Source organism: Aphelocoma coerulescens, chromosome 3 (assembly GCF_041296385.1).
Source record: "Aphelocoma coerulescens isolate FSJ_1873_10779 chromosome 3, UR_Acoe_1.0, whole genome shotgun sequence".
Taxonomy (NCBI): domain Eukaryota; kingdom Metazoa; phylum Chordata; class Aves; order Passeriformes; family Corvidae; genus Aphelocoma; species Aphelocoma coerulescens.
In genome coordinates, this window is record NC_091016.1 from 122,942,743 (window position 1) to 123,464,599 (window position 521,857).

The following is a 521,857-nucleotide window of genomic DNA, read 5'->3' on the forward strand; positions in this document are numbered from 1 at the left end:
TGGGAGGGGAAAAACAACAACAACAAAATGAGATATTTTTAAGTGAATGCTGTAGTATTTTCTGTGTGTAATTGCAATTTTTTATTCCAGAAATACTGTAACTGTCTAGGGTGCAAAACTCCCATGCTGACCTATTCTGAAGAGAAGATCAGCATGGGGGGGATATTTTTTAATTATGATTATGATTTTTTTTTTAATTTCAGAAATCAGTTGGTTTTTTTAATTATGATAGTATTTAAAGAAACTAGTACCAATTTTATATAACAGTTTAAAGAAGCTGAATGCTTTCTTCGCCTGAATATACCTGAAGAGAAACAAACATTTTTTTCAATCAGTGATCCTTTGCAGTGTTCTGAGAAAACGTTGGGGTTTCTTCAGTTGTTTCATTTTGTTTTTTAAAGGAAACTTTTAACTGGTGTCTGTCCCTTTCAAGGAGGGCAGGACTCCTTCACGCCAAACGATAGACACACGGCAAAGTTTATACAAAGCCAAATTGTCACTGGTACTGTAATTCCCAGTCAAACTCCATTTCAGGCAGATGTTTCTGGGCTCTGATTACAACCAATGTGATGGTCACATTTTCATGCAAAGGGAGGGATTTGGTCTTGTCATCCCCTATCTAACTCCCCAGTCCCTTGTTTGCTGTGCACATAAATACATATATATATATATATACACACGAACTGATATATATTTGTGAAAAGCTTTCATTTCCCTTCTCCATTGTCTATGCCCCACAGACAGTCCCTTCCCAAGTGTCCTACTAACATTTCACCCTGTTTCTCCCCTGATCAGTGTACTGTCTCCATAAAAAGAGGTAATTGTGAAGTGAACTTGCTGTCCCCACCTACTGAGTCCTAAAAACATGGAGGTGCCCATCCTCCAGTGACAGGCCTGCGTTTTTCATTCCAGAACTTTCTTTTGACTTGCCTTTAATGTTAGTGTAGACTTATGTTGATCCAATTCCCCATGTAAAGGCTCCCATTGGTCCTTGCATGAAGAGCTCTCCTCCCTGCAGCTGCATTTGCGTGGCAAAAGCATGAGAAAGGAATGGATGGCTAACAGCCCTGCTGTTCCTCGGGGACCATTTTCCAGGAGGTGGCATCTTTGTTTTCAAAAGCATTGTAAGAAGGTCCTGCTCCCCAAACTCATCAGCCTTGAGGTCTGGAGATGTGGTGCCGATCACTGGCCCCATTGAACAGCTGGACCCTTCCCACCAGGACAGTGACAGCGAGCCAAGGCACAGTCACCAGGTGCCAGGAGGAGGAGACCCTTCAGTGTTGCCTCTCATGAGCAACTCCAGCCTGCCTTCCCTCAGGAACGGGATCTTACTCCACACCACCACACCAACAGCCGTCGCCTCTGCCCCGTGCCAGGAGCGAAGGGGCAAAACACTCTGGAAGTGTCCTTACTTCTCAATACAGTGCTAACTTCTCACAACCAAACCAGCTTAACCAAGGGCTTGACACATCCCTGTTCCAAAGTCCTCCTCCTCCGTGGCTCGTAGTGGGGATAACAACAAGGCAGGTGCCTCCACTGCAAGTTAAGACTGTTTCATTACTTGTATAAACTTTCTGCCTCTGCTTCTCCTTGCTTTGAATGATATCCACCGGCATCTTCATTTAGCAAAGGATTTCCAGGGAGAGTCTGTGTCAACCCTGAAGAACTATTTCTTTTTCCAGGACTTCATTACAGCCTTAACATAAAGCACGTGCTCTGCCACTACTCCCAGCACGTTCCTGGTGGACAGTTTGGGGTGGTGACCATTTCCTTTTGGGATTACCTGTGATCTTCTTGCCAAACAGCGCCTTTTGCCAAGACAAAAGCTTGGGGTGGAAAACTACCCCAGCTCCTTATTGGTACTAGTCCCAGTGCTAAGAGTCTCATCCTCTCCTCCTGTTTTACTTTTTTGCCCTTTGATTTTTTTTTGTGTGCACTTTTGCAGGATGGTCAGCAGCTTGTTTTGGTTTTGCTTGGATTTGAACTCCTCAGCTTTTCCTCAGTACCTTTTTTTATTCCATATCCCACCTTCTGGCCAGAAGATACTGCATGAGGAGGTCTTCAAACTGCCACAGAGAAGGTTGAGCCTGTATTTATTCACATCACAAGACCAGTGGGCAACTTCTCTGGCACATTTGTGGTGCTGGATTCAGCCTGGGATCATCTAAACCAGCCAACTTTGCCATGCCAGGGCAATGCTGAGGCACGAGGGCTCCACCATCCCGACTGTTATTGTTCAAACCTTCCCTGGCATGGTTTTGACCCACTCCAAGGAGCCCTGGGCTCAGGCACAGCTTGCCCAGTCTTTGGCACTGGCCAGGGACCGTCCCCAACTGGCAGTTTGGATGCATCTGCTCCATATCAGGGGTGGAAGATTTTAGGAGTCAGGATGGAGCCAGCACTACTCAGCTGGCTTCATGGCCAGAACGGATCCTGGAAGTGCTAAACTTCCTGGTAAAGATGTAACTCCATGCCACAGTCCAGGATTCAGGATGTGGTGGAGTACATCAGCTCCGATCCGGCATTTTTGTCTTTTCTGCCTGATTCAATGGAAAAGTTATTTTTCAGTTCACTTTGTTCCTTTTGCTGAGGTTGTTTTGCAAACGGCGTCACTTTTACGGCTCGGATGTCAACCCATCCATCCCTCCATCCATGTCAGATGGATGGCATGTTTACTGTGATAGTGTTACACATCCATAGGCAGCTAATTTGGAGACAGGAATCATTCAGACCAGACCAAATCAACAATGGGAACACAGGAATTACAAGGTCCCTGCTCATGCCCTTGTCATGCTTTGCCACCCAACACGAGGCATTTTTCATCTGCAGCAAATCCAACCCAGACTGCAGAAAAGGAGCTAATGGTGAATAATTACCAGTGGAAAGTACAAGTGAGACACCCATTTCAAGTGTAAATATATTTATTTTCAGTGTTTGGGATTGGAGCTAATTCTGTGCTTCGCCCTGTCCTTTTGTGCACCTGCCAAAAGTCAGCAGTCATTTGCATGTATTTTTATTTAAAGCTGACTGGATGAAACAGGGCAAAATGAATTCCAAGCTTTAGTGAATGGTCTGCTAAAAGCTGGCTCACAAGGGGAGCATCGTTATTGACTTTCAGAGTGCAATCACCCCATGCTCTTCAGATATATTTTTGTACACACAAGATTCACTTCACAATTTATCCCACCCCTGGCCCCTGCATGTCACACCTGTCACCTGCACACCTGCAGCATGACTAAACCTCCTGAAGAAAATGTGGTCTGAGGTTAGTCCAGCATGATTTCATTGAAGCTCAGAGGTGCTTTGAAAAGGAAAACTTACTACTGTGCATTTGCAAAACCTTTTAGTGCCTGCTTGCTGGGCAGCTTGGGCAGGAGACAATTTGGAAGCTGCCAGAGTCAGCGGAAAATTGTGGAGACAGGCTTTCCTAGGATTTTTCCTCCTTTTACTGGGTTTGCTTTTCTCTGGGTTCTGTTCAGATCCAATGTGGTCCTGCAAAAGAAAACCCACCAGAAAATGAAAACCCAAATAACCATGACAAAATAAGGTCTATGCCAATCCCCACAGAAGCTGAGGTGGCTGACGTAGGACGGTAGGGATGATGTGAACTCCGCTGTGGACCCTTTGCTTGCTGGAGCTTGCATGCTGTTCTTTTGGCAGTTGTCTCAAGCCCTGGGGGCTTTGGGGATGGTGCTTTCCCAGGGTTATGATTGCTGGTTTTATTTTTCCTTGGAGCTCAGGTGTATTCTGGTGCAGAGAATCTCAGCCTGGTTTGAATGAGGAGAACTTGAGGCTATCCCAAATAGACGTGGGCAAACCTTTCACTGTGTGCAGAACGCATTTCCAGACCTTTGGGTACCGCTAGAGATTGTTGCAATCCACTTAATTCTTCATGAGCATGTTCAGAATCGCTTCATTGTTCTGTTGTGTTTGAACTTGGGAATAACGGTGTGGTGACTCTTTCCTGTTGAGGTGTGATGTGAAGAAAGGGAGGAGCCTTCCTGCTGTGCTGCATTTTGCCTGTGTTCAACCCTTGTTCCTTACTTGAAGCTCAGACAGTGGGATAATGAGAAAAATGGGAAAATAAGATGATGGATTGCTGCATATGTTCCATTGGTTCTTCACTGATGAGGAGGGACGCAATTGGTGACAATTAAAATAAATCTGCATAAACCATCTGGACCTCAGTGTATATTCGAACATGCACAGAACCCAATTGGAAAGTGATGTTGTTGATAAAATAATGTGGATATCATTTCCTGTCGTATATTAAAAACCTAAAAACCAAACCAAACAAAACCAAGCCCTGGAAATGGAAAAAAATTATTTGAGAGCATAAACCTTCCTGTGCCCTCCCCATTCCTTTGGGACACATGCAGCAAGGCACTGTTTGAAAGCCAGGCACTTTGTAATCCGCGGAGTTAATTGGATTTGTGCAATGCTGTGCTTGTCAGATGGTCTCTTACAGCGAGCATAGAAAGTGGCCACGGTCTAAAAGTCATTGCAGATTTTTGGGTGACAGTACTTCTGGGTTTCGACCCCAGCTCTGCCACGAAGTTGCTGTGTAACCTTGGGCAAGTCATTTAACCTTTCTGTGCCTACAGTTTACCCATCTGTACATGGGTATAATAATATTTACCTACCTCACAGGGGTGTTGTGAGGCTTAAGTTAATGCGTGTAAGAGGTGCTGGAAGTGCACCGTGAAAATTTCATTCTTGCTGGGTTTGTGCTGTTGTGGGGGATGAGCAGTGAAGGGGTGGGTTACAACATGCAGAAGGAAAACCTGCTGGTGCTTGTCTTGAGAAAGTGATTTGAAGTCTTTTCTCTCCCCAAAAGCAAGGAACGGAGAAAATTGTTGTGCACCAACTGAACAGCCTTGCTTTCCTGGTCAAATATAACAGCACTATTTGCAATATTATTTTCTTACACAACAGGTGACCTTTCCCTTTTCCTTGCTGTTTCTGAAAACTTGAAACTAAAGATGACAAAAGTATTTCTGAACCGAACAGATTACTGATGAATACTTGAATTTCTTTAAAAGTTGCTCTCATCAGCCACGGTTAAATGTGCACTAACCTTTCAATCATCAGCTTCCATCTGAATACAGTGAAAAATTTGCTCACGCTGTTTTGGAATAGCCTGGACCTTATTTGGGAGGCTGGTAATGCTGAGGACTCTTGTAGGCATGGGAAAACTAGTGTCTCAACTGATACACACGTGAAAAAATATCTTTTTTCTCTTTCTGTTTTTGCCTTTTAAGTTCCTTGACTGCCTAAGACAGCACAATAATTGCAGTTTACTTGTTTGTACAGTAGCTTTTTTTTTGTTTTTTTTTGTTTTTGAACTGTTTCCTTACACAAAGGGCGAAGGTGGGATGTGAAAGGATAAAATAGACCCAACGCTGCTCCCGCGCAACTCTTCCCGAAGTCCCTGCTTTCCTGGAGAAAAAACCTGCGCCACATCTAGGGAGACCAGGCCAGGCTGCTTTCACCGTCCTCCCACAGGCAAAACTTCCCTTGCCACCTGTGGGAGTTTTGGCTGTTGGTTCCATGTCCATTGAGGTGGATTCGTCCCTGGTTGAGCCCCAAACCACTCGGGTGAAAGCTGGGATAACTTTCTTTAGAATGAGGGAAGGGATCCAGTTCATTGCTCCAAATGTCACCACTGGTCAGATGATTTAGAAGGGGAAAAACATGTGATAGAAAGCCTGGGGTTTAGGGGTTTTTTTGTGTTTTTATTGTCTAAGTGTCCTGACCATTATATGATGTCTCTTGTGGGAATGCAATGCCAGGCAGGAGTCCCTGCTCCCTTTTAGAGAAGCTTTGTGAAGTCTGCTCACGCACTCCTTATCTCCTTACTCAGGCAAAACTCCTGGGCTTTGTTGCTGGGTCTCCTTTTCTCTCCTGAGTAAGGACTGTGGAGTTTGGTCTGTTTGGGATCACTGGGGGGTGTTTCAGGTGGCCGTTGTCTTCTCTGGCCCAAGACTTGCTTTGCATGAAGCAAGAAGGAAACTCTGTCTTGATCTGCCACGTACCTTCCCTGTCCCTTCTCCTATCCACCATGAGGAGGGAGTTCAAAATCTTCTGGCTACAGGGGCCAGGCTCTTCCACCTGAATTTCCAGGCAGCTGCACATCTTCCTGCTGGCGCAGAGCAAGTTTAGAAGCCCCACTCCTGCAGATGGGCCATCGCTCATCCGCATCAGCTTTGGGTCTGCTCCTTCCCCGTCCTTCTCCCCAGCCATTTCTTTGCCCTGTTTTAAGCACTCAGCTAGGTGCTTCTGGGTTCTTTTTACTGCTTCTGTTCCAAAAAAATTTTAAAAAAAGATTGAAGTTGGGAAAAAAACAACAATGTAACTCCTTCGGTGCTATGCTAACTACTTTGTTTGACCCAACCAAATGCTGGCCAACAAACAGATATTCCCTCTTTGTCCTAAAAAGCACCGCACATCTGTGTCTTGAACAGGGATGGACTGAGAGGGCTGAGAGAGGGCAAGTGTGGTTTTGAAAGCAATTGAAGTCTCATGTGTATCTGGTAAAGCAGAAAGATGTAGGTCCAGACTGCTTTCAAAGCTCGTTGTCGCCCACCTTGTGGAATTAAATAGGATATAGCCTATCAGGTATTGAGGGCATTATATATATATATATATATTTAAAAAAAAAAAAAGTTCTCTTTATTGATAAATCACCCTTTAATTCTCCTGAAGTTGTGCTGTTTAACAGGGAAACCACCTGGCTGTGCTTGCACCCAGTTGTTTTGGTATGACCCACTTCAGCAGTGAGAGTAAAAAACCAGGAAGAGAAAGAATTCCTCCTACTATATATTAAGCCTGAAGTGATGTGGGTGCCAATGAATTTTCAGGATTAAAGGGACTAATCAACATGTATGTCTGAGTCTATATCCCCAGTCCCGTGGAAATATAGGTGAGCATACATGCCATGTTACTGCAGCAGTATATATGTTTTAATATATATGAACACATTGTGAATTCCAAAGGGCTTTTTCGGGATGAGGAAGGTCATTCCTGGTGAGAGGTGCTAGCAATTTGGGATTTGCAAGCAGGGTTGAAATAAACATTCCTTGTAGGGGCTTTTTTTTTTTTTTTTTTTTAATTAAAATACCATCAGAATTTTAAGGTCCTGAGGAAATGCTGTCCCACCTGATCTTCCACTTCTTAAGAAATTTGGAAGCCAAACTCAGACCAAACATCAGGGCCAAATGCAGTGTCAGGAGAAATCAGTAGAACTCCACTGATGGCTAGGTGCCTCCTTACACTATCTATGCTAAAAATAGTAATTTCTAGTGGTGTTGGGGAGCCCAAAAGGGGCCCTATTGGTCTTTTTCTTCACCTGTGACAATAGATTTTGTGTTTGAGCTTGTAGAGTTTGTCAAAACCCAGGCAAAACTTGGGCAAAAGCAGGAGTATCTTTCCAAGAGGAGCCATCTGAGTGTAGCCTACCCCTGGTCTTTATGGGGGCTTTGTAGTCCCTGGCTTTAGCTGAGGAAGAAAAGATTTCTCCTTTCATTTCAGTGCAGCATCAGCACTGCAATGAGAAGTGCCCTGTCAACACACGCAGCAAACAGGGCCCTCCTTTGCAGGGACTAAACTCCAAATCTGATTTCAAGCCCTTAAAATTCAAATGCCAAACACCACTTGAAGGGAATGATTATTGTTTTGCCTCCAGATGTCATTCCCGTTCATCAATCACAAGGACAAGCAGCTCATATTTTCCTTTCTAGCTGTATTTACCAATAAAACTCGCTGCCAGTGCCAGAACCTCCTCCCCTCAGCCCCAGCTGAACGCCACCTGCACACCGCCCCCGCCTTTCCTCCCCTTCTTCCACTCTAAAAGCAAACACTGTTCCTTCCTAACTAGGGAAGATCCAGGACAAATGCCAGCTGATTACACCTGCAATCTGTTCACTTGAGGGGTTGGTTTCAGTTTCTGAGGGCACGCGAGTACACACGGGGACACAACGCCCGCAGGAATTTCAGTAGCCTGAAGCTGAAGCTTCTTGACTTCCACTGCGTGATTCTTGGGGTTGTCCCATGCAAGGCCAAGGAGTTGGACTTCCATGATCCTAGTGGGTCCCTTCCAACTCAGGATACTCTGTGATTCTATGAGCTGACACCCTGGGAGAAACCAGAGACCAAGCGTTCCCTCAAATTACTTCAGTTTCACACCATTCCCATAGAAACTGTTTTTTTCAATAATTATTGAAATCTGGGTATCAGTCAATAAATTCATGATGGATAAGTAGTAGGGAAAGTGGACTGGTTTGCACTTATCCACAGACTTCCCAGAACCGCTCGAGCAATTAAACAAGCCTTAAATTGGATGTGATTGCAGTTATTTGGAGGAGAGCTGTGATGTGAGTTTTCTGAAGGAGCGTCTAAGTAGGTATCACAGCCAAATCCCTTTGTCTCTCATCTTTTCTGTGTAGGGAGAGTGAGAGGGAAAAATTTTACTTTGAACATCAAAGTTTTCCATTCGTTACAAAAGGTGCCCCCTCCCAAAATGGATCTAAAACTCAAGGGGTTTTTTGTGGAAAATATTTTCCTATCCAAAAAAAACAATGGTTCTGGCTACTGTTTCTGCTCTGCAAACTTTTACCATTCCAGCCTTTTGTTCCAATGAGGAATGGAAATTAGTTTTAAAAGTGTTTTATTTACTCAGGGAAGGACTATTTCATATCTTGGTCTGGTGGCTCCTGTCACTGGGCCAAGTTCAGACCATTCCACTAAAGCTGATGTGGCCACCCACTATGAAACTGGTATGAGATAACAGGTGGGGTGAGGTTCCTGCCTGGTTTTCTGTGTGTTCCTTGTTCCAGGCTAATAGGGATGTTCTCGGGAATCTGACAGAATGCTCCATGGGGGAGTTGTTCCCCTAAAACCAGGATAATCACAGGAAAGCTCTATATTTTAGAGGCTTTGAATGATTTTCTGGTTGCAAGGAAATGTCATTCCTGTGGTGTGAATATTTTTGGATTTATTTTGAAAATCATGGTGCCTGAAGATCCATGTTCTCTCTCCATCTCTGCCATGGGCTGTTGGTTGGGAAAGCCAAGGGGATTTTAGGGTTGTGTCTGCTGGCAGGTGTAAGGTGTTCCCTTAGTGCCACTGGCCTGTTTTCCAGGGCATGTGATATGGGAATAGTCAGTCTGTTGCCACCTCCATCCCTGGATCCCTGGAGGTGTTGCAATGTGCATTTAAAGATCTTCGTCAATCCTACTTCTTGCAAAGCACTTCCGACTGAAAGGAATCCTAAAAGTCCAAGGAAATCTCTCAAATGAGCTGTCGTCCTAGGAGCATTTTTGATTAGTGAATTTTGACAGTACTGGAAAATTGGCACAGCCACAGAGAATAGCACAATTTAAATACTTCTATTGCAGAAGTGCCACTTTTCCCATAAACATTGAAATTCGACTAATCACTACTGGAACTCGTTCACACTCAAAACCTGGAAAACACTCTTGCACTTGATTGCTCAGATAAACCTTACTCAAGGAAATCCAACAAATTCCCCAAGCACTACAAAGTGGTAAAAATAAGCTGTTAGAGCAGGACATCTCGGGGCTTGGGGGGTTTTTTGCTCCTTGTTTCATCTGTAACCTGGGAGAGGAAAAGGTTCCCTCACAAGGGTGGTGGGAGGATTATTTAGACAATGTTGGTGAAGTGCTTCCAGACCTTAACATCAAAAGTGCCGTGGGACCATGGTGGTGCTGGGCAGAGCAGGACAAATCAACCACATCACCTTCCCCTTGTCCCCATGTGGCTCAGCACACACAAACAGGCAGGTTGATCTGAAATGTCACAGTAAGATTTTGGGAAGTGTTTTTCTCCTTCCCCTGAAATGTCCCGTACTCCCTATGGGGGAAGTCAACTGAGAAACCGGGGATTTAGCACAGTCCTGTTGGGTCATGGAGTTGTTGACAGCAGAGATGGAAAGAGCACGTGGGTCATCAGGTGCATTCCCAAGAGTTCATGTTACAGGCATCCCTGTGTCTTGTTCTCCCACTTTAAATCCTGTCTGGCTGAAAAAATTCCAAAGAAGAATTCTGCTCACCCCAGACCCTCTCAATCAGGTGCATCAGGCAGGAATAATGGCCTAAGCTTTCCTAGTAAAAAGTACATTTTTTGTTAACTAAGCTTGAAACTTACTCATGCCCATGCCTTGAATTTGCCTTACAAACCAAACTCAGCCCATTCTGAACCCAGGTCCTTCATCCAAAGTTGTCCCTCCAGTCCCATTCTGACCCAGTGTGGCTTGCAAGTGAAGATGCCCATCCATCCAAGTTAGGATCAAGGATTTTCAGTTCATCTGGAAGAAGCTGACTCCTTCCTAGGTCACTTCTGCACCTGAGCCAGCCTTCCTGAGATTCTAGAAAGACTGGGATCCAAATTAGATGCCCAAAAGTCGATCTCAGTGACCAAGGAAAACTACATCAAGTCCCGCTGCAGGCAGCTCTGTCCCCCACAGCGGTGTCCCAACATCATTCTTGGCTTCTACCAGCAGGCCACACACACGGTGCTTGGGTGACATGGGGCTGCCCCCAACCCCTGCTCTGAGCTGGCCAGAAGTGGCCGAGGCCAGTCCTGCCCCTCCTCTATGTCCAGTGGACAAATTTCCACCAAACTCGTCGGCGTTGTCCTTGACTCGGCGTGATGCCGCCGACAGCGGGGGCAGGCTGCTTGTCGGTAGCTGTCGGAAGAGTTCGGGAGTTTCAGATGGGATGGGCTGACAGGTGTCAACACGATGCAAAACCTGTGCTCTTAACTTGGCACAGAGTGCCTGCGAGTCTCTTCTTGTTCTTTTTGACCACCAAGCAATGACCTTACGCACAGGGAGCCCGTTGGTGATGGGCAGTGTCTGCTGCAACTTCTCCCTTCGCAGGAGGGCTCTGAGGATGTGCTCTGGCCTATTCCCAGATCTTCCTCTCCTTTCTACATCTTGGAGGGCAACGTGCTTGTGTGTGAGTTTATGAGCAGAAGAAACAGAACAAGGGCCAACGCAAAAGTTTAGTGCAGTGGAAATGTTGATTAAGGACGGAATGAGAAGCAAAGGCTAAGACCTCAGTAAAACAGATCTTTGAGGGTTTCATTTCTGCCTCAGCCTTGCAGGACTTCTGTCAACCTATCAAAATTGTTGCCTGTGTCCAGGAAAATTTATTCTCTGGGCTCCCAGGGAGTGACAGATTGAGATATTCAGGGCAGGGCTCTGCAGAGGGATGAGATCAGACTCGCTGAGCACCTTCGACTTCCCCTGGTTTAGTGGGAGCTGAAGGCATCCAGCACATCCTGGGAGGCAGCCCATGGCAGGCTGTGCCCTCTTTGTTTTAGATTATTCCTTGAGTGCTCAAAGTTCAATCCTGCTTTTCTTCCATTGGTGCAGGAGTGTTGAACACGGCACAATGAGGCCGTTTGAATTTAGGAAGGCCCTTAAAAAGTGTCCAAAGTGCTACATAAGAGCTCGCAAAATCAACGTGCCCCTCAAAAGACCAAACTCTGGTCTCAATTTCACCATCAGCCACCCTGCATAAACCCCAATTTTTTTCTGGGAAAACCCTGTTTTTTCTGTCATCAGCGAGGCCAGAATTCGGCCTGGCCCCACCTGCCCTCATTAACTCCACCAAGCCCTTTATTTTTGTTGATGATGGCAATGTTAGGGCAGCAACATTTCAACTCTCAAAGCCTCGTGGTGCCTTTTCTTGTGGTGCTCACCCTTCACAGGACTTCAGTCAAGGCAACCACTTGCATCCAGCAGCAACGCCAGTACTTTTCCTCTGTATTAGGTGCCAGTGCAGTAACAGACTTTAATGTATACTTCTATAAATATAGATAGATAGATATATTGCTATAGTTATAATTATATATATATAATTGAGGTTCTGATGCCGCTGTCTGGGGAATGGACCATTCCTCTGCAGGATTAACACTGCTCAAGTGAAATCAACAGCTCAACGTCCTGTAAAGCATTACAACCTTGGCAAGGAGCTTCTCTTTCCCATGGGTTTTTGTTTTCCAGCTTCCTTCTCCCCTGCCGACTCCCAGAAACGCTCTCAGTGAAAGATGCTGTTTCACACCATAGAAATTTCTCAAAATTTCTCCAGATCTCCCCAGCGGATGCCACGAGGCCACGTCTTCCCCCTAACATGGAATTGGGAGGTCTCCCCTTGCCGTGGAAGGAGGGTGATGGTGTTGGTGGGGCAGCATCCCAGGGGAGCATCCCAGGGCAGCATCCTTGCCTTTCCTTTGCACCTTGTGGCAAGCGGTGTCATTCCCCCACCCCGAGCAAAACCATCCACTGTCGAGCCTCTCCATCTCAGCTGCCCCAGCAACTTGGTGTATTTTTTTACTCTGTGGATGCTCGGTTTTCTGCGCCGCTGCCCCAGCCCTCGCTGGCAGGCAGGAGGGAAGCTGGCCAAGGCTTTGCTCACGCAAGCAGTTCTGCCTGACTTCAGGGGGGAGAGGGTTTTTTTTCAAAGGACTGCTGGGTTGGGTCAATCATCCCCTTATTGTTACCTTTGAAGTATTGCTGAAACTAGAGAGAGATGATAGAACAGATGTGGAGTGAAGGTATTTTTTCCTAAAGGGAACAACACCAATAATACTGTAAAAGGTGCTAGAATCAAACCTCATTTTATATACTTGGTTCTTAGAGATAAAAAAAAATAAAACACACAGTATTCTTCCTGTGCAGCCTTACTGTAGATTGTTATAACCAACTCATTATCCAAAAGACAAAAAAAAAAAAAAGTGAAAAGGTTAAAAAAGGACAAAAATGAAGCGATCCTGTATAAAGTGTAACAAATATGACTTTCCTATATAAATGTAAATGATCAGACATATATTAAAATGCACTTGAGACAGGCAGCAAGCGTGAAAAGCTTTTGAAGTATCTTTTTTAATGTACAACACCTGTCTTTTTTTGTTTGGCTGGCGCAAGAGGGAATGTGCCAAGTTGCTCTTACTTCCTTTTCATTCCATTTGTGATTTTTGGGAAAAGGACAGAGGGTTGGAAAGAGGGTGGGAGGTTTAGCTGGGACAGAAACTTGGAATATTCATCTCAATTTTATTTGTTTTGTTTTGTTTCATTGTTAGTTTACAACGTTGGTGGCAGTATTTGGCCTCACACCCCATTTCTCAAATGCTTTTGAAAGCTTTGCTGCCTGCCCCAGGTGCTGAGCATAACTCTTACCTCAAGAACACCTACTAAAAAAAAGAAAAAAGTCAATTGTTTTTTCCCATCTCTGGAAAATTATTGTAAACAAATAACAACAACAATAGAAAAAAAAAATTAAAAAGCAAACAACCAGCAGTGAATGAAGGAATGAAAATTAAAAACAGAAAGAAGTCAAAGCAGAGGTTTGGTGATCAAACCGAGCCATTCTGGTGCTTTTCCCCATTTTGTGTTGCTAATGATCAAAATTACATGAGATGGGCTTAGACAAGTCTGTGGTCTTAGGATGTAGCAAAAAATGTATTTAAAAAGAATACGAATTTGCATGGAACAAACTCTGATGGAACCTTTAAAGAATGGCTGTTTCGGTGTCAGATGTTTAATGTTAGCATGTGTGTGTGCTGTAAATACCTTTTCATGTGTGACATGTACAGTTGACTGAGGAAAAAAAAAAGTATGGAACCGAACAAAAAAGAATAATAATCAAATGCTATTTTATCAGATGATGCACTTTTTCACCTTGATGAGAAGCCACTGTTCACAACTATGCAATCTTCCAGTTTCTCTCTCTATCTCCTCTCTCCAACCTCAAATTTCCCAACTATTTTCCATAACTTAAACCGTTTTTTCTTTTGTACAAAGAAACACAAAAAGTTCCAAACTCTGGTTCAAGGTGAGAGTGCTACTGTGACTTTTCTCAAACAATAAGAGCTAACAAACAGACAAACAAAAGGGGTTTGGTTTTGTTTTTAAGAAAAAGGAGGTTCGGACATGACCCTCTTTATGTTCTCTAAGTGAATCGATGTTTTCTACATGTGCCAGGCTTCTGTTGACTGTTTTTTGGGTTTGATTTTCTTTCTTGATTCATTTCTCTCTCGGGTTTTAGAAATTTTTTTTTTATTATTATTGGTTTCCTTATGTTGGTTTTGTTTTTTTTTTTTTCTTAATTCTGGTTTTGTATTGTAGGTATTGGGGATGTGAAGATGAAGGTGAAATTTGGCTTAACTCCAAGTGTTTTAGTACATGTGTGTGCTATATGTACATAGTTTTCTACATAGAAAATTTTACGCGCTTTTTAACGCACTTTACGACTTGTATGTACAAAGTTGTCTATATAGAAAATGTAGTGAGTGTCCCCTGAGCCTCAAAGAAGAGCCTTTTGATCCCATGACTTACCAGGAGTTCAGGTGTTTGAGTATCTCACGTGTGTGTGTGTGTGTGTGTGTGTGTGTATTATATACTATATTATATATTATAGAAATATATAATAGCCTATGTCCATGTGAGGGTGTGTATAATATAGACACACATCCAAACCCAGGATCGTGCCCATCTCCACCATCCAAATAGAGGTTTTGTAGTTCTTTAAGCTGTAATAAATAGCCTGGCTCTACTGGGAGAAATTCCCCCTGTCCTTAGGTGAAAGGTAGAAAATTGCCCCGTTATTCACAGTGAATATTCCTGAGGGGGAATCAGTCTTTATAACTTTTCTTTCCCCAACCCAGTTTGCCACGAAGAGAGCGTTGGGGAGGAAACAGGGTCGTCCAGTGATGAGCTCAGGAAACCACGTGGCCACCAGAGGTGGCTGCCCTGTCCCCCGCCCACCACCGGCTCCCCTGCGGCTTCAAGCACGTTGCTCCCAGCTCTCTGTGCCTGTCACACGGGGGTTGCCAATGCTGACCAAGCCTTTAAGCACTTTGCACTCACGGTCCTCCTCGGCACATCCCGCGGGGTCCCTCTCCGTGCCGATGGGAGGCGATTCGAGCCAGTTTACGGTGAGTTCTTCACCAGCCTGCCCCTTGGCCTCCAGCTCTCTTCTGTTCAGGAAGCTCACTGATGCTTCCTTTGACCTTCATCAGCTCATTTTTATCTTCCTGCTGTGCTTCTTCTTCCTTCCACTCAAGGCTTCCCCGTCCTTGGGAGCCATGGCCCACTGTGGTGACACTCTTCAAATCCTTTTATCAGACTCTCCTCAGCCACAGCTTGGCCGAGGGCAAAATCCTGGATTGCTGCTGTCAGCCCATTCTTATCCCATACACTACGCACAGACCCCATGGTCTGGATCCTTATGGATGCCTTCCAACTGGAGCTATTCTGTGGTCCAATGATTCTGTGACCTTGAGTTTCTTGGGGTGGGAGAGATGAAACCCCTTTTCCGACTCACTGGACACCTAATTTAGTGAAGCTCTTCCAAGTGACCAAAGAACAGCTGTAGATACCAAAAGATCCCTTTCTGAAGCTGGTAAAAGTGGGAGGGAGGAAGGGAATGGATTTATGGCATCTCTTCCACGTATCAGTGGGAACACAAGTGTCCACATCATTCTGTGGTAGCACGGGTGCTTCTTCCACCCAATCTTTCGCATTTGGATCCTCACCAAGAACTTAATGTGAGTCTTCCTGCTCAAGTTACAGCCACATTTACCTGAAAACAACCTTAGTTGAAAGGCTGGATGCCGGCATCTGCAGTCTGTGTTAATTATTATTAATGATTAATTTAATGATTAATCAGTATTTTTCAGAGAGAGTATCTTTCCCCCCTGGCTCACTTTAAGTTTGAATTTCCATCCCTGAAAATGCAGTGCTGAGAGGCCAAGTGGAGTCATCCTCTGCCCCAGTTTCTGCTAAAGTTTTAAGGAAAAAAAATTAGGATACTTTCCTAATTGCTAAATTCAGTGAGCAGAGGAACCTAGAAGGCAAGTTTGACTCAATCTCTAATCCTGCAGCTAAAATCTTTTAAGTTCATACACTCCAGTTCTTAAAGGAAGTATCTTGCAAAGGCTGCTTGTTCCATGACTCACCAAGAAAATCTGTTAGGGGAGGAAATGTAAGGAAGACGCTTGGCAATACATTTTTCCTTTCTGTGTTACCCAGCCCCTTCAAAGCAAAGCAAGGCATCCTTTAGAGTCACAATGAAAGCAGAATTTTGTTTCAGTTCCAAATGGCTTTTTCAGTGGCATGAAAACCCAAATCTTTAGCAGTGTCTTTGGGAAAGAGCAGGAGAAATTCACTTTGTGGACAAGCATAAAATCGCTTACAGCTTCCAGACCTTAAGAGAGGGTGTATTTCCCGACATCTCCCCTGTTCCCAGGTGAGAATGATTGCCCAAAGTTCTTTAGCTATGAGCATGGCATTCAATCCTCTAATTTAGCCAGAAGATCTGGGTGTCCCATCAGTTATCAAGGTCCATTCCATACTCAAGGAAGACTGCCAGGTAGAGATTAGGGATTCATCCCAGTTGATTTCAGGTCTTTTGTGTGGCCTTTATTTGGTTATGTTTAGGGGAGCTGAATCCCATCCAAAGTGGACAGGATTTGCCATGCTTCCAAGACACTTCCCACCATGGCTTTTCATGAAAATTTTGTACTCTGCTAATGAACATTCAAAATTATCTCCTTCAACACAGCTCTGGAATCAGGAATTTGGCTTTGCAGCCCCTGCCAAAGTGGCACATCCACATCAGGCACTCCCCTCCCAGGACTAAAGATATCAGGATGTAATTCAGTGTGGGACCCGCTTAAGAAATGGGGGAACTTGATTTTCTTAAGTGCTACACACTTTCTGTGACCGCCTTCTGGTCGCTGTAGAGGTTCCCAAAAATCTCTTGGAAATGAATGCACAAGCAATAACCTTCTGTGTGTTTTCCTAAAGGATAAGGTCATTCTCCAACAGTGGCTTGTTCAATTCACACAGCGACCTGGTAACAGGCGCAGTGGTTTCTCCTCCTGCTCGTTTGCAATTTGTTCTGGTCAATTCTCCTCATTTTCTTTAATCCATCCATGACATTGTAAATGATTGGAGGATAAAGCTCTCATTGCCACTGTTTGCAGGACAGCTGGGGAATCCTGCTTCTTCCAGGGTGCCACTTCCTACCTTTGCAAGAAGATTAGGAGATGTTTGAGCAGCAGCAAAGGGTCTTCCTAGTCCGGAAAATCCAACTTGCTTTTGTCTGTGTAGAACATAAAGCACTGAGGGTTCCTTACATTCCTGGTAATTCAGGGCTCCTGAATGATATGAGGGTACCAGGTCCATCCTTTGCTGCATGTGCCACCTCATGGCTGAAGGTGGTCCAATGGCCTAAAGAACTTTTACCAACCATCCCTGTGCTGGAAACACATTGGAAATGTTTTCCTGGATCCAGCCCGACTTCCCCTGGCTAACATTAAACCCACAGCTTCTCATGTCCGTGTCCTTCCACCTGTGGAAGGAAGCACCAGGTACACGTTGTCCCGGGTTGACAGGCTAAATTTAAAAGCCCAAGGCTATCCCAAATCCCTCCTGGGATATTGTGCTGAGAATTATCCATAGAGTCCCAGTCATCCAGGTGCCTTAACAAGTCTCCTTGTGGGAACGCAGAGCAAGCAGCCAGACCCCACCGGGTGCCAGCACCGGTCCCACCAGCACCGGTCACTTCAGTGGTACCGATTTTCTTGCCACGTATCTGCTGTTGCCTGAAAAGAGCAGCAGGATCCATCCAGGGGCTGCCCTTCTGCTGAAGCCTTGTTTGGTTGGCCATCATCAACAAGTCCGAGACGATATTCCCGAGCGCACGTTTGTGCATGCAGCCTCCAGCATTCCCGGGCTGTGCTGCTTCCTCTCGGCCATCGAAATGGAAGGGAGAACAGTTTATTTTGCTTTTGCTTATGTTCAGCCCCAGTAGACTCCCCTGCTGGAGAGTCCTCCCTCTTTGCCCTCAGGCACTACCAGTACCCCTAGATCACAGGCTATTTCTCAGAGCTGTTTTATCAACATTAAAAGTCATGAAAAATCAATGGAAAATTTTCCCTTGGAGACGACTGGTTTGTAGGAAATGCTTCTGATTTACTTTCCTCCCCGTTCCCCAAAAGGCATCATTCCTAAATGGGCTCTAATATCAATATCAATGTTAGTAGGATCCATTGATCAAGCTGTGAATCAAAGCTCACTGCTGTGGTGGATATACAGATGTTAATGACAGTTGCGTTAAGCCAAATTTAGCAGCTGGATTCTTCAACATCCCTTTGTTTTGTATCTACCTCACTATGATTTCTTTGATTTCTTGTGATTTAGTGTTGTACACAATGTCAGAGGTGATATGTAGATAAAAATATATATATATATATACAAATATATATTTTTTGCTTTGCAATAAAGCTCAAAGCTATAACACGAATATTCATAAAATGTCATAATCTTTATTGTAACGTTCCCTTCTTAGTTGTAAAATCTTGTCTGGATCCTATTTTCCTGTACACTGGAATCGATATTGTGTTCATGAGTGAATGGTTATTATTTCTGTTCTTTTCCACTGAAGTGATGTTTTTGAGATGTGAGATAGACACCAGAATTGTCAAACATGAATTTGCTTTTTTTCTTTTCCCCAAATACAGCCTGTTTGTAACTGGAACCAATCAGCAAAATTGAAAGAAAATTATTTGCAGTCCTGATCTTTCAATTTTGGTTTGTCTGATCTCAACACTGAATTTGGCAGGAGGCAGAGAGGGAGCAGACAAAGAGGGGCTGTTAGGACTGATGAAGGAAAAATATGTTCATCTCTTTCCATTTGAGTGAAGAGAGGCTCCATTCTTTGAAATAATTGGAATGTGGCACTTCCCTGAGCCATGGGTCCACATTCATTGAAGAATTGTCCATCCAATGGCAGCCACTGACCCAAAGTCACTAATCCAGGTCCTTTCTGTGGGAGTGGAGAGAGACAAGGAGCTCCCCAGGACAATTCGCCACTTGGCTAAGGCACGTGGGATGCATCTCCTTCAGTATGGCTGGAATTGAGGATTTGAGGATCACCTTGGATACCTCAAGCCAAATTCCCATGGTCAGAGCACAAATCTCCTGGCAAGTGAAAACCCCTCGTTTTTTGGTCACGTGCATCATTCCGAGCCACACAGTTCCTTGTGCTCCGGCAGTGGAAGGGGTGAGGAATGTGGGAGCTCCTGGCAAAGTGAGGAAGGCTTTGCGCTGTGCTCACGTGGTGAAAAATGTCCTTGGACCCTGCAACAAGCCAGGAAACACCACAATGACAGCATCTGGCACAGAAATTCTGGCTGAATCTTGTGGTGTGGGGAGGAGAATCACGGAGGGCTGTTGAGATGGACAAGACCTCTCAACTGTTTATTCCCAGGGAAGCCTTTCCAGGAGCATCATGGCTTGATCCTGCTGCCAGAAATGTGAGGACACAAATGTGAGAGCAATCCTTTCCAATGCCCCCACTGCTCCCATAGACTGGAATTAGAAAAAGAAAAGCACCAAGCCCCAAATACTGGGACTCATAGTTTTGTTAGGAAATATTTACAGGGATCTCGCTTTACTGGGAGTAAAACGAGGGGAATCCTCTCCATTTCCTTTCCACCAGACTGTGGGGAATGTAACATTTTCCCCCCACTGCTTTGTCAAAGCAAACAAAAAATTAGTGACCAGAAAGAACGGGACACGAATGGAGTATGACATATTTTTTTTAAAGAGCAAGGAGAAGAACTACTACTGAACACAAATCCAGCTGTTCCGTTAGGAAATAAAAAATAAAAATATTTTAAAATATAAAAAATTTAAAAAGGAAAAAGAAATTAAGAAAGAAGCAGGAAATGAAACCCAAAGATGAATAAATCTCTGTGGAGAAAATGCTGTTGGGTTTCACTTAAAGCACAAGACAGGACTGCAAAACACAGATTTAGACGGGGTTTCACAAGACCCCTTCTGTGTAGTCTTCTCTCTAAAACTGGCACAACTGTTCAGTACAAACAGCATTTTTTTTCCTCATTCTGATCTGGTGTCTGTACAAATCTGGCTTGTTCTTTGGTTCGGTTTCATTATTTTTGTTGCCTGTTCCCACCTATTTCTATTTTTGTGGTGTAGTATTTTGTCTATCTGGAATGAAATACAGATGTGTTCATGAAGTTGTATAGCAGATGGAATTACAGGTTGGAGTTGAATTGGAAAAAGAAATAATCTAACAATGAGAAAAATATCTCTATGAAAAGTATGCTTCCAAAGTGTGTGTTTGAATTTGGGCATTTTGTCATTCTACTGAGCTTTTTGAAAGGTTTATTTTGAGATAATGAGACTTTATGAAGTTTGAGATACCAAAAAGCACAATTTATTGTTAAACTGCTATAATTTGATTGAGGGTCCATTATAGTAGTTCAATCTTTGCCTATTATAATCCCCAAATTTTGACATGAAATACACAATCCTTTCAATCTGTTCATTAATCATCTTGCATTAGGCAGAAGGGAGAGATGCAGCTGTTCCATTTCTGCTCAGAAATCACACTGAATTCCTGGCCTTATTTGTTCTTTATTTGCTTCAGATATAGGGTTGGATTTTGTACTTTGTGGTTATTGTCTTCAGTCCCTGCTGTGAAGTCAAAAAGGTCTCCTTTTAATTGAGTGGCAAAGAGCCTTTCCAGTAATGGAAGAGACAATCTGGTTCTTCTCTCATCTGCAGTAAAATGTGCTCTAGGAAGGGCCAGGTCATGGAATCACTGGTGGATCTGATTGGGTCACACTGATTAACGTTAACGAGGTTCCTGGTGGATCCTCTCTGCCCTCCAGAGCTGCAGGTGCTGGATGAACCTCATGTCTGAAGCAGCATTAACGATGTCCTTGGATGTTCTGCGGGCTGGTGGTGGTTTGATGAACTGGGGAAGTCTTCAGCATTCCTTTTTCTTCATCTCTTTGAAGGGAGCTCAGGTTTTCTTCCCCTTCTTTCACAATTATTTCCGCTGGGGCTAATGGGATGCCTTTGGTTTTGGTCATGGAAGCATTTCCTTGTCACATCTTGTTGGTTTGTGGTCATATTGCAATGATTTCCTAATGCCAGCTCTGAGGTTTTAGGTCCTTCTGGAGCATCAGCTTTGCTTTTTTGAGAATCTTCCTGTGTCTCTTCCATTTCTGTGGAGGAGCTTCATGCTCACTGCTGTGTTACCTGCTCCTTTCCAGCTTTCAGGACTTTCGTTTCTATAAAGATCCCTTTTCTTTTGGAAGCTGTCGCCTAAGCAAAATTTTCTTCTCATTCCATCTTGCTAAATATGGGAAATCTTTACCAGCTTCCATGGAGCTGACCCAGCTTTTATCCTGGCCTAGAGCAGAGCATCCATCCGTGAGCAGGGTGTGCTGGCTGAGCAGGAATTGCCTCTACATTGTCCATTGCATGACAGATGGGATACAGCAAGTGGATATAACAGCACTGGAAATGTCTTCTGCTGTCTCACCTGCTAAAGAGAGTGTTTGGGTAAAAGGTTGAGCATGTTCTGACCATGGAGCTTTTACAGAAACCAAGACTAATTTGATTTGGATCAAGGGTTTCCTGAGATCTTTTAGGCCACAGACTACTGACAGAGGCTGCAGGACTCTGTTTTATTTTCTCTCTGTTATTCCTGAGGCTTGGAGGCACAAGGCCTTGCACAGAGTCAGATTTGGCTCACTCAATCCTCAGCTCAAGTCAAGAAGCAGAATTGTGTCCAAGGCATGAGCGTGAAACCATGGTTTGAGGGTACCTTCATGGCCGTGGAGTTGGGCATCAGGACATGCCCAGGATCATGTGAGGAAGGAGAGACCAGTGCACCATCAGAAGATCCTACAAAAGATACCAGAGCTTAAAATATAAGGAAAAAGTGCTGCAATTTTAGCCCACTGAAATTCTCCTCCGAAATACAGGCTCACTGAAGGAGGTTGAGGACAAAATGCCTGATGGGGCAACTGAATTTTGTCCATTCTCCTGTCAGGAAAAGATACTTGTTCAAACAAGGGTTGGATCATCTTAAGCGTGAGGAGAATTAGCCTGGACTCCCCAAAGCCGTCACGCCATCAACACACAGTCCTGCCTGACCTGGACTAGGTATGCCAGCAGGAGATGTAAGGCTGGTAGAAGCTGAAAGGATGATCCTCTCCCTCCTCAGGGGCCCTGTCCCATCTCCAAGGCTGGCTTGAGTCTCAAATCTGCACCCTGAGTGACTTTTGTGAGGTGTTAATGGCATTGACTGTGAGGCCACTCATCTCTTCCTGGTGCCAGTCCCTCTTTGGATCATTAGCTCAGCACCAATGACATCACTTGGCAGGAAATTTGGTACAGCTCTTCCTGAGCACCAGATGAGCGTTTCACTGCCCAGCCAAGTTCAGTCTTCAAGATGAGCGACCAGACTCCGTTTCTGGTGGAACTGCTCAGGGTCTCTTCACCACCATCCAAGCAATGCAGGATGAGGAGCTGACTAACATTTGGATGTGCTCTGAAGCAGCAAAAGCTCTAAACTTTATAAGACACTCAGATTATTCTCCCTCTCCTGTTGCATTCCTTGTCTCCACTCACAGTAATAAATTACACAGAGCAGGATCTGGCACTCAGTTGTCAAAAGTTTTTCAGTCCTTGGCACAGTTTCGGCTGTAGTCAGTGAATACTGACCCAGAGATGCCCTCATGTGAGGATTTAGCAGCAAGTCTGGAGACAACTTTGGTTGTGGGCACCCTTTTGTGGAGGCTCAGGGACACTGTCACAGGCAGAAAGAACCACTATCTCAGTGGTTTTTTATTTATTGTGGACAAAGTCACCACAAACCTTGTCAGCTGCTGGTTCAATGTCATGACAAGCGACAGTGCAATAGTCAAGAGGAGGTGATATCAGAGTGAACCTGAAAACAAGTCCCTGACTAATAAGAGAGAGCCAAGGTTTGGGGGAGAGGTCATATCTTTTACAAGAAATATATATTTTATTATTAAAATACCTCCGCCTTCAAACCATGCCTCTTGTATTACCTCAGACTATGCCAGCTCCCAAAACGTGACTGAAAAGTGCTTGGAAACGTCTAAAAATGGATTTTATCCCAGTGTTAACAAACTTTTGTGGCCCTTCTCATCCTTCTGACTTGCAGCCTGTTCTTATCCCACACCAAAGCAAGAGGCTTCACCTTTGCAAGGTGCCAAAGGTTTCTTATTAAGTCCCAAAATACCATCCCTGCTTTCCGTGGGAGCTGAGGGGATCAGAATGTTCCAGGAAGAGCCCAGATTTTTTTTGGTCCATGCCTTCCCTTTGTTATGCTGCCAGCAGAGCCTCAAGGAGAGCATATGGCCTTGTTACACTTGCTTTTTAAAAAAATAACGACTCCACAGTGCTGCCTGAGTCCTAATCGTGCTGTGTTTACGTGCATTTCCCTTTGATAAGCAAGATATTTCTGCAGAATTCAGCACCTTCAGAACTGGCTGCATTTTTCTGCAATAATCCCTCCTTTTTCAGGCTAGGGGGAATTTCTCTGGCTATTTTTTTCTGGCTTCCCCCCAGTCCAAGGATGATTTAAAATGTAATTCTTTGCTTTCTTCCCCAAATCCTTCCCCAGCTCCGATGCTCACTCTAAGAACTCAGCCTCGGGCTTTCTTAAAACTCACAGCCAAGAGCACTGAAAGAATTTGCATCAATGAGGCCTGGGGAGGTGTTTGCAACTTGACATTGGGTTAAAAGCCCACAGATTTGGCAAATTACATTTGCCTCACAATTCTCTGGATCACTTCTCTGCCGGCTCCATCAGGTCCTGTGTTCAGTGCATCAGATACTTTTACAATATTAGGGTTTTTTCTATAAAAAATGTCATATTTTATCAGGAAAAACAAATGTATTTGCATCTTCTTATAACAAAAAGCAACACCCATCCACATCAGCCAAGTTTTGGTAATTCAAACAGCAGACAGCACCTGTAACCCTTTCTTTGAGCAGCTCAGTTCCTTTCTCAGGAAAAGAAGCACCTGGTTTACACGAAGCAAAAAGAGTTGAAATTAATCTGGTATTAAAAACAATGCCAGCTATTTAAAGAAACAATTCTGTGCTCATTTCTCATTTGCTCTAGTCTGGAAATATTTAAACAATGATTGAAATCTGGTTGTTTTCACATCCTATGGCTACACATTTATAATTTATTTAACTATTTGAGGAGTTCCAGAAGATAAATCCCTTAAACCTGCAGCCAGATGTCCTTCCCCAGGCATGTCCAGGCTGGGTTATCATGGTACAATTTTGCTTTTGTAGACACCAAGAAGAACACTGTGAGAATACCCAGCTGTTTTTGTCCTTCAAAAATTTGTCTTAGCAGCAACAACATAAGTTTTTAGTACATGGTTTGTTCTCTGTTCTTTAAGTTATCTTTCATCTACATCCCCACGACACTTTGTCACCCCTGTACACCCTAGATGGGTGTGTGAGGCAAGATAATGATTCCCTGTCATTCTTCCAGGGCAATTTTATTTCTTCCCCTTGCTCTTTTTCCAGAAAAGGTCTCCCACAGAGCTCCAGTAAGAATGTCTCAAGTTTTAAAGTTTCTGACTGTCCCCCTAGAAATAGGACTGGTCCTTGAGATTTGTGTTTGTTCCATGACATCCTGGCTACTTTGGGAGGCAAAAAAAGATGTGAAAACGAATAACTTTGCAATGAAGTGAGATTTGACTCACCCAATTTTAGGCATTTACAGCGTGGATGTCCCACCTGTGTAGATTAATGAATGGATGCCACATTTAGAAAGGAATGTGCCTTTCTGGGATGCAAGTCCTGTCATTGTAAAGCAGCTGCCTGCACTTGTCAGGTGAATCATGACCTAGAAATGTCTGCTTCTGTCTTGACTTTAGAAGGAGTCCGAGATACCAACTCAAACACAGGCATCAATCTCTGTTTGTTCAGATAATGAGGCTCCCAGTGTCACAAGATCAAATCAATTTTTAAAGTGTGCCCTGCAGACTGCTCACCTGTCAAGGTGATCTCCTGTTTCTTCCAATCTTTATGGAAGGAAAAGAACTTCTCACTTTTACCATTATGACTCAAGTTGATGATATTTAAAAGTTTGATTTCTGTAAAAGATCTCATTGGAACCTTAACAGCCACTTCACACCTCATTTATACAGCAGCACTTCCAAACAATCTCATTTTCATCTTCTTCCCCAGCTCAGGGTTTCAGCAGAGAAGTGTCACCTGCTGAAAATCTTGAGTTGCTTTCAGTCTTGGTCTTCTGTCCAGATTTGGTCACAGCCAATTTTGCTCATTTTGGGAATTCAAACTTGAACAACCATGATCAGCTTGCCAAGCCCCTCCAAAGGGACACTGTAAGGTCCTGCAGCTCCTCTTCCAGATTTTTATTGCAACACATAAAACAATTCAAAGGTTTGAACTACAACGTCTGGCACCTTATTTTTGAAGAAGGAATCCTTCAGTGTACCCACATCTCTTGCACAAAACTGACATCTTTTCTCTGGCAGAACAAGTGGCATCATTTGTTTTCACCTTCCAAAGAGGTTTTAGAGGATTAATGTCAATGATCTGCTGCTGAGACATTTCCTGTGTTCCAAAAAGCACAGATCCTGCCGATTTCTTTGTGAACATCTCTCTGGCATCTGGACTCTCTGGGATGCTCCAGCAATCATTGCATGACTCAATGAACAAGAGGTGTTCAATTCCCAAAGCCACTGGCCAGGGCTGCACATGAGAGACCCAAGAGGGATGAGAGGAACTGTGCTGACAACACTGGGGAAAAGCAGCTGTGTTGTCTTGGCATATAATGAAGGGACAAAAATTTAAGATGGCTGTTACTCCAATGTGGATTAATAAATTCAGGATGGAATAAGCCAGCATTGAAATGTGTTGGTACTTTAAAAAATCCAAACCTCTATGATTGTTTAAGACTGAATATTGCAGGTAAGATTCACTTTATCTGACTTAGATAACTAAAAGTTAACTCCCCAAACTCAAACCAGTGCTGCTCAACTTTCTCTTTGATCTTTGGAGAAGAACACTCAACCCTCCTAGCAGAGATATCTAAAGCAGGAGAGATCAATCAGGCTCTGGAAATGCCAATTTCCTTCCACTGACTACAGAAGGAGCCGGGGTGATCCTTTAACACAATGTAGGGATCACAGGCCATTTTCACTACTCATGCAGCAAAGTCCTTTGTGTAGGAATGTGGTAACATTCCTGCTGTCCCTCTTCCATCTGCAATTCATCAGAGAAGTTCAGACATTAACATCCAAGGGGCAAAATCACTGTAAAAAGTAGAGATCTTCACTGTTTCCTGGAACAACAAAGCCAGCCCCTCACAGTCTCAGAGCCCAAAGCTTGACATAGTTTGATAGGAGCAACTTGGCTCATCTGATTTCCACCGCTTCTTTTCTAGCTTGAAAGCTTGTGCTTTAAATGTCCAAGTATTTTCTGGGCAGGCCACAAAGTTTTCATGGAATTCCTGACTTTTCAGCCTTTTGTGGTTAGGCTTGTGCTTCACTGCCTTGTTACTTAGAGTTTGGGAGGAGTGGTGCTTTTCCTTTGACAAGGGTTATTTTTGGTGTTGAATTAGTCTGTTAAAGGGATTCTTGCTTCAGAATAATGATCATAAAGAAATCCCTCCTGCAGTGGGCACCACACAACACCACAGGCCTCCATGCTTGGATCCTTGGCCTAGCACAGGCCTCCATGCTTGGATTGCTCTTCTGCTGGCTCATCAAGCTTCCAGAGGAATGTCTTGTTAATGAAAGCCCAGGGTAGAGGAGCACTGTGATGAAAATGTGTCTAATCCTTGATCCTTTCCTCTTTAAAGGGATGAATTCTTCCTCACCAGGGATTTTGTCAAGCTTTTTACTTTTCCATGAGCTAGGCTGCTGTGAGCTCCCCTGATGCTGGGTAGATCCCACCTGGCAGAGACAAGCTCTTCTCAAAAAGCAGGTGGTTTTGAAAAAGAAGTTAACCCAGGTGCAGGGGCAGGTTTGCTATGGGGAGAAGCTCCTCAGGACAAGGTGCAGGTGTGCTGTGGGAAAGGAGGGATTCCTACATGGAGAGAATTGGCAATGAGGAGCTGAGGGGCAATGGTGGAGCTGACTGCAGAAATCTGCTGGGAGGATGTAGTGTCTGACAGAACTAAGACATGGTGACTGACACAACCAAGGGCATCCCACTCTTATGTTGGACTCCTGCTGCTTGTAAAAGTCCCTCAAGTGTCCTGAATAAAATCTAAAGGGAGGCAGAGACGGAAGAACAGTGATAAAACATTTGTCCTTATCTCCCTTGAGTTCACAAGTGTTCATCAAACCTCCTCCAGCCTCTGGCTGGGACTGCATATTGCTAAGGATTGTGCATGCAATTTTCAAAATATGTTTGGCACTTTTTGTACAAGATATTCCTTTTAAGGAATTCTGCAGCCTTTCCCATCTGAGTACTGCATATTTACTTACCCACCCATTTGGAGTGGGGAGAGAAGTCGAGAGAGGGATTAATCCCACTTAACCTTCTCTCCCTTAAAGTGTCTGGTCTGACTTCTTTGCATCTGCTTCCTCTACCATCAGTGGAAGGAGATGTGCATCTTTGGAGAGGAATTCCATGCCACTTTTCTGGGTCTAACTTTCAGAAGCTTTAACTCAGTTGAAAAACATACTATTTACCTGAGTAAAGGCAACTTGAGAAGGTAAAAATTGCAAAATCATGCACTACCTAACTTCCTGAAATACTGTTGAGGGCCAGGAACATTTCTGTTGGAAGCCTGTGTTGGCAGCTGGATCCCTTTTCTTGGAGCTGGGATTTAAACTGCAGCATCAGATTTTCCTGGCTATTTTCTGATTACTGTTTTCTTGCTTTCAGAAAAGCCAGGTTGGTTATGAAGTAAAATCAATGTGTTTGACTAAATTAGCGAGTTACCATGGTGCTTCAGGAACAGGGTGGGATTCTTGGAGCTGTCTTGTGAAGGGCCAGGAGTTGGACTTTGATGATCCTTGTGGGTCCCTCCCAACTCAGGATATCCTGTGATTCTATGATTCTAAAGCTTCTTTAAGTCAGAAAAGTCAAAGTTGGGTGCAGTGAGACAGGAGTGGATGTGGCACTTGACGACAAGGTTTAAGGCTGAACATGGTTCTGGGTTGATGTTTGGACTTGATGATCACAGAGGTCTTTTCCAAACAGCTTCCAAGGATTATTGCAGGGCTGCAGTCATTTGCATCTCATCCTGATCGTTTCAAAAAAGAGCCCCTTCCAAATGAACCTGTGGCTTGGAGTCACAGACCCTCTGTGGATGATCCTTCTCCTTGGGAACTCATCCACCCAAAAACCAGATTGTTGATAATGTTAAATGCACAAACTCAAATCCCAGCTGTGGGAAGCTGAACACCACTTTGCCTGGCCAAAGAAACCTGGTGGGTGAGCAAGAAGCAGCAGTTTGGACAGCACAGACTCATCCAGGAGCTCGGTGGGGTGGCAGAAAGCCGTGACTCAAACACACACTCAACGTCCCTCATTGAACGGTTTTTACATTTCTTTAAACTTTAAACGTCGGGGTTTCAACCAAGTTTTCATGCTTTTTATTAAGGCAAAAGTCCGTGCTTGTGAAATTGTGAACTTGATGTGTTATTTTGTATCTGTTTAAAAAAAAAGAAAAATGTATTTAAAGCTAAAGAGCCGTTATTGTGCGGGGTTTTCTCTCAAACTGGTGCATACACTTTACATCAGGGACCTACTATACATAACAAAAGTCAGTGCTACAGTTACTGTAAAACCAGATACACACCTTTTACTGTAATTATAACTTTTAAAACCTTGCACTGTAATGGTTGCTATTAAAAAAAAAAAAAACTAAAAAAAAAAACCTCTTGTCAGAACTGATTTTGTATCTTTGATTATATCTGAAATTTTAGCATTTTTGTATACTTGCCATGTCAACCACAGCATCCTCCATGGTTGATTTCCAGGTTCCGTTTCCTTTCGGTCTAAGCCAACACATGCATTGCTCCGTGTGGATGGGCAGGGTATGGCCGTGGGGGAGCCGCGGAGGTCCGCACCCCGCTCTCGTTCAGAGCTGAGTAGAAGGAAAAGCAAAGACCCCGAACCACTGGGATGGTTTCAGATCCCGTTCCGAGTTCCAGCTGCCCCAACAGAACGCAGCAAGCGATTCCCGAGTCATTCCTTTATCCTGGCGTTGCTCCGGCCGCGGTGGCCGTCCAGCTCCATCCCACGGCAATGCATCGCGAGTAGGTAGGAAATCCAAACCAACGAGATAACTTTGCAATCACTGAGTTTATCAATTATTTTTTTTCCTTTTTTTTACCTTCCCCTTTTGAACATTTTTTTGAACTAAGATGTATTTGGAATCACAGCATGGTGTTGCAATTCTTTCTATTTTTAAATACTGATACATTCTGTGTGTAAAGTCTTGTTTCTTAGCTAAGAGAATCTTAAATGTGGAGCTGAGTTCGAACCATTTTTTTTCCTTGTTGTACTGTGATTTGGGAATTATTTTGATATAATCCTTTAATTTGGTAGAAGATTTCCCACGCCTTCTCCCTCCTTCCTATCACCATTTCATATTTTTTACAAAACTGAAAAAAACAAACAAACAAAGGAACAAATAATCTTTTTTTCTCTATTTAGGCTGTGTAATGTTGTGTTGTCCAGATTCTGTATAAAAATATGTATATGATGTATCTGATATTTGGCAGTGAACAGCTGCAACTTTAACCAATATAATTAACAAAGAAATGCATAATGTTGGTGTTTTAAAAAGTAAAAAAAAAAAAAAAACCTAGTTAAGATGTTTGTGTAAACTTGCATGGTTTAAAATGTACTTAGTGCATTGAGAAATGTTGTTAGGGTCCTAAGTGAAAGGCTGGTTTACTTTTTGATTCTAATGGTGATTGGTTTGTTGATCAGAATATCCCCTATACTGTATGTCTTAGTTTATTTAGCATATTGGTTTCTTTTCTTTCCTCCAGACCTAGCATATTGTATCTATCTCTGTGTGATACTGTTCCTTAAAACCAGGTTGTGGAAACTGCGTTTCGTCCGGCCAAAACGATGTTTCGCATCACGCTCGTGGTTCAGTTGCGTTCCATTTGATTTGCTGTGAAGTCCAGGTTTGACTTTCCCTTGGGATCTTTGGGCACGGAGATGCTCCAGGCCGAGCTGTGGGTGCTGCTGGGGCCAGAAGGATCCGAGGGTGCGGCTCCAGTGGGACACCAGCACCAGGCCCGGAGGTCTCTGACCACGGAGGGGTTTGAGGGCAGGATTTGGTCTATCCTTAACCAGCAAAGGCTGGGTTTTTCCTCTCAGCAGCATGTGTTTTATCAGGATCACAGCAGGCATCCCCTGGGCTTTCTCCCAGCTCTCTAATGGATGAATTTGGCTTTTGTGGCAGCTGTTCCACACTGCTGAAGTCACAAGGTACCGGCAGCAGCGGACTGTGGATGACCAGCCCTTGCCACCATGAGAAACACAACAAACCTTCAGCACTCGCAATAAGCTCCATGTTCCCTTCCAGAAGCACAAATTCCATGTTCCAGAGGAGCTGGCTCTGCGTCCTGCAGAGCTGATGGATATTGTGAGAGTTAGGACCAAACATCCAAGAGACGACCACGTGGGCAATGGTCATGGTTCATTTTCACATCTCCTGCCCCTACCACACCTCTTCCCAGTTCTCTCCAAGCTTTGTTACTGCTGAACCCCCAGAGTGGGGACATTTCCAAGCCTCCAGCAGGAACCATCAAAATTTGCTGGGTTTATTGACCATTAATGGCTCGTGGGACTGCCCTCCCTGTGCTGGCCAATGCCAACGCGCACGTTCTTGTCTCTCACTGCCTCAAAAATCTCCGGTGGCCTTTTCCAAGGATAAGACAGAGCTAGACTTGGATATATACAGCTATCCAACTTTTTCAAGTCCTTCATCCCAGAGGGTCTCCAAGGGCTTTTCCAGCATAACACGATCTTACTCGTGCAGCCTGTAAAGTGGCAGAGCACTGTTAGCGACCTGCAGCCACCTCTGGGGTGACCTCGCCAGCTCATGGCCACTCTATGCAACAGTCTGGTGCAAGAGGTGTGGATCACACCCTTGGGGGGACTTGACAAAGGTATAACATGCACAGATCCCAGCTAAACCCATGCTGAGACCGGAGGACAGATTGATTCATTTAATTTTCCTTTCCTGGGCTGTCCCCCTCCTCTTTTCTGTCCTCACACCACAAGCAGCTCAAGTAACCTAAACTTTTCCAGTTTGCTTTCATCAGCTTTTTCCTTCCTGAAAGCTTTTTAAATATTCTTTTCACACAGGAGGATAGGGAACAAGTCTTTCCTTCTCAGCTCCAGAAATAGAACAACTCCATACCTCTCTCTTTGCTTACCTTCCTCCTAGTCATTGACCAATTAACTTCCAGTCTTCCCTGATCTCCGCCACATCTTTTAAACGACAGCTGCACTCTGATTTTGCTGCTTGATGTTCTAACTGGTTTTAATTCAGACAGAAATAAACAGCTTGGCATTAGGCACTGGCAGGAATCCTTGCTTGGCATGCAGATATAGGCACTGTCCCGTGGCCAAATCCTACAGCTCGATGGATGCCGGCTTTTGGCCTTGCTGCTGACTGCAAATCCTGTGATTTGTTGCAGGATTGGCCGCATCTCTGAAAAGCTGCTCGTGGCGCTTGTCTCCCCAGCTTGGTAAGCTTTGTTCTTCCTTTGTTCCCGGTCCAGAGTTACTCCAGTCAAACAGTGGAAATGCCCCAGCACTGGCTCTCTGGCGAGAGGAGGAGATGTCCTGGTTGATGTTTCGTGGTGTGGTGCTTGGTAGATCTTTCTCTCCAAAAGGGTTTCAGTTGATCCCGAGTCCGAGGTCTTTATGTAGAAAAGCTGGTGCTGGAATCAAGCTTTGCTTTCAAAGGCTGTGAGCTCAGCTGCTTCAGACCCCTCAGGGTTGTGGAGCATTCTCAGATGGAGAACATCAGCACTCAATCCCTTACAAGAGCTTTTCCCATCAGTTTTGTTTCTGCAAATCCCTCTGGTCTTTCCAGCTGGCCTTCTGTATCTCCAACACATCTGGGAGACGGTGCTGTGCCCTGCTAGGAAAAAGTTTACTCCTTGAGAGATGTCATCTGAATTTATGGACCTGTAGTGTCCCCTTGCCCTTGATCCATTTGCCTTTTCATGGCCCCACAGATATCAAGAGGAATTGGCTTTTAGAGCACCCTCCTGTAGAGGGTCCCTCCTCCTTCCCTGTCCCAAGGCCAGCATGAAAATATTTCCATTTGATTAATTAACCATAGACCTGATATAAATTACCAGAATCCCACAGAAATAACTCATGGCACAGCTCTCCACCAGCTGTTCATCTTCTAGTTGCCCACCAAGCTTTGGTTTGCTAAACAGGAACATGTTCTGCGATAAGATAAAAATCCTCTTGAAAAATATTACCCTGGATTACAAGCTGGGTGCAGTGCTTTGCTCACCCTCACTAGCAACACATCAGAAGAATCTCTCTGTATAGACAGACTTTCCCCTTCCTGCCCTCAGAAGAACAAATGCCATGACCAGCTTTAATTTCCATCCTTGAAATCAAATCAAATCAAATAAAAACCCCCTCAAGCCCTAAACCCTGAAAATATTCAGCAAAGTCAAGGTGAGGCGGGGATTTTGCAGGCCACGGCTGTGGATTTATGCTGGACTTTCCATGACTGTTTTATTTCCAACGCAATAAAGAATAACCAACTTATTGTAGCAAACCTTGTGCCAGGTGCTATCTCCCAAAACCTTCTGCATGGGACAGTCTCCCTGTTTTTTCTCCGCCTCACAGCACTTTGCGGAATGTTGGAAGGGAAAACACCCCCTCTGCAGATTGCAAATGGGGAAAACTATGTGGTTTTTCTTTCCTTTTCTTTCTCTTTCTCTCTTTTTCTTTCTTTCTTTTCTTCCTCTCATTCTCTCTTTTTCTTTCTTTCATTTTCTCTTTCTCCTTTCTTTTTTCTCTCTCTCATTCTCTCTTCCTCTGTCTCTTTCTCTCTCTCCTTTATCTCTCATTTTGCTCCATTTCTCTTTTATTTTTTCTTTTCTTTTTCTTCTGCTTTATTTTTAAAAATATCTTCCTCTGTCTTGCTCTCTCAACCTCTTTCTTTGCCTTTCTTTCTTTCTTTCCTTCCTTCCTCCTCTTTATTTCTTGTGAGATGAGGAGCTTCCACTGGCAGCCACTGGAATCTGTGAAAGCAAATCCCCCTGGTCTTTCCATCATAGTTCCAAAGCTCACTTGAAAGGCGCTTGTGATGAGCCCACAGATGTCCCTTTGGAGCAGCCTTTTGGAAATGCTTTTCTTCATGTCCCCCCTCCATACCTGACATCCCAAATCTCCTGCAATCTCTCTTCCACTGGTCTCATGCCCAGTGTACTTTTTTGACCTTGAACAAGCCAAATCCTGAAATTCAACAGGAAAATGAACATTGACCTGTTGTCCCAGGAGCTCCTTTGGTGTCTGTCCCACCTTCCAGCAGACAGACACATGTCTTCTTCTCCAGAGAGGAAAGCTCCCTGGAGCAGCAGGCTGGCATCCCGGATCCCTGGATCCTTGCCATGGCTTTTCCTCACCCTTTTTCTCTCCTTTCTCTCTGTGTGACTCCATTTGCCCACCCAGGTTCAATATCTACCTCACAGGGCTGTTGTGAGACCCTTGTCTGGCAGGTGGGGTAGGAAAACCCACCATTCATGGATCAGCTCATCAGTGTTCCTGAACTCTCTCTTGACACATCCATGTTGGCAAAAATCAGGAGTTTTACTCATTCCTTTCATCTGATGCCAAAATTTGGGGCATTTATATCAACATCCCACAGGCTGGTGTGAGATGTGGAAGAGATCAGATACAGGAATTTCTGCTCTTATTCCTGAAATACATGAAATTTCCAACACAACTGAGGACAAAGGAGTTTTGTCCCACTGTCCCAAGCCACCACCAACCACCTAATCACCTTTTCCAATGCAAACTCAGCCTTTGGACTGCAAAACTCACTGAGGAATGGTGCAAGTGCACATTTAGTCTGTGTAAGAGATGCCAGTGCTTTCTGTGCCACAGTCCAGACTGTCCTACAGCACCGCAGGAAATGTTTCCTGGTTGCTATTTGAAAGGATGTGCAGGGAAAAGTAATTTTAAAATCATTTCTCGGCTTTGACAGGAGTTTAGCACCCTCAGCCAGCCTCTCTTTGATTGGACACACTTCAGTCAATGGATTTGGGCTCCAGCAGACAGGATTTAGGACATGTATCCCAGCAGCTGGCACTGAAGAGGAAAACTTTATCACCATCTTTGCCTACCCCATAGTCAGCAAAAAATGCTAGTTTATCCCAAGTTTTATCTTAATCGTGCTTAGCAGGATGAAAATCATTCTGTTCAAGTGCAGGAATTTCTGCTCGGAATTTCTGCTACTTCCTTCAAGAGCTCCACTGGTGGACTTTTGAATGCTGTAAGAAAATTGGATTAGGGAACAAAAGGGTAAAAAATTAAAGAAGAAAGAGCAAAATGCCCTCTCAGGGGTGGAAAAGGAGCCCACCAAAGACCCTTCTTGTGCACCATGTGAATTTGGTTCAGGGAAAACACTAGGAATAATTACTTCCTTTCAGCCACCCTGGCACATGGAAATTCTTGGAGCAGCTTCGAGTGGGTCCCTCCTGCCAGAAAACAGCGCTCAGAGAACTTCTGCTTTGTTTGCCTTTGAAAACCAAGTCACAAGTTCAAAAATAGAGAAAGGGAGAGCTTTAGCTAAGGTGAACCAAGTCTTCTGCACAGGGGAGTTGGATAGGAAAGAACTGTTCCATCCCTTAAGAATTTCTCTGATTTTATTTTTCCAACCCACATGGAAACCTCAAGGCTAAGAGCAAACATGAAACAAAATATGCAAAACAATGCATATGCCAACAAAAACAGTTTGGGTATCATGGATGGAGATTGTTTTGATCTTTTCCTGTTTGCATCCTCTTTTTTTTTTTTTAATATATATAAATTATCCTGCATTTTGAAACAAAAGCTTTTCTGAAATGAAAAGAAAACAAACTGAAGGAAAATGTCGAAGAAGACCTCCAAGAGCTTCAAATCACATCATTAGTTTCCCAACAGATGTGATATTTTCCAACAGGAAACAGCCTGAAGTTGGCATTTCCCAAAAAGTTCTAACTGTGACGCATTGGCTTTTTGTGGAGGGAGAGAAAATAATTTTCCTTCCCAAATCTTGGCCCTCTATCACAACTTTACAGGGCTCTCTTTACAATGGGATTCCCTTTGATATGGGAGCCTGCAGCAACATTCAGAGCCCTGCAAACAGCGGGGGCCACGAGATCCTTCTTCACAGGATGGGAACAGCCGGGTTTCCAAGAGGATTTAATCCCCATCAGACTGTGGAGCACCAAGAACAGCACAGGCAACACCTCCTCGCGTCCTGCCTGCCCTTCAACCCAGCCAGGATGGAGCTGTCCTTCATTTCTGAGGTGGTGGAGTCTTCTACTGCCTTCAAACCAGGCAAGCAAAGAAAATCCACCCTTTGCTTTGTGTGGTTTCACTGGCCGGCAGCAAAACCACCCAAGCCTTGAGAAGGTTCATCCAGAGGTTGGCAGGATGGTTCTCTTTAATTCTGTTTTAACAATACCATGTTTCTTTTCCCCTTCTGAGTGGAGCTTGAAGAGTTCCTGGAATGCCAAAATTTGGAAGAACTCACCGTTATCCACCAGGGAAGGCCATTCTCCCACACCCAGCCCCCAGCAGGACCCTGCCCGTTGCCCAGAATGATAAGCACACGGTAGAGATCAGAGGGACCACGACAGCCCCTGGCTGCAGTGACAAAGACAAAAAGCACACTTGAGATTAAAGCACACCTCCAAGCCTGCTCCATGATCCTGATAAAACCTGCTGCCCAGGAGGGAATTCCTCACTGCCTCTCCTCCAAGGTCCCAAGCCCACACTCACACTTCCCCCTCTGCCCCTCTCGCTCTGTGATTCCTCATCTCGATGTCACCGCCTCTCCCAGGCCAGGCTTACTCCAGGATATTCTACTGAGCTCAGCTCTTGCTTCACCACCAGCGAGGAAGGAGTCTCTGCAGAAGGTTCCTGTGTGCCAAGAGGGGATTTTCCTGGGATCATGAACACCCCTGGGAGCTGCAGGGGAGCCCAAAATGCCTGGTATCATCAGGGCTGATCTCCAAGCTTGCATTCCCCTTTGGAGAAGAAGCTTATCCTGGCCAAAGCTGTTTTCTTAGACTGGCCTGGAGCTGTGCATCAGATCTGGGCTTGTGCACTTGCCTCTTCCTTGTCCCATTTGTGTGCTTTGGTTTCTGAGCTGTTTTCCTTTTTTGCACTGTCAGGAGTTTCTTTACCCGTGTTTAATTGTCGTCAGCTGCAAAATGTTTGTTAAGCCTCTCCACCAAGCTCTTTAAATGAACGTCAGTGGCTGTCTTCCCTTGGACAATAATGAATGTATATATTGTAAGTGCAGACTATACAGAAAAGTGGCTAAGTCAAGGATCAGAGGGTTTTGTAAAGCCTGTTTATTTTTTTAAATAAGTTTGAGCATTTATATTTTACCACCATTTACGTGGTTTTGGGGAACCCAGATTGTGTCAAGATCTCATGCCAAAACAAGCCAAAAGTTGTTTGATTTCAACCTTTTCTTCCATGAACCATATTTTAAACGATACTTTGTCATTTTAAATGTTTTATTGAAACATGTACTGATGAAAAAAAAGAAAAAAAAAACGAACAATGTCATCTTGACAAAAGATTTATACATGAATCAGAAAGTATTTATTTCAATTTTGTACCTTTCCATTTTAATACATTATAATGTATTGACTCAACTGAGATAATATAAACAGTTCATTTTAATAACATGTTTGCGGTGTGCGTGTCTTCTTACTCTTTCCTTTCTACTCCACATTGAACACAGAGATTACGAAACCAAAAGAAATATTTTAGATCCTGGCAATCCTGAGGATTTTTTAGACCAGAACACGAGTGTCTCTTGAGCAGAAGCCTCCAGGAGAACCAAATGGGCGTGGGGTCAGACCATGGGATGAGGTCTCCTGAGAGAGCAGAGGATAAGAATGGTCCAGGGTTAGAGTAACCCACATGCAGCTGGAAATCCAATTGCCTGCTGCTGGCTCTGGGTGATGTGACCCCGTGTGGAGTCCCCAGGCAGGGAATGGCACCACCATCACCCCACGTGTCCCGTTTCCATCCTCTGGCAGAGGTGTGGTCCCTGCATTGAGACCCCAGGTGGGCCCTTCCCACAGGGACTGAGTGTCTGACACCTGTCCTGGCCCTCCTCATCCCCACTCACTCAATCCCTAAGTAAGGATTAACTCCCTCCTCCCCCAAATTCAACGCCTATTCCCGATTTTCTTCATTCACCTACTCTGTCCCCTGCTGCTCCTCCAGTCCCTGCCCAGGGAGATGCATAAACCCCTCACACACACAGGGGGCCACATCTCTGCTGCTGCCCACGAGCTGTGCTTTGGCTTCTCTGCTTTGTCCTTTGTTGGGGCAATCCCAGACATCAGCACAGACTGGGAGAGGAACTCTCTGAGGGCAGCCCTGGCAGAAGGATTTGGGGCTGCTGGTGGGTGAGAGCTGGACATGACCCATCCCTGAAACCCCCATGTCGTGGGGCAGCAGGGGAGGGGTTTGAATTCTGCCCCTCTGCGCAGCTCAGGTGAGACCCCACCTGCAGAGCTGCCTCCAGATCTTGGATCCAACAGCAGAAGGACGTGGAGCTGCCGGAGAGAGCCCAGAGGAGGACACAAAGCTGCTCTGAGGGCTGGAGCCCCTCTGCTCTGGAGCCAGGCTTGGAGAGCTGGGGGTGTTCACCTGGAGAAGAGAAGGATCCAGGGAGACTCCACAGTGGTAATTAAAGGGAGCTTGTAAAAAAGAGGAAGAACAACTTATTACATAGATAGATGGGGATTGGACAAGAAGGAATGGGTGTAAACTAAAAGAGGAGAGATTTAGATTCGATGGGATATTGGGAAGGAATTCCTGGCTGTGAGGGTGGGGAGGCCCTGGCAAAGGGTGCCCAGAGAAGCTGTGGCTGCCCCTGGATCCCTGGAAGTGTCCAAGTCCAAGTTGGACGAGGCTTGGAGCACCTGGGATAGTGGGAGGTGTTCCTGCCCATAGCGGGAGGGTGGAAGAAGATAATCTTTGGAGTTCCTTCCAATCCAAACCATTCCATGATTCTCTGATCCAGTTTTCTGGCCTTAGTTTGTGTCTCTGGTTCAGTCCCTCTCCTAACCCACTTCTGAACCAAAATATACATTTGATGACAGCTGACCCCTCAATCCATCACTCCACAGGGAAAACCCAAGTACTAGCAGTCTGTGCCAGCGGTCCTCCCTCAGACATGGGTCTGCTGTGCCATGGTAATTCTTGTCCACGGGTTGCTCATGAGGACAGAAACCTGCTCGTGAGGGCTCTCTGTTGGTGCTGGAGGTTGGTATCATGTGGACAGCAAATCCTTTTGTGACCACGAGGGAAATGCTGATTCCTTCCTGGGATCTCAGGCACCTCTGGCCAGGTTCATGCTCCCAAACTCCAGAGGAGCAGGGGTCACCTCCAAAACACCTATTGGGAATAGTCTGTTCCAACTCCCAAGACAAGTCCAAGGATGATTTGGGACGTTTCCAGCTCACCTGGTCCAAAACTGTGCTCAGGAGTGTGCTTGGAAACCAGCACTTGTTTAATTTACTGCTATAGATATAAGCAGTGAGGACCAAAGCACACAACAAGGGAGGGGGGACACTCATTGTACAGCCCCACTGAGTGCTGATTGCTGGTGGCAGCTTTTGGGTATCATCAGGAAAAACAGATCATATCCTCCATGACTGAAGTGTAAAGCTGTTCCCCTCAAGAAACCGCTGTTCTCTTCACTCCGGAGGGGGCTTTTGTGGCAGTGGAAATGTGGACCTGAAATTTCTCCACCTCTGCATCTCAAAGCAGGATGAATGCCCAGTACAGACTCCAGGAAAGTTCCTCATCGTATTTGCCAGTTTGGTACTGGTTCTGTTGTAAAAATACCTGATCCTGGGAGGTGATAGGGGAAAAGGATTTCTGGTACAGCGATGGCCCAAAATCTTGGCAATTTTCTCCAACAGTTATCAGCTTCATCTTCAAAAACTCCCTAAAAGGCAAAGATTGTAACATTTTGTGCCACATCTCTCCCAGTCTGCTGCAGGAAGGAGCCCACAGCTCTGAAGGCCCAGCATTTCATTGCACATCAAGGAATACAGAGTAGGAAAGGAGGTGTCTCATACGCAACAAGAGCGCAAACCAAACATCCTTGTGCTTCCAGATGCTCTGGACTGGATCTGGAATTCAGGACACTGCCAGAGTTCAACTGGAAGGCAGGTCTGGGAAATATTGAGTGGGGAAGGAAGGAGAAAGGGGTGGGAAGCTGTGTAGCCTCATGTCACACCTGAGGGACATCAGAGAAGAGAGTTCATGGTTATGGAGAGACATCTGGAAGAAAACCAGGTGAGTGTGGGCACTCCCTGCACACGGTGTCCTTTATTCTGGCCTGACTTTCCCTCTCTGGGGATGTCACAACAAACCCCTGCAGCACTGCAGGCTGGGGCAGAGTGGTTGGAAAGCTGGAAAAGGACCTGGGGGTGCTGGCGACATGAGCCAGGTGTGCCCAGGTGGGCAAGAGGCTGGGTTGTCCCAGCTCTGGGGTGGCAACACCTGTGCTGGGGCACCTCCAGTGCTGGGGGCAGCTCTGGGACCCTCCCAACAAGGAAAACATTGAGGGGCAGGAGTGTGTCCAGGGAAGGGAATGGAGCTGGGGAAGGATCTGGAGCACCAGGAGTGGCTGAGGGATCAGCCCTGAGATGAAAAATTCTTAGCTCTCCATGCCCTCGACTCCCCAGATGTGTCAGGAGCAGTGAGATTCCTGCACTTTTCCATATAAAATGGCAAGTCTGGGCCACAAATCTCAGGCAAATGCTTTTTCAATGGGGTCTTTGAGGCTGGGACATGGAGGAAAAGGGAGAGGAGTAGGATATAGGGATGAGTCTGCAGAGATCCTGGGATAGTGGGAGAAGCTGAGAAGAAACCTAAGGAAAGACAGAAACAGAGAGGAACTCCTTAAGGGTGGGAAGGGAGACAGAAATAAACACCAAGGGAAGAATTCCAAGGAATTTTAACCTGCACCAGGGCCAGAGCAGAGCAGCAATCCTGGAAAAACCATCCTTCACCTATTAGGGTGGGGAAAAAACAAGTGAAGAAATTATTCTACACAGCAATTACTTCTCTCCTGCTAACACCCAGCCCAGGACAACCTTTTGACAAATCAGGCTCCCTGTTCCCTTTCATCAATCTGCCAGCTTCCATTTTAGCACTTTCCCTAATAATCTTCCCTGGTTTGCTGCTAACAAACAACTTCTGGAAAGGACAACTGCAGCTCAGTCCACAACCTGGCTGCTTTTTGTGCTGCTCCCCACCTGCCAGAGAAGCAATCTCCTGCCATGTTACAGCACAAGGTAGGTAGTGGCTGCCTCCACCTAGACCAGATATTCAGTGGGAATTTCCTGGAGACTTTCCCAGTCTTGGGTTTTTTAGGAAAGCCCATGGAGAGGGTCAGCATGGCCACACCCAAGCTGCATGCTGGGACTAGAAAACAAATGAGTGAAACCAAAGAAATGGGTTGAAAAGGAGCATGGGGTGAGACAACAGGAGCAGCTTTCTCCTGGTAGGATAAGTGGACACTGGGGAAGTTCTGAGGATGGGAGCTGAGCATTCCCAAGTGGAAGAAGAAGGGGTTGGATATAATTCAGCAGGACCGGTGTGGGTGGCATTGTCCTGCCCTGTGGCAGCACCCGCTTCCCGAGGGCCACTGAGAAGGGGGACACTGCTCCAGGGCTTGTTAGGGGTACCCCTCAATAGATTAAACTGATTAAACTACAACTTAACAGCTCCTCTGACCACGTGTGCATGTGCATTTCACCTGTTTGTGAATCTCTCTCTCTCTCCCTAGAACAAGCTGGGACCTGAGTGCTGCAGTAAAGTGGAGATTTTCTTCCCAAGCTGAGCACTCTCCAAAGTGCTCCAGAGAACCTTAAGCAAACAATGGTATTTACAAGCACTGGTAGTGCTGCTGCTGCCTTCAGCTGTGGATTTGGAAGTGTCTGTGGGATAAGTGTGCCACAATAAATTCCCTGGCTCATTGACTCCACGATGGGTGAGCAAAGGAAAGCTCCAGCCCAGCTCCTGCTTTACAGGGAACAATTCCTTCCCAATATCCCGCCTAACCCTGCCCTCTGGCAGTGGGAAGCCATTCCCCCACATCCTGTCCCTCCATGCCTTGTCCCAAGTCTCTCTCCAGCTTCTTGGAGCCCCTTTAGGCACCGGAAGGAGCTCTAAGGTCTCCCTGAAGGTTTCTCTTCTCCAGCATAAACAGTCCCAGCTCTCTCAGCATCATTCCTTGATGCTTGTGCTATCTTGGGCTTCATGGGGGAATCCTGTTCTTCCAATGTGTGGAAAAGGTAAGGACAGGGACACGGACTGGCAGTGAATGACAGCAGTGTCCCCAGACCTGGCATTCCCAGTCAGTGTCTGTGGGGAGCTCACAGGACAAAGTGTAGATGAGAGAAAGGAAAACCAACGTGTAATTAAAGAGCTAATGAGCCCATCTTGGCTATTTTTAGAGCTCTTTTATTTTCCAGTGGTTGCTCAAACAGCCCCGAAATGACAGTACTGGGTCAGCCTTGAAAGTGCAGCTCCACTTTGAAAAGTGAGCAATGTCCTTGTGGGTTTCCCTCTTTATTTCTGTTCAAAAGCCCTAAATCTAATTTGCTCTGTTTACAAAGCTGAGCCCTGCTGGGACTGCGAGCGGTGCTGGTTCAGAAATCTTCAGAAGGAACCTCCATCCTGCCACGAGAACATCCCAGACAGCCAGGGCTAATGAATAAAACGGGCTGGAAACTGGCTGCATTCAAACAGTTTAAAACCCATTGCAGGTCTATTTGCTTTCTTCACTGCTGACCTCTGTTTGCTGCTGCTGGATCCTGACAAGTCTTCAGCACATAATTCCTTATGAATAATATATCAAACACTCTCTGCTGGGCCTGGCATTTCCTCCTCCTTGTGGAAAGCGATGAACTTTCCCTGCAACCATTCGCAAATCCAAAAAAAAAAAAAAAAAGATATCTGGGGCAGGGATGGTTTGTTTAATCTTACCAGTTTCTTCCCAGTATTTTTTGTGGGTCCTGTTGAAGTGAGCTACTGGCATTGCTTTTGTGCTGCTCAATATTTCTTTTTGTGCTTCATGACCAGAGGAGTGATTCCTGCATCTACAAAAGTACCATTTTCCTCTTATCTCATGTGAGTGGTAAATAGCACTCGAACCCCTGGCAACAAATATCTCGTGCAAATGAAATTTGCTGCCCAGCTGCTTCTCAGAAAAAGAACACAACGATGGTGGAAGGGGATTAATTTTGAAATCTGAACCAGCATCTGCAGGAAATATTTTTTTTCCCTCTACCATCTCAGTTTGAGCAAAGCAAGTGAGTGTTTCATGGGATCAAATGGGACACTTTATTCTGCAGAGTGAGCTGCGCTTTACAGAGGAGCAGTCAGCAAAGGGTTGGGTTTGTGGTTAAGTCATTGCATCAGGCCTGAGGGAAGATGCCCTCTCAGATGGCTTCTTGAATTAACTCATAAAGTGATAAGATCTGGAGAACTGGAGGAGCTGGAGGAGCCTTTGGGCAGCCACCTATCTCCCTTCCCCATTCTGTGGTCAGGTCAAACAGTCCATCCACAACAGATGTGATCATCAAAAAAGACAATCCCAGCACCCCTTAGCCATTCCCAGGTGTTCTGTCCCCTGCCTGTTCCCCAACATGCTCAGTTATGTTGATTCCTGCTTTTCCAGGTGGCAGTGGGCAAAGAAACCAATCCACCCCTAGCAGCTCCTGCGTGCTTTTCATTTCTGGACCAAACAAGCCCAGTTCATCCAAGCTCTTCCTCACTCCATCTTCTCCAATCATCTGCTTGTCCCTTCCTCTCCCGTCTGCTCCATACCTGGTTCATTCCTGATTTCCTGAAGTGCAGTGGCCAGATATGGGCACGTTGTTACAGCTGTGGGGCTTTTCCATCTCCGAGACTGGGAGCAATTATCCTCTTCCATCACAGGTAATGGGTCCAGAAAGAAATTGGTTCTTTTGAACCATTTTTTTACTACAGGTTTTCATTTCTCTTGTTATTTTCTAGCTTTACTCCTTCCTCCTTTTTTATTACCCCCCAGAGTTGGTGCCTTTTGGTCATTCCCACTTTCCCAACTCAGCTGGTGCCCAGATGAAAAGTTTTGCTCCCTTTTGACCCTTAGTCACCAAAACCAGCGTCATCATCAGAGACAAAAATTGGGTTGGTTTGTGGAGGATTGTCCCCAGTGAATTATTCAGGTGGTTTTTCCATCACTCTGCTGTCCTCCAGTGCACAAATATTGAACCAGTTACGGAACAACTTCAGCAGGGTTTTCCCAGGGACTGGAGGCAAAGTAGCTCATCCGTGATTCCCTGAATTCCACCACTCTCCTCTTCCTCCCAGTATGATCATTACTGATTCAAAGGGTGTTACATGACAGTTCTCAAAATTTCCAGGCTGAGCTTTCCCTCAGTTACAAACCTCCCAGGAGAGGCAGAGCTCTCTCTTCCTGCTCCCAAACCCGCACCGCTAAATTGCGCTGAATATTCACTCAGGATTTCGGGGAAGACTGAAAACAAGAAACCTGCAAAGCCTTCAGTCTCCTGTCAATGCCTCTTATGGGCTTTTCACCTCCTCACCTACATCAAGGTGAGATCAAGGCCAGGTTGGACAGGGCTTGGAGCAACATGGGATACTGGAAGGTGTCCCTGCCCATGGCAGGGGTTGGAATGAGATGACCTTTAAGATCCCTTCCAATCCAAATCATTCCATGTTTCCATGATCCCATAAATCCCATGCTGATGAAATAGCAAAACCAAGAGCAATAGTAATAATAGTAATAATAATAATAATAGTAATAATAGTAATAATAGTAATAATAGTAATAATAGTAATAATAATACCACCACACTGCACTCATGGAATAGAAGGAAAATCATCAGAATTCCTCTCTGCTGCCTCTTTTGCCACGCTCCCTCCAGTGTTCCCAGCCAGCCACTGCTGAGCTCTGTGCTGGCAGCACTTCCAGGAACAGCAACCCCTCTCCCTGAGCCTGTTCCTGCTCCTCGGTGCCCCAGTAGCTGTTCTTTGAACCCCTCGTCTCCTGGCTGTGGGCACTCGTTGTGACATCCTTTGCTCCGTGGGTCACACGTTGTTAATCTCTTGCTCCCTGCCTGGCGCTTGATGGGCAGCTTCTCCCACCAGAGCTCACCTCTAATCCGTGTGCTCCCTCGAATCAGTGTCCTAAATCAAAGCTGTCTTGTCGTTTTAAGGTCTCCAGGCAGTCCTTGTCCTTAGAGCTTCCATCACACCTCTCCCAGGACTCCCTCAATAAGCATTTCTAGCCTGGCCTCAGGCCATTTATCACACAACAGAGGCTGAGTTGCCTCACAAAGGACTTGTTGCACAGCCGGGACTCACATTCTGTTTCTTTCCTCGCTTTCCTCCTCCTTTCCTCCCTCCCCTTTTCTATTCCTGGCTGCCTCTCCTCTCTCTCCTCACATCTCCCAGGTTTATGGGGCATTGGAATGGGGCCCTTCTGCAGGGCACGGAGCTGCTCCTTAGCTGGGAAATGTAATTCTCTCCCTCCTGACTTCCAAGGGTCTCCTCCAGGTGGAAAGGGGTCGGGGAGGTGAGTATCTGGCTCAGATGTGCTTCCAACCCTCCTCCACTTCCCTGCTGGTTCAATTCCCCTGTTGTTGGCTCTGTCCATCCCAGCTGGATTTTTCCCTGTGACCCCAACTCAATCTGAGAGTGGCACCAAAGGAATTCCCCAAGCCTGAAGGGACTCGAGGTGACAGCAATCGATAAGGACGTGCTGGGAGGAAAATTCCCTGCTCAGACTCCGAGCCCTGGGTGATCCTTGTGGGGCTGGCTCTCGGGAAACACCTCTTTCCAAGGAAGACACTTGGGAGGAATCGCTGGAGAGCTCTGAATGGAATGCCCACCAGGCATCTTTATCCCTCTATTCTTCAGAGCAGAGCTACATTTCAACCTCCCTCCAAGCGCACTGGAAACAGGGTTTTAGGCTATTTTCTTAGAGGGCTAGAATCACCCACAGCTGCTGTTGTTTCTCTTGGCAGAAAGTATATATTCAAACATTCACACATTTTTCTTTCCTGTGACACCAGCTTTTAGTCAGGGATGTAACTGGGAAGCACAATAATTGCCCCTGGATGGAACCTTTTCTCTGCCTAATTTCACTGCCCCTGTGCATATTCATGGACTTAATTGTTTTATAAACTCCTCATTTGTGAGAACGGTGTCGGATAATTTGGACCTTGACCTCAAGCCTCCTGTTAAGCAAATATTAAGTAATAATTAAATCATGTGCGACCTCCTTTGTGTTTTGAGTTGTGATTCTTTGCTGGCCGGGAGTGAGAGCTCTGGAGGCAGAAGTGCTCTGATGCGGTCGAATATTAAGTTTCAAAACCAAACAAGAGCAAAATCTCAAGCTGAAGGCATCCTTTAACAGAAATTACTTCACGTTTTCCACCTCCAGTGATGTCTTTATACCACAGCGAAGCTGTTCCAAACGTGGGGAATGCTGCTCCCTGTTGGAGCGACCAAATACAACAGTCAGCTCTCAGCCGGAAGATTTAAACCTCTCCAAAATTAAAAACAGAGCAGAATTTGGCTGGTGTGAAATGCATCACACAAGTGACCATCAAACACTCCACACATGGGTGACAACACAATTTCATTGATGTAAAAGAGATCTTAGAGGGATAATTCATGGAAATGGCTGCTACTGCCAGGGAGGGCACTTGGATCAGGGAATACAGGTAGAAGGATGAGGGATTATTTCAGATCCAGATGCCAGCAAAGAGTGGCCACTACAGAGAATCCCTGGGTGGTAGTGAAAGGGGAGAAGGAGGCTCCTACAGCTCCCTGAAAGGAGGAGGAAACGGCCTCAAGTTGTGCCAGGAGAGGTTTAAATTTGGTATGAGGGAAAATTTCTTCACTGAAAGGGTGGTCAAGCACTGGAACAGCTGCCCAGGGCAGTGCTGGAGTCCCCATCTCTGGAGGGATTTAAAAGCTGTGTGGATGTGGCACTTGGGGACATGGGTCAGAGGTGGCCTTGGCAGCGCTTGGGGATGGTTGGACTTGGAAGTTTTTTCCAATCTGAGTGATTCTATGAGGATGCTGGTGAGTGACCTGTGAGCCCTGGAAAGCAGGTGAGGTGACACAGGGCTGGGAAGGGGCTGGAGCCCCAGGAGAGGCTGAGGGAGCTGGGAAAGGGGCTCAGCCTGGAGAAAAGGAGGCTCAGGGGGACCTTCTGGCTCTGCACAACTCCCTGACAGGAGGGGGCAGCCGGGGGGATCGGGCTCTGCTCCCAGGGAACAGGGACAGGAGGAGAGGAAATGGCCTCAAGCTGTGCCAGGGGAGGGTCAGGTTGGACATCAGGAGGAATTTCTTCATGGAAAGGGTGCTCAGGCATTGGAAGGGGCTGCCCAGGGAGGTGTTTGAGTCCCCATCCCTGGAGGTGTCCAAGGAATGACTGGAGGTGGCACTCAGTGCTCTGGGCTGGTGACAAGGTGGGGATCAGTCACAGGTTGGACTCAGTGATCTTGGAGGGCTTTTCCAACCTCAATGATTCCATGATTCTGGGATCCTGTGTGACTCTATGAAAACAGAAAGAAGGCTCTTCTGTGGTTGATCGTGATCTCCAAGGATTTCCTCCTGGAGGAAAGCGTTAAGTGAAACTTTCAAAAGGGAAAATCTCCCTCTCTCCCACGTAGTGAAGGTCTGGGCAGTATTTATTTGTTTTCACATCAGTCGAGCCTGATGAATGTGACCTGAAAGTGCAGAGAACTGGCAATAAAGTCTGGGGAGAACAAACCCTGTGAGGATTCTTGGCAGTGGGAAAGGGCCTCAGAAAAGTCTAGAAGGACCAGTTCAATACCCTTGTTTAAAGAAGGAAGTGGGGCAGCCGGAGCAGCCAGTGTAATAGGACCTGAATATGGACTATTAAAAATAAATCATCAAGATAATTATAAATTTAGAGATTTGCCAGGATCAAGCTCCATCGCATCAATGTAACTTTGCTGACAGACAGAAGGGGTCTTAGAGAAGAAAAGCCACAGATATAATGTTTGTTTGCTTTGTCTATGAAAAAACACAAATAAACCTTATCAAAACTGTCCTGAACAGTGTTCCCAAAGCAAACAGGGAGCTGTAACATAAATCCAAAGGCACAGAGGCAAAGCAGTGGGAAAAGCTGAGCCAGGGGAGCTGTAACCCAGGTGCCATCCAGATGGGAGGATGGATGGAGAAAGAGCAGTGGGAAATCTGTCCTGATCCTCTCCTGTGAGGAAAAGCTGAGGGAATTGGGCTTGTTCAGCCTGGAGAAGAGAAGATTTGGGGTCACCTAATTGTGGCCTTCCAGTACCTGAAGGGAGTCTACAGGAGAGCTGGAGAGGGACTTGGGACAAGGCCTGGAGGGACAGGACACAGGGAATGGCTTCCCACTGCCAGAGGGCAGGGTTAGATGGAATATTGGGAAGGAATTCTTCCCTGTAAGGGTGGGGAGGCCCTGGCACAGGGTGCCCAGAGAAGCTGTGGCTGCCCCTGGATCCCTGTGAGTGTCCAAGGCCAGGTTGGACAGGGCTTGGAGCAGCCTGGGATAGAGGAAGGTGTCCTTGACCAGCAGTGACCAGAGGGCAAAGAAGGTCAATGGTATCCTGGGGTGCACCAGGAAGAGCATTCCCAGCAGGTCAGGGAGTGATCCTGCCCCTCTGCTGAGCCCTGTGAGGCACATCTGGGGTGCTGTGTCCAGGTCTGGGCTCCTCAGGACAGGAAGGACACGGAGCTCCTGCAGCAGGTCCAGAGAGGCTGACAAAGATGATGAAGGGCCTGGAGCATCTCCGTGCCCAGGGAAGGCTGAGGGAGCTGGGGCTGCTCAGCCTCAGAGGAGATGCTGAGAGGGACCCTCAGCCCTGGGTGTCCCTGTGTGCAGGGAGGGCTCCGAGCAGGGCCCAGGCTCTGCTCCGGGGCCCAGCAATGGCACCAGAGGAACGGGCAGGAGCTGATCCCGGGAAGTTCCACTGGACACGAGGAAGAACTTTCCTGTGCAGTGACCGAGCCCTGAACAGATTGTCCAGAGAGGGTGGGGAGTCTCCCTCATGGGGGATATTCCAGACCTGTCTGGACACAGCCCTGTGCTCTGGGATGGCCCTGCTGGAGCAGGGAGGTGGCACCAGAGGAGCCACCGTGGTCCCTTCCAACCTGACCCATCCTGGGATTCTGGGCTCAATCCTCCCATTATCAACCTCACTCAAGGAGTACCTTGAGAGGACACTTGGGACACTTCCAGGTGACTCCAGCTGGGAAAGAAAAGGAAAACCACCAAATATCCACAGTTCAGAACAGCACAACAACATGAACAGACGCAAGTATTGATTCAGTACAGGGTAGAAGACAGAACTAATACACGCCACGAACACAGAATATAAAACAATATAAAACCCCTTCCTGGCACTTCTACAAAAGGGATATTAAAGAACAAAATGTTGTGCTTGGATGCAAAATGTAGGCAAGGAGGATCCAGAGGAAGCTGCCTGAAGAACTCAGTCATGTCTTGGGTGCTGTTCTTCAAATAAAACAACTGAAGAGATGCTAAAACCCCAGAAAATATGAACGACCAAGGGCTTAAGATCGTAACTACAAAAATTATTCCTGTATAGAAGAGCTTTGACTCAGCAACTCATCAGAGGGGTTGCTCCAGTCCTCAAATGCACTTTGTGGCAGAAAGGAAAAAAAAAACCTGTTTCATTTCACAGAAAGGCTGGAAGGGGATGCTGCTCAAGATGCCTCTGTGTGTCCCCCACCCTACCCTTCCCCGACAGCGAGATTTGGGGAAATCCAGGCACAGCCAGACCCGCAACTCCCTGGAATATTCACCCTGCCCGTGCCCCTTATTTCCAATCACACACAGCGAGCGCTGCCCATCCCCTTCCCCCGGCGCGGGAACAGCCGATACACAACCGAGACGTGTTTTGAGATATTTACTGGAATTTCAGCAAATTTGCAAACTTTTATTTTCATTCTTTCGTTTTTGCTTTGGTGGCCGCTGCGCTCGCCTGTTTTAAAACTTTTTTAATCAGGCGCCGCTCACGCCGCCCTTTTTATGCGCCGGAGGTCACGAAAGTCCCCGTGCAGGAAGGGAGGTCCCCAAGATGGCGATGCTGGCGGAGCGTGAGTACCGGTCCCGGTGGGAATGCCGCGGGAATGCTGCGGGAATGGGAGCGAACCGGCGCCTCGGGAGCGGTTCCAGACTCTCCCCACAGCCCTGCCTGAGGGCTCCGGGCTGCGCCGCCGCTCCCCATGGGTGCGGGGGGGTCTCAGTAGTGTATAAAGGGGTTTGGGGGGTTCCGCTGCTGGGGAAAGAGGTTTCAGAGTTAAGGAAAGGGGAGTGCGGGGACTGGGAGAGGTGGGATGAGGAGGTTCCTTTGTGCGTGAATGGGGCTCCAGGGGTCCCCTGTGTCGGGGAAGGGGGGGTCATGGGGTGAGGAGACCTCGGGATGGCCGGGAAGAGGGTTTAGGGGTCCCCCGGTGTGGAAGAACTGGGGAGCTGGGGGCTGGGAGAGGCAGGAATGAGGGTCCAGAGGGTCCCAGTGTCCAGACGAGGCGGGGGTCTTGGAGCTGGGAGACCTGGGCTGGGGCCAGAAAAGGGGCTCAGGAGGTGCCCGATGTTGGAGAACGAGGGGTTTCGGGTCTGAAAAGGGCAGGAATGGGCCTGCAGGGGGTGCCAGGGTGAAGGAAAAGGGGGGCTGGGGCCTGGGAGAGCTGGGCTGAGGGCGAGAAAAGGCTTCAAGGAAGGATCCCTGGGACTGAAGAACGGAGGGCTATGGAGGCTGGGAAAGGCAGGAATTGAGGAAAAGGCAGGGTTAAGGAAAAGATGGGGTCTGGAGGCTGGGAGAGGTGGGATGGCCGGGAAAGGGGTTCCAGGGGGACACTGGTGCAGGATGAGGGGTGCAGGGGCTTCTCTGTGGGGTCTGTCGTGTCCCGGGCAGGAGCAGTGGGAATGTCCCTTGGACACCTTTAGGGACAGCTTGTCCTTTCAGGGGCTCGGTGCCCTCTCTGGCCGTGTGTTTAAGGGGAGACACCTCCAGCCCAGGGGTGCTGGGAGCACCCCGGGGACGTGGCAGGGCCGTGGGTTGGTGCTGGGTTTGGTGCTTGGGTCACTCCCGGGGCAGTGCTGGAGCTGAGCTCAAGCTCTGCCAATCCACAGCTTTTAGAGACCCTCCAGAGGAGGCTTTGGAGGTGGGGAAGGGTCTGGAGGGGCCAAATGAGGAGGGACTGAGGGCACTGGGTGTGATCAGCTGGAGCAGAGGGGACTGAGGTCAGACCTCAGCGGGGGCTGCAGCTCCTCCCGAGGGGCAGCTCCGATCTCTGCTCCCTGTGAGCAGGGACAGGACCCAGGGAATGGTTGGAGCTGTGCCAGGGGAATTTGGGATGGATATCAGGGAAAGGTTCTTCCCCCAGAGGGTGCTGGGGCACTGGAACAGCTCCCCAGGGAATGGGGACATTCCCAAGGCTGCCAGAGCTCCGGGAGCATTTGGACAACGCTCTCAGGGATGCACAGGGTGGGATTGTTGGGGTGTCTGTGCAGGGCCAGGGGTTGGACTGGATGATCCTGGTGGGTTCCTTCCAGCTCGGGATGTCCCCTAATTCTATGGATTTTGTTTAAATTCCCATGATATTGGAAACAAAGAGCTTCACTTTCATCTCTGAGGTGATTGAGAACTTGGGTTCCCCATTTCTGACAGAACTTTCTGGTGTCAGGACACCCTTAACCGAGAGCTCAGGGTCTGCTGAATTTGTTTGCTGGGCTGCAGGAAATATGGACAAGACAGACTAATAACAAATGTGGTTTCCATTGGGAAGTGAAGATGTGAATTGAGGAAAACAAATCTGCATTTGCACATGGAGTTTTCTGGGTATTTTCAATGTGAACTTTGGTACTCTTTTTTCCAGAATTTGTTAATTGTTTTAATTGGACATGTCAATAATAGACTCACTTGGAGTGGAAGGGACCTTAAAGCCCATCCAGTTCCACACCCTGCCATGGGCAGGGACACCTCCCACTAGCCCAGGTTGCTCCAAGCCCCGTCCAGCCTGGCCTTGGACACTCCAGGGATCCAGGGGCAGCCACAGCTTCTCTGGGCACCCTGGGCCAGGGCCTCACCGCCCTCACAGGAAAGAATTCCTTCCCAATATCCCATCTAACCCTGCCCTCTGGCAGTGGGAAGCCATTCCCTGTGTCCTGTCCCTCCAGCCCTTGTCCCAAGTCCCTCTCCAGCTCTCCTGGAGCGCCTTTAGGCCCTGGAAGGGGCTCTGAGGTCTCCCTGGATCCTTCCCTTCTCCACGTGACCACCCCCAGCTCTCCCAGCCTGGCTCCAGAGCTGGGTCCTTCCTGTGCTCCCAGACCCTCTCTGGGCACACGGCAGGGGTTTGGATGGGAACTTTTCGAAATTATAGTTAAAAACTTGCTCCAGGCATAGAATTCATCTTGGCAAAAGGGATTAGCAGTGGATCTTTTTCAGATCATAGAGTGTTTGAGCGGAGAATTTGAGTTGTCCAGCCCTGGCACAGCTGCCCAGGGCAGTGCTGGAGTCCCCATCCCTGGGGGGGGTTTCAGAGCCGTGTGGATGTGGCACTGGGGGACGTGGGTCAGTGGTGGCCTTGGCAGTGCTGGGGTTGGACTCGGTGATCTTAGAGGGATTTTCCAACCTCAGTGATTCTGTGATTCCCTAAGGAAGTGAGGATTTTCTCCACTGGATGGTGCTGCTCTCCCGGAGTTCCATCACTGTCTGTGGCATCATTTTCGGAGCAGCCCAGAAAGTTGGTGTTAAATTAGGAGCTGAATCTTGTAGCTGGAAGTTCGTACCTGATTTCCTCTCCCACTTTAAAGACATCAGTGAACAAACATTTCTGATAAATTATTGACTAATTAGTGGATTTTGTTGTTTGTTTGGAAAGGGAAGATGATTTTATGTTTTCTGGAAATGGCATGGAGCTGTTCCTGGCTTTCTTAAATACTTCTCTAAAGATGAAAGCAAGTTTGTTTGAGGCTTTTTTCCTGCATTTAAGTCACCCTGTTTAAAAATCAGAGTATGTTATCCTGGCAGAAATCCGAGGATTAAACCCACAGTGTTTGAAATACTCGGATTGCAAGTGCTGAGAAAGGGAAGGTCTCTTAATTTCAAGCTTAAGAAATACTTGTGTCTGGTGCCCTTGTGCTTTTGTTACCAACATCCTCCCAGGAGCAAAACATCTCAGGGGCTTCTCCACAGGGAGATGCTCAGGAAAAAACATAGAAGTTCGTTTTTGAGGTGGTTTAAAGCACATCAAACAACTCAATCTGGAAGTTAATTCACCCATTGTTGATAAATCCTGAGATACATGGGGTGGTTTTACAACTGTAGGAATTGCATTGGATTTAATTTCTTGGGGTTTGCAAAGTCACCACCTGAGGAACTACTTACAGAGAGTGTAAGAGTATGGACATACTTAAAATGTTGGATTTATAAAGGGCATTGAACAGTTTTTGGTGGCTGAGTGAGGGAAAGTTGATGTAAATTGAGGGATTTTAGAGGTAGAAATGAAGAAATGTGAGTGAAAAGGAGGGCAGCTGCTTAAGTGGGAAGCATAAACTCTATTGGAATCATAGAATCTGAATTATTATGGTTGGAAAATCCCTCAGAGATCATCCAGTCCAACCATCCCCCAGCACTGCCAAGGCCACCACTGACCCATGTCCCCAAGTGCCACATCCACACAGCTTTTAAACCCCCCCAGGGATGGGGAATACCCTGGGCAGCTCTTCCAGTGTCTGACCACCTTTTATCATGAAGATATTCCCTCATATCCAATCTAAACCTCCCCTGGCACAGCCTGAGGCCGTTCCCTCTCCTCCTGTCCCTGTTCCCTGGGAGCAGAGTCCAACCCCCCTGGCTGCCCCCTCCTGTCAGGGAGTTGTGCAGAGCCACAAGGTCCCCCCTGAGCCTCCTTTTCTCCAGGCTGAACCCCCTGGTTCTCCGTGGGGCAGCAGAGAATCCCAGTTTGTTTAGAAGTTAAAAATCAGAGACCACAGTGGTGCTTCCTCACATTTTGTTGGCAGCACGGGCGGGGCTTGGAGGAGGTGCTGCTCTCAAGGCTTCCTGGTGAGAATAATCACAGAATCCCAGGATGGTTTGGGGTGGAAGAGACCTTAAAGATCATCCCATTCCACCCCCTGCCATGGGCAGGGACACCTCCCACTAGCCCAGGTTGCTCCAAGCCCCATCCAGCCTGGCCTTGGACACTTCCAGGCATGAGGCAGCCACAGCCTCTGAGGTTAATAAGTTGTTTCCTGTAGAGCAGTGAACCAGGCAAAGGTTGGATTCCCCTCACAGCCCTCGGGCGTTTAACCCACTGTAAAAGCTGGTCAGGGACTGTTTGGAGCTTCAGAGTTTCAGAAGCTTGTTAAAAAAAGCCCCCACCTTACATTCTGCCAGCCTTAGTTCCTTACAAATGAAACAAAACTGGACAAAAAATTAGTCAAACATCCCTGTAATATTCAGTCCCTCTGGCCCAAATCCCAAATCTTGTCTTTTAGGGAACGATGACTTCCTGATTACATTGAAAACACCTCGTTGGATTTGGCTTCTCCCTGCCTTTGTGTGGCCTTGGGTTAACCGGTCATTTTTGATCCAGCATTTCCCATGGTGTTTAATGAAGTTTGTGATCTTCCTGTCTTCCATTCTTTGTTTGTCTTGTTTATTTAGGTTCTCTTCCTGCCTGGGTTTAGGTGCACACTTCAAGTGAGTGGTTAACTGGGCTGGCTTCTCTTCCTTGATTTCAAGGAAGCTGTTCCTGGTGGGAAAGGCAACATGTGGGTCTGGGAGAATGTAATTTCTTCAGGAATCTGTATAGGACAAAGGAGCCTTGATTTTCCTTTGGATCACTTAACTCCTGCAATCATTTCTGGCAGCTTTTCAGTTTTCCCAGAAACCATTTTTTGAGAAATCCAAAAGCTGAAATCCCACGGGTTTGTGTTCTGTAATTCCCTTTCTCTGTTCACTTACATTGGATCTTTGATTTGGCTTTTGTTCAGAAGGCAAATGTTAAAATTTCTGGGTTCTGGTTAAAGGGAAGTCTAGAGAATGGGTTTTGTCCAGAACTGGGAGAGCTGCATCATAATCTCCTCCTCTGTAGATTCCATGTTGAAGCCAGATGTAAAACAAAATTGGAATAAATATGGAATTTACACCTAAATGGTAATCCTTAAAGCTTCCCCTGAATTGCAGCCCATCCTGAGGGACAGCAACTTCCGCAGCAATTCTGCTTTGGCATCTTTCCATTAATAATTAATATTTTCACTGGGCTTTTATTGTTGTGGTGGTTTTTGTTTAGTAAAATTAACCCCCAAAATATGGTGGGTCTGGCCTAAGTTCTGGAGTGGTGTTTTTGCAATGAAGAGCTTTGGTTGAACTGATCCAATACCAAGAACTCTCTGGGAATGCCAGTAGAGGCTGTTTGAATTTTCCCTTCCTGCTCCAGCCCGGAGAAAGCAGAAGTGGTCCGTGGATCCACGAAACAGCGCCTGGAGCAACGATGACTCCAAGTTTGGCCAGAAGATGCTGGAAAAGATGGGCTGGTCCAAAGGAAAGGTAGGATCTAAGGGAAAATTATATCGCTGAAGGGTCTAAAACTGCCATAAATCAAACTCTCATTTGATTTATTCTCTTAAGTGCACAGAGAATTTGAGCAGTGACAGATTTCTACACTTAGTTACAAAGTCTTGTTTGTGCCTCTCCTGCTTTCCAGTTTCTCTCCATTCTCTGACAACCTAAATTCCCAAGTGAGAGCAGGAGTTGGAACGTTAAATCAGGTTAAAGGTTTTAAGCTGCCTTTAAACCCTCAATTCTCTCCCTGTGTGTGGTGCTCTTTAAAGCAACTGCAGGACCTGCTTTAATCTTCCACCTGGTTTCAATTTTTTTTTTTCTGCTCTCCTCCTTGAACCCCCAAAATGCTGTATCCTGTGAGCTGTGTCCCTTCCCAGCTCCAGCCAGGACCTGTGGTCCCAGTGACTGGTTTCTGGCACTAATAGCAATCTCCAGGTCAGCACAGACACCTGCAAACTGCAGGTTTAATTCCACAGAGGTGCCTCAGCAAAGCTGAGATTTGGGGCTGCACATCAGAGTATTTAATGATAAGAATCCCCACAAACCCCTACTTCCTTTAATTCTCCTTCTAGATTTCCTCTTATAGACTTTCCTTAACAGGAATACAATTAGGATAATTCTCAATTCTGTGAATGCTTTAAAGCCTGTTTTTGGATTTAAACTGTTGCCTCAGTTGTCTCACAATGTTTCCCACTCAAGCTACTGGATCTTCCTTGGCAGCAGTTGTACAAGAAGGATTTATGTCTCCATTCCACTGCAAACTTGGACAAATGGAACTTTCCCTTGATCAAATTAAGGGGCAGAAGCCCATCTGGGCAGGGAAGTTAAGCTGCTTACACCAGTCCTGTTATTGGTTGTGTTGGAATTGGGTCAGGGCAGGTTGTGTGGCCGAGTGTCCTGCTTTGCTTCCATATTTTTTGGTCAGCAGAAGTTTCAAGGCAAATTTTCCACCCCACTGATCAGAAAAACTCCACTTTGGTTGTCCAAACATGCCTCATTCCTTCAAATATTAGCTATCCCAGGATGTGTCTGCAGGGCTTCTCTGCACTGCAGCAGCACATAAATGTTTATTAATTCTAACACACTTGGCTGATGATTTGTGATAGATGAGGCAAAAAGCAGGTCCCAGGAGCAAAGTTTTAAACCAAAAGCTTTGCCTTTTAATTTTTTAGCCTTGATCATACAGTTAAGAAAGATAACCCTGGACCTGATTATTGCTTCATATTAAAGAACCCCAAAGTCATTTGCTCCAATATTTTCATCCAATTATGAGCACAAATGAGGTGGAAGAAGTTGTGAATGTCCTGATGTCTCCAGTCTGCTTCTCCCCTGCCCCTCCCTGCTCTCCTCCCATATAAATTTGTTCTGGATTGTGTGTTCCATGTGGATCTGCCTTACTCCCATTATCCTTCCCAGTGACAGAGGGATTTTTGGGGAGAGGCATGTTCTTCTTCTATAGAGTCTTGTTGGAAAGCTGGAAACACTTTGGGCTTGCTTAGGAATGTCAGGTGGCTTCCTGATTAATCACCCAACTACTTCATGTTGTTGCTGTTTTAGTGTTTGTAATGCTTTGCTGGAGGCTTAAGTAGTGAATTTAAAAGCCTTTGTGTGTTGTGTGGTAATGCCTGTGAATGAGTTCAGCTACAAGCAGGCAAATTCATAGGAAGTTGTGATTTCTTGGTCTATTTCTTTGTGAACTATCTGACAATCCAAAAGCTCTAACTGCTGCTGTAAAATCCTTACATTTTTACCCTCAAATCCTCCTTAGGGTCTCGGGGCTCAGGAACAAGGAAATCCAGAACACATCAGGGTTAAGGTGAAAAACGACGTGCTGGGATTAGGGGCTACCATCAATCACGAGGTGAGTGCTGGGATTAGGGGCTACCATCAATCACGAGGTGAGCACTAGACCCAGGGCAGGGAATGGATCCCATTTCAGCAACAGCACAATTATTTGAATGGAACATCAGTGAAATCTGTTGTCACACCTGGTGGTAGCACGTACCAAACAGGATTGTTCAGGACTTTCCAACACAACCCTGATAATTTCATTTCACTTTGGGGTGGCTGTAGGAGCTGTTGTTGGTTTTACCACCTCCCACCAACAGGAACTGGATATATCCAATTAATTTACTTCTTGGAGTCTTAATACCTGGTTTAGTAAAACTTGGGTTAGTTCTGAAGACTTCTGCCTTATGTTCATGTGGGTGATATTTACAGGACAACTGGATTGCTCATCAGGATGACTTCAACCAGCTTCTGGCTGAGCTGAATAACTGCCATGGACAGGGTGAAACAGGTAGGCTCATGCTTGGCTCAATCAGATGCTGGAAGCTCAGCAGAGTTTCCATTCTGTGTCTTAAAAGAGTTCCTGAGGCCTAGTTTGGGCTACAAATAAGGTTGACAGCTCCCTCTTCTTCCCCAAAATTACTGGGAGCCAAAGGATGTGTTGCCATCCATGACCATGGATTTGCAGATCTCAGTGCATCAGTTTTGCTCTCAGGACTCAAAGAAAGGCTTTTTGTTGAGGAAGGAAAACATAAGATATTGAACTTGTTTATTTTATCCAGATCACAATATTTGGGACACTTTTCCTGGGCTGTACCTACAGGAAGAGTTATTTCTTTATGAAGCACCCCAGGTCTGTCTGAAGGCTCACAGAAATCACTCAGCACTGCAGTGTTTTGCCTTCCTTTTGCTAATGAACTGTCACACTTGGCTTCCATGCTCCAGTGGCTTCTTAAATACCTCCTTTTCCTGTCCTTGGAGAGCTGCTCCGTAGCTTTTGCCTCAGAGTTCTGCATTTCTGCTTTGAGTGTGGTATAAAGTGATTTTTGTAGCCCTTGTGTTGAGCACACGAGTGGGGAAACTTTCCCAAAAGGGCTATTTTTAAAGTCTTCTATTTTTGCAAAGTTTCTTACAAGCTGACCTTGCTTTGTGAAAATGAAGTTAGAAAGTTGTGGTGGATGTCAGCTTAGAGAAAGAACTGCTTTATCAAATGATTTATCATCTCTCCTCTAGTTAAACTCATGTTTACATGCTGACTTTGTATCTAAACAGCTTTCTGAAGTGTTGTTAAACCAAGGGCTCCTGTTTGGACACAGCCTGTCCGTGTGCTGCTGGGGCAGCATTGCCAGCTTAGTGGATTCACCAACTATTCATTCATTCATTTGTGTAACCTTTGAGCACTGAAGGTTTTGTAGGAGAAAAAATGTAGAAAGAAGAGGAGGAAAATCATTTAGCAAGGAAGTTTTCTAATCCTGGAGAGCTAGGATTAAAATTCTGAGCCTGATGCCTCAAAAGACCTTTTTTAACTTGCTGTGCAAGTCATCCTTGTGGAATTTTGAGGCCACCCAGGACTCAGTGCTGTCACTCAGCTCCTCGAGCGCTAGGAGAGCACTTCACGGGGAAATTCCAGAAGTTCCTGTCTACCTTTAGAACTAAATCCTACCCAAGTTGCAACTTGAGCCCTGGGAAGATCAGGGAGGTGTAACTGGTGGGAAACCTGCAGACTGATGAGCAGAGAGCTGAAATTACTTGCCCAGGGCCACGGTGAGTCAGCAGAGGCAGGTTCAGGGAGCAAGGCTTGGTCTTAAGCTCTGCACTCTTGCCTGGGTCACCTCATGCAAAGTGACCCTTGAAAACACCCATTTCTCCCTGTTTCACTCAGTTCTTTTGGTCCTTTTAGAAGCTGGGACAAGTTTTCAATCACTGAGAGCAAATTTGGGTGCACCTTGAAAATTCCAGGTCAGAGTCACATTTGGTGATTTACAGAAAGGCATCACTCCGAAACTTGGTTTTTTTGGCAATTGTTGAACCTGGCAGAACTCATCCAGAGAAAACTCTGCCTGCAGCTGTGCTGCAGGAGCAAATGTTACATTATTGGCCATCCTCCAGTTCCAAACTGCATTAAAAGTCAGCTGAAAAACTTCATTGTTCTTAAAGAACTGGTGCAGTTGCCAGAGCTTGATTGCAATTAGAGGTCGGAAAGGAACGGACCCGTGGGGGTTGATGCCAACACTCAAATACCCTCAGTGTCTTCAGTTTTAGCTGTCTTTTCCTTTTTTTTCCTAGCTGAGCACCCAGTGAGGGCAGGTTTAGATTAGATTAAATGTTAGGAAGAAATTCATCTACTGGTGGTAAGGCCCTGGCACAGGTTGCCCTTGCCCAGAGAAGCTGTGGCTGCCCCTGGATCCCTGGAAGGCCAGGTTGGATGGGGCTTGGAGCCACCCTGGATAGTGGAAGGGTTTGGGACTACATGGTCTTTTCCTACCCAAACCATTCTATAATTCCAGGCTGTTTTGCTGGGGTCCTCAGTGATGATGGCTGCCCTTTCCCATTGATAAAATGTGGGAACAACACCCTGCCTGCGCTTTGGCACTTCCACTTCGATCAGATTTGCTGCAGAAATGCCACTTTGGTGGCTTTATTGGCCTGACTGAATTTCTTTGAAAAGCACATTAATATTCCTGCAGCGCTTGCTCAGTTTGTCAGGATTTTCCAGTCCCTGGAAGACACAGGGATGTATTTCCCTGCCCACTGCAAGTACCAGCATGTTCTGGAGTGAAATCCCTCTCTGCAGGCACGAGGCGGTGCTGCTGCCCCTTTCCCTGTAGGAATAACGTGGAGGAGGAAGCTCTGTGGAAACCTTTTGCTGTGTAATGCTCCTTTTGCTACCAGGAGATTGGAAACCGGGCTCAAAGTGCTGTATCTCTGTCAAGATATTTTAGTTGTGATCCTTGCTTTCCCCACAGACCCTGTTATTGATGATTTTTTTGTTAAAAACTGATTTGCTGGTCCTTTCTCTTCCCATCAGGGCTTAATGTGTGAGTGAGAGAATGGATCTCAGCCTGCTGGCCCTCAGCTCTCGCACTGCAGGCTGAGGATTTCAGTTTTAGCTCGGGGATTCTGTCATCAGGTGGCACTGCCTATCAAACAGGGAAGTGCTGGAATTCCAGTGGCAGAAAAGCTTGGGCTGCAGAGCTTTCCAGGGTGGGATCATATAAAAAAAGTGACTCAACTTGGCCCTCGGGGTATGGGTTGATTTCCCTACCCATCCCACTGGGAGGAAAAAAAACATCTCACCAGAGTAACCTTCTCTGGAGCTACAGAGTAGAGACTCCTGTGGTGCCTCTTTTCAGGACTAGTAAGGCAGTAATTAGCTGTACAACAGGTTAATTCTCTCTTTCTTGTAAATTGACAGGCTCTGTGGCTGCAAAGAGAACATTTGTACCCCTAAAATAACCTTGCACAGCACAGGAACGTGATCTCTGTGCTGTTAAATAGTGAGATTAATCCTTCACGTGGCTTTAACCTGCTCACAATCTCCCAAAGCACTCCTGAGTGACTCTGGGACTGAGCCAGCCCTGGAGACCATTCCCAGAGGACAGTTTAGATGCAGTCCCTCTTCTGGAAGCCTGGAAAATGAGATAATAGGGATGTGGCAATTTGTTCTAGCTGGCCTCAGGGACAGAAATGCTTTGTCACTATTCAGTTTCCTTACACAGATGTATCAGCTTATGTCCAAATAAAGGTATTTTGTGTAGGGTTAGGAACTAAAATCCTGTGGGGTTTTTTTCCCCCCTTTTTCTTTTTGCTCAGTCAGGTTCAGTATTTTATTTCCTACTATTTTTTACATATTTGTCAGACTCTGGTTCTGGAGACACTCCATAAAAATAGCACTATTATTATTTTCTAACCACAGAGATGGATTTGCCTTTGACCTGGAGTAGCTCTATCTGCCTTTTCAAATTACACTGGATTGGAAATGGGAAAGAAGGGATGGGGCAAAAAAAAAATCAAGCAAAAACTTGAGTGCTTCCTTCAATAATATTTTATGATATGTTGTTGACTGAATTTTGAGAGAAAAAGTTGAAAACACTGATGTTTGAATTTGGTGGTTAAAATGCCTCTAACAGAGCTGGAACCTGTTTGCTTGGGGTTTGTTTTTGGTTTTTTTTAGAGCCCTCAGTGAAAAAGCAGAAAAAGACATTCAGCCTCGAAGAAAAATCCAAATCTTCCAAGAAACGTGTCCATTATATGAAGTTTGCCAAAGGTAAGAGGAGTTTTGTTGTTTCATAAGCCCTGGCCAAGATTAGAACAAACCCTGGTCAAGGTGATCTGTTGCCTTCTGGAGTCTAAATTACGCAAGTAAAACCTGGGTTTAGAAACACCCCCTGCAGCAACTTGCTTAAAGCTCTAATGTGCTGTTCCTCTTTGTTTTGGGCAATTTTGGATGGCCTTAGGCTGATGTTGGGAATAAAACAATCCCTAAGGGAAGGAGCTGAATAAAGGAGCAGCGAATATTCTGAGGGTCAGGGCGTGGGCAGGGATGGGAGCAGGAGGCAAAGGTGAGGTGGGAGTGACTGAGGCATCTGCGTGGCACTAAACCCTGCAATCCCCAGTAACCCCTGCTCAGAGATCATGTGGATGAGATCAGGGATCAGATTAAACCTGCATGAAGGAAGAGGAAAGAGCTCATCGATCAGATACTTTCTGGGATAAATTAGGGCAGCGCTTGGTGGCCGCAAAAACTTTACCAAGAACTTGTGGAGTTCAGTAATTTCTTTCTTTCTTAGAGTGATGACATGATTTGAGTCAGTCCAGGTCGTGGCCCTTGACAGTTGTTCAGTCCTGTCCCTGTTGCTCTGTTCCCCTTTCACACGGTGTGTGTGCCTGTTTCAGGGCATGGATAGGATCAGTTTCCACTAATGGCTGGTTTATTAAACTGAAAGCTCTATGTCATGTATTCCAGCAGCAAATGCCTCTGCTAAAACAGAGCTAATTGATATCTGAATGGAGGCCAAATTTTCATATTGGGGTTTGGGATTTTTAGTGGGCTAATTCAACCTTTAAGTCCAAGCTGTTAACATGAGCTTGCCACTTTATGACATTAAACAATTAAATTGGTTCAGGGCTTGCAAGTGCAGAGGCCATGGCCTGCTTGAGGTAGTAGCAAAGAGGACTTACTTTGATTCGGATTTAACCTTTTACTAAATATAGAGGAAAAGAGAAGTGTCTTTTGAACATGTAAAATACAGCTCAAGGCTTTCATATTCCCAGTATCCCTGATTTGTTTGGTCACATTTCCACAAGGCAGCTCCTCATTTGCTTGTACCCTCTGTGGCCTGACACAGGGAAATTGTCCTTTTTCTGAGAAAGAGGAAAAGTTATTTGAGAAAGGCTCATGCTGTCGTGGCCCTTGTTGTTGAAGTCCAGTCCTGCTTCCTTTCAGACTAAACAAGACAAGCTCACACAAAAGCGGGAGAAGGGAACAGCGACGGCACCAAACGTGGCTTCCGCTCCTGGGGCTGGTTTGGAGCCTCACTGCTGGAGGAACAGCCACCCCTGGATCTGGGAAATACACCCCAACCTCAGATTAAAACACTGATTTCAGCTGCTTTTCTAGTAGCTGCTCCCCTGTGATGCTGCAGGAGATTTGGGCTGTCAGCTGAGTTGGTTTTCTGAGAGGGAAGGAATGGGGGATGCACCCAGGGGAGGCATGGAAAGGAAGCGTAGCCTAAAAACGGGAGCAGGAGGATTTTAGGTGTCACATTCCAAGCCTTGGCCAAGATAAAGCTGAAAACAGACCCAATCTCATCCAGCTTGCTTGCACAAAGCCATTTAGAGGCTGTGCAGTGAGGCAGGAGGAAGCTGGGGAACACTTGCTCCTCTAGGCTGATGTGTCTCTTTACCCTCTGGGGGCAGGAAAGGATCCCAAGGAAAAGAAACAGGTTGAATCGTCAGATTTGGGGATTTTTTTTGTTTTGGGTTTTTTTGGCCATTACAAGATTCATTTTGAGGTCAGAGATTTTGGAATCAGAAAATCAAGTGATTTAAGACCCCAGCAGACTCTTAACAAGTTTACCTGTCTGGGCTAATTTTGTTTCTTTAACTTTTGCTGACCTTTTCCAAAAGAATTTTCTGACAGAAGTAGCAGACAACTCAACAAATCCTGCACTGTGGAATTGGCTAAGCCTTTGCCTGTATCTCTGAGTCTCACATCACACCCTCCTGCTTCCCCCTCCCTGCTCCATGTCTGATATCCAGCTCGCCACACAACAATCAGATGGGAATAATGGACCTCCTGGAAATCTTTGCTTCACCCTTGGAGTGGTTTTGAGTTGGAATAATCCAGTGTGTGTCAGAGGTGGAGGTTTTGCTTTTCAGAAGCAACATCAGAAATCGAAGAAAAGCCTCCACACAGTAATAATTGATTTTCTTTTTTTTTCATTGTGTGGAGGAGCTGTAACTCCCTAATTCTGTCAGAAATGGGGAATCCTCACAAGAATCCAAAGATCCCAGTGCATACACACATTTCCTCATGGGTACCTTCATTTAGTGGCTTTAACATAGAAGCACAGCATGGTTTGGGTTGAAAAGGACCTTAAAGCCCATCTCATTCCAACCCCCTGCCGTGGGCAGGGACACCCTCCCCTATCCCAAGTTGCTCCATGCCTCGTCCAACCTGGACTTCCTGATTTTTATTCACCTCCAAGAGCAATTCCTCTCTATGGGTCACACTGTTGCCAAAATGCATCCTCAGATGTGAAGGTTTGGGGTTTTTTTTCCTCTCTTTACCCCTTCCAGGTAAGGATCTCTCATCACGCACTGAACAGGACCTGTCCTGCATTTTTGGGAGAAGACAGAAGAGTGCCAAGAGCCAGGTAAACAAGAATTTTCTCCTTTCTCTTGTTTCCTTGTTTATTATCCCTTAAACAAAACATCCAAATGTCTTCTGCCAATGTGTTTTTTCTCCTTGAAGGGCTGTGCTTGAACTGTGAGGAAATAAGAGTAAATTTCATCCCTGTTTTTTTGGATTATTGTGATGTAACTTCTTTGGAGTTGGGGAACTCCAGTATTGTAATTTTTTGTTAGGAAATGTACGTCACAAAGGAGAATTTTGCTTGACCTGGTTGGACTCGATGCTCTCAGAGGTCTTTTCCAACCTAAATAATTCTGTGAAAGAACCATAAATACCCAAAATAAAATTGGACATTCCATGGCAACAGGGCAGTCGCCACAAAAATTGCCCTCGTTTTCACAATATTGGGAAAGGCTGAGCAGCTGCAAAAGATTCAGAGGTGCCCTGAACAGTGATAAATATTTGATGAGCAGACCTCTCCCCTGACTTTGTGTAATGAGATCAAGGTTTGGACCAGCTTTTATTTTATTTATGTGTTCATTAGCATTTTGCTTTTGCAGAGCACAGACCTGCTCTATCAGTGGACACAATAACTGTGACATGACCAACATATCCAGAAAAATTCTTTGGAAAAAATAACACCTGGAAAAGCACAAATGGACGTGTTGCAGGAATTTCCCTGTTGGTTCCAAGTTCTTGGAAATCTCTTGTTTTAAGGGAAAAATGGGGCTTGAGTGGAAATGGAGTGGAAATTTCTGTAGTGTTTGACACCTTGCTCTTGGTGCTCTTGGAAATTGTTGTGGAACTTCACTGCAGGTCTCTGGGAGCTGCAATAAGGATTTGGTAACTTCCAGTCTGTGAAAACTGCTGGAGCTCTCAAATCCTGTGCCAGGGAGCCCTGTTGGTTCTGATCACCTAAATGTGCCATGGATCTGCTCCTTGGCTCCTTTGCTTGTCAGATCAATGGGAAGCAGGACAAACTGGGATTTAAAGCAATTTTTCACTGGTGGGGTTGAGAGAGCAGATTTTGTCCACTCATGAGTTGTCTCAAGTAGTTGGTCTTGTTTTCTCTGTGTGTTTCACATCTTTTGAAATTCAGAGTTGGAAAGTTGCTTCTTCTGGGTCTTTTTCTGCAGAACATTTGCTCCTTTGTGGATAAACACTGCAGATCACATGGATTTTATGGAGGGTGTCTAAGTTTGTGCATGTTTTTGCCAATCCCTTGACAGATGCAGTGGTTGGCTGATGGCTGCTGTGCTGATTTCCTGAAATGGTTCAAGCTTCTGGCAGAAAAGTCACAGTCTGTTCCCTCCTAAGCACCCAAATTTCCCCATGCAAATCCAGGCAGGAGAGAACAGAATTTGGAGCTGCTGTCATCTTCTGGCTGCTGCTGAGCAGCCACAGGGAGAGGAAGCCAGAGGCAGCACAATTGCTTCCCCCAGCTCCCCCTTCCCCTTCTCTTCATGGATCAGAGATCTGTGGAGTTTGCACAGAACAAAAGTGCATTGCTCGGGCCCTCCAGCTCTGAGCAATTGCATTTCACTGCACCCATGAACTCTTAGGATCCCTTTCCATCATGTTCCAGAGCCTGGTCCTTAAGGTGGCACCAAAGGAAGTGCCTTGTGAGGCCTTGCAGGAATTCCCTGTGTTTGCATTCTGGTTTGAAATCCCCAAGCTCTGGGCATTTCCCTGAGTGCACAGAGCTCACTGCAGGAGCAGGAAGGTGCTGCCATTCTTCTGGAACTGAGTTGTTCCTGCGTGGAGATGATGTAGGAAGAGCCCTGGTGCCCAGCAGAGCCCTGGGTTTGCCTCCAGATTGTGGTAGGCTCCAATTTCCTTCTAATTTCAGCTCCTACAACCCTGGGCTGGTTTCCCTGTTCACAGGATAAGGACTTCCACACTTCCACAGGAGCCAGAACTGCTCCTGTCAGTGGATCTGATTGCAGGTTCCCAGCTGTGGTTGCAGTGGAGATGGTACATGGAATTACCCCTGTTGACCCTGGAAGAGCTGGGGCTGTGGCCCACAGGAATCTCATGGATTTAACAAGACCAAGTGCTGGTGCTGCATCTAGGTTGGAGCAGGCCCTGGCATCAGCCCAGGCTGGGGATGAGCAGATGGAGCAGCCCTGGGAGAAGCACTTGGGGGTACTGGTGGGTGAGAGCCGGACATGACCCAGCCCAGAAACCCCCCATGGGCAGCAGGGCATGGGTGGATTCTGCACAAGGAGAGCATGGAGCTGCTGGAGCGAGTCCAGAGGAGGCACCAGGATGATCAGAGGGATGTTGCAGCTCTCCTGTGAGAAAAGGATGAGGGAATTGAGATTGTTCAGCCTGGAGAAGAGCAGCTTTGGGGTGACCTAACTGTGGCCTCCCAGTACTTGAAAGGAGCTACAAGAAAGATGGAGAGAGACCATTTACAAGGGCCTGGAGGGACAGGACAAGGGAGAATGTCTTCAAACTGACAGAAGACAGAGTTAGATTGGATATTGGGAAGAAATTCTTTCCTGTGGGGGTGGTGAGGCCCTGGCACAGGGTACCCAGAGAAGCTGTGGCTGCCCCTGGATCCCTGGAAGTGTCCAAGGCCAGGTTGGACAGGGCTTGGATCAACCTGGGATAGTGGAAGGTGTCCTTGCCCATGGCAGGGGGTGGAATTAGGTGATCTCTAAGATCCCTTCCAACCCATGCCATTCCATGATTTTATAGCTTGAATTCCTGTCTCTGAGACTCTTCCTGAGGTATCATCTCCCTCTGTTCTCTGAGATGCAGCTTGAGAAGCATTCAGCACACATTTGATGTGCACTGAAAGACCTACCAGCCCCCAACAGAGCTCCCATTCCACTCTTGATCTTTTGACAAAGCTTTTCAGCTTAATTCTTTTTCCCTTATTTCTGTTTGTTTCAGTCTGGGATCAGAAAAGCTTGGGTGTAACTTCATGGGAAGATGCAGGAACTGCTTTTCATATAATCACAGAACTGCTGAGGTTGGAGGAGACCTGGAGGTCTCCAGATCAGTCACCCTGCTCAGGGTCAGCTGTGGCAACTTCTTCAGGAGTTTATTCAGAGTTTTGATTATCAGCCTTCCTTAAAGCCTCCAGTTTAAGCCTGTGACAAAATTTCAGTGGGTGGATAAAAGAGGAGGAGAAAAGGAGAAGAGATCACAGAATCATGGAATTTTTAAGGCTGGAAAAGACCTCTACAGTCCTCAACTCCAAGCCTGTTCACCACTAAACCATGTCCTCAGGCACTATATCCACGTTTCTTGCACTTCCAGGGATGGTGACTCTTCCACTTCCCTGAGCAGCCTGTTCCAGTGCCAGACAACCCTTTCCATTAAGAAACTTTTCCTAAATCCAATCTAAACCTCCCCACTGTTGCACTAGAGCTGGCTGGTTGGCTGGTGTCACACCAAACTGCCTTTAGAGGTTAAGAAAAGGGAGGAAAAAAGCAAAACACAGGGAATTCTGTCTGTGCTTATGGTCCAAGGAGAGTCAGTGGGAGGACTCAAGTCTCAGTGATGGTCTCTGGACCAGCAAGATAATCCTGGCTCTTCTGAAGTGCTTGTCAAAAATCTGTCACCCCTGAACTGCTGCAGGGATAAACAGGGTCTCAACAAATCAGATGTGTCACTGTTCCACTTAGTCCTGTCCACTCTTTTCCAATGTGGTCATTAGCAATCATTTTATGATCTTGACCAGTGCGGCAGCCTTTGGCAGGAGATGCTCTGTGTGAGCTTAGTCTGAGCTGTCTTAACTGTGGGGCTGATCTCAGACTCACTTTTCAGCTGTCTCAGTGGCCAAGGACTGATCTGGTAATGGATCCTTTCTCTTGTTTCACACCAGCTCTGCAGCAGTAAGTGGGGAATGTTGAAGCTTGGATTATCTACCTTATCAAAGGAAGAGGGAGTTGGCCAGAGGATTGTGAAGATTGTGAAAGAGGGGAATTGCAAAGGATGTGGAAGGAAATGCTGTTTGCCCCTGAGGGTTGAAAGGAGTTTCTCTAGAAGTAATAAAACTACAATACTGTTGTTTTGATGGTTCTGGGATATGTGTTACTAATCAGAGGCACTTGCAACCTTTAATTCTCCTGAATGTTCAACATAACCGTCCTTTTTTAAAATTATTTTTGATAAATCATGTGTCCAACTCAAACCTCCTTAATAAACTACACAGGGACCTTTGTTTAAAACAAACAACAACAACAACAAAAAAATACAAGTCAAAAAAATGAGGTGGGGAAGAAAACAATGGCTGGGCTTCAGAGTGGACCTAAATTGAAAACGTCTGCAGTTTTTCTCAGGGAGAGCAAGTGATCGAAAATATTGAATTGTAATTATGAGGCTCTCTGGAGACCTGCAATGAGGACCTGTTTTGCAGGGTAAGATCTGCCAGACTTGTTTTTTGCCCCCACTTTCCCTGTGATTTTCTCACTTGCTTAGGAACACTGGGAGCTGGGGAGACAGAAAAACAAATTCCATTAGTTCCTATCTGGTTGAACTTCCTGGAACCCCCACTATTTTTTTTGCTTCTCAGAATTTCCTTCCTCCATCCAGCTGTGTTTCCTGATGAAGCCTTATCACTGGAGAAAATGCTCCTGAGTGAGGCTGAGGATTTGGGAATGAGTTGCAGACGGTCCCAACTTGGTTGCTGAACAACATGATTCTGGCACTGATTTCGCTCTGGGGGCTGGGGGAGCAGCTCTGATTTGCTCAACCCCTGTTGGAGATGCATAAAAACCTGAGTGTTTTGCATCCATCTCACATCCATGGCTCAGGCCATTCCATGAGTAATCTGCTTCCTCCAAATTTGTGTAACTTGGATGTAAAACCTGCGTAAGTTCCCTTAAGCCACCCAATCCAAGTTGCTCAAAAGTCTCAGGCTTGCAGTGATTTCTTCCTTGTTAGGCATTAGAAATGGAACTGTCCACCCCTGGTGCTTTTTCACTTTTTTTTGTGTGTGTTTTTTAATCAGGAAATTGTCTTTGACACATTTTGCAGAACTTCCTCAACTGACTTATATTTCCCAGCACTTATCAGAAAAGCATGTTGGCTAATCTTAAGGGACATAGCTGAAAATCCATTAAAGTCTGGCTCTGCCAGGGGCTCCCTGAAGTTGTGGGTAAGCTGATATCATTCCCTGCACCTCGACTTTTCTCTCTCCAAAGTGCCAGTCTTGATATTGGTGTTTGTGGGGTTTCACAAGTGTGACTTTTAGGCAAGTTGCAAGTTTAATCTTAGGGGTTTTCTTTTTAACCTGTGACCAAATTTGTTGCAGCGTTACCACATAAATTAATTGACTGCTCCCTTTTTTGGCAATGCCAGGGAATTAAAAAAAAAACCCACAGAAGAGGAAAAATGAGTTACAAATTAACACAGATTTTTCACCGTTCTGCTTTGGAGACCACAGTTAGCATGAGGTATTTGGGACTGAGAAGCAGAACAGAGGAAAAAAAAGACATCAAAAACCTGGAGAGAGTCCAAAAGGATTTAGTAAAATGGGAGACAGGGTTAGAGGGCATGTCCTAGAAGGAGAGAGTGGAGGAACTGGATACGTTCATCTCAGAAAAGAGGCAGAAAAAAGATGACCTCTCTGCCTATAAATATCTGGGGGTCGCGGGGAGGGAGGAGCAGAGGAAGGGAAGGGACAGTAATCAGAGTAGGCAAAAGCCAGGAATGGGACTGGGGGGTGAGAACTTCAATTAGAAAGAGGAAGACACAGATTTACTCTTCAGCAGGCTTCCTCACAGTGATGTCAGAGGGGCACTGGAGGAGTCTCCTGAGGGAAATCCCAGCTCCTCAGTGAGTGACGCCGAGGAAAAAGATGAATTTGACACTTTTAGACTCATTGGAATGGGCAGAGAGGGATCAGTTTAAGTCAAACATCTCTAAGAAGGCATTCTGTGAGCGACTCCAGTACTGAAGTTGGATTCCTGTGGTTGTGTTGTGCTTGGGTTCTGTGTGGCTAAAGGAGATGAGCTTGTGCTGGAATCCCTGATCCATGTCCGTGGATCTGTTGGCCTTCCTTGTCCAGCCATGAAATATTTTAGAGTCTTAATATCTTTGAAATCTCTGCTACTTTGATCAGCACGTTTTACTTGCTTCAGAATTTTAGTCTTAAGTGGTAGGACAAGAGGGAATGGTCTTGAGATGAGGCAGGGGAGGTTCAGATGAGATATGAGGAAAAAATTGCTCCCTATGAGGGTGGGGAGGCCCTGGCACAGGTTGCCCAGAGAAGCTGTGGCTGCCCCTTGGAAATGTCCAATGTCAGGTTGGACAGGGCTTGGAGCAACCTGGGATAGTGGGAGGTGTCCCTGGCCGTAGAAAAGAGTGGAATGGGATGGACTTTAAGGTCCCTTCCAACCCAAACCATTCTGTGATTTCTATGATTATTTTCAAGGGCTTTTTCTAGCCTCTCTAGTACTGCAGGAACTTCTTTGGCCTCTCCAATTCTGCTCTGCACCCCACCATGGGCTCTCACATCCAGAAGGGTCAAAAAGAAGAGAAAAAACCATCCCAAAGCCAAGACTCTGCTAGGAGTGAGCAGAGTGCAGCAGTGCCTTTGGCTGTGCCTGAGGAGCAGTCAGGACAGGCTGGTGACACAAAGTCACAAGGAGGACAATAGGGTGGTACAGCTGAAGGGCTAAATCACAGAACCACAGAATGGTTTGGGTTGGAAGGGACCTTAAAGCTCACCCAGTTCCAGCCCCCTGCCCAAGTGGTGCAGGTAGAGCAGATCTGGCAGCACAGACCCGTGGAAAGTGGCTCTAAAGCTCTGTTGCTTTGAGCTGGTAACTTACAACATCCTACATAGCAAGTCAGAAAATGAATTAGGCTCAAGGTGTTAATTTGGGCCGTATTTTTAGTGTTTCTCCATGCAGATGAGATTGTTTTAGGAACACCAGGAAGAATTCCTTTACCCAGCATTCTGTCCTAGTTGTGCTTTTGATAAAAAAGGTGGAAGAGCAAAGTATTGATGTTTTGTTGCCTATTCTATAAGCACCTTGTTAATCAACTGGAGGATAAATTATTGCTGTTCAGATATCAGGAGAGAGGGAGAGGAGGAGATATCTCCCAGTCTGGAAGAAAAGGTGCTTTTTTCTGCCTCTCTTCATTGGAGAAGTCTTGCCTCCACATTTGTTCCTTGGGGGGTTGTTAAGGAACAGAAACAAAACTGGGGGGAGCTCTTTTTGATTTATCTTCTCTTCTTCCCTTTTGGTCACTTCCAGAGGCTTAAAGAGCCGAGTTGGCTTTAATGTGTTACCATTAGAGACCAGGCATTAGCTGGAATAACCCATCCTGCCTCACAGTGAAAAATATCTCTTGATTGGCTTAATTAATCAGTCAAAGGGGAATGACATGGCCCTCGGCTTGAGGGACTCTGCTGCACAGGTAAACAGGTCATTGATAAATGGTTTACCCACAAATTCATATATCAAGAAAACTTAGTCATTTTTTAACTACACTTGGTGTGAAAGCTGTGCTGCGTTTTTTGGAGGTGGATTTTTGCTGTCTTCGCTTTTTTTTTGCATTCTGGGAGCTTTTAGGCTGTGGAAGTTTGCCAGAGGAAAAGGCCAGTCAGAACTTCATCACGATTGGAGTTCTTCTGTTTCCAGACTTGGAAGAAAGAAAACTCTCAAGAATTTTTCGTGCCCTCTCAAAAAAGAGGAAATCATTGACATGGTTTTGTGTTGAGATTGAGTGGGTCTGAAATCAGGATGGCTCAATTGCTTCTGTCATTTAAGTATCCTGAGGCTGCTCAGTTGGTCATATCCAGTCCTCAGGCACTGCATGCACAAAAAATAGATTGATAAATGGGTCTGATGAAATAATTGGGGAAAATCTATGGAGTAAGAGGCAGGTCTGTGTTGGTAAAAGGCTTGAACTGACCTGATTTCCTATTGGCTTTTGCTGTCTCTCTGCTGGACCTTGTAATCTGTATATTTTATAACACCTTGTCCTGCAAAGGTGGTTCTCCAGTGGGATTCTTCACTGAGATTTAAAGAAAAAAAAGAGGGGAAAAAGAAAGAAAATGAGAAGGGGAGGGAGGAAATCCAGCTCTAAATTGCATAAAAATGTGATCTAGAAACACTTATCCATGGGGTAAATTGGGTTAAAGCACTGGAATCGTGTAAGGAACTACAGAACAATGTTTGGCGCAGCTGCTTAACTGGGTGCTCAAAACAAGTCCTAATTGTGCTTTTTTCTTGCAATTGTCTTTTTTTTTTTTTCTTTTCTTATTTAACTGTGTATAATGTGAGAAAGTTACACACCAGTAGCTAAGAATATGGGTTTGGCTACTAGGGAATAAACCTCACCTTATTTTTGTCCTATGTAATCCCTTCCTCCAGGCATGGGCCTGAGCTTTACAGACCAGCCTTGTTTTGTTTTTCCTTTTAAAAATATTTGTCTGATCAAAGAGCTGTCCTTAAAAAAAAAAAAATTAAAAAAAAATTCCAGTGCAGCAGATCAAAACAAGGAAAAGTACTTTTTTTTGATCCTATCATAACAGGATTTGTATATGGAAGTGTGAACTAAGCAGGTGGCTTCCTGTTGATTTTTAAGCCAGGTGGGCAAGTTCTTGGTGATGAGTTGGTCTCCTTCCCTGCCCTGCTTTCCCTGGGGCAGGAATGTGCTTATTCCTGTGCCTGGAGGAGTGGGATTTGGGCTGACAACTCGTAGGGATAATGCTGCTGTGGGAATGAGAGGGAAAAACAGCAGCTTGTTCTCTCTCAGAAATCAGGGGTTAGGATACATTTTATTATCTCTAAGGTGGCAGCTGGATCTACTCAAGCAGCCTGTGAGGACTGGGTGTTCACAGCAATCTGATTTTTGCTGACTTAGTATCATTAAAGGGTGTCTAACCTTCCTCCGAGGGTGTCTTCTGATTTTTGGCTCATCAAACTGGTTATGAAACTGCTGCTTGGTTCAGATGGGTTAAACAAACCTGAAGCAGGAGCAAAAGAAATGATTCAGCCTGAGAAAGTGCTTAAAATCTAAAGAAACAAGCTTTTCCACTTCCAATCCTGTATTTCAGCTTCTCTGCTGGATGGTTCTTTCTTCAGCTGTGACTATTTGCTTTTTTAACTCTCCAGTCAGGAGAAATACCTGGTGCTGGAGAGTGACTTGGTGGTAAAGTTCCCCCCAGAGTCCAAGCTGGTCCCTCCTCTCTCTAAGCTCCCTCCAGCTGCCTGACATGTGTGCAAACGTGGCCATTTGAACTTAGTTTGGGCTTATTTGGGTTTTCCCAAGGTTAAGACAAGGTTAAGAAATCCAGTGTCTGTTTTTCACTACCTCTGCAGCCTCACTCTGCAAACCACCATCGATCCCAGCGTGTTTCCTTTGAACAATTGTGGCGTTGCCATAGGGAGAGGGGCGAATGTGACAAAATTGCTGATTCATGTCATTAATTTGGCCATCTGTTAATAACTGTGTGCATCCCTCAGCTGAGGAAAGAGGAAGAGGATGATGGGGAAGACAAATCATGCAGGGGCAGAGTTGGTGCCTTCTGTGCTCAGGTGACTTTAGCATCAGCTTTAAAATGATGTGTCCCCTGTCAGGATCCTGGTGATGAGGACTTGCTGTTGTCCATCTCCTCTGTGGGAAGGGCCTCAGATTTGGTGTTAACGATGAATATTATCCAATTTTGATTTCTTGAGAGGAGAGAGCAAGGACTTGTGGACCTGTTGGAATGTTAGCATCACAAGGATGCTCCCAGGACCAGAGCCCCTCTGCTCTGGAGCCAGGCTGGGAGAGCTGGCAGTGTTCACCTGGAGAAGAGAAGGATCCAGGGAGACCTCAGAGCCCCTTCCAGTACCTAAAAAGGCTCCAGGAGAGCTGGAGAGGGACTTGGGACAAGGGATGGAGGGACAGGACACAGGGAATGGCTTCCCACTGCCAGAGGGCAGGGTTAGATGGGATACTGGGAGGGAATTCCTGGCTATGAGGGTGGGGAGGCCCTGGCACAGGTTGCCCAGGGAAGCTGTGGCTGTCCCTGGATCCCTGGAAGTGTCCAAGGCCAGGTAGGATGGGGCTTGGAGCAGCCTGGGCTAGTGGGAGGTGTCCCTGCCTGTGGCAGAGGGGGTGGAACTGGATGGGCTTCAAAGTCCTTTCCCACCCAACCCATTCCATGATAACAACTGAAATCGGCCACAGAAAAGGCAACCAAGGGGAGTTCAAGAGTTTTGCTGGTTTGGGCAGAGTTTGGATACTCTACTGAACAGATTCCGAAATTTCCATGCAGGCAGCAGGGTCTGAACTCTTCCCTGCACTGGATTGAGGGATGTGAATCCATCTGTGTGCAGTTTGTCCCTTCTCCCCTTGGGCACAGTTGGTTGTGCCCTCAGGGGTTCGGATTCACAGACTTGCACCCAGGGGGTATCGGTGAGGGCAGGCTGGAGGTTGCTGTGCCTTTGGAACAGGAGATGCTGCTGCCTGTGGTAATCCTCAGAAATCTTTTGTTGCATCCTGGGATGAACCTTCAGAAGGTTCTGCCTCGATGATGCTGGTGGAAAATGCTGGAGTCCCTCTGGATCCAGAATCCCCAGGGTGGTTTGGTGGCCACTTTGCAACGACATCAGCTGGAGTTAAAAACCAACATATGTTGGATAAACTTTCAGCTCCCACGAAAAGTCAGGATCAAGCATGATTTCACCATAGGTAGTAGAGTGGACAGAGGGTGAGAGGTCCACAGCATTCAAGATTTAATTCTTTCTTACTCCCATTTTACCAGGGTTTATTTTAAACCTGCTCTGTTTCACCAGGAGCTGAGTTTTTCCAAGTGCTGGGACATGTTTTTGACAGCAGAATCCAGCCCAGCTCAGGGTAACACTGATCCTGTGTCACCTGTGTGGTGCAGGTTGTTTTTTAACAAATGAAGGGAAGATCAAAAATATTGTCTGCCCTAAAATCGTGTTTTCCAGAATATTGAAGAATTTAAATGTCACTCAGTGCTTCAATACTTGAAAGAAAATTATTTATTCTCAATACTTTTTTGCAAAGAAATTTCTAAGCTTGGGAGTAGAAGAAAGTTTCTGTAGTACAAGGTAGTCAAAAGCTAATGCTAATTAGGAAATGTTTTCTAGTTCACAGAAAATACATTTTTTGGCAATTTTAAGAAAAATAAGTAGTATTTTAATTTCAAGTTGTCAGCTTGTGTGTTTTGCACTGAATATTTTCAGTTAGAAAAATAGTAATCGCTACAAAACATCTTGCTGTGGTAAAGTGCAAGCTTGAAAGTGCTTTTTTATTCTTCATTAAACCACTATATCTCATAATGGAGTGAAAAAATCTTAGATGAGGAAAAAAATCAAGCAATTTTATTTATTATTTCAGGTAACCCTTTATTTATATATTTATTCTTTGATGTCTCATAATATGAATGTGGGGTTTATATTTAGTGGAGAAAAAGAGGAACAGTTCAAGTAAATAAGCAGAAGGTTTTTGTTGTGTCTCTCCAAAACTGAGCTACTGCTTTAACTCTTAAAAGTATTGAAAAAGCACAAAACACTCCCAAGTGCCTGGAAAAGTTCTTAGGTTTAGTACAATATTTGTAAAGTCCTCCAGGTATCAGTGCATGTGGAATTTCTCTCCAACTACTAATGGATTAAGCCACTTAGAAATTTGATATGAAATATGTCAAAGACAACATCCCAAATTCTATCTGGATGCATTTTGGGGGGCTGCTGGCTCTCTGTGTCCCTGCTGTCACATCCAAGCAAAAGCTGTTTCCTCCAACAATTCCCAAATTATTTTAGAGCTTCCAATGTTTATTGACTTGCCTGGCTCAGCTCATCCTGGTGTCAGCTCTTTAATCAGTTTGTAAACACCACATTTCAGCCTGGTGGGTTATTAAGTTTTCTAAATATCTCCCTTTTCTAAGGTCTCAATTTGTGCAGTGGTGGCACCAGTTCAAAACTCCAGTTGTTCCATGAAGACCACCATAATTTATAAATGATATAAATTATCTAAACCTCCTGGTGCTGCTCAGCTCCAGTCTGGGGCAGTGATATAACAAAACATGTGACTGCCGAGTTATCCAGTTCTCAAATTGCTTCCCAATTTGCATTCTAAAAATGTTTCTCCTCCTGAATTAAAGAATGGATGTTCTGTGGGGAGTGATTCAGCCTTGGCCAAAGTGGCCTAAATTCAGCCTTTTAATATCTGTGGCTGTGCTGATGCTGGGAGCTTAAGCATTCATTTACATTTCGTCTTAAGAGCAGTGAGAATGCTGGGCCAAGCTTTGAGGTGATGAGAGAAAATTGGGTAATCCTACACGTCAGCAAGCGGCTGGAAGAGGAAGTTTTTTGTTGGAACTTGCACACTGAGAAGGCACAATGTCCCTATTTTAACTTCTGCCTTGCTAAGCCTCCTATTAATCACTGCTTTTGAACTCCTCTCTCCCAGCCCCTCTGGATTTGGAGGATGGGATTTGTCTGTAGTGGATCCCAGGAATGTGGCTCAGGTGAGGCAGAGCCAGGCTTTAGTCAGGGCTCTCTGATTCCCTTTCACCACCTGCTGTGCAGCCTTGGGTCACGTCTGCATCCCAATTTCCCAACCACTAAACCTGGGGATGATTCACATATCCCATGCAAGCAGTATCAGCTTAATTTGTGTTGTGTGGGGTTCTTCACGAAGTGCACTGAAATATTGAGATGATAATTGAGAATTTTGAAGTGCAAAGTGTCTCATCCAGGTTTCTCCCAAGGTTATTTCTGGAAAAGCTGTTGGAAGCATTCTGTATGTGCTTCCCTGTTTACCTTTTGAACTTTACAGCCACGGTGCCCGTATTGTGGTTTTAAGACATTGCAACTTAATTAAACTTTCAGAGAGTCCTGGAGCGTGACTGTCTCCAGCTTTCCTGAAATCCCTGCAAAAGCAGGGCTGTGTACATAAAATCTGGGTGGGAGGGGGATGCTGTGCTCCAGAGCATCACCTGAGAGCACGACCCAGGGTGGGGGTGTGTAAGCCCGCAGATTTGTGGAGCTTGGGAAGCTGAGGTCAGGCAAGAAGTGCAGGAGTATCTCACCTGCAGGAGTGTTTGTGGAAGTGGTCAGAGAAAATTAACAGTCAAGTGCAGCAGCAGCCCTTCTTTTGACAGGCAGGACTTCGTGTCTCCCTTGTGCTGCTGATTCCCTGCCCTCCTCCCATTCCAGCAGACCCCCTCTGCCCAGGCCTCCCCACCCACAGCACCGCGGGGCCGGGGGTTTTTTCCCCAACTGCAGGGTCAGGTTTTTTTTCCCTGTTTTAACAGCCTGGTGTTTGTCAGTTACCAAATGGCAAAGGAATGCTGTGTGTAGCAACTGCGATGGATCTGATCCAAAGGCAGGGAGCGTGGCCCGTTCCTTTTTTCCGGCGTTGTCGTAGGGAAATGGGTGTCTCCAAGAGACGCCCAGCGGCCGAGCCTTCGCTGCGCAGCACCAGCGGGCTGGGGGCTCTGATTTGAACACTTGCTCCTGGAAAACAGAGCTTTGTCACTCCTGGCAACTGGCTGTATGAAAACACTGATAACAATAAAGGGCTCCCTGCCCAGTCCAGGCTTGCTCTGGCTTTCTGGGAATCTTCCAGGGTACAGGAGATGCTGCCCCTCTGCTTTAACCCCCAGGGGTGTAGGGCATTTTTTCTCCCAAATTCTGTATCCCCACATACCTAAAGCCTTGCAGGGCTGTGGCAGATCCCTGGTCCAATCACAGAATTTTGAGATTTGAAACTTCTTTCTTTCCTGTCTCAGCAGAACACAGTGCTCTTCACCTTCCCAGAGTGGCTGAAGGGATGGGAACTGCTCACACTCTCAGAGGAAGCTTGGGAAGTAGGAAAAATTCTCTCAAGTTCATGTCAGGCAACAAGAGATAAGAATTTTGCCATGACATCTGTATAGCACTTTTCAGACTTAACTTTCCAAGAAGCTTTTATGGTTAAAAGTTTTGGACTGAAAGCTGCAAAACTCTTCTGACCTAATGAGTAACTAATTTTTCTGGAACCTGGATTCTCAGGCTGGTGGGAGAATTCTCTGTTTTCCTCAGTCTGAAGTCCTTGAAATAAAAGATGACATTGCTCCCAAGGGGGAGTTGCAGGGTTTGACACCACATAAGGGCCCTGACACAAAATCACCTTCAGGGTGTCACACAGGAGGCACCCACCTGGCTTCTTGTTTTGTCCTTCAGGATCTCTTGTTGCTGTGGAGATCTGTTGATCCTGATGGATTCAAGGCCATATTCTCCAATTGTTTCAGAGTTAAGCTAAATGCCTAAAGGAGAGGGAGATTAATCCCTGCTGAGAGGTTAAATATAGTGATGTAACATCTAAGAAGCAGGAGAAGAGAAAAGCCCCAGTGGAGGGGCCATTTAACCTGCTTAAGGTGTGACCTCTGCATTTGAGGGTCACCTCTCTACATTGGATATTATGATTTGAGGCTCCAGATTTAAAGCTTCCACTAAATATTAAATCTTTGTTTTGAGCTTTAGGTACAAAGCTCTTGGTTTATAATCATATGTTGCAAATATATAAAAGCTTTGTATTATTTTCCTTTCCATACAGACACTTAGGCAAGGCAATATGCTTTTGGCAGTTTCTATCTTATATTTTTCATAGAACAGAATCACAGAATGGTTTGGGTTGGAAGGGACCTTAAAAATCATCTCGTTCCAACCCCCTGCCATGGTCAGGGACCCATTTTTGGTGCTACTGAAAGGATTTAATACACAGAACTTGCTTAGGACTTCAAGGAACATTGGAAGGGACCACATGTACAGAAATTATTCTGTAAATTAATGCCACTTCCTAACTTATTTAGAGAAATTATCTATCTGTCACTTCTGATTGCTTTCCTTTCCCAAATTCTGCAAATAAAAATACCTTTCTGTAGGAGATCCAAGCAGAAATCCTTCTTAAGGCAGGAGCTTTATGTGTCCAGGAATTTATAGGCACCTTTTCCCCAGTGTGCAGCTCTGAATTGGTACCTGGCTGTTATTTAAGAGGGCATATTATTCACTGTTCTCCAATATTTGGGAAAGCAGGACATGCTGCTCATTTGAAAATCATACCAGCTCCTTTATCACTGCCAGTCACAGTCAGCAACGCTGCATTCCCAGCTTGACACGAAGGAGGAGGTTTGCCCTGAATAAATAGAGGAGATAAATGGTCTTTCTGTTCCTCAGAGGAATTTGGGCCACTTCTCAAAAGTTGGTGCCAGGAGTACAGTAGCAGAGTGGCATGGTTAAAGTTAATTGCCCTCAGATTTTAGTTAAAAGTCTAACTAGCTTGTCAGCTTTGAATTTATATTTTCACAGTTCACTAGGGAGTGAGAATAGGGAGGCTTTGATGTAGCTGCCTGGTTTTTGCTTTGTATGAAATGCTCCCAAGTTTAGTAAATAAACTTTTATTGGGAGGGGGGCAGGATTGACAGCTTAGAGGCAGCCAGGAGAATCACGGATATCCCCTCACCACGGGGCAGAGGGGCAGCAGGACATTGGTTGGGGCTGCAGGGCTGGAATGATAAAGGAGATTTTCGTGGAGCACCGTGCTGAGCTCTCGAAGAAACAGCTCATCAGAGATTTGTTAATTAGCTGTCAGCAGAGACTTGCTGAAACAGTGAAGCTGCGATGCACAAAGCACTGCCTAATTAACTCTTTAATAGCCCTGGAATACACTTGCTAGTTCCCTCCACCAGGGAAACTGAGGAATGCTGGATTAATTCCCTGGGGTTGTCCTGAACAGCGTTTGAGAGAACAGGGATGTGAGACTGATTCAGGGCTTGTAACAGGAGACTGTGGCTTCTAAACCAAGAAAAACCTTGTTAAATTAATTGTTTAGAGAGATGGTCGTTCTGGCTTTAACTGGAACCAAAGTATCTTTTTTTTTTTTTTTTTATAATTTTAATTTATGATGACTCTTACTGTATACTTACTCCTACCCTATAGCCAGCTGGGAGGGACCCGAGCTGTTCAGTCATCTTTCAAGTCCAGAAGCATAAAGGCACATCTGAAAGCATTTAGAAGATTTGCTACATCTTATTCTAATATTATTATCTTATTCAATATTACCTAATAATGTCACTCAGAGAGTGGGGAGGTCCTGGCACAGGGTGCCCAGAGAAGCTGTGGCTGCTCCTGGATCCCTGGAAGTGTCCAAGGCCAGGTAGGATGGGGCTTGGAGCAACCTGGGCTAGTGGAGGGTGTCCCTGCCCATGGTATGGGGTTGGAACTGGATAATTTTCAAAGTCCTTTCCAACCCAAACCATTCTGGGATTCTGTTATTGGTTAACTTTCTATTCACAACATTATTGTGTTGATACCTTCCAGGCAGCTGTTTTCTGGATCAAATCCCAGATCAAATCCCAGAAACTGGAGTGCTCCCCCTAATTCTCGCTAAAACCATTCTTGAACACTTTTAAAGCATTTTAATACAATTTCAATCCTTTCTCATTAAATTGAGAAAGAACAACTTATTCTCCTGTTTCACCTGGTGATGTGAAAAGAAACCATTGAGCTGTCTGAAGGTGCAAGTGGTTTTCTTGGATCTGCAACCAGGGTGGATGAATTCCATTGCCAGCATCTTACTGCCACACAGACCTTGTCTCAGTGGGCTGCTGTTTTTTGGAATCTGTTCTTGAGCTGCTCTCTGCACTGCAGGTGGTTCTGCAGAGCGAGCTGGCTGCCTTCAGACAGGGAGATAAACCTGTGCCTTTGTGCCTGAGCTTACACAAGCTCGGATCACCTGCTGGCCACCAGGAATGTGGTCTAATCTTGTTCTGGCTGACCCCAGTGAAAATGGGAACTTGCATTGCCAAAACTATTGGAGCATCCAATGGCTCCAAGGAGTCCAACAGGCTGCAGACAGGTTTGAACCGTCTGAGGGGGAAGGGACTTTCTGTTTTGCCAGCCCTGCAATATTGATTTCAGCACCTTGTGGCTGGGGCAGAGGTAATGTCAGTGCCTGGAGGAATAGCTGTGGCTCTGTCTGAAGGAAAAGTTAGGATCTGTCCACTCTGAAACCATAAAAATGTTACTGCCTTCAGAAAATTCTTAAAGGAGCATTTGACGGAAAGAATCCCTTTGTAAGGCAAACAATGAAATAGTTATCTGTAAAAAGCCATTATTGCTTTAACATAAAACCGTGGAATCACAGGGAGGTTTGGGTTGGAAGAGACCTTAAAGCTCATCCTGTTCCACTCCCTGCCACGGGCAGGGACACCTTCCACTATCCCAGGTTGCTCCAAGCCCTGTCCAGCCTGGCCTTGGACACTTCCAGGGATCCAGGGGCAGCCACAGCTTCTCTGGGCACCCTGTGCCAGAGCCTCCCCACCCTCACAGGAAAGAATTTCTTCCCAATATTTAATCTAAACTGAATACCTAATCTAAACCATAACATATAAAGGGTGGCTTTCTAAGTTTCAATGCAAGCTGAAATAATGTGTTGATATTTAACATTTTAGCTTCTCTGTATTTGAACTTCTCTTCCCCTCTGTTTGTTTGACACAGTCGAGCATTCCAATGTAAATTTCCTCCAATTAATTTTTAGTCAAGTGTCTGAGTTTTGGTTGAACTCAAAATTCTGAATTGTTTCACATTTTCTCCCTGGTGTCATAAGCTCTGTATTTGAAAATTACTTGTTTGAGGGAGAGGATGTTGCTCTTGGGTTTTTAAGGCAAATTTTTGAAAGACTTGTCTCTTGAAAAAGTTTATGCCTTTGGGCTGTCTTGAAAAAACTTGAATAAATACAGTCCTGGAGTCCTGGGATGGTTTAGGTTTGAAGGAACCTTAAAGCTCATCCTGTTCCACCCCCTGCCAAGGGCAGGGACACCTTCCACTACCCCATGTTGCTCCAAGCCCCGTCCAACCTGGCCTTGAATACCAGTTAATAAAATCCATCAAATTTTGGGGGATTTTCCCTTCGTAAGACACGTGAGGATGTCCTACAAGGAATGTTTAAGCTGTCATGAGAATTTCAGTGCTTGTACTTCCATCAGGCTGGAATTGCATGTTCTCCCAGAGGGATTTTGGGCTGACTATGCTGGAGTTGGTTGACCCATATCTCCTAGAGGCCTTTATACAATGCCCTTCTTGTATAGTCAGGAGTTTAAGGTTTATTTCATCCTTTTTCTGCTCTCTATAGTGTCAATTCTCCACACATTATACTGAACCTCATTCAAATACCAGTTTGTGTAAGAAAAAAGAGCAAACAAACAAAAAAAACCCTAAAAATGCTGAATCTGATCTTGTTCGTGTAACTCGACTCGCTCCAACCCTACAGTGAGATTATTTAGACAATCATCATTGTTAATTACATAATTATGTACTGTTCATTTCTCTGGAAATGGCACTCACATAATGAACAGCTATTCAGTATGTTGGGTTTTTTTCACTTAGGGTGTGCCCTTAGTCTTTATTTACTACATGCAATTCAAATGCTGCTCAGAAGACAGGATTGGGAATATTCTTGCTGGGAATTTGGGAATGTTCTTTCTGTGTTGTTGACTGTAGTTGTATCTACATCCTTTCTTTTCAGTCTTCCCTTTCTGGTCTGGGGATGGTATCAGGTACTTGTAGAGGACAGTTTGTTTAGATCCTGAAGAACAAATCAGAATCTGGAAGTCTGGGTGCATCTGCCCCACAAGGCAGTATAGATATTTACTGATTTTAGGTTTGCAGGTTGGGATGGCTGAGACCTCAGCTCTTTCTGTTTTCACATTGCTTCAAATGGTTGAGTTTGAGCCCAAATTCACACATCTGGAGCTGAAAGATTTTGTGTTTTCACTACCAGTCTTTGGTGGGATAACTGAAGTACTAAAGAAAAGAGTTTCTGATGTCAGTCCTGCTGCTTTGCTGTTCATTTGTCATACATGGGAATGCTTTTCTCATCCTTCCATATATTCCATATCCAAATATAAGCATTATTTCAGGTGATATTATTCATGACTGCACAGTGGGAAGTTATTGTTTTATCAGAGAGGCAAATTATGCCTCAGGGAAATCTGCTGGTCCCATCACCTTCCATTTAGATTTGGAATTTTTTTCCCTATTGGATTCCATTTTTTTTTGATGTATTGACGCTTCTGCCTTTTTTGGGAGGGGTTACAGTTTCTAAGATAAGTAGAATCAGTGGCTCTACTTATCTAAGGGAAGAGATATAAATACCTGGCTGGGAACTCAGCCTCTGGAGTTGCTCTATTAATCCATGCCATCCATCAGGGATGCTGATGATGGATGTCACCTTGTGAACAATGCAGGTGAGAAAATGGAGCATGAGAGCTTTTCAGACAGGGTTTCCTGTAAAAATACCAGGTGATACTTCCAGAGGCCTTTGGCTACCTGAGGATAAGTGATGTCCTTGTGTATGATGCACTCAGGCCTGGTGCTTGTCTGTGTGCCTGGAAGTGCTTGTGAGCACAAATTCACAGCTTGTGCCTGGCTGGCATGGTTTATTAATCAGATCCAATTGATAGCACTCGTTGGGAATTCCCTGTGAACATTTCAAAGTGCTCCATGCACAGGTTTTGTTTGCTGGGGTGTGATTCCTGGTGCATTCCGTGCTGCTGTGGGGCCTGAAGGCTTCTGGAGTCTGCAAAGTGCCTCGTTTGGGATGGATAAAGGTGCCCAGGTACAAGAGGGATTCTGCCCCTCTGCCCCACTCAGGTGAGACCCCCCCTTCCTGCGGAGCTGCTGGAGCTAATCCAGAGGAGGCACCAAGATGTTCAGAGGGGTGGAGCCCCTCTGCTGTGAGCAAAGGCTGAGGGATTTGGGATTGTTCAGCCTGGAGAAGAGAAGGCTTCAGGGTCACCTAATTGCCCCTTCCAGTACCTGAAGGGAGGCTACAGGAAAGATGGAGAGAGACTTTTGACAAGGGCCTGGAAGGATGGGACACAGGGAATGGCTTCCCCGTGCCAGAGGGCAGGGATAGATGGGATATTGGGAAGGAATCCTTCCCTGTGAGGGTGGGGAGGCCCTGGCCCAGGGTGCCCAGAGAAGCTGGGGCTGCCCCTGGATCCCTGGAAGTGTCCAAGGCCAGGCTGGACAGGGCTTGGAGCAACCTGGGCTAGTGGGAGGCGTCCCTGCCCATGGCAGGGGGTGGAACTGAATGGTTTTCAATGACCCTTCCAACCCAATCCATTCTGGGATTTGAAAGGCAGCAGGACTGGTTGGGAAGGCAGCACTTGGCTTGATGCACTTGGGTTACAGAGAGAGAAGTGTCTGTGTGCATTTGCTCAGGGGTCTCTTCACACTCCAGTTTCCATGGTTACAACCCAAACCTTTTTCCAGTTTCCCACCTTCTTCACAAGTCGAGTGTTCCAATAGTTTCTGATGTTTCCATTTAATCTAAAACATGTCACAGTGGCAATGTAGCAATCATACAGAGTTTAGACCTCACTGAAATACCTCAAAATATCCATTTTTGTGGATGCACAAACCATTTACTTGTTATTAGTGTGGAGTATTTTAAGAGAAGCAGCAGGAGGAGTATCTACGGGTCAGGTGAAAGTTTCTTGTGCCAGGGTGTAAAAGCATCAATTATTTGTCATATTATGGGATATTTCTCTACTGTGCCACATTCCTGTGCCATACCTTCTCCTTTTTTCTCATCTCCAGCCCAAGCTCTGCTTTTGGGGTGGATCAGGGCAGAAAAGGACAGCTTTGTGTTTCTTGGAGAGCTGTTAAATTTACTCCTGGAGAGGCAGGAGCTGCCCAGGTTTTCTCCTCTTCAGATACATGTTATCACACATTAACTTATCTTGATTAATTCTGCACCAGATACGGGAGCAGTTCCCTGGAGTTCTGGTGAAAATGAGAGGGACCTGCTATCTCCCCATCATCCTCCCTCGGCGTCAGAGTGTCTGTCTCTGGCATGACTGGGAGCCAAGGGAAATTGCTTGACATCACTTCAATTTCTGAATCTCTCGGCAGCAGGAGCTTGGCACTGGGAAGGTGAATTCCAAAGCCAGTTTTAGCCATTGGATGGTACAGATCATGTTCACACACTTCTTTTGCTGCTTGTCCTAAATCCTCCAGGAAGGCTTCCCCAGGTGAAGTCACAGCAGCTTGAAAAGTTCAGGATTTTCTTTTTTTTTTTCCTTCCCCTTTTTTTTTTTTTTTTTTTTTTTTTTTTGGCCAGAGATGGGCAGATGCCACCTTCCCATCTAAAAACTCCTTGTGTCTGAGCATCAAATGGTGATTCTGGTCACTGTAAGATCCAGATGTTTTTCCCAGTCTGAGGTAAATCCTCTTCTGCATAATACAAGCAAATTAATCAACTTTGGATAGAAAGTCTCATTTCCAAGCCATGATTTCAGCATCATATCCAGGTAATAGGTCTGTGTGTCTTCAAGACAGAATTTTTTAAACTATGTCACTTTTGGCTCATTTTAGTTGATGGAAACGCCATTTAAAAAAAAAAAATCATAAAATTCAAATAGCCTAGTTTCTGCTGGGGAAGCTTTCTTCTGAATTGAGTGTGAGATGCTTTTTTTTTTTATTCAGAAAATCTGTTTCAGATGTGTTTCAGACTTTTGCTTTGATCAACAAACAAGTTGCCAATCAGCCTATTGAAATTTGCTTTTCCAAAGGAGACCAAAAAAAAAAAAAGAAAAAAAAAAGAAATGCTTTAGGAAGTTCATTCCGAGTTTTGTTCTTCAGACACCACCTCAAAGCCACTTTGCCAAACAAATTCCCCCTGAAATGGCTGCTGTCCGTCTTTTTGTCTTTTTTTTTTTTTCTTTTTGGCTTTTCATTTTTGTTGTTCTTTGACAAGATTATCTCAGCACTGTCAGAAAGGACCTGACTTACCCAAAACAGCAGCAGTTAACGAAATCCAGCCTCTGATCCGGGTTTTCCTCCCGAGACTCGGCTGAGTTTATTTTGCCATTCTTAAGAGGTGGTTGCTTTTCCAGTCAGCTCTGTCTTTGATATCCCAGCTAAGTAAAGCTGCTAAATTTGTCCTGGCTGTGTTTTCTTTCTGAGCATTTTCTGGACAAGTGTTTCAACTCTTCCTTTCCTGTCCTGTCTGATATCCAGGGATAAACACACCCCAACACACACACACATATGCTGGTTTATCCAGAATGCTGGGCTCAATGCTGCTTGCATGTGATTAGAGTCTTAAAATACTTCTTTCATTCCAGTCTGAAGGAATATTTGACATTTTTGATGCCATCACCATAATTCCTGCCTTGCCCAAGGAGCATTTCATCATCATTTCCTTGTTTTTGTATTATTGCAGGAGGTTTGAGGGAGGAAATTTTTCTTTATTGTGGTAGAACTTAAAGAGAAATGGCAGAGTGAACTTGGAGAAATGCTGAGATCTCATGATTTGCCTTTTGAATTCTTTACTCAATAGCAGTAGGAGTAACATCATAAGTTTTGGTATTCCATGTATGCAGAGAAGTGGTTTTTTCATCTAATGAGAATCCTAAGTCAGGTTTAAGGGTAAAAATGTAGCAGCAACACAATTATTTTAAAAAGAAAATTTTAGAAGCTTCTTTTAAAGAGGAGGAGGAGGAGGAGGAGCAGGAACTTCTAAGAGGGAAGTTCTACTTTGCCTCAAAAGCCATGGATTATTTCTGCATTTGCCTGTTGTTTATTTTGGGTCTCCAGATGTTCTTCTGTATATATACATAGTAATGTCTTCCAATCACCTGGAAAGTTAATACATTTTAGAATCTTTTGTGCTTTGAAAAGTGAAATTGGACTGCTCTTTTAAACTCCACCCCAAACACCTTGTCCTAGAAGAAATTGGTAGCAGGAGTAAGTCTAGAATTTGGGAATCTTGAAGTGCTCAAGGACTTTCTGTGCCCTGGCACATCCATAAAGTTCTCCTCCCATTTTATGGCACCCTGTGACATCTGTGATGTGGATTTAACAGCTGCTGCAATTACATGAGGGATGTTGTTGTTTCAATTTACAAACTGACCGTGCAGCCATAATTTTAATAATGATATTGAGGGCTGAGGAGGAGCATAGGAGCAATTCCTGAGGTTTCCAAAACAGCCATTTGGCAATTATACGTGGGTATTTGCTAGATGATTTTTGTTTGTCTCTGCATTGGTAGGTCCAAGTGGGGCTTTGTGGAGAGCTGGACACTTGGCTTCCATCTGGAAGGTTTATTCATCACCTCTGTGTTCAAGTCTTACTTGAAGGTGCCTCCTAAAATGACGTTGAGTCCCTCTTGCTTGTGGCTGACAATGTTTTAACAAGAAGCAATTCCAGCTTTATAGAGGGTGGAGACTGAAGCACCCATAAGTTAAATCCTATGTGGGCAGGAGATGGAAAGATGGGAGATAACCCAAAATCCTTGGAGGCTCTGTCTAGCCTGTCCTCTGCACACTAAGAAAATGAGGTGGAAGGACTGAAGGATCATAAACAGAAGGAGGGAGCAGCAGAGAGAGAAGGAAAAACAAAATTAAAATATGAGATGAAAACATTAATTTATGGAATGAGGCTTGGAACAACCTGGGATAGTGGAGGTGTCCCTGGATATGACAGGGGGTGGAACAGGTTGATCTTTAAAGTCTCTTCCAACCCAAACCATTTTGTGATTCCATGATCATTTCCACATTCAGGGAGTGTCCTTTTGCCAGCTAATTGGTTTTATTTGCAGGGGGAAGAATTCTCCTGTAGTAAAGATTATTTAAGTAGTGAGATATCTTTTAAACCCCAAGTCATCCTGGTATGTCAGAGTAGATCAGTTTGCACTGAGGATACAGAAGATTTTAAGTAATTTTCAGTACTTCTAAAAATCCTACCACAATTTTTTTTTCCCAAAACTTCAACCTTTTGAATTACAATTATGAGAAATACTTGTCTCTCTCTTTTTTTTCATTTTCCTCCTCCTTTTGCTTAAGTTTAAGTTTTACTGCCAGTCTTGGTGGTGTCTGTTCTGGAGAGTAGCAGGAAAAGCTGATAAGGGCATAGGACAGAAATCTTTGTGCTTATCTCCCTGCAACACATGGAGCTGAGAGTGCATCCTTTTCCTGTCCTAGGACGGGAGACGTAAACTGACCATCTCCTGACAGCAGGGACTTCAAACAGAGCCTCCAGCGTCCAGAGGGTAGGAATCTTCTCTCAACTTCAGAGGCCAGCTAGGTGAAAGTGGGTCACTGGCTGTTTAGAAAGCTGGGTTTGTGCCAGAAAGAATAAAAAAAAAAAAAAAACCAAACCCACCACATTTCTGATGACTGCTGGGTCAATAGGCATCTCTGTAGATATTGTAGTGTTTTGTGGTGGGGTTTTTTTCCCCAAAGGGCAGAAATTCAGCCTGACTCCTAATTGTTTGTTTAGACTTTTACCAGAAGGTGAATTAAGTTTAGGGGGAAAAAATGTGTTTTCCAAGAGAGTTTTATAAAAATCAGAATTTTGCTGCCAGATTTGGAACAAAGGTCAGCCAAAAATTGTCCTCACAGAAGGAGTTATTTGGACAGTGTTGCTACAGATGAACATCAGAGGTTTTCTTTTCTGTATTGTCTTTATATGACCTAAAATTGAAGGGTCTAAGGCAGAGGGAATGGGAATTGGAGCAAAGAGAACCTTCCACCAGGAATGCCTGAGCCTCGGTGTGCCTGGAGCTGTGCCAAGGTCTGGGCTGTGACTCGGGGTTGGGAACCAATTCTTGGAAAACTGTAAACACAGTTAGGAATTGGTAGCTCAGAGCACAGAGCAGCTCATTTGTTACACTTAACCATAGTTAGGGTTCATTCCTAATTTTCACCATTAACAGAAGGCACAAAAAGTCCCAGCTCTTCTGGCTCTGTGTCAAAATCCACCTCAGTGGCCAAAGCCCACGGAGAGAAATCCAGGAAGAAAACCAGGAGTCCCCACATCAAATATTGATGCTGAACAGTTTGGGACAAACTGCTTCAGTGCTTCCCAGGCCTTGGTGTCCCTGGTGTAGGACAGCCCAGGAACTCCATGGCAATGCCAAGTTCAACACAAAAGATCACAATGGCAAAGAGGCTTTGGAAGTGTTTTTCTTCTAATTAAGTGCCTGCCTGGCAGCCTGACCCTTTCCAGAGTGGCTTTGCTCTGGAGTCTCCCTTCAGGGAAGCGTAGCACCAGATCTCCATTTTCCCAGAAATCCTGGGACTCCACAGGTTTCCCAGCTCTGACAGCAGCTCAGTGTGCTGCCACATCAGCTGAAGGTGCAGCCTCATCCTCTGAACATTTATTTATTGCTCTGACATTGGCAGGCCTTGCTGAGGCAAGTCTCCTCATCTGCTTCGTACGTTCACTTGGAGACCTCACCAAGGCTGAAGAAACAGCGATGATCTCATCCTTTCCCTTTGTTTCAGGATGCACAACAGTTCCTCCAGAATGATTGATTTGTTTTATTTTTTTTAACAGTCACTCCTAGTAAATGTGAGGGCTGGAGGAATTAGGAGCATTAAATCTCAAAGGTTTTCAGCTCTAGGCTGGGATTTGAGGTTTACTACAGTCCTTAATCTCGGCTCGTGGTCACATAACTTTGATAAAGGCTGGCTTTGAGTGGAAAACCAGCAAACTTTTATCTCTTCTGTCCTTCCAATCTGATATTCCTGTCTCAGCAAACCTCAAATAACTTCCCAAATGCAGCTCAGGCAGTGCAGAGCAGCTCTAGGACCCTTGTCCCTTCTAGGACCCAGCGGGATGAATGGGATCCCTGGAGTCATATGATTAATCCCATTACAATCCCAACTTCCTAGTCCCCTTCCAGTCCCTGTGAATCGGATGCAAATTGTACCCTGTGGAGTTGGCTAATCTGTCATCGATAGCAGGCTCCCAGCTGCCTATCCAGGCCTTTTGGTGTTTCCAAAATCATCTTGAAGCCTTTACATTGTTGTTATTCCGTGACTTTCACCTCTGTCCAGGATTCATGGTATTGTCAGCTCTGCTTTAAAGACAAAGCACAACTGCGGGGAAATGTAAAAGCTTTTCCCAAAGTGCTGTGATTCTGAGACTGGGTTAAATTTGCTGAGATTAAGGGTTTTCTGCAGTCTTCAAACTAGTAATGGACTAAAGGCCTAAATTTTAGGTTCAAAATCCAAATACAGGGATGCTGAGTTTTCTGAGAAGCAGAGGAGCTGGAGCTGGGAGTTCAGCTCCCAGCTTACACCCACATCCCCTTTTCTCCAAGGCAGGAAAACTGGGAACTGGTCTGAGCACAGGGTGTGAAGATCCCAGTCTGGGAGGGAACATTCTTGTACAAAGCTCACCCTTCCCCTGGACTTGGCAAAATGAGCTCAGCTTCCTCCCTCTGAATCACTTCTACCTTCTGCACTAGCACAGAGTTGCCTGGTTAGGTGGTGAGCTGGGGCAGAAGATGCAGAGGCAAAAATTTAGGTGGTAATTAGAGTTATGGATGGTTTGGGTTGGAAGGGACCTTAAAGATGATCTAATTCCAACCCCCTGCCATGGGCAGGGACACCTTCCGCTATCCCAGGTTGCTCCAAGCCACATCCAGTAACTCTGGTATAAGGAACTTGCCATTTGCTGTCGAGCCTGAAGAAAAATTCAAGTAGCTGTTGATTCTGCAAAAATTTCTGTCCTCTCAGAAGGACCGTGACCTGGAATTTATCCCCAATCTTCCACATCACTTGGCCACTGCCCGAAAGGCCACATTAACCCAGTAATTCCTGTTGGATATCACAGAGGCTGTCACTCATCTCTGGAGCTGCCCAGCAGCATGGTAGGAGCTGTTGTTACATGAGTCCCATCAGCTTTTCCGTGCCCCGGGACATTTGGGAAGCGAATCCCACCGCCTGCCAGGGATTTCAGGGCTGTCGGTAAATTCCTTAGTTCCCTGAGAAGCACTGCCGTGGAAGGTGGCCTTTTATTCCTGTTTGTGCTGGCTTGTCTGCCTGAGTGTCAATAGCAGCATCAGACTGGGCAAAATGAGACCTGTCAGTAGCTGCCTCCTGATGTTAACATTGGCAGCAGCTCCTCGGAACTGTTGCAGGGAAGTAGCTCCGGTGGCCAAATTCTTTCAAAATTCAGCTATTACCTTTTTGAATGGTTAACTCCTTCAGGAGAGCTCTCAGTCTGTTTCCAAGCTGCTCTCCAGGTTTCTTTACGTAGGAGGTAGTTTAGGAGAGGACCTAAGAGCTCATCAAATCCATCACCTTTTCTCCGAGAGGGATCAGCTCTGCTCACGTTGAATCTTGACAAATGTATTCAAAAAATCCCACTGTAACTGGGGGCTCTTTTACATCAACCCCACAGGCTCTGCACAGGCTGTTGTGTGCCTGACTAAACATGGAAAGGCTTCTCCAGCTCTTTAAAAAGTGCATCTCTGTTGCCTCTGTTTACAATCATTATTTCTTTACCACAGGGAGCAGAACATGGAGGTGAGGCCATCGTTCTCTCCCAACCTTTGACATTCACATTGCTCTAGGAATCATAAACCCCAAATTGTGTGTTCCTGCCTGGATCCCTGGTTAAGGCTTTAATAGCTATTGGCACTCCAGGCAGAGATGAGGCTGGCAGATTTTCAGGTTCTCTCAATCATCAAGGCTAAATTACCATTTTTCTCCTCACCGTGAGTATAACCTGACCAGCCCTCAGTGTGAATCATGGCAGGCTCAGACTCTGAATCTGTAGTCTGGCATCTTAACCATTACTGTGACCCTGAACCAGCAGATTGTTGCTGTTCCTGACCTTTCCTCTGAACATATTTTAGGGAGTTAAAGTGGAAAAGACATTTAATATTGTTTAGAAAGTGTGTGTGGGAAGTGGGGAGAAGATGGGTAGGGCAAGTTGAAGGATGAAGGTGCTGGAGCACCAGGAGAGGCTGAGGGAGCTGGGAAAGGGGCTCAGCCTGCAGAAAAGGAGGCTCGGGGGGACCTTGTGGCTCTGCACAACTCCCTGACAGGAGGGGGCAGCCAGGGGGGATTGGGCTCTGCTCGCAGGGAACAGGGACAGGATGAGAGGAAATGGATCCTCCACAGAAGTAAATTCCCTCCCAAACTCTGCTTGGAAGCGAATGAGCTGTTTCCCTCCCCCTTCGAATTTCTGGAGACAGTGTCAGGAACCCTTCCCATTCCAGCCATATGGGCAAGACTGAACCAGGTCTGCCTCCTTCCACCCTTCCAGCCATTTTTTATTTCCCAGATGTGGCCTTTCAGAGGATGTCTAACAGGTACCTTCACTTCCACGTTGGGAGAGCAGTGATGCCTGGCTGTGCTGGGTGGGCTTTGCAACAGTTAAACTGTTATTAATAGAAAACCAGCTTGAATACACACACACAGAACGTGTAACAAGTATTGCCAGAGCAGCATCCCATGGAGAACTCCCTCTGAGCCCAAGCAGAGAGATAAATCCAAATTTGTGCTTTTTAACTCCTACAGACGTGCAGCAAACAGAGGGGAAGACTATTAGGGAATGAAGAATGTGGTCTCTCTCCAGAGAGTTGAATCTGTCCTGGTGACTCCAGGCAGAGCAGGAGATACAAATGGTTCTGTTTCGCAGCTTTGTTTTAATGTTGATTTGTTTGTAGTCTGCCCAAGGTACTAATTGGTGTTTTACAAGCAGAAATACAAAGGTGTCTGCCCTGAAGAACTCACTAACAAAAAGCACTGCAGCACCGTGTTAATGACAGTCAAATTTTCCGCCTAATGAACCAATCACTTTGATAAAATCTCTGCCTCCTGGTGAATTCCCTGCTTTGATTTCCCCCTCGACTCCCATCTCCCGTTACACCTCGCTTTGTATTCTTTTTCTTTTTCCCCTCTGCTTCAAATTTTGGGGGCGGTTCGAGCTCTAATCAACATTTTACGGTGCAGCTCCTGGAGAGAAAGTGAATCACCTCTTTCATTAGGAGCAAACAACGCTGGGCTGATGTTGCAACTGTAGATATTTCAGCTGAAAAAATGGAAGCCCCTGGCCTGGCACGAGATTTTAAGAGGGATGGTGGCCTGTCATTAGCTTTTAATCCCTTCAATATGCTGTGGTCGCTAACAGGTTGTAACACGGATGTCGGTGCCTGCATTTGCAGCGCTCATAGCCAGGACAATAATTGAACAATTCCTCCTCTTCAGTGACGTGTTGGCTTCTTAGCACCTATATCTTAGCATGGATTCTTTCTTTTTTTCTTCAGGAGCTGTTGATTGCTGCAAAAATAGTCATGTTAATGGTTGCCATCGGCACCTTACTCTCACCGCTTCCATTTGGATGTTGTTGCCCCTTTTCCGGAGGTGATTTCCTCTCTGGAAGAGGCTCTGTGGCTGCTTCTTGTCTGCTTCAGCACAAAATATTATTCTAAATGGTCTTCAGTGGTCATTTATACTCTTGTTACTGTTTTCCTGTTTCTCATTGAGCCTCACTTCCACCTTAAATCAACACCTCGTTTTAGCACGAGTCATGTTCTCATGAAGGAAGTGAGGAATGTCTGAGAAATCAGATTAAGGGTAGTTTGAATTAATGGTATATAGTTCTGGCACACTTGATTTTGGGGAGCTTTGGACCAATCAGCATTAGAGGAATTTCTTTTTAACCTCTACCTGTGTGATGTGCTGCTTTCTAAATTGTCCAACTGCTTTTGGATATGGTATTTTAAACATGCAGAGTGTCAATAACATCCAGTAACAGGCTGGATGAACTCCTGAAATAGGTCCTGACTTCCTAATTTTTATACTATTTGATGCTAGGTTTTATTTTACCCAAGGGCATTTCTTTTTATTTATCAACACTGAATTATTTTGGTTTTATTTCATCTGCCTAAAGGACTGCTTCATTTTTAGCCTGGTTTCCAGGTCAGTTAAAGCATAGATGATTATTTTTTGGTTTTGAACACTCACCATCCTTGGAAGTGTTTGGAAGACGTGGATGTGGACCTTGAGGATGTGGTTTATGAGTGAACACGGTGGTGGTGCTGGGTTGACTTTCCCAACCTTAATGATTCCGTGATTTTTTTGGTCTATTCCATCCTTTCTCACTGATTTTAGGCCCAATCCACAGGCAGACAGCAGCCTCACAAATACGAAGTTCCTACTCTTTGTGAAAATAAATGGTTGCATGAAAAGAAAAGACAAATTGTTTTCCCAGCTGGGCTCAACTGTATCATCAGATATCAGAGAATCCACATGGAAAAAAGACATTACAAACTCCATAACCACAGGAACAACTTCTATCAGAACCTGTCAGAAGCTTTATCAGGTCCAGGGTCATCCAGCCACAGGATCCAAAGCCACAGAAAATTGAGTTGCTTTGCTTAGGGTTACCACAACCATCCTTTTCTAAATGAAAAACAGAGCTCCCACCTCAGAGAAGCCGTGACCTTCACCTGTGCTTGGAATGACTTCTTGGAGAACTCCGTGGCTCCACCCTCCTGCTTTTGTCAGGGCATTAAGTGTGGGGTAACAAAGGGAATGAACCTGAGCGGGCATTGCTGAGTCACCGCAGGGATTTGAGATGGGATGACTTGGTGGTGGAGGGACCACCCAGCTCTGGAGGCAGCAGGAGGGATCAGCAGAGGAAAAACCCAAGGAAAGAACAGGGCAGTGGAGGATTAACTGGAAGGAGGCAAAGTAAAACTAGAAAGCAGATTTAAGGTGGATTTTTGAGTGCAGTTGTGGGTAAGCAACATCTGTTGAAGCTTCTGTTTAGTTCCTGCTAAATGCGGGGCCACTCAGGTCTGCTGGATGAGGGGACACTCCCCATCCCTGGAAGTGTTCAAGGCCAGGTTGGATGGGGTTTGGAGCAACCTGAGATAGTGGAAGGTGTCCCTGCCCATGGTCTTTAAGGTCCCTTCCAACCCAAACCATTCTGTGATTCTTTATTCCCCTTTCCTCTACACCCTTTTAATGCTCAGTCTCAAGCAAGAATTTCTCTGCTGTTTGGCATCTGTTTTTTTTCTCTGCTTCAGGACACTTAGGAATTCTTGGTGAGCTCTTCTGAGGCTTCCATTATGGATTTGAGACCCCCACCAGCAGCACTTCCCTCTCAACAGCTTCCCAGGATGTGGCTGAGGAATGGGAGAGGGACTGGGTACAGCAGCTCTGTGTTGGGCTGATACATCCCTGACAGGAGGGTGCAGCCAGATGAGGATCAGGCTCTTCTCCCAGGTGACAAGTGACAGGACCAGAGGAAATAGCCTTGAGTTCCACCAGGGGAAGTTTTGACTGGATATTAGGAAAAATTTCCTCATGGAAAGGGTTGTCCAGCCCTGGCACAGCTGCCCGGGGCTGTGGTGGAGTTCCCATCCCTGGGAAAAGCTGTGTGAATGTGGCACGTGGGGACATGGGTCAGTGGTGCCCTTGGCAGTGCTGGGGGATGGTTGCACTCAGCGATCTCAGGGGGCTTTTCCAACCTCAGTGATTCCACAATTCTGTTTTCCTTCAGTTACCTGCAGACCTCAGAGCATTAGGAGCAGATGAGACGTTGGGAACAAATTGGTCCTCCCTTTAATCTGACATTTCCTCTTGAGTCTTCATTTTGCTGCTTATTCCTGGAGCAGTTTGCTGCTGAGCTGTGATAAGCATCCCATTCCCACTCCTGTTCCAGAGCTCCTGTGCCAGGAGACGTTCCGGCTTGGAACGCGCGCTGCCTGCGGGATCGCCTACCTGGCAATTATTTGTATTGTTTTGTACCCACTCAGAGCTTTAACCTGCAAGTCCCTTGGGGCACAGGTTCTGAGTTTTGTGTGGTTCACTGGGCAACCACAGAGCTTTTCACTCCCTTCAGGGCATTACACAAAGTGTTAATAGTAAAATCCTAGGAAATCTATCTGGGATTGCAGGCACGGGGATTTTCTTGTTGTTTTTTTGCATTGCTGCTGAGTCTTTATGCAGTTCCATGGAGCTCATACTTGGTGTAATGAAAGACAAGTGTGTTTTCAAAACTCACCCAGGTCAAGACCAGGGATGCAGTCATCACCAAAACAATAAAAAAAGGGAAAGCACCTCTGTTCTGGAGGCAGGCTGGAAGAGCTGGCAGTGTTCACCTGGAGAAGAGAAAGATCCAGGGAGACCTCAGAGCCCCTTCCAGAGCCTAAAGGGGCTCCAGGAGAGCTGGAGAGGGACTTGGGACAAGGGCTGGAGGGACAGGACACAGGGAATGGCTTCCCACTGCCAGAGGGCAGGGATGGATGGGATATGGGGAAGGAATTGTTGGCTGTGAGGGTGGTGAGGCCCTGGCACAGGGTGCCCAGAGAAGCTGTGGCTGCCCCTGGATCCCTGGAAGTGTCCAAGGCCAGGCTGGATGGGGCTTGGAGCAACCTGGAATAGTGGGAGGTGTCCCTGCCCATGGCAGGGGGTGGAACTGGATGATCTTTAATGTCCCTTCCAACCCAAACCATCCTGGGATTCCATGAGAAGCAGAGCAGAAGCACAAAGGTCGGCCATGGAAAGCAGCCCAAAGGAAAACAAGTCCAAGGATGGGTTTAAAGGTGGAAAATGAGGCTCTTTACTCCCAGGGGAGGAATTCAATGTCAACCCGAGAGTAGGCTGGACAGATACAGATGTGAAACAAAAATAAACCAAATGTTTTCAACTTTAATGCTTGGTAAATCAGGGCTGGGTTGTCCATGAGCAGAAAAGCTGAGCTAAGACCCTGTCTGTGAGGCTACAAAGTGTCTCTCAAAGTGAGGCTACATTACAGGATCAGAGAATCACAGAAGGATTTGGGTTGGAAGGGTCCTTGAAGATCATTGAGTTCCAGCCATGCCATGACTTTTTATCAGTTTTTAAGGACAGGACCTGTCTTCTTCTCCTGGACTATTAAAATTTTCTTTGCCATTGGAGCAGGCCCGGAAAATGCCAGTCCTGTACATGCTGATCTGAGCTGTTCTCTCCTCAAATGACCTAAGGTTAAACCAGATGAGCTGTTCTGCAGGTTGGCAGAGCCAAAGTTGTGCCAGGGATGGCAGATTTCACAAAGTGACCATGGGGAGCCTTTGTCCCAGGTCACAGCAGGTGTGCTCTGTCTTGCCCAGGCTGTGGGGCTGGGTGAGACATTCTGGCACTCGTAGGCTCCAGGGATTATCCATAAATTAGTGCCAACTGCTCCATTACAGGTTTTCCAGCTGCTCTGTGGCCAAAATGGGCTCTTCACTGTCCTGTTCTCAGTAGGGACCACCTCAGTTTGGTGTTCCAAGACAGGATCTACAATCAGTATTTCAGAGCACAGTCACCACTGCTGACCTACTCAAGGCTGCGAAATGTGGAGATTTAATCACACACTTTCTCCCCTTCTTTCCTGAATATTATTCCTTCTCTGTACATTCCAAATGCCATCTTTCTCCACCCCAATGACCACTCCAAACTGATCATTTATCCTTTTCTTTCCTTTCTTCATCCTGCTTTATGCTTCCTAGGCTCCCTAGGTCCTCACAAAGTCAGAATTCTGCTTCAGCCTTATTAGAAACCTCTGTCTAATTGTTTTGGCACCTTATTTTTCAGTATTGAAGGGATACCCAGGACTCATAACACTTCCTAAGAAGTGTGCAAGAGCCTGGAAGTGCTCTCTTCCAGTAGGAAGCCTCAGGAATGGAAAATGTTTTATTTGCTGCTGAAATAAGAGGGAGTTTTTAGGCTTTCCCTGATAACTGTTATCATTCCCTACTGGCTGTTGTGGGGCGTGTGGATGAAAACACAAGAACAGAGGTTCTGTCCTTGTCTCCTCCAGCAGTTTTTTCATCCTAAATGATGTCATTACATTGGTGTTGCATCTTGCTCATGGTTACACTCATCCTGTCTTTTCCTTCCTTCAGTGCTCCCGTTGCCAAAGTTAATTTAGAACCAAATGATGAGCCTTGCACCTCCAACTCTGAGATTTATTGTAGTGTTCTCTGTGTAAATACTCACAACGGGTTGTGTTAATGAGAGGGGAAAAGCAGCAAAGCCTGGAAATCCAAATAAAGTCAGAACATTTTATGTCTTCTTTAAAACACAACGTTCACCTTTGCTTCTGTGCTGCCTTGGAGGTGAATCTGTGCCTCCAGGAACTTGGAAGCTGCAAGTGAGCACGGAACAATGCAAGTCCCTGCAGAAATGGGGCTGTGATAACTTGGCTTTTTTGGCCTACATTTCTCAGTGGTTATTATTTGTTAATTATGTTGTAGAGTGCTCACAAGTGGGCTAATTGCTTCCCCAGAGAGCTTGCAAGGAAATGATGGACAGAACAAGGGCAGGATGTTACACATCTCAGATAGCGAGAGGGTAAGGTAGGACATGGGCAAGACGGGTAGGGAAACACTTGGAGCAGCATTTTGAAGCTGAGAGAACAGTTGGGTTGATTTTTGGACAGAAGGAAGAGTCCCAATTGGAATTGATCTGAGGAGCTGATTGTCAGAATAGTTGTTTAAGGAAGCACTGAAACTAAAGACAGAAATGAAGAAGAAGTGCAAGAATTTACCAAAAAAAGGCTGCAGGGAGGCTGTTCCTGGCTGGGTTGTAGACACTGGGCTGTGCTGTGTGAATCCTTGAAAACAAGGATAACACCCTTATGAACTCTAGGCACACTGCATGAATAGTATTCCTTAAAAAATAAACCCCTTTCCTCAGAAAAACTCTTTTCTTCAGACCTTTATAGATGGGAGAGAAGAAAAAAAAACATGTGCACACATCCATATTTCAAATTTAATTCTCGCTGTTTGTTTCTGCATCTGTCTTTTAGCCTGCACAGGAGGGCCCTGCTGGTATTTATGGTATTTCTGGTCTGTGCTGCCCCAAATTGTGAAGTTCTGATTCATTTCCCTGTGCTGTGAATCCCCCTTCACACCTGCTTAGAGGAAAGGAACCAAGCCTGAGGAAGGCACACTAAAAAGTGACAACAAAGTGACACAAGGTATTTCTCAGGGGCTCCTGGGCCACTGCTGGTGCTGAAAAACAGGAAATGTCTGTCCCCTTGCCCAGAGGCCTGAGCTGGTTTGGATCTGTGGATCAGCTCTCCCACGAATCACCCTCATGGAACAGAGGAACAGAAGAGGCTCAAGTGTGGATTTTCCTTTTGAGAAGCATTTGCTGAGGGGAAGGGGAAAGGAGAGGAGCTTTGGTTTAATTTAACTTCTTCAAATGCTCCTGGAAGCACTTCATGTGTACACAGATCTGCTTTTCTACATTTATTATTAGAAAAGAGCCAGAAGAGGAGTTTGACATTGGCAGGTGTTATTTTCAGGTTTCAAAGCACGTGTGGTTTCCTCTGCCAGAAGCCAAAGCTGTGATGCTGGGACTGTGCTTGCTCTTGGAATTACTACCAGAACTCCTTTCTCTCCTCTGGGTGCTTCCAATGGTTTTTATTCCATCCTTTCTCTGAGCATCCCAAATCTTCAGACCCCTCTTTAATACCTTTGCTTGTATTCACAATCTGGCTGGCCACACCCACTTGTTACTTCTTGTGGAGTTCTTCTGTATCTGCAAAGCACAGGAAGAAATCCTGAACTCGGGAATCAATGAGAGTTTGGTCTTCGGAATCCTGAAGAGCAGCTCCCATTCCACACAACTTACAAAGGGATAACAAAAAGTGCCCAGGGAATGACAGGACATGTGGAGAAGTCTTGGATTGCTTCTGAGCATGGCAGCGCCACGGGACCAATACCCACAGTACTGGGGACAGGGATGACTGTCCTGGACTTTCTTAAAGACTTTTTAGACATTTAGAGTCTGAATTCAGGATTTGAAAACTCACTTTGCACTGATTTGCATCCTGGGCTGATCCCCCAGCGTGGGCAGCAGGGGAGGGGGGGGATTCTGCCCCTCTGCCCTGCTCAGTGAGACCCCACCTGCAGAGCTGCTCCAGCCCTGGGGCCAACAGCAGAAGGACGTGGAGCTGCTGGAGAGTGTCCAGAGGAGGCCACGGAGATGCTCCAAGGGCTGGAGCCCCTCTGCTCTGGAGCCAGGCTGGGAGAGCTGGGGGTATTCACCTGAAGAAGGATCCAGGGAGACCTCAGAGCCCCTTCCAGAGCCTAAAGGGGCTCCAGGAGAGCTGGAGAGGGACTTGGGACAAGGGCTGGAGGGACAGGACACAGGGAATGGCTTCCCACTGCCAGAGGGCAGGGTTAGATGGGATCTTGGGAAGGAATTGTTCCCTGTGAGGATGGTGAGGCCCTGGCACAGAGTGCCCAGAGAAGCTGTGGCTGCCCCTGGATCCCTGGAAGTGTCCAAGGCCAGGCTGGATGGGGTTTGGAGCACCCTGGGACAGTGGAAGGTGTCCCTGCCCATGGCAGGGGTTCGATGATCTTTAATGTCCCTTCCAACCCAAACCATTCCATGTTTTTTCTCCTGCACGCTCCTTTAAAATACAATATCTGAGACTCCTGGTGATTTGATTCCTCACAGATCTATCACAGAAGTGCTGCTGGGTCAGTTGTGTTCAGTGTCCCAGCCCCAAGTGCAGGTGAGTGGAATTCCAGGGTTATTTCCATCCTTGTTCATCTGGGATAACTCTGTGAAGGATCTCAAGGCACCTTACAAGCATTTTATGAAGCTCCTAGCTCTGCTGTGAGTTTCATGCAGTTGATCAGGCATGTTCTGTGCTTTGATAACCTGTGCCAGAGCTGGGGGAAATAACTTCTCCAGGGTTTTCCACCAGCTGGGAAGAGAACTTGGGAAACGTGACCTTCCCAGTCCTGAGCTCACTTTGCTGGACTGTACTTCCTCTGTTATTCAAGGTGAGAACAGAACAGTTAGAATTGATTTAGGTGCTTTTTGGGAAGATGAAGTCACTGTGTTTGGATCTCTGCATCGTGCCAATAGAGAGATCCTAGGGGAAATCTCTTCCTTTAGTTTTGTTTATATCCAGTCTGAGGCACAGATGTAATTTGCAGGGAAATGCAAAGGAAAAGAGTTGTGCTGGCCTCAGCAGTGGAACTGGAGTGGAATGAGATGTCACAGGGATATCCAAGTGTCTCTCAAGATATGAAAAGGATTTTCTCTGCCATGTGCTGAGTTTTTTAACTCTTTCCTTATGTGCCTTCAGCACCTCTTGGGAATTATCCCACAGTGTGTATTCCTCCTTAGCCTCAGCTCCTGGATTTTACTCACTGCCTTTGTTGTGCAAAAACTGAAATAAATGTGGAGTTTTTTTCCTGAAAAGTGTAAGAACAGTAGGAGGAAGTGTGTGTGTGTGTGTGTGCCCTGTGGGACGTGGTGCCAGGATTCCCAAGCTGCCCTTGGAAATACAGGTGCTGTGGCCTGACCAGGATCTGCTCGGGACAGCTGGAATGAATCCCCAGGACTATCGTTGCAATCAAGTCCCTGGCCAAAATTTAATCCTCTGCACTTTTGCAACCCTGTTGTTTCCTGTTCCTGCTGGTGTTTGCAGGCTGGAGGCAAAACCTGGCTGAGTGTCACAGCTTTATTGTGCAGCTCCTGTTTCACGGATGGGAACGGGCTGGGCTCCAGCTCATCCTACACTCCTGAAAATGGATTGTTTGTATCACAAACAAATGGCATTTTGCATACCAAGAGTATTCAGCAAGAGAGATGGAGGCTTTCTGTTGTGTGAATTATAAGAATGAATGAAAATTGCTAAAACTGGCCACTTGCTGAGGTACTGGATGAGCTTTTCATGAAAATATAAAATAGAAGGACGAGACAGGTTGGGAGAATTTGGATGTGGTTTTAATAGAAGCGCATCACTACGGAATTTAAAACTGAAATAAAAAATGGAATCAGCAAATACAATTTAAGTGAAAATCAAGCACCTGTAGATTGCTGCAGTGGGGTGAAATGGGTGCTGTTAGGTGGCAACAAAAGCTCCTCACTAGGATGGGGCTCCACATCCAAGGCCAGGCTGGATGGAGCTTGGAGCAGCCTGGGATAGTGGAAGATGTCCCTGCCCTTGGCAGGGGATGGAATGGGATGGTCTTTAAGGTCCCTTCCCACCCAAACCATTCCGTCATTCAGAATAGGGGTGTCCTGAAGGATGGTAAAACCTCTATCTTTGGAGGTTTCCATGACTCCACTGTAAAAAGTGGAGCTGGTCTAGCACTCATGGTAGTTCTGCTCCAGAGGTCAATATTCTATTAATAACCCCCAGATTATTCTAGCCAGAGATTTACTATAATAAAATTCCTTGGCCTTTTGATTGCAAGAGAAACAATCTGCTCTTTCTTTTGTAGTTGCAAGTGTAGCAGAAATGGATCTCCATAATTCCATGGAAGAACACTGTATTTTTTTAAACATTTTTCCTTGTCCCCTTCCCATTAATTACTTCCTAACCTCTCTTCTTGTCCTTGATGGGTGAGAGGCAGCTGATGGCTCCTGTGGAGTGTATAAGTTAATATCAACTGCAAGACAGCAGCTGATGTTTCAATATATTCTGGCACAGATAGAGTCAAACAGGAAAGTGCTTCTCTGTAGTAATTGGAAGTTGTCCTTTTAACAAGTGTCATGTCACCCAGGTATTGGACATTCAGGATTTTCATTCCATTTCCCATCAGTTGATTCATTGCTCTGTTGGCACTCAGGATAAACAGTAGTAAAATTAAACCTTCTTGTGGATATGTGATTTGTCCTGGTGATTACACCAGCATGGCCAACAAAAACCAGAAGTTGCAGGTGACCTGAATTTTTACCACTTTTGTACAAATTGAGTATTCCTGATGCTCATCTCTTTTATTAAACCCTCATTTGTTTTATCAGCCTGCCCATGGAAGTGGTAGAATCATCATCCCAGGAGGGATTTAAAAGCTGTGTGGATGTGGCTCTTGGGGACATGGGTTAGTGGTGGTTTTAGCAGTGCTGGGGAATTCTTGGACTCAATGGTCTGAGAGGTTTCCAACCTTAACAATTCTGTGATCACCAGGAGGTCAAATTGTATCCCTGATGAGGTTTTTGAAGCATTACAGGACTAAAAGATGCTTCTGGAGTCCAGATCCCACATTTTCCATTCCAAGCAAAGATTAACTCCCCCTAACACTTCCCTGGTAGTTGTCTGAGTTGCTTTCAGTGGCTGAGACTCCCAGTGGTTGTTGAGGCTTCACAAAGATACTGATTTCTCCTGGCAAAGTTTCCTGTGGATAATTTCCTTCTGCTGCCTGTCCTTTTCCTCATGAGCACCGGGAAATTGTCCCGTTTTCCCTTTGCATCAGCCCTCTCTGTTCTCATCAGCTCTTCACAAGATGCTGTCTGCACTAAACCAATTTTAATCAGGTAAATTAGAAGCATTAGAGCCTCCTGGGTACCTGTTCTGATGCCAGAAGTGACTGCAGAACTGATGGTATGTGGCCTTATTTATGCATGTATTTATTTTAATCCTGCTTAAACTCATCAGGCTACAGGTCTTTGTTCACCCTCTTGCCTGTTTGATCCCAATCCAAACATTAATGCTCATATTTAACTTGAAGTTGTCAAATCCTTAAAGCAAGACTCTGTCATCGTTGATGTCTGCAGAGCTCCAGAGTGACTCTTCAGGAATTATCTGCAGCCATTCCTGGGATGGAAAGATACAGGGATGCCCTCAGCTCTTGCCTGTCAAGGTTTGTGCACTGTACAGGGGTCCTACCAACCCTTTGGTGAGGATCTGAAGCAGCAGAAACAGAACAGGATTATTTTAATCTTGTTACAGTTTCTCAACAAGAAAGTTGGTTAGAAAGGCAGAACAGGGGTGGCTGCATTTTAAAGCTAAGAGTGATCCTGTGTTTTCCATGGAATTCAGGCTCCATGTGCTTCATCCAGCCCACTTTCTGTAATGTAAGTGAGAACCTACTGAAATAGTTTAGCTTTATTCTGCCTTTATGATCATCCCTTCTGGACTTTGCCTTTTGTGTCGTTTTTGTGAATCAGATTTCATAAAATTGTTGTGGATTACTACCAACAAAGCAAAGGCACGTGAAATTACTGGGCTTAAGTAATAGTAGTTCATATGTAGCAGACTGAGATGGTATAAGAGATTTTTGTATTCCCCTCTTTTAAGACTTCAAGTGCTAGAAAAGAAATACTTGCATTCTGAAGAGGAGGGAAACTTCTCTGAATTAATCCAGGCTGCTTCTGTTGCTCCTGTGCCAGCACCCTTTACTTTGCTGGTTGGTTCTATCTCACTTCTCCTTCCCAGATTGCAGGTGCAGTTCTTCTCTTTGAATATTAATTGTAATAATCCCAGAATGGTTTAGGTCAGAAGGGACCTTAAAGCTCATCTCACTCCCACCTCTGCCATGGGCAGGGACACCTTCCAGTAGACCAGGCTGGGTTTCAAACTCATTTCATTTCATGAGTTGTCAAAATCCTTCCCACTTCAGGCTTCTGCTCTTGCCAAACTGTTTTCACTGATGTGAATTTCTTTGATAATTGACCATAATCCCCTGTTTTTTCCTTTCCCTAAATAACTGAAAGGTGCTCTGAGAGTGGGATGCCCTAGAGATGCAATCCTGATCCTGCAGGATTCAAGGGAACCAGGATTTCCTTCTGTAAGTTTCATGTAGTCCCTTAATGATTTAATCAGCAAGCGAAGAAAGGCAGAGAAAAACACGGTGGTACATGGAGTGCTTTATGTCCTTCACATTATTTTCCATACATTTCACTAATTACATAAACAGATGATATTTACAGGGGACTGTAATTGACCTTCATCTCTTCCTGTGCACTTCCCAACCTCTCCTTGAATTTTCCTATTGTTTCCTCTTACTCATTCCACATTTAACACCATGTTTCAAGCAGTCCTTTTCTTTTGCTTGGGACCATCCTACCAATTCCCTATTCCCAATTCTTTTTAACTTCATCTCCTCAGCTCGATTTTGTGGGCAATTTTGGAACTCATGACATGGACAAACATCTTCTCCAAAGCCCAATCTTCAGGTTTCCCTCCAGTTACAGCACAATTGCTCTTTCCCTTTTACCAGCAGTTCTCTGGAGCAGGAATATTTCTTTCTGTCTTTTATCTGGTGGAAAATTGTCTTTCAGAAGCTGCAGCAGCACAATCCACTTTTAGGGATATCTGCCTTATTTTTCTTTGAAATTTTTCTCTGTGTTGGGTCAAGCAGGGGAGGAATTGCATAAACTGTGAGGGGTTAGAGAAAACCCCTGGTTAGAGTTCAGCAGTGTTCCCTTGGCTACTGGGAGAGGTACACCACGGAAGCAGGAATACCTTGGCATTTAACAGCCCTTCCAGGTGATTTATGGTTTTACATAAGCTTTTCCTAAACCCAGAGGTTTTCTAGGGTTGGCACCTCTTTGCTTGTCTCCATGCCCTGTTAGTTCTGTGCTCAGTGGCCCGTGGTTATTAAAATTCTTATCAATAAAGGAGTTTCTGAGCAAGGTTCTTATTTTCTAAACTCGTACATACCTTTGGAACTCCTCTGCTTAACCAAAGGAACATTTGTTTTTATGCCTAATGTACTTCATGAAAAGAAACGTGTAGAGTTCAAGTAACATTTGCCTTCAATTACAGTAATTAAGTTGTCAGGACTTGAAGTCACCAAAGCAATGAGAAAATCCTTTCCTGGTTGGCCAGGGGGTAATGGGTGTTCTGGGCCCAAGTGTGTTTTACACATTGGGGTGGGGAGGGAAACGGTTCTGGCCGAAAACCTGGGAGTCTGTTTGTCCTTTTGCAATACAGGGTGTCAAAATCCTGCTCTGGGGGGAAGGAAAATGACCCTGTTTGCCTGGGCTTCAGCAGGGCAGCTATTTCTGCTCTGCACCAAGGCTGGATAGGTGGGCTGAGAGCAGCACTGTGAGGGTTACCAAGGCCAGGTGCTGGGTCCTGCACTTGGTCACACCAACCCCTGCAGCTCCAGGCTGGGGAAGAGCCACTGGAAAGCTGGAAAAGGACCTGGGGATGCTGGTGACAGCGGCTGGACATGAGCCAGGTGTGCCCAGGTGGGCAAGGGGCCAGTGGCACCTGGCCAGTGTCAGGAATAGTGTGGCCAGCAGGACCAGGGCAGTGATTGTCCCTCTGTGCTGGCTCTGCAGGGGCACCTCCCATCCTGGGGACACTTCTGGGGCCCTCCCGACAAGAGAGACCTGGAGCGGCTGGAGCATGTCCAGGGAAGGGAATGGAACTGGGGAAGGGGCTGGAGCACCAGGAGCAGCTGAGGGAGCTGGGAAGGGGGCTCAGCCTGGAGAAAAGGAGGCTCAGGGGGACCTTGTGGCTCTGCACAACTCCCTGACAGGAGGGGACAGCCGGGGGGGGTCAGGCTCTGCTCCCAGGGAACAGGGACTGGATGAGAGGGAAAGGCATCAAGCTGTGCCAGGGGAGGGTCAGGTTGGACATCAGGAGGAATTTCCCCATGGAATAGGTTGTTAAACATTGGAAGGAGCTGTCCAGGGAGGTTTGGATTCCCCATCCCTGGTTGTATCCAAGGAAGGCCTGGACATGGCACTCGCTGCTCTGGGCTGGTGACAAGGTGGGGATCAGTCACAGGTTGGACTTGATAGTGTTGGAGCTCTTTTCCAATCTGAATGATCCTGTGGTGCCGTGGGATTCTGTGCTTGTTGGGTTAGGTCTTATTAAAAACAGGTTTAATATAAATGTAGCTCAACCCATTTATCCTGGGAATTCTGTCCTGTCAAACTTCTGCTGCAGCTCCGCTTTCAAATGTAACCTGTGTGGAGATGTGTGTGGATACATCCTGTTTTTCCCCGTGTTCCACATCCCTTTGCCAGAAGTCAAATAGTTTCAGTTACTTCATAACCCTGCAGGAACACTACAACGTATCCCTACAAGAAAAGTCCCTAATTTTGATAAGTGCCCACACAAACATCACTGGAATCTCAAGTGCAGCCTTACTTTCGTTCCACTGGAATAGCTCTCTTGAAAGCAGATGGATGAGGAAATCACCACTCGTAATGCATCACTAATGACACCAATTTTTGCATTCCTGCTCATGGGAGTAAAGGTTATGGATGCATAAGGAGCCAGACCTGGAAAACCTTACTCACAAACCCTAATAAACCCCACTTCAGCCAGCAAGTTTAACGATGCCCTCAAGAGAGCCAGATCCCTTATCTGCAGCATCATGCAATAACTATAAAGTGTTGAGATAAGTGGGATTTTATCTCCCAGCTCTCTGCTGGCCTTCCCCGAGTATCAGGTCATGGCAGTGAAAGTGGCTGTGAAATGTGGCTGCTCTGATTTGGGCAGGTTTTACAGTCCCTTCATTCAGGATGTGTGGGCAGAGTGGATGTTCTTATCCATCCGTGAGTTTATGAATGGAAAACCTGGGGATTATCTCTGACTGTAATCCCTGTGGACCCCCTTTCCTTCAAGAAGGGGCTGTAGGGCAGATGTTGGTGAGGATTCTATGCCTTCCCAGCTTCTCCCATCCAGAGGGGGTGCCTGGTCCCCTGTGGTGTGTACAAGGCTTTAAAGAAACAGTTCATGACCTGAGGGAGCTGGGAAAGGGGCTCAGCCTGGAGAAGAGGAGGCTCAGGGGGGACCTTCTGGCTCTGCACAACTCCCTGACAGGAGGGGGCAGCCAGGGGGGATTGGGCTCTGCTCCCAGGGAACAGGGACTGGATGAGAGGAAATGGCCTCAAGCTGTGCCAGGGGAGGGTCAGGTTGGACATCAGGAGGAATTTCTTCATGGAAAGGGTGCTCAGGCACTGGAAGGGGCTGCCCAGGGATGTGTTGGAGTCCCCATCCCTGGAGGTGTCCAAGGAATGACTGGAGGTGGCACTCAGTGCTCTGGGCTGGTGACAAGGTGGGGATCAGTCACAGGTTGGACTTGATGGTCTTGGAGCTCTTTTCCAACCTCAATGATTCCATGATTCTGTGAAAATTTGGGACATTTCCAAGAGTCGTTTGTGACTTTTGCCAAGCAAAAGGCTATACCACAAAGGCTTTGTTTTGAGTGCTTTGGTATGTATGTGAACAAGCCTTAATTTCAGCTGCCTTTCTGGTTTGTTTATTTTGTAAATCTCAGATAATTTAACAAATTATACATTTCCATCTTGTGGCATTTGTTGCTTTGTCAGAGTCCATTCTCTTCGTGCCATCCATAACATCCAGCTCCAGAGCTATACTTTGCTTTTAGTTTGATATTTCCTTTCCAAAAAGGAGATTATTCACCTCCAGCTGGAGATGAGCAGCTCTTTATTTCATGTCCACAGAAACCTTGTAAGATGTAACCTGTGATGTTGTTTGTGCCATCTGATAACGTGTGATCAAATGGAGCCTGTTTAAATAACAACATCTGGGACACCCTGACAGCAGAGCAGCTCCGAAACAAACATTTCCAAGGATCAGATAAGATGGAAGAGGTGCCTCAGTGCTGGATTGCTCCCTGGATCACAAGTTCTTTGCTGGAGAGTTATTCCAGGCATGGGATTTCCTTTGTGCCACGGGCTAATAGATTGCAGTGGATCGTTTTTCATGCTGGTTTATGTCTTGCAGAGACATGTGCTTTGTAAAGTCAGTGTAATGCACTGAGTATGACAGTGGGAGACATGAGTTATGTAGGAGCAGGTAAACTAAGGAACTCAAAACAACTGAAAATTGTCTTGGTTTGTGTTCTCTTGCTGCCTCCCAACCTTCTACCTCTTCCTAAACCCTACAGCATTTTTTACATTAAGGGCTGCCTCACTTCACCCAAATCTGTACTTTCACAGTTAATTTTCAAAGCACCACATTACTTCCCAGTATTTTCCTTACTGGTGTGCAGAAAAACCCCAGCATTATGTTTAAAGCCATGATTCCTCACTCTCACTCCTGTTCCTCTCTGTTCACTTGCAGGAGGATACTGGTGATCCTGACTCCCAGGAAGAGAAGGAGGGGAACAACTGGCTCTCCAGCCCTGGAGATGGTTCCAATACAGTGAAGAGTGGTCTCACTGTCCAGGAATATTTCGCCAAGCGCATGGCAAAGCTGAAGGGATCCCAGAAGGAAACAGAAACAAAGGTGGATCATTCCAGCCCGACAGCTGATGAAGCTGTGGAGCCTTCAGAAGAGCTGGAAACGAAAGTCAAAAAGAAAAAGAAGAAGCAGAAGAGAGATGATGAGGCAGAGAGGACAGAGGACTGTGAGAAACCAGGGAAAAAGCCTAAGACAGGGAGCTTGAATGGAAAAGAACTGGATGATCCACTAAATGAATGTCACAAAAGGAAAAAAAAGAGGAAACACAAAGTGGAGAATGAAGGAGAAAGCATCAGTTGTGATGAAAATGCAGGCAGTGGAGAAATTTCTGTGGGAATGTCAGTGGAGGAAGAACTCAGCACAGAGGAGCAGGAGGAAAAGCAGAAGAAACTCCGTAAGAAGAAGCACAAAAAGCAGAAAGAGGAGACAGAGGAGTGTGGGGATGGAGCCCCCAGAAAGAAAAAGAAGCACTGCAAGAACCTTTAACCCCCTTCAGGCTCAGGCTGGGGGTCTGCACTAGAGGAGGCTCTGTGTAAGCACAGCAGCAGACAACACATTGTACTCCAGGCTTGGACACTGCGCCAGCTCCAGCTGGGACCACAGACTGGATCTAAACACAGAATGGATCTAAACACAGGCTGAAGCTAAGCCCAGACTGGATCTAAACCCAGCTCTCCCAAAGGAAAACTTGGTGATGGGCCAACAGGAGCTTCAGTACCACATTCAAAAGGGATGCCCGTGAGGGATTAACACATCGAGACTGTGAAAGGCAGGGAGTGACTTTCTGCTGCTTCACACTGACTGTGTTTTTCTCAATCCAGGAAAAAAAATAACAACCAAAAAAAATCACCCAAGTACTGCCTTTTTATTAAAGTTGTTTTCACTTGTGAGAGCCCAGCTCTGCTTCTGGAAGCAGGAGGGGGTTTTCAAAGCTGTCTGTGTTTCTTCAATGATTTTTGCAAAGTGGGGTCTAATTTTTACATTCACCTCTTTTTACTTATGAAATGAATGTTGTCTCTTCCCAAAATGCTTACTCTGATTAAAGGTTTGCTCCTGAGTGTCAGCACTAAAGGATGAAATAAAAAGACCTCCCTGTGCCTCCAAACCATTGTCAAACTTTTATAACTTTGCACCAAAGCTAAAGGAAGTGTGTATTAACCATATAATTTATTAACCATATCCCTATCTTTGATTCCCAGGCACTATTCAGGATCTCTTCAGTGGTGTCTCTGGGATTCAGAAAGATGCCTTGGATAGAGCAAGGGTTTTGCCTGAAATTGGGAGACCAATAGATTTTAAAAGCACAGTTAGATGCATTTGGTATTGCCATTCACACATCGAAAACTTTCAGTTTGGATTTATAACCAAACCAGAGCTTGTTTCTCATTGTAAGCCTGGAAATAAGGAATGCTGGAACTGGGCACTGCCACGAGCACTTTTGTGGGAGATCTGAAACATTCAGCATGAATTTTGGGATGTTAATATCACTCAGAGCTGTCAGAAGAGATGGGTGAGCTTGGAAGTGGTGGGATGGGAAGAAGGATTCACCTTCCTGGTGTCCTGTTCTGATATTTCTTTGGCCACAGCAAACTGGCAGCACAACCCTGAAAACCAGCCAGTTATCCTGGCAGAACCCAGAATCCAAATCCATTAGCTGTTCATTTCATTCAGGCCTGGCTGGGTTTCATCAGTGTAAATCTAAAACATCCCGTTGGCTGCTCTGCTGAATAAAATGGGTACATTTTTATATTGTCTCAGCTCAGAGGAGTTGCTTAACAGGGTTTGAGGAACATTGTCAAGATGCAGATGTTAATAGGGAAAAAAACTTCCTTAAGCTGCCTTTATTGTGCAGTGGAGGAAGCTCCATCTGCAGCACCCAGACCACATGGATGGTTTGGTTGCAGCTCAACTCCTCCATTTTTAAGATCTCTTGGTTTCCAAAGCACCTTTTTTTTTTTTTTCTGCCCTCAGGACATGCTCATTCACTGCAGCAAAATGAAGTTGCACTTCTTATATGGGAGAACAAGATGCCTTTCCCTGGGTTTCACACACCAGGGGTTTTTAACCCTTGTTGCATCTCCTTTTCAGGCTGTACAGTTATTATCCAACATAATCCTGCTTATCCCTGGCTTCCTTAAATGAAATCCCACTGAATACCATCAGTTGTTATCAGACTGGGAGGAAACTCCATGCTTGAGGTGAAAAAAACATCTTCTCAATGGAGGAAGACAGCAAAATAATGTTTTGTGTTACATTGAAGCATCCCTCCTGATTTCTTGCTCACCACAAGTTGGAATTTTTGTTATTAGAATCCAAAAGCCTGATTGTTTCCAATTATTATTTTTTAACTCTTAAGCAACTAAACTGAAATCTCTGGGATTTCAGTTTTAAAAAGTGCTAGTCAAGGAATAAGGTTTCCTTCTGCAAATACTGCTGGGCTTGTTTGTTTGTTCCCTCTGTGAGTTTCCATGTGTTTCTGTGTGCTGATTCTTGTGGGTGCTTGGCCACATTCCAGTGTCAGTTACAGGAAGAATAAAACCAGGAATAAACCTTTAAATTCGTGCTGTTGCTCCTGTTAAGTTCAGGATACCCAAGACTTAAATCTGGCTCAGATGGAAGTATCAGCTACCAATGGAAGATTCTCTATTTCTGCGAGAAATACATGGCACTTTATCCTGGGAGATGTGGGATTTTAGTGTGCCCCGAGCTCTGCATGTGGTTGTAGGAGGGGAAAATCATGATAAATAAATAATCATAAATCATGAATTGCTTGTGTTTGACAGAAGCAATTGATTTAACTGCTCTGCTCTGTGTTTGTGGTCAGCATTACTCAATGAAAAGCTCTTCTTACCAGATACTGTCCAGTGAAATGGATGATTGGAACAAGAGGAACATGTTTCAGAGTAATAAATTACATATATATAAATTTTTTTGTTTGTTTCTAGTGGGTTTTGAGTTCGGTTTTAACCCAACTCTGGTTTGGCAAGAAGGCCTTTTTTAGAAAGCACAAGAAAAAGAATTACATCAGTGCCCAGATGGTGGAATTAGCAGAATGTGAGCACAAAGGAACGACTTGGTTTCATTTCCGCGAAAATCAGACTTTTAAACTCCAAGGCCTTTTGTTATGAATTCATCCATTGTGCTCACAGAATGAGGTGGCTCCCAGTGAAATTACCTGGACACCAAGGAAAATGAGACTCCCCGCTCTGCTGTCACTCCCGAACGGAGAACGAGGCACACGCAGCACAGATATTAAAATGTTTTCAGTTTTGGTAACCCTGGGTCAGCAGTGACAGAAGGAAATTTTCCTTTTTGCATTGGGAACATTCCAACACTGGTTTCTCCTGAGCTGTTCCATTCTTTGCAGGGATAGGGCTGTTCTTCGCTTTGAGGCTTGGAATTCGCTGCGGGATCCACGGCCGAGAACGTGATTGGCAAGTGCAATGTCAGAGCAGCAATCCCAGAGGCTGAATTGTGCTTGTAAACACCTGCAGGCACCAAACTACCCTGGGCAGTAGAGACCATGGAGAAATAGTCCTGGTACCATTGTTGGACCCAAATCTGCATGAACTTTCTGGGCTTTTGGAGTTTTGTCTGACTATGGAGCTTTCCTTGAAGCCAGGGATGGGAGATGGCACTGCAGCACCCCAAGTGACAGCCCAGACATGTGGAGCAGGCAGCACTCCTTGAATTTCCTCCCAATTTGTTCCAGCTCTGGTGCTTCACACACAGCCAGCACAAAGGGGAGGTAGAATTGTAGAATCATGGGATCATTAAGGCTGGAAAAGCCCTCTAAGACCATCGAGTCCAACAATTCCCTCTGCACAGCCAAGGCCACCACTGCCCCATGTCCCCAAGTGCCCTTTAGTTACAACCAGGGTTTGTTTAAAACATAAATGCAAGGCACCGTTGAAGATTTCAGAACCACCTGTGCTTGTGTTAAAGTGAATTTGAGTCCATTGAGATGCAGCTGCTTTGTGACATTTGTGAATTGAAGGGGCTGGAGCATGTCCAGGGAAGGGAATGGAGCTGGGGAAGGGGCTGGAGCAGCAGGAGAGGCTGAGGGAGCTGGGAAGGGGGCTCAGCCTGGAGAAAAGGAGGCTCAGGGGGGACCTTGTGGCTCTGCACAACTCCCTGACAGGAGGGGGCAGCCAGGGGGGATCGGGCTCTGCTCGCAGGGAACAGGGACAGGATGAGAGGACAGAACCTCAAGCTGTGCCAGGGCAGGGTCAGGTTGGACATCAGGAGGAATTTCTTTGTGGAAAGGGTTGTCAGGAACGGGAAGGGGCTGCCCAGGGCAGTGGTGGAATCCCCATCCCTGCAGGGATTTCAAAGCCATGTGGATGTGGCACTTGGGGACATGGGTCAGAGGTGGCCTTGGCAGTGCTGGGGGATGGTTGGACTCGATGATGTCCGAGGGATTTTCCACCCTAAACTATTCTGTGGCTCTGTGGAATGTTTGGGGCAGCTCAGCATCGTGTCCATGGCTGCACTTCTCCTTTCAGCTGCCCTGGTGCTCTCTGCCTTCAGCTCCTCAGCTCTCAGCAAGGACAATTAGCTGCACTCATCAGCGTAATTAACCAATTTTCTCCTGTTTAAACACACGAGACCGAAGTTGTTGCAGCATCCACCTTCAAAAGGCACAATTGACGTCACAAAACCTCTGAACCTGCCAACACTGAGGGGAGGAAGGAAGCTCCAAGAAGAGAGGGAAACCACACAAAGTCTATTGGAAACACTGCCCGGCATCACGCCTAGCTGGAAAAAAGATCTGGGAATAATGTATCCTATTGGATACAGCGTGAGGATTGTGGGCATCCAAAGCCATCCTTTGCCTAATTCCTCCTCATTCCTGGGCAGGAACCCCCCAGGAAGGATCCGAGCTCAGAGAACTTGGGACAATAACCAAGGCTTTTGTCTCTGTACCTGTTCCATCCAGGGATAAAGCAATTTTTTTCTTGGATCAGCAAACTTTTAGTGATGTGGGACTGGGAAATGCAGTACAAATACACACTTTTGTGGTGGCAGAAGTGGGAATATTGTTGTAAAAGAAATTGAAGCTCCATTTCTCAGCAAGTCAAAATCTGCTTCTGAATCACTCGAAGATTCTTTTCTTATCTTAATCCATCTTTATAAATGTAAAGCTGTAAGAGAGAAACTCTTTGTGATTCTATTTAACCTAAGGGCACTAAAATATATATTTTTGTAACCTTAAAACTGCATTTTTAAAGTAGCAAAAGCAGCAATATTCAGCACTGTGCTGAGAAATTTAGAATTTTGGGGGTGGTGGGGAGAGGTGTCTGCATTTTTTCATATAATGGGAAAGCTCTGGGGTTTTTTCCCTAGAAAATAAATGGCCCAGGTAGCAATCCCTGGGGAAAACCTGGTGGAATCAGGGAGGATGGGCAGTGGGCAGAGTTGGGAACTGCAGCACTGAGGGAATCTTCTGCTGGGAACCCCCAGCTGTCTCTGCAAAAACTTCCCTTGGGAGCCGAGAGTTTCATCAATAATTAAGGAACATGTGAATATTGAGCTAATTTAGGTTTTGCACTTTCTCACACATTTGAATGTCCCTGAAGGTTGATGGGGTGGGGGTGTGGGGGGCGAAAATAAATCCTCCCTTCGCAGGAGTAAAATTCCAGATGTCAGATCCACCCAAAAAAAAAAAAAAAAAAAAGAAAAGAAAAAGAAGAAGAGGGATATTTTTAAATTATTTTTAAAGAGATGGTCCTTCCATGTAGGGTTCAGCCACTCATTTTCTGCCTGGCCCATGGGAGTTGTTGCCACTGTTCCCCATCCGTGAAAATGGGGGAGAACAAAGCTTTCTTCCCCCCTTTGTCTGCTCCGTCTATTTTCGCTCGCGGCTTTTCGCCGTAATTTCCCTGTTCCCAAAGCCCTGGGAGAGCTCTGCTGCTTCCTGTGCCCCAGATACAGGTGAAGCCTCGCAGCAGAGCGGGGAAGGTGAGCACACACACACACACACACAAAAAAAGGGTAGTCCCGAGGTTTTTCCAGACTAATTACCCCGATCCGGTGGCAATTAAGAGGTGGCATTTTCACATGGCCCCAGCCTCCTTTATGTAACGTGGGAGCTTCCGACAGGACAGGTTTGACCAGCATTTTAGGCAGGGTGCAGAATGAAACCCTCCTTACTAATGCCATCAGAATGCCAGGTGCTGCAGGGGAGGGGGAGAAGGGGAAAGAAAACAGTTATTAGTAACAGTGTTTGCACTTAAAATTCTGTGTGGGGGCCCTGGGAAGGGAGGAAATCCAAACGAGGAATATTCTGCTGGATTTCTTTGTGCTGTAACCACACAGGAGCCCCAAATTGTCTCTCAGGGGGTTCTGAAAAGCCACGAGTTGACCCCTGTGATACCTTTGGGAGGTCAAATGTTACTCCCAGGATGTGGAGGGAATAATGAGGATCAGGAACACCCAGAGAGGTGCTCCAAGAGCTTCCTGGCTTTGGCAGCAGAGGCAGGAGGTTGGTGCAGGTCCTGTCCTTGCTCAGGGTTTTATCCTCTCCCAAACCTTTCCACCCATCCTGCAGAATGTGGAAACACAGGGCAAGGCTGGAGGCAGTCCTGTAAAAGGGATCCAGTGGAATTCATCCATCTCATTCCTTTCCCCAGGAAGGGAAACTCTGCTGCTACTACTAAAAATTCCTGGCCTCTGGGGCCTCGACAGAGGTGTTTTTATATTGATGATATCCAGGTCCTGAGCATCCTGAGGGTTAAAAAACAACACTGAGCCATGCACCGTAACCACCCTACCCGAAGAACCACCCTATTCAAAATAAAACCTTGCAACCCCGGGCAGCCTCTTTTTCAGGGCACTTCCACCCCTCCTAAAGGGAACTAAACAAAATTAAGGATGTTCCAGGTTTTCTTCCCAACTTCTCGCTGCCAACCTCTGCAGCAGCTCCAGTCTGCAAAGTGCACCCGGGAGACCTGTGCAGGGCAGGGTGGAAGGTTTGGCATCCTCCCTCCCTGCCCCATCCCGGCACTTCCATCCCGGCACTTCAAGGCGTGAGACGGGACTTTGGGAGAGATCTGGAGCTGCTGGGACAGAACAAGCTGTCCCCAGGAGCGTGCCCGGCTTCAAACCCCAGATAAAAGGCAGCTCCTCTGTGTGTGTGTGGAAAGGGTGTATAAATCTGTCCCGAGACCAGGAAATCTCCTGCGCCTTTTAGATTTAAGAGAAGTTGCCTTCCTGTTGTATTTCCAGATAACGCAGCTCTGATGGAGCCCACTTGTAAATAGCTTAATAGATTTAATCAGTTCCTTTGGAAAATGTTGTTGCTTCCGCAGGGTTTTAGTTCGGTCCCGGTAAAAAGCTCGGGGAGGGCAGTTGCTGCTTCTGCTGCGAGCGAAGTTGGCAGATTCCAGCTCTCCTGACCCCAAAATCGCTGCAATCCACGAGAAACCAGAGCCATCCCGCTCCTGTGCGGAGGGAAGGGAGGGACCAGGAAGCCCAGGCGGATCCTGCCCGGCTCACATTTACATGAGCTCTCTCCATCACTCCTAATCTGACAAGAGTCAATAGGAACACCCAGGCACGTGGGAAACCTGCCCAAACTCCCCGGCCTGGGATCCGCGCCGGGGTTTTCCCCCCTGGCTTGGGGTCAGATGGGGCAGCCTTGGCCAGCCCCAGGAAACGCCCGCCCATCCCGCACCCCGTCCCGCTGCTTTTCTGGCAGCGCGGAGAGGAAACCCACGGTCAGTCAAAGCGGAGCCGCTGCAGCCCTGCAGCCCCATGTCAGCGGGTCAGAGTCATAAAGGAATCCAGCCACCAGAGACATTCCTCAGGGCAGGCTGCGGGGATGAGCTGGGAAAGGGCAGCCAGCTGGGGATTTTCGGTGCCATCACCTTCCTGGAGATCCTTTGTCCTAGTGAGGGGAATGCTGCTTGGATGACTTTCCCACCCTTGTGAACACCCAGCTGGGGTTAGTGGGGAACACATTGTGTGACTTTGGGACTTCCATCCCATCCAGGCTTTGTGGGATGGGGCAGCACTCCATAAAATGCAGCAGCAAGGAACAGATCCTTTGTCTCCCAGTGTCCAGGAATGGGTAGCGGGGACGGACTGGGGATGTTTCAACCTCTTTGAGCTGTGCCCAGCCCCATCCCTGCCTTGTTTTCCCCTAAAAGTTTCCTCAGGAATCCGACCAGGCTGGACAAGCACCCGCCAGCAGGTTCATTGTGTCCCAGTTTCCATCCCATACAAGGGGACCTGGAAATTTGGGGTGAAAACCCACATGGGGTGGGCAAAGCACAGTCTGGTCTGGTGGGTAAAGCAGGAGGAGTGGGGGAAAGATGTCCCTGCCTGTGGGATCCATGCCCTGATTTCCCCTGGCAAAGAGGGTTCCTGCAGCTTGCCAAATCCTGGGGAGGGGCCTTGTGCACCCCACTGGGATCTTCCTTTCGGTGCCGTTTTCCTTTTCTTTCCATGTTTTCAGTGCCTTTATCTCCTCTTTCTGTGTTACCCCGAGCCTTTAAAGTTTGAAGTCTCTGAGGTGCAGGAGGGCAGCGGGGCTGTTTGGGGGAGGGACATTTCCAGCTCTCTCCTCTCTCCCTTTCAGCGGGCAAAATAAGGAAAAATAATAATAAAAGAGGGGGAGGGAGGAGTGGGAAGGAGAAAGGGGGGTCTGGGGGGTGCTGCTTCCCCGGGGGGTGCCGGGCAGAGGGTGGGGAGAAGTTTTCTCGCGGCACCATCCCGGCCGGGGCCGAGGAGTTTGCAAACAAGGAGGAGCAGCGAGTCCCTTCGGTGTCATTGGAGGAGGCTTTTTCCAAGGAGCTCATAAATACGGGAGAGGCCGGGCAGGAGGCTGGGACTGCGCGGGGACCCCGAGGGCAGCGCGGCGGGGCGGGGGGGCCGGGGGGGGCCATGGCTGCGCTGCTCAGCACATTCCCCTGGCCGGAGCGGCTGGAGGGGGACGCGGGCGAGGGGCTGTCCCCAGGGCCACCCCCCCGAGCCTCGCAGGGCGAGAAGGGCTCCGAGAGCCGCATCCGCCGGCCCATGAACGCGTTCATGGTGTGGGCGAAGGACGAGAGGAAGCGGCTGGCGGTGCAGAACCCCGACCTGCACAACGCGGAGCTCAGCAAGATGCTCGGTGAGGAGCGCGGCGGGCGCGGGCTTGGGGGGCGAGGAGCGGCGGGAGGTCGGGGACTCACCCGAGCATCCCCTGGGGTGCAAACCCTGCCCGGATCCGGTGCCCCGGGGTGAGCACCCACCCAGCCAGGTGTAAATCCTGTCGGGATTCAGTGCCCTGGGGCACCCACCGGAGATCCCTGCGGGTGCAAACCTTGTCCGGGTCCGGTACCCCTGAGTCCACCGGGACATTCCCGGGGGTACAAATCCTGCCCGGATCCAGTGCCCCGGGGGAGGCACCCACCCGGGCATCCCATGGGATGCACACCCTGCTCGGATCCAGCGCTCCGGGCTTGGTCCGCAGGCACCCACCTGCGGTCCCTGGAGTGAAAACCCCGTCCGGATTCAGTGCATTGGCGTGGGGATCCACGCACAACCCCGGGGTGCAAATCCCGTTCGGATCCAGTGTCCCGGGCTGGCACCCGGGGTGCAAATCCCATCCAGATCCTTCCCCCGGATTGGGAACCCCAGCACCACCGGCCATCCCTGGGGGTGCCAACCCTGCCCAGATGGGGACCCCGTCTGGCACGCAGCAGGAGGACACCCCTACACCTACCTGGCCGTTTTGGGGATGCAAAGTCAGCCCGGGTGCAGCACCCTGGGGCTGCAAAGCCTGGTGGAATCCCACACCCCAGGAGCAGCACCCGTGCACCCACCCCATCACCCACGGGGTGCTCATCCCAGAACTGTCCCACATTCCAGGTGTGCAGTCACCCTTCAGGGTGTCCTGATGGTGTCCTGCATCCCAGGGGACAGGCACCCTGCCGCCTCTCTGCTGCAAACCCTGAGGGTGCTGCCTCGCTGTGCAGGGAGGGACCCCAAATTTCCCTGGCCTGTTCTTGCTGCCCCACTTTGTCCCAGTATTGCGTGGCTGGGGTGTGTGTGTTCAGCTATTGCTTTTGGGGGATCACAACCCATTTCGCACACACATTTGTTTCCCATTCCCCATCCACTATTTCTCCCTTTCTCCCAATCCCCATTTTGATGTGAAACCAAGAAGGCAAACCAAAATTATTGGCCCAAAAAGGCTGAGAAAGAGCTGCCCGAATTGCAACACAGCTTTGCTGCCCAACCTCTTATCCAAAGTTTGTGTTTCCCTGGACAGTTCTGCGGTGTTTTCTTTGGTGGTTTGGGTTTTCTCCTTGCTGCTTTGCCGTGCAGCATCTCAGCTTATTAGTGTTATTTCTGCTGTCTCAGGCCATGGGAAGGCATCAAAGGCTTTGATCTGTATCCTCATTTCTCCCTCTTACCCTGAGGAGCAGCCTGGGACAGCTTCACTGTGGGATAAACCCCCCCTCCCCCTGCCCAGTGCTGCTTCTCTGTCCTGTGTCTTGGGGACATTTTATCTCAAACAGGGAGGAGAGAGGTCACAGAATTACAGAATCATGGAATGGTTTGGGTTGGAAGGGACCTTAAAGACCATCTAATCCATCCCCCTGCCATGGGCAGGGACACCTTTCACCATCCAGACCAGCTGTCACAGTGCCCAGGTCTCCTCGTGCCTTGGTGCAAGTCCTGGCAGGGCACAGGCTGGGACACCTTAAAGGACACCTCGTCCTGACTCCCTGCTCAGCCAGGCACGGCCTTGGCTGTCCCTGCTCCACAGCCCAGCTCTCTGTCCCAGCCTATGGAGCTGGGAATGTTCATCTGCCTGGATTTATTCACTAACCCCGAGCCCGCCTTGTGTGGGGACTGGGGATGAAGGGAGTCGGAGACCCCACAGCAGCCTCAATTCCCCCCTTCTTCTCCCACCCGCTGCCACCTCGTCCTCCTGCAGGGTTTTTGGGATGTGTGTCCGCCGCGTGTGCGGAGGAGCTGGGATATCGGGAGCCCTTGGGAGGAGGCTGTGGGTGCTAAGGGAGTGTGTCCTCCGTTTCAGGGAAGTCCTGGAAGGCGCTGAGCCTGTCGCAGAAGCGTCCCTACGTGGAGGAGGCCGAGCGGCTGCGGGTGAAGCACATGCAAGATTATCCCAACTACAAGTACCGGCCCCGGCGGAAGAAGCAGGTCAAGCGCATCGGGAAGCGGGTGGACCCCGGCTTTCTGCTGGGCAGCCTGACACGGGACCAGAACTCTGTGCCGGAAAAGCGGACCTGCGGCCGGGCTGGGGGGGACAAAGAGGGCCCGGGTGAGTACCCCCCCCGCCCGGGGCTGCCGGCTGTGCGGGGGTACCGGGAGGCTCCGGGCAGCGGCGGCAGCAGCACCAGCGTGGACACCTACCCCTACGGGCTGCCCACGCCGCCAGAGATGTCCCCGCTGGACGCCATAGACCCCGAGCAGAGCTTCTTCTCCTCGCCCTGCCCCGAGGAGCATCACCGCTCCCACCTCGCCGGTGCCACCTTCTCCCCGGAGTACGCGGGCGGCTCCCTCCCGTGCGGCCACCACCCGCTCAGCCCCATGCCACAGCCGGCCACCTGCATGATCCCCCCGGCCTCCAGCTGCCCTCCCCTTCCTCCTCCTCCTCCTCCCAGCTACTACACACCCGCCTTCCCCTCCCTGCCCCCTCCCAGCCTCCATGCCCACCTGGGCCAGCTCTCCCCGCCGCCCGACCACCACGGCTTCGACACCTTGGACCAGCTGAGCCAAGCGGAGCTGCTGGGGGAGATGGACCGCAATGAGTTTGACCAGTATCTCAACAACCCTGGCCACGGCGACCACCACAGCGGGGCCTTGGCCAACGGGCAAGGCCCGGCGTCCGGCAGCTCCCACAGCTCCGAGAACAGCCTCATCTCCGTCCTGGCCGATGCCACGGCCACCTACTACAATAACTACAGCGTCTCTTAGGAGCCCAGCCGGGGCCGCCTGGACCGGCCGAGGAAGGACCCGACACTGTTCTGAGGCGTTGCTCCCTGGGGACATCGCCCGCGGCCCCTCAGGGTGACCGAGTCCGAACCGCAGGGCCCTGGAGTCTCCTCGGTGTTGTAGGTAAAGGATTTGGGTTGTTGGCTCACCACCGTGCAAAGCCTGGAGTGCTCTGCTCCGACCGGGGCCGGGGGGCACTTCCCGATGCCAAAGCCCTTTGGCCAAGTCCCTCTTCCAAAGCAGGGATGCTCCTGGGAGTGCAGGAAGGCTGTCCCTCATACTGGGGCATTCCCAGCCCTGCTTTGGAGTCAGGAGTGCGGCAGCACCCCACAAATGTGAGGTCTGAAAGGCAGGGGTGGCAGAAGGGAAGATTTTGTTGAAGGTCTGTGAGCTGTTTTTGGGTTCTGGTGGCGGCGTTGCTGCAGCCACCCTGACCTGCCTGACTGCTCCAACAGGGATTAACCCCCCCCCCATCTCCTGCCCTGGAGCATGGATTGGGGGCTTCATCCCTCAAGAAACCCCGGAGGGGATGGGACACCAGCCAGGAGAGGGGCAGCCAGCCCCGAGGGTGCTGAACCTGTTCTGGAGAGGGGCAAGATCAGGGCTGGGAAAGGCAGGATCCGGCCGGCATCCACCCCTGGGAGCAGGTCCTGGGATGAACATTTGGCCAAGAGGTGATGATGTAGCAGACACTTTTTTTATCAAACATCCTTTGAAGGGGAAGGCTCCGTGTTTGGAGCCACAGTGCCCAATGCCTCTCCTAACTCTGGCGTTTTATTGCTTGTAATAAAGCTGTACATTGATTTATTCCTTCCATTATTCCCCCACCCCCCTCGGATTTTGTATTGCTCGAGTTCTCTTCCTTTCCATAAAGATGAAGCTTTATTTTAAATCAGTTATATGACATGATTAATCTTAGTGTTTACTGTATGGCACTTGGTAATGATTAGTTAGTAACGTGGTTATGATTTCCTGGTTTTAGTCCCCAAAATGTATTAATAATAATTGCAAAGAATACTTAAAAAATAAAACAACCCAAAAGTTCACTGATTTTTAAGCTAGACATTCCATCTCTTTTGTGTGACTCTATGCATTTTGAATGAGTGTAGATACAAGTTTGCATAAAATATTTAATTTAAATAAATATGTTTTTATATGATGATCGTTCGATGATTTAAATTGCTGTCGCTATTGACAACAGTTTTCAAAACAGAAACATTTCCCGTTCAAGTGCTATTTTTTTATATTTTTGTTGCCGTTGTCATTTTGGTATTTTCAGCCAAATTTTTCTACTTCCATTTTTTATAAATAAAACAAAGATCTGTGGTTATCTTTGCGAATTGTGGATTGCTTTCTAACAAACCAACTTGGGGCATGAGGAGTGCCTACCCTCGCTTTCCATGGAGTGTCTCGGGGTTCAGGTCACTGCTGGCCTTGATTCTGCCTTTGCCATCTCTCAGATACGATCTTTTTAATCCTGTTTCCATATCACAGTGAAGTCAAGAGCTTTGCCTGTGCTGTCTTGGTGAGCGTAGAGGATGTTGCCAATTTATGGAGCGAGTGCCAGTGCCTGGAGCGTGGGTTTTAGTCACATTTAGGGCTCTCTTTTCTTTCCCAGTTTGGGCTGATTCGTCTTTAAAGGTGCTCCACGGTGTGAGGACCTTAAAAAGGGTCCTTGTTTCAGGTGCAGATCAAGGCAATGAGGCCTCAGAAATGTGTGGGGGCCAAATTTGGGGAGCCACGTGAAGGTGATGTTGAGTGATGGTCTTCAGGCCTGGCCAGCAAAGAGAAAAGCTTAATCCATGTTGTTGTCCGTGGAAAAACATCACAGCCTTGTCTTGCCAGACATTAAATCAGGCTGTGTCCCTGCTGTCCTTGAGGTTAAGCTGTGCACAGAGAATCCCAGAGTTCTTAGGGCTGGAAGGGAGCTCTGGAGATCCAAGGCAGGGTGAACGCTCCCCAAAGCAGTGTCCTCCCAGGCTGGGCCCTTCCTGCTTGGCCTCAAAAAGTGGAGGAGCACTTTTCCTAGTGCCCTTTGTGATGCCACCTCTGTGTGGTGGCTGGGAGGGGTCTCCAGAGGTCATCCAATCCAACCCAGTCCTGTCCCTCTGGATGCCCTGTCTCCCATAAATGACATCTCTGATCCATGGAGCCCATGGATCCCAGAAGGTGGAGGCTGTGTGAGTATCTGGGGAGGCATCAACATGTCCCTCTCCTGTTGTCCTTCATGTCCCACTTTTATCCCCTGGATTCAGCTCTCCCATCTTGCCTCTTCCTTCTTCCATCTCTCAGGCATCCAAACTCACCCTTGGCCTTTCGTTTGTAGGGGGAAAGGAATGGATACCTTTGGGTGTCCTGCCAGCCCCAGGTACTGTGGTGGCTCCCTGACTGGGGTGGCTCAGCCCAAATGTGACTCTTCCAAGAGGATTTTGGAGCTGGAGGGAGGGAGGTGCCAGGATCCTGTTTGGCCTCTCTGCCCAGCACCATTGACTCACATGGGACCATGCCGGGGCAGGAGTGGGGCTGGAAAAGTCCTGCTTTTCCCTTCTCCATCTCTCCCTGCAATCCCTGGGGTGGCCCAGGCCCGAGAGGCAGCTGAGAACAGTGAAACTGCCTTGGGGAGGAGGCTCAGCAGTCCCAGCCCCCTCCCAAAAATCACCTCTGGGTATTGCCACCAGCCTGGTTTGGGCTGTCACATTCTTACCCTATAGGACCCGTTCTTCAGGACATTGGCTGCTCCTACTGGTCCTTCTCCTTATTCCCATGCCCCAAGCAGCGACGGGATCAACTGCACCACCCCATGAGCCTTTTCCCTCCTTGCTTTCATCCTGTGCAGGGTTAGTGGAAGCAAACCCCCCTCCAAGAGCTCCCAGCAGCTCCCAGAGTCTGATTTCCCCAGGAAAAGGGGTTTCTCCGTGCACCCCATCCCCAAGGAGCCCGTCGGGCTGGGACAAACGGAGAGCCCCGCCAGCCAAGCCTGTCCCCACTTGTTCAACCCGGAGCCACGTGAGGAGAGGTGGGAGCTTGTCCCTGTGCTCTCTGCACGCCAGGAACAGCTACAGGCCCCAACCGGGAGCCAGGGCCCCCCGAGGGCGTTGGGAGCCTCAGCCAAGGCGAGGTGCGGCTCCCTGGGAGCCACGGCCGGATCCGGGCACACGCCCAGCGCCGGGAGCAGCCGGCTTCAGGACACTGCAGCCGAGATGAGATTCAGGAGCAAAACCATCCGCTCCTTCTCTGGTGGGATGGAAAATGTGATGCTATGGGTCAACCCCCGCCCCACAGCAATTTTTTGGGATGCAGGGCATTGCTGCAGGGAGCAGGTGGAAAATAAGAGACTGGCAGAGGTGGGAAGGAGTGGTTTTGCTTGGAAGGTGGACATCCATGTGGAAGAACGCTGGCCACGGTGGTTTATGGATGTTGGGGGATCTCCACCCCAAGCAAGACTCGTTCTGCATCAGTCTTGGGCATGTTTCTCCTCCCTCCCCATCCCAAATCCAGGAGCCCATGGCTGTCTCAGTGCAGGCTGAGGAGTCTTGTGGCTTGTGGCCTGCTGTCCCCAGCCTGGGAACCAACAGGAAAATCAAATCAGGGCTGCAGGAAGGGATAAAACGGCCTCACACCACATTTGGGCTCCTGCTTGGGGGTGCCAGCTTGGGCCAGGACAGGGGTATCTCCTTGCCAGGAGGTGACCAGGGGTGAGCCCTCTGCCCCCAGTGTCTGGTAGCCTTGGCCAGTCCTTGGCCCCCTTGGCTGTGCAGGTCACGCTGCCGGGCATCAGGAGCAGGGATGAGGTCACCTTCCCGGATAGCTGGGATTTGGGCTGGCCAGGAGCTGCCGTGTGTGTCATGCCCTGGGCAATTTCCTTTGCATCCCTTAAGCAGGTGGTGACTTCTCTCTGTCCTCGCTCTGCTTGTCCCAGTGCCACTGGGCAGGGGTGGGCGCTGGTGACAAACAGCCACGTGGATGTTCCATGCCTCAGTTTCCCTGTCTGTAAAACAGAGATAATTCTTCCTTCCCTCACGCCCTTTTTCTGACCAGCTCTGAGACATGATCTGTCTCTTCCCGAGAGTTTGAACAGGATCAAGTGCTTGTGCTGCCTTTGGCACAAGGGGTCCCTGCCCCATGCGAGGGATCTGGATCCTGCTACAAAATCAGCAGGGAGACGGCACTTTTCCCTGATTTTTCAAAGCAGAACCAGGTGAGGGAAGTAGAGGTAGAGACGGGAGCGAAGTGACTGGACTGAGCTCACCCTGCAAATCAGTGACAGAGCTTAGAGAGACCCTCAGCACGGCCAACTCCCCCAAATCCTAAACCCCCTTTTCCCCCCTTTTTGCTCACCTTCTCCCTCCATCCCCTTTTTTCCCCCACCCCACCCTGAGTCCCAACCCTGCTGCACCCCACAGCAGGGAGGGCAGGATCAGGCCCTCCCTCCCATCTCTCCAGAAGAGGGAATGAGACAAGCTGCTGAGTGGTTTCCTGCCCGGCACTGCCAGTGGGAGCTGCTTGGGGTGCCGGGAGCAGGGGAGGATGTATCCGGAGCTGAGTGTTTCCTGGCAGATAAGGCCAACCCCTCCTGCCGGATGTTATGAGTCCAGGTCCTACCTCCACGTTTCAAGAGAAGGGGCCGAGGAAAGGCTTGGATGTTTATGGCAAGGAAAAATAACTTCTCCCTCTGTGTACAATCCTCTGGCTCCCCCAGGGCTACGTGAGGGAGGGTAAATGCTGGGAATAGGAAAACAGGGGCGAGGAGGGTGATGGGGGACGAGGAGGGCTGTGGGCAGGCTGGGGTCTCTCCCTGCCTGCTGGGGCTGCATGGGAATGTGCCAAGGCAAAGGCAGGATGGATCTGGGGAGAAGAGCCTGCTGCTGGATAGTGCAGGCTCAGCACTGTGGGATCAGGCTCAGCAGCAATCCAGGGCCAAACCCAGCAGTCACCTCTGGTGCCCACCTGGAGCAGATCCAGCCCCGGATTAGCATTTCTCCTCATCCTTCACATGAGCCCCTTCAAGGCCAGAGCCAAGGCCAACCATGGCAGCCCCCACAGCTGGAGATCCAGGGTTATCCTGCCCACCTCTGTCATCCAGGGAATCAGATGCTGGCAGAGGGAGGATGCTGGCAGAGTTGGGTCTGGTGGCCCGGCTGGCTGAGGAGGAGGGGGAGGTTGTGCAGTGGGTATGGAGGGAATGAGGAAAACAGGGATTTTCTCCATATTTTTTGCAACAAATAAGTAGAATCCAGTGCTGGCCAGTCTCCTTTTGGAATGTAGCTGTGCTCTCCTAACACTCTTCTGGGAACATCCCCAAGGCTCAAGCCAGAACCTGTGCACTGCCTGAGGGCTGGTACATGTCCAGGGCCACCTCTGGATGATGGAAGGAACATGGAGAGACCTGCACTAGGCTTAGACTGGTCAAGCAATTAGGACAGAGAAGACCCCCAGCCCTCAAGCGTTGCCATTCCCACTGAAATTATCCCAGATCCCAGCACAGCCGTGCCCAGGCCACAAGTCCTGCCCCAGGACAGGGGCAGTGAGGACATTCCCAGAGAGGGTTTGGATGTGGTCACCTGGTTTGGATGTGTCCAGACATTGAACAGCTTTTGATGGAGAGTTTTGTCTTCAGCATCAATAAGGAGAAATCTGAAAACAGACAAAATCTGGCAATCTCCTGTCCAGGGTGGTTAACGAGAGCTGAGCTGCCTCTCACTCCCATTTCAGTCCAAAAGAGGCTGCTGGAGGTCCCATTCCCCACCCAGTGGGAGGACTGGAGGACGACCTGAGCAGAAATGAGAGAGGGAAAAGCCCTGTTCTTCCTCCTTAGCCAAGCTCAAGGAGCCCATGAGGGTTCCCACTGACAGCTGAAGGGCATCCAGGGAGCGCTGCTGCATTCAGGGAAAAGTTTTGGGATAAGAAGCTTCGTGCTGGAGCCCTGACCTGTGCCCTCCTCCAGTGTCTCCCAGCCCTCTTCCCTCAGCACCCGGAATTCCCCCGTGTCCCATCCAGCCAGGACACCGCACCCGCCTCGGCCAGCCCAAGATGTTGTTCTTTCCCTTTGATTTCCAGGAGCTCCCACTTGGCCCCCAGAGCTCCACGGCAAACAAAACATCAGAAGCCCAGGCTTGGCGGTGCAGGAAGGAAACCGGCTCATGCGGGGCTGAGTCACGATCCCGCTGCTCCCTCCCGGCATCCCAGGGAGCAGGATCAGGTATCAAGGGATGCCAAGCCCCACCGACCCCTGACCAGCTGGGGCACCAAAAATCCTTGTACACCACCACCACCCCGTGTTATTTGTTTTGATAAACAAAACACGGCTCGTGGGCTTTTTTCATGAAGTTGGAGTGGGAAAGGCTGGATTTGCTTCCCTGGTGAGGGAAGAGTCTCCACGCTGCCCGTTTGGGCCTCAGCCAAAATTCAGGGAGGATGCCAAAAACCTGAGGTTTAAAAGAGGCTCCTCAGCACCCCTGACCTGGCACCAGCTGTTTGATTTCCTCCTTTGAGGGCAAACTTGGTTGTCTTGAGCATCACATGGTTGTGATTGTCACCTCTCAGATATATTCCCAACTCTCCCCCTCATATTTACTGGAGATAAAAAATATACACACATACACATTTATTTTATATATATATATATATATATATATATATAAGATGGGTATTCCCAACTCTACCCCTCTCATTTACTGGAGATACCAAATATACATATAAAAATAAAAATAAAAATAAAAATAAAAATAAAAATAAAAATAAAAATAAAAATAAAAATAAAAACAAAAATGTAAATATAAATTTAAATGTAAATATAAATATAAATATAAATATAAATATAAATATTAGTACAAATAAATATATATAAATATACACATACAGGAAATATGACATACACGTATATGTATGTATAAGGGATCCTTATATATAGATAAGAAAAATGGGTTCAAACTTTTTAGCAAGGCCTGCCATGATAAGATAAAGTGTAATTGTTTTAAACTAAAAGAGGGTAGATTTAGATTAAATAGAAGGAAAAAACCTGATTTAGTGGAAGGTGTCCCTCCCCATGGCAGGGGGTGGAATGAGATGAGTTTTAAGGTCTCTTCCAACCCAAACCAATCTCAGATTCCATGATTTTATGATTTTATACGTGTGTGTGTGTGTGCGCACACACAAAGGACATGGGACATATGGCTTGGAGAAAGCGGCATCCCTTGGTCTCCTAATTCCACCAGCACAGTCTGGTGGAACTCTCAGCAGAGTGCATGTCCCATGTGTCCTTTTAGGGTGGATATTGGGAAAAGGTTCTTCCCCCAGAGGGTGCTGGGGCACTGGAGCAGCTCCCCAGGGAATGGGCACAGCCCCAAGGCTGCCAGAGCTCCAGGAGTGTTTGGACAACGCTCTCAGGGATGCCCAGGGTGGGATTGTTGGGGTGTCTGTGAAGCACTCATGATCCTTTTGTGTCCCTTCCAAATCAGGATATTCCATGATTCTGTGATTCTCACAGAAATTCTGAGGTTCTAAGGGACATCTGGACATCCCATATGGGATCTGTGACAGATCATTTCCGAGATGGAGGCCTTGCTTTGAGGCAGAAGGAGGTGGGACACTCCTGAGGTTGACTGTCCCTCTCCAAACCAGCATGGCATTCCAAAAGGCCTTTCCCTGGTGGCCTGGAGGCCCTTCACTTGGAACAGAACCCACATCTCCACTAGCAATGAACAGGTTGGGTATCTCTGCACCACGGTCCCATAGAGGATCCATGGAGGTCCCAACTCTCCCAGGATCTCCCATGACACAGCTCCCTCTAAGCCAGGCTCCTGCCTGCTCCAGGGAAAGAAGAGAAGGAAACCCTCCACTCATATCTCCCACCCCACCTTGCCTGCCTTCCATCCCCCAACCTCCTGAAAAGTCCCAAAAGCCACTCTGAGGGAATTTCTCCAAGGTATGGGACTCCCATATAAAGGACCTGCTGCACCAAATGATCCATCAGAGCTTCCAGGTTGCTCTTCCCTGCTGCCTTCCCGGGTTCAAAAGGTGATTTAGGATGACATGCTCTGCTCTACATGAACTTGCCAGCTATTGCCAGCTCTTGCCAGCAGCGTGACGAGACGCCCCTTCATTGTACATTAATTCCAGCAGGCGTACAGCCCAGCAATCAAAGTGCCTCATTAAACTTTAATTAAATTTCCCAAGTGATTTGCTCCCGGGCAGAGAACCTGCAATGCAAGCCCAAGCAGGTCTCTGTGTGTGTGTATGTGTGTGTGTGTGTGTGTCTGGGCTTTTGGGGTGTCTTTTTTTTTCCCAAAGTTGTACCAACACTTCATGGCTGGGGTATGAAATAAAGCCAGAGGTGGAAATGCAGTCCAGAGGTGGAAATCCAGTCCAGACTGTAGGAAGAAGAGCCAAACTGAACAGATTTTCTACTCCTGCCACTCCTGCTGAGTGCTTCTCTCCTGGAAGAAGATTCTCCAGAGCCTTCTCTTCTCCAGGCTGAACAGTTTTAACTCTCTCTGCTCTTCTCCTGGAAGACCAGGCAGATTTTGCACTACAGTCCCTTTGCAGGAATGGACAGGAGATAGAGAGGTCAGGAATTAGAAGTCATCCTCAGATCAGTTTCCACAATCAGAACTCAGCAAAAAAACAGAGGAACAAAGGAATTCCAAACTTGGAATGGATGGCAAACAAAACTAGATCCATCAATGACAAGTCTTAGAATCAGAGGGGTTAGGGTTGGAAGGGACCTTAGGGATCACCCCATTCTCACCCCCTGCCATGGGCAGGGACACCTTCCACTGCACCAGGCTGCTCCAAGCCCCATCCAACCTGGCCTGGGACACTTCCAGGGATCCAGGGGCAGCCACAGCTTCTCACATGAACCTGTGCCCATCCTCTGCTTTGATGACCAGTTGGCCTGGTCCAGTCCTTACAGTCGAACTCACTCCCTCCAGAGCAAGGCGGCTGCATCTGAACAACCACCAGGAATGGTCCTTGGGCCACGCTGGCTCCTGACCCATGGATCATTTGGGCTCACTCCAGCAGACTCCAACCCAAGCCAGGAGTGCAAATGAGCGACGTCCAGTCCGTATCGAGACATATCCAGGTTGTCTCTGTTATTTCCTGCAAGCTGCAAGTCAGATTCAAATTCCCTGAAGACTCCAGAAGGAGCCAAAACCAAGGCCTTGTTCGGAGGACTGCACAAAACCAACCCAGCACGGACTCCACAGGTCCCTGCACTGGGTTCCTGCACAAGGTGAAATTTCCCTGTGTTTTTGCTTGGACTGGAGTGGATGGATAGCAAACAAAGCAAATACTGGAGCACTTATTCACATCGAAAGAGGCACGAGCACAAAAACCAGTCACCCCCTTGAAACTTGGAGTGAGGTGGGGATTTCCATGTATTGCCTGTGCTTCCAGATCTGCAGATAAGGGTACAGCTGGTCAAACATTTTCCATTGATGATTTCCTTGCAGAAAACATCCTTCTAAGGAAAAAAAAAAATCCAGTAACTTAAAGAAAACTCAGAGTTTAGCTTTGTTTCCCTTAAGCACACTGAAAATGAAAGTGCATTTTATGCAACTTTTCAAGTTTTTCTCGTTGAAAAGAAAAATAAAAGTGATGAGTGACCAGAGTGAGATTGTTTGATTTTTTTTAAATGACAAGATGTATATTTTTTTAATGTTTTTCACAGCAATATCCAAACTCCCCCAAAACATCCATAGAAACTAGAAAATTCTTTCGGGTTTTTTTTTCATGTTCTGTACTTACTCCTTTCCAGTAGCTGTACTTAACAGTTTCTTGGGCAGGTTAAGCTTCTTCCTCATCACCAGATTCTACCAGTTTGAAGACCTATTTAGGTCAGAGTAGGTGATCTTTGAAGATCCCTTTCAACCCAGTGATTTTGTGATTCTGTAAGTTGAACCCTTTCTATTTCAATATTAGCTATATTCAGGTGAATAACTGTGAGTAAAAATAACAGATTTTTCAATAAAATTGATAGATTATTATTCTCAATTAAACAAAGGTAAAACCAAAGTAGAGAAGACAATTTTCCCTCTAAAAAAAGAGAAAGATTTTACTACAAAATTTTTTTTCAGAAAGGCAAATTTTGTTTTTGTTGAGGAAAGAATGATAAGAACCTAAACTGGGAGAACAGTTGGGATTGTCCAGTTGTTTCTTGCTGATTTTGCCTGTCCCTTCAGTCAAATTGGATAAAGACATTTATAGAATTAGGGAATATTCCTAAAAAATATGTTTGGAGGCTGAAGGGAAACAGGGATATGTTTCCTAACTCTGTGGTCTGCATTATGTTAATGGAAGAGAATAATTAGGAATGGAACCAGAGCTCTGCACTTACATGATTTTGCTTCTGCCACTGAATCATTCCACCCTCTTTGCCAGGTCCCTTAACCCCAGTGAGCTCTGTCTAACCTGTCAGCAGTACTGGGATGATAATTCCTCTCTTAAGGGACCTGGGAACATCCATTATTCCCTGCAAGATCCTAAAGTGAACACACACTGTTGTTGCTTTCCTCCAAGGTGACATGAACGAGCTGGAGAGAGCTCGGTGTCTTTAGGGGGAGAGGTCTGCAAGAATAGGCTGAGCCTTAGGAGATGAGGCTGTTAGCATGGAAACATTTGTCTGAGAAGGAAGATCCATGGCAAAACCTGGCAAAAGCCCAGCCCAGCCCACTGGGGAAGTGTGGATAAACTGATGTGGTGATTAAGCCCAGCATTCCCTCAATGCCTTTTTGGTGGGGAATATCTGAGACAGCTTAATTACAGGAGGATGGAGGAGCCTGAAGCCCACTGATTTCACTTGGAGGCTCATTCTTGGACTTGCTTCAGGCTGGATGTCCAAAAATGAGTCATGTCCCAGGAATGGGGTTAGGGGGTGAGACCAGCAATTGACTGGGTACGCCTCATCCTGCCTAGGCATGAAAAATCTTTCAGGGATCCTGTGGGATGAAGAGGAACAGGTTATTGTTGTGCAAAGTGCCTGGCTACCACTCTCCAACCTTTTGCAATTATAGGTCCATGAGTAAAAGTGGAGTTCATGAGTAAAAACTGCACATGCTTTGTGCAATTATACAGGAAAAAACTTGCAGGGTTGAAGTCCCCAAATCCTGCAGCTTTGAACGCATCTCCCAGCAGACAAGGAGCAGTAGTATTTCTGGGGAACTGAAGGCCAGAGATCCACCCCCTGCTTCTGATTTGTGCACAGCATTGGTGGATTTCCTTGTCGTGAAAATGGCAGGATAAACCTCAGCATCTGTCATAGAGGTCTTTTCCAGCCTTAAGGATTCTATGGATTCTGTGAGCACAGAATAAAATGTAGGGTACTCTTCATCACCCTTAAATTAAGGAACTCAGAATTTTAGCTCTATTAGCTGTCTAAATATTCTAGGGGAAGGTGTCCCTGCCCATGGTCTTCATGGTTTCTTCCAACCCAAACCCTTTTATGGTTCTATGATTTTACTATGACTATTCCGTGCCTAAATAATCACAATATTAAAGATTTTGGGATGGTACACCTACGTTGCCCACTGGGAATCGCTCTAGGCAGTGCAAACTCCCAAAATCTGCACAGGAATCCCCTGGGTTGGTGCTGAATTGCAAACAAAAAACAACATTCCAATGCTTTTGCTCTCTTTCAGAGGGGACAACAGTGCTCCAGCACTGGTGCCTTGGGACTTCTCGGTTTGCTGGAAGAAGAATAACCAAAAAATCCAGAACTCAGCTAATTTAATTTGCCTCTAGTCCAAGAGGAGAGCTGAGAACCTCCAGACATGGTCAGGGCATTTTTACAGCTATGTTAAAATAAAGCAACCTTCATTCTTACTCCGTTCTTCAGTTTCATTCTCCAGAAGGTGTAAAGGGAAGCCAGAGTTTGGATTTGCCCAGCTCCAGGGTGTTTCCTGCAGTTAAGTGAATCCCAACAATACATGAAGAGCCTGGCAGACTGTGCCAGGGCTTGACAACCCTCTCAGGGAACACACTTTTCCTAATATCCAATCTCAACCTCCTGCCTTCCCAATATCCCATCCATCCCTGCCCTCTGGCAGTGGGAAGCCATTCCCTGTGTCCTGTCCCTCCATGCCTTGTCCCAAGTCCCTCTCCAGCTCTCCTGGAGCCCCTTCAGGCACTGGAAGGGGCTCTGAGGTCTCTCTGGATCCTTCTCTTCTCCAGGTGAACACCCCCAGCTCTCCCAGCCTGGCTCCAGAGCAGAGGGGCTCCAGCCCTTGGAGCATCTCCATGGCCTCCTCTGGATTCACTCCAACAGGTCCACGTCTTTCCTGTGCTGAGGATCCCGGAGCTGGACACAGTTTAATGAGCCTCATCCCAGAGACTGCTCATCCTGCCTTTTCTTTGCAGAAGGACAATCCAGATCAGGGAATGAACCAGAAATGTTCTATTTCTACCACTCGGTCATTTGCTCTTTCATTCAATTTCATCTAAATGTTGGCTGCTGGAAGCTTGGGGATTCTTGTGCTCCAGCTGACTTTGCTCCACCAGCCTCCCACTGGAGATTTCCCTCAGTGGAGCAAAGCAGGAAGAGCCTTTGTGCTCTCTAAATATGAAATCATTTAGGGTGGCTTAGAATTCCCATGCAATCAAAGCCATGCACTGTGGTTACAGCTATTAACCTCAGGATTTCTGTTAAAAACCCTTCTAACCAGGGACAATTTCTAGGCTTGCAGAGGGAATATCTGAGAAAATGAGCCCTCCAACTCCTATTTTTCAATGCTCCTCACCCCTCCAGACCCTTTCTCACTCCCAGGACCCCACATCCCCCATTGCCCCCTTCACTGGTCCCTGTGCCTGTGGGGGATATGTGAGAGCAAGACCTGCCTCAGGATTTATTTTCAGGTATTAATACTTTTGCTACAGGAGAGGAAGTGCAGTACCAGAGTGAGAGCCCAGAAGGCAGTTTCTGAAATATTCCCCCAAAAAATTGCACATCCAGAAATTAATCAGGAACTCACAAAGTCCTCAAGGCTGTGCTTTCCATCCTGGTTTATTAAACTGAAATGATTTTTTTTTTTTTTTTAATTGCCATCTCCCCACCTCGTCTCAAAAAGAAAGGAGTCATGGAAGTACATCCTGGCTCCTCTGCAGGACTTTGGACTGTCGTTAGCATCTCATGCATTATTCAGTGGGCTGATTATGAATGAATCAGCACAGATCCCTCCCCTTGGAAAGCTGAGAAAAGCTGCAGCTCCGTCAGAATGCCCCATGGCCCTTCCTGACCCAGCTGGCTGCAACGGGAGATGTAATTTCTTAGTGACGTTTAATTAAAATTTAATTAATTTGTGAAGAAACAGTGGATGTCCTGAATAGATTTTTATTTCAAAGGGAATGCTTGAAAATTGGTGCCCTGATCCTGTGTAGTGCTGGGAAAGTACTGAATGGACACTTTTCTGTAAGGACTGGGAGATCAGTGGGGCAAAAAGCACCTGGAGGAGGGTCGGGTGTGGGATGTTTGATCCACGACAGAATTTGTATTATTTGCAAAATAAGTAAGGGATTAATTATTGTTAAGCATCCTCTGATTAGAAACATCAGCAAGAAGCAAAGATCCCCTTCAAGTTATAAAGCCTGGGATAAATTCCACCTAAACCCAGCAATCCAGGAGCAATTACCACAGTGAATTCCAGCTGGTTTTCCCTTTTCCTCTTTCCTCCCTCTCAAAATTTACCCTGTGACAATTTCCTCAGCCTGAGAGCTGATCCCGTATCGAATGTGCTGAATGGATAAAATCTGCAGCAGCAACAAGTTGTCTGTGAGATTAATTTGTCTCTGGAATCAACATTATGCAAACAGGACCCACCCTAATTTGTGTGAACAGGCTGCCTGTGTTATCTTATGATTAAACAGCTTTGTAAGCATCAAAATATCTCATCTGGCTTCCCTGAGCAGGGTCTGATCCAGGACAGGCTGCTGCACTCCCTTCAGCTCTGCTCTGCACCTCCAGCATGATCCTTAGGGCTTAGAGGGTCCCAGCACTTTTTAGGAGCAGGAACCAACTCTGTGTCGAGTTATAAATTAGTGGCATCTTAACTTTATTTCAGAGGGGCCCTAAAAGCCCCAGTGGGCAAAGGTTTAATCCAGCATCAGCACAACCCTCTGTTATCTCTCTTTAGCCATGCTATGGACATGGACCACCTCCCAAAGGTGGGGGAGGTGGGAAGAAAACCAGGATATTGTGCAGAATTCTATGGTGCTGTAGCACCATTCCCTCTTTTCTCTCCATTCACTACAGGAGATGTTTCCTCACCCAACTGTTTTGTGGAAATCTTTTGAATTGATTGATGGAGCTTCACTGGCTCCTCTCATCATTTGCTGCCTTTTCATTCTCCATGGAGGCACAAAGGGAAAAGGGATCATCCTCACCTTTCTCTTAGCTTGGATCTGATTCCTGCCTTACCTGCATCAATTCAAATGAGAAAAAAATTCAAAAGGCCAAGAGGATGGATGTGAAAGAGTCCAAGAGGAGGAGAATCCTTTTTACACCTTCTGGAGTGCAATAGGGTGTAACAGAACAACATCAGAATGTCATAGAGGACTTTTCTCCTTTCTATGGGAGACTTTGGTACATGTAGGACACATCCAGGATACCGTGCCTGGTGTGAGACTTCCCACTTTTGGGCTTGTCCACAAGGAGGGGATTGACAAACTGGGGAGAGTCAGACAGAAGGTCAGGGTACATATATGTGTATATATATATATTTATACTGATGGGTTTACGGAGATAAAGAGCAGGATTTAGAAGCAGAGGTTGAGGGATCTGGGTTTGTTCAGCCATAACCAGGGATGTCAAAGAGGGATCTCACTGCTGCCTTCAACTATCCGGTGGGAAGGTACAGAGAATGTAAAGTCAGATTTTTCTTGGATGTTCAGAGTGAAAGAAAAAGAGACAATTGACTTTAATAGCAAGAGCAGATATCCCAGTTAGGCATTAAGGGATTGAAGGTGGAGGAAATCCACCATGAAGAGAATAAAAATGGGAGGCGTGACCCGGAGATGGCTGAGGGGGTCTCCATCCTTGGAGATAAAATATTGCTGAGTATGACCCCAAGCAATAGAACTTTGAATTTGCATCTAACTTTGAATTGGGTTTTGGATCAGAGACCTCCTGAGGTTCCTTCTGATCCTCGCTGCTCCGTGATTCTGTGGGGAGCCTGGACAAGCCTCCAGCTGCAGCTGTCCTGCCCAACGCTGGAGGTGAGGGAAGCTCTAAGGAAGCTCCCATCAGGCTCCACAGTCAAAGGGGATGTCCCCATCACCACAGAGAGCCGTGCTGGGGCACAGGGGGCACACCCCGTGCTGTGAAGCTGCTCTGTTATCTCATAGGCAAACAAGGGAAGTGTTAACTCGGAATTATTTCTTGGCAGTGAGTGCAGGAGAGAAAGAATTCAACTGATGATGGTTTTAAATGGCCCTAACAATGCAGATACTTCAAAGCACTGAAGGATTGAGTGGGTTCAGTCTGAAGCCATTAACACAAGGAAACTGAGGCTCTTGCAGGGGGAAGCCCTCAGGATACTCTTACCTGCCTGTGCCTAAGATATTCTTATTCAACAAAGCCACAACCAACAGAGGCAACATAAAAAACCTTTATCGCAATATCTATAAATCAAACAGTACCTTTCCATTCTCTGGGACTTCTTCCACCTGATATGGTTTGGACATGTCCATCCTGTCAAGTTCAGCCTTCAAAACAGGGTGGACCTGTGCTGACTCCCGATCCACACCTGGGATTTGCTCCTGAGAGTGGTGCAAGGTCATGCTGAAACCCTGCCAGGGATTTGACACTGGGTTTGGAGGTAGCCAAAGTTCCCAGTGACTCAAGTCAGCATTCAGGTTATCCATGCACAGGCACAGACACACTTCAGACCTAATTAATTCCTTAAAATTACCAGTGCACTCCTGATGATCCTCAGGGGACTCCACTACTGGAAGTGAGGACAGTATGCTCCATTAAAAATCATCCCACCTCTCATTAAAGAGTTGGGACCACTTCAGTGGAGAGTCAGAGCTGGGCAAGGTGGTGACAATTCCTACAGCACCGAGGTGGAGGCTCAGCAGATGGAGACAGGTGGTTTGGAAGAGGAAGAGGGCAAAGGCAACCCTTGTTCTCTGGGAAGAATCCATCTGCACTGGGATTTGCAGTAATGGCATAGCCAGGCTTCTGCAAACTCCACCCAGCAGAGCCAATTTCTCTCCCCTGGCCAGACTGTGCTGCCCAACATGAATGTAATAATCAGCATCAAGTGAGGGGTTGAATTCTGGATTCATTTTAATGGTGTAAAGCCACAGTAGCTCCTTCAACTTTAATCTGATCAGATCAATGCTGATGGAGAATCTGTATCCAGACCTGATGCCCAACATTTATAAGCCCAAAGCAATAGAAGATACAAGTAAAATCAGTAGCAATATTTTTTTACTGCCATACAGGGGACTGAAGTCTCAGGGTTTTTATTTAACTTTTCACTTCTGACGTGGCATAAATGTACTCTGAAAAGGCGGGGGGAAAGGCTGGGACAAGGAAAGGGTCTGGATAAAACCCGAGACCTGGTTGCAAAGCCACATTGCTGAAGCTAAAGAGCCAGTTGTACCCAGGAGCAAATCCTTACACAGCTGTGTCTGGGAAGCGTGTATGTGTCGAGCAGAGCCCCTTGCACAAACCACAGGTACTCAGAGGTGTGCAGGGGCCTGGGGCAGGACCCCTCCAGCTCAGCACCTCAGGGTGCTGCCACACTCAGATCCCACTTGGCAAGGCACAGATGGATGTTGTCATCCCTATTACAACACAGGGAAGCTCTTCACAGCTCACTGGGAGGCAGGGTGAGGGCAGGATTTCATACCAGTCACAGCGGTGTGAGCACACCAGCAACCCCACCAGACTCGTTCTGCCGGGCTGTGCTCCCAGGCACTTCACCCAGAGCATGACTGCTCCGGGCGTCCCCAGCAACCACAGCTCCAACAAACCCTTCCCTCCCGGGCTTATCCCAGCCTGGGGCCACTCTCAGCCTGCCATGGACTTTTCTGCCTGTATTTACACTTCCGCTCTGAAACAACGTAGAATGGTTTGGGGTTAGGACAAGAGGACACTGTCTTAAGCTGCACCAGGGAAGGTTTAGGTTGGACATTAGGAAGAATTTCTTCATGGAAAGGGTGACTGGGCATTGGAATGGGCTGCCCAGGGAGGTGGTGGAGTCCCCATCCCTGGAGGTTTTTAAGAGAAGACTGGACGTGGCACTCAGCGCTCTGATCTGGTTGACAAGGTGGTGTTTGGCCACAGGTGGAGCTCAATGATCTCAAAGGTGTTTATCGGCCTAGTTAATTCTGTGATTCTGGGTTGGAAAGAAGCTTCAAGACCACCTAGTTTCAACCCAGCTCCCATGGGAATCCACCTTCTGTGGCCTCGATTTTGAGCTAAACACCCCACTCTCTCTATGTAAAACCTCTCTGGAGGCATCTTTCCCCTCTGCTCTCCCCACTTCCCCTCACCTCGGGAGACACAATGGGCAAACAGCTCGTGCTGAATGACCCAAGGTCAGTCCTCCATTTCCTTGAGGATCTTTTCCATCTTCCTCACTGCTGTTATAGAGTACAGTACTGAAGATCCCAAATCTGGTTGCAGTGGCACTCTTTGTGCTTGGGAGGGGTCTTCAGTCTCTGCTAGAGGCTTTTGAGAAGACAGAGCAAAGATTTGGAGCACCATTAGAAAATTATTGACTCCCACTATTGGCTACTTCCAGGGAAAAAGGAACTAAATCCATTCCTGAAGGTGAAAGAAGAGTGAAAGGGAGGAAAGAAAAAGGAGAGAGTGCCTGGGAAGAGCAGAGTGAAGTAGCTGAGAGGGTGGATTTTGAATCTCAAAAGGACGCATAGTACATCCTGTAACATTGTCATGTTTGGGAGTTTTAAGGCATTTCTCATTTCAGCAAAGCCAGGAGAAATCCAGGCCACTTTCCCTGAGGTGTCAAGTCCCAAAGTTGTGATTAAATCTCTAAATGTCATCTCCTGAAAGCTTTTCCAAGAGGACCAGAGCTGGGTGGTGGGTAGGGACAGAACCTCCAGTTTGCACACAGTGTCATTTCCCTGGGGAAGCATTTCTGCCCTGATTCACATCCCCTCTGGCACTTGAGAGCCTGACCAGAGTCAGATTTCCTTTTCCTCAAGGTTCTCCACCCTCTCCATCATGTTCCTGGCTTTCCTTTAGTCTCCAACTCTTTCTACTGTCTGAATCCAGCAAAGTGATGATGCTGAGAACGGTTGGGGACAGGCATTGGGTTAACTGGTCTGTAAAAGCTGTCTGACCACAGTCCCAGGTCTGGCCCAAACTGGTACCAAAGCCCATCCCTAATCCCAGACAGGAAGCATTCACTTTGCTGTGGAGGAAGTTTAATACTGTGGATGTTGCCAGCCCTGACAATTGTCCTCAGGACCAGAAAATTACCCCAAGCACTGATTGGTAGAGATGTCACCTTCCTGCCCTGTATCAGTATTGCATCCTAAAAACTGAGGTATGAAAATGCTGGAGCAGACAAATCCTGGTTGTCATCATCCATGCTCTCTAAACCAAACAATACGTAGTGGTTTTATCTGAATTCTAAAATTATTACCCACGTCTCCCTTCCCAGCATCCTGTGGTCATTTGTATGACAATCCCAGATAACAGAGGACATGCTCCAGCATTCCCCAAAGGTGTCTTCTACTCCTACATCCTCTGGTTAACCATGGCTGCTGATCAGGTGAGATGAAATAAGAGTTCGTGTCCCAGTTTTAGAGGATTTGTTAAAGCATTCCCAGTCTGTGACACAGCCAGGAGAGCACCAGAGTTTTAGACTTCCTACTCATCATTTCCATCACTGTATTTTGGAGGTAAAGTTTTCAAACAAGCAGCTCCTGGATGAGTGGGAGAGGTTTCCCCATGCACTGACACAACAGGGATCTTCAGTTTAAGATCTAAGAAGTTGCATCATTCCTCAGAATACAGAGATTTCCACATACGATGTCTCCCACCTCCACCTCCTCTGCATGGCCTGAGTTTTTCCCAGCAAATATCTTCCCTAAGGAAGATCTCCATTTACTCTGTAAATACCTACAGCTTGGTTAGATGAATGCAGGCTGATGTAGCTGAAATTGTGGAAAAAAACTAGCCATGAAAAGCTCTGCTTTGCAGAAATTCGCTTTGGACTGGAGGCAAGGCCTCAAGGTGGAAGTGTTGTGTTGTGGCTACAGGAATCACCCAAAGCAGCTGATTCCTGCTGGGAAATTGGAATCACCCAAAGCAGCTGATTCCTGCAAGGAAATTGTATCACCTGAGAGGAGATACCAAGCTGGCACGTGGCTTATTTGAGTGCAGCTGCAGATTAGGGATGACCTAACTGAGGCCTTCCACTACCTGAAGGGAGCCTACAGGAAAGATGGAGAGGGAATTTTTACAAGAGCATAGAGTGACAGGACATGGGGGAATGGCTTCAAACTGCCAGAGGGCAGGGTTAGATGGGCTACTGGGAAGGAATTGTTCCCTCTGAGGGTGGTGAGGCCCTGGCACAGGTTGCGTAGAGCAGCTGTGGCTGCCCCTGGATCTCTGGAAGTGTCCAAGGACAGGTTGGAGAGGAGCAACCTGGGCTAGTGGAAGGTGTCCCTGCCCATGGCAGGGGTTTGGAACGAGGTGAACTTTAAGATCCCTTCCAACCCAAACCATTCCATGATTCCATGACTCTACAAGATGAGGAATGATTGCTGGAAGGCACAAGGTGAGGATGGAGCCCTTTAAAGGCCGGTGACATGGTGGGCGGGTTGTGGAGATTGCATCAAGCCCCTAATGCTCTTAGTGCTAATCCATTAATGCCTCAGCATATAAGGCAGTTACTTCTCTCTTAGACCGATTTTGGGTCCAGGGGATTAGGACAGAAGGTCTCTCATCTCCTGTGCTTGTGTCGTGCAGCACACCCACCGCTCCTTGCATCTGCTGCACCTTGGAGGGTGGAAAAATGCACTTCTGAAACTGCATCACCCGCTGCAGGTGCAACTGTGGCAAGGCCAGAGATTTATCCTCAGCCCAGCAAAGCTCAGCTGGCTCCCAACAGCAATGTGAGACTCTGGTCTCAGAGCCCACCACACTGAGAGCGTGGTCAGGGCAGGGATGTCGCCCTGTGCATCTGCTGCTCGTGTCCCAGCACCGAGAGATGGAGCTCTGAGGAGACAGCAGGGGCTGTGCTCCAGCTGAGATGAGCACAGCCAAGCCTGGCAAAGCTCCAGCTCTCCTTTAGGCTCACCCAGAAGACCTGTTGCTGATGGAGGGTTCTGCTCAGACCACTGTGGCGAGCCTGGGGTTGGTTTTGAAGAGGAGCCCGGGCAGAAGGTGAGGTCCGGAAGATGCTCGAGCATCCCACACCTGTCTCTTACATCTGTGATGGACAAAAGCAAGGTAATGTCACTGTCCTGCCAGTCAAACCTCCACACAATCGGTGTTTTGAGACCAGTGGTTCTGGCCTCTAACTCCTGGCCCTGCACAGGACACGCCAACAATCCCACCTCTGCATCCCTGAGAGCCTTGTCCAAACACTCCTAGAGCTCTGGCAGCCCAGACCGTTCCCTGGGGAGCCTATTCCAGTGCCCAATCACCCTTCTTTCACTAACACACGTAGTTTAATGCATTTATACAGCTGCATTTCAGGACAAAACACAGTTTTCAGGCTTGTTTGGTTTCCAGGTGTTTCTATTTTTATAAAATCCAGGAGCAAATGAAGAACTTTCTCAAGCGACCCCGCAAGGCTGAAATAGGATGTGTGTTTGGTGAGGAAAGAGGAGAGATTTGGCAAAGAAATAACTTCAGTCTCAATGGCAAAGAGCAATCTGTCTGCAGCTGCATTTCAGAAGTTTCTTGACTCCCCTCATGCAGTCCTATAGAACAGAACCATGGGATTGTTTGGGTTGGAAGGGACCTTTAAAGTTCATCCAGTCCAACCCCCTGCAATAAACAGGCAAATCTTCAATGAGATCAGGACAGTCTTGCTAACACCCAGGCTTTTAGGCCTCCTGGAAGCTGGTCACTCACCATTGGGATCATCTGAGCAAAGCAGTCTTAGAGTGCAGTCTGCCTAAAATTGTACAATTCTGATGTGTCACCATACACACAATAAAAATTTCATTTATTCTGGAAATTATTTTGGTAGAGAGCAGAAACAGAAACTGATAACTGAGACAAGGAGATCTAGGCTCATTCTGTTCTCCTGGGCAGCACAGTTACCTCTTGATGAATACCTCAAAGAGGCTGGGACTGAGATCCTTTCACTACATGGAAAATAACTCCATAGAGAGAAAGCAAGGCCCTGTTCAGGAGAGGAAAACACAGGAGGAGGTTAAACATCTCCTGGAAATGAGGTGCTGGATCATATTCCTCTGGGAACAGGGAGTAAGTGATTTGCCCAAAGTAAACCCTGTTGTACCACACTCAGTTTTTCTGAGTGACCCAACAGCCTTGGTAATTTCACTGTTAAGTGTAAAACCTTTCTATAATGGATTAGAAACAGGTGCTAATAATATCCAAACATAAGGAGGGATTTATGGGAGTCAAAGGGATTGGGTTCAGCAAATTTTTCCTGTCTTCTGCTAAATTTCTCCTCGAGGGGCAGGAGGTGTTTGTTAGCGGAGGAGGGGATTAGAAAAGGGGACCCCTGTTGCATGACCTGCTGCTGTGTCATGTTCTCTGGGTTTTTGAGCTCAAGACCTTACAGAACTCTTTATCTGGGGAGGGAATAGGGTCAGAACAGCCACTGTGGTGAGGAGCAGGGACCTACAGCTTTAATGTGTTAAAAAGGCTGGAATCTGGGTTAATAGTTATCCACCCTGGTGCTTTCTCTCCCCTGTAGACTCTACTGGGGTTCGGCCTTGAATTTGAGCAGAGCTCCCAGCAGGAGTTTTTCCAAGCCTAACACGTTTTCCAAAATGCCTTTTCCCCCCTGCATTCTCCCTTAACACTTAATAAAAACTCCTCAGCCACCTTGGTGGGTGAGTCTATTTTCATTAATGCCTGGAAGTTACATGGAGATTTACAGGTAAAACAGGCCAGGGAGGCTGCCAAAACACCATTAATTATAATAAACAATTAATTATTAAGATGATCTGGGAGGAGAAAAGTGCTGGAAACCCCACTCCAAGCGACGCTGTGTAATCTCCTTTTGGAAAAATCCCAGTCAACCACGGCAGCGTGAGGTCAAGCTGATCATGTGCAGCTTTAGGTGACAAAGCCATTGCATGGGGTAAAGCTGGAGAGATTCCCCCTATTCTGATGATAAACAGCCACCAATCCCTCGGGAGATTTAACATGACACCTGCCTGGGTTTACAGCCTGCAACGTGTGGAATCCTCACACATGGCTGAAATCAGTTCCTTTTTTTGAGTCTCGGAGGGAATGGGGTGAGGAAGGAGGTGGGAGTGCAACACACCAAGGGAGAGTCTTTTTACACCACTGTTGTTGTGGTCTTGTCTTTTGGGGTGTTATTTTGGACCAATCATGCAGAATTTTAGATTTTTCTGTGGTTACAACCATTGAATAATTGCAAACAGCCTCTGGTCATTCATCAGTGGGGCGAGAGTCATTTGCAGGGCTAATTCAGAGCTGGCTGAGCTTCCCCTGTTTCCCTTCATGCAGAAGAAACAGAAGCACCTGAAAGTAGGTAAGAATTTCTGGGACTTCTTATTATTGGCCGCACCTCATTTAGGATTGATTATAGGATTCACTGAATAAACTCCAACATTGAACTCTTTATGCTTCTACTGCATGTTTTACATATGATGTTGTTCCTCCTGGATGAGACACAGTCAACAGGGCCTGGAAAATGGTTCAGCTCGTTTTAAAGCAAGGATTCCAGAGGTGTCTGTCTTCCCCTGGAAGGAATAGTACCACTTATTGCACGGCTTGGAGCAACCTGGGATAGTGGAAGGTGTCCTGGACCATGGCAGGGGGTGGAATGAGATGAGCTTTAAGGTCCCTCCCAACCCAAACTGTTCTGGGATTCTGTGATAGTTATTCTGTGCTACAGTCAGTTTTCACTCTAGGATGCAGAAAGATTTTGGAAAGTGCTTATCCTCGTGTACAACTGGGCACAATGAGAGTAGGCACCCATCCCATGTAATTCCAGCTCTCCATTCCAGAGGTCAGTATCTGAGCTAAAATCTCAGATTTCACTTATTCCCTGGAGAGATGAAGTCATCCTTGAGGGTTAATCATGGAGTCACGGAATATCCTGAGTTGGAAGGGACCCACCAGGATCATTGATCCAGCTCCTGGCCCTGCACAGGATGTCCAACAATCCCACCCTGTGCCTGAGAGCGTTGTCCAAACTCTCTGGGAGCTCTGGCAGCCTCGGGGCCATGGCCATTCCCTGGGGAGCTGTTCAGTGCCCAAGTGGGAATGGAGCCTAAGAAAACACAAGAGTTTTGACATGGAGGCATCATCCGGGGTGAGGGTGTTGAGCTCGGCATTAGGACATTTGGGATCTGCACTTGGCTTTACTGTGGGGAAAAATACCAGAAGAGGAAGATGCCTCTTCTCCACTGAAAGGATGAAACCAATGAAGGAAGAATAACATTTACCCTCACCTCTCTGGGGTTGTGATTTTTATCATTCCTTATAACTTATAATACACTTTAAGAGTCTCTGATGAAATATACGAAACTTTGTCCTGGATACTGAATTTGGTTTTTTCCATCCATGAGGGATTTTTCAGGTTGGGAGAGGATTTTGCACTCAATCTGATTTAATTATTAGATATTAGAGGCTGGAGACTTAAAACTTGGGCTTTTGTGATCAGAGAAGGCAAGAAAGCCTTTGCCACCAGGAGCCAGCTTTTCCCTCCAGCTCCTGGCTGGAATACCTATGGACAGAGGAAGTGGAGAGGGCACTGAGTCAGGCTGGGTGAGCAGCAGAGACCATGCTGCTCACAGTGATGCAAAACTCCCCATCACCAAACCTGCAAGAGGAACAAGGGGAAAAAAACCTCTTTAAAACCTCATTAGTTAATCATCGTCACCGCAGATGGTGCCCAGCTGTAAGCTCCTTTCTGCTCACCCTAATCCCCTTCCAAGCAGCTCCCCTTGCAAGAGGAGCCTGTTGGCTTTGTTATCTGGAGAAGTGGCGAGCATGGGAGCACCTGGTAGTGGGGAGAGCTGCCTGAGGGGGAGAGATGTAAAGCTTTAGGAGGGGAGGTGGGGGCCCATCTCCCTGTGCAGGCAGGGACTGAGCAGAAGCGTCCCACCCTTGGCTCCCAGGGCTGAGGAGCAGGAACCAGAGGAATTCTCTGCTTGGCTTTTGATCTCCGCTGTCAGTGCTCGAGGAAGGCCTGAGCTGGGATGGATTATTGACCTGAGCAAAGCTATGTACCTGGATTACCTTCGCTGTGGTGAGTGGAACCTACCTCCCTCTGCCCCTTTATAAGCTTTTAAATCAACACTGGGAAAAGGAGCGACAAGGGAGATACTGGAGGAGTGATGTTAACGCTGACTGCCTTTTTTCAGCAGCTCTGTCATCCTTTTTGATTTGCTTCCTACTAGGAAATTGGGATATTGCTGATTACGTGGGAGAAATGGGTGCCTGGGATAAACAGGAATTCTGCTTACAGGGAAAGGTTCCTGATGGGAACAAGCCATAGCTGGTGGCTGTACTTTGCTCTGTTGAGCAATGCAGATGTTATCCCTGGAAGGCCTCCAAGGGCTGTGTTTGTGTTTTCCTGGGAGGCTTTGCAGTGGGCTCTGTGTCCATCCTTTTTGAGACATTTCCCAAGAAAACAGGTCTCCTTTCTGACCAGAGCTGGATTCTGGTTTTTCTGATGTAACTTGCTGCAGCCACTTAAAGTCTCTGCTGCTATTTAGGGACAGCAGAAGATTGAGTGGATCAATCCCTTAAGAAGATCCGTGCTCCTGTGCATGGAGAGGGGACTCCTGTCCATTTTAAGTAGTGCTGCCCAGGCAGGGAGCCAGGCTTGCTCCAGGCCCTGATGGGAGAGATGTCACTGTCACCACAAGCCCAGTTGGAATCTAAACCAGAAATTTTACTCTGATTTTCTCTGTAAGATCTGAATAACCACAAGGCCTTTTTTTTTTTTCTTTTCCCTTTTGTTGGCAGCCCCTCAGTCCCTCTAAGCACAAGCTAAAAGGGGGGCCTTGTGTTTTCTGGCTAACACAAGTCCCAGGTCATTAACCCTTGACAGTTCTTTGGTGAATTACTATCAAAAAATGAATTGATTTCTTGGGCTGAAGAGAGATTCATACAGTTGATAACATAAGGCTCATTTAGATCATCAAATGTGACCGTTTGAATAGAACATAGCCTTGAATTTCATCTTGTAGCTCCTTTGCTTTCTGACTTTTTCACATTGCGTTAAGGAACTCATGGCAGGACCACACAAACTGAATTAATACAGAAAGGAAGGTGAGAACGGATATAAATCCACCAGGAGGCCCCAGGTCAGCATCCCACTGAGACTCTGAGGTGAAGAACCCAGCAATCCATGGTTGCCTCTGCTGAAAACCCAACTGATTCTACCTGTCTTTTATGGAAGGATGTTTTCTGGTGCCCATACCCCTGATCTGGGAATTTCTGCACCTCTGTGGCTCTTTGGTTTGGATCAAGATTTGTATTTGCTTGTAACATCTGAAACTCCAGTTGGTTCTTGGCCTGGCTGCAATCACTATGAGTTATTGGTTGTGCTGGTGATTGATTTCTCTTTATCTTCCATGTCTTCTACTCCCCCAAATTGCTCCTTACAGCAACTGAGGGCACAAGATAATGTTTCCATCTCTTGCTGTTTTTTTGCTTGTGGGCTTTTTCCCCCCCTGCTTCACTGGATCTCCCTTGGCTCTTTTTTGGAGCTTCAGTAAGTCTTTTTCTCCTCTCTTTTAATTTATTTCCCTGTAATTAAGGCTGTCTTCTTATTGTGCTTTGAAGAAATACAAACTATTGGCCAAGAGGTGATTTTTATTGCTATCAATTGTTATAAGTAATTTGTGCCCATTTAATGTAGAAGAGGGACAGACCTCACATTTAAGTATAAAATGAGATTTCTAAGGCTTAGGTGGTTTAAATATATTTTAAATATATTTTAGAGAGATAAAATAATTTTAGAGAGATAAACAATGCATCTTTTAATCTCTTCCCTTCACAGTGTGATTCTTTTCCCCCTACCAAAAAAAAAAAAATCTTTTTTTCCCACTCAGTCTAGTTTTAAATAACCTGTGGGAAGGGGCTTCCACTCCTTCATTTGAAGGTTATTCCAATCTAAATGACCTCACTTGCCCTTTTCTCAGTTTTATCCTATCACATCTATTTTTACCCTCTTGCTCTACATTAAGCTGTTCCTCTGCACGCCTGGGAAGAGGAAAAATTACAGCCTTAACATTTTGACCACTTAGAGAATGAAAAATACCGGAGAAAATCAAGACCCAGGTGCCTGGCTAATGCCAGAAATGTTGTTTCAGAAAGGACTTGATTTCATCTCTTTGTGCAGTGCCTCCACTCCTCAGCTTCCCCTCAGCATAACTTATCTCCTGGCTCCCAGTTATTCCTCATTGTTCACTTCCAAGGCTGAGAGCTCTCAACAGTGGAGATCCTACTTTTTCCTTGGATCTTGGCTCCCTCCTGCCTTGCCAGCTCTTGAGTTTTCCCCCGAGCATTAGTTGGCCAAGCAATGTATATGTAGTTCTTTCAACATTTTGTTTTCTCCCTCCTTCATCTCACCAACCCCTCAATCACTCTGCTGCTTTTCTCCAAAACCTCTCAAAATTGGCAGCATCCTGCAGGCTTGTGGTTGTCCAGTGCTACCCTGAGTCTTCCTCCTCCTGCAGGGCATGGAAGTCGGGCTTGTTGCCTGACTTTTTTTGGTGTTTCCGGTGACGTTGGTGCCCTGGATCGTGAGAAGGATCTGGTGTGTGCTTAAGGGCTTAGAGGGAGAGGTGGGTTATGGAGAAGGGAGAGCAAATGCTCCCATGGCTGTTTCCAAGCAGCTCACCTGGAAACAGTGGAATTGTTTCAGAAATTGGCTTTGTCCCTCTCTCTTTGCTTTAATGCAGAAGTGTAAATCACGATATCGGGGCCAAGGAGACAAAGGTTGTATTCCTACTGCTGTTCCAATGACCAAGCAAGTAGTACTGGGCAGATTACTTGATCCATCAGGACCTCAGTTTTCCTTTTAGCCTTTGTCTCTTCTGTCTGATGCTCTGAGAAATTGTGGATACCCAATCCTGGAAGTGTCCAAGGCCAGGTTGGACGAGGCTTGGAGCAACATGGGATAGTGGAAGGTGTCCCTGCCCATGGCAGAGGGTGGAAGAAGATGATCTTTGAGGAACCTTCCCACCCAAACTATTCTGATTCTACGATCTGGAGAGGAGGCTCAGGGGGGACCTTATCGCTCTCTCCAACTTCCTGACAGGAGGTTGCAGTGAGGTGGGGTCAGTTTCTCCTACCATGACTGCACTGAGAGGTCCAGAGGAAATGGCCTTAAGCTGAGACAGGGGAGATTCAGATTAGATATCAGAAAAAATATTTTCACTGTTTGTGTGGTCAGGCATTGGGAGGGGCTGTCCAGGGAGGTGTTTAAGGAATCACCATCCCTAGAGGTGTTTAAGAGGTGTGGATCTGGCACTGATGTGGTTTTAGTGGTTTAGGGGCTACAGTGGCAGTACCAGGCTGATGGTTGGACTGGATGATCTTGAAGGTCTTCCAGCCCTGATGATTCTATGATTCCATGATCCAGTGACGGCAATGAGCACGGCCTGGATGTTAGCCAGAAAAGGGAGGCTGGCTCACGTTGCGGCACCCAGAGAGCAGAGGTGACTCTCTGTGTGCTCACACCTGATCCCAGCAAGTCTGCTCCTGCCCGAAGGCCTGGGCCTGTGCTGCCTGGCCGTGTCCATGTCCCAGCGTGTGCATTCCCCATCCAGCCTTGGAGCACTGCTGGAATCCAACAGAGTAATAAATCAGTAGAAATTATACCTGCTTGCTCAATAGACATGGTGCTCATCCCAGAGCCACCTTGTGCCAGTTCTGCTCTTTAAACAAACATGGTTTTTTTTGACTTTTTATCCACGTGCAGTCAGTAAAGCTGTGAGAATTCTTTCCTGCCTGATGGAATCATGTGTACACGTGCCAGTTAACCTCCAGTTTCCATTCTGGGTTGCATTGGGTAGGACTGGGAGTGACAGAAGTGCAGACCCTGCCTCAGAGCCCAGAGAGCAACGGGACTCTGGCAGGTAATAAAAATAACCTGCAAAGTTGTCACCTGGGGAAGGGGCTGGAGCAGCAGGAGCAGCTGAGGGAGCTGGGAAAGGGGCTGAGCCTGGAGAAAAGGAGGCTCAGGGGGGACCTTGTGGCTCTGCACAACTCCCTGACAGGAGGGGGCAGCCAGGGGGGGTCGGGCTCTGCTCCCAGGGAACAGGGACAGGATGAGAGGGAATGGTCTCAGGCCAGGAGAGGTTTCGATTGAAGAATAGGAACAATTTCTTCCCCCACACAGTTGTCCAAGCCTGGCACAGCTGCCCAGGGCAGTGATGGCATCCCCATCCCTGAAAGGGTTTAAAACCTTGTGGTTGTGGCACTTGGGGACGTGGGTTAGTGGCCTTGGCAGTGCTGGGGGAATGGTTGGACTCGATGATGTTTGAGGGCTTTTCCAACCTAAACGATTCTGTGACCTAAATGTAGAATATTTGATTGAGTGTTACTAGGGAGAAACACATTTGCAGCAACTTTTGGTACTAAAACTGCACCTAAGAATAATGAGGCCACTACAGCTGCTTCAATAAGTTGCAACAGTTTGGTGGAACTTTTTGCCCTACTTCTGGGATCATTCCCAGCTGCATCAAAGTTTGTTTGAAGTTGTCCCATACCAACTGCTCCCAGGCTTCTCTTGCATTTAGCATTCTTTCTGCATTAGCTGACCAGACTTATTCACCGGGTGTCATCCTCAGTTCTTGACTGCATAAGCCAATCTCATGTCACTGAGATGTGGCCACGAGGCCTGGCAGGGAGGGAGTTCTGACTTGCCCTCCACAAATACCTCAGCGAGCCCATCAGCACATTTGGCAGGTGCCCTCGCCATTTAAGTTCAGGCAAAGTGAACACTGAAGTCAGAAAAACATGGCCCTTGGCCAACCCATGGAAAAAAATTCAGCATAGATAATCCCAGGTATTTTTTGCAGTACTTTTCCAGACCTATTCCCATTCGGCTGGCGATTCACTACCCATTTCAACATGCTAGCACTTTAAGCTTCCTCAAAGGCATGCAAAGCCTCTTAATAAATAATCTTGCTATTCCTTATCACACCTGCCTTTGAGTGAGACACAGGACAAATGGAACAGTGTCCCCATCCGAATCCAGGTCAGGATCAGACGTAAGCTGTGAAATGGTGGTAGTGAGGGGCTGAGCGATCTCTGCAGTGTTACATAAGCTCTGCTTTAGCTCCAACACAGTTTACAAGATCTGTGCTTTTGGGATGGGTGTGAGGCCAGGGAAAGGAGGTGCATGGCAGCAAGGACTGTATCTCTCCCTAAACTTTTACTTGCTGCCTATTCCCATAATGTAAAAAACATTTCATGCTCCATGGATTGAAAGGCGTGAGCTGGATTGGCCAACCCTCACAGTCCTCAGGAGAGGCAGGTGCAAGAAAGATCTTCAGATCAGCTGAGCATGGTAAGGTCAAAGGTGAAAACATAGAAAAAAGTGAGAGGTTAAGCACTGGAAGGGGTTGCCCAGGGAGGTGGTGGAGTCCCCATTCCTGGAAGTGTTCAATAAACGACTGGATGTGACGCTCGGTACCGTGGTCTCCTTGACAAGATGGTGTTTGGTGACAGGTTGGAGTCAATGATCTTGGAGAGGTTTTTTCCAGCCTGAATGATTCTGGGATTCTGTGACTGCAGAAGTGAAGAATTTTATAGGCACGATTTGGAATGGATCTTGTATAACACTGTGAAAACTGACAAAAGTTTGTAAAGGCTGAGATAAGGTCACTCAGAAGCAGGTGTTTTACAGGAAGGGATGGCAGGAGGTTTGGGAGCAATTACAGCCAGGAATCTCTAAGATTTGGCAACAGTCCAGATGGGAGTGTTTGGTGTGAAGGAGATGAAGGTGTTGAACGTGACACGGAGGTCATGAGCTTGGGTGTTGTGTGAGTGTGGGTTATTCCAGCAGGGAAGGAGGAGCTGTGGTGGGAGATAAGGGGGTGTTCTTCTAACTGTGATAAAAGGCTGTCCAGGGATTTCATGGAGTCTCCCTCTCTGGAGGCATTCCAAACCCACCTGGATGTGTTCCTGTGTCACCTGCTCCAGGTGATCCTGCCCTGGTGGTGTGGGTGGACTGGAGCATCTACAGAAGTTCTTTCCCACCCAAATTATTCCATAATTCTGTGAAAACTGTTGACAGAACCAGCTCTGGGAAAGCTCAGGAAGGAAAGGATAGACCCAGCAGTGGAGAGTTACACCTGACACCATGAGTGTCAAGGCTGATGTCACCAGCTGACATCACGGAGATCACGATGTCGACAGAGAGGGAATGAGGGTGAGGAAGAAGCACCAGGACACTCAGATCCTTATCTGTGGGGTGAAGGCAGCAGAAAAGACCAAGTCTCAAAAACATGGTGTCCATTGCTGTGGAGGAGAACTGGATCTCAACTGCAGCTCACATGGAGAAGGGGCAGAAGGTGATTTTTTTTTAGCTGTTTTGATTTTAAATCACAGGTTCAAATGTGGAAGCTTTTAAAGGACTCAAACCGTGTCTAAATATGAAATTTCTATTTTTTTCCAAGCATTCTTTCAAATGCTTTGAAAGAGTAATTAAGGTGAAGCAAAACTTTTAATTTAATCTAGTTTTTTTATTTGATTTTCTCATCTCTCAAGAATATCAAAGGGATGCTATTTGAAGGGTCAGCTAAGGAGGAAATGCGGTGCTTTTGGGGGACTTTTCCCCCCTTCCTTCTCAGTATTTCAGGTGTTCATTCACAGTAATTCTTTTAAATTCAATTTAAAAAAAAAAAAAACCTAAAAAAAATGTGAAGGGTCAGCAAGGAGCCATTCGAGCATCCATTTCTCATAATTTAGAGCCAGGACACAGGGAATGAGACACAATAGATGAAACAACCTTATTGTCACCTTCTGTGTTCATCACCTTGAGCTTCTTTTCCAGACAGTCAAAAGAAACAATAATTCTAAGATAGAGTTCATTTGAGACTTCCAGTTAAGGATTAAGGATGTCGAGCCTGTTAGAGTGAGTCCAGAGGAGGCCATGGAGATGCTCCAAGGGCTGGACCCTCTCTGCTCTGGAGCCAGGCTGGGAGAGCTGGGGGTGGTCACCTGGAGAAGAGAAGGATCCAGGGAGACCTCAGAGCTCCTTCCAGCACCTAAAGGGCTTCCAGGAGATCTGGAGAGGGACTTAGGACAAGGGATGGAGGGACAGGACACAGGGAATGGCTTCCCACTGCCAGAGGACAGGGATGGATGGGATATTAGAGAGAAATTCTCCCCTGTGAGCGTGGTCACCTGGCACAGGTTGCCCAGAGAAGCTGTGGCTGCCCCTGGATCCCTGGAAGTGTCCAAGGCCAGGTTGGATGGGGCTTGGAGCACCCTGGGCTAGTGGAAGGTGTCCCTGCCCATGGCAGGGGGTGGAAGAAGATGATCTTTAATGTCCCTTCCAACCCAAACTCTTCCATGAGTTGAACGCAGCCTGAAAGACATCGTATCTTTCTGGTGGCTCTGAAGGAGGGCTGGAGTGACCTTTTCAGCTGGAGACATTACAGACATCCACGTCCAGCCTGAATTTTCCTGCCCAGTAGGATTTGTCTCACATTATCCCAGCATTGCCTGATCCTTGTCCCTGCTCCCTGGCTGCACACGATCTCCCTGACCCTATTTAGGATTGAGCAGTTGTGGGGCCACCTGACTGTATGACCCCACCAGGACACTTTGTTCTTCCAGGAGGGCCCCACAACATCTGGGAAGGAGCGTTTGTGTCGGAAATACCCCCCATTGTCCCACAGCTGGTGGTGGAGGGGAAGCATTGTCCCTTCTGCTTCTGCACAGTGCCCGAGCAGAGCAGGTGTTCAATCCCAAGAGACCCCGTGAGCTCCTGCTGGCTCATCTGATCAGAGAGTCTGGCACTGGGATTCAATAAATGAGGGAAATTAAGAACAGTTTAATTGTGTTAAAAGTGTAGGAAAGCAAAAATCGCAGAAAACACCAAATTTAGACTTTGGCCAGGGTGGCAGTATTAGCAATGCTACCCTGAATGAGAGGTCAGAGTTTTGCTGACATGAACGAAAATCAAGGATAAGTAAGAACTGGAAGAATGTAAATCTTGGGGGTAGAGAAAAAGTAGTGGAAAAAGCAGGATTAATAATAAATTAATAAAGAGGACAATAATTCAAAACTGGCTATGTTATTGAACACCTTTAAAAAAAATCTCCTAAAGAAGAAAACTATAGGAGAGTGGTTTGGACAGGATTTGAAGTGAGGAAGGAAGTCACTATAAAAAAATGTAATTGGTAAAGAACAAATGGAGGAATCCTTGAAAAAAAAAATGGAAAGAACACAGATCAGCTTTGCTGATCTTGACAAGTTCGAGTTTAGAGAATGAACTGAGAAACCAACTCTGTCCCTTCCCAAAGGCAGCTGATGTGAACTGGGATGAATAAGGGAGAAAAGACTGGGATAATACCCCTGATAATGTTTTTTCCCCTGTTACTCAAAGCCAAAAGGAGTCACTCCAGGTGAGACGTTGTGTCTTCTAATACAATGGAACAAATGTTGAGGCCCAAATAAGAGCACAACTGTATGGCAGAAGAATTCCAAACAAAAGGCCAGATAAACACCTGATTCCAGAGAAATTTGACTGCTTCTACTCTTTATCAGATTTTACACAGTGCTGGATTTGTCTTGGTAAATTATTTAAAAGTGTTTTAGAAAGAGGCATTGTTGGATGAATAAATGGTGTCCATGGATTCAATAATACACATTGAAAAAGTGAGAGAGAAAGGATATATGTGTTGGAATGTGGAGGGAGCTGATTTGATTTAATATATTTTAAAATAACTTTTTTAAGAGTGTAAAAGACACATTAATGAAAACCAAAATTGATAATCATTTGGAAGGAGCTGAGGGTATAAGAAAGGAAAGAGAAATCATATAAAAGGGCCTGGAAATGTTAACAATGGTCAGAAAAATTAGATCTGTACTGGGGGAAAAAAAAAGCAGTGTTGCATTCAAAGGTTTAATAATCTCAAGTAAATGTTTTATTGGAAATGGAAAATAGGGAAATGATGGTGGTGTAGAGGAAATTGATTTGTGCCTTACAGAGATGGAAACACTGAGATGCAAATGGTTGTTGGAGAACCACATGCTGAACTCAGGAGGTCTGGGCAATAAAGTGTCTGTGTGTTTGAAGGGTTGGGTGTTGTCCTGAGGAAGGCTTGGAGTGGTTTTTTGTGGAAACTGTGAAAAAAAACCTTCCAAGCCCTGCAGTTTCTGGAGCCTGTGGTGAGTTCCTGCTCCTGACATACAGCCCTGAGCTGCCAGGCCAGATCCAGCTGCAGACTGAAACCTCTCCGAAGTTTCGTTCATCTCTCAGCAATCATCTTCTGGGTGGCAATTTGTAGGCATGGCTTGCCTCAGGTTCTGGGTTTTGTGCATATTCCTGTTTCTTCAGCTGCTCACTCCAATCTCCTGGTTTGCTTCCCTGGATGCTGAACTTTCTCAGCTTCTTCTGTCATTCCCTGTTACAGAGGGGAATTCCCTGCTACAGAAGAGCTCACCAACCTAGGAGATCCCAGCTGCTTCTCTATAAACTCCTTATGTGCCTGAGCTTCCTCCTGGGAGCTGGAAACAGCTCTGGGATGAGAGGTGGGAGGTACAGGATTCACCTTGTGTGGCTGTGATCACATAATCAAGGGACATCCCTACCAGACAGTCTCCAGGGGGAGGCAAAACAACTGCTAATATATGCTTGGCCCATTCCTGATCCTTGTGATCTGTGTGTTTTTGGGATTGTGTTCCTTGTATGCAATTAATTGTATCAATTTTAGGTTTGAGTTGGGCAAGCTGCTCCAGTCTGACGTGATGAATAGAATCATGGAATCACAGAATATCCTGAGTTGGAAGGGACCACAAGGATCACTGAGTCCTACTTGTGGCCCTGCACAGACACCCCAATAATCTCCCCCTGGGCCTGAGAGCATTGTCCAAACACTCCTGGAGCTCTGGCAGCCTCGAGGCCGTGCCCATTCCCTGGGAAGCCTGTTCAGTGCCTGAGCATCCTGTGGGGGAAGAACCTTTTCCTGATATCCAATCTAAACCTCCCTTGGACACAGCTCCAGCCATTCCCTCAGGTCCATTCCCTGGTTATTAGAGAGGAGAGAAATAACACATTTGTCCATCAGTTTCTTGGTACAAACATGCAGAGCAAGCTGGGCATCAAACTCCACCTCAAAAGGAAATGTTATTTTCCCCCATAGTGCCAGAAATGTGAGTAAAGGGCAGTGCTGCTTACCTGTAACAGTATTACTGGGAAATGCCTGGTTTCAGCACTAGAAATACCCTCTGAAATGAAAGGCATGTCCCCAGATTCTAGAGGTATTTCTGACCTCTTCCCGGAGCTGAACAACGCATAGTCTGAAGCACCCAGGTGGGGCTGTTGCTGTAGGATCCCATTGCAGAGACAATGTCATTAGGGCTATGTCCCAGCCAAATGGGCTGCCCAGGGAGGTGGTGGAGTCCCCATCCCTGGAGGTGCCCAAGGAGTGACTGGACTTGGCACTCAGAGATCTGGGCTGGGTGACAAGGTGGGGATCAGACACAGGTTGGACTCAGTGATCTTGGAGGTCTTTTCCAACCTCAATCAGTCTGTGATTCAGGGTTGTTGTTTCAGTAGACCACAGCAGGGTGTTGAACTGCAAGTGGCAGAACTGGCCTCCCTGCCTCTGATTTATTAAACCCTCATTTTCATTTTAGGAAACAAATCCTACATTTCTCTAGGAAAAGAAAACCAGCCTTCTGCATTAGGTCTTCTCTGCTCCCTTCAGTGAGAAAAAGCTCTAAAATCTTGCAGAGGACTGTGCTTATCCAGCATCCTGGAGGAGATGTCACAGTGTGATTGGACTGAGGGACTCTGAGATGGGAACCAACAGGATGTGTAGGGAAGGGGTAACAAACAGGCATCACGGTGTTGCTGTCCCTGCTCACCAGGGATCACAGAATCATTAAGGTTGGAAAAGCCCTCTAAGATCATTGATTCCAACCCTTAACCCATCACTGTCACTAACCCATGGTACCAAGTGCCACATCTACGTGTCTCCTGAGCATTTCAAGGGATGGTTAATCCATTATTTCCCTAGGCAGCCTAAGGAGAAAGCAAAACTCATCACTGACGAGTTTGAACCAAGTGTTAGTTTAGAGCCAGTCTTGGTAAGGTCTGTCCTGTCTGAGGTCCACATACTGGAACCAGACCTTTATGGCTCAGTCCCTACTCTCTGAACTGATACCAGGAGTTTGTTCTTCAGCTTCATAAATACACCTTTTATTTGCATAGTGAAGGCACTATTGCCAAAGGAATAACCACAGAATGGTTTGGGTTGGAAGGGACCTTAGACACCATCTATTTCCAACACTCAACCTCCAAAATTTCTCAACTCATGTATTTTATCTCATGTTGAAGGCACTCCATTTCATGATTTAAACCCATGGAAAATGAAGCATCAACTGTAGAGACCTTGTCAACAGGATAAGTGCTTTAAAATAAGGAACATTGGGGGAAAAAGAACCCAATTTTTTAGCAATTTCAGTGGTATTTCTTTCTTCACACCTGTGTTTGATGGCTGAAAAACTAATTAGCTAATATATCTAGAATATCAGGGAAATTTTCTGTCAATGAATCTGATCCCTGAGACTACTTCTTATCCTCCAGAAAGCTGGGCTTCTTTATTACCTGTGTTAAGTGCAATGTAATCCTTTGCATTGGAATCTGTACCTGGAAATGCAACTTGGATTGCTGTGCTCTGAGTATTGACTTGTTCTGAAGTGATATGGACCCAAACAAAGAAAAAGAAGTACATTCTTTAAAAAAAACCCCCAAAACTAATAAAAAACCCTACCTACCCTGTTAAATAATCCCACCACTGCCCACCCAAAACCCAGAACAACAAAAAAGTCACGTGTACAAATGAATATTTAAATTTTTAGAAGGAAATCCAGTGATCACAGAAGGGAAGAGCAAATAATGGTAAAGAAATTGGAGGTGGAATATTCCATCAGATCCCAGAAAACATCTCTGATGACAGAACAGTTCAGGTGGCTGCAGAGGATGGATCACATTAAACTGGCATTTAGGTGGATCCCAATTGCTACAGGAACGTGAACCAGCGCAGACGACCTTTGGAGAATCTGCCTTGCCTTTGCTAAATCACAGAATAAATTGGGCTGGAAGAGGATTTGGAGGTTCTATCACACACTCACAGTCTCAGTAGATCAGAAAAGTCTTCAATATCCTCACACTTGGCTGTTCCTCCACCTTTGAGGCCCCAGTCTCTGATCATCATCATGAATTTGGTTTTCTTCTCCCACCAAAATGGCATTTTTACTGCTGTCACTTGTGTCTGCCATGTCTTAATGCTTTGCTCTTCTGTGAAGATTCTATCCCACAGCTATACCATGCCCTAGGCAGTTATAGACAAGGATGTGGATGTTTCCAAGTCTTTCTCCAGGTTCAACAATTCCAGTGTTCTTATCATTTCTGTTCACATCATGCACTCCTAGAGTCATAGGAGGGACCTTAAAGGCTGCCATAATTCCACCCACCTGCCATGGGCAGGGACACCTTCTGCTAGACCAGGCTGCTCAGATCTCCATCCAACCTGTCCATGAATGTTTCCAGAGATGGAGCCTTTACCCATCCATCTACCCTGTAAATTCCCAACAAAATCCCAGAAGAGAAGGAAAAGAAAGAAATGCTTTAAGATGCAGTGAATCTAAACCCTACTAGAAAACGGTTGATGAAAATGTTCTAAGCTGTAGCTGCTGTCAAATCCAGGAGATTTCTGGCATACAAGACTGAGTTTACATCTCCAGCTTCCTTTCTGATCCAACAGTCAGGTTCAAGGAATGGTGTCAATCCCTGATATCTCCAACAGTGTTTCTGCCTGGAGGTGATTTTCCATGTGTTTGAGACCAGCTCTGACAAAGATCTGGGTGAGGAAAATTGCGGCGGTTTAGGCTCATTCATCCATGGATTAGAATGATATGTTGGCTGTTGGAAATCTCCTTCCCAAACAATGAAAAACTTAAAGCCCTTTTGACAATCTTTTTCAAGTAATTTAGGTAACAAATTAATTGAGGAGAAAATATACATTCTATCCGTTTTAGTCTCTTTTTTTCCAGATAATTATAATACATTCATAGGGAAATGGATAATCTGCTTTCCAATTTAATGCTTTTATCTTTTTATGAATCAAATTTCTCAAAGTTTGTAATTTTCCAACCAAGACTTTGTCTTGGTTGGATCATAAATACTCCTTGTTAATTAAGATCACTTTGATATTTAAAAAATATTTTTCTCCATCAAAATGAGCACGGGGCCAATTGAAATGAGCTTTTTTTAGAAAAAACATGGTTACATCTTCAAGCAGATTCATCTTCCTTGCTAGAAACTCTCACCTTTTCTGGGAAAAATTCCACATGAAATCATTTTGTTTATGATTTCCCTGGAAGACAAACTTGGAGTTTTCAACCAGCTGCATTCCAAATATTAGTGGTGGTCTGTAAATTTTTCTTCTGCCAGGAAGAAATGACTGCAGAAGTAGAAGCTGCAATTACTTGCATAGGAAGAGAAATTTCCAGCAAAATTCTGCACCCCGATTAATCAAAAAAAGCCATATAAAAATTGATACTGGGACCATACAGGTGAGAGGAAAGGAACAGATTTTAGTATCAAGTGGGATTAATGAAAGGTCACTGCTGGATGGGGTGGATTCTTCATAATTTAAAGTATTTAAGTCAAGTCTGGAAGCTCATCATAAAGGCCTCAAAGAGTGGTTATAGGCCTGGTGCTTAATTCATGAAGTCACATTCCCTGACAGCTCTCCTGCCTTGACTCAGGCACCTTCTGGGCGACACCTGGATTCCTCTACTGTTACAGCGGGGAATACTGTAACAAGTATATATCAAACCAGGAGTCCCGTGGAAAGGAAATATATCTGGACAGATTCATGGTAGATGTTTCAGAGAGATGTTTATTTCTCCAGCCACATGGCTGGGGCCCTCCTCAGGAACTACTGCAGTCACGGGACCCCGGGACCTTTGCTCATCCCGGGGAACACAAACCAACCAATGGGGAACGAGGCTGACCAGGGGCAGGGAAACCCCGTGTCTCTCCCCCCCAGGGCCCCTCCCCCAGGGCCCCATGGCAGGGTGAGGGACCCCAACATCTCCCCTGTTTTATTTTAATAAAATGAGAATGAAAACAACTGGATAAACATAACAAGAACAGTTTCAAAACAAAACAAGCCACTCTCCTGAGTCTTTAAATGTCCAAACAGATTCTCTGGAACATCTTACGGCTGACAGAAGGGAGACAGAACTTTCTGAGCATGCTTTGTGGGGAAACTGAGGCAGGAGAGGGCTTGATTTCTTCCCTCCCCCTTTTCATCCTCCCATCGACATCGAAGAGGAATTGTAAGGAAATGGAACTGTATAAGGAAGCCATGGGGTGAAAAACGGATTAGGAATAAACTGGGGATAGGGTAAACTTAGGAAAGGGTTCATATTGGGTATAGGGTAAAAGGGGAAATTAGGCTGTGGGTAGGGAAATTGCTGGGATGGATATTGTTTATAATTTTGTGCATAACGGCTGCCTTTGACAGGAATACCCCCAGGCCCAGTAACATTCGCTGCTTGTAAACCCGTCTTTCCTTGCACTATATCAAATTGAACAACTTCCCCATCTCCTACACTTTGCAGGTAATTTTTAGGGTTATTCCTTTTAATGGCAGTTCTATGGATGAATAAATCTTCCCCTGTATCATCTCGTGTTATAAATCCATAGTTGTTTTTTACATTGTACCATTTCACAGTTCCTGTGATTTTCGTGGCTACAACTCCTATCACGTGCTTGCGTGTCTGTCGTGGGTGCCAGTCCCGCGTGGCCGCCGCCTCGCCGACTCCGACGTCTCGGCCGGGCCCCCGCGCTGCGGCTGCTCTGTGCCATCCGAGCGGCGCTGCTCCGGTGCGTGTCTGGGCTCTGCACGGCCCCGCTCCAGCGCCTGTCTGGGCTCTGCACGGCCCCGCGCTGCCATCGTTGCCGGCCTCGTGCCCTGCGAGTGGTTCCGCTCTGCCAGCTCCACGCTGCTTTGAGAGCGGCCCCGTTCCGGCTCGGCGCTGCGCGGCTTCTCGTGTCGCTGTGGAAACCGCCGCTTCTCCCTCCACAGGGCTCTCCGAGCCGGTCGCTCAGAGCGGCCTGCCACGCCGAGCCCTGGTTCCTGGCTGCTCGTGGCCCACGGCACCCGTGGCGCCTGCGGCGTCGCTCCCTCACTCGTGGTCGCATGGCCGGGGACCCCGAGACAGGGATGGGGTCCGCAGTAAGGCGCGCGCTCCCGAGGGGGCCGGGCACATCCAGCGCAGGCACCTCCACCGGCACGGCTGCAGTCATACACTCCTGGGGTGGCCGCCACGCGGTCTCGGCCACGGGAGAAGTATGATCTTCTGCTTTAGGGGTAATGGGACCATACAGATGCTCCTGAAGAGCTTCACTGACTATAAAGGATCCACGGAGAACTTCTGTCGCTATTCCATGTTCTATTTGATCCCTTAGCTCATCCCTGATCGCGTCCCAGAAACACTCCTGACAATATCCAGGAGGTCCGATATCAAAAAGTAAGTCTCGAGAAATATAGGAGAACCTTTTGAAAAGACAGATAAAGAAATGTTCAAGATCTCCCGGTTCCATTACTTTTTTGTTTCGTTGTTCAAGGATTCCTTTTACTTCTAGATACATTTCATTCTGTGGCTCAGAGAGCCCCATTTCCCACGATTCTTCCATAGTCCAGAGAGAATATCCAAACCAAGATGAGAAGAGAGAGGCCTAGAGTGGTTTTTTACTCACGAGTTTCCTCAGGGATCGGAGTCTTGCCCGCATTCTTCCACCAGTTTGTTACAGCGGGGAATACTGTAACAAGTATATATCAAACCAGGAGTCCCGTGGAAAGGAAATATATCTGGACAGATTCATGGTAGATGTTTCAGAGAGATGTTTATTTCTCCAGCCACATGGCTGGGGCCCTCCTCAGGAACTACTGCAGTCACGGGACCCCGGGACCTTTGCTCATCCCGGGGAACACAAACCAACCAATGGGGAACGAGGCTGACCAGGGGCAGGGAAACCCCGTGTCTCTCCCCCCCAGGGCCCCTCCCCCAGGGCCCCATGGCAGGGTGAGGGACCCCAACACTCTACTTCTTTTACACCCTAACAGAGAGAAGGAGGGGAAAAAAACTATCCAAGGTAAGACCAGGGCAAACGACAGAAGGCGAAGGCTGATGTGAATGTTTGTTAGTGCTGCAGGAGAAGGAGCCCTCCAGGAGAGCTGGAGAGGGACTTTGGACAAGGGACGGGAGGGACAGGACACAGGGAATGGCTTCCCACTGCCAGAGGGCAGGGACGGATGGGATATTGGGAAGGAATTGTTGGCTGTGAGGGTGGGGAGGCCCTGGATCCCTGGAAGTGTCCAAGGCCAGGTTGGAGCAATGTGGGCTAGTGGAAGGTGTCCCTGCCCATGGCAGTGGGTGGAATGAGAAGGTCTTTAATGTCCCTTCCAACCCAAACCATTCCATTTGGTTTTGGCTAAGGGGTCATGCAGCTTCCTCTGTGTGAATTCCAGCAGCAGGGGTTTGATGGGGTTTAGAAGTCCAGAAGTCTAGCCCTGCCTGTTATAGTTTCAACTATAGTTTATAGTTATAGTTTATAGCTTTTGAGATATTTTGAATGTTAATGGGAAATTGGAAAACAGGGACCAGCTCCCTGGCACAGCCCTGAGTAGAAAGGCCTCCACAAGTGCTTCAGTCTTTCCCATGGATGGACTCCTACAAATTTTCCTGTAGAGCTGCAACCTTTTATACTCAATGCAAGCCTACAGAGAGATGACCTTGGTCCTCGGGGTCAAGGATACCACAGAAATGGCCTCTGGACCCTCAAAGATGTGTCCACAGCTGGAAGAGCAGTCCTGTATGAAGAGGACTATCATGGATGCTACACTGAGATTACATTTAGAAGATTCCAGTTAAGGATCTGAAATGTATAACTTGTGGAATTTCTTCTTGCAGGATCCCCAAATCCCTGCCCTTCTAATAGAAGCCCTTTATGACCCTGATCTCTCTGCAGCTGATTGGTTTCTATAAAGGAATGTGCTTAGTGCTGGGAGTGAGAAAGATGCAGCAGCTGTGTCAGTAGTGGAATCACAGAATCACAGAGTCATTAAGGTTGGAAAAGACCTCCAAGATCATCATGTCCAATCTTCAAGAATTCCAGTCCATGCAGGAGTGAGATTTCTCACTGATTTTGTACCTAAATCCAACTGAAGTTGTTATTGTTATTGTTGTTATGTGCGGGTTTTTTGCAAGGAGGAGCACAGAGAGAAAACAAGGAGGCTCTTAGGGGTTAATTATGACAGAACAAGTAGTTTCCCATTATTTGTCATTCACGTGCTTGTCTGTCCTTATTTCATGCCCAAATCTCAATGATCCAGCTGTTGAGCATCATTCTGAGACTGTGACTTTGACATCAGCCATGAACTTGAAAATTTTGGGATTAGGGCTCTCCAGATTTTCCTGTTTAATATTTCCCTGAAAAAGCTGTTACAGATCTCATCCATCTCTCTCCTGAGTAAGGGACTATCACCCAGGTGAGAAGTGGCACATCCACACAAGTCCTTCAGAGCCACCATCATCCTTACTCCAGTCCCACTGATTCCTCTGGACTTGCCAAAAGATAAATATGATTCCAAATCATTTTAATGAGTAGGTTGGATCAGGAAAGTTTTCCAGGTCTCTGCAGGCCTTTATTTAAGAGGAGAATTCCCTTTCTGGCCTGGATTGCACTTCCAGTTGTACTGGTGTGATTTCAGAGCCGAGTCAGATTTATACCAGAGTTACATGGGCACAAGGAAGAGAGGGATTGGACAAATTGTGCCTAAAGCCCCAGTGGATTTGAGAGCCTTCTCCAGCAGCTTAGGTAGCTTTTCTTTCTATCCTTAGCAACACAGCCCTGCTTAACCCTCCAAGCTGTGGTCAGTCATTTTGAGGCCAGTTTGATTGACAGCAAGTAACTTGTTAACATTTTTCCCTGCCTTGTGCAGTGTATTTGATCCTGTAGGTGGCTGGTTGGATGTGTTGCTTTTTAAAATTATTATTACTTGGTTGATTTTGGTTTTAATCCCTTGGATATTTTGTAAGAAAAAGTCATCTTGAGCAAGAGGGATGAAGTATTTCAATGTAAGTACAAAAATATGTATTGAGACTTCTCTTATTTCTCTAAAAAGATGTATTTGGGCAAGATGAGCATTTTGCAGATTAGCAGTAGAATTCCCTTCCAATTCTGACCCTTCAAATAGATGATATTAAACTTCTCTGTATGGCAACTGTTTATATTTCCTTTTCTTTTTGTGGATATACAGCTTTGTAAGAGCAGATCTGACAGACCCTCTAGGCTGGGGTGGGTAATCAGCTCTATCACCCAAAACTCAAGGAAAAATATTCTTTTAAATCAGTCATCTGTGAAATTATTCCCCAAGAAAAGTAGTATTGGGAAAGTGTGCTATGGTTTGCCCTGTATTTAGTTTTTTCTGTACTTCTTACAATATGATTTAACAGCTTGAAAAATGTAGAATAAATCCTTGGGAAGCAATTTAGATTTCTGGGAATGCAGTCAGCATATTGTGGATCACCATTTGTCCAGTGCCTACAATTTGGATAATGGGTTTGTTTGGAAATGATGCTGTCACTGGCTGAAAGCTCCAATGTGGGGCTTGTGGAGAAAAAGTGAAACCCACCTTTCTGGAAGCCGCTGGAAAATAGAGAAATGAGATATTTTTTCCCCTGGAAATGATGAGTTGGAGTGATGGATTGACCTTTCACTGGGAAATAAATAAGTGAATAATTGCTTGGTGAAATGTGTACGTGGAAAGAATAAAACATACTGAAATCTTTTGGGTGTACATGGGTATAAATAAAAGCAGGGATTTGCCACAATAATAGTCTTTCAAATGATGCCTAATTTCTATTCTCACCTAGCTGAGCTTAAACTTCCATTTATTGCAGCATTTGCTGTAGTACAACGTGCACAAATATTTCACTTGAGGGTACCGTGGTAGGAATATAATGGTTTTGTTCTAAAATGTAGAGAAATTCAGCATTTACAGCTTTTTGAATGCTCCAACAGTGACGAAATTCCCATTAGTGGCAGTGGGCACCAAACCGATCCTCCAAAGAATGAATTGTGATTATCACAATTATTCATACTCGAACTTCATTCAGCTGCTGCAAGAGGGGTAACCAGGAGCAAACTGGAGGAACCATGTAATTATAAATACATTTACTGTTTTCTAATTCATTTGTAAGCATTAAAAAGTTGCCTTTCTTGTAAGAGATTTTTTGGAAGTTACAATAGAAAACTGATGCCAATTAAGAATAGAATTTGGAAAATAAATTGGATATAGATGTCTGTGGCCAGAACCCCCTTCGGCAAGTTACAATTCTACTGATTCCTTACTAACAACTCAAATGGTTTCCTATCTGTCAGCAGATAAATGACCAGAAGATGACATTTCTAAGTGCCATTTTTAGAGTCTCCATTTAAGTCTGAGTAATTAACTCAGAGTAAACTGGGGAATCACTGTTCATATTCATGAAATAAATGTGTTGTGCTCATTACAGCCAATATTTTAGCAGTTGTAAAAATAGTGTTAATTCTTTTTTTTTTTTTCCATGTCAAAATCGAAGTGTCTTCTTTTTTTGGCATAATAGTTTCATTCCATATGAGGTCTGAATTTTTTAGCAATTGGCTTCCATGACAATGGATTTGATAAGGGAAAGTAACAAAGAGTCTCATCTTCATCAGGAAAAAGACATTAAAAACACTTGTGTTCAAAAAGTGGGATGCAACCACCAGACTGAAACACCAAAATCAGTTTATTTATGAAGGACACCAACTGCCCCAACAAAAATTGGGCAGATCATCTCCAACCAATTTCAAATTTTCCCACAGTTTAGAAGAACCAAATTTTGTAGTTATTTTTGATGTCTTATAATATTTGTTACTTGTTTCCATAACCACCAGAAATTTTTCATCCAGAACTCAGCACATTTTGGCATGGCCTGCTCTAAAACCAGATTGCTCTGCCCCTCAGTGAGCTCAGAACTGATTGTGTGCTACAAAGTGTAATCACAACATGAAGAAATTCAGTCTTGTTTTGGTTTTTGTCACATTCCAGTCCACAGGGTTAAAAGGTTACATGAGAATCTCAGTGCTGTGCTTGTAAAAATAAAGCTGAAATAATCACTGTCTCTGATAATTTCAGAGAAAACCTCAAAAATATAATCAAGGAAGACACAAAACTCTAAAGGACAACAATACACTTCTTGTGGGTTTCACTTGGTGTCTGACTCATGCTTTTTGTGCCTCAGGGGTGACTGACACTGTCTGGATTCCCACTGGAATCTGCAGGACCGGGAGGGTTTGACTGTGACGAGCAGGGTTATGGATGCTCTCCCTGCTGTGCTTCTCTGTATCTGCCTGATCCACGAGTTCCTAAGATTTGTTGGTACAATCTACTCGTGACAGAGCTGTTGTGAGGAGCACAAACCTTGCTCCAATGTCAGGGTCTGATCCTGTATGACTCAAACAAACCCCACTCTGTTTTTCCTTCTCTTTGCAGTTATCTTTAAACAAGAGGGATGACTCAGGTGCCTGCTGACTACCTGTCAAACACCAGCTCCTACAACTATGAGCCACCCCTCCCCTCCGTGGCTCGGGCCAGCACCCTCACTAGGGTCCCTCCAGCCAAAAAAATAACATTCTTCAAGAGTGGAGACCCTCAGTTTGCAGGAGTCAAGATGGCCATCAACCAGCGGAGCTTCAAGAGCTTCCACGCGCTCATGGATGATCTCTCCCATCGGGTCCCGCTGCCGTTCGGGGTCCGGACCATCACCACCCCACGAGGAATACATTGCATCAGTGAGCTGGACCAGCTGGAGGATGGAGGGTGCTACCTGTGCTCTGACAAGAAGTACGTGAAGCCCATCAGCATCACCTCTGGGGGACACAGGCCGGCCCCACCACGGAACAGTCGCCCCTCCAGCACCACGAGGAGAGTGGCTCAGGAGGGCAAGCTGGAAGATTATTCCACACCTTTCACTTACCATGGCCCCAGAATACCCAAGAAAATCACTCTGGTTAAGAATGGGGAAAGTGGATTTCGGCGCTCCATCATCCTGAACCGCAGAAATGCCCGCAGTTTCAAAACGCTCCTGGATGAGATCACGGAGATCCTGCAGTTCCCAGTGAAGAAGCTCTACACTGTTGATGGGAAGAAGGTAAATATCTCTGTGCTGGTCAGTTGTTCAAACAGAGTCATCACGTTCCCTGTGATGAAAATCCTTGAGCTCATGGGTCCAAAAGTTTACCTACATTACCTTAATCCTTCAGACTTTGTCACAATAAACGCTTCCCCATTAATTACACAAAAGTTTGATGTAGAATAATCTTGTTCAGCCACTCAAGAACTTCATTCCAAATATTGTTTGTGGTCAATAGGAGGTTTAATGTTTTGCATGTGGGTATAAAACCCTAAATAAACTTCTTGTAATGGAGTTTCCCACCTTTTCCTGGGAGGCATGTCTCAACAAAGGTTCAACTTTTCCATACCTGACCACTGGGAATTCGACAGAATAAGGTGGCCCTTAGGTAGCACCTTGTGGTTGCACAGCTTCCCACAGAACCGGGTCCTGCTCCTTATGTGGGATTCTCAACATTATGGTAAAATAACCCATTAAGGCATAAGTAATTAAGGATTGAGTGGGCTCAAGAGACACTTTTGTATTGATGAATTGGTGAATCTGCTGTTGGGGAACTCTTATAATAAATTCAGGGCACAACAATCTCTTCATTCTTCTGTTCCCAAAGGAATTTCCTGACAAACCTAAGATTCTCTTGACGTCTCCATCTCTTTTTAGCTAACTAACCTTTACTTCCATTTTTTTGAAGGGGTCTCAAGAGTTATCCTGACTTCTGCCTGTCCCTGCAGCTGAATGGAGATTCCCAGCTCCTTTGACACCTTTCCCACCTTTACAGGGCTGAGTGCCAGCTCCTCAGTGGTAAAAACACAACCACTTGTGGTGTCACTTTCTGCGCCAAATGACTGAAACAACCCGAGTTCAAGTGACCCATTATCCAGGAGGGGAAAAAAGTGCAGGAATATTTTGCAATAAAATAATTTTTACCTGGCACAGGGAGGGGAAGGTGCAGTAGGAAGGAGAGAGGGAGAGGATAATTTAAGCCATCCTTCCTGGTGGAAGCACCATGTCTTATCATAGTGCTTTCTGCTGTTCCCACCACTCTGGAAAGAGCTTCCAACCAAACCCTGTCCTGCTACCTAGATATTTTGTAATCTATGGATAACTAACTTATTTTGCCATTGATTTCTCCAGTTTTCAAGACTTCGACTCCTGTTCAGTCCAGATGGACATCATAATCTTGAGAGCTGATAGCAACTCTCTCTTCTTCAATTTTTGAGAATTTTCACTGATTTCTCTAAAGAAAAGTTTTGCCTTCTACTTCTTAGTGCAGTCTTGATGTTCCCCTTGTAATTCCTAAATGAATTTCCCACAATTTTCCTTCTACTCATTATAAACACCACTATTTTAGGTGGGATATGCACTCAATGAGCACTCTGTAAACACAATATCTTCAACTCGATGATCTTGGAGGTCTTTTCCAACATTTCCACACAGAAACGTGTGGATGAAACACCATCACTTAATCTCTCCACAATCCCTTCAGGTTCGGGTTTCTTAATATGAAAATTTTCATTACTGTTTTGTCAACAAGGAGTTGATTTTCTATACCTTAATAATTTTAGTTTCACTCCTTTAATTCCTGTGCAGAATATCACAGTGATAGGTGACGGTGGGTCCAACGTCAGCAACATTATCAGCTGCCACATAATTAGGAGATATGTGATTATTAATACCTTTCCTGGGAATCTTTTACAGAGATATTTTTGGCCATTATTAATTTTTAGTAATTTACCTCCAGCTTTTTAGCTGTTCCCTATTGTCCATTTAACAACCATTCCTATTAGGGCTTCCTGTTATTCTAGGCTTGGGTGCAAAGCATCACAAAAAATTTGCTCTGTCTTGGATTTTCCAATCTTTTCTTTTCACACAGATTCTCTAAACTATCTCTGTTCTTCTTCTAAGTTTTCTTGTCATATCTCAGCTTCAAGACCTCTGTTTCTGATACACAGAGGTATCTGTTGTGTCTGAGTTTTCACCAGATGTAACTGTTTCACTGAGGAGTGAAAATAGTGAATTCAACGCACAAATTTGTGAGCTTTCCTGAAATAACTTCCTTCCGCTGATGCTGGAGTTTAATTTTAGCTGTACATCTTGTCTTTATACTTAAATTTACATTTTCTTTTAAAGCCAGTGTAAAGAAGCTTCCATTCTTCCATGATCATTCGAAGGTATCTGCATGTTTCATATTTCTTGAGTATTTTCTTTTTTCTCACATTATTCTCTTTGAAGAATAATTCAAATTCTCTTTAAATAATTTTGTAAACTTCTTTTACGCCAATTATCTATTTCCCCCCCCCCCCACGACTTAGTACAGAGATCTTCCTGGGAAAGAGGGCTGAGATTGAGTGGAACAGTAACTTTTGATACTTTTTTCCACATTTTGACAGATTAGCAGAATAATTCCTCAGCAATGCACCTGGACTACTGCTGAATTGACTTAGTCTGTCTCAGAAAAACAAAATTCACAGCATTTGATAGCAGGTACACAGTGTCCCTTTTGCAGCCACTTTTTCCTTGATCTCTTGAAAACCAAATACAAAAAAAAGGGGAAAAATCTCCTGTCCTACATGTTAGTCAATCTTCCATCAATGGAAGAGCCATTCATGGCCTCAGAGTGTTTGTTCTTCAATCTCCTTTTGTTTCTTCTACTGCTGTAATTTCAGATGTAAACTTAAATCCTAAAATGAGTTAAATCACCTCTGTCCCAGTGGCTCTGTTTTGATCTCTTCCATTTTAATATTTTTACCATTTTGTTGAGTAAATTCAGGATGCTTCAAGATTACAAATCTTTATGTGGGTATAAACATAGACACACATGGAACAGGCTTGTTTTGTGTTCCTTTCATGGAGTATTGATTTGAGAAAGCAGAGAAAAGTGTTTTCTTCCTTCTGTAGTCCACAAATTTTCCCAGCAAACTTCTTAGTTTAATTCAACCATAACTCAAAGTTAAATCATAGAATCTGAGAATTTTAAAGTCCTGATTCCCATGGAAGGAAATCCGGTTTGGTTCTATTGATACTTACATATTTCCATTTTCATTCTAACTCCTGAAGCCTTGAGTGAGGTGAAACCAGTATTTTTAATCCTAGATATCAAGCAGATTTCCTACTAGGAAATCCTAGTCCCAGTGAAGAATGTAGGTCTAAAGTGCTTGAACATTCATTTTGTTAGGGAAAATAGCCCATTTTCCCAAATCAACCAAGATTTTTCTTGCCTAGAAATTTTATGAATATCAGACTGGAGAAAAATTTAATTCAATTTTAGGTAAGGAAAATAATTTAAATTTTCAACAAGAAAAAAGGTATAAATCATAAAGTTTTTTTCAGGTCAAGCCACTCATTGGTGTTTTCCAGGTGATTAACTGGATATAATTGGATTAACTGCCCAAATAAAGAAATTTGTTATTTAACTTAACATTGACACACAATTAACTGATCAATGAAACGTTGAGCACTAAAATATAGACAGTCCTGGGCTAAATTAATTCATTTAAATCTGACTAGCTTGTGAAGCAGTTAGGATGGGGGACATTTTGCCTGGTGGACCCTATAGAAGATTGGAAGAGTGACTTAGACTTGTCACATAAATTAACCCAGGCCCAAGTTTTCTTACACTGGTTCTAAAGTACTACAGATATTTAGATATTGGCAAACATAAGACACGGGACTTTACATCAATTGGCTGATGAGACTGTTGGAAATCACAGTTTTCCCAATTTTTACTGGGAACATCAGTTCTACACTAAAAAAAGAATCAGGTGCTCAGATATCTCAGGAAAAAGAATAATTGTGGGTTGTCTTCTCCATGAAATGACCTTTTGGCTCCATTCTAGGAAGTTTTTACACCACATAGTGGGTTTTCTTCCTCATGGTCTAAACCACAGGAATGCACCTCTGTTCAGATCCTCACTGCCTGCCTCTGGAGAGGGAAGGATGTCTCTGGGGACAAAGAGACAGGGATCACAGAAAGGGCAGAAATCCTCCCAGGCTGTAAGAAATGACGTGCAGGATTATGAGGCAGTAACAGAGGATTTCCCTTACAAATGGCAATTATCCAGCACCCACCAGTCATTAAGACTTTGTTAAGTCACAGGAACCCAGCACCATGACTGTGTCCAGGCACAGATGGCCTGATTTCTGAATCATGAGGCCTTCCTTTTACTGGCTGTCCTAAATTAAAACAAAAAACAAACCAAACCCTTCCTCAAAATCCAATGCTCCTCCTCACATGGCATTTGAAACCACACTGTGAGATGGCAAATAGTCTACATAGTTTATGGCTACTGGTGGCAATTACCAAGAGCAGCTCAAATGGGATTTATCAGCCCTCAGAAGAGTTTTCCAGGGGATGTGGCCAGTTTTATGTTCGCTGGAGTCAGGCCGAGGTTGAGATGTTTTTTTTGTTTGGGTGCACTCAAGGCTGACCGTAAGTTGTTACATTTGATGAGTGAACGTGATCCGGTTTTGTTGTGTGGAAAGGTCTAGTGGATGACCAGAAAGACTCGATTTTGCCTCAAATTCTCCAAGTGAGAAGGTTGCAGAAGGAGCACTGTGTGCCACCGATTTTCCATGGGGGATCGGGGAATTGCCGTTCGGGTTAATCAGCGGAGCAATCATGAGTTAAAGAATGTTCCCCCAGGCACCACGAACTGGAGACTGTAAAGGATTAATTATTAGAAACTCCTCGGGGTAAGAACCATCAGTTTTCTCCTGTATTTGTGTGGAATTTGGCATGGGATGCACTTATGCAAGACCAACCATTCTGGGGCAAATCAAGCTGTCTTCGACCATGTCCTAGTCTAGGAGAAAGACAGAATGGCCCAAATGAAGTGACTCCTTCCCTGGTGTATCTTCCCAGCCTCCAGCAACCTGTAGGGTAAGATCTGCAGCCCAAAGCAGCACAATGGGCCCGCACAGCTATTCCAGTGGCCAGAAGAGTATCATGGCACAGACTCTGGCATCAAATGGAACCATCTGTGGATAATCACACACTCTAGCACCCAAAATAGGGTCTAATTCCCACAGGGGTGGCCACCTTCAAGCCACTTCTTAGAAAAGCTCCCTGGCATGTGTTAACTCCCAGATCTGCCCAGGAATTGCTTGGGAGAGTGCCAGTTGACCCAGGCTTTAAATGCACTAAAGACTACTCTAAGAAGAGTGGTGGAGGCAATGCTGTTCCAGTGCCCTGGATCCAGAACTGATTTAATTTAGCAGTGAAGGCAGAACTTTTATTTTTAGCTGTTATTAGCCAAACTGGTGGCCTAACCCTTATCACTAAGTAGTTCTTGATAATAATGACTGTATTTACAGCGACCTGGGGGTGCAAGGCCAGGAAACAGGCTTGTCTGACATATTTCCTGACTCAGATTTACACATCCATAGAGCCATTCCTAGGACATCTGTAGGCTGCCCGCAGGCATCCTCTCGGCCACTCATGTTTGGGCTCTCTACCAAGCTCATCTGTCTTAATGACAGGTGTCATCAAGACCCTGATGGAAGTGCAGGAGGAAAAGGGGATACGTGGGGGCAGATAAGCCGGTTTAAAATGTGGTGTATATAAACAGTGAGAGAAGAGAGGTGATAATTTGCCTCTGTGGGATCATTAATTTTCTGGTTGCACGTTGACGTATTCAGTGTGACACTCAGTTTCTGTGCTCGGATATGAAGGATTGCAACCAATTCCAGCCCCTGATCTGGAGCAAACTGTTGTTATCAAGCAAGCTGTGCCACTTTTCCACCCACTACGTGTGTGACTCATGGTCTAAAAACAAACCACAGGTTTCAGGTTCGATTTCTCTGATTCCGTGCCAAAACCACAATGACTCCAATGAGATTTACACAAGCGATCTGTAAACCTCAGCAAAACTTTCCATGAACCTCATCCACAAGAAGATTCATATCCAGGTGTGTTTTGTGAACCTTTGAGATGCCCTGAGATCATCTGGCCCAGTGCCTTACAACGTAGAGTTAAAGGGACCTTGTGTTTGGCCACTTTCTTATCTAACATGCAGCAAATCTGATACTTTCTTATCTAACACACACCAAATACAGATGGTTCCTTTAGCCTGAGGAGGTTTTGTTCCTTCAGTAATCATGGAGCAAAGTGTAATTGCTTTCTAATCCTTTTGAATTTAATCCAGGGCAAAGATGTTTCCAATCATGTTATTGAGTATCTGCAATAATCACAGAATCATGGAATGTCCTGAGCTGGAAAGGACTCCCAAGGATCATGCAGTCCAGCTCCTGGTCCTGCACAGGACACCACAAAAATCCCACAATGTGCCTGAGAGTGTTGTTCAAACCCTCCTGGAGCTCTGGCAGCCCTGGTGCTATCACCACTAGTATTTCCTAATTTTTCCTAATAGCAATTTAAAAAATGCCACCACTCATTTATCTCGTCCTTATCGACTTTATTATACAACCAAAATTTTCTGCCATGCTACAGGTACCTCCTCTTGCAACTATTTTTGGCATTTCTGGGTTTTCCCCAAAACAAACTATTTTTGTTTCTAAATGCAAGCGGTTTTGACAGAAAAAGAATTGAATGTTTCAAAGGTACAATTTTTTCACGTTTAGGTTTTCTTCCATCTTTAACAAGTTTTAGAAACTACTTATGGGAAAATTACTTCTATAGTTACCCAAATATGGAAGCTTAGAACTCTGGAAAGATTAGAGACAGTTAAAGAAGAAAAAAATCACCCAGACTTTTAAAATGCAGATTTTTCAATGCAACAAAGAGCACAAAAGTGCACAACAGTCATTTAGACTTGATATAAAAATCCCGTATGAGGGTTTTATTTATGGCAAAATATATTGAGCCAATAAAACCAAATCTATGTCAGTAACAAGTAAATTGCCAGAAAAAAACAGGGTTCATCAGAAAAAAGTTGTGTTACAAAGTATTTCATGAGAAATGTGAAGCTTTTCCTGTTGATGGTTCCCTTTATAGTGCAGAAAAGGAGCACAGAATAAAAGTGGACTTCAGGAGAGTAAGATTTGTCACCATGATCTCTTTATTTATTCATTTGCTGAGAGTACAAAAAATAGCAGAATTCCACCCTCTCCTGGAAAAACTGTGAATTTTCTGTAAGTACTTTCAGTAGAAATCACTGTTTCTGCAAAGAGTTTTCACAGGAAAGTCTGTGGGGTCTTTTCATATGGAAATTAGGTTTTACAAATTCAGATTTTAGAGGTTTTAATGAGCAAAAGGTGAGGAAAAGAGAGGATTTTTGCATTTGCAGGAATTTTCTTCTTCGTTTTTGGCCTTGAACAGGGAATTCAAAGGATTCTGCTGCAACTCTTAGCAAGGTCTGGAAGTAGAAACCTTCCCACCTTTCCCATTTGTATTGTGGACTTTGCAAATTGAGAGTGAAACCTGGACTCAATAACAAGAAAAATATTCAATTAAACCAAATTTTTTTCAGCTGAATGGGTCTCTCTTTATGCCCAGAGCTTCTGGAGTCCACAGACTGTACCCACGGTGTTTGTGCTTAGAGATATCCAAGATGGCAAGACCACGGATCAATTCCCTATGGATCTGTGAGCTTGATCCAGGAGGGTTTATATCCTCAATCCCACCTCTTACAGATAACTGGAGCACAGCTATGTCGTCCTTCCCTCTTTCCCCCACTGTTTCCAACTGGAATACCTTCTCATCCACAGTGTAAATGTTCTCCACACGAAAGGAGCGAGTTTTGACAACTTCTGGTCATGGGGAGAAGCTTGAACTCCCAAATTGGATCCTTCCCACTGACTCAGCCACCACAAGGCTGAGCACAAGAACCAAATGCTTCACATTTTTTGAGGCACGTCAATTTTTAAGCTAATCCTGCCCCAGGAGAGGATCAGGGCAGGCTCTTGGGGTGGAGTGGATGTTACTCTGACTCATCATTTTCAGTGTTGGATGGACCAGATTTAATGAAGCCGATGCCAAAGGGGCAGGTGGGGGACTCTGATTTCAGTCAGAAGGTGAAAAACATCAGCAGCGAAACTTTTCTAGAAAGGCCATCCTCTCTTCTCAGTTGAAATTTGCACCTTGAACAGCAGTTTGCTCTTTCTCTGGCTGTTTCCCAGCTTGAGCAGTGTCAGACCTAATTTTGAGCTGACAGGGTAGGTGGGGAGACAAAAGACCATCAAAACTTGCATACAAGACCCGTGCACTGTGGAGATCTCCCCACATCAATCCAGCACTTTGTGAAGTCCTTGGGAAATGTCCCATAGCCTTCATCAGGAACCAGCTCATCCTGCACAGGGGCAGGAGCGGTGGCACCCCTCACACAATCAAAAATTCCAAACTGAACCAGGCTAGAAATCACTTTTCTTCCCATTTTTATCCTCTTCACCTGTTTCTCAAAAGCATGCTTTCTCCATGCCTTCATTTTCCCCATCAATCCTCTTCCTTCCCCTTTTCCCTTTTCCCATGGGGTGTTTCTCTTCTGCTGCTACCCAAGTGATTTCCAACAGCCACTGAATTTCTGATTGCAGTATTTCTCTTGGAATGATGAAAGAGTTCTTCATCTGAAGTAATTCCAGGACGAGACTCAGAATGAGTATTTTATATATGTGCAAATTGTCCCACACAGGGAAAGGGCATCCATGAGTACTCCAGGAAAAGCTGCCAGCAGAGCAATAGCTACACAGGCAATAGGTACACATTTGCCTGTGTTTGACTGAGAAAGCAGAGCAGGGCATTATTGCATTTTTCCTCCCTTTTTCACATCTTTTACTTGGCTCTTTGAGTGCTTCATGGCCTTCCAAACTCTCATTTTTTCACGCATCTTTACACTGTGGGCAAACCTGAAAAATGAACAGGTCCTGTCTGTAAAAACCTAGAAAATGCTGATGTTTGTAGAAGTGTTGAAATGACAAATTATCTTATATTGCTGCATTTCAGCATCTGGAGCATTGGACTTGCTCCTATTCTTATTAAATAAGCATCAAATAAAGATATCAGCTTGTAATTTATGTTTAACAAATCACCTGCTCTTACAAGAGCCTTGGACGCTGGAATCTGTCCTGATTTAGGATTCTTTCTTTGGTAAAAGAAGGTTTGGGGATGAGCTAATTGTGGCCTTCCAGTACCTGAGGGGAGCCTGCAAGATGGAGAGAGACTTTGGACAAGAACATGGAGTGACAGGACAAGGGGGAATGGCTTCCCACTGCCAGAGGGCAGGGATAGATGGGATATTGGGAAGGAATTCTCCCCTGTGAGGGTGGGGAGGCCCTGGCCCAGGGTGTCCAGAGAAGCTGTGGCTGCCCCTGGACCCCTGGAAATGTCCAAGGTCAGGTTGGATGGGGCTTGGAGCACCCTGGGCTAGTGGGAGGTGTCCTTGCCCATGGCAGGGGGTGGGATGGGATGATCCTTCAAGCCCCTTCCCACACAAACCATTCCATGATTCTATGTGGATTTGGGGGCCTGATACTTAATTTAGTTTAAGAATCCATGTGAGTTTTGATTTGGGAGATGGAAGGGATGCTGTGTGCTCTCTTCTAGACTAATAATTTGGATGCTATCATTTCCAGAGGATTGGATCCATTTCCATGCAGTATTTCTTCGGTCTAAGTTCAGTATTACCTCTTGTTCTGTCTTCCTCCTGATGATGGGGAGGACACTTTTGACCCCTGCTGAAGTTAGAGAAAGGGAGAACAAGTCATGCACTTCCTGATTTCTTCCTCCTCCTTTTCTTCCGCTACTTTGCTAATTTGTATGTGGGCATGGAGTGGCAACACCCCATGATTCACCTTCTGACCACAGATTACCCAACCACTCCCCAAAAGAACCACTCTCTAATTCCTCTGGTGGAAAGTTTGGGGAAGGGAGGGGCAAGCGGGCTCTTTGCATGAATAAAATGCAAAATTTATCATTGTTAAACCATGATAAATAGTTCAGAGCCTGCATGCCTCCGGATTGGATGTAACACAACCACAAAACAACAGGGTTGTTCACACTCCAAGGAGCTGTAAATGGGAGTGGAAAACAAAATGGAGCAGATGGAAGAGCTCTAGGAAAGGAGGCAGGGAGACAGCACAGGCCATGGACTCAGCCCGTTAGCCTGAGTGGGTCTGTTTCCAGTTTCTTCTGTTTCTCCCATGCATCTCTGAACTCCTTTGGAAGGTGAATTAGCTTATGGACTTGTCCTGTGAACCGTGCCTTGCATTATTTCCCCATTCTGTCCTTCTCTAAGTCTCAGATGTCTTTGGCTGGCTGGCAGCCAGCAGAGGGAGAGCAAGGGTGTCTCCTTCACTCTGCCTTCATCCCAAACTGGTATCTGTGTTCAGCTTCTGAGCTGAGCAAGGCTGAGAGTGGTCCTTTTTTCTCTGGGAAGAGCCAGAGGGTGGCATGTTCTCCGCAACAACCAGCTGCTTCCGTGTTTTAGAGGTGTTATGTTGGCCTTTCTCCTGTAAAGGTATTGAGGACATTTTATTAAGAATTGTGTTGCAGTAGCACCTAGAGGTCCTTGCTGAGATCACAGCAGTTGGTGGGTTCTGTGCAGCAAAATTAATGGAGACAATCCATCCTCAATGGATAACAGCCAGACTGGAAAAGAAAGGGGTATTTCAGAAGAGAGATGTGTTTTCCTTTACACCTCACTTGTGGTGACCTACCCAGTGGAGCTGAATGTCTGTAAAACATTTTTATTGGAAATAAAGTGGAGCTTTTTTGAAACAATCCGTAAATGCCATATCCCACTGGGGCAGGGAGTTCCTGTGGTGGGGGATAGTGAATCATAAATCATAGAATGGTTTGGGTTGGAAGGGACCTTAAAGATCATCTTGTTCCAACTCCCTGCCATGGGCAGGGACACCTTCCACTGGACCAGGCTGCTCCATGCCTCATCCAACCTGGGCTCTTGTCCAGAACTTCACTCACGGCATCCATAATCCTCTTCGATCCTGATCCAGAGTCTGTGGAGGTCACCAAGTTTCTCTCCATCCATTACAGTGGGACTTGGGTCAGATTTTACAGTAAGATTGAGAAACCTGATTTAATTTTCAGGGATTATGCAATAAAACTTTAATGGGAGTCTATTCCAGCCCACCAAGTGCCAACTGCTAGACACTGATCCCATGAATTTCGGTGGATTTTTGTCTCTGATCATCCATAGCCTTAATTGTGACTGAGTTACACTGAGGGAACTCCAAAAAGGCTTAAATGGGACCTGAGAGATCCAAAGGAACTCTTTCCTAACCCATCAAACACCTTTATCATAAGCCACCATTTCTCTTCCGTTTTATTCCAGACTGTTCACTTACGGATTAAAATATTCTTGAAGTTCCCATGTTTTGTGATTCAGCTTGAAAATGAAGACGCCTCATTTTTTAACTCTGTGAATGTGGTTGATGTTTCCTGCTGAGCTTTCCAGTCTCATATTTATCTTTTATCCTGTCAGCCATCCTCAGGCACGTATCGGATACTCTAGAACATCTCAAATTGTTCTAGGAATCTACTAGATTTAGCCAACTGCATTGAGATGATTGACTCTGTCATCAGTGAGAGTCAGGCATGTCCAAGGGGGAATGTTCCACCTGAAGCAGGTGGCTTTCCTGGGGTGAAATTACCTGTCACCCAAAAATATTGGCTGCTCTTCACCAATGTGCAAGAAGCCTTTATTGTAGATGAGTTACAATCCTGTGGGATGAATTAATGGAGACATGTTAGAGTAGGGCATTCTCTTCTCCATCACAGCTTCTTCAGATGATCACCAGAATTTAAGTATTTACAATCCACTGCCTTTGGGGTTTTTTTAGTTAAATTGTGGTGGGATGTAATACTGTTTTCTTGGAATATCCTGTCATGGCTGCTCAGGAATCTTGCTGTGGCAGCCTGAGGGAAGTGAGGAATCTGTTTGCCAGAAGGATTTCCTCACTTGGCTACTGCTTGGAAGAGAGCAAACAAAGGAAAATTTAATATGGAAAAGATCTATGCTGAGCAATGAGCGGCCACCACTTCATTTCACTGAGGCATCTTCTGATCTTCTCCCACCCTAAAAGAGAGCACCAAATATCTAAGGTCTTACTACTGCTTTAAAATTATGGAATCATCATAGAAATTTTAAGGTTGAACAAGACCTCCAAGATCATGAAGATCAACCTTCAGATGAAACACATCCCCATTCGGTGGCATTCCATTTTCTCCACTGTGTGTGAGAGCTAAAGCAGATAAGAACGTTCACCTTCTTATCTTTCAGCTTACCCCACTTTCCCTCAATTCACGTCTCCATGAAATAACATCCACCTCTCCTGCAATAAATCACAGAACCACATTATCACTGAGTTTGGAAAAGGCTTCTGGAGGTCATCTCATCAAACCTTCCTTTTCCTACATATGTTGGAATTCACACTGTTCTCTGCAAGATCATTCCCACCTCTTACCTAATCTGAACAGAAATTCAACAACAGGTTATTTTCTCAGAATTTAGTCCCATCTAATATTTCATCTCTTTCTCTGGGGCTCACATGGTTCTGAAACATGAATACCTACTGTGTCTGCTTTTCACCATGGTCCTACTGCCACATCTTGTAATCTTATCTCTCTCCAAGTTTCTGTCTGATGTCGGGTTTCTTCTCCCAGCATGAAAATCCTTGGCAGAAATTGCATGGAAAATACAGCTGCACGAGTCATGAAAACTCTTTGGTAGCTGTTGTGTCCAAGAAGAAGAACAGGATCACTTCTCTTGCACAATAGCAAAAAAGAGGCTGGAGCCCCTCTGCCCTGGAGCCAGGCTGGGAGAGCTGGGGGTGTTCACCTGGAGAAGAGAAGGATCCAGGGAGACCTCAGAGCCCCTTCCAGGGCCTAAAAGGGCTCCAGGAGCTCTGGAGAGGGACTTGGGACAAGGGATGGAGGGACAGGACACAGGGAATGGCTTCCCACTGCCAGAGAGCAGGGATAGATGGGATATTGGGAAGGAATTGTTCCCTGGGAGGGTGGTGAGGCCCTGGCACAGGGTGCCCAGAGAAGCTGTGGCTGCCCCTGGATCCCTGGAAGTGTCCAAGGACAGGCTAGATGGGGCTTGGAGCAACGTGGGCTAGTGGAGGTGTCTCTGCCTTGTCATGGGGTTGGAACTGGATGAGCTTTAATGTCCCTTCCAACCCAAACTGTTCCATGATGATGCAGATGGAAAGAAAGCTCCCAGTTTTCCTCACTTCCCAGCTCTAGGCAACATGATGCAGGCTCCAGAGAAGCCAGGGGAGATTCTACCACTGCTTGAAATGGGGCCAGTATTTCACCCAGCATTTCCAGGAGCAACAGAGGACAGCGGAATGCCTGCAGGGTCAGGATCTGATCCCTTCAGATTATAAATAGTTTTTATACATTCCTGAAAAAGAAGAAAATCCGAGAAGAACCACGTGGGCCTCATCCAGGACACATTGAGTGAGCTGCAAGTTGCTAAAATACCCAAGAGGGGATGTGCTGTTTAGCGATAATTCAGCACTGGTAAAAAATGTCATATTGATGGCCCTGAAGACAGTTGTTCTCTGGATAGTCCAGGCAGTGACACATTGAGAGGATGGGATTCCTGCAGAAGTGTGGGAAGGCTCCATGTGGAGCACATGGAATGAACTGTTATCCCAACCCTGCACTGCCCTGAAAAAGTGGATGTTGCATTAAATCAATGTCAGAAACAGGATTTATTTAACCCTCAGAAAACATTCAGCTGTATCTACAGCTACCAAAATGTTTTTAACAATGAAGCATTACAAAGGTGAATCTCTGGAATTATTAATTCAAAGAGATGAAGCTTGCAAGACATTAGGAAGAAAATTTACATTATAGACACAAACACTGCTAAAGTGCTGCTGCTGTCAGAAATACCCTGTACTTCAAATACAGACTATTTTAAGTGACATAACACAAGTATATTCCATATAAAAGGATGTATAAATTCCCTAACTCAGACGGGTCAGCTCCATGGATCCCTGACTCTCTGTCATTGGCACCATCTATTTTCTGCACACACAACGCAGCAGTGATGAGTGTGATTGAAATATCTACACCCAGACACAGAACCACGTAAGAAAATGAGGGCAAAAAATAGCTTTCACTGAAAAAAAAAATCCTTTACAAACAGGAACAGTTTCTAAACTTAGTGGGGTTTTAAAGACAGATTCTTTTACATTAGGGATGGAACACATTTCATGCCTATTTTTCTTTTTTTTCTCTCCCTTTTTTTCCTCTTCTCTTTCTTCTTTTTTATCCTCACTTTTTTTTCCACTTGTAGAAAATCGGGGGAAAGATTTCATCAAAGGAATAAAAATAAGAAGAAAAATGAACAGGAAAAAAAAGAACAGAAAAGTAAAGAAGGAAATGAAACATACAGGTGGCAAAAACATGCTCAAAATATTTGGTTTATTAAATTCTAGGCTTTCTATAAACTTTAAAAGCGAGCTAGAAAGATGTTTTTGTTAGGAATATATAAAGATGTTTTCTTTAGGAATAGATGGATCAGAAGTGGAGTGAACAGAAGCAAAGTGAGATTTGCGAGCTATTTTTCAGTTTCATGGTACCCATCACATGAATTTGGCAGTTTTGCTGCTTTGCGGTGTTTTAATGAAAATTTCAGTGAGCAAAGCTCTCTTATTTTGGGTTTCATAGCAAACTGGATGGGCCTAAATCGCAAGCGTTGTTAGAACACAAACAGAAAATAAAAAATAATGGGAAGACGATGGGATTTTACTGTATTTCCACTAAAAAGTTGATGCCGTATGTTTCATTGTAAGAAGTGTTATCAGAAGTGATGAGCTGGATCTAGAATGTGCTTCCATTTATCTCTGTCTTGCTCTTTCACTCTCCACACATTTACCCTCTTATTTGCACCAGACCCAGCACCAATCCCTTGGTGCCTCCCACAGTCCTGGTGGGACATCTTGGAAAACTCCAGAGGCATTTCACAAACTGAGGGCTTGGGCTCTGAAGGGGCCCTGGTTCTTCATTCCTTGGCTGTAACAATATTTAGAGGCCGAGGTCTGTCCGTCATGCGCTGTTATTTCAGGTGCATGTGACAACTGCAGAACTGTCATCGCTGCTCCTCTGAGATTCCTTATCTTGGTTCTCATTAAGGGGATGATAATTAAGTGACAGGGTGAGGTCAGGGTGCATCTTGCTGAGCCCACCACCGGTGCTGGCTTAGTAACCCATGGAGCAGTCACCTCTTGTTGAGGTTTTCTGTGTGCTCTAGAGACATTCTCCTGATGTAGCCGGCTGAGGAGGAAGGGACATCCCAGATTATGGAGACCCCTGGCAGCACAAAGCTGCCAAATGTTGGCCACTTTAAAGTCCTCTCAGACAGCAAGAGAGGTTTCTCCTTCTTTTGAAAGACATCAAGTATTTTAGCTGAGAGCTCAGCTTCAGTCTTTCAAATGAGAGGCTGCAGAAACAAGATGGAAGATGAGTCCAGGATTTGTCTGCCCAGTGCTTCCCACAGGACTGATTCCCGTTCTTTGAGAGAGACAATTGTATTTGGGTAAAAGTTGGATGGGGCTCTGAGAAACCTGATCCAGCTGAAGATGTCCCTGCTCATTGTAAGGGGTTGGACTGGATGGCATTTAAAAGGTCCCTTCCAACCCAAACTATTCTAGGATTCCATGGGAAGTGACTCACGAAGGACTTGGTGTGTAATCCAGGAACAGGTCACGCGGTGAGGATGAAGGGTGAGAACCTGAGTTCTCGTGGAGGAACAAAGATTCCTTCACAGGCACTTCCCACATCCTTTGTTGTCCACCACTGAGGCAATACTTGGGCTTATAACTGAGGCAGTATTTGAGAGAATATTAGGGGAAGCCACAGTTCTTGTCCCTCTTCTGGAGCAAGAAAAGGATCAACTAAGGGACAAAATGACATGTAGCGTTTTTCAGGTCATAAAAGCTGCCCCATACAGGAATTAGAAGAATTTAAATGTTATAATTCTCTGTAAGGGAAACTGAAACATCTCCACTTCCACCCTCTTCCTCACTACCACGTGGAATATGCCTACATTTTTCCCAGAATATGTAAAATCTTATATAATATATAATATATAATAATATATAAGATATAAGATATAAGATATAAGATATAAGGTATAAGATATAAGATATAAGATATAAGGTATAAGATATAAGATATGAGATATAGTCTCCCTTAGGCAATCTCTCCCACCCCTTCCCCATCTTAGGAAATCTGATCAAAGCATAGCAGAGCTTCTCTTTCAATGGAAGAATTCCCCAGTAGGCTCTGGTAGACCCCAAAGTTCTCCAGAACCACGTTTATTTTCATTGAATCACAGAATATCCTGAGTAGGAAAGGACCTACAAGGATCATCAAGTCCAACTCCTGGCCCTGCACAGGAAAACCCCAAAAACAGAATTGCATGCCTGAGACTATTATCCAAATGCTCTTTTATTTAGGTGGCAGCTCATTGCCAGTTGGTTCCAGGCCTGGAAGAGCCAAACTCTTCGGTCTGGGCTCATGGCGCTCCACTTGCTGTTCCCTTTGCAGATCGACAGCATGCAGGCCCTGCTCCACTGCCCCAACGTGCTGGTGTGTGTCGGCCGGGAGCCATTCAAGCCTGTATCCATGGAGAATTTGAGGAAACACTCAGTGGAGAAGCTGCCCAACCTGCCTCCCTGCTCCAACAATGGCAACAATGTCAACGAGAACAATGAAAGTAAGAAAACCTCGGGGCCATGTCACACAGTCGCCCCCAGGCCTGTGTCCCACAACATGGGGATTACAGGCCCCTATTGTGCTGCCCCCATGTGCAGATCTCATGTGGAAAATGCACTTCCCTCTCCCTGCCTCCCAGGCCTTTCCATCCTCCCCTTCTTTTTCTCTGGTTTCCTTGTAGGATTTCCTCCCTACACCCCCCAGTCTTTCTTTTACATGCTCCCCATGTCTGGCTGACTTCCCTTCCTCTTTCATATCTCTGGGTCTCCTTTTCCTTCCAGAACTCCCTCCTTTCCTGTGCCTGTCCCCCTGGACCCTTGAGATTTCCCACGAATCCTCTATCCCCTCGTTGTCTGTTCTATCATGCCTTCCCTCCTTCATTTTCCTGCACCAGGACCAGAGGATGCCCTGGTTCTGTCAGCAGGAGACTCAGTTTCTCCTGGTTACAGCTGACCTTTTGGCAACAAAGCGTGTTTTTTATGGAAAGATTATGTTCAGGAAGGAGGATGTTATGGATTATTCAGGATTATATTTCTTTGGCACTCCATCATGACTTATCTAAGGTCACAAGTATTTAAACCAGCCACCCTCAGTAGCCTGGGAAAAGAAACTTCCCAATTCCACAGGACAATTAATACCACCTGTATTAAGGATTTATTGTAGGATGAAATTAAATGTGCTCTAGAGGTGCATCTGTTTCTCTCCATTGTCAAAACCAGGAGCTGGGAAAGATTCATTTGTGTGTTGCCAACAAGTTGTAGAAACTCAAGGACAGAGGCATTCTACACTCATTGTCTGAGACATAAAAAATTGGAGGGAAACATGGAAATAAACTGGAGCTTTGCCTATCAAGAGAGCAAATCCATCAGTTCAATCATAAGGATGGTGAGGGAAGAGCTATTTCATGAGATTTTGATGTGCTCCTGTTCAACACTTTCTTCCTAAAATTCCCTCCATTCAGCTGCATATCCATATGCCCATGGAGGGACAGGATTGTCCAGTTATATGTATGAGGAAATTTTAGAGAAATATATATTAGAAACAAGACAGATTAATGTCTTGCAAGACAGCCTGAAAGCAACGTATTCTGCTTGAAATGAAGGAACCTAAATAAACCTGTGCAGGTCACTGCACTGGGCCATAAAGATGTTCTTCAATTGCAATTCCTAAATTCCCTTATTCTCATTGATTTCTTCTACAACTCCCACTATTTCTCTTTGCAATCATCACTAGCTTACAATTACTTTTCCATTTGTTCTTTATGTTTTAATAAGAATTATAGCTATTTTTAGTGGCACATCCCTGCAGGGACTGAGTGTTGCTCTGGTCTACATGGCCACACATTTCTTGGAATATGAGTGGAGAAGTGGACGATGCACAACAAATGTGTGACTCTTGATATCCAGATAAGGAAGAGGGTCACTTCTCCATGTATTTTTCCCTGGTTAAACAAGAAGAATGAAAACTTGCACAGTTAAATAAAGGAATATTTGTAATGTGATAAAATGCCCAAACTCTGAGACTAAATTTCTCTGTATGTATATATATATATATATAACATATATATATATTTTATTTTTATTTTTTTTTTATTTTACTTCCTGGCATGCACTTAATAAAACAAAGTGTTTGTGTTTCAATTTATTTTTTTAAATAAAGTTAAGGTGTAGAAGATTTTATTGCAGATTATTAATTCGAAACTTAACATTTAACAAGGAAGTTGGATTAGATTATCTCCAGAGGTCCCTTCCAACCTTAACTGTTCTATGATTAATGGATATCACTTAGTCAAAGACAAATTTTCAAATTATGTAAATTGGCATAGGCTTGGCTTTAATGGAATAACATCAGTATTCACTGGTTTGAGGGTTTGACTTATACATTTTGTGTCACCTTTATGTGAGTTAACATCTGTCTCCATCTTTCTTTTCTTCACTCCAGTGAACTTCGGACTGAAAGCCAAGAAAAGCATTATCCATCCACGGTCAGCATCCAGCAACAGGTCAATGAGATTTTCCTTGTCATCAGAAAAGTCATACCCCAACGGCCTCGCAGCCTCTCCGGACAACGGGGCACCCTTCTCCAATGGCTGCCCTCACCCAAAAGCTGGGGATCTGGTCCAGTCCTTGGTCAACGATGACATCGAGAAGCGGGTCCACGTGAACAAGGACGGGAGCTTGTCTGTGGAGATGAAGGTTCGCTTCCGCTTGCTCAACGACGAGACTTTGCAGTGGTCTACCCAGATCAAAAAGTCCAACTTGATGAACCAGCTGCCTTGTGAAGAGTCAGGGGTGGAGGAGGACAGTGGAGTAGATCCCCTACAGAAAATGAATGCAGAAGCCAGCTCAGAGGCAGATGATTCCTTATATCCCTGTGATATCGATTCCTACATGTCCAAACTTGAGGAATCAGAATGTGACGAGGCCCACTGTCACAGCTGTGGAAAGAAACACCGGGACTATGACATTTGGAAGAACCCCATACACACGTCCCAGAGGGAAGAGCCCAGTGTGCAAAGCACCTGGCACACGCGATCGTCGTGCTCCAGCACATCTTCCCGGAGGAGAGTAGTCCACAAAAAAATGAAGTCTGTGGATAGCATCTACACCACGTCCAGTGAGGAATACTCTGAGCACATTGTGCAGGAGTCCTCATCCTACTCAGAGACTATAAAGAACAGAGTGGCATATCGATCCGTTCAAAAGTGTATGTGCCGAAGTGATTTATCTACAGGTGCTTCCAATGGAGAAGAACAGCAGGAACACACTCGGACAAGCACAGGAAACAGCCAGAGACCTTCATCCTTGGGCTTGATGTCACATTCAAGCTGTGAAAACAACCTAGATACTCAAGACACCCCTGAAGACCATGAGATCACCAAAACCATTTCACAAAATGAGGATGAAAATTGTTTCGAAGCTTCCTCTGTGAAGTGCTTGAAGGGTGATGCAGAAGAGGTTGAAAGCAGCAGAGTTGGGAGTGTCATGTCCAGGTCATCCCTGCAGTCCAGGCAGAGCAAGAAGAACGCGTGTGAGGAAACAAGCAGTGTGGGCAGGAGCATGTCCTCCTCAAGCCTTCAGAAGGCAAATCAGGGAGACAACACCCAGTGCTCCAGCCCTGCCAACAGCGTGCACAGCAAGTCCAGTAACTGCACCATGCCAAAAGAAAAGAGTGAGCAGGGTGACCCCTCTGATGAAAACCCAGTGGTGTCCTCCTTCTCCAGTGAGTCCTTCCCCAAGAAAGAGGCTGAAGAGGTGGAAGCAGAGCAGGAAGAAAGTGAAGTCAATGAAGTCAGCTCGGTGTCAGCAAAAACAAAGCCAAGCCAATCAATCAGGGGTGAGAGCAGTGAAGGGGAACGATGTTCTACACAAGGAACCTACCGTTCCAGGGCTAGTGAGAGGAACAGCAGGAAAAGTGGCAGTGATGAGAATGTTCCATGCAGTGTCTCTTGCTCTTCCAGAGGGTCCAAAAAGAGCAAACATAGCCATGTTCATTTGGATGCACAGTCTGAAATATCTGTGTCTTCACTTGAGTCCACTCTGAATAAAAAGAAGCATTCTCTACATGCAGATGATGGGAGATCAGGCAGCAGAGCATCAGTTTTTTCCAAAAGCTCGTGTGGAACCAAGAAAAAATCTGTTGGAGATGCCACATCTCATAAGTCAGGATCTCTTCACTCAAACATTTCATCTACCAGTGAAGCAGAGGCAACTGGAGGTCCTGCTGAAGAGAAAAGCTCAAAAAGTACTGCCAATGGCTGCAGTGAATCGTCAAAAAGCTCAAAGAAGAGAAGCCATAAAGAAGAAAGCAACAGGCCATCATCCCTCTGCTCAAGTTCTTCAAGTCCTAATGGAAAAGCTGGAGAGGGTCATGCCAAGATTAGTTCAGAACTCTCTTCTTCAAAACAGGGAAGCATGAGTGGGAGTGTATGTTCAAAAGTTGACCACCCAGCTGAGGATGAGATTAGGAATGGAAATCCTACAAGTAGCTCCTCAAGAGTCTCTTCAAAGTCAGAACTAAAAGATAAATGCGTGTCGACACAGATATCCCAGGAAACTGATGATAGGTGTTCACAATCAAACATGTCTCTATCTTCAAAATCAAGGCGGACAAACAAGAACAATCTTCATGTGAAGGTGTCAAACTCCAGCCGGGCATCGGTGTCGGAGACTATGTCAGTGTGTAGTCTGCACTGCCCTGCTCCACCAAAAGGGAAGCCAAAGAGAAAAAATATGCGTTCGATCATGTTGAAGAACTCCTCAATCAGTAGCATCGGCACTGAATCCATGCTGACTGCAGGAAAAGGGCAGAAAGAAATTGTGGATTCCTCCAAAGCAACTTCCTACTACTCTAAATCTGCTGCAACCGAAGTAAATGGTCAGAATAATAAAGAGACTGATGATTCTTGTAACAAAAAAGCAGAGGGAGAGGTAGAAGACATGGGCATTCAGGAGGAAGGAGGTGATTTAATGCCATCAGCTCTACCAAATGCATCTCCAGAAGAAGTTGTGCAAGAATGGCTCAGGAAAATCCCTTCAGAAACGTTGCTTATGAAATATGAAATGGAGGATGATGGGGAAGAGGAACGTGCAGAGTCAACCACTGAGGTATCACACTGTACAAATGCTGAGGAAGCCCCAGAGGAGGAAAAAGCTGAGGAAAAGCATGAGGAGGAGGAGGCTGAAAAGGATGAAGCAAATGACGAAGCAAAGGATGAAGCAAAGGCTGATATGGAAGAAGAGAAAGCAGAAGACACAGCTATTAATGAAGAGGCTGAAGAATGTGTGAACCAGGAAGAAATCTCTGAGGTTGCACCTGAAGCTGCCAAAGCTGAGCAGGCAGAATGCAAGCAGTCAGTTACATCCAGCCAAAATAACAACAAGAGAGACCTGCCATCCTCTGTCCAGACGTCCGTCCAGATCATGAAGGCCTTGCTCAGTTCAAAACATGAGACCAAATTTGACCGATCAAACAGTTTGCCCGAAGTGTCCCCCACAATGGGGAGAAAACTGAGTAATTCTGCCAACATTTTGATTACTTGTCTTGCCAGCCTCCAACTCCTTGATGAAGAGTCAGAGGATCCATCAGAAAACTCAAAACTTTTGAATAAGTCAAGGTACACGGAGCTGCTAAATATTTTTCAAGCCCTGTGGTTTGGGTGCACTGCTGAAAGGAGCAGCCCAAGTTCAGGCCAAGAGGCAAGCGAGCAGGCAAAGGCAGTGTCTGCATCTAAAGCCCCAAAATCCATGGATCATGCCTTCACTCCCATGTCCTCCTCTGGGGTTGATGTTTGCAGTGGCTCTAGTGGCTCAGGAGAAGAGTGCACGGCTGGTGCCGTGTTGGTGGCGCAGAAAACCGTGGAATTCAAACCAGCTGAGCAAGTGGAAAATTCAGAGATTGGCACAGAACTGACTGAGGTTGAGGAGAAAAGTAAAGAGGAAGAGCAGCCATCCCGCCCTTCCACAGCCTGCTCAGAGGCAAAAGTTGAGGAAAAAGCAGAGTCTGCTAGAGAGGAGTCTGTAGTCCAGGAGGAAGAAGAGAATAAGGAGGATCAGGGCAGTAACTGTGAGCAAGGTCAGGAGGAAGGGGGAGAAAATGAAAACAAAGAAAATAAATTAGCTGAAACTGGAGAACAGGAAGAAGCTGAAGCTGTGAATGATGAAGTCCCACAAGAAAACCCTGAAGAAGCTGATCAGCCAGTGACCACTGATGATGCCAATGTCGGTGATGCTGATGGTGGGACGGAGCTGAAAGATGAGTTGGAAGGGCAGCCCCAGGAAGAGTCGCCAAATGACCCTGAGCCCAAAGTCGATACATCCACCAGTGTGGCCAAATCCCTGGTCCAGCAAAACTCTGTGGATCCAGACCCAACCTGGGTCTTGAGACTGCTCAAGAAAATTGAGAAGGAGTTCATGGCTCACTATGTCAATGCCATGAATGAGTTAAAAGTCAGGTGGAACCTGCAAGACAACCAGCAGATGGATGAAATGATACTGGAGCTGAAGGAGGACGTGAGTAAAAGGATACAAAAGAGCATAGAGAAGGAGTTGAGGAAGATCAGAAGTAGGGCTGGAAGGAGAATGCCGAGACCTCCAGAGGAGCCACCCACACACGAGTCCAAACTCCAAACTGAGCAGAGGAGATGGCGACTGCAAACTATGCACAAGAAGTCCCTATTTGGGGACAAGAATGGCACCCAGACGAGGCTGGAGGAGACGTCAGACTTATCATTCAATGTAGATAAAGATTTTGACCTTAGTGCAGCTTTGGAGGACAGCATTAGCAAACAATCCAGTGAAGAGGAATATTGTCCGTGTGACTCCTGTGTGAGGAAAAAATTGGCTTCCAGGCCTGCCAGAGCCCCTGTGGTGGCCACCAACGCTCCGGTCATGAAAGCCTTTGATTTGAAGCAAATCCTGAGGCTGAAAAAAGATGACAATAAGGAAGCCATCATTGCAGAAGCAGCCCAGGACACCAAAACACTTCCCAGTGGTTCTGTGGAGGAAGGGGTAGAAAATGAGAAGGATGAGGGGGAACCTCAGGCAGGTGAAACAGAAGTGGAGGAGGATGAAGGAAAAGAACCAGAATTAAATGAAGGTGACGGCACAAAGTTGAATGGAGATGGAGAAGAACCTGAAGTAGCAGAGAGTCAAAATGCTGATGTGGAGGATGAGGCCAAAAATGAAGAAACCAAAGAACAAGAAGCAGAAGGAGGGGAAGAAACAAAAGAAGGGGAAGAAGAGGAAGCAAAAGAGGAGGAGGAGGAGAAAGAGGAAGAAGAAACAGTTAAGGCCAAAGAGGAGGAGGAAATAAAAGAGGAGGAGGAGAATGAAACTAAAGAAGATGATGAGGAAGTAAAAGAAGAAGAAGCAGAGGAAACTAAGGAGGAAGAGGAACAAAATGATGAGGAAGAGAAGGAAGAGGAAGAAGAGGGAGTGAAGGAGGAGAAAGAAACAATGGAGGAGGAAGGGAAAGAGGAAGAGGAAGAGGCAAAGGAAGAAGAAGAAGGGAAGAAGGAAGAAGAAGGGAAGGAAGGAGAGGAAGAAGCAAAAGAGGAGGAGGAAGAGGCCAAAGAGGAGGAGGAAGAAGAAGGGAAGGAAGAAGAGGAGGAAGCAAAAGAAGAGGAAGAAGAAGCAAAAGAAGAGGAGGAGGAGGAAGAGGCCAAAGAGGAGGAGGAGGAGGAGAAAGAAGCAGAAGAGGAAGATGAAGAAGCAAAAGAGGAGGAAGAAGAAGCAAAAGAGGAGGAGGAAGAAGCCAAAGAGGAAGAAGAAGAGGCCAAAGAAGAGGAAGAAGAAGCAAAAGAGGAGGAGGAAGAAGCAAAAGAGGAGGAAAAAGAAGGGAAGGAGGAAGAGGAAGAAGAAGCAAAAGAGGAGGAGGAGGAAGCCAAAGAGGAAGAGGAAGAAGCAAAACAGGAAGAGGAGGAAGCCAAAGAGGATGAGGAAGAAGCTAAAGAGGAGGAGGAAGAAGCAAAAGAGGAAGAAGCTAAAGAGGAAGAGGAGGAAGAGAAGGAGGAAGATAAGGAGGAAGAAGCAAAAGAAGAGGAGGAAGAAGCCAAAGAGGATGAGGAAGACGCAAAAGGGGAGGAGGAAGAAGAAGGGAAGGAGGAAGAGGAAGAAGCAAAAGAAGAGGAGGAAGAAGCCAAAGAGGAGGAGGAGGAAGCCAAAGAGGAAGAGGAGGAAGCAAAAGAGGAGGAGGAAAAAGCCGAAGAGGAGGAAGAGGAAGCCAAAGAGGAAGAAGAAGGAGCCAAAGAGGAGGAGGAAGAAGCCAAAGAGGAAGAAGCAAAAGAGGAGGAAGCAAAAGAGGAGGAGGAGGAAACTAAAGAGGAAGAGGAAGAAGCAAAAGAGGAAGAGGAGGAAGAAGTAAAAGAGGAAGAGAAGGAAGCTACAGAGGAGGAGGAGGAAGCAAAAGAGAAGGAGGAAGGGGAAGCCAAAGAGGATGAGGAAGAAGCTAAAGAGGAAGAAGAGGAAGAAGCCAAAGAGGAGGAGGAAGAAGAAGTGGAGGAGGAGGAAGAAGCAAAGGAGGAGGAAGAAGTAAAGGAGGGAGAGGAAGAAGCAGAAGAAGAGGAAGAGGAAGGGAAGGAGGAAGAAACAAAAGAAGAGGAAGAAACAAAAGAGGAGGAAGCAGAAGAGGAGGAAGAGCAAAAAGAGGAAGAAGAAGCAAAAGATGAAGAAGAGGGAGAAAAAGAGGAGGAAGAAACAAAGGAAGAGGAGGAGGAAGAAAAAGAGGAAGAGGAGGAACAAGAAGCAGCTCAAAATAAAGAGCAGGAAGCTGAAGAAAAGTCCAAAGGTGAAGATGAAGGTGAAAATGAAGCTCAAGAAACAGAGGAGCCAGAGGATGAGGATGTTGTGGCTGATGATGAGGCAGAGACATCAGAATGCAGAGGAGATACTGAGGGCTCTGGAACTGACAACAATCCTGAAGGAGATGCTGCGGAAGGAAATGAAGAAGCTGAGAAAGATGAAGCTGAGGCAGCAGATGATGCCAAACCAGAGTCAGGAGATGAGGCTGAGGAGAAAAACAGTGAAGGAGGTGAGAAACCTGATGGGAATGATGAGGAACCTACCGGTGATGACCCTGACAAGGCACATGAAAAACACGAAGACCAAGGCAACAACAAAATTTCTGAGAAAGCATCAAAAACCAAAGGCAAGAAAACCGGCAAAAGGTTAGAGACTCTGAAAAAATCCACAGCCTTTTCTTGTTATTCTTCTGTTGGAAACTTCTCACAGCAATCCCAGAAGGGGTCTGATGATGAAGAGGAAGGAGTAGTTGAAGAGGAAGGAGTAGTTGAAGAGGAAGGAGTAGTTGAAGAGGAAGGAGTAATTGAAGAAGAATGCAAAGGTGACAATAACCCCATGAGTGACCACCCCAATGGAGAGGTTCGAAGTGATGAGAGCTCCAAACCCTCCCAGATGTATCCTGACAGTGAGGAAGAAGAAGAGGACAAAGAATCTTCAGGTTCTGATCCTGTGGAAGAGGAGGAGCAGGCAGATGCTGAAGGTGCAGATCCAAAGGAGGCTGAAAACACTGAGGAAGTTCAGGCTTCTGAAAAGAAAGTCAACTCGGATGAGATTGACCAGGATGACCTGGACTTCTAGAACTGCTGACTAAAAACTGACTTTTTCTTTCTTTCTTTCTTCCTTTCTTTCTTTCTTCCTTCCTTTCTTTTTTTTTTTAAAGTATATTTTCATTACATATTTCAGTATCTCCAGTGAGTTGAGCCCTCGTAATTGGCTGAATTAAGTGTGGTAAACTCAATCTTGAATCCTGTGAGTAACATTGCAATTCCCTGCCCTCATTTCTAGAGGGCTGGTAACTCATTAATATCCTGTGGTCTCAATAGGTAAGTGGTTGGGGGAAAGGGAAGGCTGTTTTGTTTGGGATACCTTCTGGTTCCCACCCTTTAAGCCATGCTGCTTGCTGCTGGAGTGATCTGTGGCTCTGCTGGGCATCGTCTCTGAGTGACTTCAGGATGCCTTTCACCTGTTGCACGCCGTTTTCCTGGAGAGATTGCCAATCCACAGAAACATGACAAAATCGGGATTCATTGCCAAAGTCTGGTCAGAGCCCACAGAGATGTACATTCATCTTCCTCCCTACCTTGCCCTCTTCTACCCCACCTCCTCTGTAGCCAGAAAAAAGCATCTGAGATAGCAAAGATTTTCCCCATTTTCCCTTTTTTTCTCCTTTAGTAGATGTTGAGCTCATTCCTCACTTCACTGGGAGCCTCAACATTGAGAAACGTCGTTCCAGATCCTCTTCCAGACCCCATTTCTTTGTACTGTGCTCATCACTGTAGTGGTAGATAAAAAACGTGAGTTAATTCACCCTGTCAGGTGTCTGAGAAGTGGTTGAATGCAATATTGACCAAATTAGGAATCGATCCAATCCCTTGTGATGTCCTTTACTATGCCAATGATGGTATCAAAGCACTTTACAACCATCTGGGATCCCTCAGACAATTTTGCACGAGGCCCTGTTTTGGAGCTAATGGGGTTTGCAATGGCTCAGTGCCCCATCCTTGCAGACAATATTTAAACTAATTTTTCCTTTAACATGGAAAAGCGTTGGGCATTTGTGCTGCAGCAAACAGCTGGAAGAGGTTTAAGCATTTTTTGGAGAGCTTGGACTTTGTAACCCACAATAGAACTGCAAACTTCATTTAGTGACTGTTTTTTTACCAGACTGTATATTTTTTTTTGCTTCCCCTGGGGAAATATAAACATTTCTGAATAAATGCCCAACTAATGCCAGGATAAGTTTGACTATACCTCAGCTGCATACTCGTGTAAAGCTCTTAAGGACACAGATCATTTTCTCAAAAACTTGCAGGGAGAATAAAACAGAGAGGTTGAAAACAAAATGCCTTAAATTGTATGGAGAAAAAGTATGTGTGTAGTGTTGTGTTGGGTTTGTGAAGATGTATGCAGACATGTTTAAATAAACAATATTCCAAATTAAATAATTCCTGTGGTTTTCATTTCTAGAATCCATCTCTTAAACTCACAGCCAGAGATAAGATTCACTTCACTCAAATGAAGAACTGGGTTCAGCTCCAGAGGCAAACACTTAACTCTGGGTGTCTGAGGAATAGGGATCTTTGGGAGGAGTGGGTGGAGAGCTGGATCTCAGCTGAGATGTTCCCACAAAGGCTGACAGTGCCTCCAGGGAGATCCTCCAGGGACAACAGCACCATCCTCAAGACAGAGAAGTTAAAATCTAGGCCTTCCTGAAAAGGACAACCCTATCTGTGAGCGTCATGGAATCCCAGAATGGTATGTGTTGGAAGGGCTCAAAATCATCTGGTTCCAAACCCCTGCCATGGACAGGGACACCTTCCACTAGCCCAGATTGCTCCAAGCCCCATCCAGCCTGGCCTTGGACACTTCCAGGGATCCAGGGGCAGCCACAGCTTCTCTGGGCACCCTGTGCCAGGGCCTCCCCACCCTCCCAAGGAAGGATTTCTGCCCAATATCCAACCTAAATCTCCCTTCTTATAATTTTTACACATAAAGATCATCAAGTCCAACTGTTAACCCAGCACTGCCAAACCCACCACTAAACCCCGTCCCCAAGTTCTACATCACATGTAGAACCATTTTGATTTCATAATCAGCTTTGTGACACATCAATTCATGCAGGATTCCAAAAAGAACTGAACCTGGTAGCCATGGCTCTGATCTTGACATGAGGCATAGACTGGAAGTGGTACATGCTGAGTGAACTCTAAACTTTCCTGGTGAAATGTCTCCCTCTGAGCCACCCTCCAGACTCCAGTAACCAGCAGGGAGAGAGGGACAAAGACTGATTCATCTGCTGCAGGCAGCTACCTTAGGAGGAGGGGGACTACACTCCCAGCAGGCACATTTCTCCCTGCAGAACCCACAGGGAGCCTAGACAACTTCCTCAGAGGAAAATCACAGAACCCCAAAATAATTAGGTTGTAAAAGACCTCCAAGACCATCAAGTCCAACCGGTGGCTGATCCCCACCTTGTCATCCAAACCAGAGCTCTGAGTGCCACGTGCAATCATTCCTTGGACACCTCCAGGAGTGGGGACCCCATCACCTCCCTGGGCAGCCCCTTCCAAAATGTCTCATATGGGAAGAGCTGATACCAATGTAGCTACTCTAAATCATCTTACATTGATGAGTTTCAGGCTGTCAGGAAACAGCTCAAGCCAGTCATCCCATGGAAGTTTTAAAAGTGTTTTTTTGTCTCCAAGATCACAAAGGGAATGGCTTCAAACTGAAAGAGTTTAGGTTGGATATTAGGAAGAAATTCTTCCCTGTGAGGATGGTGAGCCCCTGGCACAGGTTGCCCAGAGAAGCTGTGGCTGCTCCATCCAAAGGCAGGAAGTGTCCAAGGCCAGGTTGGATGGAGCTTGGAGCAACCTGGGATAGTGGAAGGTGTCCCTGCCCATGGCAGGGGTGGAATGGGATGATCTTTAATGTCCCTTCCAACCCAAACTATTCTGGGATTCCATGATTGCCCTTCTGTGCTATTGCTGAGAGCCACTGATGGAACTTAAAAGGTTAGGGAAAGGACAAACACTGCCCAGGATTTCTCCTGCAGCTGCTGACTTTGATTACTTTAAAGCTGCTTACACAGTCAACGTCACACCCTACTCGTGTTGAATCAATCAGTTCCTCACCTGCAGCACTGGCAAGGAGAAAGTAATTAAAAGGAACACAAAAACGCAGTTGTCAAACCATGAAAACTGAAATCACTGGAGTTCCTGCCCAGGAAACCTGTCCCATTCATATCTGTGTGTCACCATCCGTGTCTGGGCAGTCACTCACACATACACCAATCATAGTGGGGGCAGAGTGAGCTCTGCTCACAGAAATCCCCACTCAGAGGGGCTGGGGAGCAGCCAGCGGGGATCCAGAGACAGATGTTGCTGAAGGAGGTGTCTCCTTCCTCCACCAGTCTCTCCCAGAATGGCCCAGAGCACCCATGAAGGAAACAACCAGCTGAAAAGGATCCCTGGCAGTCACATCCCGCACACTTGCACGGCTTCCAGCGTTTGCATTTCCCCTTGGCTGCTGTGACTCAGGCGCCTGTTGGGTCTTGCAGCTTCCCTCTCCCTCTGACAGCACAGGAACGCGTGTTCCCAGCCAGCTCCAGGGCTGTCACGTTCATAAGGGCTGGGAAGATCACTCCTGTCACCACCTAGAAGGGATTACAGCTGCTGTCTTTCAGCAGGGCTGAGGAGGAGGAGGAGGGAGCAGAGGCGATGTGAGACTTGCACAGCTGTACTTCGTGTTTTCCTGGGCTCCTCTGCTTGGCTTTGGGGTGGTTGTTTTTGTTTCTTTACCAGCCAGACAAATTACTTCTTGATGTGCCTCGGTTTTGTTTGCCTACTTGGTTTTGAAATGGGAACTGTCCAGTGAAAGATGAGGAGGAGCGGGGTGAAAATTCAAGTGCAAACCACGGAAATGAAGGAAGTGTGCTTTCCAAAGCTGAGGTCTTTGCAGACGTGTGTGAGCAGACTCCTCTCACTACTGGAGAGCAATAATCCCCCTTTCCTGATGGCTGCTTGTTGACATAGTGCCATATTTAGCCCCAACCACTTGAAATCCCAGCTGCCTGACAGGAAAGGGTGGTTTGTGGTTATTTCTGAACCTCAGGCTCCTTCAGTAGGTTTTGCTCTGGAGGGCAGGGAGAGTTTCCAAACTGGCTGTGGATGTGCCCTGCAAGCTCCCTCTTTTCTTAATTGGAAGGTGGAGAACGTGCACTGCAGGGCTTGGTGGCTCCTTGGCAAAGCAGAGCAATCAGTGCTCCTCTTGGATGGGATGGGAGCACTCAAATCCGTGCACACATCAAGCTCCAGGCATTTGGGAGGTGCAGTGTTTTGCTCCAAAAGTCTGACACCCCTTTCCTGGAGGTAAATCCATCAGTCCCACTGCTCCTCCAGAGAGGTGCTTCCTCATGGATGCAGGAGGAGTGACTGGGACATGGGATAAAGAATACACAAAATTGGTTTAAACCATGACCAGGCATTACATCCTTGGCCACACTCAGTCCCTGCAGTTTGCCCTGATCCAGGTAGGATACCTTGAGTACCTGGAAGCCAAACAATTGGGAAAGGGTGTCTAAAGAAGGCTTGAAACAAACACAGGCTGCTTGGGGCTGTGGGATCTCTCTCCATCTCTTCTGTTCGAGCTGCCCTGCTTTTGGTGAAAAATTTTCCCAGAGTTGCAAGATATACTCAGCAGAGAGAGGGGCTCATTCTGCACTTCTGATTGGTGAATGACCCAGTCTTTTATATCCCAAAAACATGCCAAGCACCAAGACATCTCCTGAGCTGTGTCCATCCAACACAGTCTTTCTAGGAAATTATTCAACTGGGGATTCCCCAATAATTCCAGTTACTTTTTTGTTGTGGTCAGCTAGGTGTGTACACATCCTCTACATGCCAGGGAAAGAGAGCGATTATTTAGGAAGGAATTCCTGATATTCCAAACCTTGTGCTAAAGACAGAAGAAGAGGTATTTTCTGTGATCCTCTAGAAAATATTAAGGCTGAAGATGTTTATTTTCTCATGCCCCCAAACCACAGACCCCATCACCTTGTCAGGCTCAAGGAGTGACCTCTGCAACCCCACGGCCGCTTCTAATTTTAACTCCCTGCCCTCTGATCTGAGCACCAGGGTTCGTGCAGCTCCAACAGGAAGCATCCCTGCTGACCTTTCTAATTCCAGGAGCTTGATGCTTGCTTATCCCTGCAATCCACAGGAAAACCCCTACCTAAGAGCCACCTGCATTGTGTGCAAGTATTCACATTTTGCTGCAGCTGAGAGGATCCAGCCCTGTTTGGAAAAGGATGTGTTTATTCCCAACTCTGTGGTGTGAAAGTGGGGCTGGAGTGTGAGGGTGGAAAGGTCAGGCTGTGACAGGCTGGTGGTTTTTTTCTTCAGTAGAAAGGGCTTTGCCATTGCAGAGTCCTGGCCGACAGAGGTGACACGTATTAACCTTTCAGCTCTTGCATAAAGGATGGTGCTGGGGCTCATTTTCCAGTTTTAAAAGAGCTGAGCGAGGCTCTTTCAGGCCTGTGACAGAGAGGGAGTGGGCGTAGGAGCAAGGTCAGGACAATGCTTCCTAAGCGGATGGAAATGCTTCCCTGTGGTGCCTAATTAGTCTGTTCCAGCCCAGAAATCCTCCCCCTGCACCAGTCCCGACCTGGGAGTTCTCCCTGGTCCCTGGGGCAGTCCAGCCTTGGGGCAGTGGCTACTTTGGCTCCTGATCCCCTTGCAGAGAAGGCCGTAGGACTGAGGCACATCAAACAAACGCCATCCTTCCTGCTGCCATCCCAGAGCAGTGCCTCTCCTCTCCAGCACAGCAACCCCAGCCACCCAAGGCTGATTCCATGTTAAGTTTCATGAATGGCATGGGTAAGTCTCTGCCACACACAAAAACCTCTTTGTTGTGCACTAAAACATCTGAAGAATGATTTGTTAGTTGCTAAATATTCAGATTTCTCTATTTCTTTTTCAAGCATCAATTTCTTCCCCAGTCATCCAGAATAGGAGCTTTACTGGAGTCCAAGGAACGAACTCCTGCTCTTGAGAATCTCAGTGAGCAGCAGGACTCACCCTCCTTAAGAAGTCAGGAGCAGGCAAGGAATGGAGCCAGGTTTGGCTCTCCCTCTGTCTGTCCTGGGCTGCAGTGCCTCCCTGGCAGTCCCTCCTTGCATCACACACCTGATTCATCAAACCTCAGGGAGGGCAGGCACAGCCCAGTGCTGCAATCCCTGCAGGAATTCACGGAGTCACGGAATGCTTTGGGTTGGGAGGAACCATCCAGCTCCACCCCCTGCCATGGGCAGGGACACCTTCCACTATCCCAGGTTGCTCCAAGCCCCGTCCAACCTGGCCTGGGACTGTTCCAGGGATGGGGCAGCCATGGCTGGATATCCAGGGCAGGATAATGCACCAAGATGTCTTGAGGAAAGACAGGACCCTTCTGCTGTCTCACCTTGGGGGCTGCACGATCCTCACTGACCCCATGCACCAGCTAAGGTGTATTTAGGGAGTTTTAAGTCTTTCCTTGATCTTCATGGTGACATCGGACGTGTGTGGTTGGTTTGGGCTGCTAAACCCAGGCACATAATGGAGCAGAAAGGGAACAGAGATTTCACATTAAAATCTGCAATGATTTGAAGAATGAAGGGTTTCCTGTTAATAAAATTATCCCCGTGTTTCTGATAACCCAGATTATATTTTATGGCAGAAGCCTTGATCTCTTCCTCAGTCTCCCACCTTGTCCCAAACCTAAACTTGAGGACAAACACCCATGAGTCCTAACATGCTGTATTTCACCTGATTTCCCAAGAAACCTGGAGAGTAAAAATAGAACCATAGGATCATAGAATGGTTGGAAGAGACCTTAAAGATCATCCAGTTCTGACCCCCTGCCATGGGCAAGGAATAGAAGGACACTAAGGAGTAGCCTGAGGACAGACTCATAGTGCTTGTCCCAGAGGTGAGAAATGTTTCATTCAGACCTGGAACCATGTTGCACACCTGAAAATCCCATCCCAAGAATAAAAATCTACATCAAGAGTGTAAAATTTTGGAAGTTACTAGTATAGTAACTTAGTTTTCTGAGTGGTAATGTAGAAATTGAGTTTTCAGCCCTGGGGATGCACTTAGTAAATAAGAGAACTTAAGGAATGAGACCAAGCTAGTGAGGACTCTGGCAAAGTCAGCCTACCACAGCAATGTGTGCTGGGAGGGAAGGAGAACTGAGGAGAAGAATGCACCTCTCACATGTGAGAGATATTTATTATCTCCCACGGCCACTGCCCACACTGAACTGCAAGGATTTGATTACATCAGATGTCTCCTGGAGCTGTCAGCCAGTCCCAGCAAGGGACCACATCTAATCTCATCAGGTTTCACCTTCCTGTAACATCCCTGAGCAAGGAAAGAGGATTGTGCATCTCTGGCCGCACCCTGGACTCACATCACGTGTGGGAGGGCTCTGCTGGAGAGGAAGGACAGAAGATGGGAAAAAAATGAGCCCCCTGTCCCCCTCCCTTCTCTCACTTTCCTGTTTCTCCTCCCTATCTCTTCCTGTCTGGTGATCCTGGCAGACACTGACCTTTTCCCAGCAATATGACAGGAATCCAATGTCCCTCTTGGGCTCTGGGCTGCTCCCTGCCAGGGAAGGCACAAGGGGACAGCCCACAACCCACAGCCATGGAAGAAAAGGAGAGAAACAGAGCATCCACCCCCAAACAGGATTCTGGAAGCATGGGCAAGTACAGGAGTCTGAGTCTCTTTTCCAAATCAGGAGTGGTTTAACAATCCTGCTCTTGGTTTTTGCCATGTGGGAGCAGACCAGCTTGTGGAGAATGAAAGGGGTGGATTTGGATTAGTTTAATTAATAATCAAGAATTGGAATTCAGACCTATGCTACTTACATCTGCAGTTGGTGCTAAGATGGGACGACTTTTACAGTTTCCCAACCCTAAGGATCTCAAGAGACAATTCCATGAGCTGGATGTCTCTTATTGGTTTGTAGGCATGGTCCATAGAGAGAGGAAGATCCGTTTTGGTCTGGCATGAATATACAAACCTGGAGAGGAATTTGAAACAACACCACTGCCTAGAGGCTTGTATTTCTCCAGTCAACATATTCATAGGCCTTGATCATCATAGAATCATGGAATGGTTTGGGTTTGAAGGAACCTTAAATATCATCTTTTTCCATGAGCAGGGACACCTTCCACTATCCCAGGCTTTGTCTAACCTGGCCTGGAACACTTCCAGGGATGGGGCAGTCACAACTTCTCTGGGCACCTCGAGCTTCTCACCACCCTCACAGGGAAGAATTTCTTCCCAATATCTCATCTAAGCCTCTGCTCAGTGTTCTCCGAGCAGGTTATGCCACACACAGTCAGCAAAAACAGACACAGAAATGTTTTCTCAAGTCCCACCAGTGTCTTTCTGTCAAGGTATAAGCAGGGAACTGAACTCTTGAGTGGTCTCAAGATGTCCCATCTGGAAGGTGTTTTTCTTGGCATTACTTATCCAAGGGGATAACACGGTCTTCCATGGCCATGTCCTGACTGCCAGAATATCCAATCCTTACCACACACCACTGGATAGTTTAATAACAGAGAACCAGTGCAGAGTACCTATGGTTTAGTGCCTTTTCCTGTAACAGAGAAAATGTAGGTTCAAGCTCCATGTGGAGCTATTTTAACAAGGGCATCCTGGCAGTGAGGAGAGAGGGTCCAACTGCTCAAAAGGCGAGAGGTTCCTTCCTCCTGCTGCTCAGATTTGTGCAAGGAACAGGCTGGCACCTCCTGCATGCACCCTCTGGATCAATCCCCAAAGCTAAGCAGGTAGGGACACGCTGAGCTGGTGAATCCCAGCACGGTTTAGGGGTGAGTAAGAACCTTGCTGATCATCACTGCTGAGACTCAGGCAGCTCCAAACATGTCCTGAAATTTTTATGTGGTGAGGACTGGACCAATGGGAATAAAGAGCAACTGCTGCATCTGGGGGTAGGTGGCAGCAAACTTTTCCTTGTGGGAATTAACTACTCTAAAGGTTTGCAGCACGGAAATCCCAGGAGAGATGGACAGCACAGAGCCTTTATTAAACTCAGGGAATCCAGAACACCAAGTTTTTGAAGAGTCAGACTCTCTAATTGTCTTCCTGATGGATGAAGTAGAAGCAACATGCTCAGAACTGGGCACTGTCCTCTGCTCTATCGTGACATGGGGCAGGACCTGAGGGAACAGCTGGAGCTGTGCCAGGGGAGGGTTAGGTCGGATATCAGGAAAAGGTTTTTCCCCCAGAGGGTGCTGGGGCACTGAACAGCCTCCCCAGGGAATGGGCACGGCCTGAGGCTGCCAGAGCTCCAGGAGCGTTTGGACAACGCTCTCAGGGATGCACAGGGTGGGATTGTTGGGGTGTCTGTGCAGGGCCAGGAGCTGGACTGGATGCTCCTGGTGGGTCCCTTCCAACTCAGGATATTCTGTGATTTTACAACTTTCCTGTGGCAATGAAACACTGGAAAGGAGGAGAAAAGAACCACTACAAAGATAATTGATGTTTCATCTAAAGACTGAGGAATTGCCTCCCATTTTGGGGAATGCTGGGTGAGTGTTGATGGGTGATGAACTGAAACTTCACCATGCCTTCCTGGAGACCCTTTCACCCTGCTGGAGTCACCCACTCACAGGTGGACACAGCAAGGAAAGAGCAAAGCAATCCTCATCCTTACCAGCAGTAAGGGCATGTGTCACCTCAGGACTATACAAATCCCTGCAGTCCAGCTCCTTTGGCACCCGTGCCAACATTCCATCACTGCCTTGCATCCATGAATGTGGGCAGCCCTCCCACCTCCCTTCTGTTGTGGACTCTCCTCAGCCCCAAGAACTGCACTGGAATGTACCAGAGACAAATGAATTTGGATTAAATTGGTGCCACGTGTACAAGTGGCAGCTGTGTTGTTATGGACGTGGTGCACAGCAGCCTCTCCTGAATATTTGTCAAACTGATGGGATGAATTTGCCCTCTGCATGTGGCAGCTCAGGTACCAGAGAGGATCTCAAGTGGCGCTCAACACCCGTGTAAGGACAAGCGAGTCACCCCTGCTCTCTGTAACCGGTGTTTAACAGGAAGTTCATGTGGGGACAGCTGCAGGTGCCCTCACTTCCCATGCCCACAAACTGGAGCTGTCTGTAAAGTGAGGTGAATCCTGCCCTGAGCATCAGGGAGAGAAGACATAGAATGCCAGAATGATTTGGGTGGGAAGAGACCTTAAAAGCCATCTCATCCCACCCCCTGCCATGGGCAGGGACACCTTCCCCCACCCCAGGTTGCTCCAAGCCCCATCCAATCTGGCCTGGAACACTTCCAGGGATGGGGCAGCCACAGCTTCTCTGAGAGGCACTCACATACTGAGTCAGATACTCTCAGAGGGAGAAATTTCACCTTTACTAAGTAGTGCATCCCAGTAGTGCATCCCAGAACACTGGCAGAGAGTTGTATTTTTCCAGGAATGATATTACAGCTGCAGTAACCCCCAGATCTGGGAAAGCAAAAAAAAAAAAATCCAAGCATAACATACGATGTTCAGCCACTGGGGTGAGTTCCCTGTTGCTTTTATCTTTTCCAGGAAAAAGGTGATGCATTTGGATCTTCATCTTCAAGGTGGTGGAACCCAGCAAAACACCACCCTGTCTCCATATTCACACTCTCTTCCTCTGTGAGACCTGTGTGGACAGCCTTCCCTCAATGCCTAAAGAGAGGAAAGTTAAAACCCCACACCGTGGGCCTGAGGAGAAATCAGGCAGCTGGAATGAGGCAACACTGGAATAATCCCTGTGATTATATACAATAGTCATATGGAGATATATCAATGATGGCAATCCCAAGAAGCCCAGAAACTTAAGAAGTCTTCAGTGAGACTGTTTAAAATATCATGCAGTGACAGGACAAGGGGAAATAACTTTAAGTTGCCAGAGGGCAGGGTTAGATGGAATATTGGGAAGGAATTGTTCCCTGTGAGGGTGGGGAGGCCCTGGCACAGAGTGCCCAGAGAAGCTGTGGCTGCCCCTGGATCCCTGGAAGTGTCCAAGGCCAGGCTGGACGGGGCTTGGAGCAACCTGGGATGGTGGAAGGTGTCCCTGCTCATGGCAGGGGGTTGGAACAGGATGGTCTTGAAGGTTCCTTCCAACCCAAACCATTCCATGATTCTATGAGCTTGGAAGAACTCAGTACACCAAGCATGAACGAGTAATGGCAGATTGTATCCCAGCCCTTCAGAAATGAGAGCCAGACTGAGACAGTGAAATGGGTTAAGTGGATTACAGAAAAATTTTAAAAGATAAAAAAAAGAGGGTGACAAGACAGCAAAATTGACACGGGGGGGAAGTGCTCCACAACTACAGACAGCAGTGTGAATAGGTCAGGAGTGCCAGAAATAAGTGAAACTACCACATCATCATCCAGTGCCTCTCTCTACCCTGAAAAATAGTTTCTGCCTGTCTTTTCTTGTCCAGGCAAGTTTTAAACCTCCTGAGGCTGGGTTTAAAGAGTGCAATGTGTGTTTTCTTGCCTTATTCATACCTGCAGTTCTTCAGTGAACTGCAGAAATAAACACAGGTGGACACAGCAGAGGAATACTGCAGCAGAAAAGATGGGAAGAACGAGCAGTGCAAAGGGAGGAAGCAGCAATGCAAAAAGGCAGCTGGGAATAGCTGGGGATCAGCTGTAAGAGGAAGGGTTCAGTTTGATATATGGTGCCAGAGACATTATTAATGATTTGCTGGTTTTTACCTTTAAAAACTTGGGGTGGATTATTTATTATGTCACCACAGTGCTCATATGATCTATGAAAGGGACGATAATATGTATCTGTTCCTGGCATCTCAGATTCCCTGCGTTTTTACAGCCTCTAATTAGGATTTAATTCTGCACTCCTGACACAGACGAAGAGTTTGTGGTGTACTTGAAGAAAAGACAAACACTTCTCCCTTACTTAAAATATTCCATTTAACCATGAATGAACAGCTCTGCTGAGAGTCATCACAGCATTTTCACAGGCCAAAGGATTTATTTTCCTCTGAAAATAATGAATAACCCAGGGAAACCCAATTGGACTAGAAATACTGCTGAAGCCCTGGCTTTGGTGTGCTTCCATGAAGTTAGCCTGGAAAGCAGTGGGCATTAGCTGTGTTCTGAGTGGGAATCTCTGCAGTAGGGTTGGTGTTCTGCATTTGGGAGAAAATGCCTGTGATTTGGATCCAGAATCATCATTTGAGGCTGGGCAAAGGTGGGAGGAGCTGTATATCCAACTCAGCCAACTCAGCCAACTCAGCCATCTCAGCCTCACTTGCCATGCACAGGCAGAACTGCAGATAACCCAGTTATTGGTGTACTCAGCACATCTTGGAATTTCCCCCTGGAAGTCCTTCCCTTCCCCTTCCTCTTCCCCTTCCTCTTCCCCTTCCTCTTCCCCTTCCCCTTCCCCTTCCCCTTCCCCTTCCCCTTCCCCTTCCCCTTCCCCTTCCCCTTCCCCTTCCCCTTCCCCTTCCCCCTCCCCTCCCCCTTCCCCTTCCCCTTCCCCTTCCCCTTCCCCCCCCTCCCCTCCCCACCCCACCCCTCTCCTCCCAGCTGGAGCCAGGAGCAGGTCCCCAGATGGGTGACAATGGCCTTTCAGAAGCCTAAATCACTCTTGGTCCCTGTCTCCTGTCCTCCACCATCAAGACTGTGCTCACACTGCAGACCATGGGCATCCTCTCTGAGGATCCAAAGGGATTGTACTGGGCATGGCATAACCTGGGAGTGACTCAGCCCAAAATGACAAGGGAAGAGAGGAACGGAGATGGGTGGCAAGAAATGGGGTGAGTGAACTGTCAGAGAAGAGCAGCTCAATGCAGGCACACCCAAGGGAGAGCTGCTCTCAGTGAAGGTCAGTGCAGAGCAGGTGGGTGTGAAGTGCTCCTCCCAAAGCTCCGGGATGGACAGTGTCTGGTCACTCCAGCTCTGACTGGCACTGAGATCTGGGGTGGTTTTTTGAAGCTGCATGATTGAGAAAAACAGATTTTCTGGCTCCCTGTGGTTCTCTGCACACACTGAGAAATCCCACAACCACTGCACCAGGCTGAACTTGCCCTTTGGGCAGGAGAAGGCTCCAAATGTTCAGGTTGAATGTAGCCGTGGCACTGAGGAAAGAGACCTCAGAGGCTGCTTTATTATGTTCCTGTTCTCCTCCATGAGCAGAGAATCTATTCCTGGTGGTTTGGAGAAGGACAATAATAAAACAATCAGAATAAATGTTCTGAATAGTGGGAAAATGCACTTTTAACCTGCTTCTGGGCTGATTCTTTCCCTCCTCAATGCTTCACTGAGTGATTTTGTTGGTAGTCCTTGAGGAAAGCGAGATGTCTCCATATACCCTGGTGGTAAGACTTTAACCTAAACTGATTAAAACAGAACTGAAACCTGGTACCAGCTTAATTTAAAGCAAACATTTGCCATTTAAACATATTTTAATAACCATTTTAATAACAATAGTTATTAAAATTTATCACATAAATGGGTAGCAGCCTGAATTAGCTTTAGGTTGAACCATTTACCCAAGCTGAGAGACTCTGAGGCTCATTTTTCAGTTTCAGTCTTGCTGGGGATGATATAAAGCTCCCCATACCCTCTGTGGCCTGGAAGAAGCCACGCTCAGTCAATACCCCTCAGGATGACAGCTCCCAAATCCCACTGCAAGCCATGATGGATTGTCCCGGGGCGAGATTTCATACATCTCCTGCTTTCAGAGGGGAGCTGACACGAATAATTGGTGTCACTTTTGCTGGGACCGTGCCAAATGCTGACAAAACAGTTCCTAATCAGAAGTGCTGGGATTTGTGAGCTGGACAACAGGGAGGTGTCATTGTGGCAGCGAGCTTGAGAGGTCTCAGCTGGCTGGGACAGAGTGGCCTTTTGGCTGGTGCAAGGGCTTGGTGTTGTGAGAAGGGTTGGTGGCACTGGCTTGGCAAGAGCTCTGTGGACATGGAAATTCAGCTAAAGTCTCACCTTGAGTGCTGGAGAGCTCAGGAGTTCAGGAGAAAGGGCATCATCCCCTTATTCTGAAAATCAGCCCATCATCCTCACTTGAAAGACCCACAGGATGCTGCCATGCAGGATGGGGACACACTCTGTGCTGCTATATGGTGCTGTATCACTGTATGTGATTTCAACCCTAAAAATCTGATTATTTCTACAGTCATTCAGGAGTGACAAGAGTTAGTGACTTTCTCAACATCCCAAGGGAGTCTGGATCCAGGGCCTGACCCTGTTTTCCCACAAAACTCCTCCTTCACCACAGTCCTCACCACTTTGTTGCAGTCACTGTCCCCCACCTGCTTTTCACTGAGAGCAGGCAGGGACCCCAACCCTGATTCAGCCCCCAGCACCAGTAAAACATAGCAGGGATAAGGGAGCTATTCCCTGGGAAATTGACCCATCCTGACAGGCTCCTGGGATAAATCGAAGTTATCTCCACTAAGCCAGGGAGGTGTCTGTTACCACAGGACAAGCCTCACTGAGGAGTTTCAGGCGGCAAGAGGGATTCACCCAGTAACAGCACCAGCGTTTCCATCCTTAAGAACTTGGATTTGGAGACACATGAATAGGGGGAGGGCTTTTTCCATGTCCCCAGGGCTTTCAAAAGCTGCTTAATTGTCCTGCTCCTCTCCCACTTTTCCTCTGCCGCATTGTTAGCGTTATCAACAATTCCCATGCTATAGCACCACGCAGGAAAATAATTCCACACCTGGCACTGGGCTCGTATCCTGTCTGCAGGGGCCACGGGGCGAACAATCGGGTCTGCACCTCCCGTATGGCACCGAGCACGGAGCGGGGAAGGAAACCTGGGGAAGCGGCACAATTGGCGGGGAAGCATCGGCCGCGCTCCGAGGAAGAGTTTTGGCTGCCCTCGGGTTTGCTGTTGGAGCTCCGGGCTGGAATTTAGGAACACGCGTGCGTTGGACGCCCTCTGCTGCTGATAAATGTGAGTTTATCGCGTTTCTCTTCAAAGATGTGATTCCAGGCCAGACCCGACGTCACGGAATCACCGAATCACAGAGTCATAGAAACATGGGATCATAGAATCACAGAACCGTGGGATCATGGAGTCACAGAAACGAAGAATCATAGAAAGACAGAACCATGGAATCAAAGAGCCAGGACATCACAGACTCATAGAACCATGATATCATTGAACCATGGAAGCACAGAATCATGGAATCATAGAGCCATGATATCATGGAATTGTGGAACCACAGAATCATAGAGCCATGATATCATGGAAACATGGAAGCACAGAATCATAGAGCCATGATATCATGGAACCATGGAAGCACAGAATCATGGAATCTTACAATAGTAGAACCATAGACTCATAGAATCGTGGAATTAGGAAATCCCAGAATCATAGAATCACAGAATGATAGAATCATAGAACCATGACATCATAGAACCACAAAACCGTGATATCACAGAATCATGGAACCACAGAATAATGGAATTGTAGAACAGCAGAGCCATAGAATCACAGTCATGGAACCGTGGAATTTTGAAATCACAGAATCATAGAACCATGGAATCATAGAGCCATGGAATGAGAGAATGGTTTGGGTTGAAAAGGACCTGAAAAAATCCTCCCATTCCAACCCCCTGCTATGGACAGCTCTGTCTTTATGTGAGAATAAAATAATAACAAAAATATGGAATGGAAGGGCCCTCCAGGCCATGCCCTACCCCCAAAACAAAATCATTTTTGCTTTCATTCTGATAGTTGTAACTTTTCCCATCTTCTTCTTAAACCTTCTTTTAAATGATACTTTTTCCCTGCTCTGTTCTGCTCCTCGGCCAGTTAAACAGCTTCCAGTGCTGCATCCCAGTAGTAAAAATGCAGCCATTGGCTCTGAATTCCTCAATAGCTCATCTCCAAAATTTCTCTTTGCCCAGCAAATCTGTGGCTGCCCCATCCCTGGAAGTGTCCAAGGCCAGGTTGGACAGGGCTTAGAGCAACCTGGTCTAGTGGAAGGTGTCCCTGCCCATGGCAGGGGAGTGGAATGGGATGAGACTTAAGGTCCCTTCCAACCCAAATCATTCTGGGATTCTATGATTGAGGTCCCCACAACCATGACCCCATTATCTCACAGAGTTTCTGAAATTCTGAAAAGTCTGGCTCAGCTTTGTCTCCCTGGATCATGAGTTTCCCCATCCCTGGATGGCACAGCTAAAGTTGAGGACACAGACCTGACCTTTCAGGCTGAATCTTCTTCCAAAACCTCTCCATTTTCAATGAGTTGCCCACCTTTTCTGACAACATCTCCACACTGGGCTGGCAGTCTCCTGAGGTTACCTGATCACTGGAGAGGGTGAAGATGCTCTTTAAAAGGTGTATTTTGCTTCGGGCAAAGGCTTAGAATTACCTGATTTAATAATTGTGGCTGTGCCACAGGGATTTTATCCAGGCTGAAATATGAGTTTGCTGACCACAAAGGACCTATGCAGACACAGAAAACACCCTTAATTTTCTATTGATACCAGGATTCTTTATTTGGAACTTTAAAGAAATCCCTTTGCTAATTTGATATCTCCTTCTCTCCACCTGTGCGGGGGTCCTATAGCTGAGGGAGCAACCTGAGAGAGCACAAGTCTCTGAGAAACTGCCCTGTGGGGTTTTCATGGGAACACACGCACCTTGTAGACTGACTTCTGGAGTCCTGGAGTCCCAAACAGCATCCAGGCTGTGCTCTGACTGATTTTTGAAGGCACACAGACCCTGTTTCAACACCTTGGTGTCTGAGAAAAACCCTTGGGGAATGAAGACCCCATGTCCAAAGTTTAGGTGCCCACTCTGAACTACTCTTATTTTGTAGAAGAACTTCATCCTCACCTGCCTGTTGATAAAAGCAGTCAGGAGGATTAGGGAAGGCTCAGGTTCAAATTCCTCATCCTAGGGGTGCTTCAGATGGACTTTGGAGTAAGCCAGGCTGTGATCAGGGCTCCTTTGCCCCATACACAACATTTGCCCACCCTTTGGGCCATTCAGAGCCACCATCACTTGGGAAGCACCCAAGTAGGTGCTGTATTAGTGACTTGCTCCAACAAACAGTCAAGGTACCTCAAAAGACTAGGATTCTATTCAGGATTCTCAGCTGCTTAGGACCTCTCCTCATCCAAATTCTGTTCAGGACTCTAACATACTTTAGACCTCTTCTCACTTGAATTTCAATACCTTGTGCCCACCCTGCCCAGCTGTGTCCCCCTTGCAAAGGGTATCCTCTGTTTTACACCCCTAGCCAGCTCACACAGGTGACTTTCAGCTCCCAGACCCCACCCATGTGGATTTGGTTTTCAGGGAAGACAGGAGATTTTGGATCACTTTTTTTTTCCCAGTGAGAAGAGGCAGACAGAATTTTCTAGTAAGGACTCTGAATGAGCCCCCCAGTCCCAGGGGGGTGCTGGATGCCTCCTTCAGCTCCCAGGGATGAAGGCACTTCCAAGCCGTGTCCCGTGATGCTCCGTGGCAGTGACGAACCCGCTCCCGTCCCTCTCTCTCCCACGTCCCACCTGCACCCAGACGTGGCAGAGCTCCAGGCTCCCAAGCAGTGATGAAAGTGCAGAGATTTACTTCTGGCGTTGGGAAATATTTCATCTTGACAAAACAACGGCCGTATTTCCTGTATCTGTACACAAAAGAAATAACAGGCAAGCGTGTATCGAGTGGATTTATCTACACAGGATTTTGCCTTACAAGGAACAATGGAAACTCAAATCCATGCAGTTGCCCAACTGCAGCAGAGTGTTTAGATATTTTTTTTTTAATTTATTTTTTTTTTTTGGAAAATATTGTGCATAGGGGAGTTCCTTAACACAGCAAGACAGCAGGCAGCTTCCTGTTATGAAAACAGTCAACAACCTGACATTCAGCAATCTGACATTCCCCGCACCCAACGTGATAAACAGGGCTGATAATGATCTGCCACAATAGGTACAATAGCACCCCCCCCATAAAGGAATAGGACGTGGAAAGAGCCTCAATACACAAATATCCCAAGCCATCTCTTCCAGCTTCTTTTATACAGTAGATAATCTCATCCTGCTTTCCGTATTTTCCCAACATTGATTCACTTCCCCTCAGGCAGGGGTCAAAGTGGGAGCTGGGTGTTTGACACCACTTTCTCGCAGGTCTTTGTAGTTCAGAGGCAACGCTCGGTTGAGATCTGAAAACTGTTTACTGGGTTTCCCTTCCTCCTGCCATTTATGATCCCTTCATTTCAATGCCACAGCTGCTGGACTCCTCTAGCTTGTCCCCAGAGTCACCTCCTTGACCTGAATGAAATCCCATAAGCAAAACAAAAAATAGTGGGAACCTCTTCCCCCTCCAATGACCTTGGTAATGGATGCTGGAGCTGCCTTTTTTCCTCCCTGATTCCCTATGGCCTCCACCACAGTGATGCTCTGAGTTCCTCTGCTAAGGCTGCAGGAAAAACAACAGATAATATTAAATTCCCACCAAAGAAGTGTTGGATGAACTTATCCTCCATCTGAAAGTGACTGCAAAATAAAAGAGGAAGATCTTCTCCATTGATGCTCAGCTTCTAGGTTTCCCAGAGAAGCTGTGGCTGCCCCTGGATCCCTGGAAGTGTCCAAGTGCGGGTTGGAGGGGCTTGGAGCAACATGAGATAGAGGAAGGTGTCCCTGCCCATGGCAGGGGGTTGGAACTGAATGAGCTTTCAGGTCCCTTCCAACCAAACCATTCTGGAATTCTATGGTTCCTATATTTATTTTATTTTCCTGCCCCTCCACAAACTCCAGTGAGGTTTAGTGGAGCATCTCCCATATCTCCCCCCACAGACTTCAATTCCTCTTCTACATCCTATAGGAAAGTAATAAAGTCTCAGGTGCTGTGTCCTAAGAGCCTTTGGGCAGCAGAAACAGGAGGGACACAGCCTTATCCTCATCTTTTGCTCTCAAAGAAGGGAAAAGCTCTCCCTGGCTGGCAGGAGTCTTTGTGGAGAGGAGGATATGATCTGTAACATGGAAAATTTCGAAGCACTCCTTGGAGGCACAAATCAGTCCCTTTGGCCCTTGATTCCGCCGCTCGCTCACAAAGATTCTTCCTTTGAAGCTTCCTTTGAAAGCAGCATTCCCATCCAGGCAGCACAGCTCCAGCAGGAGATGGGAAGGAGGGTGGGCATCACCCCATGCAAACTGGGCACAGGAAGATCACATCCCACATACAATACCTGGCCAGAGGTAGCATTTATCATCTAATACAGAACTTATTGCTTTTAAAGGTATTTGAGTTCTTTCTGCCATGCTTTGACCTATCTCAGGCTGGTCTTGCTGGTGACCTGGGGACAAGGCCATCAGCACCACAGAGCCAAGAGCTTGTCCTGCTGTTCCCAGACATCTGAGGAATTCCTGTAAGATGCGGATGCACAACCTGCACCTCCCTCAAGCTCTGGTGCCTGTGCCTGACTCCCAAGAGAAGCAAGGATTGTTGTTCCCTTTGAAAGCACAGCTGGATGAGGCACCTGTTCAGCAGGTTTTTGTTTCCATGAGGATGTTGAAGCACTTTGTCACTTCACCATGAGGCCACAGCCTGGGGAGCTGGGCCTTGATGCCAGGGCATAATTCTTTGTAGCCAGGAGTCTCCTGGATTATTGTTCTGCCCCTGTGACATATCTGACTGCTGGCTCAGGTCTCACTCAGTGAACAGGTACCAGTTTTTCCCTTGATCACATGGCCCTAATGGATGGCACCATCTCATCCATGAGAAAAGGACAAGTGTTGGTCAAACCACTTATTTTGGGGAGGTGTACATTAGATTTGAGGAAAAGGTTCTTCCCCCAGGGGTGGTTGGGCACTGAGCAGCTCCCCACGGAATGGGCACTGCCCCATGGCTGCCAGAGCTCCAGGAGTGTTTGGACAACGCTCTCAGGGATGCACAGGGTGGGGTTGTTGGGGTGTCTGTGCAGGGCCAGGAGCTGATTTGATGATCCTGGTGGGGCTCTTGCAACTCAGGATATTCTAGACTAGTCCAGTCTAGAAAATAGTTGTATATTCAACCTGTATTACAAAGCATTAGGTGACATCTGGAAGTATTGTGTAAGATCAAGCACGAACACACAGAAAAACCATCCTAAAAGCCAAAGAGAGAAAGGGAAAAATCAATCCCATCTGGTCAGAGAAGCCCCTGCTGTGCAGCAAAGTCTTTGTGTGTGGCAGAGACTGAGAGGGAAGGAGCTGTGCTACCTCAGGTCATGGTGACACCGTGTCTGGCACCACTTGGAAATCACAAGGACCAACACCTTGACCCTGGGGCAGCACTTTAGAACACCCTCAGCTAAAACCTTGCAGGGAAAGAAATGTGAAGAGCATCGAGAGCTGCACTGGGGATCTGGGAACAAGAGCACGTTTTCCTCATGGGGAAATGTCACTGCCATGCAAACACACCCATTAAAATGGGCTCATGCTCATTAAAAACGGGCTGTATCTCTATCAACCAGTGCCAGGACTCGCTCCTGGCCGTGCCCCTGTGGAAGTTGCCCTCTAACCCATGGGACAGAGGTCCCATATAAGATTCCCAGCTGGTCACTGGTCCGTGCTGATGCCTGAGCCATTCCTGGGCTTGCTGTCACTGGGCTGGGCCAAACCCATGTCAAGAAACGCTCAAACAATCCAGTGGTGCGGATGAAGGAATTCCTGTCCGGGGTAATTCACTGGTGTGATGCAGCCCTCGAGCCCTCGGTGACCTCGTTTGGTCACAGCCTCTGATTTATGCCACCGTTAATTGCCATAATCCACTATTTCCGCTGCAGTAACAGCGAGAAGCCTCAGGCTGAAGAAGAAATGCTTGTGCTGGGTGCTGCTCAAAAGCAGAGCAGGTCATTTCTGCTCTTAAAAGGGGCTGCAAATCAAAACCTGTGAGAAGGAGAACCAGCGCCCACAGGGCCAGGGGAAGCTGGCTGCAATGACAACTCACAATCCTGCAACCTCCTGAGGGGGTGGAAAAGGGCTTTTGAAGCCAAAAATGAGACTTTTTAGGACAGATCAGAAGGAGAATCCTGTGTGCATGCACAGGAAGGTCCTTGCTCTCACAGGGTGAGGTGTATTTGCTACAGAGAGCACCCAGTGCTGCCTCCCAGGCACCCACCCTGGAGCAGGAGGGCGCAAAACCTTCCCAGGCCACTCATGGATTGGGTCATATCCTTATTTCATGGGTGCAAAATGACCCTAAAGCAAACATTCTGGTGCACGAGTGGCTCACGTGTGGCACTCGGGTTGTTTGCAAACCCTTCAGCTTTATGTGCTCTGTACCTGGGAGATGTTGAGCTGAGCAGCTGTGTTTGACCAGCAAACTCCCCAGTGCCTCCTGGTCCCTCATCACTGCCTCAAATGGTCTCAGGATCAACCCCAAAAGTTGCTCCTTCAAAAGCCAAAGGGACTTTCCCTCTCCCTTTCCATTAGAAATGGAAAAACTTCCCTCAGCTTCTGTATGCACCAAAGTGGCCACTGCATCATTAATTGGTGGGTAACACCAGTTTAGGAGGAATTAAATTGGGTTTTTTCCATTTTTCCTTCATAGCTGAGCTCCATGAAGAGCCTCACTCACGTCCTTTGCTCCTCGTTCCTTGAGAGGCATTTTTTGTTAACACAGAGCAGGCAGGATTTGCCCTTGTGCCCCGTCCAAGAAAGAGAGAGAAAAATAACCCCAAACAATTGCAAGGCTTTCATTTGAGAAATTAATCCACAAGGGAGCAAGGTTAAAAATAAAGTTCTTTGGCCAGGGCCTTTATAAGCTCCAGCCATATTCTCTGGAATATAATTCATAAGCACAATATGTTTTTTTGTTGTGAATGAGTGTGAAGTACCAGAAAAGGAAAGAGGAAACCCCTAATGTAGTCCTGAATAGACCTGTGAAAAAGGATAATAAAACTTGTCCTGGATTTCCTTTAGCAGCAGGTGCTTCCTTTGGAGTTTCTATTCATTCAGACTTTGGGCAGACACAGCCTGCCAAAATTTTTTTTTTTTTTTTAAACTTTTTGTAAACACAGCACTCAGTTGATCTGAATGGAGGTGAATTTGTCTTCTTGGCCACTGTCAAGCTCATGGGCTCACAAGGTCAGTGGCAAAGCTTCTCCAAGCTTTTGGGGTGGGTCCCCTTCCAGACCTGACAGGTAGAAAGGTGCTACCTCAGGTCAGGAGGTTTCCTCAAAAGTCCAAGGCTGGAAGACCCTAAATTGCCATTTTAAATAGACCATCCCATCCTTCCTGGTGAGAAATCCATACTTGCCCATCCACAGCAAGACACCAATGGGGGAATGCAGCTCTTCAGCCTCCCAAGGCTCATTTCTGGGCAAAAAACAGAGGATATTAATGACTGATTGATGTCTATAAAACCTTTAAGCAGAGGATTAAATTGTGTCCCTTAACCACAGCAAAAGCCTGAACTGTCCAGACCCTTTAGCTTTCAACATGTCCCTGGACAGCACCAGGAAAATCCAGCTTCTCCCTGTCAAACACAGCCTGGCTTCCCTCCCATGCCCTTTTCCCATCCAGAGGCACCACCACAAACTCCACCATTCATGTCATGCTAGAGCGGTTTGGGTTGGGAAGCTCATCTTGTTATGTACACAGACAGAAAAAGGCAGCTTGCTCCAAGGAGCTGAAAATCTGAATTCACCTTTCCTGAAATTGCTGAAACAGTTGACACTTACATGAGGAAAATACTGAATCAAAGTATATCACAATACCCTACAAATCTTCCTGTCTGCCTAAAGGAAGGGGGGATGGGAACAAGAGGATCTTTGAGGTCCCTTCCAACCCAAACCATTCTGCACAAACTGTCAGAACTGCTGTTTTTAGGTGTCTTTAATGAATATCTATTATTTTCTGTAGTTGCTTTGTCTTGCCAAACATCCTGACTGCCTGCTCCAACTCACTCCTACTGAGGCAAACACGAACAGCTCATCCCATTCCCTATATTTAACATTCCAAACCTGGCACAGATTTGTACCAGCCCTGGTAACAATGGCATGGAACACCTGTCAGTGACTGCATTTGCCCAGGGATTCACTCCGTTCCCTGCTGTGTGTGTTTAATAATTCCTGTGAACAATGGGACAAATAAACTTTGGTTTGTTTTGGTTTTTTTTTGCTCAGCTCTCACTCAAGCCAACACCACTGTCCAAATTGTACATGAGGGGCCTGCAGAGGCTGGTGGTTGTTTCCTAGACTTGAGGCCTCTTTCCCTCAAAAAAGACATTGTCAGCAGCTCTGAGCTCAGAGAGGGCATTTTCCACTTGTATGGAAGGAAGGAAGAGGAAGAATGAGCAGGAAAGGGGCAGCGTTGTGCAGGGCTCCGAAGGCAAAGGATGATGAATTTGAACTTCAAGCAGGGGATAACAGACAGATCTTCTGAGAAATGTCTGAGCAAAAGGATGAGGGATGCGTGGAGGGCATGGCCAAGGTTGGAATGACAAGGGATTACAGGAGCCAGTGAGGTGGGAGCTGTTGATGGTTGACTGGAGGGAATGTAACACACTGCAGCCCTGTCCTGAGACAGTGTGTAGGGACAGGGATGGGGAGCATGGGGAGCTGCTGGAGTGAGTCCAGAGGAGGCCACGGAGATGCTCCAAGGGCTGGAGCCCCTCTGCTCTGGAGCCAGGCTGGGAGAGCTGGGGGTGTTCACCTGGAGAAGGATCCAGGGAGAGCTCAGAGCCCCTTCCAGTGCCTAAAGGGGCTCCAGGAGAGCTGGAGAGGGACTTGGGACAAAGGATGGTGGGACAGGACACAGGGAATGGCTTCCCAGTGCCAGAGGGCAGGGATAGATGGGATATGGGGAAGGAATTGTTCCCTGTGAGGGTGGTGAGGCCCTGGCACAGGGTGCCCAGAGAAGCTGTGGCTGCTTCATCCCTGGAAGCGTCCACGGCCAGGCTGGATGGGGCTTGGAGCAGCCTGGGATAGTGGAAGGTGACCCTGCCCATGGCAGGGGGTGGAATGGGATGATGATTCTGTACTTCTATGGGTCACTTCAGCTTCTTCATATCAGCATAGAATTCACCTCCCCAGATCTTATGTTTCCTTCCAAACACCATTTCCCATCCCTGCACCAGCCACTGTCCCCAGAGCAGGACCCCAGCCTCACCAGCCAACCTCCCCCTCCCACGTCCCCATGTCCCCATCATTGCCCCAATGGTGCCAGTCTGACCACAACTGCTCTGAGTCTCAGCAAACACCACCAGAACACACCCCAGGCAGAATTTATCACACAAGAGTTATCATCTGAGGTATCTCAGCCCTCCCTAAACAGCAGAAAATCCATCCCAGAGCTTTACTTGAGCACCTCATGCAGCACATCTGGGGACAGGTGATGCTGGGGGACATCCCAGCCTTGGTGAACCTCCAAAACCAGCAGCATCCCTTAACATGGGCTGCTAGAAGCCATTCCTGCATGGAAAACAAAGTCTTTTTAGGTCATTTAACCTATTCCCAAGGCTCAGCAAAGCTTCTTGCAGCCCAGCCTTGTTACAGATATGATTCACACAATGATATTTCAATCACTTCCTTTGGGAGACTCTTTCCAACAATGCAGATTTCTTGGCAGGAGAAGAATTCCCAGGGACTGAGCTGAAGTTTTCCTTCACCCTTGCAATGCATCCTCTCCAACTGCTTCAAAATGAGAATTTCCCTCCCTTTTCATTGCCCTGCTGAGGAGCCACATCATTCCCCCAGGGCAGGTGCCAAGCCCAGGGAAAGTTTGGGCTGAAAATCCAAAAATCAGACCTACAGTGATCCTAATCCAGTTCAGAGAAGTCCACTGGAGAAAAAACATGGCAGGTTCTCCACAACTCCCTGACAGAAGGGTGGAGCCAGGTGGGGGTCAGTGTCTTGTCCCAAGGAACAAGGGACAGGACAAGAAGAAAGAGCTCAAGTTGCACCAGGGGAGGTTTGGATTGCATATTAGGAATAATCCAAGGAAGTGTGGAATCACCATCCACTGAGGGATTTAAAACCATGTGGATGTGGCACTTGGGCACATGGGTTAGTGGTGCCCTTGGCTCTGCTGGGGAATGGTTGGACTCGATGCTCTTAAAGGCCTTTTCCTACCTAGAGGATTCCATGTTTTGTCCTTTTCATCATTTCCCAGCTCAGATGTATTTGGTTTTGACCAGGAAAATCCCAGTGACACACCCCAGGACTGTCCCATGGTTCTTCTGCATGTGCTTGGCAAAGGAGACTCCTGCCAAAGAAAGAGATTCTTGATGGTTGACCGGATGAAAATTTGCCATGTTAGACTTCAAAAATTGGTGATTATATGAATATGCTTGAATGTTGTGCAGCACAAACTCAGAATCCTGGAATCACTAAGGTTAGAAAAGCCCTCCAAGATCGAGTCCAACCATTCCTCCAGCAGTGCCAAGGCCACCACTGACCCATGTCCCCAGGTGCCACATCCACACGGCTTTTAAACATTTCCAGGAATGGTGATTCCACCACTTCCCCACTCTCTTTTTCACCCAGTCATGGATCTGCTCCTGGAGAGAGGGGACAGAGCTGCTGCAGGATGCCTGGTGGTCCCAGCTGGATGTTCCTCTGGATGGCATCTGCAGGAAACACTGCAATGAACCTGCCAACATTTTAGCAGATGAAATGAGAAATTTTTACAGTGTCTGTGAGCAGGTATGTGGGAGAGGGAGGAACAGAGGCATTTTCCTTGCCTGGTAGACACATTTATGTTCTGTGGGTGAAAATTGAAGTAGAAAAGTTCATTACCATTGGTTGGGGTTTTTGCTGTACCAAACGATGGTTTGGCCACAATTTTCCTGCCTCTTGTAGCTCAGTCTCTCACGGTTTTTTATTTTGAAGAATTCTCTTCCCAGAAATACGGGAAAATAAACTTCTTATCCTGGCAACTAATTGTGGAAGGGATCCAGTAGACAAAGCAAAAAGTACAAATACAGCCAGATTTGTGTTGTGGCAAATATTAAATTGCAAAGAAACAGGCTTTGTATTAGAATTATTTGTTATTACCCATCGCTTGAGCATCTCTGAAAACAAACCTTCTCCCCTGAGAAGGAATAACTCAGCCCTTTTTATTATTTTTTTATTATTTTTATTATTATTGCGGTGCTCAAGACACTGTTGTGGAAGCGCCACGGTATCAGAGAAGTTATCAAAGATGAGCAGTTTTCTCTTGTATTAAGTGAGGCAGAAAAATTTTGAGACAAATCCTGATGCTGCAAATTTGCAATTTAAAGAATTGAACACCGAGAAAAACAAGGAGGAAACTGAGGCACAGGAAAGTGTTTTGCCCCAGTGTTATTTTAGTGCTTTCAGGCAGGAAACTGAAGCGATTCTGAGGATTTGGGCTGTTTGAGGTCACATAGAGAAAGTTTATGGTGAACTCAAGAGGCAAAAGCTGAGGCAGGTTTCCCAGTGCTTAAATCCAGGAGGGAATCCATGTTTGCTGGAACACAGGGAGAAAACAGTTAGGAGAGTTATTAGTCGTGTCCATCTGTCTTGACCAAGGCATGAGAACACGGAATCAGGGAATGGTTTGGGTTGGAAGAGACCTTAAAGCTCATCCCAACCCTTGCCATGGGCAGGGACACCTTCCTCTGCCCCAGGTTGCTCCAAGCCCCATCCAGCCTGGATGGGGTCCCCTGTGTGCCGTGGGCGTGCTGAGATCTTCCTTCCTGCATCCCTCCAGACCCTGGAGCCATTGCAAGGCCCTGGAAGGGATCCCAAAGAGTAGGGAACCTTCTGGTGAACACCTGGGATACAGGATATTCCCTGTTTGGGCAGCAACCCTCAGGCAGGACCCGTAAGTGCCATCCCAGCTTGTGCAGGTGGCAGGGTGGACATTCCAGGTGGGATAAATCCCCAGGTGTGTGGGGCATTGACTTGGCATCCACTGAATGCTCCATAGGATTTACTTCAAGCAAGGTATGACGTGGAGATGCTCTCAGAAGTCCCCAAGCCTGGAGAGGTGGTGGATGTCCCATCCCTGGACACATTCAAGGCCAGGTTGGATGGGGCTTTGAGCAACCAGATCTGGTGGGTGACATCCCTGCCTATGGCAGGAGGCTGGACTGGATGAGCTTTAAATGTCCCTTCCCACCCAAACCATTCCAGGATTCTCTACCTGCTGCCAGTAGATGCTCATGCACCCCCTGGACCCTCTGCCAGGCTTTATCCCACTACAGGACTCCTTGCACAACCCATCCTCTTCCCATTGCTCGTGCACACACACACACACACACACACACACGGACTTATTTTTCCATTGGCCTCACAGATCCCAGCAAAGCCTGTGAAAAAAGGAAGCTGACCACCAGCTTTTGGGATCTGCTCCCTACGGGCCTGGGAGGGGATGCGAATCCCTTTAGTGCTGGGTTTGGTTTGGTTTGTTATTAATTTTTTTTCCCTCTTTTCTCTCTCTGTCCCTGGATCAGGACCCCGGGATGAGGCCAGGCTGCTGCCGGCATGAGAAAGTGGGGCCGTCCGTGCAGATGTTGCCCGGGGAAGCCGAAGTTCCCACACCGAGTAGGAAGCAGGGCCTCACGGAGCCGGGATGGGGACTGCGGAAGTGGCAGCAGGGCTGGTCCAGGGATGATGGGAGAGGAGAAGCCAAGCGGGGGGGCCCCGGCATGGAGGGGGGGACATCTATTCTTGGAGAAAAAGGGGGGCCCTGGTTGGGGGGGTTTTATTGTAAGGCTTTGTTTACACCCCGAGCTGAATGAATCAAATGACCTTGTTTATTGTCGGTCTCCTGAATGGACGGCACAGGGAGAGGGGGGAGGCATGGGGGGGTTGTATTATTGTTAATTCTGCCATTTACAACTTCTTCTTCTCCGTCTTTTTTTTATTTTTTTTTTCCCACCACGCATTGTTGCCATGATAAAAGAATAAAAGGTGAAACTCTATTCCTTCCTTTCCCCATCTCCGCAGTATTCTCCAAATCCCCAGGCAGGAGCCTGTTGGGATGAAAGTGCCAAGCCACGGAGCCATGGATGAGATGCAGAGCCTGATCCTGCTGCTCCTGACCTCACTCCTTCCCAAAATCATTTCCCATGGGGTGAGACCTGTCCCCATGGGGACCAGAGTGTCCCTTCCCAGGGGGGTGAGAGGACACAACCAACCTTTTGCCACCACTGTTGGATGAATCCCACTTTGCTCCTGGACAGATGCAGCAGTGTGGCCACAGATCTCACATACAGGGACATCATTCCCAGGAAATAACCACATCCAGGCAAAGGTTCCTTACATCCCTGCAGTTTTTGGGAGCTGAACTGAAGCCCTCCTTAAAGGACCCCACTTTTCAGCAAAGCACCTGCTCTTTTGGTGCAAGCCCTGATTATGGTTTATTTTACCTTTTAATTGGCCCCTGGTGATCCCCACTGCTGCTTGATAACTCCCCAGCCAAGAACTCAGCAGTTCTTGGTGTATTTTACTTTGCAGAGCTATGAAGATCCAGGTTTGAGGATTAACAGGATTGCTGGGGACATGATATGGTCCTTGTGGTTTGTGCATCACAACCACCCTCAAAGAGAAGGGCAGAGGATTATGTTGGTTTTGAAATGGCGGTTTTCCCTCATTGTCACAATTTATAAAGATTTTTACATCTCTAGGACGAAGGGAAAGTGTGCAATGCTTCCCAAATTCTGGTGCCTCCAGGGCTGTTCCTCTCTGTCCCTCAGGGTACCCTTGGCTCCACATGGAAGTCAGCTCCTGCACTGGGATTTGCTGTATTCATGGGTGATTCCCTCTATCCCTTCACCTCACTCCTCTTTCCCTTCAGCTCAAGGTATTTTGATTCCTTCAGGACCATATTTTAATTTCTTAATGACTTTTGGATTTTATTAGCACAGTGCCAGAGACTCTCACTGGGCACAGGTTAAAACCTCATCCCGGCTTCTTCCCCTCTCTCCCAGCAACTTGCAGATGGTGATGGAGCTGTCCTGGCTGCGAGACATCAGTGCAACAAGGAAAGTATCTTAAATAGTTCTTTCAACCAATCTTCTGGGAATTCAGCACTGGAAACCTGATTTTTCAGGGGATACAGGTGTCTCAGGTACTGCAGGGCAGCTCAAATGTCACCAAGTGCCCACATCCTGTGTGGGCAGCTGAATCACACACCCATGGCATAGACATCCACATCCCAGATGGGTGTTTATCCTACAGAAACCCAACCAGACAGTCAATGAAGTGACTCATCAGACCACAGGGAGGTCTCTGATTTATGAAGAGGTGAATCACTGGCTGGGAATATTTGCCAGAGATCCATAGGCAATGTAAGAGACTAAAGACCTGATCCTGTGTTCCCAGGCTGGTTTAAGAAGGGGAGAGATGGACATGAAAACCCTGACCTGGACCTACAGAGGAGCTCAGATCCATGATTTTAGGTCCTTCCTGGCCATCAAAGCTAGGGATTTATTGTTGTTTCAAGGCATAACAAATAACCCAGCCTTTACAAAGCTACCTTGACCACACTCACCATTGGCAGAGACTGGATGGACTCATCACTGAAGTCATTCAGTCATCATGTTCCTGCTTTCTATCCTGCCTTATGACTTTTTCCCACTATTTATTCCCCTCTCCAATCCTTGCTTGAACATGGAATTCTCACTAATTAATACCAAGGATTATCCCAGGTTCTTTGGTCGGTGCTGGGGTATAGTCAAGGTTTTCATCCTTGGCTTCCTCCATTTTACCAGCACACTACATTTTTTACCTCACATCCTTCAGATTTCCCCATGGCTGGAGGCAGGTGGATTTAATGCATAGCTCTGGGTGTAGGGCATGCTGCTGGAGGGTGTGGGATGGCCATAAATCTTGAAAATTTACATCAGAATTAGAAAAGCACACTTTGGGCCAACGTCAAGAAACCCTTGGCTGAGAACAGAGGTGGGAAAAGAGAATTAAAAGCACAAAGAGGTAGAAATGAGCAAAGAAAAGCCCTGTTTGTTACCCAGAGCCAGAAGAGAGGATGGTTGAGGTTTTTGTTGTGACACCATTTTTGTTGTGACACCATGGGCAGGCAGATAAATAAAAGCCCTGTTTCAGTGGCCCAACCCTTTTTTCAGTAACATATGAACACCTTGTTTGCCAGCCATCCCATCACTTCCCAGCCTGTGCAGCAGCAGGTGGAGATGGGAATCCATAAATTTCAGTGAAGGAAGGCATGAGGCTACAAGGGTGTGGTAGCAGTGGTCCTTGGGTGAAGTGGATGCCCCAAGTAGGAGGAATTAATCACTTGTCTCACTCCATGGACAGCAAAAAACAACCATGAGACCTCCTCAGCCTGGGTACTGAACTTTTAAGAACCAATTTTTACCCTCCAACCTGATAATTGTATCAGCTGGACTGTGCAAGCAGTTTTGTGATGCCCCCATCACCTCCCTGTCTTGTGTGGCACCAATCACCCAAATAATCCAGATAACCCAATATTTAGGCCCTGAGCTCATTCAGATTTACAGTAAAGGACTGGACACCAAAAAGCCCTGGGATCTGTCTGATAAGAGGACAGAGAGTTCCATTTTGGCATAAGATTTGCATAAGTTTGATCAGCACAAAGCAATTTTGGTGAGGTTTAAAACTCACCGATGCCTCATCTCGTTGTAAGATCTTGGATAAAACTCAGTGTCATCAATCTGTCTGTTATGCTGAAGCTTGGGATCGTGGCATCCTGTGCAGGGTCTAAACAAACCAAACCACCCCAGAAGAGGGACTTTCTGCCATCTAGGGGTTGTGGTTTTCAACTGCAATCGGGACTGGAAAAGGAAAACCGTAATTCCACCTCTCTCGAATCTATGCATGTAAATATGTCAGTATATAAATATGAATATACATCCTTTCCAAAAATAAGTTTCAAAAGGCAAGAAGTCGAGAAACTCCCTTTTTTTCTGTGAATTCGCAGCAAGAAACTCCACTTAATTTCTGTTTTACTGCAACATCTCATCATTGTTTGTGTTAAAACTGTGCTGGATAAAGCACATGAGAAAGCACAGTTTATTTTCCATTTCCTGAAGGGGAAGAAAGTTTTTAGACAAATCCACAAAAGAGAAGGGAGAAAAGCAAGAGATCTCTTCTTTTTTTTCTCTATTAAACTTCAATTTGTGTAAGATAGCATCATTAGCATCACGTATTTTTATGCCTAACACAGCTAAGCTCAGCCTATAAAAGAATTCAACTTGTGCTTAAAAAAGCAAAAAAATGATTTGGTATTTTAAGAGCACCCCACTCTTCACTGCTTGGGCATTTTGCTGAAGGATTTAAAATCTTAATAAGCTAATAACAGAATAATATTTTAATATTTAATATTTCATTTCTGTGCTACAAAGATGGCAAAATTATATGATGAGTTTCTTTTTTTGATGATGGCCTGGAGAGCCAGGACACAGGGAATGGCTTCCCACTGCCAGAGGACAGGGATAGATGGGATGTTGGGAAGGAATTGTTCCCTGTGAGGGTGGGGAGGCCCTGGCCCAGGGTGCCCAGAGAAGCTGTGGCTGCCCCTGGATCCCTGGCAGTGTCCCAGGCCAGGTTGGATGGGGCTTGGAGCAACCTGGGATAGTGGAAGGTGTCCTTGCCCATGGCAGGGGGTGGGATGGGATGAGCTTTAAGGCCCCTTCCAACCCAGGCCATTCTGGTATTCCAGGATTCTATGAAAATCCACCATGCTCAGTTTATGACTGGTCCCAGTTTCCCCAATTCCATCTGATGTTGCCCAGACTTTGCCACCTTACCTGGCTGATAAAGATCCAAAATTCGGAAAGCGCATGAAAAAATTTGTCTAATTTTCGTTACATTTCATTTCTCCACCAAAGTGGCAACTGAAGGAAGGAGTTCCCAGAGTCAGATCCACAGTGGGGCTGTTTGGCCCAGTTTTATGTCTCCAGACTTTGTAAATGGGAAATGTCCAGGGGAAAATTATAAGAGATGATAAGGATAAAACAATCTTTTCCTGGTAGCTGAGCCATGGGAGCATCCCTAACCTGGAGTCAGACTCAGTTGATGAAATCCTCAGGTTTAACATTGGAGGACACCAATCCTGATCCAGGATTTTCCAAGAGTCAGTTGAATTGAGGGCACCCATATGGGGAAGGGAGAGCTTTTAAAAGCCTGGAGATGGCCACTTGGCCTTGTGAGGTTGCCACCATTGTTGGCACCACTGTTTGTTGACAGAGTGCACCTACAAGTGGCACATCTGGGATTCCTACAACCCTGTCTGGGCTCTGGATCAGGTTGGACCAGGAGGTGTCTTTGCTTCCCCTTCACTCCTGCATTTACTTTGGGATTTGTCAGAACTCTTCAAAAATTGTATTAGAAATATCTACACCCCCCATCACTGCCAGAAGGACATTGAGGGGCTGGAGAATGTCCAGGGAAGGGAACGGAGCTGGGGAAGGGGCTGGAGCCCCAGGAGTGGCTGAGGGAGCTGGGAAAGGAGCTCAGCCTGGAGAAAAGGAGGCTCAGGGGAGACCTTCTGGCTCTGCACAACTCCCTGACAGGAGGGGGCAGCCGGGGGGGATTGGGCTCTGCTCCCAGGGAACAGGGACAGGATGAGAGGAAATGGCCTCAAGCTGTGCCAGGGGAGGTTCAGGTTGGACATCAGGAGGAATTTCTTCATGGAAAGGGTGCTCAGGCACTGGAAGGGGCTGCCCAGGGATGTGTTGGAGTCCCCATCCCTGGAGGTGTCCAAGGAATGACTGGAGGTGGCAGTCAGTGCTCTGGGCTGGGTGACGAGGTGGGGATAGGTCACAGGATGGACTCGATGGTCTTGGAGGTCTTTTCCAACCTAAATTATTCTGTGATTCTTTGATTCTGTCTCTTGCCCCTTTATTCTTGCCAATAGTCATTTACAAGATGCAGAGCAGCTCCCACAGTGACTCCCACCAGCAGCCCATGGACTTGTGCCCTGGATCATACCTGGGATGGAAGGGGATGTTCCTCTCACCAGACTGTAGCAGGTGACAGGAAGAGGTAGGATAGCTGGGGTTCTGCTTGGATCGTGGCTGGATATTTCAGGATGCTTTTCTCAAAGTGCAAAAGCTTCAGTTTAACCACAAAGCGCAACAGGAAAAATCCTCAGCCTTTCCAACGTGTTCCCAAGATGGGATGCCCCTCTTCCACCCGTTTCTAATTGGGATTTCTCCTGCTGAAATCATCGGAGGCTCATTATGCAGCGAAGCAGAAACCGATTTACCTTCATCACGAAACAGATCTGCCTTTCTCCATGAGATCACAGTGGGATGGCACCGCTCCCTTCCCTTTTTTGTATTGTTAGCCTGCAATTGTGCAGTGGATTGCTTTGAAATCCTGGCAGCTGAGCAAGGGTGTGGGTGGCATTGAGAAGTTTGGGATGCAGCCCCTTCCCAAATCGACTGGCAGCGGGTTGGTCCAAACCCTTTTCAGCGGTGACTCAGAGTGCCCCGAAACACAGTGGGGGAAACAGAACACCAAAATGCATCTTTTAAAGCCATTGGAGGATCTCAATAATGGCTTTGTGACTCCAGCGAGCCTGCCAGGCTGTAGGAGGATGTTCGGGATGGCTGTAGAGCAGGAATCGTTGGCAGAAGAGCTGGGAAAGAAGCGGGGTTTGGAGGAGGGAGCTCTGTGCTGGGAAATCAAACAGGGCTGAGTGGGTACAGGATTTTCCCACCTACACAGAGCAGAGATGGCTGAAACCAACCCAAACACAGGCCAGGACCCTTTGCCAGGAAGCAGTTTGGATCAGCCACCCAGATGCAGAGGATGTGACCATACGGGTCAGGCAGGACAGGGCTAGGTGGTTTTGGGGGTGGAAAAGAGGTCTTGGTACCATTTAGGTTATGGGAGACATGAAATCACAACCTCTGTGTGCTGTTTGCAAGGAAAATAAAACAGAGTTACCTCAAGTTTATGTAAGGACCAAACTGCAGAGGCCGTTTTTAAATAAGTCCTTGGAGGTGCTTGAGTGTGGGATTTAAAATACCGGGAAAATGGAAATGCAAGGTCCAGTGTAAAGGCAAAAATCCTACAGGGCAAGAAAGGCAGTTTAATAAGCTGTGTGTGCAAAGCTGTGTGTGCAAGCAAAGAGGAATAAGAATCATAGACACAGAGAGTGAATTGGGTTGGAAGAGACCTTAAAACTTATCCCACCTCACACCCTGCCAGGGGCAGGAACACCTTCTACTAGCCCAGGTTGCTCCAAGCCCCATCCAGCGTGGCCTTTGTCTTCAGATCCCCCAGGTGACATGTACTGAGAAGGAGCTGGGTGACAGGTCTGGGATCATCTCCTTGAATCACAAAATCATGGAATATTTGGGGTTGGAAGGGACCTTAAAGCTCATCCCATCAGCAGGGACACCTTCCACCAGGAGAAAGAGTAAAGGCTGGATTTCTCCAGCAGCAGCTACCTGTGACCATGGATTGCTGCTCTTCCCGCCTTCCTTCTCTGAGGTGGAGCCACACAACTGTGCTTGCAGCCCTCCCCACCTCTCAACCAGCTCTTGCTGCCAAATTTGCACCAACATCGTCAACTCTTCCAGCTCCCTGCTCCAGCTGGCGTGCAAATGCCGGCTGGGATTGGGCAGACAGGGAAACACGTGGATATACAAAGCCCTTAATCTCTGCAGAACTAAGCCAAAATTACTTTGATGTATTGGCTTTTAAATTGCTGCCTTCAGTGCTCACGGGAGCTTTTCTTCTTATCTCCTCAGCAAAACGTGCAAGCAGCTCCTGACCACCTCTTTTCTCTGCTTGAGTACTCATATCCTCCTATTTTTTTTTTCCCCTGAATCCTCTTACAGATGTTTTCCCAGGTCTCTGAGCATTTCCATATCCTGTTTATTTGCTGCTAAAGGTGCAGTGCTGTAAACAAAATCTGTCTCTGGAAAGAAGGGAGGGGCAATAAGAAATGGGCTGTAAATTAAGACAAAAGGTGAACTTTTGCCAACTACAGACTGAAGCATAAACGTTGAGTTTGGAAATGTTTCACTTTGATGTTCTAAACCCACAAGAGAAGCTGTGGCTGCCCCTGGATCCCTGGAAGCGTCCAAGGCCAGGTTGGATGGGGCTTGGAGCAACCTGGGATGGTGGAAGGTGTCCCTGCCCATGGCAGGGGGTGGAATTAGGTGATCTTAAGATCCCTTCCAACCCAAACCATTTTGGGATTCAATAAATACAGAATACAACAACATAATAAACATTTACACCAATGTTATAAAGCTTCAAAAATGGATGTGTCCCACTGAACTGCTGCCTTTTGATTTTGAGAGACTCCAACATATTCTCATCAAATCCACAATCAGAATTGCTCCCTGAAAACACAAATACCCTCAGAAAAATACACAGCACCAAGATGTTTTCATCAGACCTAATTGCAGCCTAGAAATGTTAAACAAACATGTCCTTTCTCACCCTAATTATTGAACAGTGGATGTAGTAGTTGAGATGCATTCACTTTGCTGAGTTTTATGATGTTTTAAATAAGGAGGAAAAGGTTTTTCCTGTTTATTTCTTTGGTGCTCTGAACTTGCAGAAGTGATGCTTCCACACAGCAAAGTGAGAGCCCCTTTCATGCTCTCAACTTACAAGCAGGGAAACTGAGGCACCAAGCACAAACTTCTCCCCAAATCCATTGAATAAATCAAGAGCAGGATGAATCAAAACCCAGAGCAGCAGCGCCCTGCCTTCATTTAGCACAGGCCATGATCAATTTGCAAATGCTTCTGATGGAAAAGACCTACTGGGTCGTTTTGCAGGCCCCTGTAAGCCCAGGCTTTTTCCCTGCCATGTGCTGGAGACAAAAGTGCTTTATACAACCCCTACATTAAAATAATTTAAGCAGGAGGACTTCTCTCATTTCCTCTGGGGGAAACAATTCTGCAGCTGAAGAGATTGCAACATTAGGAAATATTTCCTGACGTCCACGGCTTCCAGAATCTGTTGATATATTATTAATAGAAAGGAAAATAAATATAGGTATTAATGCCAGCAGACACTGTCTGCTACTAATAGCTGTTAAAGTAATATATTCCCGTTGTTTTTAGCTCTTATTAGTCTTTTTGCAAAGGGTTACAAGACCCTTATGCATCCATTAGCCAGTCAGCCATGTGAAATTAATGTGGAGCAATTTTCATAAGCATTACTCAGAACTAATAATAATTAAGCATTATTTTCTGCTCAGATAACACAGAAAATAAAGGCTGACTTTTATGCCAAGATGGGTTTGCATTAGCTTAAGGTAGATGAATTAATTCTCATTTACAAGGCTTCTCTGCCAGCTAGCCAGAAAATATCAAGGTAATTAAAACCAATTTGTGAGGTTCTGTCCCATTGCACATTCACTGGGTTTTATCACTGCTGCAAATTGCAGGTGCTTTTATGCAAAGGTGGGACATGAAGGGGACTTTGTTGCCTCTCTCCTTCTCCATCACCTCCAAGAAAAGCTACAACCTCCTTGTGAAAACCAGAACACATTTGGAATGCTGGAGAGCAATAAAGGACCATGTATTAGGATGAAGGAACAGCTCAGTCCCAGCTCGGGCTGGGATGTGGAGCTCTCAGCAATGCAGGAAAAACCACCTCTAACAGAGGGGAAAAAATCTCTTTGCTTTTGCTTTACCATTGACTTGCACAGGATTAATTTTGATTAATTATTAGACTGAGGGGTTTCCATAAGCAGCATTTTCTGGATAGCTCCAAAACATTTCACAGAATCCTAAAATGATGTGGGTTGGAAGGGACCTTAAAGATCATCCAGCTCCAACCCCCTGCCATGGACAGGGACACCTCCCACTATCCCAGGTTGATCCAAGCCCCATCCAGCCTGGCCTTGGACACTGCCAGGGATCCAGGGGCAGCCACAGCTTCTCTGGGAAACCTCTTCCAGGGCCTCAGTGGTTCTGTCCCAGAGGTTTGACAGCACCTGAGCAGGGGCTGAGCTCTCTGAAGGTGCTCTCAGTAAAAATAAAATTAGTTAATATTAGCCTAAAATAAATTAGTCCAGCTAATAATTAGCTGTAAGATGCACTAACCCAGAGTTATCCTACAACAACTAATGGTAACGAGCAAATGAACATCTCCCCCTGGGTTTCAGCTTTCCAAGGGGATCAGCACCTTCAGATGCCACATCTCTGCTTTGCATCTGAGCTTAGCAAACAACCGAGTCCTGCGTGACCCAGCAGTGTGGAAAATCCGTGTTTTCCAGAGGATTATGGCCCCTCTTGCCCAAGTCCTGCCTCCTTCATTTCATTTCTCCGGCCTCTGCCTCACTCCCTGTCTCATGGTGACATCTCCTGTTGGTGCCTGTGTCCACATCGGTGACATGGAGCAGGTTGGCCTCAGAAGGAAGCATAAGGTGGCAGTTCTGACTTTTATTTTCAAAAATCTTCTCTCAGGGTAATTTAATTGCTATTAAAGAGATGAATAAAAGGAGACAATACTCCAGAAACACCATCCGTGTCCCAGCCCTGGAACGAGCAACCCTGAGATGTGATCCACTGTCCACACCCTCGGTGAAGAAAGGTTTTCCCCTTATGGCTGTTTCCTTCTCAATCCAGCCCTGGTAGCTGTAAACAGATGTTAAAATCCTGTGGTTTGGATTTCCTCCACTGACGATGCCGACCTGGAACCACTTCATGGTGTCCCAGTAGCTGCAGACCAGAGGTCCCCCGCCGTCCACCTGCGGCAGAAGGAGGAATGTTACAGCTGGGTCAAACCTCAGGTCCCTCAGAGCATTTGCTTCCCACAGGCTGAGTGGGAGAATCAATCTCTGTCTCAGGTCCGTGAGGATTTGGGGAGAAAAAAAGGGAATTTGCATTCAAAATTTCACAGCTCAGCCCTGAGATCCTGCAGAATAAAGAGATTCAGAAGCAGGAGGAGGAGATCAGTCCCAAGCTCTGGCTCAGTGCACTGCCCTGTCATTCCCAGCCTTTTCCACACACTCCTGTGGCCCCAGGAGGATACCTGAGACCTGTCAGCAAGAGACAACATCCCAGAGAGAAAAGGAACATTTGCTGTGACTGCTCACTCAGTCCTTGTCTTCTCTGCAAAGCTGCTGTGTGGAGGTGCTGGGTACCTGCCACTGTGAATTTTGGGGGCTGGCAGCCAGAAACTGGGCAGGAGATGAAAAATAATCCTGACAAATCCTTCTTGAAGCCACAGTCACTTGCTTGAAAACTTTCCCACCGCTGCAAGGAAAACCACCACTCACCCAGTGTGGGCAAGGCTTCAAATGCAGCCACCTCAAAAAGAGGAATATTCTCCTGTTGGCTGCTGTAGCTGCAACACCAAGAGCACATCTAGCTCTGGAATCTCTGGACACAAACCCAGGGAGAAGAGAGAGCAGCATAAAATCTACCCAAGGCAGGTGCAGCACTTTTCTGAGGGAAGGCTGGGAGAGCTGGGGCTGTTCACCTGCAGAAGGATCCAGGGAGAGCTCAGAGCCCCTTCCAGGCCCTAAATGGGCTCCAGCAGAACTGGAGAGGGATTTGGGACAAGGCCTGGAGGGACAGGACACAGGGAATGGCTTCCCACTGCCAGAGGGCAGGGATGGATGGGATATGGGGAAGGAATTGTTCCCTGTGAGGGTGGGGAGGCCCTGGCACAGGGTGCCCAGAGAAGCTGTGGCTGCCCCTGGGTCACTGGCAGTGTCCAAGGCCAGGTTGGACGGGGCTTGGAGCAACCTGGGCTAGTGGAAGGTGTCCCTGCCCATGGCAGGGGGTGGAACTAAAGGATTTTTTAGATCCTTCCAAGCCAAACCAGTTTCCAGGACATCTTCAGCGCTGTGCAGCCCCTGCTATAAATAAGTTTCCTTCCACAGTGGGTTTGAATCTTTTTTCCACCCTTTCTCCAGCAGTTGTAGTAAACAAATTCTACACAAATCCACTTCCCAAGGCAGCAAACTTTACTGGGAAATGTTGTCCTTCCCTGTTTGCACACTACTTTGGGAAATGTCTTTGTCATTAACAGATGAAACCCCTTCTGCCAGCAGCTACCCTGAGCTAACACACATTAATTAACGAGCAAGGAAGAGGCTGAAGTTCCCTGTGCAGCTCATCAGCACTCACTGTAGTTTATGGCTGAATTCCCACTCCAGTAGCTGGAGGGCTTTGGTCATTAATATTCTTATTTTTTTTTTCCTTTTTTTTTTTTCAGTTCAGTATTCAGTCAGGAGGCAAAAATTAAGATAAATGCAGAGGAAATGTTCATAGAATCACAGAATGTCCTGAGCTGGAAGGGACCAACAAAGATCAGAGACTTATAAACTCATTTAGGCTGGAAAAGACCTTTCAGACTGTTGAATCCAAACATAAAATCAACACTGTTTGTTGTTATTGTAGCCACGTCCTCGCACCTCAAGCAGTGCTGCTGGACCCTCTTCAGCCTCAGCATCTAAAGACATTCCCCCACCCCATTTCAGCCAAGAATTCCCGTGAAAACCACAGAGGTGCCCTTGCAGCGACCTTGGAGCCGCGCGTTGCGGACGTCCTTGGCGGTGGCATCCTGCGGGGATGAATGAGCATCCACGCACGATTCGATTACCGGGGATTTCACTGCGGATCCCCTCGGGGCAGGAACGGGCCGAACGCATTATCCTAGCGGCGAGAGGAAGGCGCTGGGAGCCTCCCACACGGGGATGACGAGCGGAGTCTGGAGAGTGGCAGCCCGGGATGCTCCGTGCCGGCTTTTTCCCAGCAGGAAAAGGAGATTTTCAGCACCGGCCGAGCCCCTGCACAGATCGGTTTCAGCCTCCAATTTGGAGGCTGTTCACACTTGTAAAGGATCTTCCTTCCTGGGGTATGGGAACACCAGTGAGTTCCTGGTGTCCTGTGACTGTCCCCTGGGGAATTGTCTTGCCGCGTTTCATGGCCGGGAGAGCCGCGGCTGGCCAGGGATGTGGTTCGCACGGGGCGGCGGCAGAGCCAGCGATCCCTGTTTGAACTCTGCCTCGCCCCGTTTCCCTCTCAAATCAGATCTGCTCTTCCCCTCTTTTCCTCTTTAACCACGTCCATTTGGTTCCCTGCCTGGTTGGTGGGGAAAGGGGGATGTGTCCGCAGGGCTTGGGGGATCGGTGATTTAAAACTTTTGGGCAGAGAGGGAGCTCAGGAATGTTCTGACAGCCCAGGCAGCAGCGGCGAATCAATTTCCATAATCCACAATCCCAAATCCTCCTTCAGATCCCTTTCCACATGGGCTGAGCTGCTCTGCTTCCTCGGTGCTACTTCTCACACGCCATTTCTCTTAATTTCAGCTATTTAACATGAGGATTTTAGCACAAAATGGGCCAAGTCATCCTCTCCATGTGATAATCTTGCTCACATAATTACAGCAGCAGCCCAGATGAATCGGGAGCCTGGTTTTTACAGGGAGAAAATATATTCAGTCCTTGGACACTTCTGAATATCCCTGTATCCACCTTAAGCTCTCAGGAACGCAGGCCCAAGGTTTTCCATCCTTGTGTAGGAGAGGGTGTGGGAGGAGCGAGTTTTTGAGTGCTGGGACAATTATCTCAGCTCTGTGATGCTTCCAGCAACGCTAATTTAATGAACGCTCAGGTTAACGACTCTGAGGAGCGAAGAATTATTAAATGCTGCTTTTTCAGGCTCCTGTATCCTGGTGGTGAAACTCTCCTGGTCAGCAGCACACACCAGACACCTGCTCCTGCTTTTCCCTCTAAGTGCCAACTTTCTGGATAGACAAAAATCACCTAAAAATAGCAGCTTTGCTTCTGTTTCATGTTTCTTGTCATCTCGAAGATGAGTGAAAAGCAAGTGCAACAAATCAGATCTGGTGCTGAATTCCTGCCTTAAACGTGTTAATCCTCCCATTAGGAGAGGTGAAAGCAATGATACATTCACTGATAAATAGCTGTGGGTTGTATAAAATCTGTCACTGCCTAACAAGGTGCTTTGTTCACTGAAGCTGACCAAAAATTTCATCTTTTTCACTGAGGCCAAAACCTTTTTTTTTTTTTTTTTTTTTTTTTTTGTGAGCACCAGGATCCTTTCTGCTGCCTTTAGTGGGCTTTGGATCAAAAGTGTAATCTCTCTTTTACATTTGTATTCGTGTCTGCAGCACAGTCATTGATCAGAACAAACACGCTCATCCACATAAATCTTCCGAGGTGGGAGAAGCTCTGGGGGTGGGAGAACAACTCATCTGATCCTCATTAGGTGGATGCACAATCCCTGCAAGTCATTGCTGGTTGCATTTTCACGTTGGTGAGTTCTGTGCAAATTGGAGACAATCAGCACAGGAATAACAACACCGGGAATAACAACAGCGCCCATCAGAGCTGTCCTGGCTGCTGGAGGCAAAGGCTGTGGCAAACATCATTTGCCTGGTTGTTTCCAGCTGTCTTTAAAGCGGGAGGAAGGAGGCTGCGGCCACGTTAATGTGCAGGTATCAGAAATGCACCAGGTAACACAGGGAACCTGGACTCCTCTCACACAAACCCTTCGAGAACCTTCAGCTCCTCTGTCCATCCATCCCCTGGCTGGAAAATGGGAGGACACAGCCCAAATCCACCCACTGTGATGTCAGCAGGGGCCATTAGTGACCGTGGTGGCACAGACAGTTCAGTAGCCTCTGGCCGAGCCCGTGTGGCCCAGCCTCCTGTCTCTGTCTGTTATCCGCAGCAAGTGCTCAGGGGAGGAGAACGAGGAACAGGACAAGTATTTACAGAGTTGTATTTACATCCCAGCGGTTAATGGCCTCAGAGAGATCTTCATCCAGGAAATTACCTAATTGCTTTTTGAATCCATTTATCCCTGAGGATAAATACCCACAACATCCTGGTCAGCGACTCCCATGGTTTAATTATCTGATGGATGAAAAAACACTTCCTTCTCGTTGTTGTAGATCTGCTGCCTGATAGGGCCGTCTGACACCCCTCCTTCATGTGTTTGGAGCAGCGGTGACACGAGGACAGCGCTCGACTCCTCTCTGTGCTGCCCATGAGGTCGGAAATGTGCCACATCCCCATCAGACACCTCTCCTACAAAGCATCAGAGTCTTGCTCTGCTATTCCCTGTGCTGCTCCCCTTAAGAGCTCCCCTGAGCTCTTCCATGTCCCTGTTCATCCATCCTGTTCTACTTTCCTCCTTTTCTGAAATTACCACTCCTTTCTCAGATGGAGTGGACAGGAATCACACACAGGGAAGCTCCCAGGAGTAGTGCTCTGGCACAACACATTTGCTTTGCTACCTATTCCTGTCCTAATAACTCCTAATGCTCTCGTTGCCCTTTTGACCTCCCCAGAGCCTCAAGCTGATGTTTTTGAAGGACTACCCACAGTTCTTCTGACATGGTAATAGCTGAATTAGAGCCTACTATGGCAAGTGTACAGCTGGAATTGCTTCTCCATATATCCATTCCTTTTTCTTTATCAATAATGAGCTGCAGCTGCTGTTTTAACCTCCAGTATAATGGGACGTGCTGCGCCTCTGCACAGCCACCATTCACTTTGACCACTTTGAAGAATGCTGTGGCATTGGTCAACTTGGTCATCTTGGCATTTGCCCTCCTGGGACATCAAAATTCCCTGCATGGATGCCAACACAACTCTCCTTGTAAGTTCTTTCTCTGTTCAAATCCCTTCCACTTCATGACAGCTCAGTTTCTCCAGGAGCCTTTGGTGAGGAATCTCCTTACAAGAGTTTTGGGAATCTTAGAATGTGTTTGATGGCTGGACCACCCTCTTCAACACGCTTGGCAACTCCTTCAAAGAATTTGGATGTGCCTGTGAGTCACAGCTTTCCCTCAAAGCTGTCATTGAATGAGAAGCGGCTCCTCTGAGCCATCACAGCCACTCCCCACTCCCAGGGCAAGCTGGGATTTTGTGTTCAGCTGGATCCAGAGGAGTTCTGTTCCCCAGCAGGCACACAAAGCCATGCTGGACTCCCAAACAGCTTCAGTTTGAGGGACCAAAAGCTACGACCCAGAGGAAGAAAGCAGAAGAGACACCCAACATCATCCTCATCATCATCCCAGGTTCTTGCATGGGGAATTAACTTTTCCCGTATTAAAGAATGACGCCATCAGAGCCTGAATGCGCTCACTTGTCCGCCCACATCATAAAATGGTAAAGTGATGAAAGCCCTGTAAAATCACAGGCCACGGGAAAAGTGTTCTGATTCTTGGAGCTGCACATCAAAGGACCCTTCAGAAGAAAACTGAAGGGACTGCAAATGCAGAAACGCCTCTCCACTGCTCTGTTCTGGGGCTTCCCAGGACACCTTCCTGCTTAAAGCAATCTGTCCCTTGGGGAAATAAAAACCACCTCATGGTGGTAGCGATAGTTCAGTGATGGGAAATCCATGACAAGGATGGGGAGCAGATCACTCTGTTCAATAGGATAAGAGGAAACGGCCTCAGGTTGCACCAGGGGAGGTTTAGATTGAATATTAGGAAAAACATTTTCATTGAAAGGGTTGTCCAGCCCTGGCAAAGATGCCCAGAGCAGTGGTGGAGTCCCCATCCCTGGAAATGTTCAGAGAACAGGTGGATGTGGCACTTGGGGACATGGAGCAGTGGTGGCCTTGGAAGTGCTGGGATAATGGTTGGACTCGATGATCTCAGAGGGCCTTTCCAGCCTCAGTGGTTCTGTGATTCTATTATTAAGATACAATAATAAAGTACTTTTGTGCAGTTTGTAATAACTTTGGACTGAAATGGGGATAGTTGTGACTCCTGGCTTCCAGGAAACCTTTAACTGATAGGCAGAAGAACTTAAAACCTCAAGAGCTCCTGTGGATACTCCCTATCCCTCCAGACTGCAGCCAGACCATCATTTTCCACCTCTGTTCAGGGACTGACCACACTATCCTGGTTTGTGCTCTTCTCCTTGAATCCATGATAGTTACCTATAAAAACACAATTTTCATTGGCAGGCTCTTTTTCTTAAAAAAAATTATATTTCACAAGTCTTTCTTGGCAGTTTTGGGGCCATGTTAAGACCAGCAAAAGGATTCAAGACCTTGTGAAAGGATGCCAGAGCTTTTCCAGGGCAAGTGTCAGGCTCCCATTGCAGTCACTGGGGCATGGTTTGAGGTGGGAGCAGTGGGATACCAGGGGATATCCTGGGCTATCTAATGGAGAATTAAATGCAGGCAACTGTCCTGCCTTGGAGCCAGGTGTCTCCCTGTGATCTTAACCCCTTCAGCTTGATTTCAGTTCACGGGGAGCAATAAACACACTCACAGGGCTTGATCTCATTTTAACACAGATGCTTAAAACCATCTCAGTGACTCCCAGCAGCAGGGCTTTTGTCTCCCTGTTGGTGGAAAGACGGTTCTGTAGATGCTGATGGTTATAAAATAGACACTCATGAAATGGCTGGGAAAACCCCATCCGGGTTTGCATAACAACTGCTGCTTTTGCTCCAGCTCTGTGGGGTGAGAGCCCTGAGCATCCCAGAGGCTGTAAAGGGGATTTTCAGAGATGGGACAAGGGGGAATGGCTTTAACCTGACAGAAAGCAAGGTTGGATGGGAAATTGGGAAGGAATTCTTCCCTGTGAGGGTGGGGAGGCCCTGGCACAGGGTGCCCAGAGAAGCTGTGGCTGCCCCTGGATGCCTGGAAGTGTCCAAGGCCAGGCTGGATGGGGCTTGGAGCCACCTGGGATAGCAGAAGATTGGAACCAGATGAGCTTTAAGGTACTTTTTGTACCCTAACCACTGTGTGATTTATGGCCAAAATCCACTCCTGCTGCAGGCTGTGGGAGGCAGTGGATACCTGCAGCCCGGGACTCACCTGAGCTGGAACCACCCCACTGCTCTTGGGGGTCACACAACGATTCCTTCCCACGAAATCAGAGCAGGGCCTGGCCTCCCTTCATGTGCTGCTGAACTGTAGGTGACCTCTGACTCCAGCTGAACACACTTTGTCCTAATCACCACATCAGAGCTCCCCCCACAGCCCCTCAGAACTATAATTGGGCCATTTACTGAATTTTGCCTGGGCAGGGAAGGCACTGAAGGAGGCATTTGCTTTGTGAGCCCCTTATACTCTAATTATTGTTCAAGTTACCGTTGCATCAGAGCCTAACAAAAGACGCTTAAGAAAGCAAGGAATGAGACATCAGTTGTGGTTCATGGGGTCATGGAAGAAATGTAGCACACAAAAAAATAATACATAGGCCATCTCCAGTGTCTGTTCTTTAGCACTTGTACCCCCTGAACATCCATTAATGTTAATGTTTATGACTAAATAGAACTATAAGTCAATTATGGCTCCTGGTAGTGTTAATTCCCAGCCAATCCATATATTTGTCTGCAGAACTGCCAGGGAATTGGGATAGAATAGATTTTTCTTTTTAAGGGAATAGATTATTTTTTTTTTAAAGTACAAATACTTGGGAGCTCTGCTATTCAATCTCCTTGAGTTATTAGAGGAATATGGTCAGTTATCCACAAATTAGGCTGGTCTGGTATGAAGGCAGCTGGTGAAATGTCTGAGCCTTTTTATTCATGGCCTTTCTGTTCATAGAATGGCCTCAAGCTGCACCAGGGGAGGTTCAGGTTGGGCATCAGGAGGAATTTCTTCCACTATCCCAGGTTGCCCCAAGCCCTGTCCAACCTGGCCTTGGACACTCCCAGGAATGGGGCACCCACAGCTTCACCTGTGCCAAGGCCTCACCACCCTCACAGGGAAGAATTCCTTCCTAATATCCCATCTAAATCTCTCTTCTGGATTAAAACCATTCCCCTTTGTCCTGTCACTGTCTCCCCATGTAAAAAGTTGTTCTCACCATCACAGCTCACAGATTTGGATCCAGATGGGGATCATGTGGATTTACAACCTCGAGTCCAGCAACTTGCCTGCCTTAGGCTGGCTTTGGACATGAAAACACATATCCTGATCCTCAGCAAATCCCAGGAAAGGTTAACATCAGGCTTTTATCTCCTCTGTGTCCAGAGTTCCTGGGGCCACAGCTACCGGAGCAAACTCAGCATCTCCAGGGCTTGTTCCCTGACCAGGAATCTCTGCCTTGCCCAGCTAATCCTTCCTGGCCTCTCCACAGTGACTCGTGGGTGGCTCCTGATCCATGCAAGAGCTGGAGCCTGGAAGTCCTCCAGGAGACAGCTGGTTGGCACAGACCAACACCATGCCCAGGGCTGCTCTGTCTCCATGACAGAGATGAGGATGTGAAGGATTTGGGTCTTTTGAAATCTGGCCTCACTCTCCTCTGACACAAACCCTGTAATCCTTACAGACAATCATAGCCTGAGAGCCTGCACTGCCCACAGTGCAGATGGATTGTCCAGTTCTGGGCCCCTTGCTCCAAGAAGGGCATTGAGGGGCTGGAGCATGTCCAGGGAAGGGAACGGAGCTGGGGAAGGGGCTGGAGCCCCAGGAGCGGCTGAGGGAGCTGGGAAAGGGGCTCAGCCTGGAGCAAAGGAGGCTCAGGGGGGACCTTGTGGCTCTGCACAACTCCCTGACAGGAGGGGGCAGCCAGGGGGGTCAGGCTCTGCTCCCAGGGAACAGGGACAGGATGAGGGAAAACAGCCTCAGGCTGTGCCAGGGGAGGTTTAGATTGGATATTGGGAACAATTTCCTCACAGTGAGAGTGGTCAGGCATTGGAATGGGCTGCCCAGGGAGGTTTGGAGTCCCCATCCCTGGAGGTGTCCAAGGAAGGCCTGGATGTGGCACTCAGTGCTCTGGGCTGGGTGACGAGGTGGGGATTGGTCACAGGATTGACTCAGTGATCTTGGAGGTCTTTTCCAACCTAAATAATTCTGGGATTCTGCCCAGTGGTCCCTGCTGCAGAAGAAGCATCAGGTTCAGCTCTGTCCTGTCCCAGGCCATGACCAGGCAGCTCACTACAGAGAAGCCATCAGGTTTCTGACCCAGCCCAGTGAGGCCAAAAGTGACCTCCATGGCTTTAACCAGCACTTCCCAGAAAGCCAGGAAACCATCCAGCAGCAAAACACTTCCCTGCCAGCAAATCAGCAAAATCTGGTGACAAGTCTTGTCACTTTTTTCATCCCTGAAAAGCACCACTTCTATCCTCAGCTCTGGTTTTGTCCTGTTCTCTTTATTCCAGTTTACAAGAATTCCTGCCTGGTCAAGATCCCACTACAAACAGGGAGATGCTGGATTCTGAGCATTATCACTCATGCAAAGCTCGTGTGCTTCCACTGCTTGGAAAGCTCACATTCCTGCTTCATTCCTCAGATGACTCTGACATTATTGTGGATCAAAATAGCTTCTTCATCAGCTTTCTGAATCCAGAACATTCATTTTGCTGGGAACAAGCATTCCTGCTGTTTCACCAGCATCATTCACCCACAGAACTTCAGGCTGGGCTCGGCAGTGCATTCTTTAATCCTGTTAATGTTATCCTGTAGCAGGTTCCTTTTTAAGACTTTTTGATTGAATTTAATGGAGGTGAAAGTCCCTCCTTGAATAGTTTCAGAGGCAGAGGCTCTGAAACATCATTTGGCAAAGTAAACATCCCTTGGCTGCCCACAGTTCTTGTACCCTCTGCCTCTCTCTCTGTCCTGGGTGCTGATTTAGTTCCTTCAATGAGTAATTCCTACAGGATGGAGATGTTCATCCATGTGTCTGCCCATCCAGCCCCCTCCAAACCCATGGATATATCTAAAATACAGCTGGATGGGGCTTGGAGCAACCTGGTCCAGTGGAAGATGTCCCTGCCCATGGCAGGGGGTTGGAACTGGATGAGATTTAAGGCCCTGTCCAACCCAAACCGAGGAAACCATTGCCCAGTGGAGGACGGAAATCTCAGTCTGGAACCAGAGGCTGCAGGAGAGCCCAGTCCTTGCCAGGCGCTCAGGAGAGGGGTTGGAAGTTGGATGCTATGAAAGACAAAGTGGTTTTTGGCGTCCAGACTTCGTTTGACACCAGGACAGTGATCCTGGGGGTGGAATGTGTTCTGAGGGCACAAGTTCGGAGTGAGTTTTGCCTCACTTGGGTGTTTGTGTCAGCTCAAATTCTTTATAATTTAGCTTGTAAAGTCCCTCATTCTCTGTCACCAACCCACTGCCACAAGATGTGACTCGTTCTGGCACCCACAGACCAACCAAGCATATTTGGGTCAGAGCCAAGGCCTCACCTGAGAAATGTTTTTAATATTTAAATTAAACACTCCCAGATTAAACCTCCCTCCCAGTTCTTTTGCCTTGAACCTCATGGACAACCATTCCTGTCTCCTTTCCAGCTGTAACCTGGCCATGAAGCAGACCAGGAATGCTGGTCCCTTTACCTGGCAGCCTCCTCCTCCTCCTCCTCCTCCTTGCTCCGTCTCAGCACACATCACGCTCCCCACAAGGTGTGGGATCTGCTCCAGGCACTTCTCCCTGCTGATGAGCTTCATCTGTGTTTTCTGCAGCACGTGGGATGCTGCGGCAAATGAGAAGAGAAGGATCAACAAAGCTGCAGAGCAACTGGAGACTTCCTTGGGAAGGATCTCAGCTGGATTTCTAAAGCATCTCAGGGCAATGGGGTCTCTGGGCAGAACTGTAGGATCTTGGGGTCACCGGGGCTTACAGGGGATCCCCAAGTGCTGGCAATTATGTTTGTGCTCCTGAGTTTATCACAGGATCCCAGAATGGTTTGTTTTGGAAGGGATGTTAAAGATCATCTCATTCCACCCAGGGACACCTTCCACTATCCCAGGTTGCTCCAAGCCCTGTCCAGCCTGGCCTGGAACACTTGCAGGGCTGCCAGACTGCTGGGAAACCCCCAAAGGGCTGGATTGTCCTGCTGGTGGTCTCAGTGATGACCTGAGATGAGCTGCACTGCACACCTGGGGTTTCTCACTCGTGATTTTTTGGGAACTCAGCCTGAGGGGCTCTTCATGAGATCCTGTGCAAGCCCCTGCAGGTCTAAGTCCACTGAGCTTTCCCCAGAATTCTAATCTTAGAATTACAGAATCATGGAATAACTTACATTGGAAACAACCTTTAAGATCATCCAGTCCAACCACTCCCCCAGCACTGCCAAGGCCACCACTGACCCATGTCCCCAGGTGCCACATCCACACAGCTTTGAAATCCCTCCAGGGATGGGGACTCCAGCACTGCCCTGCATAGCTGTTCCAATGCCCAACAACTCTTCCAGGGAAGAATTTTTTCCCTGATATCCAATGGAAACATTGTTTACCCTGGGGAGGACTACAAGGCCATGCCTCTCCCAGCTGTATCTTCACAAAGAGGCTCTCAGGATGGCAGCACACAAAGGAAGTATCTGCTTTACTCTTCCCTTGGGGTGGGAATACAGAAATCACAGCTGGCACCCACAAGTGACAAAAAGACTGAAAATGTGCTGGGCCACTTGGAAACCCCACGGATCTCACCCATGTTTCTCTCTAAAGTGAATCTGAGTCTGAAGGATAAGGCTGAGATCTCCAGATGATTTGAAACTCACCCCTTCTTCTCTATTTCACTGAGCTAAATCCTCCCAGAACCTTCAGGAAACTGGGACTCGGTGACAAGATCTAACGATAAAAAGTCACGTCCCTTTTCCAGCTAAGACAGAAGTGCCCAAAGATGAAAATGCTTTGGTGTAGGAATCTCCAGGGAGGTGGGGGCCCTCTGCTCTGGAGCCAGGCTGGGAGAGCTGGGGGTGTTCAGCCTGGAGAAGAGAAGGCTCCAGAGAGACCTCAGAGCCCCTTCCAGTGCCTAAAGGGGCTCCAGGAGAGCTGGAGAGGGACTTGGGACAAGGGATGGAGGGACAGGACACAGGGAATGGCTTCCCACTGCCAGAGGGCAGGGATGGATGGGATATTGGGAAGGAATTGTTCCCTGTGAGGGTGGTGAGGCCCTGGCCCAGGGTGCCCAGAGAAGCTGTGGCTGCCCCTGGATCCCTGGAAAGTGTCCAAGGCCAGGCTGGTCACTGGGGCTTGGGGCAACCTGGGGTAGTGGAAGGTGTCCCTTCCCATGGCAGGGGGTGGGATGGGCTTTAAGGTCCCTTCCAACCCAAACCACTCTATGATCCTGTATTTTTTGCCTTTGCCCATTTCACACCGTCACACCCCCCTCTCACCACACTCAGCTTCTGCTGTATTTTTCCTGAAGCCTCTCCCAGACAGAGGGTGGGGGGTGCCCGGGCTGAGCACGTTGACACCAATTTTTGGAAGCAGAATCTGTGTCAGCTGAGACCACACAGCGGCACAGAGCCGATCCCCGGAGCTGCTCCAGGGATTTTGCACAGAGGAGCTCAAGAGAAATCCTGCAGAGGGTCTCTGCAGTGGCCACTCTGTTCTAGGAACACGTTACCTTGGTGAAATGGGAGAGTTTCACAGCTATAACAGGGTTGTGTGTTACTGTTGTGTGAGGAAAATGAAGCCTAAGAAGGCAAATGCAGAGTTTCATGGAAAAAACAGCAACCCTTTGGAGCAGAATAGCAAGGGTTAAATGGAATATTCACTTACTGCATCCTGGGAAGGAGCACTCAAGCTCCAAGGCCCTCCCCTGTCCTCCCAGTCCTGATTAATTCTTTCCAATAATGAAACAACTGATTGGCTATTTAGTGACATTGGTTCAGGACAGACATTTTGGGTCACAATCAGTGCTGGAACTGCTTTAATTAGGGCTTAAATGAGAGCAATTAGCAACAGCAATCTGCAGTTCTAAGTGAGTGAAGGAAGGAGTGGCCAGAACCAATGAGTCAGTCCAGCTCATGGAGGCATTAAGCCAAAGATAGCCCCAGACCTTCACTTCCCTTAGTCCAGACCACTTTAGACCCAGCCTAACTGGGTGATTCATAGAATATCCCAAGCTGGAAGTTATCCACAAGGATCCCACAAGGTGAGAAGTGTCCAAGTCCAGGCTGGATGGGGCTCTGAGCAACCAGGGTTAGTGGAAGGTGTCCCTGCCCATGGCAGGGGGTTGGAATGAGATGAGCTTTAAGGTCCCTTCCAACACCCAAATAATTCCATGATTCTGTGCTAATTTACCCACCAGGGTGGAGCTTGTCTTAATGTGGGTGCCAAAAAGAGGTTCCAAATTTTGGAGGTGGTGACAAAATAGGTCCCAGATTTTGCTCTGGGAGTCTGTGGGCAACTGGTTCTTGCCCTGAACAGGGAACTGAGGCTGGGGGGGGGGGGGGGGGGTCTGGATGCGTTAACCAGGGAGGTGGGGAGTGGAACTTTGTCTGGGAAACCCCTCATGGGAGACAATATCCACTTTAAGTGGATAAAATCCATCTTCCATTAGCAAATGCATCTCCCCCAGCGCCTCACCTGCACTTGTGTTCTCCCAGCCAGCAGCCCAGCAGTGCTGCCACGTGTCCATGTCACACATGAAGGGCAGGCAGATGGGAATTTTCTCCTTGCTGAACTCGATGGGATTGCTGAGCAGGATGAGGGCAATGTCATTTTGCAAGCTGGTTCTGTTGAATTCCTCGTGCAGGATCAGGCTGTCTGGGTTGTGCTCTTCCAGTGGGCGGCTGAGGTCAACTCCCCCCACTGCCACCGTCAGATCTGCTGGCCTTAAAAGCAGAAGGAGTGGAGACATAGCAAACATGAAGGATTTGGGTTATAAAGGTTGGTTCCTCTTCCCCCAGAGCAGGGCAGGGTGATGGCTCAGGCAGTTCAGCTACAAATATCCCTGAAATTTACCCTCACTCCTAGGCAAGGATGATTTCCAGGGCAGAGAGGTGCAGAGGTAGAACGTGAAGGCAGCCAGGTTATAAATAACCCACTCCCTACCAAACAGATGGAATGGGCTGGATCTCTTGGATCTCTGTGCCCTGGGCTGGCTGCTCAGACCCTGCTGTCCCCAGCCAGCTGCTCCAGGCTCTGCTGCCACAGGTCATTTGTCACTGAGCAGTCTCGGCTCTCGGACCTGCCACAGTTTGGAGGGGGCTCACAGAGGGTTGGACTCTGCCCCTGGGCACTGCACGGAGTTGATTTATCCAGAATTCAGGGTTTTAAATTCAGAGTCTCCATGAGGTGAAGGTCTTTGCTGTGTGAAAGCAAAGGTAATTTGGGGGATAGAATGAGCTAGAATGGAATATGTCATCTTTTACAAGGTACTGCAACAGGTGTAGATGCACCAGAAATGCCTGGGGCCATCAGGACAGCATCAGGGGCATTTATCCAAGGCTGCTCAGGCCACCCCTCAAAGTATTCCCCTTCTGCTTCTCCTCGTTGTGCAGATCTCTGCACATTTCTGTGTTCAAAAATGGGCCTGTTTCCCCCAAAGGAGACAATCCCTGTTTTCAGGGCTCAGTCACATAAATGTGGCACGTGACCCCCAGGAGATGCACATCCTGCACCCACCAGGAGGAATGCCATCCCCCCACTGTGCCTGGGTTGCCCTCCCACCCCTGGAGCACTCACAGCTCTTCTGCAAAGCAGTGGGCCGCTGTTAAAATCCACAGTGCACTGATGATGGTGCCTCCACAGATGTGCTTCCCGTGGCTCTGGATGCTCACGTGCCATGGAAATTCCCCAGGCTTGACGTGTGTCCCTGTGCCAATCCTCTTGCCAGTCTTCTGGAAGGACTCGTAGGATGGTCGGAGGCCACACCCTGGGTAAAAAAGGGACGTGTTGGGCACGTTCAGCAGTGTCACAGCCTGTGCCCTGAGACAGAAATAACCAGAGAGTCACTGAAACACGGAATCACAGAATGCTTGGGATTGGAAGGGATTTAAAGATAATTTTTCCAGCTCCATTCCAACTCCAACTTCCACCAGACCAGTTTGCTCCAAACCCCATCCAACCTGGCCTTGGACACTTCCAGGGATCCAGCGACAGCCACAGCTTCTCTGGGCACCCTGGGCCAGGGCCTCACCACCCTCACAGGGAACAATTGCTTCCCAATATCCCATCCATCCCTGCCCTCTGGCAGTGGGAAGCCATTCCCTGTGTCCTGTCCCTCCATCCCTTGTCCCAAGTCCCTCTCCAGCTCTCCTGGAGCCCCTTTAGGCACTGGAAGGGGCTCTGAGGTCTCTCTGGAGCCTTCTCTTCTCCAGGTGAACACCCCCAGCTCTCCCAGCCTGGCTCCAGAGCAGAGGGGCTCCAGCCCTTGGAGCATCTCCATGGCCTCCACTCCAGCAGCTCCACATCCTCCTGATGTTGGACCCCACGGCTGGAGGCAGCTCTGCAGGTGGGGTCTCAGCAGAGTAAAGGGTAAGAATGCCCTCCTTGGATCTGTTATTTGACCTCTGCCAAAGCCCCTGACATTCCTGTCACCTCCCCAAACCTAAACTCACCCAAGCACTGCCCAGGCATTTGGCATGGGAGGGACCACTGACCATTTCCCATAGGCAGGTGGGCTAAAATCCTTGTTTAAGGACTGGAAGATGCATCAGGCTGGGGCACTGGCCACACCTTTATTCCCTCAGCAGAAGGAATAAGCCAAGGCCTGTTTCACTTACCCACGTGTGAATATCCTGCATCTCCTCTGCGCTGAGAATGCTGAGAAACAAAACCTGCCTGGACACTGCTGGTCAGGCAAGCTAAACAGGAGAGGGTAAGGAGCAGCATCTCAATCCATCCTGGGCCGACACTATTCCACAGCTCTCGGAGCAGCGATGCCTCTGCAGACACCTCAGGACATCGCCTGCATTCCATGTCAACACAACCCTGGGTGACATCACAGCACCTGCTCGTTCCTGTTGGTGCAGCAGTCGGATGTTCCTTCCTAAGGCAAAAGGTTCACTGAGGGAAAGCTCAGGGATCTCCAAAAGGTTTGTGATTTCCTTTAGCTCTGTTGGGATGGGGCAGAAGTGAAATTCCTGTTTGCATCCTGGACTAACCTCACACAATTTGGCAAGGGTGGATTTCATGAGCTGGGTGCTGTAGCCCTTGCTGGATCTTGAACCACCTTTGAGGACCTCAGGAGCTGGTCCTGCATCAGCTTTCAACTTCAGCTCTGAAGCCTATCAGCATTTCCTGTAATTTTCTCACTTCCTGGTAATTTTGTTAATTGTTAATTGTTAATCCTCTAGTTACACCATGCCTGCAGTATTGACTTGCGTGCACTTAAACAGGACCAGGAGAGTTGCCCCACCCCTGGAAGTGTCCAAGGCCAGGCTGGATGGGGCTTGGAGCAACCTGGGATAGTGGAAGGTGTCCCTGCCCGTGGCAGGGGGTGGGATGAGATGATATTCAAGGTCCCTTCCCACCCAAACCATCCTGGCATTCTGTGTTTGTAGGAGAAAGCAGCAGCTCTGTCAAAGGAAAATTTTCAAAAAATGCCAAATCAAAACTATCAAATCAAAATCAAAACCAAACCAAAGGTGTCAGTAAATAATTCAGTGGTGGCAAAATATTTTGGTGTGGGCCAATTGCAGCATCAATGGACCCATTATGCTGATTTTTAGACCAACACATCATTCCCATCAGGACAGGACTTAATAAATACTCAGCCAGGCTCAGACCTGGGCATATCTACAATAAGAGCTTTTCCCAAAGACTTTCCAGCTTGTTTCAAACAACTACAGCACAGAGTAGGAGGGGAGGGAGAGGAAAGGAAGGGAACCAAGATACGTTTTATGAGCCCCCAAATGATTCAGCATCTGAAATGCTTTGCCTTGGAGCACATCAGGAGTTATCGCACCGGAGTCTGGATTTCGTGGAGGTTCACAGCACATAGGATGAGGGTAAAACTTTATTTCCTTCTCTTCTTTGCTTCTCTGTCACCTCATGCCAAAGAAATGAGACACGAGTGCTGGTTTCCTTGGCAGTGAGCATTGGAACAACTCCATGGCTGGACAGGTTAAGGACAGGATCAGTTACCACAGCAACGAAAATCCGGAGTGCGGTGTAGGCACGCTTTGGGGCATCTCCAGAAAGAGCCTAATGGGGTAATCCTGCCTGGGGCAGCTCCTGTAAGCCTGGCCCAGGTGTAAATCTGCCAAAAGGCCAAGTTTCCACTGGATTTTGAGACTGGGATGAACTCAGCATCAGCTGAAGAGCAAGGGAAGATGGGGAGCTGATTTTTCTGGCACAGACTTACAGCCCATCTTTGGAAAGAGCGGGCAGGGCTGCAGCATTGGATTTACAATCCCTAATGCTGACTTTGTGGGGCACATTTTTGGTCTCTCCCCAGGCTTGGAGCACAATCTGATCTGCTGGGCAGGGGCAGGGATGGGGATGTTCAGGGAGCTGGTTTGGGCCTTTCTGAGCTTTAAATCGGAGCTGGTGAGCAGGAAACATCAAACCAAGCCATGGAGATGGAGGTGCTGTGGATTTGTGTCTCTGGGTCCCACCACCTGGCCCTCAAAACTGCCTCACTCCTTGAGCTCTGGACCCATAGGATCCCATTTCCATATGGGATAAACTGTGCATCCCTGCACCCTTTGTCTGCAGCTTTGAGTCTGCACTCTGAGAACCCCACCAATAAATCCAAAATTGATTTTTTCTCTTTCTGGCTGTCCTGCTGTTTTGACTTCACAGTCATTGGAGACTGCCCCAAGTTACGTTTGCCACCAGTCTGCTCTTGGTGGGGACTCCCCAAGTTATTAAATACAAATAATTAATCACAGGGATAATTCTACTCCTCTGTACTGTCAAGCCTGATGATACAGATTTAAAAGCCCTGGTGTTTAATTAGCAAATGGCAGCGTTTTATGATATTTGATAACTTTTTTTACATCTACCCAGATATCTTCTTGGAACACATCACAGAGAACCATGTTCTTTTCTTGTTCTGTACTTTATTGCAGAGCAGGGAACAAAATTTATTTCTTTTTGTGTTTATTCACTTCTTGGAACTGTCCAAAAGAGTCACATTACAATTTTGATTTTTTCTGGCTAAAATAATTTCAGAAAATAGGCACTACAGGTGGTACTAAATGCTGTGCAAGTGGAGTTGTGGTAGGAGAATCACTGATCTGATCAATTCATCATTCCCAAAGACATCAAATTCCAGGGCTGTGACAGGTGAAGAGTCCAACTACATCTCCAGAAGTCAAAGCTCTGGGAACATCAGGAAATTAATTAACCCAAGAGAATCAACGTCCAGAGCCATTGGAAATGCAAAACAGCTACGGGTGCAACCACCTCCCAATTCACCCTTCTAACAGCATTTCGAGCCAAACTTTTGGAAGTTTGGATCTCTTTCCACCTCTCCAGATGACAAAGAAACCCTGGGAGCTGCACAGAGCAAGAAGCTGTGATGGGAGCAACCCCTGCCTCTACTTTGGCTTTTAATGTCAACAAAGAGGAAACTGTTCCCATTACGGAAAGCCTCCCCAGCAGATTCCCAAACCTTTATCCGTGGATGCTATGGGACCATCCACTGGGGTTGCAGGTCTTTTTCCCAAGCTCCCTACAACGCAGTGGAGGTGGTGGAGCAAGCACAGGCTATTTCCTGATGCCGACGGGGCAGGAAACGCCCGTCCCACCCAGGCCGCAGTATCCGCCGGGATTCTTGCTGAGGTACTGCTGGTGATATTCCTCGGCGTAATAAAACTCGGGAGCCTCCCGGATCTCCGTCGTGATGGGGCCGAAGCCTCCCTCCGTCAACACCTGTCAGGAAAGACCATGGAAAGCCATCAGTGGTTTGCTGGCTTCCCTGCTGGGAATGATGTTAGGATTCCTCCCTGAAGGAGCCACAGGCATCTCCCAGCTCTTGGACCATATTCCCAGCTCATCCCCGAAAGCCTTTCAGCCCTTCTCTTGTGGTGCTTTGCTCGGAAACATTGTGGGCATGGAGAGGGAGGGAACCGTCCCCTTTTACCACCCCCTTTTAATGGCTCATTTGTTTAATTTGCCCACGGCCACATGTTTATTCTCTTTATTAACCCAGGCAGGGATGTGGAGCCATCAATGAAAGTGGAAAACAAAGGGAGAGCACACATGGATCCGCCCTGGGAAGCTGCAGTGTCCAGGAACCTCCCCTGGAAGGTGCCTCAGCTTCAAAATCCACCCTCAATGTCCTCATCCAAAATTTCAGCCCCAAGGATGTCCTTGGGAAATCAAAGCATTTTGGGCATTTTTTTTCCACAGAGTCACTGCAAACTCATTCTTCAAAGAGAAAAGTTCCATTTTGACCAGAAAGTTTTAAGTTTTAAGGCAAATTATGGCTCATTTTGGAAAGATTTGCCAATACGTGGACCAGGAGCAATAATCACTTGGCAGGAAGAGAAGATGGAATGTGGGTGGGGATTTTAAATTAGACTTTAATTGCTTTCTGATATCCCCCTAACTGAATTTGAAACTCCTGAGAGGTTTCTGACAGAGATAATTTCTTTTTAAGATGAATTGCTGTGCCATTTTCCCTTCTGCATTGTCCTTTCCTAAGGAAACTGGTAAACACCAACATTTTGGAGCCAATTCTCTTCTCAGTGGGGACATAACTTGTGCTCTGAAGTCCATGCTAAAACCTAATAAGCACTTTAATGAATGTCAGACTCCTGTTCCAAAGCATGTTTGTAAATACTGGATGGAGATAGAATTGGTTGAAGGGTCAGCATTTAGGATTCCCAGACAAATATTTGTTACCTCTTCACACTAACAAATAAATAAACCAAATAAAGACAAATCATCAGATGGAGTCATAAAACTGTGAATCTGCTTTAAGTCATCTTTCATCACGATAGAATGAATGACAGCAGCCTTGATCCCAAAAAACATTGGTCATGGAAGATCTCTGGAGATGGAGATCCTCATTCCAATATTTTCCATCCTGTTAGAGAGTCCCTCCTAAGCCTAGCCCAGTTAAACCCAGTACTTTCATTTAAACCCAGTATTGTGGGTTGACTCATCCTGGAAATGGAAAGGAAATCATTCCCTTCCTCTTTCATCTCCTACATGGCTGTGGAGAGGCAAGAATGACATGTAAGGAAAATACTGGACTTGAACAACAGGTGATTATTTGGGACAAAAAGTCTTCACATTTCCCTCACCAGGGTTTCCCAGATCCTGCCTCAGCACAGCCAAGCCCTGCCCACAGCCTGACAGCAGCTGCTTGGCTTTGGAGAGCATTAGTCTGATTTATTCCCATAATTTCACTGTCTGGAGGACACATTCTGCTGTGTTCAGTCTTCAGTCAGGAATGAAGTGATAAGATGGATACAAAATCCATGATTAACCTGTCTGGAGAGCCCTGAGCTCCCAACCCTGCACTGGAATTCTCAGCACAGCTTAGGAAGGTGTTGACTCATTAATCCCTTGTGTTCCCACACAAGGAATTGGGATCACAAGCCAAATTTCACAGGAATCCGGCCTTATTTCCCCATGTAAAACCACCAGCCAGCTTTTTCCATCTTTGGGACAGGCTGTGTCCCAAGGCAATCAGGTTATTCACCCGTCAGACGTGTGAGCGAAGAAGATAAAACATGTAAAGGTTTGTACCACAACACACCAACAGCACTGAACGCAAGGAGGTGTCAACACAGCTGCTTTTACAAAGCACTATTTCACTTTCTAACCTTCCCAGCACAGAAAAAAAGACTTTGGAATGTTCTTCCCTGCCGAAAGATGACACAAACTCTGCCATCGTGGGCATTACTCATTTGCCTGCTGCTGCAAATGCCTGCAAAATTGGTCTCTCCCCCTTCCCTGAGTCAGGACGATGCTGCTGGAGGGAGAGAGATTTTTCCTCTGTGCAAAACAGTGTTTGTTACAGATTTTTAACCTGGGACTTTTCCATCACTGGCCTCATTTTGTCAGTCAGGAAATCCATTCTGTTCGACGAGGCACCACAAGAGGGCATAAACATCATTTATCCCTTCCCAGTCCATTAAAACCTGAATAAAGCAGAACCCAAGATGAGTCCTTATACTGCACTTTGGTCTTGTTGTCAGGAGCAGTGGGAACCCCAGGCTCTGACACTCTGCCAAATCTCACCTTGGATGTTTGGATTTTAAAAGGGGAAAATATTTTCCTTGCACTGACAGTGTTGATGTGAAGATAAAAACATCACTGGAAGAAGTTCCGGATGTGCTGGCTCTGGCAGGTGTAAATCAGCCCACTCTGGATTGATTTCCTGCCACTGAGGCTGATATAATTTGATGATAATCGTGTTCTAGAAGAATTTTTAGTCCTTGCTGTCTCAAAATTCCTGAGCCCTCTGACGGGACCTCTCATTACCATGCCGCAATTAACCCTTGGGATCTTTAACTCAGTGCAGGAAATTTTTAAGGAACCATGGAATCATTTTTCCCTCCAATATTCCACTGCAATTCAAAGAGAATTTATTCCTTCAAAGGATTTCTCTGGCTTTTGTCATAGGAGGGATCAAAGCTCCGTACGATCATCGACTGCAATTGTTAACCCAGCACTGCCAAGTCAAGATCTCAGAGATCCTTTAACTTATTAGAATCCAGCCCAAAAATCCCACCAGCAGGGAGCCAAATCAAACCAGAACCCAAATTTCACCCAGCTCCTGAGGGTAGAGAGGACATGGCCAGCTTGGGACACTGGGAGAAACACTGGAGCAGGAACAAAGAATCACAGAATCATTAAGGTTGGAAAAGACCTCCAGGATCATGGATGTGTCAAAGCCAGCACTGGGAACCTCAGCACTACAAGTTTTTCAGCCAACCTGTACTTCCAGCATGTAAAAGATGTGTTTGATGATTTTCCTAATTAATTGCAGACTGTGAAAGTTCATTTCCTGTGGTTTGCTTTAAACTTCCGCCTGACCACTGGTGAGCAGAGCTGTCAGCACATCCTCTGTCACAAAACACTGGATCACAGAAATGATTTGGAGCTGGAAGGGACCTTAAAGCTCATCCAGTCCCACCCCCTGCCATGGGCAGGGACACTTTCCCCTATCCCACGTTGCTCCAAGCCCCATCCAACCTGGCCTTGGACACTTCCAGTGACCCAGGGGCAGCCACAGCTTCTCTGGGCAACCTGTGCCAGGGCCTCCCCACCCTCACAGGGGACAATTTCTTCCTAACATCCAATCCAAAACTACTTCCTTTCAGTTTGAAGCCATTCCCCCTTGTTCTTCCTCTCCAGGCTCTTGTAAATAGTCTCTCTCCATCTTCAGCTCCTTCAGGTACTGGAAGGCCACAGTTTGGTCAAACCCAAAGCTTCTCTTCCCCAGGCTGAAGAACCCCAGTTCTCTCAGCCTTTCCTCACAGCAGAGCTGCTCCATCCCTCTGATCATCCTGGTGGCCTCCTAATACAATTCCTTCTCCCCTCTCTCCACAGAAATCTGGATTTTACACCTTAATCCTGCCCATTCCTGTCTTCAGCCAGACCCACAGCCTTTCACTCCCGGTCCATAACCCAGGGCAGCCTTCTCACCCTTTCCTGCCTCTCTCCCAGCCCTCCTTCCCCGCTGCAGTCACCGGGGTGACTGGAATTCCACTGTGCTCAAGAGCCCCATGGGTTTATTCAGCCCTGTACTTACATTTCCTCTTTCATTCCCCGTCTCTTTCCCAGCAATTCTTTGCATTCCACTTGCCTTCCTGACCTCTGCTGAGCATGGAGCAGATGTTTCCAAAGCACCATCTGCAATGACGCCAGAACCTCTTTTCCCGGGCTAATTTAAACCCTCTCATTGTGTCTGCACTTGACTTTTATTGACATGGAATTTCAGCAGCTATTTTCTGTGCCCACACATGGGGTATTGTCAGATTCTTCTGCAACTTTTTTGTAGCTGTGTCTACTTTGGCTCACCTGGAATAACTCCGAACCCTCAGCGGATTTTGGTGCGTCACCATCGCCTGTCTCCCTTTTTTTCATCCCATTTGTGAGGATATTGAACTGCACAGCTTCCCAAGATAGGTTAATCTCTCTTCACTGCAGAAGCTGCACAGTTATTTGTACCTTTTATTTCCTATTTATAACCAGTTCTTCACTCAGAAGAGCAACTTTCCTCATATTCCACACCTGGCACCTTGTTATGCACCCGCTCTCTTCAAAAAAACCTGTATTATGTGTGCAAGACATGAGTCTCCTTGTGCTAAAGTCATTATAAACTTGACAAAAAGGCTTTAAAATTGGTTTTGCTAAATGAAACCATTTAATTTTCTAAGCAGAGGCATTAGTAAAGCAGGGGAGTATTAATTGGCTTCAAGCATTTTGTGGCTTTTAATAAAAACGGCATCATCCTGTGTTTGATTCAATAGACACTTCATAAACCAGCTTATACCAACATCCATCCTCCTTGTCTCATGTCCCAGTGAGTTGCACGAAGCTGCTGCATTTCTGAAACCTCCTTGAAAAATCGCTGATGTTGGAAGCACCACAGAGCATCCTGACACGGGTGAACGCTTCTGTACCATCACCCACCCCTGATGTCAAACCCTTAACAACAATCTCACCAAATAAAATCTGCTGGGCTCTCCCTTCATTTTTGAGTAGCATTGGCTACTCAAAATTTCACACCAGCATCAGCAACCCTGAATTTCAGCTCTTTTCCCAAAAGTTCTAAGAATTAAAGGAGCTGCGCTGTGGAGGAGAAGACCCACAGGAATTAGTTCTGTGAAGTCTGTAGGATGGGAGGATGTGGACATCCTAGACACTTGATTCCTGTGACATTTTTAACTGGGAAACAACTTAACTGACTTTGCCAGGTTTGTGGATTAGTTGCTGGCAGGTTTGGGAGCAGAAATTCAGCCCTACAGGCTCACTTGATCCAGAGGAACAAACTTCGGTCCAGAGGAATGAGCAATTACCAATGTTTTGTTTTCTCCTTCATTTATTTTCTCCTTCCCTTCCCTCTCCTTTCTGGCAGTTCAGCCCACTCTGCTGTGTCATCGATGACATATGATTTGAAATTGTTTCCTCTGTGCTGCCTTCAGTTGGCTGGAGCAGCTCAGTCTGTCACGCCAGGTCCAGTCTCCTCTATGTCACTTACTGATGTTGGCTTTTCCAAATTAATTGATGCCAGCAACCTCTACAAGCCCTGGAACGGGCTGAAATCCTGATTATCTGGGAAAATCTGTGTTCCCAGCCTGTAGGTGACCTGCTTTTGGAAATCATGTGTTTATGACAGGAAGAAAGACCCTGCCAAGGGAAATGTGGGAGAGGTTGCTGGTGAGTGCTGAAGTCCAACCCCAGCTACCACATGGACTGGGACCAGATATCCACATTCCCCTGTTTCCAGCGACCTCTGTCCAGTGGATTCCATGGTATTGATGTATTTGATAGGTGGTGCTGGAATTGATTAGCAAATGCTTTTCACAGGGCTGTGGAGTGCTGCATAATTAGCTAATGCTCACACAGGGTTTGGAGTGCTGTGTGATTCCTGAGTATTATTAATATCCTTGCAGGGAAGCTGTCTGGTCTCAGAACTCTCTTTGCAGAGCGCGTCTGGCAAATCGGGGAAGATCAAAACTGGGACTGATGGAATCATGGGGGTATAAATTCTTCATCTTTCACAGAATGGACACGTGGATCTAAGGGCAGAAATGGTGAAACCCACGGACTCTACCCTGGGAGAGAAAAGCAGCTGCTGTGTGATTAAATCTGAAGAAAAATGTCATAGAATCATGGAGGGGTTTGGGTTGGGAGGGACATTAAAGATCATCCAGACCATGGGCAGGGACACCTTCCACCAGCCCAGGTTGATCCAAGCCCTGTCCAACCTGGCCTTGGACACTTCCAGGGATCCAGGGACAGCCACAGCTTCTCTGGGCACCCTGGGCCAGGGCCTCACCACCCTCACAGCCAACAATTCCTTCCCAATATCCCATCCATCCCTGCCCTCTGGCAGTGGGAAGCCATTCCCTGTGTCCTGTCCCTCCATCCCTTGTCCCAAGTCCCTCTCCAGCTCTCCTGGAGCCCCTTTAGGCCCTGGAAGGGGCTCTGAGGTCTCCCTGGATCCTTCTCTTCTCCAGGTGAACAGCCCCAGCTCTCCCAGCCTGGCTCCAGAGCAGAGGGGCTCCAGCCCTTGGAGCATCTCCGTGACCTCCTCTGGACTCACTCCAGCAGCTCCACACCCCTCTCATGTTGGGATCCCCAGAGTTGGACACAGAGCTCCAGGTGGGGTTCACCAGAGTAGAATCAGCTCCCTTGACCTGCTGGTCACACAGCTTTGGGTGCAGCCCAGGATGCATCCTACAGGGATTACCCAATCCCTGGCCAAAGAGGAGAAGTGCTGCTGCAAGAACCTGCTGGAATTTTTCCTAGGAATATATCCTTCCAGTGCAGCACAGAGAAAATGCAGATAAGAAGGAAATGGGATAGAAAAAGATGATGGTACAAAATCTAAGCTGAAGAAAACAAATTCTCATCCATAAATCTGCAAATCTAACTTTGTCAGAGCTTTTCCCTGTTGACGAATCTCCCACACAATGGAACACATCACTGGAATGAAGTAAACTGATCCTGGCTGGAGACACAGCTCCAGGGGCCTTAGGGAAAGCTGGGTGCGTGTATAAAGTGTGTTCCCTCTCTTTGAAAATCTTCTCTCTCTGAAATGCTTCCCTCCTAACCACTTAGCATGGAGCAGGTTGTTTGGTCACTCCTCCCTGCCAGAGGGGAAGGAATTGCTGGGCTTGGATATCCATCAGCCCTGCCAAGGTAAATCACAGTTGGATGATAGCCTGGTATTAACACAGCCCCAAGTGGTTGTGCTTAGAGGGTCTAGGGAGGCTGATATTTCCTCCTGTTTTACCTCTGAGTGTAAAACCTGAGTGTTGCCCACAACAATAAGCTCTGCCAGCTGAAATATCACATTTATCCAGCCAGACTTCGTGGTACTTTCTCCCACAATGAGAAAAGAGGAGCTTTGAATTTTGTCCTAAATCATCTTAAATGCAACTGACAGCAGAATGAAATCTGCAATTCTATTTTTTCCTGTTGGATGCTGATCCTGTGAACGTGCAGAGGAAGGAAGTTGTATCCTGCTCTCCATCATATCCATCTAATTCTGGATTCAAAGCTTTTTTGCTCCAGATACTGTCTGGTTTAACAGGATCAGCTTGACCCAGAGTCTTTACAAGCTTGACCTTCAGCATGGAGCTTCCTGAACACCCATCCTGTTTTATCCTGAGGGAAGAGAGATGAAAGTGGGGAATGGCACGGGCGGGCATTTAGGAGGTAGAGGGAGATAACATTAGCAAAGATAAAAGACATCTTGCTCCAGTAGCATCTGGGAGCTAATTAGGTGTTGAAGGAGCCATTGAGGGAGATGGAAATTCTGTTTGTCTGGCCAATTTTAACGCAGCCAAACAGCCTCTTACTGCACATCCTGCATGGATAATTGATGATGCCTAAGAAAAGACGTGCCCCGTCCTGACTTCCAGTGATGTAAAGCTCCAATCTCCTCCGTGGCTGGAGACAGCAGAGTCTCCTCCACTAATCACTCATCCATTACTCTCATATTCCTGAAATAACAATGGCCAGGGCCAAGCTGGGATGGGGGAAACAACCCACACACGGAGCAGGGAAGCTCAGAGCAGAACCTTCCACACTGAAGACTGCAAGTGGTGCCTCCACATGGTTTGGCCCTGGATGACTTTGAGAAGACGACTCAGGTCCAAAAATACTCTAAGATCAGGCAGCTCCAGCTGCCTGTGGACAGAATAAAACCCTCCACGTGTAAATACTGCGTTTGCAAGACTTTCCCACCTCCATTAGCTCAGTTATCTCTGGATCACGTTTTGTTCCAAGTGCAGAGCAGCCCGTGGTGCTCCCCTGGGTGTGAGCCCTTGGCAATAAATGGAAGGCTCTGCAATAATTTTTTATTCAAGGGAGCAGCAATGAAGACGTAAAAATGTTCATTTCCCATATCGAACCCAGAGGGCTCAGGTCAGCTCTGCTGTTACATTGCCATCATTTTATTTTTCTCACTGGATTTACATCAAGTATTTCTTCCATGATATATAAGCATGACAGTTTCTCAGGAAATCATAGGAGTTTTCTGAAGAAACAATTTGTCTCTACCTAAACTCATCCTGAAAAATCCAGAAATTACTTTTGTTGTGATTGGAGGGACAAACTTCCAGACAAGAGACCATGCACAACTATTTACAGCTAATACCATAAAATTTGCTATATTGGAATACCTGAAATATCCTTGCACTGGAACTTGTTGGGCAACCTGTCATCCCCACTACTTATTTTGTCCTCCAATACCATGCTGGGATTTTCTCTTCAGCCTCCCATGACCATTGGTTTGTAAACCCTAAACCATTCCATCCCCCAAAAAAGGTGGGAGATGGTTTGTATTGTGCTGACCACTCTCTGGAGAGGTGAAAAACTCACCTGGAACACCCACCACGAGCCTCACCTGCTAAACTCACTGCTGTCACCTTTATTTTCAGTCTGTGTTGGGGGTTTCTTACATAAGGAAATATCTCAGAGGGATCCAACATGGATTTAACATTCCCAACCATTTACAGCAAAACTGTTTATGTTACACATTGAATGTTCCAACAAAACAGAAGCACAAAACCACAGACTCATTTAGGCTGGAAAAGCCCTCAAAGACCATCCAGTCCAACTGGAGCACTGCCAAGGCCACCACTGAGCCACGTCCCCCAGTGCCACATCCACACGGCTTTTAAACCCCTCCAGGGATGGGGACTCCAGCACTGCCCTGGGCAGCTGTGCCAGGGCTGGACAACCCTTTCCATGAAGAAATTGTTCCCATTATCCAACCTAAACCTCCCCTGGCACAACTTGAGGCCATTTCCTCTCATCCTGTCCCTGTTCCCTGGGAGCAGAGCCCGACCCCCTCTGGCTGCCCCCTCCTGTCAGGGAGTTGTGCAGAGCCACAAGGTCCCCCCTGAGCCTCCTTTGCTCCAGGCTGAGCCCCTTTCCCAGCTCCCTCAGCTGCTCCTGGGGCTCCAGCCCCTTCCCCAGCTCCGCTCCCTTCCCTGGACACTCTTCAGCCCCTCAATGTCCTGCTTGTCAGGAGAGACCCAGAACTACCCCCAGACTTCAATATATGGCCCAGCAGATATTGCTTGTGCTCCAATGCAGCTTAAGGGGAAGGGATGATGAAGGATGTTCCTGGGAAAGGGAAAAATCAACACCACGTTCTTCTGGTTTTCTGGATAACGACTTTTTTTTTTCCCCATGGAGATGAGCACAGAATGGGAGAAGGGGAGCAAAGAGCCCTGGCTGCCCTCTCCAAACATCATCAGACAGAGAGGAGATGGATCCAGCATGAGACTGATCCAAACACCACAACACTGCACATCAAATGAAAGAGAAAATTGAGGTCCTTCCCCTGGGGGTATAAAACAGGGGGCACATCCCAGTGCTGGATCTCAAGGATCAGCACAGCTGCAGCTCTGTGAAATTTCCAACTAAAAATCCCACCCTGGTTTAAAATGGAACCCAAATTCTTCTGCCCCCTCAAGGTGTGTTGTCAGGCAGCTGCTGCATTTCCAGCCTGGGTCTTTCTGACCTTTCTGTCCAGCTGATTTCAGTGGAATATTTGCTGGATTTTTAATCCACGTAGCAGATCAGAGACAGGCCGAATACTTTAAAGCAATTTGGATCCTTCAGGATGACAAATTGTTTCTGTTATCGAATATATGCATAATTACTACTAAAATTATATTTGAAATGGCTACCAGGCAATACAATTTTAGCCCATTCCAAGGACTGAAAAGTCACGAGAAAATGAACAGAGCATGTTTTAATCAGAAGATAAGTAGTTTTCCAGCCACTATAAATAGAAGAGGCTGGAAGAAAGCATCCAACAAGCAGGAGAAAGTGTGAGGAGGGTAAGATTCCACAGTGTTTTGGCTTTGGACTTCAGAAGGTAGTGAGTATGAGATAGTGTGAAATACAAAGAAGTCTTTGTTGTTTACATCTGAAGTTTAAAAGTGGCACAGTGTGAATAAACAAAGGATGTTCCATGAAACACTGCAGCAGGGATGCACTCGCTCCGTTGGAGCTCCGTGTAAACAGAGGCATCGCCTCCGTGCTTTAAAAAGAGAAGGACGTAAACTTGAAAGCTTTGCCTTCCAGAAAATCTCATTTACCCGGATCCTCAGGCTTTTAAGTGGTAGAAAAAACACACACAAGCTTAATAAGACCAAGATCTGGATCATTTAGCATTTGCTTTCAGGTTGGTTAAGCTCCTTCCTAACGATAACGGCGCACGTGCTCTGCAAAACCTGAATTAGCTGTTCCTTATCTTTCTGGGGAAAATAAGTTTTGCTCTCAAGAACTGGGATAATATCAAGCAATTTCTTTTCTGGCAGACAATAAAGAATACTGCCTTGATAATTTCATGAGTTAACTGATTGTTTTCCAGGAGGGTGCATAGTAAGGGTAGATAATTGGTAAGGGCACAGATAATTGGTAAGGGCAGAGTCTAAAAATACCCAGATTCAGTTCAATATTCACAATGATATTTCCTGTTGAGCAGTTACATAGCACTGAACGTGATTCATGGGATCATGGGATCGTGGAATGGTCTGGGGCTGGAAGGGACTTTTAAAATCATTTAGTCCCACCCCCCGCTACAGGCAGGGACACCTTCCACTATCCCAGGCTGCTCCAAGCCCCAATGTCCAACCTGGCCTTGGACACTCACAGGGATCCAGGGGCAGCCACAGCTTCTCTGGGCACCCTGGGCCAGGGCCTCACCACCCTCACAGCCAGGAATTCCTTCCCAATATCCCATCCATCCCTGCCCTCTGGCAGTGGGAAGCCATTCCCTGTGTCCTGTCCCTCCAGGCCTTTGCGCAGTCCCTCTCCATCTTTCTTCCAGCCTTCCTTCAGGTACTGGGAAGCCATAATTAGGTCACCCTAAAGCTTCTCTTCTCCAGCTGAACAATCCCAGTTCTCCCAGCCTTTCCTCACAGGAGAGATGCTCCACCCCCCTCTGATCAACTTGGTGGCTTCCAGTTATTTATGGTATCCCCACATACCTTTCAATGCAAAGGTCCCCCCTTATTTGACATATCTGATAAAACTTGATTTTGATTCAAAATATTCTCACATATTCCTATGGCGTAGATAGAGGGTAACTTTTGATGAACTTAAAAAAAAAATTGTTATGACTTCTCCTTGTCCTGTCCCTCCAGGCCCTCGTCCCAAGTCCCTCTCCAGCTCTTCTGGAGCTCCTTTGGGCACTGGAAGGGGCTCTGAAGTCTCCCTGGAGCCTTCTCTACTCCAGGTGAACACCCCCAGCTCTCCCATCCTGTCAATTATTGAGGAACATTTAAACACAATCCCCTTTCTTCTACAGTTGTGAAAATTGGTGCAGCAGAATTGTTTTACCAGAGGGGGAGGAAAAGATGCACTTGGGTGGAACATCAGCTGCAAACCCAGCATCGTTTCACAGCTGCCAAAAATGCTGAGAGTTCAGCAGCAAGGGTGAAAATAAAAATGCTTCATAAGGAAATGGGGTAAATCCTACACCTTCAGCTCCTTTCTGGACACAATGGGGAGTAAATGTGTGTACAGGGCACCTACAATCACAGAACCACAGAATAGTTTGGGTTGGAAAGGACCTTAAAGCTCATCTAGTTCCAACCCCACAAGCTTTCTTTTAACTGTCCCTACCTTTAATGAGCAGCAGATTTCTTTCCCAAGCTTTTTGAGCAGCTCTAGTGATTTTTTTTATTAAAGGGGTGCACTTTAGGCTTCCAGAAAAGTATCAGTGAAGGAAACCTCCAGAGATTCTTTAGCTTTTCCACCTGCCCCAAGCTCTGCTTGCTCCCTCCTGGAAGAGTTTAGGTACAAGCAATTCTAATATATATGATTAGCAACCCTCAGCACAAACACACCCCACAGGGGCTGGGATTTGAATGAGACTCACAGTCAACAAGTTAATTTGTCAGGAAGCTTAGAAAATACAAGATCATTTTGGACTTGAGGGTCAAATTCCATTCGTTGTACAAACCACCCAGCACCACTGGAATGGGTTTATGCGTCTGGAAAGGAGATTTGAATTTGGCCATTAGTAAAACAAAATGCCAAGCTGATTGAGGCTGGAGAGGAAGCAAAGAAAATGCAGGGAATGCACTTTACATTTCAGAGAGAACCTGGCATTTGCAGCACATCCTCTCCCTGCCAGCTACAGAACAGCAGTGACTTGGCAGAGGCTCCATGGCCAGATGTCACCCTCATCTGGTTCACTTGGCTCAGGCTGCTCCTTTGAAATGAGCAGCAAAGCAGGGCGAGGATGGCTCTGCCTGGTGCTCCCTGCACAAGGAATAGAAGGAGGAAAAGTTCCCCAGTTCCCCAAACCTGGCATTGCTTTGCACCATTTTGTCAAATTCGCAGCCCTCACCAGGCAGAATCTGCGAGGTGGAAGCAGAGTCAAGAACCAAAGGGATTTGTTTGACAGCTGCCTCTCTTTGGGTGATGGATACGGCACAAATCCTCTCCGGGTGCTTTCCCTGCAGCTTCAAACACTTCAGCACTCAGAGCCCCAAGTGCATTTCCCAGGATAAAGCCCTGCACTTGGATTTCTTTGTTTAAAGGCATTGCTGTGTCTCTATTCCACTGCACCTTTTTAACTGGCTGTTTTATTTAAGGAGGGAGATCCTTGAAATGAGATGATCTTTAAGATCCCTTCCAATCCATCCTACAACTCTCTGATTTCTGCATTTCTATTATATTACCCCAACCAAGAGCAAGGAGAAAATCATCGGGGTATTCCCCACCTAAAACCTGCCTGATTTCTTGTTAATTGCTATTTAAGCTATTAAGGGTAAATATGAAGGGACACAGCCTAATACCACATGTTCCTCCTAAAACACCTTCAGATACAGCAGCAGATCTGAACTAATGGCCAAATATTTGTGGGGTTTTGATGCGGCAGCAAAGTCCCCAAATGCCTTTAGACCCAGGGAACAAAAGAGAGAAGCACCGACCATCCTGGCTAAACCCCCCACGTGAGTGACCTTTTCTCAGAAGGAGAATTCCTTTTGCAACCCAACACCTGATAACACGAGTGTGTTTGTATACACATCAATATGTGTGATAAGAAGGCTGCTCCATGGCAGAACCTGCCAACAAACCCATTTTTTGTCACCATCTGCTAGGAAGAGAGCGAGCACCTGTTAGGAGCAGCTGCCTGAATGCAGAATGGAGGTAAGAGAGAAAAATCAGTTTCGTTTTGGACTTGGCCTGCTGCAGGTAGCACATGGCTCCCACCACCGAGGATGCCAAGTGGTCCTTTTTAAGTTTGTCCTAATTAAGAGCGTTATGAAACCTCCAAATTGTCCATTTATAGGCTGTTACAGCAAGCAAGAGAAATGATGGGGCCCCCCAAAACACCAGCCCACCTCCACTGGGGTCTCTGCCTTGTCCCCTGCCTTTCCTGTCCTTGAAGCCAATGGAGCATTTGGAGGAGCCGCACGTGGCTCGGTGCCACTCCTGGCACGGCAGCTGCCCCAGGACGTGTTGCTCTGAGGAGTCCCAGCATTAGCAACACCCCTTGACTCCTTCCTTTGGAGAACAACTGCTTCCCTTTGGCTCCCTCCTTGTGTCCATCTCCATGGGGGTCCTGGGAGGGATTTTGGAGGGAACGAGGGTGCTCGGTCCAGGAGCTCGCTGTGATCAAGGCACACCAGCAGCTGCCAGCCCTGCCAGGCTGTCCTTTCTCCAGGGGAAGCAACGGGGGTGCCACCACCCAGAGAACTTGGAGCAGGCAGGAAAAACACATGAAAGGATTTCCCACCCTCGTCCAAGCGACAGATCCAAGTTCACAAGTCAGCGTGGCCTCTCCCACCGTGCCTGACACCATGCATGGCCTCAAATCTGCTGCCCTTAATCCCCACTCATGGCATCTGTGCATCCATGGAAGGAATGAGGTCATTCCGTTTGTTCTTTCCCAACCTCCCAAGCATGGATTGTTCCTCATTTTCTTCAGCAAGCAAAGCTTTGTGTCCCATGGCTGAGCGTGTCCTGCACAGCCCGTGTGACACGGCCACTCACCCAGTGACAACACCAGCACCTGCCCACCCCTGGGTATGAAAGGGCTTTTGGTCCTAAAAATCAGCCATCCTGCAGGGAATCTTCCTCTTCCCCTTTACCACTCAGCCTGACATCTAAGAAAAATTTGGGGAGGAACAACAGAACTATGAGGTGCTCCTGTATCCATTAACAGCAACAGGAGGTCAGTGGATGGGCTGGCTCCCCTTGCACAGGAAGAATTTGCAGTAGGCGCCAATATTTGGGAGCCCTTTCACGTCCAAACATCTTCCCATTTTTCTCTTTTCCCTGCTTCCTCATTTTATCCTCCATTCCTTGTCTTCCCAACTACTTCTGTCCATCTTCTGATCTGCCCTGTGTCACAATCCCATTATGAGAAGGATAAATATTTTTTATAAATCCTCTCTCTGACTCATTTGACCCCAGAAATTTGTATTTTCCTAAATGGCAGCAAAGAACTGGTAGGATTGTCGCATCCTGTGAAAATCCAGAGGCTCGTGCACAAGGCACTGCCTTGAGGAACAAGGGATATTCCCAAAGTGCTTTTGAGGCTCCGAGCTCTGTGATGTGCATCACAGTTCAGCTGGATCAAATGCTGATCCCCAAAAAACCCAACCCTGATTTCTGGGTAGGAAAATAACGGTTCAGCTGGATCAATGCTGATCCAAAAAAAATCCCAACCCTGATTTCCATGTGGGAAAACACCCATCCAGCTTGAGAGCAAGTGCATGAGGCTGAGGGAGAAATCCCATTTCTCCTGCTTGTAAAGGAGTAAATCTGCTCCTGCTGCAGTGAAACCCAGATAAAATCACACAAAGCCATCCCACAGAACCCCTTCTCCCTGCAAAGCTGAGTTTCCAACCGTGTGGTTTAGCGCAGATCCCGCCGGTCAAGCAGGAATTCTTTTTCCTAATGCAGATTTCTCTCTGTGAGCACATCTGTAAGGATATAGATCCCTGCCTCCTGGGACAGGCCTAATGGGCTCTGCATCCACTCTGCCTCATTTCTTTGGCTCTGCAGTGGGAGGGCTGAAGAGGGGCTTGCACTGAGGGATGATTTTTCATCCCGAATTTAAATGTACAAACAGAGACTGTGGGTTATTATTGCCTAGAGGAACAACAACGCAGAACACAAGAGCCCCAGATCAGGGAGTCAGTGACACAGAAACATCCAAGGCCAGGATGAGCTAATTAATGCCACCCTTTGCCCTCAAAATATTTCCTTAAGAGCTTCTGCTCCCCACCAGCCAAAGGGCAGCAGTGCAGGAACCCAGAGAGGGCACCTCTGGGTGTCCCAGCTCCTTTCAGCCTGTTTGGTGGTGAGGAATCTCCTCCTGGTTCATACCCTGTGATTCCCTGATGGATTTGGGCTGTCCAAGGAAGGCAGGGATATTGAACAGCTCAGTGCTGACTTGGCATGCAGAAGAGAAGGGGAAGAAGCTGGAGTTGAGCTCAGTTATGGATCATGTGAGCAGAAATCAGAGGTGTCCATGCCCAGGAGGGAGGGGATCCCACCAGGAAACTTCCTGGGAGAAGAAACATGGGATAAATCCATCCTTGAGAGCAGCCCAGGTGCCAGTGAAGCTCTACTACAAAGCAGCCCTGCCTGGGGCACTCCGAAATATTAAAATATTGAAATTCTCCACATTTCTACCACTAGCATGTGCTCAGATGAAGAACCTCAAGTCGGGAAGAGCTCAGTCTTAGAAACAATCCAGTGAAAAATCCAAACCCTTCTGCCTTTTCAAAAAAAATTCCAGCAACTGAAAGGAAAAAAAAGGAGTGGGAAAAAAAAAAAAAAGGAAAAGGCTTGTTCATGCTGTTACAGTTTAGGAACTGCTGGCATCCCTGTCTCCGAGAGGAAGGGATGGGGAGCTGACTGCTCAGCAGCTGAGAACGTGTGTTCTGGAAGCAGCTCCCGGAGCAGATGGTGCAATGATTACTGCCAGTAAATGTTAGACCCCTCTTTTCCTTCCTTTTTTTTTTCCCCTTTTTTTTTTTAAACTCGAATTCTGAACAACAGGGGAAAAATAATTACAAAGAATACATGAAAGCAGCTTGATTTCCTTTCCTTTTCCCCTCTCCGAGTGTGTCTTGCTCCTTCTCTAATACCTGACTCTGCAGAAGGGGATGTTCCCTGGGATTGCTGGGAGTGCTGGAATCCACCACCAAGCACCTTGCTCTGGGGGCTTTGACATGGCTGTTGTGCTCCAAGCTGTGCTCCCTGGGAAATGAGGAGCTGCTGGATCATGTGCTGTGTATGGGATGCTGAAAACAGGGAAAAGGAGAAGGGCTGCAGCTGTGTATAATGGAAAGTGTCCCTGCCCATGGCAGGGGTTGAAATTGGTGATCTTTAAGGTCCCTTCCAACCCAAACCATGCTGGGATATGATGATTCCATGATTGAAATAGTCACCCTGCTGGCTTGTGGTGTGTGACAAATAGTCCTTGGACCAAGAAATGGGAATTATTTTTCCCTTTCATCACCAGAGTCTGACTGCCCTGGCCCCATCCTCCCCTCCAATGTCTCTGAGTAGCCCTGAAACATTTCTCCTCCATTCCCTCTCTCATTCCCCTCTCTCTGTCCCAACATTCTCTTTCTTTCATCCTTAAAATTAGATTTTATTCTTTTTTATTTTGTCTTCTAGCAGGGCAGCTTGTCCCTCATCACTTTAAAATCACTTTAAACCTCGGGAGAACCCGGCTCCCAAATTTTTAAAGAGCAAACATCAGCCAGGATGGGAAGGAGCATGCCTGTCTTCTTGGAAAACACACCATGGTGCTGGGGCAGGCACAGCCAGAGCAGCACAACACATCCCCTGCAGCATCTCTTGAGGGCTTCAGCTTTTAAATGCTGTGACATCTCTCCCAAATGTGTCTTGTGTTTTTTCTTGTTTTTGAGTTTTTTTCATGTCTGTAAATTAAGAAAAGCCGGGGAAATTTCCACAGGGAGTTCAAGAAAAAAGCAGGATATGCGCAAAAACGCCTCCTTCCTGAAATTCAGATCCCTGCTCTGCAGCAGGGAGGTACCAAAGCTCCTCGTAGACAGGCTGGGAGAAATATTTTAGTATTGAAAACAACATGTTTTTCTCCAGCTTCCTGCTCCCAACAATTTTGGCTGGAACTTTAAAAATATCAGTCTGAGGAGGCAGAAAACTGGCACGGAAAATGTCACCCCCCAAATTAATGTTTGCTGAAGTATCAATCAACTGAGGGAAAAGACTTCTGAGAGGAACTGTCAGACATCCCTAAAATGGGGAGCATCCAGCTCCACTGGCAAGACTGAGGTGCCAGAATTCCTCACTGTGATTCCAGGTCAAAGCAAATTAAACTTTCAATTAGAAGACTGAGATTTCTTTGTGACCATATAGGAAAAGGAATGGTCAATATCTACTAAATTATCAAATTCTTCTTATTATTAGCCACGAAATTCTTCTTTGAAGGTCAGGCATGGCTTTTCAAGGTGAAGCTTAACAGTAGTTAAAGAATAAGACTTTTAATTTCAGTAATAATAATTTTGAGGCTTTGTTGGGATGTTTTCAATTACAATCACAGCTCTCATCCTTTGACAGCTTCCAGGGAAGAAAAGAGGGGAGTAAATGAAATGTTGCATCTTCATTCAAAGCCTGCAGCACTCACCAAACAATTCTGAAATGAAGGGTGCCAGGAAAGTCAGCAGTGGTCCATCCCTGAATACTCCTCTCCTTGAGATGCAGCACTTGTATCAAGGACACAAACCATCAATAATGACAGCAGCAGTGTTTGTTCTGCAATTTGTGGGTATTCGGAGCCCGCTTCTCAAATCCTTGCTTAAATTGTGGCAGCACAAATGGAGTTGGACAGAGCCCAGTCCTCGAGTCCTACACCATTTCCTGGGTTCAAAGGCTGAGTGTTTTAGCTGTGTAATAATGGGTGGTATTACCAGGTATTGTGATGAAAAGAAATCTTCCTTGAAATGAAAATACCCTCTTTCCACGGAGCATGAACCCGGCTTTCTCTTTCTTCTGTGCTGGATCAGTGGGATTTGCAGGAAAACTCTTGTGGCACTTGTGGGATCGCACTTCATGCTGAGCTATCAAGGAACAGGTCAGGCTTGGGGATATTTTCCTTTAATTTGTTGTTCCAGCTAACTGAGGACACCAGATTTAAGATTGGCAGTGCAAACACAGATGCTGTGGGAATACTTTAAAGGCATATCTGACACACCTGAACATTTCTTGGTTGATTGAGAAATAAAAATCAATAACAGTGAGGAAATGTGTGAGGGATTTGATTTAATTTGAATATTTTTGTTGTCCTCTCCAGGTTGGATGGGGCTTTGAGCAACCTGGTCTAGTGGAGCCATGGGAGGGGTTGGAACTGGGTGGTCTTTGAGGTCCCTTCCAACCCAAACCATTCTGTGATTCTGTTTCAAAGTACATTTGCTGAAACCCCACTTTTCCTGCCCACTAAAAGCATTTGCCCTCAGCTACTGAAGGGTTTGATCCTCTTCCCTGAGCCTGGCTTGGTGAAAGGCAAAACCCCCCCAGCTCCTTCTTTATAAGGTTCATAAAGTGATCTTGTGGTCATCAAGGACAAGGCCACACGGCACTCCAAGACCCCTTTACAACCCCAGAGGTGTGATACTGTTTTCATGATTTTCCTGACTGTTTTCCTATCCACATCCCACCTGATGTTGATTCCATGGGATTACAAGGTGAGGCTTAGAGATCTCATTAAAAATATCACCCCCAAAACAATGTCTTTGGGGAAAAATTGATTTGTGATTCTACAAAGTCAACTCAAGATTTATGAGGCTGAAGAGTGAGAGGCTGGGGCAGGTCCCTTCCCTGCCTGTCCCTCTATTTGCCTGCTCGTAAAGCAGATGGTACAACATCTGGACTTGCAGCAGAGCTGAATTTTGTGATATGAGGGCACTTCTCGACCATGCCAGAGCCTCGGCATTGGCTGACCTGGTGAGGAGTCCCAGGACATGCAGCCATGAAGACCATGCACCTTTTTGCTGGGAAAAGTGATAAGGAACTGGCCCAGGTTGCCCAGAAAAGCTGTGGCTGTCCCATCCCTGGAAGGGTCCAAGGCTAGGTTGGAGCCACCAGGGATAGTGGAAGGTGTCTCCACCCATGGTGGGAGGGTGGGAACAAGATGGTCTTTCAGGTCCCCTCCAACCCAAACCATTCCAAGATTCTCATTCCAGCCTTCCACTTCCCTTCCCTCTGGTTTTTAAACTTGCAGTAAACCTTTGCTCCTCACCTTTACCCAGCGAGTGCCTCTGAAGTGCTTTGGGAACCTGAGGCAAAAAGTGCAACGCAAAACTTCGACGAATCCCACGCTGGCCTGTTGTTACCAGGCCTCTTAATGAGGATAATTTATAGAATTCCACTAACATAAATGCATTCCAACCATCCCTGCCCCCCCCCCAAAACAAGGAATCAATTGAGGGAAAATGGTCCATGACAGGAAAGAAGGAGAGGTGGATTAAATATTTAAAGAGTTACTGTAAATGAAGACGCCGAAGCCAGGTCAGTAATGAGCTTCCCCCGAAGCCACTGGGAGCTCACATTAATGCTGCACTTGACTCCTGCAGGTCTCTCCCACATGCCAGCAAAACTCTCCCAAGCTGACAAGTAGACACATGGAACAAAGTGGTGCGTTGGGCTCTGTGTGCATGTGCAGGATGGGAAGAGAGGTTTAACCCCTTCTGCACATCCAGAGCCATAAAACAGGACAAGAAGCAGAAATTGATCTCATTTGGGTCTGGGGTTGACTTCAAGCAACGAGATAATCAAGTTCCCATGGAAAACTGTGATTCTCCTGAAGAAGTTGGACCAAAGACTGGGATTGTCCTGAAGAAGAGGAACCAAACATAGAATAAATGTATCCTGTAGGTTTGGACTCTGAAGTGTTCGCAGAGGAGAGATGTTGGAAATAGAATCATGGAGTGGTTATGGTGGGAAGGGATTCAAGGATCATTTAGTTCCAACTCCCCCACCATGGTAATTGACACTCATTTCACCAGACTTTTCCAAAGGAATTCATTCTATTATATGTGTAGACTGTGTCCTGTGCTTAGCAAAGTCCAATCGCTCTCTTGGAGCCCCTTTAGGCACTGGAAGGGGCTCTAAGGTCTCCCTAGAGCTTTTCTTTTCCAGGCTGGACACCCCCAGCTCTCTCAGTCATCCTACTGTCCCACTGCAGAAGCAGCTCCATTTCCAGCTTTCCCAACAGATATTTTCCCAATCTTTTCCCATGTCTCCCAGCCTTGCTGTTTTCCACTCCAAACACAAGAATTACATTCTCTTGCCTAAACCAGAGCCCCAAGAGTTCCATTCAATGCAACTTTCTCCTTCGACACAAAACAAATATCAAAACTATTGTTAAATTCTCTGACCTCAGACTTCCAGTAAATTTCCTACACAGTTTCCAGCAGTTCCATGTAGACCTGGTTGTTTTTTCTTGCTAACAAGGATCTTCTGGGTACTTGTGAAGGCTTTGATTATTTGTGTCAGCCTAGTTCTAGGAATTAGAGTGGTTCATGTCTATCTACACTGTCAGGTCTTCCTTTCCCATTAAGACAGGCACCAAATATTTCTTATTCCAGGCCTCCACTACCTCACCCATCTCCTGCAAGTTTCAGCCTCTTGGAAGTGCCAAGAGCTCCGAGATCAATATGAAGAGGATTGGAAAACCAGGGAAAAACAACCAACTGATTTTCAAGAGTCGAGCACTCAGAAATGGATGAAAAAGGCAGAGTTAAATCCATGCATGAAAAGCAAAATCTTCAACTATTAAAAAAAACAAAAGGCTAAAAAGGGCCCTGAAAGGGTTGTGCTGCCCACAGAGTCCCCATCCCTGGAGGGATTTAAAAGCCGTGTGGATGTGGCACTTGGGCACATGGGGCAGTGGTGGCCTTGGCAGTGCTGGGGACTGGCTGGACTTGAGGATCTTGGAGGGCTTTTCCAGCCTCAGTGCTGGGCACAGGCAGAGGAACTTCACCATCAGAACTCAAAGGGTTTAGAGCAGCCCACGGCATGGTTTTATCCCACTAACTCCCTTTCCCATCCTTTCCCAGCACAGTTTTAAAGATGGGGGGCCAGGGATAATTCCCAAGGGCAGTTTGCATATGGCCAACCTGTTTCCAAAAGTAAATTAAGAGTATGGGTAGTAATTAACAGCATGGATGAAACCAGGCTCTGCCCTTCAAGTTTCACCCATGATGCACCTCTTAATAAGACAAGTGGAATCCAGGGACAGAATCATCCAAGAAATCTCTTGGATAGAGACATGGACATTAACAATTTCCTCCCATGACCACAGCAGGCTGCTGGTGGGACTGTCCAGAGCATTTCCTACATGGTTTATTCACATTACAGCACTTTTACACTGCACAATTTCTGAGGCTGTTTGGGGCATCTCTTAATCTGTTCCATATTAATTAGCATTGTTGTGCTTTTTTTTTTTTCTTCCACCTGTACATTATCAAGCAGCTGAAAACATTATTCCACTAATTTATCTGCTGATGACACGAGCTGGGGTGAGCAGTCTTCAGTCATTTGTCATTTGGATGGCACTTTGGCTCTGGCATTTCCATCCATCTTCTCCCACTGGATGATATTTGCAGATAAATCTTTCAGAATTAGGTGATTTCTACCTCTGTGATATCTCTAAGCCTTAGGAGCTCATCTCCACTGTGCTGCTGAACCAGAACCTGCATCAGCCGACCTCAGAGTGGCGACTGATTTGGGATCAAACTGGCTGTCAAAATAAGCTTTTTTTGGAAAGCCAGCAGGATCTATCCAAGGATCTCACTGGATTCTGCCACCAATCCTCTCCCCCTGCTCTTTGGCAGCAGAGCATTATGACTGGATGATTTTAGAGGTCTTTTCCAACGATTCCATGATTAAACTTCAGGAAAATTCACCCCATCCTGGTGCCTGTTCATTGCTCCATCCCCATATTTGTGCTGTGTAGGGAATCTGCAGCCTTGACTCCTGCACTGATGAAAAGCTCACTCGAGATCCAGTGCAAGAAAATCCCTAAATCCTCCATGGTTTCAACCTCCCAAATTGTCCATTATCAGCTTTGTTGTAGAGGTTGGCACAAGGAATTAGTCCAACAGGCAGTGACTGACAGTTTTCTCTTAAAAAATGGCACCATCTGGCAAAGCAGAATTGCCATTCCATGTTATCCTGGTCCTCCAAAGCATTTCTGTCCCCTGTCCAAGGCCCATGAGCAACCAGCAGATGTGGACCAGGTTTGGGAGAGAATCTGAACCACAGCTGTGGCTCAACTGGCCATGACGAAATGTGGAAATTAAATAAAAAATATTATAACCAAATTTTTTTTACTCTCAGATAAATGAGGTTATTCCCCTCACAATGGGAATAACTGGGAGAAAAACCTCTTCAGGTGTTAAATGGTACTCGATCCATTTTTATGGGAAGGATTCCAAGAGATTGTTGCCCAGAATAACAAGGAACCACATTAGCTGACCCAGGGAATCCTCTCCAGACCCACATTTCTGTTCCCTTTAAACTAAATGAAAGGAAAATGCAGTTCTCATTTCTGAAAGGAAAATCAGTTTTCCTGGAGCCCTGACATGCAAACAGGACTTTTTTTTTTTTTTTTTTTTCCCATCTGCAGCAGTTCAGACAGATTTAATGTGATTAATGCTGCTAAACTATGTCACCTATGGCATTTTCCTGCTTTCCAGTAGATGAAAAGGCTTCTGTTCAAAAAGAAAACTGCAATATGTGCTGCATGAAATGCCAGCTGGGAGTGGAGGAAGAGAGTGTAGTGATGGCAGATACTTGATTTAGCTGTGCATCAATAAAACATCCACATTTGTAAGAGAGAATGTGATGGAAAATATTCTTAATTGAACGATATTTGTACCAGGGCATTGGGCCACTCACCTGGAATTGCTTCCAGGATGCCCTGCTCTGTTCCTTGAATTCAGACTTAGATCTCCCCCATTCAAAGCTGTCACCGAAATCAATGTCACAAAGAATGAACTTAATGGGTTTGAGGCAAATTTCCATCTGATTCATTTGGGAAGTAAGACCCATGAGGATTGGCCCAGCAACCAAGTTCAACAAGCAGGGGCTGTTCACCTGGAGGAAAGAAGGATCCAGGGAGAGCTCAGAGCCCCTTCCAGGGCCTAAAGGGGCTCTGGGAGAGCTGGAGAGGAACTTGGGACAGGGCACGGAGGGACAGGACAAGCTTTAAGCTGCCAGAGAGCAGGGATAGATGGGATATGGGGAAAGAATTGTTCCCTGTGAGGGTGGTGAGGCCCTGGCCCAGGGTGCCCAGAGAAGCTGTGGCTGCCCCTGGATCCCTGGAACTGTCCAAGGCCAGGCTGGACGGGGCTTGGAGCAACCTGGAACAGTGGAAGGTGTCCCATGCAAAGGGGTGGAATGAGATGAGCTTTGAGTCCCTTCCCACCCAAACCCTTCTATGTCTCTGTGACCTCTAAGGTTGCTGAGTCCATCAATTCACTGGGTTATTTAAAAAATCAATATACCTGTCCAACAAGCTGAGGTGCTGATGTCCCCTGCCCAAAGGCACAAGTGCTGCTTCAAGGGACTTGCTCAGAGTCTCTCAATCTTCTCAGGTGAGAGCTGGAGCTCTCGTTGCCTTCTGGACAACTTGTCCAGGGAATTAGATCAGTGCAAAACTAACCCACAATATTTTGTGCCAATTTAGGTCTTCTGAAGAGGCTCAGCACACAAATCCATGTGGAAAGGAATTGTGGAAGGGGGCAGCAGGAGAGAGGAGAAGCCAGGATCTCCTCTTTTCCCAGCCGTGCGACTGCACCTGGAGCGTCTGCTCCTCCTCCTCCTCCTCCTCCTCCTCCTGCAGCTCAGAGTTTGATGCCAGAGGAGCTATTTTGGTGCAAACTGGATGTGAAGGGAACACAAGCCGTGGTGTCCTACATAGCAGCCTGCTGGCAGTGATCGCACACAGAGTCCTGACTCACGTCCCCTTCACGGAAATTCCTTCTCCAAAGTTTACATCACCTGGCAGCTTTTGATTATTTTTATTATTTGGATACCTGGCAATCAGCATTTGCAGCTCCTCTCCCCGTCAGGAGTACAAATACAGCAGAAGACAACATCCAGGATGCTACCAGTGATCAGAAATTAATTATGGCTTTATAAAAGGAAGGATTACTTTGTTCCTATTGTATCCCAATGAAAGGATGTTGCTGACAGGGGGTGTTTTACTTTGTTCCCACTGTTGGGATTTTTTCACATTTTTTCACCAATTTTTAAAGGTTTTTAGCAGCAAAAAAGCCCTAAAACTTTCCTTCTTCCACAACCACATCCAAGCAATGTTCAGGACATTCTTCCCCCAGTCTGGCCAAGCTTCCTAGGGCATCCAAATATCTCCTTGTTCCATGTCAAGGTCTTGCAAATCCTGCTGAGGAGTGGCTCCAGATGCTCAGATTATGGAAGTTTCTGCTCCTTAGCACAAGCTCAGAGCTGTGCATGTCCCAAAACATACAATAAGACCCCCAAAGGCTGGTATTTGCTGGTGGGCACTGAAGCAGATGGCTTTGGGAATCTGGCCAGAGCAAGAGACCTCCATCCCAGCCTGGTCAACCAGGTGGGTCCTCAACCTGTTCCACTGTCTGCAAAGTGCTGGAGCAATGGGATCCACAAAGAAGGATCTCAAATTCCTTTTCAAGTTTGTTCTAAATCTCCAAGACAACAACTCCTCTCTGCCTCTTTATTATTTGAAGATAATAAGGAATGACATCACAATCTTCCAGTACCCCGAGTTTGTCTTTTTCCTCCTAATACCTTTGGAAAAAGAAGGAATTGTTCTAAGCTGAAGATCTCACCTCCTCCTCCAGTCACCTTATCTCCAAACCTGCCTGGTTTTGCCCGAAAAAGGAAGGATTGAGCTACGAATTCCCACACCTCATCATGTTTAGGCTGAGATTGAGGCCCAGCTCAGGTGGCTGCCATGGGAGCAAGGGGCTGGGTGGACCTTTGGTCAGCCCCAGCACACCTGGCCCTGTGTTTCCATGCAGTTGGCACAATTTTCAGCCTTCCAGAATAACAGATTGGGTGAAGGAAAATTTGCCTGGTGATGGCAGAAAGCTGCTTGCAATTCACAGAACAGGCCTGAGTCTAATCTGATTCCTGCTCAGTTTGGGTCCACATCCGTAGGCAAAATTATTCCAGGTTTGCCATCAGTAGTGCCAGGGCCTGTGAAAATGCCTGAAATGTCCATTAAAACCCATTTGTGCACATTCCAGTCTCCACTCCACACCTATCCATACATTTTATTGATCTGATACGAAAATTTATTGTGGGGAGTGCCCTTGGGAGACAGATGTAAAGATGTTTTACAAGGGTTTGTCCCAATTTTGAAACAATAAATGCAGTAGCCTTATAACTCCTGAGGTTCCTAAAAAATGATCTCATTTACATTTTGTCTAGGCCAGGGCACTTCTGCCTCCAGGTCAGTCCTGCTGGGTAACAAAGGGTTGGTACTCGATAGACCCTTCCTGGTGGTTTGGAACACAGAGAAGGCCTGGATGTGAAGAAGAAGCCCTGATGCCCTGAGAGCACGAGGATGAGAGCAGGATTTCATGGAATCATAGAATGTCCTGAGTTGGAATGAACCCACAAGGATCATCCAGTCCAACTCCTGGCCCTGCACAGACACCCCAACAATCCTACCCTGTGCATCCCTGAGAGCGGTGTCCAAACACTCCTGGAGCTCTGGCAGCCTTGGGGCTGTGCCCATTCCCTGGGGAGCTGCTCCAGTGCCCCAGCACCCTCTGGGGGAAGAACCTTTTCCTGCTATCCAACCCAAACCTCCCCTGACACAGCTCCAGCTGTCCAAGTCTGATGGCAAGCCCAGGTATGGACACCAAGAGCTGACATTCTCCCAGCTTCACCTCAATACTCCACCTCCACTCCACATCCAAGGGCTGTGCATTAATTTGGTATTTTATTATTTAATGTGGATCTTCCATCTGCAGGGTTGTGCAGACCTGTGACTTTGACACCAGAGCTGGGAGGTGGCAGCACAGCCAGCCAGGCACATTAAAGAGCAGATTAGTGACACTGCCTGCTGAGAATTCAGGTTTTTCTCCTAAGAAGTTACAAGAGGAAACATTTGTAGTGTGTCTTGGTGACATGTCTGGGAATAATCCCCACTGAGCCCCCTCCCCTGTGCTTCTTAAGAAGTCACTACTTACCCTCATGTTTAGAAATCTGTTTCTAAGCAGCTTTACCTCCTTTCAGCTCGGTCTTACAATAAGGGAGCTTCCACCATCCCCTGCAGCAAAGCTATGAATACATTCTAGGTCACTTCCCCAGGCCAGGTTTTCCTCCCCAGTTCAAACCAGGTGCTCCACGGAGCAGCACGTGCAGAGAAGCAAAACAGCCTTGGCCTCTTTTTGTTTCCATCAGGACAAAATTCTTTCAGGAATTTCAGCTCCAACCCATCCTCTCCCATGGAACTGCCTCTGTCTAAAGGTTGCCTGGAGAAGCTGTGGCTGCCCAATCCCTGGAAGTGTTCAAGGCCAGGCTGAGCAACCTGAGATAGTAGAAGATGTCCCTGCCCATGGAATGAGATGAGTTTTAAGGTCCCTTCCTACCCAAACCATTCTGGGATTCTGTGATTTCACATTCAGCTGATGTCTGTCAGAAAGCAGCACGTCCTCTGAAACTGGAGAGAATCATGCACAGCCCAATTTACGAATATATTATAAATTAGAATTATAAATGTGGCTTGCAGCTGATGTCACTTCAATTCACATCATGCAGATCCCATCAAAACAATGCATCTTCCGTGAAATAATTCGGCATCCTCAAGTAGCAGGAAAGGGGCTCTTTGCCTACAACATGCGCCTCTCCTTTATTTTAATATAACATTAAATATGCACAGTTAAGCACTCAAAAGTCAGGAAATGAGAAATGCAAGGCTCATAGAGCTTTAACTCTGCCTCCTCGAGGATATTAATTATGTTGTCATCTTTTATCAGATCATTGCATACTGTTTCTTAAATAATCTTTTTCCACAACCTTTCCCACATCCATACATTCCAGAGCAACCCTGGATGGTTCTGCTGGAAACCAGAGGGATTCATAATGAGGAGAGGACACGCTGAAGGATTCACGTTTCCATTCTGCCTTGGACTTCCTTGACTTCCCAGAGTTCGAATGTGCAATTTAAAATGTTAAAATCCTGCTTGGTTTTCACTGTTGTTCATCCCAGGGCTGCAAAGCGTTACCATGGAATCAGAATTGTGGGATGTCCTGAGCCAGAAGGGACCCACCAGGATCATCCAGTCCAACGCCTGGCCCTGCACAGACACCCCAACAATCCCACCCTGTGCATCCCTGAGAGCGTTGTCCAAACACTCCTGGAGCTCTGGCAGCCTTGGGGCTGTGCCCATTCCCTGGGGAGGCTGTTCAGTGCCCCAGCACCCTCTGGGGGAAGAACCTTTCCCTGATCTCCAACCCAAACCTCCCCTGACACAGCTCCAGCCATTCCCTGGTCACAGGAGAGGTCCCCCTGGCTTCACCCATTGCTCCCCCTACACACTAAAAATGTACAAGCTCTGTACTGAAAAATAACATGGTGAAACTGGTTCTTCCCAGTGCTGAAACACATTTTAGGGTGAAGTATGAATTTCATTTTATATAGTAAAATTTCCTTTGTACTTGCAATACTATATATAATGTATATATACAGAATATGGAGATCTATAATATAGAGATATATATCTTACAAATAAGAGCATCTTGTCTTTATCTACAGACTAAGTTTCCATACAGAAGGGGAAAGAATTGCAAATTTTGCACTTGATGATGGAATCAGAGTATCCTGAGTTGGAAGGGACACACAGAATAATGATGGGTACAGAGAAGCCTCTCTTCAGGAAAGGCACAAAACTTCCAGTCCTTGAAAATCAAATATTAATATTCCACCTCCTTTTTGTTTCACGGTGTCTTCCCAAGACCTGATCCCATCCCACTGACTTCCACTGGAGCTGAACTGCTCCCTGCAGAGTGGCTCTACAGGGCAGGCAAAACTAATCCCTCTTTTCTTTTCTATCCTTCTCCTCTGTTTGTCTCCTCAGTGAATATTTAAGGAATAGAGCACACAGAAAAACCAGCAGCTTCCCACTTCCATGCTGGACTTTTGAGGTGTCACTAAGAACTACAGACAGGATCTTCCTCCAGGAGAGCCCCAAACCCCAACAAAAAGCCCGGGTTTGTATTGGGTAAATTATAAAAGAGCAGGAATGTTCTCAGGGCTGCAGGAAGAGCTGGCAGCCTCTAGCAGCCAGGTGAGGTCCAAAGCTGGGGGATGCTCCCACTCCCCCCAAAAAAGCAGCTGCACAACCTTACGGAGGTTCTTTGCTCCCCCAGGGGTGGGTTGGATGCTGTTACAGGTAAGGTGAGTTGTCATAGGGCTCATTTGAAGTAAGTGGGGGTCTGTGCATAAGATTAACTGCATTACAGCAGCTTTCAAATCACCATGACAACCCTGGGTTTATAGGCAAGATGATTTTACAGATAAATTTATTTATACACACACACACATATATATATATACATATATATATCTCAGCAAGATGTGTATGGCCCTTGTTGGGATAACGAGGAATGAGCGGTCTCTGTCCCAAGGAACTTCCAAATTGAATTTGGCATCCCAGGGCATGGGGCATCTCCACTCTGGGCAGCTGAGAGGGTGGAAAACAGACCACAGGTATTTTCTGCAATGATTTCAAAACTCAGCCAGATGAATCCACAGTGCACACATGTGACTTCTTATCTTTTCCCAGGAAAAAGAGGGGGGGAAAAGCCCCATCTCTTCCTCTAAATAATGCTTCTCCATGACATTTTTCTCCCACATAAGCAGCTGAGTTGCAGGATTGCTTATTCCCCTGAGAGCAAGGTTTGGTTGGAGATTCCAAAAGCACTGGGAGTGCGTTGCATCCCTGGCCTGTGCCCCAGGCATGTGGCACAGATAACCAGGTTATCTCTCAGGCAGGGAAATCCCAGGCCATTTCCATAATTTATAGATGAGCTCAGCTGAATGAACCCAACACAAAATTGTCACCGTCTGTTGAACAAACTGTGTGGAACTGTTGAACAAAGGGACATTTTCGCATCTGGCATCACACAACAGAGGCCCCACACGAGCAGCTGTGCAAAGCTGGGGCTGGTAATTGTGTTTCAGCATGAACATTTCTGCTCAAAGATGTCTATTCCCAGCCTAACTCCAACCAAACACTATTCTTGCTAATATGTGTATAAAGGTAATCTAATAATATCTTTTCTTGCAGAGGATGTTTACAAGAAGCCCTCTTTTTGTCAGGAAATCACTTACTGATTCCTGTCTCTCACAAAATGCACCTGAGACTTCACCGTGGCCCAGAGACTTAAATGTTACGGCCCAGCTCGCAGCCATCCATTAACCTCTCTGAAGCCCTCAAGATAGGTTTCCTCGTGCAGATTCCAAACTGGGAATGCTCCTTGGCCTGTGTTGGCTTGTCCACCATGGCCAGGAATTGCCTGGGATAGTGCCAGAGCCAGCCCCGCTGTGCCAAGGACGTGCCCAAAAGGGACCGGTGTGGGCGGGCCAAGGGGCATCTCCACAGCACAATTTAGTGCACAAGGACAAGTCAGTGCTTTAGGCATTAATTTCCACTGCCACAGGGTTAGGTGGGATATTGGGAAGGAATCCTTCCCTGAGGGATGGTGAGGCCCTGGCACAGGTTGCCCAGAGAAGCTGTGGCTGCCCCTGGATCTCTGGAAGTGTCCAAGGCCAGCTTGGAGTAACCTGGGATAGTGGAAGTTTTTCCTGTCCATAGCAGGGGTTGGAACTGGATGAGCTTTAAAGTCCCTTCCAGCCCAAATCATTCTGTCATTCCATGATTTCCACTGGGCTTATTTCCCACTCCTGATGCACAGAGCATTTCTAGATAAGTGATGGTATCTCAATTCCTCCGGATGATGCCTTTCCTGGGTGCTATTTTTTCCACTAATGTGTTAAACTATTGAAGCATTGCTACACTGGGGGAGAGGGGGAACGGGGAGTAGAACTATTTTAAAACTTAGCTCTTCCTTCTCTCTGTAATCATGGATCTCTTCTGCTTTTCATTGCTATGTACAGCTCAGTATCCAGGCAGTTTCCCTCCCCATCTGCCATGAGGAGCTGCAATTCAGGGAATTATTTCAGTTTAAGATGGCTGCTCTCAGAGGAAAGAAACACATCCTGTGTCCTACCCTTGAATTTGGACTTCCTACGTCCTTTTCCTTTCCTCTGAAAGCAAAGTCCTTCACTCTCCAGGGATGCTGTTGCTCTTCATTTGTGAGCACATGCAGCAGGTATGAAAGGAGGATGTTCCTGCTCTGCCAGAACTCACTTTTTGGCTGAAGGGACCACAGAGGGAAACTCTAAAACTTCTGTTATTCACAGACTAACTGGTCTGAATGTCCTGTGAGCACTTGTGCCACCGAGCTACTTTAGGAGAAAAGGAGAAAGCTTTTCCCCCTCAAATATCCCTGACAAGAAACACAGAGACACCACCTGTGAAACCATCAGGGTTTGCCTCGACTTCTTGCTGTAAAACCTCAGACTCTTTGCAAAGGGCTCCAGAAAGTTCTCAGCCAGCTCCACCCAACCCTTGGACCTGCTGACCTGCCCCCGTACAAAGCTAAATACATTTTACTGCACTGCAGGTGCAAATTGGAAAGGCAGAGCCGCTCAGAACACACGAAAAATTCCACGTTGCAAACATGGAAACGGCTCCTGAGAGACAGAGAAACTCTTCAAAATAGCTCCTTGATTCATTAGGAACAACAGCAAGGTTGACACATCCCCCACGTTTCATCCCACCCGTGGATTCATTACAGGCACCAGAGAGATGCAGGCGCTGAGGAACCGAATTCCTTCCCCCACCTTTCTTCCCCACAAAGCCTCTCGCTGGGTTTTATCTGTAACTTCAGCAACAGCTTGAATTGCTGGGGAACTTGACAGGGTGATTTATCATAGCTTGTTGCATTTTTCTCAAAACATCCCAAGCAGATGATATTATGATATAAAGGAGGAGGGGGAGGGAAATAAGATGTAGTCATTGTACATGACAAAAGCTCATTATTAGGGCATCCCAAAACAAAACAGGAGAAGATTAGGGGCAGATAATGACAACCAGTGCTGAAGACAGACAAAAAAAAAGGGAAAAACAGGCAACTGGATGAACAAAAAAGTGTAAAAATAGGTGGGAAGGACCTCTAACCCAGCCTTCCCTGGAGGCAGGTTCAGCTCTACCTGTGTCAGTCCCAACAGATGTTTGTGAGAGTCCACAGCAACACCAAAGCCCTGAGCTAAGTAATCACCTGCAGAAACATCAGTGCAATTCTGAAAAGCCCCACACTGAGCCACAACTGCTGATGAAACTGAATTTAAGAGGGAAGAAATAGCTTTGCCATATTGCAAAGGAACAGGAACCCCTTGGTGATACAGAAAGAGCTGACTCCACGAATTCCAGATGCTTGGGGAGGGGGCCTAGGAAAGGAGATTTTCCTTTCTCTCCCAAAGTGTCTCTGCTTTGGAACATTATTCTCCTCCGAGCTTGCCTCGGGATGGCACATGCTCATGACATCATTTTGCAGCAATACTAGAGACAACAATACCGAATAAATAGATCTGAAACGTAAAATTAAAATGCTTTCCTTTTTTTTACACATCCACCTGGGAAAGGCTTCAAAATATCCATGAGAAACATAATGATTCTGGCAATGTCCTTTGAATCCCAGCAGTCTGGAGGGCAGGGTGGGTTTGAGCTCACATCTCTGTGGGTTGATTTATTTATTTGGGGTGTGAAAGCCAGTTCCAGCTCCAGCTGTTCAATCAGACCAGCTCACAGTGCTCATTTCTAATGACCCTCATGGAGACCTGGAGCCCATCTTTTATGAAAGGCTGGAAAATCACAGCTACAAGTGAAGAAGCACTTTAAAAGCTGTAAGGCAGAAGAGTGAGAGGGTGACCTACAAAGCAAAATCTTCTTTTGGTGCTTATTGCACTAAATATCAGGGAGAGAAAAATAAATCTTTTCTTGAGCCAGTGGTGAGTCAGAATGAGACAAAACCCTCATCATCCACCTGAAAGATGCCTCACCATCCACCTGAAAGCCACGATGCTTGAAGGTGAAGTTATCCCTGTGGCAGGGCCAAGGTGACACCTGAATCCAGCTTCAGCCCTTGATGGGGTTACACAAAGCTCTGAGCCACTGCTATGATCCACTTGCGAGTTCTTCATCCTTCACTTCGTAACACCAATTTCACACTGGTGCTGGAGTCAATGCAGCTCCTCAAAAAGGAGAAATAGGCACAGAAATGTCTGATCCGTGACCAGCAGCATCTCCTGTAGGTGCAGCTTGGCCTGCCCTGATTTGCCACGGTGCAGGTGACAAATGGTAGGAAGGACAAACTTAACAGCGCTTCCTTAAAGTGTGTGGAATAAATTCTTCTGAATTCAACATCATCAGATGTCAATTAAAGCAGAAACAGCACAGAATCACAAAACCACAGCATCACAGAATCACAGAATGGTTTGAGTAGGAAGGGACTTTTAAAGGTCACCTTGTTCAAGCCCCCTGCCATGGGCAGGGACACCTCTCACTATCCAAGGATGCTCCAAGCCCTGTCCAGCCCGCGCTTGGACACTTGCAGGGATCCAGGGGCAGCCACAGCTTCTCTGGGCACCCTGTGCCAGGGCCTCACCATCCTCACAGGGAAGAATTCCTTCCCAATATCCCATCCATCCCTGCCCTCTGGCACTGGGAAGCCATTCCCTGTGTCCTGTCCCTCCATCCCTTGTCCCAAGTCCCTCTCCAGCTCTCCTGGAGCCCCTTTAGGCACTGGAAGAGGCTCTGAGGTCTCCCTGGGTCCTTCTCTTCTCCAGGTGAACACCCCCAGCTCTCCCAGCCTGGCTCCAGAGCACAGGGGCTCCAGCCCTCAGAGCAGCTCCATGGCTTCCTCTGGACTCACTCCAGCAGGCTCATCTTTGATAATTGCCCCAAACCTTCAGTATTAAGTCACTTTCCCACCCATTTTCAGTCACATTCCTTATTTTCTGCCTCAATACATTCCTCTATCATTTGCCCAGACCCACATTCCCACAATATATTTCAGCTGCCAATTCTTGTTTGGAGCTAATCTATTTCTGCACCTGTGGGTAGGTATTTGACAACATCAGTGTTTCTTTTCTGCAGCTACTGAGCCACAAATCCACTACAAAAGGACATGTTAAGACTCTGTAACAGATACTTAGGAACACAGAAGTGTAGGCATGAAGCATCTTGTCCCTACATTTAGAAACCTCTTCTTGAAGTGTAGTGTTAATATAGAACATTATGTTTTTATTATTATTTTTATTACAAATTTTACATATCTGCTCCAAGCTCCTTTCGAGGGTTTCTATAAGAGATGAAGGACTGGTCTCTGGTCTAAAGATCACAGAAGCAATCCCAAAATGTTTGGGGTTGGAAAGCACCTTAAAGCCCATCCCGCTCCACCCTCTGCCATGCCCAGGGACACCTTCCACTACCCCAGGTTGCTCCAAGCCCTGTCTAACCTGGCCTTGGACACTTCCAGGGATGGGACAACTCTCCTGGTCCTGTTTAAGGACATGCAAACAAATACTCCAAAACAGGAGGCCACATCCAAATGTCAGTTTGGTACCTGGCATGTGATGCCTCAGCCCCCATCTGGGAAAGGCCCCGTTAATCTGGCCAAGACTGTGTCAGAGGCTTTACTAAAAACCCTGGGCCAACATCTGAGCCCATGTCCTGGCTGCATTTAGGTTCCTAATAGAGATGTATTTATTAGGCTCCAGTTGGAGCATATTAAAGTGCTGGGGGTTTGTGGGATCCAGTTCTGCTGGGCTTGGCTCACAACCGGGCTCAGCTCAGTGCAGCTGCAAGTCAGTGATCCTGCCTGGTGTCAGCTCAGCTCTTGTGGGCTTTGTTTTCATCCAAAGGGCATTGCCAGCACCCACTGCATATGCTGAACATAATTAAAGCCTCTTTCTTCAATTACATCTTTTGTCTTTGTCTAACAAGGCAGAATCCGGTCAAATCTCTGCGTAACGCAGAGAAATGTGTAAACAAACGGCTCAGAGAATTCCTGTGCACGTGTGGGTCTTGCAAATTTGATTTATTTCCTTTGTACCTTTACATTGCAGTCAGGCTCTGGCACAGCTGCCCAGGGCAGTGCTGGAGTCCCCATCCCTGCAGAGATTAAAAAAATGTGTGGATGTGGCACGTGGGGACATGGGTCAGCGGTGGCCTTGGCACCTGGTCACAGGTTGGACTCGATGGTCTTGGAGGTGGTTTTCAACCTGAATGGTTCTTTTATTCTGTACAGAAAATAGCAGAGTCGATTGCAGGACACTGGGCTCTCTCTGAGGCTTCTGTCCTCAGGCCTTTCTCCACTTTTATTTCAATTTTTTATTATGATTTGGTTCCTTATCACTGTTAATAGATACGGAGTCAAAATGTCTTAATTACAAAATGTGCCTGGATTAAAATACCATGAACAAAACCAGTTTAGGAAAAGCCAGAGGGAACTGTGTCCTTTAATCAGCCAGTTTATTAATAATGTAATAAATTCTCTCAGAGCCCTCTCCAGGGCTCACGACTTCCTGATGGAAGATTTTGCTGGAGGGATGTGAAAGGATCTTGTGCTCAATGAGCCAAACCACGCTTGGGGCACGAGCTGGACTGCTAAAGAAAAACATTTAAAACTGGGCTTTGTGTCACCTTCAGGGGGGAGATGCTTAAGCCAAACACAAATAAATAATTGCAAAGCCCATGGGAAATAAAACCATAAAATAAATACACAGCAGAGAGATTTGTCCACTTCCAGACCAGCAAACTCTCAGGGATGCTCAGGAAGTGCTTCTGAGTTGCCCTAATTCAAGGGAAATTTAGGACATAGCCATCTGTAAATCTAGTTTGTCAAGATCAGGTGTTAATGTAAAAGGAAAATAATTTGGAGAAAGCTCTTGGCTAAAAGCTTCCTATATATACCCACCTGTTCTTCTAAAGATTTTCTATAGCAACCATCAACAAAGGGCTTTTAGAGCAACAGCATCACTGAACAGAAATGTGGAAGCCGTTATATTTTCTTCTCAAAAAATGAATTTTGCCTGGAAATGAAAACTTCAGTGGCAAAGCTGCATTTTTATGAAATATTCTCATTTACCTAAGAAATCACCATTTTAAAAGTCCACACTAGGGTTCTTCTGGTCCTCTGTGTGCATCACAATAATGTTCACCTTTGTCATGCTCTTTATCCTCATCTTTTTCCCTCCTTTGCCATCAAAAATAATAACAAGGAAATAAAAGATGGCCATGAAATAATGAAAATGTAGCAAAGAACCACATCCTTTACTATATTACAGGTCAAAATGGGGATAACAATAAGGTAAAGACACATCAAAATTAGATTTCCTCAAAAATGGCTTCACAATGGAAAGATTGGAAATTCCATTTCACTTCTGGAGAAGTGTAACTTCAAAATGCCAATCTCTTCATAACTTCCCCCTCCTTTGCACCTCCCTCCCCCCAAACAGCTCAACTAAGAACTCACAGATTGGAAAGAGTTGTATTAGAGAATAACGCTGGATATACAGAATATGCACACACACACATGCACTGAACATCTCTGACCAGCCCCAGGTCTCTGGCTATGAATTCCCCCTTTATCTCGCTAAATTCATGAATTTATTTCACTTCAGGAATGTTACTGCCTCTAGGAAAGTGTGGCAGGCAGCAGGTGTCCCAGTTTTTCAAGGAAAACCTGAGAACATCTCCAGGATGAAAGGCTCAACCACTGTTCTCTGAACCACACCAAGGAGCTGATTAAAACTAAAATGAAAATCAGCAAAAAAACTGAGGAAAGCCCTTTTTTACAGCACGAGGAGTCTTTTGATCTGACTTCTTGCACGGCCCCATCCTCAGTTTCTCTGTACTGTAAGACTCAGCCATGGTGCACAACCTTCCTGGACAAACCAGTCCATAGCATTGCTAAAGTATTCCAGAAACATTCAGGAATTCAGGAATTCAGACACAGGTTCTTGAGAAAGGTATCCTGGTAAAAATTTCAAACAAATTCATCATTTTGCCCCTGCCTTGAAGGACACTGAGATTTTTGGGGGCTTGTGACACATCAAACAAAGGAGGGGCTGAGAATTGGGTTCCTCCAACCAAGGGAATGCTGATGGAGACCCTACTGCTTTCTTTGACTACTAAAGAGGGGGTACAGAAGACAAAACCAGACTCCTTTAGAGGTGCAGAGTGGAGGGGTGGGAGGCACAAGCTGTAACAGGGAAAAGCATTTCACTCATTAAAAATTCACTTGGACACAGCCATGAGCAACCTGAGGTACCCTGGAAATGCTTTAAGCACAGGCTTGGACCAGAGACCTCCAGAGTTTCTCCCTGATCCGAGTTTCTACAATCCTAATATTCAAATATCTTCACTTTTACTATCCCAGATTGCTCCAAGCCCCATCCAACCTGGCCTTGGACCCTCCCAGGGATCCAGGGGCAGCCACAGCTTCTCTGGGTACCCTGTGCCAGGGCCTCCTCACCCTCACAGGGAAGAATTCCTTCCTCAGAGTTAATCTAAACCCACCCTCTAATATTCTGTTCTCTCTAATTTCCATTACTTTCATTTCCAAATGGATCCATAACTGAACAAAGGGTATCAATGACTGTCTCAAAATCACAAGAAATCCCAAGATCCTTTACCTGTTTCTCCTCAATACCCACCTCATGCCATGTCTGTTACCTTTGCATCAGACATAAGGCAGCAGCTCACTGACTAAATCATTTTTTATTGGATTCTGGCTATTTTTGCAGGATATTGACTCCATAACTTGTCTTCTTCCTGACTGAGCACCTACAGTCTTTGTCTCAGCAAACTCTACATGACATCAACACTATTTTTGTGGAGAAGGTCAAGCCCTGTCAGGTACAAAGAGCACAGAACTTTTGAGGTGGAATTCAGTCCACAGTCCCCATTCTCAGCACAGGAGTTGAACATTTCCTGAATTCCACCCTCCCACAGGCAGCATCTTATGCAGGATGAGTCTCTCAGAGGGAAACAAATGAATGGCTGTTCTCAGATCAAAAACATTCCTTTCTCCACACAGCAGAGATGCTGCCCAGGCTGAGAGAGGTTGCACTGAGGCATGAAGATGCACATGGGAGAAATTCTCTCCAGCTTTTGTCCTTCAGTGATCCTCTCTCCATCGTTTTTATGAACACTTCTACCAACTGCTTCTCAGTGACATCACTGTCGTGGCTAAATCTGACCTCAGCAGCTTCCTTTGCCCAAGTTTTATCTATTTTAGTCTTATAAATGTCCTATATACAGACCTAGAATTAATTCTGATGGGCTTTTCTTTTTTTCTGTTTCACAAAATGGACAGGCCCATTTCTATCAGGATGGAAATGAACTTCCTACCAATTACATCCTTTGCAGCACTTCCTTTCAAAATGACATAATTCAGATGACAACAGTCTGAGAGTCCTCCATGCATTCACTTGGGCACCACACCAAGCACAAGGTTGCTCATTGTGCCTTTTTCTTTAAAAAACTTTGTTTTTCAACTAATCCACCTACCATTTCTGTGTTTCCTTGGCTTCTTATAAATAAACTGTACAGGGGCTAAGGACACTAATATTTATATCTCCAGTATTTTTGTTGATACATTTCTTTGGGCTTTAAAAGCTTGAAGTTATTTACAGAACTGGAAATAAAAGATGATATTTGATATTCTGTGGATAATTCCATCACTGACAGCAACAATACTGTGAAAATGCATTGACTTCCACCTTTTTTTCCCCTATAAAGAGTTATTTAACAGAGAGACATCAAAGAGATTAACAAACACAGATTCATCTTCCAGAAACCTGAAGGAGTTGGGTTCTCACAGCCTGAACTCACCTAAAAAGCCCAGAACTTCTCCCAAAATAAGAGCAATTTTGGCCAGGTACTATTTCTTGTAGTTCCTTTTTCCTCTTCTGCCTGACAGCTCCACAGCATTTTTGGTGGCTGACCTTCAGCTTAGGCACAAAGAAGAAACCACGAGATTTGCCTGTAAATGCATTTACTGACAAATGCAAATCACAGAACATGATCTAGTCCTTCATCCTTGGTTTTCTAAAAGGGGAACTGTTTTCAAGTGCTTCTGTGAGAGTTTAAGAGCATTGGATAGCTGGAATTCAGTTCTGACAAAGCGTCTCCGAGACCTTGGACAAGGGGAAACAGATTTTTAGCTAATCCTCAAACACAGCTGGCAGGTGAAAGGATTAGCAGGGGCTGAGCTTCTCAGTATGAATGAGGAGAGATGTGACACATCAGCAACCAGAAAAACTCAGGGTTTGTGCTGATGGCTTTAAAACACCTACTTTGCCTGTGAGTAGGCTGAACGTTGAGCCTGAAGCTCAACATGGGTAATTTTCCCTGTTCAGAACCATTTTGGAAGCAATTTGGGTATCAATATCCTCCACTAGTTTTTCTGGGGCTGCAGTAAAGTCATATCTCCCAGCTTGAGCTTTGCCACCTTCAAGCCTTAACTGAAGTTGTTTTCTTGAGTTTTAGGAGTAGTTTTAGCCTAAACCACCTTTTGTGAGACTTTTGGGAGAGGAGGCACTGGATGAAATTCATTGAATACCTTCACTAATGGATCTCTTTGTTATCCTGTGTTCCTGCCATCTATTCCTTGAAAATACTTCTTACCTCTCATCTTATACAGGAATCAGAAGTGGGTTTGGACACAGAACAATCTTGTGCTATCTGACAGCAAACACTTGGCCTAAGTGGGTTTGGGGTTTGTAGTAGCTACTGAAATATGAGAATATAAAAATGCAGGAAGTTCTAAAAGCAGAGTCTGGGTTCTTGCCCAGTTCTGAGCAAACCAAGCAAACCTTGGGCTGCTCCAGGTCCCTGTTTAGATTTTATAACACCTAAAATGCAGGTGCCTGGCATGAATTCAGAGCACTTCAATTAAGCACACTTCAATTTAGAGACTGCAGCTACTACCCTGGCAAAAAAATGGGCCAACTCCCATTTGCTGCCCCTGGGGCCCAAAAAACGTGGCACAGCTACACTTTTTTCCTTCCCAAACCTACTGGTTGCATCCAAAGAGCCAACTGGGAATAGCTCCTTGTCTGTCCAAGTTTTCTAACCATGTCTGGTCACTATCCAGGTCCAAACAGTCTGACTGCACCATGAATCCTGATACCATTTTAATACTGTGGAGAATGACTTTCCAAGTGCCCAAAACCCGGCTTGGCTCTTCAACAGAACAATACTAACTTGGCCCCAGGCACTTCCAAAGAGTAATTCAGAGTTCTAGGCATGAAGATGGGTCAATCCACTTGATTAGAAGCTTAAACATCTGAATGAAGCATTGCCACTATGGACATCCAGCCCTGACTTGGAATATAAAGTCATCTCCTGAGGCCAAATGTTTAAGCGAAAAGAGCTCAGCTTTTTGAAAAACAACACAAAAAAAAAAAAAATTTCAAATGCATCTGTTGGGTCCTGGCAGGAGAAAGACCCAGTGTGCAATTTCTGGAACCAAAAGTGGGAGGTAGCATCTATTTTAGTAGGATTCATTTCAAATATAGTCACAGGATGATGGAATTCCAAAATGGATTGGTTGGAAGGGACCTTGAAACTCATCTGGTTCCAACCCCTGTCATGGTCAGGGACACCTTCCACTACTTCAGATTGCTCCAAGCCTTGTCCAACCTGGCCCTGGACACTTCCAGGAATGTGGGAATTGCAGGCAGGTAGTTCTAGGTAATTCTTCAGGTTCAGGAGAAAGGTGAGGAAAAATTGCCATTGGGTTTGACTGACTCCAGACCAATCCTGGGACATGTTGGATTGTTCCCAGGAGGAGCTGCTCTCTTTCCATGGATAATGGAATGCTTTAGGTTAAGGCCATTACTTTTAAACAACTAAAGTCAGGTAAGATCAGTCCCCCTCTGAGTGCTTAAGTAATCAAATTGATGTGCTCCTGTTCTCTGGCCCAAAACATAAGTTCCATCCAGGTTTACAGATCCTGGAGGAGATGCTGCTGGAAAGGAGTGTTCCTGAAGATTTAGCATGTATTAGGCACCACAGAAGAGCCATCCGACTCTTGCAGGGTGCCCCAGGCCTAGATGCAGACACATCAGTTCTGTGGTGATTCCATCTGAAAGGATTAATTCACTATTAACAAATGGATATTGCTCCAAATGCACCTTTCCCACAGTTCTGGGAGATGAGAAGAATGAGCCTGTAATTACCCTGTGTGCTGGAATATGCACTTATTTTCCCCTTTACAAGAACTAAATACATTGGGAATGCATCTTGTGGGCTGACATTTCCACACATTCCTATGTCTATGTTCCTGCACCTTCCATTACTGAAAGCAACTGATTTAATTGGACTTGTCATGATCCATGATTCCTTCAGCAACGAGGATATTTGCAGCACATTGCCTGGAAGAAACCACCACAGTAAAGCAATTTTTTAGGGCTCAAGAGATTTTAGAACCATGTGGAAGGTTTGGAGGAGGAGAGAGAGAAAAATGAAAGACTGTTGGTGATATGTGAACCCTTTTTTCACTGCCTTTCATAACAGGCCACAGGTTGAATGTGCTGATGGACTTTTCCAAGCAGAAATATTGGCTGGAATTACAGTTTAGATCACAGGAACTGATCAAAGGGACCATGGTCAGTCATCAGATCCCTCTTTTATTTAGGAAGTTTTACAAGCAAACATCACCTGTGGAGACCTTCACTGTGGGTGTTGTTTGAGTTCAAAAGACTTCTCAAGGCATTGACACTGAGATAGAAGTGGTACCATTGCCTTGAAAGGAACCTTAAAGATCACCTGGTCCCAACCTGCCCCCTGTGGGCAAGGATATGTCCTAAAGCCCCATGATTTACTAAAAAACAGCAGAATGTGTTTCTCATTTTTAGTAAATTTATTATTTTTCCCATAATGACTGGGATTATGGAGTTGGGTAAATTAGATCTCCACGAAGTTAATACCCTGCTACAAGGGCACTCATCTCTTCTCCTGGTGACCAGGGGCAGGACCTAGGGAATAGTTGGAGCTGTGTCAGGGGAGGTTTAGGTTCGATAGCAGGAAAAGGTTCTTCCCCCAGAGGGTGCTGGGGCACTGAACAGCCTCCCCAGGGAATGGGCACAGCCCCAAGGCTGCCAGAGCTCCAGGAGCATTTGGACACCGCTCTCAGGGATGCACAGGGTGGGATTGTTGGGGTGTCTGTGCAGGGCCAGGAGCTGGACTCAGTGATCCTTGTGCGTCCCTTCCAGCTCAGGATATTCCGTGATTCCATGAACTGCCTCATTAATTCACAGCTATTTGTGCAGTCATGAAAACAGTACACACACACAAATTGTACACACACACAAATTGTACAGTGATGGCCAGGAACTTGTGAATACTTAATTTTAAGTACTTGAAGACAGAGAAACTGAGGCCCAAGGAGTGTTTGACTCAAGAAAAAGTCAGAGAGTACCAGGCTATGCAGAGAAACCAGTCCTGGATAGTGCTGCTCCAACCCATCAGCTCCTGTGAAATTGCCTCTGTCTGAAAGAAGGAACAGGTTGCCCAGAGAAGCTGTGGCTGCCCCATCCCTGGAAGTGTTCCAGGCCAGGCTGGAGAGGGTTTGGAGAAACCTGGGGTAGTGGAAGGTGTCTCTGCCCATGGCAGGGTGTGACTTCCAACCCAAACCATTCCAGGATTCCATGATTCTAAAGGAGTTTGCCTTTTCAAGGTTAAAATTCTCAGCCTTGCCATCTCACTCCCAATCAGGTAACCAGCAAATTCAAAACTTTACCTCTCCAACTTTCCCCCCTGACTCCCCTCCCCGCTCCTTTCGGAGGCACATTTGGTATTTGTTTTGAATCCTGGCCGATTTTCAGTGTGCAAAACCTGATGCCGAGAGTTACTTGATATTCCGAAGGCGTTATTTTAAGATGAAACAATGTAAATTCTGCCTCAGATGGCAGATGGCTGGCAGTTCACTGTTTGGCAAACCAACTGGTGGGGTATGTTGGAAAGTCGGAGCAGCAGGTAGTACAGCTCAATTTGAAACGACCACAGATGCTCGGAGAGGCGCGGGGGAAGGGCGCAAGCTGGTCAGGAAATTAAGAACAGTAGTCAGAGCTCACAGGGGAAAAAAAAATTAAAGAAAAAAAATAAAAATGACAGTAATTAGCTGAAAGTTTTCTTCTCCCAATCAGCACTTTTTGGATGGGAGTTAGCAGAGATGAGAGCGAGCGTTGTCGCGATTCACGTGAACGCGGCGCTCCCTCGCTGAGGGCTCCTTTCTGAGCTGTGCCCTGCTGGCTTTAAAGCTCGGCCCCACTCACATCCACGTGAGGTCTGTGGGTTATACAAGCCTTGTGCTGCTCTTTCCAGACGGATGAACGTCATCCTTGCTGTCCAAGCTGGCCAGGTGCTTGCCCCTCGATGCAGGCCTCTGGTGTGTCCATCTGGATGGACCAAGCATCAGGGTGGACTCGATGATCCTGGAGGTCTTTTGCAACTTTACTCATTGAATCACAGAATCACAGAATAGTTTGGGTTGGAAGAGACCTTAAAGCTCATCCAGTTCCATCCCCTGCTATGGGCAGGGACACCTTCCCCTATCCCAGGGTGCTCCAAGCCCCGTCCAGCCTGGTCCTAAACCCTTCCAGGGATGAGACAGCCACAGCTTCTCTGGGCAATCTGTGCCAGGGCCTCACCACCCTCACAGGGGAGAATTCCTTCCTAATACCCAATCTAAACCTACTTTCAGTTTAAAACCATTCCCGTTTGTCCTGTCATGCCAGATCCTTGTAAATAAACTCACTCTATTATTCTTGCGGGCTCCCTTCAGGTATAGGAAGGTGACCCCAGAGCCTTCTCTTCTTCAGGATAAACAATTCCAGTTCCCTCAGCCTCTCCTCACAGCACAGCTGCTCCATCCCTCTGATCATCCTGGTGCCTGCTCTGGACTCTCTCCAGCAGCTCCACATCCTTCCTGTGCTGGGACCCCAGGGCCAAAGGCAGCTCTGCAGGTGGGGTCTCACCTGAGCAGGGCAGAATCCCCTCCCTAGGATTCCGTAATCTCTGCTCCCATCACTTCCCACAGAGGGAGTCTGCCCTCCCCTCGCCATCGGCACCCTCTCCGCCACGCGACGGGAAGGCTCAGCACCCGCTGCCGGTCTTTCCCAAATTGGTAACTACGTGGGATGAGTCGCCCTTTGGAGGAGCCCAGCTTTCCGCACTCCTGCAGCTTTGGGAGCTCAGAGGAACTATCTCACTTCGTGGTAGCTAAAAGTAGCTGTGCTGGATCCCGACACAAAGGGTGGGAGCTCTAAACCAGAACTTTGCTCCAATTGTGGAGTGACATTTTACACCTCCACAGCTCAGCCATGCCCATGATCTTCTGTGCTCCAGAACTGGGTAGCAGCATCCAAACTGCCTTTTGAGAATGGTCTCTGGCAGGTGCCAACTCCCAAAGAATGCTTGGGAAGGGTCTGGAAAGTTCACCAGGGCTGAAACTGTGCTAGGATCAGGCAGATAAGAACATCCCTGGAAGTGTCCAAGGCCCGGTTGGCCAGGGCTTGGAGCAACCTGGGACAGTGGAAGGTGTCCCTGCCCATGGCAGGGGGTGGAACCGAGTGATCTTTAAGGTCCCTTGCAACCCAAACCATTCTGTGATTCTATGATTCAACAACTGAGGTTGGAAAAGACCTCCAAGATCATTGAGTGGTTCCACCACTGACCTGGGCAGGCTGTTCCAATGCCTGACCATGCTTTCAGTGAAGAAATTGATCCTAATATCCAATTTAAACTTCCCACAGTGCAGCTGGAGGCCGTTTCATCCCATTTCTTCACAGAGAGGGCAGATAATCCAGCTGTAACACAGGGTGAAGCTCTCCTGTGGAAACAACTGCAGGGTCAGTCTGCTGTCAACCTTTAGTCTTGACTTCACCTCCACCTTCTCGCAATCCAACAACACAAACTGGTTTTGGACACACTCCTCAACCCTTAACACCCCGCAGTAAAGAAGCAACATTAGAGAAGAACAGCTCATTACAAGGGAGCACGTGAATTAACTGATCACATGCTCCAAAATTCTGGATCCACGTTCAAGCTTTCCTACGTGATGATTTCCAGCCTGGATGCCTCCTCCAGGTATTTTTTAACCATGCCCATGTTGCCTGCTTTGTATCTCTGGGTGTTAACAAGCTCTAAGTGGTGTTCAGTTTAAGAAATTCCACTCTGAGCCAAGTGTATTGAGGTTTTTTTGCAACCAAGCAATCAACAAAATCAGGAAATGCCACCTGCACGCTTCCCTCTGGCCCCCGGACAGCACACATGGATCTTGGAAAGAGCTTGGAGCAACCTGGTCTAGTGGAAGGTGTCCCTGCCCATGGCAGAGAACTGGAACTTGATGGGCTTTAAAGCCCCTTCCAACCCAAACCATTCTGGAATTCTACAGTCTTGCCCAAATTTGTTCTGATCCAAGTCTCCTGAAATGAAGGAAGTTATTTGTAGGAGGAAAATTTGTTTTTTGAGGTGATTGTGCTGTTTTCTGCTGTCTATCATTTCAAGGACCTCCCTCCAGTGCTGGTTTGTTTATAAGGGTAGGCAGCACTCCTTCATGGATACTTATTCTGTTTAACATCACCTTAATCAACTTTAAATGATCTTTCCTCCCTCTGAGGTGTGGATTTCAATATTTCAGCGAGCAGCAATCGTGCAACACAAAGCTGTACAGCCCCTTTCTGCCAACAATTCATTGAAATTAAGCAGTTAAGAACAAAAGCAATATACCTGTGAACACACACAAATTGCAGACTGGCAGATGAGGTAATTAGATACAGAGTTAATAAAACTCAGCAGAGCTGGATATTTCCTCAGCTGTACATTGGTATTCTACAACATTGCACATGTAGGAGATTATACAGGAGTCCTGGATTTGCTTTGCTCATACCACACTGGATTTTTTCTGAAAATTGTAGAAAATGTGTGTACAGAGCACTGGATTACTTGGAAACCTGTCTGCAATCAGGAAATTAAATATCCCTGTAAACCAAAAGCAGGCAGGGGAAGCATTGAGGCTCCTTGGGAAATGTGAGCCTGAACTGACTCCTAAACGTTGAGATGTTGATGCGAGTTCTTGGTGTTATTTATTGAGGGAATTTCGTAGGGACTTGGCACCCCAAGTTAGAGAGCCAGAGAAAGGGAATATCACTGTTTAAATGCTGGGGGGAAAGAATAATTCACAGGGCCCAGGTTCAGGCAGGAGAGAATGCTGACAACCTTCAGCAGGCTGCAGAGAGAGGAGGCAATTCCATGTGGCCAAGGCCCAGATCTCCATTAACTCCAGCAGGAACACAGACAGCCCAGCTGGCTGAGTTACTTGCCCATGTTTGCCTTATTTTTACCCTTTCTTAAAGGGGTTTATTGGACCAGTAATAAATACCACAAGCATCACTTCCCCCCATTCATTGGCACCACTGAGAACCTGAGAATTATTCCTACACATCCCCTGCTTCCCGCTGGCTATAAAATAAACCACTCCAGCCATCTCCCACGTGTTGCACCACCTTTTAAAGGCCTTGTCTTAGGTCTAACGCTATTAAATTTTCTTTATGGGATCTGGAAATAAACACAAAACCATTGCTGATAACATTTGTGAGTGACACGAAGTTTGACATCATAATAAGTATTAAGGAGCATGAGGTGGCCATAAAACCAGCTCGGATTCCTTAGTACATTAGGCTCAATCAGCAAACCCATATTTTAATATATGAGTGTGTGTTCAGCTCGGAGAGCAGGAAAGCAGGAATGGAGAGAACAAAGGCTTACATAATGGAAAATAGCATCTGAAAGTAATTTAGGGGTCACAGTAGCCAAACAGCTTAGCACTGGGATGCCATTAGGATGCTGTGATGAAAAGCACTAATGCAATTCACAGACATGTGCACAGCAGAGGAGGAGTGGGAGGAAAGAGTGACTTGATTTTCATTTACGGCAGCATCGAGACTAATGCTGGAATATTAAATCCACTCCTGCCAACCATCTTTTGGTTTTTAAAGGATCTTGAAAAGCTGGGGATGCTGTGAGAAAGGCCTACAGCAGGAATGGCAGATTGGAGAGCCTGTCTTTGGTTTTCAGGTGACTTCAAATTCTGCATGTCCAGGAAACACAACTTATTGTAGAACCATAGAATGGTTTAGGTTGGAGAGGACCTCAAAGTTCATCTCATTCCACCCCCTGCCATGGGCAGGGACACTTTCCACTATCCCAGGCTGCTCCAAGCCCATCCAATCTGGTCTTGGACACTTCAGCTGTCATAAATTTTCCTCTGAGAAAGGACAAGTAACTGACCTGTGCACACAGGGGAATTGATGAAAATTTCTAAGATGAAAAAAATCCCAAACCCTGTTGGATCTGGTGAATGAGGAGATGATCAGTCCCAGAGCTCGGTGCTTCATCAATATTTGACCATCAAAATGTGAGAGCAACAGTTAATGAGGCAAATGGAAAACTTAATGTTACGCGTACAAAGATGATTAGGATCCAATTACGGTCATCAAAAGAAACTGCCTCAGAAATGAATTCTTTAAATGTCCCGAGGAAACCAGGGAATGCTGCCATCCTCTACACTGACATATGCTTTGGACTTGTGGGCTGAATTCCTTGATGCCCTTGCATGACCGATCACAGAATATCTTTTTAAATAACTTGAGTGACGCCCAGGATCGGGCTCAGACTCCTGAGTTCAGGTATCCACACGGACTGGGACCAGTTACCACACACCAACATCCAGTGTCAGCCAGATGCCATCCACAGGGACCTGGACAAGCTCGAGCAGTGGCCCATGGGAATCTCATGGATTTAACAAGACCAAGTGCTGGTGCTGCACCTGAGTCAGAGCAAACCCCAGGAGCAGTCCAGGCTGGGGATGGGCAGATGGGAGAAGCACTTGGGGGTGCTGGTGGGTGAGAGCTGGACATGACCCAGCCCAGAAACCCTCGGTGGGAAGCAGGGGAGGGGGGATTCTGGATGGCTTCCCACTGCCACAGGATAAGGTGAGATGGGATATTGGGAAGGAATTCTTGGCTGTGAAGGTGGGGAGGCCCTGGCACAGGGTGTTCACAGAAGCTGTGGCTGCCCCACCCTTGGAAGTGAACTTGAAGACAGGAGATATACCTTCCAATTTTATAGTAACTGTATTTTTAATTGGCCCATTGCTACAATAATTCATAATAAACTCAGAAATATGGGGAACCTGAATATTATGCTGAGAAAACACTAGGATTTGTCATGAACATCTGCCTATTTTAGGTTTCATTAGATGAGAAAGAAAATGTTTTACAAGAACAAGAGCATTTGCTTATCTTTCTGGGACCTGCACAAATCTGTCTTAAAAAATCTAAATTAAAATGGTTTGTCAGAAATCAGATTCCCTCTTTTCATGCTGTCACCTTTAGCATAGAAAACACATCCATTAGGTTCTTCCTTACTTTTTTCAAGACGTTTGCATTCAAAAGTGAAGAGGAGAAAACAGAGAATATTGGATTCCCACCCCCCCCAATTATAAAAACCAACAGAGCAGAGGCCTTGAAGAGTGCAACCACAATGACAGGATGACACCCTGTGATATTGGGAGTTCATAAAGTCATTTCCTAAGGGGCAAAAAAGTGAGGGAGGGGATAAAAAATAAGGCAGGAGTGGGAATTACCTAAACAGGATTAAGAGAATATTTTCTAATTGGGAAAGGAATAATAGAATCCCAGAATGGTTTGAGTTGGAAGGGACCTTAAAGCTCATCCCTCACAGGCAGGGACACCTTAAACTACCCCAGGTTACTCCAAGCCCTGTAAATTTTCTGTTGGGAGAGGATGAACTCCTTGTTTTCCTATAACATTTCTATTCCCTATTGCTTTGAGATACACACAAAATAAAGGGCGAATCATCACCAAAACCTCGTTATTTCTGTTGTCATTACTTAGGGTTCAGGGGTTTGTCCAGCTTCACTCCTATTTTAGGAGCAGGCTAAGAGGCTTCACTCCTATTTTACTGCAATCTTAACGACCAGCTTCTGCCTTTAACACCTTCCCCTAAAAAAATATCCCCCCCAAACTCATTATCCTTTTGCACTGTCATCTAAACCAGCACTAAGGGAAGTAAAAAGAAATTGCACTTGAGAAGGTTTTCATAAGATAAAAGGATTTTTCTCCTGAGTCCAGGACAACACAAAGTTCTCCTTGGGAGAGACCCAGCACAACCCCCCGTGCATCCTAAGCCCCCCCTGCACACCCAAAATGCAGAGTTCCCTCTGCTGCAGGCCCCAGTGACGGCTCAAACCGCACTGGTGAGTGCCACAGGTGAGAACTGGTTCAGTACCACATGGGCAGGTGACACAGAAGTGATGTCCCCAGGACACAGGGCTGAGCTTCAATTTCAATTTCCAGGCTCCCTGTTAACCCCAGGGAATGGATAAATTGCCTCTCCTGCTGCTACCCATGCCATGCACTTGCAAGAGATTTTTTTTCCTTGATTTAGTCTACTAGAGATACACAGAGTTTAAAAGTCCAGAGTCAGCACCTGGCTCTTACAATTGGGCATTTATAACACACAGGCAATGGCCAGAAGCTAGGAATTACTGATGGAAGTAGAGCTGGTAGGAAAATTCTTTCCTTTCCCCTGAAGAACTCAAATAAAATAAAATAGAAAAATCACATTTTAATCTATTCTTATCCCACTGATTTTTCCAACTGTCAGGAAAAAAACAAAAATCCAGATAATGGCTGTTTATGCAGCACATACACACATCCATATGTCAACACACATATACACAATCAACAGCCTAAAATGGATTTTTGAGAGGCTTCAGTATCCAAAGATAAAAAAAATCATCCTAATGAGACAATTTCCCTGAGTTAAAAGCCCACTTTTTTGGTCAAAAAATACTTCTGTGCAAAATTTTCAGGGAAGTCTAATTTAGGGCTCTAATTTGCTGATGGTTGAAATCCTTTCGAGTCTCTTTTTTTTTTCCTTGAAATCCAAGCTTCATATGTAAAAGGGATAATAAGGCTTTTCTTTTAAGGAATATGCCTGGAGCTGAAAGCTTTAAATTTAAATCCCAGGAGCTGTAACACTGCTCCATGCAAGAGGTGCTCGTGGTGAATGTAGCAACACACACTGCGTTGATCCAAGTAGGATTTCAGTGGGGACACCAATCCAGCATTTTTGCTTGTGGCAGAGGTAGGGGAAGAATGGGATGCACAGTGGAAATGCTGCAATTCCAGCGTGAATCCACCCCAGCACTCTCTGATTGAGAAGAAGGGAGAAGGGAAGGCTCCAGGGAGAGCTCAGAGCCCCTTCCAGTGCCTAAAGGGGCTCCAGGAGAGCTGGAGAGGGACTTGGAACAAGGGATGGAGGGACAGGACACAGGGAATGGCTTCCCACTGCCAGAGGGCAGGGATGGATGGGATATGGGGAAGGAATTCCTGGCTGTGAGGGTGGGGAGGCCCTGGCACAGGGTGCCCAGAGAAGCTGTGGCTGCCCCTGGATCCCTGGAAGTGTCCAAGGCCAGGCTGGATGGGGCTTGGAGCACCCTGGGATAGTGGGAGGTGTCCCTGCCCACGGCAGGGGTGAAATGAGGTGCTTTCCCACCCAAACCACTCCATGATTCTCTGATTGGGGCACAGGATCCCAACAAAATAAAAAAGCTGCGAAGAGCTGCCCAGATGTGAAGTCCAACTCCTCCAAGTGCTGTGGGGCCCCAGCCTGGCTGCAGCCTAACTGTAGAGGAATCTCTGTCTGTGTTCTAGAAAATGCCTGAATTGTTTGCATAAGACTCTGACAAACAGAATTAATATACAAAAGGTGAATGAAGTCACGTCTCTGCCACCAAGTTGCAAAAGCAATCTGTTAAGAACACAAAAGGAGACTTTTTTTTTCTTTCTTTTCTTTTCCTTTTTTTTTTTTTTTTGCATTTGCAGCTTTTATTTTTAACCCTAGGAATGAAAACAGTTTACATCTCTAGTTACATCTCTTCCTGTAAGGACTGCCCAGGCACAGGAGTACTCACTCTTTCTCAGACAAGGAGTCAGCCTGCATTCTTTTTGTTCTTTGTCTATAGAAACTTCTGGGTTAGTGATAATGTGAGGGCAGCGTAGGCAAATAAAAGGTATTAATGCATCTCTTTGTATCTGGAAAGACGTAATGCCAACCATGTTCCCGCTCTCCACAAAGAACCCCCCTGGAAAGTTCTGGTTTTTATATTTCTATGTATACACTCTTGAGAAATTAAGTAGACACAAATGCATTTTCAGAGACTTTTGGACTCGATGTCACGAAATCAAAGTGAAAATTATTTCAATGACATCACCCAAAGCCTTCTCATTGTGGTGGCAGGGAACCATCCCCTGTTAAAGGACTTACAGGGAGCTGAGCACCTATTTAGACACCATTGTAAATGAAGACAATGCATTTATTTCATTGCTATGGTTACTAAATCAAGTCTGAAGTATAGAAATATGGTGCAGAAAGAAAAAAAAAAGAAAGGATGAAGGAAAATAAATGATACACTGCTTTAGAAACGCAGAGGGAAGATCAAACAAACAGGCTGCAGTTTAAGAAACAATTAATTATTAGAACTTTCACAACACATTTGATATGATCTCATTGTAAGCTGATTGCAGCCATTCTTACATCAGTGTTATCTCATCTCCTCACTTGTACCCATCTCATCTTTAGTACTGCTGCTGGTGTGGGAAAAGCTGCTGCCTTTTATCTTTGAGCTGGGGAAAATGAGAAATCACTGCGAACCTAAAGCTCTGTGGGGAGGTTTCTCCTGGGATGGGCTGGGGCAGAGCAGAGCAGCTCCTCCTCTCCAGCACCTGCACCTGTTTGGCACAAATGGGCTCCTGGCTGTGCTCAAGGGCAGCACAGGCTCCTCTCAAATGTCTGGGCATAACTCAAAGTGTTTCCTGGGGGATTGCTCAAATCACAGAATCATGGAATGGTTTGGGTTGGAAGGGACTTTAAAGCCCATCCAGTCCCACCCCCTGCCATGGGCAGGGACACCTTCCACTAGCCCAGGTTGCTCCAAGCCCCGTCCAACCTGGCCTTGGACACTTCCAGGGATCCAGGGGCAGCCACAGCTTCTCTGGGCACCCTGTGCAAGTCCCTCCCCACCCTCACAGCCAGGAATTCCTTCCCAGTATCCCATCCATCCCTGCCCTCTGGCAGTGGGAAGCCATTCCCTGTGTCCTGTCCCTCCATCCTTTGTCCCAGGTCCCTCTCCAGCTCTCCTGGAGCCCTGTATGTACTGAAAATGCAGAAGCTCAGAGCCAGTGTCAGAGCTTTCTCTCAGTGTCACATTCACAGCACCCAGAGTTCTCCATCCAGCCTGGACACAGCTGACAAGGGATTCCTGCCCTGCATGTCTGGCTTGGACTCTGCCCCACGAAGGGAGCAGATCTAGGCCAGAGAGATGATCCAAAATTACCAAGATCAGATGAGCAACCAGCAGAAATGGTCAACATCACATTTTGATGCTTGGAAATGCTGCAAAGCTGCACTATTCGTATTGTCCAATTAAGGTGTTTAAAAGGTTTTCTGAACAAAAATTTTAAATACTACTGGCCAAGACTATAAATCCCTCTTTCCTTTCTTTCGTGACACACGGTCAACAATTTAATTCCCTTCACTCACCCACTGGAACACTGCTGGCTCCAGAGCTGCCAGTCAGATTCTATTTGGTTCACAGGACCCTCATCAGAACAATTCCAAATTCAAGGCTAAAAATGCTGCAGTCAAACTCCTGGGCAAAGTGGATGGGAGGCTCAGGGATGACACTCCGAGACAGGATGTACAGAAGCCAGGATTAATCCACCTGACACTCTGCTGCCGACTCCTCAAAGCAAATCCAAACAAATTCAGGACAGCAGTTGCAGGAACAGCCTCTCTCTTATTTAGGCAAAGCCAACCACTCGGGCCACTGTGTGCACTTGGCAGGCTGAGAAATCTCTTTGCCACAGCCAATTAGGAAGAGATCTGATTAATTAGGACTTCTTCATCCTTCTTTTCTGACCAACACATAGCAATGGATTATTTAGTGTGTTAAATGGGGTTGTTCAGCTATGCTGCCTCAAAGAAGAGCTCTTGTGGAGCCACTGAATAGAGCCAAGAAGATCCAGATGGAATTAAAGCATTTAAATGAATGCTGTTCCCACACAGCCCAGTGCAGGAGCACAGCTGTACCCCAGCCATGGCTATAAAAGAGGACAGGCTGGCTCTACCCTGTCACTTAATATCGCACCACAGCTCCATGACACGGCACTGGCATCGCTCCATGGTGCTGGCACAGCATGTGACAGTCATTGTCCCCGTTAGATTCCTGAGGAATGTGTCTGAAATCCCCCCAAGTGACTGAGGAGCCTAAACTTTGCTGAGTTTATTGTCTGTAGGGTCTGTAGGAAAGGCCACCTTCCTACTCTGAAAGGTGAGAAAAGAGGAAAGGATGGAATCAGACTAATAACAAGGACAAGAGACTGAATAAAATTCCTTCTTTTTATTCTCTGACACAAGATGCAGTTACCAAAAAGAGAACCAGAAACGAGGCAAGTGCCTCGTATATGGAAACAACCTTGTTGTATCCTCTACAGTTCCTGGGATCTCTGCTCCCAGAGATCAGCAGTTCCAAAGTCTCCCTAGGAAAGCACAAGTGAGCATCTCAGTGAAAAACAAATTGAAAATCACTTTGCTGAGGTATTTCTGTCTGACTGAGCGTTGCATCAAACCATGTAATTTCCACGAAATAGAAAATAACTGCCTGGTGACTCGCAGGGAGGGAAAGTGTGGAGAGCAAATTGCAGGAGCCAGTGGTCCTGGCAGATGAGGCACAGTGGATTTTGGTGTGCTCTGGCCTCATGTCAAGGGCTTGGGAAGTTTTATATGTCTTTGTGAGACCTGGGGACATGGTTTAGTGGTGAACACGGCGGTGCTGGGTTAGTGCTTGGACTTGGTTATCTTGGAGGTCTTTTCCAGCTTTAAAGACTCTGTGATTATATCTGCTCAAGGAAAGGCAAGGTCAAGAACTGTGATGAACACTCAGTTCTCTTTTGATAAAATCTGTGGACCTCATCTTCACTTTTGCTAAGCTTTGTTGGGAACTTGCTGCAGTCACTCCGCAGAGAAGCCGTAAAGGGCAAATAAAAGGCTCATGGAATCACAGAACCACGGAATATCCTGAAGGGACTCACAAGGATCATCCAGTCCAACTCCTGGCCCTGCACAGACACCCCAACAATCCCACCCTGGGCTTGAGAGCATTGTCCCACACTCCTGGAGCTCTGGCAGCCTTGGGGCCATGACCATTACCTGGGGAGCTGCTCCAGTGCCCCAGTACCCTCTGGGGGAAGAACCTGTTCCTAAAATCCAGCCTAAACCTTCCCTGCCTCAGCTTCATGCCATTCCCTTGGAGCTTAAGTAAAAGCAGGCAATATGAAAATAATCAGAATCCAGAATTTTATTAGCATCCAAAATGCAAAGAGTCAAACTGAAACATCACTAGACTGAAGGGAGAGAAGCAACCCTACAGAGAAAGAAATTGGTGCAACTTTGAAACATTTTTCAGTAGAAGCTGACAGAGAATCACCTTGTCCTATGGAAAAAGTGATGTGAAAAATGAGCCATTATAGCCTGAAAGTCACCCGTCATTTTGCTTAAATGAGCATGAACGTGTGTTTCTCTTCCTGGAGGCGGCCCAAAGGAGCAGCCAACAAGTGCATGGAGACAATTCCAAAGACTCTGGCGCAAAGTGCTGAAAAAAGAAGGTTTCTTTGGAAGGTAAACTCGCTCTCCCAAAGGGGATGAGTAAGCAGTCGTTTCCCTCGCAGGCAAATGAAAGCTTTCAAAGATGTCATTCACAAAACTGCCCTTAATGGGAGAGCAGAGTGACTGAATCCAGGCAGGAAATTAAGAAACGGAGCAGGGACTGTCATTTTGATGAGGAGACTCAAAGAGAACAGAAAAAAGAAACAAGGGGCTGTGCAGTGTTCTTATCTCCTTTGACTGGGTCCCATTAATACGAGTCATTTAAGAGAGTGATGAAAAGAATGGGAATCTTTAAATAAAACACAACTGTTTCAAAGGCATAACTCTGAGTTTCCGTATTTCTCTTTCCAAATACGCCCAAATACATCCCAGCAGGACAGACAAGCTTATGATGTATGGATTATCCAGTGATAGGGGTATTGTCATGGAAACATGAGCTTTGTTCAGAAGTGATCACTAACTCCTGCTCTCCCTTCATATCTTAATAATAGATTTTTTTTAAACTTTTTTTTTTTTATTAAATCAGTGACAGACTATGGACCCAAATCTTCTCCTCTCTCCTGTATGGATTTCATCCTGGATTTTAGCTGGTTTGTTTCTCATTTACAGCCTGACTGCAGCAGTGGCCCATGGGCACAGCCACAACCCAGAGGAAAAAACTGGTGTGGTTCAGGAAAGAGACACAGCCTCCCATCCTTTGCATGGATGGACACAAGGTTTCTAGTCTAAGAGCCAGTGAACACATGACAGATGTGAAGAATACAACTCACACACCTCAGGACATCTAACAAAATAAATGAAATGGGATTCTCCTCCAGAAACTTTGAACTTGGGCATTTATAGGAAGACATGCAGATGTGGCCCTTGGAGACATGGCTCAGTGGTGGCCTTGGAGATGCTTGGGGAATGATGATCCTGGAGGGCTTTTCCAACCTGAATTATTCTGTGGTCAACTCACAAAGTTATACAGGTTTGTGAGTGGAGTCTGGTGACTTTGGATCATCTCTTAGTATGTGCAGGCCTAAAACTGGCTCTTCCCCACCTCTTGGGCCCAGCCAGCCACTGCTGCAACCCCTGACAGGCTTCCATGAGACTGGGAGAGATGAAGGCAGAGCCCAGGAAAACACATAAACGGGAAAGGCAGGAAGAGGAATGTCTGGAGACATTTGTGTGAGAAATGTATAATGTCTGCCAGGTTGGTAAGTGAAGCAGATTTCATAGAATCATGAAATGGTTTGGGTTGAAACCCTTAAAGATCATCTCATTCCACCCCCTGCCATGGCCAGGGACACCTCCCACTAGCCCTGGTTGCTCCAAGCCCTGTCTGACCCAGCCTCGGACACTTCCAGGGATCCAGGGGCAGCCACAGCTTCTCTGGGCACCCTGTGCCAGGGCCTCCCCACCCTCACAGGGAAGAAGAAGAATCATTCAGGCTGGAAAACATCTTTAAGATGGAATCGGAGCCTTTGACTACAACTCACTTTTTCCAAAGTTTTCAACGAAGCACTACAAAATCTGATCCTGTTACTGAGTGGGAACATCACTGACATCCACCAGTGCAGGCCCAGAAAAACTGAGCTCAGATTTATTTCTCAGTTGCATCTGTGTAGCTGCACCCTCCAGATGCATTATTTAACAATGCAGGGAAACGGTTCTGTTTAACCATTTTGCACACGGAATAGTTGGGATGATGAGCATTGTTACTTTAATGGCACACGAGCACCAGGAAGGCTGCTGGAATGGTCACTGATGAGCTTGGAACAGAATTTTACAGCAGTGCAACATTAAGCACAGAGTTAATTTTTAAAAAGAGTGTCATCTATAGTCCACCACCCTCTTCCTCCTCCCTCCACCCCAAGCCCCCCAAACCCCAGGTCTGGCAGTTGTTCTGATCCCTGGAGTTTGATGCATGTTTGAGTCACAGACTGCAGCATGTCTGCACCAGATGGCCCCGAGTTAATGAACACAAACTCATCACTTTTACTCATAAGGGAAATGTGCAGCTCAATCTGACTTGTACTCGACAACTAAAAATATTTGAGTATTTTTAGTGAGCATTTTACTGTTACAAAATGGCATTTGAGGAAAGCAGTAAAAGAACACAGCCTACCCAACAAATGGGCTTGCACAGATGAAGAACAGCACTGATGCCTTTCCCCTTTCTCATCCCAGCTAACATATTCCCAAATCTTCAAACTGGGAGCAGCACAGAAGGAAAGCTGTAAGACCTGGGCCTCCTCAGGCACCATTTGCAGAAAGTTTCCTGGGTTTGCTGAAAGCAGGATTGGGATCTGAGTTTTTTACCACAGCAGGTTGGAAAGGATACGGGTCATAAGCTCAGCATAAAACAAAGGGAATGCCTGGAAAACCCCAGAACTGTGATTATTTATGCTGGTTAATGATCTGTCTGTTGGGGTCACTGTGATCATGGAATCCTGGAATGGTGTGGGTTGGAAAGGACCTTAAAGCTTTCCCCATTCCAGCCCCCTGCCATGGGCAGGGACATCTCCCACTATCCCAGATTTCCACAGTAGTGCACAAGATGCAACTCCATGAGAACATAAAGCACATGCAAACCCCAGCATTACACTGCCATGATATCCAGAAGATTTTTCTCCAAGGACCAAGAGATGTTTGTTAAAGGATGGATCCCAGATTCCTCAGAACACAACCCAAAAATAGATTAATTGCCTCCCTTGGAGTCAGCAGGTATAAAGCCAGGATGGCAAACATATGGCAGGAGCCACATTCCTGGAATTTAAAGGAATACTGGTTTCACTTTTTACTCAAAAAGCTGTTGGGTGTGCCAACCTTTTAATGGAATTGTAGCTGGAAAGTGACTTCCTGACTATCCTCAAGCATTTGATTTTACATAGAATTGTTTGGTTTGGAAAAGCCCTCGGAGATGATCGAGTCCAGCCATTCCCCAGCACTGCCAAGGCCACCACTGACCCACATCCCCCAGTGCCACATCCACACAGCTTTTAAACCCCTGCAGGGATGGGGACTCCAGCACTGCCCTGGGCAGCTGTGCCAGGACTGGACAACCCTTTCCATGAAGAAATTGTTCTCAATATCCAACCTAAACTTCCTCTGGTGCAACTTGAGGCCATTCCCTCTCCTCCTGTCCCTGTTCCCTGGGAGCAGAGCCCGACCCCCCTGGCTGCCCCCTCCTGTCAGGGAGTTGTGCAGAGCCACAAGGTCCCCCCTGAGCCTCCTTTTCTCCAGGCTGAGCCCCCCCCAGCTCCCTCAGCTGCTCCTCACCAGACTTGTGCTCCCACACCATCATAAGATGCGATTCCTAAAAAGCCCACGTGAAAACCACTGGACACTTGTCAGGGGCATTGCACGTTGATGTAAATATTTCAGACGCAGAACACAAACCTTTCAGGTGTCCAATTCCAGCTCCACAGCAGTATTCCCACAGAGCATGTGGATTGTCTTGACAGCTTTTTTACCTCCCCAACTACAAATTTTCCCAACAACCCCCATCTCCATTGCACAGCGCTGACAAATTATGAGTTATTAAAGAGCAAAGTACCAATCTAACACCAATGTCTAGCAGGATACTCCCAATGGTTGAGCTGATAAAAAAGAGAGAGGAAAACCAGAGGATGCTGAGAGGCCATTGTGGTCTCCTAAGGCATGGAAGAATTATCCGAGGAAAACACACACCAAGGTCCCATTCCTCAAAAGATGCTGGAGGAAACCCCAGACTAAGCTTTGCTTCCTGCTCTTTGTGCTGCCTCGGTCAACCTTCTTCCCTTTTACAGCTCTCCACTAAAATCCATGGAATATTTGCTATTTACCATGAAGGCATCACCTCCCATCAGGGGATTGAACCATGCCAGGGCAGGAGATCCCATCTCACCAGGATCATCCAGGAATTACTGCTGGAGAGCAACCTCACAGCCATCACAAACTGGGCAGGATGCACAAACCCTCCCTCTCTCAGGATCTCTGTTCTTTCTCTCTCTCTCATGCACAAATCAAATAATTTTAAAATTTGCTTTAATGTGAAGCATAAGCAAGCACGGAAACCTTGATAACTTTGATATTTTCTAAGAAACAGAATTTGCTTTCTGACCTGCCCCACACAAAGTCTACAAAGTATAATAGAAATATTGGAAATAAATCTGGTTTAGTCATCTGAGGGAGTCAAAATTCAATTTAGAATAAAATACTAATTGTGACTTCACCACTCAAATCATTCCTGATGATATGCACTGTGATGCAGTGAAGCTACAACCTGGACATGTTCTCTGTTTGGAATTCTTTCATTCCTCTAAAGACCCAAATGGCTCCAGGAAGTAGTTCTTTATCCCATTTATCTCTCCTCCAATACAAACTTTCTGATGTGCAAGCTGCTCACTCTCCCCATCCTTTACAACTGGATATAAGTATGGAATCCAAGAGGTCTTTGAACGGGAAGCAGGGACCATCTATCACCTGGGACAGCACTGAGTGATAGGACAAGGGGGAATGGTTTTAAACTAAAAGAGGAGAGATTTAGATGGGATATTGGGAAGGAATTGTTCCCTGTGAGGGTGGGGAGGCCCTGGAACAGGTTGGCCAGAGAAGCTGTGGCTGCCCCTGGATCCTGCCCCTGCCCCTGGAAGTGTCCAAGGCTGGGTCAGACAGGGCTTGGAGCACCCTGGGCTAGTGCAAGGTGTCCCTGGTTATGGCAGGGGGTGGAATGAGATGATCTTTAAGGCTCTTTTCAACCCAAACCATTCCATGATTGTATAAAGTTACCAACAGAGTAATTTCCCACAGAGTAATTTCAGCTCCCAGCTGAGCAGGATTGCTCTGCAGTGCTGGGCTGGGGTCTCTGCCATCAGGAAAACTCTCAGCACAAGTTTCTAAGGCAGATTTCCCTGTTCACCCTCTCATTCTTTCCTTGCTCACCCCACTTTTAAACACAAGCTGAGGGAAAAAATAATATTTCAGCCCATGCCCATGCACCATTAAAAATAGGCATGCAGCACTTCCCATGCATAATTCATTCTTCCTGTATTTTCCAGTCAAGACGTCTTCACTTTGCAAGTGCAAAGTGACAATTCTTGCAGATTTGGGAAATAATCCTTTACATCTGTTACAAGCTAGCAGACACCATTTGGCAAGTGTTAAAAAATACCATATAGGACCAGGACTGCGGTGTCTGCTTGGTTAGGAGCACTCATGGTCTAAAATCTGTAGGAAAAAAAGACATGACTTGAATGTTCTTTCCTTCTAGCAGAGATATTCCAGTTTCCCAGCCATTTATCTCTCTTTGTGTGTTATATCCCCCTTATTCCTCAGTCTCTTTCTTAGGTATCAGAGAATATCCTGAGTTGGAACAGACCCACAAGGATCATCGAGTCCAAATCCTGGCTCTGCACAGGACACCCTCAAGGATCTTACCGTGTGCCCGAGAGCATCATTTCACTGAGTTCTCTTTTTATTTTTTTGCAAATTTTGGTTTGGTTTTTTATTTCAGTTTTTAGTTCTTAATGCTGACCCTTCTGCCACTTTTATTATGCCAGACCCAGAGTAAGTTTCAGTTCCTGCTCGGTCTCTCTTGCCCTGTTCACGCAGCCCAACTCCCATGGGCCTCTCCGTGTCTCCATTCCCTCTCTCTCTGCCTTTCCCACCAGCCCACGTTTTTCCATCATCCCAGCCGGTCTCTACCCCTGCCTTCACTTCCCCATCTCCCTAATTTAGCTCTGCTTTTAGGTCTCATTAGCCCTGCCTCAAAGCGTGAGGAGCAGCGCTGTCATAACAAAAGGAGGGAGCGCTGGCAGCCCCGCTCTGGCAGGGCGAGGAGCATCTCCCTGCATACTAATGCAGCTTTAATAACGCTGCCCAAACACCCCGAGCCTGTGGTGACAGTCTGCAGGCTCAGGAGGAGCTGGGAATGGGATCTGTGTGCACAGGAGGAGTTGAGATGATGGGTGAATGCACATTTCAGCCAAGTTTGCCATCACAGTAACATCAGCCAGCCTCGGCTCTTCTCCCCACGTCTCATTTGGATGTTTTCTCCTACTCTAACACCACCCTTTGCTCCCTGCACTTAAATTCTCTCCGTTTGCATTCCAGTCCTCCGTTGGAAGCAGTAATAGGAGCGGTGCCATCCGCACAGCTAAATAAAGCAATATGTATTTAATTAAAATGATGCTGACGCGGCAGCTGGGCTCACGCTCCGCCTCTGCTGCCGGCAAAGACGGGTCAGCAAAAACATCCCCGGTGCTCCGGGGACCCGATCCCGCCACCTCATCTGAAACTGCAAAGCTCCTTGAGCATCCTCTGAAGTTCCCCTCGGAAAGAGCTCGGGACTTGCAAGCGCTGCCTCGGGCATGGCTGGAGGGGGCCCGGAGCACACACGGACCGGCAGAGCCTCGGCTGCGCTGCCCAAGGAGGATTTCGCTTTTATTGGTGTCATGCTGGCAGAACAGCTGGGAAAAACACACACCCAGAGTCACAACCAGGCAGGTTCTAAGAAGTCACATTTAATCACGGAATCACAGGATGGTTTGGGGTTGAAAGGGATGGTAAAGATCATCTGGTTCAAACCCTCTGCCACGGGCAGGGACACCTCCCACTAGAGAAGGTGTGAAGGGGAGGAACACAGTTCTAAGTTCAGTTCAAGTTTCAGAGGTGAGACACGAAAATATCTGGTTTTTTGAACAAGGGAGGGGGCAAAGGCACTTCCAGCCTGTCCTTTTTCAGGTTGTATTTGAAGAACTTTAGACACACTGGACGAAGCATATTGATTTTTCCATTTGTGGTTTCGATGGGAATTTAATTGCAAAGTGCTGTAAACGGGGGTTTGGAGTTTGTCTACAGTGTGTTCCACAGGAAAACTCTGAAAAAAGGGGTTAAAAAAAACCCCAAACACCCAAGGAATTTTTTTCTTATCTCCCATCTCCCAGAATTTGAAATCCCAAGCACTTTATTCACTGCCTGTAGACAGACACCACAGTTTGTCAGTACAGATCATCATGAAAGGTGCTGACAATTAATTTTTCATCTTTTACTTTCCTCCTTTTTATGGGATTGGAAATGGTCAGAAGGATTTACATCAGCAACACTTCAACAAACTGAAAAAGGAGGTAACACCCCAGCCCTCTCCTTTAGGGTTGATTTGCTTAATGTGAAACATGGGGGAAAAAAATCCAACACTTCTGAAGTTGTTCCACAAACCCATCCTGCCTTCAAATATTCTTTATTGGTTCTAGATCAAGAAATGCCAAGGAAAAGCCTGAAGAAGGAAGGAGTGACTGGGTGGGATGGCACACGGAGGGATGTTTTTAACAGCAAACAGGAAAGAGTGACACAGCCCACAGATCTCCTCTACCTGTTCTTCAGGGAAAAATACCTGCACGAGGCTTTGGTGGTGTTACTGCACCAACTTGCCAGTGTGTGAAATGAGCTTTTAATTTAGTTCTGGCCCGGAATGTGAGTTTTTTCCCAAATTTCTCCCACTAGCTGCAGTCCTTGTCACAGCAAGGCCCCCAATGGGAATGTGTTCTCCCAGAATTACAGCCCAAGCTCAATTAAGACTTGAGCTAAGGGGTAACAGAGCTGCCTGTTCATTTAGTGACAATTCCACATATTTTGCTTTCTCACCTGGAAGTGTTTCCAGTTTGGATGCTAGTTAAATATTTAACTGCAAAGCCTCCAACAAACCTGGATGTGTTTCTGCATTTCCCTTGTAATACAGCGATAGAATCATGGAATCATGGAATGGTTTGGGATGGAAAGCACCCTGAGGATCATCCCATTCCACCCCCTGCCATGGGCAGGGACACCTCCCACTAGCCCAGGTTGCTCCAAGCCCCATCCAACCTGGCCTCGGACACTTCCAGGGATCCAGGGGCAGCCACAGCTCCTCTTAGAAGCCATTCCAGTGCTTCCCCACCTTGGTCAGCATCAGGAGATTTGATCTTTTGGCTACCCAATGCCCAGGAGAAAAGGGTTGTTTTATGGTAGATCTCAGGAGGATCGCAACAAAATGAAAATAGTTTCATCTGATAGTGCCACCCGCTTTTCTCAACTTTCCAGAAAGCTCCTGGCCAACTTCTCCATGGAAATAATATTAATTACACAGATCTATCAATGGGATGCAGCGCTTCTCCCTCTCTCTGAGCTCTGCACAAAGTAATATCACATCCCTCACAGCCTAATGGTGGCACATGGAAATGGAATTGCATTATCAGCGCAGTGTGAGGATGAGAAAGCCATCACATGGCAGGCAGTCCCAGGATGATAGTATCTGTCCCACATTGTATTATTTTGGGAATAACAAACATTATATGTAGGAAACCACAATGCCAAAAGAAGCTTGGTCATCCCACAGAGCTTGTGACAGATGGCAACTCCAGCTCTATAATCAAAGCAATAATTAACCTCGTAGGTTAAAAAGAATCAAAGTGCATTTGCAGTCCAGTTCTCCACATCAGGGATGTGCTGGAATATTCAGCAGTGTTTTCAGATACTCTGATCACCTGAATTAAATACGGTTCCTGACAGGAAAGCTCTACTCCTTCAGCAGACACCATGGGCCACCAATACCTAGGATGTACTTGATATCCTTGGCAAAATGAAGCCTGAAATTGTAAAACAGGATCTGTTCAAAAGCTCTAGACCCCCTTTTGCATCCATCCACAGACTAACATTTTACTCCACGAATACAGCCCTTTTTATTCTATTTATTCAATACCTGAAAAGGCTGATTTCAGTCTGTCAGCTGCTTGTGATCTGTATTCCCTCTGAATTCAGTGGTGGAAATAAATTCTACATCTATCTTATGTTGGTGAACTGGTTGGACTTCCTGTTTATGTTAGAGTGTATAATTTCCAATAATATTTTTAAACTGGAAATGGTAAAATTAGTTAAAAAAATAAACAGGCCTATGTGTAAGTGTGTATATATGATATTCTGGAGTGAGTCCAGAGGAGGCCTTGGAGATGCTCTGAAGACAGGCTGGGAGAGCTGGGAATATCCAGCCTGGAGAAGGGAAGGCTCCAGGGAGACCTTGGAGTTCTCCCTGGCCACAGAATTTGCTGATTTTCTGTACATCAAATCTTTTCAGTCCATCTGACTTTGCAACTGGTGACGTTGCACAAACAGCTGGGAATAGTGGGATACACAAAACAGGCTGAAGCATAGGGCCCAGGAAATTGAATATTGATCAATGTTGATCAATGGCTCTCCCAATTAATCTATAAATTCATAAAGGCCAGGCACGGGATGCAGTACAATGGCTTAATGCAGTCCCAGCTCTTTTAAAATGGGAAAAAATTGAGGAGAAATGAGTTCATAAAATAGCAGCACTTTGCAGTGCAGATTTGGAAAACCTCCTCCTGCGTTATCTAATTGGGTTTCCTGCCACTGGAAGCTCACATCCATCCTTTCATGAACTTTGCACACCCTGTTGCATAAATTGTCAGATTTCTCACCTCTTCTATTCTGTTTGGACAGCTGTTCCTGAACCCAGCTGCTTTAATGATTATAAAACATCTGACTTCCAATCCTAAACACAAAGATGGGCAATTTATACCCACCTGGATTTGTGCTAAAAAGTTGTTCTTCCCCTTAAACAGCTTTTTACCTTCTTCCTGATATTTGCTTTTACTATTTCTAGAAAAGAATCTCTTTCCTTGCTCAGCTTGTTTGCTAGATAACAAATCACAGTCTTTTTGTACTCAATACTTCCACGTTCCCTCATCACCCCATTCCTCAGTGCGACAGAAAATAATTTGGTCAAGAGATCCCAGATTTACCCAGTGTCACCCAGTGATTCACTGTGGTGGCCGGTGAACATACTTCACAAGAGACAGAGAGTTTTCAGTAAGACAAGTCCCCAGTACCACAAGAACCACGTCATGTTAGGGTGACCAGAAAGGCTTCTCCCAGGATGCTTGTTCTGTTATGTTAATCCATCCCAGTTTGGATTCCCCGGTTGGCCTCTACCCCTTGTCACTCCCCCAGAGCTCCCCATTTGTCCCCGTTCCCTGCTCCCGCCTTTTCCCCGCCCCCAGATAAAACTGGGAGCTTCAGGATCACGTTGGTATTTGCCTCTGCAACCTTCAGCAGCGTAGCAGCAATAAATTAATGCCATGAAGAGTTTTTGCCTTTTCTTGTATACCCCTGTTATACCTTTTTACAACTTCTGTATTCCTAGTGCTTTTTGCCTACATTCTTGGACTTGTTTGTCAAGCTGAGAGACCAAACATTTGAGAAGCTTTGTAGCCAGGGATCCGTGTGCCCCAGAGCCCAAGGTCCTCTCCAGAACACCTTCTGTAAACCAAGATAGAACCATCCAGGGGAAGGTTCCTTGGGGAGGGGGGCTCACTTGAGCCTCTCATTGGGGAATCTTTGATAGATCTGCTAATTAGTAAAATCTATAATGTTATACCCGATCCTTGGGGGATACTCGGCGGGGTGCATTTCAATGTATATGACCTGGACGTGTGCACCTAAGGATCCTTAAATGATTTATCCTTAAAATAAATACCAAGGTAAAATCCCTTTTCCCCTTCTAACCGTGTTTGACTGTTGATTTTAAGACCAGGAAAAGGCATCAAAATGCTCCTGCCAGAACACACACAAATGCCCTTCTCGACTCTTTGCTACTGACTATAACACTGAACCCACCTGTGCGTCTGTGGGAGCACGCAGGACCCCACGGAGCCGGGCAGGGACAGTATTAAATGGTGCCCAGTGTGGGGCACCACCTATTACTGGGTTCCCTGCCGGCTCTGTGGCTCACGTGCATGAGCACACAGCCGCAGGGATGGCTCCAGTAATATTAAAGAGTTGAGAAGGGTCCTTGCTTAGAGTTCCACAGAAAGCAGTTTATTGCTACAACTTGTGAAGGTTTCCAGTGGCAAATGACCCCGAGCATGTGACAGCTCAGGCTTAAATACAGAGGTGTGGCTAACAGGAGCCAGCTGGGGGAGCTGAACTGGGGTACATTACCATAACCGAACAAGGCATTCTGGGCGAGGCTTCTTTCCCTCACCATAACCAATAAGTCTTTGGCACCAGAGACTGTCTTACCAAGAACTCTCTCTGTCCCTTGTACCACTGGTCAATTGGCCACCACAATTCACAGTGCCACCCAGAAGGGTCCCCAGGTCACAGAACCACAGAATGGTTTGAGTTGCGATGGACCTTTAAAGCTCTTCTGGTCCAACTTCCCTGCCATGGGCAAGGGCACCTTCCACTAGCCCAGGTTACTGTAAGCCCCATCCAATGGTCCTTGTCTGCTTAGATAATTGAAAATCTCCAGAGAAAGTTATGGGGTTTTTGCCAAATATTCCATCAATTTTCTCAGCAGGCATGATGACATCCATCTGCATGAGGTGAGTTATGTAGGAGTATTCCTTGATTTCATCACAATCCAAGGAGCCAGTGTAAGTCCTTCTCATTCCTGGAATTAATTCTGTGGAATGGCTTCATTCATCCTGGGAAACCGAGTGTGCTGAGTCATCCATCAGTCACTGTGGTCCAGATGAGCAGCTGGGCTCACGTCCAAGCAGCCTGACCCTGCTGTTCCCAAGGGTCCAGTCCTGCTGGAACTGCCTCTTGGGAGCTGTCCCCTTGTCACCCTCAGACCTCTCCTGGGCCTTAGAGCTCCTAAGTGACACAAGGCTGAAACCATCAGTGACCACTCCAACAGCTGAGGAGGGTGCACAGGGCGGGGCAGCACCTGGGCCCAGGCCAGGCCAGGCTTGGCACAGCATGGTCAGCCTGGCTTCCACCTGGATCTGTAACAGAGACTAAACCAGCCCAAATTGGGGGCAAATAACTGTTGCTCACTCCATGACCCAGTTGTGCATGATCCTACAGCAGAGGGATCTGCTGGTAAACTGGAGGTTGGATTCAGTTGCCCAAATTCAGATTCGCTCTGATGTCCTTCCACTGACCCAGAAGCCTGCAGACCTTCTCCACATTCTTTCACCCTATACAGCCCCACACAAATGTCTGAAGAGTCACAAATCACACCAGGTGCTACATCAGGCAACCAAATTTTTCCTCTACCATCTCCTACAGAATTGCCAAGCCCTCAGACATTTGTCTTCAGGTTTTAGAAACTGGAACAGCTCGTCCAGGGTGGAACAGCCAGGCCAGAGCACAGGCACATACTGGGGTTTTGTAGAGAACAAAAGCTTTGGGGGTTTTACTTCAAGGCCCCACAAAGTCAACCCAAAGAGGGAAGATGGCAGGAGAAAGAAGAATGTGAACAGCAAGGGAAGAGGAAAGAAAAGCCAGTGGGAAGGTGAGGGCTATGATGGAGCTGCTGGAGTGAGTCCAGAAGAGGCCATGGAGATGCTCCAAAGGCTGGAGCTCCTCTGGAGCCAGGCTGGGAGAGCTGGGGGTGTTCACCTGGAGAAGAGAAGGCTCCAGGGAGATCTCAGAGCCCCTTCCAGTGCCTAAAGGGGCTCCAGGAGAGCTGGAGAGGGACTTGGGACAAGGGATGGAGGGACAGGACACAGGGAATGGCTTCCCCCCACCAGAGGGCAGGGATAGATGGGCTATTGGGAAGGAATTGTTCCCTGTGAGGGTGGGGAGGCCCTGGCCCAGGGTGCCCAGAGAAGCTGTGGCTGCCCCTGGATCCCTGGAAGTGTCCAAGACCGAGTTGGATGGGGTTTGGAGCAACCAGGGCTAGTGGAAGGTGTCCCTGCCCATGGCAGGGGGTGGAATGGGACGAGCTTTAAGGTCCCTTCCAATCTAAATCATTCCATGATTCTAAGGTAATTCTTAACAATAAAGACTTTACTGAAAGGGTAAAACTGGACTTTCTCCACTCCATGCATGATGCTACAAAACCACATTAGAAGTGAAACCTGTTGACCACAATATATTTTGTGCTTTTATGTTCAGAGATGGAATTATTTCATTTTTGTCTTTTCTACCATGGGCAAATTCCAAAAGGACAAGTTGAAATGGAAAAACACTCCATGGCTTTTTTTTTTTTTTTTTTTTTGCAGGCTGCATTTTTCCATTGACCCAGCAGCATTAATAAACATTGCAGAGCTTTCTGAGGGGAAGATTTCCCATCCCCTCTGTGCTCTACCTCATTACCTTTTCATTTTGTTTTGTTTGCTTCTTCCTGTCAGGATAAACACGAGGCACTGTCAGGCAAACAGCAGGTCGGGGGATGACATTTTTTAATGTTCACAGAACAACCTGACCTCCTGCTCACAGCCACTAAAAGGGAAATAAGGAAACCCCCTGTTTTAAGTCCTAAATGCTAATGAGGTTCTCTATTTGATTTGTTTCTCCTTACCAGCAACACTAATTTCAAATTGAACCACTGACTCAATTAGCAAAATGTTGAATTTGGTGAGACTTTGTATAATAAAATGTCCCAGTAACAAAAAGGAAGCCAGCAGTGGTTTGGTGCCAGTAACTAAATCCATTTTAATGGGCTATTTTAATTAAACAAATTAAATTAATGATGGCCTCTGCACAATGATGAATTACACTATTTAATAGATCATTGCGACGTGCTGATCCCCTTTTTAATATTATCTTCTAACATTCATCCATACCTAAACACATAAGTCATAAACTAAGCTCAAGAAAGAAAAACAAGTAACTGGTGCAAAAGAGCCAAATAATGGAAAAGGTGGGATGATCTTAGTTCCAAAAAATAGAATTTTCAGTTGAGGCTATGGCAATTATGCACCATTATGGGATAATGGAAACCAGGTGGAATCTACCGTGCCCCTCCATGATGTCCAGTGGGACATCAGGAGGAATTTCATCATGGAAAGGGTTGTTAAACATTGAAAGGGGCTGCCCAGGGAGCCATCCTGGAGGTGTCCAAGGAAGGCCTGGACGTGGCACTCAGGGCTCTGGGCTGGGTGACAAATTGGAGATCGGTCACAGGCTGGACTCGACGACCTAGAAGGTCTCTTCCACCCTCAATGATTCTGTGAGGGGGAGGACCCAGATAACTTTATCATCTTTTAAAGAGATCTAACTTTATTTTTTGGCTACATTTAGAAGGCACAGGTAGGATTTAAAGGTTAGAACTGATGATGTTGGAGGACTCTTCCCACCTAAATGATTCCGTGATTCTGCATGTGATCTACCCAATGTGGCACCTCAAGGGATTCAAGTCAGAGTTGAGTCAGTTTAGAGGCTGGGAAGCCTTTCTGCTCACAGGCAAAAAGGGGAACAAAATGGAAAAAAAGGTGTTTATAAGGACTGCTAATGATAAATAGAAATGAAATGTCCTTAAAGATGGCTGGGATTTCCAGGCAAATGGAAGAGGGTCCATACAACAGATGGGAACCCAAGCAAGACTGAGGGTAAAACAGGGAGACAAGCAGCACCTTAAAGTTGGGAGACAACCATAAATACTAAGGATTGTGGTAAAGGCTCTTCTTGTGCCATAGTCTTCCATAAAAAATCCAACTTGCCATATTTTTCCATAAAAAAATCCAATTTGGGCTATTTTAGAACAGCACCAGAGCTCCACAGACACCAAACTCCAACTGATTTTAGAGGATTCATCACATCATTGACAACTACTTAGGCTGAGGGGATCTGAGGTCTGGCTTGCTGATAAAGACTCCAGGAAAGATTATATAGGATGAAATGGGAATAAGCGACAACATGGAATGAAAAGAAAGATGCAAGGTGCAAACACAGCTGGATAATAGAATCGTACAAAGTACAGCAGGAATGCTGAAGATGTAAAATATTCTTCACATAAGAAAAAACACTTGGCCTTAGCATCCTGAAATTCCAAGGATTACAGGAAATGGAATAAAAACCATTTTTCAATGAAAAGAAATAAAAGAAGCATGGACCTGAAAAGGACTTGTTCATCTGTCATAAAGAGAGCTCTTCAGAGTTCTCTAAAGTACATCCAGCACTAAATTCCTCTCACTCAGGCAGGACCTGCCTCTCTGGAGATGTGTCAGAGCTCAGGATCATCCGTGTGCCCACACACCACACACGGGCATGGGAGGCACAGTCTTCAACCCTGACAACCTGTCCTCTCCCAGGTGTCCCTGCCCATAGCAGGGGTTGGAACGAGATGATCTTTAAGGTCCCTTCCAACCCAAACCATCCCATGATTCTGTGATTTGCCAAGTTCATTATGAATTTGTGGATCCCAGCTCCCACTGGCATTGTTTCCCATGAAAAAACTGCTCTATAATAGATCTATCTTTGCAATGGTGTGACATAATAACATTATGGAATCACAGAATCATTAGGGTTGGAAAAGCCCTTGGAGATCACTGAGTCCAACCATCACAGCACTGCCAAGGCCACCACTGACCCATGTCCCCAAATGCCACATCCACACGGCTTTGAAATCCCTCCAGGGATGGGGAATACCCTGGGCAGCTGTGTCAGGGCTGGACAACATTTCCATGAAGGAATTGTTGCCAAATCCTTATTCTGATTCCATTCTATAAAGAATGTTTAAACATGAAGAAGTGGGCTCTATATTTCAGTCAACTCCCTTTTAGCTGAAGTGAGCCAGTTCAGAATCCTGGTGTTTGTACCTGAGGGGATGCAGGAGTGAAGAAGCCCCAGACAATGTGGCAGGATGCTAAATCAGGCTTCTCAATCAATTCAGAGCCAGAACAAATCAAAGAACTGTGTTTAAAATAATTTGAAAAATAAAACAATCAACAGCTACAGGTGTAGATTGTGAACTGGCATTATCCTCCCTTGTTTAAAAAATGACATGGTAATTCTAATGACAAACTCTGTTATAAATAGACACTTAATTACAATATCTTAGGTCTGGCATCTGCATTTTCACCATCTTAAAGGCAGAAGCCAAGGAGAGTTCCCTGCAAACTGAAGATCTAAACAAGACAAAAAGAAACGTGAAGTTCAACCAAACCCAAAACCTGCTGCTCTTCACACCCTCCACTTCACTGCTGTCTTGCAGGCCCTTTTCACTGGACAAGAAAGGAAAGGACCCTGGAATGTCCTGGCAGCTGCTGGCCATGGGAGTGACCTACCCTTGGGACACCCTCTCCCAACACATCCCAGCCCTCTGGCCAAGGGAGATTGAACTTGCACCTGAATCCAGACACTTGGAGCATTTTTTTCCTCCTCTCCCTCCCAGTCCATGGGTCCAGTGGCTACAGCAGCTACCATAGAAACCAAAGTGCTGCTCTGCAGCACACGGAGCAGATGTCAGACACGGAGCAGCAGGAATGGGAATGTGGGGAGGGGGGTGGATACAGGAGGAGGAGGGAAAGCAGCATCACACGTTCAGAATGAAATGTTCCCACCAGAGGGAGTGAGTCATTCCTGAAGGAAAGTGCAAAGCTGCAGGATTTTTTCCCTGCCGCTCTCAATGCACATCACAAACACGGACATGCAAATCTCCATCCTTTGCTGGATGCAGGGGGAAAGGAACAGCAAAGGATGAGGAGCAGGTGGAGGTACTTAATGCCTTCTTTGCCTCAGTCTTTAACAGTCAGACCAGTTGTTCTTCAGACAGAAACACGGAGCAGAATGAATCCCATAATCCAAGGTGGTCGTCAACCTGCTACACCACTAAGACAAGCCCATGGGGTCGGATGGGATCCAGCCAAAGGTGCTGAGGGAGCTGCCAGAAGCACTCCCCCAGCCACCTTCCATTGTTTCTCAACATCCTGGCAAACCAGGGAGATTCCAATCCACTGGAAGGCAGCAAATGTGACACCCATCACATCAGTGGATACACAACCATCGTTTGTGGATGGTGATTCCATCACACAGGAAAAGAGGAAATGGCCTCAGGTTGTGCCAAGGAGGTTTAGATCGGATATTAGAAATAATTTTTTTCCCAAAAAAGTTGTCCAGCCCTGGCACAGCTGCCCAGGGCAGTGCTGGAGTCCCCATCCCTGGAGGGGTTTAAAAGCCGTGTGGATGTGGCATTTGGGGACATGGGTCAGTGGTGGCCTTGGCAGTGCTGGGGGAGCAGCTGGACTGGATGATCTCTGAGTGCTTTTCCAAACTAAACAATCCCATGATTCTGTGACTCTAAACAAACCTGCTTTTGCCTCTTGCACAGGTGCTTGACTCCCTTGTGCTTTGCTCTCTAATGAACACCGTGATTTTCTCACGATGTAAATTAATGCCTGACCTAAACCAAGTATCTGAGACAGAATTATGCTGTCATTTCCAAAATGCCCTTTAGAGCTTTTTCCCTCCCTCTCTTTCCAGGATAGTGCAGAAATATGACATTGTATGAAGCCAACATATATTAAACAGGGATTTTAAAAATCACTCATATTTTAAGTCTAGTCACTCATATTTTAAGACTAGCAAGCCATAATACATTATGATATGCTATACATTTGTAAATTGTTTGCTAATTCAAAATAAAAAATAGTAACAACCAGTCTGGAGCCGTGTTTGACTTCCTTTGATCTCTACTGTTCAAAATTATTCTCTTTGCCTCAAGGGCCTGGAGGGACAGGACACAGGGAATGGCTTCCCACTGCCAGAGGGCAGGGATGGATGGGATATTGGGAAGGAATTCCTGGCTGTGAGGGTGGGGAGGCCCTGGCACAGGTTGCCCAGAGAAGCTGTGGCTGTCCCTGGATCCCTGGAAGTGTCCAAGGCCAGGTTGGACAGGGCTTGGAGCAACCTGGAATAGTGGAAGGTGTCCCAACCCATGGCAGGGGGTGGGACTAAATGATCCCTAAGGTCCCTTCTAACCCAAGCTACTCTAGGATTCTACCACAAATAAATGGGATGGAACATTTGCCAAGCCCTCCTTCAGCTGGACTGTGGGATGAATTCACAATTCGACACAGCTACAACAGCAGAAAATGATAAAAACCTGATATCTGCTTCTCCAGCCTGCAAAAATTCCAATGCCAGCCCAACATCTACGAGTGTCACTCCCAAAACTCACTTGGGGAATGTTCATCTGGGTAATGCCCATCTCCTGCTTTCCCCAGCAAAATATGAAAATCACAGAATCCCCTTTTTGTCATAATTTACAAACCCCAGCAGGATAATTCTGCTGTATCTGATCCATGAAATGGGGCTCTAGAAATCACACAAATATGGACAAATAACTGAAATTATACAAAACCTGATGGTTTGCGTGGCACAAAGAGAAAGGGAAAGCTCCTCATTCCCTACCCTTGCAGAAGAGCTCGAGCCCACTAGAGGGCAATGAAAGAAATCAGGATTTCTCCAGCCCTGGAAAATCCCCTAATTTCGCAATGAAGGTTTTTCCTATAATAATATATCACGGGATAATGGGGAAATATATTTCCTAGGATTGTTGGCACATAAAAAAGCAGCCACTTACATATAACAGCAAGAAGAGCTGGATGAAAAATCACCACCCAGGATATAATTAGCTGATTGAGATAAAAATAAAAAATATTACAGAAAATAAAATGATGATGATGTTAAAAGTGCACATTTGTGTGTGGAGAAGGAGGAGGGATGCTACAAACCCTCACTGCTATTTTCCAACTCCTCCTTTTTTTTTCCAGAATTTTTCTTTGGGTGTTTCAATCTCCACCAAACTTCATGGTTTGGGCTGAAAGTTGTCATTGCTGGAAAAAACTGAGTTTTCTAAATTTCTAGGACAGACATTCAATTTCTAGGACAGTCATTTGTGATAAATACAACTGTATTTATTAAATATTTAATAAATATATATATAAATTTAAATATTGTGTTTCCCATATTAAAAAGGCCCTTTTAAGGAGCGCAAAAATCTTGAAGTTTGGGTGTCCTTCAGCATGAAGCACTGGCCAATAAACCCAAATTTGTCTAATTTTTCAGCTTTTTGAAGAAAATGTGTGTTTTACATAATCAGTAGAGGATTAATATTGAAAATTTTAGAAGAGGGAATGAGCACCAGTTTCCTGCAGCACCTCAAAAGGGACAAGTTAAGACAACACTGGTCCAATTTGTGTGTGGGTAAAAACAAAAAAACAAAAAAAAAAAAACCCAAAACAAACAAAACCACCATCCCCAAAAAAGAACAGACATTCAAATGATAAAGAATGTAATTAGTGCCAATCAATGTTTTTGTAGAAAACAGGTCAAATATAAACTCAGCATCTGTCTTTGATGCCATCGTAAGTTCAGCTGACACAGGAAAATTTGCAGATCCAACGCCGTGAGCATTCTGTGTTTGATTAAGTATTATATAATTGTTTTAATTAAAAAAAGAAGTGCAAAAATGGTATTGATGTAGGGAATGTAAACTGGATTAAGATGGACTTTCACCAGAATTGTTGTGAATTGCAGTAATCAAGGCTTAGAAATAATTTTAAAATTAGTGCTGGTACAACACTGGAAGGTCAGAGTTACTGCCCTGGACCACTGAGATCATTGGAATGGAGTTAAATCCCAAATCGCCTCCATTCCTCGCCTGAAAAAATCCAAAATTCCACCTTCACTCATTGTCTGGATACAGCTCTTCCTCCTGCCCTTCCCCACCACCTCACAAAGGTTCTTGATGTGTAAAAGAGTTTTCCTTCTGTGGACACCTTAAACACAACTCCTTTAACACTTGAAAAAGACCTGGTTTAATGGAGCCAACTAAAAATAATCAAAGCACAGGAGAAAGGAGCAGCCACAATGGAAATACATCAACCCCAAAAATCCATAGGAAGCTGCTTGCTCGGGGAAAGGTCAGGATTAAATACTGGATTTAATACTGGGGCTGGAAGCAGGGATTCACTGAAGGTGATTTCCCAGCCTTTGTGACTCTTCCTGCACATAAATCCATGCTCCTGCCATAGGAGGTATCTCAGGATGCTTTAGGCAGCAGGAAGAGGGAATATATTTTGTCCACCTTATGTTGGGTAGTTGGATTTACTTTCAGACCCAGTGAGTAAATGACACCTAATAAAAGTCAGCTAGAAAAAATACAAGTTTGTCTTTGCCTGCAAGGATTAAAAAAAAAAAAAAGAAGGAAGGTTTTTCAGAAACACAGGCCTGAGGAAAAAAAGTGGAAAATCTGAAGACTTGGAAAATGTGGAACTAGGAAGAAAAGGATGTGGGACAAGATCTCTTGGCTGTGAGGGTGGGGAGGCCCTGGCACAGGGTGCCCAGAGAAGCTGTGGCTGCCCCTGGATCCCTGGAAGTGTCCAAGGCCAGGCTGGACGGGGCTTGAAGCAACCTGGGATAGTGGAAGCTGTCCCTGACCATGGCAGGGGGTGGGAATGGGATGGGCTTTAAGGTCCCTTCCTACCCAAACCATTCAGGGATTCCATGATTCCATGACAAAACAAAAGGAAAGACCAGTCTACAAGAGATCTGTGGAAGTCAATAAAGGAGAAAAAAATCTTGATGAAAAAAAGATCACAAGATCAAAGCAGACATGACAGCATTGCTGGCTAAAGCATCCTCTGATTTTTCCTTCCAGGAAGTCTTGACTTGTTTTCCCCAAAGCTGAGAGGTCTCTTTGATGGAGTGGCACACCTCAAACAGAAAATAATACACACAATCCTATGACAGTTCTTTGGGCAACAAAAATACCATGAGGAACCAAACTCCTGGGCCAGAATTTTATCTCAATTGCATTACTGGAAATCCAAAGTAATTCCATGGATTCGAATGATGTTTCTCTGGATTTACAGTTTATGGATGATCTGTACTGGGTCCTGTGAGGGAATCTTGAGAGTTACTTAAGCAAATGGTAACATCAGCTGGAAAACAACTTCAGCAGGGGTGAATTGTCAATACAATTGGTTATCAACCATCTAGTTAACAAATCATGGGGACCTGAGTGTTAAAGTGGGCCCTCCTATGTCCATATTCAGAGGCCTGAGCAGGATATTTTACAAATGTTGAGTATCTGTCGTTTTCACATGAGAGCTTTGTGGAGCTCAGAACTTCCTGAAGTGTCATCAGGCTCAGACACATTTTTTGCTTTGTATTTCAGAGTTGGATAAACAATGGGAAAGTGTTCCATGAGTATTCATTTGAATCCTGGCTCAGGCACACTTCTGTCCCTGAGAAAACGAGGTTTGAGGAGTGTTCTTGGATCTCACAGCTCTGCACTAGGGATAAACAAACTGTTTGGAGAGCAGAAGTAATGCTCCCATGGCTCATTAAAAATGCACATGTCACTTTAAAAAGGCTTTTTCCTGATTTTTTAAATTTGTATGGAAACCTCAAACCAGGCCAATCTCTCTCCCCCTCTGAGTCCACATAGAGAGTTCCACTACAAACCTTATCCTTCACCTGGGCACGGACAGATCCAAAGGGCAGAGCAGAATTAAGACCCAGCATTTTCACACATAATGACACTGAACACATCTGGAGATGATTCCTCAGGTTTATTTCTTGGAAATTTTTGCTTAACTCAGTTTTAAGGGTTGTCTTTAACCAGCACCAGCTAATGACCATCATCTTCCTTTTACCTTGACCTTTTTCAGTTTTATCCTGTCCTCCCCATAACTAATCTCTCAGTTAAACTAAACTCCTTGAGAGCTTCCTGAAGAGAAGGAGTTCCATCCTGTTCCCTATAAATCCTGTGTACACTTAAACCACCATTATTAAAATCATTATCACATTTATGCACCTGACATTTAATGTGCTTCTGACACTTTCAGAGCACTGTAAAAGATGCATAATAATCAAGAACAAGAAACTCAAAAGCCTGGACTAGAAGCCCTTCAGAAGGATCCAGATGCCACTGAAATGTTCTCTCACTGTGAGAGAACATTTCCAGGCTGATGGGAAGGGATTTTACCTCTGTGTTGGCATCAGTGCACATTCTGCTACTTTTCCTTGGCACTGGGATGACACAGGACCCACGGGAGAGCTGTGCCCAGCTGGAGGCCAGGTCACACAGGGTAGGACCCCTCAAACAACAGCTCAGCCCTTTAAATCTTCATTTTCTGAAGCGACACAGAGATCTGCCCTGGAGACTGAGAATTCATCTGCCTAAGGACATGAAAATGGGATGTCTACACAAATCCAGCGTGTTTTTACATTAATGGCAAGCTGAAGAGGGCAAGCCACACAAAGCAGGAAATGTTTTATTTACAAGCCACTCTTGGAGTCAAATCCATTTGATATTTACATTAGTTTATTACAGGGCAATTTCTAGCATTAGTTTAAATGTCCAATATAAACTTCACATTCCCAGTGCAATAAAGCAAACGGCTCTTTTGGTGACCTCCATGACCTCCCAGATGAAAAAATGATTGCAAAATACAAAGTATGGTTTCATCCTGCTGTTCCTGGTTCTAATTCCAAATGCAGGATCAGCTGTATTTGCAACAGTCAAAGAGCCAGGACAAATGCCTGGCCTTTGTCAAGTGAAGACAATAAATGCAGAACTGAAAGCTATAAAAAAAAATAATCTTGCCTTTCTCAGCATTAATAAAAATAAGCACCATGTGCTGCATTCCTGGGGAACAGGGATAGTAGCAGGATGCACTCAACACAGGATGGTGACACTTCTCTGCCTCAGGGAATGCCCATCCCTGGAAGTGTCCAAGGCCAGGTTGGACGGGGCTTGGAGCAGCCTGGGATAGTGGAAGGTGTCCCTGACCATGGCAGGGGGTGGAATAAAATGGGCTTTAAGGAATCCACCACCTCCCTGGGAAGCCCCTTCCAACATCTAATCACCTTTTCCATGCAGAAATTCCTCCTGATGTCGAAACTAAACCTCCCCTGGCACAACTTGAGGCCGTTTCCTCTCATCCTGTCCCTGTTCCCTGGGAGCAGAGCCCAAAGCCCCCCCTGGCTGCCCCCTCCTGTCAGGGAGTTGTGCAGAGCCACAAGGTCCCCCCTGAGCCTCCTTTGCTCCAGGCTGAGCCCCTTTCCCAGCTCCCTCAGCCGCTCCTGCTGCTCCAGCCCCTTCCCCAGCTCTGTTCCCTTGCCTGGACATGCTCCAGCCTCTCAAGGTCTCTCTTGTCAGGAGGGTCCCAGAGCTGCCCCCAGCACTGGAGGTGCCCCAGCAGTGCCAGCACAGGGGATGGGCACTGCCCTTGTCCTGCTTGGTGACCCCAGAGCTGGCACAGCCCAGCTGCCACTGGCCCCTTGCCCACCTGGGCACACCTGGCTCATGTCCAGCCGCTGTCACCAGCACCCCCAGGGCCTTTTCCAGCCCCTCTGCCCCAGCCTGGAGCTGCAGGGGCTGTTGTCACCCAAGTGCAGAATCATTCCCCAGCACTCCCTGTGCCCAGCCATCACCAGTTCTAAACCCAGCACAGAGGGAACCTGCCCAGGCCATGGGCTGCTGGATTTTCCAGGAATAAGCCACGGGAGATGGTGTCAAAGGCTTTGCTGAAGTCCGGGTAGACACATCCACAAGTTCATCCTAAGTTCATGCCATTAATGCTTTTATCTTGCTGCCACTGTCATCAAGAAATGGATTAGGATTAGTTTTGAGAGATTTTCCTGCTGTGAGGTGCCCAAATTTTCTCGGAGTGACAAAGTCAAATTTTCTGCATTTACAGTAAGATGAGAAGAGTTCACAACTGCTCACACAAAACCTCCTCATCCGTAGCCAAATGCAGCTTTCTCCGAGAGGGATGAACACACAAAGGGTATCTCTGCAGCACAGAGAAGTGATTACAAACCAGAGAATGGCTCAGCTTATCAGATCAGCTATGCTTGTCTCCACAAGAGCCACCACCATCAATCAGGAATCAAGTTGTTGCCATTCACAGCAGAGTGAAGCAGAGATAATTTGACACATAAAGCTCTGAATTAGACATAATTTGAAGAGGAGTAAGCAGGTGTTATTTTTTTATTGACTATTGTATTGCTTTAATAAAAACAATCTCATTTTAAAAGAGCTATTTAACTTCTCCCAGACAAAAATCACATGAAAAACCATCTCCCAGGCAAAGCCTGCTCCGAATTCACACAGCACGTCAGATAAAAACACAGATGAAGGTTGTGAATTCCCGCCTCCAGGCATTCCTTCATGGAATTAACCACTCAGAACTGCCGATTCCAGAGGTCTGTAAACAGCCCTTCCTCCAGCTTTGACAAATACAATCCAGACCACTTCACCTCCACTTCCAAAGCTCATTGCTTTTGGAATGCTTCTGGAAACTCCAGCTTTTCCATCTCTTTTCCCTAAGAGCTTTGTATTCAGTTCTTATTTTTGCACCTGAGGGTTCTTCCCAGTGTCTGCTAAAGTGCTGAACTGCAGGGATTGCTGCACCTTCTGCTGGCCAGTGCTAATTCATTGCCTCCCTTATTCCATGGAACGCGTCCATCCAAAATCTCTGCTCTGGAGCCAGGCTGGGAGAGCTGGGGGTGTTCACCTGGAGAAGAGAAGGATCCAGGGAGACCTCAGAGCCTCTTCCAGAGCCTAAAGGGGCTCCAGGAGAGCTGGAGAGGAACCTGGGACAAGGGATGGAGGGACAGGACACAGGGAATGGCTTCCCACTGCCAGAGGGCAGGGATGGATGGGATATTGGGAAGGAATTCCTGGCTGTGAGGGTGAGGAGGCCCTGGCCCAGGGTGCCCAGAGAAGCTGTGGCTGCCCCTGGATCCCTGGAAGTGTCCAAGGCCAGGTTGGACAGGGCTTGGAGTAGCCTGGGACAGTGGAAGGTGTCTCTGTCCATGGCAGGGGGTGGAATGGGATGATCTTTAGGGCACCTTCCAACTCAAACTGTTCTGTGATTCCATGGAGGGGAGGCACTCAGTGTATTCTTGGAGCCTTAAAAGCTAGTGCTAGCGCTTGAAAAAAACAACTGATTCTGAAAAAAAATAAATATAAACTTCTTCCCCCCTTGATTTCACTCTTTGGATTACAATTGCCTTGATAATTCATTTGAAAACCAAACCCAGACGAGCAACTGTCTTGAAAATTGAGTAACCTCAGGTTCACCTGTATTAAAAAACCTCAGCTTCAGTCAAAACTGCTGGAACAGCTCATTCACAGTGATTTCACCAAGGCCTGGCCCTCATTTGATGTTTCTCTGATTACACTTCCATTGTGTCACCCTTTAGCAGCAGCTCTATTGTGTTACAGTCTGTCACCAGTAGCTGACTCTGGCTCCTGCACTCAGCTCCCTCAGCAGCTCCAGCCCCACAGCTCGATGTGAACTTAGTGCTCTACTGCCCCTTCTCAGCTCTCAAAGCAGCTGCAGGAATCAGCAACAAGTTCCTCAAGTTGCAATAGATGTGACCTTGCAGGATACCTGCGCTCGGGGCACATCGAGGGTCTCACTCACAGCCTGGTAATAAATCTGATTATTGTCACTTAAAATGGAAGCCCAGCATCACCGAGGTTGGAAAAGCTCTCTGAGATCATCCAGTCCAACCATCCCCCAGCACTGCCAAGGCCATCACTGATCCATGTTCCCCAGTGCCACATCCACACGGCTTTGAAATCCCTCCCGGGATGGGGAATCCAGCACTGCCCTGGGAAACCCATTCCAATGCCTGATCACCCTTTTCATGAAGGAATTTTTCCCAATATCCACCCTGACCCTCCCCTGGCACAGCCTGAGGCCGTTTCCTCTCATCCTGTCCCTGTTCCCTGGGAGCAGAGCCCGACCCCCCTGGCTGCCCCCTCCTGTCAGGGAGTTGTGCAGAGCCACAAGGTCCCCCCTGAGCCTCCTTTTCTCCAGGCTGAGCCCCTTTCCCAGCTCCCTCAGCCACTCGTGGGGCTCCAGCCCCTTCCCCAGCTCTGTTCCCTTCCCTGGACACCAGGAGCCAGTTGGGAAAAAACCCAAACCTCATCTAGCAAACCCATCATTTTCTGGTTGAAGGCCATTTTTAAGGCTCTTCCAGGCCCTCAGCTCAAAACACATCTAAGAGCACATGCACAATTATTCAGTGAACAAAAAATAAATGACATTTTGGGGGGTTTTCCTTCTTTTGCAGTGCCAAACAACTCTGGAGTCACCCATGCACACTGCAGTTATTGTAATATTTGTTAGTCCTTCCTCCCTTGCTGCAGGCGCCACTACTTATCACGGAAAAATTGTGCCATTCCCACATTTTTATCCATGATTATCTGGCATGTGTCACTGCCAGAAAAGCTTGATATTTATTTTAAATTGCTGCCATAATAAGGAAAGTGGCTGTATTACATTTACATTAAAATAATGGAATGCACAGCATTTAATATGAAAAGGGATTCCTGAACAAATTGTTTGCTCAGTGTGTTTCCCACACAACCATTCCACTGCTCCTGCAATACCCCAGTAGATAATATTGGAGATATTGTTGTTAATAATACATGGGAAACACACATCCCTAAGGAATTTCAGTGCATATTTGCTGGGTTTCCTTAGCTGGCAACACCGTCCCTTCCTTCCCCACTTCAGTGCAAAAACAAACTCTACATGTGCTCACTTACAGTTGTGCCTAATTATACAAATGTACTAATTACACACACTTTTCAAAGTAGGTAAATTTTAAATGGTGCCATTAAGGAAATCTATTTGATGATGGAAATTTCTGTAATATCATATTGCAATCTCACACATGGCAATTTTGCTTTCATGTCAGTATTTATTTAATGACAAATAACGGCAGAGGATAATAGAGTTGGGAAAGCAAATTAAAGCTGTAAGATTTGCAGGGTGATGTTGGTCAGCAGATGCTAAAAGAAAGGAATAAAAGGAATTTGGAAAAGCAGTGGATCTAAGGTAAATAATGAGTAAAAAGAAGTTTTGAATGATAAATATCTTCCAAAACCACCAGATAAACACCTGCAAGACTGACTTATCCCCATCAGAAAAAATTTAAGTCACTGAGAACTTCATTTACACGCACAGGTATCAGATCTGGAAATCACTTACCTGCAGTTCTGAGCACCTCTTTGCACTCAAAATAATTCCAACTGCACACAGCCACCAGTCCTAGGAGCTCACCCAGAGCTCAACCCAGTCATACCCACATTGGTGAAAACCAAACTGCTGCCTTTCAGGACCTTTTGGCTGATGTAAAAAGAGTTTTTTACTTTTAGCACCAAATATACACCAAAACTCCTGGTTCTTTAACATAACACCACTGAGGTCATTGTATCATTAAATAATTAAACATATGAACACTGACATTATTTTAGCAGTACTTAAGTTTACTGCCCTGATGTCCCAGGTGAGTGGGGTTTTTCATATAAATGATAATAATTTCTATTTTTCTGCTGCAGAATCTGGATTTTGCATTGACAGGTGCACTGGGCAGCAACCACAGTGCAACAACACTGCAGGATACTAATCCCTCTGCCTTTAGTTAAATAATAACATGGCAATGAAGGGACAGAATCCATCTTCTCTGGAAAATAGGGAAAAATTCTGTGTATGGAAAGGGAATTGGTTGAGCTTCTCTCACACAAACCCTTGTGTCACAACAAATACTCTCAGTAAGTCACAGGCTGTCACATCTCATCCAAGACATTTGTGGAATGGCTTGATAGAAGCACCTCATAAGCAGCAGGTGGGTGATCCTGAGTTATCAAGCTCAATTATTGATCAGGAATGTACAGGAACTCTTGGATCTGGGATTTTGAGGACACCCTTCAGGGTTTGGGGTCCAGAGAAGCTTGAATAGCTTTAAGATCACAGACTTCTGTTCTGGTAAACCCACATTAAATAAAAAATCTGTAGAAGAGACTCAAAATATCTCTACAAAGGGAACTGTTTTTCTTTCTGCATGGTTATAAAATGACTCACACAAAAAGCAAATTCCTAAAAGCTGGAATTTAAAGCAACTATGAGCAAGTTGGGCATTGGACTGAGGAGCTGCAACAGCAGCATGGGGAGTGCCCAGCACAAGGAGTGATCTTGTGTTAACTGGTGACATCTTTCACCTCGTGCTCACAGGTGAAGCCATTCCACCCCCTGCCCAGTGTTACCTTTTGATATTCTTCCTTGGATCTCAGGGCAGCTTCCATCTGCTCCTCGGAGAAGGTGTAGATGGCCGAGCGATACTGAGTGCCGACATCGTTCCCCTGCCGCATCCCTGGGGGGAGAGAACACAGTGGGATCAGCCTCCCTCCCTCCCTGGGTGCTGGCAGAAGTTCAGTACACCCACATTTCACACAATCCCAGGATGGGCTGGGTTGGGAGAGACCTTAAAGCTCATCTCATTCCAACCCCCTGCCATGGGACACCTCCCACGAAATTCAGGATGTTCCACACAGTTGGATTAGCACAGGCTCTTCCATGCACACTCAGCAGGTATTTTTAGGAAATCCAGGTATTTTCTTTGGTTAAAGAGTCCTGAAGGGATTCAATGCTGGTATCTCCACTTAAATGTCATGAAAATGAAATATGAGCATTTTACAGTTTTGTTCCATCACACAGTAGTCAAATACGGATGTCAAATCTTAAATAATTAAGCTGCAGTCTCTGTAATCAAGGCACTCTTAAAAAAACTGATTTTGAACCATGCAAATGGTTACAAAAAAATGTTGATTTCACCAAGTACTTATAATTTTTCCAAATACCTTTGGAAAAAAATTGTTTTTGTAACAGGCTGCCCAGAGAGGTTGTGGACTCCCCACCCCTGGAGGTATTCAAGGCCAGGGTGCATGGGCAATTTCGGCACCAGGATTTTGTGATATTTCTGCTGATACATGTAACCCCTTCAAAAGACTTGCATGAAGTTGTTCATGTACACATTTGAAATATATGAGATGGATTCTACCTACGAAACTACAAAACACTGGGCCAAAGCAGAGAGATGACAACTGTCCCCTCAGGTGACCAGCCCAGCTCTGGTCTGGCACTGCAATCCTGGGAAGCCACTGCTGCCTCTCATTCCCATTCCCATTCCCAGCTTTGCTGTGGATCATTTCATAAAGTCAAACAACAGCCTCGGAGCAGCTTCAGCATCAAGAATTATCTGGACACGCACTTCTGCAGCTGCATTGGCAGCTTTGTTGTCCCCGCTTTTCCCACCTTGTTCCCAATTTTGCATTCAGGAACACAACTTTTTGCTTTGCTGGAATAAAATGTGTTAATTTTGAGTTTGTCTGGTGGTACGGATGAACTTGGGGGAGTGAAAAAGCTGGAGTTTCTTAAACAGAGTCCTCCCAAACAGCTGCAATCCAAGACAAATTGGAAATCATCAGGATTTGTCTCGTGGCTGCCATCAGGCTGAAGAAGACACTCTGAGGATTCCCATCAACTCTCAGGATTGTGGAGATGAAATGGAAAAGGAAATGGATGTCCTGATACCCCCTGGCCAAGGTCAGAGGGTGGAAAAAGAGCCTGTGGTACTGGGGGGAAAAGATGCCATCAACTCACTACTCCTCATTAAATCATGGATTTATCCCTCTTGGACTCACCAAGGCAACAAAAAAATGATTTAAAGGATAGCACAATAAACAAACAAAAACTGCCTGAAATATTTATGAACAACAATACACAGAAGCATCTTAAAATATGTATTAGGATGAAAACTCCATTCAATGACCAACAGTTAATGAAAGAATCTGATTCCAAAACATTTTATGGAGTTTTCTGATAATTTGGGTTATTTTTTAGCTGTTAAAATGTATTGTTACAACAAAAACAACAAAAATGTTCTTGATCAGTACTTAATAGTGTCGAGTGCCACCAGAGGATATTTTGCTCATCCCTTTGGAAGCTCTTCCAGGGTGGAAAGGAGCTCTGGTAAAACCAGTTTGGCATAAAATGAGGACAGGCCAGGAAAGCTTTGGTTTTGCCAAGATATGTTAATGCTGATGGATGTTTGAATTTAAGCATTAACATTTTACAAATCTAGTTATTGCTTAACAAACTATTTAACAACCAACTAGGGAGGAGATTACAAAAATCTCTCTGAATGGAGGATCACTACAGAGGGTGCTGGTTTCCAGCATGAATTTAGGAATGTAAGTTCGGTATGAGCTCACGTGCACAGTGCTCTGAGTGAGAAAATCAGATTATTTAATATCTGCATGTGCCACCATGACACAGTATCAGGGAGCCAGTCAGCTTAATTAATTTGTTGAAGAGAAGGTTAAGAGGACAACTGACTCTAAATTAAAATACATTTCTAGAGGAAAAAAAAAAAGAAATGAGGCTCTTCAGTCTTGCCAAAGTTGTTTAACTTGGAAGGGCGATTGAAAGCCAAAGTATCCAAAATCTGGGTGGGAAATAAGACAACATTCAAGCAGCAAAGAGCATTTCTCCCTTGAACAATGCACCTAAAGCCACATTCCATTCCTGAGGGCTTCAAACTGAGGATTTACATTTTCATAGAATCATAAAACAGTTTGGGTGGGATGGGAATTTAAAGACTCTCCAGTCCCACCCCCTGCCATGGGCAGGGACACCTTTCACTAGCCCACGTTGCTCCAAGCCCCGTCCAGCCTGTCCTGGAACGCTTCCAGGGATCCAGGGACAGCCACAGCTTCTCTGGGCACCCTGGGCCAGGGCCTCACCATCCTCACAGCCAACAATTCCTTCCCAATATCCCATCCATCCCTGCCCTCTGGCAGTGGGAAGCCATTCCCTGTGTCCTGTCCCTCCATCCCTTGGCCCAAGTCCCTCTCCAGCTCTCCTGGAGCCCCTTTAGGCACTGGAAGAGGCTCTGAGCTCTCCCTGGAGCCTTCTCTTCTCCAGGTGAACACCCCCAGCTCTCCCAGCCTGGCTCCAGAGCAGAGGGGCTCCAGCCCTTGGAGCATCTCCATGGCCTCCTCTGGACTCTCTCCAGAAGCTCCACGTCCTTCTGCTGTTGGCCCCAGGGCTGGAGCAGCTCCACAGGTGGGATCTCACCTGAGCAGGGCAGAGGGGCAGAATCCCCCCCTCCCCTGCTGCCCACACTGGGGGATCAGCCCAGGACAGCATAATTCCAAGAGTTTTACCATGCCAATGACTAAAGGGTGAAATTAAGGAGTCAGATATGTGATAACAGCAGCCCCTCCTCTGTTGGAACCCTGGGTTCTGAGAATTTCAGCCTGTCAGTGCTGGGAGGCAGTGATCCTCAGAAACACACTGTATTCGATCCAAAACCCTGGGAAAAGCTTCCTAAATTGTGTGGTAACACTGAGGTTGTTGCTGTGTAATTAAAAGTTATATCACTGGGTGAAATATGTAGAAATGTAGAAAATTAGGTTTAGGAGATATAGGTAATAATAGGTTACAATATGGAGGATTTGGGGTGTGGATTTATGTCTTCTTCCTTTTCCTTCACAAATGTGAATGTTCTGTCATTGGGTCAAAAGTTCTGCACTGCAGAACATGAAAGGCTAGTAACTGGGTTGTAAGTAAAAACATATCTCATAATTGGTTAGAGTTTAAAAAGCTTTGAAAATTAAAACTTACAGCCATTTTCCACCCTGCCAACAAAAAGGCACTCACGGTGCAGCTGTATTACTGATAAGACATAATAAATAACTAAGTCCAAACAAGAATTCTTGATCTCCTGCGTCTCAATTCAAACTCTGAGTGAAAGAACTCAGGATATAGAAAAAAGAAGAAAAATAATACTCCTCCAACCCAAATGTTGGCTTGGGCTGTTAAACCACCCACCAGCAATGAAAAGGACTGAACAGATACTGTAAGTATTTCCCCAAAGTGTAGTTTTAATGTGACCAGTGATCAAACCCAAATTTTCCTTTCTTTTCACTTGTTGTTTAAATTATTTTGTACCTAAATCCCCTGCAATATGGAGCTAATACATTACCTAAGCCCCTAAGAGTATGAGATAACAGAATAAATTCCATATATACAAACATGGCCCAGTGCCACTGTTGCTGTTGTTATTTTCAATGAACCTCACATGGACAAACATCTCAAGGGTCCATCAGTGATTTTTTAAACCCTCTGGCAAGTCTGACTTGCTGAGATTCACAGCTCAACAAGTAGCAAACAAGACAAGAAATTCAATTTACTAAACAACTGTGGTGGGATGATTGAGCTTAACAGTCCTGTCTTCAAAAGAAAGAAATATTTACTGAATAAAAAACAACCTCTGCTGGGCTCTTTAAAAATTCCACAATGTATCTGTGCTTAAACTCTTAACTGGAAGAAGGAATAACTCCTAAGAACATCAGCTGAACATCTTCAGAGCATCTGGATTTTACTGGGAAATGCTGGTTGTATCTACAACTGTTCTGTGAGATGTCTCAAAGTCATCCTCTGTGCAAAACGTGCCCATTTAGAGATAGTTTTTAGGGCAGCTCCAGGAGCTCAATCTTTTCCTCAAGGATAATAGGGAAATCTGTCAGTAGGAACTGAACCTCCTTTTCATTCAAGATTGAGATGATCAACAGGTTCTTTATTAAAGTTGGTGAGAAAATGTATTAACCCTGAGGAATCACAGAATCACTGAGGGTGGAAAAGCCCTCTGAGATCATCCAGTCCAACCATCCCCCAGTACTGCCAAGGCCACCACTGACCCATGTCCCCAAATGCCACATCCACACGGCTTTTAAACCCCTCCAGGGATGGGGACTCCAGCCCTGCCCTGGGCAGCTGTGCCAGGGCTGGACAACATTTTTCATGAAGAAATTTTTCCCATCCAGCTCTACTTTAGTAGTATCAGTGGGGCAAGACAGAGACTGGAAAGGGCAAATCCTGTGTCCTTGACCAGGTGATCAGGAACACATCCAGCAGGAACAGGAACAAACAGACCCCGGAGGTAACAGCCTGGCACTTACTGGTGATGCCTGAGACAAAGAAAATCGGCTGATCTGCTGGAAACAGTCAGAAAATCTCTTGTCAAAGAGATGCTTTGATAGAGAGGCTGATTTTAGAACTGAGAGGAAAGCAGATAATTTGCACCTCTCTGGCAAAAGACAAAAGTGGGGTTTGGATACGGTTGTGTGGCGCCAAAATGTAAAAAAGTCCAAAATCCAACAGCCCAAACCCTGTGTGAGCACTGGGCTGTTGTTGTAAGCTCTTGTCTCTGGAGAACCAGGGAAGATGAGGGCATTTGGAGCTCCAAACATGTTCAGATGTTGGGCATGGATCATATGCAGGAATTTCCCTCTGGCTGACCAAAGCACCTCAGCAGAGCTCAGCCCTGACCACTCTGGAGAACATGAAATGTCCTCACTGTGCCAGCAGAGCCCAGAGCACCAATTAACCACAAAAAGCCCTCAAGAGCTGAGCTCTGCTTTATGTGAAATGGAAATCTGTGGTGAGAGGATGGCGGCTGGAGAGAACAGGGAGCTGTGATGGTATCCCAGATCCTGTCAAAGGAACAATTCCCAGGCTGAGATTGCCATGGGATATTAACACACTGCCACTGGGACTGCTGTTTGCCTGAGTGTAGATAACAGGCAAAGAAATGGCTCTAAAAATCCCTTTCTTACCAACACTCCGGTATCTTCTGATGGACCTGGGTAGGAATGACTTCATTTTGGTCTTCCCCATATTCTCTGGCATCAAAGCAATAAATGCTGGCTCTCCTTTGGCTTGAATGACTGGGAATATGGACTGGAATATGGAATCCCCATGCCTGGAAGTGTCCAAGGACAGGATGGACAAGACTTGGAGCAACCTGGGATAGTGGAAGGTGTTCCTGCCCATGGGCAGGGGATAGAATGAGATGATCTTTAAGTTCCTTTTCAACCCAAACCATTCTGTGGTTCTCTGATTAATAAAAAAACCAGATTTCCCAGTACTATTTTTTTCTTCAGAAACTGCAAACAAGCAGATTTGTTTCCAAAAAGCCACTGTTTAATATATTACCTGCAGAAAGCAAAAGCAAAAGACACTTTATTTTATTGGCTAAATCAAGGAATTCTTTCAAAGACTCAACCCTCTAATGACTTGAAAGTAACACTTATACACCACTCCTTATCTTCCCTCCATTTAAAAATAATAAAAAAAATGTAATGGCATCATCCGTCAACTTTGCTGTTCTCGGAGGATCCCAGGCATAATGGAGATAAATGGCCGAGGTCTCTTCGACTCTTCTGTGCCATCCAGTGAAATTTTAAAGGGCAGTTCATAGCTCTTATTTTTCCCATAATTTTTCCTGTGATTTATAGACTTTTCTGCAGCTGTCACTTACTTTCTTATACCTCCAGCAACCTGAGACACGGATTGGTCATTTTCTTCTCCCCAATCAATCCTTGCTGAGTTAAGACTAATAAAACTCCTTCTTCCAGCTCATCATATCATTATTTAGTACAAATCAATTGCACCATGTCACCCCGGCTTGATGTCATCACTCACTCTAATGATTACATCTCTACAGCTTAAAAGTTGCCAGGGGAAAGTAAAACTCTTTATGGCACATGATTAAAGGAGGAAAATGTTAATAGGAAAGAATTTCGTTACAGTGCTGTGCATTGAGAGTTCTGGATGATTTTCAAGGTGCTGTGGTGCAGGAAGGATAAATTAAATAGAAAAGAGTTTCTTCAGGAGGTTAAAAAGCATTAATGAGATTGTATATGATAAAGAAAAGTTTTACGCTGTCAACAAGGTTTAGAAAGTTTTCAATATACACAGTTTTTAGTGTCTAGGAGGAAACTGGTTTTGGTCTTCTTTTGGCACTAGATGATCTTTGAGGTCCTTTCCAAGCCAAACCATTCTGTGATTCACATACCAGATGCAATACCGCTCCTCTAACACTTCAAATATTTTATATATATTTTTAAAAACTAGAAAGTCTCAAGGAAGACTTGGTTTGGAAGACGAGTTCCCTGTATATTTATTATTTATTAATTCCTTCAGATACAATATTGTATAAAAGCATTTTTGAATGCTCTTGGACCTTTGAAGGAAGTGCATCATCAGCCTGAGCCCAGAAAAAAACCCCTCACGGGTTTGTTTTGGATGAGTGTCATAATACTCAAGTATTAACTCAAGTATCACTGGCAGGAAAAAATGTTAATCCATTTCTAATTATTAATTGAAAATTCATATTTACCAGTGGTGCACAGAACAGATGAATAGAACAGTGAATTGTGCACATAAATCATCCCTAATGGCACTAAACTTATTGTAGGGGACTTTTACTTTAATCAAACTTGACTTCACTTTAATCAAAAGTTAAATGATTGGTTTTAGGCAGGATTTTAGACATTTTCTGCCATAAACAGCCATTAGGCTTTTTCAGAGGTGCCTTTTCTTAAAAATCTGTCTGGGATCTGGATGAACTTCAAGCTGCCGGAGCAATTCCAGAGGAGGTCATGGAGATGCTCCAAAGGCTGGAGCCCCTCTGCTCTGAAGCCAGGCTGCGAGAGCTGGGGGTGTTCACCTGGAGAAGAGAAGGGTCCAGAGAGACCTCAGAGCCCCTTCCAGAGCCTAAATGAGCTCCAGCAGAGCTGGAGAGGGACTTGGAACAAGGGATGGAGGGACAGGACACAGGGAATGGCTTCCCACTGCCAGAGGGCAGGGTTCGATGGGATATGGGGAAGGAATTGTTCCCCATGAGGCCCTGGCCTAGGTTTCCCAGAGAAGCTGTGGCTGCCTCTGGATCCCTGGAAGTGTCCAAGCGTGGGTTGGATGGGGCTTGGAGCACCCTGGGATAGTAGGAGGCGTCCCTGCCCATGGCAGGGGGTGGGATGTGATGGTTTTTAAGGTTCCTTCCAACTCAGACCATTCCAAGATTCTAGGAACATGGGAAGGGAATGGAATTTTTATCAATATTTATCAGTGCAGCTGGAACTGAGCTTCCATGTTTAGGCAACCAAAAGCTGACCAAACACTGGTTGATCTGATGTCTAACTTGGGATGAGTCAAGTGTGTTCACCAGAGTTCTTCTAATACCCGTGGGAGCTCAGCCCCCACATGCCCATGGAAACATCTAAATTTAAGTGGATTTAGCTCAGCCTTTATCCCTCCTGACATGGCTGTGCTGGTGAGACAAGCCTGCCTGGAGATCTTGATAGCCTTCAATCCCAAGTAAAATGCACGGAGCAGGGATGTGTGGAGAAGACTGGAGGACATGACAGGGGGCAGAAATGAGCTTCACATTTTCTAACTGCTGGAAAACAGGAATAATGCCCAAAAGCATCTGACGTGGCAAAGGCATTTCTGTTTGGGCATTGGAATCAGGCCCTCATTGCCGATTTTCCTCAGGGATTAACTTTGCTGTGATGTTACCAAAAGCTGGACAACAACTGATCATGGGGAAAAACTATAATTAAGAAATGCAGGGATTCAGATCAGCTACCCCATCGGCTCAGCTATGGAACCACACAGATTTGCTGTTGTTTTTCTTCATGTGCCTTCTCCTTTCTCTTTGTTTATCTGTTGTTCACTAGTGCCTTGCCTCAATTTAGGCATTTGCCTGCACTCTGAATCCAAACCCACTCTGATCCACCAGGTGCTGTTGCAATAGTAATAAAAATAATTAGTGATAATAAAAATAATAGTGTTGCAATTTGCTTTTATAAGCAGATAAGCTCATGGGACACTGCTCTCTCAAAATACAGACAAGTGCGCTCTTATAAATATGCACAAGGAAATTGCAGGCAGAGAAAAACAGTCATTCACTGAAAATATTGTTGCTCAGAAGAGAGTCAGCTTTGACCTCTTGTACCTAATTATACACGAAAACAAAGATTAAAAGCCTACTAATAATCACCATAAACTATGATTAATGATACCACGCTTCAATGCCTCAGATTTCCAGACACAAGTACAGTAAATTCACTATTATTTGAAGAAGAAAACAATGTTTGTTATCTCTTTGTTTTGACTTCATCTATTGTTTTCCTTGCCTAAGGATTAGGAACAATCCATCAAAAAATTCTGCAGAAAAAGACTTTCTAAGGTTGCCCTCTCCTAATTCCACAAACACATGAAAATTTAGATGTTATTCCCACCACGTTCCCGTCAGCTTCACAGATAGAACCAGGGAATCATGGAATGGTTTGGGTTGAAAAGGACCTTTAAAGATCATCTTGTTCTTATATCACAGAATCACAGAATATTCTGAGTTGGAAGGGACCCACATAATATTATACATCATTTATATATATATATATATATTTATAAAATAATTTTATCCTTCCATATATCCAGTATAAACCTCACCTGCCTCAGGTGGGTTCACATTTCTTACAGCATCGGAGTTCTAATTTTCAGTTGTTCTGGGGAACTGGCTCACACATCCTTGTCAGGTGTTTGTTGGGGTTTTAGGAGCTCTTCTGGGGTTTTTGGTTTTGTTTTTCTGTTAAAGGAATTTTCCCCCATACATGTTGCTAGGGGGACAAATGGCTGGGTACTTAAGAAAAACAAAAGAGCTGGCTACTTTTTTTGTTTCACCTGGTGTGTGGGCAGTTGGTCTCCGGTGGTGTTTGGACAGAGAAGAAGGCTGTTTTCTTCGGCTGCTTTTCCTTCTGCTGGAGAAGCCCCAGGATCCCAAAGCCCGCCTTTCCCACCCCGCTGGGAGCCGGGCTGTGGCCGCCCTGCCCCGCCGTTGCTTCGAGCTTTCGCTATATTGTAGCCCTGCTCACCCTGCCTGCCCAGACCTCCAGGGGGTTCCCCATTTGGATACATCGCATCTGCCACCCGGGATTTGTGCTCGTCCCTGCCGTTCCAGCCTGCTGTTCCCGAGGGTCCGGCCGGACACCGGGATCGGCTGCCCAGGGGTTTGTGAAGCCTTTGTCCCATCCCTTCCCAGGATCCCAGGGCACCGGTGCCGCTGCTCCCCGAGCTCGCTCCGGAGCGCCCCCTGCAGCCGCGGGGGAACCATCGCACCTGCCCTGCTCACCGGGAGCCGCCAGCGCCCCTGCCGGCTGCGAGCGGAACTGCACCCGAGGGGAAAGGGCCCGACAGCCGAGAAGGCTGGGACTGGGTTTGGGATTGTTTGCTGTTACTGCCATTGTTACTGCTGTTTGTTTGCCTTGTTATACACATAGAGATATATAATAGTAAAGAACTGTTATTCCTATTTTCCACATCTTTGCCTAAAAGCCCCGTGATTTCAAAATTATAATAACTCGGAGGGAAGAGGGTTGCATCTGCCATTCCAAGGGAGGCTTCTGCCTTCCTTAGCAGACACCTGTCTTTCAAACCAAGACAGGCGTAAAATAAAGAACGTAAAAGCAGTTGAAAGAGGAATTCAGAGCCCAGAAGGACTTTTGCCCTTGAGCCAGAATTGATTCAGCACTGCTCACTTCAAAATGCAAAGCATTCAGCCCACCTCAGCAACCACTGCTCTGGTTAATAATCCCCTTCATTAAGAAAGATGCAGGGAAAACAACATCTCCTAAACTGCAAATATAGGTCAGGAGAAGTCTATTCTAATTTATATGGATAAGAAGAGTCTAATGTGCAAATTAGGGCACGACAGCTGAAATTCTTGGGGATGCAAAGCAGCCTAATAACACCTATTTATTTTTAATGCCTGTTTAGTCCTGGAGAAACACAAAGAGTGGGAACAATGAAACACAAGATTTTGGGTCAGGAAGGAGATGAAGCTGCATTCTCAAAGTGCAACTCTGGCAAAGACTTTAATACTTTCAAAAAAACACAGGCCACAGGTATTTCAGAGGTGATTTTGGGCAAGGGACTAAATTCATTGCTGGTGGGATGAGTAGGCATCCATCAACAGCTGTCCCACCACTGGAATTTCATGGGAAAGAGCAGGAATTAGGAGAAGGCAATAGAAAGACTCTGATCAAACAACCCAGTTCTGCTCTTGAGTGTCCGACCCTGCAGGAACCACCACACATTTATCTTTATTGTGTCCTGGCACATTGATTTCCATGGCTTTTGTTAATTTATCAACACAGAGCCGTGCTTTATTCACTTCCTTCAAGAGCCTCCCAGCAATGTCTTTAACACTGATTTAATTAGCATCCTCTCCACTGTATCCTGCGAGTCATTAATGAAAATATTGAGGCGTATTGGACCAAGAATGGCTCCCTGAGGGGCTGGTAATTCTATTTTGAATATATTTAATATGCCTGGTGACAATAGATTTCATATTTCTACTGTTTTTCGTTACACCTTGTAATAATGCTGAGACCATCAAGGCTCTTAATGACGTTTGAAATACATGACAAAGGTGCTTTAATCTGAGACTCACAAATCTCACTCAAATTATAAAGGGAAGAGAGTTACAAAAATGTGGAGGCAAAACATAAAAACGGTTATATTTTACAGGGAAAGATTATTTTTTTCCCTTTAATCTACAAATGAAGTTCCAGGCCTGTAGCAGAATACCAAATGCTGGTTTAGGGTGGCTGCAGCGTTTTTTATGTGTACAGCTGTTCTTCCACTGGTATAAGTAGACACATCTGCTCATTAGCAACACAATGTCATTTCTAGTGTCTAATTTTAATTATTTGCAGATGATAGATTCCTTATGCAATGTCTAAAAAAAGTACAGGCCTTCAAAGCTGGGGAGAAATAAATATCCCCTCTGCGAGCAAACTGGGTCAGCACAACAAAAAGCAGATATTAATCTGGAGAATTCCTGCATCAGCACCAAGGCTAAATGCCAGCGTGTTTGGAAGGTCACAGGGAGGAGAAATGGCTCCTACATTTCTTCTTTATCATGGATACACAAGACATATGGACAGAGAGATGTTCTGAACGAGTCTGGCAGGTGATGAGTTTGTTGTAGGACAGATGGTCCTCAACTGCTGGAAAAATATCAGCCCTGCTTACATTTCCTGCACAAACACAGGCAAGATAAGGACTTGTCCCTGACAGGAAAAGGGGAATGAGATTCCTTACAATGAATTTGGTTCTCTGGATATTCACAAAGGATCAACAAGGCTGCAAGGGGAATTCCAGAAGCTCCTGGGCAGCGGTGGTCATGGGTGGCTTTGTCCTTCACCCCATGGTCAAAGGGGTGACCAAAACTATGGAATCCTGGCTTCCTCCCAGCCCCTGCCACTAACTCAAAAATCCAAACAGAAAGCCAGAAGGAATGAAAAATGATGGGATTTGTGGACAACAGGCGCTCACCACAGGGAATTGTACCTGTACCTGAGTCGTTTCCTGTGGGCTGGGAAGGATTGGGCACTTTTGAGGAATGTGGGGAGCAGAACTACCCAAACAAGCATCTGCTTTGGATTGTGCTCACGAAAGAACAGAGCTGAAGGAGACAAGAGGATTTTTCATTTCTCCCAAACACATTTTCACAGAATCACAGAATGGTTTGGGTTCAACAGGACCTTAAAGATCATCTCATTCCATCCCCTGCCATGGACAGGAACACGTTGCACTAGACCAGGTTGCTCTAAAATGAAATTAGTTTTGTTGTCTGCTTGACTTCTGTCCAGCCCATGAAAGCAAGAAGGAGCCTTTCTTTTAAGTCACCTTGGACTGGCTGAAATCTCTGACACATGAAGGACTTCACCCACACACAGGTCAGGAGAATTCCAAGATTAAAGTCCTTTACAGGACTCACATTTGTACCATGCCAAACACTCTCCTCTGGTATCAGATTGATTTTTCCAGAGGTGTGGAGAAATAGTTTCTGACACCCTACAAAGAGCAGCCAAACTTCTGACCTGATCCAGTATGACACGTTCCTCCCTGTCCAGGAGCACAGCGGGGTTTGGAATTGGCTCAGGCACTGCATATCGGTGCTGATGCCAGAAGGGTGATCCCACCACCATTCCTGCTCCCGGCGATTTAAATCCTGGCTGGAAACCACATTTCAGTTCCATTCATGCAGGGTTAATTTTCAGCCTGAGAAGTTTGTGATTTCCAGTGTCAACACCAACAAAGAGCTTGTATCCAGCTCAAAGGTCGGAGTGAGAGGAGGAAATCACCCTTTTCCCTAACAGGGAAGTCAAAGATTACTTTACAGAAATTGTGATGCTACAGAAGAGGCACACAACTGATGGGTTGAAAGTCCAAGTCCCTCCAGACAGGCAGCAAGCAGGTGTCAGCAGGACCATGGTCAGAGTGCAACTTAAAGGAGACAGTCAGGCTTATATCCTAAAAAATTCTGGAAAGCTCTGAGGACGGTCCCATTAAAAAAACAGGCAATATAGACTTTGCTCTACACCTCTGTAAACTTTAAAAATTAAAATTATCTACAAATTTTTTTTTGCAGTATTTTTGGCATATCCCATTCATCCCTCTTTTCTCTATCAATGACAAAGAAACAACATCTCGAGCACTTATAGAGCCATCCAGAGCAATCCTCTTAGAGATCAGCTCTTTCCTGGCAGAGCAGGAATGCTGAGCAGGGCACTGGAGGCTGAGCAGAGATGACAGCCATATGCCACTTGGCAGAAGTCAGGGGGCTGTTTGTTGCTTTTTCAGTCTCCCAATTCTAATGAATTATAAAATAGAGCCTAAATTAACAGTCAGGAGGACTTTGTCAGGGCCCCACACTTCCGAGATGCTCGTCAGGGAGGATCTCTTTCAACTGTTTGATTTGATCAAAGGTTCCTGCTTTTCAATTGACTTCTGTATACTCCAGAGCTTCCCAAAACAAGACCCAGGCTCCTTCCCAGGAACAATTTTAATCCCAGTGAGGAGTCAGTCTCTTCTAAAGGACAACTGCTTGGAAAGCAGGAGTTTTTGAATATTAATACACTCGTGCAATGATGAACAGTGGTGGGACTGGCAGTCTGTACTCTTCAGCAGCTTGGTACCAACTAAACTGATCCTGAAAGGCCTTAATCTGCCACAGAATGTACACATTTGATGTTTAATGACATCAGAACAATGAGATAAGTTCATTATCTCTGCTGAGGGTAGGAGGGATGAAATGGTCTTATCCCAACTTCTGGAAAAAGATAAACCCCAGAGAGCTTTTATATTTTTGAGTGGGAGCTGTACTCAAGAACTCAGGCATTTGCTGTGTGAGACACTGGATTCACCCAAAGATTGTGCTGAATTTCTTGAATAAGAAACCTTCTCATTTATCTTCTTAGTCAAAATCTTATTTTTGGCAGACTGAGTCCTGCATTCCCACAAGGCTGCCTGAATAAAACTCACTGTGTGCACACAGCTCAACCGCAAAGGAGAAAAATATTGTAGGTCAGAGAGATAACTCTCACTTTCAGTGTCTTTCCATAAAGCTACATTTCCCACAGCCAGCTAAAAACAGGGAATAGATACAAGTCAAGGCAAAGAAACAATCCCAATTTAGACATCTTCTACCATCCCTGCCTTACAAAACACAGAAATTTGACATTGGGACCTTGTGGCTCAGGTTTTTCTCAAATCAAGAAATGTATATGAGATGTGCAGAGCTTTGCAAAATTCTTGGACAGAGATTAGAATAACAAAATCACAGAATCACTGACTAATTTAGGGTGAAAAAGACCTCCAAGACTTTCAAGATTAAGTCCAATCTCCACCTTGTCACCAGCCCAGAGGACTGAGTGCCATGTCCAGTTGTTCCTTGGGCACCTCGAGGGATGGGGACTCCACCACCTCCCTGGGCAGCCCCTTCCAAACTTTGACAGCCCTTTCCATAAAGAAATTCCTCCTGGTGTCCAACCTGAACCTCCCCTGGTGCAGCATTAAGGAACCACAAAAATACACAGGTAAAGCAACCTGTGCAAGGCTGGGGTGTGCAAAGTCTTCCGAGAACAATTCCATCTTTTCCAGGGGTAAAGTAATGCTCTCACTTTTGGCAAATTATTATGGAAGAACCACATGGAAATTCTATTGATCCAAGCTCAGATAAAAATTTAGGAATGTTTCCACCATGCACTGCAGTGCCACGCAGATGCCTGAGACAGTGTGAAGGACTCGGGTGTCTCCATGGCTCGGTGTCACACGGAGACAGGAGCTCATTCCCAGAAGGAATTCAGCCACATTAGCATGGCCTCATGCCTGGGCTAATCAGATGATGCTTCCCAGCTGCCAGAAATCCAAGAGTGAATCACACAGCTGCCACATCCAGCCTTCTTCTGAAAGCACAGACCGGAACTGTGCTGAACCTCTGTCGTATGAGGATATAAAGACATAATGCCATCATTTTAGTTTGGTTTAGAGCCAGAAAGAATCATGAATTACATTGATGGGTTTATCTGATCTGTTATAACAACTACTACATTTCATCCACATCTCTGTGTGTCCAGGTAATGAACTTCAGTCACCCTAAAGCCCTCAGGTCCTTCAGGCACTTCCCTGTTCTATGTGAGCCACAGGCTGAGCCCAGCCACTGCCAAAGACAAGACTACAGACATGGCAAAAGATTGATTAGGTGGGTGTTGTCCAACTTATGTCTGCAGAAATCCATTTCTCATACCTGCAAAGTGAAGAATCCCATACTCCTGTCCACCGGTTCCCAGCCCTGGCAATCAGGATGAATCCAAACATACGGGCAAGACACGTGGACCAATTGTCCTGATGCATCAAAACAAGCAGTCCATAAGAGTCATAGAAACCCAGAAGAGTTTGGGTTGGAAGGGATCTTAAAAACCATCTCATTACACCCCCTGCCATGGGCAGGGACACTTTCCACTAGCCCAGGGTGCTCCAAGCCCCGTCCAACCTGGCCTTGGACACTTCCAGGGATCCAGGGACAGCCACAGCTTCTCTGGCCAACCTGTGCCAGGGCCTCACCACCCTCACAGGGAACATTTTCTTTCCAACATCCCATCTAAACCTACTCCCTTTCAGTTTGAAGCCATTCTCCCTTGTCCTGTCACTCCAGGCTCTTGTAAATATTCCTCTCCATCTTTCCTGTAGGCTCCCTGTACCTACTGGAAGGCCTCAGTGATGTCGCCCTGAAGATTCTCTTCTCCAGGCTGAACGAAATAAGCCACCCTCTGGTGATGGCCAATTTCTGATAATCCAAAGAAAAAAAGAGCAAGAAAAAAGTCTAAAACCAAAAACTGGTAGGACAGGATGAAAAACTCCATCATTTCTACAAGCAAACCAGGAAGGCCCAGGAGTGTGATTTGAGGGTGGAGATTATCTTAGAATCAGACAATCCTGGAATGGTTTGCAAGAGACCTTAAAGATCATCTCATTCCAACCCCCTGCCATAGTGGCATCTCTCAATGCAGAGCTCCAAGTTTTTCAGGGATGGTGCCGATGAATTAACCTGAACACAGCTCTGAGGGAGCGGGTTGGAAAGGGAGGCTCATAAATCAACAGTGTGGGCCACTGCACTCGACAGATTCACAGGATTCCTTCTCCGGACTGGAATCAAGCCCCTCTTTTAAAATGATGGATTACCCCATCTGAAAGACTCGAAAGGATGGCGATGGAAAAAATACTCCAGTGTTTAATTACACTGAGGGATGTGGAGCTGTTTCATTGCACAGTGGAACTTTCCAAACTTCAGCTCCCAGCTACTGGAGCTTGTTCTGGTTTATTGGGGTCGGGTTGTCAACCTCTCATGAGGTATCTGCAAGGATTGTTTGATCACAGTGTTCGTGGAATCGCAGAATCTCCTGAGCTGGATAGGAGCATCCAGTCCAACCCCTGGCCCAGCACAGACACCCCAACAACCCCACCCTGTGCATCCCTGAGAGCGTTGTCCAAACGCTCCTGGAGCTCTGGCAGCCTTGGGGCTGTGCCCATTCCCTGGGGAGCTGCTCCAGTGTCCGTCCCAGCACCCTCTGGGGGAAGAACCTTTCCCTGATATCCAACCTAACCCCCCCGACATGGTGTTATCTCTCTTCATCGTGCCTACTCCCAGCACTGGGGCAGTTTTCTGGGCTCTATATCCATTTTTTGTCGCACTTTGAATCCCCAGCAATATTTCTGTAAGATCCCCGGGATGGCAACAGAGGAACTGCACAGAATGTTCTGATTTCCTGGCCCTGCAGGCAGAAAACTCCTGACTAAAGCCCTTTCCATAGAGGCAGAAGTTGCAATAACCACTTTGGGTTCAGTGGAAGACACTTATCCACAATAGTCCCTGGATCCCTCTTTGAGTTTCTTTTTCCCGGGATGGCATCACATTTTGGAGGTATCATCTGCAATTTTTTTGTTCCCAGATGCAGTAACAAGTGGCATAATTACGATGGCTGTTCAAATATTGAAATGAGTTACTTGTGTGCAGCGTTTCTGGGAAATGGGAGAAGGGATGAGGTTTATTGGAACTCTCTAAACATGCAAAATGTTTTCTGCACACAGTTTCCCACTTCTGTTTGCACAGATGTGGGTCGTGTCAGCACAAAACCACTGCCAAGAAGGATAAATTAAATCCAAAGGTTTGGATAAGGCAAATAGGTAGAATGGTCCACTAGTGCCTCTGCACAACATCTCTTACCCCTTTTTTGCTCCCTTTTTCTAATAATAAAATATACTCAGTACTGTTGAAAAATGTAAAATCCCAGGTTCTGATGAAGGATAAAGGTCCTGGGTAGAAACAAAATCAAATAATTAAAATAAAATTAAATAAAATAAAATAAAGCAAAAGAAAATGCAATTAAGTAAAGCAAACTAAAATGAAAATTAAAAATAAGATAAAATAAGGTAAAATAAGGTAAAATAAGATAAAATAAGGTAAAATAAGGTAAAATAAGGTAAAATAAAACAAAATAAAATAAAATAAAATAAAATAAAATAAAATAAAATAAAACAAAATAAAATAAACAAAATAAAATTCAAAAATAAAATAAGGAAAAGTAAAATAAAATAAACTAAAATAATAGAAATTTTGAAGATGCAAAGAAATACACTTTAATTGAAGAGACAAAAGAAATTACAGCATAAATTGTCATCATCAAAGTTGAAGAGAATTTTCCATTGTCTCCCGTGCCACTCTGTGGGAATTTTCCCAGCCCAGGCAGCTGTAAGGGAGGAGGGGCACTGTGAGTTCTGTGCTCCCATTCTCCCTCTCCCTCTCTTTCTCTGTCAATAAATGTCTGCAATCATATTCCTGAGCTCCAGTGTGATTTCAAGGTTCATCTCTTCCATGCAGCTCAAACACTAATTACCCCAGCTGTAATTAGTAAGATAATTAAATACTGGCTCACTCATCACTCTACCTTGTGTCGGGTCATGATTCTCCCAGAAGACCTTGAGCAGTTGCTCAAAGCTGATGTTTTGTGGCTCAAACACCACCCGGACAGCCTCGGTGTGCCCAGTTCTGCCTGCAAATTCAAAATAAAACCAGATTTTAGCAGTGACAATTAGCCAAGGTGCACTCAGGGTTTTGTCTCTAAGATTCCAAGCACAGTCCTTTGGTTTTGTTTCGTGTTTTCCTAAAAATATTTTGGTTTAGCACCATTTATACTTGAGCTTTTTTGCACAATATTTTGTATTTCAGTGAACTCTAATAAATCTGTTTGTTCAGACAGGGCCATCGTGAAATAACCATGCAGAGAGATGAGAAGGGAAGACAGTGCTGTTATTGCAGCAGTTTGTCAGCTTAAAGGAGAAAAAATTAATAATTCTAACAAATTTGTAACTGAAAACTAGCAAAATATTTGAAATATTCTAAATAGAGCAATAAAATGTGAAAACTTTTATGTCTAAGTTGTCTTGACTGGGTTTTGTTTCTGTGGAGACATGGACAATATAATTGATTAGAAAATAATTATCATATTATAAAATATCAATAATATTGATGATAAAAACAAATGCCAAGGGTGTGCTTACACGAGATCACACAAATAATTCCAAACTGAGAGTGCTCAGACCTCTCAGGTGAAAGTCCACTGCACAATGTGCATTTTATATTTTATATATATATTATATATTTTATAATTCAAAAATTAGACATTTCTGTCATCATTACATATTCATGAATGGGGAAAAAATCCCATCCTTCAATTAAATCATAAGAAGTAAATACCTAAAAAAAATACACTGGACAGCCAGATCTGCCTTTGGTGGGGATAAAATAAGTCCCTTGATCACATCAGGGAGGTTTTTATTTCGTTTACACCAGCACAAACTCCAGATTTGTTCCACTGATTTCAACAGAATCAGGGAATTTCATACAGGGTGAATCTGGCCCAGTAATGGGTCCTGAATGAGCTGTCACCAAATGAGAAAAATCAGAATGAGTAACTGAGGAGGGTTCAGTAGAGACATGAGGAGAAATCTGAATTTTAAAAAAAAGTAGAGAGCAATAAAAAGGACGCTGGGAAATATTCAAGAGCCATGATGGGGCAAAGTGTGACAGCATTTTATCAGCTAATGGGGCACCTGAAACAAAACCCAAATGAGGCACAGAGGGCTGGGCCAGCTGATAAAAGAGATTTGAAAGACTGGGATTAAATTTAGTCTGGAATGCAGATGAGTAAGAGAGGACACATCTGGGATATTTGTAGTCTAGACTGGATAAAATCAAATTGCTCCCAATGTAACAAGGATCTGCTCAGTGGGATGAAAAGAGAATATCCAGGTTTCCTGGAAGGTGGAGTAAAGCCGGGTGCCCCCATCCTACAGGATCTCCACAACTGTGACCCAATTCCTCTCTGCCTTTTACAGTCCTGGGAAGCACCTCATTACCTGAAGCCAAATTCGGGTGGTGGGAAGCAGGAAGGATCATCCATTCAGCAGAATAAAAATGCAAGTCAGAGATAACAGGCTTCATAATGAAGTGAAATGGTCTTTCTGTATTACAGCAAGAAGTAACAGCCAGCTTAGGTCAGGGATGGAATTTATTCCAGATTTTGTGGTTTAATGTGGTCTTTCAGCAAAAAGTAATGAATTTGTTTGAGCCCAAGTTGGGACTTCGGTTGTTGCTGGAGACAAAAAAGGAGAGGCACAGCCTGTGGTGTGTCCAGCTCCCTCAAACCAACGTTGTATAACTAAAAAGAGATTAAGGAGTGGCTTCTGACTTCAGTATTTTTATTTTTTGTAAGCCAAGATGAAGCTTATGAAAGGTTTTTATCACTCAGGAGCAAATTACTTGTCTAAGATTAACGGGTTTAGATCACAGGAGAGTTTCCTAAAGAACTTAAAAACAACAGAGGCTTTTCCTCCTGACTGAAGCAGCAATTACACCTTGTCAACACTGCCTGCTCCTGCTAATCCAGAAGTTCAAAGGATCAGCCTTCTTTTTTTCCCAGAATAAGGAAATAATGGTGCTCCTCTGAGAACTACAGCCTGACCTCAAGAAAAATACCCTCAGATGTGTGGCTAAGAGACTGTTAGAATAGATTTAAAATCAATATTCACCCTCAGGGGAAAAGAAAGGAAGTAATGCTGCTGGTCCTACCAGATTCAACTCTCATTTTCCTCAAAGCCTTTCCACAATCCAGTGGATTTTCTTTCAGGATATGCTGTGGCTATTCCTAATAACAATCTTGGCATTGGTGACTGTTTGCATTAGGCTTGAGTCTGACAACAAAAACAGAATAATCCCGTTTCAGTTTGTGTTTCACACACTTGGTAAACCCAGTGTCAAATGAACACAGCATCAACCCAACTCACCACTCCTCTCTATGGTGAAAAAAAAAAAATTGAAATATTTCTAATCAAACCTTTTTTTCTAGGAGCTTTTAAAATGGAGAGGCAGCAATCACAGAGAAACAATAACCCCACTTGTTCTCCAAAAAGCTGTATGTCTTAAATGAGAAATTCAATAGCCTGACATTGAGGAGCTGCAAGGATTTCAAATGATCAGTGGGAGATGTGATTGTCTCAGTGACATCCAGCTCCTCACCTCAGTGCCTCCTTCAGAATTGCACCTGAATGTCCATTTATATCGTCAGAGAGTCACAGTGTCCTCAGTTCACCCACTGCTTTTAATTAGCTGATCTTTAATATCCCACAGCAAAAGTTTGAATGAGTACGAACATTTCTAGAACGCTCAATGTCTGGATCACGTTTTTTAAATAATTTATGGAATTATAAATATAATTCCATTTGCTGTTCCCTGTGCAAATAGAAAACCTTTCTTTATCAGAGCCATTATCAGATTTCCAGCGCTGGCACTTGGTTCCTTCAGCTCTGGAAGGGGCTTAACCATTGAAGAACCTCCCTACAGATGGGAAGACTTTATTACACCGAGGCAGAGAGGGCCGAGTGCCAAGAGCAGATTGTCTGTTTATCCTGGATCCATTTCCCACTTAGAAAACACGGCCGCTCCCGGAGGATTAACTCCGGCGAGCTCATTCAGAGGGGATTCCAACCCTGGCAAAAACGTCCCTGCGAAGAGCAGGACAAAAAGACGTCTGAGTGACACCTTTTCAGTTCCTTTTCTTCCTAATAGCATTTAGATTCTCACCTTCTTAATCATGTCCCAGGTGAGTGCCCAAGCCGAGGGATTAGGGAAGAGAACTCATTCTTTTTAACTGGCTGGATCTAGGGAGCGTTTAATTATCTCCGGCAAAGTGGAGCAGCTTCCAAGGGCTGGCTGGAGAGCTGCTCACCTGGGAGCCTCCCAGCAGCCACATGGGCTTCACCTCCACCTGGTCCTGCCTCGGGTGAATTAAATTCTACAATGCCAAAATTCCCAAACTACTCCCTCCTGCCTTGATTCTGCAATAAAAAAGGACCTGGCTCTTTTGAGAAATAACATCCTGACTCGAGCAAATCACAGAATCACAGAATGATTTGGGTTGGAAGGGACCATAAAGATCATTTCATTGCATTTATTTGTACTCAGGCCTGCTTAACAGCTCTTCATTACAAGAATGGCCCAGAGTTTGAGGAACAACTTATCCATTACAGCTCCTGCTCTCCCAGTGTGTTCCACAAAGAGCAGATATGACTTTTCACATCTTTTCAAAGAGTTCTCAGAAAATAACTCCCTCTTTTCTCACCTTTTCCCTGAATCCCTGAACTGCCCCTGTGCTTGTCACACTGGCAACACAACCTCGCTGGGATCCCACAATGGTTTGGGTGGGAAGGGACCTCAAAGCTCATCCAGTCCCACCCCCTGCCATGGGCAGGGACACCTCCCACTATCCCAGGGTGCTCCAAGCCCCATCCAGCCTGGCCTGGGACACTTCCAGGGATCCAGGGGCAGCCACAGCTTCTCTGGGCACCCTGTGCCAGGGCCATGATGCCAATGTGGAATGTAAAGAAACACAACCAAACTTCAACACTCACTGATTTTGGAGATAAACCAATTTGTGCTACCCAAAGTCTAGACCCAAGTGAAAATGCAAAGTACAACCAACAAAAGTTGTGGGAAGGTCTTTTGAGCACCTTTCTCCAAACCAGCCTGGGAATTTTCATTAAGTCATGGTTATCACTACTGAAATTTCCAGCGCCTTCCTATTCTTTAAATAAACAAACCAAAGGTTCAGCACTAAAATACCGAGAGCCCATATTTTGGGTGCCCCTTTCCCTTTCCTTTTTGACCTTCAAATCAATGAGAATGAAAAGAATGGAAATAATCCCAGATCAAGAGATTTTTAAGAAGGGTCAATTAGAATATTTTTATTCAACTTCTTGCCTAAAACTGAGGGAATTTCATGGAACCGACCCATATTTTGTACTTCTACACAGGCACTAACTTGGGCCTATTTTTTTTTACCTTCTTCTTTGTATTTTATACAACTTTAATGACTTTACCAGCACTGAACTAGGAGATAATGCTTCGTTTATTAACCACTGTGAATTTCTGCTTTAGAAAAAATGATTCTTTAACTTCTCAGCGTGATCCACATTCTTTTATCCAGTTTTATCAAAACATGTCAATCCTCTCCAGCAAGAAGCCAATTTATCACTATGGGCAGGCCAGTCCTGCAGTTCTAAATCAAAATAAATTGTCCATAAATTCTAGAAACTTCCAGAAATTTCTGCCTGGACCACAGAAAATCAAGTATTTTCTAACACCTACAGAAAGTGGCTCATGCAGCAACTATAGTGTGGTGCCTCTGAAGAGAAAATGTTATTAAATTTTATTTGTTTGGTTTATTAGAGGACAGGTGAATCACCCAGTAAATGAAAATTCATAAAGATAAGAAAATTTGCTGAAAAAACAATGAACTGCTATTTCTGGTGCCTTCTAGAATCACTTTGCTTTTTACCCCATCAAAACAAAATTAAGAGAATAAAGTTGCCAGTAAAAAATGGGGTTGAACATGCTGTTATTGTTATTTTTTTTCACAGAAATTCTCGTATTTTTCAGTAAACTACTTGAATGAAATTAAAGAAGATTGGCAGTTTTCACAAAAAATATGGGGTTTTTTTTGAAAAACGAAAGTGCTAAATGAACCTGTTTCTTACTTGCAAGTATTTAAAATTTATGTGGCAGAGCTGTAAAAATTTTCGCTGTTGTTTGCTAAAATCCTGTGTGCTCCTTAGCAGCAAAATGGGTTTGATAAACAGAATATTGATTGGTTTTGCTGAACAGAATATCTGGAAGCGAGACCACTGCTACAAAGCCTTTTTATTTGTAAAATGGCTGTACACTGAAGAGCCAGTAAAAAGGGAAAAATAAATTACATAAACCTGTAGGAAGAAAAGGAGATGGCAAAACTTTCCTTGTTCACTGTACTTATTACAGGTTATGTTTTTACAGGCTGAATGTCCACACTAAAAGCCCTTAAAAAGGGATTATTTTAGACTCCCTCTGGCCTGGTCCTGTGGTCAAAATGCTGTTCCCAGTTGGAATGTGCTCCTAGAAAAGATATTCTGATTTAATTTCAGCCAAGTGAAGGAAAAATGTTGAAGATGGGCTTATAATTAACAGCATGGTCCTATGGAATACAGGTCTTGTCAGCCAAACTCCATTTCATCCTCCCATGAAATTACAAGTCTGGCTGTAATAAATGTGCGATGTAATAGCATGGAACTTAGGCTTTATTAATGCATTTGACTTATTACTTCATGACTGATTAAAAAATTAACACTCCCCCATATCGATAGTGCACGTGTTTAGTGGATTAAGAATTGTCTAAATGACATCTCTAAAAAAAAAAATGTCTGAAGGGAACAAGGCTTGAATGGCAGCATTTTTATCTGTCCTCTGCAGGGACTGCTACGAAGCCTGTTGCTCTCAAAGCCCTTCATCAGGAGTTTGAAAGAAACATAAAGTCTCAATTTATAAATTCTGTGGAGAAGTCCAATGAGGAGCTGATGGGATGGTCTTACAAAGCCATTTCTTGCTGCGCTGGGGCCACTCAATCAAAAATGTATTAAAGAAGTCAGAGGTAAAAATCTCTGCTGAAGGGAAAAAGGGACACACGTGGTACCTGCAAATGGGGAACAACCTTCGAGGGAAGGGCAAGGCTGGAAATAAACATGGAATTTCATTGCAGTACTGCAATAAAAGGAAATAGGGGCTGAATTGGGATGTATAAGGGGAAAGGGGTTGTAGGAACAGCTCTGGTGAGATCAACCATGGCACTAAGAAATCCCAAAAAGTCGTTTCAGTGACAGCCACCAAGTGCCGGATGCATTTACCCTTTCCAAAAGAAAGCCCTGGAGGTTTTTAACTCAAGGAGATGAGCATGGCCTCAGGAAGGGGATGCAAATGGGGTCACTGAGAAAGCAATGGAAAGGCAGATCAAGAGTGGAAGGGATGGAAACCAGGGAATTCTGAATGGAAAACAGCTTTTAGATATGGATGTGGAAAGTGGTCACTGCTCAGTTGCACCACTGGATCTTGGGGAGGTCCTCTAAACCCGTGTCCCACAAACCACTTCTTCATTTCCTGACTTTTTCAAATGAGATCAGATTTCCTTCTGGGAGAGACACTCCCGTCAAATATCAGCTAAACTTAAAGGAAAAAGTGATACGTCTTGCTAAAAGAGTAACTCGGTGAAACATACTGATCTATAATATAAAAATGTCAAATTAAGTAATGCAGGGAGCCTTAAAGGCTGGGAATATATCAGTGATTTTTTCCTTTGTTCATTTGGCTTTAATGAAGCTTCTCTGTGCCAAACTCATCTGTACAAAGAGTTGGGACTTTTGAGTTATCTTCTTTTCATCATGGTTGATGAGGAAGACTCTGACCCAACTCCAAGTTCTATATCATTTTTATATAGTAGAGTTAAAATATTTTAGCTTCAGAGTTGGGAATAGAAAAACTTCATATTCTCACATCAAAAAAATTCTCATTTAAAGCCCAAATTTAACCCGTAATTGACACATCCGATGGATGGAGCCTTTACATTCCAATAAATTGCATTTCCTGACAAATGGATTATGCAAAGGTAGTCCCTGGAAGCTGGATGGGGCTTGGAGCCCAGAGAAGCTGTGGCTGCCCCTGGATCCCTGGAAGTGTCCAAGGCCAGGCTGGATGGGGCTTGGAGCAACCTGGGCTAGTGGAAGGTGTCCCTGCCCATGGCAAGGGGTGGAATGGGATGAGCTTTAAGGTCCCTTCCCACCCAAACCATTGTGGGATTCTATGCTTACAATTATCACATTCCAGGAAAGATTTAGTGACCGACAGTTTTAGATTCTGTGTTTGGGTAGAATTCAGTCTTGAACTGCTCAGCTTAGGTTCCTGCTGGATATTTTGGGCTGAATGAATTGTTTCCTCAGAGGAAATAATGGAATCTCAGAATGGTTTGGGTGGGAAGAGACCTTAAACTCATCCCTTTCCACCCATTGCCACAGGCAGGGACACCTTCCACTATCCCAGGGTGCTCCAAGCCCCATCCAGCCTGGCCTTGGACACTTCCAGGGATCCAGGGGCAGCCACAGCTTCTCTGGGCACCCTGTGCCAGGGCCTCCCCACCCTCACAGCCAACAATTCCTTCCCAATATCCCATCTAACCCTTCCTCAATAGCCCAGATGTTGAGTTTTACCCATTTGCCTCAACTGTGACTCATTCTGAAGAAAGCAAATGGAAAACAAGAATTCCCCTTTGGCTGGAAAGGGAGTGATATTCCAGGACACAGCAGGCTCAGAAGACCCAAATCTTCAGAAAATAATTTTAAGAGATGATTTATTGCCAAAAATGGGTGTAATGTCCCAAACCAAAGCAATATTGGGCGTCTGCTCTGGTAGAGAAAAAGCTTAGATGGAAAAATGAACAATAAATACATAAACAATATACCTGGATTTAGAAACTCAGATTCAAGCTATAAAGGGAATTGGTTTAATGTCAATATAATGGAAAATATGATTGATTTTTTTTTTGCTTAAAAGTTTACAGCTTTTAGCTGCAAAGCCTCTGTGCCACTGTTACGCAACACAAAGAATTTTCTTAAATAAATGGGTGTAATGGAAAGCAAAGAATAATAGGGATGTGAGGAATATGTCATGCACCAAGAAGAGCTTTGAAAAGGGATAAATGGAGGTAAATATAATACCTGGGGACATCTGGTAAATATAATACCTGGGGACAGCTGGAGAGTTGGAAAATATTAACTAATCTGGAATTTAAAAAAAACAAGAAATGAGAGTAAGATATTCTAATATTTACTATTTTCTGTTAGAATAACAAAAATTGTAGTTTTCTCCTTGTCTCTCTAGAGTGAATCTAGTAAGAGGTTACTACTAGGAGGAGATCTCTGAATAAATGGCTTGGTTTCTGAAATGGGACAATTCTGACTCTTTGTGAAGCTGGAAATCAAAGAGCTTAGAAAAAACTGTGCAGATCTTAATAGCTGAGAACTGTAGACCAGAAGGCCAAAAAATAAGAATAAATTTCTGTATTTGTACTCTGAAAGCTCCTCTTTCATAGCTGGTTTTTATTAAACTACTCTGACAGTTCTATTATAAACATAAATAAGATTGGGACCATTGTTTCCCTCCTGATCTCCCCAAAACAAATCTGCAAAAAGCAGTAGAGGCAACCTGGCTTTACCATGCAGCATCAGAGTGCAAGGAGAAGGCAACAGAGCAAAGTTTGTCATGGCAAACAGACACTCAGAGGGCAAAAAGAGAGCTGGGATGAAAATTCAGAATTAATTTGTCCTAGACAAACACTTCCAAGTCCACCAAAGTTAGTAAAAGATTTCTAGAAAATTCTAAAAATGCCCAAGCAACTATTTGCTGAACAAGTCTTTAGCAGAAACTATTAAAGAGATTCAAAAGATAAATTTTTGACAATTTATATACCTAGAACAGCTATAAAACATAATTAATTAAAATTATATTTAATCATTTAATTTACAGTACTTTCTCTCAAACAGCTTTAGAAATCCTGCTATTTCCTTTAATTATAAATTACAGCCATTGCCCTTCCTCAAGTGATATTCCTGCAAGGTTGTTGAGGGAGGGGCCTAAAAATTTACCCTGTAGAGATATTAAAAATTGCAGTAAGGTCAGAAACTGGGAAATCAGGAAGGTACAGCCTTGGGTGCATGGTACAAATGTCTGCAAAGAGCAACAAGGAAGAGTTCAAATCACAAAAGGTGACAAAATTGGTTGTCTGGTTGTTAAAAAGATGTTTAAAACCCTGAAAACTCTGGTAATCAAATGAGTTTGGAGGCAGAAAATCATCCTGGGAATTCATTCTCACTCCAGCTCCTTGACTGAAACTTTATTTTTCCCAACCACCCTCATGAAGGTCCCTGCAGGGACAAGAATTTTGTTCTACTCCTGGCATCATCAGAGGCTCCATTCCAGAATATCCCATTTCTGATCATGGAGAGAGGAATTCCTCATTCCTGGAATCTGAGCACAAGCCTCACTTAGTGATGAGAAGAATTTTCTTAAGGACTTGTGAAAAATACCCTCCAGAAAGCCCATTAACCACAGAAGCAGATCAAACACCAGCTGAGAGACTTTTACAGCTGCACGACCCAGGTCTGACACCAGGTTTAAAAACCAAAGCTGAGTAGATCAATCATTGACCTTTAATAAATCTTTACAGATATTTTTCCTTTTTTTTGTGGCCAACTTTTTAGACATTATTAATTCTCAATTTTAATGAATGGCTGCACCAAAGCTTAACCTCGAGAAGTCACGTAAAATGAATTATTACCATGATTAATTATGCTGGGATAAGTGAATAAGAGCAGTTTTTATTTCAGCCACTAATACAATTAAATAAAATTAATTCCAGTAAACAGTGTGGTGCTACTCACACAAAACAAAAACTATTTTTGCTGGTTTTCTTTTGCTGAAATGTAAATATCATCATTCACATTAGACCAGTAAAACCATTAACCTCCAGTTTAAGCCTAATGAACATTCACTGTATTTGATAATCCATTATTTCTGTTCAACCAGCCCCAAATCAAGAGTTTTCAACTACAGGTCACTTGTATCCTTTTTCTATTCCCATTTAAAGGGGATCATTTCAGAAAAGCAAAGAAGGGATTTTGAATTCAAGTGAAACCAGTATTCCTTGGCATTTATTCATCCAAAAAGGAATGACCAATTTGGATGCCCAAGATTATTTAGAAGACAATGAGAAAAAAAACTATTGTTAATTTATTAAAAAAAACCCAAAACTCAGGGAATTAATAGATGCAAATAATGTGGATCACTGTGCTCTCATTTAGGGTCATTGTACATCCCTAATCCTTGGAGAACTGTTGGAATTTAGGAACATCAACTCTGGTAAAAGGAGGGGCACAAATTTCCTTTCTCAGAGCTACCATTCCTTGGAGATTTTTTTTCTCATATTGAAATGAGCTCTGGTTTTGTTGCACAGGAAGATCCTGTGGCCAAAAGCTGAGGTTACATAAATCCAACCTGGAATAAAATGCAGTTTTGTAACACTGAGGGGAGAAATGCTTGACATTATTTATCTTCTTAGGATATCATGGAATCACTGAAGGGTTTGGGTGGGAAGGGAAAATGAAGATTATATCATTCCAACCCCCTGCCATGGTCAGGGACGCCTTCCACTATTCCAGGGTGCTCCAAGCCCTGTACAACCTGGCCTTAGACACTTCCAGGGATCCAGGGGCAGCCACAGCTTCTCTGGGCACCCTGGGCCAGGGCCTCACCACCCTCACAGCCAGGAATTCCTTCCCAATATCCCATCCATCCCTGCCCTCTGGCACTGGGAAGCCATTCCCTGTGTCCTGTCCCTTCATCCCTTGGCCCAAGTCCCTCTCCAGCTCTCCTGGAGCCCCTTTAGGCCCTGGAAGGGGCTCTGAGCTCTCCCTGGATCCTTCTCTTCTCCAGGTGAACACCCCCAGCTCTCCCAGCCTGGCTCCAGAGCAGAGGGGCTCCAGCCCTCAGAGCAGCTCCATGGCTTCCTCTGGACTCTCTCCAGCAGCTCCACATTTTCTTTCCTCAGCAGGGATAGACAGCCCAGCAAGTGGCAATGGCCATATCCCACAACATGGAATGTTCCAACTCAACATTTCAAGAACCTCTGTCGCCAGAAGACCAATCAGTCCGAAACCTCCATTCCAGAGCTCTTTCTGACTTGGCTTGACACAGCCCCTGATGGCCTGACTGAGTGTTGAAGATGGTCCTGCTTCCCACGAGAGCTTGGAGTAAAGACCTCCAACCAAAATTTCCACGATTCTACACCTTGACTCTAATCATGGCCACAAATCACAGCTTGTTCTTGTCATTCTCCATTTTAAATCAGAGATTTATTTTAGGTGAATCAGACCAGTCTGAACATGCCAAGAAAGAAACTCTGGCATCTTAATTACCTTTAGCAGAATTTAGGACTGACTTTACTTGGAAATGCACAGGAGTGTGAGCTGTCCCAGGTACTGGGATTAGATCTCTTCAACATTCCCAGGCACTGGGATTAGAACTCTTCAACTGTAAATTGTGGGAATGATCACTCCAGGGTATTGGGTCATTATTGGATCATCCTGTAAAAGCCTCTCTCCCTACACACAAAGTGTCCAAGGACAGGTTGGATGGGGCTTGGAGCAGTCTGGGATAGTGGAAGGTGTCCCTGCCCATGGCACAGGGTGGAATGAGATGAGCTTTAAGGTCCCTTCCCACCCAAAGCATTCTGGGATTCTGGGATTCTGTCATTCTAGCCAATGAATTTTTTATTCCATGGTTCCATGTATAAATTTGCATGGACGTAATTCCTGAGTTGGGAAATAAGCCGGGACAAACCTGAACCCTCCCCACAAATGGGGTTTAAGCGTGTGAGGGATGCCCCCCTGTATTATGGGCCATGCAAGAGCTCTCACACACTCCTTCAGCACCCAGAACGGTTCTAGGATCAGAAATGGATGTGTGCAAATAATCATAACAAATTAACCTCTCTTCTATTTTATCTCTTCCTAAGTCTTCCAGAAGTCCCAACTCCTCTATGGCCTGGCCCAGCTGTTACCAGTCACATGAGAGATTCTCCTTTATAAATCTTGTATATCAAATGCAGAAACAAAAATAATTTTAAAAAACCCCACCAACTTGCATTTAGCAAGCTTATAATAAAAATTAAAAGATACTAATAAATACTGTGCTTATAAGCTGGTCTAAATCTATCCAAAATGCCCCGCAGTGAAGTCTTACATCAGTTATTATTGAAACATTAAATGCTTTTCTTCCAGGCTTCCAGCAATCAATTTAACTTTCAGTCATCTTGTCCCCATATGTGCTGCTCCTGTTGATGAAATGGCTATTAATAAAGGAATAGATGGCTATGAATTAAACCAAGCTCTACTTAATCACATTAATCCAGAGTATGTTAAAGGCTTCAATTTTCTAAATAATTTTGGGCTTAATGCCTCTGAGATGGGCAGACTGCTCTATTGATGCAGCATCTGGTCCAATTTAAGCTGCATTGTGAAGGAGGAATTGTTAGGCCCTTGCAAAAATAAGGAAGACTGACAGTTTTAGGGATGCAACCAAAACTGCTACAGCTGAGACAAAAGATCCTGCAAGATATTGAAAAAGGGCCCACGACAATTAAACGGCAGCCCCTGCTCTGCAAATGCAGCTCCAGTGCTCAGTGAATTGTGTATGATTAACTTACTCCTCCTGATGGGATGAGCACTCCACACACTTCACCAGCGCCGTATTTTCCAGTCATTGAACATCCAACAGCTGCTGCTGTGAAATATGTTCACTTACCCATTACATTGGGATACCAATTAGGGAGGAATTATTTCAAAGGGAATGGCACCACCACCACTATCCTTGCAAAAGCAGAAATTTCTGGCTTTGGGATGTTTTTCCCCCTCTCCAAGTGTATTTTCTTTTTTTATTAGGATTTTGGTTCTGTAAATGGAGGAATTCTACAATGAAATAAGATTTGCCTTGGCTTGTAGCACTGAAATGCTGCTGCATTCGACTCAGATACAAAAAGAAGCATTTTAAATACTTCTAGGGGGAATAAAAACCTTCACTGGAGAGCTGGTTAGAGAATGACTTTTAAAACCCGATCTTCATAGAAGGTTGTCAAAGAGGGAGACAACATGGTACAGCCCATCTACATTTTAATATTAAAAATATTATTACCTTTGCTATTAAACTTTTATTATATTTAATATTAAAATCACAAAAGCTTTAGGGGCAGATATTTTGTCAGTAACTTGAATAGAAATGAAAAGTAACTCCAATGAATTTAGTGAATTTTCACTCCATATGTAAGGACTGGATGAAGCCACCAAGTCACGTCCTGCAGAGCTGTAAAGATCTGTCTGAAACCTTATTTCAATTAAAATTTATGCTTTAATTAAATATACAGAGCAGTTTGGGGGGCAGACATTGTATGTAGCTTGTAATAGTAAATATTGCAAAATTTGGGCGATTATAAAGTGCCCAAAGAAGATTTTATATGACACTGGAGCATCTACTTCATCTTACAGGAATCAGACCTTTAAAACAGAGATTAAAATGATGCCAAATATTCAGATACATAGGTCCTCTTCAGCTGAATAAAACAATTTAGATGTATAAATACCAAAATTTATCAGTTAAAATTCTCTATGACTCCAGGAGATAAAACACAACTTCCGATTTCCCCTTGCTGCCTGTGCTTTCCTCCAGCTTTCAGTCCCAGAAAAATCCATATATCCATGGATTTCAAAGCCCCTTAGAAGATAAGATAAACTATCTCCATTTTCTGTGAGTGAGGACAATGGGCAGGAAGAGCTGAAGGTCACCCCAGTGAGCCTTGGAGCCAGGAATGAAAGGGAATGAGCTGAGTCTCCAGGCACCAGCCCGGCTGCCCCTGCTCCTCCTCCCATCCTGCTCCAAAGAGCTGCCAGGCAAATTCCAGCATGGAACTACTGCCGAGGATAACGAGAGGCAGGAGCAGCAAAGGGAAGGAAAACAGATCCCAACCCATCCCCTGAGACACCTGTGCCACCCCTCTGAATGGAACGGGAATGCCTTCTGCTGCAGCCAGGGAGAAGTTCCATTCCTAGGAGGGGTTTCAAAAGGGGTTTTATGACCAGCAGGGGAGGGGGGATTCTGCCCCTCTGCCCTACTCAGGTGGCAACTGCAGAGCTGCTCCAGACCTGGGGCCAACATCAGAAGGACGTGGAGCTGCTGGAGTGAGTCCAGAGGAGGCCATGGAGATGCTCTGAGGGCTGGAGCCCCTCTGCTCTGGAGCCAGGCTGGGAGAGCTGGGGGTGTTCACCTGGAGAAGAGAAGGATCCAGGGAGACCTCAGAGCCCCTTCCAGGGCCTAAAGGGGCTCCAGGAGAGCTGGAGAGGAACCTGGGACAAGGGGTGGAGGGACAGGACACAGGGAATGGCTTCCCACTGCCAGAGGGCAGGGATGGATGGGATATTGGGAAGGAATTGTTGGCTGTGAGGGTGGGAAGGCCCTGGCACAGGGTGCCCAGAGCAGCTGTGGCTGCCCCTGGATCCCTGGAAGTGTCCCAGGCCAGGCTGGACGGGGCTTGGAGCAACCTGGGATAGTGGGAGGTGTCCCTGCCCATGGCAGGGGGTGGGACTGGATGAGCTTTGAGGTCCCTTCCCACCCAAACCATTGTGGGATCCCAGCGAGGTTGTGTTGCCAGTGTGACAAGCACAGGGGCAGTCCAGGGATTCAGGGAAAAGGTGAGAAAAGAGGGAGTTATTTTCTGAGAACTCTTTGAAAAGATGTGAAAAGTCATATCTGCTCTTTGTGGAACACACTGGGAGAGCAGGAGCTGTAATGGACAAGTTGTTCCTCAAACTCTGGGCCATTCTTGTAATGAAGAGCTGTTAAACAGGCCTGAGTACAAATAAATAACCACTTGTCGTGCCAGTGATTTAAAAAGAACTCATTTCTAGGTGCAATTCTATGGCAACAGCTTTTGTAAGGCACTCTTTGACACTGCAGCAGAGCTCCTGTTTAACAATTCAAATGCAGAAAAGATGGGAATAAAGGAGGCAAAATGCAACTCAGTGAGGTCCCTGCTCGCAGCTCAATTGTTTCGATGAATTCTGCCCTCACACGTTATATGAACATCTCATGTGCAGACAAATTCTATTTCATGGGAACAATGGGTGTGCATGGAGAAAAGTCTATTATCATGTGGAAAATAAAGGAATTAGAGGAGAATCAGAGGCAATAAATAGATGACTATGCAAGGAAACACTTGGCTTTCCACTCAGTTGGTCTGCAGGATTCACTTTCCATAACTGCTGTGACACTGCTCATTCCTGCACTTTGGTGGATCAAAACTGCCTGGCAGAAAAGCAGGAGCAACCAATGCAGTTCTGCTGCAAAGCTGTGCCATTTTTAATTCATTATTTTATTTTCCAGAGCTGCCTGAAATAGTCATCCCTCAAGCAGACCATAGAAATGATTCTCTTTATTATGCAAAGTTCCATAAATCCCAACTGCTGTATGAAAGATGCTGCTAATCTTCAGAGGCTTGGGGTTGGACTGTGTGAATTTTTGGGGAAGACTTGGAAAAGTACTTTGCTCTTCCTAGTTAATTAGATCTGGAACAGTGGGAGCTGGTTGCAAAATATTGCCCAACTTCGGTGTGACAGCCCTTGGTTCTAACAGCTGCCCAGGGAGTTTGGAGTCTGGATCCCAAAGGAGTCTCAAAATAAGAGACAATTCTATTGAAAGCCTCCTAACTCCAGGTTTAGAGGGAATGTTCAGGAAGCACATTCCCTACATGTCCTGGTAAAGCCAGGCCACTGCTGAGACACAAATGTGAGATTATAAAATTATAAAATCATAAAATCATCAGGGCTGGATCACCAAGTTCAACCATTCCCCAGCACTGCCAAGGCCACCACTGATCCACGTTCCCCAAGTGCCACATCCACACGGCTTTGAAATCCCTCCAGGGATGGGGAATCCAGCACTGCCCTGGGAAGCCTATTCCAATGTCTGACCACCCCTTCCATGAAGAATTTTTCCCAATATTCATCCTGAACCTCCCCTGGCACAGCTTGAGGCCATTTCTTCTCATCCTGTCCCTGTTCCCTGGGAGCAGAGCCCAACCCCCCTGGCTGCCCCTCCTGTCAGGGACTTGTGCAGAGCCAGGAGATCCCCCCTGAGCCTCCTTTTCTCCAGGCTGAGCCCCTTTCCCAGCTCCCTCAGCCACTCCTGGGGCTCCAGCCCCTTCCCCAGCTCAGCTCCCTTCCCTGGACACCAGGAGCCAGGTGGGAAGGTTTTTTTCTTCTACTGCCTGGGGCAATCTGGGCAGGGAGAAGAAGAGACAGAAAGGAAAGGTCTTGGAATTCATTCCCAGGGTTAACATCTGGGCTGGTGCACCTTGCAGCAGCTTCATGCCAGGTACACCGTGGGAAGCCAAATCTCTGCTTCTCCCTGTGCAAGAATCTCATCTTGTTTGCTTCTATTTCCACATTTTGGATTATTTGGATTATTTGGATATGGATTCCATTTTCTCCTTTGGATTATGCACTTCTGCACATTCAGAAGAAGAAGGTCCCCTCTCCACCCAAAAACTGACCTACTTAATGCAAACTGGATCCTCCTTTCTTTGTGCTTTCCAGCCTAAATTCAGCTCAGACTGAAGACCAGATCCCAGCCTATACTTTTCCATTTAATTTTAGCTTCACCTAAAGACTTCTGACCAGCTCACAAAGGCAGCTGGGACACGAGGGAAGAGCTCATTACACATTGCTCCTGTCTTTGAACACCTTTGAACACCTGCAGAAGGGCTGAGCTGGCCCTGAACACAGAGCAACAAGGCAGGAGAGAAAATGAAACCATTTGCTAAAACAAAATAAATGAAGCGGTGAAGAATAATGGTCCCATCTGCACCTACCACTGGTTCAGGGTCAGTTCTGCTGGAGCCAAAAATTCAAAGGAGAAGGATGGAATAGAAACCTGACCACCTCCCTCACCATACCCATTCAGAAAACAGTAATAGCAATAATTTCAATATTTAGCACTCTTGCAATGTTTTTTACCTTCAAACATTGCAGAAACAGGGCAGGATCAGTGAGAGTAGAACTTCTTTTTCCAAGGCTTGTTTGCTCCTTGGTAGCCACATTTTTATCTTATCATCATATTAACAGGCTGAGAGAAATTTCTTCCTGATGTAAAGCCATTAACATCGGCAGAATTATGTCTAGGATCAGTTTGACCCAATTTATTACTTTTTTAGCAGATGATAAGAGTGCTATAATGGTGTTCCATTTGACTTGGAACAAAGAATTTTCACAGCATTCAGCACAGGGAATGGCATGATTAAACCCTGGGTCCTTTTCAAAAAAATCTAAAGCATTACAACAACAACAACAAAAAAAAAAAGAAGTGAGGGGAAAAAAAGGGAAAAAAAGTAAGCAAACAATGTGTAATATCCCAGTCGATGATAATTCAAACTTTCGGTTTAGCCATGGTACCTGTCACCTCTCAGGATGAAGAAAGCAAATTTTGGCCAGAATAAATCAGGATCTCCTTAATCCCAAGTCATGGATCACCTTTGTGCTTTCTACAACTCCCTGACAGGAGGGTGCAGGGAGGTGGTGTCAGACTCTTCTCCCAGATCACAAATCACTGCATGAGACAAAACGGCCTCAAGCTGCCTCAGGAGAGCTTTAGGTTGGATATTAGGAACAATTTCTTCATGGAAAGGGTTGTCACACACTGGCTCAGGCTGCCCACAGCAGGGGTGGAGTGAGCACCCCTGGAAGTGTCCAAACAACGTGTGGATGTGGCACCTGGGGACATGGTTTGGGGGTGACCATGGTGGTGCTTGGGGATGGTTGGACTCGATGACCTCAGAGGTTTTTGCAAACTTTCCAGCTTTCCCAACTTTACTGATTCCATGAATGGAGGCCATGAAGTACCAGCAACAGGGATGCAGCTTGACTTTTCCTGGCTGACAAGATCCCTGAGGAGAAGAACCATCCTCATCCATGCCATGCTCCAGTTAAACCCCAGTAACAACCTGGGAACTCAAGGACAGCAGAATTAAAGCTGCTTTCCACTCCCTTCCTCTCTACTCCAGCCCAGACAGTGACATCTCTGTACACACTGAGATCATGGCTTTTCATATTAATTAAAATTCTCCTAAGCTTTGATTTCTCCAACTGTCTGCACAATCTGTTGTCTTTTCTCTTAGTCTAACACAACACTTTGGGAGTAAAGGAACTTCTTTTATTCTCTGCTTTCCTCACCAAAGTCCCAGTCCACACCAAGTCCAGCATTCAGAACACTAAACCCACTTTTTTAGCATTTTTGTTCTGCTGCTGCACTCTTTTAGCAGAAAGCACAGCTTTCCTAGACTTTATGGAAATGTGACATTAGGAAAGAATCACTCGAAGGCATTTCAGCTACAATTAACATTCTTTGCTCCTCAGAAAGAAAATATAAACAGTTTCTAATTCAATTGCTTGACTGAGGAAACACTGGATTAAACCAAGAGGGGAAGGAGCAGACAAAAAACTCCAGTTGGACAAATGCTGGGATTGGGGTTTGTTTTCCCAGGAACATTTGATGTGTGTGGATGCACTGTGGGCACGTGTGGGAACACAGACACTGCCACGATGCTTTTCTGGGCTCAGGAACAGGAACAGAAATGTCTCCAGGCAGAGAAACCTCATGATTCCTTCTTGATTCTTCCCAGCCAGAGCATTCCCAGGATCCATAGGTTTAAAAGGGATGGCTGGGAATGTCAATACAGACAACACGCCTCAGAAGGATTGAAAACAAGAGCAGTGCAGAGCAAGGAGGGCACTGAGCTACTCAGTGCAAAATATTTCCTGCTGAGTACAAGTCTAGGAGCAGTCCTGGCTATGTAGAATCATAGAATTAGAATGATTTGGGTTGGAAGGGACCATTAAAGTCCCACCTTCCTACCATGGGTAGGGACATTTTTCACCATCCCAGGTTGCTCCAAACCCCATCCAACCTGGCCTTAGACACTGCCAGGGATGGGGCAGCCACAGCCTCTCTGGGAATTCCATCTCAGCCTCTCACCACTCTCACAGGGAAGAATTTCTTCCCAATATCCCCTTTAAAGCTACTCTCTGTCAGTATAAATCCATTCCCCCTCGTCCTGTCCCGCCAGGGACAGGATGTAAAATGTAAAAATTCCCTCTCTATCTTTCTTGTAGGCTCCCTTCAGGTAATTCTATGCATTCCTTCTGTTCTTAACAAAGAAGCTGCTTTAGAAGCCAACCAGGACAATCCTTTTGCTGATTTTTGAGAGCTCCAAGCGGGCTCTATCCAAGGCAGGCGGCTTCTCCTCCTTTGGAATTACAGGTTTAAGGTCAGACACCTCGGACTGGTCACTTTGTCCACATCTCCAGGCTGAAGTGACCTCATCCATGTGGAAATCAGGTTTGCTCTGAGTACTGCAGGAACCAGATCACCTTAAGGTCCCCCCCTAATTACAGGAACACAGTTTGGTAGACTCAGTAATTGGCTTTGTTTTTTTCTTTACAAGTGTCTCCAGAGCAAAACCAAAAAGTACAGAAAGTGCAAAAACTAAAAAAAGGCAAGAAAATCCTGCTGGCCACCACCACAACAGTGAGCTTTTTGATAACGTCATTTTCACAAACACACCAAACTCTTTTAGTGCCTGTGGCCACAGTTCACGTCACCATTTTAATCCTGAGGAGATGGATGAATAACAGCAATAACAGCAACTGTTTGAACTATTGGGTAAGAAAAAACACCTCCTGACAGTAGCATTGTGTACAAGTGATATTTTCAGTCCTCCTATGGCAGATCTGTCATCTTTTTTCCCCACTACCTCATTTTTTCACCGTTTCCCAGCTCACCTGTTGCTCTGAGCCCTACTGATGGTACAAAGGTACAGCACATCACTATGGAATACTCATGAATAAGGGAAGAATATCAGTAAAGCAAATTTTTCCTTACTCCTCAGAATAAATACTTAATTCCCAGACATGTTGATTTATAGCTGCCATGAATTAACCTTTAGCAAAATATCCTTTAACAAGTTCTCTTTGAAACTTCCTGCACAGGTTCAGCACCAGAGTTAATGAACCCCCAATTTCCCCTCCTATTTGTGAATGCCAGGAATAAAATCGTATTAAAGAGGTGGATAAACAAATTAATATGGAAAAGGTCATCAGTGATGATTAAAGACTAAATCATTAATACCTGGAAGCTGGGAGGTAAATGAAGACAGAACTTGGTTTGGGTGGGAAGGGACCTTAAAGCTGATCCAGTTCCAAGCCCTGCCATGGGCTGGATGCCACTCCCTAGACCAGGTTGTTCCAAGCCCCATCCAGCCCAAGTCATGCCAAATTTTGCTGGAGTGGATTCTTAGATCAGCAGCATCCTTGGAGTGGACCAGCACAGCAGATACATTCCAAAGAGTCCAACATCCTGCCTTTCTTTTACTCCTTCTCTGAGACTGTATATCCCAGAAATTGCCAGGAAGGCAGCTTAAATCAAAAGGGGATTTGGTTCCTGAGTGAAGGGCAAAATAAACCTTTGAGTGACCCAGTTATCCCAGCAATGGCCAAAGTATTCCATTAAACATCCTGAGGTCAGGGAAAGAGTGATCCACCCTCCTTCCTGCCCCCGTTGTAGGAGCAGCCAGCTCCCAGACAGGAAGACACAGTTTTTGGAAAGGATTTTGATATAAATGAGCAAAAACCAGCAGGAGCCTCAGGTATCTTTCTTCAGAAGTATCTTGGCTTGTGGGTTATCCCTGGGGCTCTGCAGGCAAAGATCTCTGCCATGTGTTAAACAGAATTAACTGAGTCCTACAAACCAATTAAGAGGGGGTTTGCACCCTATTATTGTGGGGAAGTAGCCCATGGATGGAAATGGTGGAATTTCTATTGCTCTGGGTATTCAAATTAAAATTGGATGAGTCTTTTCCATTGCTTACACCCAGGGCTTCCAGCTTGAGAGATACAAAGGGATGGAGTCAACCCTGCAACAGGTTTTGATGTTTCACCCAGAAGTTTGCAGGTGCTATCCTACACCTTCTCTAATTCCAGCTTCACAATCTGCCCTTTTTTTAGTGCACCAAAGCTTCTGAAAGGATTTTGTCTCCCTGAAAGGAATTCACCTACAATGGATGTGCTCAAGTCTTAGCCTACAACAAATCCATGAGGAAATCCAAGAACTCCCCTGAGCTCTGGCTTTTCCCAAATCCTTCTCAAGACATCCTTTAGACTGTTGCTGCTGCAGTGCGCTACAGCCATGAGGATCCAAAGATTTTGCCTTTCCTTTCACTGGATCGAGTTCTTGTCTTCCTCATGGACCAAATTCTCCTCACCTGGAGGAAGCTCAGGGGAGAATGTGAGTGTCTGCAAAGGTAAGACAAAGCACAACTTCACTGTCACAATTTACTTATTAAAAACTGGACTACAAGAGTCTTGGGCACAGCTGAGCAAATAGAATTGAGTTAAACTCTTGTGGTTTGATAATTTCAGTATTCATCCAACACCTAGAAACTGTGCAGGTCACTTGCAGAATTATTCAAAATCTTAATCACCTTGGTGAGGCAGGACTCAATTTCCAAACTTTTCTATGCCAGCACAGGAAGATGTTCCATAAAACAAGCGAGTCAGAGGAGGTGATGTTTGCACAGAGTAATTGCTGTGCTCTCCCAGTTTCAGGAAAAATACATGATCAGATATATCCACACTGACACCAGAGCATTTCAGTCCTGTGCCTGAACGGAAGGAAGATTTCACCTGGGAGAATGAGCAGCAGCAGCAGCAAAAGAACAGGAGCACAACCACGATAAACAAGAAATGCAAGGAAAATACAAACATGTTCTATCAACTGCTTCCATTCCAGAGCTGTGGTCTCCCAAGAGCTGTAGCTTCACCCTGGTTTCATAGACAGTGGTTTGGGTTGGAAGAGACCTTAAAATTATCCCTTTCCACCTCCTCTGCCATGAAGACTATCCCAGGTTGCTTCAAGTCCTGTCCAACCTGGCCTTGGACACTGCCAGGGATCCAGGGCCAGCCACAGCTTCTCTGGGCACCCTGGGCCAGGGCCTCCCCACCCTCACAGGGAAGGATTTCTTCCCAATATCTACCACCTGTAGTAACCACTAATTCTGGGAGCACAGTTTGAGCACAGATGGAGTAACTGCCTTTGTAGCTTATTTTTTTCTTTACGAGGTCTCCACAGCCAAACCAAAAAGAACAAAAAGTCAGAATCCTCCACTGGCCACAACAACAGCACTGAGCTTTTTTATAACACCATATTCACAAATACAACATCTTTGGATGCTTAAAAAGAAGCAGCTCCGTGCTCTATCTTCTGTCTTCAGGCCCAGTGACATGGGGAACATCACAGCCCAATCCTGCACCAAGTGTCCTGTGAAAATGAAGCTCCTTTGGGAGCTTCCTGTAGGCTCCAGGTCAGAAGATTTTGTCTTTGACTTGCTCTGTAATGGCTCTTTCAACCTCTGGGGCTCCCACATTTTCATCTTATAGACATATCTTTAATAAAAGCAGGAGACGGGAAAGATGGAAACAACACATCTCAGTGGAATACAATCCAAATAAAGTTGTTAATAATGAATAATATATTTGGTATTTATACTGCTGCTACAACCCAAGCCTGCGATTGTGGGCAGTGCTGAGATAAATAGATGAAAGGAGCAGAGGACAGCAGTGAGGCTATTAGGATTTTAAATTTGCCATGAGGCACAATCAGGTATCTAAATAATAAATATCACTTTGGTTTCTTACAGCCTGAACCAGACAAGACATTAACCCTGAAAAGTCAAATTCTGAGATGGAAAAGTGAACTCAAACTTGATTAGAGATGGAGCAGAGCTCCCTCAGCAGAGCTGCTGCCATCGCTTGAGGACAAGGAGCTTTTTGCTTTTCATGCAACGGCAAATTTATTTACCATTTATTTACCATAAGAAATAAACATTTATCCTGCCTTTCATTTTTAAATGATGAATCTACAGACTCCATTTCTGCACCCTGGATTTTAAGGTGTAATAAGGTTTTCTTGGTCAACTTCTCTGTTGAAAAAGAACATGACAGTCGTGTCAGCATTGAAAATTTGGAGGTAGAGCTGCAGAGGAGCAGGTAAGTGAAATTCAGTGCATCTGTTTGGTTCTCGTTGCCAAGGTTTTATCATTGCAGCAGCATCTGCCATCACCTTTCCAAATGATTTTTTGAAGTGAAATTGCTACATTCATTTTAGTTCATGACTTAGCAATTGCATGGAGGACAAATTACAGTTTCTAGGGTCATATCAAGGTTTTGTCTGCACATCCAGGAGGATCCTAGGACAATGCTCTCATGATTGCAGACACATCTTATCCCAATTGTTCCAGTTAACAAAAATTACAGATTTTCTACAAAATCCTTGTCTTCAACTGCTACAAAAAACACACAAAACACTAATTCCCACAGTTCATGACATTAACTTTGATTGATGCAATATTTTGCACTTTGGCTGACCTTTCCTTCCTTCCTCACAGGTGAACTGGGGGAAAAAAAAGGGGAGAGGTGGAGCAATTGGCCAATCCTATCAAGGCACAGATCAAGGGCATGGTGAACACTGAGACTCTTCACAGTCATTAAAATTCCTATATCCTGTTCTTATAAGGAGAAAAAAAAAAGACCAGACAAAGGCACAACAGGAATCTATTCTCTTGACAGTGATTTAATAACAAAAGAAAACGTTCTGAGCCACTCTCATTACTGCTTGGATACTTTAATCTTGTGGACTTAGTTCCTGTTCATGGAAACCTTCAGATCCCTTTACAAGGGAAGGGAATATTTGTAGTTTAATTATACATTTAAACACTTTGGAGAACCAGAGCCACTTTGGGAGAGTGTTGTGGTGTCCAGCTGAAGGGTTGTACAAGGAATACAAGGCCACATCTGAACATCAGAGGAGTCACCAAATTCAGCCCAGGGGTGGAGCCCCTCTGCTCTGGAGCCAGGCTGGGAGAGCTGGGGGTGTTCACCTGGAGAAGAGGAGGATCCAGGGAGACCTCAGAGCTCCTTCCAGGGCATAAAGGGGCTCCAGGAGAGCTGGAGAGGGACTTGGGACAAGGGATGGAGGGACAGGACACAAGGAATGGCTTCCCACTGCCAGAGTACAGGGCTGGATGGGATATTGGGAAGGAATTCCTGGCTGTGAGGGTGGTGAGGCCCTGGCCACAGGGTGCCCAGAGAAGCTGTGGCTGCCCCTGGATCCCTGGAAGTGTCCAAGGCCAGGTTGGACAGGGCTTGGAGCAACATGGGATGGGGGGGTGGGAGTGGATGATCTTTAAGGTCCCTTCCCACCCAAAATCATTCCAAGATTCCAGGATTCCATGAACATGCTGATAGTTTGTCACAGGACATTCTTCTGTATTTTTAGGGAAGGCCAAGTCTGAGAAGCCAAGAACTTTCCTACATTACATTTTTTTCTCTATTGCCATTAACAGCTCCTGAAAAATGCCAGGCAGATTTTCTATTGTTGCCTTTAACGATCAAGAGTTTATGCATAACTACGTAAAATGAGCTCCACATCACCCAGCCAAACCCTCCCCACACCTTTCCACCCTTAAATAACAACATCCCAACCACCACCCTGCTCTGGGCTTATGGAATTAACTTAGGAAATCACCAGCTGACCACAGGACCAGGAGGTAACAGAGCAAGAAATTAATTTTCCCTTTCTCCACTCTCTTCCATCAGCTATTTAGAAGCCTTCTGGATGACCTTTGGAATCCAAGACAATTTAAGGAGAACTGGAAATCCTATATGGAAGAATCAGTCAAAAGACTAATTCTGCTGCAAGAAGCACTACTGTTCCTCAATGAAACACAGATTTGCTGCTTACGAGATGTGAAACAACTTCACAGCCAAATATTTTACATAACTCAGAGCAGAAACAAAGTCTATGTGGCACATTTTAAGATTGAATTGTTAATTATTAAGAATTGTGATTTGTGCACAAGAGAAAATGCTTCAGAAAGATGAGAATTGACAAGATTATAAATTGGTTTAACTCACTAAATCTAAGCCTGCTAACTAATATCATATAATAGCCAGACATGTTTTATTTTCCCTTACATTCCAGTCACTGACAATAAACAAAGAAAACAACTCCAAGCAAACCCAAATGACCTGCTTAGATGTGAACAGCCTGAACCACAAGCCTATAAACCACCCTGTTTTTAAGAAAATCATCGTTAGCTGCGTATTTTATATGGTAATTGTACATCCCCAGTTTATGAATAACAACAGCAGAGTTCTTCCCTTCTGATTTCAGTGCCACTTGAGCTATGCAGATTTCTAAAAGCTTATGAATATACAGAGCAACAGAATTGTTCTGAACATCTGTAAGCAAAATATGAAAAGATGTTTGGTACTGAATGAACATCCTGGGTTGTCTAATGCTGGCCAAAAATGGTGTATTTATGTATTAGGGGAACGCACTGAAAATAGCTCCAAATCCTGCACACACTCCAGAAGGCCTTTTCAGATTGTCCTCTGTATGGCTGTCACCAGAAAATGGAAAAAGAATTTTCCATTCCATTCTATTCCATTTTAATTTCCCTTCCCTTCCCTTCCCTTCCCTTCCCTTCCCTTCCCTTCCCTTCCCTTCCCTTCCCTTCCCTTCCCTTCCCTTCCCTTCCCTTCCCTTCCCTTCCCTTCCCTTCCCTTCCCTTCCCTTCCCTTCCCTTCCCTTCCCATTTTTATTTCTATTCACTTCCATTCTATTCCATTCTGTTCTGTTCCACCTTAAACCATCCCTTTTCCCACTTTTCACAATTTCCAGCAAGTTTCTGCCTTTTTGGATGCCTTGCAGCACCTCTGCACGGTGCCTCAAGTGTCCATTATTTGCTCACGTCGCTTTTCACACCCTTTCCACAAAGCCCATGTGAGAGTTTGTCACTAAAAACAAGCCCCAATGTCAGCATTTGGCATAAAAAGTGTTAACAAGAAAATAAACCAGAGGAAAACTTCCAAGTGAGTCCAGAAAAGCCAGGATTTACTCCACCAGCACCATTAGTTGGCTGCCAGGGGTTCTGTGTTTCAGATCACAGAAAGAAACTGTGCTGGGTTTTTGTACTGTGGAATCAAAAATAAATGCAAGGGTTCAGCCTGGAAATGACAAGATGCTGTGCACTAAACTGTGGGAAAAATTAACAGATTATTAATGAGGACAGAACATTTGTTCATACATTGATTCATTAATTATTAGGACATAGCAATGGGATGGGCATCCAGATCTCAGTGCAGTTTAGGATGTAAAGCCAACCCCAAATCTCCTCAGTCACTGCAGTCACTCATTCAACTCTTTGTTGTCATTCATAATTCAGGATTCCATTCCCAATCCTTAAGAACCAGGGAGGAAAGACTCACCTGAGCACACCTCTTTGTAGGTAGGATTTGGGGTATGTCCTCCTGCATAACCCACTTGAGTAGAGTAGACTCCCTTCTGTCTCCAGAACTTCCTCTCGGCTCCCCAGAAACAGCCCATACCTGAAGGGGGCACAAAATACACATTGTGAGGTCAAAATCTGCCAATACTCAATCACTCATTTGCATATTAATTGCTGCAGGACATAGTGGAAAGAACATCTATAGGCAGCACCTGCTGGTCAAGTGTTTTCCAAGTTTATTTATAGGGTAACTATAAAGAGAAATCCATTCTGCATCGGAGCACGACTCAAACACAGCTTGATTTATGCTTCTGAATATCAATTTATCACAGAGGACAAACCTTGGAAGGGTTCAAAGACCCAAACAAGGGGAATTCTCATGCACACACCAAAAAAAAAGTTCCTTACAAGGCAACTGTGCTGTTTGTGCAGCACCATTTTTACCTGAGCTGATTAGGAAGCTGTCAAAACACAATAATTTGTATTAATGGCAAACAGTTATTTAATTTTCTGCTTTCAGGCAGAGGTGGCAGCAATAATGGATTATATTTTACGTTATATAAAGGGAAAAATGCTTCCGTTTAACAATTTATGTGCAGAGATATTTGATGTTCAGACAAGATTTTTGTAGCCATTCGCCCCCACTGCCAATTATCAAACGACATCAGACTGTTCAAGGGTGTAAATTAAAAACTCTCCTGGTTAACAGAATTAAGGAACAAACACCACCAACACTGACAGTTGTCTGATGGCTTAGTTAAATAAACGTTTAAGAGACTATTTATTAGATTATTTATTCAGAGTGTCATGGAGACTCCAGTATTTTCAAGCTGGAGCAATGAATTTTCCTTTTCAATAATAACATCCTGTTATTATTCTGTTTCTAAAACAGCTGAAATAAAGGCAGTAAAAATAAACTTAATATTAAATACACTGAGAAATCAGTGATCCATGAGGAGTAACACTGCATCTGCTGGTAACACTGCAGATATGACAGGTTAAAAAGTTACAGAAATGATCCTCCAAAGTACAACCAGAAGAAAGGAGCAACCCCTCCTCCAACCTTGATGGTTCACAATGTTCTTTCTTTGAACCTTCAGAGATTAACTTCTAATTTAGGTTTTAGTGCACCAAAAAGTACAGAACTGGGATTTCTACATCTAATTCAGGTGCTTCAGCAAGATGCAGGAATTAAGAGCCAAGGGCTACTCTTGGAGATCCTGGAAAGAGGCAGGAACCTCCTGAGGACAATTGCTGAGGACAATTCCTGCAGAAGATATAAACTGATGATGAAACTGCATTTAAAGTCCCTTGATTACAGAGAGAACCAGAGCTGTTAGGCTTGGGTTCCTCAGCTAAATCAGGCTGGTGGCTCCAAGCCCCAGTGTCCAACCTGGACACTTCCAGGGATCCAGGGGCAGCCACAGCTGCTCTGGGCACCCTGGGCCAGGGCCTCACCACCCTCACAGCCAGGAATTCCTTCCCAATATCCCATCCATCCCTGCCCTCTGGCAGTGGGAAGCCATTCCCTGTGTCCTGTCCCTCCATCCCTTATCCCAAGTCTCTTTCCAGCTCTCCTGGAGCCCCTTTAGGCCCTGGAAGGGGCTCTGAGGTTTCCCTGGATCCTTCTCTTCTCCAGGTGAACTCCCCCAGCCTGGCTCCAGAGCAGAGGGGCCATTGGAACTCCCATGGAATTGGGCACACCAAGGCTAAATTAAACTGCTTCCAAGGGGGATTTAACTTGTTTTGGGGATTCTTTCTTAGATCCCCAGTCTGGATCTGCAAGAGACTCATGGAAAATAAACTTCTGCCCAACCCTAGTACTTCAGTTTGAGCTCCAGCTGTTTAAAATCCCAGCTGTGCCCACAGCTGAGGCTGAGGCTCTCACAAGAAGGACTCTGGAGCCAATTTATCAAACAAGCACTGGCTGGACAAACACACTGAGGAGTGGCCAAAGAGCAACTTCATCCATGCCAAGGAATAGGACAGACCCACATTTTTTTCCCACATCACATTCCCAGACCTGAGTGTGAATGAGCAGCCGAAGATCAAGGAGACAACCCAAACTCAGGTTTTTCAGATACAGGCCCAACTTCTAATACAAACTAGAAATGCTCATTCTTAGTGTTTTACTTCAAGGATTTTAATGCTCAATAAATCCTTAATGGTGCTGTTGAAATCCCTGATCATCAGGGCAGTGGTCACTGACCTGATCAATAACTATTATTTGGGATTCTCTCATTGATAATCCTCTCTGACCTCTCTTTCCAGGACAGTGCTGGAGTCCCCATCCCTGGAGGGATTTAAAAGCCCTGAGGATGTGGCACTTGGGGACATGGGTCAGTGGTGGCCTTGGCAGTGCGGAGGGATGGCTGGACTTGATCTTGGAGGGCTTTTCCAAAATAAACTATTCAGTGACTCTGTAGATTTGACCAGTGACCTGTGAACCCATCATGGATTCTTCCATTTTTCCCTCTTTCAGCTGATGCCTGAGCTCACTGTGCCGCCCTTTCCCGGAGAGAGAGGGATTTTATTCTCCTGGAGAACCGCTCTCATCATTTCTCAAGTGCGCTGCCACCTCACACAAACAATAAATCCTCTCATCCCCGAGAACAGATGAAATTGAAATCTTTGTCATAATAAAACAACCTGCTGGTAAAGAGACATCATTTACAACAATCCAGCACTAAATTGCTTTCCCCAGCATTAATCCATTCAGCTGATGTTTGGTATTCTGCTAAAGTGGTGCCACGTTCAACAGAGAAATTGTCATAAGGAGAGAAATATTAACAATAAAATCCCACATAATATTCCAGAATTAGACACGTGAGCTCATGGAGTGCCTGTTTTCCAGAGCACTGGCTGCCTCAAGCCATGGTTAACGTGGACAATTACTACCAAAACAGGGAAATAATTTCAGTTCAAGATTTCACATGGTCTTGAAGTACAAAAAAAAAAGTTTACTTCCCTTAATTATTACTACTTTAGTAAGGAAACGGAAGAAATAAATAATTTAAATAATAAATTTAAATAATTAAATAAAAAACTCAGAGAGGGAAACAAAATAGTGAAAAAAAAGGAGGAAAAGAACCATAAAAGCAAAATAAGCCACCCATATTATAATTTAAAACTGGAAAACATGAATGTGATTTTAAACTATTCATGAAGTGATTTGCATAATCCCCAGTACTGGGGAAGTGAGTGCAGCTTTGGAGTTACAGAGGGAGCTTCTGGAGGCATTCCTAAGAGGAAGAAAAAAAGGAAATACAGGGAAGGAAACACATTCACATTCCCAGAAAAAAAGTCTTATTTGAACATAATGGGTATTGCAGAGGAGTGTTTAAGCACTGAAGATATTTGTCACTTTTTAATTGCTAATTTGCAAAACAAAAACTATTCTTTTAGTGATGGGTTTTGACTGGCTCTTAATTGGAATTTCAAATGGTATTTTCAGATTTTTTTTTTCTGGTTTTGAAATTAGATCCCAAACAGATTCAAACAGGAATCTTGAAATGTTCAAGCATCCCTATGAAAAATATTAATCAAACACTTGGGGAATAAATTATAGAATCTATATTCCTTTCCAGCATCCACATCCATTTTCTCCAGCTATTCTCTTTATGGATCCATACTCCTATAGATCCTCTGAACAAGGCTTTTTGTCACCAAGGGCCCTGTGTTTCCATAGGCAACCCAGTAATTTGCATATTCCTAATAAATAGCATAAGCTGAAATATTCTTCTAAAATAATGAAAGCAAAGTGCTACTTTGATAAGAGAGATAAGCATCCTGGTTCTAGAGATAAAATTTTTTTAAATATTCTAAGACAAATAGAGCAGAATTGAACCCCAGATGTTTGCAAGCATGAGCAGCTTTATGGATTAGCCACATTGATCAGGTCTCCATTGGCTGCACAGGAGCTCCAGCATCCAGGGATTCATTTATTTTCCTAAATGGAGACATTCGGGATCATTTGAGATGCCTGAGGACATCCAGGACATCTGTGTGCACAAGGCTGACATAAATGACACAGAATTCGGGAGAGACACGTGAAAGGGCAGGGAAAACGCTCCTGGACATGGAAATGGAACTCATGGAATCATGGAATGATGGAATGGGTGGGAAGGGACCTTAAAGCCCATCCAGTCCCACCCCCTGCCACAGGCAGGGACACCTCCCACTAGCCCAGGTGGCTCCAAGGCCTGTCCAGCCTGGCCTTGGACACTCCAGGGATCCAGGGGCAGCCACAGCTTCTCTGGGCACCCTGGGCCAGGGCCTCCCCACCCTCACAGCCAGGAATTCCTTCCCAATATCCCATCCAGCCCTGCCCTCTGGCAGTGGGAAGCCATTCCCTGTGTTCTGTCCCTCCATCCCTTGTCCCAAGTCCCTCTCCAGCTCTCCTGGAGCCCCTTTAGGCACTCAAAGGGGCTCTGAGCTCTCCCTGGATCCTTCTCTTCTCCAGGTGAACACCCCCAGCTCTCCCAGCCTGGCTCCAGAGCAGAGGGGCTCCAGCCCTCAGAGCAGCTCCATGGCTTCCTCTGGAATCACTCCAGCAGCTCCACATCCCTCTGCTGTTGGGGAACCCAGAGCTCCAGGTGGGTCTCATCAGAGCATCCCATTTGCATATTTTAAGGTAGGAGAAACCAGTCCCTACCCCAGACACACACAGTACAAAACCCTGAGAGTCTCTGAATTAGAAGTTGAATCCAGTCTCCCAAAATACAGCAATTTGTGTCTGAAAGCTGCCTCTTTCTCCTCCACATCCATAAAAAATGACCAACCTGACAAGCTCAGTAGGACTCGGTGTTGCAGACAGGAATCCCAGGAAATATTGCTGATTCCAAAGTTATCTATCCTCATATTAACATCCACAGCTTGTAATATTGTTAATTCCTTTTTTGTGTGTACTGTGTACAGAAGCTATCACAGAGCACCAAAAAACAGATTGGAAAACTTATTTGAAAATTATTTAACATTCCAGACGTTTTCCCCCAATCCCACAAGCAACTCCACAATCTCCAAAGGAAACCTTTCCTCACCTTTGTTCTGATCCCTTCTCCAGTGCCTGCTCCTATCATATCTTTGAATGATCCTCAGTCTCCACAAAGATTCCCTGATGTAAATTCCTATTTATGATTCCATTATGCAAATGAGCACAAGCACTAAATTTGCATCAGAAGGGTATTCCTGATCCAAACTCCAGCCTCACAAGCTGCACCCATTCTGTGCTAATTAACATCCATTAACTCCGGAGCTCCGTGGAAGCTTTGGGGATTCTCAGTCTCCCATTTATTCCATTTATTTAAAGAAACTCACAGCGGGTGCATTGTGTTCTACACTGGCCAATTTTCATTTTTTATAATGTACACATATACAAGATTTTCATTTGTGGAATAATTTTAATGTCTTTTGTCCTTTATTTTTGTGGAATATCCTTCTCTAATGGCATCAGGTGCAGACACACCTGACTCCCCATCAACCTTTCCCTCCTGCCAGCTTTATTTCCAAGCCTTCCCTCTCCCTGCCTTCCCAGCAGTCCAACAGGACATCCAGAAGACTCCCTTTTTTGTCAGATTTTGAAGAATGAATGCATTATTTCCTTGGCATGCCAAGCCTCTCCTGGCCCGCCGCCTGCCATCCCTACACCCACACTCCAAGGCACTTTTCCATGCAGCAGATTAAGGAGCTGTTCCCATGCCAGCAATGCTTCGCTGCCGAAGATGAACTGCAAAGGACACGGATCCTGCTCCTCCTTCTGTTAGCAGGATTTTGGGATATATTCCACCAGCTGGGGGGGGTGTGTGGGGGGGAAATGTCAGCTTTAAATATAATAAAATGTGCTGGGAGAACAAAGAGCAGAGTCCTGGAAGCCTCTTCCCAACGCCCCGAGGAGAGGAAGGAATGGGACAGGATCTTTCCAGACAGAGGAGCCTCTCGTGCCAGGCTCTGCTCTGAATCCCAGGGAGCAGTGGCTGTGCCAGCTGCTCCGATGCCACAGGATCCAGCCACAGGCTGCTCCTATACATTGAGGCAGCAAAGGACAGCCAAGAGCACATCCCACCGGCTACCTCAGAGCTTCCTGCCCGAGCCAGCATCTCCGGGAGTTGGAGGCACAGCTGCCAGGATCCTGCTTCCCTTGGCCAGCACAGGACTTGGCCCAGATTTTGAATACGATTGATTTTGTTCCCTCTATAAAATCTGGAGAAGGAAATGCTCAGCTGCTTTGAACTGAAATGAGTTGGTTTTTTTTTGTTGTTGTTCCCTCCCCACCCCCCAGTTGGAAGGAATAAATTGAGCCTCGGCAAGTTCCATCCCTATAGAATAATGCTCATTCCATACATTTCAGCCAAATGCCAAGTGTGATTGGCATTTTCCTCCTTAAAAAACTGTGGAGAGCAGTTGGTACAGCTGATTGATTGAAGTCAGTCCAAGTACTGATATTTCTGAGCACGGAGCCAAAGGGATATTGATGCTCTGTGCTCTGAGATCGTGGAGACCATTAATTCTTAGAACTTCCCAGGCTGAAGAGGGGACCTTGGCTTCACCGTGGAAGGTCAGGATGAGACCTTGGTGGGCACCATTGTGTTCCCTCCCCAAAAAGATGGGCAAGTAAGTGGCAAGCAAGCTGTGATGGTAACCTGCAGATCTCTGTGGAGGACTTGTTGGGGAGAGTCCAGAGGAATCCACAAAGATGCTCCAAGGGCTGGAGCCCCTCTGCTCTGGAGCCAGGCTGGGAGAGCTGGAGGTGTTCACCTGGGGAAGAGAAGGATCCAGGGAGACCTTTCCAGAGACTAAAGGAGCTCCAGGAGAGCTGGAGAGGGACTTGGGACAAGGGATGGAGGGACAGGACACAGGGAATGGCTTCCCAGTGCCAGAGGGCAGGGATGGATGGGATATTGGGAAGGAATCTTGGCTGTGAGGGTGGTGAGGCCCTGGCCCAGGGTGCCCAGAGCAGCTGTGGCTGTCCCTGGATCCCTGGAAGTGTCCAAGGCCAGGCTGGGTAGGGCTTGGAGCAACCTGGGCTAGTGGAAGGTGTCCCTGCCCATGGTACAGGGTGGGACTGGATGAGTTCTAAGGTCCCTTCCCACCCAAACCATTCTGTGAGCCCATGATCTCCCTGTTTGGATAACCAGATAAAAATGTCCTGGGAACCCAGGAGAACATCCAGCATATAGAGTCTACACACAGTGGATATTCACCTGGCTGCAATAATTTTTCTTGTCTTTATGTAACTCTATAGCACCAGATTCCCAAAAGATTAACTTTTGTTCTCTACAGGCAAATACTCCAGTCAGTCCCCTCGGCTCCAGCGTGATTGTGAAAACAAATCCAGGAGCAAACTGGATCTCAAATCCCTTGGGAAGTGAGCGGATGCAGCATTGTTGAACACTTTGATACTGTCTGTGCACTTACACAACTCTTAATAAGGACTTGAAAGTCTAAAATGATCAAAGCCATGTCCTCAAGATAAAAATGCAGTATGAAACTACCCTAGAGCCTTTGTTCTGATTTTTTTCAAGTTCTTGTTGAGGATCTGGAAAGAATTCCAGAGTCAGATTGAAATGCACTCTCATCTTTTGCACAGCACTGCGACACGTAGGGTGCTTTGGCAGCCATCTGGATCCATACAGGATTAATGTTATCAATCAGGATTTAATATAAATTTGTACCATTGATACCCTCAGGGGTTTAACATCCAGCAGCTCCAGAACATCTGGGCAATCACAGAATATTTGAGATCACTGGGAAACAATCAGCTAAGAAATGGTTGGGAGGAATAGGGGAAAAAAGCAGTGAAACAGAGAACAAGTTGAGCTGAAAGAAATAAAACTGCTGATGACAGATGGCATTAAGAGGATGATCTTCCTCGATGAGCGTTGGCTCTAATGCTCCAACAGGGTTGATAAATATGTTGAACAGCTTGCCTGGGGCAAGTCAAACAAAGCCCTGGGCAAGAAATTTAAAATGCAGTTTGCCTAACAGAGCAACTAAAGAGGAATTTCTTGGCTCACCGTTTTGCCAAGACGTGTTCTGTTCACACTGCATGAATTCCCAGGGAAACTGTTGGGTTTGCTTCTTTTTTTTTCCATAGGAGAAGCAGAAGCCTCATGTTCATTCAAATTAACAAATGCCCAGGAAATTGGTTCCTGCCTGTGGCTGCTGACGTTGGACGCGGGCGTGGGCACGTGTTTGTGTACGGATGGATGTTTGGATAAAAGCTGCACAACAGATTATTGCAAAAGGAAAAGCAGATTATCATCAGAGGGAAGGAATATTTTACTGTCAAGAGAAAAACTGCCATGTTTTCAGCACAGGAAATGTGTCAGAAGGATGACTTTGGAAAAAAACCCTCGAAGACAACAGCACTCAAACTGGGAAAAGCAATGGGGAGAACAGAAAACGACTGCAAAATGTGTTTATCAAACCCATCCTAAAGCATGTTACAAGTTATAAATAATACAAACTCAACAGGATTCAAACAAAGCTGAAGCCAATATCCAGAATGTTAATAAGGAACAAAGCACAGTCACTCTGAACTTCCCAGGCAGAACACGACAGGTTTCGCATATTCCTGTTTCAATGCAATTTTGAGCTTAACCAGCAGAGAGCAGGGACAGACCCAAGTCAGTGAATCCCAACACTTCCCACACAGGGTGGCCTTATTCACTGCCTCCATATCCTTTCCCACCCAAAAAGCAGGAATATTTAAACCATTTTTGTCCTGAAGATCAACAGAGCTGCTGTCTGGTGACTCCATAATAAAATTCCATCATTAAAATTCTCTGTTGGAAAACTTGCCTCTAATTCCCAGAAACTGGAAGATACAGCCCAGCCAAAAATCCACTTCTGGTGACCTGAAAGGTTCTCATCACACATATGGAAAAACAGCAGAGGCCAAACTTCGTGACCTTGGAGAGTTTACCCAGAATGTCCCTGTGCCCGTGACACATCCCCACACCTGGCAGAGCCAGGAGGACAATGGTGCACCTCAACTTCCAGCCATGAGCTCCCCCTGAACCCTCCAGATGTTCACTTTGGATCTGAATAATCAGAATCTCAATAATCCACTTCTCAGGAAGAGAAGCAGAACTTGTGAGAGTGAAGAAAGCCAAGAACCTCTGCAGCTCTTCCCTCTCTTTTTCCATAGTCTTGGGATACAGACTTTGTTTCTAATCAAGCCTCACTTAAATTATAATATATTAAATATTACTTTAAATACTCCACAACTGAGGTATGAGTGGTCCCAAAGCAAAACAAAGAATCAGTTCTGGAAAAATACCAAAGGATCCTGACTAAAGGTCTTTGTTAAAAATCTCCTTTTCATGCCTTGCCTGTGAATGTTTCAAAGGTAGGACTTGAATATTTGAGAGGTCTTTTCCACCCTTAATGGTTCTCTGATTCTGTGTCTATGGAGTAAGAGAAACACCACTTGATAAAACTCTGTATTTTCTAATTTTTTCCTTTCCATGTTTTGCTTCATTTGTGTTCTTCAGTAAAACTTGGGATGAGTCAAGTGAATGGCCACAGACCAAGGCTGCCAGAGCTCCAGGAGTTTTTGGACAATGCTCTCAGGGGTGCACAGGGTGGGGTTTTTGGGGTGTCTGTGCAGGGCCAGGAGCTGGACTGGATGATCCTGGTGGGTCCCTTCCAACTCAGGACATTCTGTGATTCTCTGAAGATCAGGCATGAGAGAACAGCAATCAAAAATGTCTAACAATAAATAGAGAATTCATCCAAAAAACAGTTCAGTGTCTTAGTCCTGAAGATTTCCATCCTGAAAAATGTATTTGGTCTCTGATCATGGAGACACCACAGAATCCCAGAATGGGTTGGGTTGGAAGGGACCTTAAAGCTGATTTCATTCCACCCCCATTCCACTAGACCAGGTCGAGGTCCAGTCTAGTCCATAGATTAGATCGAGTTTCATTCATGAAAATGAACTAAAATCTGTCTACTTGGCTTTGTATAAATAATCCATCCTGTTATATTCAGACAGGTGGAGCACTGGGAAAAACAAGATGAGCGGGAGGCTTTGGGAGCTCAAGACTGAACTCAGACTGCAAGATTTTCTCTCTGAAGCTGATTTCCATCATTAGAGGTGTTTCTATTTTCAAACCCACAGCACATTAAACCTTTGCCACAGATTTGAATTCCACTGTGCTGGGTTCTGGGTACAAACGCAGAACAAAAGAGCAACATCCCCAAAAGTTGCGTTTTTCTATTTACAGGGTCATTCATACTCCTACATTCCATAAACATCAAAGAGAACTGTCCCAAACTGTAAATTTCAGGAAGGGGAAACCAACAAACACCTGTTTCCTTTCATGTTTGGGGATTTGAGAACGCAGCTGATTGAATGCTCATGGCTGGGATCAACAGGCAGCATTTTCCACGAACAACTGACTGACATCCAAAGCAATATTGCACCACAAATGGATCTGACCTGCAGGGAAAAAGGACTATTCACAAAGCGGGAACAATCGGTCCTTAAGTGAAAAATGTTGGGATTAAAATTGCATTTTGTCTCATTTTGTCTAATCTCATCTAATCTTGTGCAATAAAATTTATTGTCTAATCCATTGAAGAGTCATCTTGGGGAGTCCTGTAGGCACCTGATGTTTCTTGGCCACAAATATAATGCCTGAATTGTCCCAAGGAAAAAGAAAAAAAAGTGAAATTTTATGGTCAAAAATCTGATTGCTTGAACTATTTGTTTACTCCTTCTAATTTCTCTTACCAAATAAATTATTTGACCAATGAAAATGTGATGAATAAAAGCATCAAAAGCTCTTAGCACAGCCCTGAATTGTCAAAAAAAAGGAATCAAAACTTATCATAGAATGGTTTGGGTGGGAAGAGACCTTAAAGCTCATCCCATTCCACCCCCTGCCATGACCTTCCACTAGCCCTGGTTGCTCCAAGCCCCATCCAGCCTGGCCTTGGACACTTCCAGGGATCCAGGGCAGCCACAGATGCTCAGGGCAACCTGTGCCAGGGCCTCACCACCCTCACAGGGAAGGATTCCTTCCCAATATTCCAATTTAAACCTGTTCTCTGTCAGTTTGGAGTCATTCCCCCTTGTCCTGAACTCCCAGCCTTATTCCACAGTCCCTCTCCAACTCTCCTGCAGGTTCCCTTCAGGTACTGGGAGGGGCAAGTAGGTCACCCCAAAGCGTCTCTTTTCCTGGCTGAACAATCCCAATTCCCTCAGCCTTTCCCACAGCAGAGCTGCTCCATCCCTCTGATCATCCTGGTGCCTCCACTGGACTTGTTCCAGCAGCTCCAGGTCCTTCCTGTGCTGGGCCCCAGTGCTGGAGGCAGCTCTGCAGGTGGGGTCTCACCTGAGCAGGGCAGAGGGGCAGAATCCCCCTTTCCCCTGCTGCCCACTGAGGGTTTCTGGGCTGGGTCATGTCCAGCTCTCACCCTCCAGCACCCCCAAGTCCTTCTGCCAGGGCTGCTCCATCTGCTCATCCCCAGCCTGGACTGATCCTGGGGGCTGCCCCAACAGAGGTGCAGCACCTTAATTTGAGTGAGCACAGCAGAAAGCCCAAGGATTTGGCCACTAAACAACAAATCATGCCTAAACCCGGCCACCATCCTCTCTTCTTTAAAGAAGAGAGCAGTTTCTTAATCCATTATGTTTCCAAAGTCTGTTAGGGATAAAAAGAACCTCTGCCACAATATGGTGAAGAGATGGAGATAGAGCTACACGGTCCTATCATCAAGCTGATTATTTGCTTCATTGCAAAGCATCACATCTTTAGTTCAGCCATTGATTTGAGGCTTTCAAATCATTTTGTGATCTTCCTTCACTCTGAGCATTCCAGTGCTTGGCAGAGATTCATTTTAGATCATCCCCGGTCATTTGCCATGCTTTAGTGCTCCACTACTCAAGTAGAACTTGATGTACACAGAAAATAAGAGATGTCATCAGGGCTGTGTAATCCGTTTCATATAAATCCATCTCTGCAATCACACCCAAGCCTTACCCTTGTCTTGTGAAAATCTCTCTAATCTCCCAAGCCACCTTGGAGAGCTTGAGATAGAGAGAAGCAAAACAAAATATATTCTACTCTTATAAAAGGAAAGAGACTCATTTTGTTACCAGCAAAATAGGAATCACTTCTAGGGCCTTGCTGCAGAAAATAATAACTTGTTTACAAGGTTTGTTTACTGCAAGGAATAAAAAATTTGCCTTTTCTTTCCTTTTTTTTCTGATGACTATTGCTGAGTTAAATGAGCTGCCATAGCCACATTCAGCAAAAGTAATCTCATATTCCTTATTATTATATTCATAGCCTTAGACTTCAGACAACAATAGAAAGCTGTAGGCACCCTGACAATTATTTAAACCTACAATCTATAATTGCTCAGGAGCAAAAAAATAATTGCATTCAAATAACAAGCAATTCAACAAGTAGCCCTTCCATCCTCCTTTCCCCTTAACCCTTTTCCAAACCAATAAATGCCTTCCAAGTGCACCTAGATCATTCAAATGGATCTATTTTGAACCATAGCTGTCCTTAATGGAAATATGGAAGTTCCAAGAGTTATCTTCTCATCTGTTGCGAGCCAATGAAATAATGGTGAGTTCTCACTTGAGAAAGAGAATAACTCTTCCTACCCATCTCCAAAAAAAAAAAAAAAAGATAATTACTCAAAAAAAAAATACCAGAGTAGATTGTTAGAGAAAAACTAATTTATATCCAGAGGGGCAGACAGAGGCCAAATATTAATGTGGTTAGTCATTTACCCACCGTGCAGCACACTCATTCCCAAAAAGCATGGATTGGCAGTGTTGGAAATGAAGGAACTATAAAAAATGCTGCGGCAAAGTGGCACCAACGACTCGGCAAAGGAATTGCCATCACTCACAGCAAAGTCCATGACCTGCAGCTCTCCAGATCCATGGCTTCCTTAGACCTCCCAAAAAGCATCCGGTGCCCTCTGGCTGTGGTTGGCAGGAGACTGAGCTGAAGGGCTGTGGTAGCACAGTCCTGCTGCAACAAACAGCCCCTCTAACCCCAAGCTGGATTTTGGGGAGCCTCTGCCACTGATCCTGGTGGGAATTTGTTTAGGACAGCTGTAGCTATCCAGCCAGGCTGGGATAACTCCACAGTCATGGAGACAGAGCTGTGGTGGCCCAGGGTGGGAGCAGTGAGAGGTCATTCCATGCTCTGCATTCAGCCCACCTGATCCCAAGCACATCTCCCACATCCATGCCAAGCCACAGACACACCCAGAATGAGTTGTTGGCTCATTTACAGCATCACTGTGCAATCAGTCACTTTGTCTCCTTTGGAATTTTGGGGGTTTTTGTGGACATACAACTTCAAAGCAGGTCAGGGGCAATTATTGGAATGTTTATCAAGTTTGCTAAACTTGTCCAGCAGAAAAAGATTCACAAACATCTTTAAATCATTATTTCTCATGACTAATCATGGAACAAAAGGATGGAATGGGTTGGAAGGGACCTTAAAGCTCATCCAGTGCCACCCCCTGCCATGGGAAGGGACAATTTCCACTAGCCCACGTTGCTCCAAGCCCTGTCCAACCTGGACACTCCAGGGATCCAGGGGCAGCCACAGCTTCTCTGGGCACCCTGGGCCAGGGCTTCACCACCCTCACAGACAACAATTCCTTCCCAATATCCCATCCATCCCTGCCCTCTGGCAGTGGGAAGCCATTCCCTGTGTCCTGTCCCTCCATCCCTTGTCCCAAGCCCCTCTCCAGCTCTCCTGGAGCCCCTTTAGGCACTGGAAGGGGCTCTGAGGTCTCCCTGGAGCCTTTTCTTCTCCAGGGTCTCCAAGTTATCCAGGATACCCTAGATGAATTACTCCCAGACTGACACCCAGGTCTCCAGCAAACTACACAATGGTGTGAAGAGGGACCATGTGAGTGACCAAAAATCCTTCTACGTCTAAAATCACACCCAGATCTTTAATGCAGTAAAACCACCTCGGGTTTATTGACCTCCAGAAAACAAAGCAAATTAAAATCTCTTTATCTACCCCAGGGATAAACCCCACCCCACTGGGTGAGTCTGAGTGTCACCACTCCAACATTTAAACCCTTACATTTGTCCTCTCTTGGCATGTTGGGAACATTCCACAGAGTTACCCCAGTGACTCCCACCCTGCTGTGCAAGTGGATATTGGAGTCAGGGATTGTCTGGAGCCTTGGGATATCCTGAGCTGGTGTAAATTCAGAGACTGATGGCACACGAGGGACAGACACAGTGACAACAACATTCCTTACCACACTTTCCATCCCAGGAAAGTCAAAAAAAGCTGGATGACCATTAGACAAACGAGGTTCCATGTCACTCCTTTGGATATCAGGAGGACACCCTGCCCTCTCTGCATCCCCCTGTCTGTAGATGCTGTCCCTAATTCCAGACACATTCCAGCATTCCACTCCAGCTCCATCCCCTCGACTCCAGCACGTGTCTGCTTCTGCATAATTCATTAGATGACTCTCAATAATTTTCAGTCAAGGTTCAAGCAGGAACGTGTCACACCAGGATTAGATTATTTATGAGCATAATGTTGGATTTAAGCCAATGACACACCAATAAATTTTATCTCCAAGCCTGACATACCTCATGCTGTTTTCCCTGGCTCACAAACAAATAACTACGGCTGTCTAAGAATTACTTGCATTCAACTTAAATCAAGATTTTTTTTTTTGTGATTAATTCTTATCTTGCTTGAAAAACTGATCATGTTGTTTCTTTCTTCCAGAGGCTAAAGTGTGGTTGTGCCTTCATTTTTCAAGTGTGTCCTGCACAGAGAGCAAAGTCAGGTATTCCAGAATAAAAATCTGGAATAAGGTGCTGTTTGAGCCTCTTAACGGATGGAGTTTTCACTCTTTCCTAAAGACAAAAGATTTGTGTAACCCAGGAAAAGCAGAGCCTGTACCAGCCAGCATTAATTGCCATCAAAAATAATCTAATAAGGGCATTACCCAAAATAAAAGTCTAGATAATGTACCATTAATATACAAATACACATTATATACCAATATTTATTAATATAAATATTGTTACATAAAGATGTACATGAGGGATTCTCTGAGCAATTCTAGGAGCAATTCTTTCCATCCAACCTCGTGCAAACTTGAACAACTGCACTTAAATCTCCACTCTTTGTGTTCACGTGTGACAAAAGGTGTCCGAGCTCCCATGACAGTCACTGGACATCCAGTTCCAATGGAATGATGACCTTTAAGGTCCCTTCCAACCCAAACCTTTCTGGAATTCTGTGATTCTATTCCAGTTGAGCCCTCCAAGTTTCAGGAGTATTTCTGAGCCAGTGTTTTAAAAGTTGGTGAAGATTTCTTGTACCTTTGATCTGGAGCAAAGTTACCTAATGATCTATTTTTTCAATAACTTCATCAGGTGAGAAAAACTCCCAAAATTCAGGAAAATCCCTCTAAATCTCCCAAACTAAATAACCCAGTAGTAAGTAATCCATATTTTATAATATAGGGCCCTCTTTACCCAGTCTCACACCCCCAGATCTGAAATTTCCAGGCTGTGCCAGCAGCCTTGTGAAGATAAATCCATTAGGATCTGCTGGCAACACTTTGTGGATGTCACAGTATATCTAAAATTATCAAAACAGCACCATTTTCCCCCTCCAAAAACCCTCTTACATATCTTTTTTGTGGCTGAACAGAATAAATCATCAGCACTCCATGTGTTTTATTCCATGTCACCACTCTCTGTGCTTTATTAGCAGGAATCCAAGGATAAATCCGATGGTAAATGTGCCCATCCCAGCACATAAACAAACACACACACAAATATATCTCCTGCAAAGCAGCATCAATCTGATCAGGGCGGCCCCCAGTCATTAACAGGATAATTTACTTCTATTTCCAGCTTAAACCAACTCAGAATGATTCCAAGCATATGTTCCTCCTGCTCACTGATATATTCCTATTTATCACTGGCAAGGAATTAGTTCTCTGCAAGGCTTTTGCAATTGCTCAAGGTGCTCGTGTTGCCTTTTTGCATGGGAAATAAAACAATAAATTCATAAAATAAAATAATAAAAAGGCATAAATAAATAAAATGTTACTAAATTTAAAAAATGAATATATGGATAAATAGAAAAATAATGCTCTTCTTGAAGACAATTCCTGCTGTTGGAGATCACAGAGTCCTATTCCAGAAGTCATGAAAATTAACTGTGTCTCTTCTAACTCCTTTCTGTGGCAATACCCCCAAAACATAATTAAAAGGTTGTTTTAAGGTGAATGATGCTGATTAAAAAGCTGCAGTCTGACTTTTAAAAAACCCCAGATCTTCCCTAGTGTGCAATAGCCACTCGAAGCAGAAATCCACACAAAGCTGAATTCTTCATTACCTCAAGAAACCTAAATTAACATAAAAAACTCCCTGATGGAGAAGCACAGAGATTGTGTTTGAAGGCCACATTACTTTTGTTTTCCGAAGGAAAAAGAGATGTGGCTCCTTTGAAAGCAAAGGATGTTCAGAAGGGTTGTGCTCATCAAGGACAGCTTTCACTTTGTGTTAGGAATATTTTATTGTCCCTTATTAGTGTTTATAAATGTCAGGAAATGTCCTTGGTGAGGACCAAGCAGAAATGTAGCATTTTGTTTTTATCAGGGTCTCCCTGCCCAGTGTTCTGCCCATTTACATTCCTGCAAAGCTAATGCACAATTCCATCAAATCAGAGCAGCAGCACTTAAAGCACAATGCCCAGGATATTCCACAGGATGAGAGAAATTGAGTATTGAGATTTTTATTTGAAAAGGTCCCAGAATTATGGTTATTTCTGTGTTTATCACCTTATTTTTTATCAGGCTTAGGGGAAAATGTTCAGTTCAGGGCTTTTCTGCTTAGGCTTTAAAATCTAAACAGAGAACATTCCCTGGTAGTGGCTTCAAAAAAACCCCAGAGGTTCGACCACCAAACCAGAGCATCTCACTTCAGGCAAGGTCGTGAGGAAGATGACCAGAGGAGAAGGATTTCGGGATGGTGGTGAAGGAAAAGCTGGACATGCCCCAGCCAGGAGCACTTGGAGCCCAGAATCCCCCCCTGCCCTGGGCTGATCCCCCAGCACGGGCAGCAGGGGAAAGGGGGAATTCTGCCCCTCAGCTCCCCTCAGGTGAGACCCCACCTGCAGAGCTGCCTCCAGCACTGGGATCCAACAGCAGAAGGACGTGGAGCTGCCGGAGGAGTCCAGAAGAGGCCACAGAGATGTCCCAAGGGCTGGAGCCCCCCTGCTCTGGAGTCAGGCTGGGAGAGCTGGGGGTGTTCACCTGGAGAAGAGAAGGATCCAGAGAGACCTCAGAGCTCCTTCCAGTGCCTAAAGGGGCTCCAGGAGAGCTGGAGAGGGACTTGGAACAAGGGATGGAGGGACAGGACACAGGGAATGGCTTCCCAGTGCCAGAGGGCAGGGATGGATGGAATGTTCGGAAGGAATTGTTGGCTGTGAGGGTGGGGAGGCCCTGGCCCAGGGTGCCCAGAGAAGCTGTGGCTGGCCCTGGATCCCTGCAAGTGTGCAAGGCCAGGCTGGACAGGGCTTGGAGCAACCTGGGATAGTGGGAGGTGTCCCTGCCCATGGCAGGGGATGGCACTGGTTGAGCTTTAAGGTCCCTTCCCACCCATTCCATGATTCCATGTGTAGGCAGTGGCAGCAATAAGGATGAACCAGGACCACACAGCAGGGACTGGGAACTGGGCTGAGTTTCAGTTCTCCAGAAGAAGCAACAAAAAGATAAAATCAGTGTCTGGAAGACAGGAGAAAGGAAAATGGGAACTAAGGGTAGATTTCTTTGATAAACACACTGCAAAGGTAAGAATGGGAACACAATTTGGTTTAGGGACAGAGCAGCCTCCCTTTAGGCCACTCCCTTTTGTTATGCCCTGACTTGCCAGGCTTTTCCTCTCATTCCAGAACTGCAGAAATGCTGTGTCCATTTTTGTGTCACTCTGTGTCCATGGGACAGCATTAATGCCTCAGGACTCTAAAAATCCAGCCGATTAGTACCCTTTCTTCTCTTCTCCAAGTGCTGAAAGAGAATTACCACGAGAGACATGAAGCCCTTCTGGAATGCATTCCCTCTGTCTCTCAGTTCTCCCACAACGTGATCCTAGTACCGTGTGACGATATTGCTGTGGATGTTTCTCCTCCATTTGGGTCAGAGCAAACACACTTGTTTCAACATCATCAAGTCTTTCATTTTCTTCAGAGAGAGATAAAACATCTTCTGATGTGTACCATTGTTTTAAGTTTTCTTCTTTTTCTTTGAGAAAAATTACTTGTTCTATTTTTACTGCCTACCAAAAAAAAAAAAAAAAAAGTGTTTCTCTTGGGGGCCAAACTTTGTTCCCTGTGATTTTCTTTTTCTGGCGAAAAATAGTCATTGAAAACTCAGCTGAACCAAAGGATTTCCTAACACTGGTCCTCCTCTGACACAGCCACCAGCAGCTGTTCCCGGGGGGAGGAAAAGAAACTCTGCATGGATTTATCTGTTCTTAAACACACCATCCCACTTCCAAGGGAAATTTTCTTCCTTTAGTTGAGAAGTCGCCCTGATCAGGCCTTTATCCACAGAAACAGAATGGTTTGGGTTGGAGGAGCATTAAAGCTCATCCCATTCCACCCCATGCCACGAGCAGGGGCACCTTCCACTATCCCAGGTTGTTCCAAGCCCTGTCCAGCCTTTACAGGAAGGAGTCGAAGCCACCAAGAGCAGGGTGTGTTGGAGGAGCTCAGTTTTCCAAGGGCCCCAGACCCACGTGCTGCCAAAGCAGCTGAAGAGGCCTCAGGAACAAGCTGAGAAACCTCGCTGGACAATCCTAATGTATTCTGGTTTAATTTTTAAACAACCTTTGGAAACAGTGGGTACATTCCCAGTCACAACAGGACACGATAACTCAGGCAAAACACAGTAATAACACAGCTCCATGGAATTACTGGAATGTGCTGCTGTCTAATAAGTGCAGAGCAGAAGGTGACCAGGCCTGGATCCGTCTGCCAGCTCTGAAAGGTCCATAATTAGATCTTATCAGTTCCTTAACATCCTATTTCTGTCTGCACTTTGTTTACATCAAGAAACCAATTATCCCACTACAAGCCACTCTGTGTCAGGCAAATACAGCTCAGTGTGCTCCTGTATTTTAAAAGTGTTATAATTACAAATCTGAACTATTTCCAGATTTCATGGGAGGCAAGTAAGAGCCCTTCCATGCACACATCATATGCACGAGGCTTCCTCTTGGAGAAATCAGGTGACAGAGAAATCTCAGGGAATATAGAGGTGCTCTGGGATAAACTGGGGTCTTGCACCAGCAGCAGTTGATAAGGAAAAGGAGCACTTAAAATTCAACCCTGATCAGAAACATTTCTGAGCATGATTTGCCTGCCCATGGCAGGGGGTTTGGAACGAGGTGATCATTAAGATCCCTTCCAGCCCAAGCCATTCTATGATATTATGGTAATGCAGCAGGGCATTGAAATGTGTTTAAAATATGCAAAGAGTTACAATGGTACTGAGGAAAGTATTAATTTCTTGAAGTTGTGAATGTTCTGTGGCTTTCAGGCATTTGGGGATTTTTTACCCCTGGTGAAAAAAGTTGAATTCAGACCCTAAACTGCCTCTTTTCAAAATATTATCAGCCCCCCCTTATATATGTTCAGATTTTGAGTTTTGGTTAAGTTTGGGGTCAAAATCAGTCTCTCACAACTAAATACTTTTGACTGAATATATCCATGGCCATAAAACTTCCAAGAAAACTTTCTGTACAGGCTTTTATTGAACGGCTTCTACTTTACCATTCATAACACAAACATGGAACATCAAGAGTTTCATTTGTTCCACAGAAACACAGAACCCCAGAATGGTTTGGGGTGGAAGGGACCTTGAACACCACCCAGTTCCAACCCCTGCCACTATCCCAGGTAGCTCCAAGCCCCGGAACACCTCCAGGGATGGGGAGTCCATAACTTTTCTGGGCAGCAGCCATGGAATTTGGGAATAGACTTCCAAGGATTTTTGACACAGCATTCCATGTCTCCAGTGAAGCTGTGAGCAGTGCCTATGCACCTCGTGTTGCCTTAGTGCTTTAATCTCAGTTGGGAACTGGATTATGAGGTCACAGGATGGGGAGCATTAGAAGATTTCCATTAAAGAATCACCCTCACCCTTGAAATGTGTTTTTTTTCCTCATTGTAGAAACAAGGACACATTTCTTCATCCTGATGAGCAATAGATGCAGCTCCAGCAGCTGAGTGATGCTGCACAGACAACAGGAGAGTCTCAAGATCATTTAAATCATCCTTTGAAATCTGTGAGGTTCTGCTATAGATGGGAAAGCTGCAGGAACAATGCCCCAAGTACATTCCCCCGTCCCTTGATCCAAACAAGCAGTCACACCATCAAATAAATAATCCACCCTTAGGAAGAGTGTCTTGAGGAGGTTTTGCAGGAGAGGGAGCTGTGGAATGAAATCCAGCTGCGTTTTGCAGCAGGTGGAAGGCTCAGTGTTTACAACCCTGCATGACATTTTATTCTGCTGTTTTATTGGTGCATCTAAAACCATCCAAGCAGGAGGAAAATTCACTGCAACTTGGCTGTCTCCACACAAGCAGCTTCTGGGTTTTGCAGATCTTTTTAAGCAATCACAGGATGGGTCAGGTTGGAAGGGAGCACAGTGGGGTCATCCCAGAGCACAGGGCACAGGATTGTGTCCAGATGAGCCTGGAATAACCCCAGTGAGGGAGATGGGAATAAACCCAGTGAGGGAGACTCCACTGGGCAGTCAGAGAAATCTCTTCTAAGTAACTACTGCTCTTCCAGACTCGTCCCTGTGAATCCAATTAAAGGATTAAAGGATCTTTCTGGAAGAGGGGTGTGAAAATCCTGTCTTGGTGAGGTGGAGTCAGAAATTCTACTGGCTCAGGCTCTCCCCTGACCTTACAGAGACCCAAAATACAAAGAACTTGCTGTTAACAGGATGACACATGGATAGACTGAGTAATAATCCCAGGAGAGGAATTCCTAACTGATAGTTTTCTTGTTCAAGTGCTTCTTTTAGAATCAGAGAGTCCCAGAATGGTTTCGTTTGGAAGGGACCTTAAAGCTCCTCCAGTTCCATGGGCAGGGAAACCTTCCACTATCCTAGGTTGCTCCAAGCCCCATCCAACCTGGCCTTTTATTCCCATTCACACGGGTTGGAGGGAGGAAAAGTGATCTGCACCTCCCTCTTCCCATCCTACCCGTCAGATTGGGATGCCAACACCAACAAATGCCAGGGATTATCATCAGAGTCGTGTTTGTGCACTATTCCAGTGCAGGTCTAATAGCAAAAATCAGGACGTGTAGGCTTTCTGTTCCTTCACAGCACAGATGGCACCAGCCTGAGCTTTCAGCACGTAAGCCCAACACTTGCAATCAGAGCCTTATGGAAAATCTAGGGCAATTTAAAAAGAATGGAAGTTCCCAGGCTTGATAGGAATGTTACAGAGTTCCTCAGGAATGCTTCAAAGTGCTCTGCTTAACAAGCTTTTGCAATTTTCCAATTAAATCCTCTTGCTTTCTATGAAGTTTTACAAATCGTGTACAACGAGCAGTGACAGAACCAACACCCATCACAAACACCAGAAATCTGATCTGATCATGACACAGGAAATAAAAAAAAAAAAACAAAAGAAGCTTCTTTTGTTAAAAAAATATTTAAACAGCATGGACTGCATCAGTATCAGACTGCACCAGAACCCTCTGTCTGCTGTAAGAAATTCAGAGAAGAATCTACATCCATCTCAACCTCGGAGCTCAAAGGTTAAAATCATTTTCCACTTGCTCCAAAAGAAAATTCTAAAACAATCACTCATTCCACCAGTCCAAGAATTTGTTTATGTTCCCAAAATCCACAGAGAAGGAGATACTGACAGAAAAGCAACACTGGTTTGGAAGAACTCTGAAGAGAAGTTGAATAAATCATGTTGGAAACTGAAGGGTGACACCCACAAACCATTCCTCCTCTTCTGCCATGAAACTACACCAACATTAATTCCACAGGAAAGCTGACACTCGCCAAGATTTTTTGCAATCATCAATTGAAAAGATCATTTTTGGAGTATTAAATTAATGTGTATCAAGGAGTGATTTAATATTTACTTCAGCATCACAGATAGAGAAACATTTAATAGAACATAATACATTTCCTAAGGCACTTTGGACAATCTTGTTCATGTTAGTAGAGAAATACACCCTTTGTAAACAACTCAGTTATATCAAAACAGCACTAGGAAATTTTTCATTCTCTGTAGCAATAAATTTTAATAATAATTGTCATAGAAATCCACTTTTTTTCTTCCCCAGTAAATCCCAAAGGCTTGCCTTAAGAACTAACATCAGCACATCCTGAAATGAGAGCTCTGACAATTCCCAGTTTTGGGTAAAGTCCAGATCTTGGCTGGAAAAGGGTGATTTTGATCCATTTTAGGATGTTTATTACTTCCATAAATTAATTTCTCTGGAGAAACAACTTTTCAAGTCTTCAAAAAGGGCTCAAAGAGTGACATTTTCATAGAAAAGAGACAGATACAGTGAAATTAAACTTCTCTTTTCCAGCTGGCCACTTTTCCAGCTCTGATGGCTCCCGACAGGAATTCCACAGGACTGTTCACAAGGTCGAGTACCCATGAGCAGGTTTGGTTCGGGGCATGTAAATGGAAACAACTCTCCAAGTCCAGTAGATCCCAAACAGTTGGAGTTCCTGGCATGTCTTAAAGTTTGGAGAATAATGGACCATCTTCAGAATTTTGTTTCAACTAATGAATGATCTTAGAGGAATTATCATACATAAAAAGCTATTATTTTGGAATTTTTAGGGAACAAAATACAGGATTTATATTTTCTGTTTGTGTAACTAAGAAAAAAAAAACATTTTTAGTGTATTTCTTTACATGGAAATGACATATAAAGGACATCTCCCAAAATGCCCAGTGGCTTTAGCTGGTGGCAGTGATTGGAAAATGGCAGGAGCAGCCCAGATTCTGAAACTGGAAGGAAGGAGTCAGGCTGAAATTAAGAAATTTGGAATGCAGGAACACCACAGAGCTTTGAGCTTTTATTTTCAAACTGATGCCTTACCAAACAGAGCCATCTGTGTTCCCTCTGGGAAAGGTTCAACCATTCTGTTTCCATTGACATGATGTTTATCTAGAAAAAAAAAAAAAAAAAAGTTAAAATGTGATGGAGTATTTGCTTTGCATAAAATCAATTGTTTATTTCTCACAGATCCATTGAAACCTGAACAATTCCCACGGGCAGGGACACCTTCCACTAGCCCAGGTTGCTCCAAGCCCCGTCCAGCCTGGCCTTGGACACTTCCAGGGATCCAGGGGCAGCCACAGCTTCTCTGGGCACCCTGGGCCAGGGCCTCCTCACCCTCACAGCCAAGAATTTCTTCCTAATATCCCACCTAACCCTGCCCTCTTGTAGTCCCAAATCTTTTCACTGCCATCCCTACATCCATTTTTTGCTATTAAGACACATTTTAAACAGTGGTGGCAAGAAACAAAACTGCCTGAATTCAAAATACAACTTTCTGTTCACAAAATATTTTCTGGGGAGAAAATGCAGATGTTTTCTCAGTGCATGCATTATTTGAATTCCTTTAGTCCTGATGCTGGTGAGGAACAAACCAGGTCAGATAGGGAATGTGGGCTCACTTGTGAATTCTCTGAAGACAGTATTTCTCATTAGCAGGGAGGCACATTCCTAATCCCAGCTGGCAACCAACATTTACCAACAGTCAGTGAGAAGGGAAAATCAGGGTTATCTGCAAGTGGAGCAAGAGGTGCCACGAGTCAATCGGTGGCATTTAGGAAAATTGAATGTCCTGTGCCTCCAGAGAGGGGCTTTGGGAAGGAAATTGTTGGGAAGCTCCAGAGTGGGAGTAACATGACCAAGGTTTCAACCTCGTTAGCTGTAGCTGGTATTCCCAACATGATCTACAGCCACAGGAGAGGAGTGAACAGGCAGAAAAATTATGGAACATCTTGTAAGATCAAATAAACTAACCCTGCCCTCGCCCTGATAGCTGCCTTCATTTACAGAGTGAGTGACATCCATGATGTATGAAGCAGTTATCATTTCAAATGGCCAGGCTTTCAATATATTAAAATTAAAATTAAACTTTCAGAGGTGAGACGGGCTTGAATGAAAGTAATATTTTCAGAGTTCTCAAGTTGTCTCCAAATGTCTTCACACTTTCGTTTTGAAGATCTCAGCCAGATAAAATGATTCATTTTCTTGTCATTCATACTTTGGCTCACTATTTTTTCCAGTATTTCCTGCACAGATGCACTAAATAGTAAAAAATAAACCACCCCCACCCTCCCACCCCCTCCACCCCCAAATTTAAAAGACCTTAACAAAATACACATTCAACCTTAGGAAGAAAGTAACAACACCCAAATAACAACGTGTAAGTAACAACTCTCCCCAAGGAGAATCAAAGAATGTCCCAGTTTGGGGCTTTTTACTGAACAGTTTTCCATGTGAAAATATTTTAATTCTCACCTACAAATTGGATTGACTAACTCCAGAAAATCAGGAATACTTTGGCCCCATGGAATTAGAAAAAAATAGGACTATCCCTGTAACTTGCCAACAGAAAGAATAAATTACTTTCCCAAGCTCATTGTCATTCCAGAGACAAGGGCTTGCAGTAAGTAGGATAAAACCTGGTCTTGCAGAGCCATGGAGACATTTCCACTGAGCACTGCACTGGCTGAGTTCACTTCACTTCCTGGGGCTGAAAACAGCACATTCCTCCCAAATACTGTCAATCTATGGGGTCAATCCATCCATCGATGCAGAAAAGCTGAATTAGAAGGACATGGATCATCAAATCCCAGACTGGTTTGCTTGGAAGGGACCTTAAAGTTCATCCAGTGCCACCTGCTGCCATGGGCAGGGACACCTTGAACTATCCAGGCCTGGAACACTTCCAGGGATGTCTCTGTATCATTTTTTTTAATCTCCTTGGTCCTCAGGGCTCCAAAGCTAAGCCATTTGTTAAGGAATAGATTCTCACTTTTGTTTTATTGACATTCAAGCTGACAGAATTTTCACGAACATAAATTCATGAACAACAACCTCTCAAAACTTCCAAATGCTGCTCCATCATCAACTGCCAAAACTCTCTAAATTTTCCAAACTAAGCCTGAGAGATTCCTGTGACACACTTTGCTTCCTGCTGAACAGAACCAGTAGGAGCTGAAAGCAACACAGATCCTGGAGGACTTGACATTCAACTTCAGCTTCAGGCAAAAGTCTGCTTCAGACAGGTGCAGTGCCTGCCTTGTGCTCCTCAGATTCTCTGAATTTTAACAAGAAATAATCCTTCACAGATCCAAAATGCATGGAAAGATAATCAAAAGTTGCTAAACAGGTCCTCAATGTTTCTTAGGCAGTTTTTATTGAGTTTTTACACCTATCACTTGATAGTTTCTAACGTGGTCCTACAACAGCCCTTGGCTAAAGAGTCATTGATTTCAGGTACAGTTCTGTCCACACACGGATTATCCCACAACCATGGAATGGTTTGAGAAGGAACCTTAAATACCATCTAACCATCTAAAAAATCCCACCCCTGCCACAGGCAGGGACACCTTCCACTAGCCCAGGGTGCTCCAAGCCCTATCCAACCTGGCCTGGAACACTGCCAGGGATCCAGGGGCAGCCACAGCTTCTCTGGGAAACCTGGGCCAGGGCCTCCCCACCCTCACACCCAGGAATTCCTTCCCAATATCCCATCCATCCCTGCCCTCTGGCAGTGGGAAGCCATTCCCTGTGTCCTGTCCCTCCATGCCTTGTCCCAAGTCCCTCTCCAGCTCTCCTGGAGCCCCTTTAGGCTCTGGAAGGGGCTCTGAGCTCTCTGGATCCTTCTCTTCTCCAGGTGAACACCCCCAGCTCTCCCAGCCTGGCTCCAGAGCAGAGGGGCTCCAGCCTTGGAGCATCTCCGGGGCCTCCTCTGGACTCTCTCCAGCAGCTCCACGTCCTTCTGCTGTTGGATCCCAGTGCTGGAGGCAGCTCTGAAGGTGGGGTCTCATGAGTCTGAGTAGAACCATCTCTCTCCTTGCTGCCCTCACCATGAGTCTGTATCTGCACCAGTAAACCACTCAAACAGGCAAGTCTTATCTACGAACTATCTGAGAGTTAATTAGCCCAGCTGAAATCATGTTTGAGCCTATCCCAGCAATTTATCAGTGTGGACAATCGAGTTCCAATGCCTGGACCTGTTCTCTGGCACATTTTAATTTGTTAGGATACATTTCATTTATACTCACAGTAACATGGGTTGATGGCATCACACCCATAATAGATAAATTTAACAATGAAATATGTTCAAGTGAGAAAGTTCTGTAAAAAATATTTCCTTTCAAACCAGCCTGACTTAGGTTCCAAACAGATTTACAAGCCCAGAAGAAATTTTAAAAACTCAGGGTTAAGATTCCCCCAGTCATTTAATGAACATCACTTCTCTTTTTGTGGACCCAAATGAAGATGCTTAAAAAAGGTTTGGCTTTTCAGAGAATGCTGATCCAGCAGTGAATGAAAATCAGGAGTTCTCTGGTCTCAAAATATTCAATCTCAAGCCATCCCAGCAAAGATTTGAGAACATTTAAATTCTATTAATAAGAGATTCATATGTTCTTCATATTTGTCTTTTGATTTTTTTAAGCCATTAGAGAATATTTAGATTACATATCCAAACTTGTTTTATCAGAGCAGCCAGAAAGTTATTATTTTTAAATGAAAACTGAGATTCTTGCATAATCAAATTAATCCAGGAGTAGGGGTCATATTTATACGCAAGGACTGTTAATTTTCCATGGTAAGTACAGCCAGGAATTGAATTGAAAATAGCTGATTAACCAATTACCAGGAGCCTACTCCATCTCCTAAAGCACAGCCACGATGGGGACGGGGGAGAGGAGGAAAAGGGATAAGCAGGGATGGGAACATCCCAAAGCAAATCAGCTGCTGCTTGAGGGACTCCTTTCCCCTTTCTTTTTGGCCTTTTCTTCCATTTTTCCTACATTTCCCATCACACCACCATGGTGGAGGATTTTGGGGTTGGGAATTTGGGAGAAAAAAACCAGATCGGGGAATATAAGAATTTTTTACAACAGTTATAAAAGGAGCTCTCAGGTTATTATTTCCAAAAGCCGAATATAAGGCATAATATAAGTCCTAAAATTTACAAGATGGGCACCAAATAAAGCCCATGGTGGGATTTGAGGGATTTTCCTGTGCAGGACATGATGATCCTTGTGGGTCCTTGCCAGGATATTCTGTGACTCCGTGGTTTTATGAAACTTTCAGTCAGCTGTGCAGGGCATGTACAGATAACATTTAGTGTAGTTTCCATATTCATTTTAAATAAAAGTTTGGAGGCAATGAAGGGGCATAAAATTTAGTGCCAGGCTGTGTGACAAAGATTCCTTTCATCTAAATAATGAGGGGTGGAGAAAAACACTCAGCATTGAATAAGCAAGTTATTTAAATGCCTCCTAAATTGTAGATGTGAGAGGAGGAAGTCATCCCCAGTCACAACTCCACCTCTCTGCAGCAAAATAATGAAAAATAGGATGGCAGTTGCCATTGGAAAACTCAGAACACGGGGACAGACTGGTGGCAGTTCACTGTAACCCACAGCTGGGATTTCAAAAGTCTCAGAAGGACCAAGTTTAACTTCAGTGTCGGGTTTGTACCCTCCAGAAAGATCACAGCACAATGAATCAGGGAATCCCAGAGTGGTTTGGGATGGAAGGGAACTTAAAGACCATCCAGTTCCACCCCCTGCCATGGGCAGGGACACCTCCCACTATCCCAGGCTGCTCCAAGCCCCGTCCAGCCTGGCCTTGGACACTTCCAGGGATCCAGGGACAGCCACAGCTTCTCTGGGCACCCTGGGCCAGGGCCTCACCACCCTCACAACCAACAATTCCTTCCCAATATCCCATCCATCCCTGCCCTCTGGCAGTGGGAAGCCATTCCCTGTGTCCTGTCCCTCCATCCCTTGTCCCAAGTCCCTCTCCAGCTCTCCTGGTGCCCCTTTAGGCCCTGGAAGGGGCTCTGAGGTCTCCCTGGATCCTTCTCTTCCCCAGGTGTCCTCATGGATCCAGTGTGGGGAGGGACCTTAAAGCTCATCCAGTTCCAACCCCAACATGTTCCACTATCCCAGGGTGCTCCAAGCCCCATCCAACCTGGCCTTGGACACTTCCAGGGATGGGAATGGTACAATGAGAAGACCTCAATATACAGAACATAACTGATGACCAGTGGGTTTCTTACCTTGCCAACAAGAAATTACCTCGTTTTTATTTTCAGTGAAAGACTGCAACATGCAGAGGGAAAAAAATGGCAGAAGTTTGGCAGTGCAGTGTCACCATTTAAATTGTAGTGAGGATAAAAGTCCAAAAGTGTCACCAAGGAGGAGAAATCCTATAGTAAAGATTACTAAAGTAGCAAAAGTAAGGAATTCACTGCCCTTCAGTTCAACACAGGAAAACTCAGTTCCATGGAACCAAAATCAGCCTTACTGACTAGTATTTACTAAACAAATATTTCCTTTTTAATGTAACCATTTAACCTTTAATTTAACCAGCACATGTCAGCAGAGGCTGAACCAGACACTGTTCACTTTTCCAAACAGCCATGTCCAGTGATATCCAGGAGCTGGATTCCATGATCCTGGTGGGATCCAGCTCAGGATATTGGGATTCTCTGATCCTTCACAGAGCCTACACTGAAGTCTAAAGGCAGCACTGAATTCATTAACAGTGAATTAACTCTACTAAAACACACCCTTCCATTAGGCTGCGTTAACACATTAACACACTGCTATTAACACATTACAGGAACAAATGTGTTCTTGCCATTTCCAAATAGAAATCTTACTCGACAGCCTCAAAACAAAACTCTGTTTCAGTGTATTTCCATATGAACTGATGAGAACTTCATTATATTTCATTCACCTGCTTTAGAAAACAGGGATCTGACCTTGGTTTGTGCTTGTGCCTGAGTAAATGAACTGATTCTAGAAACTTCTGGGCTCCAGAATTTCTGTTCACTTTTCACTTATGAAAGCCCCAACTGGCCAGTACTTCTGTAAAACAAGTCATTCAATTATAGGCCTAAATACCTTCAAGACTGATTTTTTAAACCTAAGGATGTTTATTTATTTTTTTCACTGTTTCATAACCCTAGAGATATTTACCTCAAGAAAGAGTTTAGTTCTCTGAAAAGGTACCTGATGGGTGTGCCAAGAGGAGTTACACGTTTCATGTACCAAAATTATGCCATAAATGACGATTTGGTAAATTGTACAAGGATAGGATTGATCCAAATCCCCACTTATTCATTCACCTTATTTATATCTATCCCTTCTCCCAACTTCTGGACACCAGAAAATGCTTTTGAGGTGGTTTCACAATGACCTGAAAAGGACAGAGGGAAAGTTTGGCTGTTGAAGAGGAAGACTGTAGGAAGTGCTGCTGAAGGAATAGAAATTACCTGCTAAATGCCCCTTTTCCAATCTAAACTAAGACCCCCCCCATTTCTCCTTGTTCCTGAAAGTGGAATTAGGATTTCGAATTTTGGGATTTTAAAAACTACTCAATGGAAAAAAGCAGGAAAGCAGAGCTTCACTGAGGCTCTTAGAGAACTAAAGAGAGGCACATAAGGGAGAGGGCTGCTCTCCTTGAGCAGGATGAGATTTTTAATTTATGGCAGAACTCCATCCATAAATCCTTCCTAGCTGGTGATGAAAGAGAAGCTCTTCTTTCTTTTCAGGTCTAGTTCAATCAGCAGAACTGTCAGTTCTAAAAGCTCCTGTGCAATAAGAAAACCTCCTGTCATTGTAGATGAACCCTCAAGAGCTACAGTTCAAATCCCTTTGTGACCCAAAGGATATTCTCAGCACAGGGACATCGATCCCCAATCCTGGTCATTTATGTCTCTGCCTCTGACGAGTGATTTGGATCCTCAGCACTGGCAAAGAGATGGTGAACAGGATCTGCTGAGTTTCTTTCACCTCTCGCTCCTCCAGTTCCATCCTCCATCAGGAGAGATCAGCTGTCAGCTCAGGATCAATTAAAAGGAGAGGTGGTTATGTCACAGTAATTCAACAATTTGAATTTTGAATTATTTGACGAATTTAGCCCAGAACTACTTATAGTATTGTGGTGATGTCCTCACATGATGGATCCCAGCTATTATTAAAAAAACCCTGGTATCACACAACGGAATCCAATAATCACAAATGTTGTTGAAAAATATGTGAGTTTATTTATCAAAACAGCTCAGGAAGGGAAGAGTGGCAGCAGAAACCAACTTGGAAATGTATTCTGGGGATGATGTCTCCCAAAGTGTCACACTGGGCTCGCTGCATCCAGGCCATCAAACGGATTGGGACACAGGAACTGACCGATGGCACGGAGTGTGATGTGTCCTAGCACAGAGTGCCAGCTCAGCCTCCAAAACACACGAGCTCCTTAAAAAACAGAGGTGCAGCTTAATGAACAAAGGCCAGAGATCAAGCACTGGGCTTGTTCTGCAGTTCCTACTGGGAAAGGGATCAGGAGAGACATGAAAATAAGGTTTTGGAATGAAAATTAATAAATTTCTTAGAAGACGGTGGTGGAGGTGCAGAGGAGGAGAGACAGTGATTGTGAAACTCCCAATCCCCTGGGGTAGAGGTGCATACTGGGAGTGGGGAGTGGATTCGTGGAAGCTGGGACAGAGAACTTGGGCTGTGGGAGTAAAATGTGAGGATTAAGGATATATTTGGGGTATGAATAGAGGAAAGTATCCTAGAAAGTACAGTAACAGACTTACTGCTGTCCAGGAGACAAGGTCACAAGCCATGGAGCAGCTGAGGGAGCTGGGAAAGGGGCTCAGCCTGGAGCAAAGGAGGCTCAGGGGGGATCTCCTGGCTCTGCACAACTCCCTGACAGGAGGGGGCAGCCAGGGGGGTCGGGCTCTGCTCCCAGGGAACAGGGACAGGAGGAGAGGGAACGGGCTCAAGCTGTGCCAAGGGAGAGTCAGGTTGGATATTCGGAAAGGGTGGTCGGATATTCCTGGAAAGGGTGGTCAAGCACTGGCACAGCTGCCCAGGGCAGTGCTGGAGTCCCCATCCCTGGAGGGATTGAAAAGCCATGTGGATGTGGCACTTGGGGACATGGGTCAGTGGTGGCCTTGGCAGTGCTGGGGGATGGTTGGACTCAGTGATCTCCGAGGGCTTTTCCAACCCAAGTAATTCTGGGATTGTGAGATTATGTGACTTTCCCACACACAGAGCATATGAGACCCAGATAAAGGTGACCCATCAGAGCCTGATTGTGCCCATATGTTCTGCTTGCTCTGTTCTCTGACTCTGTAGGTGTTGAATTTTGGAGGTTTGGGGTACAAAAACTAAGGCAAAATTAAATATTTTAAAACTTGGATCCTGGCACTTGGCTTTCATCATCCACACTGGATATCTACATCTGAGTATTCAGCCTTGGATCCTCCTGTACTCTGGAAAGAACCAGACACTTGTGTGGTGATTCATGTGACATATTGTCTTCTTCAGGATAAAACCAGTCATATTTAAAAATGTCACTTTCTGAGCATTGATTATAAGGAAAATAGCAACAAACTTGGATGAATTCCACCTCTAACCCTGCAGTAATATCACAGAGATTTAGGATCTATTCAGGGGAAGGATTAGATGTACCTGTGTGTACACAAGTATTTATTAAAACACTGCCTTGACACCAATGGAGATTATGGGTTATGAACCAGAACAAATGTTAACAGTAAAATACATGATCCAAATAGCAAAGGGAACAATGGCAGGGGAAAATAATGACACCAAGCTAAAGGAATCTATGATTGTGTAAGGATCTTGTCTAGAAGAGTTGCCAGATCAGAAAGATAACATAGACAGATAGATGAGATACACAAAGTAACCAACTCTTGTGGTATTTTGGGACTGTCACAGCATTTCACTTCCCAAAAACCTAATTCATGGAGCTCTGTCATGATATAATGAGCAGGTCTCACTTTTAAAACTTCCTCTTTTTAACCTCCCAGAGAAGCTGTGGCTGCCCCATCTCCGGATGTGTGCAAGGCCAGTTTGGATGGGGTAACACAAAAGAAAATAATAAAAATAGACACCTTCCACTATCCCAGGTTGCACCAAGCCCTGTGCAGCCTGGCCTTGGACACTTCCAGAGATGGGAAGACTACAACTTCCTGAAATATAAAATAGAAAGGAAAATAGAAGAGCCTGAAAGCTGGAGCAGAGCCTGGAATTGAGTTTTCCACGTAATACAGACAATCCAGGCCATCTCTGCCATTCCTGCTTTTCATGGAGCCTCTTGTTAGCATAGGAATTGAATGAAGATGATAAAACACAACTGGATTCACTTCATAATTACAGACAACACCTCTCAAAACCCCACTTGAAACCCTTATCTTAACCAGCTTGGGTAAGAATGGCATCAGACAGGCTGGAAAACCAAGAGATCCAAACAAAGGACGGCGTTAAACAGAGCGTGAGGGAGCGGGGAGGAGATGTCCAGTGGGGTGTGGCGAGCAGGGTTGTTAAGCCTGGGTTTATTTAGCAGCTTTATTAATGATCCCAACGAAGGGGTGAAAAGCACATGAATAAAACATGCCCTGGATGCTCATCTGGGACATGGTGTGTGCACCGTGAAAAATGGGAAGCAGCACAAAGCTCTGGGCAGGAATTCCGTGATGGAGCATGGAGAGAGGCAAAGCAGCTCCAGTAACACTCTGTTCTCCTCTTATGGAACACGAGCTTGCACCCCCTAATTCTTGAGGGAAATACTGTCTAAAAGGGCAGGAACCATCTGAGGGAAGGCCTGAAGATTCATGGCAGAAATAAACTTTTATAAACTCTGGAAAGCCACGGGCTGGGGTCTGATCTCTGCTGGTTGGTGAATTCCTGGCACTGCTCAGTTCAACATCTCCTCACTTGGGAATCGGCACCAGAAGTGCCAAATTCTAGGGAATTTCTGCAAGGCAAAACACTGCAGACTTAAAAAATCCCCCCAACTGCTTTTAATCACATTGTTTATTTACAATTTCATTTCACAGATTAATATTTACATAAATAACCTCCTAAGTGTGACTTTGGATTTAGGCTGCTCCCTTTTTGAAGGCTCCACCTGAAAGCAGATAAGCCTCGTGCCACGTAACACTGACGAGTTGTTATTGATTTTTATGTCCACGGTTTCTCAAAATGAGAGTCCATAGTTTTTGCTGGACATTCACACACATGTTCAAAGTGGGAAAAACCCTTTGAAATTCGTGGCTGGCCATGAATTTGTCAACAAACAGCAGAGCTGTGTTGTTTCAAGTCTTTAATTACATATGTGGCGGTTGGAACTGGATGATCTTCAAAGTCCTTTCCAGCCCAAACCATTCTAGGATTCTATAATTCTATCATATTAAAACTGTACAACATCCCAGAAAGGTATTTGTGGGCAGATTATACCAATAAGGCAATGCCAGGTTAAATACACAATATCACTGGTAAAACATCTCTTGATTCCTAAGACCCTTATTCCAAAGTGTTTGCCCAACTCCCTCTCCAGCTACATGGAAAAATGTGTTTACTGGGCTAATAAAACCCAACAGAGGGAATTCAGGAGTCACTCTCTATTAATGAGTTAACATCACTCAGTCACCTACAATTTAATTTTTCTGAGGCCCTGAGATTTTAATTTGGGTAATACTTCTATTAATTACAATGTCTAATAACAATGTCAAATTCAGACATCTGTTAAAAACATGTAATGTTAATTTATTGGAAAATCTCCAGCAGTGCTCAATTAAAATGTTCCCCAGTTAAGTCAATGCATATGATTTGTCATGAAAAGCAAAACGGGATACAGTTAATAAAAATAACAGCAAATTCAAAACACTAAGTTTTGAGTTGCAGATTGACCAAATTCAAGACACAGAACTTTTTATTAGGTGGCAGAAAGAAGAATTTTGGGAATCAGGATAATCTCACATTGGCTTGGGAGCCTTGCTCTAAATTAGCACCTACGGGAAATATTTCATGGAATCATGAAATGGATTGGGTTAAAAGGGACATTAAAGCTCATCCAGTTCCACCCCCTGCCATGGGCAGGAACACCTTCCACTAGCCCAGGTTGCTCCAAGCCCCGTCCAACCTGGCCTTGAACACTTCCAGAGATCCAGGGGCAGCCACAGCTTCTCTGGGCACCCTGTGCCAGGGCCTTCCCACCCTCACAGGGAACAATTCCTTCCCCATATCCCATCTATCCCAGCCCTCTGGCAGTGGGAAGCCATTCCCTGTGTCCTGTCCCTCCAGACCCTTGTCAAAATTTCCTCTCCACCTTTCTTTTAGGCTCCCTCCAAGTACTGGAAGGGGCTGCAATTAGGTCACCCCAAACCTTCTCTTTTCCAGGCTGAACAATCCCAATTCCCTCAACCATTTTTACACTGAACATTGCAAGAAATATTTATTAACCTTCACTTATCGGATTTTTTCCTGCTGTAATTTCAGTTTCCCATCACAAGACATTTTTCTTGTTCCTTTAAATATTTAGATTCACTGAGGCCTGTATTTGCCAGGGTGGGTTTTGCTGTTTTTAAACAATTCCTGAACTTCGCAGCAGAATTAAACTGAGATGTGAAACACCCAGCGCTCTCCATCAGAACGCTGTCATCCCCTTATCACTCCCGTGCCTCCCCACACATCCCCACCGCTCCATCCATCTGGATTTAAGAATCCATGAATCCACGGCAGCAACGCCCAGGCCGGTTTTAGCGACGCATCCCAATTCCCACAGTCCCTGGAAGCCCAGCTGACGCTCCCTTTTGCCTCGTGGAGCCGTCGGGAGCAGCGTGTGGCTGGTGATAGAGTATCTCCCTCGCACACATTCCCACTCCGCGGCAGATTATCCGCCCGGAGGTGGCACCAGGCTCCCGTCAGCTGTCACTCCATGGATGAGCGGGAACGCTCCAGCGCCTCGTCCCCCCTGGCCCTGCTGACAGTGATAAATGACCAGCCCCAATGCTCAGCTGAGCCTCCCAATCTGCTCCAGCCTTTTTCCTGGTGATTTCCCCCCTCAGCACAGCGAAGGGAATCCGGGAGAGCCAAGTTGGGCTTTGTTGAGAAAAAGGGAATTGTGATTTTACTGCTTGAAGCAGCTCAGAAGCTGATGGCAAAATAAAGGTGAGTGTTACCAACCACTGGTTTGGGTTTGTGTGGCCAGGTTTGGTCACACAACCCAAACCATTCCATAATTCCACAATTCCACGAAGATTCCAGAGCCTTTCCCCATGTCTAGCAGAGCCAATGTATGTACGGAGCCAGTGGTGCCTGGGCCAGGGGAGGACTGGCCAAATGAACACAACATTTGTTGAAGAAGTGATTTGTCATCACCAATGCAGCACCTGATTTCACTTTAATTTTCCAGGGAATCCAGTATTTCCAATGAATGTCACTCCTCTAAGGAAGAAAACAACCTCATGAAGTCCAGTAAGGGTTGACTAAGGTATGATATGGAGTGGCTGTGGAAGGGATTCTAATAAAAAACATTTCTGAAGTCAAATGGGAAGTAGTTACCCCAATCTAAAAATTTGCTACAGCTTCATCATGAACAGCTGACACAGCCTAAGGCTGACATTCTATTTCTCAGTGACGAGAAATGCAAAATAAAATGTATCCTAAGCGACAAATGTCTTTTTTTTTTCACTTTTATCTTAAGCCAAATAAATCACTCCACGATTTAAGGCTCAAACTCACCTTCCTTACTGAAGTTGTGACCATCGAACACCAAACCTCTACAAAACTGCATCTACAGCATCCATCCTGAAGGGCTGGCTCACAGCAAACTCCCAGTTCCCATTTTGTACTTTCCAAAGCGTGTGAGTGATTTAGGATGGGATGCAAAAGTGGGTTTGAATGAAGGAGGATGAGTTTGGCTGCTCAGCAAACCTCAGTAAGTGACACAGGTTCTCAGAGGGTGCCAGGGTTTGGCAGGGAACCACAGAGTCATGGAGTTGGATCCATAGAACATCCTGAGTGGGAAGGGACCCACCAGGATTATGAATTCCAGCTCCTGGCCCTACGCAGACACCCCAACAGTCCCACCCTGTGCATCCCTGAGAGTGCTGTCCAAACTCTCCTTGAGCTCTGGCAGCCTTGGAGCTGTGAGAAGAGAGCAATTCAGACTTTCTAAAATCAGGTTTCAGCTTTGAACTCCCTTCTGAACAAGGTTTTCTCCCACTCTCTGCATCTCCATCGACTGTGGAACAAGGAACATGGGAGATTTTAGCTCCCTCATGCTAAAATTAGCTTCTTTATGCTCATTTCTATGAATAGCCCCACAAATCGAAACACATTTCAGCTGAAAATGAGAATTTATTCTGAAAATCATCAAAATGAACATTTCAACTCATTATGGCAAGAGAGATAAACAAATAAAGCACGGAGTGTTGTAGGCTGGAAATTCTAAACATGATTCATCTCATCCTAAAGCCATCAGCTAAAATATTCCAATCATTCCTTGAGGACCTTTAACCTGTTGTGATGTGATGGAGTCAGGGGTGACTGGCCTGGGGTGAGATTGGCCAAGTGAATCCAACATTTTTTATTATTTGTAAAGAAGTGATATGCCATCTCCAATGCAGCACCTAATTTCATTTTAATTTTCCAGGGAATCCAGTATTTCCAATGAATTTCACTCCTCTGAGGAAGAAAACAACCTCATGAAGCCTAGTAAGGGCTAACTGTGTTATGATGGCAGTGTTAGTTGAGCCCCAACATTTATTATTTTAGTAGAAAAAATTCCATAAATAACAGTGAATCCACTGTCCTCACATAACAGAAATCCAACCTTTCTCTCAATGAAGAAATATAAAGTACTCGCAACCAAATCCACAGCACATTCCTTTTTTCTTAAAGTTTCCTCCTTTTATTAACAAATAAAGTGCCTTGTTTAAAAGTTTAACATTTTTCCCAGTTTTCTTTTGCTCTGAACAATCTTAATAACAGAATTTAAATCTTCAGATCTATCATACACTGAAACTACTGACAAACTGAGCTAATGCTTGTGGTTTCATGCCAGCAAAAGCAGATTTTTGGGACATAAAAGAGATGTAGGGGTTTTTAACAATTTTTTCCTTCCTAAAATGACAAAACTAATGATGGTTTTAGTGCTTTAATGTGTCTTAATTTATGAGAAATAAACATAACAAAGTGCCCTGAGTTTTTAAAACCTATTTAACAGAAAACCACAACAGTCCTACAATATTTTTACCCTTCTATTGCTGAAATAGTGTCACAAATGTGATTCCAATTTTGCACTGATTTTTCTTGCCTCAGCTGCAGCCTCTGATGCTACAGAATCAACCCACAACAATTCAACAGCTCCCATTGAACTGATGGCAGACTTTCCTTAGAGCTCAGCACTTAATATTGTGGGATCTTTCCAAAAACTGGCTCCTGGGTATTACTTCAACTGGTATTCAAGGAGAATAATCGGATTTTCCCAGGGTTGGTGCACATTTAATCACATAACCTGGAGAACTTCCCTCATGATGAGGTTCAAGTTTTTTTCTAAGAAGCTACAACTTCTCACAAATGATCCACGTGCCAAATTTTGTATCAAGAAACTCACAGAAAGATCTGAGCCTGGAAGTTATGGTTCTGAGTTTGTGGGATTTTTGAATTTAAACTGATGTTGGAAATAGGTTATCTTTGTACAAATGTAGATGGAATAGTGTTGGGCTGCTGCCAAAATTCAGACTGCAAGCTTTGCCTGCTCCTGACTGTCAAAGATTCAGGGGAGATGCTCACAGATGAAAGGCTCTAAATGACATTTCCAAAGCTCTAAAATAATGAGTTAATTGGTGAAAAAAACCCTATAATTAAGTTTCTCTGACCTTCTCATATTAAAACATTTCCAATAATTATGTTTTTCTCAACACTTTATAATATGTCTCAAAGTAAGATAATGTTTATTGCTCTAGATCCATAAAACACTCCAGACCCAATTTAACAAGCAGTGAGGGAATAATGAAAATATAATTGCTGTCTTTATTAAAGTTACTGCTGAACTTTCCCTGGTATTTGAAAATCAGCAACCTAAATTGTGCATTCAATATAAATATAGAGAGAGAGGGAGATGGTGATTTACCAGGTAGGGTAATGTAAGTTAAAAAAACAATTATGAGTCAGAAATTACAAGGGATCTTAGGGTTCATCCTGTGCCACCCCTGCCACGAGCAGAGACACCTTCCACTATCCCAGGTTGCTCCAAGCCCATCCACCTCTTTGCTTACTTGAAGGCAAAGTTTCTCTTCCAAATGAAAAAAGTATCCAAGGCTCTTTCAGGAAAACCACTTCAAATTCTGTTTACTGCAGCCATGGGATTCTGGAAGCAGTTACTGTGAAGTGTTAGAACAGCAGCATAAAAATGGGAACTTGAGGAGAATGACAGGCTCTTTGTTTCTGAAAGAATCAGGCTGAGCTTTTTGTGCCACTGATGCTCAAAAGCATATTTCATATTTCAGGGGAAGACCACAGAAACAGAGTCTCCAAACCAAGCTCCATGGCAAAACACAAAGCATCCTTCTAATCCTCCCTATTTTTTTGAATCCTTCTGATCTCAAGATTCTTTCTGAGCTCAGGGTCACGTCTCCATGAACGTTCTACATTATCCTGTAGAGTGGAGCACCACGTTCCCAATTCGCCGTGTCAGTTAAATCAAATAATTATTGTTACTGTTGTTATTTTATTTAGCAATGCAGCTGCAGAACTTTTAATAAAGGACTTTTTGTGATGATGAATGAGAAAATTACTTTGGGGGATAATAAAGGAAGCCAGGTCTATGCCTGCAATGATACATGAAAGTTCAAAGAGTGGAAGAAAAAGCAAAACATCATATTTATCGGAAGGAAAAAATAAAGAAAATTTAAAATTTAAGTGGTCACTTTATAGAGGTTTTGTTCCCTTAAACCTCCCCAACAATGGCAGGTAAAAAGGTTTAAAAAGATCTCAGCCCAAAACACCAGGAGTTCTGAAACAACTTGGAGCAATACCATTCATGTAATTAATTTTAAACCTTCCTATACCAATATTTTAACTTCCTTCATAGAAAACAAAAATTATTAATTCAGACACTTGCCTTTCGGACTCTAAAATTTCTGCATTAAACACAGCTTTTCATTATTCCCGATCTAATAAGTCCTATTCTCATCTGGGCTATTAGCAACTCAATAAGTAATTACCATCCACCTTAGGCTGTTCCAGTCCATTAGACCAGTGCTGATGACTCAGGGGAGGCACAAAATGAGGAGCACAGGGCTGAGGAAGGAACAGAAAGTGAGCAGAGGAAATGCTGCAGCTGGAACTCCTCCCCATGGCTGGGTTTACTGAGAAACACTCAAATGAAATAAAATAAAATTGGTATGATCGAATGTAGACTGAATTTGTAAGGCCTTGCACAGATAAATATAAAAGCTGTTTTCTCTGATGTTACAGAGGAGTATGAGAGCAGGAATTTATTCCTGATCTAAGCATAAGGAATTTATTCCTAAGAGACACTCTTGGCAGCAAATGGCACCGATTCATCTCCACACAGCACAGGCTCTGCTCCCCCACTGAAGGCCAAGAGTTACCCCACAGACTCAAAGAGGTTTGGAAGTTAAATTAATCCTGATCCTTTTCTCACCCAGACCAACAATTCCAACCTTCCAGTACCTGAAGGGAGCCAACAAGAAAGATGTAGAGGGAATTTTTACAACAGCCTGGAAGGACAGGACAAGGGAGAATGGCTTCAAAGTGAAAGACAGTAGGTTTATATGGGATATTGGGAAGAAATTCCTCCCCGTGAGTGTGGTGAGGCCCTGGCACTGTGGCTGCCCCATCCCTGGAAGTGTCCAAGGCGGGGCTGGATGGGGCTTGGAGCAACCAGAGAATCACAGAATTGCTGAGATTGGAAAAGCCCTCAAGGTCATTGAGTCCAACCATTATCCCAGCCCTGCCAAGGCCATCACTAAACCCACAGAATCACAGAATTATAGAATCATTTTGGTTGGAAAAGGCCTCTGAGATTATCGAGTCCAAACCATTGAAGGTCAAAGGTCAATTGCCTTTTCTTAGAGATTCGAGGGAATCTCTAAGAAAGCAGAGGAAATTCACTTAAAATCCTGTTAGGCAAAGGAAGGAGCAGCAAGCTGGATTTCTCCACTGAGAGCATCCATGTCCCAAAACTCTTGGGTAAAGGTCAGCTTTTTCTTGCTTTATGTCCCAAATGGATATCCTTGGGTTTAAATCCCCACCCCCAAGAGCCACACCCACACAACTCTTAAATCCCTGCAGGGATGGGGACTCCAGCACTGCCCTGGGCAGCTGAACCCTTTCCATGAAGAAATTGTTCCCAATATCCAACTTAAACCTCCCCTGATGCAACTTGAGGCCATTTCCTCTTGGCACAGATTGAGAGGGAAGGTTCCAAGTGGATGTGGGGAGGACTGTGAGGATGAAGCACTGGAACACTTTGCACAGAGAGATTGTCTGTGCTGTGTTGACCTGAGACCTCCCATGGTCCCTCCAGCCTGAGTCAGTCATGTTCCTACCAGATGATTTGTCCTTCTGAAAAGAGAAATTTTAGGAAATGATTGAGGGTCCACCTCTGTCAGGACAAACAGATTTATAGGCAACATCAAGTGTCCAAATAAAACCACTTGGTAATGAACTTCACACAGAGTTTTCAATCCCAGCTCTTAAATTAAAGATTGCCTGACACAGCCTGTCCAGGGCTTGTGACTCACAGATTTGTTCCTCACTGGTGTTTATACAAATGAATTAAAATTGCATAACTGTCAGCAAAACATTTAGAGAGGATTGAGATGGTTCTGCTGACCAGGGTAACAGCATCATAAACACTTCTGGATAAGTGCCCACAATTAAAGGGACATCCAAATGTTGAAATAGATGCAAAGAGATCTCAAATGTCCACAATTAAATGGACATCTGAATGCTGAAATAGACATGTAGAGTTCCCAAATGCAGGAAAAAGTATGGCCTGGTTTGCGTGAAGGCTGTTTGTCATTATGCAGATAATTTTACATTTGATTTCTCTACTCAGGATGGCTCGTTAGTTTAAGTAAAACAAATGCTTAACATTCATTTTATTGAACTCTGTCTCGTCAAATCAAAATCAGAGTTAGGGCAAAATTGCTTTCACTGTAGTTTTCTGGAACATTCCAATTCAATCTCAAGTTCACCACAGCAATTAAGGACAGGGTATTTTTAATATCAATATTTACTGCTAAACATGAATGAGAAGATTTCTAACAGATTCATCAAAACAATCCTTTGACCATTTGGCCACCTCCGTTATATCCCTATTTTACAGACAGAAACCAACGGAATTTCACAGGATCAGTCACAGCCACTTCACAGCCTCGCGGATGACACGCACTAGAAAATTTTTAATGAGCTGATCTGTAAGGAAAAATGTCTTTATTAGATGTGTTGTTCCTCTCTCAGTGGCTAAATGATTGTTTCCAGAAGCAATAATCAGCTACTGATATGAAGGCACCCAGTTAATTAGTGAAGGGTTGTACTATTCGAAAGCTGCATTATTCAGTCAACCATAGGAAACAGTTTTATTTTACAATATTATTAAATGCAGCTTTTGAAATTGTTTAGCTGGTAATGCAATTCTTGAAACATGATTTTCACTAGAAAAATATCTCTGTTGGTTAATAACTGCAAAAGAAAACACGCAGAGCCAAGCAGCCCCGTTGTTGTGCAACAGGATTATTTTTTATTGCTTTTCATCTTTTAATTATTGTAGTAGAGACTACAATAATCTCTAATAAACAATTATATAAAATTCTTGGACAGTGAACTGAGAATCAAAATGCAATTAAATTGCTTTCCTTGTTGTATTTCATGCAGAAAGTGGTGGATAAAATCTTAATATATGACTTCTTAGAACTCCAGCAAATCACTAAAATGTGGATTTTAGGTGTCAAAGATTGGGAATGAAACTCAGTTCAATTGCGTAGAGAGAATGTTCACACAAAGACAAGGGACTGCTTTGTTTGTTTGCTCAAAAAATAAATCCAGATCAACTGAACAGCAGGTAAAGAAGGTCTGTAAATTTAAATTATGACATTTATCCAATCATAGAATCCCAAAATGGTTTGGGCTGAAAGGGAACTTAAAACTCATCCCATCCCACCCCCTGCCATGGGCAGGGACACCTCCCACTACCCCAGGTTGCTCCAAGACCCATCCAACCTGGCCTTGGACACTTCCAGGGATCCAGGGGCAGCCACAGCTTCTCTGGCTTTGTAGCCAGTGGGACTTTAAAACTGAAAGATTGAGGAATTATTTCTACTTCCCCTTCTTATTTTTCTTTTCTGTTTTTCCCTGAGAAAACAGGAAAAGAAAATTCCTGGTCTTTGCCTCAGTTTGCTGCTTCAAACTTAATTTCCTCAAAGCTGCAAGCAAAGGTCAGTGGGAACAAGCTGAACAAGTGAAAAACTAAATCACAGAAATGGTTGGGACCTTTGCCCAAAGGTCCTTCCTAAATGACACTCCCATGGAAGATGCAGTTCCTAAGAAACCTCTAACAAGTCTCTTTCCACGAACAGTGAAGTGCTGTAAAGGACAAAGGTCCTGTTCCAAAAAAATTGGCCAAAAAAGAATAACAAAGGTAAAGGAACAGTTCATACCCAGGCTGGAGAAAATGCTCAGCAGCAGAAAGAAAAAGAAGGTGTGAAAAGGAGAGTTTGTCTCTTTGATCTCCTGTGAAGTTATTTGGGAATTGCCTAAGGAAAAGTAACAATAATCATGGAATCATGTCATCCCATAATGGTTTAGGTGGGGAGGGACCTTAAAGACCATCCAGTTCCACCCCCTGCCATGGGCAGGGACTCCTTCCACTATCCCAGGTTGCTCCAAGCTCCATCCAACCTGGCCTGGAACATTCCCAGGGATGGAGCAGCCACAGCTTCTCTGGAAAAACCATTCCAGTGTCTGTAATGGAAGGTTCTGGACTGGAGCTCACCAGTAGTAAATGAACTCTGTAAGGGGAGATGCAAAGGCACAAAAATAAATCACCAGGACACAAATAGATCATTGATTTCACCACTGCAGTGAGTGACAGCAAAAAAGGGAGCATTAAAAAGGCAGAAGTGAAAAGTTATCCCAATCTCCTAAGAAAAGGGGGCTGGCAGTGGGACTGACACATTCTGAAATGTCACCGTTCAACACCAGCTTACTGGGGAGTGGAAAAGGAGCACAATATGAAAGATGAGCCTGGAGACAGATTACAAGAGCCCCATCTTCTTCCCTCCTCCCTCTTCATCCAGTCCAGATATTTTATATGAATTGCACTAAAAGAAATACGTGCAAAGATAAGGGAAGTGTAAGAAAAGATTCTCATGGAGAAGTGAGGATGAGGAAACTTTTATTTATTGACTGTAAATTTGGGCTAAGGAAGCAGCACTTTCAACCACAGCACTTCCAGGCACTAATAAGGATCAATAATGACAAAATGACACTTTGATTACAGCCAACCGAGAGGAAAAAAGATTTGACACAGTTCATGGCAGCAGGAAAAAGTAGGGACTGGAAAAATGCCAAGCCATTTAATTTAGAGCTTGATTAGGCCACCTTCCCCTTACGCCCTTCCACAAACAGCAGAGCAAGATAAGGGGCAAAGCACTCCTTGAACTGGAAGAGGGGGACTTGATTTATTTTCAAAATCTGGGACATTTCCAAATCTGAAATAGGCTGTCAGCTTGTTGATAAGTTATAGAACATGACAAGCAGTATTTAGTTTGGGAACTGTTCTCCAAAATCCCTCCCTCCTTTTCACCAGCCCTGCTTCACCCAGGCATGCAAGGGCTGTAAGGAGTTTTTTAGGGCCATCACCTCAGTTTTCAGCCAAAAGAGTGGCTCAAAAGCAATTAAAGGCATTCTCAGAAGCCTCCAAGTGCTTTGAATTTGCTTCTATTTAGGGTTTTCTTTGAAAAAACAACTTGATTGATTGTTTGCTTATCACCTCGAGCACATTCAGTGAGTGCTGAACAAGCTCTCCTCATGCAGGAGAAAAAGGGAGAACGACTGGAAAACTCTTACTCATCCCACTCCTCTCCAAGAGACCAGGAACAGGCACAAAACCTTTGGAAAGACACGCTGGCAGATGGAAGACAGCAAGTGGCAAGAAACATGGAGTTAAATTATTTGCTGCATCTTCTCCAGTGTTAATTTAGAATTTGAGAGAGCTGCTCCGTGGCTCTGGGCCAAAATAAGCATCAGCAAAAATCCCACCCTGCTGTAGGAGTGACTCAAAGGAGGCAAGAGGTTCACACTGTTGGCACCTGTATTTATAAATGTATATTAAATGTAGTAAAAGAAGAAAAAAAAAATAAATAAAGAAAAGCAAGGATGTTACTGAGTTACCCTGCACACTGGAAACATTCAGGCACTTAAATACAGCCGATGTTATTTTAGAGACTTGAGGTCTCTGAGACACCTGCACAAAACTGAGCAAGAGTGAGAGATTTACAGTGATGTTGTGGTAATTACAGTTCATGGAACACATACGGAATTCTGCATTCCCAGGAAGAAAAGGAAAAGCCACTAGAAAGAGGGAAGGCTTATTGGAGAATAGTGGCGTAAAGAGACACTATTAAAAACACCAATTTAATAATATTCAAGCTCAAGAATCACAGAATCATAAAATGATTTTGGTTGGAAGTGTTGGGAGGTTAAAGCTCATCCCATTCCATCCCCTGCCATGGGCAGGGACACCTTCCACTATCCCAGGTTGCTCCAAGCCCCGTCCAGCCTGGCCTTGGACACTTCCAGGGATCCAGGGGCAGCCACAGCTTCTCTGGGCACCCTGGGCCAGGGCCTGCCCATCCTCACAGCCAGGAATTCCTTCCCATTATCCAATTTAAATCTCCCCTCTTTTAGTTTAAAGAAGATGACCATGAATGGCAAGTCCTCTTTAGAAAGGAAAGATTCATGAAGTTGGTGGATAAAAAGGAACATGGTGTCATCCAGACTGATTAGTTAGCAGACCATTGCATTACGTTCATTTATTAACAGAGTTTTTCCTTTATTAAACACAGCAGAATATTTTTCACAGCCATCAAATGGAATCCATCACCCTTCCCAAGGAAAAGTCCACAAGTAGAGTTTGGACTGATGAACAAGGAGGGAACAGGATGGACAGATCGTGAAGTAAATGAATATACTGGGAATGGACAGGGGTCCAATTACCACAAATAAATCCCATTTTCACCTGCCAGGGGAATAAAAGGAGGTAGGTGAAGAAATCCCTCCAACCTCTCCTCACACTCACCAGGAAAAATGCTGCACCAGGAATGGTTTGTGCCCTGAGCCCTCGCAATCCATAACAGATCCACCACAGCCCAGGTCAGGGGAAAAGCTCCAAACCAGAGCCATTAATATTTGTGCTTGATTAGTGGTTTTGATGTTCAAATCAGTACTAAATGTTAATGGCTTAATCAGCAACGGAAAGAGATATAATTTGAATTAGTGCTAGATCTTGACAAGGAAGAAAATTTAATGCAGGGAAATGAAGTGACTCGAGTAAAGAAGTCACAGTCGTTACAATCGAGGACATAAACTGTGGGAATTCTAAAGGTGCTGAAGTCAGATTTGTACGATTTGGATTCTGCCCTTGAATGTGTCACAAGCTTCCTGAACTGGGACAGGCAAATCACTCTAGTTGAACACTTGGAGCTGGAGATTATCTTTCAGAAGTGAGACAAAAGACCTAAAAAGCAGAGGGCAAGACTTCCAAAAGAAGGCTGACTCAGAAATGGAAATCAATGAGCAGCAAACCCAAGGCCTGACCCTGTGAATTGAACCAAATCCCTGCTTAAGTCCAACTGAACTCCATTATAGGACACATAAAAGCATATTGTGGAATGGTTTGGGTTAGAATGGACCTTAAAGCTCATCCTGTTCCACCCCCTGCCATGGGCAGGGACACCTTCCACTAGCCCAGGGTGCTCCAAGCCCCGTCCAACCTGGCTTGGACACTTCCAGGGATCATGGGACAGCCACAGCTGCTCTGGGAAACCTGGGCCAGGGCCTCCCCACCCTCACAGCCAACAATTCCTTCCCGATATCCCATCCAAATCTCCCCTTTTCCAGTTTAAAGCCATTCCCCCTTGTCCTGTCCCTCCATCCCCTGTCCCAAGTCTCTCTCCAGCTCTTCTGGAGCCCCTTTAGGCCCTGGAAGGGGCTCTGAGTCTCTCTGGATCCTTCTCTTCTGCAGGTGAACACCCCCAGCTCTCCCAGCCTGGCTCCATGTAATTGATGTACAAAACAAACTCCAGCCAAACTCATTTATATCATTACAAATCTCCAGACAGTAATTAGTGATGAAGAAAAACGCTCACCACAGGTACCACTCTGCATTATTTTACAATGTGTGACACATTAATGCCTGAGCTCTCCCTGGGTGAAGGACACAGAAGAACAAAGGGGCTCCTGGGGGCCACAGTCCCCCTCGTTAGTGCTGCTCTGCGTTTGGGCATCCTGCACTAGAGCCGATCCCAAAACATTCCTGTGGAAAGCTGGGCTGAGATTCTGGCAGGATGAAAACCCTGGGATCTGCTCTATTTCTGCTTAAGCAGCACTTGCTGTGCAGGGATGTGCTCAGGAACTGGGATTTAACACTCTGCAAATTAATCACACGGGAAGGTCTTAGTCAAGTGTAGCACCCACCAGGAAAAGGGGCAACACAGGAGGAATATTTTGCAAAAGGTTGATATTTGCTGACCAAACTTCAAACTCAAGTAGGAAAATGTTAGAAATCACTCCTAGAAACCACAATCATTCATTGCAAGGAAAATATGAAACAATGCCCAGGGATTTTCCATCAGGAGCTCAGGGGTAGCTGCAGTGTCCTTGCACTGATAATCGAGCTTGACCATTGCTCACAGTGGATTCATTTCATATTCCCTAGAAAACTTCCATTGCTCAAAGAAAATTTTCCTGTTTCAATGTCTCCATCTATTCAATTGTTACAAACTCCTCATAGCTTTAATTCAGCTTCTTGTCAGGACACATTTTAAGAAAATAAAGGAATGTTTTACCCATATTTAAAATCAAAATCTTTACAAAAATTTAATTTGAGATTTCCAATTGCCCCCCTATTTTAAAACAGGAATTTGACTGTAAACCTTGGCTTGCTCAGCATTAAGTCTTCATTTGGATTTCTCTCAAAGCAGAAGCCTCAAAGCTCATTGCTCTCTTCAATCAATCTAAAAACTGTCAAAATCCTCTGCTCTGGAGACAGGCTGGGAGAGCTGGGGGTGTCCAGCCCGGAGAAGATGCACTGGCCTTTGTTATTAATTACTACTGACACACATAATTTGCATTTATCCCCTCACATGTGTCAGTATCCCACATTAAATCCCAGAAATTCCCATCTCAACAACCTGACTTGGAAGAATTTAAACAAATAAGACCTATAACAGAAAATAAAAACAAGCTTCAGGTTTAAGCTAATGAAAATTCCTACTTTAGTAAGGACTATTAATTAAGTAGAAAGACGTAAGTTTAGGATAAAGCCATTCTACGATTCTAATTAATTTCATGGTAATAATTTGCTATGACATCGTTGGAGTTTCTCTCCATTATTTTTCCAAAGGAAAAGAACAAACAGCAGCACGTCCCAGAGCTTTGGTGAAGGTTGTTGTCTTATGGTTTGTTTCATTTTGGTTTTAATTTGTAAAAAGGTTCAATTCTTTGTACACTGTAAATCAAATTAAGGCCTGCCTGGGGACTCATCAGCCCAAGCATCTAATGAAGAAACTACATCAGGGCTGATGCAAATTTATTGGCTGATTTCTGCACAAAGGAAACAACAAAACAGCCAAGAAGAACCACATATTAATGAGGAAGCAGATGATATTTAATTAAATAAATATCCTCGGCACTGCTCCAAGAAATGGCATTACAGGGGTGTTGGACAGACAAATTTTGAAGCAGGTTACTGAGATTTAAACAACATTGGTTTCCTCTCTGCTTATAGAGCAAATAAACAGTTCCTAGAAATCAGACAAATAAAAGCACAATAACAGCACAGGTTCTCTGCTGACATTTAATTGCTTCCTTGAAAAGAAAAAATCTATTTTTGTTAATGCCACATTGATACTTATTGCTAGGACTTTCATTCCTTCCACGGAAATAATTCATCAGGTTAATTATTCTATTACTAATGGAATCTCAAATAATACACTGAGAATAGGTCAGAGAATTTTAAGAATTCCTTGTTTGGATGACAAATGAAGGAGGGCTTTGAGGAATAGGCGTCCTTGGAAGTGTTTTAGGAATAGCACAGCAATTTAACCCTGACAAAGAACCTGGGCTGGGATGGAGATGAGAGAGATGATTCATTTGTTATTTCACCTGAGTGTGGCTGAGACACAGACCCAGCAAAGGTTCCTTGAACTGAACCTGTGCAATAGAAGGGCTTGGAACTGGATGATCTTTGAGCTCTCTCCCAACCCAAACCATTCCAGGATTCCATGAAATTGAAATTCTGTTGTTCTCAGCATCTGTTTTAGTCTTGGACCCTCAACAGGAAAAAGCTGTAACAGAATCAGGGTCTCCATAACAAAACAAAAGATTTGGTATCATTGTTCATATGGAGTGTGTTTATATTTACTGGGAGGTTTTTGCTATAGTTTTATTTCAATTAGTGACATGGAAGGGAATGAAGCTTTAGTGGATGACTAAAATGGTAGAATCTCCTAGAGGAGAGTGAGGTTTAATCATAGACTTCAATTTAATCCTACCTTAGTCTAAAAGTAAGAACATGATGCAATTTCTCCTGATTTTTGACCTGTCCCATTTGGATTCTCAAATCCTTTGCAGACCACCAACACCATCAACCATCAGTAAAGGCTGACCAGTTCTAGAGTCACTTGTGCCCCTTTTGGCAGCCAAACAAGGGACACCTTCAGTGCAATTGCAGGGAATTCTCTAAAATATGTCAGGTTTACTCACACTTTTTAATACCCACATCATATGATGTCACCCAGTTTTTTGTCTCTCCATTTTCTGTCCCCCTTCCTCCCATATCCATTTAGGAAAGGAAGAAAATCCACTTTTTATGCAGATGAGTAAATTTTGATTATTACTTTCATCCCTTACGTGTTCATTAGCAAGTACAAACCCAGACAAACATAAAGGATTCCATAATACGCAAACAGTTCCATACAGGATTTCATTACCCTCAACAAATGGGAGTTGTTAAAAAGTCTGAGCAGAAAAATCATACAGAACTAATATCTATATGTCTATAACGTCTATCAGGGTGTTTCTGTCACTTCCATTAAATTATGTAATGGTCTCTTCTTCACCATAATTTCACCAACAGTTTTTTTTCCTGGACTGTTATTGAGCTTTGAAGATTTAGCTGACAGGTTTGTCAGCAAAGCAGCAATAGTTTGAATCTTCCCCAAATCACTCTAATAACCACAGCTGTACTTTGAACTAAAACATCCCATTATCCCTCCTTTTGCAAGATTCATGTTGATTAGTCCTCAACTAAAGAAGAGTGAACGCCTCTTGAACATGTTTTACAGTGAAGAAACAGGCTGTGTGTGCACATGGGAGATAAAAGGAACGTTCATCTTGGAAAAGTTATCAATAAACTATCTAAAAAAAATGTAAATTCTAGCTTTCATTATTATTAATCACTGATTTGGGCCCTCTCTCCCTGGGAGCTGAGCAATCTGGCTCCAAGCCAGCAAAGCACTTAAGCATTTTCTTATCTTGCTGCATTGAAGTCGGTATCACCATTCACACGCTCGAAGTTAAGCGTGTGTAAAACAGAATGTTCAGCCTCGCTCCAGCCTGAGCACCCCAGAACAGCGCAGTTAATGGAATATGGAAATGGGAGAATCAAATCCTAGGCCAGGATGTTCTACAGATTGAAATAATGCTCATTTTTAAATAGCTCTATTCCTCCAAGATGTGCTCCGTTTCCTCGGGTTGACAGTGTCCAATGGAGGAGAACGATGGGAGGATTACAATTCAAATATTATCTTATCCTATTTATCCCTGTATCCTATAAAACTGTAATTGCTGGGGACTCGAGCCATGCCTGGCAGAGCTCTGGCTGAAATCAGAGTTGGAGCAGGGCTGAAACTCTCCCTGTGTGCTTTTCCGTGGATGCTGGGAGACTTCAGGACGTTCAAGCTTTTGAAAACCTCCATTAAAGAGCTTCTATGAACTCCTGTTGCAGTTTCCATAGAAACAGCTGATCATAATTTCGGGAAGAATATAAAACCTTTTTCAACATATTTGATAGTAATTTTCTCCAAATGACCTCCAGGTAATTAATGTGATGGTTTGACCCCTGCTTTAACATTATTTTCTAAGAAACAAGCTGCAATGCTCCATTAAAAACCTGAATGCATTGTTCATACCAGGCGAAAAAGACCTTGGAAGCTTAGGATCTACTCAGGCAGGGATTGTGTACGTGGCCAGTTCATGTTTCTGCTTCTTTTAAGATGTTTCTCTGACCTTGGGAAAGATCACATTGATGTGATGACCTCTGTGCCTTTGCAGAATTCGCAGTCAGAAACCTTGACTTTAAACCAAATAAAACCAGAGTTGTCCATCTTTCTAAATCTCACTGGGAATCTGTGATGTCCAAACTTCAGGATTTATCACATGACTTCCACACAACTAAAAGACTTTGTAGTGATCACCCTCTATCAGAGCAGTGCTGCCTTTCTGGAAATGCTCAGGCAGCACCAAAAGAACAACTCATTGTTCAGAATTTTACTTTATTTTCACAAAATGAAAAGCAAATCAAGTCAAAAAACACTTTTCTGTAACCCCAGATAATTAAATGAGCTGACTGGTTTCCACTTACATCAAGAATTATCTAGGATTTTATTTTGGTGGTGGTATTAGGTATTCACAGTTTTAGAAAAGTCATCAAATCACAGAATGGTTTGGGTTGGAAGGGACCTAAAACCTCATCTCATTCCACCCCCTGCCATGGGCAGGGACACCTTCCACTAGCCCAGGTTGTTCCAAATCACATCCAACCTGCCCTTGAACCCTTGAACCTTTTCATTGTTCCAAATCTTTCAGTTCTCCTTTCCTTTCCCAGATGAACTCTGTTTATCCAGAGATACTTCCAGTTCTGCCTACAGTCCTACATTTACCAATTTTCTTTTATTTTGTTTTTAATTCCATAAGAAAATATCATGGATCACCTGTCACTTTTCAGAGATCTCATTCCCAGCTATGCGCTTCCATCTTTTTGTATCATTTTATACAGAATGGCACCTTTGCTTGAAAACGAGTCAATACAAAAAACTCAAATGAGAAAGTAAAAGACTCAAATGAAAGGATGCTGCTTCCTATATAAAAAATTTTGCAGTCTTCTCCAAATGGGATTATTTGTATCCGGAATCATAAAATCATAGAACCACTGGAAAAGATCTCTCATACCACGGAGTTCAATCAATATGATCATCAATACATGAAAACTACCAGCTGATTAAAAGTATCCTGACAAATACACCCACCAGAGTGTGTCCTCAAACAATCTGGGCTATTTTGTGTATTTATTTAGAGATCTCTGCTGAGGTACAAAATAGACATCACTGTTTATGGGAGTGTGAAATTGTGCAGAGCAGAGATCTGTGTCTGGCTCAGATCCTTAAACTGTTCAGTTCACGTGGATATTTTATTTTCCATTGGGTTCTGTTACCATTTGAAACCCTGCTGCTCTCATGGACAGAAATTTAAAATACAGTTATGATGATTTGCCATGGATCTCAGACACCTTCTAGCTAGCACAGAAGGAATTCTGACATTCCTAACATGGATGAGTTGAGTTGTTTGCTGCTCGCTCCATGAAATGGGAATTTCCTGCATAATCTCCCTGGATCATCTCTTTCCACAATCTGAGATAATGTAACTCTATTTATAAGGAATAAAAAGGCATTTGTGTAACAAGAGCTGCTCCAATTCACTCCTGGGGGGAAAAGGAAGAACATTTCTTTCAAAATTTCAGTGGTTTTTCCACAGTTCTCAGGATTTGACCAGAGTTTCCAAATATTCCAACAGGTTCTTCAGGCTCCAGCGTGGAAACCAAAGGTTTTACCTGACAGTGGCTGTGTGACCTGTGGGTGATGCTCACAGGAAACAGAGGTGAACTCCTCCAGAGCTTCTCCCTCACACAGGAGAGTTTAGAGTTGTATTTCCATAAACAAGGAAGAAACCCCGCCTTTTCTTCTTGGATTCTGCATAACCTTGTAAATGTGCATTTAATCTTGTCACTGGGCTGGAAGGGACAACCTAATTCCAGTTTTGCAGGGACACCCTCACTGCTGTCTTCAATCTCTTTTTATGCCATCTGAATATCCACTGGTTTATTTACTTCTCTTCCCTCACTGTTTTTTTTAATTTAAATTACTCTTTCCTGGAACTTTACACACCAGAAAAATCTTAACCTCAAGTTTCATGCTCCAGTATTTATTGTTACAGGACACTGATTGCTGGGTTGGCTGTCCAAAGTCACCGCTGTCCTCTCCTAAGGGCTCAAGAGCTGCTCTTTTTCCCTTGAAAAACTGCAGTGGGTGCAAAGGTTCTGTAACATGATCCTGCTACAGAAACTGTTCCAATTCAAAATTTTACTGTTAATTAACTTTCTCTGTAAATGTCTTTCTTGAGGGGAAGCAAAATCATGGAATAATGGAATGGTTTGGGTTGGAAGGGACCTTAAAGCTCATCCAGTTCCACTCCTGCCATGGGCAGGGACACCTTCCACTAGCCCAGGTTGCTCCAAGCCCCGTCCAGCCTGGCCTAGGACACTTCCAGGGATCCAGGGGCAGCCACAGCTTCTCTGGGCACCCTGGGCCAGGGCCTCCCCACCCTCACAGCCAGGAATTCCTTCCCAATATCCCATCTATCCCTGCCCTCTGGCAGTGGGAAGCCATTCCCTGTGTCCTGTCCCTCCATCTCTCCTGGAGCCCCTTTAGGCACTGGAAGATCATTCTTTTTAATCTTGATTTGTTGTCTTCAGTTCTGTAAAGAACATTTCCTCACCTTTTTAGTCTTTAAAATGCAAGAGGAAAAAACTGCATTTCCCCTCCACCAGAATTTGTTCCATTTCTGGCGTGCTTTGCTCAGCTCCAGCTTCTTGTGAAAGAAACTGACACGTAAAATTGAACTTTATTTCCCCAAAGGATCCTTAACACTGTTCAGGATTTCCAGTAGATATGGGAAATGCTGAATCTACTGCTCTGTTGTTAAATGAGTGGAAAACTTCCCTTCTTTGCTGATTGTGGTTCCTCAGCTTCCCTCAGCTTATTTATTGAGGGGAAACACTTTGAATCCTATTGAAATCTCTACTGAAATTTTATTCTGAAAAATTCAGTGTATTGGTTGATTACATACAGAGCCAAGCCAGCTTGCTTGTGCTATTTTTAAAGGATGTCCGAAATAGAACACAGTGCTCAAACCAGGCAAGTAGGGCAGAATAATGACCTTATTCGAGGTGTTTGACACTTTCAATAGGATCACATTGCTTACTGTATGAAACTCCTCAGCTCCTGCAACCATGTACTCCAAACCTGCAAAATCCCACTATCATTTTGTAAGACAATTCCCAGCATTTTATGTATTTTTCATACACCTCACACAGTTTATTTGCACTTCAGCTGTCATTTCACTTTTCTGTAGAGCTTTAACACCTCAATCCCCTTTTGTCCTGCGGGCTTCCAGGGTCCTAAAATTTATCTGAAAATTCTCGCGAGTGCACTCACGGAAAATTGTATTTTAGATCATCCAGTGATAATCTCTTCTACCATGGAACTGTAGTTGCAGTGGATTAAAAAAAACTCAAAGCCACATCTTGGGACACATGGAGTATCCTTTGGAAATGGAATGCTTGGGTTCACTTCCCTTCTACAGTGAATGTTTATTTATTATTTATTAAGTGAATAAAAGGTCATGGAATAATTTAAATTGGAAAAGACCTCTGAGATCATTGAGTCCAACCACTAAAGGTCAAAGGTATTACCTAAAAAAAAAATTGTTTTCTTCACTGCTTGGTGATCAAGGGAATCCCTTAGAAAGCAGAGGAAGATCATTTAAAATCCTGTTAGGCAGCAGGATTTCTCACATCTGCTGAGATCATCCCTGTCCCAATTGGGTAAAATTCAGCTTCTTTCTGCTTTGTGTCTTCCTAGATGTGCGTGAAATGGATACCCAGATAGCCCCAAGTTGTTTTTAAACCAAAGAACCTGTTTTACCCAGTTTCCTTTGTTTTCAGCAGGAAAAATTTAGATTATGTCATGGATAGAGTCACGTAAAATTATGGGCTGGAAGGGACCTTGAAGCTCATCTCGTTCCACTCCCTGCCATGGGCAGGGACACCTTCCACTATCCCAGGTTGCTCCAAGTCCCATCCACAACTTCTTCAAACTGAATGTGTTAGTGAGCCAGAAGAACGGATTGGTTGCATAAATCCATTTCCACCTTCTTGTTTGTACCCCCAGCAATCCCAGCAGGAGGCAGGGAAAGCATTCCCTGCCCAGAAGCAGGACAGGAACAGCCCCCACACATCACTGAGGGGCCAAGAGCCACCAACAGCAACTGCAATGGGAGCTTGGAGAGAACTGCATTTTAACACCCTAAATTCAGGTGTATTAACCCCGAGCTGAGTCCAACCCCTACGGTGCAGTTTTAGCTCAGCAGCTGTTCAGGTTTTTGGCAACTCTTCCCCCACCTATTTCCCACCTATTGCTGTAGGAATCAAGTTGATATTATGCTGTTACTGTTAATTTTTACACTAATCACTTCAGAAAGAGGTTTGTAAAGTGTCCAATTTCCATTTCTTCTTGAGAGCTCCATACTTCACTCCCTTTTGTCTTCTTAAAGACATTCACCATAGTTTACAGGTAAAATAAAAGGGATACTGATACAAATTCTTATTATTATCCAATCATTTTCCAAAGAGGAAATCAGGATTTCTTGGCACTCCTCAAATAATAATTCAGCACACAAATCTTACTTTTCTCAGAGAACAGGTCCTACATAAACACATTTATCCTGTTCTCAGCTGTTCGCCAGTCACCGCCTAATCTTCTCCAGCACTTCTGTTTTCCTAAAGAATATTAAAATATTCAATCATATCTTAAAAATGAGATTATAGAAACAACATTATTAAAAAAAAGAGGTAGATTTGGCGGTATCACCTCGAGACCACCCTAGGATTGGGATACACTTAGCCAGGTATTGCATATTTCATATATATATAGATATATATAATGAATGGCTTGGGTTGGAAAGGACCTAAAACATCACCTAATTCCACCCCCTGCCATGGGCAGGGACACCTCCCACTAGCCCAGGTTGCTCTGAGCCCTGTCTAACCTGGCCTTGAACACTTCCAGAGATCCAGAGGCAGCCACAGCTTCTCTGGGCATACATAAATATATATATATATATATATATATATATATATATACACATGGATATATATTCACACACATAAAGAGATAAAGTCCGTATCTCTAACAAGAACATGTGGACAAATGACAGAAAATTACCATTATTTCTTGATAGAGTTCCAGATTTCATTTGGTAAGATCATGAGGAACATGATTACTTCACATTTTTTACATTCTTGGATATGATGTAATGTATCCACACATTAATTGGAAGTTTGGTCACAATTAGCATGTAATAAATTCCTGATTAGTTGTATGTATTTAAAGCACTTTAATTGGTTTGTTTCCATTGATATAATGTACTGTGGTTTAAACTCTGTAATTTAGAGGTTGTACTTAGTTATCATTGATTGGCTCATCAATAGCATTGTCACAAGTGTGGGAGGGCTGCCTTAATTGTAGCTGAAACTCCCATTTCTCAGGAAACAAGTGATGTAACAATTTTCCCTCTGGCTGTGTTAGCACTTCATTTGCTGCTTTTATTAAGTGCTGTGGATTCTGAGTTTGCATTCTGTCCCTTTTTTTTGTAAAGCACTTGAAATGTCTCACAGCTGAACTCCTGTCATTAATTTCTTGTAAACTTGTAACTCCAGTGCTCAGAGGAAATATTTACCACACGTTCACTGCAGTGACATGAAAAGTTCACTCACCATAGACTGGAAAACTGGCAGCCCTCTAAGCACAAATTCTGTTTCATTTTGAAAGGTTATGTAGAGTTTTTAGGATTCTTTATTGGATTATGACCTAAAAATGACACTTATACATATTTTTAAAATACATCTCTTTAATACCTATCTCTCTACTTGTACTCCAAGTTCTTTTTGCAATTTCCAATCGAAAATTGTTTTCCTCTGTGAATTTACCCTTTTTCATTTAAAAAGTTTGTTTTTCTCTCTGATTTCAATGGAACTGAAATCTTGCTTAACATTAACTTCAATTGTTTGAGTTCTGTGTCGTTTCAAGACTTACAATTATTTCAAAGGAATATTCCCCTAATTGTGAGAGAGATCGTAAAATCATGGAATCATGGAATGGTTTGGGGGTGGGAAGGGACCTCAAAGCTCATCTTGTTCCAACCTGACACCTTCCAGGTTGCTCCAATCCCCAACCTGGCCTTGGACACTTCCAGGGATCCAGGGCCAGCCACAGCTTCTCTGGGCACCCTGGGCCAGGGCCTCACCACCCTCACAGGGGAGAATTCCTTCCCAATATCCCATCCATCCCTGCCCTCTGGCAGTGAGAAGCCATTCCCTGTGTCCTGTCCCTCCATCCCTTGTCCCAGGTCCCTCTCCAGCTCTCCTGGAGCCCTTTGGCCACTGGCAGGCCACAATAAGGTCATCCCTGAGCCTTCTCTCCTCACATTTCTTAGTAAACCAATCCAGTGACAATACAATGAGCTTTTGAGATTGTACCGAAATACCAGCAAGAATTCCTTCCAGTGGATGTAAAACGTGTATTCCAGAACTACCAGATTCACTTTGCAGGCCCGAGGCATAAAAGAGAACCAAACCCTGCTGAGTTATTTTCATTTTTCCCACAGTTCCCACATCAGACAGTCCAAAAGTGATCCCCAAGCTCTGACTTACAACCAAAGAACATTTTAAGCGTTCCTTAAACCACCACAGTAAATTTTCAGGCACTGAATATAATACTTTGGCCTCACAGTCATAACATAGGCCAAGACAGCTTAGAAATTGCAAAATAAATATTCCCCAATGTTGGAAATGTTTCCAGGGGGAGACCACGAGGTTGTATCAATTCATCTGGCTACCAAGGAGGTTTTGGGAGTCACATACCAAGGCAAGGGCTGAGGTGGGCTTGGTTCATTCCAGGTCATTGCAAGCCTCCCATTAAGGCTCCCATGTCAGTATTCCATATAAATCTGAGAACATTCATGCTAGATCTGGCCAGAAGCACATCTGGGTTCCTTTGTTTGATGGTGCTTTAGATGCTTCCCAGTGCAACAGCACAAGGACACTGTGGAAATGCCTCACAGATCTCTCACTCACAGCTACCTGCACTAGAGGCATCTCCTGGAAGCTGGAGTTACTGTTTAACAGCTTTTCCTGGATTTTTCTTCTCTGAAGTTCTCTAACTCCTGGCATTCCCAGCAGTCTTTGCCAGTGAGCTCCACAGGCTGCGTGAGCCACTGAACCAAGAGATTCCCAACCTTCCAACAGTGTAAATAGCATTTTCTTGGTGTAAGAAGAGACCTCCAAAACATCAGCTGTCCTAGCTGCCTTTTAAAGAAGAACCAAGGAATTTGATTTCATTTCAGGGGTATTTTGGATGCAATTAGTTGTAATTACCCTGTTCCTCTGTGGCTGATGCAGTTCTATTAAAGTCATGTCCAAGTGCTCAGCCCTTCAAATTAGCAAGATAAAAACACTCCAACAAGAACTTTCTGCACAGAATATCACCAGCAAACTCATGATTTGTTGTGGCACAAATCCTTGCTAAATGCTTGATTTGGATGCCTTGTGCTTCTCACCTACTATTTGGCCACTCAGAAAGAACAGGACCAACTCACATTCCGGTAAATAGAATTTTTATGTCTCACCATGCACAGCTCGTGCTCTTGTCTTGCTGCTCTCAGTTGTCCCAGTGAACCCAAATGAATCTTGACCCTCTGCAAACTCCAGGTCAATTGTTTAAAGAATCAGTGAATAAAATTTTTATTTCTTTCCACCCACAAAGCAGAGGCAGTTACAGCAATGTGCCTGTGACTAATAAAACTCCCATCTCAGGAGCCACAGATTTTAAAACATTTAAAGGTCAGGACACTCAGAGAATGCAAAATGAAAAATTTTCAAACTAAGGGAACAATGTGCAAAATTGTAAACAACAAAAACACAACAAGGGTCTTGCCCTAAACCATAGATGATAATAAAGATGGATCATCACAGGAGCCCAAACAGGTACCATGCTTTGAATTATGCAAAGAACTCATAAGAAACCAGTCTATTTTCAACCTCAAAATACAGATGTTTTGAGTGAAGTAGAAGCTGTGTGAGGATGGATTAAATAGACACCAATTTGCTTTTGAAATGTCTTTAAAAAGTTCACAAGGAATGACAGCTAACCTGAACCAGGTGACACTTTACCTGCATGCCCAGGTGGGCAAGAGGCCAAAGGCACCTGGGCTGTCCCAGCTCTGTCTCAGAAGGAATTCCCAGCCAGGGCAGTGCCCGTCCCCTGTGCTGGCTCTGCTGGGGCACCTCCAGTGCTGGGGGCAGCTCTGGGACCCTCCCAAGAAAAGAGACCTGGAGGGGCTGGAGCATGTCCAGGGAAGGGAATGGAGCTGGGGAAGGGGCTGGAGCACCAGGAGTGGCTGAGGGAGCTGGGAAAGGGGCTCAGCCTGGAGAAAAGGAGGCTCAGGAGGGACCTTGTGGCTCTGCACAAGTCCCTGACAGGAGAGGGCAGCCGGGGGGGTCAGGATCTGCTCCCAGTGAACAAGGACAGGATGAGAGGAAACAGCCTCAAGCTGTGCCAAGGGAGGTTTAATTTGGGCACCAGGAGGAATTTCTTCATGGAATGGGTTGTAAATCATTGTAAGAGGCTGTCCAGGGAGGTTTGGAGTCCCCATCCCTGGAGGTGTCCAAGGAAGGCCTGGACGTGGCACTCAGTCCTCTGGGCTGGTGACAAGGTGGGGGGGATTGGTCACAGACTCCATGGTCTCAGAGCTCTTTTCCAGCCTCAATAATTCTGTGAACAATTTGTTCAGCAACACCAACTCTGCCTTAGCTCCCAACTCATCTAACATTTCAGCAGAATATATTTATTTCTTTATTTATTTCCATGTTTCTCGTAACTGAAACGATGGCACTCCAGAACTGCACAGAATTACATCACTCAGTTCCCGTGGGTGACAGCCCTTCCTCCTCCTGTGCCACGTGATTCTTGACTGAGCTAAAGCACTGAAAAATTAGACTTCATTTCAGTATGCTAATAGCAATCTATCCAAAACAATGTAATCAAGGCCTCATGTGCTCCTGTAATTTCATTCTTGACATAAGTCTGACAGCTATTTATTGTTGGGAGTGAACTGTGGGGAGGGGAAGAGAAAAATTCCTGTAATTTCCCCTCCCCCCAGCCAACACAACAGCTTTGCAGTTTGAAGCAGGATCTTTGTGAACCACACAAAATGGGAATAATCAGGGGGTTTACATATGTCTTGTCTTAAGCAATCAAGGCCCAGAGTTAACGGAGAGGCACATTCAGATGTGCCAATTCCCAAACTGGCCACCTCTGATGAGCCAGCTGTGAGCTTCAATTGTCACATTATAATTTAGGCGAGGAGGAGGAGGAGGGGGAAGAGAGAGGCATCCAGCTCCACACTGGATGAACATAATTATTCACAGCAGGATGCTGCAGAATTAATTTAGCCAATCAGAATTATAGTGGGGGCTGGGCACTGGCAGCAGAGAACAGGAAAAAGGAGAAGGAAAGGAGAAAGAAAATCAGGAGAGGGATCAAAACAATGTGACTAACACCTTGCTAATGTTTTGATTGTGCATCCCTCAGTGTACTTGGGATACAGTGAAGTGGAAACAAAACTGTGACATAGATGGGCCTGGCTCTGCAGGGCTGGTTGGAAATGAGAGATGCTGAGAATTCAGTTCGTTGGGAAAAAAGCACATCAATCTGAGGGGGTTTTTGTGAAATATCACATAAAATGCTACTTGGCTGGATCATACTGAATATATATTGTCAGATAAAGGTTAGGCTGGACAGGGCTTGGAGCAACCTGGGATAGTGGAAGATGTCCTTGCCCATGGCAGGAGGTGGAACGAGAGGAGCTTTAAGGTCCCTTCCAACTCAAATTATTCTGTGATTCTATGATGAACATAAATCTGGGAACAATGCTGGCAATTCCGCATCCTTCTGGTGCAGAACTTGGCAAACTCTGCCAAAACGCCACTCAAACAACAGAGCAGGCAGGAAAACAACCCCCAGCCCAGGCTGTGCTCAAACAACGTGATCCTCCCAATTTCAGCTCAAAATCCACCACCAATTTTGTGATGACAACTTGGGGTTGTGTGAGTGAAAGGAACTGCCCGGGGGGAGTGAAGAACGGGAGCTCTTCCATCAGAGGTCAGGAGACTGGGCTCAGAGAGAAGTTTTGTTTAATGATTCCATTAAATTCATCTCGGACAAATGCTGAGCAATATTGGTCATCACTTCAGCATAAAACACCTGCTGAGAGGAACAGGGACTTTAACTCTTCTCATATGTTTTTCTGTGAGGTTTGAGTGCACTGGTTCATCAATTTACAATTTACCAAAAGCTTATGTTTTTCCTTTTTTCTGAGGTTAACTTGTATTTTTGGTAGAAAAGGAAATAGTAGGATATATTAAAGGAATTAAGCAGAAATGTGTATCTTGGTTGCTTTAAGCTTTCGGTGTCCAGATAAATATTTCAACCCAAGTCACCAAGTGAGTAAATTTAGATGGAAAGAATCCTTCCCATTTCTATTCCCCCTACAGAGAACAGAGCAGGACCAGAGGAGTCACACTCTGACCTTTTGATCCTCCTTTACCTGAGGAAGGATCATAAAACCTATACCTGTTTGTCCCTACTCCTGCCAACATCTCTTTGCAGTTGTAAAACCAGAGGGAAGATTGAAAGGATAGGGAATATTTTAGATACCTGAACGTTGCATGTTGAATCCTCCATAAACACAAATCTCTCTGTTTTCCAAATTCTTAAGCTTAGATGACCTTATGCTTTAATTCTACCTTAAGAGACGCTCAAAGAAGGGATATGTAGACAATGGATCTCCAGAGTACTCTGTTTATTTCCACTTAAATGAAAAATAAAATGATTACAGTGCTAGGCAGACTGCAAGGCTTGGGTTTGGGGTTTTTTTTTTTCCTTGATTTTCCTGGAATTGTACAACCATGACAGATGCAACGGAAGCAGAATCCTGGAGTTCCTGTAAAAGTTAACTCAAGCTTCTGCTCTTGATTCTGGTAATGGAGAGGAAAATGCCAGGAAGGTTGGTCAGGTTTTATTTCTGGCGATAATGTTTGATGAACACCACTGTCAACGAGAGCTGTGATTTAATCTGGAAGGATATAAGGCCTTGTGGTAAAAATGGTATAACTACAAATCCTGATTAACAATCACTGCAACAGTAAAATTGGTTCCCATAGCAACAAGGCTGGAATGATACAACAAATGGCAAAGCCACGTTGGATAAATTACCTCATGAAATGGCCCTTTTTGGAAGTCATTTGCCTTTCTGCTGCCTTCATCTTTAAGGACTTGCAAATATTACTTTCAATCTCCTGATCCTCACTGCTCATCCTCTAAATTCCATCATCATTTGTTCTTCTAATAGCCAAGGTAAAAGAATGAAATAAAAGTAATAAGCAGACAATATGGTATTTAACATCTGAAAGCTCATGGCAGATCCTGACAGTTTTGAAAAAATACACATTCCTATATATCTTATAAATTATCCTCTTTTCATCTGCTCTTTGTTTATTTTATGGCATTTCCATAACTTCAGCTTCCAAAAGCAAATAGCAATTTTAGGTATTTTGCATTTGTAAAACAAATGACTGCAGCCACCTGCTTTGCAGGCATTGCTTAGGGAGCAAACATGGAACCGAGGAAGAAAACAGAACTTAGAGATGGAATTAGAGATTCGATATTGATCACTTAAAACATACAGAAAATATCTTTCAATACAAATGACCCTTTGAGTTAAAAAATATGTGGTTCCAGCTGTGTAGCCATGTCCAGCCTGGCCTTGGACACTCCCAGGGATCCAGGGCCAGCCACAGCTTCTCTGGGCAACCTGGGCCAGGTCCTCCCCACCCTCAAAGCCAACAATTCCTTCCCAATATCCCATTCATCCCTGCCCTCTGGCAATGGGAAGTCATTCCCTGTGTCCTATCCCTCCCTTGTACAAAGTCCCTTGTTGCTCTCTGTCCAACTGGAGTGTAGGAAAATGAAGCCAAACTCTTCTTGCACGTGTAAACTAAATTGATGAGAAGCAACAAAGAGAAGCTGAAACATGGGAGATTCCAACTCAGACCAAGAAAGAACAATAAACTTACCAGAAACCTGGTCAAGGAAGGGTTTGGAAAGACAGAACCCCCTTGGTTCTGTGACAGTCAAAGCCCTGAGTGATCGGCTCTGTGCAGGATGCGCAACTAAAGACCTCAGGAGATCCCTTCCATCCAAAGTGGTCCTAAGATCTGTTTCCCCAGGGCCAGAGCATTCAACTCTCCAATTTTAGGGATCCCTCACTCCATCAAAAACACACACTAATTCTTTGAAAAGAGCTGGAGAAATGAGTCACCCCATGAAATACCAGAAAGCCTCGCGAGCTTCACACAGTCAAAAACCAAAACACCAAGTCAAGAGCTGCTTTACTCTCATGACCAGGGACAGGACCCAGGGAACAGCTGGAACGGTGTCAGGAGGGTTAGGTTGGGTACCAGGAAAAGGTTTTTCCCCCAGAGGGTGTCGGGCACTGAACAGGCTCCCCAGGGAACGGGCACAGCCCCGAGGCTGCCAGAGCTCCAGGAGTGTTTGGACACCGCTCTCAGGGATGCACAGGGTGGGATTGTTGGGGTGTCTGTGCAGGGCAAGGGGTTGGATTTGATGATCTTTGTGGGTCCCTTCCAACTCAGGATATTCCATGATTCTATGATTCACTTTGTACTTGTTTAAAAGAAAGCTTCTAAATGTCCTTTTATACCAGAGGCTTATAAAATCCTTTTATTCCTGATTTCTAGGAGAACCCTGGATACCTCATCTACCTTCAGTGACATGAAAGGGTTGAAAAATCCTGTTTCCATTTGCATTTCTGTACCTTTCAAGCACTGCAAACACTTTCTGTCCCCTCAATCCATCCCAAGTCCCTGAAGCACCACCCTCCAGTCCTGGCCTGACAGGGCTCTCCACGATGGACAGTTTACATGAGAGAATTCAAATAACAGAAGAGTGAAATCACCACGTCCCAGCTCTTCAAAGAGGGAGGTGAAGAGCAGATCTTCTTCCCCAGACTGGGCAGTGCCCTCCAGAAAGGATTCCTGGCTTAGTTTAAATCACAGAATCCCAAATGGTTTGGGTTGGAAGGGAACTTAAAGACCATCTAGGCCCAATCCCCCTGCCATGGACAGGGGCACATGAAGCACATTATTTCCCTGAAAATGAGGAGTGTAAATAGAAAAAATTTTCTATGACACACTAAAATGTAATGTTTTAACATTTACAAACAAATTTAAAATACAGGTGATAAAGTTGTAGTTCTGAAGTTTTCCAACCCTGTATAATCCTGTATTTCTCTCTTCAAAGCAGCAGCTACTTGGACACAGAATAGAAATACAAAATCAGTCTATTATCAACTTCCCAAATACCCTGAATGCTCAAAATCCAAGAAGCTTTAAGACCTATAAAAGGATCCCACGCAGAACCATGCAGGTATGACAAGAATCAAAGAATTCAGCAGAAAAGAATGCCAGGAAGGAATAAAAATAGCAGTTTTAAAGAACTTTAACGATGAGCTGACACCAAATAAATAACCCTGAATAGAAATCAAACAATTTTCAGCTTCTTAAGATTGGAAGACTTCAAAATTTACTTTGTCCAGCTATTATTAGACATGAATAGGCATGAAGAAAAGAAAGGCAAAAGCTTGGGAAGGAGATGTTTTTTGCATCCTGCTGTGAAAAGCAGCACCATGTGCTGAGCTGGAAATGCTCTTTATGTCTCTGGGCAGGAGAACTATTAATACAGAACAAATAAAAAATACATATATATAAATATATATATATATATATATATATATATATATATATGTACACATGCAGGTCATTTTATTCAGTGGGGCTATTTTAAGATGTGGAATATTTTACCAAGAATTTGATCAACAGAGTTTATAGGGACTGAATGTAGCAGAAAAATCTCTTCTATTCATTCCTCCCAGTGCCGTAACTGGAGTGAGCAGCGTGAACTTGGGAAGTAATTCAGATAAATACGAGCATGGAAGTGGCCAAAATAATTCCTCCATCATTACCTTGAATCAATTTCCGAGTTGTTGATTCAGTTTTGCAAGAATAACATCAGCACATTTTCATCTGCTCTTTTTGCCTGGGAGACAACTTGAAGTCTGTTTGCTGAAAGATCCCCTCAGCGTGACTTTACAGGTGCTCATTGTGTAAAATTAATAAAATTAATAAATCATGCATTCTGCTACTTACCTATTGCAATTAACTCAATTTCAGTCCTCAAAATTGTATATTTTTAAGCCCCCAACTGGTTTAAAATGTCAATCACCATGTTAAAAAGTCTCTAAGATATACTGGCCCAGTCCTAATTAGAATTAAGATGAAATTTGTGGAATGACTTTGTTGAAGTGAGATTCAATGTTAAAACATTTTCCAGAAAAATAAACGTTTATATGCACAACGCAGCACTTTGGAAAAAACTTTAAATACTATGAAAGGAGATGACCCTTTTTTCTACAAGGAAGTTTTACATAAATAACATAAAAATAATTTTGTAAATGGAGCAGAGTGAATATTTACCACCCATATGGAACAACAAGGTTTTTCACACGTTTTAAATGTAATCATTTTGCTCTCAGTAGTTACTTAGGCAGAGTAAACAGAATATGCCAGTGAAACAGAAAATTAATATACATCATATTTCTCCATGAAATACAGCATTTTTCATAATTCCACCAGCTCAAATTTAGAGGCTGATGTGCTCAGTAACCCAGAGATTTACCACAAAAGCTCCCTCCATAGAAATATGTATTTTTAAGAAGCTGAACTGCAAATATCAGGGGTTTTTTAGCAGAAGAGATGAGTTAATCTTCATTCTATTAACATTAACTCTTGGAATCTGACACTGCATCTTGCTGGGACATTCAACCTCAGCGCTGAGGCTGTCAGAAATTCACAACTGATAAAACCAAGAGTCAAATCAGATCCTTGGTCCTGGCATTTACACTCAGAATTTGTTTTTAAGTCATAACTTGAAGACAGGATTATTTATGATGTCATGTCAAAGAGACACAGACCTTTTCATGAGCTAAAGCCATATTATTTGATGTTACACTGGGCTTTGCACCTTCTAAACATTCCCATTATCTGGAAATTCCCTTTTTATGGCAGCAGTTACTGAAGTTCAGATGCTTCACCCCTCAGCATCTCAAATGTCACTCCTGATGGGGCGCATTTAGTTTTTATTACAGAAGAAAAGGAGTGCTTTGTTATTTCAAAATATTGTGGCTTTTCCCTTTTCCCCTCTAATTAGGGGGGAAGGATTTCATTTTTATTGATTCTTTTTAACTGTGTTGCAAACCCTTTATTCCTTCGCTCTTTTTGATACTAACTCCTTACTGATCCAATGCCTCCTTTCTCTCTCCTGTAGGAATTCCAACTACAAAGGAGCCCCTGTTTCCAAGAGAGACCTGGAGGGGCTGGAGCGTGTCCAGGGAAAGGGATGGAGCTGGGGAAGGGGCTGGAGCACCAGGAGTGGCTGAGGGAGCTGGGAAAGGGGCTTAGCCTGGAGAAAAGGAGGCTCAGGGGGGATCTTCTAGCTCTGCACAACTCCCTGACAGGAAAAGTGACAGGACAAGAGGAAACTACCTCAGGGAGGTTTAGGTGGGATATTAAGAACAATTTCTTCATTGAAAATGTGGTCAGGCACTGGCACAGCTGCCCAGGGCAGTGCTGGAGTCCCCATCCCTGGAAGGATTGAAAAGACACGTGGATGTTGAACCTGGGGACATGGGGCAATGGTGAGTGAACAGTTGGACTTGATGGTCTTAGAGGTCTTTTCCAACCTACACAATCCTGTGATCCTACTCTAAATCATCCTTTACTGCCACACGCCTCCAGCTTGAGGGAACACACCATCCATGGAAACACGAACATCAAAAAAAGTTCAGGGGACACCTGATCAAGCCTCTACCACCATGTGGCAGAAATTATATCTACAAAAAAATGAAAATATTTTTCCACCCCTCTGTCATTCCCTGGGCCAGCACAGCCACACCAGGACACAGCAGTTTGCTCTGCATAGACAACATGACTTTCATATTCTATTTATAACAATGATACTGTCATGATGAGACTCAGGACTCCAGGAGCTGGGAGAAGAAACCTCAGGCAGGGCTTCTGCTTATGCAGAATAAATTCTCATCTTGTTATAGAGGATCTTTGGATGGCTCTTTCGTTATTGCAGAAAGACTCTGACAGTGTTGATAACGACACTACCCTTGCAGTGCCTTTGAAAGCTCAGACGGAACCTGTCGGTTCAAAAAGTAACAGAGAAAATCTTCTCCTGACTTTAAATCCCGGAAAGAAATCAACGCCTCCACAAAAATAGAGGAAAATGCCTTGAAAAGCCTTTGAAGGAACAAAGAACCAGCAATAACAACAACAACAAAAAAAGAAACTAAATCCTCGCTGCTTTTTAGGTGACCTACACAAAATCCAGCAGTGCAGAAGCCAAAATGTTAAAATTTGTGCTGGTGCCTGAGAGAACCCTGAGGGAGTTTGCATTAGCACAACAAAAGTTTGCATAGAGCAGCTTTGATGAAGGGAGCAGGCCCTGCTCCGAGCAGGAGATGGAGTTACAAAGGGTGTCAAACCCACTGTGCAGACTCTTCTGATGGTGCCTTTCATGAACTGAGAAAAAAATTATTTGCTAATATTTTATAGCCTCCTCGTGGTAGAGGAAATGCTGCAGTACAAAGAACAGGAGTGGGTCTTCCTAGGTGACAGAACAAAATATTTCCAGGTGTTTAAGCCAGGGAACAGTCATTGATGAATGGTCCTAAATTCATCATGGAAATAAAAAAAGCAAATACTAAGGAATAACTGAGATACCCAGTGCTGTTTGCAGCACTCCCACAGCAATAATCTACAACACCTCTGCCTTACTTCCCAAGCCAAACACCCAGGTAGTGCCCAAGACATTAACAGAGTAATTAAGACCCAGATAAATAATTTCAACCATTTCCAGTAGAAATGAGTCTTGAATTCAGGGAAAGAATTTTAAGGGTGTGGAGCTGTACTGAATTCATTTAATTGAAAGCTTCTAAAAAGTTTTGAGGTAAGTTAGAGCCACATAGTTGTATTTTAACACAGAAGCACAAGAACACTAAGGTCTCACCACTGCTCATATTAAAAACACCAAGTGCAACATTCACCACGTCCTCTGGGAGTCAGACACCCCTGATATTCAAATTATTCAAATCACAGAATCACAGAGCGGTTTGGGTTGGAAAAGACCTCAAAGCTCATCCCATCCCACCCCTGCCATGGGCAGGGACACCTTCCACTAGCCCAGGGTGCTCCAAGCCCCAATGTCCAACCTGGCCTTGGACACTTCCAGGGATCCAGGGGCAGCCACAGCTTCTCTGGGAAACCTGGGCCAGGGCCTCCCCACCCTCACAGCCAGGAATTCCTTCCCAATATCCCATCCATCCCTGCCCTCTGGCAGTGGGAAGCCATTCCCTGTGTCCTGTCCCTCCATCCCTTGTCCCCAGTCCCTCTCCAGCTCTCCTGGAGCCCCTTTAGGCCCTGGAAGGGGCTCTGAGGTCTCTCTGGAGCCTTCTCTTCTCCAGGTGAACACCCCCAGCTCTCCCAGAGCTTTCTCTCAGAATACACAAAGGAGTTGTCCAGCCCTGGCAGTGGTAGATTCCACATCCCTGGAGGGATTTAAGAGCCATGTGGATTTGGCACTTTGGGACATGGGGCAGTGGTGGAGTTGGCAGCGCTGGGAGAACAGTTGGACTCAATGGTCTGAAAGGGCTTTTCCAAACTAAATGATTCCATGATTTTCTGACATGAATAAAAATTCTGTTGGCTGCTCTGAGTCACCGACAGCATTTCAAGAAGCCTTTTATTCACAGCATTGCTCTATGAAAATAATTAATTCAAGCCACGTTAAAATCACAAGATTGGGTGCTCAGAATTGTGGAAATGCCAGAATTATTCCTGTCCACATGCATCCCAGCAATCCCGCTGGGTGTCCCCATCCTGATAGTGACTCAATTACAGCATTAGATTTATTTCTGGCAGGATCTCAGCCCTGTTTTGTGACCAGGAATTTATTCTGTGCTTCATTTTAACCCAGCACCTGCCTGTATCTAATACTGTGTAAAGCCTTTGCAGCTACAACTGATGGCACCCAAGGAATTGCTCAGCCAGTGCTGCAGGTCCCAGTTCACCTCCCAACCCTCCAGGTTTTACAGCTTACAAGAACCACCCAGCAAAATTAAACTTCCATAATTTAATGTACAAAAGCAGGAAGATATTCCAGCTGCTTCATTAAAAGCACTGTATTTGTGATAAATCAATAAATAACTGTATTCTATTTATTATTCAAGCTGTTTTATTAAAATGTTCCCACGGACTTCCAAGATCAAAGGAATTTGCCAAAGCTTTTCAGAGCACAGGATGCAAAGCTTGGGCTCCACAATCTAATTGGATCATGTGGAAAACGCTCAATAGCTGAAATTCAAGTGATACCACATTTTATCTTACTAGGACCTGGAAAAACACCCAGCAGCACAAGGACTGTGGACAACAGGGAATGGGGAAATATCCATGCCCTTCTTCCTGCACAAGCCTGGAAGCCTTGCCAGTCACAACTTCAAGAAATCAAACTGTTTTTTTCTAATTTGCTTCCTTTGTGGTGATCAATTAAATTGAAAAAAAAAATGCCACTCGATTTGATAGAAATTTGGGATTCTGTGAAATGCAGGGTTCAGGGCAGTCACTCAACACACAGAGCTGTACTCTGTCTGAGAAAGGGAGAAGGTTTTTCAAAATGTTAACAAGAGAATAAAATAGAGATTTTTACTCTGCCAGACAGACTCCTTAGGGAAGGTCTAAGATAGCACTGAACAACAGGAATTAGGCAGCTTCCAATCCCAGGTCCAGGAAATTCATATATTGAAAGGTGTGCCATGACTCCAGCCAACTATCCCACAACTTCCTTAACATTATCTCCAAGGCTGGAGGGAATTAATGACAACTGTCATTGTGTCCTGATAAAATTGCAGATATTACTACTGCAAATCTCACAAATAAATGCAAAAAAATCTTAAAAGGCAACATCATGGGCTCAAGTCTAATTTTCAGTGTGCAATCACATTTGAAAACCACCCATTTAACAGCAAATGCACAAATACACAAAGTAATCAATTTTATCAGGTAGCTTGCAAGGTACGAGTCTACATCTTAGGCCAGGTTTTCAAATTAAGTTGTCATTTTTTTAAATTACAAACAGTATTTTCTGCCATAATTTAGTACACCAAGAACGCTGTATCTAAATAAATATTCACTTCCTGTCTAAATATGAAAATAATGCTTTTCCTATCACATAAAACTAATTATTGGAGTTTTGCATGGCCATTTTTTTCCAAATTACATAATGAATTATTCATTATGCTGTTTAATACAGTTATTTTAATGATAATATCTCATTGAAAAGAAGTTTTTGAAGAAGAATTAAACACATCTTTAAACAAAAGAAACAAAGAGTATCAAGTTGAAATCATTCTTTTTGTAGTCTTAGGGAGATTAAAGTCACAAGCAAGTAGAAACTTGGTCCCTTCAAAACCAGGCGTTCTTTGGCTCCAGGGTGACACTTCAAATTAAAATGTAAAAGCTGTGCTAAGAGAGAAAAAATGGGGACAGTGTTTGAGGAGAAAATATTTCCTTGGAAGTACAATATTGGATTGGTCAGGTGGAGAGGATTTGAACTTCTACCTTCATATTTTTGGCAATTTTTTTACAGTGAGAATGAGGGTAAAATGTGAATTCTGGAGAGTCATGATGAAGGACGGGGCAAAGAAAGGACAATGCCCTGAATCACAGTTCATTGTCACTGCTGTGAGCTTCACATGGAAAGCCTGGCTTGGCTTCACACCTTAGAGAGTCACAGAAATACAGAATGGTTTGGGTGGGAAGGGACCTTAAAGCTCATCCAGTTCCACCCCCTGCCATGGGCAGGGACTCCTTCCACTACCCCGGGTTGCTCCAAGCTCCGTCCAACCTGGCCTGGAACACTTCCAGGGATGGGTTTCCTATTTACTTGCAAACTTCGTTCCCTCTACTTTCTCACTGATCACAGCTCCTCTCCAAATGTCACTTGACACTTTTTTTGCTTCTGGAGAAGCAAATGGAGTTTCAGACCGAACTTAGACACCACGAGGACACCCTGCTCCGTGTGACAAGGGCCCCTGGAGCAGAGGAACTGAACTTCTCTGCCTCTCCATGACTGTGAGCCCTCACTGCTCTATTTCCCTCCGTTTTTGCCAGCCTTCCTTCAAATTTCCCTGAGGCTGCTCAGCTGGATCACAGGTTCCTGGGACAGACATGTGGCACAATCACAGACATTGTGTGTGGTTCTAACACAGAGCTACAAGCTGGGAGTATTTCTTTTTCCCCTCTTGGGAAGAAGGAGATGAAGAAGAAATAAGAGAGAAATACAACCAAAATGGCTTGGATATTTAATGTCATAGAATCAAGGAATGGTGTGGGTTGGAAGGGACCTTAAACATCACCTCATTCCCACCCTCTACCATGGGCACGGAACATTTTCCATAGACCAGGATGCTCCAAGCCCCATCCCAACCTGGCCTTGGACACTTCCAGGGAGAAGTCTTCTCTCCTTTGTCTTCTCCAAAGTCTTCCCAGTTTTCAGCAGGATAAATTAACAGTCTTGAAGACATCTCAGCAAAATGATTCCTCTATTAGACTCCAGTGGCCAGTGAGAGAAGGTTCCCATTCCCCCACAAAGAGGAAAAGAGGGTCAGGTGGTCACACACATTCTCTCCTCCTCCACAGCAGTAATTCAAGTCAGTTTTCTGCAATCAAACTGTCTTAGTGCTTTTTTCTTTTAATAAAAAGCTTTTTTCCCTCAATTTTTCCTGCAGCTGAACATATATAAAAGATCAAGATGTGAGGACCATGGATTGTGTGTTATCTTCTGTGTCTTTATATCAGATCTGTCTATCAAAGCTCTCCTTCACCTCTCCCCTGCCACAGTTCATTACAAAGACCTGTTCTTTCATGACTAAATGATGGAGTAATATTAATCCTTGCCAAATTTAAAAAGGGAGATATGATTGCAGGAATTTAATAAAAATACTTTTATTTGCCAAGGTATTTTTCTGCAACTATCAAATGGAAAAATAGCACATCTCAAGACTCCCAAAGAATGGAAGCATATTTTCCTCAATGAGTTAAAATTTTATCTTCAGTCCCCAGTTGTACAATTCATAAAGGCTGAAGAGTCAAATCACTTTTTTTAAAAAAATTCAGATATTCAGATAAACACAATTCACATTGGAAATTATTTTATATTCTCAGTTACTGTTTAATTGTTATTCTATTAGGAAGGGACCAGCTGGGTCACTGAGTCAATCCCACGCTCCCAGCAATACCCTAGTCCTCTAATTTATACAACATTTACATGATTTGCCTCATTACTGCCTTGGGAAAGCCAGTCCAGAACCTGATGTTTCCAATTTTTGGAAATGCTCTTCGAATTTTCAGGTAATCTTATTTTTGGCTGGCACTTATTTACTGCTTTAAACTGAAAGAGGAGAGATTTAAATGAGATGTGAGAAGGAAATCCTGCCCTGTGAGGGTGGCGAGGCCCTGGCACAGGGTGCCCAGAGAAGCTGTGGCTGTCCCTGGATCCCTGGAAGTGTCCAAGTCCAGGCTGGACAGGGCTTGGAACAACCTGGGCTAGTGGAAGGTGTCCCTGCCCATGGCAAGGATAGAATGGGATGGGCTTTGAGGTCTCATCCAATCATTCCACAATTCTCTGATACTCCAAGCTGACACATTAAAAAGGAGAATTCCTAAAAGTCATGAAAGTTGGCAAAAGAGGAGAGCTTACAGAAAAGCTTATTTTTTTCAGTGCAAACTACAGCTATACAACTTCCCTTCTAATATCTTCTCTCAAAAATCATTTATTTCTCTCCTTGGATAATTACTGAGTAATTAATGTGGACTTACAAGGGCATCATCCCAGGGGTTTGCCTACACCCAGCAGAGCAAGGTTACAACTGAACCTGTCCCTCTTCACCCCCACAACATTTATTTCAGTCAATCGCCTCTTCATGTCCTGCGTGTCAGGGAGCAACAAGAACGGGGCTGGCCTCTGTTTTCGGGGTTAAATTTCCTTGTGTGTGCTTTTCACAGCGTTAAATCTCATGTAGAGCAACTTTGTACAAAGAACCTCCCGGAGTTGAGGATTCATTAGCATTCCAAAGGAAGTTGTTCCAGCAAAGATGATTAAGCAAATACCCCTGTGAGAAGGGGAGAGTTCTTTGAAATGTCTCTCGTGGTTCAACAGTGTCTTGCAAAGTGCAGAACGACTTCTGAACTGCCCAGATCTGCAGCAGGAACAGATTCTCAGAGAGGTTGGTCCCATTTTTACAGTGTTACTGGTCCCCTCATCTAAACCATCATTAGAAACTGGCAGTTTTACTGGGACAGAGAAAATCAGTGTGTAAAATGTAAATGAACAAAATGCTTTCCATGAATTAAAAAATTCTCCTCTGAATCGACGAGTGGGTTGATGTGACTTTGTTTTTAAAAAAATATGCAAAATGGGCAGAAAAAGTCCCTTAAGCCAAGCATGGCATGAAATGGGACAAAGCTGAGATATCAAGAGGATGTTTCCAGCGTTCGAGTTTATCAACAATAACTTTTTAGTATCTCCAAAAGCTTGCAGTAACGACAGGTGTCAAATGCAAAGATTATGTCTTCATGTGTGCTGCTTCTGCTTTGTTTAAAATACAGTTTGCTTTTAAATGCAGGTTTAAAGTAGAGTTAATATTAATGCTTACAAGCATCCACTATGCAGGGGTTGTGCTGTAAAACAGAGGGAAAACAGGAAGCAGATTAAGCCAAACCTAAAATCCTAATAAAGTCATGAAATTAATCAAATTAATCTCAAGACCCATTTGGGCAGTGAGCAGAAATCAGGAATTCAGGAACTTAATAACCCACTGGTATAAAAGGACATTTAGAACCTTTCTTTTAATCTGGTACAAAGTGAATCACAGAAACTCCTGAGTTGGAAGGGACCCACCAGGCTCATCGAGTCCAACCCCTGGCCTTGCACAGGACACCCCAACAATCCCACTTAAAAAATATTAAAATACTTAAAAGTATTCAGCAAATAAAGAGGAGTGAAGACCTTTTTAAAAAAATATGGCTGAAGTTTCCCCAATTAGTAAGAGCATGAAATGAATACATAGGTAGGCAGAAGTGGATTTATCCATATACCACCTTTTCTATTAAATTGATTTCATTTTCTAGGACACTACAATTCCAAATTATCAATAATTATGGACATTATATTAAATTTATCTTTATTAAAGAATGATCAAAACAACCTGTACCTTTAAAATGATGAAAAATAAAAATCTCTTAACTCAGAAAAATTCTAACACATTAACTCAATGTCTTGAAGGCTTGGGAACTACTAAAGATGTGTGATACAGAGTCACAGAAAGGTTTGGGGTGGAAGGGACCTTAAACATCATCCAGTCCCACCCCCTGCCATGGGCAGGGACACCTTCCACTAGCCCAGGTTGCTCCAAACCCTGTCCAGCCTGGCCTTGGACACTTCCAGGGATCCAGGGGCAGCCACAGCTTCTCTGGGCACCCTGTGCCAGGGTCTCAACACCCTCACAGCCAAGAATTCCTTTCCCAAAATCCCATCTATCCCTGCCCTCTATCAATTTGAAGCCATTCCCCCTTGTTCTGTCCCTCCAGGCCCTTGTCCAAAGTCCCTCTCCATCTTTCTTGCAGGCTGCAATAACAGAATTATTGCTGACAGATACAAACCAGTGAAAATTTTTTGATACCACATCTCATCCTTTGCTGTCCTGGCAGGTACCACCTGACACAGACCAAGAGTCATTTTAAACAGAAAGTTACAAAAAGGGATGAAAAAACCTTTTGACACTTGTGGATAAGGTGCAGCTATTAAGGTGCAGCTATTTAAAGACATTTTAACCTGTCACTTCTATATCATAATAATAATCAATATCAAGGTATTGTGTGCCTTTACAATGCAAGGAACAATGTGGGCTGGCTTGGCAACCAGGACAAATCCAGATGTGTGTGGAGTTAATAAAGAAATAGATCTGTAGTTAGCAGAGCCTTCACTAAAACAAAAACCAGAGGGATGCCATTTGTGCTTGAATTTGTGAGCATGAGGAGCATGAATGTTCCTGGGCTGAATAATGAACGTCCTTGGTGCTTTGGGGCTGGTTTATGGTGCCTGGAAGCAGCTGCTTTGTATTCAAATGCAGGATTTTATGCAAGCTTTAAAAGATACTTTTCACATTTAGTGAAACCTCTTGATATTAAAAATGTGGGAACATCACATGGCCTAATTTGGGGAAGGTACTCATGAAAGAGATAAACTAACACCTTGCTGCTCATGGACACACGGATTGTTGGGGGATCAGTTCTGTTTACAGCACAGGAGGAATCTGAGGGTCCTTCTGGGGGTACTGGGGGTACTGGGAACCCCACCAAGGGGAACTGTCTGCTCATGGTGTAGTCAGTGGTGATGAGGGGACAGTTCAGCTTGTTTTGGTGGCTTTCCTCAGTGTCTCATGACCTTAAAATGTGTCCCTTCAAAATTCCGTGTCTCCATCCCACTTTTCCTGGGCATGCCACAGCTCCCCTGAAAGCCCCACAATCTCATTCCTCACCTGAGTTCTGCAAGTCATCCTCCTTCCTTCCCTTCTCCAACTCCTCCATTCAGATTGTCTGGGGATTCATTCTTAGCCCTTTTTCCAGCTTTCTTACTCCTTTATCACTTTATCTCAGGACATCAGGAAGAATTTCCTCATGGAAAGGGTGGTCAGGCATTGGAAGGGGCTGCCCAGGGAGGTCTGGAGTCCCCATCCCTGGAGGTGTCCAAGGAATGACTGGAGGTGGCACTCAGTGACAAGGTAGGGATTGATCACAGTTGGACTCGATGGTCTTGGAGCTCTTTTCCAATCTGAATGATTGTGATTCTATAATTCTGCCTCCAATTCTTTATTCTGTCACAGTCAAATTTGGCCTCCTGACTGCCAGCCAGACTTTTGGTAATATTGTTGTCTCTATTCTTGAAAGATAAATAATAATTAGGACATCTTTTAAATTAACATTCTTAGCCTTACCCCATAGAGCCAGGTGAAAGCAGACCCATTTTTTCCTATACTGCAAAATATTTTTTCATTATTTTTTCATTTTGTCATTGATGTTCTGGCCACTGAAATCTCTCTTAATGGAGATAGCTCAGGAAAAAAAAATTATCTACTTTTACTTTCCACAAATAAAACATTTTTGATAGAGGGCCATCTATATTTAGATGGGTGGGCACCTTCACCTCCACAGACCTCCAGACGACTTTCCCAACCTACACTCCTCTATGATTACCCAACACAGTGCAAACCTTCACTTTTTAGCTTTCATTTTTAAAAAATTATTTTAAAAAAAATCCTGCAAATGCTTCAGAAATATTAAAACGTTTAGTTGTGTATTTTTGAAACAAAAATATCAACAGCAAGAAAAATTCCAGCTCCACAAAAGGAAAATGTTCTTCACAATGGAATTTGTTACATGCAAAAATAAAGTGCCTAAAAATGGGATTAAAACCTTGGAGATTTTCAGAAGTCAATAGGCAAGGCCCAAACTTTGAAGACTGCCTTGCTCAGAGCACGAAACTGGACTAGAAAACTCCCAGAATCCCACCTGTACTGTTACTGTCTGTAACAGCATGAAATAATGATACTTTAGTCCATCATTGTTTGCTTTCAAACTTAAGCAGGATAACAACACTTCTAAGTGGATAAAAATATTTCTAGATTTTAAATATCCCAACTGATTTTTACTTCTTTTACCTTCCTCATGTGATTGCAGGTATTTCCAAATCCTAAAACACAGAATAGACCAGGTTGAACTAAAAGTCAGTTCAGATCCTGGCTCTCCCTCCAAGAGAAGAGGAACTTCCTAGAATATTTTCCACCTGCATTCCATATCCCCCAGTGGTTCTTCCATGAGTTTGCCCAGTCCCTTTCAGGAATGTGGACACTTATAGCTCATAACTATAGCTGAGATTTATGTCCTGTTGTCCTTTACAGCTTTAAAGCAATTCTGTACCAGGCTGATTTTTACAAACACTAAACAATCAATAATTGAAAAATAAAAGCTTTTAGAGAATATTTTTCCTTAGTCCTAATTCAGTGGGTGGTTTAGTATAAAGAGGTGCCTGATCACTTCCCCTCCAGCAGCTGTGTCATTTCCACTCTTCAAAAACCCATTCTCCAAACCCGCCGCTGGAATTTCTCTCATTAATCGAGCTAAATAAGTCCCCAAAAGCCTTTGGTAAAACAGACACTAGATTACACTAATTAATCATTTAAATTTTCTTCTGATTTTGTCTCAACTGCCACAGGCAGCTCTGCCTCTTCAAAGGTACCTCCAGTGCCAGCACAATAACTACAGTTCAGAAGGGCAGCAGGAGGATTGAAGCCGAGGTACATTAAGGGAAAATTTGAGCCAATTTATTTGCATCATATATCCTACCAATTATTGCTCTAAGTGAAGTTAAAACCCCCTCCTGCTCTGACTTCATTTGCACAAAACGACAAGAAATTAGGGGGTGGGGGTGCAGAAATGTGTTTCATTTTTAGAGGATGCCTCTCTTGAGGCTACGTAGAGGGAAAATATTTATTAACCTGCGTGTCCCAAGCCAGGTGATGGCACATGAGGACTCCTCTTTTCTAAATTTAAATTGGCTCTTCATTATAAACCTTTTCAGAGATTTGCTGTAACCAAAACCAGCAATTCAGCCCTTAAAGTACACAGTAACCTCCTCCTGCTGCTTCCCAAAACTCATCCTCCTACCTGTGCATTTACTCCTAATTTCACTCATTAGTAAATAATCTCTTTGATAGTTAAATGCTTATCCATTCTATCCCAAATTTACACACAGTAAAAATAAAAATGCACAGTACAAATTATTAAATAACTGTAAATAATTGTAAATAATACAACACTCTTCATAAGTATGCACAGTTCATAAAAACCCTTTTGATATTATTAGCGTTAAACTGTTCTACATGGGTAAATGAGAAATATTTACCTTTATTCTGTGCTTCAACATGGTTCAGTGGTGGCTTGGCAGTGCTGAGTTAAGAGCTGATGATCTTAAAAGTCTTTTGCAACCTGAACCATTCTCTGATTCTCTAATATTCAAGAATGAAAGAGCTTTGTAAAAATGAGGAGTCATCAGCACCGATCACTTAAACCAAAGGACAGAAAAATTCTCATTTCTTGGGCGATCACACCTGTTACCATTTCACACAGAGAACGACAGACTCTGTGAAGCATCCAAACATCAAGAATTTCTAGAAGTATCACAAATTCCCTCAAAAACAACACTGAGGATCAGGCACCCAAAATTCACTGTCACCATCAGGTGGTGAATCATCAATGTGTGGTCTCAAACAAAAATCAATAGCAGGGCAAAGTAATCTCTCGTTTATGTGTCTATAACACACATTTTTTACTGCCTGTATTTATAAAAGCCACAAAAAGCAGGGCACAGAATGTCACTGTGAAACCTGTGCTCTGCCTTATTGGGTGAGAAAGAGGTGTGACCCCACTAAGAGTTAATAACCTCCTTGTAATTCAGGCAAGCACAAGAGGTTCTTGCATATGGAGTGTCAAAAAAACAGTGTGATCTTAGTGTGTGAGGTCACTGAGCTGTCAGGAACAGAAGCAGAGACAAACCAACAAGAAATCATGAAGCTGAGGAGGAAAGAAAAGGGAGAAAAAAAAATCTAATTTAAGGAAATTTAAACATTAGATCCAAGCTGGTGTAGTGAAAGATGTCCCTGCCCATGGCAGGGGGGTTGGAACGAGATGAGCTTTAAAGTCTCTTCCAGCTCAGGCCATTCCATGATTCTGTGATCCAAGAGAGTCTTGCACACTGGCTGTGTATTTACCTACCCAGGTAGTGTCAGTATGGACCAGGAACTTCCCCAAAAGATGTTTTGAGTGTTCCCATAGTGTTCTGTCAGCTAAAGGAGTTTAATAGTGGTCAGGCTGAGTCCAGACCAGTAAACTACTTCATTTACTACAACAATGCAGCCTATTTTAGACATAGAAATGTATTCCAGGTGTGATCCTGGGATGGGCCAACCAAGCAAGGGCTGAGCTCCTTTCTGTCAAGTATTTGAAAAGCTTGTAAATATTCCCCACTCTATTTTCACCTTAGTGGCGATGTGTGGATTGAGAGCAGCTGCCTACACAAAGCTACTCCACCAACATCTGGTGGTACCCCAAAAACTGAGGGAGCAGAGCATTGTACAGTACTCAGACCCCAAGGATGAATTCTCCAACTTAGCCAAAAGTTGCTCTGCCTGGCTGTGCAGTTCATGAACTACTAAAGCAGGAGGATAAGAAGATGGCTCCCACAAGCAGTGACAACCCAAAAAACCTGTCTGCAGCACACCGGAATCCACAGCAGCACCTCCTGCTTTCAGTCACTGAAGGATGCAGCGTGGAAGCACCAGTGAGGTGTGGAGCCCAAACCCCTGCTCCCAGCAGAACAAATCCAACGTTCAATCCAACTGCTGAGGGTCACCTCCAGTCGAGTTTTCAAATCCTCCAAGGATGGTGATTCACACTCTGACTATGAAGAATCTTTTCCTTAATGCAATCACGCCTTTCCCTGTCATGGTTTTGCTGTTCATCAAGAAAACAATTGATAATCATTGCTGATGTAGAGCTGGAGGTGTGATAAATCCTCCGTATCAAACACGACTCAGGAAGCTGCTGGTCACACAAAACAGCTTCCAAATTATTTTCAAGCACAGCAACCATTGTACAGAGGCTGATACATAAATAAATCAGGAATGGTGATGGCCACTTTGCCAAGCACAAATCATAAATGTGACATCCAAAAATACTCATTCCCTCACTGTACACTGCGCAAACACCCCTTGAAAAAGACATCAGAACATTATTCACGCTCATCTTCAGCGCACAAATTACAGGTGATGTTACAAATCCCATAATCTTCTAATTTGGACAGGGTCTATCAATTTGGAACCCTGCTTGGCAATACTTCCAACCTGACTGTCCTGCCAGATCACCTGGAGTTTGGAAAATGTCCTGCCAGCACCCACAAGAGCACAGCTGTGTCTGGCTTCTTGCTATTTCAGATATTTCTGGACTGCTCCTTCCCATTCCCAGAAAGACTCAGGAAGTGGAAAAAGACTTAAAAATTTTATGGAAGAGCCCAAAAAGATCAATCAACAACACTTAGGGGCTCAATACCAATCTTAGTGCTAACAGTGACAGTATCTTGATGGTGGCACCATCAAGTATCAGCCCACATCCCCAGCTCTAACCTAAGGCAATTCAGGAAATTCATATGGGTGGTACCACTCGAGTTCCTTGCTAACATTTATTTACTGCAGGTTTACACATCCCAGTGGCCACAGAAAAGAAGTGGATATGTGATCTAAAGTTGGGTAAACTGTGCCTCCCCTTTCTTTGGAGTAAATAAATGTGTAACATGCTCATACAGGAACTCCCAGGACGGAGATTAACGTTCGAGTGCCACAAATCGAGAAAAACTCAGCTTTTATTTGTGAATTCTTGGAAAGCAGGACAAAGCCATGAAGGAAAGGAATGGGAATCCTGTAAGACAGAAAGTACTCCACAAGCAGAGATTTAAAATTAATCAACAAGAGGGATGCAGCACTGTTTTACAAGGCAATAATCCAGCCCCATTCCCTAAGGAAAAGCCTTGGAGAATGAAGGCCAAGTAGCTTTCTCAAACAAGACAACTGGATTATTGCCCCATAAAGCAGCACAGCTCTGTGATTATTACCTTGGTGCTACATGCCCTTTTTAAAATGGTTTTCCCCCATAAATGTTTAAAACCTCCCAAGTAAAAAAGATAAGGGAAAGGGAAGGAGATGTAGGGTAGAAGGCAACACATTTAATGTTTTCTTCTGATTTCCTAGGAAATATCAACCACACAACATAAAATAAATGCTTTCAATCAGTGTTATTACAAATAGCAGCAATAAATCCTATTAATAAGCAGCATACTAAGATTTTATGTCTCTCTTATTCTTCACACACGTTGTTCCCCCCTCTGCTTGTTCCCTCCCTTTCACACTCTCCTAAAAGCAGAAGAATTTTTCTTTATTTACAAATTTTGCAACATTTCAGTTTCACATTATATTTGATACACCAACCCCAAAACAAGGCAGAGACTCAAATATCTCATGGAATCTTATTAGTGATGGCTGATAAAACTTCAAGCCACAATTAGCCTTTGTCCTATCCAAGAAAATAGGATATTGGAGAACACAGTGTTGTTCCCTTGGCTGAACCCTGCCTCGACCTCTGTGACAACCACAGGCTGTGCCACGTGCGCTCAGGGTCAAAAATCACTTTTATTTAGACTAGACATATCCAGAACAGCCTATGTATGTCCCATCAGAGCAGTAATGTAACAAAAATTCAATAAACCTGCTAAAAAAAAATGCTTCCTGGTAAGATGCTCTGAATACTCCAAGGATGGACTAAATTCTTCACATGTGAATTAAAAGCAAAGCACCGGCTCCATTCACAGCACTAAATATGCACAATTCACTGAATGAGAACAGGATCAAAATAAGAAAATTCAGCAGTCTCCCAAATCCTTTGTTTCTGAGAATATTTAGACATGTCACAGCTGCCTCAAGAGTCTGACATCTATTCAAGGTATTGAATTTGAAAGAAAATAACAGGTGGAAGTTTTATAAATATTTCCTCCCTAAAAACTCTTCTTTCTTCCATTTTAAAAACTTTGCAATTCTTCTCATAAAAATTTCTTTGTAAAGGCAAACAACCAAAACAAATATGATTTCAAATGATGTTGTTTTGAAAACATTAAATGGAATCCCACTGGGAAATTAAATGGAAATGTCACGTCTAATAATGGGAGAGAAATGATTCATAGGCAAAATCTAACATTTTTAAATATTTTACCTACATAATTAGAGGAGCCTGATTTTGCAAAGGAGCAGTCTCACACACCTTCCAATAAAATCAAAGCCCAAATACAGGCTGTGAAAGCCACTTTCAACATATGTGCATCAAATATTTTGTCACAGTGCAGAAATTAAATCTGGGAAGCCCTGGAAGCCTGTTCCTGCTACCTAAGGCATGGAACTCACAGGGTTCCAACTGCTTCAGGAATGTCTTTTTGGAATAGCAGCTCTCACCAATGGCAAGATTACAGCTTGGTTTCACAATGTTTGAACTACACAAAATATCTGTAATCATCTTGATGACCACTGAAACTTAAGCTGCCTGGTTAAAGGCACTGGGACTGTGGAATCTGGAACTGCTTAATCAAAAAAATTTTCAGATAAAGGTGACACTTTCCAGGTTGGAAGGGAAGAAGGTTTTAGTTCCACTTACTGTCAAACAAAACAAATTTTAAAAAGTGAAAGTTTCGTGTAACTCAGACAGAAGCTGTGTGGAGATAGCAAAGGTTCAAGTCGCACCAGTCCAGTCCAATCTCAGTACAACCTGTGAGGTGCAAATTTCGGCCCAGCCAAAACAGAGTTAACAATACAGAACATTTCCTCCAGGCTCTTCAATTTTATATAAAGCCAATTTTGTCTGAAACTGCTAAGCAGTATTCATAGGTTATGAATAAAACTATTTAAAGGATAATCTAAGGGAGCCTTTTCATCAATATTAAAGTCATTGCACATTACACTGAGTTACTGGAAAAGTTACTCTAACTGCTCCCAAACTGTGATTCCCAAACTAGGAATCACAGCCTGGCATAAGGAATCTGCAGGTGATACACACAAAGCATTATTTTCAGGTGCATCTTTAGCTCTGCAACTCTGACAAGAAGTTTTTAGTCCTTTTCTGAGCACCCACAGGAGTGAGGAAAAAACCCTTTTTGTGTCATTTATTTGCTCATTGAGGAGCCAGATCTGGAATTTTTTAAATACAGCAAGTGGGGTTTATTTGCTGGACCCTGAGCTGCAGGGTGGGAAGAAGGTGGGAACAACTTCATCGACTGGGTTGAAAGTTTCAGTTTCCCCTTCTGTAATTGCAGTACCTGTGGGGGCTCTCTTTGGGGTGGAGCATCCTGGAATCATGGAATGGTTTGGGGTGGAAGGGACCTCAAAGCCCATCCAGTCCCACCCCCTGCCACGGGCAGGGACACCTTCCACTGTCCCACGTTGCTCCAAGCCCCGTCCAGCCTGGCCTTGGACACTTCCAGGGATGGGGCAGCCACAGCTTCTCTGGGCACCCTCCCCACCCTCACAAGGAAGAATTTCTCCATAATATCTAAGTTGGCTTCACAGCCAAAGCCTCACAGCTTCCCAGTAACAGAAAGGAACTTTCCATGCTGCTGCCATCTCTAGAGGATCCTTAAGGACAAGAACTTTTGAGATTTGAATTCCAGTCCAGGAATATAAAATACCCCATCTGGACAGAAAGTGGCAGGAGAAAACTCAGGTGCTTCAGCAGAAATCCCAAATGAAGGAAATTGTGCAAGTGCCCTTCAAGGCAGTAGAAAGACCAGTGGAGGTCCTGCCTTTCAGTCCATCAGTGGTTTCAGGATCAGAGGAAGTGCACTCCAAGTTTTCCATTGGGTATTTTGACTTTTGGGCTACACGAGGCTCCTGGTCTCATCTTGATACATGCAAACAACAAATTTTCTTTCCACATGTCCCTCAGAAAGGTGAGTGAAGGGTCAGTGTGTCCCTCACTGCAGCATTAAACAAAAGCCAGCCTGAAGCTCAAAGGCACATTTTAAAACCCGTAACTGCATTTCCTACAAAAATCTATAAATTTTTATGCATAAAAAGGGCTTGTAAACGAAAAACAGTGAATGTGAGGCAACATAAGAAACTCCAACTCCCACGACAGCCTTTTAAGGAAATGCTTCACTACAGGGTGAGCAGACGAGGACTTTACACATTTCTTTGGTTTATTTTTAACTATTTTTAACTATTACAAATGAAGTTAGAATAGTTTGCTAGAAAATAATTACAGATTTTTTGGTCAAAATGTCACTCAGGAACTCAAACTGAAGCAAGTGTACAAACTGAGTTGAACACCAGAAAGACAAAAAATTCTTTAAACAAACTTTGTGATACCTGATTATAATGAAAAAAAGTAAATGGTTTAATTACCTGAAAGAATTATGAGCAAAAAGTCTGACTTTCACCACATATACATATACATATACATATACATATACATATACATATACATATACATTTGTATAGATACATACACACCTCTCTCATCTTTAAATAAAATCTTCTATGTGAAAAATCATTAAAACACACCAATATGCTAATCATTAAAAAAATGCATATAAAAATCTTGCAGTTTTTCCAAAGCAAAGGGAAAAATGTATTTTCTGGAACATAAAGAAAAATCCAAATATGCTAAAAAAAAATCCAAGTAAAGCATGAAAAATAACTTTAACTGACATGCAGCAGTAATACAATAGGATTAGTAACTCTTAATATGCTCTCCATAATTAAATTAATTTCATTGGCTCTATTCCCTCATACCCCAGGAACATGGGACAACGATAAAACTCTCTTTCCCTGCCAGCACAGGAGGTAGATCATTTACTACAAATCACAGAGGGCAAGGGAAATCAATGCTGCAGAGTAAAAGAACTTTGTGTAACCAACAGATTTCTGTTCCTAATAGCAACAGAAAAGTGACCATGAAAACTTGTCTGGAGTCACTTCTTGACAAGACTTCGCCTAAAAGCACTTTTCTCATCCCCCCCTTTCTTTACTTGGTTTTCTTCTTCCTATTTCTTCATTTTTGCATTTTCTCACCCTCTGATTGGTTTTTTTTTTTTTTTTTTTTTTTTTTCGTTTTCAAACTACCTTTGGCTGCTGAATACCAAAAGATTTCTTTCAAAATCCAAGCCTGGCCACTCCAGGGCACAGGGCTGTGCCCTTTCATTACGAGACATAGTCAGGAATGTTTTCCAGTAATACCAAGCATAATTCCTGACAGTGGGATTGTACCTGATCCCACAGGATGGGACAGCTGAGAGGAAATACCACAGGCAAAATTCTCCATATCTCACAGACAGCTCAAAGGTGACGTCTGCAGTTGGGAGCACTGAGAGTGTCTGTGATAATGACAATTGTGAAGACATCTGCCATGCAAGGGACATGCAAGTTTCATGTAAAAAAAAAAAGACAACAGAGCACAGGAAACACTTCCCTTTTTTAAAATAAAAAATAAGAGTAAGGAAACACCCTGAAAGTTCACAAAGAGCGCTCAGAATATTGTCAACTTTGTGGCACTACAAGGTCATAAAATCCAGAGATGCTCTTGGTTGTCACAGGTGGGTGCAGGATTTGAAAAAATCCTAGAATGGTTTGGGTCAGGAGAGACCTTGAAGTCCCACCCCTGCCATGGGCAGGGACACTTTCCACTAGCCCAGGGTACTCCAAGCCCTATTCAACCTGGCCTGGGACACTTCCAGGGATCCAGGGGCAGCCACAGCTTCTCTGGGCACCCTGGGCCAGGGCCTCACCACCCTCACAGCCAACAATTCCTTCCCAATATCCCATCCATCCCTGCCCTCTGGCACTGGGAAGCCATTCCCTGTGTCCTGTCCCTCCATCCCTTGTCCCAAGTCGCTCTCCAGCTCTCCTGGAGCCCCTTTAGGCTCTGGAAGGGGCTCTGAGGTCTCCCTGGGTCCTTCTCTTCTCCAGGTGAACACCCCCAGCTCTCCCAGCCTGGCTCCAGAGCAGAGGGGCTCCAGCCCTTGGAGCATCTTTATCCCCTCTTCTTGACCCTCTCAAACATGTCTGTGTCTTTATTATGCTGCTTTTAGGAACAAATTATTTAGAAGATACTGTGTTTTACCGGGAACTATTCCACCTGAGACTCCAATAGCTTGGAATTAGATAATGGCCAAATCTGCCTGAAAGTGCCCAGCTCTGGCTGCTGACTCTGAGGGAGAACAGGAGTAATGAGTCCCATATACCCACACTGCAGATCCTGATCCTGGCCCAATTCTCTCATGAGAGTCTAAAGAGACTACTCCAAGTTAAAATCTTATGGATTAATAGACAAGACCACATGAAAATTAATTTTACAAGTTGTTAATTGAGTGTCCGTAAAAATATTCTCCCTTTTCATCAAGACACATTCGGCAAAGTGCATCACTCTTAAAACTGTCGTCTAAAAAGTTAGAAAGGTTGGAGAGAACTGGCAATAGTTGGGCCTTTACATTAGCATAAACACATCAAATATTCATTACAGCTGAAGCACTCATTATGTCAGCAGCTGAATTAAATAACAAGAATAATGTTTCCCAACGATAAAAATAAGTGCCACAATAGTCTCCTGCACCAGAGCAATTTTCAAGAGGAGACAGTGAGGCAGTATTGCAGGAAGCACATTGTTCTCTCTGCTAAGACTGCTTCATTCACTACAAATATATTGGCTTTTAACAGTTCCTTTTCAGATTAATTTCTACCAAAGAGAAGGAATTATGTTCTACAGCGTGAATCCATATGAAAGGAAAAGCATTATACTGGGACAACAGGGTTTATTGCAACAGCAGAATGTATCTTAAATGCAAAATTACACCAACACTATGAGTTTACCAGTTTAATCATAGCTTTAAAAAAAAAATCAATACAGCAGACATTACATAAACTCATTTATATGAAGTTTTTACACTGGGTGCACAAAAACAAAAAAGTAGAGCCAGAAGTGTAAAGGCAGCAGAACAAAACATCTCAAGCCCTTGAAATGCATCACAACTGTGCACAAGTAATGGAAAGACTCATGAAATATAAATAGAAAGCTGTAGATATAAACAAAAGCCATATAAAAGGTAGATAATAAAGCCATTAGGACAAGGAGGAATGGCTTTAAACCAAAAGAGAGTGGATTTAGATTATATACGGGGAAGGAATTGTTCCCTATGAGGGTGGGGAGGCCCTGGTACAGGTTGCCCAGAGAAGCTGTGGCTGCTCCATCCCTGGAAGTGTCCAAGGCCAGGTTGGAGATGGGGCCTGCAGCAACCAGACATAGGCAAAGGTGTCCCTGCCCACGGCAAGGGGTGGAACCAGATGAGCTTTAAGGTCCCTTTTAACCCAAACCCTTCCTTCATTCCATGATTCCATCCTGTCAATGAAAGCAATATGCCTTAAACAGTTACTAGTAAAGAACAGATCCTCTTTTTGTTCCCCTGAAGTCCTTCCTGCCTTCCCACCTACGGAGATTGGAAAGAAGATGGACAATGAGCAAACAATTCACTACTAAGGACAGAGCAATGCAACTCTCTCCAACTGAGAACAGATTAGAACAGAAATTCATGGGCAAACACCAGGCTGGTCTTAGAAATGGGAAAACTGCCTAAAAAAAGAGGAGAACACAAATTTCCTGGTGAAGATTTTATCAGCAGATACCACCTATAATTCAGTGTGAAATCTTCCATCCTACCATGTTCAACTCCAACCATTTATGTCAATACAGGTCAAAACAAATTGAGATTTGTCTGAGTATGCTCCTCCTGAACCTACCCACTTTCCCTCAGTCTATCCTGTCCACAGTCTCTGTACTTGCTTTAATCTGGGGTGGAATTTCTACTACCAAAATCACTGTCTGTGGAAAACAAAAATTTGAATCATCTTAACACTGTACTGTCTGTAGAGTTCTTAGTTTTCACTTGCTGTGCATTAGATGAACAAGCAAACTAGACGTGATTCCTATTCCTGTTCCTATCTGTAGGACTGGAAAAAACACAGCTGTGGAGCTTCTAAAACAAAACCCACACAGAAGTCTTTCACGGGGTAAAACCCTTCTACACTGTATCTACTCTTACACTGCACACTCGATGCTGTGCTGAGGTGTAAAAGGGACGGACAAAGGTTTGCATGGAAAAACCAATACAATGGAAACCTCTCAGTGCTGAAATCCAAAGTTTGAAGTTGGAGAACAAGGACTAAACCCTTGTTATGTGTCAGGAAAAAAGCAGGAACTCTTAAGTGCATAATTCAACACGATAGTCAAAGAAATATTCCACTTTAATGTAATTTAGCAGAGAGAAAACAATGGTTTTTTCATGCTTCTTCTCTTATTTTTTAGTAATAATTTATATGGAAGATCTTTTCATTGCAGTTTAGTGAACTCAAACCAAACCTTTCTTCAGACCTTCCAGTTTCCGTTGGCATTCAGTAAAAGTGTTGTGTCCGTATGAGGGAGACACTTTTCTTGGGATCTGATTAATTCCAAAAATATGGATCTGGAAGTGTCTGAAACATCAGCCATGGACCAGCTGCCCAGGGAGGTGGTGGATGTCCCATCCCTGGAAGTGCCCAAGGCCACGCTGGACAGGGCTTGGTGCAACCTGGGATGCTGGAAGGTGTCCCTGCTCAAACTCAGGGATTGGATATTCCCTGACTTCTCTCCTACTGATCTGTTGATTAACAAGATAAGAGCACACAGAGGAAACAGTGCTGCAAACATTGTGTATTTCCTGTTTTAAAACCCCAATATTTCATAGTACAGAAGTTGCAACTTCAGACAAACCAGAATTTGACACAGGCTGAAGAGGTCAGCAGCAAACAGCAGAAATGATGACACCAAGACACTGCTTGATCGTGGCAAACTTACAAAAAATAGGTGATTAAACAAATGTAAAGGAGAGACAATAACAGGAGTTTTTTGCATGAACTATAATTTATCCCTTAAAACATTTGCAATTCCATAGCATCCAATAAATATGGAAGAACTGCTGTAGTGACTCAGAGGAACAGATGTACACTGGGCATAACTTAATTATAGAAAAAAAATAGGAAAAACATAGATGTCCATAATTATCAAGAGTACAAGCTTCTATTATTTCTACAACAATTTTTGTAACAAAATTATCAGACTCAGTCAGGTCCTAAACAACTGTGAGCTATTCCTCATCTATAAATAAATGAGAATATAGCAGACAATATAACTTTAAAATATTACAAATTAATATTTTTATATTCTTCAATTTTTTCTTCTATTTTCCATTTTTTTATGGTCAATAAAGACAGTGACTCACAGAACTGATGGGACAGCCTCCCTAATCACCTCCTAAAGGTGTTTATTCCTCCACAATGACTTCAAAAGTTACTCAACTCACTTAAATGCTATTTTAAGAGGTACAGTGGACAAAATTATATAGATTTTGCTCAAAATTTCTGTGGCAAGGATGAGGACTGTGGCCTATATGGAATAAAGGAGTGGAATTCCACCCAAGTCAATCCCACTGTGCCAAGAGAAAACACCGTGGAATGGTGGACTACAAAATAAGCAATTATTCTGGAGTTATGGTAAATAGTAAATGGTAAATGGAAAGGGCCTTAAAATATATACCAAAGAGAAATTTAAAAAAAAAAAATTTAAAATATTGTTATAGACGCTGAGGACACCTCAGCAATGGCAGCACATGGAGTTCTACCATAAGCAGAATATCAAGATAATCTCCCATGGCTACAGGAATGCAAAATAACACCCAAAACCTCCATAAACTGCATTTTAACATTTATTTTCTTCTCCTACAGCCATATTTAGGGAGAATCGACAGTCACACTGAGAATTGCTCATCTCTTCCTTGTCCAATAACCACAGGGGTTCAGAGTAAGCGTTCATTTTTAAAATGCTTTAATATACCAATATAAAAGGCACAAACGAAGCCCATTCCAGGTCCATTTTGATCTCAAACTACTTTGATACTAATTAAAACAGCAGAGTAAACATTGGTTTATCTCCTATTAATTGCCACAAGTGAAATCAGACATTGGCCCATCACAGCATCAAACATGATGTTCTAATGTGAAATATTATCTGTGGTTCAGTAAGAAAAATCAAATTAAACCCCAACCACCAACCCTCACCTCCACACTGAAATATGCCCACGTTAAGGAACTATACAGTCCAATCTAAAATAGGTATTAATGATTCATTAAGAATTAAACACAAATTGTTCATTTATGAAGTTATTAAACCTAACCAATAATTAAGGATCATAGATGAATGGTGGCAATGAATAATCAGATTAAAGTATCCAGTAGACTCCAGCTGGTAAAGAAAATATATAAATACAATAAACCATGTGAAATTACACCACAAATTCCATGTGCATGCAATCCAACCAATGTTCAGATTCCAACCATTTAAGCCTTGCGATTCCAGTTTCATTTTTAACTTGCCAAGTTGGGATATTTTCCAAAAAATCAGCACTTAGATGAACTTTTAAAATCAAAGAGTTTAGCAGAAAGAAAAAATATTTTATTATGTAGGCCAAAAGAAATGTGCAGTGGTGTGTATCTCATTTAGGAAACCAAAATGTACTGACGAGGTATTTCAGAGATAAACAGTGTTTCCAACATTGTAGGAACTGCTTCAAAATAATTTCAGTGTCCACAGATGTTGAAATATTTGTACAAATATTTCTCTTTATAAATGCACTGCAAGCACCCACATGTTGATCGTGTTTAAAACCCGAATTTATGAAATTATGTAGGTACTCAAGAGAGAAATACAGTTATTTTAATGTAGCACTCAGAAATGTAATGGTCATTTTATTATTTTCCTTAGAGGCAGCACAATAAATGGTTTCTGTTGTTTTCTGAATTTTAATAGGGGCACCCAGTAAAGATTTGGTTAGGAATGTTGTGATTAAAGAAAACAGCAGATGCTTTGAGACTGCACACGATTTCTGAGAAATAAAGGGAATTCCTTCCAGAATTCCCCACGGACAGACAAACTTAGGACACTGTTGTGGTGCAAACTCAGCCCAGCACATGCCCGTGTCCCTGAGCCCATCCCATGGTAATGCCTGCACAGGAACAACAGACAAGAACCACACAGAGAGCAGAACTCAACTCCTCCAAACACTCCCCTTCCACCCAGGATCCATCTGAAATCCCCCACAGGATACCTATTCCCACACAGGGCTGTTGAGGATGTTTTTCAAGGATTTAGAAAGACAGGGCTGCTGTGTGATAACAGAAATTTTTCTTCAAAACTCCCTAACAAACCCTATTAAAAGGTTTCAGTGAACCAAATATTAATCACAACAGCATCTTACCCACTATTTAACTACAGTACCTTTCAAAAGGCTCACTGATGTAGTAAAAATCAGACAGATCTTGCTAAGAAACCAATTTAATGTAATATTAAGTAACCCAAGTTTTTGACATCATCAAAAAGACCAGTTAATTTTAGCAGTCTCATAATCCAAATGCCACGATGCACAGTTAAAACACAAACACATTCCTATTAAAAACCTTTCCATTAATGTTGTTTCTTCCCTTCATCAGGGAAGAATTAGGGAAATGTACTTGTGCAGCATGCCAGGAATTGCACATCTCACAGGCTGAACAATCCAGTTTTTAAGGGTAGGGTAATACTTACTCCAAGCGAAGCCGATCCGTAAAAATCTACGGTTTACAGTTACTCCCTGAAATAATAATGCTGATTGTCACAGCAGCAGGAGGATAATCCCAGCACATCCAGGCCTAATAGGCAGTGTGATCATATTTGCTCCCAGGAAATCAGAAAGCAGGTACCTGTCTCCCTGAAAATCCAGGCACCTTTGGAGAAAACAATGGACTTTCAGGTGCTTAATTTTTATTGAAATCGTAAGGCGTCCATGCTTCAGCCATCAGTGATTTTTTTAATCCATTTTCTTTTAATTCCTGAGAAAAGAGCAGATTTTTTCACTGTTTGCAGCAAACAGGTCCTGTAACTACAAACTGAAGTTTCCATATCCAGTGCCATCAACTGTGTCATCTTCAAACATTCCTCACTTGGCAGCAGCCGATATTTTTCCATCTCTTGTTGCTTCTAAAAGTAGAAAATTCAGCGATTTCAGATGCTCTCTAGGAAGATGCACTGAAGGGAATGTTTGAGAGCAGGAGCAGAATAACCACACTCTGATTTTGCCCTTCAGGCATAGCCTGGGTGTCTTCGGCGTGTCCTGCTGGTCTTCAGGTTTGTCCCTAAAGGCTAGGACGTGGAGCCAGGACAGCACCAAGCAGCAGAAACAAACGTTGTGGCTTTAAGAACATACTCACTTTTCTATTGAGGTGTCACAACTTTCTCTCTACTCTTACTTCGCTGCTGGGTCAGATGAAATCTTTAAGGAGGTTCCATTAAAAGTTCGTTTCTGTAGAGAGAAACGCTGGAATTCCCGTTCCGAACGTATTCCAAAGGAGGTCAGGTTTGGTTTTAAAGCATGTTTGTGTCGATGAAAAGTTTTTGTTTTGCTGCAAAAAATGAAAATTCTCCCTTTTATTTACACATTCCCTCTGTATTCTTCCAAGTTACTCGGCTCCCTTACAGTTTAATCAGACATAGGGGAAAAAAAAAAAAAAAATCACCAAATATCGTATTTCCCATATGTACAAACTGACATTGTGGAGGCTTCATTAAAGGCTTTTATTTCTCTGCTCACTGCTAACTGGACGTCATTTAATGTCACCACCACTTCCCAAGAGCCCAAGAGACTTAAAAAGCGACGGAAGTTTGAAAACCAAAAAAAAAAGTTGTGAGTTTTTCTGTACCCCAGGACGGTTTTCTTTCGCGAAGCTCAAGCCGAGACAGCAGACAAAAGAAGCTGATTTGACTGAGCCGTGCCAAGTCTTGCCTTTTTTTCTTCCCTCGCCTCGCTCGCTCTCTCGCTCTCTCGCTCGCTCGCTCCCAGCATGGCAACCTTCCCGAGCAGTCTTGGCGGAGCTCCAGCCTGTGCCAGCCTGTCTGAATCCTTGTTTTCCAAAAAGATGCTCTTTGCGAATCAATTAATAGATTTCCAAACAGGAAACTGTGGGTCAGTAACCAAATCTTGGCACCAACAGCCGCTGCTCCTGCCAAATCAGCTTTACAGATTTCATGGTTCCCTACCTTTTACAATGGATGTAACGTTTGTGCTCCCGGAATCGTGGAGCACTGGAAGCCATTCCCTGTTCTCGCAGGGATAAGAAATCTGCTCACTAAAAAATGTCCGCATGCGACACATGAACAACCTGCAGTAAATCAAGACTCTTTGGAAGGCGGGCGTATGTGTAATTTTAATAAGCACCAAATACTCCTTAAAATAATGTGTTTTCATTCTCTCCTCCCCAGAATCATGGGAAGACGCCAGGAGCAGGAGATGTATAGATCTGAATTAAGATCACACTCGGAAGTCACGCACATTTTAACTTTATCTGAACTCCAGCTTGAAAACCACCAGTTCTTCTCAATTCCACCATTATTAAAAATCAGCTGAAAATTAATAAGGAATTGGATCCCAGCTCCTACACAAAAAATCTCCCCACATCCGTAGATCCAATGATGTCATCTGTTAGTTCAGCAGCTCAAGTTCTTGTGGCACACAGAGCAGAAATGGCTCAGCATTAACAGTCAACTCTGGTGGGAAATTTTCTGATGTGATGCAAGACTTTAAGGATGGAAAATTATATTTGGAACTTCATTCAAGATATTCTAAATGACAAGAACTCATGTGAGGAAAATTACAGGAATAAACTTTCTTTTATCTTCAAGCTATTTGCCAAGGCAAAATGCCAACTTTTTAAAATACATGCATTACATTAATGAGCTAAATAGAATATTCCAAGGGAAAAAAACTTCCCAAAGTGTTTAATTTTGTAAGTTTATTCAATAGAGAGTCTCAGAAGTTCACAGGATCATAGAATGGTTTCGGCTGGAAGGGACCTTAAAGACCACCCTGTTCCAGCCCCTTGACATGGCCAGCCACACCTTCCACTATCCCAGGTTGCTCCAAACCCCATCCAACCTGGCCATGGACACTTGCAGGGATCCAGGGGCAGCCACAGCTTCTCTGGGAAACCTGTGCCAGAGCCTCCCCACCCTCACAGGGAAGAACTTTTTCCCAATATCCAAGGAAGTCCCTCTCTGTTTCTAAAGGTTACGTTTTGCCAGAGGTTGGAAGACCTTATCTGAGGATTTTTTTTAAAAAACAGGTTATTTCTCTGTCCTTCAGACCTTAGACATCCACCCAATGCTCCCCTTGTCTTGTTTCCAGTGACTGCAACAGACCCATCCACGTTTCTCCCAGCAGCCTCCCAACTCCAGAAGAAACACCGTTAACTTCAAAATCAGATTTTTGCCTCAAATATTGCACACTCCCCCATTTCCATTTGCACCTCGCATCCTCGTGACAGGCTAACCTGGGGAAAAAACACTCCTATGTATAAAATTTTTCTATTTCTTTTCTTTGTGCACTTGACAACAAACTCTAATGTGTCACTTTGCCTTTACTGAAAGACCTCTCAGGCATCAACACGGGAACAAAAAGATCTCATGGAAATTATTGACAGTGGAATTAACTCTGAAAGGCTACACTACTGCAGCAGTCACTATTAAATGCTCAGCTTTTAATTAGTTTTCCTTCAAAAAATGTATGTATTGACAACAGTGGACTTCAGCTATATTAAAAATATATATATAATTCCAATAGAGATGAACTAGTTTAACTATTCCTTCATTACTCTCAGTGAAAGTAAGGCAGGAAAAACAAATAAATTCCTGAGCAGCCCAATGTTCTCCTGAAAAGAATTTCCTAACAGGATGAAGAGCCTTATTTTAGCCCTCAAAATGCTGCTCCAAAGGCAGAGGATCCAACGAGAGTGGATCTCATGTGCAGGAATGACTCCACTCTTCCTGCCTTAAAGGCTTTTTTTCCAAGGTGTAGTTTACTGCAGCTCTCCTAATTCCCTCTCTCTCTCCTCTTAAGGACTCCAACTGCAGGTCTGCTCCACTCCATCGGAACTGCTCCCACCTCCCTCTGTGACACCTTTCAAGATGCATCATCCTCCAATCCAAGGTGTTGATATCTTTCAATGGAACTCATTTCTCCTCCTTCATTTCTCCCCCTTCACATAAAGAAGTTTCCAGGCCAATCAGTCGAGCGCTCAGTATCCTCCAGATAGGAAGAAAACACAAAACTTTCTCCACACCTTGTTTTGGGCCTTTTTTCATGTTTTCTGCCTGTTTTTCACTGTGTTCCCCCTTCAGCTTCTCCAATTTGCTCTTCTTCTTACTGTCTCCCACAGTTCTGAAGACAGCCCTTTCCTTTCCCTTTCCTTTCCTTTCCTTTCCTTTCCTTTCCTTTCCTTTCCTTTCCTTTCCTTTCCTTTTCCTTTCCTTTCCTTTCCTTTCCTTTCCTTTCCTTCTTTCCTTTCCTTTCCTTTCCTTTCCTTTCCTTTCCTTTCCTTTCCTTTCCTTTCCTTTCCTTTCCTTTCCTTTCCTTTCCTTTCCTTTCCTTTCCTTTCCTTTCCTTTCCTTTCCTTTCCTTTCCTTTCCTTTCCTTTCCTTTCCTTTCCTTTCCTTTCCTTTCCTTTCCTTTCCTTTCCTTTCCTTTCCTTTCTCCTTCTTGCTCAAAGTCTATGGATTTTTCCTTGGAAGGCTGCAATAATCCAGTCCTCAACTCCCAGATAACTCAACCTGACACCAGGTTCTGTATTAGTGACTCCATAAAATGCTTTTTTACCCTCACATTTTTCTCCTGAACATTCTCCTCTCTCCAGCTGTCCCACTGAAGTTTCTTTGATGTTATTCTCTTCCAATGCACAAAATATGGAAAGAGTTGAATTCCTCATCACTCCAAGTATTCTCCTATCCATCTCCAGTCCAAATTTGACCATCTTTGTTTTCTACCATTACAGAAGAACGCGGAGCTCTGTCCTTCAACACTATCTACAACCCCATGCTCAGATAAAAATCCCCAAATTTATTCTTTTGCAATATCTTAGCTATCACTGATCTTTCTTTGAAGAATTAGGAAAAGATTAATATTGGTCTGTGCCTTGGTTATCACATTTCAAATTCTTTTTTTCATCTTGGACTCGATGATCTTGGAGCTCTTCTCCAAACCTAATGATTCTGTGATCTTTTATGCATTTCACCATGATGCCCCTAGAATTCATTTATTTTAAATTCTCCCAGTGAAAGCCTCCTGATGTCATCTTACTCCCTTTTATCCATGTATTTTTCCACCTCTCTCAAACGTCCCTGTGTCTCCCCAGTGTGGTATACCTGGATACCTGTCCCAGTGCACCTGTGAAGATTTCCCACCTCCCAAGTGGAAAACTTTGGAATAGAAGAAGTAACTCATTCATTTAAGCTGTTCTATTTGGAATACAACCCCAAAGAGTTACTTTCAAATGTCAGGTATAGCTTTTATTTCCCTTTTCTCTTCCTTGGAACACCTCAGTGCCATGGACCAATGAAAGCTGTGTAATGCTTCATCCTGACCACCTGATACGAGGTCAATGTGGGTGTGACAGTTCCCCAAAACATTTTATTCTTAAGAATAAAAACACCAGCATATCTGGCATATCAGGGCTAACTCTGTCAGTCTTTCTGCTATCACACTCCTGTTACAATTTCTGGGCACTCCCATTAGAAATAAGTGAAGCCAATTCCTCTGAGGACAAGCTAGAGGTTTTTAGGAATCTAATTTTGGAGCCAGATACTTCTCTGATTTATTATTGAAGGGTGAAAGTGCATCATGTGACAGGAAAAAGGCAACTTTTACCTGGGCTGCTCATAAAGAGATGATGACAAAGAATTTCCTATGGGCTCTCCACTTTCCTGCGTTTTATTATTAAACAGCCAAACACTGGGGAAGCTCTAAGAACATGTAAGTGAGTGACTGTAGCTATTACATAGAGACCAATATAATGAAAAGAAATACTGAGAAGGAAAGAAAAAAAGTAATACTGCAGCCATCCAGAAGTGGCAAGGGAAGACAGCGAGAGCTGAAGTCAACATTCCAAAAATCAATCAAATAAAATGGAAAAAATATTAAAAAACACAAGAATAAAGGCATGACAAATCTGAATATGAAGGACTAGACCTGCAAGGGCCTCAGGTCCTGCAGATTTCCCAAAGTCAATCAATACAAGGACCACTTTTGGCAGCTTGTTTTGCACAGTTTTGACGTCCCCAGTTAATTCTGGTCCAGGATGGGCTGTCTCCTCCTGGCAGCTGCCCCCCTACCACCTGCATTTACCATTTGTCATTTTGACAACATCATATATGCCTGACTGTGGTCCTTCCCGTGCCTTGGAAAACATTAGCCCCAGGAATGGAGAGTTCCAGCTGAATCCAGGTGAAAATCAAAGCAGCGGATCCACGAGCCCGGTGGGTTTAGGGCTGGCGCTGTCACACCGTGGGGTGAAGTCCTCCAGCTTTGCAAGGCAAATAAATGACAAGACCAAACTCTATGGGAAGCTGTCAACAACTTCCTAAAATCACTGCGGGATTATCCTTCAACTGCTCATCATGTGTTGGCATTCTGCCCCAATTTGAAATTCCAAATCCATGGGTCAATCTCCACTAAATGTATTCTTCAGTTTCCTTAGGACCAGATGGTCTCCAGAGTATATCCAACAGAATTTATATTCCTAGATTAAAATATTTTCCCATTCTCTTTGTCCAGTACCACCGAGAACACTTCCAATATAAAGTGCTACATGGGTTTTTAAATACCATTGGTACCATTAATTGTTTATTATCCCCTTTAGGTCTCAGGAGAAAAACAGATACTTAAAAAAACCCAAAATGTTGGGAGCCCAGCTCCACAGCCAGGGGTGAGTGCCATTTAAAAACTGACTGCAGTGTGGAACACGAAAAATAAATGCACAGAACTTGAGGTAGAAATAGTTAGTCATAATAAAATCCACAAGTTAACTTGGATGGAGTGAAAATAGACTTGTGGCTAGAAAATCTCAAATATCTTCAATTATTATGAAAATGGAGGCTCTAAAAAATCAAGTAACTAAGAGAATTTATCCATAGGTTGGTCAGGTTAGGGTTTCATAATTCCAGGTGTGAGGAATAAGAACATACTCTTTATTTTGCACTAAGCAAGGGGTTTATTGTAAAATTCAGGAACAAAGTGCTTTGTGTTCAATTACTGAATTTTCACAAATTAAGTATTTTAAACAGTTCTACAGAGAGCAGTATCTCAGAATTCCTCATCTTCATCCAGCCATCAGCCCAGAGAGTGCTGGTTTTTCCTCATTTTCTGCTTCCATTATACTTAATAGTTTCACAACAGGAGTACCTGGGAACGTCTGTGCACAGGTATCCACAAGGATAAAATACACATTTGATGATTTTCTTGCCTCTCTCTCAAAAAGTTTGCTTTCAGTTGTTGTAAATTAAATAAACACTGAGTAGGTCTTAATTGGTGTGAGAATATTTAACACAAAGATGACTCCTTAAACCATGACTTAAGGAGAAATGAGTTACTTAATGCCAAAGGGTGAGTGTGGAAGTCTGCAATTCCATCTCACCAAGGACTGGACGGAGGAACACCCAAATCCTGCTAAATGTTCCTTCATATCCCATCCTCTGGACTCGTGTCACCAGCCCAGGCACAGCCAACCACATCCAAAAAATGATGCTGAGTCCAACCCATGACTGAGAACAGTTCCAAATCTAGGAATTTCAGAGGAACGTACTGGTTGACCAGGGAAAGGACAGACCCAGGATCTCTCCAAGGATTTAAGGAGGATCCAAGTCATGTTCACGTCCACAACCAGGGGCACAATCACAGTCACAGAAACAATCCACAATTCCCATGCTGGATACACAGTGTTAGCCTGCATCCAGCTCTGCCTGAGTGGGATGGAATCCTCCTCCAGTAAATGACAGAGTCTTTCAGGTCGGTTGAAAAGCAGTTTGATGACTAAGAATGGCACAAGGGACCAGATTAAATCAAATAGCAAAAAGTGTGGATGACTGGTAAGAAAACAAATGCATTAAAGCCACTCAACAGTAAGATACGAGCTGTGATGTCCTACCCTAAATCCCTTCAGTGCTCAGAACACGGGTTTTCAGCAGGAATTGTGTTCAGCTGCCAACAACATCAGAAGACACCTTTCAGAAGCAGAACTTCAGAAGTGAATGTGGCAAACAGATGGGCTGTTGGTCCTGCTGCTTCATTCCAGAGGATGCAGCTGGACTCCAGGGCAGTTATACCCATTTATGACTGTATTTATGAGAAATGCTAAGAAAGCAGAGGAGGATCAGAACATCCTAAAACTGATAAAAAAAAAAAAAATGGATCTTTTCTAAGTTCTGAAGTTCTGAAATACATATCTTATGAACCAACTGTAAACTTATCTCTAGGTCACCTTATGAGTATTTTTCTTCTTCATATAAAGATGTATTAGAACATATTAGGACATTCTGCTTAATAATCCACCCTCTACATTTGGCTTGCCTGCTCATTTCTTCCCTCTCCTGTTCCCTTTCTGAGTAGTAACTTGGAAAATTGTCACTCAGGATCCTACTGAAATGAAGCATTATTATTCTGTGAGAAGCTTATTTTATTAGAAGTTGTCTGAGCACAAACTCTTCCAGATGAGATTTTATCTCTGCTCCCCGGCACACATCAGATCAAGCTCAGTCAGTGCAGAAGGAAGTTTGCACATCCCTGTTTAGGTAAGAAGGAGAATCCTTAGGGAAGAACATAAACAAAAGAAAGCAAGCAATATAAACAGTCTACATAGACCCTATATATCGTAATGTTATCTCTGGTGCAGTTATTTTGATCGTGATGATCTTAGACAAAATCTTACTGCAGTTTGCTAAAACGTATCAGGAAATCAGCCACTGATTCCCTGACTTGGAATTTTGCCGTTTTTCAAAATGTAAGCTCAACATTTGAAAGGAACAGATGACTGCAGACATTTCCTCTCCGAAACAAGCAGATCAGCTGCCAATCTACTGATCCCATAAATCAATGATCTCCCAAAGCCCCTTCCAACCTGGATTATCCTGTGATCCCACTCTGCCATACACATGTACCAGACCCTGTCAGTTCCACCACGGGCTGTCTGGAGTCATCCCTCTCCTCCCTCATCCAGCCTGTTAAGTCATCAATGCCTGACCTCCCCGATTCCTGCTCCCACTTCAGGAGTCCTGAGATGAAATTGTCATGAGTTGAATGTTTGATGAACCAAAAAGTGCGTTTTTCGCACTTTTTGAATGGGGAATGTCAGAAACACAAAGACACTTCCACTGTCTATCCCTTACACAACACTTCTCATTGCTCACTGGGTTCCTAAAAGTTCTGAGCCAGAGACTCAGGCACCAAATCTCTACCCCCAAAGTCCTCAAGTCTAAACAAATGTCCTCAAGGTGAGGGATTTCTGTCTCACATCGAGGGACACCAAAAAACCTAGTTCCCGCTGGAGTTCTGCTGCTCAGCCATTCCTGAAATGTGGGCATTCCTTAAAGCATCTCTGGAGGCTCCTAGAAAGTCAAGAGGCTCCTAGAAAATCAAGCCCAAACTATACTAAAGATACAGGTATCATCTACCTGGCCACATTTCTCAACAGAAAATAAGATCTTATCTTCAAAACAAAGACCCAAACAATCTCCACTAAATTCCAATTTTGCATTATCTGCAGCAAGAATTAACGATAAGCAATACACAAGAAACTGCAATAACCATCCCTGGATTGTGATGGGTTTTATGGCACAGGTTTTTATCTGATTTGTATTAAGGACTTATTTATGTGCATTATTTTAATTGTACTGGAAATTTAAATGGAAGTTTCATACATATCATAAAAATTTGCAACAAAATAAGTGCAATAATCAAATGTATCCATACCACTGAAATTTCATACATAATAATTAAAAGATAAGCATGGAAGGATAAAGCAATGCCTATCACACAATAAATTACAAGCCAAATAATTCAATGGTTGCAAAGTAAAAATAAATTCAGTAAAATTACATAAACCTGAAGTAAAGGCAATGTACGCCACTGTAATTTGAAGGTATAAATTTGACAGGAAGACATTAATTAAACCAGAGAAGCTTCTAAAGCTGAAAAAATTCAAAAGGAAATACTGTACATCAAAGAACAAAAGGACTAAACCACAGGAATTAATACCTGAAATATTCAGGCAACTTTAAATCTGCCTTAAGGGCTATTCTGCACTTATCTTCTCTCAATTATTTTATTATTTTATTATCTATTCCTTGTGTGTTCTGAAGGAACTAAAGATGCTGCGCCTCTGCAGTTCCACGTGTAAACAACTTCGCTCTCATTTGGATAACCTGACTTTGGAAATTCTTTCCTCCATTATTGACAGTGTTGTATATGAGCATGAACCAGGAAAACTGAAGAAAGAAAAGGAAAAAAATGTGATTCTGTGAACTGGTATTTGGTGTAGAGAGTTAAAAAAAAAATACAGCTTTTGACCCTGGGCAATGAGAATAACTCAAAAATAAATTAAAGGCTTTATACTGAATATCAACTACACGGATATGTGATGAAGACAGCAAAGCCAGGACTCCATCTATACCTGGTTATCACACAGACACCTCCATGTGAGCTGGTCACTGGACCCTGCAGTGGCCACTGGACCCTTTGGCAGCCAGTGGAAGAAAACAGCATTCTGGGTGCTATTTCCCTGATTTAAATGTCTTTTGATGAACTAAAGACACCAGTGCCCATTTCACCTATGACAGCCTAACTCTGTCCCACTCCAGTGCTCTGTCCCACCCTGTTCCTGGTGCAATGTAAAGTTTGCCCCATACTCTCCTACCTGCTGTGGAAAGAGAAGCAGTGGGATGCCTAATTCCATGTCTCTGCCTGGGATATACATTCACTTAATCAATTATGGAAGAACATGTGGGATCCAGGGCACAACGTTACCTAAATGTCCAGTCAATGTCATTCCTGCACTAAAGATAAATGGACACAATCAGCCAAAGCAGTCCAATGTATCCCAGGACTCACACAAAATCAGTTAAAATATTCTCTAGATAGAAAAAACAACCTGAGTAAATATAGCCTCGTGTTTAGCTCTCATAACTGACAGGTTTAACACCCCAAATTTGGCTAATTCAGACATGTACATCCCGTTTCAAAACAGCAGCAACAAGAAGCTCCTGAGCCCTGTGTAACACAACTACCTTCACCAGGAATAATTATCCCCTTTTATTACACGACTTCGAACCATCTCCTCATAGCAGCATCCACACACAACCCTCTGGGTTCCTTTTCCATTTCAGAGAGGGAAATTACGGCACCAGCACGAGAAGCCTCCACCAAGGCTCATTTGCATGCAAGAGGCTGCCAGTTGGGTGAAGTTTCTCCCCATTTAGGCAATGCTGTCTCCCAGCAACCCGAGCTGTTGCCAGGAGAAGCCCCGGGAGCGCTTCCTCCGCACCCTCCGGCTGTGAGCCGCATGCTAAGCAGAGCCCCAGCAACTCCTGGGACTCGAACAACAGAAATTTTTTTTACTTTTACATTTTTTGAGGGGTTTAGTGATGAGTGATGTCATCAGCTCTCTTGGGATGTAGTGAGAGGTGATAAGTAAGTGCAGGGTTATTCCACCTCAGGAGCAGCATCTGGCAGCTTGATGTGCAGCTCTGTAAATATATTTCCTGTATGCTTTCCATCTCCCCAGCATCCTCTGTGCCTGTTAACTTCCTTTGGGTGGCTGTTTTCCAGCTTCCAAGAGCAAAAAAGCACATGCAAACAACAACAAAAAATCTCTTTAAATTGACTTAATCTTTGCTTCTCCTTGCAGCACCTTCCAAAATGTAAAATGCAATGGGGGGGTTAAAAGTAATTCCTGTCTTTCCAACGAGAGCACAATATTTACAGCTGTACAGTTGGCTTGAAAATGAGGTGTTTAGTGTGCAAATATAATTACTTGACAAAATGCACCAAAAAAAAAAAAAATGAGCACTAGAAAAAGCCATGACAGGCAGGATTTCCAAGGAAATTCATCCTGGATGTACCTGCAAGAAGTTGTAACCACAAATTCGAGAAGTTTTTTCAGATAATAAACAACCACTGGGGTGAGGTGTTTCTCTGCTGTGCATTTTGCTTTCAATCTTGACATACACAACAAAATTGTAATGAAATTTAATAATTTATGGAAATTGATGGCTTGAGTGTGTTTGAGGCAAAGATTGTGTCCTAGAATGAAGAAATAAGTAATTAAGTCTTCTGAGTTAGAAAGGTAAATTGCAATTTGGAAAGCGCTAAACCACGTATGACATTGTTATTCAACACACTCCACTAAACTGCAATGGAAGTCAAGTCTCACTTTTTTTGGCCCATATTTCATACAAACTCAATAAAAATGGACAACTAGTTAATTCATTATGTAGAATGCTGATTCAGGTAAAAGAAAGTGGTGTAAAAATTTGAAGAAACAAATCCTCCTAAACCTTAAGACAAACTTTATTTTCTTTGAGGTTTTGTCCTGATGTATAATCTCACTCAAGAATCTTTCTTTTAGACCTAAAATACAGTGATACTAAAATCATGTCTGAAAAAATGTTGTATTTGCCCATGATTACAAATTCTTTTAACCAGTAGAGGAAATAAACATGAGTATATTTCATTTTATTCCTTATTTTGAGGACACAGTTTAATGGTGAGCATGGTGATGAGACAAATGGAAGTACCAGACCACAGGCCACTGGTTTGACCACAATAATTTCTGCTCAGTGTCTTAAGAATGGTAAAAAAAGACTAACAGGGAGAGCATGTGGATCCTCTGTCAAATGACATTTTTAATCGATGTTTTCTTTAAAGAGTGTGATCTGATTCAAGCAAGAATTAATTCATGGCAATGCTGTGCTTTTTTTTTTTTTTTTTTACACAGAAGGTCAGACTAAAATTCACCATGACCTCCTTCACATTTGTAATTACTGCTCTATTAATCTTTAGATATAAAGCTAAGAGGCTTAATGGGTTTAAACAATCTTAAGGCTCTCTACCCATGAGCTGGACTTTCTCTGCCTCAAAAAAGTCAAGCCACTACAGATGTGTAAGAAGATATTCTCTGACACTGCTCATTGGGAACAGTAGGAAAAACATTCTTTTAATTTATTACACATTGCTACCTCAGGATATCTAGCAGAAAAATTACACATTGCTACCTCAGGATATATACACAGAAAAAACCTGTGTATATATCTATATCAATATGTATTTATACAGATATATATATATATAGATGTTATTCAATCTCTACATTCATATGGCTCCTTGACTACTGCTCCTACCACTGTCATAAAATAAAATAGTTCATTAAATAGTGTAAGCAATATATCCTCATATAGTCAGAAAACACAGCCATGTTTCAGCACCAATCAAACTAAAATTAACTCTGAAAAGTAGAGTTATACTAGAAAGGTAGAAGCAATAAATAAATAATGTGTGTTTTTACTATAAAGCACAACATCATATTGCACCATTATACAAGAATATGAAAGAAGTAATTTTAAAAAATGAATGCAGGTGCTCTACTGCAAGGCAAGAAAACAGCACAACAAATTCTAAAACCCAGATTATGGAATTTGTACAAGATCTGATAAACTCAACTTGCTTACAAAAAGAGTAAGTTTACTAATGTTTGTATTCCTTTCAGCTAATGCAGAGTGGTTTATCCAGATTTAACTGCACGATTTTCTTGGATCCTCAGTGAGCACTAACACCTCTGGAACTTCAACTTCCCTCCAGACTGAATTCAGTGGGGAGAGCCTGGTGCTCCTCCACAGGGATCTCAACAGCAGCAGCAGCCTCACTTTTGGGAGCTCTGCTCTGGCAGACCCAGTTGCTGCAGCACAAGGAAGGAGCTCCAAGGATGTTTTATTCCATCAGGATGAGGAGTAGATCAGTGGGATCTCCAAGAGACAAGAAGCTAAATGCTCTGCAGCCCTTCACTGAGGAAAGTTAGGGGCTGTCAACATCACTGAAGGTGAAGAGGCTGGACACTGCAGGTCCAGAGAGCTCTGGCAGAAGTTCTCCTCAAGTGCCTGCACACCCAGGCAGAGCTCGGCTCACTTGGATGTCCAGGTGTGGTCACAGACCTCTGATGCGCCAAGAATCAGTGACCTGGCACAGCACACACAGCTGGAGCAGGGATCAGAACAGGTTATGTAGGATGTAGGAATAATCCTTCCGAAAACAGAAGAACAGGATGCGGAGCTGCACTCTACTGAAACACAACTCCTTGAGAGCACAGGGCTGCAGAGTGAAACAGTCCTCTAAGTAACCACAAGACAGCGGAGATGGAGATCCAAAGGAAGGCTGGAAAGGTAAACAGATTCAGTATTTTCAGCTTTCAGAACTCAGACTCTGGCTTATATATGGAATTATCATGGAATCACAGAATCTCCTGAGCTGGAAGGGACCCAGAAGGATTGTTGAGTCCAACTCCCGACCCTGCCCAGGACACCCCAACAATCCCACCCTGGGCCTGAGAGCTGTGTCCAAACACTCCTGGAGCTCTGGTAGCCTTGGGAACGTGACCATTCCCTGGGGAGCTGTTCCAGTGCTCAAACACCCTCTGCAGGAAGAACCTTTTCCCTGACAGCCAGCCTAAACCTCTCCTGACACAGCTCCAGCTGTTCCCTGGGCCCTGTCCCTGGTCACACGGAGCAGAAATGAGAGCTGTCCCTCCTCTGCCCCTTTGGAGGAGCTGCAGCCCCTGAGAAGCCCATGGGAGGCTGCCAGAGGGAGAAAAAGGCCCTTCAGGGTGGTCTGAATTTTGACCAAAATTTTCTAAAGAGAGCTAAGGAACAAAAAAAACATGTAGGAAAAGTGGGAACTTCATCAGAAACACAGCACTGCTTCATGGACTAAAATGCAGAGACCAAGAACAAGCAACAAAGGAGACACAGAAAGCACCACCTCAGCATTTAGGCACAAAATCAGCAAAGCCAAAGCTGGAGTTCAACCTGGCTGGGGACATAAACGGCAATAAGAAATGAATCCGCAAAAATTCCAGGAGTAAAAAGAAGCTCAGAAAGAATCAAAATGCATTGATGAATACAGGAGACAGCCTAGAAGTGTGTACAGAAAAGACTGAAGTACTCAAAACCTCATTTGCACAAGTCTCCACAAACAACTGCTCCAAAACCTCTCCAGGCTGGTACAATCAGAAAGAAAAGCAGCAAAGAACATGAGGAAAAATGGGTTATGGCTACTTAAGCTAAATGTGTTTAAATCCAAGGAGCCATAGGGAGTTCTTCCAGAGCTGGGAGGCAAGTTTGCTGATGTGGCCATCAGAACACTTACAGATGAGAAATAATGAAAAACCACGGTGATTGGGGATCTCTGATGATGAGATTTGGGCTACAGTAACAGCCGTTTTTAACAAAGGAAAAAGAAGAATTGAGGCCCGTATAGGATGCTCAGCTTCAGCTCAGTCCCAGGAGAGATCATGGAGTATGTTCTCTTGGAAAATATTTCCAAACAGAGGGAACAAGAATGTAATCAGGAATAACCAACACATTTACCAAAGGCAAATCACGCTTGTCTGGCTGAGCTGCCTTTTTAGGCTGAAATTATGGCTCTGCAGAGGAAGGCAGAGCAGTGGCTGTAGCACACGTTGACTTCAGCAGGGTTCTCACACCCTCTCCTACAGCATTTGCTGTGGAAGCTGACAAAGTCCTGGCTGGACGAGCAGCCTGCATGTCAAAAATGGGCAGGAGGAGCAATCTCCAAAGGCAGGGATCAATACCTTCATGTCTGGTGTGCAACAGGTGACCCCAGGGGCTGCTGCTGGGGCCAGAATCATTCAATAGCTGCAACAGCAACATGAGTGATGTGACAGAAAACACGCTCAGCAAATCTGAGGGCAGCGTTAAACACACAGCGAGGGCAGACACAGCAAACAGCAGAGGTTTATCCAAGAAGACCTGGAAAAATTCCAGGTCTACACCAACAGAAACCCCAGGGAGGTCAACAAGAAGAGCAAGATGATCTCAGAGCTGCTGGGAAGGAGCTGTGGTCCTGCTGGATGCCAGGTTAAATGGGCTTGCAGTGCAGAGAAAGCAAACTGTGACTCTGGACAGCAGAGAAAGGAAAAATCCCTCTCTTCTATGCTGTACTGGTAAGAATTCACCCAGACTCCCAGCTCCAGGTCTAGTTCCCAATTCACAAGAATTATTAACATGGCAAGGGTCTGCAAGGTCAATCAGCCTTAAGTTGATCATCAGCCTAAAATTTTAATTGCCATTCTCTTCTGTGCAGTTTACATCTTATTTTAACATTGACAATTCACTGTAGGGTCATGCTGTTATTAAATATGTAATACCACATTTAGCCACAGAAAAACATTTCTAAAAATTGTATTTGGCCTTACGAGGATGCTTTTTGTACAGCAGCACAGAATGATTCTACCTGTGCATTTACTTAGCATAAAATGAGCTTGGTGTGTCTTCTGCCCAGTCTTTTCTCATTAAAAACAGGAAGGTACCATGTTGATCCAGGGAATGTGCTACTCTTGGTTATCATCTCTGGAGTCCACTCCTGTAACAGCACAAACCCTACCTCTGCACCCCTCCTTTGACTCCATTTTCTCCACATCAGACATAATATTCTCCCTGCTACCTTTAATTTCACCACTATTTTCAACTACTAACCAAGTATCTAGACAATGCAAAAATTTATTATCCTCTTGACCACTGGGCTTATACCATCACCCATTTGTAATTCTTCCACCAGTACTTATGTACTTAGTGTGTTTAAATTATGCCCTAAGTTTGCACACTTTGTTAGGGTCCATAGGAGCCTGGAGCAAAAATACATATAAATAACACCTTGTTCAAGAAATACCTCATATGTGAGCTATTGAATACATGTATTAGAGCACCTCAGTGCCACTAAAATTCCTACTGAACAGCACTGACAGTCATCTTGGAACTCCTTCAGCTCCTAGGAGGGCTGTGAGAAAGTAAATTCCTGGATTCTGGGTTGCTGCTTTGCTTACCTGACAGCATACATCTACTCAAAGGAGGAAAACATCTACTCAAAGGAGGAAAAATTATTAAGAACTTAAAAGCAATTTGCAAAGAGAACCATGGAATGGCTTGGGTTGGAAAGGACCTTAAAGCCCATCCCATCCCACCCCCTGCCATGGTCAGGGACACCTTCCACTATCCCAGGTTGCTCCAAGCCCCATCCAGCCTGGCCTTGGACACTTCCAGGGATCCAGGGGCAGCCACAGCTTCTGTCGGAAACCTGTGCCAGGGCCTCATCACTCTCACAGGGAAGAATTTCTTCCTAGAACACCCGCAGAAGATACACAGCATGTAATGATTTTAAGTATTGTTTTAAAAAACCAGTAAGGCCTAGAGAAATCTCTTTAAAACCCTATTGCTGGCTTCAATAAGAATTAAAGAGAAAATTAATATATAGACAACAGACTATAGAAAATAATCACAGGATGGTTTGGGTGGAAAGGAATCTTAAACCTCATCCAATTCCACCCTCTGCTACGAGCAGGGACATCTTCCACTATCCCAAGTTGCCCCAAGCCCTGTCTAACCTGACCCTGAACACTTCCAGGGACGGGGCAGCCACAGCTTCTCTGGGCAAACACAGGGCCGCGCTCGCGGGCTGCTCCAATAACCCGTCAATCCCTATTCTTACGGCACACAAGAAACGTCACTGCGCGAGTAAACCACGACACAAACACCTTCCCAAGGCACATTTACCCCCCCCGTCCCCGTCCCCCCCCTCACAGAACGCAGCACCCGCCGCCATCTTCCTCCCCACGCCCCCGCCCCGCCCCTCAGCGCGCACGCGCAGCAGCGGCCCTCCCCCGCCGCGAGGGCACCGCGCATGCGCGCGCGGAGTGCGGGAAAGGAGCGCGCGGCTGGGGCGGCGGCGGCGGGGCGGCAACGGGGGCAGGGAAAGGAAAGGAAGGAAACGGAGTCAGTACTCACCTGGCACCGCCATGCGCTGGGTCCTGCCGGGCAGCGCTTCGCTCGCCTGCGGCAGGCGGGAGGCCCAGTCGCCCATGCTGATGGCAGAGCCGTGGAGGGCGCGGAGGAAGAGCAGGAGGTGGAGGCGGTGGCGCGGCGACATCGCCCGCTGGGCGGGGTGAGGGAGCCCCGGGGAGGGAGGGGCGGGGAGAGCGCCCCCTGCCGAGCGGCAGCGGGGGAAGGTAACTCGTACCCCGCCGCTGCCTCGGGGGTCCCTCAAGGGCGCACCACCAGTGTCGTCCGTGAGCCTTTATCCCAAAATGCCCCTTTCCATGGGCTCTGCCCACTGGGCCGTGTTCCTGGCAAGCACCTCTGTGGAATGCAGCTTGCTCTGAGTCTGCCCACAGCGTTGTTCCCAATGTTTTGGGACCCTCATGGAGTCCACGTCGCCTCCGCCTCATGTCCTCGTCCGTGTCACACACACCTGGCGTGTCCACGCTCTCGCTTTTAGACGGGATTTTGCGGACGCATTTAGGAAACCACGCTATACATACCTTTCATGCAGTAGTGTGGTTTATTTATTTGTACAATAATCACAAAGTTTGGGTTGGGACATTTAAACTTAGCTTGTTCCAACTACCAATAATATATATATTTAATTTTTTTCCATGTTTTTTCTGGTTGTTAATTTACACAGCACTTGGACGTGTTATGTTTAGGCAATCTACTGTATCATCCCAATTTTGCAGAGTATTTTTTCAGTGAAGATGTTCCAAGTAACATCCCAGGAGAAAATTCTCTGCACCTATATTTGCAATAAAAATATGTAAAATGTGATCAGAGTGTGAGTGCTTGTGGAAAATACCCACTGTGTTTTTGGGGGTAATACAGCATGGATTTGTACAATCACAGCATGGTTTGGGTTGAAAGGGACCTTAAAGTTTATCTCATTCCATGCCTCTGCCATGGGCAGGGACACCTTCCACTGGACTAGACAAGGGATAGGATATTTATTGATTACAAAATTTATCTGGAGGGCTTTGAAAAAGTTGAGTGGTTGGCTGAATAGAGAGAAGATAATAAAAAGACTAATGCCGAGTCTGAGAGGAAGGTCAGGTAATTCTCTCAAAAAAATGTCTATGACAGATGCAGTTCCATTCAGTTCATAATCAGGTTGGGTTTTACATAGATGCAATACTCCTGAGGCCTAGAATTTAATTCATATTTATAAAGGTGTTGGTTATTTACAGCAATATTGAGAATTCTGAGGTGCTCTTGAAACAGTCTAGTAGACCAGGAAAATCATGTTTTAGGAGTCAGGCTTTCTTCAAAATTAAAAATTCAGATAGGAACAGGAGAGAGAAACTGTCCCACCTCAGCTTTCAGGTTCCCTGTTCTGTTTGAAAGGTGAACAACATCCTCTTTGAGCACAGGTAGTCCCAAGATTGCAGTCAATCTTTCAAGGTGTTTTACACAAACAAAATTTCTAAGTAATGGTAACTAGAATTACTGAGATCAGGACTGGAGAGGACCTCAGGTGACCTCAAAAAAAGTCTTGTAATAGCCTGGAGAAAGTCCATTGAATAATGAATGAATATAGAGATGCTTGCGATAAATAACTGTGATGTTTTGATAGTACAAGTTAGTAAGAACCAGAAGTGCTCAATAACAAAGTGTAAATTTGATTTAAAACGTGTTCACCTAATTAGTTGTTCTTTCATTATGGTCACACTGTCATTTCCCAGCTCTTTCTTTGTAAGAACTACTAAAGATGATGACGTCCACTGCTTTTACACTGCCCACCTCTTCACCCTCACTACACCTATCTGCCAACATGTTCCTAAAAAATGCACTGCTCAGTGTCATGATGGATGGCAATGGAATTTCCCCCTCAGAATTAATGTCTCCATCTGTGAGCTAGAATTTTTTCTGCCTCTTTGCAACCGGTTTTGTTTCCATTGCCACCTTCCCTGCGTGAGGGCAGTCAAAGGTGAGGGGCAGAAAAACAGGCTCATGTTTGGCTCAGCCTCGCAGGTGAAGGGGCTGAAATCTTCCAGAGCCCTGATAGGCTCCGAAATTCCATCTGCAGAAAAGCCAGCCTTGCCTCCACTCCAGTGATCCTGGCCATCCTTCATGCTGAACGTGCTGTCCTTGAGTGTTTATACTCTGTGTATCCCTTAAATCATGGGTGCCCTTTCCAGTGCATTAACTCCTCCAGGAAAAATTGCTTCGTCACCCATCACCCAGTCAAGCTGCTTTCGTTTGTGAGGCTGAAAACAGCCAAGGATTGGGATCCAGAGCAGTGACAGCGGGGCTGCTGATGCTGGAAAATTACAGCTCTTGGGGGCAGGAATCAGCCTGGCATTCCCTGTTCGCGTGGCACTTCATGCACCCTGTCCCTGCCTCGTCACTGAATCCCAAGTATTAAATGGTAATAAGCCATCGTGCCGCTTAACAAATAAAAACTGATTTTCACAAGGGTTTAGGGCTTGTTGGCTCCATGGAAACAGAAGACTGTTTAATTTAGATAAATCCCACTTATACTTCAGGAAAGTGTGGGCTATCCCCTCCTCTTGTTCCAGAGGGTGAGGTCTGGGTGAGAGACTCTGAAAATTGCACTCTAACTTTATTTAAAGTTTTCTTATTTTTTTTTACCTCTCCAAACAAGCAGTAGAACATGATTATTTTTTTATTTATGGTGTATTATGCTTTACACTTAAACATAGACTTTCTATGTACTAACACACTAAATTAAGAAATATATCAGGAAAAAAACGTGGATTATGGCACCTACACAGTGCTTGCATTCTCATGTAATTATCACAGTATTCCCAGCAGAGCAGTTTTATGGCAGATGCTAAAAATTTTCCGTGAAGATGGAAAAAGAGAGGAGAGAGAGAGAGAGCAGGAAGAAAAGGGATGTGGGCTTACCTCTCTCCTTTCAGCCAGAGCTTTGCACAAATTCCTACTCATCCAGTCCTAGGAACTTGCTCAGAATATACACAGTTTTTTTCCAGGACCTGACATTTCCTACACATAATCCATCAGAGTTAAATTTCCTACTCTTTGTGGTTTGGGATAGATGCGTTTTTCCCATGTAACAAAATCTGCCGTATCTCGAAACTGATAAAGCCCTGTGTGGCCATCTCCGTGGAAATACAGGGATTGGGAAGGCAGGTTTGTGCTGCAGTGTGCATCTCCTGGAAAAGCAATCTCTTTTTTATCTGAAAACATGCAGTGAAAGAAGATCCTCCACAGGCTTTAGTGGATTATTCAGTGCTTGATTACTGTTAAAAATACGAAGCTTATTTTTAGGTTGGCTTCAGCTCCCACCCGTCACAGTTTAGCTTATCTTCCCTGGAATGAAGAGATTGCTTTTATCCAGGTTTTGTTATCCAGACTTAGCGCTGCAGGCTGCGGTCATCCCTCAAGACAAGATAAACAGGACTCTGGGAGTTCATCACAGTCAAGGATGTTTTCTAATTCTCTTAAGTCATTGCACATCTCTGGACGTTCTCCAGGTTTTCAAGTGACGTAATTCCTGATTTTTTTTCCTGCTTTGATGAAGATGTGAGTAAGGAATTCAGCATTCTGAATGGTGGTGCTCAGACCAAGCCGGTATAATCTGGTTTCTTGATTCCTGGTTGGATGTGCATTAATCTGTCCAAGAGCAGTGTTAGACCTTCCAGCCTCACAGATACATTGCTGTGACTTCCCGAGGGCTCCCAAAGGAATTGATTACAGAAGTATAGAAATATAAAGGTGATTATGGCAGATATGTAGAAGGTTGAGTTCTGTGCCTAGACCTTGTTACCATTTAAATCACTGATCTAGAGTTGTACCAATCCCTTGTCTTTGTCACTATTGCTCCTGCAGCTTCTCCTCAGCTGCTGACAGAAATAATTTTCCCAGTTCTTCTCTATAACTGATCAAACTGTGAAATAGTGAATCACAGAATCACAGAATATCCTGAGTTGGAAGGGATTCAATGAGGATCATCCAGTCCAACTGCTGGCCCTGCACAGACACCCCAACATTCCCACCCTGTGTATCCCTGAGAGCGGTGTCCAAACGCTCCTGGAGCTCTGGCAGCCTTGGGGCTGTGCCCATTCCCTGGGGAGCTGTTCCAGTGCCCAGCGACCCTCAGGGGGAAGACCCTAAATCCCCAGGGGGGGAGGATAGTGCCCAGGGTGTGCTCAGGGCTGCTTTGGGCAGGGGCTGTGTCTGTGAGTCTGGCATGCCGCCGTCTTTCCTGGCTCCCATGCCAAAGGGCTGCTTCCCTTGGGGAAGGCCCATGGGGAGTTTCCCTCCAGGAGTGCCTGCACTGCTGGCAGTCCCTCAGGTCTGGGGACACCTTGCTGTCCTTCGGGGCTTGGTGGCTCTGATTTGGGGCTCAGCGATGCTTTTGCACCTCTTGGGTGCCATTTCCTGGGGCCCCCTGCACTCCCTCCCCATTCCATGCAGACACAGGTTATGGATGAAATTGTTTTAATGGAAAGGCAGAACAGTGAACGACATCGTCTACATCTACATCTACATCTACATCTGCATCGACATCATCTTCATCTACATTTACAGCTACAACATCAAACCCAGCCTTCCTCCATCATGAGCCCTCAAAAGGCCTAATCCTACATTTCTGCTCCAGCTCTGCCTGCAGGAGCCTTGAGCTTGCTGTCAGCTCTGGGCAGAGGGTTCTTCCTCCTCTTCTTCCCTCACCTTTCCAGCCTGATGCCATGTGTGGACCATGTGTGCCCTGGGGTGGTGGCAGGTCTGTCCCTGCATCGTGCTGTGCCTCCTGATGTTTCCTGCCAGTGGTGCTGCCGTGCTCTGTGCTCAGGATGACTTTGGAACTCTGTTCAGTGAGGGGCACCTTCCCAGGCAGCCAGGGCCGGGTGACTTTGTGCAGGGTGCTGGTGCCACTGGTGCCTGCACAGTCCGTGGGTGTGGGGACATTGTTGGGATCGCCCAGGACACAGGAGACACATGGCCCCCAGGGCCTGGCAGAGGAGCTCTCAAAGCTCTGCCCAGGGCAGGTGTGGCCCAGGCAAGGCCAGGGGTGCTGGCCATGCCCTGCTGGGCCCACAGGCCACAGCTGGCAGGGGCACAGGGGTGCTGGGGGGGCTTGGCTGGTCCTGAAGGAGGTCCCAGCTCAGGCTGGAGGGTTGGACACTGAGGGCACTGAGGAGCAGCAGGAAGGAGAGGGGCAGGGCAGGAAGGGCTGGGAATGTCCCCACAGTGCATCCCTGGGCTGCTGGGCTCAGGGTCAGGCCCTACGTGTGCTGCAGGAGGGCTTGGGGGAGAGGAAGGGCTGCAGGAGCTGGGCCCTGGGGGAGCTCCAGGGGCCACAGCGGTGCCACAGAGATGACAGGGCCATGGTCACTCAGGCTTGCTGGCCGGTCAGCCCTGGTGACTGGATGCAGCTTTGGACACTTCTCTTGGAACATCTCCAGGGCTGGAATGTTGGGGTTCCCATTGTTCTGTCACACAGCCAGGAATGCTGGGGCTCCTCTTGTCCTGCCCCACCCACAACAGCTCTGCCAGCTCTTGGTGGCGAGACAAAGGGTGAACCAAAGAGTTGGAACTACAGAATATCCTGAGATGAAAGGGGCCCACCAGCATCATCCAGTCCCGCTCCAGACACAGACACCCCAACAATCCCACCCTGTGCATCCCTGTGAGCATTGTCAAAATGCTTCTGGAGCTCTGGCAGCCTTGGGGCTGTGCCCATTCCCTGGGGAGGCTGTTCAGTGCCCCAGCACCCTCTGGGGGAAGAGCCTTTTCCTGATACCCAGCCTAAAGCTCCTCTGGCACAGCTGCAGCCATTTGCCTCAGTTTCTAATGGAGCTGAGGATTGATGCTGATATTATAAACTATAAACTATAAACACACCAACCTCATTATGGGTGCCTCTTTACAATCACATTTTGTCACTGGTCAGATAACAAGATCTTTGAAAAAGCCTGAATTTTCATCAGGACACACAAGTCGGTTTCCCAGTTTTTAGCAAAAAAGCCACCAACTGGATCTAAGAGTTTTCAGTCAAGGAAACCAGAGACTTTAAGTGCCCCAGCTCTTTTTGGAAACATGAATTCCTGTATCAACAGCTGTATCTGTTACCCCAGAAGGACAGCAAAGATGATAACACAGTAAAGAATCAACATGAGATGGTTTTGAGAGAGGAGGGAAGATTAATCAGTCATTCATCCGCCTTCCATTTGGGATCTAGATGAGCATTGAGACAGAGATTAAGCTACATAAATTATCCTAAAAATGGAACTGACGTAGAAGAGCCATCAGCACTGTACCTCAGGATAATGCAGTGATTTGGGATTTACAGAGGGATGTCAAAAACAACGGGCAGTTTCATGGAACTCAGTCTACCACATGTGCCAAGCAGAGGATGGAAACACAGGATACAAACAGTCTCTTCACACAGGTTCTTTATTTTCCATGGCACTGTAGCAATGATGAGGGAAAGAAATACTAATGCAACACAAGCTCTCTGCAGGGAGAGCCTTTGGTTCTCTCTTCCTTTCACTGGAGTTCAAGGTACACTTTTATCACCACAAAATCCCAGGCTGTGGCTGCCCCACCCCTGGAAGTGTCCAAGGCCAGGTTGGATGTGCTTTGGAGCAACCTGGTCTGGTGTAAGGAGTCCCTGTCCATGGCAGAGGTGGAATGGGATGAGCTTCGAGGCCCTTTCCAACCCAAGCCGTTCCATGATTCTGTGACAGGCACTTGCGTTTTGGTGGCCTGTCTGCCTGAGACCAGAATTCACACTTTGCAGGTGGGTATCCCAAGCTTTAGCAGAGATCTCCTTCAACAGCATGGCTTCTCACAGCTCCATGAATTTCCTAGGATTAAATTCTCAGCAGCTGAGGCTCAGCCCTGCAGTTTTTAAATCACAGTTTCCCACTGTGGTACAAAATACTCCATAGGTCCATACTCATGAGAGGACAAATTCCTGGGCACATCAAGTGGCCAGTGCTGTGCACATCAGGTTAGATGGTCATTGGCAGCATCCTCCTCTAAAATCTGACATTTTAATACATATTTCACTAGCTTATGTCATCATGACACAGTGCTTTTTTGGTAAAACTGTAATTTTAGTAAGAAATTTCTCAATAAATGTTTTGTATTCAGTTCACTTTGGAGTTTCTGTGTTTTTATCACCATGTACTCTGTTTTTGCAGGACTGACTTCATGAGCATTTTTTCCTTTATTTAACTAGGAAAAAATGAAGACTTTTAAAGCAAATTTTAACTCCATAAAAATATTTCTTATATTTTACACATTGACTAACACCTCCAAAATAAATTGACTTTTTAGCACAATATCCCTCATGTTCCCAATCCTAAGTAGTATTTTACATTCCCCACTCCACATTTTCCATATTGATCTCACAGTCCTCAAGATTTCATCCCTCCCTTACTAAAACCTTTTTTCTTTCTGAACCCCAAATTCCTGTTTGCTCAAATATATGTTTTTAATCACTGAAAGTCCGAAGTCCATTCACAAGCAAGTGGCTGAAGTAAATTAATGACTTTTATTTATTTAAATTACCGTTAGTGAAGAAATAAGCATGATATTAAATTATCATTAGTGAAGAGATAAGCATGAAAACAGATAAACTGTTAACTTTGGGGTAACATTTCACCAAGGCAACTGCTCTGCTGGAAGTACTGGGGGGATTGAGCTGGAAAATACAAGAGGATGGTGAATAACTGGATTTCCTTTGTATCTCCCATAATAAAGAATATTAAAAAAAAAAGCTAATGGAATCAGTTATATTTTTTGGTGGAAAATTAAGGATCATACCCGTGCTCTGGCAGTGGTTCTAAATGCATTGCCTTGGCCTCATCAGTGGGTGCTGGTTTGTGTTCAGTGGCACTGATGACTTTATAAAAACAAATGACAGAGTTGTTTACGCTGCCCTGCTAAAGAAAATAATCTGATTTAATGGTGCTGGTTTCCCAGTTAAAAAAAAAAATAGAAAAAGAAAAAGAAACCCCAACAACTCTTGTGCTATGTGCTGTAATAAGCTTTTTATAAATGTGCTCATGTGGTGCTGAGCGGAGCCCGCTGTGCCGACACCATAAAAGCGAGAGGGAGCTTCATCAGCTCTAAGTGCCATCGTATATTCCCTGCAGCAGCGTTCCCCGGGATTAATAAAGTTTGTAAGAAATACACAGGCAAAAGATTAAAAATACATGCATGATACTACCCGTGGTAATAACAGCTGATGTTGTTTGGACTGCTTGTTTATTGGCCTGCCCGAGATGAGATGTTTTAAGGTGAACATGATTGAAGAGATGAGCTTTCCCTCAAGGCCCTGCTTTTCCCTGCCCAGCAGCTTCCCAGGGATGCTGATCCAGGGCTGCTTCCCTGAGCCCTCTCGTGGGCTCCTTCCTCCACTGCAACATCACATGCTACAAACGAAGCGTTTGCTGGTCCCCAGGAAGATGATCTTTATGGAATGAGAGCTGTCTCCTCACCTCCTTGCGTAAGAAAACATGTAAAATTAAAGCAAAACTAGTATTTAATTAAAGGCATGAGAAATTTTTAGGCTTTGAACCGCAAATACCTTGTTTTTCTTGTGGCATCCAGCAATAACAGTGATTATGGAATCGCAACACAGAAAGCTCTTCTGGGAATAGATCTGCAGCACAGCCTGTCACTGCTTGGCAAAATGCACTCAGGTTCTGATGGAAATGGAAAGGTTGTGTATTTGAGGTGGTTTCATTGGAAAAATCATAATAAAGTGGATTAAGAGACACCTGAAGTGCTTCCCAGCTTTAAACAAAAATATCAGGACATTTCCTGACAGCATCTGGATCCTTGAGGGAAATTATGCCAGGTAATATTCTGTTTAGAAGAAAACAAATTAACAGCATATGTAAAACATATCTGACTGCCCATTAGATTATCTTTAATCATCCATGGGACGTTGTGACTTTTGATTCCATTCTTTATTGGAATCGCTACACCGGATGTTGCTGTGCAGAGCTTACAGGAAGGCACTAGTCCAGATCATTGAGTCACAGGATGGTTTTGTTGGGAAGGGACCTTAAAAATCATCCAGCCCCACCCCCTGCCACGGGCAGGGACACCTTCCACTATCCCAGGTTGCTCCAAGGCCTGTCCAACATAGCCAACATTTCCAAGCATAAAAGATCCTTAGGTATTGAAGTTCTGTTGGTATGTAGATGTTTTAGTCCCCGGGAAATCAGTGACACTTTGTCACCTCTTCTGACCCCCAGGAAGTTACATTCCAAATGAGATAGAACATCCCAAAGTGGGGCTCTGAGCAACCAGGTCTAGTGGAAGGTGTCCCTGCCCATGGCAGGGGTTTGGACTGGATGACCTTTAAAAAGCTCCTACCAACCCAAACTATTCTGTGATTCTGTGAAGGCCATAACGAGCCCAGTGCAGATGTTGTTTATTGAATTTATTTTTTGATGGTGATAGGATAGAATTATGAGGCTGGTTTGGAAACAGGGACATGAAGAGGATTAAAGTACAGACCATCCACAGAAGAGTGTTGTGACGATTGTGCGGTGTAAGGCACCAAAATGAGCCTGAGAGGGCTGGCAAGCGACACAGAGGAGTGGGCTATTATCAAACCAGATTGGAGAGAGGAGTAGGACAGGGGAGAGTGGGATATGGAGAGGTGCAAAACTGGGCATAACTTTTAGGGTTGTCAACAGCAATACTTTTCATGGACAAAGTGGACAGAGCATAACTTACAACCCAAACCCATGTCCACAGATTAGGCAAAGGTTGTGACTTTCAGCAGCAATGTGCTTGGATAACCAAGTGTCCTGCAGCTGCTGTGAATAAAAATTCAACATTTGTCATATCTCAGTAATTGCAGTCCCTTGGTACCTTCTATTCTGAGTGTGGGAGGTTATAAATATTGTTGATGACTCAGCATTTGCTTTAGACTTTTTGGGCTTTACCAGTCATGTTTGCACTCGTTATTCCTGTTGTCAACGTTTGTCAGTATGAACCTTCACCCAAGTGGAGGAGATTTACAATGAAGTCTGGGGGGCATTTGTCTTTAGTTTGATTTACACCAATTTGGACCTTTCCTTTGTAAAGATTTTTTAAATTGCTTGTACTTTTCATTGAAAGATGCAAAAGAAGAACAAGATGATGCTGTTTTTACCTCTCTTTGGGAAGGGCATGTTCCTTCAAATATTTTCCAGGACGGCTGGAAGGATACAAAAATCCTGATTTGGGGATGAGCAGTTCTGGCACAAATACCAAGAGACGACACTTCCATCCTTAAAATAAGCCCCCCGACATAAGTGATAATTTAATATACATCATGCCATCTGCTTGCAGAACTGTGCAAGCTGCTCCCAAAGAAGTCAATGGGAAATGCATTTTTCCTATTATTTTAAATATTCTGGGATCAATCTTGATGTCACAAAGGCAGGCAATAGTCACCTTTTCCCAAAGACAAATACAGCTTGTCACTAGAGAGAATAACCACTGCTGCAAACCCACCATTTCTCCTCCTCCTCCTCCTCCTCCACCTCCTGCCTCTGCCCTTCCCAATCCTCGGGATAAAAACGCAGAGAGCTCTGCCAGTTAAAAAAGCAGATGGGGAAAGAAGGTTTCAGAGCTACAAAACACAGGAGTCCTGGCAGCAGCTTTTCCCTTTATCCACCGTGAGCTTCCATCTTGGAAACTTTTACTGATCTTGACCTGACCTACAGAAATGTGTCAGCAGCATTTGAGGTTGGAGGAAGGACTCATTTCACTGTTTTCCCATTATTCCGGTTTATACAAAGGCTGGGTCAAGCCTTGCAAAGGTATTTTTGTGCGTGGGTCCTCTGGTGCCTCCCCCCAGGCTCATTGGAACTTGGGAAGATGGCACAGTCCTGGGAAGACTCCACTGAGGAGTTTTCTCTTTCTGATGAATCCACTCACAAACAGGTGTAGAAAAATTGGAGATTGAGGCCAATGTACCAGGGCTTTTCCCCAGAACCTGCTCCTGGCTGGTGGTCAGCCTGCAGCTCAGGCATCTGCTCAGATAATGTCTGAAACTTGTCCTATAAAATTGTAATTGTTCCCTGCTCACCTCCTTATGTGAGGCATGGTTGGTCTACAAACATCCCTTGCTCCTTCAGCTCAAGTGTCCAGTTGAGTCAAATTCCCCTCTTCTCATGTTAGTGCTGTTCCACAGCTTCCATCGTCCTTATTCCTGTCATTCATACTTTCCCAGCTTTCCTGTGTCCTTTTTGAGGGGAAAGAAAGGAGACCCAAGCAGCACAGATTTCTCAAGGTGCAGAGGCACCAAGGTCTACAGACATGCAAAGCAATCCTGGCTGGAAGGGATGTTTTGATGTCTCCACTCAAATAATAGAATCTCCACTCAAATCATAGAATTGTGGGATCATGGTATAGTTTAGATTGGAAGGAACCTTAAACCTCATCCAGTTCTACCCCCTGCCATAGGCAGGGACACCTTCCACTAGCCCAGGTTGCTTCAAGACCTGTCCAACTTGGCCTTGGACATTTCCAGGGATAGGGCAGCCACAACTTCTCTTATAATTCCAAGCAACTTTCTCTATCCAGACACTTCAAATTCAAGTTCCTTTGGTGTTCTTTGATCCATTTGCTATGGCCTGCAGATCAGAAGTTACTCATTTTACACCCTGCTCCTCTCTTGGCCCTCCACACTGTCTGGCGGGCTTCCTAATCCACTCATGTTTGGAAAAGGATTGATAATTCATTCCTTCTGTTAGAAAGTAGTTCTTCAAATCTCTTAGTCTACCTTTTAATAGAATGCCTGCTCTCTATTTTTTCTGTGTTTGAACACGAAGTCTTCTTACTTGTAACAGCCTCCTTCGCTCTGATCTTTAATTACAGTAGCTTTCTTCTGGTCCTTTTAAAAGTCTTTTTTGATACACTCCGAGTATCTTCTCTGAGTCTCTAATATGGTGTCTTTAAACAATATCTCTGCTGCTTGCAAACATTTCACCCATTGTGGCTCGTACTAATTTCCTTTGAACGAGTCGCTTCATTTTTTGTAGGGCTCCTTTTTAAATCCAGCACAGTGCTGGTGATATTTTTGGCTGCCTCATTCCGATGACTATACTGGAGCTCAGCACGTTATGGCTTCTCCTACAGAGTGTCTCTGATAACATCATAATGATCCTGGGCTGCACAAGGAGTTCTTTCTCCAATGACTAAATCTCCAACGAGTATTTATTCACAGGTATCTAAACATTTACCCTCAGTATCCATTCTGTTTATCCAGTGTACATGAATGAAAAGGTTTCCACTTTTTATTGCATCTTGTGCACCCATGGTGTCTCTGGGTTCCTCTGCGACACCTCAGGCAGTGGCACTGCCCTGGCCAAGCCATTGAGGAGTAGCTCTCTTGTTGTCCTACTCTTGGCCCTTGCCCAAAGAGATCTTCACCACTTCCAACCATGTCTTTCTCACCTTCCATCATACCCTTCACTCCAGAACAAACAATCCTTGGCAAGGATTCCATTTCCAGACAAACACCATCCTTTACACTCACACCAGGGCACTTGTACAGCCAGGAGGGATGAGCTGAAGGTCAGGAGAGCAACTTCACAGCTGGGAGCTGGAGTCTGGACTCTCAGCAAGGAAAGGACATTGCTTAGAGGGTGGGAGATGCTGTTTCTCATACGCTTCACGTAACCACTCTGAAAACTGGGCTCTGAGCAACCTGGTCTAGTGGAAGGTGTCCCTTCCCATGACAGGGGGTTGGGAGGAGATAAGCTTTAATGTCCTATCCAACCCAAATCATTCAGTGATTCCCTGTTATTATATCATACATCTTATATCTTTATATTGCTTTGTGTCTATATTTGATCCTGTTTTATGTGCATTTGCTTGTGGTTTAGGGGACTAAATCTTTCCTCGGTCCTGCTTTTTGGAGGGGACTGCCACCAAACCCCAGTGGCATTGTCAATCTGCACATTCTGGAGCTGCACAAGGCCCTGGTGGGATCTGGGTATTGTCTTCTGCATCGTGTGAGAGTGGAGCTGCTGGTCTGGGAATGGAGTTGGAAAACATTCCGGTGCCAGGAGCTGTGTGTACTTGCTGCAGAGCTCCTACAGGTGTGCTAACGAGAGACTCTGTTCATCACAAGCCCGAGACCTTGGAGAATATTAGTAAAAACGCCAATTTGCATGTCTTGGGGTTAATTGAGGAAATCTCCGATGGAAAAATCTTGCTGTCACTTCAGAAGCCGGTTCTGAATACAAATTGTGTGTCTCCATTGGATATTGCAAAACCTTTCAACTTCTTTGCAAACGTGTAGGAACAAGGGAGGTTGTTGGCTCCCAGAAGTTTTCCTCAAAATTACAGACATTTTTTATCTGTGTTGATATTAACATGGGACTCCTACACCAAGCATGGAGATTATGTGGGATCCTCCACCAAACAAACAAAAAAGAGGCATAAATATTTTCTCAGATATTCCCCAGGCCACGTGTTTTTCATAGGAAAAGATGCATTTCTGCTTGAAAAAAACAATTGTTTTTTAAGTGGGTCAGCTCTCTTATTTTATGCCTTTCTGTTAATCCAAGTTTCTTGCATATAAAAATAATTACTGGATGTTTTTATCTTTGCTTGAGCTGAGCAGTTGTTTGACAAGATGCAGTTGTCTTGTTGAGAAACAGGGAAGCAGAGAACTGGCTCATTCACCTGATCCTGATTAAGAATCAGTGCAGGTTTTTATTATCCTGGGATCACAGTGTGTTTTCTCATCACCTGGTCTTCCAGCAGGGTTTCTTTCCTTTTACAACTGTTTTATTATATGCCACTGTAAGATTACCACCAACAGTGCAAGGCACAACCAGAAATCCCAAATATTCTCCCATTTAATTGCAAATATTTTGTGATGCTCTGATCATTCCATCAGCCATTGGGGGATTTTATAAATGTCTTGCTCCACATTATGTCTGTATAATTAACTGCTCTTGTTGAAACACCTAATTTTTGGAGGAGTTTATGGAAGAACACGAGGGAGAGGCATGGGTTTGATGCTGATTTTAAATGAATTATTCCTTGGTTTTCAAAGTTCTCTTTTAGTAGTTTTGACATTCAGTCTTCTTTTTTTAAACTAGCATGTCCTGTGGAACAAAAAGATAAAAAATTAATTAGAAAAGACAAGAAAAGAGGCAAAAAGGCCAAATTTTCCCCTCAGCAAAAGTTTCTTAAAACTAAACTCAGTTCCTGAACCTCCAGCACAACAGGAAATTGTACCAAATTCCTTTCACTTCCCTTTCTCCAGTTTCCTCATTTGAGCATTCCGACGGGGCTGTGCGACGCTGCTGATTTCAACGTGTCGCGAGGGGTGTAATTAAAAGCAGAATTCTGCCTTGATTATGACTCTGATACGTGCCCTTCCCAGCAGTTGGAAGATGATGAGCTCTAAAACCATGGAACCGTGCAAATAATGCTGCATGCCATGGAATGGATGAGTGACAGGACACGAGGACATGGCCTCAAGCTGTGCCAGCAGAGGGTCAGGTTGGACATCAGGAGGAATTTCTTCATGGAAAGGGTGGTCATGCATTGGAAGGGGCTGCCCAGGGAGGTTTGGAGTCCCCATCCCTGAAGATGTCCAAGGAAGGACTGGATGTGGCACTCAGTGCTCTGGGCTGGGTAACAAAGTGGGGATCGGTCATAGCTTGGACTCGATGGTCTTGAAAGTCTTTTCCAACCTAAATGTGCCCTCATCTGGGGTGGGTTTCTAGTTAATGCCACAGAGGCACCTGTGGGAGCAGAAAATCTTGGGGTGAAACTCCAAGGGGGTGCCTTAGCCCTGTCTGGGGTTGGTGGCATTGTGATGCCTCTCTGGTGTTCTTTTGGGTGAGTCCCAATTCTCCGGGCCCAAGAGAATGCCCAGAGAAGCTGTGGCTGCCCCATCCCTGGAAGTGCCCAAGGACACACTGAACACAACCTGGAGCAACCTGGGATAGTGGAAGGTGTCCCTGACCATGGCAGGAGTGGGATGAGATGAGATGAGATGATCTTTAAGCTCCCTTCCAACCCAAGCCACTCTATAAATCACCACATCCATGAAGTGGGGACAACCACACAGTATTCTTCCCCTTGCAAAGACAAGGGGTGTTGAGAGGATAAATAAAATTAATTAGTGCCTGAAATAGTAAAGATACACACTACAGTGGGGAACTGCACAGTGAGGACAGGTTTCAAGATCTGTCACAAGCTGCTGAAGGAGAAATAAAAATCTATTTTTTTCACCAGGTTTAACATGGGAAAAGCAACCCAGGCAGTCGCTTTTGAAGAGAAATTAGGAACAAAAGAGAACACATGTGGTAAAATGTTATAATAGTCCGAGCCAGAAGATCCTACTCATTTCCTGTAGGAGGAAAGTCACCAAGAATTGGAAAGGGGAAAGCCCACATGATTAAAGGAAGAAGATTGACTTCTCCCTGACTGACAGTCTCTGCATCACTGCTGTTCTGTTCCAAGACTCCTGTTCCCAAGGTAGTACAATCCAGCCAAAGATAAAGCTGCAGGAAGGCAGAGAGAACATCAAAGATTCACTTTCTGATGTAAGAACGAGGCAGAAAATTAAATCTCAGGTGGCAAACGAAGTTTCCACCCTTGATAAGGTTGACCAGAAACGCAACCCTAGATATGAGATATAAAACAGCAAGTGCAAGACTGGAAAAAAGGGGATGTTGTAGGTGTGTTTAACATGTGACACACGCCGTTCTGGCCGGGTGTTGAGCTCCATTTCCACCTCTAGTCACAAGGTGGGTGTGAGTTGGATGAAGCCACAGCAAAGCTGCTGCTTCCTCAACTTTTATGGTAAAATGAATCCTTTGTAAAAGACATGTTTCCCTATTTACTCTTTATTGTGAAATGACTTTAAAGTTTCAATGATTTTGTGTGTGTGTGTCAAAATCAGCTTATATAGATGTGTTTGCATACAGTCAAATAAAAAGATGTGTCAATATTTGTATAAATAGATACTTGTACTCTCACCCATCTATACTTCTATATACACCTTTATGTGATGGGACTCAGAACTCATTTCTTTGCCAGACCACAGACTTGTGAGTAAATTTTCTAGGACCAGGACTAAATTTTCAAAGGAGGCTTGGCATGTCCCATAACCATAAAGCCATGAGCAACAGCTGTCTCAGCACCTCAGTATGCTGTGCCTCCTGAGAGCTGCGGTGCCCCTGCACTGGGGCAGGGCTGGGATGGACAGCACCAGCCTCTGCAGCTTTTCTGTGGTATCAAAAGGGCACTTGTTTTTCCATATCTTGCATAGGGGTCTTCCCACTTAAAGATTTCACAGTCCAGGTACTTAAGACTTGGCTTTCATGAAAAAAAAAAAAAGGGGGTTTCCTTTCAAACTCAGACATCCACTCATCAGAGAATTGGTGGGATGGACAAGCAGGTTTGCCCTCACATTTCTTCCTACCAGGGAGGGAACCCTTTTAACTCCTTGTTCTGAAGCTGTTGAGATGGGTCTCTAATGTGCCATATGTTCCTGGAGCTGCTGGGAGAGCCCTGTGACCCAGCCCTTGCTCCACCAATTAATCCCTCACCTTCCTTCACACTGACAAAATAAATGGGAATGAACAAAGGCCAAGGAATGGCTCTTTGCCCTGAGGCCAAGTGGCACAATTGAGCTCCCTGTCCCCAAAACAAGGCTGGCTGTGTCCCCACCATTCACTGGGAATCATCCCTGGCCCTTTGCTGTGCCTGGGGATTTTTTTGGGTCAATGTTAGTTGGCACAGACCAAAACTAGGCCCGAGAATGTGCTGACCATTTCTCTGCCCTCACAGCCTTATAGCCCAGCACCACAGGCCTCACCTGGGCCTCCCAGGCTAAAAGGCCATGTTTCCTCTAATTTAATATTTAACTGCCAAGTAAAGCTGAAAAGCTTCAGTGAAGAAAGATAATGCACCTGCACCCCATCCTAGGATAAAAGCTCTGGAGAGAAATGGGGGCTGAAACTCTTCAGAGAAAGGAGGGTATAAATCCTGGGTATCCAGCATCCTGCGAGAGAAACCCATTCCCAGAATTAATGAAATAAAACCGTCCTCCAATTCTCTGGATTTTGCTGGTCCTGACTTGCTAAAACCATCCTATCAGATTGAACCTCTGAAGTGGGATTGATGGGGGAAACCTAAAACATGAACCATGACAGGTTCTGTGCCCGAGAGCATCCCCTGGCACTGTTTAACACAGTGTATAGAGGAGTTGGGGAAGCAAACAGGACTAACTTAAGGATCTCTAACCATCAGATACCTCTGAGGTTATACAGCTGTGGTTGGGACTCTCATAAACTGGATTTGGTAATGGCACATCTAATTCAACCATTAGATCCATAAGATTTCCCCAAATCCCTTTGAGAGTCTTGTTCACATCACCCCAATCCCTGCCTCGATGAGAGAATCACACAAATAAGGACATGGCACTGCTGAGGCCTTTTAAATCGGCCTTCTCCAGGCCTGTCCTGTTTCCAAAATCCACAATCTCCCTGCAGCAATGGGTCTCTTTCATCAGCCCCTTCAGATGTGTCAGGGGAGCTTTAGGCTGGGTATCCGGAAAAGGTTCTTCCCCCAGAGGGTGCTGGGGCACTGAACAGCCTCCCCAGGGAATGGGCACAGCCCCAAGGCTGCCAGAGCTCCAGGAGTGTTTGGACAACGCTCTCAGGGATGCACAGGGTGGGATTGTTGGGGTGTCTGTGCAGGGCCAGGGGCTGGACTGGATGATGCTGGTGGGCCCCTTTCATCTCAGGATATTCTGTAGTTCCAACTCTTTGGTTCACCCTTTGTCTCGCCACCAAGAGCTGGCAGAGCTGTTGTGGGTGGGGCAGGACAAGAGGAGCCCCAGCATTCCTGGCTGTGTGACAGAACAGTGGGAACCCCAACATTCCAGCCCTGGAGATGTTCCAAGAGAAGTGTCCAAAGCTGCATCCAGTCACCAGGGCTGACCGGCCAGCAAGCCTGAGTGACCATGGCCCTGTCATCTCTGCGGCACCGCTGTGGCCCCTGGAGCTCCCCCAGGGCCCAGCTCCTGCAGCCCTTCCTCTCCCCCAAGCCCTCCTGCAGCACACGTAGGGCCTGACCCTGAGCCCAGCAGCCCAGGGATGCACTGTGGGGACATTCCCAGCCCTTCCTGCCCTGCCCCTCTCCTTCCTGCTGCTCCTCAGTGCCCTCAGTGTCCAACCCTCCAGCCTGAGCTGGGACCTCCTTCAGGACCAGCCAAGCCCCCCCAGCACCCCTGTGCCCCTGCCAGCTGTGGCCTGGGGGCCCAGCAGGGCATGGCCAGCACCCCTGGCCTTGCCTGGGCCACACCTGCCCTGGGCAGAGCTTTGAGAGCTCCTCTGCCAGGCCCTGGGGGCCATGTGTCTCCTGTGTCCTGGGCGATCCCAACAATGTCCCCACACCCACGGACTGTGCAGGCACCAGTGGCACCAGCACCCTGCACAAAGTCACCCGGCCCTGGCTGCCTGGGAAGGTGCCCCTCACTGAACAGAGTTCCAAAGTCATCCTGAGCACAGAGCACGGCAGCACCACTGGCAGGAAACATCAGGAGGCACAGCACGATGCAGGGACAGACCTGCCACCACCCCAGGGCACACATGGTCCACACATGGCATCAGGCTGGAAAGGTGAGGGAAGAAGAGGAGGAAGAACCCTCTGCCCAGAGCTGACAGCAAGCTCAAGGCTCCTGCAGGCAGAGCTGGAGCAGAAATGTAGGATTAGGCCTTTTGAGGGCTCATGATGGAGGAAGGCTGGGTTTGATGTTGTAGCTGTAAATGTAGATGAAGATGTAGGTATAGATGTAGAGGAAGATGATGTAGATGTAGATGTAGATGTAGATGTAGATGTAGATGTAGATGTAGATGTTGATGTAGATGTAGATGTAGATGTAGATGTAGATGTAGATGTAGATGTAGATGTAGATGTAGAAGATGTTGCTCACTGTTCCACCTTTCCATTAAAACAATTTCATCCATAACCTGTGTCTGCATGGAATGGGGAGGGAGTGCAGGGGGCCCCAGGAAATGACACCCAAGAGGTGCAAAAGCATCACTGATCCCCAAAGCAGATCCACCAAGCCCCAAAGGGCACCAAGACATCCCCAGGCCTGAGAAAAGCAGCCCTTTGGCATGGGAGCCAGGACAGATGGGAGTTTTAGTTTGAATGTCAAATGTTTTTATTCACCTCCTGGTTTTTGCAAATGCTCCATGTTTTTCAAGACTTCTAGAATCCTTGACCAGTTTGTGTTGGAAGAGATCTTTAAGATCATTTAGTTCCAACCCAGCCCTCCATGCTGACAGACCCCTGCTATATGTCTGCAAGTGCAGGAGACAAAAAGTTCCTTCAAAAATGAAAGTTGGTTTTCTCATACAAGGAAATACCTGATAGTTCTTGGGAAAAGGTCCCAGGATTATCTTTAAAGTCGTGAGATTTGCACTGAAGTTGTGGGCAGTAGTGACCTCACATTTCTGCCTGGGTAGGACACTGTGTGTATTTCATATCCTAAAGGTACAACAGTAAAATATTTCAAAAAGAAAATAAATGTAATGTATTCATAATTGCTAATGTGATTGAGAATGTACATTTAAGAAATGTAATGGCATAAACCTGGAGAAATCTAATTCTGAAAGGAAGCTGTCTAAATTTAGAGTGATGTAGTACTAATTAATCCATTTAGCATTCCATGCTGGTTTCAGCCCCAGGAATGACTAAACAGAGGACTGCCCCTGACTTAGGAGGGGCAAGGAAAATGGAAGAGGTTATATATAAATATATGGGTGCTTTTTCTGTCAAGTCAAAACAGATCATCTCCAGTCATCTCCAACAGAGATATTTTTCCAGGTCAATTTACACTCTGGGTTAGATGGAAATGCTTTCCAGCAAAGTGAGGCCTAAACTAGACCACTATCCCAGGTTGCTCCAAGCCTTGTCCAGCCTAGACTTGGATACTTCCAGGGATCGAGCAGTCACAGCTTCTCTGGAAAACCAGTGCCAGGGCCTCACCATCCTCACAGAGAAGAATTCCTTCCCAATATCCCGTCTATCGTTTAGTGGGAGGTGTCCCTGCCCGTGCCAAGGGGCTGGAATGAGATGAGCTTTAAGATTCCTCCCCACCCAAACCATTCTGGGATCCTGGGATTCTATGGAGCATCTCATTAAAAGAAAGAGTGAGGGAGCTGGGCCTGTTCAGCCTCAAGGAGAGAGGACTGAGAGGGGATCTTATCAATGTACACAAATAACTTAAGGGCAGCTCTCAAGAGGATGGGGTCAGGCTCATTTTGTCGTGGCCAGAAACAGTGCAAGGGGCAATGGACACAAACCAAAACATTCAGAAGTTCTACCTGAATATGGGGAAAATCTTTCTTACTCTGAGGGTGAGGGAGCACTGGAAGAGGCTGCCCAGGGATGTTGTGGAGTCTCCTCTGGAGATATTCCAAAGCCACCTGAATGAGATCTTGTACTGGGTCTTCTCCAGTGACCCTGCTCTCACAGGCGGGTGGCACTGGGTGGTCTCTAGAAACCTCTGTCAACCCCAACCCTTCTGTGATGCCATAAAGAGAGGGTCTGCTCTCAGGCCTTAGTCCTGAGGAAGAAAAAACAAAACTGCAACAGCAATGAAAAATAACCAAAACAAAACCAAGCAAGAGGGAAGAGTCATTGGGACCATGGGACATAAACAGACACAGAAATAAAATCCATTATAACTCCTGGCCTTTGAATCATGGTAATCATAATACAAGCAATACAGCACGAGGTTCTTGCTGAAATCAGTGGATATCAATGAGTTCTTCTCAACTGAACAGCATCAAGTCCCAGCCCTTTTGCTTTCTGTCAAATATTCAGCCTGTTGTTTAACTATTTTTGTTCGCTATTTTTTTCTCCTGCCCCTTATGAAAAACCTGATAATTGTTTTCAAAACCTACTTAAAGTCTGAACCATGAAGTTAATGAAATGTTGAGATCTCATACAGATCTCACAGAAACACGCACAGCTTCATTCTCCACGAAGCTTGCAGTGAAAAGGAAGGAATTACAATGTAGGATTGAAGACTAAAGCATCCTCTCAGCGTCTTGTCACAGAGAGCAAGGAACGTGGAGACCCCAGAGACAGAACTGTCACCTGAACTGAAAGCATTTGGTGTCAAGGGACATTACCCTGAGGGACTGGGGACAAGGGAATTTTTCTCTCTGTGTTGGTCAGACATGTAAAGCAGTGGGGCCGTGGTCCAGGTGTGCAGGAGCTGTTGAATAACAATCAGGCTACGCTTGAGCTGTCACTGGGTCTGGGCAAACTTCCCATGAAAATATCCACTGGAAAGTCCCAGGACTGGGACCATATCAGACACTGTGACAGGGAGGTCTCCTGGGGGACTGCCATGCTGGGATGAGAATGGTCCTGTTGGCCTCTAAAGAGAAAAAGGCTTCGAAATCCAGAATATAATACATATATTTACATATATATATACATATATTTATATACACATCCATCTCACTGTGTTTGTATAAATAAGATTTTTTTTTTCACATTAAACCCTTTCTTCATACCCAGCCTGGCCTTGGCTATAAAATGATGTGCCAGGGTTGTCTGAGCTCTGCTGGCTGCAGACCTGAAGCCACAGGGAGAAGGGAGCAGCAACGAATGCGGCTTCGGTGGAATTACGTAATTACTTTCTTCAAGCTAAAAGTATTTCAAGTGTTTGATTGCCAGTGCTACATAACAATCTGGAGTAATTATATAATTAGCAAGAAATTGCAGCTCCCATTAGGTACTTAGAAGAAGTCAGATTTAGGTTTGATTTTTTAAAAAGGTGGGAAGTTGTGCACATGTGGGTTTTTTGCATAACGATATGACCTCGAAGAAGTGAGGGAGTCGATTTTTTTCCTTTCCGTAAAGGAACATTTCAGTGTTCACTTAGAAAATAGATCAAGTAAGACTTGCTTGAGAAGATTGAGAAATCTAGCGAAATTGGTGATTAAAAAGTTCATTAGGATTAATTGTTTCCAATTGTTACCAGAAAGCTTGCCAGGATAGGTAATATTGGATTTCAATATCCCTCTGAATAGAAAAAGAATTGGATTAGCTCCAGGGACAGTCTTGCTGGGGAGAAGGCCAGAGAGTGGTTTGGGTTGGAAAGGACCTTGAAGATCACCTAATTCCAGCGGCCATTGGAGATTGGAGAAGAAACCAGGTCTGACACTCAGCTCATGACTGTTCCCCTCTGTTGGGAGCTGCCCTCTGACACAACGGTGTTATCTGGTACTTCATATCCAGGGTTGGAAAAAAGGGCTATCACATCCATGCCATATTGCTGATCCTGTTGTTCAAGTGATCAACATTGCATTCATTAAAGCCACTGGAGCCTTGCCATAAATATCAGCCAAATTTCCTCCCGGACTGAGCTCCTGACTCTTCCAATGATAAACAATTTTATACAAAAAAAAAACCAACATGAGAGGGGAAAAAATGCCTGTGCATTTTCCACCCAGATGTGCAAAACGAAGATCCTGCCTAAATAACCTCTTTTAAAGTCTTGAGCAGGGCCCAGGAGATATAATTGATTTGGATTTTTTAAAAGCCGGTGCCAATTTCATCAGAAAGACGCCTCGTACAGCTAAAACCCACCGGGAGCCGGCATGAAATAATGGAATGGTTAAGTAACTTATTATGGACAGCAAGAAGAAACTGTTGGCATGTCATTCTAGTGCCAGGGCAGAGAAATCAGTTCCAGAACTGATTTCGTTTGGTGGTGATGCAAAAAAACAACAGTGCCAAACAAAGGGAGATGGGGCAAGTGGAATATTCCTGTTGCAACACCGAGCTGCTGAATGGGGAAAGAGCAGTGGAACAATGGGAGAGGAGGGAAAATGGCTTAAAGAGCTGCTTATGAGACTGAAATTATGCTGCAAACTTTGGAAGCTCCACTGTCACATGGAAAAGTAATTTAATAGCCAGGCAGACAGAGGACTGAGCCTCGGCTAAATGCAGGGCTGAACAAACCTCATTGATTTCCACGGAAGGCAGCAGTGGATGTGGACAGATCCTGCATGGGGGCCACAAAATTGGGGAGCATCTTGGCACAGGGATGGGGTGGGGAGCAGCACCCCGTGCCATGTGTGTGGCACCAACCTTTCCCCACCGGCAGTGGGATCATGTCCAACCCAGGATGGGAGCTGCCGTTGCTCCCTGCACCCAGATTTTACAGCTGCCTCCCAGCAGTCAAAAAACGGGGGGGGAAGAAATACATTCTAACAAGGACAAGGAATTTGATGGCGGAGATGGTAAAGCGGGGAATGGCTTTGCGAGATAACCGGTGTCACGCCGTAGCGGATGTAAATCCCCGCAGCCGGGTCTGGCCGTTTACACCGTGAGGATCCAGCCCTTTGTTCCCCGCAGACTCCGGGATTAGGGAAAATGAAAAGGATAAAGAGCAGCCCTCCTGAAGCTGCGATTCACCCGCACGTTAATGTATGCGCATAAAGGAGCGGCCACCCGGGCCAGGCTGCGCCGAGAAAAGATGCGAAGGTCATTCAGGAGCAGATGTCACCTTAGCAGAAAACAAAGCAGTAAAATGAACAAGCCTCAATGGACCAAATGCCTTTTCAGGCAGGCTCCAGAATCCGTGTTCCAGTAACAGAAATAAATGTACAGGGGGAAAATGTGTGTGTTTGTTTCTTTCTCTCACAGCAATAGAATCACGTCCCCGTGTCTGGGCAGGAGGTACTTGAAATAAAGCTAGAACAACGCTTATCTCTTATCAGCACTCGGGATTTGCAATAATGAAAAGATTTGCATAACAAATGCTTCTTCTCCTTCTTCGGGTTGGGATGGAAGTATTAATTTCCCCTACTTTTCTACTTTTTTTTTTTTTTTTAAATATAACCACCTTCGAGCCAAAACACAAACCTTTTTACTTTATAACCAGTGCCTCAACCCTTGTCTATGCTGACTCTCTCCTGCTGCAGTTTGGAGATTGAAAGAAATACATTTTTGCCCTCATCTATATCCTTACAGGCTCCTCATGGCTTTTATACACTTGCAGAGAAAATAAAGACAAAAGGCCTCGTTCATCCCTCGCATGGCCCCGTTTTACACCCGTGTCACTCTGCTTCTCCAGAGCCGGGGAGGTGAGAGAAGGATCCGCCCCGTGTAGTCAATTAATTATGAAGTCAATCAGGAGGTAAATATATGCATTAGCATCGGCGAGGGCTGGAGGGGATCTCTGCTGCTGTATCACAGCGTCTCCCTGCACATCAGCCTGCTCTGCCCTTTGATCATTTATGCTGCAGCCGGGCCCCCTCCTGCGAGCGCGCGTTGGAGCTCCCGAGCTTTGTGCCTCGGCGACGGGAAGTGCTTGGTGCTGCTCTGAGGGCTGAGAGCCAGAGGAGTGGATGGACAGACGTCCAGAGGTTTTCCCAGATGGTGGTCAGACTCCTCTTGCCCCAAAACAGAAAGAAATAGGCTCAACAGATATTTGACTCAGCCCTTCAGCCCAGCAAGGGCTCTTCGGGACCTTCCCAGGCCATGCACCAACACAGAAACTGGGAGAGTGATCAACTCAAAAACGTGTGAGAGTGATCAATTCAAAAACATGGGAGAGTGATCAACTCAAAAACATGGGAGAGTGATCAACTCAAAAATGTGGCAGAGTGATCAATTCAAAAACATGGCAGAGCGATCCCCTACAGCCAGGACCTGTCTGAAGCGTGATGTGGGTCATGTCAGATCTGTCAAGTTCCCACTCAAGCCAAAACTGCTCTTCTTGAAGACGTCACAGTCATACTGATGCATTATTTTTTTTCACCAGGTTCTTGGAATAAGTCTTCTTCCACTCTTAGAGTGGAACAGCTTTCCTAATATCTACCCCTAAACCTTCATCCTCCAAATAAAACCTTTTTCTTCCAGTCCTTTTCCTGGGGAACAACGACATTTGCTTCAGAAGAGCCTTGCACACATGCATGCTCTTCTCATGCCACACCATTGTATTTGCTCTTTGGTAGTAAAAAAAAAGCCCCAAATCTGTCTTTTTTCTCCCCTTCCCTTTGTCTTTATTCCTGCATCAGCAAAAAGTACAAATCAATTGTCAGCCTAAACTGACGAAGCTGAATTACACCTGTAACCTACTACAAAATCATCATTTTGCTGACTTTATAACCAAGGCTCGCCAAGTTGCCTGCAGGAATTTTGAGCTGCTTTCTGCTCCAGGTCACTCAGGAAGAGCCTCCATGAGTTGCCTCTGGAAGACTCGTTAGAATTTGCAGCATGGATATCGTTTCCCCAAGTAATGAGACTGTATTCTGAGATCCCCACAAAATCCAAGATAAAGGCCAGAAGTCAGTGTATCACCCATGTGAACATTACTGTGGGAAAGCATCTATTTCTCCCCAAGAGAGGAAATTAAAAATATTGCCATTCTTTCCCGTTCATTATGCTGGAACAGTCCATATTAATGATATCCATAGGTCAAAAAGGAAGAGGGGGATGCTTCATCATTCATGGACATTATGGAGAAAATTTAACAGGCCCTTTATTTATTTCTTTTTCTTTATTTAGGACATTCATGCATGCCATCTCTTCTTTCAGGGCACTGGGCTTTTAAATTAGGACATAGACTTTGAAACAAAAGCATTTTGGAATTGCTGAAGAAATAAAGCCTGAGGACTAAAATGACAAGGAATTAAAAATGTATATGATTTTCCTGACCCCACCCCAAATAATTTTGAAACTGCTGGGCCATCACCATCACTTTTTTAAACTTAAAATAGGAGAAACTTTATTCTTTCCCCAATAGGGTGGTGAATCTCTGCAACATAACAAATAATTCTCAGGTTTTGAAATTCCACACTTAGTTAAAGTCTAATTCAGTATCCAGCCACCGTTCTGCCATGACAATGTCTGTGACTGACTTCCACATTCCTAACTACTAGGGGGAAAACAAGTCAGGTATTCCATCTCTGATGTGGCTGTTTGGTCATACAAGAAATGATGCCTGTCTCCCTCAATTTCTCCTCTTGACAGTGAAGTGCCGAACAAAAAGCAGGAACAAAAAGGATCAGCATTAAAAGTTAATGCTGTAGGATTCGGCTTTTGTGTCTCACTTACAGGGGAGGAATTACAATGACAGGTGAATTGATCTGGTTTTCCTGCCCAGAGATGGGTGACAAGTGCAGAGAAGTTATGGATGATCTAAGGATCTTCCTGCAGAGGTCTTCAGAGTAGAATCACAGAATCATTTTGGTTGGAAAAGCTCTCCAAGATCATGCCAACTGTTAACCCAGCACTGCCAAGCCCATCTAAACCATGTCCTCAAGTGACGCATCCAAATTACTTTTGAATACTTCCAGGGATGGTTGCAGTTGTGCAGTCTCAGTCCTTGGGTGTTTTTAAGACCTAACTGGATGAGCAACCCGGTCTAAACCCGGGCCTGACCCTTCTTGGAAGAGGATGTTGGACCAAAGGCCTCATAAAGGCCCTTCCAGCACAAATTCTCCTACAATCAAGTTAATTTTCCTTTTTTAGCTCACACTCAGAACTGTCGCCACCTTTAAACAAGGGACTCTGGTACTGTTTGATGACCTGGGATGTCCCACATCAATCCCTAGTTCACCTGGCTTTCCTACAGGGCTCTCCATGTCTCCCATCTCCATCTGCAGAACGGAGGCATTTCTCTGTCTGCAAAAGGCAGCTGCGAGATGAATTCATTAGAGATCAACGGGTCCTGAATTCAGTGGTAATAAGGGCCATAAGACAGACAAAATACAGGGTGGGAAAAATCTGACAAGATTTTGATATCTGGTCTAGTTGCCTGGATACTCTCTCCTGGCACGGAAAACTCATGCGCCACCGCCACCGTCACATGGTGTGAGCTCAGAAGTTGATTCACTTCAAGGCAGGAGGAATAAACAGAAAATAAAATATCTTCCATGATTATTTCAGGGCCAGAACATTAGCAGTTATAAATTGCTCAAGACCTTTAGCTTTCACACCTAAGAGTACCTTGGCTGATGCAGAGGAGCAAAATCGTCTTTTTGCCACGAGGCTTGGGTTTGGAGCAGCCTATGGGTGCCTTGTGTCAGGAGCATGATTTTGGAAACTGGAGTGTGTTAGACAGTCAAGATCTGCAGCCTACTTCCATATGGCCACATTAATTTCACAGCAACTCTGCAGAGAGGAAGATGATGCACTTCCCGCCATCCTTGTGGGGGAGAAGCAGTGCTCCTGCCAAGCAGTTTGCACAGGACAATCATTCTAAGCACTATCTCCTCTGTGAACAGCCTCAGATGAGGCTGCTGAATCCTCCCATCGCTTCTCCAAACCACTGCCAGGGTAACCCCTTGTAAACCTTTTAAGAGCCCAGTGAGTTTTTTCTTCTTGGGCCACAGCAGAGTGAAACGAGAGAAGTAAAGTGAAATAACTTCCCTTTGCTGAGGAAGGAGACAAAGTGTAACTGTGGTTCTTAAAAAGCTTGAGGAGCTTCCAAAATACAAGGGTTGGAAGTGTAGAGAATGCAGGGAGGTCCTTTTAAGGGCGTTAAGGGCATTATGATACTGAATCACCAAGAAAAGTAAATGTTGATCCAACTTGAAGGACCTGTGGTCCTCTCACGGCAAGGAATGGGCCAAAATGTGTTCTGGAGCACCACCACCATGGAGGCTCCCTGCCAGCTCTAAGTCAATGCGAGCCTGCGTCATCTGAGGAGAGACACCAGCATTCTGTATCCCATGAAAATGCCAGCCTGGGATTCATCCAAAGTTAGGAAAGTCTTTCAGGAAGTGGGTTATTGGCAGTGTTTTTTCCCTCAGCAGTCTGATGCTGTGGGCACTCATCATGAAGAAATTGCTTCTTCGACATACCTTTTTTTTTTCCCCTCACATTTTGTTCCATTGGAATTTCTCAGCAAAAGGTTTGATTCTCATCAACTTGGGTCAGAATTTGAAGATTTAGCTTGGAAGTTTTAAGTTCTGGATCCACAAGGTCCTGACCCAGTCCCTCCCTCTTAGTGGCTGGACACGAGAGGTGAACAACAGGAATTTGCAACAAAATTGGTTTATTTATTGCATTTATTGGATGGGGCCTTCAGCAACCTGATCTAGTAAGTGACATCCCTGCCCATGGCAAGAGGGGGAACAAGATGAGCTTTAAGGTCCCTTCCAACCCAAACCTTCTGTGATTCTGTGATTACAAAGATTCTTTCAGAAGGCTTTATGAACATGGCACTTTGGCTTAGCTCAAAATTTAAGATCCCACAAAGACGAGCCATCCCAGCAGAGCACCCATAAATACCACACTGTAAGAAAGATTTTAAAATTCCAAAGACTGATAAATTTAATAATTTAAGGGCCACACCTCAAGTGCTTGCTGCCAATCCACAAGCCTGGAACATGCCTCTGCTTGGCTGCTCCCCATTACAATTGCAAATGGCCCTTTCTGCTGCTTCCCAACATTAACCCAGTGACAAATGAGCAGAAAAAAAAACATTTACTCTGCAGAACATCTGAAAAAGCATTTTATGTGCATTTAACAAACTGCCCAGTGCAAAACCTACAGGCAGGAGGTGCCTGCTGTGTGGGAGCTCCTCTAAAACTGCATGGGATTGGCTTTGGCCAAAAAGTGGCAGGAGCTGGAGTGAATCCTTCTGTTTGCTCCCTGGAGTCCTCCCATCACTGGGAGACTTGTCAGTTGTAGATGGACAGGATGGATGGATGGATGGGCAGAAAACTCATATCAAAACCCAAGTTTCAGCCTCTGGAGTTAAACTCACATCAATCTTCCTTAGAGCAAATTAAATCTCATTTAAACAAAAAAAAAAAAAAAGCAAAAGGCAACCACTCCTCCAGTAAGTTTACTCTTTAAACCAGGAGGAGTTTCTCATGTTAAAGACTCTGGGTTATCACTACCAGAGATTGCAATTAATTTTCTGGAAGATTGCATGACAGTAGAGCCCAAATCAGTCCTGGCACTTGGTCATGCTGGACAATGTGCTGGTGTTATTAAAAGGCCAGTTACCATCAGCGTGTGTTCCAGGTGACAGCAGGGACAACTTGGAGAAAGTGGAGTGTTCCAGGGAATCCTGACAGTAGGACAAATACATCCTTGCACCCCTTGTGGTAGTTGTAGCGCCCACCTAAGTAATAATTCAGCTGCAAAAGCAACCCTGATTAAAATGTCTACAGAAGCATTTCTGACAAGAAAGGAATTTCATACTCACCCCCTGATAGATGCCTTCCTCCTTTCTCTGAAACATTCAGCAGCAGCGTCACAGGGGTCAGCTTCAATCAGCTAAGATAACTCAGATATTCCTAAGTTAAAATCCAGAAGAAAATAGAATATTTCCTCTTGACCTCCACCTGGAAAATCAAATGTGGACAATAAAATAAATGAAATTTTATGATTGACTTGATTTGGTCTCTCTTGTGAGGGGCGGGAAGGAAGACTCATGTCATGGGTTTTGATAGGAACTGTTACAGAGGTAGGGCTATGAATATCAAAGATATTTTCCAGTTCAATGATCCTTTTTGGAGAGAATATACTTCCTAAATTCCTTAACTTCTGTGAGTATGGATGTAGAATGCTGTGTTGTCTGGATCCACATCCTTTCAGGACAACCTCTGAGAAGGAAGAGAGGGTTCTGCCATTTTGTAGGTCTGTACTGGATGGACATTCCCTATCCTATGACAATCCCACAAGTCCTGGCTGCACAACGTTGGGATCTGCAGCCTCTGCCTGACATGGAATGTTGCAGGTGGCTTTTACTCCTGTGCTTGAGTAGCCCTGGGTGGGTCAGTGCTGCTGATGCCAACAGCGTCCAGAGGAGGCCTCAAGCTTGGTTTGTGACCATTCACGGTGCCAGCACACGTGTCCTTCTGAACAGGATTAACTGCAGTGCTCTGCCAAGCTCTAACTTGAATAATGATGGTCTGTCCTGGAATTTCTCTTTGAGAAACTGAGTTTGGTGCTCTAAAGAAGGGGCTCTTCATCATGAGCATGTGAGATCCCATCTCATGGCTGTTCATGGATACCTCCTCAACATAAGGGGCTGCAGGCTTTCTTCCAAAGGAAAAGGCTGTGTGGAGAAGAGCTGTATTTTATCCCTGAGGAAGCAGTGAATCTTCGTGTCCATGATCATGGAATCGTAGAATCGCAGAATCAGAATATTCTGTGTTGGAAGGAACCCACAAGGATCATCAAAGCCCAGCTCCTGCAGAGGAGGACAGCCCCAGGAATCCCACCATGTGCCTGCCATGATGGATTACACATCACCTTCCGAGGCACTTGCTCAGTCCATAAATGCAGGACCAGCCCGAGGTCTGGGAACTGCGAGAGTGTAGGTGCAAGAACAACCTGAAAACCATGGATGACACCTCCCAGGTATTGCTCCAGTGACTGCCCGAGGGATGGATTGACCTGTGGCCTGGAGCACTGGGGACTTCAATGCACTTTCTTTGATTAATATTTGTGAAGGGCTTTCAGTAAAGGCCCAGCAAGGGTACGAGGTTTGTGGCACTAATTACAGAATCCCAGAATGGTTTGGGTGGGAAGGGACCCTAAAGCTCATCCCCTTCCACCCTCTGTCATGGGCAGGGGAACCTTTCACTATCCCAAGTTGCTCCAAGCCCCATCCAACCTGGCCTTGATGGGACCAAGGGTGGTTATTCTTCCACTTACCTGTTAATTTTGTCTTGAACTTTGATTTGTTGCCAGGTTTGAGGACACCAGGTGGGAGATGGGCCAGGTCAGACACATACAGAGATTTTATTGTCTGGTATTTCCACTCTTCCCATAAACAGGGAGCTCTTGCTTCATTCCCAAGGAAGGAATATCCTACAAGAGGCTGTTACACAGGGCAATGAATAACTTCTGATTGTCAGGTTTTCCCCCCCAGTTGAGTGGCAGAGAAAAATAAAACAGCAGCAGCAACAACAGCTCCATGCTGTCTTTCACTTGAACTTTCCCAAGCACTTTGAAATCCTGAGTGAAATAAACTTCCCAGCCTCTCCTGAGGCAGGTGGGGGGGACAGGAGGGAAGGTGGAAAGGGAAATATTTCCTGACCTTACCCAACAAATCAAGACACGGTTTCATCTCTCTGGACTCACTGTCCCCATCCTGTGGCCATCAGGATGGGACCCAGCATGGAAATCCAGGTGGTGTTTGATTGGGGCTGGGGAAGACTGAGGAAGGTCCCCCTGATGTGGAAAAGAATCTTGCTGCTGAAAGTTATTCCCTGCTTTTTCCCTAATGGTCAAACTGACCTAACTGGGATTCAGTGCTTTGCTTCCTTTTCAAACCTGTGGAAAGCAATAATTAACATTCATCCCTCCTTCTTGTGTCCTCTGCAACTTTCTTAAAGCAAGGTCCTTCTCCAGAAGCAGCACTTGTTTGCAGGATGCCCTAAAAAGCCTTATTTTCCCCCAAAATCTCTGCAGCATGCACAGTGCGGAGACTGCAGCTCCAGAATGCCAAATGGCTTTGAAAATCCCAGCTGGGCACAACCCCACTTGGGGACCTCGCTGTGAGGGTTCTGCGTTCAGTGGGCGCACGGGGGGAGCTGCCATCCCTGACACAGAGCAGGGCATCAGCTGCTCGCCGCATGCCAGGGCTCGACGTGCCGAAAGTGGAGGAGGACGAGCTGCTGCCGCCCTCTGGGAGAGCCGTCAAAACATCTGTGATATTTGGGACCGTTCCAGGGCGAGGGAATCAGAAGTGGATCCTGGAAATCTGCCTATTATCCTAATGAGGATGTTTCCCTGTCGTGGCAGACCGAGGCGGGGAGGCCGATGCTGGGGAAAGGTTGGTCCAAGTGACCTCCTGCTGTCCCAAAGGGTGGCCCAGCACAAGGGCGTCCCTGTCGTCCCCATCAGGATCAGTTACTGGTTTGTGTCGTGTGTTATTGCCTGTGTAACTTCAGTTCCCAGGAGTGTTTTCACATTAGGAAAAAGGGGGAAAAAAAAATAGAAAAAAAAAAAAAAGAAAAAAAATAGAAGCTTTGCACGGGCTTTTAAGCAAACAAAATGTGGAACATGTGTGCACACAAGATTTCACACCCACGCACAATTTCCCTTCTAACGTCGCAAATGGCTCGTGCACGAGGACCTGGCGTAATGCAAGGCAGGGAAAAGTGAGAAAAACAAGGGGAAAACAGGGAAAAAGATGGAAAAAATTTCAGTTATTGTTTCATTTTAGGGAAACCATGTAAATTTTCAGCAATGAAAACCAACCCCAGTCCTGTTGTATCTGATGTTTGATCAAGTTGAAAAGCCTTTGGCGTTCCCTTCCCATGCTCTGCCACGGCGGTACTGTAAAGCAAATAAAAATTTGGAATCATAATAACACATCTGGGGTGGCAAAGTGATTTTATTTAGCACTTACTGCCATCAGTCACTCCAGGTTTGCTAAAGCCTTTTGGACTTCCAGGTGAGAGCCATAGCCTGGCTTATAGGGCAACAGCCTGAGGAAGATTCTGGATCATGATTAGAAAAAGCTTCCCAAGACTTTGTGAATGACAACGGGGAAGAAAAGTCCTGCTATTCCCAACATTTTTTTGGAGGAAAAAAAAGATAAATGAAAACCACAGTCTCTCTGTGCACATCCAACAGTGGCACTTTGCAACCTTTTCTGAATCCTAAAAATATTCCACTGGAATGGTGGTTTATTCCCATTGTCTTTTTTGTCAGTGAAGATTTTCCATTGAATGATACATAGAATTTTGGGAACAAATTAGAAATTAGGAAGAAATTCTTCACTATGTGGGTGGTGGAACTGTTTGCCCAGAGAAGCTGTGGCTGCCCCTGGATCCCTGGAAGTGTCCAAGGCCAGGTTGGATGGGGCTTGGAGCAACCTGGGATAGTGGAAAGTGTCCCTGCCCATGGCAGGGGGTGGGACTGGATGAGCTTTAAAGTCCCTTCCAATCCAAACCATTCTGGGATTTTATGAAAATTACTTTAAGGCAAAGCCATTTGCAGAAAAGCATCCCAAATAAGGTCCTGGCCGAATCCCACATATCCCATCCCTCTGATCTCCTCAGAGCCAATTTCTTCTGATGCTCATTGAGTGTCCGAATGTCTCCTCCCCACCACGATGGAAACACAAAATGTGAAACACGTGCTCTGCTTCATTAAAAATTATGCTAATGGGAGACATCATTTAAATTGCTAATAGGGTCGGCTGTTTCTAGTAAGACATGACAAACTGTCTGGAAGGAATTTTTGCATTTTTAAAGATCCCCTTTATTCCCAAAGGGAAGCGAGTTGTTTCAGAGGGGAAAATATATATATGTATTTATATACACACAGAAGCACACACACAAACACACACACACACAAACATTTTTTTTTCCTCAATAAAATGCAAGTGCTACAAATCAGCTTTTCTTTTGTGGGTGCACGAGGTTGGATCCTTTTTTAGCCACAGTGGCTTTGGGAAAGGGGTGTTTTGGTGCTGCTGCAGCAGGAGCTGCTGGAAGGGTGTCCCTTCACTACCCGACCACCTCCCCACACCCCGCATGCACCAACTCCTGCTGCAGATTAGCAGCTGCTCTTTGCAAGGAATGCTGATTAGCAGCAGGCAGGGGAGGGAAAAGCCACAGGGATGGATAAAAGATGAAGCCAGAAGAGCAACCAGGACTTCTGCTCCCTCCCGGGACTGGCTTGCCTTGGAATAAGTTATTTTTGTGACAGATTAGAGCAAACCCTACAGCAAAGGGGCAGCCTCGCTGTGTCTTCACTGGGCAGGGCACTGTCTATCCCATTCTTGGGCAGAGTTTTGAGGTGCCTGCATCCCACCAAGAGATATTTGCTCCACTCAGCAGTGATAGGAGGGAAAACCTGACCCCTGGAAGCACTCAGGGAGCCCATCCCTGCCTCTGGATTGTGCTGGCGGGAGGGGGACAGATGGCAGCACCGCCACTGGGGACACACCCCCCGGAACACCACCAATCTGCCAGAGGGAAAGGGCTTCCAACAGGGAGCAAAAGAGGACAGGGAAGCTTTGGGAGGTGAAGCCAGGAGATAATGCCAACTGAGGACCGCTGGCAGGCGCAGGCGGCTGCTGAAGGACCGCAGCTGAGCTTCTCCAAGGGATCTGGGCATCTTCCACAAACTTCCCAGCAGCCCTCCATCTGGGAGCATCTCCACGTGGTGTTGCGGTGCTGACATCAGTGACCCGACAGAATAATGCTGTTTGCATCCTCATAATAATAATTTTTTGGCCAAAACCTGAATCAGCTCTTCCCCCTCACCTGGGACAGGCTCCCCAGCAGCAGCTCACGAATAGTCATGGCTTAGATGCTGCTGTTGGTTGTCACTTCATCATTTCAGTAGTTATTCATAAATTTAAGCTGTGATAGGGATGTCCATGAATTAATTGTTGTTTTAGATTACTTTCTTCTCAAAGGCATCTGCGTTGAATGTACCTGGTTCTGTGGTGGTTCCTTTTAATCCTTCAGTTTTATCTGTTTGTCCTTACAGCTCCATATTTAAGAGCAGAAACAGCCTCGACTTATGGGTTTTCCATGTGCTTCAAGCTCTCCATGCATGTTTGGAAAATGACCTTAGTCCAGATAACTTCACTTTGTGGCTGCTTGGGGTTTCTCTGGGTTTTTCAGCAGAAATGGGTGCAGAGAGATGTGAATTCAGCACTGCCCCAAGCAGAAGGGAACTGGGCAGGGAGCCCGGCTATGGAAGAGCCAGCACAGCCAGAGGAGGTGACTGTCCCCCTTCTACCCAGGCTGCCACATCCCCTGAAGGTGATCTTATCTCAGGAGTACAGGCAAAGTGCAGATCATGCACACAAAATCGCTTTGTTTCTGCTCCAGACTCAATTCCAACATCGTCTCCTCTCCATCTTCTCCATCCCCTCTCTCCCTCTCCCAGTCCTGGCCCAAAATTTATTATTAACAGCATGACAACCACAAGGGTGAGCTTGTCTGTTATTTTATCTCACCTAAACCACTGCTTGGCCTTTCCATTTTAGCATTTTCACCGTTTCTTTTGCTGTCCTCTTCTACCATCATAACTCAGCACTCCAAGGTCCACAGACAAGAGTCCCAATGACCAATATTTACACGTGTCATGGAAAAAAAAGAAACAAAAAAACAGCAAAACAACAAACCCAAACCCAAGGAAGGCCAATGGGCCTGTGCTGCACTTAGTAGTGAAGGACACACTGGCTGATTCTGCTCTGATGAAATATGATTATGTCTGGCACATGATGGGCAGAAGAACTGCCCGCCAACCAGGCAGCCACTAAATTAAATTCCAAGACTCCAACTGCAACTTTCTCACTGCCCAGCTTTAGGAAATGCAGACAAAGCCCATGATGCAATTAATACCCAATAGCACTGGAAGAAAGCTCTTCCAATAATAAGCTGGGATTCCACGTAAAATGTATGGTGCCAGGGTCTGTCCCTAATCTGGGTTTGGGGACTATTCCACGGAATCATCAAATCACAGAATGGCTTGGGGTGGAAGGGACTGTTAAGCTATCTAATCCAACCCCCCTGACATGGGCAGGATCTTCAGAGCCCCTTGGCTCAGCACTACTTATCCCAGGCCAAAACCATTCCAGAGTCATGCTGATGATGATTTCTGGGCTCCAAAACACTTTAAGTTCTCTATTTCTGACAGATTCTACTGTAAGATGAACACTGGTCCTCAAGGACGTAAAGTTTGGCATCCAATTTGTAAATAATGGCCTGAGGCAGAAAACAATGGAAACAGAGCTTGGAGGAGGCAATCCTTGAATACCAATCAGCTTCCTTGGGCCCCTCTTCCCTCCTGGGCGTTATCCCATTGGACTGAACCAAGCAGACCCCTGAAGAGGCTGAAATTTGCTCTCCTGTAGCCCAGGGTCATGCACTTGCTCTGCGCCCTCCTCGCTGCCCCGAGGGTCTCCAACGCCACCATTCCATGGTCCCAGCAGCCCAAGCTGCTCTTGAGCTTCACATTCCCCACCTGCCCTTCCTTTTTGATGGGAACAGGTCCAGCATGGCACCTGTCCTGCTTGGCACCTCTGTCCCTTGGAGGAGGAAGTAGTCACGGCACATTCCAGGAGTGGGATGGATCCAGGTTCCGCTGGTGTAAGTGATACATTAATGTTGGTGCAGATAATATGATACACACTTGAGTAAACAGGTGAAAGTACTTTACCTGCCATGTTTCAAGGGAATTTAGTGAAGGAATGTATTTTTTTTAATATGAAGAGGCTGTTCAGGAAGATCTTGTAGCCGGTTTTTTTCATGAGAGAAGAGTGAAGTGTCAGAACCACCTTTGAGGCTCACAACAGGAGCATCAAGAAGATGGGAAATAGTGTTCAGCCTTATCAAAAAGGCCAGTAAGATCCTCTGCTTCAGCCAGAGGTGGAATAAAACAACACAACTGTTCCAAGTAGAGATGATACTATGAGTTTTATAAGATTGGGATCGAAAGGATTACCTCAATTGCAGATTTATTTCAGATGTTAGATTGTATCAGCACAAGTTTATACCAAGAGAAGGTCCCGAAGGAGTGGGTCTATACCAGGAAAAAAAAAATCCATTGCAGACCTTTAAGAAGGTTTTTAAGGTCGTTAAGAGATGTGAACCTGGTCCACTTCTGTTCTCTTCCAATTTGCTGTATTGATATTTGGGATGTGTCTGAAGTTTAAGGCAGGACAAGGGGGAATAACTTCCCACTGCCAGAGGGCAGGGTTAGATGGGATATTGGGAAGGAATTCTTGGCTGTGAGGGTGGGGAGGCCCTGGCACAGGGTGCTCAGAGAAGCTGTGTCTGCCCCTGGATCCCTGGAAGTGTCCAAGGCCAGGTTGGATGGGGCTTGGAGCAACGTGGGTTAGTGGAAGGTGTGGCTGCCCATGGCAGGGGGTGGGATGAGATGGGCTTTAAAGTCCCTTCCAACCTGAACCATTCCATGAGTCTGTTTCTATAACCATACAGAGCCTGCAGTAACATGGAAAGTGCATTGGAGAATCATAGAAGAGTTTGGGTTGAAAGGGACCTTTAAAGGTCCCCAACCCCCCTGCCATGGGCAGGGACACCTTCCATTATCCCAGGCTGCTCCAAGCCCCATCCAGCCTGGCCTTGGACACTTCCAGGGATGGAACATCTACCACCTCTCTGGGCAACGTGTGCCAGGTCCTCACCATCCTCACGGCCAAGAATTCCTTCCCAATATCCTGTCTAACCCTGCCCTCTGGCAGGGGGAAGCGAATCCAGGCTGCCCAGGAGAGGGTGGCTAACCCTGAGTGTGTGTGGCACGTGGCACCGCTCATCCTTAGCGCTGAGTGCACCCTCCTGGCCTCTGTTTTTGTTGTATCTCCTGCTAATCCTTCCTCCCAATGCCTCCCCTAATCTCTCTAAACCTTTTCCCCGTTGGCTGGCACCCCTTAATCCTATTACAGAGATTTCTATTCTGAAAGTTTGGCTGAATCACCCTCCAGGCCCTGCCCAGAGCTTCACCTGGGTTGCTGAGGAAGTCGCCAGCCCCTCGGCAGCTCCAGTTCTTTTGGGAATGATGCATTGGAATACCATTCCTGAAATAAAGCCTAAATCCCCTGGCTCTTCTTTAGCCCCTGCTCAGCACAGTCTCTCACAGGGTTTGTCCTGAGAGACCTCTGCACCACTGGGGAGATCAGGGAAGGATTGGATTCTGCACAGTCATTTTAAGGCTGGTTTAGTGATACTGAGATGAGAAAGAATTGAGGATAAAAAGCAATCAGGATTGCTGGTCTCAAAACCCATCCTGGCCTATTAGCGCTTTTAAGGTTACACCCCATTTTTTGGATTATCCCAATTCCCCTTGCATCAGCTTTCCCCCAAAATTGGAGGGGGTCTGACTTCAGCTCAGTCACATCAGTGGTCATGCCTGGAGGTGAAAATGGGATGAGTTCTCTTTTGAAAACAAACCTCCGAATCTCACCTTTTCCTGCCTGCTTGAGGGATGAGTGATGAGACAGAAAGCTGGGAGAGTTGGGCCCACATCTTCTTTAACCCCAAATTTGGGCACATTGCACACTGGGCTCACCCTCACATTCACTGTGTGAGCAGTTGGGGATATTTTATTTACATTTCAAATAACTCACAGGCAGCTGTGTGGGCACAAATCTCATCTAGATGAGGCTGGTGTGGAAACATGAAGTTTAGCTCCTCATCACCAGCCACTTCTCTTTCATGCACTTGATGATGAATAATTCTCAGGCTCTCAAAATTTCGTTTAAAAAAAAAATAAATCTCTATTTGGAGACAATAGAATTTAAGTGTCATGTCCCTTTCTAATTCCCTCCCCAAAAGCCACTGATTCCTCCCAGCTCTGTGTGCAACAGAAGTGAAACATCAACTGTTTGAATTTCCCTGAGTGCTTTTCAGCCAACAACTGATTTCCAGAAATAAACCCCAAAATACCAAATTTTCCTCCCACATTGCCTAATTTTCTGCTGACATTGCTTACTTTCTCAGATTAGTGGTACTGAAAATAGTCAAACTTTTAATCGCATAATCCAAACAAGACAGGTTTCAGCTCCTCTTGCTATAGATTTACCTTCTGGTTTCTCACTAGGACCTGAATTTTAACAAGTTTGTGTGCTTTAAAATTTGATTTGATGGTTATTTGGCCTCACAGTGGTGTTTTCTCATTCCCTGAATCCTTCTTCGTGTAGATAAACTGACCAGTGGTTGGGAGCTGCTTCCAGAATTTCTTCCTGAAGCACCAGCAGAAGCATTTTCCAAGATAGCATAAACCAGAGCAAATTCAGGTGAACATTCCCGATGCAATTACAGCCAGTCCCACCCTGGCAGAGGCCATGCTATTCCCAGGCATCCCAATCCATAACCCAACACCAGCCCCCTCCCACTGTTGGAAAACCAAAACAAGGGTGGAAACCTCCTTCAAGTGTGACCATCACCTGCAAAGCTCCTCCAGGTGCCTCCAGGAGCCAGGAATCTTCCATGTGATGGAAGCTGTCCCTCTGTGCAGAGCCAGGCAGCTTAAAAATAGGCTGAATATATTAAGTGGTCAAATCAGGTTATAAATATTAAACTGGCTCTGCTGCCTGCTGGCACATTGAGCTCAGCTGAGCCATCCCAGCGTGGCAGGGGGGGCTTCATTTGCGGGCCTGTGCTCCACAGGGCCACAGCTCAGCTGTGGGATGGCAGGATCCCAGCAGAACTCTGAGGTAATCACAGCCCTCCCAGAGCTGATTCCTGAATTTCTGCTCCTGTTTGTGGCATTCATCAGGCTTCAGAAGAAAGGAGAGAGCAGGAGCACTCCATCCACTAATGAGCTTCTTCCCTCTCTAATTTCCTCTC

General features: G+C 45.3%; 5 protein-coding genes and 1 long non-coding RNA gene across 6 annotated transcripts; 3 read left to right on the forward strand and 3 right to left on the reverse strand.

Moving 5' to 3' along the window:
- Window positions 1-35,517: 35,517 nt before the first annotated feature.
- On the reverse strand, window positions 35,518-44,472 carry LOC138107446 (uncharacterized). Its single transcript, XR_011149515.1, has 3 exons — window positions 44,304-44,472; window positions 37,626-37,818; window positions 35,518-36,984 (listed from the first exon to the last, which is right to left on the reverse strand). It is a non-coding gene; the product is annotated as an uncharacterized lncRNA (long non-coding RNA).
- A 4,762-nt stretch (window positions 44,473-49,234) lies between these two features.
- Window positions 49,235-110,635, forward strand: PINX1 (PIN2 (TERF1) interacting telomerase inhibitor 1). Its single transcript, XM_069011848.1, has 7 exons — window positions 49,235-49,288; window positions 54,638-54,747; window positions 56,531-56,623; window positions 56,983-57,061; window positions 60,725-60,817; window positions 63,352-63,428; window positions 107,959-110,635. The coding sequence occupies exons 1-7, from the start codon at window positions 49,270-49,272 to the stop codon at window positions 108,562-108,564; spliced, it is 1,077 nt and encodes a 358-aa protein (XP_068867949.1). The 5' UTR covers window positions 49,235-49,269; the 3' UTR covers window positions 108,565-110,635.
- A 6,329-nt stretch (window positions 110,636-116,964) lies between these two features.
- SOX7 (SRY-box transcription factor 7) lies at window positions 116,965-121,347 on the forward strand. The gene is made up of 2 exons (XM_069011849.1): window positions 116,965-117,190; window positions 119,108-121,347. The coding sequence occupies exons 1-2, from the start codon at window positions 116,965-116,967 to the stop codon at window positions 120,007-120,009; spliced, it is 1,128 nt and encodes a 375-aa protein (XP_068867950.1). The 3' UTR covers window positions 120,010-121,347.
- A 22,924-nt stretch (window positions 121,348-144,271) lies between these two features.
- On the forward strand, window positions 144,272-191,353 carry RP1L1 (RP1 like 1). Its single transcript, XM_069008407.1, has 6 exons — window positions 144,272-144,428; window positions 164,974-165,631; window positions 182,088-182,256; window positions 184,197-185,591; window positions 186,555-189,190; window positions 190,520-191,353. Exons 2-6 carry the CDS (start codon window positions 164,993-164,995, stop codon window positions 191,351-191,353), a joined length of 5,673 nt encoding a protein of 1,890 aa, XP_068864508.1. The 5' UTR covers window positions 144,272-144,428; window positions 164,974-164,992.
- A 35,791-nt stretch (window positions 191,354-227,144) lies between these two features.
- LOC138107447 (serine protease 55-like) lies at window positions 227,145-244,746 on the reverse strand. Its single transcript, XM_069008669.1, has 6 exons — window positions 244,638-244,746; window positions 243,598-243,787; window positions 242,497-242,744; window positions 239,518-239,654; window positions 228,742-228,969; window positions 227,145-227,228 (listed from the first exon to the last, which is right to left on the reverse strand). The coding sequence occupies exons 1-6, from the start codon at window positions 244,744-244,746 to the stop codon at window positions 227,145-227,147; spliced, it is 996 nt and encodes a 331-aa protein (XP_068864770.1).
- Window positions 244,747-246,900: 2,154 nt separating this feature from the next.
- Window positions 246,901-482,721, reverse strand: MSRA (methionine sulfoxide reductase A). The gene is made up of 6 exons (XM_069011850.1): window positions 482,556-482,721; window positions 397,249-397,317; window positions 374,096-374,215; window positions 347,647-347,751; window positions 329,713-329,819; window positions 246,901-247,734 (listed from the first exon to the last, which is right to left on the reverse strand). The coding sequence occupies exons 1-6, from the start codon at window positions 482,695-482,697 to the stop codon at window positions 247,570-247,572; spliced, it is 708 nt and encodes a 235-aa protein (XP_068867951.1). The 5' UTR covers window positions 482,698-482,721; the 3' UTR covers window positions 246,901-247,569.
- Between the last annotated feature and the right edge of the window lie 39,136 nt (window positions 482,722-521,857).

Excerpts from the sequence above, each read along its gene's own strand:
- PINX1 (XM_069011848.1), top strand. Across the intron at positions 56,624-56,982 it reads GGGCTACCATCAATCACGAG|GACAACTGGATTGCTCATCA; the intron begins GTGAGTGCTGGG and ends TGATATTTACAG. Across the intron at positions 57,062-60,724 it reads CCATGGACAGGGTGAAACAG|AGCCCTCAGTGAAAAAGCAG; the intron begins GTAGGCTCATGC and ends GGTTTTTTTTAG.
- SOX7 (XM_069011849.1), top strand. The coding sequence starts at position 116,965 with ATGGCTGCGCTGCTCAGCACATTCCCCTGGCCGGAGCGGCTGGAGGGG. Across the intron at positions 117,191-119,107 it reads GGAGCTCAGCAAGATGCTCG|GGAAGTCCTGGAAGGCGCTG; the intron begins GTGAGGAGCGCG and ends CCTCCGTTTCAG.
- RP1L1 (XM_069008407.1), top strand. The coding sequence starts at position 164,993 with ATGACTCAGGTGCCTGCTGACTACCTGTCAAACACCAGCTCCTACAAC. Across the intron at positions 165,632-182,087 it reads ACACTGTTGATGGGAAGAAG|ATCGACAGCATGCAGGCCCT; the intron begins GTAAATATCTCT and ends TTCCCTTTGCAG. Across the intron at positions 182,257-184,196 it reads TGTCAACGAGAACAATGAAA|TGAACTTCGGACTGAAAGCC; the intron begins GTAAGAAAACCT and ends TCTTCACTCCAG.
- LOC138107447 (XM_069008669.1), bottom strand. The coding sequence starts at position 244,746 with ATGCTGCTCCTTACCCTCTCCTGTTTAGCTTGCCTGACCAGCAGTGTC. Across the intron at positions 242,745-243,597 it reads CACTGCTTTGCAGAAGAGCT|GCCAGCAGATCTGACGGTGG; the intron begins GTGAGTGCTCCA and ends TCTGCTTTTAAG. Across the intron at positions 228,970-239,517 it reads GAGGAGGAGGAGGCTGCCAG|GTGGACGGCGGGGGACCTCT; the intron begins GTAAAGGGACCA and ends CTTCTGCCGCAG.
- MSRA (XM_069011850.1), bottom strand. The coding sequence starts at position 482,697 with ATGTCGCCGCGCCACCGCCTCCACCTCCTGCTCTTCCTCCGCGCCCTC. Across the intron at positions 374,216-397,248 it reads AACACAGATGGCTCTGTTTG|GTATGGGCTGTTTCTGGGGA; the intron begins GTAAGGCATCAG and ends TGCCCCCTTCAG. Across the intron at positions 329,820-347,646 it reads GAATCATGACCCGACACAAG|GGATGCGGCAGGGGAACGAT; the intron begins GTAGAGTGATGA and ends CTCTCCCCCCAG.